The sequence below is a fragment of the Anastrepha ludens genome, chromosome 2, assembly GCF_028408465.1.
Source record: "Anastrepha ludens isolate Willacy chromosome 2, idAnaLude1.1, whole genome shotgun sequence".
Taxonomy (NCBI): domain Eukaryota; kingdom Metazoa; phylum Arthropoda; class Insecta; order Diptera; family Tephritidae; genus Anastrepha; species Anastrepha ludens.
Window position 1 is genome coordinate 101114157 of NC_071498.1, and position 576716 is coordinate 101690872.

Below are 576716 nucleotides of genomic sequence, written 5' to 3' on the forward strand. Positions count from 1 at the left end.
TACTACTAAGAGGTGCATCCCACTAGAAATGAATATGCAAACCAGTTGCAATATGTTAACCGCCAAAAAATGTTTTAAAGTACCTGGGCATAAGACTGGATCCCCAACTAACTTTCTGGGCCTGTGTTTTATACAGCAAAGAAAACGGCTAAGATAGCATCCCTACTCAGTGAACTGATGGCAAATATAAGGAGACCAATTCAAAGCAAACGGAAAATAATGATGACGGCCCCGCTTTTTTATACGGAGCTGAGCTATGCACTAAAGGCAAATCACCGTTATAAACTCCTAGCAAGGATTATGCATATGTAGTTTACTAGGTCTGCCCATCCGCTATGGTGAAAAAAAACAAAATTGTGCGAATAACTTCGGCTGCCACGTCACCTTGTATTCGGCAATAGAACTCTGTACGCTCATTTCACACGTATCCAATCGTTGTTCAAACAGCAACTAATGAAATGAGAGATTCATTCGATCTAATCATTCATCTTGGCATTTTATGCTAACTGATCTACTTCAAGCCCTCTATTTAACAATTATTTTAAGTTTTTAGGCTTACAGCTATATTTGAAAAAAACTTCCCCAACAAGCTGATACAACCAAAACTATCAATGACCGCAGAGTAATAGCCTAAGTAGCCTAAAATTTAACTGTTTTTTCAGGAAATTGCAAAGTTGACACAAGGGAGTTGGAAAAACACTTTCTAGGTACCGTTAAATGTGTGAGTTTTTAATTTTTTAAATATTTTTACCGACAATATTTCTGTGTACGCTCTCTTCAAGTATGCATTAGAAAGTAACTACTTTTCTAAGTATTCGACAGCATTCGCTATCAAAGTGAAAAATGTCAACATTTTGTTTTTTGTTTTGCCAAACTCAAAATTTTTCATGGCACACAAAACCAAAAAATGAAAACAACGAACTATGCCTTGCACTATAGTACATATATGGTGATGCGATTTTCCTTCGTTAGCTTGTGGGTTCAGGTTCAGGGTTCAAAATTTAGTTTTTTTGTTAATTTATTGCTTATAAAAAGCCAGTATAGGCTTGAAACTTTCTCTCAAAATAAAATGCGCTTTCAATTTCACTTTCTTTCTGGTTACAAAAACCACAATATATGATGGTTTGTATAAATTGCAGTTTTTAATTGGTAAGCCAAAATATGTTTGACATGTCTTTGTCACGATGATTTTTTTTACAACAAAAATATAAAGTTAGAGTTGATTTTCTGCGAGCATATTTCACAATAATTTCATATTTTAGCATACTTTGTAATATTAAATATTTCGTTGTCACATTTAGACCTAATAATAATAATTTCTGTAATCCAAACAATATTGTAACACTGTGTCGAAAATTGATTGAATTTCAAAGTGTACATTCACAGCAAATTTATATACGCGTAAGCTTGTTCTGCACGGGAAATGGAATATATGTTTCGACCGACAGAAAAAAAATCAAAAATCGACACGTTTTTTGAGCTACTTCAAACTTTCGCTTTATTATACTCAGTAGACTTTGATCTTGTGTACTCGAAAATTTTCTAATAATTTAGTTTAAAAGGTTTGAAATTTGACGAAAATGTATTGCATTTTTTTTGTTTTTACATTTTTACATAGTTTGAAGCTTGAATTTATGTGATTTTTATAGAAGAATTAACTATATTTTCATTGAAAAATTATTAAAATTAAATAAGAAACAAAACTTCTTACCAACTTCCTGTTCTTGAGTCATTAAGGCTTATAAAGGTTTTAAAAGTATTTATGGAGCATAGATTTTGAATTTAATGACAACAACCCCTTACAATAAGATTTTTTAAAAGCAATCTTCGGCTTGCCCTGATTATCAAGTAAATGGATAGAACTAATATCTAATCTTATCTGGTAGCGATGTAATTTCAAATACCTAAAGTAATATAAAAAATTCAATTTTAATAAGTCATCAATTTATTTACTCAAAACCACTTAAAAACGTTGCCATTGCCATTGTAAAGACTGTTTCTTGATAAATTCGTACAAATACTAACTGACCTATGATAAACTTAGCAATAACCCTGCCGGGAAAAATACTAGTTGTGAACTACAAGTGGGCGCAAAAATAATCACTTTACGGAAGATTTATAATTTTTGTAAATGGCGTCGTGCGTCAATTAAATTTGTTACTTGTGAACTAGGCAAATGCAGTTAACAAAAAGACAAACAATGGAACGCGTAAAGGGCAAAGTAAAGATTTCCATCACTCAAAATATTTTTTTTTTTCTTTAGTAAACAAGTTATTCCAAATCGAAATTGGACGATTCACTTTGCACTACCTTGCACCAGTTCACCCTCCAGCTCAACCAGTTCGTGTGCTGTCTGTTTTCCATGTTAGCAAGTGATTTTTTCCAATGATGATGTCCTACGAAATGTCAATCGTCTGGTCAAATACCAGCAAAATACTAGTTAAAAGACCACTTCATACAAGCCAAAAAAATTCTAGTCCAATAAGCTAAAATAAGCAGTTTAAGATCAGTTAAAATATACAACAAAAAAAAAACACTTCTATTTCCTTCAATTTCAATGTTTTAACAGTTTTTCATATTTTATTGTATATTAAAGGGAATAGGTTTTTGCTTAAAATTAAATTAAAACAGAAATAAGTTAAACATTCAAAATTGGTTCAAACTCAAACTATGTATAAGAAAATGCTAAAAATATTGAAACAAATTATGAAAAACTAATAAAGAGATGAAATTTAAGGTATTCACTTTAGGAGCAAATCAAATTAATGCTAATTACATTTCGGTTCCATATCTTATGTGTCCGGTTGCTACGAGTAAGTTTCTGTGAATTAGTAGAAAATAAAATTGCTTCGAGTGCTTGTGAAAAAACTTAAGCTGTGGAAAAATAGTGAATATTACAATGTTATGTGAGTGTATAGAAATAATTTATATGTAAATGGTGTGACTTGGTGACTTGCCAAACCTTGATAAGCAATGCCGGAGGCTTAAACGAAAAAAACTTCATGATCTTGTTCCAGATATAAATGTCTGTCAACTGTCTTGCTGGCATTTTCTGTAAATACCGTCGCATTTTAAATAATAGAACAATATTACTTGATAGGCTTAATTGAAAACAACAAAAAAAAATGGTATGAAATAATTAATTTTTGACGGTTTAAAGCTTAAACTGAGCTAGTGTAAAAATATAAATTCGTTCATCCAATCGTACTCACTTGTAAAGCGAGCGAGGCTGTATACAAAGAGAAGGCTGTATACTACAATATTTCTATACTAAATTGGCTTTTTCCTGCAGGGGAGTAGGTTTGCACATACATATACATTATATAACACCATTTGCAGTTCAATATGACTTTTTGATGAACCTTGATCTTGTTCTTACAGAATCCATATCAGTATTATTGAATGAGAAGCATTCTTCTTTAGAACGATTGATTTTTATTTAAGTGCAAAAGTAATTCTTTTGTTTAATTGCGCAAAAAAATTAGTGATAGTGTTTTAGTTTTACTATAAATAAGATTCACATCTGCGGACCTTTATTATAAATATGTGAAATTGCATTATACTACTTCATTAAGTTTAAAGGCTCACACGCGTTCGTGCAATAATTTTGAGTTGCGCAGAAAACAAAAAACCAGATTTGAATAATTTTCAAATAATTTTCCTTAAGTTATTGTTGTGTTATGTGCTTTTTAACAAATGTAAATATTGGAAATAGGCGCCCGCAGTGAAAGTGATTACAACAAGGCAAAATACTAAATACAACAACAACAAATTCATAGCAACAACTCGAAGTCGACCATACTTGTGGTGAGTTTTCATTAAATACTCATATAGGTATTTACGGTTAAGGGCTTAGCAGTTTGATTGAAATGTTGAATTGGCCTTCACCGTTGTCTGATGTCAACCCTATAGAAAATGTTTGGACAATAGTTAAGCAAAAACTCACAGGAAAACAAAAACGGACCGTGAAAGAGTTAACAAGCTAAATTCGGCTGATTTAGAGCCGGCTACCTCCATAACTTGCGTAGAAATTAGAACAAAGTAAGACTCGAAGATGCGAAGCCATTATTGCTTATGGTGGTTACTAAACATTTTATTGAATATATTGCGTATAGTAACATAAATAATACAACCCCTTAGGATGCAGTTTGTTAGCATCGAATTGGTCAAATAGTTTATAAGTTATGGCGGTCACGTTTCTGTTAGACAAACTGGAATTAATATATAATATTTCAATGATACTAGCGGCTTATCAACTCTTTATCCAAGGTAGGTGTTTAAGGTTGTTATTGAAAAAGGCAGAAATCATTCACGCCAACCTCAACGATAATTCTCAAAATATAAAGCCAGTGATATTTGTTTGCTACAAATGATGCACCCAAAAACCGAAGCAAGACGCAATTAAAATTTTGAATAGTTGGCACCCACTTTTTTGTAAGTGCGTATACCTCGATAGCGACTTAATAAAATTCGCCCTAACTCGTATTGTTCCACACCTCACTTAGATTCGTTATCAAATATTTTTGAAATCGCATAAAAACCACGCTTACGTTTTATACGTTAAGGCTATATCTCCGTCGCCCATCTGAACTTACAAGCTATAACACTCGTTTGCTATGAGTTTGTTTAATTCCAAAAACTAACTGCCAGCCCAAATTAAATTATACTACAATAAAATGTGCGCAAGTATATACATTTCGGACCGGACTGAACTTAATACTTCCCCACCTGTTGTTTTTTATATTTTTTTTGTAAAAATATAACTCATGTTGCAAAGAAAATCATACTATCCGAAACAAGTGAAATGAAATAAAAATTTCTCATTTTTTGGCTATACTTTTTAGGAAAATTCTGAGTATGCAGTTTAATAAAGCATTATTATGCTAAATAAATTTTTAAAATTGCTCGAAATCTGCACTAATTTTTGATAATTTCATTGTTTATTGTGTAATGTGTTTTCTTCGATTCAAAGAATGTTCGTAATTTTTGTATATATTTAGAAGAAAATGCGCAATATCTTGAGTTATATGAGTTTTGTTGTAGTAAGAAATAAATTTTCATACATATTGTTGATATATCGCGCTGCTTTTATTTTCACCACAATTGTATATGTATGAATAAAAAAATATTATTTATTATTATTTATTTATTTTTTTTTCATTTCCATTTGATCTAATATTTATTCATTTATTACCGTTACAATTCAACTTATGAATTAACTAAACACGACCCACGCTTGTCAATTCGGTTTTGCCTAAAATGTTCGGACCTTCTTATGATAAAACATTAAAACACAACACTTCGCAACCAACAGGATCTAGTCACTATAGAATAACATACAGCGTCTAGAATAATTTTCAGGCAGCAAAATAGGAATAGTTAACTTCGAAAATAACACCTAGTAGACATTTAAATTTGAAGCCTTACTTTCATAGGAAAACTGTGGAGGAAAATAGCAATGCAGGGAGGAGGCAATTATAATGGGAAAAATTTAACAAAAAGCACAATTTTCTGTATTTTCTTGCTTATCACAAATATCTTAAATTCTCATTTTTCAGCTACTCGCGTCATGTGGATCGGAACACCACTTATTCTGTTATTGGCTTTAACGCCACAGGCCATAATCAGTGTAAAGCAACGCGATCTTGAAACTGTATTTCAGTGGAAACAGCTCGTCTATGGTTTTCCTACTGAACAAGATCGTCAAGAGGCGTTGAATAATGGCAATCTCGTGCCCAATAATGGTGTACCCGTCGGTTTGGCACTACATCATCATGGTAAGTAATTTTGAAAAATTATCAAACAAACAAACACTGGACCTATACGCTCCGCTTACAGCACAAAAGGGTACACGCGTATTCACCACGATCCCCAGATTCCAAACAGGCATTCCATACACACTGGCGACTGTGAGTGATACTAATGAACCGAATGGCCCTGTGTTGAATCCATATCCAAATTATGAATGGCAGAATGCTCATGGACGTGATTGTAATAAAATCACTTCCATATTTTGTTTGGCGGCAAGTTGAAGTAATGAACAGAGATCTCTTAAATAGTTATTAATCTTTCCTTTTCTATACTCCCAGTTGACAGAGTGTGATCAGATGGTGGTTATTGATGCCGGCGTTATTGGCACCACTCAACATTGTCCGCCACAACTACTGATATTCGATTTAAATACAGATACTTTAGTTCATCGCTATCGTTTCGAAACAAACGTGTACACGCCAACCGCTTCACTACTCATCACACCAGTGGTTGTTGTGCACGATCCTCCTCCAAAAGGCCGCTGCCAACGCCTACATGTGTACATTGTACGTAAGAATTGCAAGCACTCGTACAGTGGTACCAGTTTTTCTCTTTACTAACTTTTATTCACATACATTCCTATATTCCTCTGTTTGTATAAATAAATCATTTAAGGCTGATGTTTCGTATCACGGTCTCGTTATTTATGACTCGGAGCAGAATACCGCTTGGCGTGCCGAGAATAAATTCATGTACCCAGATCCCGATTATGGCACTCACACCATTGCTGGTGAAAACTTCACGCTGATGGATGGCATATTTGGTTTGGCCACCGATCAACGTCAACTCTACTTCCATCCATTGGCCAGCAATAGTGAATATGCAGTGCCATTGAATGTGTTGAACAATCGTACCAATTGGGCTAACAACTCGGGGGCAATGGAAGATGAATTCCGTTCATTGGGCCAGCGTAGTAGTGAATGTGCAGCCGAAACGATGGATAGTCAGAATAATCTCTATTGTGTTACATTCAATCCAATTAAGTTGACCATATGGCATCCTACTAGGCCATTTAATGTAAAACAGGAGTTGCAAGTGCCAGCAGATCCGCGTCTAATAGAATTTGTCAGCGACATGAAGCTGTTTAAAAACGGTTCAGGCAAGGAAGAATTATGGATGATATCAATTCGTTTTCAGGTGCATACTCAAATAATTCCTTTGAGCACTGCTTTTTCTTAAAACGAGAACCAATGACAGCAATGTTCTTTTATTTCCTTATAATTGCATAGAAAATGACAACGGGCACTTTGAGTGACAATGAAGTTAACTTTCGAATTGTAAGGCGGCCGCTTGATGACATGCAGCATGTGCCTCATCAGGACCTGAGGCAGCGACTTATTTTAACATAAAATTATTTATAATATATTACACTCCATATTCATTAAAAAGAATTTTATATATATAATTTGCCCGAAACCTCATTTGAATTAAAAATACTATTTACTAAAATGTTTGTCATTCGATTGATTATTTTTAATTACTTTAATAAACTTTTAATGTCAATTCCCATAAATTCAATTAATACAAAAAGGTGATCAGTAAACTTAAAATACTAAACAATACAAATATTTATTTTAATAGATAATTTAGCCTAGATAAAATTTGCATGGATGAAATTAGGTTTTTAAGGTTTCAGCAAGAATGCCAGCACAGATCTCTTAATAGCCAATTTTAAGTAGCACGTTTCTTTTTTTTTATTTCTTTTATTTTACAACAATTTATTTGCTGTTTGGCAAAGAGTAAGTATTCATTCGATAAAACTCTTTCTGCTCAGCAAAGCTATGCAACATAAAAAATCAACATTTTTGACACCGGCTCTTCTATGCTTTTCATGGAGATCAAAAAGCTGGTGAAGAAGCCCGGAACACTTGCGCCGTTTATGGGGAAGGGATCATAGGCGAGTCTACAGCACGGAAACGGTTTGCAAAGTTCAAAAATGGCGAATTTGATATCGATGGCACGTCCCACAGCGGAAGGCCTTCGATGAAGAACTTCTCAGATCACTTTTGAAGGTGAACGGTCGGCAAACCAGTTGTGAATTGGGGGAAAAAATAAAATGAGATCATAAAACGATTCTCGATCACCTTTATTCAATGTGATTCACCGAAAAATTGGGAGCCTGGGTGCCCCACACTCAACTCAACAAAAAACACAAACAAAGTCCCCTTCAAATTGCTTCTCAGGATCTCGCCCGCCACCGAGGGACACGCGGTCATAAACAGCGCTTTTTGTACCGAATTGTCATGATAAATGGTGTCTAAACATCCATATAAAGCAAAGAAAGGAGTGGTAAAGCAAAGAAGATGGTATGTGTGTGGAAAATGCTCGAAAAGAATGTGACGGTCAACATTGTCCAGCCAAACTACGTAAATGAGGCTATTCGACTGAAAAGACCTGATCAACATGGTCAAACCTTACTCATTCCCGACTACGCCAGGCACCATATTGCACTAGTCGTCAACGCCGCACTGCTTCACCTATCTGATGATTTTCTGCTCACACACACTTTTTTCAATCAACTCTGGAACCCATCAGAGCCATTTAAGATGAAGCGTTTCTCGTCACTGAACACAACCTTGGACCATTTTTCACGTCACTGAATAAGCGATTCTGCAGCTATTTGGCTTTATGGACATGAAACAGTTACAGTTTTTTTTACTTTTGGTGTAGATTATTCGTTTTTATGCATTTTAAAGGCAAATTGACACTGCGCACTATTTATTGTTTATGAACTGAATTAATAACTAAGATGCTGGTTCCCACATATTTTTCCTTTAATTTTTCTAAGCAACATTAGTTTTATTTATTTATCTGCACATCTCTAACACATAGCTAACATTTCTCTTGCAGCACTGTACGCTTCAATTTTCCCCTTTTCTTCAGAACTCAACAGCTGTTCCCCCGGAATTTCAAAATCGACAAAGTTAAAAAAAATAATAATTTTTGTCACCTTAAAAAGATTCACTGTATTTAGTACTAATAATTATACATATTTATCCATTATAACTAATATTTTTTCATACTGATGGGTAAAAATAGCTGAGTGTAAAAGAACGGTCACATCTTTACTTATATCATTCATGAGATCAATCAAATTTCTTCTTGATCATGCAAGGCATGCACATCAACTTATTCTCAGTATTATTCGTTGCAGCTTAACTACAAACAATTTTTTAGAATATATATATTTTTTAATTACTTATGCCTCGAACAAGTACAGGACCACAGCCGATTCAAGTATATACATTTTGATCTATTTCTAACCATATCCAGGAAAAGTTTGTTTAAAAAAAGAGGTGGTCTGTAAAGTCGGTTTACTGACGATAGTTTAACGTGATAACGTCATAAGAAAATACTGATTGAATGGTTGCATTTTCAAAAGAAAATTTTAATTTTATTTGTTTGATAGATATTTTGTATGGATATAGAGAATGAGTTAACATTAACATAACATAATAACTTTAACATAACATAACATAACATAACATAACATAACATAACATAACATAACATAACATAACACAACATAACACAACACAACACAACACAACACAACATAACATAACATAACATAACATAACATAACATAACATAACATAACATAACATAACATAACAAAACATAACATAACATAACAAATTACCACGTATTAAAGCACTTATCAACAGCTTTCATTTGATACCCATATTGTACATACACAACCAAAGGTTACCCGGGTCCACGTTTTGATTTATATCTCGAGACCCCAGTCACGGAGCGGCATGAAAAATACTCTGTACTAAAGCATTCACCAACAGCTTTCATTTGATACCCATATTGTACATACACATCCGAAGGTTACCCGGGTCAACGTTTTGACCTATATCTCAAGACCCTATATACCAATAGGTATTCAAACTATACGGAAATCATCTTCAATACCTACTTAACATTGTGTGTAAGTTTGGTTTAATTCGGTTCAAAGACACGGCGGGTCCACGTTTTGGCATATATTTCGAGACCCTAGTCATCAATAGGTATGAAAATTACCCCGTATTAAAGCACTTATCAAGAGCTTTCATTTGATATCCATATTGTATAAACACATTCTAGGGTCCACGTTTTGGTCTCTATCTCGAGACCCTAGTCACGGAGCGGATGGAAATACTCTGAACTAAAGCATTCACCAACAGCTTTCATTTGATACCCATATTGTACATACACATCCGAAGGTTACCCGGGTCAACGTTTTGACCTATATCTCGAGACCCTGTCTACCAATAGGTATCCAAACTATACGGAAACCATCTTCAATACCTCCTTAACAATGTGTGGAAGTTTGGTTTAATTCGGTTCAAAGACACGGCGGGTCCACGTTTTGGCATATATTTCCAGACCCTAGTCATCAATAGGTATGAAAATTACCCCCTATTAAAGCACTTATCAACAGCTTTCATTTGATATCCATATTGTACAAACACATTCTAGGGTCCACGTTTTGGTCTCTATCTCGAGACCCTAGTCACGGAACGGATGGAAATACTCTGAACTAAAGCATTCACCAACAGCTTCCATTTGATACCCATATTGTACATACACAACCAAAGGTTACCCGGGTCCACGTTTTGACCTATATCTCGAGACCCTGTCTACCAATAGGTATCCAAACTATACGGAAACCATCTTCAATACCTCCTTAACAATGTGTGGAAGTTTGGTTTAATTCGGTTCAAAGACACGGCGGGTCCACGTTTTGGCATATATTTCCAGACCCTAGTCATCAATAGGTATGAAAATTACCCCGTATTAAAGCACTTATCAACAGCTTTCATTTGATACCCATATTGTACATACACATCCGAAGGTTACCCGGGTCCACGTTTTGACCTATATCTCGAGCCCTATTTCCAAAATAAAATATAATCCATGTTACTCGTGATGTAGCTTTCGAATGGTGAAAGAATTTTTAAAATCGGTCCAGTAGTTTTTGAGCCTATTCATTACAACCAAACAAACAAAGTTTTCCTCTTTATAATATTAGTATAGATATGGTAAATATTACCATACATTTTTTCCTTCATATATAATAAAAAAATAATAATAATAACATTAAAACAACAGGTATTATTAACAAACTTGGTTTTATTTTAAATTCTTCAAGTGAATCAAATTAATAATAATCAATAAGAAGGCATATGCAAATACAAATACGTAAATTTATATATGTACATATGCGCATATACATATATTATAATACATAATATATATACGCTCACTTAAGTAGGAGAGAGCAAGATGTCGAACGATGCCGTTCGTTTGCTTTGTCGTTCCTTCCGCGCTTTCGCTTGCAGTTCATGCAATGCAATGAGCAAGGTAACTACATATGAGCAAGGTAACACTAATATGAGCAAGGTAACACTAATGAGCAAGGTAACACTAATGAGCAAGGTAACTACATATGAGCAAGGTAACGACACATTTTTTCGTGCGTGCAGCCTGTTAAATCGAATTATAAGACGTTATCACGTCAAAAATTCGCATGAAAGGTTTAGGTTTCTTAATGAAATTAATAGCGTTTTTAATTGTCTCGATCTAGATTTCGCCCGTACTAGATCTGTATTTTTCTCTAAACTTTAATTAAATTACTTTTAAATCTTATCTTGAGATATTATATTTAAGTCAGTTTGTACCTCTAGTCCGTAGGTTTTGTAACCGTAAACTTCATAAAGGAAATGAGAATGAAAATGAAATTTAATGCATGCGATGTTTGCATGCTTGTACGTTTAAATCACTTACAATTTTTTCCAGGCCAGCCCAAATAAGGCGGATGCTCGTCACGCAAATAATTTTTACTTATTCTTGTTTGGCCGGTTCGTGTTATAAAAGGTATTTTAAAAGCAACGCTTGGATATGTTCGAACTTTAAGAACGACATATCGCAAAATTCATGATTTTTTTTGTGGAAATAATAGTTCGAATGAGTCTACAGTTCAAAGGAAACCGACTAGCAGACCAAAAAGTAAATGTTCAGTTGTGAATTTTGCTGCTGCAGCCAGTGATGGTAAATGTAGGGAAAATTCCCTACATGTAGGGATTTTTGCCGAAAAAGAAGGACAGATTTTTTTAAATTCTGTAAATGTAGGGAATTTTCAAAAAGGACAGAAAAAATTTAAAAATAGCGGAAAAAATTAAAAAAGTTCATTTCAAATAAAAAGCGGCAGTACGATTTCATGGCAGTATTTTTTTTCCTTATGGCAGCATACTTTTAAAGCGTTAATACGGCAACATTGCCATTTTTCTCCGTTAACGCTAACGCGATTTTTCTTCGCACGAAAATTGTTAGTTGTCCCGCGTTTCCTGGTGCTTTTCACTTTTGAATTAAGTTTGCAATTATTTTAGTTTTAGCTTTTTTTATATTTAAAATTTATATATTATATTTTACAGAAATGAGCTCCTCCTCTTCGACTGACTCTTCGGAGGAACACCAGGAGAAAAATTCAAGTATCGGAAACAAAAGTTCAATAACAAGTGGCTTGACGACGACAATTTTAGTGGCTGGTTGAAAGCTGTGGCTAAGGATCCATTCAATGCAAATTCGCTGAGTGCGACAAAGTTTTGAGCTGCGGCAATTCTGATTTGCAGAAGCACGCCGAAGCAAAAACGTACCAAAAAAATATGAATACAATAAAAAAGACACCTAAAATTAACAGTTTTTTTTTAAGAAAAAAGCCGAGTAAACCAAATGGTTCCAGAAATTTCGAAATACTACTTAGCATGTTCTTCGCTGAGCATAATGTCGCGCTGCAAGTGGTGGACCATTTAATCCCAATCTTAAAAGTAATCGTGCCGGATTCTGAAAAAATAGAAACTCTGTCTTGTTTTAAACAGAACTGAATGTAATGAAAAAGTCTAATTTTTAGTCTTTTTACTGAATTTTTCTTTATATATGTGTTTATAATATAATAAATACGTGTATTTATATATATTTTTGAAATAAAATTTCTTATTAAAGTGCCTTATAGAGTGTCAAAACAGCACCAAGCCCAAAACTTAAGCAAATAATTCAATTTTGACGTTGCAAGTGCCTCATTATAGTGTAAACACAGGAGAAAAATATGTAGGGAATTTTGTAGGGAATATTTTTTGAAGCGTAGGGAAAAGTTGGGAATTTTTTTGGGCTGTGTAGGGATTTTTCAAGAAACCATTTGCCATTACTGGCTGCAGCACACGTGGTGGACATTTAAATGTTGCCACTTTTCACATATAATTGTTGTCTTTAATAAAAAATAGTGAAACCTGAAAGAATCTATTTATTTTAAAACAACATCTAGGCGCGTTAGTAAAAAAAAAAACAATCTTAAAACTCACACAACTCTATTAATTTTAATTCAATTACAGTCAAATATAGCTCATTCGACGCAAAATTAAATTTACTATAATAGTAGTGTACTAAAAAAAATCCTCAATATCGGATAATATCGTAAAAATTATGTCAAAGTTGAAAAAATAGAGAAAAAATAAAAAAATTTCAAATACTTCCGCCTACAGTCTCGTCAGTTGTCATTTCAGAAAAATTGTCAGCACACTGTCAAAAAGGCTTGTTTTTGTTTTTCGAATTAAAAAAACAAATTCGAAATCGGATGGAAATTGGTGAATTTAGGAGTGATTCTTCACATCAACCTACTGAAAAACGGTTTTATGGCCATAAAACGAGATTTTGGGGTGTATTGGAAATTTCTCCTATACCATTTTGTTTAATTTTTCTATAGCCACAAGTTGTGCTAGATCTCCATAAAAGTATATTTAATTTTTTTTTTTTTTGTCACACAGTGTTATTTATTTTTATTTATTTATTTTATTCTAACCGGATTTACAGACAAACTGCCGCTGTCACTTTCGTTCAGCACGAAACCCTGAAGAAGCTTGCAGAAATCTTAACAAAGTTCTGATGCCGATAAAAACGTAATTATATTAGATTCACGTGGTCTTAAATTGGCCTCCGAGAAAATAGAGCTACTAATATTAATAAGTATCCGACTTTGTTTTTTATTTCTAACACCTGATAAATTTGAATTCCGCGCGCTTGCATAAGCAGACCTGTAACCTTCCTGCACATGTGGGAATTTTTCCCCGCCTGTCGCTTGCGTCAGTTGCTGTCAACCAGTGTGAACGTAACAGGGTATTTAGTGCTCTCGTCGGTTTTTGAATACGTCTTGGTGACGTGGAATGCTCTCACTGTGACGACTGCATTTTGGTTTCCGGGTCGTACCCGTACACCCAGGACTCATCACCAGTGATAATGGTGTTCATGAAGTCAGGATCACCGTTTATGGAATCCAGCATGTCCTGTGAGACTTCAACACGAAGTTCCTTTTGCTCCGCCGTCAGCAGCTTTGGCACAAATTTAGCCGTCACTCGCTTCATGGCCAAATCTTCGGTCACAATGGAGTGAGCCGAAAAAGTGCTGATATCTACCTCTTCTGCAATTTCTCGGATAGCCCTTTCCCTCAGCCAAGGATTTGTTAAAAATTAGTTTAAGAGGTTACACCTAAGAACGACAATTTTTGAACAAAGCTACAGAAAGCCCGTCTACATCCGAATGAGAAGAGTTTTTAATCTTTAACAATCCCTCAATGGCATCATCATCTGATAGAACAAGTGCAACTAAGTCAACTGTGGAAGACACTTTCCCAAGCAATTATGGCGAAGTTAGATGGAAAGAAATCGGCAAATAAATTCGCTGCATCACTGACAGAGCAATCACTTCCGTCCCTATAGAAAGAAGTATAAAGAATAGAAGAGGTCTTTTTAATCGATTTAATATATCGCCAAAAACTCTTCGGACTACTTTTTTTATTAAGCTAAAATTTGTGAATGTATTCTTTATACAAAGACTGATTAAAAGTAGGAAACTTATTCCCGTGGAAGATAAAAAAATCATAACCTAACATAAAATTCATAATCTTATAATTTACACCCTTGAAAATTGGAACATGTTGAGAAAATAGATCGAGAACTAAAGTTTTAAATATCTTAAAGCATTATACAACTTTAATATTGCCTAGAGATACTTCCCAATCAATTTTACGTAAGGCATTATCAAGAATTTGGAAATCACACCCGGCGAAATTCAAGGAAGGATGAGCACTATCAGAACTGAATTCAAAAAATTTTAAAAATTCCAAGTCAAACTTTTAAGGAATATGTTGAACATTGGCGATATTGAAGAACAAGGCTGCGATAAAACAGAACTAATGTTGTCGTTTATAAAAATCAAATCTAATGAACGACTCATACTATTAGTTAACCCATTAATCTGAGTTAGACCCATGCCCATAAATTATCAATAAAATAAGATTCTGTGGGACTATTGGCATTTGAAGGCGTTATATATATGTTATTATCTAAATATAACCAATTTATCTTGCTTAAATTAAAATCCCCTAAGACACATAACTGGTTATTCCCAATAACATCCTGAAGGGCTAACACATTGTTAACATGCGACTTATAGAAGCACTCATTACTTAAGGGTGGAATATAAGAAACACAAATATAAAGAAAATCATTCGAAACACGTATTCGCACGCATAGCAGGTCTAATATAGTCTCAGTATCATGCAATTGAATGAGTGATGCGTGACGATTACAGCGAAATCCAATCATGACTCTGCCCCCTCTACTACATCCAGTTTTGACAGCATCTTTGTCTTTACGGAAAAGAACGTAAAGGTTCGGATCGAAAAATTCAGGATCAAAAAAGTTTGAAATTTGATATATCGAATAGTATTATATTACTTTAAAATAAAGACCTAACAAGTTATTTAAGTGAAGTTTGAAACAATTTTATTGACGCTCCATAATTCATAAATTCTGGCAAAATCCTGTGACCATGAATATGCACTGGATTCCTTGAGAATTTTCAACGAATCGTAATATTTTGACAGTGGCAAGTGCCCGCAGCCACATACGTACATATAGTAAATTCACATATTTGTATGTGCATATGTCATCTTGCTTCGTACCTGTGCGTAAGTATGTATGAATACGGTTTGACGGTTTGATTAAAAAATAAGATGATTTGCAAATTTGATGGGCTACGTACATTTTTTTCTGTACTTTCTGTACACTCGTCTCGAAGATTTGTCCACGGTTTTAGCAATATATCTAGCATGTTTAGTTTGTTTGTGAGAGGCATAAATAAGACAAGTGGTTTGCGTGTTCGGCGATTTTCTGCTATCAAAAAAAATGGATCAAAGAAGTTGCATCAAATTTTGGGTAAAAAATGGAATTAAGTGCTCAAAATACTTGCAATGTTGACAGTGGCATACGGTGAAAGTACTCTGAGTCAAAAAAAAAAAAAAATTACAAGAGGTAGAAGCATTTCACAGAAGATCGCGAATGACGAGGCTCGCTCTGGACGCCCCAGGAGAGAGAAAGTGAAAAAAATTTCATGAAGAATCGTCGAATCACAATTAGAGAAGTTGTCGAAGATGTCAGCATATCGGTTAGCTTATTTCATGCAATCTTTTTGGAAATTTTAGGCATGAAGCGTGTGGCAGCGAAGTTCGTTTCAACTTTGCTGAATTTTGACCAAAAACAACGACGCATGAGCGTCGCTCAGGAATTGTTAAATGACATCAACGATGATCCAGATTTCCTTAAAGGGTCAATGGTGGAGTCCAGAAGAGCCAAGACCAAAAAAAGCGCGCCAAGTTCTATCAAATGTCAAGGTTTTGCTCACTGTTTTCTTCGATTACCGTTGCAATTCATAAGAAATACATTTAATTGCATGTTAGAGACTAATACTTCTCACGACTATGGAAAATTGCTCAAATTACCGCCATACCCAAACCAGGAAAAGATGCCACCAAAACTGCCTCATATCGACTCGCTTATTGACAAGTGTTTGAAAAAATATTGTTCGACCGACTAGAACCAATTTTGACAGCAAAAAAGTAATACCTAGCCATCAATTCGGATTTAGACGGCAACACTCAACAGGCCAACAAATCCACAGGGTTGCTAATAAAATACTTAACGATATGAATGACAAAACATATTGTGTAGCTGCATACCTTGGCATTGCAAAAGCCTTTGATAAAGTTTGGCGTAAAGGATTTGAAAAAACGCTGGCACAAGTGTATTATATCTGAGCGGGACTACTTTCAAGGAGATAAAATAATTAATGAATAAATAAATATTTTTTAAGAAAAATTAAAATTCACCTTATTTTTTTAACACACCTTATATATAGATGTATTTATGTGTGATCGATTGTTTTTATGCGTAAATATGAAGCATTTCTCTACGAAGAAATTTATTTGATTTGATTGAAGGAATTTAATAACACTGTAACGAAAGTTTTAACTAATTACACTGTCGGTATATTTTTGGATGATTTGTTGTTTCTAATAACGCTACTAATAGCCAGTACTGAATTGAGAATACTTGTTTTTAATCGTATTTTTATTTTATTGAATAAGTAACGAAATTTGAAATAATTAAAAAAGAAAGATTTGCAAATGAAATGAAAGGTAAGTAGTAAAAATATAAATATATTATTAATGGTCACATTTAAAAGTTATATATGTGGCTAACCTACAGCATCGAAATTCTTTGTTCTTCATTCTTTACAAGCGAATTTTACTCAACTGCTGTATGATTTGATTAGTTGAGTATATTGCTGTTAAGTTTTGGTGAAAAATATGTCTGTGGTATACAACGTTCGCAAAACGAATCTACTTCCATGCGTTTCTGTCATTGAGAATTCTCTATACATCGTTGTTTAAACAGCAATGAAGCAAAATGAGTAATTTTTATCGTATATCACCAATATAATCTCAGTTCTTTCGTAAACAAACCGCTGTCATGACCTCGGTTACGTCAGCCAATCAGCTGATTCCTGAAATCGCTGAGAGCCATTAACGGCCTGATATTGGCCCCATCTCTGAAACATTTTCACCACGGTTACAACGAGCAGAAGCTCTGAGAGTTATGTCTGCCTAATGCACCATATCGAGGCCAGTTATTCAAGTGATAAGCAGACCAATTGACTTATAAGATATCGAAAGAAAAAGTTCAGCTCAAGTTCTTATTCTACTAATAAATTATTAATTTCATTCGCAATACATATTTTTCTGTGTATTTATAAATGAAAAAAAAAGTTAATATATATCTACTTAAAACTAGACTAGGCATTTGTTTACTATTTCGAAAACTTGAATAAAGGTCTACTTAATTAGAAAATGTTTACTACAAATTACTAACGAGAGGAAGAATTTGAATAGGCGTTTTCGCTAATTGCATTATGCCATTCTCCCCCCTTTTGATATTTTCAATTTGAAAATAGAAGAAACTTACAATATTTATGGCTCATAAAATAAACTACAACATACATAAGTATGCTTAACGACTACACCTACACTACTACCAAGCTAGATTTAGAAAAAGCCCAGAAAAGCAACAAGTCAGGCTATCATGAAATACTTCAGGCTCAAAGATAAGCGCACATACACATACATGTGTATTATGTATGATATAGATAAACAAAAAGGCTGAAAGGGGGCTTTTGCTTGGTTGTTGCTGCTTCTGCTGATACGCGCTACTCACGTCATTGATGTTGCTGGTGGACGGGCAAGATTTAAGCGCACGTATCGAATCTGTGAATATAAATATGAAATAGTTTCTCTTTGTAATCGCAGACGATAACATCTCTTCCGTTGCGAGTGAAATCAGAATTGTCAGTAGTGAACACGCAAAGCAGAATATTTGGAGGACCAAAAGTGTATAAAAGTAAAAAAAAATTGCGATTTCAATACAAAAAAAATTTGAAGTGATTAAGAAAAACTAATTGGGTGAGAAAAAAAGAATGTGTGAAATATTTTTGCTTCCTTGGGCAATAATTTCTAAATCTTTTTTTTGCACGTTGTAATAATTAAAAGTGGATTAAAGCGAAAAATTTCAACTTTGCATCGGATATGAAAATATAATAGCATATAAACACACAAACAAGAAATTCATATACCTTTATTTATATATTTACATGCATGTCAAAAAGTGTTTCTTCATGGCAGGGATTGATGTTGCCTTATACTCCGAAGCTCTCTAGAAATGTGTGTTATTCACCTATAAAGCAGTTTTGAAGTGCGCTAGATTATCGAGTGCAAATTTTACCACTTTCACTACGGAGTATTATTGAGCTCACGTTCGAGTCCTATGCTTGTGTCTTCATAACTTTTCCGCATTTCTCCTTTTTTTTTGCATTTCGATTAGTATAAATCCCGTTATCGTATAGAACATAAAAAATACTTGTTGCCTTAAAAAAAGCGCTCATTGTATCGCACTTCCCGTAAAATTTAACTTCGAAATGCTTAATCATTGTGCGAAATTTATGCTATTTTAATAAATAAAAGTTAACTCTCAAGCCCCGCTATAAACATGAATTGTAGAAAGTTTGCTTGAGCAAACACGCTTGAAATTATATTAATATTTTTTCAATCAATTCAACGGCTTTCGCCACCACTTAGTTGGGTCATAATGAAGGTAGGCCAGATTTATATAGTTTGGGGAAAGAAATACACTATTTTTCCGTAAAATTTGTTCGCAAATGGTTTAAAACTGTTTTATGGTCGATCTTTAGCTGCTGGGCGATACTGCAACTACTAATAAGCCGGTTTACTTCGATTATTTCTTTGATTTTATCGACATCATCGACAGTTTCTTTAACAACAAAACTATCTGAACAGAATCGACGAAACCAAAATTGCACGTAATTAGCTATTACAGTATCGACATCCTAAACACCACTCACAATTTCAGAGGCCTGGCTTGCATTTTCGCCTTTATCAAAGAAAAACTGCAAAAAAATATACCGAATTTTCTCTTTGTTGACTTCCATTGTTAACACCCTGTAACTCACAACTGAATGCAACAAACAAAAAACGCAAGGGTGTTTGATGTGAAATGTCACTTTAACAACGATCATACATTTTAAATTGTTTGATCGATACTCTACGAGATATCGATAACTACAGCCAACTACCGCGAAAATGATGGTTTTCTTTTTCCCCAAACTAAAAATTTTTCCCCAAAACAAATTCGACCAATAACAAATCTCACTGCAAGTAGTAAGTTTTATTAATTTCAATTTAACTAAACAGTGTGAGCTTAACAACTATTCTTTAAAATTTATTGAATTTTTTTTTATAGGAGAATGAACTACATTTTCATTAAAAAATTACTAAAGTTAAATAAGAATTAAATAAAATGTCAAGACTTCTCACCAAGTTCCCTGTACTCTTACGAAATTCAAAATTTTGAATTTAATGACACATGTTAAACGCTTAAAATAAGATTTTTAAGAGCACACTTCGGCTTGCCCTGGTTATCAAGTAAGTGGAAAAAACTAATATATTATATAATCTTGTCTGGTAGCGATAAAATACCTAAAATAATAATAAAAAATTAAATTTTCATTCAAAGTTATCAATTTATTTACTCAAAACCACGTAGAACGCGTTAATTCCCTTTGTAAAGACCATTTCTGGCAAATTGTAAGTTCGTACAAATACTAACAGATTTATGCCAAACTTAGCAATAACCCTGCAGGGAAAAATACGAGTTGTGAATTACAAGTGGGCATAAAAATAATCACTTTACGGAATCAATCAATCAAATTTGACACTTGCGAACTAGACAACTGCAGGTAACAAAAATACATACAATGGAACGCGTAAAGGGCAAAGTAGAGATTTCCATCACTCAAAATAATTTTTTCTTTTCTTTAGTAAACAAGTTATTCCAAATCGAAATTGGATGATTAACTTTGCACCACCTTGCACCAGTTCACTCTTCAGCTCAACCAGTACGTGTGCTGTCTGTTTTCTATGCTAGCAAGTGATTTTTTCCACATGATGATTGCCTACGAAATGTCAATTGTCCGGCCATATATCAGCAAAATACCAGTTAAAAGACCACTTCATACAAGCCAAAAAAAATTATAGTCCAATATGTTCCTAAAATAAGCAGTATATGTTCAGTTAAAATAAATAAAAAAAACACTTCTGTATCCTTCCATTTCAATGTTTTAACAGTTTTTCAAATTTATATTAAAGGTGTATACAAAATAGGTTTTTTCTTAAAATTAAATGAAAACGCAAGTACAGTAATTAGTTAAACATTCAACAATTGGTTCAAATTCAAACTATGTATAAGAAAATGCTAAAAAAAACTTAAACAAGTTATTTAGAAAAACTAATAAAGAGATAAAGTTTAAGGTATTCACTTTAGGAGCAAATAAAATGAATGCTAATTAAATTTCGGTTCCATATTTTATGTGTCCGGTTGCTACGAGTAAGTTTCTGCGAATAAGTAGAGAATAAAATTGCTTCGAGTGATTGTGAAAGAACTTTAGTTGTGGAAAAAAGTTAATATTACAATAATACAGAATTCATTTATATAATATACAGAAATAATAGGACTATGAATAAGTTCGTGCGGTTTTTTCGAAATTTGAAACTTTATTGACGTAAAATGGTTACAAATTTAATATTCAAAATATTGTCCATCGCTTACTACTACTTTTTCCCATATTTCTGGCAATTCACGGATTCCCTTTGTGAAAAATTCGGTCGGTTTTGCCGCAATCCACGAATCGATCCATTTTTTGACTTCATCGTAATTACGGAAGTGCTGGTCAGCCAGGCCATGTTGCATCGATCGGAAGAGATAGTAATCGGATGGCGCAAGGTCTGGACTATACGGCGGGTGGGGTAGGACATCCCATTTGAGCGTTTCTAAGTATGTTTTGACCACTTGTGCAACATGTGGCCGAGCATTGTCATGTTGCAAAATAACTTTGTCGTGTCTATCGGCGTATTGCGGCCGTTTTTCTCGCAGTGCTCGGCTCAAACGCATCAATTGTCGTCTGTAGACATCCCCCGTAATCGTTTCATTCGGTTTCAGTAGCTCATAATACACAACACCCAGCTGGTCCCACCAGATACACAGCATAACCTTCAGGCCATGAATATTCTGCGCCGACGTCGATGTTGAAGCATGGCCAGGGTATCCATACGTTGCCCGACGTTTTGGATTGTCGTAATGGACCCACTTTTCATCGCCAGTCACAATTCGATGCAAAAAACCCTTTCTTTTGTGCCGTTGAAGCGGTTGTTCGCATGCCATAAAACGGCGTTCAACGTCTCTTGGCTTCAATTCATACGGCACCCAATGGCCTACCTTTCGGATCATTCCCATGGCTTTTAAACGTTTGGAAATGGTTGATTGATCAACTCCCAAAGTTTTTGCAACCTCTTCTTGCGTTTGAGCCGGATCTTGATCGAGCAATTCCTCCAATTCGGTATCCATGAACTTTGGCGGCGCACCCTCGCGTTCTTCGTCTTCCAAGCCAAAATCACCACTTTTAAAGCGTGCAAACCACTTCTGGCACGTTCGCTCAGATAGAGCATGCTCACCATAAACTTCCACCAAGATACGATGACTTTCGGCTGCTTTTTTCTTCATATTAAAATAATGAAGAAGAATTCCCCGCAAAAACACATTATTTGGCACGAAATTCGACATTTTCAAGTGTGGTAAAAATATTGTTGTTTACGCTTCAAATAAAAAACTTATACTGACGTTTGTGCCTTACGACAGTAGCTCTCCAATGAATGTTTGGAAATGTGGATCGATGGAATAATAATCAAGTTACGCCATCTGTTGTAAAACCGCACGAACTTATAAATAGACCTATTAATTTATATGTGAAGGGTGTGAAATGAATATTTCCTTTGACGTTTTAAGGCTTAAACTGAGCTAGTGTAAAAATATAAATCCGTTCTTCTGATCTACTGACATGTGAGGTGAGCGAGGCTACAAACAAAAAGAGAACAAATTTCATTCAAATATAATATTAATTAATTTTTGAATTGAATGTAGTGTTTTTCAAAAAAATAAATTCGTTATGTGCTTCCATAGATACGTCGTAAACTTTCTCAACTAAAAATAAATCAACTACTTTGCAGACAAATTCATCATTATTATAATGTTTCTACACTAGTTTGGCTTTTTCTTGCAGGGAAGTATGGTTGTACATACATACACATTCGATAACACCGCTGACAGTTCAATATGATTTTTTGATGAACCTTAATCTTGTGGTCACAGAATCCATATCAGTATTATTGAATGAGAACCGTGCTTCTTCAGAACGATTGATTTTTATTTAAGTGGAAAATTGGTGCTTTTGTTTAGTTACACAAAATTAGTGATACTGATTTAGCTTCACCATAAAAAATACAATAGTTTCAAATTTGTAGGTCTTTATTATAAATATGTGAAACTATATTATACTATTTCATTAAGTTTATAGACTCGCCGCGTTCATACAATAATTTTGAGTTGCGCAGAAAACAAAAAAACAGATTTGAATAATTTTCAAAAAATTTTCCTTAAGTTATTGTTGTGTTATGTGCTTTTTAACAAATGTTAATATTTGAAATAGGCACCCGCAAAATTGAAAACAGTGAAAGTTATTACAACAAGGTAAAATACTAAATACAACAACAAGAAATTCATAGCAACAACTCGAAGTCGGCCATACTTGACGTGAGCTATCATTAAATGCTCATATTTACGGTTAATGGCTTAGATGTTTACTACGCACATATAAATACGTATGTGTGTATGTATCTACATATGCCAAAGATGATTTTTAAAATAACTTAATTGATTTTATTACCGCGCGCGCTAGGGTGCGATTCTTTATTCTCATATGTATGGATACAGTGGCCGTCAAAATAATAGCAGCACACCACATTGCAATGTATTGAATACTTGTTTATTACGTTTTCGTATTATTATTATTATTTAATTATGTAAAGCCTGCGTAATACAAACGTGGCCGGCGAAATTCAAACTTAAAATTACATTACAAAAAAATTTCAATAGACGTATAATTTTTGCAATACGTGTTATGCAATTTGTTAGTTTTGTGAGAAGTTTAGAAAGACTACGTTTTTTTACAAAATGACAAAAAATACCTTTCCAAAGCAAGATTTGTTTGTGAGAAAGCCGAACTTATCGTTGCATGAAGCTGAAACATTTTTAAGGGAAAATGGTGTTATTGTATCCAAAGACACAAATCGGGACGTTTACGTACAGAAGACTTAAAATTCCGAATCACATTGAAAAAATACTGTCATGGGCTAAGGCAAATTCAGAAGGGAATTAAACAAACATATTATTCACGGATGAATCTGCTTTTTGGGCGAATACGTCTGTTATGGTGTACTGCTGATAGCCGACAGCTTTCACGAACTATTAAGCATCCAATGAGGGTTCATGAAACAGAAGTTCCTTCGCCCATTTTAGTAAAATTTAACTTGGACTGACTGTTAATTTCTGGAATCAATAGGGCGACGGTTATTAAAAAAAACGGCTCACCTTATCTTCTAATGTTGTTGGCTATGTATAGTTTGAATAGACGTTGAATCGCAGGTATGGATGCAGTAAATGGACGAAGAGAGTGTCCTTCTTCGCTTCTAAACGCAGGCACTTCTCGTTATTCTATATAATTTAAGCTGCAATTATTGAAAGTTTCGATCGCGAATGTCAGTACGCATCTCATAGTAAGTATGAGTATTTGAGCCCATTTGACCCTTCGATGATAAAACAATAAAACACAACACCTCGCAACCAACAGGATATTGTAACTATAGAGTAAGACATGGCGTTTAGAAATATCTCACAAGGATCTTTGTCAACATTGGTCAACATTGTTGAATGCAATGTACGACGGGATTCTTAAGATTGTGATGGCAGCAAATGTAACTGTGGTGGGTTACGCAGATGATATTGCTCTAGTGGTAACTGTTAAACGTAACGACTGCTTGAAGCATATGTGCAAAGGTGGTTGAACAACGCTAATCTAGAGCTGGTGGCGCAAAAAACTGATCTGGTCCTTATCAGTAAATGTAGTCGGAGCGAGAGCCTCACTATTTCGGTTGGACTGCATGAAATCGCATCCCAAGCATGGTTAAAGTATCTTGGAGTCCGCGGTGGAGTACCTCAAGAAGGTAGAAGAAAGATGCTTTCCACTGTTACTGACTCTATTTCCTATATGCCACCCCAGTATGGTCAGGAGGACGAACGAGGTGTTCAAAAGAGGTATCGCAAACTAACAGATTTAGTGCGCCCACAATAGCATTTTATTACAGAACAGTATCTGATGATGCAATCTGCGTCATAGCCAGTAAAGTTCCTTTTGATATACGAGCAGACGAACTTAAGCGACTGTCACTCACGTTAACACAAACCGACACCTGAAGACAAGATAACCAAGTGTGAACGTACGAAAGCAAATTGGGAAAATAGATGGGAACACTCGTCCAAAGGCCGATGAAGATATAAGTTGATCCCCAAACTAGGTGAATGGATAACCAGAAAATACGGCGAAACAGATTATTATCTAACCCAAATTCTCAGTGGACGTGAATTTCTTGCGTACCTCAACCGTTTTAATCTAGTAAATAATTCGACCTGCCCTGAGTACCACAGCGAACATAAAAGTGCAGAACTCGTGACTTTTCACTGCGCCAGATTTTATAAGGAGCGCTTCGAGCTCGCAAATGTCCTCGGCTTCGTCCGAACACTAGATAACCTTGAACTCGAAATGGGAAGCAGTACAAAAATGTACAGCAAGGATAGTAATAAAACTCCGAAACTTAGAATGGAACCGCAAACCCTAAGCAGAGCGAATTCGGCCGATGTAGAACACCCAATATATGTATCACTCATAGAAGCTGTACCAAAGAAACTGTATTCACGAATCGACGACAAGCATGAACGTGTGAGGTAAAGCCTCAAGAGAAACCCAAACAGACAACAAGTCGATATCGAGTAACAATGTTGCAACTTTCCAATGCCCCATTGATCACAAAGCAATAGAGGCTATCGATAGCGTATAACCCCAATACGCAATTGGGAGAAGAACCTGGACGCAAGTACCTGTATGTCTAAATGGCATAAACACGGCTCCACCTTGATGAAATGCTTTTAGCAGTACCAGGAATCCGCCAAGAGGGAAGGAATGTTATAGGGTTGGTGGGAGCATGCCCCACATACCACTGGTGTGATGGCACCTTCGATGATGTTTCTGACATTTTCGATTTTAACCTCCTCTGAGAAAAAAAAAACAGCAAAATAGGAATAGTTAACTTCGAACATAACACCTAGTAGGTATTTAAATTTGGAGCTTGATTTTCATAGGAAAAACTGTGGAGGAAAATAGCAACGTAGTGAGGTTTAGATAAAAACGATTTGCTTATAAGAAGCGAGAATAAACAAATTTAAACAACTAAGAAAGCCATATTGCCTTGGAGGCAATTATAATGGAACAAATTAAACAAAAACACACAATTTTCTGTATTTTCTTTTTATCAGAAATATTTTAAATTCTCATTTCTCAGCTACTCGCGTCATGTGGATCGGAACACCAATTATTCTGTTATTGGCTTTAACGCCACAGGCCATAATCAGTGTAAAGCGTCGCGATCTTGAAACCGTATTTCAATGGAAACAGCTCGTCTATGGTTTTCCTACTGAACAAGATCGTCAAGAAGCATTGAATAATGGCAACTTGGTGCCAAATAATGGTGCACCAATTGGTGTGGCACCACATCATCATGGTAAGTAATTTTGAAAAATTGTCAGATATAAAATAAAAGAAACACTGGACCTATCTGCCTACAGCACAAAAAGGAACACGCGTATTCACCACGATCCCCAGATTCCAAACAGGCATTCCATACACACTGGCGACTGTGAGTGATACTAAAGATCCGAATGGCCCCGTGTTGAATCCATATCCAAATTATGGATGGCATAATGCTCATGGACGTGATTGTGATAAAATTACTTCCGTATTTCGGGTGGCGGTGTGTTAAAATAACGAATAGAAATATCTAAAATATTTATTAATATTTCCTTTTCTATACTCCCAGTTGACAGAGTGTGATCAGATGGTGGTTATTGATACGGGCGTTATCGGCATGACTCAATATTGTCCGCCACAACTACTGATATTCGATTTAAATACAGATACATTAGTTCATCGCTATCGTTTCAAAACAAACGTGTACACGCCAAACGCCTCACTGCTCATCACACCAGTGGTTGTTGTGCATGATCCTCCTCCAAAAGGCCGCTGCCAACGCCTACATGTGTACATTGTACGTAAGAATTGTAAGCCCTTGTACAGTGGGACCAATTTTCCTCTTCACTAACTTCTATTCACATACATTCATACATTTTTCTTCTTGTTCTTCTCTCTCTGTTTGTATAAATAAACCATTCAAGGCTGATGTCACATATCACGGTCTCGTTATTTATGACTCGGAGCAGAATACCGCCTGGCGTGCCGAGAATAAATTCATGTACCCAGATCCCGATTATGGCACTCATACCATTGCTGGTGAAAGCTTCTCGCTGATGGATGGCATGTTTGCTTTGGCCACCGATCAACGTCAACTCTACTTCCATCCATTGGCCAGCAACAATGAATACGCAGTGCCATTGAATGTGTTGAACAATCGTACCAATTGGGCTAACAACTCAGGGGCAATGGAAGGTGAATTCCGTTCATTGGGCCAGCGTAGTAGTGAATGTGCAGCCGAAACGATGGATAGTCAGAATAATCTCTATTGTGTTACATTCAATCCAATTAAGTTGACCATGTGGAATCCTACTAGGCCATTTAATGTAAAAAAAGAGTTGCAAGTGCCAGCAGATCCGCGTCTAATAGAATTTGTCAGCGACATGAAGGTGTTCAAAAACGATGCAGGCAAGGAAGAATTGTGGATGATATCCATTCGTTATCAGGTACATACACACATATTTCCTTTGCTTGGAGCTTTTTCTTTAAGGGACAACCAATGACAGCAATGTACTTTTATTTTCTTATAATTGCACAGAAAATTGCATCGGGCACTTTGAGTAGCAGTGAAGTTAACTTTCGAGTTGTAAGGCGGCTGCTTGATGACATACAGCATGTGTCTCATCAAGATCTGAGCCAGCGACTTATATTCACATAAAATGATTTATAGCATGTTGCGCACCATATTCATTACAAAGTTAAATAAATTACAAAAAAAAAACTTGTGATGTCATATTATTAGGAATTTCATATATATAATTTGCCCGAAACATCATCTGAATTAAAAATAGTACTTAATAAATCTTTTGTCATTCAATTGATTATTTTCATTTACTTTAATAAATTTTTAATGGCAATCCCCATAAATTCAGTAAATTCGAAAAGAAACTGAAAATACTACATAATGCAAACATTTATTTTAATGGCCTATACCCTTGTTATTACATCTTATTGCTTGAACTAGCTTAGATAAAATTTGCGATTCCGCGAACAGCAGCCTTGTAGAGGTTTTTTTTTACTTTTGGTGTAATTTATACGTTTTAATGCATTTAGAATTGACCGCATACATCTGTCTTTTATAGGCAAATTGTCACTGCAACTATTTCTTGTTTATGTACTTTAATTAATCCAGGTTAATGCTGGTTCCCATATATTTTGCCTTTAATTTTTCTAGGAGCAATATTATTTTTATTTATTCTTGCTACATCTCTAGCACCAAACTAACATTTCTCTTGCAACATTGCGCCCTTCGATTTTCCCCTTTTCTTCAGAACTTAACAGCTGTTTTTTGCCACCTTAAATAAGAGTCATTGTATGACTAACAAATATTTATCCCGTATAACTAATATATTTTTCGCACTGATCCATAAAAATTAACTGCCATATCATTACTTATTCATGCGATCAACCAAATTTCTGCTTGCTCATGCAAAGCACGCACATCAGCTTGCTTTCAGTATTACCAGAGAATGTTAATGCAATGAGAAGGTGCAAATGTTACTGTGAGCTTTATTTAGTACAATTGAGATTTGAAAGATTTGTAGTAAGGTCATTTAGCACACCGAGTTTATAGACACCTCACTGACTTTTGCCCACACAAAAATTAGAAACACCACACATCTTTCACCTCAACACACAACACATTTCTCACCTCGACATTAAACCAATTAAATTTGTACTATTTTCGTATTTTTGAAATAATAAGCGAATACGTAAAATTTATTACATACTTTTTTTTTTTCAATCACATTAAAAAAAAAAAAAACGATTTTAAAAAATAAAATTTATAAAAAAAAGTTTGCACCGGGAATTGAACTCGAGTCTAACATGTGGCGAGGAAAAATAGGCGGTGCGTTTATTTCTTCGACTGCTTATTTTTTGACCATTTTGTTACTTTTGAAATGATAAGTGGATACATAAAATTTATTACAAATTTTTTTACGATTACATTAAAAAAATAAAAATTAAAAACGAAAAAAAAAAAATTTCCACCGAGAATTGATGGCGAGTCACGTGGGGAGGATAAATACGCAGAGCGTTTATTTCTGCGCCTGCGTTGTGAACAAAAGGTTTTGTGCATGCGCGCGACGCGAAAAATTTTAATAAAGTTCTGAAAGTAATTCATGAAGTTTTTCATTACACACATATGTACATAAAAGAACGTATACTTTATATGTAAATAAATGATGGTATATGAAATATACATAAGTACATAATATGTATGTACATGTCAATAGGAGGAATTTGCATTCAGAAAAAAAGAACGGTTTAAGATAAATCAACACTTATTTTATATTGTATGTCAATTTATAGTTTATGTATTCGACAGCATTTACATACATATGTATGTATGTACATTTGTATATGAAAAACAATAATGCACAAGCGCAAGAACATCATATCACATATGCAAGTATGCCCAAATAACCTCGACTTATGTATGTACACATGTCATACCACATCACATTCTTACAAGAAATCAAATACACATACGCACTAGTGAACGAGTTTCTTCCTAACAAGTGCAAAAACAATTCTGCTCTATGTATGCATATATACCGACTTTATGTCCTAGCATATATACATACATACATATATACCTACTTGCCTTCTAAACTTCCTACAAAATAATTGTATTCATATGTTACAACATTCATGCACGTTCATACATTCAAGCATACATATATGTACATATGCGCGAGCACAGCGCTCCCTTCTTGCTTCCGTGTACTTTTGTCTTTCACCAGTCGATATTCCTAATATTGTACTTACAAAAACACAATACTTTGATAGACGCAAAAGCAACAGCAAGCACAACGCGATGGCCGCTTTGCCACCACACATTCTAAAATGTTCTAGAACACAACAAAAACACATACATACCTCACATGCGCATGTCGCCCAAAGCTAAAGTCTAAGCCTAGCGACTACAAAAACAAAATACATTCGTAGACGCAGTCGCAGCGGCCATGATTCTATCAGCGACGGCGCTGAACAATTTAGAACAAAAACAAAAAGTTCATTCATAAGTTCGAGCTCATATTTCAATTTCATTCATAAAACGACCCGCCATATGCCAATTTTCGCGACCATTCGAAAATAGTCAATATTGGAATATTTCGCGTGGAATTATTTGCCAATATTTGATAAATCTTAAATTTTTGTCATGTCGAGTGGCCGCGGCTCCGTATGTATGTATGCACCCTTATATGTATGTAAATATGTCTTCTAACTGTGCGACAGTCGCGAGTTAATGCGACTTCCAGCGAATCACACATTGCTGTCCGCAAAGCCGCATATATGTACCTTATGATCAGAAAGTACCGGGAATGTTTAAATTAAACAAAACAGAGTTAAATTTAAGGCAAATTTATATTATCTCCTTCAAAATTTGACCCGTCTGAAGCAACACACATGTGCCAACGTTTAACCCAGTCCTCCAAACACCCCCGGCAGGCCGATTTGTATTCTCTTTGATCAGTGCGATGGCGCGTTATCATCATGCAAAATCTGAGGATTGGTTGCTCACATTTCCGGCGGTTTGCAACACACAGCATCTCTCTAAGGTTTCAAAACGGATAAATAATATTCTCTATTGACTGTCTGGCCCGATGGAAGGTACTCATGGTGGACTATGCTTTGGCAATCGAAGGAAGCAGTCAACATCACCTTCCCGGTTCTTTTTGCTCATAGGGTATACATATCCCATGTGTCAAGTGTGCGCAGAAGCTTGTGGTCTGGGTTTGTTAGAATGGTGGTAGTTTGTACATATATTTATACACATATGTGAGTATGCGCGTTAGGCTTCCTGGATGGATATTAGAATATTTTCTCATCAATATGTGTATGTAAGTAGTTCAGATTTGACTGAAGAGATTAAATATAGGAATGCATATTCATATGATTGGCTTTATGGCTGTTTTACATATAAATCAATTCAAATGAATAATGTTATATAGAAAATAAATTTCTAAATAACTGGTATTAGAAAAACCTGAATACACTATTTTAAATCAATTTCAATTAAACCAAATATAAAAAATGAAATAAAAATATCGAACGAAAAACTGTGTACAGGATTTGAACCTGAGTCAAATATGAGACAATGTACTGCATACACGACACGTCTTTCACGATTGCGCTAATCTACAATTATCAATGCTCTTTTCTAAATCACTCATTTATTCGATTCGCAGTTTCATATGCACATATTCTGCGTTAGTTGAAAGTTTGTATGCGTAATTATATGAATATGCATGTGTGTATGCGCGTTTGGCTTTCTGGACGGATATTAGAATGATATTTTCTCATCAATATAATTTGGATTTGATGAAATAGATTATAGATATATGTACATATTTTCTGTTTTGATTGATTTATATAAAAGTCAGGTCATATCCAGTATGAACTATTTTATACCGAAAAGAAATTTCCATTTATAAAATACAAAAAAAAACAGTATTTTAAAGAAATTTTAATTAAAATAAACTCAAAAATTTTACCAAACTTTCCTGGTTTGAATTGTAAAAAAAAAATGTGCAAGAAAAAAATATGACTTCAGGACTTGAACCTGAATTATATACGTGCCAAAAAACAAAACGAATAATTCCGCCGACTTTAGCTTCTGCACCACAAACTAACTGGCGCGCGGCCTTCTTAATCGCAAATTTATTCGCTTCAATTTCCTTAGTAGTGTGCCGAAAAATCTTATGAACTTCCTCAGTAGTCTGGTAAACGCAGAAAATATCTGAATTCTTGTCCTAGCGTGGTAAGTAAATATAGAAACCCTCCACTCGCGTCACTCGCGTGGTAAATATCTGCAATTCGCCACTCGTGAGCAAAGTTGAATTTGAAATGACCTTATTATGAATCTACAAATTAGAACTCGAAAAAAGCTCGTTTAACATTTGCTCCTTCTCATTGCATTAACATTCTCTGGTATTACTTAACAGCTTAGCAGCTTAGCCAAAAACAATTTTTTTTGTAAGCAAAAACTTGAAAAATTAGCAATATTTCTGTTGCATTGTTCACTGAATTTATGTAAACTGCCACTAGTATATATATGTATATGTATGTATGTAATTAAGCTAGAATAACTTTATTTTATGTCTCGAAGAGGTACTAAACCAAGTCCAATAGATAACTACATTCGAGTATATTCGTATTGATTTATTTCTAGCATTATACAGGTAAAAATTTGCTTAAAAAATTCATATGAAAGGTTTTTATACTTCAGCATAAGTTTTAATATTTATTTTTAAAGAATTACAATTTTATATAAAAGAAATATATAAAAAACTAATAGAAGTTGTCACTATATATTGAGAATAATATATTAAGGTTATGAATAAACTTACATATAAATATAACAGTTCTAAAAAAGAGTGTTTCTTTTTTTATGTACCTTATTGTGAAAAATGTGTGGTAAGTACTTATAACGTAGAATTCAACATGCAGCTTGTGTAGGTGCCATTAGGTATCATAAAAGTCATAATGTTACATCCCAATAGGCCCACTCAACAAACAGCTGCCTGCGTGAAACTTCAGCCAATATTGGGTTCAGATTCAGTGAGTCAAGAAGAAGTAGATTAAGTAGAGAGAATTTCATTATCTTCTAAACCGATGTTCTAGAAGACCGGGAGAAGGTACTTGATAACTCTATCCCTTTGCGACTACCTGACTTTGATAGCATCTTCTGGGCAGAAGTACTATGGAGGGGTTGAAAGTGCTCTGCAGAGTATTAAAAACTGATTTCAAAGTGATACACACATTTCTAATTTTTTTAGATTGGCTTTGGCATCAGCAACTACAAATTCCAGAACAGTCGAGCTTTGCAAGAAGGTCAAATATTGCTGAATCAGATTAAACAGAATGAGCAAAAGGGACACAAACGAATTACTGAAAACAGATGGACTAGGATAGGAATTCCCTAACTCGCGTAGCTGTTTGGGAGCACTTATAATACATAAAAAACTGAAAACCTTCTTAGTAGTTTAACAAGCGATTTACTTATACTATGTAGCCCAAAATTAAGAATCCAAATTTAGTTTTAAATAACTTTTTTCTTCTTCTTAATTGGCGTCATAACAGCTTACGCGATTTTTGCCGAGTTTTACAAAGCGCGCCAGTCGTTTCTTTCTCGTGCTAACCGGCGCCAGTTGGACACACCAAGTGAAGTCAAGTCCTTCTCCACCTGATCTTTCCAACGCAATGGAGGCCTTCCTTTTCCTCTGCTACCACCAGCTGGTACCGCATCAAATACTTTCAGAGCCGGAGCGTTTGTATCCATTCGGGCGACATGACCCAGCCAACGTAGCCGCTGGATCTTTATTCGCTGCGCTATGTCTATGTCGTCGTAAAGCTCATACAGCTCATCGTTCCATCGCCTGCGATATTCGCCATTGCCAACGTGCAAAGGTCCAAAACTCTTACGCAGAATCTTTCTCTCGAACACTCCAAGCGTCGCTTCATCGGATGTTGTCATCGTCCACGCTTCTGCGCCATACTTTTGGACGGGCATGATGAGAGTCTTGTAGAGTGTTAGTTTTGTTCGTCGAGAGAGGACTTTACTACTCAATTGCCTACTTAGTCCAAAGTAGCACTTGTTGGCAAGAGAGATTCTACGTTGGATTTCAAGGCTGACATTGTTATCGGTGTTAATGCTGGTTCCTAAATAGACGAAGTCTTTTACAACCTCGAAATTATAACTGTCAACAGTGACGTGGGTGCCGATACGCGAGTGCGCCGACTGTTTGTTTGAAGACAGGAGGTACTTCGTTTTGTCCTCGTTCACCACCAGGCCCATTCGCTTTGCCTCTTTATCCAGTTTGGAGAAGGCAGAACTAACAGCGTGGTTGTTAAGGCCGATGATGTCAATATCAACGGCATACGCCAGCAATTGTGCGCTCTTATAAAATATTGTGCCTGAACGATTAAGTTCCGCGGCTCGTACGTCTGAAACCTCGTTTGGTATCAAACGGCTCGGAGAGGTCCTTCCTAATTCTGACGGCGCTGCTGGTGTTGAGCAACGTCATTTTGCATAGCCGTATTAGTTTTGCGGGGATACCAAATTCAGACATCGCGGCATACAAGTAACTCCTTTCCGTACTGTCGAATGCAGCTTTGAAATCGATGAAAAGATGGTGTGTCTCGATTCTCCTTTCATGGGTATTTTCCAAGATTTGGCGTATTGTGAATATTTGGTCGATGGTAGACTTTCCAGGTCTAAAGGAACACTGATAAGGTCCAATCAGTTGGTTGATGGTGGGCTTCAGCCTTTCACACAATACGCTCGCTCGAACTTTATAGGCGATATTTAGAAGACTAATCCCGCGATAAATAGCACAGATTGCAGGATCGCCCTTCTTATTGATTGGGCAGAGCACACTTAAATTCCAATCGGTAGGTATGCTTTCATTCCAGCATATTTTGCATAGGAGCTGATGCATGCACCTTACCAGCTCCTCGCCGCCATGTTGGAATAGCTCAGCCGGCAGTCCGTTGGCGTCCGCGGCTTTGTTGTTCTTTAGCCGTGATATTGCTATTCTCACCTCGTCATGGTCGGGTAGCGGAGCAACAATTCCGTCGTCAACTATTGGGGTATCGGGATCTTCGCATTCTCTTCGACATGCGCACCATTTGACTATGGCGGCAATATTGAGAGTTTAAAAGATATCGGCTACTAAATAGCTCGAGCCACTAAGATGATTCATTATTATCACTGGCCTATCGGCACGCCAATGTTATTAGAAATAGGAGAACGGATGCTTCAAGCGAAGAAACGGAGAAAAATGTGTTCTTTCGTGATGTACTATTCGTTTTTCAATATTCCTCTGATTCTACCAATATGGTAGGTGGATTCGGTTTCAAAAATGAGTAAAGCAAAATTTTATTTAATATTCTGCTCTACTTAAAAGCTAACTGAAAGATGTTCGCTAAAAAAAAATTGGGAAATCATTGTTTTTGTTTTTGTCATCTACTGATTATGTTCTGATTAACCGCTTAATCAGGCATTGAGGAAACAGCTCTTAGTGGAATACCAAGCTTCTACAACAACAAAAATCAAGGCATCCAGAAGAAATTAATATTGACACGCATATCAGATGATTACCAGCAGCTAAACAAAATATTTACATAGATAAGATTAAATAATTTGGAATTACAATTTTCCGGCACTTGTAGCACAATAAAGTTATCTTAAATAAATGGCACCTTCCATATACAAATGTTGAATCAACTGTAAATTCTTAATTTTGTATTATTTCTGATACGAAATAAAGTTCATGAAAAAAAACAATTGCAAAAAAGGTTATTAATTAATACTTATTTGTCGATTAAAGAAAGACACGAATACTGCAAATAACTGCTAAGCGGTCATATTGCGAAAAAATTAAACAAAAAAGAGTTTACAATAACAAATGAAAGCTTTGGCATGCAAAAGTAATTTGTATGTCATTTGTCGAACAACGAACCATGCAAGGAATTTCGTGATGTTTTATAGACGATACAAATGTATGTACGTATAAGGTACAGGTGCATATAAACGCATATTTATGCATACATATTAAGTAACATACATACAAACATACAAAATACACTGCGCGAAATTGAAATAAAGGCATATTGTTTTTCCACAAGACCTTTGATTAAAAGATCTAAAGCACACACATTTTTTACATTGTGTAGTAACATTTCCTAATAGTCTGGCAACAAAAAGTTTTTAAATTAAACGCGATACAAATTTCCTGTACCACATAAAACATAAAAAAAGTTAAAAGGCAAAACTTAAAGAGGAAAAACAGGGCACCGTTGTATTTAAAACAAATTTGAATATCATAAATAATAGAGCCTCTAAAGGAATTTCACGAAGTGTATGTACTTATACATACATAAGCTCATATAAAAAGCATTAAAGGCAAAGACAAAATATTTACATACACGACATTACCAGGCGATTTAAAGTCGTTTAATGATCTTATCTTATCTGAAATTTGACTTAACATTTATTAACTTATTTATTTTATTTATTTCATATATGTATATATATTTTTTCTTGTGCTACTAAGAGCATTAAGTACAGGTAATTTGACTAGAAAAAAAACTCAAATACATGAGTACTTAATATTAACTTAACACTAATAAATTAGCAAACGGATGCAAAACGCTCCGGCTTTGCAAGTATTCGATGCGGTACCAGCTGGTGGTAGTAGACGAAGAGGAAGGCCTCCTCTGCGTTGGAAAGATCAGGTGGAGAAGGACTTGGCTTCACTTGGTGTGTCCAATTGGCGCCGGTTAGCACGAGAAAGAAACGACTGGCGCGCTTTGTTAAACTCGGCCAAAATTGCGTAAGCGGTTATCGCGCCAATTAAGAAGAGAATAAAGTAGCATCAAATAATTAAGAAATAAATAATTAAAAATACAAAAAAGATAGATTATTTGTCGTCAGTAGGCAAAATACCATTAAGGGGTCCCGGGGGTATAGAGCTCGAAAATTTAGGGTATTTTTAAACGATATTTAAAATTTTTTATGCTTTTTATTTAACTTCTTTTACATACAAAAATTAAAATATTTTTTTTTAATTTTAAAAATTGTCTTCCTCGGTAGTCTAGTATAAGTGCGCGAGCCTGCCATCACAGAGGTTGTGGGTTCGAATCCCACGTAAACCTCTCTCCTCTCACTTTTCCACAATTACCAACTTTCCCTGTTTCTAAAAACAAAAAAAAAATATTCTTCAACCCCAAAAACTTATCCTTCCCATCCTTATTCCCGCACAATATACCGCTAAATCAAGCAAAACCAGTTGCATTGCATCAGTGGCGCCAGCAAGAGGAAGCGGGCAATCGCGGTAATAGCGTAGACACACGAAATTTAGCGAAGTCCTCACGCATCTGTGCTAGCTTTCTGACAGAAAAATGTGTAACACAGATGGCGCTCCTAGCAGTAAGATGGTATTGTTCCTAAGCAACGACAGGTGGGTATTCCCACTACTTAGGACTGGTAGCGGCAGGCTTATCACCTACCCTGTCAGAAATCAAAATAGATTAACGAAACAAACGCAAGACTGGGTCTTGTTGAGGACTTAGCTCCCGAGAGCAATGAAAAAGGCAAAAACAAAAATGGCGCTGAGGTTGACCCTACCGAAAAATTAGACTTGGACTGTTATAGTCCATTTTGGCTCTTCTATTTATCTGAAACACAAGTACCTAAAAAATTATTAATCAGTATGACTGTAGCTATGTCTTGACAACACCAGGCCGAAAAAAGTAGTTTTGAGATAATTGAGTTTAAAGTTTTGAGAGTGGCCGCGTGACGAATCTGACTCTACCTGCTAAAACGGCTGTAGAATCGAAAATACTGGGAATATCCTTCCAAATTTGACAGTATATTCTTAAAAGCATATACTTTCAAAATATCAAAAAAAAATCGAGTCGTAAACGAAGCAGAGATTTCTCAGCTGTAAGACTAACTTCTTCGCTTGAAATGGCTTTGTTTGTCACTGTAGTAATGCCCCGCTTCCGCAATAAGCGAGAGGGTACGCCCAAGTGCAGGGATTGTGCCTCATAGCATATAATATCGAGAAATTAAATTATTGACACCTTTTTTTAGCCGAAGTCTTTCACCAACAACCTCTTCCATGACATGATTTTACATTCATCCGAAAACACAATTTCCTGCCAATGAATTGATGTCAAATGCGTTCTTTTCTGGTTATGTCAGCTCGTCTTCTCTTTCAGTTTCTCGGTGTCTCATTGCATCTTAAAGTATGAGCAATTTCTCTACTTGTGATATTTTCGCTAAACTAACAAAAAATTTTCATCGCATAATCTTCGATATTTCGGCTTGTTAAGCACTTCATATTCGGCACATTAAATTTGATAATGAAAATTTGAATGATACGCCAAAAAAAGATCACCTAAGTGCTCAGTTGCAGACTACGTAATGCACGAAGAACTGAGTTGCATTGGAAAAATCGATGTGCGGCGTTAGTATTGTTGCCGAGTGTATGTATATATATGTATGTGCGTATGTCAGTGCTAATGTGCGTGCTACTGAATCATATACATACCTGCTGTAGAATTCTACTTGGATTTTACACTTAAAACACAGCAATAACCGTAAATCGAAATCATTCAGTTGGAAATTTCGGCAAACTTAAAGTAGTAACATTATCAATATACACCTAAGCAATAAGTGAAGAGATATTTATGAACATGTATGTATGTATGTAAGCAAATTAGGGTGTACCGATCATTTCCGGAGTCCATTTCGAAAATGCCTATAAATATTATTAAAAACTCATTCAAAATCATTTGGAAAAAACCTCTTGAACAAAAATCCACGCCACCCCGCATATCGCACGAGGCGCACCAAATACATCGGCAGCTTCGAACTGCAAGACGTGTTGGCACTTTTGTGTTTAGCGTTTTTTATTATTTTGTTATTTTATATAGAATTATAAAATATTGCTATTGTATGCTTTTTTGTTTACTAATTATATTTTTTTATTTATTATGTCTAGTACTGAGCATAGCCTGCCGAGGTGCCCTATATTTTAACGCTTTTTAAAAATGTTAGCATATTCTGGGGTTTATTATTCCATAATTTACATGAATACACGGCAATACCACGAAGGTGGTGTAGCCTTTTTCTGCATATTGCAGCACATTAACGAAGAGTGCATTCTGTGTTTTCTGTGACCATTTCACAGATTTTGCAAATGATGGTCTCAGTGAGACCAATTTTGTTTAAGTGATATCTCTGGCTACAGTAGTCTGTAAAGTAACCAGTTAAGCCTACTCTGTTCACCGGTAGTAGGATATCAGAAATTCCTGTCCGGCGTTAGGAATTATTTTGCTTGCCGCTGACCGATAAACTCTCACCAATGTTCAACGAATTTATTTTCCTCCCACTTTCTAAAAAAATCAGTAATGTTGCCGTTTACAATTCTACAGAAAGGCTCTGGACCAATTAGAGGCATGTTTGCCCTTTTTTAGCTAGATGATCAGCAATTTCATTGCGCTCACGTCCGGGAATCCAACCTAATAATATTAAAAAAAAAATTAAATCATAATTCGGGTTTTCGGTTATAGTCCTGCCATAAGTTCCGTTACAAATTAAGTCCGTTAGAGAAATGAAATTATAATACCTTTTTAATAGCATTCCTTTTATTCAATCATGTAAATATTAAGCAACAAATTTTTAAATTGTATTTGTATAATTAAACGCTTGCAACAACATTTTTTGCGTCTTTAGAAGTTTTAGCTAGATTTTGTCATTTTGCTTATTAAAAACTTCAACAGTGAAAATTGTCTCATCAGTGAGAAGAATATTATCATGGCCGTTGACCGCGTACCACCAAAAAAGATGACTGTCAAAAAATTACCAGTTGAGCGACGGAAGGCTGTCATGTGGGGATCATCTCTAATTAGTCTTGGCATGGATCTAATCGATGCATTATTTACCTGGACATGATTTTCCACTTTTTAGGGGGATTTCTGCGAACTCTTTCTCGAACGGCTTTTATGGCTGCCCTGATTCGAACTTCAGACGTTTGGGAAAAACGATTCATCGTGCGGTGAACAAACATTTTCGAAATATTCAGTTTTATCAGCAATTCGTAAATCTCACTAGCACTTTTACTTCACTTACGTAGTGCCATCACTGCAATGCGATTTTCCTTAGGAGTGGAGACCATTGTTAACAAGCAAAATTTGCCACAAAACTGAGTATAAATTATGAGTAGACAATGCATATGAACAAAAGCAGAAACAACGTAACTTTTTTCTGCGAATTTTTTCTCTCCATATGCATTGTAAAATTTGTCACCCAATTTATGGCAAGACTAAGTACATGAAGCGCTTTGTGTTCAAGATAGATTGATTTGGATGATATTTGCATTCTGGTTGTGGGAATAGTCGATATCAATTTTTATTGAGCAACAACGTTTAGAGATTATCAAAATATTTTATTTCTAAAATTGTTTAATTGGGAATATGTGGAGAAAATTAAGGGGACAGATACCTGTAAACGGCCATATTTTCCCTGATTTTCCTTAAAATTACTAAAAGTGAAGAAATCAATATATTTTTTTCAAAATTGGCATACAGTTTATTTATACATTAAAATAATATACATTTTTTTTTATTTTAATCATTTAAAATGGCGGATGTACACTCAATTCTTCCAGGAGGGTCGCAGCGGGGCTTCTCAATCGGCGGGCATTGTAGCATTGGCGTCAGGGACCTGAATACAAAGAACCAAAAATTTGTTTGTTTATTAATGTCATAATTTCTATATGAATTAAAAAACAAATGGAAAAAAGAATTCGCGGAATAAAATGCATACAAAAATTGAATTTTGGGGCGCATTTTCCTACTATTTTTCTTCTAAAAAATTATTTTTTCGAAAACTCGTAAATTGACATAGAAAGTAATATCATAAAAAAGATGTGTGCAAAATTTCAGAGAGATCGGTCGATTACTTTTCGAGTTAGTGTATACGCCAATTCGAAAAATATAGTTTTGAGAAAAACGCGTCTAAAGTTTGAATACAACGTAACTATACCTCTCCCAGCGCTCGAACGCAAAGAATAGAGTCGTCACGGTTGACGATCTATAAGAAATACTCAAATTTACATTCTTAAAATTTTTTGACTTATTCTTAACGGATTATATTAACAATTTTTGAAAAAATTTTTTTTTTTCGAAATTTTACAGGTATCTGTCGCCTTAAGTGACTTTTTAGTTTCCACAACTACTGAGAATCAGGAAAAATTGAGAAAATATATTAATAAAAAATTGAGAAAATATATATAATATTGTAGAACCGTAATGTTTTTACAATGAAAATATTATTAAAAATTCTAAAAATATTACTCTCCTCGTCGCTAGTCCCGAAAAATTGTAGAAGCATGCGGTAGTGACTTTATAGATACTCGAATTTTTTAACGTTTTTGTTAGAATGTCGACAATCATATTCTGAATGCACCCGATGGGATAGGAAAGCCACCTCTCGCGAAAAACATAATGGATGGATTATGGAATCAAAGAAAAATAGACCTTGGCTGTGCTTTCTCAGAAATAGCAGCCACTCAAACAATCTCTAATATCTCGATAAGTTTGAAATGTAACGCTTATAAGAAGGAACCACAAACGTATATGTCATAAAATTCTATCATTACAAGCCGCTCGGTAATATTTTGCTGAAGTTTACTAGAAGACCGGTGATTTTAGACCTGAAAAATACTTTGGGAGACATGTAATAAAACTTCGAAAACCTTTTGAAATCAAATATATATTTGAAGAAATATTTTTTTATTTAGTCAGAGTAAGTCGAATAGACGAGATTTCTCATTCCCGGTCACCTACAAACGAGAGATCTCGTTCCCGGTCGTCAATGTGTTAATACAAAAAACTCAAAATTCAACCTAAACACCAGAAATAAGTTAAACCGTAAAATGTGTACTGTACACTCAAACGAAATTAATCTGTGCATATTTAAAACAGCAAATGTACCCACACATTTTACACAAATAGTTTTTCTCTTTTTTGTTTGTTTTTGTTATTTCGCCACACCTTAATGTGCATTTGTATATGCATCTGAAAGTATTATAGCACACAATATACGATACTTACCAACCCCATTAGCGAAGTCGTAACTCATTGATTTTATTTAAAGCCTAGTATTTTTTGTATTATAAAAACAAAATTGCAAAATTATTTTATTATTGCTTGTAAGTAGATAAAAAAATTAATGGGGGAGCAAATTGTTACGGTGTAAACACGTTAAATGTTAAGCAAATATGTGGGCTTGTATGTATTAACTGGCTACTAACTCGAATGCAGCGTTAAATATGAATAAACAAATCATTGGAAGCAATCTGCAGTTCCATCGGTTTACAAGAGCGCAAGAAATGCCAATTAGGATATGAAGAAACTATAAAAATTGTAAAATATAAATGCATATATAGGTACAAATGTACACATATGCACATATACATATGTGTGTAAGTATGTAGTTGCACTTCTAATATGAATAACAAGTTCATTGAAAATAATTTAAATTTATTTGTGAAGCAAATATAATACCTTTGCCGGCTAATTAGGAGAAGTGCTGCAACCTGAATTATTTAATTTATTTGTTTTAAATGGATAGATTATAATAAATTTATGTTATTCATATATATCTTTTTTATTTTTTTTAATTATGAACTGAAATTGAAATTGGTTGGCGCAATAACCGCAAAACCGATATTGGACTAGTTTAGCCCCTTATGTATATAACTAATTGGCACGTACCTACAAGGAGGTACCTAATTGGAGGTACCTAGAGTTTCAAGCCGACTCCGAATGGTAGAAATTTTTATGAGGAGGTTTTTCACGGCAGAAATACACTCGGAGATTTCTCATTGCCTGCCGACCGCTATTAGAAAAAAACTTTTTCTTAATATTGGTGTTTCATCGAGATTCGAATGGTAGTCACCCACCAACCCATTCGGCTACGGCGGCCGCTCTGAATATATTAATAAAGCTTTGGAAAACAATTGATTCACATTGGAGATAGCTTTACTTACTTATTAGTAAGACATATAAAAAACCAATAATGAAAGTGTTGTATACATATTTTGGTTTTGTTTTTTACGAAACCATATATAAAAACTACTTATCAAGTATAAAAAAGAGAAGCAGTAAAAATATTATTCGCCGAGAAAGCTGACTATATCGACTCTATGAAAACATATTTTTTGTTGTCAAAACGTACTTACGTTCATTGTTCCATGGCCTACGATTCTCGCCTTCGCTTTTGCAAATACCAATCCAATAAGGATTAGAGGATAAGGAGGATTGTTCCGTGTGTAGAAGCCCACGTAAATGGGGAAGTATCGGCCCATTGCAAATAAGTGTAAGTTAAAGGAACAAAATTTTATTTATGTAATATAAAAATTATTGCTAAATTGTTTAGTATTTTTTATGGCAGTTATATCTCTGGTATTAAGATTAAGTGAATTATTTTCGACTACGATTTGATTTCTCTTATCCCTATAACCTTAACCTTGCGTTAAAAAACATAAAATGTCTATCAATAACTGTACTGGAATAAGAGATAAAATAGCTGTTTTTTTACCGTTACACTGTATGCATATGTATGTGAATATGTGGCTCAAAAATATAAATGTATGTATGGCCCCAGATCAGGCACCAATACTCCATCTGCGTTCTTCTTTAAATTTGCAAAATACCGTCTACAGATGCAGATGTTTATTGCTAAGAACCTGTTAATTTTTAGGATAAACAAAAACGTTCAATACCGAAACCTGTTGACTAAATACGTTAATCAGGTTCACACGTAAAGAATGCAAACAAAAAAATATTATCGAACACAAAGCAACAACAATGCAGTCCACCCTAATAATTCAATCCAAAATACTCGACTTTGCTGACAAATTTCGCCACAAACCTTTAAAGTAAGAAGCTCAAGCTCGAAAAAAATTCTATACTACAATCAGTACTGTGCTAAAGCGTCAAAGAAGAGCATTCTTCACAGCATCTCCGAAGCTTCAATTTTGGTTGTTTTACATATTTTTATATACCAATTCAATACTTCATCACTTGCGTAAAACTAAATAATAACTTGAAGACAAATGTGAGTGTGTCATTAATGGTGATAACGAATAGTGTTGAAATTTTAAATTTTTTCTTTTGGTTTTTTTATTTTTAGACAACAAAATTAGTGTATGTTAGTATGAGAAAACTTAGTGTGTGTTTTATATGTGTTGTTGATGTAGCGAATGTTAAAACAACAATGAATTGACTACATATTTACGTCACGAAAAGAGCCGGTTCAAATAAATTCTAATTATTTAAAATTCTAAAATTAAAAAAAAATGAATTTAATTTAAATTTATAGCAGAGAATGTTGCGCAAATTAAAGACAAATATGTGTGTGTGAGTAGTGTCGCAAATAATAATAAATTCAAGGATTGTTCTGCTTCAACTTAATCGATACGAACCCGCGCGGTTCCCATTTTTTATCAAAAACGGCGGCTTTAAGTGATTTAATACATAAGGGGAAATATTAAAGCTATGTAGCTACCGCAAGAAGTAATGGAAATGAAAGTAAAAATGTTGTATAGCCTTTTTCTATAACGAGCGAACGTGGAACTTTATTATTAATATTGTTTGGACGAAGATCATACAGTCTCAACGAAAACTTTCTAGTACAAAAAGGACTCGTATATAAATTTACAGACTATTGAACCATATTTGAGTATCAATCAGTCTTACTGAAGTTGTAAGAATTAATTATGATAATTTTGTAGCATTGCCTTAGTAAACAAATAAGTCTAATTTTTATGGGCCTACATCCGTCTATGAAAAATATGAATGAAAACGCAATTTAAATTTGTGTTGACTATTTAAGCGATAGATATGTCTACACTCTTACCCATTTAAAATATACTACTGTACATATTTATTTATTTCAATTTCAGCAGTCAGAGTAAATCTCAAATAGATTACTAAAACATAATATACAGCTACAGTAAAATATATGGACTAGTTACAGTTTCAAAAATGTTTCGCCACATTTATTTTAGACTTAAAACTCTCGCGAGAATTTGAGAATACGTTTAAATTTTAGTAAGGAATTTATTAAACTTGAAATTCGTGTTGTGATAAGATATAGCTCTAGCAAGAAATGTCAATTAATAAGACTCAAGACCATGTCCCTAATAAGCATAACCGATAAAGCTTAACTACAAATTTCTTATGTCGGCAATGTCAACAAGAATGCACACAATTCCAACGAAGAAAATGGCATACTAGTTAAGCGTTTCTAGACCTTTTCTACTCTTAAGTTAAAGCAAGAATAGGTAAGATCTCAAATGATGCTGCAATACTGAAGATTTTAACTTACAAATGAAAGATATAAACTCTTAGGTGTGGTAACGTCCCGAAATTCATTTGAATTCATCGTTAGGTAGCCGCTAGGTCTATACTAGACTTTGTAATCATAAATTCTATACTTAGTGTCATAAGTCTGCGCTCTTTTGTGGGCAACAAAGTTTTTAAGTTTTTGAAATAAATTTTTATTATTTTTAACTAATATAACGGCATATATATATATATATATATATAATTGGCACGGACTTTTTGGGTGCAGATATTTTCATGAGGAGCTTTTTCATGGCAGAAATACACTCGGAGGTTTGCCATTGCCTGCATTAAACTTATTAAATAAAATGCATAATTTATTATAAATCACTCCATTTAACAAAAATTTCTAGATTTTATTTGATACGCAAAAATGAAAGACTCTAAGTCTACGCGGATTTATAAAAAAATGAATTTATTCATAAAACTCTCAAAAATATGCACGTTGCATCTATAAACTGCAACTTTCTCACGCCACCATCAGTCATACCATGCACCATGCTTCACTGTTGGTAATAAATTTTCTTTTTTCAGCGCTGCATAAGATTTCCTCCTCACAATTCTTCCTTTGATACTAAAAATGCAAAACTTGCTGCCATCAGAAAAAATAATCCTTTTCCAAAGTTCTGTAGGCTTGTACATATATTATACATATGTATAAGTTCATATTCGAAAGCCATACGTTTTTGCCTATTTATTAGTATATAGATATAACTGGCTCCTTCCTAGCAACTCCTCCACGAAAGCCGGCCTTTCTTAAGAGTTATTCTCTACTTCATATCTCACTTTTGAAGAAGTTATCACCTTTCTTCACAAGCCCTTCACAAGCAGTATTATACCAGAGAATGTTAATGCAATGAGAAGGAGCAAATGTTAAACGAGCTTTTTTCGAGTTCTAATTTGTAGATTCATAATAAGGTCATTTCAAATTCAACTTTGCTCACGAGTGGCGAATTGCAGATATTTACCACGCGAGTGACGCGAGTGGAGGGTTTCTATATTTACTTACCACGCTAGGACAAGAATTCAGATATTTTCTGCGTTTACCAGACTACTGAGGAAGTTCATAAGATTTTTCGGCACACTACTAAGGAAATTGAAGCGAATAAATTTGCGATTAAGAAGGCCGCGCGCCAGTTAGTTTGTGGTGCAGAAGCTAAAGTCGGCGGAATTATTCGTTTTGTTTTTTGGCACGTATATAATTCAGGTTCAAGTCCTGAAGTCATATTTTTTTCTTGCACATTTTTTTTTTACAATTCAAACCAGGAAAGTTTGGTAAAATTTTTGAGTTTATTTTAATTAAAATTTCTTTAAAATACTGTTTTTTTTTGTATTTTATAAATGGAAATTTCTTTTCGGTATAAAATAGTTCATACTGGATATGACCTGACTTTTATATAAATCAATCAAAACAGAAAATATGTACATATATCTATAATCTATTTCATCAAATCCAAATTATATTGATGAGAAAATATCATTCTAATATCCGTCCAGAAAGCCAAACGCGCATACACACATGCATATTCATATAATTACGCATACAAACTTTCAACTAACGCAGAATATGTGCATATGAAACTGCGAATCGAATAAATGAGTGATTTAGAAAAGAGCATTGATAATTGTAGATTAGCGCAATCGTGAAAGACGTGTCGTGTATGCAGTACATTGTCTCATATTTGACTCAGGTTCAAATCCTGTACACAGTTTTTCGTTCGATATTTTTATTTCATTTTTTATATTTGGTTTAATTGAAATTGATTTAAAATAGTGTATTCAGGTTTTTCTAATACCAGTTATTTAGAAATTTATTTTCTATATAACATTATTCATTTGAATTGATTTATATGTAAAACAGCCATAAAGCCAATCATATGAATATGCATTCCTATATTTAATCTCTTCAGTCAAATCTGAACTACTTACATACACATATTGATGAGAAAATATTCTAATATCCATCCAGGAAGCCTAACGCGCATACTCACATATGTGTATAAATATATGTACAAACTACCACCATTCTAACAAACCCAGACCACAAGCTTCTGCGCACACTTGACACATGGGATATGTATACCCTATGAGCAAAAAGAACCGGGAAGGTGATGTTGACTGCTTCCTTCGATTGCCAAAGCATAGTCCACCATGAGTACCTTCCATCGGGCCAGACAGTCAATAGAGAATATTATTTATCCGTTTTGAAACCTTAGAGAGATGCTGTGTGTTGCAAACCGCCGGAAATGTGAGCAACCAATCCTCAGATTTTGCATGATGATAACGCGCCATCGCACTGATCAAAGAGAATACAAATCGGCCTGCCGGGGGTGTTTGGAGGACTGGGTTAAACGTTGGCACATGTGTGTTGCTTCAGACGGGTCAAATTTTGAAGGAGATAATATAAATTTGCCTTAAATTTAACTCTGTTTTGTTTAATTTAAACATTCCCGGTACTTTCTGATCATAAGGTACATATATGCGGCTTTGCGGACAGCAATGTGTGATTCGCTGGAAGTCGCATTAACTCGCGACTGTCGCACAGTTAGAAGACATATTTACATACATATAAGGGTGCATACATACATACGGAGCCGCGGCCACTCGACATGACAAAAATTTAAGATTTATCAAATATTGGCAAATAATTCCACGCGAAATATTCCAATATTGACTATTTTCGAATGGTCGCGAAAATTGGCATATGGCGGGTCGTTTTATGAATGAAATTGAAATATGAGCTCGAACTTATGAATGAACTTTTTGTTTTTGTTCTAAATTGTTCAGCGCCGTCGCTGATAGAATCATGGCCGCTGCGACTGCGTCTACGAATGTATTTTGTTTTTGTAGTCGCTAGGCTTAGACTTTAGCTTTGGGCGACATGCGCATGTGAGGTATGTATGTGTTTTTGTTGTGTTCTAGAACATTTTAGAATGTGTGGTGGCAAAGCGGCCATCGCGTTGTGCTTGCTGTTGCTTTTGCGTCTATCAAAGTATTGTGTTTTTGTAAGTACAATATTAGGAATATCGACTGGTGAAAGACAAAAGTACACGGAAGCAAGAAGGGAGCGCTGTGCTCGCGCATATGTACATATATGTATGCTTGAATGTATGAACGTGCATGAATGTTGTAACATATGAATACAATTATTTTGTAGGAAGTTTAGAAGGCAAGTAGGTATATATGTATGTATGTATATATGCTAGGACATAAAGTCGGTATATATGCATACATAGAGCAGAATTGTTTTTGCACTTGTTAGGAAGAAACTCGTTCACTAGTGCGTATGTGTATTTGATTTCTTGTAAGAATGTGATGTGGTATGACATGTGTACATACATAAGTCGAGGTTATTTGGGCATACTTGCATATGTGATATGATGTTCTTGCGCTTGTGCATTATTGTTTTTCATATACAAATGTACATACATACATATGTATGTAAATGCTGTCGAATACATAAACTATAAATTGACATACAATATAAAATAAGTGTTGATTTATCTTAAACCGTTCTTTTTTTCTGAATGCAAATTCCTCCTATTGACATGTACATACATATTATGTACTTATGTATATTTCATATACCATCATTTATTTACATATAAAGTATACGTTCTTTTATGTACATATGTGTGTAATGAAAAACTTCATGAATTACTTTCAGAACTTTATTAAAATTTTTCGCGTCGCGCGCATGCACAAAACCTTTTGTTCACAACGCAGGCGCAGAAATAAACGCTCTGCGTATTTATCCTCCCCACGTGACTCGCCATCAATTCTCGGTGGAAATTTTTTTTTTTTCGTTTTTAATTTTTATTTTTTTAATGTAATCGTAAAAAAATTTGTAATAAATTTTATGTATCCACTTATCATTTCAAAAGTAACAAAATGGTCAAAAAATAAGCAGTCGAAGAAATAAACGCACCGCCTATTTTTCCTCGCCACATGTTAGACTCGAGTTCAATTCCCGGTGCAAACTTTTTTTTATAAATTTTATTTTTTAAAATCGTTTTTTTTTTTTTTAATGTGATTGAAAAAAAAAAAGTATGTAATAAATTTTACGTATTCGCTTATTATTTCAAAAATACGAAAATAGTACAAATTTAATTGGTTTAATGTCGAGGTGAGAAATGTGTTGTGTGTTGAGGTGAAAGATGTGTGGTGTTTCTAATTTTTGTGTGGGCAAAAGTCAGTGAGGTGTCTATAAACTCGGTGTGCTAAATGACCTTACTACAAATCTTTCAAATCTCAATTGTACTAAATAAAGCTCACAGTAACATTTGCACCTTCTCATTGCATTAACATTCTCTGATTATACTACGCTTTACTCTTTCTGTTAATTCACAAGGGCGCCCTGTCTTGGCCTTGAAGTTATAATTCCGATATTTTCTTAGCTTTAGCTTTGAATTATTGTCCGAGCTCTGCCTTTTGTTCTACCTGCTTGACGAAGGACCTTCTTTCCAAAATTTTATTACGATTTTCCTCTCGCCTATGTCAATATATTTTAATTTTGCTTCCAATGTAAGGCTCCGCACAGAAGTCTATTGAATAAACAAATAACTCATCAAATAAAAATAATACATATATGATATTACTTCACCAAAAAAATGCGAAACCACAAATGATAAGTGCCCACTTTTAACACCCGTCTTACTACGTATTACCTAAAACAAGTACTGTTACAATCGGTCGCGACGGCTGGCGGTGATAATTTTGTATCGCCAACATGGCTACTTCGATAGTACACAACGAAGATGAATACGAATTCGGAATGAACTTACCGTCAGATTTTCATTGACAAATAGTATTTAAATAAAAAAAAATAGTTTAAAGAAACTAAAAAACACGCTTTTTTGCTAATCGAACTAAAAAGTAGAAAATACAAAATAGTTTAAAAAAACTAAAAAACACGCTTTTATTGCTAATCGAACTAAAAAGTAGAAAATAAATTTTAATGACAAAGAAACCTATAATGAAGTAATAGCAAATCGAATGATCAGTCAAAGTCAACTACCTCAGAACAGAATTATAACAAAAATTAAGATACAAATAGAGTAATTCAAATTAGAGTTAAAAGCGTGGGATGCTTGATATAGTAAATATTACAATCATTCGATTGGCAACTACCTATGTACAGAAGGTTATGAAAGTGAAGCAAAATGCATCCCACGCTTTTAACTATAATTTGAATTACTCTATTTGTATCTTAATTTTTGTTATAATTCTGTTCTGAGGTAGTTGACTTTGACTGATCATTCGATTTGCTATTACTTCATTATAGGTTTCTTTGTCATTAAAATTTATTTTCTACTTTTTAGTTCGATTAGCAATAAAAGCGTGTTTTTTAGTTTTTTTAAACTATTTTGTATTTTCTACTTTTTAGTTCGATTAGCAAAAAAGCGTGTTTTTTAGTTTCTTTAAACTATTTTTTTTTTATTATGAATGAAAATTATTGTTATCATTGCAGTCAGTGAATAAATGATTCGATATATTCGTGTTATATTTAATTCCTTTCTTATCGACTGTGAGTCAAAAGCTATGCAGTTATCGGCCGTGATAAAGAAGTAATCGGGATGAAGAACTTATTTCGTGGAGGGAGCCTGAGAAACTGATTTACAAGAATAAAAAAAGATTTTTCATTTTACAACCAAATTCACCTTACTTTTTGCCCACAGGTAAAAAAAGAAAATATTAATCCTGGCAATCCTAATAAGGATAATGGAAAACTTTTATCAAATTATTGCATTGTCATCGGTCCTTGATAGGTGGGCAAAATTTCAAGTCGATCAGATTTTTAGAAGCCAGTGAAAATTAAGCTCAAAGATTCCGTTACATGCATACATACATACATAGATACATACATACATACATACATACATCCATCAACCCGACCTAATAAAAGAGTGTTAAAAAAGATTTTTCATTTTACAACCAAATTCACCTTACTTTTTGCCCACAGGTAAAAACAGAAAATATTAATCCTGGCAATCCCAATAAGGATAATGGAAAACTTTTATCAAATTATTGCATTGTCATCGGTCCTTGATAGGTGTGCAAAATTTCAAGTCGATCAGATGTTTAGAAGCCAGTGAAAATTAAGCTCAAAGATTCCGTTACATACATACATACATACATACATACATACATACAACCCGACCTAATAAAAGTGTGTTAAAATAGGAGAAGCGTAGAATTATGGCACCTATGTAGTGTATATCTTTGGAAAAACATTTTCTATGAAAAGATGACACTAAGATCTTTCTTTTCATAAGTTTTACTGAGGGTAGCAGTTCCTAATCTATCATTACAGATGTATTGTCACTTTTCTACATATGTGATGTTACGAAAATGTCCGGAACATAATTGACAAATATCAAGAAGTGTAACGGTCCCAAATGGCTGACTTGAGGTACACAAGAAGTGCGTCCTATCAGCAAAATGATGATGATGATGATGATGAAAGGATGCAAGCCACACAAGCGCACTAGCATACAATCCAACTGATTCCCGTTTTTAAGAAGTATTTTATGACTAAAGTCAGTGAAAATGACATCGCACTGTTGACCGACTTTAAATTATTTTGAAATAAAATTTGACAATAAGGCCAAGTTTTTAGAAGTGGGCTTAACTTTAATAAAACCGTGCTGTTAAGGTGATATAAATGACGTAATCAGGAAAAGAATTCCAAGCAGGAACTAGTTTTTCGAAAAGTTTATACTTGTGATTGAACGATAATGGTGGATGCCATTTGCTCCCAGGCTTATGAATGGATATAATGAACGACTCTTTCTAGTCATAAAAAATTCGCTGAAATTAGTGCACTTATTCTTATGTAGTTAAGTTTTTAAATAAAGTAAATATTTTTTACAAAATTGAGATTGTTGAAAATTTTCTTCCGTTCAAAGCAAGCGTTCTGAAATATTTTATATGAAAGAAAATTGTCAGCATTGTATGCAAAATATTGTCAAAATCAAAGCGATTTTTAAGAGACTTCAAACTTTCACTTTTTTATTCTTCAATTTAATGGACTATAAAACTGAGTATCTACTCAGAAGTTTTCTGTAGATTCTGATTAAAAAGTTGAAAAATTTGGTGATAATTTTTTTTAATTGGAAGATGTTTATGAAAAATCTTTAAACTTTGTCACCTAGAAAGCAAGTATAGCAAAGGCCGTCTATGACAATTGGTCATCAAAAAAGGTGAATAACCCTCCAACAAATAATTTAACGATTGTGGGCGATACTAAACAATTTTCGTATTGTTTTATGAACAGGAAAACCCCGTCTTTAGATTTCTCTCAATTTTTATAAATAACACTAATATTATATGGAGTGCCCCTTAAGTTCGTGTATTTTTTCATTAATATTTGTATCGTAAAATTTGCTCGTACGGCGTTTTTGTTTGAGGCTTAGTCATAGTGGATTGCATAGATGTGAAACTCATAGAAAGAGGGGAAATCCACTAACGATTTGGTGATACATATTTTTATGAGACATTTCGAAAATGTATTTATCTCGTGCTGCGGCTATGTAAATTAACCACCAAGCGCAAAAGGTCATGCAATTCAGTAGCGTTAGCGGTTTTTCTAAAGAAAATGTGTTCGCCAATGGCACAAGGTAATGATCTACGGGAAAGTCTCTTCAAAGGGATCAAAAACGAATACCATCAGTTACAAAGAGGCGATTTATTGAATTTTGGTGCACAGTAACTTACATGTGTAAGCTCTTTATTGCAATGCACAATTACACACTGCGATTTGTTTATTTAAATACAAAAAGTGACAGTCCTAATTAGTTCGGCTAATTTACTTATAATTGAATATTACAGCTGTTTGTCGCTCAGGAAAGTGGCAGAATGTACGAAATCAATGAGTTTACGCTTAAATAATATTTTGAAATATTGAAATTTTTTTCAATTTGAATGCAGTGTTGGCGTGTTGGCGAGAAAGTGTGAATCTTGAAAACGAATGAATCAAAATAATGAACCAATCACGCCTTCAATATGTTCGTAAATTTCCAAAGGAATATTAAAATTCGTGTAACAATTGACGAATCGGTACAAACGAGAACATTGCTGTTGATGCGGATAGTATTCATATCAAGCCATAAACATGAATTCGCCGAAGATTTCAGCAACTAAATATTAAGCGCACAGTCTGAAGAAGACGATGCTGCAAGACGATCTCGGCTTAGTCGCTTATAAGAAGCAATTAATATAGCTCAGTGAAAGCGGAACGAGCTTTGGAGCACTTTAAAAATGACAGCAATTTTTCTGAACGTATTTTATAAATATTTTCGAATGAGGCATTATTTCACCTTGGCAACTACTTTATATATGTACATAAGTTTATATAATTGCACCTTACACATCCTTTGTTGGGTGTTTAGCCGAGATCCTCCTCCCAGTTGTGGTACTACGTCTTGATGTTATTCCACAAATCGAGGAACTTGTTTTAAGACAACTCCGAAAGGCAGACGTCTTTTTATGAGGAGTCTTTTCATGGCAGAAATATATTCGGAGGCTTGCCATTGAATGCTGTGGGGCGACCGCTATTAAAAAACAAATCGTTTTCTACCATTTGGTCTTTCGTCACCGAGGTTTCAATCCCATGCACATCCAAATGGTAGTCACGCACCAAGGTATTTCACTACGGTGGCCGCTATTTTAATAATATAATAAAAAATAGCTGTTGTTAGGGCTCGAAGATAGGTAAGTTAATACGCCCGGGGTATATTGCTATGATACCACACTAAAGGTTTGAAAGCGGCGGACTTATTAACCTATTTTTCTTTCAAAATGCTAGTTACAATGGCCGTGGGGGACTTATAACAGTACAGGGATAAACATTTTTTGCCCTCCTTCATAGACAGTCATTTGATGTAGAAGTGATCTGGCTTAACTAGATGAAAGAGTAGTTGTTAGTTAGCTGACCATTAGTGTGTTTTGTGAAAGTCCTTTTTTCTGAAAGTCCTTCTCCACTTGATCTTTCCAACGCAGAGGAGGCTTTCCTCTTCCCCTGCGGAGCGTTTGTAACCATTCGGACGACATAACCCAGCCAACGTAGCCACTGGATCTTTATTCGCTGGCCTATGTCTATGTCGTCGTAAGACAACTTAACATCCGAAAATCCAGAAATAATTCAAGCCACTTTGTTGGTGTAAGAAGGTGTCAAATGTTCTCCTGATAGAAAGGGTTGAAATCAGTTGGGAGAATTTTTAAAATCGTACATTTATTTACAGATAACATTTGCTGAATGTACAACATATCAAAAATAACAAAAAAAATATTAAATCAATTAATATTTAAAATCATTAAATATCAAAATCATTAAATATTCAATACTCATTAATTCTTAAATAATTGGTTATTAATTGATAACTGTATTAAACGCAGTGAGTTTGGATTTCAAGCTATTAAAGACGTATCTTGTTTATTATCTTAATAACATGTTTTTATATGTCTGTGCATATGTAAATATTATAGCTGTTTGGGAATTCTTATTATAAGTGAATATTTAAGTAAGCAACCGGTTTGATAATACTTACATAGATTGCTCTTTCTTTCACGTGAAAGTTTATAAATGCCTGAAATGTAGACAGATGCTAAACACATCAAGGCACAATTCCAGTGCGCGGCACATATTTAAATTCGAAATTAAAACAGTGATATTTTTCTCTCCTCCATACCTACATACATTCTCGAACATTAAAGCCAAATGACATACTTATCATTTCGTTTTAGGCGTTCAACCTGGTTTTACTTCATTGTGATTTTCACCATCATCCATGTTAGCAACAGTGCCTACAGTCACACCTACCACGTGAATCATCCCTGGCCCTCTGTGGGGTCAAACAAATACAAGGAGTTAATAACTGTATACGAGGCGAAGAATTTGGAATTTGCTTTCCCAAGCGAAAATGAAAGAGAGGCATCGCTGCGCAACGGACACTACAATCCAGATAGTCCACTGCCCATAGATGTGGACGTCTATTATCCGCGTAAATATTAGTTTCTAAAACAAACCGATCATTTTAAAGCGATAATGTAAATACTCTTTTTTATCTTTCTTGGTAGCGGATGGAGGAGAGCCCACAACTTTCGTGACTATACCCCGTTTCGGAAGTGGTGTGCCCTACTCATTAGCCAGCCTGACGAACGTTGTGCGACCGAATGGCACTGAAGTTCAGCCGTATCCAAGTTATGACTGGCATAAGTCACATGGCAGCAATTGTGACGGTCTCACCTCAGTTTATCGCATTCAGGTGCACACACATATACATGTGATAATAACTATAACTACACATGCTAATTATTTTCGCATCAGATTGATTCCTGTGGCAAAATGTGGATACTGGACAGCGGCGAAATCGGGTTCGAGCAACATTGTTCTCCGCAATTACTCGTGCTTGATATAGCTACGAGTTCGGTTGTTCACCGCTATCGTCTACCTGAAGGTATGTTCAAGCCAACAATAAGTCGTTTTATCACACCCTATGTGGATATTGAGGATGCCGCACCGAATGGCTCTTGCGAGCAAGCTTTCGTTTACATGGCAGATCCCACTGGTACCGGTTTTGTGGTTTACGATGTGGTGAATGGTCGATCGTGGCGTGTTGAAAATAAATACACTTTTCCTGATCCCGACTTTGGCACTCACACAGTTGCCGGTGAGAGTTTTGAGCTCTTAGATGGTGCATTCGGGTTCGCCGTAACGCCTAGAGGATTGGGTGTACCTCGCATGTTATACTTTCACTCTCTCTCCAATGATGCACAAGTTGCGATTCCATTGGATATAGTGAATAATCAGTCTTACTGGAATAATGGCATCAATTCTGCCTTGGAACATTTTGTGCTATTGGGAAAACGTGGCGTACAGTGTGCTGCGCCAGCTATGACATCAAATGGTGTATTACTATGTGGACATCTCGAACCGATCGGGATCTTCGGTTGGAATATACTCACGCCGTATACGTTTAATAATCGCAAAATGCTAGCTGAAAATCCCAAAACGCTTCAGTTCGCTAGTGGCTTGAAGGTGATAACGAATCCAGAGGGCAAGGAGGAAGTTTGGATAGTGACAAATCGATTACAGAAGTCCTTCACTGGTACTATTGATTTCAATGAAATTAATTATCGCATTCTCAAATGTGGTGTTGACGAGTTGTTGCAGAGAGGGCCTTGCTAGGCAGCAATCATATTTTGATTTCTTAAATTTTAGTACCTACGCAATATTCTCAATAATAAATACAAATTACATACATTTATAATTTATGAAATTCGAAAATTTAGTTATCATGCGTTTTAATTATAAAGAGGTAAGTGGAAGAAGTTTCCAATGAAGCATATCGACGCGATATTGAGTAATCAGCTTAGCTGCGTTTGGTTGTGAACAAAATACTATTTTTCAACTCTAATCAATTCTTTGTAATGGATTTTTCACGTTCAGGAGATATTTATCATTTTGATTTTTTTTTCTTTTTTTCAACATAAATGGATTGGAAATGTGCATGCCTTAAATAATTAGTAAAATAATTCTGAGTACCGCTTAGTGAGATTTTGAAATTAACACAAGGGCTGAAAAGTGCCGGACCTGACACTTAGATGGCACTAGTGACGTTAATTTCGTTATTTTCAAAGATTAGGTTAGGTTGACCTGGCTGGCTGAAAGCCATCACATAGACCTATTGGTCCTTAGTGGTACCAGATGGAGATTGGCCCTTACGTTTCCTTGTAATAAGCCTGCGTGTTTTGCGAATCTAAGTAAACTCTGAAGCTCTAACCCCGAGAGACATTCGAACCTCTCATATTGTAAAATTCCAAAACATTTCATTCGTGTTCTAGGTAATGTAGGCCAAGAACATAGAAGGTGTTCAAGAGTTTCCCTCTCTTCTGGTGCATTGCAAAGTTTGCAGCTATCATTGTTTGCAATTCCCATCTTTATTTTCATAACAATGGATCAAAAATAATTTCGTGTTTTAATTTTACAAGAAGGGAAAAAATACCGTTTAAACGAAGCAATGGCTTGAAAAGTATTTGGGGACCCCGCTCCATCAAAAACAATAATAAAACGATAGTTTGCTGACTTCAAACGTGGTCGTAGAGGCACCGATGATTCACAACGCAGTGGGCGTCCAAATAAAGCGGTAACACCAGAAAACATCAAAAAATCCACAAAATCGTTTTGAATGATCGAAAAGTGAAGTTGTGTGAGTTAGCTGAACGTCAAAAGAACGTGTTGGCTTTACGAGGGGGGTTCAATAAGTACCCGTGTTAGAAATGAAGACACCATTTTTTTTTTCAGGAAAAATTTTATAATTTTTTACCGTAGTCCTCTTTTAGAAAGATACACTTCTCCTAGCGCTCCGGTAATTTTTCAACCCCTACAAAAATAGGATTTGTCGAACTCTCTAAAATACGCCTCTGTCTCGGCCATGACTTCCTCGTTTAAACTAATTTTTTTCCCGCGAGCCATTTTTTTTATGTTAGGAAACAAAAAAAAGTCGCAGGGAGCTGGATCGGGTGAATACGGGGAAGCGGCGACAACTCCGGATGAATGTGCTAGTGCGTTATGTGGTGAAACAGCACCTTCTTTTTCGCCAAATGCGGCCTTGCTTTCTTCACTTTTTTGTACAAGCGGTCCAATAATTCATTGTAGTATTGTCCAGTGACCGTTCTTACTTTTTCTAAAAATTCCATGAGAATGACGCAGTTCGCATCCCAAAAATCGTCGCCTTGATCTTTCCGGCCGATGGGACTGTATTCGCTTTCTTTGGAGTATATTCACCGGGAGAAATCCATTGTTTTGATTGTTGCTTAATTTCTGGTGTGCAATGATGAATCCAGATTTCATTAACGGTGACAACTCGACGCTTAAATTGCTCCAAAGTTAACATTCGCATTCGCTTGTTGTTGCTTGTGATGTTGACACACCTATGGCTTCTGTTACTTCGCTCACTTTCGTGCGTCGATTAGCCAGAATTCTGTAGTGGACTTCTTGGATGATTTCATCGGTAACTGCGTCTGCCGGGCGTCCTGGTCGCTCCTTATCAAAAAGGATGTTCGCCCACGTTTAATTTCGTTGAACCAATATCTAACTGTGGTGATAGATGCGAAGCGTCCCCATAGACAACATCTAACTTTGCTTTTATCTCCACGCATTTTTTCCTATACAAAAACAAAAAGCAGTACCAAGCAGTATCGTTTTTTTTCATCTTAGCGAAAATCACGAAACACGTCTTACTGAAAATTGAAAAATACGCCTCAAATTTGTTTTGCCGTCGTTTGCTAGATGGCAGCACACGATGCTAATACCAACTTCCCTCAGGAACACCCTCTGTCATCAAACACGGATGCTTATCGAACCATTTTCGTATATTGCATGAGCACTTCACTATGAGAAAGCCCTGATCAAAGTGGATGCCACGTTTGCACACTGTTCCGTTTATTTTAATATTCAAAGAAAAATAATATTTTAAAATATATTTTATCGGATGTTTATTTCATTGTAAAGAGGAAAGTATGCCGTTAATAGTGGAAAATAACATCAGGCAAATGACCACCACAAGCACGCTTACAGCACAATATCCCTTTCTTGAAATTTTCCATAACCGAATTGCAAAGTGTCTGCCCATGTCTTCGATAGCCTCACGAATTCCATCTTTGAGATCTTGAATCGACCTTGGGCTGTTGGTGTAGACCTTTTCTTTCACGTGGCCCAAAGAAAAAAGTCACAAGGTCTTAAATCACAAGATCTCGGTGGCCAATTGTGATCACCTCCTCGAGAGATAACACGGTCCTGAAACTTTTCCCGTAAAAGATCAATGTTTCGTTGCTTGTGTGGCACGTAGCGTCGTCTTGTTGAAAATAAACGTTGCCCAGATCAATACCATCCAATTCCGGTGATAAAAAATCGTTAATCATCTTTCGATAGCGTAATCCTATTCAAAATAACCTCTGTTATTGGAAAACCCTTTACATTAACTGAACTTCGAATTGCTTCCAGCGACTACTGGCTGTTCGCAGACCTAAAAAAATGCTCCCCGGGTAGGAAATTTTACTAATGAAGAGGTTATCGCTGGAACTGAGTCCTGTTTTGAAGCAAAAGATAAAGATCGTTCTACAAAAATGGTAATGAGATGCTAGAAATGTTAGCGGCCCTCCCCACAAATGGAGGGGCCTACAGTTTCAAGCCGACTCCGAACGGCAGATATTTTTATGAGGAGCTTTTTCATGGCAGAATGCACTCGGATGTTTGGCATTGCCTGCCGAGAGGCGACCGCTATTAGGAAAATGTTTTTCTTAATTTTGGTGTTTCACCGAGATTCGAGCCTACGTTCTCTCTTTTAATTCCGAATACCTTAGATGTGTTTAGCATACCTTAGATTTATTTTGTAGGTATTTGCTCCAAATGTCGCGGAGACTTTTTGAAACAGTGTTGTAGGCATCAACTTTAACAACATAACCTACCAATTGATATAAAAACTAAAGGCAATCTACTTTAGGTTCTTAACTTGAGTCTTAGAGCAGTATGAGTACCTATAACATCGAATATGAAAATCATAATATATATTTTGTTAAGAGAGAAACATTTTGTTCTAAAAGCGGTCACCTCTCCGCAGACAACATCAAAACTCACAACTCTAATCACAGACGATACTCGGCTTTAACATAAAAGGATCTATGCGCTATTCTAAATAATATTACACATACAAAGCTTTCGGACAGGAGGCAACCCAACACAATAATGAGTGATCCAATTTTGGCCAGTAGCTACAGAGGAATTTCATTTGTGAAATGTGCGGCTAAGGAGCTAATGGGAATAATAAAAAAAGGTTAGAAATACTCTCGGAGATTTGTCATTGCCTGCTGAGGAGTGAGAAAAGAACTTTTTCTGTCATTTGATTATTCACGCCCAGGCCCTACCAACTCAGACAAACGCCAATATAATATATGATTTGCAAGCTATATAGTATATATGCGTAGAAAAGCTTAATTTCAAATCAAAATATTAGGTAGTCGAAAAAGTCTTTTCGTATTTTGTCAATAGATGTCGTTGGAGTCATCTATCTCCAGTGCTACCAATGACATTGTGTCATATCATATGGTGTTAGAAAGGTGACATTTTAACATTTTAAATTAAATTCGGAGAAGTTGAAAAAAAATTATAGCTGTTCAAAAATGAGTGAAAATAATGAAGAAAAAAAGGGAAGAATACCACGTAAGCCACCAATGAAATTTGTAAAGTTTACGGAGACGATGCTGTATCAGTTCGTGTAGCACAACAATGGTTCGCTCGCTTCCGTTCTGGAAATTTCGATGTGAAAGATGCACCTCGCTCCGGTCGACCTATCGTTGAAAAAGTTGATGAAATTACGGTTTTGAACCATTAGAAAATGTACCAAATGAATTGTCGGTGAAAAATTTAATGGCCCGAATTAACATCTGCGATTCTTTGCTGAAACGAAATGAAATCGAACCATTTCTGAAACGAATGGTAACAGAAGGCGAAAAGTGGATCAAATACGACAATAATGTGCGAAAAGGATCTTGGTGCAAGGGTGGTGAAACTCAACAAATGGTCGCAAAGCCAGGATTGACGCCTCGAAAGGTTTGTTGTGTGTTTGGTGGGATTGGAAAAAATCATCCACTATGAGCTGCTCCAGCCTGCTCGAACGATTGATTCTACACTTTACTGTCAACAACTGATGAAATTGAAGCAAGCAATCGAAAAAAAGCGGTCAGAACTGATCAGCAGAAAGGGCGTCGTCTTCCATCAGGACAACGCTAGGCCACACACATCTTTCATGACTCGGCAAAAACTGGGAGAGCTTGGCTGGGAAGTTTTGATGCATCCACCATATAGCCCTGACCTTGCACCATCGGACTACCATTTGTTTCGGTCAATGCAGAACTCTCTTAATGGAGTAAAGTTGGCTTCAAGAGAAGCCTGTGAAAATTACTTGTCGCAGTTTTTCGCCGAGAAACCACAAAAGTTTTACACTGATGGAATAATGTCTCTAGAAAAAAAAAATGGCAAAAGGTGGTCGACCAAAATGGTACATATGTATTTGGTTTAATAAAGTTCATTATAAATATAAAAAAAAAATTAGTTGAAGTTTGATTAGAAATACGAAAAGACTTTTTCGACTACCCAATAAACACCTAAGTCCTTGACTTCAGTAACACATTTAAGAATAGGTCCAAAAATATGATACCGCGTAGATAACGGTGTAAACTTTCTATTATATGTACAAAGTTCGAACTTGTTGATATTGAGAAGCATATGGTTCCGTAGGCACCGTTCATGCAGTTTAACAAGTTCACCTTGAAGGGCGTGGAATCACGCATGCTTTTAATGGCAAAGTAAATCTTGAAACGGTTCACGTACAATAAATATTTAGATAAAGAGAAGCAGGACACGATATAAATAATAAAGAAGATAAACTGTAGATGTCCCAGTAAACCACCCAGAAACACGTGAAGTCGCGTTGAAAGGCTGTGGATAGACATACTCAAACGCAACTACACAATTTCTGTCAGACAAATACGATTTAGTCCGCTCAAGAAATTTTGGATCTGAATTCATGCTAGATAATTTTGGTAATAATATCTTGTGAGAAACTCTGTCGAATGCTTTCGAAAAAATAGTGTACATAGATTGCATTGACGTGATAAACTTCTTGAAAAGCAGTAATGTGATTACAAGTGAGACAAATTCAAGTCAAAGCAAAAAAATCGGAATCGAAAGGGTTAATCAATCGTATATTAAAATGTGTATCCTACTCGCTAGCTTAAGCGTCAAGTACACACGTGTCGAGCGATATAATACTTTCCGCATGCAATTTGCGCCATTTCGTGACTCTTTCCAAAACGGTAATACTCATTTGTGATGCAGTAAAATTTGTGTATGCTGGGATGTGCTAAGCGCCTCAATCTCACTCTGCTGCACTTCGCCAAGCGGCATCCATTGGAATAACCCTTCATTCATATTTGTACATACGAGTAGAAGCATCAATGAATGCATCATTGTTGAATCAATTGACTTGTGACTTGTTTGTTCCGTTCTTATTGATTATTGTTTACACTTTCGGTTTGTTTTCTAAGGTAAAAAGATGAAACTAAGTACTAACATATAACAATCAGTATATATATATTGATGTGTATGTGTACATACACATAAATCAGTTTGGAGAACAAATCTTTTGAAATACAGCGAAAACATGTTCATAGAATTTAGCTCCCTGGCACGCATTCTAACTGTGGGCCAAAAAATCATAGATTACTTTAATTTAGCTAAAAGATACACTCAGACCCAAGCTCCACTGTACCCACTGTCTGCTCATCCGTTGTTCTGTTATACCTGTTGAGCCATTAGTGGCAGGTTGTGCGTTTGTTCTTTGCGCCAAAACATACATCCACTCACACATCTATGCAAACAATTGTCTGCAGCGACAAACAAAGTCAAAGCTATTTGGCTGAAGACGTCTGACCAAATACTCACGCACTTATATGTGAATGTATTTATGACTGCATGTGGCGGGATGTCGGTTGCCATTGGTGAAATGAAAGCAAATGAAATACGAGCATCACTCAAAAATCTGATTCGGTCGACATGACCGTAGTCGTACCCTTCTCTGAAAGTATTTGAAGAAAAATTGTAAAATATTTGGAGTGGTGCGCTTCGCTAACTCGAGTTATCATAAGAGGAAGAAGCTGAAGGGTGTCCAGCTAAGCTCGTTTTGGTAAATCTTCCAATCTTGGTAAATCTTCCACTGATAAATTACATTTTTATCAAACAGCATTGAGAGGTCGATGGGTAGCCGCAAATAACAAACATCGTAATTTTTTTATATAAATGAGCAGTTGTATTTTGTATGTATCATAAACTGAGACTAAAAACACTCCAGTTCCACTTCTGTCGTTCTGAAAGGTATCAACAATGCTACTCATCACCAGCAAGCCCCATATAACATATATTTTTCGCAGTGAAGGCTGTATCAGATGAATCTTGTGGCCCGAATGCAACTTGAGATGTACGCAAAAGCTTCGCATAGTACGAAGTAGTTCCGTAGCAGCTCTACTAATGAAAAAGAGGCAGCATACCTTCTATCAGAGGTCCTGCATTTTGCAAGCAGAAATGGATAAGCACAGATTCAGAATTCTTAAATAACTTAATTAGCACAGTAGGGATTTGTGTCACGCTTAAATTTGTTGACTCTTCGCGCTAGTTGGGATAAATAAGTGTCGACCTGCAAAATGAACATCGCCAAAATCCGCAATCTGTCATGGAGTGCGGTAGAATTTGCGTCAGTGCCAAGACATCCCTGATTTATGTAGAATAAGGAGGTAAAATTGAAAAAGAAGTTCAGTGCCTAGGTAGCTGTTGTTCTTCGCTGCTTCCAAAAGCGCTCTGATGATGAAACAGGATTAAGCGTCAGCTCATAGAACACAAGATTGGTGCAACACTTATTTTCTAAATTTTAATATCCTAAGAATGGCCGTCCAACACCCCGGATCTAGGTATATGCGATAAATTTCACTATAGGGTCGTGTGGAGTTTGGAGAAGAAGTTGTTGCATCGAGAATGAGATAACATAACTATAGCTCAGCATTTCGTAAACACGATTGAGTTTCTGTCTTCCTGCTAAGTGTTACTGAACAACATTCAACGTCGATATCTCGACGTTCTCAACAGTAACGGATTCATGAATCGACCGTTTGGCGGATTCTCCCTATAGACGTCCGCATGGTGGGCATCTAAATGATGTCAGCCGTATTTCGAGTAAAAATAGTGAAACCTGAAAACATTTAAATTTTTACATGTTTTATTTTAAAACAACACCTAGGCGCGTCTTTTGAAAACCCCTTTATAGGGATTTTATTCCAGCAATGCACTCTTGCACAATCGCACAAAAATGTTTTCAGTTTAATTCCATTTTTTGCCGATATGAGTTATTAAAGCCACTGTAAACAAAAATAATATGGCCCACTTATCAAAACGTCGTTAGTGCGGTAAAATACTTCAAAATTTCCAATGGAAATTTCAGAAGGCGCCAGGCAACACTAGAAGCGCCCAAGGTCAGAAATATAATATAATATAATAAATAAAAAATTTTCACTGAAAAATATTGTATAAACTTATTTTTTCTATATGTCTTATAATAACTCCGGTTTAAATAATTTTCCAAAACAACAATTAACTGATTGCTTTGTGCCAATTCTGTATTATCCATACCAGGAAATTTATTAAAGCAACGGCCTAGCCATGCCAAGTCAGCAAATATAGAAAAACACAAGCTGAGTCTACTACTACAACCATCTGTCAAGTTAGGCGATCTAAACACTTGTGTGTGTTTCTGATCTTCAGATTGATATGAAAATAAAAGTCTTCAATGCATTGGAATTCACTGAAGTGCTACATAGAGTTTTGCGATTTTACACAGTTAACTCAACTGTGGAACTAACAGCCTGAAGTTAAAGCAATAGTTTAATAGTTATGTAATGCCCTAAACTCTTTTGTGTAGGGCAAAATAACACCAATCAATAACCATAGCCATCGCTGGTGTTACTTCTCTGCAGAATAAAGTGAATTTTTAATGCATTCAGCTGGAAATGGATAGTTTGCTTTGACTTTTGGGCGCATTCAAGAATTTTGTGAGCTAATTAGATTTGGTTAGCGCCTACAAACCAACAAACCAAACAGACAGACTGTCAACAAACATTCATACATACATATTTAGGTACATATGTACGTAGATAAGTGTGTCTTCACTCCAGAAAAGTGGCATTTGAAGAGGATGTTGCATGCGTGCACTCAGTCATTCAAGGCGTTCAGTCAGATTTTGTAAACGTATCGGTGCAGACGTTGCCAGCTAAACATCTCAGCAACTTGATTTACTATATTATTTTATTTTTCTTTCTTTTGAATTTGCTATATTCGTTATTTGTGTGTTAGGCGCCTTTGTGTAGAAAACGACAATTATAATTTAAAATGTGGCTGATCTTTTGTTGCTTCGCACAATTACTACTCCGTATGGTCATTGCGGATGATGCAGAAAGTGATGTTATACCTGTATTGCGTAGAAAAGAATTTGTCACGCTTCATGAATGGACTGAGCTGAACTTAACTGTGCCGGAGGATTGTCAGCAACCATTGAAACTGAATGCAATGCGATATGCACAGGATAAGCTGTTACCAGTCGATGTGGATGTGGAATATGGTGGTGAGTTAATGTGTGTGTGTTTAACTAAGTGAAAAGCAAAAACCAAAAAGAAGACAAACAAAAAATAATAAAAAACCATAGGGGGTTTTGGGGCTCGAAATTTTGATATCAATAAAGGATGGACTTTTCATCACGCTTGTCATGACCAAAAAATTTACAAATTCAATAAAATAAATTTAGCAAAAATCTTACTTGAAACAATGCAAGTATGTAAAATAGTGACCCTAAAGCTAAATAATAAGGATGTGTAAGCACGTTGTAATGTTGTGGTTTCTCAGATGCTGGCATTGACGCACATGTTAGTAAAAATGTGTGTTAGTTTATTCGCAATCTAAAAACAAGAAAAAGCAACCCCCTTTACTCGAAGGAATACAGGTTCATTAATCTGACTTCATTTGTTCTGAAAACACCAGAGAAGATTCTAGACGCATACATCAGAGACACAATTGCTCTGGACGAATTATCCACTAATGGCAGATCTACTGAAACTGCACTTCACTCACTTGTACTCGTACTTGTACATAGAAAAGGCATTACAATATAAAGAGTATGCTCTAGAAGCATTTATAGATATATCAGGGGCCTTTAACAACGTGACGAAAGATACTATTTTAAATTGCATAGAGTCACTTAATGTGCAACCCGCGCTTTATCTACGGATAAAATAGCTACTAGCTAGCAGGAAGATAAAAGAGAAGTGGAACGATACGAGCGTTACCAAATATGCATGCAGAGGTACTCCACAATTTGGGGTACTATCCTTGCTTGAATTGCTTAAGAAATTTGACAAAGGGGCACCAAAACTAGTGGCATATGCAGATGGCATAGCTATAGTAATTACGGGGAAGTACCTGACCACCCTCAGTAATGTGATGAATTACACACTTAAAACTTTACGCCAATAGGCATCTCGCGCAGGGCTAGGGATAAACGCAGAAGAAACGGACATTATACTTTTTTCTAGGAAGTATAAGGTCCCGGCGTGGAACCTCTCGAAGCCAGGCAACAAATAACTACTTCTCAAAGATCATGCAAGGTACCTCGGAGTAATACTGGACAGTAAGCACAATGTTAAGGAAAGGGTGAAAAAGGCCAGTAATGCGCTGTACTCATGTAAAAGAATGCTGGGCGTTACTTGGGGTCTATCGCCCTCACTGATGCATTGGTGCTACATGGCAGTAGTTAGACCGATATTACTGTATGGGGCCTTAGTACGGTGGACTGCGACAAGAAAATTGAATTATTGCTACTGGAAAGGATTCAGCGACTCGCTGCTCTGGACGAATTATCCCTGCTCAAAACTAGGGATTAGGCAGCCTATCAGAGCAGTATTTCCCAAGCGGAAGTTTTTGCTACGGGGAAAGCCGCGGTGCTGGCCTACACAAAAACAAGAAATAACTCAACAATTAATATATACATGGACAGTCAATCAGCAATAAAAGCAATATTATCAAATCCAAAAATTTTCTACGGAGCAGGGAGGCCATAGAAAGGTTAGCCGCAAACAGAAGGCTGCACATCTATTATATACAACGAAATGGACGACTACATGAATAGGCGAGTGGAAGCTAGGTGGACCAATCTGACCACATGTAAAACAACAAAAGTCATTGAAATCGACAAAACAAATCCCTATCGAGCTAACCAACAAATGCAGACCATTAGGTTAGATATGTCGTAGGCTGCGCAAATAAGTCTGCGAAGTCTGCAGGGACGTCCTTTCTTGGAATCAGCAAGGCGCAAAAAGTTGTGGTAAACCAAAGATCTCCTGGCGATACGGTAGATAAATGCCGACCTAAGGAACTCCAATACTAAAATTTAAAAAACAACTTGTTAATAAGCTTAACGACTTCAATAACTTTGTTTTGGCCCTACGCTGCACCCGGGGTTAAAGGATATTATATACTTTTAAATTGCTCTACACATCATTCGTTCGTTATAAAATGAAATAGGCATCTTTCTTCTAGAGACTTTGTCATGCCTGTCATATAACTCGAATTGAACGTATCCAAAAAATTTTCATTTACTTTTCTCTACGTTTCCCTCATTTTTATATCCTCATACCATCGTAATATTCAAGATGCCCGCTCATCAATTTGAAATATCTGCGGACTCGGCGATCTATTTTGTCTTTATCTTTAGTCTTTGATATTATTCATTCCATTTCGACTTTATTCCATTTTGACTTTATAAAAACCCTGCGCGTTAGACCGCTGATTAAATACAATACGATCTACAAATCTTTAGAGATTAACTTTGCTTCCACTTTAATACTTAATACTTATAAATAATTTGATTTATTATGTTTTGTTATTTTTTCTTCTTACTCCTTAAGATTTTGTATGTATTTTTTGATAAAACACCTCTATTAATCTGTAAGACATTTGGTTTTTGTTGACTAATTTTTTCTTCAGTAAATAATTAAATGAAAATAATTAACAATAAAAGATATATTTTCAAAACATTAAAATATAGTCCTAGACTTTCAACCACTTTTTCCAGACAACACCTCGTGTCTTGACGATTTAAAAGAAATAACATATTTTTTATGGTGATTAAATAGAAGGGTGCTTTGTGATAATTCAAAAGAAATTAAATTTTTGGGATAAAAATTTACAATAAGAAGTCCGAGGAAGAACACAAACATTTTCAAAGCCATTAAACTGTTAAAAAGATTCATCATATAAATAAATAAATAAATATTATTATTCTAGACTTTTTTTGGAATCTCTACAATCTCTGCGATCTACTATAATATATTTTGTCTTTATCGTTCGTTCAAAGACGAAGGTGTTGCGCATTCTTGCTCCTTGCTTGAGTGAATCTATATTGATACCCAATCTAGAGCGAATATATCGGGCGTTTTTTAAGAACTTGAGAACTTAAAATTATAATACAAAAGAGAAATATTGTTGAAGTCAATTCCGTTTATTATAATCTGGTAGATAATTTCATGGCATTTATTTTTAGAATATGACATCCGACATATTTCCGCGATGAATACGAGTTACGTGGTGCATTCAATCAATCATATTTTCCAAGAAATCTGGCCGTACGGCGTCAATGGTGGCTTGAATATTTCACAAAATTGATTGTAAAGCATGCTGTATAGCAAGTTGCACCGTCTTGCTGGAACCAAATATCATCGATGTTTAGGTGATTAATTTCTGGAAACAGAAATTCAGTCAACAAGTCTTGATAGCGCTCGCCATTCATCGCAACGGCAGCCGCATCCTCTTTTAAAAGCCAATGATACCGCCAATGCTTTGCGAACAGATTGATTTTTTGTCACACCATGGTTATCGATATCGATAGTTGTCATGGAGCTAAAAAAACACCCCATATATAATTTATTAACTATTCTACTTATAGTAACTCTTCCCGTAACAGAATAAAAAGAAGAGAATGAGAATAAAAGTTCATTTGCATTACTTGAATTTTTAAATTACAGAACTTTTTTTACTTCCAACCTACTAAATATTATTATTTTCTCATTATGATTTGGAATTGATTTGTTATAAATAAAAAATTAATTAATTAAAATTTCTTTTTGTTTTTTGTTTTTTTTTTGTATTTTTTATAATTTTTATAGAAGTTTAAACGTGTTTTTTTATTTCCTTTTATGTGCACATACTTCGGGTAGCTATGTACCTGAACATGTATGTCTACATTTAATTTTGATTCACTTTTTATAAATAAGATATTTAATAACACAAAAACTTATTTATTCTATTTATTTATGTTTATGAGTGGGTTTTATACGAAACCTCCCCCCGAAAAAAATCTTAGTTGCTCCCCTGCCTACTGCACATATTCTAATATCGCTTTTTTTCTTCTTGCTTTAGATGACGGTTACCATCGCACTTTCCTTACAATTCCCCGTTTAAGCTACGGCGTTCTATACTCTCTAGCCGTGGTGGCTGATAGTGACAATTCAACACTTCTCAATCCACTTATGGTGCCCTACCCCAGTTATGGTTGGCATTCGAGTTTTGGTCAGAATTGTAGCGGAATAACATCAGCAATTAGAACTCTTGTAAGCAGCATTTACTATGAATATCGTAATAATCTTTATATGTATGCAATGTACATATATTAAAATTCTACTCGTTCGCTGCTTTTAGATCGATGATTGCTGGCGTTTGTGGGTGGTTGATTTGGGTCAAATAAACGGCATTCAATATTGTGCTCCCCAAATACTGGCCTTTGACTTGGTCACCGATCGATTGATACACCGTTATGTTATTCCTGCATCGCAATACACTCCTGGCATCTCAATTTTTACAGCACTCGCTGTAGATGTGCGTGAATCGACAAGGAATGCAGAATGTACTAATACTATGATCTACATCGCTGATCCTTGGGGTTATGGGCTGATAGTTTACAATATGAACGAAGGTCGATCTTGGCGCATACAAAATGCATACATGCAACCAGATCAGCTGTTGGCACAGGACAAGACGGGTAATAGTGGCATTTTCACAGTGAGCATTAGTCCACGGCAGCAGGAGAAAGAAGAAGGTAAAACTTATTTGTTATAGTGTATGATCAAAATTTAGTCGTCGTAAAACCTACAATTTTTCTTCGCAAGCAAATTACTCAATATCAGCTAGAGATATTAGAATATTACAAAAAACGTATGTTAGGATGTGGTATGGAGATATGTATGTGCCTGAAGCCATTTTATATTCTTAGTAGGAACCAAATATTTATAAGCGTTTCCATGTTAAGTGATCCAGGTATTTTGGACATTGTCGTAAATTTTTCTGAAAATTTGTTTATTTACAGGCCTGAAGAAGTAAGCTGATTGTATTAAAAAAACAAAATGTATAATTTTGAGACCACCAAAATTAAGAAAATATAATAGCGGTCGCCCCTCGGCAGGCAATGGCAAGCCTCCGATTGTATTTCTGCCATGAAAAAGCAATACACTTATGCCAGCGATTAGTCCAGTCATCAAAGCACATTTTAAATGCGTTTGGCCTCTATCGACTCAAAGCGGCGGCCGCGGAGTGGCAATTTAAGGCTTGGGAGGAGTAAAAAGTCGCAGGGGGCTTAATCCGGTGAATACGGCGGTTGTTCGATGATATTTGTCGAGTTTTTGGTCAAAAAAGTATTCACAATATGAGACTTGGTGCATCTCATTATCATGGTGCAAGATCCATGAGTTTTCTTTCCACAAATTGGGCCGTTTCCTACGCAAATTCTCCCTCAAACGTCGCATAACTTCCAAATAATTTCCTGTATTTACCGTAGAACCGTTTGAACGAATTCCGAGTGCACAACACCATGATAATCAAAGAAAACGAAAAGTGACTTTCACTTTTGACCGACTTTGACGTGGTTTTTTGGGTTTCGGCTCATGTGGATAGCGCCATTCAGCCGCCTATTGACTGGTTTACATGTCAAGCTCATATACCTACGTCACATCCCCTGTTATTATGCGCTGGATAAACGTTGGGTCCGAATTCATTGCTCAAGCATGTCTTCAACCACCTTCCTCCGATTAATTTTTTGAAAGAAATTCAATTCTCTTGGAACGAGTCGAGCAGCCACGCGTCTCATGTCCAACTGATGTTGTAAATTGATTCGCGAGACACGCTAAGGTCACGAGCTAACTCCCTCAAACTTAAATGATGGTTTGATGGGTTTCCAGCACCATTTTCTTGACTTTGTCGATGTTTTCAACCGTTAAAGACGTTGATGGGCGACCAGATCGGGGCAAATCTTTCACGACTTCTAGGCCCTCTACAAAAGCCTTATACTACTCGTAGACCCGTGTTTTTGATAAAGCACAAACCCGTTCAAAACTCAAAACTTTAGACAAACTCTTCGTTCAATATTTTTATCTATAGTGACTGCGGTGGACTGATATAAATAGATCACGCAAAACCAGCAAAAAAAATTGAGACATGTGTACCGCGCGCTTTTTAAATGAACAATTCACGATATTTTTTTGACAGAATGTATACTTTTATTTGTTTTTAGTATAAAATATACTTAATAAAATGTTAAAAAAACATGTTTCTCTCTTTTGATCAAAATTTTAGGAAAAACTATTTTTGACATTTTTGAAAAACACCTACCCCTCAGATTTTTTTTATATAATGGCGGACTACTGAGTTCCTTGAAAGGATTGCTATAACTTTTCGAGTTATAGTTAAATGCGTCTAACGAACTAGGAAAAAATATTTTGCAGCTGCGCAGCACTAGCAGTATGCTCGTATATACAAAGTATTTCCATAAAAAATTTTCAAAAAGTATATTCATCCCGAAATATAAAAAAAAAAATAGATCGGTTAGAAAGAACCGAACATATTTTATTTCAAAAACTCTATAGCAAAATTTTCAACATTGAATAAATTTAAAATTAAGTAATTTTTTCAAAAGTCTTTAAGTTTACTCCTAATTTACTCAATAAATAAAATTTCAGAAAAATTTACAGCAATGTCCCAAATTCTTGGATTACTTGACATGGAATCGCTTTTACCGATATCACCAATATTTCGAACTTTATATAAGTGTTCAACTTTGCCTCTGTCGTTTTTTTTTTTTTCTTAAAAATATAAGGCTTTATAAAGGAAGGAAAAATGAAGTAAAAAATATGTACATTTCAACTTATTCGTCTAGCTCTGTCTTGAGGTAACTACCCCAAATGGCATGCAATAAATCAAAATCATTGGCCTTAACTGTTCGGCTGTGAGTTCTGCCTTCTCCAAACTTGATAAAGAGGCAAAGAAAACAAACAGTCGGCGCAATCGCGTATCGGCACACACGTCACTGTTGACAGCGGTTGTAAAGGGCTTCGTATACTTAGGAACCAGCATTAACACCGATAATAATATCAGTCTTGAAATCCAACGTAAAATATATCTCTTGCCAACAAGTGCTACTTTGGACTAAGTAGGCAACTGAGCAGTAAAGTCCTCTCTCGACGAACAAAACTAACACTCTACAAGACTCTCATCATGCCCGTCCTAACGTATGGCGCAGAAGCGTGGACGATGACAACATCCGATGAAGCGACGCTTGGAGTGTTCGAGTGAAAGATTCTGCGTAAGATTTTTGGACCTTTGCACGTTGGCAACGGCGAATATCACAGGCGATGGAACGATGAGCTGTATGAGCTTTACGACGACATAGACATAGCGCAGCGAATAAAGAACCAGCGGCTACGTTGGCTAGATCAGGTCGTCCGAATGGATACAAACGCTCCGGCTTTGAAAGTATTCGAAGCGGTACCAGCTGGTGGTAGCAGAGGAAGAGGAAGGCCTCCACTGCGTTGGAAAGATCAGGTGGAGAAGGACTTGACTTCACTTGGTGTGTCCAATTGGCGCCGGTTAGCACGAGAAAAAAACGACTGATGTGCTTTGTTGGACACGGCCAAAATCGCGTAAGCGGTTATCGCGCCAATTAAGAAGAAGAATAAATCAAAAATTAATGAACCAATCGAAGTACTATTGTTTGCTAAAAAACTTTAAAATATCATATTATATTAATTAATGCATATTAGCGCATATTCGCCAAACTTCACTAAACGGGATAAGCTGAAAGAAACATTTAAATCAAAGGTGAAAAATGCTCCCTGTTCTTATATCTGCTGATATGGATTAATCTTTTCACCACAACTTTTTCATATATAATTTTACTTTAACGGTTTAGCAGCACGTGCTGGGTATTTTCTAATGATGCAATAACTACAAGTGTTGTTCGTTGTGACTGCGCTATTTGGTACGCTCTTAGCTTAATGTTGTAGATATTTCAGAGGTACGCGAAAATCAGGGCAAAAGTTAAGCCCGCTTTAAGAAATAGTTACATTTCCTATCTTTTCGTAATCTTATGGAACCTATACTCTAACAAAAATGAAGGATTTTTTTCGCAATGTTCTGAACAACATAACCTTTTGCCAATTGACTTACCCACTTAAACAAATGTTTTAAATACGTATTAAGTGAGTTAATGCGAAAATACATCCGGCTTTTTGAAAAACTGTTTTTTATGTCATTGCTGAGATTGCTTGAAAATGTTTAATAAATTTATACGGACTCTTTTAAGCAACGTTCTGTTAAACTAATGAAACAGTTGTTTAAACTCCTTAAATGTTTTTAAAAACCTCTAGGGGGTGTTCAAAGTACTTCTCTTGAGACTTCTTCTGCCCAAGTAAAGGCAGTAACCCTTGGCTATCGTGATCTGGAAGTCTTTGGTACACTTTTCTAGCACATCACCACGATAAAGGGTTTTCTAGGTGTTATTGGTGAATGGATTGCGCTATCGAGAAATGACTAACGATTTTTTATGGCCGGAATTGGATGGTATTGATCTGGGCAACGTTTATTTTCAACAAGTCGGCGCTACGTGCCATACAAGCAACTAAACCATTGATAACAGATGTTATTGGTGAATGGATTGCGCTATCGAGAGATGACTAACGATTTTTTATATCCGGAATTGGATGGTATTGATCTGGACAACGTTTATTTTCAACAAGACGGCGCTACGTGCCACACAAGCAACGAAACTATTGATCTTTTACGGGAAAAGTTTCCGGACCGTGTTATCTCTCGAAGAGGTGATCACAATTGGCTACCGAGATCTTGTGATTTAAGACCTTGTGACTTTTTTCTTTAGGGCCACGTGAAAGAAAAGGTCTACGCCAACAGCCCAAGGTCGATTCAAGACCTCAAAGATGGAATTCGTGAGGCTATCGAAGACATCGGGCAGCCACTTTGCAATTCGGTTATGGAAAATTTCATGAAAAGGATATTGTCCTGTAAGCGTGGTCGTGTTGGTAATTTGTCTGATGTTATTTGCCACTATTAACGGCATACTTTCCTCTTTATAATGAAATAAACATCCGATCATTTATATTGAAAAATACAAAATACAAAATAAAAAAAAAACAAAATTGAAAATTAACTTTGCGCCACTTTATATATAACTGTATATTATACCAAAAACATTACGTTTTCATTAATAAACTTATATAAACTTTGTATAATACTTACGTATATTCATATGTAGTTTTGTTAGTAGAATGCGCTAGCGTATATAACTTAGTTATATAGTATATTCAAATATTTCAATTTTCTATTTCTGTTTTCCTTTCAGATGACCGGCGCCTATATTTTCACGCCCTTAATAGCTTCCTGGAAGTGAGTGTACCATTATTTGTAGTCAATAATGCTTCTCTCTGGGCACAGCCCACAAATCTAGAAACGCAAAATAAGCTGTTCAATGAGTTCAGGATCATTGGCAGTCGAGGCATACAATGTGAATCTGAAGCTATGGATAGTGATGGTAATTTATATTGCAGTTTGATAAGTTCAAGTGCTTTGATTGCATGGGAAGAGAATAGCGATTATGATTCGGATCATTTAAAGGTAATTATCTACATTTACTTATTTTAAGGTAATAGTTGCTTCCTCTATATTTTTACTATGCTTCTAATACTTAAATATTAAGTGCAGTAAAAAGTTTTGACCATTTTCTGCTACACGTCTTTCGTACGCCATATCTCAGGATGTGCGAGTACATTGCATACTTTGCACTGCATTGTACGAGGGTTGCCTTTCATATTTTGCGCTGAATAATGGAAACGTAGTAAAATAATAATGAAAATGGCTTTATTGCTGTTCAAAATATTCTCCTTGAAAGTTAATACATTTCTGCCTGAAGCAATTTGCAAAGCACTTTTACCACTCAGATATCCATTCCAAGGCTTCAACAGCTTCTTCAGGCGTTAAAACATGTTGACCTCACATTTTATTTTCGATGTTCGGAAGCAAACAAAATTATTAGGTGCCAAATTAGGGCTGTAAGGCAGATAACGCGTTAATTCGATCTTTTAAGTGCTGAAAAACACTCTTGTGTGAGCCGATATGTGAGAGCTCGCATTGTATTGGTGCAGAATGATTCGTCCTCAGCGGTAGGTTTCATTTAATTCTCCTAAAACTTCTGAAAAACAATTGGTTGTGTACCACTCTGAATTGAATGTTTTAAGTTTCTCTAGTGGTACAGTTCCGACATAAACAGATTTTCCGAAAAAACAGGCGACCATTTGCTTTGAAGAGCTTCTTCCGCGAACAACTTTTATTGGATTAAGCTCGCCTTGAAACACCCATAATGTCGATTGCTGTTATGTTTCCGGTTCATATGCATTGATTCAAGATTCGTCATCTGTTATGATGTCATAGACGTGCTTTGAACCACCGCGCCTGAATTTCTTCAACACTTACTCCAATCTACACTGTTTCTTTTTTGGGCAATTGTCAAATTACGGTGTATCCAACGAGAACAAATCTTCTTGATGAGAAATATTGAATGTATGCTGAACCCACTAATGCCCAAGAATGCCTTTACATATCTGGCGATATGTTACATTACGATCTTAAGCTATTCTGTCCCGATAATCCACGTCGAAAATCTTAATAAATCTTCGCATAAAAATTCTCACGAGTTAATTTCATCTTTTGGGTGAGACAAATTTTTCAATTCACTGCAAAAATAACAAAGCTCGTAAGTGAAAGCGATATATGTTAGTTCATACTAAAAAAATACCAAACTTTTCGATAAAAGTATCGAATAACAACTCATCACACTTAATGTTTCAAATACACAAAATATAAAAGGCATCCCCGTATAGCGCGAAGGTATCAATACTCTTCGAAAAAGTATTGTAATTGGACAGTTTTGTGTTTAATGAAAAACAGTTGTGTGTTACAATATTGTAAAAAAAAAAGAAAATTATGTATATTCTTCAATACCATTACTACAAAAGTCGGAACAGACAGGCAAAATTCGTTCTATTTATGGAGCCAAAACCGTTCGCAATGGGATAGCAAATCCTCCATTCTTGTATAAGGGCGTCAAAAATATAGATCAAACATCGGAAATGTTAATAAATAAATGGAAACTATTTGCTGAAGGATAATTAATTTAAAAAGAATATTGATTTGATCATCGAAATAAAGCAAAATTACTGAAAATTTGTACCTCACCTATTCTATAAACCAAAAGGGACTAGATATGACTTCTATTGCTTCCCTATTGACATTAGTCTCGTGTTAAAGTTGTTGGGTAATAATGTTGGTGTTGTAACTATGTATGTAAAAGTGTAGCAATAAGTTTTTGGATATTGCAACTGAAGTTATAGTGCTTCGCCGAATTAAAACCTGGTCACTTTGATAGCTAGACTCGACAGTCGTAGGATTGTAAGCTAAACTAGTGGCCGAGAACGTTTCTGCTCTCAAAATGTTGCTAGTAAATTGTCATGAAAGTGCCTATATAAAATATTTGTACGAATGTGTGTACCACATTGTGCGCCATCTTCATCTACATACGGACAGTAAACGCTGAATAACTCTGTCATTTACCAACCGATCGACTTCGGCTTTACACCGAAACAACCGAAATCGACGCTATAAAAACCGAAATGCTTGACAAAGTGATGGCAAACGCAGAAAAAAGATCGCAGTTTGTGATTGCTAATAAAGGTGGCCATTTGATTGATATTGTACTAAAAAAATAGTTTTAATAAATTGTAAATAACCAAACCAAATAAAAATACCTCACTTACACAAATCAATTTTTTTTGTTAGCTATTCAATGTTTTCATACCGACATAAAAGATGGCGCACCCCGTACAACAACGAGGCTCGCATCCTACCTTTTTGAATTACTCCCACAGATGATTTCCTTTAACATTGAATATGAGTTATAAACAATTCCATCAAAATCTCAATATATTCACGTCAAGTGAAGTGTGCGAATGTTCACTAGAATCGGAATATAATAGTTAAAGTAGAATGAAAGTCCTTCACGGTGAGGCCCCCCCTTCTCCTATTACAATCATCAATGCATACGAATATGATGCTGAATACAGATTGTCTATGCTAAATTTTATCAAAATTGTAAAAGATATTCTAGAGAGTGTTTAAGCCCAAGTTAGCCTAAAAGCCCTTCAATATATCTACAGATGTTTTTCCTTTTGTAAATATTAAAAGTGAGTTATTTAAAAAAAAAAATTACCGAGATTCGTATAAAACTTTAAAAGGGTATTTGCTGTATATTTGATGTGCACACTTAACCTTAACTTAAAAATGTTACGAGAGTGGTTTTAATCTACCGCCCACTTTTAATTTTTTTTTTTGTTCTACGGCACGGATGACCAAGACTCGTCTTCTGTATTTCATTTTTATTAACTCGTATATTCGACACAGAAGTACTTAACGATGCAATTCGTTCCATTTATTATATGGATGTGCATACATTACGTTAACGTTCAGAACTAGAGAAGGTGAACTGTAATTTATGTGAATTTTCAAAAAAAATAAATTCTCAAAATCGTGCGTATTTAAACCTCCTTCAACGAGCATTCATATAAGGTGCCGTTCCACACAAAATTATCCTTCTTCAATAAAGAAGAACAAGAAATCAAAGTGCCCAATTCTGTTGCAGAAATTTTAACATACAACTTTTCTACAAATCTGCTAATTTTCTTTGATTATTCAAACCTTAACAAAATTTCAAATATTTTAATCTTCTCCAATTATACATACATAGGTAGTCGCCTATAATCCTGATAAGCTACGATTCGTCACAGGTCTAAAGGTTAACCGAAACCATCTCGAGGAAGATGAGATGTGGGCCTTGAGCAGTAATCCGGAAGTAAAAATATTTTATAAATGAAAACAAGTGTAATAATATAATAATATTTTTTGTCATTAAACATTTTAGCTGTTTGTTGGTGGCAAAGTACAAAAAGACGATATAAAATTTCAAATCATTGGATGTCGCGTAAAAAATTTGCTGGAAAATGAGCCCTGCTCTGTGGTAATCAACCATTTGCGGGAAACGTGAAAGAAATAAATGTCATGCAATTTAATGAAAAATATGTATGTAAATCAACTAATTTTAAGTTGCCCATAACAAAAATGGAAAGCCTAATTCTTGCTTCCTAAAAATAAAATAAAATTAAAAACATGTATTCTAGATGGATCTATGTATGTAGGTAGCTATAAAATAGTTTCTTGGCAATAACGATATATTTTCCCAAAACGTTTACTGTTTTAGTTAGTAAAGCATATATTTGTTTTATATAAATAAATCATCAAAATCATGTAAAAAATAGAGAATCAAAATCTCTATTTGAAAATCTGCCAAAATATTAGAATTTATTTTACTTTGATAAGTTTGTTCACGGCCCATTTACCAAATAGCTCGGGCGCTGTGTTGCTGGTAGTCACAGCTAAAGAATTCGCTCTCAATATTATATTATAGTCTTATATTTATTTATTAAACCAAGGACTACCTGTAATGATTTCTATAGGAGCTGTGATCACATAATATCTCCCCTGCCATTGCCCGGCACCAGGCAGAAAGTTATCAATTGGTTGTAGGGGAATAAGTGCAATTTGTGGTATCACAAAGAATCTTGAACCTCTGTTAGTCCCAGTACTAGCATGAGACTAATAATAGTAAATTATTCTGCTACTATTTATTTATTTTATTAGGTATATTTGTAATATGCGCGCAACAATGTTATAAGCCCAGGCAAACAAAAAAAATACATAATTTTTGATTTTAAAACACGAATTCTGATAATTACTCGAACTTGCAAATATCTCAAATATGTCAACTTCATAATATTTTTGCAAGACTCCAATATTTTCTTACAATTTGGAGTATTTATTGGATTCAAAACCAATAGTAATAATAAGAATAGAAATTTAATGTTTTTCGCAGATTAAAAAATGCTGAAATTTCCGTCACTACATTTATTTGAAAAATTCCCGAATTTTCTATTAAAAATGTTAATTTTATGAATTTTGGGATGAGTTTAGTATAATACCGCATGGGCAAATTTAGACAAAGTATTTATAATGATTTGCAATTATTTGCCTTCAAAGTGCCTTAGGCAGCTTTGGCACAATATATATATTTTCTTCTAAACTTAACATTTTCTTCATTTTCACATACATATGACGTTTTAGTTAGAGAGGGTTATTTTTTTAAGCGAACAGGAGTTCTACTAAAAAATACTGTGAATAGCGTTGCCGGAGTTGAAATGATGACGGTTTTTGTTTTTGTAGCGCGACTAAGGACCGCCTACGTAGAAACGAGTTCTACGCAAAAATTCTACAAATTTACAAATACCCTTCTAGTTGAACGTCTCTGTAAAATAATGCCTGCATACGAACATTGCTCTTCTAACCTAACACTAACCTTTCACAAAATTACACAACTCTAACAATAAATTACTCAAAAACTATAAGCCTGCAGAGAGTGCGGTTTTCAGTTTTAGGATGGAAATACACCCTTCTATACACCCTTTATATCCTTTATATCAAAGCGTGCACCATTATACTGAATATTCTTCTGAATTTTTAGCACAATTTTATTTTCTTAATTTTTCGAACTTAACGTGCCAAACAAACCAATACCAGCGACATCTATCGAAGTTATTTTCGACATTCACAATAAACATAGATAAACAGCGCCGTTCAATATTACATTAAGCGGCTGCCATTAAATAATTTTACCCAACAGCTGATTTCAATTGTCAAACGCCACGAAACAACACGCAACGTTTAATTGTTTGTATTTAATTTTTCTAACATTCCAACTCATTGCAATCATACCGGCAAATAATGGCTATGACAAATTTACAACAGTGGCTTCTATATATTGGACTGTTTGCGATACCTTATGTAGCGATAGTGGCTGGATATCTACAGGCGCCTGTGTTAACCAAATGGGAATTGGAAATTCAACTGTTACCAATTGTGCTGCTCGTTTCATTTGGGGTGAGTCAGTGCTTAATGTTGTATTAGAACGCAAATCGATAAGTCTATTCATAAATATTGGATTTTTACTAATTGCAGGCTTACGCAGCCACAGTTGTACTCTATCGCACCTTCACATTCAACGACTGCCCACTGGCAGCCAAAGAACTACAGCAACAAATTGAAGAAGCGCGGAAAGATTTAAAAACAAAAGGTTTTATATTTCGCGACTAAATTTTTTAGTAACTGCAATGATTTATTAAACTGGCCAAGATTGCATTCACATTAATTAAATAAATATGGAATATACAAAAACGTTTAACTATGTAGAGGAATATTTTACATAGCTAATTGTATGTAAGTAGCTTTCCACCTAGAAGCGAGTTTCATGAGTTTAGTAAAAACTTGCCCAACACGTTTTTTAATCACATTCTATGCAGGTTTATCTTGTTTACATAATAAAATCCGATTATAGCATCTGAAGTCTTAAACTGCATATATTCTGTAAATGTACTAGACATTAAACACCTGTTAATTTTAATAAGAATTTGAGATGTTAACTACTTGAGAGATCATCATAGGAGTCTATAATGCTAATATTTACAATAGGAAGGAATGTATAAGATTTTAACCTACATATGTGCATAATGCAAGTACGCATATATGTAAATATAAGTTAAGTATACACTGACACAGAACTTAAGCTCTTTGGAGGAACACTAGTTTGTGCTTAAGAGCCAAAAGATGTTTTGTGCGCCAAGCAATTTGAAAACTTTTATAAACTACGTACACACATACATACAACCATTTGAAAATATGGACACCGTGATCATGAAACATCATTTACTATTGAAAAAAGGTTTACTAAAAAGTTTATCATAAAAACTCTGTCAGTTGGAATTGGGTCGGTAGAACAAAAACAGCATAAAGATGGCCAACACAAATTGGAGGAGATGCGTGATCAAACACATGAAACGAATGCTTAATATTTTTTTAGTTAAATTTTTTATTTTCTTATAGTAAATATGGATTTTACCAAACAGAAATACATTAAAAAATAGTTGATAGCATATTTGTTCAATATATATAACAGTGTTATTATATATATATGTACATATATATAATTGGCGCGTACACCCGTTTTGGGTGTTTGGCCGAGCTCCTCCTCCTATTTGAGGTGTGCGTCTTGATGTTCCACAAATGGAGGGACCTACAGTTTCAAGCCGACTCCGAACGGTAAATATTTTTATGAGGAGCTTTTTCGTGGCAGAATTGACCGCAGGATGACCGCGATTAGAAAAACTTTTTGTTCATTTTGGTGTTTCACGGAGATTCGAACCTACGTACTCCTAATTCCGAATGGTAGACGACTCCCTTTACTTCTGTATATAAGCAGGTTTTGTTTTGCATATTCCCTTTAATATGCCGCATAAGAGAGAGTAATAAAAAAATGGCAAACTTACCAAACAAGTTAGAAGCAAAAAAACTTTTTTATTAAGCAATAGAAGTCTACAAATTTAAATAACTACTTTTTTATATTAATTTTTCCATTTTATGTATCCAATTTATATTTTTTTCTATAATATAAAAAAAGACTGTTGCTTGTTGAATAGGCAATAAATAGGTAATTTTAGACGCACTTTAACAAATTCCTTCTGCAAAAAGGATATAACTGATTGGTACACTGCAGATGACGCAGAATAAATAAAAAAGAGGTTGTCTGTAAAGTCGGTTTACTGACGATAGTTTAACGTGACAACGTCATAAGAAAATATTGATGGAATGGTTGCAATTTTCAAACCAAAATTTTAATTTTATTTGTTTGATAGATATTTTGTATGGATGTAGAGGAGGAGGTAAATGGAATTGCAATGGAATAAGTCAAGTTACATTTACACAAACATGAAAAATGACGAAACATTTATCAAATTCATGAAAGATATCTTCAATTTCGATTGTGCATCACACGTTAATAAGTCAACAACACTAAGAGGCATCATCATCGATTTGACTTTCTCAAGACACATTACACTTGAAACACTCCCTTTCATTTCCTATTTTTCCTATCATCGTTTATTCTCAACAGAGAATTGGTTCATTACCATGCACACAGGAAGAAGGCATATGCAAATACAAGTATGTGAATTTATATACAAATGCGCATATACATACATATACATACATATATATGCTCTCTCAAGTAGGACAGAGCCAGATGTCGAACGTTGCCGAACGCGGGGGCCGATTGAGCTCTTTGTCGTTCGTTCCGCGCTCTCGCTTGCAGTTCAAGCACATTAGGTTACATTTGCTTGCGTACGGAATACATAGATTCGTATATTTGATATGTATGCATCTTTACATATAGATTTGTTCTTTTTGAAAATTGCGCGAAATTGTATATGCATATGCATGTTTATATACATATATTAGTATACAACATATCTTATAAGGTATATGGTGAATATTACCATACATTTTTTCCTTCATATATAATAAAAAAATTAATAATAATAACATTAAAACAACAGGTATTATTAACAAACTTGGTTTTATTTTAAATTCTTCAAGTAAATCAAATTAATAATAATCAATAAGAAGGCATATGCAAATACAAATACTTGAATTTATATATGTGCATATGCGCATATACATACATATATACGCTCACTTAAGTAGGAGAGAGCAAGATGTCGAACGTTGCCGTTCGTTTGCTTTGTTTGCTTTGTCGTTCGTTCCGCGCTTTCGCTTGCAGTTCATTCAAGGTAACGGCAATGAGCAAGGTAACGACAAATGAGCAAGGTAACGACACATTTTTTCGTGCGTGCAGCCGGCTAAATCGAATTATAAGACGTTATCACGTCAAAAAGTATTATTTATTTAAAGACAATAATCTTTTATATTTCGTAAAAAGGGAGTACAAAAAGCAATAACTCTCAACTATTGTTCCAAAATCGTATCAAAAGAAGTATTCGTTTATTTCTCGCTTTCTGTTATTGTTGTTGTGGCAGCTCAACAAACCTTAACAGTACGGTATAGCCACTGATCGTCATCGGGGGTTTAAGAGGGCCTATATGTCATGTACGGACATATACAATTAGATATCATTAATGATGAGGGTCCTAATCGAATATACAACAATAGGGTTCGACCTTCACTAGAGGAATTAGAAACGAAAACAAATCATCTCAATAACTCTTCAACTGCTTAGATGGTTTTTTGACATTAGAAAAACAAGTTTACTGACTTCAGCCGAAAAACTAAACTTATTCTCGGAATAATAATTCGTCTTTGTTGTTATCTGCTTTTGTTGTAACAGCATAAAACAGCTGAAGTGACGGTTCTTGGCCGAATGTAAAACCGAGTCGTTCCGATAACGTAGAAGCCAACGTCGTTGAAAAAAATCATAATTCGAATTTTTGTTGTTGTTCTGTATGATGACAGGTACATACATACATACGTTGATTGTAGAATGCCGCCAATGACATTAACTACTTAAATATAAATATATGTGCATACACACATTATAAGTAAGTGACAAAGTAAAATTTATTGGATTATGGTATGAGAAATATAGAAGGACGGAGGCACTGCCCCATAATCATCCTAGAATTAAAGGGGTAAAGATACAATAATTTTATGTGCATTTCTTATGATTGAAAAGTTGTATTGAGTCAACTCGGTGATCCGTGGTTGTTTTAGCTTTTACTTATTTACATTAATTTGACTTTTATAAAGTTTAAATATAGTATATGCAGGTATTTATTCAGATACCTAACTGAAGCTTTCTTTATTTTGAATTTCATACACGCATTTTGCATTGAGACTGATTCCACAGCAGCATTTAATTGAACTTTCCAACACAGTGGGCGATGTATGCAAGAAACTAACGATCAGCCCTAACTACTTTCAATCCATAACGCCACAAATACATATATACTTACATATACACATGCATATCAAAGCATAAAAAATACAGCAAACTAATTAGTGAGTCAAACAACTCAGCAATGCCGCGACTCATAGCCGACCAAGCCAACCAACCGAGTCAAGTCAAATCATGAAGCCAAGTCACCGATTGGCGGTGTAGCGCTCAAACAAAAAGCTGCAGTTCGAGCCCTAGCCGACACTAACTGACTCTGACTGTGAGCAACTGTTTGGCAGTTCAATTTTAGGCGTTGTCCGTTTCGAACGTACTTATTTGTTGGGCAGTGTGTTCTTTTTTTTCTTTATTACCGAAAAAGCATCCTAAACTCCTCTTTTTTTGTTTTTGGCGTCAGCATAGATTCACTACATATATACATATTTTCATTTGAATTGAGTTGACCCCGGATTCGGTTGTTTTTTGACTTTAACGGTGGTAAAACTGCAGTACATAGTGAAAAAAACTAAAAAAAAGTTATATCTCAGCAATACATTGTAAAAAGAAACAAAGTGCTACCATGAGTCAGAACGTAGTTGGATTGTTTTTGGTGTTGATTGCAGTTGCCAATGCAGTGAAGGTAATAATTCTCATGTGATGTGCGAGTAGTTATAAAATATGTTGTATGTATGCATATACAAATACTTTATATTTATATATGTTAGGTGCAGTTACATCTCTTGCTTAAATTCAATGTATGCGATATTATTTGGATTTGTTTAGTGTCTGTAGCAAATTCGTCTGAGAAGAAAAAAATCAATATTCACATGCTAATTGCTGATACAGGGTGTGTTAATTTTTAAGTCAGGTAATAATAAATAATAAATAATATTTGTGAAAGACATGTGAAAAAGCGTATAAGCGTAGCGGATATAATTAAACTAATAACTTAAATAGGCCATATATACACTTTTTTGTGGAAAAAAGTTTTCAATCATAGTTCTCGTCTCTTAGAAAGTGGTTTATTATATACTCGTATATGTGAATAACAATTGCTTACACCTCGAAACCAATTTATATTAATTCATAAACATACATACATACTTATACCATTACATCTCGATATTTGAAAAATATATAATTTGTTTAATAAATGGGAAACTAATTCTGATTGAAAAAAAAACAACATCGTGAGCTTATTACACGCCATTCGATCATTAATATAGTTAGATATTCATGTTTTTAAAAAAATTATATGAACTTGCCAATTGAAATTTGTACGTCAACCGCAACATATTAAACAATAATTTAGATTCCTTCATAAAAATAAAACCTAATTATTCATTGACTTACGTGCTACGCATTTTCATATACATTTTTCTAAACTCAAAACTGTACAAATATTTTACATACACAGATATTTTACATATAATATATACATATATACAGAATAGAACCAGCAGTTGTTATTTTCTTTTAGATAATGGTACATTTTTTTACTATTACAACATTTTTTATAAGATATCCAATGAAACTGAAAACATTCGAAATATTTTAAGAATTACTCCAATTCACTTTTACTACTCAGGTAAGTCGAGTTTATTATATTGTGCGATGTTATTATAATCATCGCACACAAACTTTAAATATTTAAATTGTGCACTCACAACTACATATACATATAAACTATGGAAAAACCCATATGCTTAATGAGGCTCAATTAATAAGATCGGTAAAGATGGCAAGTAAAAATAGAGAATGCACCTGCTGCGGCTGTTCAAATAAAAAAAAAAGAAATCAAAAAGAACAGTTTTTGGATTTTTTTAAGAAGAAAAAATATCAGAATACTCGTATCAGCTCTGCTCGAAGAGTGCGTGATTTTCGAAAGCTGACCGCCGCATAGCTTCGACTAATATCACTTAGTTTTTAGGTCGATCACAAAGAGTACATAAATTGCAATATCTCAGTTTTAGGCATTCCTGCGGCGTCTTCTAGTTAAAACACAATTTTTCGGAGGAGCATAAGCGACTTTTAGTCTTAGCCTAACGAAAAAAAGAGTTGACTTTGAGCAGATGATAGGACGAAAAATCAGACTAATTTTCTAACAAAGCTCCATAGGATAACCTCAAGTATCAAACAATGTGTCCGTTGGCCCATTGTTCGCAATGTGGCGAATTCCACATGTTGAAACCCTGACTCTATTTAGTTGTCCACATCTGTATTCAACGTGTTTATATGTTTGCTCAATCGCCTGCTATATGTAGTTAATCGTTTTGTTGTATTAACCACCTATCAGAGTATCAAAGTGTCTTTAAAAATAAAAAAAGCCATTAGTAAATATACTTGTCTGCACATAAACAAAAAAACCAACCGTAGCATACACGAGACAAAATATAAAATTCAAGTTTTTGTTTTGAAGCAATACTTATTCATGTTGGCTCACCGCTTTGGCCGCCGTTTAATAGTCAATACACGTTTCGATAAATATTTTCGTTTTTTAGTCAGTTCACGGCGCACAGTGTAACGCATACGGCATAAAATTGACAACGCTGGAAAATAATTGTGGGAATGGTGTAATCCCTACTCCCCCTCTCGTGTTTCTGGCAACCCTGGTTGACAACAACGGCGAACGAGAGAGTCGTGTTTTAACTGGCGTGGAAGGTGGTCGATTTCGGGCAAAAAACTAAATACACACTTAATTAATTCCTTAGTAAAAACTTACCTTGTTAATACTTATATAATATTTTAATAAAAGTACAAACCTATATAATTATAAAATATTTTACAGGATGAGCATATGAAATGATAGAAAAAGTATTTTCTAACAGTGGCCGCCCACATAAAAATATCTGCCGATCGGACTCGCGTTAAAATTGTTGGTCCTTCCATTTGTGGAATAGCATCAAGGCGCACACCACAAATAGAAGGAGGAGCTCAGCCAAACCCCCCAAAAAAGGGTATAAGCGCCAATTACATATATAAAATGTAAACCTCCGGCCGGTAAACTCAAAAAGCAGCCGGTAAACTTGAATTCAAACTCACAGTATAGGGTTGCCTTTAAGCCAGTTAGAAGAAAATCATAGGATTTAGCTCAAATTCAAAACATGTACTTATATTAGCAATATGAAGAGAAATATTTTGTCTCAAAATTGATTGCAATAAATAACACCATCAAGTTCAAATTGGGGTGAATAGTCGCACTTAATATTAGTAAGTTGAAAATTAAAATTGGAAAAGACAACAACAGTTTACATGGTTCACCCTACGCTTAGTGTGCAATTATTGTCTGTCCATGCGATCTGTTGGCGCATTTAATCAATATTTCTAGCGAGAATGTGTTTAAGCTGCCTAAGTCCTCGAAGAACTTGATACCTAAAGATCTGAAGCTCGTTGCTTACATAGAAAACGCAGTATGGACTCTACCTCATCCTCATCCCTACTTGATATGTGAGACCAGGCACCTGCCCAATATGCCGAGTCGGATATTAGATTTAGAGAGTCTATATTCTTTCTTCAAACTGAACTCGATACTCTGCAGGTTTCTTCTCAACTTACGAAATCAGGAAATCCATAAGGATTTATATGCTTGCGCGCATTTCTCGGAGCACCGCTATGTCCCGGAACCCAGTACAGATTAACGCTACGCTGTCAAGGCGAATGCGATTACATAAGTAGTTATATGCACTTCAGGGCAATCCGTTACTGATCTAATGGTCTTGTGTTCAAATACTCAAACCGTGAAATATACAGCGGAAGCTGATGCATAGTCAAAGTTATTGCAGGATGTAAACTAATTGTTCTTGGATTTTTTATAAACTATCTACATCCAATTTATATTCTGTGATTAGGAAGACGCACCCATGTAAAAACCTTATTCCTTAATTTGGATAGTAAAAACTGACCGTGCATTAAACAGCAAATGATAGAAAACGTTTTTTCTAATAGCGGTCGCACCTCGGCAGGCAATGGCAGGCCATATGTATATGTATTTCTGCCATGAAGAAAACAACTCATTAAAAACCACCGTCCGTTCGGTGGCGGCTTAAACTGTAGGTCCCTCCATTTCTGGAAACATATCAAGACGCATACCACAAGGTGGAGGAAGACCTCGGCCAAACACCATATAAAGGTTGTAAGCGCCAATTATCGTAACAATGAGATGATATTAACGTAGCCTCAGAGCGAATACTCGAACGGTGTCCAGTCGCATGATCGTGATGGCCAGTAGATGAACGTGCACCAGTCAAAATTCTTCTACACAACATTAAGCGTTACAGTGCGTGTATGACATATAACGCCGTCTTATTGGAACCACAAGTCAAATATATCCATATTGGTCAAAATCCAGATATGCGTATTTACAGCTCACTCGGCATGTCGACAATAGTTGTGTTCGATAAGAAAATTAGCCATCAATCCAAATAAGGAGAGTAAGCGGGAATTCTCTCCCAAAGAAAAGAAAAAGCATAAAAGTTAACAAACGGAAAATTGATCATAATTTGCAAAAATCGGTAGAAGAGGAGATATCAGCTGAGATTGTTTAAAAAAATTTTATTTTGTCCAACAATAATTGCCATAAATATACTTTATGTACTCACATTTTTTCGCTTCTAACTATAAACTGCCAATTTCAAGTCGGCGCAAGAGCAGCAATGCACCAAAGACAAGATTCACCAAAAAATAGTTTTGTTTGTTTATAAAAACTTCTCTCATGCATATGCTTTTTTGCTACCTACGAGTAAAACCTCTCCGGCACGAAATTAACATCTCTCATTTATCGAACTGCCCTTTCGCTTTCTCAATTTTTATGTGATGGATCATTTATTGACTATATCGGACGCCGACTTGCTAGAATTAGGAATAACTGTTGCAAATGTTTGTGTTATCGAACGCAACTAATAATTTTTACGTTTGACTAGCGTGAATGATGGAATGACAGCCTTAGTAAATATTTTGACAGCAGGTTGCCATTGGTATCTTTGACAGCTGTTGAAGCATAACAATTGAAAAACTATCATTGCAATCTGTTTTATGTAAATGTATACATATGTATGCATGTGTAAGTTAGTTATCAAAAGTGGCTGCATCCAATTTACACTAATTTAAATATTGAATTTCAACACTAATGCCAGAATGCTTGATTGTTTTGAAACCAGTTACAAAACATTATTCTGCTTATGGCTGAAATATATGTACGTATGTATGTACATATTTTTGAAGTAGGTGATATTTGTTTTTGCCCCAGCTTATATATACATACATATGTATATATATGTGTATGTATGTATATGCGTGCTACACCACTAGATACAGGTAAACCGGTTTCAAAGAGTTCGTTACGAAACAGCGCTTACATGAAAGGGTAAAAAGCTGCTGAACATGCTATAGTATTTTTATTCTTCATTTATGCTTTGCAAGCAAGTACTTGTTCTCGCATAAACATAAACATGTGCCTGCCCTGCAGTGAAAATTGGAACACCCACAAGTAGAGAGTGGTTCTCTGTTCTCTGTGACCCGTTTTGTAACTGGCGACAAGTTGGAACAAAACGTATGCAAGTAAGACAACAACTAACCGCGTTTATACTGTCTTCAAAACTACCAGTGCTGCTCTAATCAAGAAATAGTCCGCTTTGATGTGGGGTATGCCTGGTAAATGCACGTGCATACTTATAAAAATATGTATATGGGTATATTTTTCGGTAAATGAGCTATACCTAACTAAATTTCATTATTTTCTCACTCAATATTGTTTACTAGGTTTGTTGTGCAAATAACCGGTTTTCCGAATATCCAGTAACTTTTATATCTTACACGACGTTCCAATGTCTTTAGCTCTTTTTCTCTGTTAAGTCGTATTTTGAATAATAATTATAATTAACTAAATTGTTTGCAATTTTCTACGAAACAATTGACATCATATCCACATTTAGCAAATCAAGATACATATATGTATGTACATATGTATGTATGTATATAGAATAGTCGCCTATTAAATATACAGAAGTCTGAGCCAATCACATAAATTTAATTCGTTTCCCAGCGCTTGCGTTTTAGTTATGTGACCCATATAATTACAAAAGGTATACCATGCACATATTGTCTGTCATACCTGTATAAGACACAACCATATTCGAAAAGCTCATTACGGTCAAACGAACCATTCAAAAGGTTAATTTAATTAGAAACTGAAAATTATTATCGCTGAAGCCATTATAGCTATATATTTCTTTATTTAATATTAGTTATTCCGCTCTAAGAAAATTCTAAAAGAAATCCATAATTGGCATGTTCTAGCAGCAAAAGCAATGTGTTTGAGGGTTTATGAAGAATGCACAATAAAACCTAATTATTGAATAAATTATATAACAATTGAATAAATAATTACAAATTGCTCGGCCAACAACAAAAAATCTAGAAAGGCAAAATTCGATAACTCGTTTCATTCCTGTCCTTTTTTGTGTAGAATAAAAAGAAAGAACATAAAGGGTTTTCCAATAAGAGGTGTTACTTCCGTAAAAGATCAATGGTTTCGTTGCTTGTGTGGCACGTAGCACCATCTTGTTGAAAATAAACGTTGTCCAGATAAATACCATCCAATTCTGGCCATAAAAAATCGTTAATCATTTCTCGATAGCGCAATCCATGCACCGTTGCTGTTGCTCCAGCTTCATTTTCGAAAATGTAAGGTCCAATGACTCCGTCGGATCATAAACCGTACCAAACAGTCACACGTTGATTTTCTGAGACAGACCGACAATTTTGCTTGTTGACCAAGCCACCGAGATGAAAATGGGCTTTTCACTCAAGATGATTTTTCGATGGAATTCCGGACCATTTTCATGCATTTCAACGACCCAATCAACACAGGCACGTTGTTGATGATCGGTCGGTTTGAGTTATTGTGTTAACTGGACTTTATAAGCCTTAAGACCCTAATCTTTATGCAAAATACGGTGTAATGACGTTTGTGGAATGCCTAATTCCAAAGAACGACGAGGAATGAACAAACATGGGTTTTCTTCAACACTTTCGGCTACAACAGTAGTACTTTCGGCTGTTCTTAAGCGACGTGCACGGGTTTTATTCTTCCGACAAGGTGCTTCACGATAACCCAAAAATGTTCGAGTTTCACGAACCGTCTTTGTCAAATTTTCACCATTTTTATAGTGAATTTTAATAGTTTCAATGCGTTGTTTAAGCGTGTATCGTTCCATTTTTATTAATGCCGTAGTTTCTACTTGTCAAATATCAAAAAATGACAGCTTCAAAAGTAACATCTACCGAAATAGCGGGATATTCAAAATAACACCTGTTATTGGAAAACTCTTTATAATACATAGCAAGTGAATGATTTGTAGATGAACTGCCGATGGCTTCTTTCCCACCTGAATATTGTAACATTTTGGCACCTTAATAAAAGCTATTTTCAAATAAGACGGAATGAGACTCCGTCAAAAAGTTTGATAATTATATTGACGGAACTTCGTAAAAAGACATTTCCATCAACTATTGCGGTAGTCTAGCGTAAGTGCACTAGCCTGCCATCTCCCGGAGGTTGTGGGTTCGAATCCCACGCAAAGCACGGTCCTCACACTTTTCCAAACTTAACCTACTTTCCTAGTTTCCAAAACAATTCATTCCTCAACCCCAAAAAAAAACCTTATCCTTCCAATCCTTACTCCCGCACAAAAAGTCAGCGCCTTACTTGCATTGCGGCTGCTAAAACTGCATCAATGGCGCCAGCAAGAGGAAGCGGGCAAAATTTAACGAAGTCCTCCACCGTGTGTGATCCTTCTGACAGAAAAATTTGAAACACAGATGACGCTCTAAACAGTTAGAAGGCGTTGTTTCTAAGCAACGATGGGTAGACATATTCCCACTTTTTAGGAATGGTAGCGGCATATTAATCACCTACCCTGCCAGAAACCAAAATAGATTAACGAAACCAATGCAAGACTGAGTCTCCCGAGTGCAGTGAACAAAGAAAAAACAAATTGCAATTATAAATCGAAAATTTCAATAATTATTTCCTCCTTTATACGTAAAGGTCGATTAAACAAAACTGGCAAGTCGATTAGAGTGCGCTCCACAATTGGCAGAAAGTTTAGCTTGCTTATCTATTCCAGAACTGTCACTCTTCGCCTGGCTACCACTGATTTACGTAGTTACCGACCTACAAAGAAACCGCTTATAAGAAAAGCATAACCAGCAAAAACGGTGGAAGTTCGCTAAAGGTCATCATATAAACTGAATGATAAGTAAATGAAAAACTGTGCTTTCCAACAACGGAAGTGATAATAAGTGCCAAGAGGCAAACACCGTACTGTGTTAAGTCAAACATAGTAGCCATGTTATGGTCAGGGGATCAGGGGATCGTATTAATGGTGCAATGGATAAATGGGCCCACTAAAATGGGTCTTCCAACACGACAATGACCCCAACAATACGGGAAAAGCTATAAAATCGTGATTCCAGAGGAATAAAGTGGATGCAGCGGATTGACTTCTACAGTCCTCAGACCTTAACCCATAGAAAACTTATGGAAAATCGTTAAAAAAACTGAATAACAAACTCCATATACCCAAACCATCGTTGACAATTTGACAATGTCCATGCCGCGGCGATGTAAAGCAGTTATTGATTGCAATGGATTTGCCACGAAATATAAAATGTTTCGTTTACTTTATTTAAAATAATGCACTACTTTCTGTAAGTTGCAATTGTTTTGTCTCGTGGATATGTAGGTGTTATAGCCATTTTTTATCTACATTTAAATTAACCCTTTTTTATGTAAATAAACTTCCATTGTTTAAAATAAAACTAAAATATTAGGTGATAAGCGGCTAACTTCGGTGCAATTGACAATATTCGCATTATCTTGTTTCAGCTAAATGGTTTGTGCGACACTGCGCATATAATATCTCATTGCTATTCGCTACTTCGCAGAGCGGATTACCATACGCAAGTACTCGTACTCGTATGCAGGTGAGAGTCAGCGCGGCAACTAAACTACATATGTTCGTCGACTACGCTGCCTGCACTTGTTCACCTCCATTTCAAAAGAAAACCGAAAACAAGGCATTAATTAGTAAAGTGTACTCTACGTTCTCTACACCAATAAAGATTCAATAATTATTTTTTTTATTATCGTCAGACCCATTAGTTTCAACTCGAAAGAACTTAAAACAAAGACACAAATCATCAAAAGTATTAAACAATATATTGTTGAAGAAGAAATAACAGATCATAGCATAGTGCAACTTGCATCAGTTACAAGTCTTCCTCTGAGAACTCATTCCAGAGACAATTTTTATTTTCGATTTATTTCCTTAATTTTAGGAAATTCGCGCATATTGTGTTAAGTGTTTTATCCACATTTAGCCAACAATAATTTTGCCTTATTTTCCCTCCATAAAGATAAAACTGGGTTTTTGCTATATTGGCGACCGGTTTCGAACCAGCTTGAAAGGAGTCGGTACACTGCGTCCCTTATTTGTAATCTATTCTAGGTTGTTTAAACTTTTACGGCTATTTAGCATGGTCTGACATTTAAATATGTCTGCCGTTCAGAACGAAGGAGTGGATGTTGATAAAAGCGAAAGAGCGAGAAAAATCTATCGTTTCAAAACATTGAAGAAGCAGACGAGAATTTTAGGAAGGGAAGTAATCAGAATCAGGTCAGATATTTACAGCAACAATTTTTAGAAACATCTTTTGAACAAGTTCAGGTGTATCTAAATATAAAAATTTCAAAACATGGCATCCAAATAAACGTGACATTAGAATGACATTGAGAACGATTGTGTTTTCAATTGTGTTTTGCGTCTTAATGTTGTCCTACAAATAAATGGATCAACAGTTTTATAGCGACTCCAAAAAGACAGATAGTTCTTATGAGAAGATTTTTCACGCCAGTTGTGCACTCGCAAGTTTGATATTGTTTTCAGTGTGACTACCGCTTTGAAGCCAGATTTACCAAATGGTTCTCACGCGTAAACCCAATCGGCAACGGCATCACCTGTTTTCACTAAATATTCCAGTTTGCACCTGGAAAGTGGTACTCAGAATTGACTAATATCCTCTTATAAGATGGATTAGATAATGACGGTATGGAGTATCCTTTTACGTGATATTTTTAGTGAGGCAACCGTAGCCGAATGGGTTGGTGCGTGTTTACCATTCGGAATTCACAGAGGGAACGTAGGTTCGAATCGCGGAGAAACACCAAAATTAAGAAAAACATTTTTCTAATAGCGGCCTCCGAGGGTATTTCTGTCATGAAAATATCTGCCGTTCGGAGTCGGCTTGAAACTGTAGGTCCCTCCATTTGTGGAACAACATCAAGACGCACACCACAGAAGGAGGAGCTCGGCCAAACACCCAAAAAGGGTGTACGCGCCACTTATATATATATATATACATACATACATATATATATATAACATTTTTTATACTGATATCACGAACAACTGATGTGATGCTATAGCAAAAGTATACAACTGACAGCCAGCTCTTTAGCGTGGAGACTTCTCTTTCGGAGTTAGTATCCCTCGCTTCTATGAACAAATCGGTGTAACCAGAGTCTTCTCTCACATTTTCTTTTTCGCCCGGATATTGTGAGGGAATTTCTTATGAGAAATAATTTTCCGAAAGAGATTTTTTAGCAATTAATTTTTATCGTGTGAATGTGTTTTTGAGTAGTGGAAAGCCAAAAACGTGTAAAGTGTAAAAAAATTAAAAACATAGTTTAAGGTAGCCCTGTTAGATGAGTTCGATTGTTGGACCATCCAACAGAGCAACAGGATTTTAGTCCGTTAAGGCTGTAAAGAAAATCTCACGCGTTCTAAAAGGGCCTCGGCACCTGCAATGAAGATTGGTGAATTAGTGAGAAGTTTTTTTAAGCCGACCAACGGTCATTATGTTATAAAAACCGTTAAAAACCTGGTCCAATCATTGCGAATTGAAGTAAATAGGGAAATAGCAGTGAATTATTTATATAATATTTCAAATTAGTAATAATGAATTTTTGGTAAAAGTACTTAAATTAAATGTTTACTGGTATTTTTAGTTATGCCTAATAAACTAAACTACTTTGCTATAGAATTTGATAGCGATAGCAAAGCGAAAATAAATTAATTTATTTTACGCGAATAGAAAAGCTTTTGGTTCCACGTCAAAGCAAACATCAAACCGCATTATTATTTTTTTTTTTTTTTAATTTCTTCATATTGGCTCGCAATTTTCAGCCATTAGCAACTTCCTGTTACGCGGGACTTCGCTTCACGCTACAAAACAAGCTGCGTTTATATTTGATTCTTGTCTTTAAATGAACGGAAGACGTACATATATTCACTTTACGAAACTTAACTCAACAATAAATGAAAGGAAATGATTAGGACGATGTGCGGAGTTTATTTTCTTTAGAGCTGGATATAACATAATACGCTATTACTGATTTTAATGGATTGCCAAGTGAAAGGACTTGAGGGAATCAAACCCGGTCTGTTTAAAAATAGAAACAAAATTTAAGATTTGAACTATGATTTAAAAAGTGTACCGGTTTTAATGAAGCTAATGTGAAATGATAAGAGCTCGTCAACTATTGAAGTTGTACTTTGACGAAAAGAACAAGCTTACCTTAGAAATACCTACGGCAGACAAAGTGCCAGTATTTCTGTATAAAATATTTGCTTAACTAACTGCGAACGAGAGTTATGCGGCTGTTTTATGGACAACTCCTTTTACAACTCTTGGTGTATTATATGATAAATCAAACTGTCATTAAAGGATCATTGGTAAAAGGGCGGGAGTTTACGTGTGAGCAGAGGCAGCTAGTACTCCGAAATCTCACTGTTCTAGTTATCTTTGGCCCGCAGCCAGTTATACTCTTCCTTTCAATATCGAGGACTCTACAGTAACTTAGGAAATATTTTCGTTCTATGATTAATGGAAGGTATTGAAATAACTATGGTTGTAGGCCCCCGTAGCTGAATGGGTTGGTGCGCGATTACCATTCGGAATTCAGAGAGAATCTCGGTGTATGACCAAAAAGAAAAAAAAAGTTTTTTCTAATGCCAATGGCAAACCTCCGAGTGTATTTCTGCCATGAAAAAGCTCCTCATAAAAAATATCTGCCCTTCGGAGTCGGCTTAAAACGGTAGGTCCCTCAATTTGTGAAACAACATCAAAATGCTCGCCACAAATGGGAGGAGGAGCTCGGCCAAACACCCAAAAAGGGTATACGCGCCAATTTTACGTATAGGTATAATATAAATATATACGAGGTGAAGTCCACAATAAACAAGACTGATGTCATAAAATTGTTTTTGATGGCGCCATCTTTTTAATGAGTTAGTGCGTTGGAAGCTACATATCTACCTGACTTCCAGTGAAAGCTTGATGACATTCGGTTTAGTGGAAGCGAAGTTAATGTGCCTAAAGTGTCAGTATGTTTGTGTCATCGGTACAAAAATGAGTTTCGAACAAAGAGCTGATATCAAATTTTGTTTTAAAATCGGTAAAACGGTTACCGAAACATTGCAATTGATGAAAAAAGTTTATGGCGATGATTGTCTATCTCGTCCCAGAGTTCATGAGTGGATTACACATTTCAGAGATAGTTGTGAGGACATATGTAAAAGTCAATGAATGTGCGGGCCGCCCAAAACTCCTAATCACCGAAAACTCCATCAAGATTGCTCGTAAATTTATCAAAAATTAACCGAAATCATCGTCGAAATTCATGGAATCGGAGTTGAATATCTCCAAAACATCGATTTATCGCATTTTAACCCACCCAAAAAATCGCGTTTGGAGAAATCAAAAATCAAGTCGATGCTCATTTGATTTTAAGATTCTAAAGGAATTGTCCAGAAGGAGTTCATGACAACGGGACAAACCGTGAATGCAGTTTTCTATCTTGGCGTTTTGAAGCGTTTGTTGCATCACATTCGTCGGATTCGCCCTGCATTTCACTCTTGTGACAAATTTTTTTGACTAGAAATCGGATTTTAATCATCAATCACTCAACGCATTCGCCTGATATTGCTTCCTGTGACTTCTACCTATTCGGAAAATTGCATTTGGTCATGAAAGGAAAACGTTTTGCGTCCGTAGAGGCCATCCAAAAGGCTTGTACCGACATCCTGACGGACATTTCGGTCAATGACCAGAAACACTATTTCGAAAAGCTTTTAGATCGCGCAAAACAGTGTATCGAGGCCAGAGGGGACTATTTTGAATAAATAAACACGAAGTCTTCAGAAAAAATCTCCTGTCGTTTCTATTTTAGCTCAGTCTTGTTCATTTTGGACTTCACCTTGTAGATAGTTGGAGAAAATCCGTAAACGACGTTTATTGAGGTTTGCAAAAAATTATGGCAGCAATACGCGTGCCAAATACGATATTACATTTTATAATAAGCAATAACAGGCCAAAACGCCTATGGGCACACGTTAGCAATTGAGAGTACTCGTATATTAGCTATTTTATTAGTGAATATAATAATCAATAATTATAGTTTTTAGTTACATTAACAATAATAATTATCCATAACACAGAAAGCACAGGGTTGTACGGAAAAAATATTCTTATAAGCTAAGATTATTTTATAATCTCGTTATTTAATTACGGATTGGGAGTTAAGCTTGTAGTACATAACGTAGTTAGTGAGTAAATATGTATATATTTCGATTTATCTCGCATATGTATATGAACAATAAATTTATATGTACAGACAATGTCTGGGTTAAATCGCATAAACGAGCGGGAAATGTATTAAAGTACTGCGCAACTATAATGTTAAGAAATAAGAAAAGAAATATTAACACTAGAACTACGAAGATTTACCATATACCTACTTCAACTAACCGGTCATTTTGACCGTTTTTTTTGTTTAACTACACAAAACAGTAGAAATTTAGAAATAAAACTAAAAATTCATAAGATAATTACATTTTCAAGCAAAAGAAACATATTTTATTCATTTATTGTAATTACATAACATAAAAAACAAAATTACATAACATAAGTTCTTGGCTTCATAAGCGCCACGCGCAAATAAAATGGCCAGAAAAGCGTTGAATTTTTCTTCTGATAAATCCAATTCTTCACCAGTAACTCGTAAACCTTCTTGTTGTGTGCATGTTATGATATGATGTATAATATCACGATTAATTAGTAATGAGAAAGCACTACTCACAACATTCTTTAGAATTTTTTTTTTTTTGCATATCCTGTAGGTCCTACTTTTTGTTTGAAAATGGTATGTTTTGGTTTTCTCCCTGGATAGGATCCAGCTTTGATTTCATTCCAAATAGTTCCATTAGCAATTTCAGTTTGCTGATCTTCACTCTCATCGGAATAGGACGGAAATCTTAGACTTTTTCTTTTACATACCTTGAGTATTGTCTCCTCTTCACTATCACTGGATACATAGACTTTCTCTTTATCAAACTGGACCGCTGAAATATTTGTTGATTTGCAAACAACTTCGGATATATCTTCGCATATATTTGTTATATCTTCAAGAAATTTTGTTTTTTTCGAATGTGACGCCATTTTCAGGGTAATAACTTCTAACTGAAAACTATAATTTTATTTCCCTTTCTAATAATGAAAAAAATATTCAATCAGAAACCACTTACAATGTATGCAAGAATAATGTGAGATTATAAAGAAATATAAAAAATATTCAATTTATTGTCATTTGCAACTATACACGGTAAATAAGAATACTAAATTGAAATGTTTATATGCTACGATTTATCATAACTTATCAGTATAGGGGTTACAGACTGACTGTAGAAATTGTATTCATATTACGGATTTAGTATAACTGTATATATCATATTACAGTTATACAAATTTTCGCATAATATATGGAAAACGCAAAATCTTTGAATTCCGGGAATTTTCCATATTCAAAAAGAATATTTCAAGAATATACAAAAAGTATTCATGATATTTTTATGACCGATCAAAATGACCGGTTCGTATATTTAGGTATAACACATAGTTAACTCTGAAAATTGGAAGCGTAAGAACAAAATAATCTATAATATTATTCTATACACAAATTTAATAAAAATCATGACATTATCGAAAAAAATGTAATTGGAATATTTAAGAGGAAATGGGAAATAAATGTTCCAACCGGTCATTTTGACCGGTTCGTAGTTCTAGTGTTAAGGAGTATTAATAGGTCAGTAGCGAAAGGCAGTAGGGAAATAATTGAACACTTGTCAAAACAGATGGTGCAGGTATTGTTAGTTTATTTTCTATTATTTTCATTGTTCCTGATTGAATTTTGCTATTTTTTTTTAGTTTGATTAACATGCATATTATATGATATTATCGAAGATTTTTTGTCTTATTTTAATTGTTTCTCTTTTTCTACACAGGTACCTGTAACCATCTATTATGAGTCACTTTGTCCGGATAGCGCTAAGTTCATTACCGAACAAGTCTATCCAGCTGTTAAGGGTGAGCTGAGAGACTATGTAGACATCACATGGGTACCTTATGGCAAATCTCACGTATGTATCCTACACTAATATGTGTATGTATGTCTGAATGTACATGCTGCGTAAGTGCACGCATAGAGCAGCCAAAAAGCGCATTCAAAAAGGCATAATTTTGCTTGACCAGCTATTTCTTGTTTTCACATTGATTATGTGACTTATCTGTGTATGTTTGTTTGTTTGTTTACCTCTGCAGTTTACAACGCAAGGTGCTGATGTGCTATTTGACTGTCATCACGGTCAAAATGAATGCTACGGCAACAAAGTGCATGCCTGTGCCATTGAACACATACAGGCCAACTCCTACCAGACTGAGTTCACCAGGGAATCATTGACATTGGACTTCATCAACTGCATGATGAAGGTGGGCAAGAACTTCGACGACAATGTATACCCGGGCGGACGCTGGTGAGTGACGAACGCTTCGCATACATATGTACTTATGTACGTGCAAGTGTGTATGTAAAATGTGTATGATTATAATGAATAAGTCACATTTGTTTGAACTAACGTACTCATGTGTATGTATTGTGTGCCTATATGTATGTAGGTACAACTTTCTGGCGGTCACGATTTTTTTATTTACATATTTGTTGTTGCAATATTTTAGTGCACGTGACAATCACATTAGCGCCTGGGAAAATATTCAACAATGCGCCAACTCTACCGAGGGTAGCCATTTGCTAAAGAAACAGGGCGAGGCCACCGATCAATTCCAGAATCCATTGAAGAGCGTGCCGACTGTTGTTTTCAAGCAGGTAAGTCATTTTGATTTGCATAGTATGTATTAACTGAAGTCGATTTTTAAATAGTTTTGCTTGTACTATTTAAACTATTATTTTTTAACTTATCTTTTTTCTTCAGCAATTCGATGCCAAAGAGAATGATATGGCCATGTCCAACTTCTTGAGTGTTGCGTGCAAATACATTCCTCAGCCACAACCCAAAGTGTGTATGGCGCTCAACTCTGCCGTAGCCACTACTGTCACGCCTATTTTGGGCTTGTTGGCCTATGCTTTGCTACGGTTCTTCTAAGGCGCAACAGCTGTCTCAATAGAAGCGTGTATCTCTATTCAGCGCTTATTCAGAAGTTCCAAAAAAAACTTTATTGAAATGCAAACATAAAGTTGGAAGAACGATGTTTATTTCATATTTTATTTTATTTTTTATATTTTTATTTTTATGTGGAAACCACCCGTCCACGCACTGTGGTTGCAGCTTTTGTATCTTAAAGCATTTTATACATATATGCATACATATTTAAATATTTAAGTTTTTACAGAATTCTAAAACTTATCACACTATTTTTGAAAATAACTACTGCACAAATCCGTCCATCTACTCTATTATGGAATATCTTTTTTGATAAAATTTTATTTGTAACTCATTAATATCAATCTGCAGTTGTAAAATATTTATGCATACATTTGTGTGTATTGTGAATTAACAAATAAATTGAAGTATATCCATATACATATTTCAAACATAGATTTCAAATCGTAGTTTTATTTATAAACAATAATAAGTCCCTTCAGACGAAAATATCACCAAATAGAAATTGGGTAACTTCCCTGCATAGTTATTAAAAGGTGCCCAGTTCAAAACAAAGGTATTTCCTAGTGTAGGGCAAAATCGGTACATCATTTAGGAAGCACTCAATTCCCAAAACAATTGGCAGTACCCGATTGCCAAATGTATCGATACTGCGTACTGAAAAGTACGAGCCATAAAATTGAAAATTGTACTCAGTATGAATTAATAGCAGCCGCCGTAGCCGAATGGGAAGGTGCGTGACTACCACTCGAGAGTGCGTAGGTTCGCACATCCGTGCCTGAACATCAAATAATAGACACCGATTTTTCTAATAGCGGTCGCCACTCGCCAGGCAATGGCAAACCTCCGAATGTATTTCTGCTACATTTGCCGTTCGGTGTCAGATCCCTCCATTTGTGGAACAACATCAATACGCACACCACGAATAGGAGGAGGAGTTCGGCAAAACACCTAACAGAAGTGTACGCGCCAATTATTTATTTTATTTATGCAGGTAAGCATTGTAGCGCGTAAAGGTCAAAATAAAGATTTCCAACACTCAGAATCCTTTTTGTTTTTTAGTAAAAAAGTTATCCAAAAACAAAATTGGATGATTGTCCTCAGCGGGGAAGCTGGAGCTCTTCATCTGCTGTAGGTGGTGGTGGGACTCCGATTACGGCATTCTGTGGTCGGGAGCTTAAGATGGTGGTGATGGTATCCCGATGAATGTCGTTTATTGTCTGTCTTAACACTGTCTGGTCCAATAGATGTCTGTTCGTTTTGTCCTGGATCTCGTCGATGTAATTGAGGAGGTGTCTCCTGACGTGCCTGGAAGGCGGCTATGGCTCAAGCAGGTGTCTGCAAGGGTGAGACCTGCAGTAGCACCCAAGCAGAAACTATTTGCTGAATAGTTTATTGTGCTCCTTTACAAGGAGCAACTGTACCTCGTTGTGAAGGTGTTGACGAGGGGACATCAGAAGGTAACTCGTCGCTGTCCGAATGGTAGAGTTTTGGCAAGTCTGGAGCTTTATCCACTACTTGTCACTAGTTCCAGGCGACCAGACAGGCGCTGCGTAGTTAGAACCGGCCGGTCAATTGCCTAAAATGTCGATAGCAACATTTCTTTGTCTTTGCCCCAAGTGCTGCCATCGAGAGATTTGAGAACCTCGTTGCGATTTCGGACTTTAGTGGCAATTGCAGTTGTGTGCGCAGAGAAGGAGAGCAAACTGTCAAAGGTTGCACCGAAAACTTTGGGATTGTTAACAGTCAGAATTGGTATGTCATCGACTTTTACCTTGAGTTGCAGTTTGACCTCCTTTGTCCAAGTGGTAAAGAGGGTTGACGTGGACTTTGTGGGGACAAGTTGGATATTCCTCGCAGTGAAAAAGCGAGAAAGATCGGTGAGGCAGACCTTCACTTTGGCGCACAGGTCATCAATGTCAATGTAAGTGGTCTATGTAGTTGGAGTAGTAGTAAAGAACTTGGAGTCGGCTGGAGTGCTATTAGCGAAATTATTCATATGTGTTACCCGAGGGCTTCCTCAATATAGAACAGACTTACAGTACTCAAATGAATTCAGTACTACATGCATATTAAAGTGAGATGAGTATATTTACTCTGCTTATGTCTTCTTAAGTGGTTTTCTTTCCATGTCTTGAAATCATTGAAAATTACCTCAATTTAAAAATAAAGTACTTCAAGATTGTAAATAAAGTACCTGATACTAGAGTAAAAGCACCCAATTATGAAAAGAGTTGTTACCGAAGTACTCGATTCTTAATATTTTTCATCTAGTATTTTCATTATTTTTATATGCTTTCGAACTCTGCCAATCAGACCGTCGTGGCTTCACTGTATGTGGTGCCTACTAGTGGACCACTTTTAGAAGAGAATTCTTGAACTATAGCGCGATAACCTACATATAAGGCGACAATTTTCTGTGGCTTGCATGAAAATAATCGATCGGCGTTAAGTCAGTGGTATCGGTGTCCAGTGAATGCCACCGCCATGCGAAATGATGAAACCCTCCAATAAATTTAATGTGCCCGTGAAGTGTGGCTGGTGGCGTCATCCTGTTGGAAACTCATATTTGAGCGTTCTATGTTATCCATTCTAGACCATGAAAAGTTTGTTATCAGCGTGCGTTACCGGTTGACATTGACAGTGAGCACAGAAATAAGGGCCGATGTTACAGCAGGACTAAGTGGATTTTCTTTACCCAAAACTAGCGATTTCGCTTGTTCACGTAGCCAATTAACCGAAAAGAGTCAGACTATTGAATACGTCATTGATTTTCATAATTACAATAATTTTAATAATTTCAAAGCGTCGTTGCATTATACAGCATTCTAAGCCAAATTTTACAGCTGAAGCTTTACCAAGATGTGCGCTTTGATTTTAGTTATGGAAATGGAGAATAATATAGGACACATGAAATATACGCGAATGACTCAATAACCTCAGGAAATGAACCAGAAGTTATCACTGCGGCCGTAAATTTTGGAATTTCAGAAAAGTGGAGCTGAATGCTTAGGCAGAACCTTGTCATGACAATATTTTTTTGTTTATTTATAGGTGAGGGTCTTAAGCTTACGTGTCAACAAAACCAAATCTTTAATCCCAATGCTGAGGAAATACTCATATAAAAAATCCTCTGCTTAAGCTTGAGTTAATAAATCAAGTATGCCTGTCCTTAATATAAACTTAGACGGCTAATATCCTACTCGTAAACGGCTGATCTGCACAGCATAATCGTGGCCCAACGAACTTTTACATCGAGCCTCTATTGCTAGAGGCCCTCGAGCTCGGATAACAACATACATATGAACCAAGTCACAAGCGCTTCACCAATACAATACGCGGTCTAAATCCGCATTGTCTCCAAAAAGCTTTCTAGATAAGTACTGCATCCCGTATCTAGTTATATTCCATTAATAACATATCATTCAGATGGAGCCTCAGTTTCGCTGACAGGATCTCAAACAGTCGGCCCAATTTTTGAGGACTTGACATAGCGCCAGAGGAAATAAATGAGAGGTGTCAAATCGCATGATCACTACTTCGAGTGTTGATTCGCTTGTATGGCCTTTAGTCTCATCTTGTTGTCGAGCTCTAGCCATAAAAAGCTAGCTAATAACGTCGCTATATGTTGTAAATAGGGCGGCCGCCATAGCCTAATAGGTTGGTGCATGACTACCATTCGGAATTTAGAAAGAACGTAGGTTCGAATCTCGTTGAAACACGAAAATGAAGAAAAACATTTTTCTAATAGCAGTCGCCCGTCGCCAGGCTATGGCAAACCTCCGACGGAATTTCTGTCATGAAAAAGCTCCTCATAAAAAATATCTGCCGTTCGGAGTCGGCTTGAAACTGTAGGTCCCTCCATTTGTAGAACAACATCAAGGCGCACACCACAAATGGGAGGAAAAGCTCGGCCAAACACCTAAAAAGGGTTTACGCGCCAATTATATAGGGATATATATAACGTTATCCTACTTAAAATATATATTGTATATATATACGCTGCACCCTTCCTCATTTCGAAATAAATAAATTCCGATGTTATGCCATAAACCGCAGCAAAAAGTCAGTATTTATGGGTGCATTGATGCTTAATCAACAATTTGCAAGTTTTATTTGTCCCAATAATGGCAACTTTACTTGTTGACATAGTCGGAGAGCTATAAATAAACTTTGTACCGGAAGATCAAAACCGGATCTGCATATTTACAATCGAGCCGGGATTTCTAAAATATTTTTGTAATAATTTCCAAACATTGGGAAAGCGATGCATAATGAATGAATTGGCAAACCTTGCTGAATAGTTTGATTACTGCATGTCATGGGTAAATTTTACAGCTGCTGAAACATATTTATACATTTATTCATTCATTTTAGTAAGTCAAGAAGTACAAAGTTTCTTACAGACTACATAGAACTAAGAGTATTTATATAGAAGTAAGTAACAAAATTAAAGCTTAGGAAACTAGATTCACAAAATACTAGGTAATTATTTAGATTTCTTACAAAGAAAGAAATTTTTTAATTGGGTTTGAAATACAAGTTAATTATTTTAATAAAACACCAATTTATTTTTGATGTAATTTTTATTTATTTCCCTTGCTAATGCAAGGGCAGCCGGTCTCAGCGGAAGAGTTATAACAACTAACTAACTTGGTGACTGCACCTGAATACCTAACTTTGAAATTTAGCTATTGCATGTGGACAACGCGTGACTTGAAGTTGCTGATAGAGCGTCTGCCGTATGTTGGTGATATCGGCTTACGCTCGCTGCTTGAACGTGGGATCGCTGCCTAACTGCCTGCTGCAATGTTGGTGATATCGGCTTACGCTCGCTGCTTGAACGTGGGATCGCTGCCTAACTGCCTGCTGCATTGCTTGCTCTGCGGATATGGTGGATATTGTTACATTTATTGTTGCGACTACTTTGTTATTAGAGCCGCAACATGGGGTATTGCTGGTGTTGTTGTCATGTGCCAAAATTATTATGTGTTAACTACTCCCCCACTTGAAGTGAAGCCGTCCTCGGCTTCCTTTATGGCCTTGTTCAACCTTACTTTGTTGTTCCATTGTTTAATGGAGATAAGCGCGGTAATTACCATGACAGCTATTCCAAGGACTATCAAAGAGCTTATGGATTGAACTGATCGCGTATTGATCAGTCCCTGCAATTGCGATATGAGCTTCAGATTTCTTATGTTGATTTTTTTGCAGGTAAGGAAGTGATAGTACCGATATGTGATCGGTAAAGTTAATATTCTGAGCGGGAGCGGCTTCTGGACGCGAACGGGCTATTTTATTCCAGTTGGTGTAAGTGGTAGTATTAATAGTTATTTCTCCTTCAAAAGTAATTAGAAAAGTGCCTTTGGTCAACTCTGTAAGGTTCCCGTCAAATATCGACGCGGGTTGGTTATTTATTTATACAATCCCATTATCGATTTCTTCAGCAACTACTATCTGATCGGCTGATTTCGACTTACAGTTTGCAGAGTGTTTATTTAGAAGTTGCATTGCGCAAGGACTCTCTTGCAAGGGCTGGCAAAAACTCGCCATCATGGTTTCTCTGCAATTATGGACTGGAACATATCTTCCGGAGCACTCAGCTACTGCATCGGTTTCCAAAGAAAGTATCTTCTCAATGTGTACCACAGGCAATAGCTTTACATAGTTACAAACACTAGTTATTTTCGGAAATTTAATAATGAAATAAATACATTGCATATCTTGCAATATCTTAATTTTAGATACTTGTAGTATGTCACTTATGCTAACATTGGTAGAGTGCTCAGCTGCTAAAATATCATTAATTTCTAAACCATTCAACAAAATCGGGTTAATAACATTTATTTTCCCTAAGGTGACAGATGTTATAATTGTTTCCAATTCCATTATTACTGCCCTATTTCTCGCAGAGGCTAAAGCAAATAGATTGCCTGTATCTATCTGTATTTTTTTAGAAGTTCTTAATAGTTCATTAACAGTTTTGGTCAGTTCATTTATTCTTTTCTGTGTTTTAGAATTTATCGATATTTATTGTTCATGAGATTCTATTAAGGTCTCAGTTTTGGTCTTAATCTCCTGGAAATCATCGAAGTCCGGCGTTCCTGCGATGTATTTTAATGCAGTTCCCAACACGTTAATACTACGAGCCTGTCGGTGATGAAGTCTTACTGCGTCGAGTAGTTGGGTAATCTGCTCCGCGTCATTTGTAAGAGTCGTTTTATGTGTGTTTGTGGAAATTGGTCCAAGAGTCTGTTCGTATCATCAACTATTGCCTCATAATTCGATAGGTTGGTTTTATGTACAAGAAATCCGTTCAGTTCATGTATGGCTACTCTACCAGTAGTGATAGGAATGTAGTATGAACTGGTGCAATTAAGTATTTTTGCCTCAGTCCAATGGTCCTTTGTCAAGAGTAAAGTCACCCTAAGGAAGAAAGAAGAATTTTCAGTTCTTCAAGTTGGTTTTGTGAACTTTGCGTCCGTCGATCAATACAAAGGTACCCATATCTCTTTGGATTATTTTTTCGATGTAAAGCTTAGTGAATTTGTTACCTATTCTCTTATTAGTCTTTACAAAAACTTTTTCTCCTGGTTTGTATTGCATTGTTTGTCTTTTTATATTGTTTCTCTGTAAGTCTGTTTTTTGGGTGCGTATGAGTCTGTTTTTTATTTCATTTACGAGTTCGTTCGGTGTTGCATGAATGATATCTATAGGCTTCCTGTTTGTTACAGAATGGATGGTGCGGTTTTACTTAGCCGTTGCTAGCAGAATTAGTTCCCACGTGTCAGAGATGCAAGTCTCAAGCTTTTGACAGCGTGCAATTTCAGTAAGCGTACTGTGAAACCTCTCTACCTGACCGTTAGTGGCACTGTGTGCGGGTGGTGTAGTGTAGATTGTGACTCCGAAGTGGTTTTTTAGAATTGATCAGATAGTTTCTGAATTTAGTGACCTTTCGTTGTCGCAGACAAGCACTTTAGTATTTTTGTAAAAATTTAGAAGTTCATAAATTGGTTCTTTAATATCTACTATGGCCCTAGATTTGATTGGAAAAACTATTGCGAATTTGGAGAATTTATCTATTGTTGTGAGAAAATGTGTCTTGTCCGTTGCATAAATATCAACGTGAAGTATTTCTCCTGGGTAAGAAGGTATGGGAGTTGATCCAATTTCAGGCTTGGGGGGATGTCGCTGATATTTTGCTTCATGGCATACTTTGCAATTTGAGACTATTTCTTTTAAGATTTTCCGTAAGTCAGGAAAGTAGTAATTTTCGAGAACTTGTTGTTCGTTTTCGCGTAGGGATCTATGTGCGCGGTTGTGTTCGGTTTGGAGGATTTCCCGCTGATCTTCCTTATTAAAAGCGTCGATAACCTGCTTTGTGGTGTGACGGAATTTTACCGTTGGAAAGGCTGCGATAAGTTCGTTTTGGACCTGCGCCAGAATAGGTAGTTCGCACAGCAATCCGTTAACAACGTTCGGATTAACACACTGTTTTAAAGATTTCATTAAGTCACCTAAGTTATTAAAAGAAACCCTGTGCCTCACTCGTGTCCTAAAAATAATGGTCGTGCTAACTGGTAATGTCTTCCCTTCTTCCAGAATAATTTGGGTTTGGAAGCAGTTAATCGGGTTTTTCACTGTGGGTATCGTTTGAGTCAATGATAACTCACTGTTAGCGGCCATGCTTTCCGAGTCCAGATCGTGACCTAGTGTGTTTATGTGTTGCCGTGAGAGCGCATCAGCAACAAAATTTTCCTTGCCTGGTTTGTAATGGAACGTTGGCGCGTATTCCTCCACAAAGGTGCGCCACCTTTTCATCTTTGCATTCGGATTTTTGTCGGATAAAGCAAAGGTGAGCGGTTGGTGGTCCGTGAAGATGTTCAGGCGCTTTACGCCGTACAAATAATTACGAAGTTTTTGTAGGGCCCAAACAATCGCTAAGAGTTCTCTTTCGTTGGTTGCGTAGATTTCTTCTGTAGGAGAAAGGGTTCTTGAAATCATTGTGATAGGTCTGCCATTTTGGGACAAAACGGCGCCTATGGCGTGTGAAGAGGCATCAGTTGTTAAGTCAAATGGTTGTTTGTAGTCGGGATAAAGGAGAAGTACATCCTCTGACGCAAGAATATTTTTAACTTTTCTAAACGCGCTGAGTGCTTCTTCATCTAACTTTATTTCTATTTTCCGGGATTGGTTAGCGCCAATGTTCCCATTTTCCCCACGTAGGTATTTTGTTAGGGGCTTTGTAATCGAGGCGTAGTCCTTTACAAACCGTCTGTAATAGCCAGCTAATCCCAAAAAGGATCGTAGAGCTCTTAGTGATTTGGGAGTGGCAAAGTCCAAAATGTCCTTGACTTTATCAGGGCATGTCCTGATACCTTCTTTGGATACCGTAAAACCTAGAAACTCGACACTTTCCTGAAAGAATTTAGACTTGTCGGCGGATACTCGCATGTTAGCAGAGTAGAGTTTGTTCAATACTTGATCGATGTCCTTTAAGTGTTGTTCAGCGCTTTCTGAAAAAATGATGACATCATCTACGTAGACGTGGCATATTTTTCCGATTTCTGCCCTAAGTACATCGTCAATGGCCCTCTGAAAAATGCTGGGAGCATTTTTTAGTCCAAAGGGAAGTCTGCAGAATTCGTACTTGCCATTATTGACCGAAAATGCCGTTTTTTCTCGATCCCTTTCAGCCAGTTTAATCTGGTGAAAACCAGACTTAAGGTCTATCGATGAAAAAAACCTAGCCTTTCCCATATTTGACAAAATTACAGACGTGTCAGGAATTGGGTATTTGTCACTTACTGTTTTTAAATTTAGCTTCCTAAAGTCAATAACGAGTCTTGACTTTCTATTACCATCTTCATCGATGCCCTTCTTACTTACTACCCAAATTGGATTGTTGTAAGGAGAACGGGATGGTCTTATTATACCGTCTTGTAACAAATTCGCTATTTCTTTGTTGACGAATTCGGCTGAAGCTATAGGATATGGGTAGCTTCTAGAGTAAACGGGAAGATCGTCGGTGGTCCTTATTGTTCCTACAATGCCAGTGTTATATGGAAGTGCTTCGTTAGGGTCCGCGAAAACTCTAGAGTGTCGTTTTAATAATGTAGGAATGCCTAATTCGTGCTTTGGCATTTCGACCTCTGTTTCTATTAGTTTATTAATGTCAGGACAATCGTGATACAAAAGTTTTTCCTGTCCACCGTCGTAACTTAAAAGCTCACTCATCAAATCAATTTTACCATTCACTTCTTTAAGTAGGTCGAAACCTATAATGCCGTCAAAGGTGTCAAGACTGGGTAGGATGAAAAATTTGGTGTTTCTACTAAAAATGTTTATAGTACAATATTTATCAATCTTAGTGGTGCCATGGATTGATTTCACCGTAAAGGTGTGACTCACGGGCTTAATTCCCTTTAGGTCCTTGAGCGGTTTTACATAGCTCTTTGCGGCACCTGTGTCGATAAGGAATTTTATGCCTCTTCCCCTGATTGTCCGTTCGACATAGGCCAAGAGGGATTTCGTCCTAAAAAATTCACGTCGTCCTTTGGTTCATCTTGACACTCAACTGGGTTCCACTCTTCGTATCCTTCATTATGGAAGTAATTGTCATAATATGCATCGTCGCTATATTCTCCCTCGAGTTCGTCCTGTTCCTGGACAAGGTTGTTTATACGTTGTACCTTCTGAATTGGCTGTTGGTCACTCTCGTGTGACCTCTTCTCTGGCCTTTCTCTGGGTAGGGGAGGAGTCGGTCCCTGTTGTCTAAAGGTCCGGGTGGTGTTTCGGTTGAGCAAGCTACCTGGGTTTCCGGAGTTGCCAATACTTGGACGAGGTGTCCTTGGATAGGCTCCTTGACGGAACCTCTCATTATTACCATTCGTTGGTTGCGGTATGTTCTGCCTGAGCCTTGAGAGGGATGGATCTACTTCCATTGGTACAATCGGTTGTGTCTGAGTTTGTCGTTGTTGGTTAGGGTGAATCCTTTGGTACTGTGGGAAATACGGGTAGTGATTGGGACCTTGAATTGTTTGCCTATTAAAGGACTGAGCGAACATGGATCGAGCTTGATTTGATTCGAGCTCCTGTGCTAAGGCCAACGCAGAGGGGAGATCATTAGGCCTTGAGGAAAAGAGTATATCGCACAGAGGACGATTGAGTCCAGAAATGAAAACGCGGAGAGCGTCCTCGCGGTATTTACTATTTAGCGATTCTATTAAGGTGGTGTTCCCGCCATGGGTCATGATCCTCTTGTTTATTATGAGGGTCAATTTCCTCTCAACCTCAACGTAAAATCCTACTACTGACGCTTTACCCTGTCTTAAGGTAGATAACTCCTGAATAGGTCTTTTGTCGGCGTATGCGAAGTCTAACCGTGCGATAATTGCCTTGAAGTTCAGGACTGTATTGAAGGATGAAAGAACACTATCCGCTGCTCCTACTACTTTATTCCTTATTATACCTACTGCCTGGTAATGCCTGGAGCTACCTTGGAATTGCTCGAATACTTTATAGGCAGTGTGCGCCGCTTGTCTCCAGGAGACATAACGGGTAGGATCGCCCTTGAATTCTGGCATGGTCTTTACTAAGTCTAAGGATTCGTCACATGTTACATTTGGTTCAATTGTAACTGGCTCATACTGAACCACCTGTGTTGGGGTCTCAATTCTGGCCAGTCTACTTGTGATTTCGTCTAAGCGATTCTGAAATTCCCGTCTGGAATGTTCAGTTGCAGTCCGGATTGCCGTAGTCAGGACAGTTTGGAGAGTTTGTGCGTCCATTGTTTTTAAAGTAAATCTACCCTGACTAAAATTTCTAATTGGAAATCTCTATATCTCTATTAGATCTGAGCCCTTGGGTACTTATTTATAGTTTACAATTTAGAATTATATTGTTATGTATTAAAATGCGGCTACTAAGTTTCCACTTACAAATATAAAAATAGTAAAAATAGGTCCATATTAAGATGCTTGCTGGATTGTCCCTCGCTGGTCGTTGGATTGTGGATTGTCCCCCGCTGGTGGCTGGATTGTGGATTGTCCCTCGCTGGTTGTTGGGTTGTCCCTCGCTGGCAACGCCTCGGCGTGGCGTGCAAAACCTTAATTGTTTTTGGTGGTTTTATTTTGCTTAAAATTTTTTGCTTCAAAATTTCTGTAAGTATTTTCACTTGATGATTTTATTCGTAGTTTTTTTACTTTGGTGGTTTCTTTGTATTTTCACCTGATGATGGTTTTATTTCTATTGTGGCACTTCTATGGTGACACTTAGTCCTTTATATAATAATTATTAATTTTTCTGGTTTATTGTAGCACTTCTATGGTGGCACTTTATTTATTGTGGCACTTCTATAGTGGTACTTAGTCTCAACGTTTTAAAAAAGAAACATTTTTTTTGATTTTTTTTTTTTTGATTTATTGTAACACTTCTATGGTGGCACTTTTTATTGTGGCACTTCTATAGTGGTACTTAGACTCAACGTTTTGAAAAAAGAAATTTTTTGATTTATTGTAACACTTCTATGGTGGCACTTTTTTTATTGTAGCACTTCTATAGTGGTACTTAGACCCAACGTTTTTAAAAAAGAAATTTTTTGATTTTTAGGAGGTGGGTCCGAACCCACGGCCAAAACTCGCGAGTCCTTTACAAGGATTTTTCTAGTTTGGCCCCACGTTGGGCGCCAGTTAATTATTTTAATAAAACACCAATTTATTTTTGATGTAATTTTTATTTATTTCCCTTGCTAATGCAAGGGCAGCCGGTCTCAGCGGAAGAGTTATAACAACTAACTAACTTGGTGACTGCACCTGAATACCTAACTTTGAAATTTAGCTATTGCATGTGGACAACGCGTGACTTGAAGTTGCTGATAGAGCGTCTGCCGTATGTTGGTGATATCGGCTTACGCTCGCTGCTTGAACGTGGGATCGCTGCCTAACTGCCTGCTGCATTGCTTGCTCTGCGGATATGGTGGATATTGTTACATTTATTGTTGCGACTACTTTGTTATTAGAGCCGCAACATGGGTTATTGCTGGTGTTGTTGTCATGTGCCAAAATTATTATGTGTTAACTTACATGTTTCGCCCTAGAAAAGTCTAAACGAGAGGCGCATTGGCACTATATAATATAATGTCCTACTAACGCCAAAATGAAAAATTTTGCAACGGCGAAAATTCCTGCAAGGAACATTAAAATGTATTCTTTCTAGAAGAAACGGGCAGTCAATTTGTCCATTAACGAGATCAAAGATAAATGAAGCTGCCTGAAACGTAACTCTGTCACTTAATGGACAGAGGCTAATCAAACAACAGCGTGAGTCGTATGATGGTTTGGGGTCTGAGAAATTGAGTGAATGTAGCGCGAAACTCACAAAAATTTGTGAACCCTCTCCACTCGATTTATATGGGCTGGATGATAAGGTCTCCACATAAAAGAGGCATAATCTAATTTGGACCGCACAAACGCAGAGTATAAAACCTTAAGAGTATATGGGTCAGTAATGTGCGATGAGTTACGTCTAACAAAAGCGAGCAGAGCAGTGAATTGGAAATGGCATAATTTAGGTGCGCGATAAAATTAAGCTTAGCATCATAGAAGACCCTAAATCTTTTATCACATCAGCCGAAGCAAGATATGTATAATTGATATGATAAGAGGTATAGAGGGGGCTTTGAAGATTAGAAAATGAGATTTTATGGCATTTATCAATATTAAGAAATAGACGATTCATAGGCTCCAGGAAAATAAATTATTCAACCCGGGCGGCTGAATCACTAGAATTTCTTATTTCAGCGTACACTTTTAGGTCATCAGCATAGAGAAGCGAATTAGCGAAGGAAAAGCACGAACAAATTTCATTAATAAACAAAACAAATAACAAAGGTCATAAAATACTACCCTGAGGTACACCAGAGGTGGCAGTGTACTGTTTCGAAGAAACTCCATCGATAACTACAGTATAGCATCTCTTTATTAAATAGGATCGAATCCAATCAAGGAACGTAGAACGAAAACCGAGACAAGCTAATTTAGTTACTAAAATCGTATGGGAGATTTTATCAAAGGCTTTAAAGAAATCCATGTATATCGCGTCAGTTTGGAAACCATTCTGGAAGTCTGTGTGGCAATCATCAGTAAAAACGGATAAGTTAGAAACGTAGATCTTGCAGCAACAAAACCATGCTGTCGAGGACTAATTAGATGTTTAACCCTAAAATATAACTTGTCTTTAACAATGCATTCAAAAAGTTTAGATACAGCAGATAATTTGGAAATTGGTCTATAATTTGCAATATCGCTTTTATTACCGCTTTTGAAAATAGGAGTGACTGAAGTCAGCTTCCAATCATCAATAAATATTCCTTCAGCCAAAGATTTGTTAAAAATTAGCTTAAGAGGTTGCACTAAAGAGCGACAATTTTTAAGCAAAGTTACCGAAAGCCCATCTACATCCGAATGAGAAGAGTTTTAATATTTAACAATCCCTCAATGACATCATCATCTGATACAACAAGTGTACCGAAGTCAACTGAAGAAGACACTTTCCCCAAGAAATTATGGCGAATGGCTGCCAAATGTACTTCCTGAATATCTTCATCAGACACAAAGATTGATGAAAAGAAATCGGCAAATAAATTCGCTGCCTCACTGACAGAGCAGGCCATTACGTCCCTATAAAAAACAGAATTAGGAATAGAAGAGGCCTTTTTAATCGATTTAATATATCGCCAAAAATTCTTCGGATTACTTTTTATATTAAGCTGAAATTTGTGAATGTAATAGGACTATGAATAAGTTCGTGCGGTTTTTTTTTCGAAATTTGAAACTTTATTGACGTAAAATGGTTACAAATTTAATATTCAAAACATTGTCCATCGCTTACTACTACTTTTTCCCATCTTTCATCATCACGGATTCCCTTTGTGAAAAATTCGGTCGGTTTTGCCGCAATCCACGAATCGATCCATTTTTTGACTTCATCGTAATTACGGAAGTGCTGGTCAGCCAGGCCATGTTGCATCGATCGGAAGAGATAGTAATCGGATGGCGCAAGGTCTGGACTATACGGCGGGTGGGGTAGGACATCCCATTTGAGCGTTTCTAAGTATGTTTTGACCACTTGTGCAACATGTGGCCGAGCATTGTCATGTTGCAAAATAACTTTGTCGTGTCTATCGGCGTATTGCGGCCGTTTTTCTCGCAGTGCTCGGCTCAAACGCATCAATTGTCGTCGGTAGACATCCCCCGTAATCGTTTCATTCGGTTTCAGTAGCTCATAATACACAACACCCAGCTGGTCCCACCAGATACACAGCATAACCTTCAGGCCATGAATATTCTGCGCCGACGTCGATGTTGAAGCATGGCCAGGGTATCCATACGTTGCCCGACGTTTTGGATTGTCGTAATGGACCCACTTTTCATCGCCAGTCACAATTCGATGCAAAAAACCCTTTCTTTTGTGCCGTTGAAGCAGTTGTTCGCATGCCATAAAACGGCGTTCAATGTCTCTTGGCTTCAATTCATACGGCACCCAATGGCCTACCTTTCGGATCATTCCCATGGCTTTTAAACGTTTGGAAATGGTTGATTGATCAACTCCCAAAGTTTTTGCAACCTCTTCTTGCGTTTGAGCCGGATCTTGATCGAGCAATTCCTCCAATTCGGTATCCATGAACTTTGGCGGCGCACCCTCGCGTTCTTCGTCTTCCAAGCCAAAATCACCACTTTTAAAGCGTGCAAACCACTTCTGGCACGTTCGCTCAGATAGAGCATGCTCACCATAAACTTCCACCAAGATACGATGACTTTCGGCTGCTTTTTTCTTCATATTAAAATAATGAAGAAGAATTCCCCGCAAAAACACATTATTTGGCACGAAATTCGACATTTTCAAGTGTGGTAAAAATATTGTTGTTTACGCTTCAAATAAAAAACTTATACTGACGTTTGTGCCTTACGACAGTAGCTCTCCAATGAATGTTTGGAAATGTGGATCGATGGAATAATAATCAAGTTACGCCATCTGTTGTAAAACCTATTATTCCTTATACAAAGACTTATTTAAAGTACGAAATTTATTCCTGTGGAGGATAAAAAACTCATAATAGCGGGCTTCGTTAGTTAACTTGAACTTCTTAAAAAACTTATTTCTCAAATTTTTATGATGTTTAAGTTCTTTCGTGCACCACGCAAAATTGATCATTCAATTTTGTTGTTTTTGAATAACTTTTTTACTAAATACAAAAAAACAAAAAGGATTTTGAGTGATGGCTATCTTTATTCCGACCTTACACACTCCCTTATTTGTCTCTTTGTTTACTGCACTAGTTTACAAGTCTCAAATATTATGAACGTAAGACACTATTTGCAAAAATTATAAATTATCCAATTTTGCGTCACCTTGTATATATAATCGACGCTTACACCCTTTATTGAGTACTTGGTCGAGCGCCTCCTCATATTTGTGGTGTACGTCTTGATGTTTTTTCACAAATCGAGCGACCTACAATTTTATGACGAACCCGTACATTTAATGGTTTTCTATGAAGAACTTTTTTTCGAGTATATTGGAGGCTTATCATTGCCTTTTGAGTGGCGAACATAACAGGATAGACTATTATGGTTATCTGGGCACATTATATGAGTAAAAGTTTTGGGCAAATTGTTGGCTCCAATGAATGCTTTATTAAACGGTGCATTACTGTGAATCAAAAACTAAGAATTGTCTGTCCAAAAATCTAGCTTATTTACAACGGCTCTCTCAGGCGACTCGTTTCAGTCATAAAATATGACAGCAGTGGTTCAAGCAGCTCACAACGTCTGGGATTAGCCCACGTATCCTCTGGGTAGCTTCCGAACACCCGTTCGGGAGTGAGCTAACGTCAGAAGGCGAAGCATCCCAGCATAGCTGGTTGTGCGCTGGGTTTGGGACCCGCCACTTAAAAAGCCCCCCCAATGAAAACAGCAACAAAGAGAGAGACTTCGTCGCCAAGTACTGTCGTTCACTCCGGTGGACGAACCTCTCGCAATAATCCGCATCAAAGCCCGTTTTTTTAACATATCGCCATATTGCGCCCACGCCCCGACGGAAGAGAAGGACGATACGACCAAAGATTCCTTCTATGAGCGCTTGGAACATTCATAGGAGCACTGCCCCCGCCACGACATAAAAATCGTGCTTGGCGACTTCAACGCCAGGGTGGGCAAGGAAGGAATTTTTGGTCCCACAGTCGGAAAATTCAGCCTGCACAACGAAACATCCGGTAACGGACAGAGGTTGATCGACTTCGCCGGGGCCCGAAAAATGGTAGTCTGCAGCACCAGATTCCAGCATAAAAAAATTCACCAAGCTACCTGGCTGTCCCCTGATCGAAAAACGCGAAACCAGATCGATCATGTGGTGATAGATGGAAGACACGCTTCTAGTGTATTAGATGTACGTACGATCCGAGGACCCAACATCGACTCGGATCACTACCTTGTTGCAGCCAAACTGCGCACACGCCTCTGTGCAGCAAAAACCGTGCATCTACCTACGCGAAGAAAGTTCGACATCGAAAAGCTGCAATCACAACAGACAGCCAGAAGATTCGCCACTCGACTCTCACTCCTGCTCTCAGAGAGCACTGCCCAACAAACCGGCATGCACGAGCAATGGAGCAACATTTCTCGTTCCCTAAGTACCGCCGCCGAAGAAGAAATCGGATTCCGGCGAGCCCAAAAAAACAATTGGTACGACGAGGAATGTCATGCTGCCGCAGAAAGAAAGGATGTCGCCTATAGACCTACGCTGCGATCGGGCGCAACGCGAGCCACGTGGGATCGCTACAAAGAGCTGAAAAAGGAAGAGAGACGTATTATCCGAAAGAATAAACGAGAGGCCGAAATACGTGAGTGTGAAGAGCTTGAGATGCTGGCCAACAGGAACAACGAACGAAAATTCTATCAGAAAGTTCGGCGGCTTACAGAAGGTTTTAAGACCGGGGCGTTTTCCTGTAAGAACAAAGACGGCGAACTGGTGACTGACATCCAGAGCAATCTAAAATTATGGAGGGAACACTTCTCGAATCTGTTAAACAGTGACAGCTGCGCATGTCACAGAGAATGTGAAGATCCCGATACCCCAATCGACGACGACGGAATTGACGTTCCGCTACCCGACCATGACGAGGTGAGAATAGCGATAACGCGGCTAAAGAACAACAAAGCCGCAGGCACCGACGGACTGCCGGCTGAGCTATTCAAACATGGCGGCGAGGAGCTGGTAAGGTGCATGCATCAGCTCCTATGCAAAATATGGTCGTATGAAAGCATGCCTGCCGATTGGAATTTAAGTGTGCTCTGCCCAATCCATAAGAAGGGCGATTCTGCAATTTGTGCCAATTACCGCGGGATTAGTCTTCTAAATATCGCCTATAAGGTTCTAGCGAGCGTATTGTGTGAAAGGCTGAAACCCACCGTCAACCAACTGATTGGACCTTATCAGTGTGGCTTCAGACCTGGAAAGTCTACCATCGACCAAATATTCACAATACGCCAAATCTTGGAAAATACCCATGAAAGGAGAATCGACACACACCATCTTTTCGTCGACTTCAAAGCTGCATTCGACAGTACGGAAAGGAGTTACCTGTATGCCGCGATGTCTGAATTTGGTATCCCCGGAAAACTAATACGGCTATGTAAGATGACGTTGCTCAACACCAGCAGCGCCGTCAGAATTAGGAAGGACCTCTCCGAGCCGTTTGATACCAAACGAGGTTTCAGACAGGGTGACTCGCTGTCGTGTGACTTCTTTAACCTGATGTTGGAGAGCATCGTACGAGCCGCGGAACTTAATCGTTCAGGCACAATATTTTATAAGAGCGTAAAATTGTTGGCGTATGCCGATGATATCGATATCATCGGCCTTAACAACCGCGCTGTTAGTTCTGCCTTCTCCAAACTGGATAAAGAGGCAAAGCGAATGGGTTTGGTGGTGAACGAGGACAAAACGAAGTACCTCCTGTCTTCAAACAAACAGTCGGCGCACTCGCGTATCGGCACCCACGTCACTGTAGACAGTTATAATTTCGAGGTTGTAAAAGACTTCGTTTATTTAGGATCCAGCATTAACACCGATAACAATGTCAGCCTTGAAATCCAACGTAGAATCTCTCTTGCCAACAAGTGCTACTTCGGACTAAGTAGGCAACTGAGCAGTAAAGTCCTCTCTCGACGAACAAAACTAACACTCTATAAGACTCTCATCATGGCCGTCCTAACGTAAGGCGCAGAAGCTTGAACGATGACAACATCCGATGAAGCGACGCTTAGAGTGTTCGAGAGAAAGATTCTGCGTAAGATTTTTGGACCTTTGCACGTTGGCAATGGCGAATATCGCAGACGATGGAACGATGAGCTGTATGAGCTTTACGACGACATAGACATAGCGCAGCGAATAAAGATCCAGCGGCTAAGTTGGCTGAGTCATGTCGTCCGAATGGATACAAACGCTTCGGCTTTGAAAGTATTCGATGCGGTACCAGCTGGTGGTAGTAGAGGAAGAGGAAGTCCTCCTTTGCGTTGGAAAGATCAGGTGGAGAAGGACTGGGCTTCACTTGGTGTGTGCAATTGGCGCCGGTTAGCACGAAAAAGAAACGACTGGCGCGCTTTGTTAAACTCGGCCAAAATCGCGTAAGCGGTTATCGCGCCAATTAAGAAGAAGAAGTGCTGTCAAACAAAACATTTCAGATTTTTCCGAGCCGATATACCGGCGTAGTTTACAGTAGTTCAGTGGAGTGGAATAGTGTGTATGTCAATGCGTTACATATGATTTTATAAATATTTGCATACAAAAATCAGCATTCAAAAAACATTTAAAGCAATTGTTTTTCAAGGTTTACAACTAAAGTACTTAATAAATAAGCCCTCTGAATTTTGTTGTTTATGCCAGATTTACAATAGATAGTGCGAGTGCTTGTATCCATGCAGAGTCTAATCCATTACGCAAAGTGTGTTATTGAAAAATGCAGCTGCTTATCAATAAATTTTTCTCGTCTGATAAAATCTGCGCTAACGATAAATAAAAAGTTCAACTGTCTTCATTCGTACAACACGACAGATTTGGATTAGAAAATCGTGTCATAATTACGATCAATTTTGCTATGATTGTGGCATATTGATGGCACTATTGATATGATTATTAATATTATTACTTACGGATATGTAAAATTAATAAAACGAAAAAAAAACGATCCGAACGATGGATGATTTAAAAAGAATTATTTCGCACCTATAAATTTCCTTTTTGTGGTAAACAAGCTGATAACAAGGGCGAGTGTGCATAACAAAAACATTACGGCTACAAAGTGAAAAGTGCAAATGGCAGCAAAAGGCAACACACTAGGCAACTGGTAATAAGCAATTGAGCAGAAATACAAGTAGGTGCAATTTCAGTGACAAAACGGGTGCAAACAACAATTTACTTCACTACTAAGTCCAATATACATACATATTTGAGGTTAGTAACGCGTCGAAGGTGAGTGCTGCGTTTATGTGTGTGTATGTGTATTATGAAATATGGATTTGTGAGTCAGAACACATATTATTCATATTCGATTGCTCTGCATTATCGAATTCATTTGCATAAAACCAATTCTAAAGTAAATCTGCTGACCTTTCTCATTTAAGCCACATAAATGCCCTACACATTCAAAAACATTTGCACACTAGACCTGTAGTGACCACGTATACATCACCACTGATAGCATGATTAACTTAACCAATTAAACATAGTAATCATTTAATATATCCTTGCCGAAAACATGTAAGAAAATACGCCTTCAATTCAAATGGCCTGCATTTAAAAAGATGAGCAGCTATCAAAATAGAAAGTTGCCTACAGAAGTTTTAACCCATGGGAAGCCGAAATACAAACATCAATTCAAAGTGGAAAAAGTCAAAACGCAAAATACCTTGCGGGAAGAGATAAAAGAGCAGCATTTGTTGAGCCTACGCTTTTGGCCATGCGCCTCTCTAAAGTCACCGCAATTTCGCCTCTTCTTGCAGGGCTATGCGAAATGCTAAGTAGGTGTTGAATGAAGCGTTGGGTGGGCGGGCGGTCGTTCGTACTTCACCAACCATACTCGGCAGCACTCGGTCATGATTGTGGCCTGTGATTGGCTAAACGGCAGAATCCTGTTGCTCGGTCGACCCTTATCGTTATTAGCCGAGTATAAAATGCCGACGCGCAATGTAAAGGTCCCATTCAAATTTGGCGCTTGCACACTTTAGCAGCTTATTGTGACCGGAAGAATTCAAAGTCGTACTACCTGTAAATATTGCAGTTGCATTGAAACGCGTAACAACAAGTGGCATTAACGTATAGAATACTTATGAAAGTACTTTTTATTTACAAGTAAAAAATAAAAGAAGTAAACAGATGCACTGCTCACATTCCAGCATCTCAAGTAAACGCCGTATAGTTTGAATTGCAATAATATTGCGCGTGATAAAAATCGGTAGAACTTTCTTTAAAAAGGCGGTATAGTGATCGCGGTGAAATAGTGTACTGCCTATTAACTTTATTCAAGAATTCAAAACTCTTAGCGAATTCATAGAAAATTGGTAAGTAAATATGTAAACTTAGGAATATAAATGCATTCGATTTCGACTTTCTAAAATTTAAATCAAAATAACTTGCCCAGATCCAATTTGAGTGCCAGGCTTTAGAAAAAAACATAAATTAAATGCATCAAAGATGAACAAAATCATGCAATTTGTTAAACTAATTTGTTGGTTATTTATTTTTATTTTATATCTATTAAGTTTGAGTTTATTGAGTTCCTGAGCATAAAGGCATAGAGGGAAACGAGAGAGTGGATGGAATAGCTAAAGGAGGCGCGAAGCTTTCGGGGGATCAAATAAGTCAAATACTTAAACCCCTGCGCACAATTCAAAAATAACTTGAGGAGCGCTTGCTAAGAAAGGCAAAAGGCAGATGGCTTAGCCTAACCAATTGCAAAGTTGCCAGAATGATGTGACAAGTATAATAAATCGGTTATATCGTTCGATAGAAGAAACTGTAGAACTTTAGTTGGCATAATAACAGGGCACTACCTAGTTGCAGCTAAATTTAACCATTAACGACGATTGCAGGAAAGGTACAATAGAAACCTTGGAGCATCTTCTATGCTACTGTCCGGCTCTCCCGAAAACTATGCTATCTGGGTGCTTATAGCTTTGAAAGGGTAGAATCTATCCCTGAACTGGAGCTCGAGCGACTCCTGAAATTCACGAACAGTACGCATATCTTGAGTGTTGCACATTTTCGCTAAATAGGACTCGGATCTGGCATCGGTATGGACCAAATTGGTCTTTGCGTGGCTTCGGCCAGCTAGTATAACTAACCAAAAACACACAATATAATATCGGCTGAGTAAAATTCAGTAGCAAGGCTGTCATAGTGGTAATGCAACGCTACTTGTTTTCCCTGCAAGCATAGTAGATTTCAACGACGAAGGTCTAGTTTCACAAAGGCAAGTAGATACACTGGAAATATCCTTAGTTAATATCCTCCGAAAAAGTGCAAGACTTCATTCTCGTTTCGATGCTTTCCATATCTACAAATAATGAAAAGTTATAAACAAGTTAATCACCAATGTAAAGTTACTTTACCGTCAATCATAACTCTTTTGTAATAGAAGGAATAAGTAAATTATCCTTTCTTTATTTATAAAGCCTTTTAGTTTTTCTAACATCTAAGAAGTTCGCTGTAATAATATTTGTGTACCCCAACTGTGAAACATTAAGAGGAGAAAGGAAACTGTGAAAAATAAAGTTAAGGCTCTTTAATTCACTTCCGTGTGATTTTAATTGAAATTTTCTGGCCATTACAGATTCTACCCGAAATACCCACTTAAGCAAATTGGGCAGAACGCGTCAGTCTTATCTTTCGGGGGATCAAATAAGTGCTAACTCAGAGGTTATTAAAAGTATCAAGTCCTCAAACTTGGTATTTTCATCGCAGAGTGAACCTTCCTCTATCTGCACCAGCTCCGCCAGGTATCGCATCGAATACTTTTGGGGTTGGAGCGCTTGTATCCATTCCTAAGATATGACGCAGCCGACAGAATCGTTAGACCTTTATTCCTTGCTTTATTTTCACGTCGCTGTTAAGCTCATGCGGCTAATTGCCGCGTACACCATTTTTGGGAGTTTGACCGAGCTCCTCCTCTTATTTGTGGTGTGCAACTTAATGTTGAATGGAGGAGCCTACAGTTTCAAGCCGCCTCCGAAGGGCAAATATTTTTTTTTATGAGGAGCTTTTTCATGGCAGAAATACACTCGGAGATTTGTCATTGCCTGCCGAGGGGCGACCGGAATTAGGAAATAAACTGCGATATTAACTATTCCTAAAATACTAAAATTCATAAATATCCTACAAAAGCTTTCTTCTCAGTGCTCTAACCCCATAAACATATATAAGTACACCTTCCATCTCAAATATCATAAACTTTACTTCCTTTTTCTCATATGAGCACTCGCTCTTTTAACATTTCGTGTTCAATATTTAGAATACAATAGAAATTGTTTAACTTAACTTATTGTATGGAAGATGTAAATGTGGTATTAGGATCGCCTCATTGCATGTTGCCATCAGTTATACTTCTGAGCCACACATTAGCACAAGCGTATTGAATGATTTAGCAACTGAAGTTTCTTTTAATCGAGAGACGGATTCGCGACTACTTCTCCCAGGCTCCCAAGTAAATAGAAGTCTGGAAAATAATATTGTATTTATTAATAAACAGGCGTATAGCTCCATACGAGCCTAGTGATTGGTGGGCGCCATGTACCATGCATGCATTTCTGCTATGAAAAGCTTCGTTTCAACACCCTTCAAAGATGCATGAGTTTGTCTATAATACTTATTTGTATTCAATTAGTCAACGATGGTTTTAAATAAAAATTCTTACATTTTACGCCCAATAATGAAAACAGAGTAACATAATAATGAAAATGAAAATGGCTTTATTGTTTTTCATAATATTCTCTTTGGAAGTCAATACACTTCTTCATTTGCTTGAAACAATTTTCAGAGCACTTTTGCCACTCAGAAGTGAACTTTGACTTCGTATTTAATTTTTTATGTTCGGGAACAAAACAAATTAAAAATCATTAGGTGCCAAATCAGGGCTGTAAGGCGGATGGCCCAATAATTCAATCTTTGCAATGCTTAAAAACTTTTTTGTGTGAGCCAACATGTGAGAGATCATATCGCCTTAGTGAAGTATGACTCGTCTTCGACGTTTGGTTTTCCTTAATTCTCCGAAAACTTCTGGCAAACAAATGGTTGTGTACAACTCCGAATTTAATGTTTTAAATTTCTCTAGTGGTACAGTTGAGACATGAAAAGATTTTCCGAAAAAACTGGCCACCATTCGCTTTGAGGAGCTTCTTCTGCAAATAACTTTTGTTGGATTAAGCTCTTTTTGGAATACCCATACTGTCGATTGCTGTTTCGTCTAGATCCAATATTCACCAAGTCACCTGTTCCGATGTCATAGACGTACTTTGCGGCACCACGGCTGAGTTTCTTCAGCATTTCCTCACACCAATCGGCACGTGTCCTTTTTGGCCAATTGTCAAATTATGCGGTATCCAACGAGATAAAATATTTTTGATGAAGAATATTGATCAATTGTTTCTGCCACAACAACCGTTTTTGCACGGCCATCACGAAGCTCATGCTGCAAGGATTGACGGCCTCGATGGAACTCGTTGTACGAGTACCAGCATTTCCCAGTACCACACTTAGGTGCTTCAACGCTAAAGTCCAACTAATTTGAGCAATGCGCTCATGTCTCGGTAATTCACTTCGAAAATTTAAATAAATCATCGCACAAAAATTCACGAGTTAATTTCATCCTTAGGGCGAGATGAATTTTTCAGCTCACTGAAAAAATAACAAATAAAGCTCGTAAGTTAAAATGTTGTATGTGAGTTTAATTACAAAATACCAAACTTTTTGATAAAAATATCGAATAACAACTCATTACACGTAATATTTGCAAAAGCGAACCTGTTAAAAGGCGACTCTTGTAATTAATGTCGTATAATAAAGCTATATAGGTGATGAGAGTAAAGTGATGTTTGTTGTAATTTGTAATTTTATTTTAGAATGATTCTAACCTGAATTATTTTCTAACGTTTCGAACTCCTTTTTACTATACTCAATGTCTCCAAAACAAAATTTAAATGTGACGGGACTTTTGGTTCTAAAGTTATAGCAGAATATGAGTTTCACGCCCCTCTACTTACTAGGCGTATCTATTGCTCCCTCACCCCAAATTTCAAAGAGTTTCTTATGTTTTAAAAATTATGAGCCACTTAAAATTTCGCTCAGGAAAGTATAATTGTTCAAGCGAAAACATACCTGTATTTTATTTCAGGACCTCTTTGAATAGATCTACGCAGCCGATTTTCCACCTGGTCACCAGGTACAATGTTCATTATATATGCATATGTATTTATATGAATCAACTCATCCCTCATATATGTTCTTAATATGTAGTATAAATACATATATATATGTATATACATATTGGTTTGAATATAAATAAACTAAGCTGATTTCTTTACTATGTTAAACGCGGTGAGCTATAAAATAAATCTGTATGCGTAAGTACATATGTATGTACTTTCATACAAGCATAAACTACTTTTTTTTAAATACATACTTATAATATTTCTATACGCGATAATTTTAATTGCTCTAAGCGCTAAGCGCCAAAACGCCAACCACTAATGCCATCATTGATGTACAGGGTCCGGCACTCGAAGTCTAACCAATTAAAAAGGCCATAAATTTAGTTTGGAACATTTCTTTTAATCAATTCAAAGTAAAAAATGTGTGAATGTGTACAAAATTAAGAATCAATTTACTTTTGCTCGATATGACCACCTTTTGCCTTGATTATGGCCTGGAGACGGTATAGGAACGAATCGCAAGCTGGTCGAATGGGACTTGCAGAAATTTTGGCCCACACGCGGAGAATTGCTTTTTTCAGCACCTCGAGACTGGTGAATCTTTTAGTTCGGACCTCGCTCTCCAAAATGGGCCAAAGAGAATAATTATAATCCATCCGAGCCGCGTCTAATGAAGAGATCCATTGTGTAGACGTTATGAATCTCGGAACGTTTTTTTAGCCATTCTTGGTTCACTCGAGCTTTGTGAGACGGTGCAAAGTGCTGTTGAAACGTCCATAGTCTGTCACCAAAATGTTTGTCTGCCCATGACTTCAAAGAGAGCTCCAGAATACTTCCCCGATAATATTTCGCATTTACTTTGACGCCAGGCTCGATGAAAATGATCGGAGAGAGCCCTTCTGCGATTACAGTGGCTCAAGCCATTACTTGTGGCGGGGGCCAATCGATGACTCAGATTCTCGTATGAACAAATACAGTCTATCGTTTTGGTAGTTTACAAATTGCTTAACTTGAAAAATTTTCTCGTCATAAAACACAATGTTCTGAAATTGACCGCTTTCGGCCAAGGGTAAGGCTTGACTTTGAAATCATTTTTCAGTATGCGGCGGATGCTACGGTAAGATATTTTCAGTTCTATCGCCATTTGATTGGCACTTCAGCAGGAATTTTGCTCAAGTCACTTCGTAAACGATTTCACGTGACTTTCCAGTGTTTTGATGGCCACTTCCATGATGTTTCGCGATTCTACCAGTATCGTTGTAACGAGTAATGATGAGATAAACAAAAACTTTAATTACTTTAAGTGGTCGAGCTCACGAACAATCGCTGGTTGTGATTTTCCAGCCAAATATAATGCAATCACACTGTTACGTTTGAAATCCGTTACTGGTTTTCTTTTTTCGCGTTTACTCTCGGCGAGCGGTCTAAAGTTGGTTACACTTCGAGTGCCGGACCCTGTACTTATCCGGGTTGTTACCATGTAACATTTTCTTTAACCCAATGCTTGAATGAATGGTCATGAAAGCTAAAAGGAATAAATATTCAAAGCAAATGAATAGAAAAGCTTTGGCACAGAAAAAGTGTGTTTTGTGTCCAGGACAGGAAGTGGAATGTTGTACGACTTTCGCTGGCTGGCTTTACAAATTTCTTTTTTATTTTATTCATAATTCTATTTCCTCCTACAAAGCAAGTATATTTAGCCTACGGCTATGGTAGCTGAGCACTTAAACTTTACAGACTACTTTATTATTAATTTCATAATTGATTTGCACTCAAATAAATGCCGTTACATAACACCAATATACATGAATCACCGTGGTTTGTACAATTTCGTTTCTCTTTAATTGGGCGTGTTTGTTTGGATTGAGGCGTATGTTGACTCCTGAAAATAAAATGAATGCAACTATGCTATTCCTCCACTCTATTTTGTTAATACAATAAATTAGCCATAAAAATAACAGCCATCTCGAGCTAGTATACAGAGCCCACGGCTATTTTTTCGGATGGCTCTAGGCTGCAAGAAATGGTAGATACGCTCTTCGCTTCAACGATGTCTCACTTAAGTTAAGCTTTCGTGGTTAAGTATAGTAGAAGGTCTTTCCGAATGGATAACAATAACGAGGGACGCTCGGCACTGAGTGACATACATTTTTTTTCGAAATTTGAAACTTTATTGACGTAAAATGGTTACAAATTTAATATTCAAAATATTGTCCATCGCTTACTACTACTTTTTCCCATCTTTCTGGCAATTCACGGATTCCCTTTGTGAAAAATTCGGTCGGTTTTGCCGCAATCCACGAATCGATCCATTTTTTGACTTCATCGTAATTACGGAAGTGCTGGTCAGCCAGGCCATGTTGCATCGATCGGAAGAGATAGTAATCGGATGGCGCAAGGTCTGGACTATACGGCGGGTGGGGTAGGACATCCCATTTGAGCGTTTCTAAGTATGTTTTGACCACTTGTGCAACATGTGGCCGAGCATTGCAAAATAACTTTGTCGTGTCTATCGGCGTATTGCGGCCGTTTTTCTCGCAGTGCTCGGCTCAAACGCATCAATTGTCGTCGGTAGACATCCCCCGTAATCGTTTCATTCGGTTTCAGTAGCTCATAATACACAACACCCAGCTGGTCCCACCAGATACACAGCATAACCTTCAGGCCATGAATATTCTGCGCCGACGTCGATGTTGAAGCATGGCCAGGGTATCCATACGTTGCCCGACGTTTTGGATTGTCGTAATGGACCCACTTTTCATCGCCAGTCACAATTCGATGCAAAAAACCCTTTCTTTTGTGCCGTTGAAGCAGTTGTTCGCATGCCATAAAACGGCGTTCAACGTCTCTTGGCTTCAATTCATACGGCACCCAATGGCCTACCTTTCGGATCATTCCCATGGCTTTTAAACGTTTGGAAATGGTTGATTGATCAACTCCCAAAGTTTTTGCAACCTCTTCTTGCGTTTGAGCCGGATCTTGATCGAGCAATTCCTCCAATTCGGTATCCATGAACTTTGGCGGCGCACCCTCGCGTTCTTCGTCTTCCAAGCCAAAATCACCACTTTTAAAGCGTGCAAACCACTTCTGGCACGTTCGCTCAGATAGAGCATGCTCACCATAAACTTCCACCAAGATACGGTGACTTTCGGCTGCTTTTTTCTTCATATTAAAATAATGAAGAAGAATTCCCCGCAAAAACACATTATTTGGCACGAAATTCGACATTTTCAAGTGTGGTAAAAATATTGTTGTTTACGCTTCAAATAAAAAACTTATACTGACGTTTGTGCCTTACGACAGTAGCTCTCCAATGAATGTTTGGAAATGTGGATCGATGGAATAATAATCAAGTTACGCCATCTGTTGTAAAACCGCACGAACTTATTGATAGTCCTATTATTTACCATTTACTCTGACAGCCAAGCTGCTGTTCGTAATGCTTAAATGTCGACATATAATCACACAAAAGGAATCTACCAAATGCAGAAGTTTGCGGAACGAGCAGGCTTTGCAAAGTACCACAGGTATAGTTAGCATGGGGCATTGCACCGCTGATGAACTAGTAAGACGGACGTATGATTATTCATTCAAGGAAATTCTATTTATAAATTCCATCCCTGAAGTGAGAATCAGGAAGGGCTTCAAATAAGCTTCCACAGATTTTATGACCTCATCATTTCATTAAAAACGCTTTCCACGCAAGAATTTGTTTAGATCTAGAAGAAGATGGAAGTCGCTAGGGGCGAAATCAGTTGAATTCGGTGGATGCTCCAACAATTCGAACTTTAATTCATAGATTTTAGCCATTATAAAAATGCTCTTGTGACATGGTGCATTGTCCAGATGAAAAGGAATTTTTTTCTTTTGCAAACTGGGTCTTTGTTCACTATTTTTTTCCTTCAGCAGGTCTACGAGATTACAATATTATTCAGAATTTATTGTTGTACCAGTTTGCCAGTAATCCACAAATAAAATTCCTTTCACATCCAAAAATGCACCCATTGTGCACACAGTGATCTTAAACCCAATACTACAATCAAAATATTACTTACACTGTCCAATGCGATGCCTAGCGCTTCTACTAAATATCTTTCAGTCACTCGATGATTTTCGAATACGATATCCTGTATTTTTTCTACAATTTCTGGTGTTGTTGCTGTTTTTGAACGTCCTTGACGTGGATCGACTCCAAGGCTTTCTACTGTACTAATTGATGGCGAAAAGTCCTTATACTTTTCAACATTCATTCATACGTTTCCTTTGCTTTTAAACCTTCCAAAAATAAAATTTCAGTCAGTGAATGATATTTGATTGAATTGAATGAATTGCCAGATTGAAAGAGTGTACCAAAATAACAAAAAAAATATAGGCTAGTAGCAACGCTTTCTCTTATCGAACTTCCTAACTTATTGGACAAGGGCAGGAAAATACTAATCCTGTAGTATTGGCTTAAATCGAGATGCATCAAAGTGGTAAATAGCAGTTGATTTGCAGAACAGACCTATACGTTAATTAAAAATATGGTCAAACGATGATAAAAAAGATTCAAATCAGGTCAACTGCCTGCGAAGCTTTATAATTTTTACAAATGCCCTCGTACGTCAATCACATTTGACACTTGTGAACTAGAACAAACAGACAAACAGTGGAGCGCGTAAAAATCAAAATAAATATTTCTACCCCTCAAAATCTTTTTTTTTTTTTTCAAATAGTAAAAAATTTATTAAAAAACAAAATTGGATAATTAATTATGCACCACCTTGAATGTAATAATTATGCACGTATATGTATGATATTACTTCTGTCTGAAAACTAATTTCATGAGTTTTTTTTTCATAGTAATAAATACATATTTAAGAATATTTTGTAAATACTGCCTAGCATTTCACCTTTTTTAACAAAATTGAAATTGCACGCAATCAAAATAATCTTGCAGGATCATAATTTATGCGCATATATATATATATATATATACCTATATAATTGGCGCGTAAACCCTTTTTGGGTGTTTGATCGAGCTCCTCCTCCTATTTGTGGTGTGCGTCTTGAAGTTGTTCCACAAATTATGCGTATAGCATATCTTTATTTAGCAATACTTGGGCGCAACTTAATGTCAAATAAGTGTCATTACCATTCATTACAATACATTGCGCATAATCTGAAAGAAAACAAAGCACGTCACCATCACATTTAATGATGGTAACCGTATTCAAGCCAGCTAAAAAGTTGGCGCCCAATGTCAGGTGTTCTGTGTGACAAAAATATGCCGATGAAACTAAAAGGCGACATTTATAAAACTGTGGTCCGACCCGCAATTCTGTATGAATCTGAATGCTGGCCACTGTCCGCTAAGCAGGAGCAAAGGATCCAAGTGGGATGAGAATGCTTCGTTGGGTTGCGTGCGTAATAAAACTGGACAAAATAAACAATAAACACATCAGAGGTGAGAGCTACCTCCTGTGGCACCAATAATTGTGAAATTGAGGGAAAATCGTTTGCGCTAGTATGGGCGAATAATGAGAAAACCAAATCAATATGCAACAAAGAAATTAGAAACTCAGCCGCTTCCATCAATGGGGCGTGGCAGACCCTTTAAATTCTAAATAAGTACCATTCAAAATGATATCCAGCGGAATGAAGTCAACGAAGGTACGACCCAGAACCGCTTTTTGCTTATAATTAGAGAACGACCGAACTTTGGCTCCCGCTTCAACCATGTTCGCCCACAAAAGTTCTGTTCGGTTTAGGTTCGGCTTCAGTCAAAATAAAAACCAAACTTTGGCCGAACATTTCTTTATTTGTATTCCTTTAAAAAAAATTCAATACAGCGTTTGGCATTCACACGACAGCGATATTAATTACACAAATTGAAGACTTACCTTAATGAGTATCTGCGGCCAAGAAGCAGAGATTACTGATATCAAAGCCCACATTTTCTATTTTAAATGTTTATGTATATAATTCCCCAAATTGTATCAAATTGCCCAAATTTTAAAAGAAGCCATCTTTAATTGACGGTAGTACTTATTCTTCTTTCCAGTCCCCTTTCAGAGTGGTTCACCTATGTACATATGCACATTAGTTCCGAGTGCTTCACCGAGATTTAAATTATACATTATAACCCTTTATGTTGTCTGAAGTTGCCACTTTTAAGCTGGAAATGCAGACAAACTGATGTTTTTACACTATGAAGGAATAGGCATTTCGCTCTGGCATAACCAGAAGAAAGGCACATATGCTCAACCCAGCCCAACTCTATCCCAGGTTTATTGAAGGAGCTGTGCTTGGATGAGGTGTTGTGATAAGTAATGGGCGAAGGTCGAAGTGCAAACTTCTACTTCTCATTCTTTCACTCAATGATTAATTTCCATATAAAATTATTCAACCTTGATTATTAAATAATTACTACATGTACACAATGTATATTATACAAGAAGTGAAATTAATGTAACTGAATCTGAGGAACATTTGTTTGCTTTTTTTTAATATTAAAATATCCGTGGCCGTTTATTACATGGGCCCTTGAAATGTTCGTTTTGGTTTCGGCTAGACTTCGGCCTTAAAAATAGAAGTTCGGTGGTTCTCTACTTATAATGACTCTACCATTGACTAAAAAATTGCATCTACAGAAACACCTCAGCGCCTAGAGTGCTGAGCAGTGTCTTGCAGGGATCTATTCTTCACTTGCTTCCTATGTTACTACGAGTGCATACGTGCATGGCCATATTTTTATATGTATGTATGTATATGTATATATACTTATCAGCGTGTGCAATAAATTCCATTGCGTTGTTGTTTGTGCGAAAAAATCACCAATCTAATCTTTATTCCCGCACTTATCGCCGATGACATGCGTTTAGGTCGAATGGTCTCATCATTTCGACCCCTTTTTGTTTTCAAGAAAATCACTTTTCAAGCTTAATCGGGTTGAGAAATTTTATTTGTGCTTCTACAAGTATCTCTAATTAAATTAGTGGCAAATTTAATTTGTTTACAACGCTCCAGATGCACAAGTTTATTTCGTTATTTTATTTTACTTTTTTTTTTTTTTTAATTTTTTGTAAGTGTGTAGATGTTGTTTGAAGTGATAATAATTTGCGAGTTAGTTATCGGACAATGCAGGACACTCGGGATGAGGTTCGCGGCAATTACTCGTAATTGTGCATTATGTTTATGTGTATGACATTCGGAATTCGGAAAACGTAGGTTCGAATCTCCCTGAAACACCAAAATGAAGAAAAAGTTCTTTCTAATAGCGGTCGCTCCTCAGCAGGCAATGGCAAACCTCACTCACAGAGAACGACCGGATCTTACACAATCACAACCCGCTGACTCATTTTTCGGTCATTACATAAGATCTTTTGATGGAAAAAGGCATAACATCGTTGCTCGATATAAAATCCTGCTACTTTTTTATTCCTAAAGATCAAGTCAGTCCTCAAGTTAACTCCTTATGACTGAGAGGGCGAGGTCAAGGAAGCTACCTGCGAAATTATATAAGGAAATATTTATTATATTCCCAACAAATATCATTGACAATTAGATAAAGCCATTCATCAGTTGAGGGACTTTTGCAAGCCCATTGACCGGTTGGAGCGCAAGAAAAGACTATCTCGCCCAAGACATATACAAGGTAGAAGTGACAACCCAATCGAACTCCCTCATACCTGACTATTATGTCAAGCAAGTGTTGGGACCCTTATTAACCCTTTGAATTACATATATCATTTTTGCTAAAGCTCAAGATGATTTCAAGTGAAAGTGTTTGTAAATATGAAAATATATAAAATTATTTTACGTAATTATGTATTCTACATAATTCTATATATTATATTTTTATATTATTTTTCCCCCACATATTATATTGTATATATTTTTATTTATTTTTATATACATATTATATAATTATGTGGATTTCCTGAAAATTAATATTTAAATATTTAAAATATAGTTACTGCTTTTCGTTTTAATATAAAGTGGAAACTCATTATTCTTATTTCTTTATTCTAATTTATAACAGTTGGTTCAAAATTCGTCATCCAGTTTAGTTTTTGAATAACTTTTTTAGTGAATAAAAAAATTTTCAATGTTAGAAATTTATTATTTCGAGATTTATTTTTTTACTTATCCCGGATACCAGTTTTTATACTTATAAATAAAAGGTAATCAATTTAGAGTTATCGGAGTTTAAATTGAAATAAAACAAAGAAAACTCAAATTGATTGGGAAATATTTATTATTTTTGTGTACAACCATTCATGACAATTATTTTTTAAAGACAATCTCTTCCGCAACTGCGCCGTAATTCGGCCATTCATAAACACCAATTTTGAATGACTCGCTAGAGGACTTCGTTCGGTATCTAAAGAATAACTTTAATGATGTTGGCTTCCAATGCTTCAGTCGAAGCTGATTTATCCCCAAAGCATTTAGACTTTACATACCCCACAAATATAAGTCCAAAGGTGTGGTACCACTGGTCCGAGACGGGAGATAAATTGCTCACCGAAACGTCGACTCAGTAAATCAATTGTTTCATGGGCTTTATAGCAAATAGCCCAGTCTTGATGGAACCAAGTGTTATGGAGATCACGGGCTTAAATTTCCGGCATCAAAAAGTCGATTATCTTGGCGCGATAGCATGTTCGCCATTTAGGGTTGCTTACATTTGCCATTTATTGTTACATTGGCGCCAGCCTCGTCTTTGAAGAAATATGGATCGATGATTCTTCCAGCCCATAGGTCGCACCAAACGGTGTTTTCAAGGGATGTAATGACTGTTTTTGAATAGCTTTGGCTTGCTCTTCAGCCCAAATACGGAAAATTGTTATGGGCATTAAGTTAAAAATGGGCCTTATCGCTGAACACCATAAATTGGCTTAAGCGCTGGATAAACACTTTACACATAGCGTCGATTTGCGTAATACAATTGTACGACTAGTAAACATTGTTGAGGCGGAACTATTTCCATGATGAAATGTCAATGAATATATATACATACATATAATTGGCGCGTTCCCCCATTTTGGGTATTTGGCCGAGCTCCTCCTACTATTTGTGGTGTGTGTCTTGATGTTATTCCACAAATGGAGGGATGTACAGTTTCAAGCCGACGCCGAACGGCAACTATTTTTATGAACGGGGTTTTCAAGGCAGAAATACACTCGGAGGTTTGCCATTGCCTGCCGAGGGGCGACCGCTATTAGAAAAATGTTTTTCTTAATTTCGGGGTTTCACCGAGATTCAAACCTGCATTCTCAAATACTGAAAGATAATATGTATACTGAAATACTAAAAGAAATTATGTATTTAGTTTAACAGTAGTCACGCGAGATCTGTCAAACCCCCCTATTGGAAAAAGTAACTCCGATCTGATCACCTTTTATATACAGCAAACCTTTAAACAAGCAAATAGTATGCATATGAAAATTGTGTTGGCGCACGGGTCGTATGAGTGACATTTTAGGTGTGGGGAACAAAAGCCAATTTCTTGTTCAGATAGTGCGGATAACTGTTACAAAGTGACAGTAATTTCATAAATTATAACTTCTTTTTGGGTTTGATAGCCAGACAGTGCCAGAATTGGAAAGATAAAGGAAATAGTTCTGATGGCATCGAAATAATGAAAAATTCCAATTCATTTAATCTTAATTTGCTGAACCATACCAATGTCTTCGCTGATCCTTTCTAAGGATAGAAATGTACTCGAAGACTTACTATTGACAGCCACACGCAGTACCTATAGTATAACAAAGATGCAGCTGGGCGTAATGTATTTCCACACACATCACGCGAAACGGCAATCACTTCAACCTGAAACTCACCTACATATAATATACACAAGAAAATGGGAGAGATCGCGAATGTATCATGTAGTTGTATATATTATATATCAGCGCTAAGTAATAATTTTCCACTATGAAAATCATTGATGTTCTGTTGTCAAGATAATGCGAGTCCACCCTTTATGGTTCATACATATCTACAATGTATGTACTCGTAGAAGTAGCTATTTATGTGGCTACGTCACTTAATGTCATCACTTATCATTTTGATATCAGATGAACTCATTATAGGCAATAACATGATGGTGATATTTTATTATTTATGGATACTTGCCACTCTCGGTAATCCAAAATCATCCAATCAACTGCTTGATTTGGCAAAAGCCAAAACATTTGGTAGTATTTGTGACAACAGTGTATAGAATAATGATATGATGATATTTATTAATTTATCACAAGTATATACTCACAACAACAACAACAACAACATACACAAATTCATGCGAGTATTTGCAATTAAGTATGTATGTACATCTATAAGTATGTATCTACTACTATAAAGATGCAAATTAACAGCGACTACTGTTGAATAGATTAATCAAGTGCAAACATATTTACACTTGACGCATATACAAATATTTATCAACATACTTATTTGCACATTAAGTGTTAATGGTTCACCTAGTCTGCAAGTACACATTACCCTGTTTATCAGCGACGCGAAAATTTAATAACAAGTCTGCGGTGCTTAAAATAGCACTACAAGTGGTTATTTATGGATTTCTCAGCATACAGATGATTGATATTATATTTAATTATACATACGCACACACATATATAAATAGTTCTTAGTGTTTCCATTTATTTTTATTAAAACGTCTGATAATTTTCTCACTTAAATACTCCGAAGCGATTAACGCTGAAGAACCAATCTCAGTGAGTTCTACTTATATAATAATAATTGTTTTTGTTGTTTAGAAGCATTGTTGTTGACGTGACAGTACAAGGCTTTCAACAAGTCACCAGTAGCATACGACATTTTTTTGGTGCTGGTTATGCCTTTGAGGCCAATGAATTTTAAAAGAATCGTCATCAAAGCTTTCAGTAAATAAATACATGCACACATACATACATACCATAGATGTACAACATGAGAAAAACAAAAAGGCACAGACGGAAGACTATACTCGTACACCGCGGCGTGTGACAATCGTCAATAAAGAGTATAAACCCTGAGTTGAAAAATAAATTACTTTTATTATTATTAAATACTCTGGTTCATCTGCACTCAAGCGAGTTAATTTCAAGTAGTCGTATTTTTAAAAATACACATTTTTATACATACCTATATAATTTGTTTATTTGAAATAATCTTTGTGGAAAACATGCTGTATGTGCATTTATATACTTCAATAGTGTCATAATCCAAAAACAATTTGTTTTAGATGAGTATGCAGAAATGACCACAAGCTTTCATTTTATGTTACATAAAAAATGCATGGCGATATCTATTCTCATTGGATGAAAAAATAGTACACTTTCACCTAGGCAGGCGTAGTAAATTGGAAACTTTGTAGCTGTTTTCCTCAACACTTTGGTTTTTTGAATTATGACACTCTTGCGCTACATGAACGATAGGTATGTATGAAGTTATAACAAATATACAAAATAAAAATAAATCAGCCAATAGGAAGCCGGTAAGCGGAATATTCGTAAGCCTATTGGAGAATCCCGATTTGTGAGGTGTATTTTTTTATTGTAACTGCTCTTATTTTAATTGCGCACTCTACGTTAACAATTGTCAGCAGCATGGGCGTAAAAATAAATACATAGGTATGCAGTTATGTCATGAAAGGCGTGAGAAAAAAATTTAAACATATTTTGCATATATATTTTACTCATACTTTCATTAAACTATGAGTTCTTATTATTTTTTGGGAATCGAAAGTCCCGCCTTTGATTGTCAAGAAGCCAAAGTATACGCTGAGATGACAATTTTATGCGATTTTTGGAATGTTGGTGCCATTCGCATATTATTTTTAAAATTTATTTTTTAAAATTAATATTTTTTTTAATTTGAATGTCATAGTTCTAAATAAATAAATAATGATTAATGTAAGAAATACATTGATATTTTAACGAATTTATTATATCTTCAGCTCCTTGCCCATTCACGTTCGATCATTACTTCAAAATTTTCTTTGATTTTTGAAACATATTAATATTTAGTAACTTTCTTTTCTTTTGGAAAGAAATAATTGCTTTTAATAAATCAAGAAATGAAATATGTTTAATTAGCCCTTTTCAAATTACTCAAGTGAGAGTAGTCCTGAGTAATCACAATCTTCGCCAATTTAGTACCTGAGCAATTAATTACTCAACTCGTTCGAATAGTCAATCAAGCGCATGGCTTTAATTTATCATCTAATATCGATACTCTGCGAACAGCCTATGCACAGAAGTGTTCAAATGTCAACAATCCACAGTAAAATTTAAAGTTAACCCACGGCACATTAAACGGTTAGCAGAAGTAGAGCAAAAAGAACAAGAGCAATGTACAATACATATTTTGTTTTTGTTCCTTAGAATGCAAAACTCCATAAAAAAAGATTGACAATTAGTGCAATTTCAACAAAATTTGAAAATTAAGAGCCCAAATAAATAAAAAAAATTGCAGTCCTACTGCTGCTATATGTTTAATGTGCAATGAGTTAAAAAAAAACAAATTCGGCATTGCTCGGCCATACAACTTCGTTTCGGGCTCAGCAAAAATTTGCTAAGCATTTCTTTACTTCTTTGTGTTCAATAAGTTATGAACCTTTTCGAAAATACGACCATAGAATTTTGTTTCGGCCTCAGCAAATTTTCCCAATCATTTTTTTACTTACTTTGTTCAATAATTTATGAACCTTTCCAAGTATATATGTATATATAATTGGCGTGTACACCCTTTTTTGAGTGGTTGGCCCAGCTGCTCCTCCTATTTGTGGTGTGCGTCTTGATGTTGTTCCACAAATGGAGGGATCTACAGTTTCAAGCCGACTCCGAACGGCAGATATTTTTATGAGGAGCTTTTTCATGGCAAAAATACATTCGGAGGTTTGCCATTGCCTGCCGAGGGGCGACCGCTATTAGAAAAATATTTTTCTTATTTTTGGTGTTTCACCGAAATTCGAACCTACGTTCTCTCTGTGAATTCCGAATGGTAGTCACGCACCAAGCATTCGGATACGGCGGCCGCATAACCTTTCCAAGTATGATCTTGTATTTCGGCCATTTTATTGCGAAATTTTTTTAATTTTTTTATCAGTACCATTAACTAATTAAAGAAAATAAAACGTTGACTAATTTACTTAGAACTGCTTACAAAGAATAACGGAATTACTTTGTAGGAAAAATAACGAGAAAAATCGGTTCGGTTTCGGTGTAACATTTATCAAATTGGTCGAAGTTACAAGGATGATATATTACCAAGTTGGGCCATTCGAACCAAAATTGTGAAAGTAACTTCGACTGTCACGTCACCAGGGATTCGCCAGCATAATTCTTCCCGCTCATTTCTATTTCACACGTTTTCACACACTCGTCCAATCAGTCGTTGTTCGGACGGCAACGAAGTAACATGAGCAATGGCTGCCTTGATTTTTTCCATATACATATCATCAACACAATCTCTCAGCCAACCTCTGTCGCAAAAAAAGTGCTGCCATAGCCCTGGTTATGTCAGCAAATCTCTAAGAGCCAATCACCGGTCTGATGTTGACCACACCACTGCATTTTGTACATCGGGTTCGATTCGACTTTGGACTAAAAAAATAGAGTTCGGCCGTTTTCTACACATTTCTAAGACCTTACTTTATGGGTTTTCATTATGTTCTTAAAAAAAAAATTAGGCAGATACAATGCAGTGGATTAATATACATAAATGCAGAAAAAATTTTACTATAGATTAAAATAATAATTGCAATATAGTACACACATCCTGGACAATTCTTTAAACTGAACTTCCCAGCATGCGGCTTAGTACTAATGGATTTTTATGAGAACCTCTTCAATAGTAGTTCAATAGTAAAAATAGTAGAAATATATATAATACATAAAGTTGGCTCCTCACCGTGAAAAGTAATCTAAAAAAACTTGGAATTTGGGATATTTGAAGATTTGACGCCATATCAAACACAAATGAATTTTTCAACAGCATAAACCTGTAGCGATATTTTAGTGTTCCAACAACCAAACCACGCTATACATACATACATATATGTAGAGGCACACTTGCATAAAAAACTTTTGTATTTTCTTTTGCAATGAGATAGGCTATTCTGGCTTAGCGCCTGCCCTCAATTAATACTCAGGAAAGATTTCGCTGACACTTCATCGGAAACTTTTGAAGATGTAAGTCATACAGTTTAACAAATTGTAGCGCTCGATCATAAATTAACGCATATAGTAATGGAGTACGTTTTTTCTGCGGTAATGATGATAATAGTGCGACTAGTGTAAACACCTAACTAAATCCAAGTTAACTAAACCAAAAAAATTTTACTAAAAAAATGCAAAAAAACATAATTAAAACTGAAAAACAAAATTATTTAAAAACCCCAATAACAAATTATGTGTATCTGTGATTATTGTGTACCTACTTTACAAAAAAACCAAAACAACGATTTTATTTCGAACGAAAAAGCCAACTGTTTTAGATTAAGAAATATTAAATAAGTTTAGATTACAAATTGAACTTGACACGTGAAGGTAATTATTATTAGCTCAGCCAATAACACGAAGCTGTAAAAATAAATTTTAAAGGTGAGTTTGTGGATGAGAGAATATTAATTTTAATTTACTTATAATATTTTCGGATTGAAAGAAAAATTCAGGGTGGCTACTGAATGAGCTCTGATTAAGGGGCTCCTCCAATTGATTATTTGTAAATATAATTGGCGCCTACACCTTTTTTTGCGTATTTGGTTGAGTCCAAATTGCGTTGGGCAATTTTTCTGTTTTCCGCAAATGGAGGTACCTATAGTTTTATGTCACCTTCGAATGACTAATGTTTTTTTATGAAGAGCCTTTTCATGGCAGAAATGCGCAAGGGCGGTGCCCCATTGCCAACCGAGAAGCGACCGATTGAAAAAAGCTTTTTCTATCGATTGGTGTTTCATATCCAGAATTTCGAGCCCGAGCGCTACCGAATGGTAGTGAAGCACCAACCAACGATGAATTATTAATTATGCTATTAAATTTATAGAGGCTTGCCTCGACTATTTCAAAATTTTGAAACCCCTGCCGCCACATGCCACCCTTGAACGGGAGTTAGTTTTTATGGAACTTCACTTGGAGGTTTAATATTAATATTCGACCTTTGACTGCATTTATTAAAAATTCTAATTTGGCGTGTACTGTAACTTCTAGAAAAACAATGCTAGTGATATTTCTATAGAAAATAATGCCTTTCCAAGCAAATAAATTGAAATTTTTAACAAATTTTTAACAAAAAATTGTTCACAAAAAATGTCAATGCATTCTCAATTTGTAAATATGTATATGTATATATGTACATTAGCGTGCATCAGTCTGCCGAAAACCGATGCTGTTCTTTGGAATTATAATATTTATTTTATTTTAAGACATCCCCTAAAATATTTTGGAAAAATATCAAGATTTACGTGAGCTGAACTGATTTGATAGTACCTGCATAAATCTCATTACTTTGATTCTGTTGATACAAATTTTAAACAGTTTTATGATTTTTGGAAAAAACTTGTTTAAAAACTAATTTTATTTATAAAATTGAGATTTTCTGGAAATATTTTCAAATCGATCCATTAATATTTTCGCAAATAATATAATGAATTTTATAATTCCGGTGAAAACTACGCAACTGTTTTTGTGAGACGCTCTAATACATAAGTACATATATTGTTACAGTTGTTGTTGTAACAGCATAAGCGTGTATCCTTCGCCACTTATAAAGCCGGACCATGCCGATGACCTAGAACTAAATATAGTATATGTACTCGTATAGTATAGACATGCAAAATTGACACACACAATTTTGTTACGTGCTTGAGCGAGCTTCTTCTACGTAAGTGTTGACGTTTTCTTGCAAATGGAGAAAAGATTTTTTCTTGACAGAGGCGATGGAACGATAAGCTGTATGAGCTTTACGATGACATATACATACCTAGCGCAGCGCTCCAGCTCTGAAAGTATTCGATGTGGTATAAGCTGGGGGTAGCAGAGGAAGAGGAAAGCCTCCTCTGCCTTGGAAAGATCAGGTAGAGAAGGACTTGGCTTCACTTGGTGTGTTCAACTAGCGCCGGTTAGCACGAGAAAGAAACGACTGGCGCGCTTTTTAAATTCGACCAAAATCGCGTAATCCACTCGACTGCGGGGAATGCGAACACTAATTTCGGTCTGTAGCTTAATAAGGTTTCCTAAAAACATACTGCAAATTTAAGAAACTTTAATTTCTTTTGGTGTACAACTTTAAGGCTCAACAACAGAATATACAGGCAACTGAATTTTTCAAGAACTTACTGATATTTTTGTCGCTATCTCACAAATGGAACAGATATTACTAATTCGAGGTATATGTATAATTTCGGGCTTAAACGCATAACATCGAAGTACCAAAGACAGCCTCAAATTAAGTTAAATACCATAAAAGAACCAAATGACCATTAACATCCATAAGAAGGCTAATCATATGATTATCGAAATTAGTACAGAGAATATCGATTATTTGTGCCCAGGAACGTGACATAAAGCAACTCTTTGTTGAAATCAAAGATCAGCCAAAAAATTTTAGTCTACAAAATATTGAGTTATTGCCAGCATTGAATTACATGTTCTTATCCAATGCAGGCATATTGTCGCCGGTATGAGGAGTTCGTCGACGGAAGTAATGTGTAAGGGTTGCCCACTAATAAGCCAACGTCTCGAATTTTCAACACAAACTGGCATACATATAGTTTCGTTTCGATAAAAATTTGGTTCTCTGAACGCACAGATTGATCGGCACGTCATCCGTTTTGGAAATACGTTTGAACTCATTTCATTCCGTGGAAAGATAAAATTTAGAGTTGTCAGTATCAACATAACTATTGGGTATGAAATAAGTTTCCACCCTCGTAAAAGACGTGTTGCTGCTGATACTATTTTTGTGTTCGCTCTAGAAATATACTGGAGATTTGAAGGTGTATATGTGAGGTCTCGATCGCAGTAGTTGATATCCATTCGAAGCGTGAAGATCCTTTTTTTATCTGACGTCAAAAATGTCTACGTTCGTCCCGAAAAAAATAGCATTTTCCCGTCATGCTTCATTATTACCTTTTAAAGAAAAGTGCAGCTGAAACGTCTCGTATATTGATCAATATTTACGGTAATCACCCTCCATCAAATACAACTTGAAAAGAGTAGTTTCGACGCTTGGCAAGTGCAAGTTCGAAGACACTCAACAACAACAATTATTGGATGAAGACGCATATCGAACCCTTGATGATATGTCTGAACAGTTGGATGTTGACAGATCAACCGTCGGTAAACGTTTGCACGCGATGGGAATGGTCCATAAAGCAGGTAACAGGTAACTGGATGCCACATCAATTGAAGGAGTATTTCGCAAATTTGGAGAAAAATTAATTTATGTATGAATAAATTGTATAACAAATATGGCCAAAACGATTTATCTTTTTACAATTAGCATTTCCATTTTGTGCATTTTGTGATAAAGTGTAAGAAAAAATGCTAGGGTAAATTTTTGGTTGACCTAGTAATTATATACATACTCGGATGTATGCATAAACTGATGCGTGTGCCAGATGTTTTTCCTTTTACACTCAGCCTATAAAATATCTACTACTAATGTGATTACGCTCAGAAGCATGTTTTGCTCCAATTAATGTTCATTGATTAACACATTAAAATCACTTATGGCACGAGCATTTAACCAATAAATCTTGCCATAATAAATGATCATACAGACCCACACAAATGCAGGCATATAAACTCTTGTATATTAGTGCATATGTACGAAAATATGTAAATATGCAAACCGCATAACAATCACTGATAAGAAAATTCAAAGCAAAACAAGTTGAAGTATCATATCAGAAACTAGCTCACACGGCTTTAACTTTGACTTAGAAACATGCACAAATCCATATGCAAATACACGTAGAGGGTCCTTCTAGTTTGAATTTGTTTGATTCCAGTATTTCGTTTTGAAAACTGTCCAGAGTTTGATTGTTGAGTAGAAAGCCTATGATTTACTAAAAAGAAAATCTTATTATAATTTTTAAAACTCACTGCGAAAATGGTGTATCTTTAAAAACTCTACATCAATGCCAAATCAGACCAATACCTTCGAAAATTTTCACAACTTAAAGGAAGAAAAACCATATACAGCCAAATAGTGATGTTGGTATAGTGGAGGAGAGAAACGGGATCTAGGCTGGAGGACTGCCTAAGGCTATCCCCGAATGACACGCTAAGGACCTCAAGCGCCTTGCAACCAGACCCGGACATTTGCAAAGAAAGTGTTCAACAGTCTCTTTCTCTGCAGGATCGCCACCCCCACCCCCATTCCTCAATGGAGGTTGTACGGAAATTCAAACTTCTCCGCATAAGTACCGATCACCTATTGACCGGTGATCACCGTTATGAATTTGGAAATTGGATGGCGGGGGATCCTTAGCACTTTAAGCGTCCTCTGTCGTACTGAGGCTAAAGTATTGAAACCTTAAATAAGTCAAAATTTACTAATCCAATTTTCATAAATGAGGTATGGTTGGAAAAGTTGGAAAAGTTATAAGTCAGACAGTATTTCAATTTAATTATCTTCATAATTTTTACTACAAAATATTTTCTTAAAGGCTCTAGTTTTTAGTGTTATAAATCCCCAAAAGTTTTTGAACCAAGCCATAATCAATAAAAATATTGAAAATTACCGTTTACAGATAAGCTAAAGTGCAAAAACAAAATACAAGTTGGTACTGTCGACTAGTAACAGAAAAAGGGTTTTCCAATCAGAGATGTGATTTTGATATTCAAAGAAAAATGTTATTTTTTAATATAAATGATCGGATGTTTATTTCATTATAAAGAGGAAGGTATGCCGTTGATAGTGGAAAATAAAATCAGGCTAATGACCACCACGACCACGCTTACAGACAATGTCCTTTTCATGAAATTTTCCATAACCGGGTTGCAAAGTGGCGGCCCTATGTCCTCGATAGCCTCACGAATTCCATCTTTGAGGTCTTGAATCTTCTCTTTCGCATGGTCTCAAAGAAAAAAGTCACAAGGTGTTAAATCACAAGACCTCGGTGACCAATTGTGATCACCTCTTCGAGAGATAACACGGTCCGGAAACTTTTCCGTAAAAGATCAATGGTTTCGTTGGTTGTGTGGCACGTAGTGCCGTCTTGTTGAAAATAAACGTTGTCCAGATCAATATCATCCAATTCCTGTTTAACACCTAACACCTGTTATTGAAAACCCCTATACAAGGTGGCTCAAAATGAATCACATTGACACTTTTGAACTAGACATCTGCAGTATATAAATAAACAAGTAAGGGAGTGCGTATCTTCTGCCCGCAGGTTGATCTCCAAAAGTATTTCAGGCTTCCTAAGCACTGTAGCATATTTCACGCTGAGATGTATGCTGTAAACAAAGCAGCCGAATTAGCTTATGAATTTACTCCTTACAACATTCGCGCAAACATTTTAATCGATAGTCAAGCTTCTATTAAAGCAATAATGGATATAATGAGTAGCTCGTAATGCGTGCAACACTGAAAATCCAAAATGGGCGAGCTCTACGAGAATACACATGTCACAATTTACTGGGTACCAGGACTAGAGGTAAATAAGAGAGTAGATGCACTTGCCAAAGCAAGCACCCGTTTGCCTAGGATGAGTACGTCGAACATATATCCCTCACTCTCAGTTTCGAAGACGAAACTAGACAAGGAGCTAACTCTGGAAGCACAGTCTATATGGGAAGACTCAAACTCCCTTAGGATTGCGAAAATAATGCTCTGATATTGCGACACGAAAGCAACTAACTTTATTTTATCACTCCCAAGGAAGGACATGACATTGTCTCACTCCATACCACGCAGCTTGTCCAGATTGGTCCAGATCGACGCGTGTAACCTACGGAAAGAAGAAGGGGGTACGTTAGAACATTTCCTTTTTAACTGTCCTGCTCTAAGCAACTACCTTGGATCATTATACTTTCTGAAGTATAATGAAGGATGGTGCACCTCTGAAGGATATTGCTGGCATAAGTTGAAACTGTTTATTAAAACTCGCCAAGACATGTAACACGAGCCATGTTTAACACGACTCCAACAACCCTGGTACCACTGCAAACCCTTGTGGTCTATGTGAGAACTATTCAAACCTAAACTAAACCTATTAAACCTAAACTAGATTTCCATCATCATAAAATTGGATGCATATTTTTTTAGGCTAAGTAAAGTTATAGCGGTAGTCCACTATGGGACCACTCACGTTCATAGTTCATTTAATACCACGTATTTAGCTCTCTTAAGCCAGAGTGAATTTTTTTTCCAAATTTCAGAAGATTCCTGATTTTCACAGTACTGACCTTCCAGCTCAGTTTATAGTTCATTTTAATGCCACGTATGTAGCTCTCTTAAGCCAGAGTGAATTTTTTTCAAATTTCAGAAGATCTCTGATTTTCACAGTACTTACCTTCCAACTCATTAATAAATTGTCTGCCTAATTTTGCACTTATGTTAAGCAATTCCTTTGAACAATCAAGAACCTGCGCTATTCTATTCATGAAACAAACAAATTTTAACATAGAAACTTGTTTCAGAGAGAAAAAAAGTGCGTGTGGCGGTTGCACATAGCAGAAGTGAAACTTTCAAGGCAGACAAAGAAAAAGGGAGAGACCCGAGAGAGAATGAGAGAGAGAAAGAATAAATATCTAAATAAAGCACTATCCAGGAAATGGAAATAAGCTCCAAAAAGTAGGCACCAAAAAAACGCCAAAAAATTGGGACCAAAAAACGCCCCAAACAGTAGGCATCAAAGAAATATAACGCAAAAAAGTAGGTACCAAAAATATATTTCCTACAAGTTTGCACAAACAAGCGCCAAAAAGTAGGCAGTGTTATTTCTCACTAAAAAATTTTTAACCACAAGGAAAAATAGCATAAAGTGTATCTAAGATATATGTATATAAGGTATTGCTCTCTCTCTCTACGTTATAACTTTTTTCTCTCTCGCGGAACGAAAATCGACACCTAAGAAGTTTCACTTCAAAATATTAGTTTGGCATAAGAATTCTAGTGCACGTGCAATTGAATATATTGTTGCCATCAGGGAAAGTATTGAAAAACATTAAAATTTGCGTTTACCGCTAACATTGCGATGTCAAATTTTTTGGCCTTTTGCTGATGTTGCAATTAAAAATTTTTTTTTTTGTATATACAAGGTAGATGGTAATTAATTAATAAAATTTTTATTAAATAAAAAAAATATTTAGAGCAATGGAAATCTTTATTTGAGCCTTGAAGCGATCCACTGCTTGTATACTGTAGCTTCCAGTTCACAAGTGTCAAATACATATAATTAACGTACGACGCCATTTGCAAAAAATATAAATCTTCCGACGAGTGACTAATTTTGCGTCGCTTTGTAATTCCAAATATGACGATGTTATATGCCGCAAAGCGCACGAAACAATTCATTTATTGCAAGGGAAATTCCGAGGAAGATTATTTTTACCATGTTTCGCAGCATTTTAACCGCCAATATAGTCAGATCTAACGTTTTTTTACTATTTTATGTGAGGTCATAGAGTTCGTAAAAAAAAATAGAAATCATTAACAAGAAACTATTAAAACTTGGGAAGATAGCATTCGGCGCGAAATTGCCTAAATAGAGACCCTAAAATTTCATCAAAAGAATCCATTTAAAATATGTGAATTTTAAAAATAAACTTAATCTCGAAAGACGCTGTACATGCGCACTCTTACATCTAAATATTTCTATAACTACTTGTGTGACACTAAATTAACCTTTATATTTTGAATTAAATTTTCATAAATATCGAAACGAATTTCTGTAAATTAAATACCGATAAATTAAAGAAAGTTAAATTTAAACTGAGGAAGTATAATTCAATTTTTACTATTTTAATTATTATACTCGTTCGTACACATATATGTTAAGCACACGCAAAATAGATGAGCGTCCCTTTCTTCACACTAATCAAATATGTAGAGAATTATAGAAGGCATAGCAATTGCTTGTGGCTAGCCCAAGGAAGTAGTAGTAAGAAGTAGTACAGACATACTCGTATGTTAATATTCAATTTTCAGTAGAAACTTATACCGAAAGTATTTTATGTGGAAGTAAATAAAAATGTCTCTTATTTATTCATTTAATTATTCTACTAAATGGAATTTGCGCTTTGATGCGTCTTGAGCCATTATCATGTTCATCGCCTGATTATCCACTTTCCGCCTAACTGGCTCGGATACTCGACATAACAAGAACGATAGAATACAGGATTATAGTTAAAGAAATGGGTGTAACTTTGTAATATTCGAGTTGGTGAAGTGGGAAAAGCTTGAATACTTCTCTATCCGCAGCATGGTGGCGGCTTCAAGTTGTTTAATGTAGAAAGTATTGTAAGTTAATTAATGATTTTTCTTAACTTATATTTCCTTCAAAACATATACCTATTTTTTAGGTTCGACTGAGCTGGAACCTAGCTCTTTTTCTTTTTTCTTCTTGCTTGGCGCGTTAACCACTTAGGCGATTTTGGCTGAGTTTAGCTAGTGCAGTCAAGTTCTTCTCCACCTGTATTCATTTGCACGGTATGACTTAGATAGCGAAGCCACTGAGTATTTATTTGTTGCACTATGTGTATGGGTGCACCCAGATAACTGGGTGCCACATCAATTGAAGGAGAGGGATATCGAGATACGTTTGGTGACGTATGAGATGCTTCTTGAACGGCAGAAAATAAAAGGTTTTCTGCAACGCATCGTCACTGGGGATGAAAAATTTATCTATTATGATAACTCTAAGCGTCGAAAATGTTGGAGTCTGCCAGGTAAACCAGGTTCATCGACAGCGAAAAAAATATTCATGCTGTCATCTATTATGAATTCCTTAAACCATCTGAAACCATCACTGGCGATCGTTACCGTTACAGCTAATGCGTTTGAATCGAGCCCTCAAAGAAAAGTGGTCGGAATGGGACGGTAGGCATGACAAAGTGATTTTGCTGCATGACGACGCCAGGCCACACTTTGCTGAATCGGTCCTGAAATATTTAGAGGGACTGAATTGTCCCCACACATTGCACCTTGCGGATTACCATCTGCTCCAATCAGTGTAGTCAGCCCTTATTGGAGAGTGGTTCACTCCTTACGAGAGCATCGCAAACTTGCTCAATGAATGGATTAAGTCAAAAGAACTCGAATTTTTCGTCAGAGGAATCGGTAAGCTGCCTGAAATATGGAGTAAAGATGTAGCTTCCCATGGCACATACTTCACATAATGTCATGTATTATTCAATTGTTTAAATAATTCGTAACTTTGGCTAAGAAAGAACGGAAACTTATTCCCATACCCAATATATAGACATACAAGATGGCGCAAAACTATTGATCCCATCGTTTCTAAATAAAAAAATTATCTTTATTACAAACTTAACGCGCTTCATTGCTTATCTGTTTGCAGCTGTCTGGCTGCCGCTGTATTACATATGACTGACGTACAATGTCATTTGTGAAATAAATAAATTTCCCGATAGGGTAATTATATACAAACGAAAATGCTCAAAATGATCAGTGGAATCGATGTATCCATGTCTTTCGGTCTGTATGTCCGTTCGTCCGTCTGTGCACTCGGTGCACTACAGAAATACAATGAAAGAAAAATTTTGAAAAATAGTCAGTGCCACGCCCACTTTTAGAAGTGCATTTATACCAATAAAGCTTACTAAACATGATACACATATTGATCCCCACGCCATTTAAATTCGATCCAAATATTTTCGAGATTGCGCACTTTTTATATGTTAAGCTTAAGTTTCCGTCCGTTTGATGTTAGAAGCTATAACTCTTAGTGTCTATGAGTTAATTTAGCTTAACAGTCGGCTGAAATTAAATTTTCGGATACATAAAGTTCCGTCCGTGCCAATTTTAACACTTCCTTACTTGTTATTAGTATTACTGTTATAACTGCATAGAAAACGCTTTAAATAAGTAATAACTGTAAATAATATATCTCGATTAGGCATTTGGCTGCACTAGATTCGTTTATGAATTCTTAATAAAAGTTAAAGCTATGTCCAACATCCTCCGCGTAATGAGAAGATATGTATGTTTATGTGTACTTGCATATGCATATGTATGAAATGGAGCTCCAACATTCAACTCACGTCTTACAGCTTAAGAAGTGTTTGCTAACTTTGTCGAATTTTGTGTAATTTGGGCTATTTTTATTATTATGTGTACATTCGTATTTATAAATGAATTAATCTCAAAACACAGGCAACGATTAAAGCTGCTACCTGTTAAGCATGGCAAAACTGTTACAGTCTTTTAGACGTATTAGGGTGAACTTCATTAAGCAAAAATTTTGGACTCATTTGTTTCCATTATATTTAAACAGTAGGCAGTGTCAGCTTTAAAGATATACATATGTACGATTTATGTATGTAAAGAGCTTATAACTTTATATTCATGATAAAAGCATAGTAAGGTAGAACCGTGCTCTCAATTCGTCGCCCAATACTTTTTTTAGCATGCAAATGTCATGTAAAAACAAAGCATCTAACCCTCATCAAATCAGTATCAAATCTTGCCTTCAGATTGACTTCGAATCGATGTATGCCCTTTCTAGAAAAATAAATAAAGAAACGTTCTCTATATGTATACTCGCCGTAGCCGATTGGGTTGGTGCGTGACTACCGTAGGTTCGAATCTCCGTGAAACACCAAAATTAAGAAAAAGTTTTTTCTAATAGCGGTCGTCCCTCGGCAGGGAACGGCAAATCTCCGAGTGTATTTCTGCCATGAAGAGCTCCTCATAAAAAGAATATCAACCGTTCGAAGTCAGCTTTAAACTGTAGGTCCCTCCATTTGAGCAACATCAACACGCACCTTACGATTAGGAGGAGGAACTCGGCCAAACACCCAAATAGGGTGTAAGTGCCAATTGTGCATATACATATATATATATATTTGCAAAGAAGACATGCTCTGCATCTTCAACTAGGCCGTCACAAAAGGTGCAGTACGGGTTGTCTTTATGCTTAAATCTATGCAGATAAGATTTAAAGCATCTATGTCTACTAAGTATTTGGGTCAGGTAGAAATCTATCTGTCCATGTTTTCGATTTATCCATTTGGTCTTATTCGGAATCAATCGATACGTCCTTCGTCCATTCATGGAGTTCCTCCAATCCTCCTGCCACGTACGATTGCTTTGCTCCCGTTCAGTTTTTCGGTTAGTCAGTCGATTAGTCAGTTTTTTTATTTCGGCGAACTTGAGTGCAGTCAGCTTAACCGCTAGCATACCCGCGAGGACCAACACAGCATCCTCCGATACTGTGCGGAATGCGCAGCACACCCTGAGGACACATAATAAATATACCGATTTGATGTCATTCATATATGAACTGCAGTTTGTTGTTCAGTTATTTGTTGTTCAACAAATATTTATCTAAATTTTGTACTTTTTAATTAAATTTTTAGACAGTTCTTGGGTATGGCTCAGAAATGTTTAGTAAAATAACGACAAGTTTTAAGCAGCTAGAAAACCTCATTGATTTTTAATATGGGAGGTTGAATTAGTTTTAAAGGTGACACACAGATGGCGCTATTTATCACTTTATCGCGTTGGCAATACTGAATATATATTCATGACAAAGCCTCATCCCTAGGCTTTGTTTATCAGTATCTGTCATTTCGCTGAAGTATAAACAACGCAGTGTTTTCGTGCTCCGAGTATGTCAACTTTCGTGCCGTCGAAACGCAATTTGCGGGAAGCTTTGCTTTTCTGCTTCAATTTGAAAAAAAATACAGCCCAAGCCCGTGAATTGCTGCAGGAGGCCTACCCAGACCATACCCCGTCGATTTCAACATGTGAGTACTGGTTTCGACGATTCAAAAGTGGTGATTTTCACACCGAAGGCAAGGAGCGTCTTGGCCAGCCCAAAAAGTTCGAGGACGCGGAATTGGGGGAATTGGTAAACGAGGACTCGTGCCAAACCCAAGAAGAGCTTGCTGAATCATTGGGCGTTGATAAATCAACCGTTTGCAAGCGTCTAAAAGCGATGGGAATGATCCAAAAGCAAGGACATTGGGTCCCGTACGAGTTGAAGCTGCGCGACGTCGAACGGCGACTTTTTACGTGCGAATTGCTGATCGAGCGACAAAATCGGAAGGGTTTTTTGCATCGGGTGGTGACTGGCGACGAAAAATGGATCCACTACGATAACCCAAAACGCAAAAAATCATGGGGTTTGCCCGGCCACGCATCAACGTCGACGGCCAAGCAGAATATTCACGACAAGAAAATCATGCTCTGTATTTGGTGGGATCAGGTCGGCGTCGTATATTTTGAGCTGCTCCAACCGGGCGAAACAATCACGGGGGATCGTTACCGACTGCAATTGATGCGTTTAAGCCGGGCATTGAAAGAAAAACGGCCGGAAACGGTAAAAAGGCACGACAAGGTTATTTTGCAACATGACAACGCTCGGCCGCATGTTGCTCAACCTGTCAAAAAATACCTTGGAACGCTTGGCTGGGAAGTGTTACCCCACCCGCCGTATAGTCCAGACATAGCTCCCTCCGATTATCATTTGTTCCGGCATATGAGTCTCGATTTGGCGGACCAGCGGTTCTCCTCGTACGAGGCTACCAAAATATGGGTTGAGTCATGGATAGCCAAGCAGCGGCCAGAATTTTGGAGAAACGGCATCCGGAAATTGTCCGAAAGATGGGCGAAAGTTGTAGCTAGCGATGGCCAATACTTCGAATAAAATATTTTGTACCGTTTTTTCACAATAAAGCCCCAAATCTTCGAAAAAAACCTTTAAAACTAATTCAACCTCCTTCAAAATTTGTTTTTTTTTTGCTGCAAAATTTTAATAAAAAGAATACCATTCACGCAGTTATGCTCACTATTATATTTTTTAATTTACCCAAATGCAAACCCTTAATTATAGCGAAACAAGATATATGTATATGACTTAGGCCGCTTTCAAATTATGGACACATACCTACATGCAAGTGCAGTCCTATTAAGGGGAGTAAAAATATCACTCAAAATCAAAAATGCTAAATAATACAAAAACCAAATGGAAAATAATGAACTAATTTACTATTTCCCTTATTTAATTTTAGAGAAAATGAATTCTTCAGTATCTTTCCTGTTGGTGATGATCTGTGCGGTGGTTTTGGCAGCCCAACAAGGCCAAGCAAAGAGTAAGTAAACAATACGAGCCTAATAACTATTTACAGCTACACAACCAAACATACGCATCTACTCTCTACTTAATTGCTACTACAGTGAGTTTGAAGCCACTATCCTTTCTTTTCACATAACCACTGCTCACCACAACCCCCACAGTCCCAGAGCCAAAAGCGACAAAGAGGCAACTTAAGCACCTGGGCTGTGAATTTAATAAATTTGATGCCTTCGCACCGACTTCATGGTGTCCTATTTAAAACTCTTACCTTAATAAATAAAATTATATATTATTTGCCCCAACAAAGAGTATTGTATCATAATTAGGCAAATTAATAAATAAATACTCAAAATTTATTCACAATTTGGATGCCATCCGCCTTCAAGTGTCGTTCATTGCCTGCAAGATTGCAATTTAAGTGATAATCCAGCAGTAGCTTTTTGCTTGTGTGTCACGTTGTTTGTGTGAGCATAAAATGTGGAGAATTGAAACAGCGCAGCTTCACCAGCAGCTAATCATGTGCTGGGCTGCATTGAATGAAAGTTACCATAAATGTATATGGAATTAAGTATGTAGAGCAAGAATGTTGAAACAAAACAAAACTATAAAAAGTAAGTATCTATATGTACATATAAATGTATGTACATAGTTTATAAGGAAAACAATAATGCAAAACAATTTAGTCAGTGCATAAAATGTTGCAAACAATTTTTGAACTGAGCAAAATAATATTTGCTTATCTCTGGAAATTCATTCGACAGTTTAAATAGGAAGCAAAAGCGTTTAGTTCGTTTTTTTTTTTCTTTGTTTTTGCTATATGAGACACTTGAAATGAGAGCTTAGAAACTGTGAATAGCGCATATTCATGTGTAGGGATGTAGAAATGTATGTTTACGAGGTATGCTATTTATGTTGTGGGAATAACTAGAAAAGGAAAACAAAGATTTACTATCGAAAATGTTTTTTTGTTTTAAAAAATATTTTATTAAAAATATATAATTTATAAAAACAGTACATATGTACATAATCGGCCGCCGTAGCCGAATGGGTTGGTGCGTGACTACCATCCGGAATTTAAAGAGAACGTAGGTTCGAATATCGGAGAAAGAACAAAATGAAGAAAACGTTTTTTCTAATAGCGGTCGCCCCTCGGCAGGCAATGGCACACCTCCGAGTGAATTTCTGTAAGGAAAAGACGCACACCACAAATAGGAGGAGGAGCTCGCCAAACACCCAAAAAGGGCAACCAGCACTCCTCAACGAATTAAGGACAAAGTATCGCTAAAAAGTCGCTCAATGGGTCGTATAGTTACCTAAGTCTAATTGCATGCAAATATATTATATATTTTGGTTTATACTAGAAAAATTTTTTCCCGACTAGATCTAACGTGAAAAATCTAATTAATGGATTGCATAAGCCGACAACAAATTTATATCAGAAACTAAAAATGTTACCAGATTGTTTGATACCAGTATGGCATCGATTCGAAACTCTCTCTTTTATACAGTTAGAAGGCCGAAAAAAAGCGAAATTTTCATTTTAAAAATCTTACACATATTATGTTATCTTTCAACTGTATTTTAGGACTTAGTATTAGTAAGCGGCCGCCGTAGCCGAATGGGTTGGTGCGTGACTACCATTCGGAATTCACAAAGAGAACGTAGGTTCGAATCTCGGAGAAAGAACAAAATGTTGAAAAAGTTTTTTCGAATAGCGGTCGTCCCTCGGCAGGCAATGGCAAACCTCCGAGTGTATTTCTGCCATGAAAAATCTCCTCATAAAAATATTTGCCGTTCAGAGTAGGTTGCTCCATTTGTGGAACAACATCAAGACGCACACCTAAAATAGGAGGAGAAGCTCGGCCAAACACCCAAAAAGGGTGTACGCACCAATTATACAATATATATATATATATATATTAGTAAAAATATTTATTTGGAAAGGAGCTACAGCTGATCTCCGGGTCCTCCTCTCAAAAAATACGTTTTGCGGTGACCATTATATCTCTGAACTGGATCCTCTGATTAAAAGTTATTCCTTGGTTCTATGCAGTATCCACAAATTTTATAACAGAATTGTTAAGTTTCACTTCATTAAAGTCGTCAAGTTTAAACGTCTTTTTATAAATATTGATTCACTGTAATTTGTTTGGATTTAAGAGCAACCTATTATTGCAGGCCCTTTTAAGTGAAGGAAATCTTTATTTTGACATTTACACGCTCCATTGCTTGTCTGTTTTGTATACTGTAGCTGTCTAATTCACAAGAGTCAAATATGATTGACATACGGCTTGAATTGAAAAAAAATGTATAGGAATTTATATATAAATAAGAGTGAAAAATAAAAATCGATGCTGTTTTTTCAGCAAGAAAATGCCGAAAGTAAAGAATAAGGGGATTCGAGGATGTGTCGGGGATAATGAGTTTTCAACTTCCCAAGTCTAGAGAGGGAGATAATTGAACTGAAATTGAATTGTGATATTTTCCACAATTTTTTTTTTCTAAACTATCAAAAATTAAAAGCTCTCTTTGTTATTTTACAAAATGTTTATGTTTTTCGCCTCCACCATTTTTGTTTTTCAATGTTTGATAATTTACAGCTTGAATATTTTGTTAGCTTGACAATTGATTTTGGATGACCTTCGCATTATCTGGACATGATAAATTACAATCTCGATTAAATTCTCTGTACCCACGGTGAGCGAAAGCTTTTAATCTTACTTCATAAAAATTATTGATGCCCTTTTGCCAGATCTGTTGTATCACATGCTAACGAATCGGTATTATTCTCTAAAATTTGCTTTCTCGATAATCTTGGATTATAAAATAATAGTCACAATAAAATATTCTACAAATATCGAATTTATGACTGTAAAAATAGCTGACTTACTTTTTTCCTTCACTTTTTGATATTTTAAACTTAAACTTAAACATAAACCAATTGTCAAACAACCGATTGTTATTTTCTCAACTGCCAATCAAAATGCCAAGCTTGTTTTTATCGATTGTATTTGCTATATAGTAAAATTAAATACCAGCAAGAAAGTTTCAAAAGTTTACTTTTAATCGTTTTCAGCTTTACCCCTGAATCCATCGTAGCACAATTTTCGTAGATTCTACAAAAAAGGTATCACTGAGTTTTAATGGCTATATATATATGTACATACATACTTATATAGTTGGCGCTTATATATACCTTTAATGAGTTTTTGGCCAAGCTCTTGATGTTGTTCCACAAATGGAGGGACCTACAGTTTTGAGCCTACTCCAAACGACGACTAATGGTTTTTTATGAGGAGGGTTGCCATTGCCTGCCGAGGGGTGATCGCTACTAGAAAAACTTTTTCTACCAATTGGTGTTTCATGCTCGCAGATTCGAACCTATACTCTTCCGAATGGTAGTCACGCACCAATCCATTCGGTTTTGGCGGCTGTTAAGGTTACTCAAGTGAAAATTCCAGTATCTGGACATTTTTTTTAATAAACTTTGGTTACGTGTTTTCGTTGTCACAGAAAAGATTCAATATAAAATTCAAAAGGAGTAACCACTTTTATTCTACCTATTTTACAAATGCGGTCAATTATTAAAATTTAGTATTATATTAAGAAATTTTTTTTGACAAACAAATGAATAAACGCTAATTTTTTCAATAAAAAATTTTAAAGAAATCTGTAATTTAAAGCTTATTTATTGTCAGCTTCAAAATTGTCATCCACTTCCAAAGGTTAAAAGCATTTCTCAACGTTTTCAGCTGCATTTGAAGTACCCTTCACTTTTGATGTTTTTCTTCCCTCAAAAATATTTTTAACCCCGATTCCAATAGGATTCATTGTACCCACAAGAAAAGCCAACTTGTAGAACGCGATATATTTTAAAGGCTATAAACAATTTCTAGATGTGGAAACTCGTATTTTCTGGCAACTTCTGCCTTGTCATCTGTCTCTCATATTTTCATTAGGCCGCGTTCATACAACCCAATTTTTGTCGCTTAAACTTTTTAAATTTCCTTTTAGTGTTGCCTGCCGCGTTAAGGACAGCAATTCCGTTGCTTGCAATTGACAAGAAAGGAAACACAAAGGATGTTAGAGAGCAAGAGCATTCCAAGTAATGAGTAGAAGCAACAAATGTTTTCCTGTATGAACGCGATCTTACTAATACTAAAATAAATATAATTTTTGGCAGATCTTTTCCCGTGCTCCCAATATTTTTTTTATTATACTAGTTACCTCATCTATTTGCCGCTATCTAACGCTTGGCGAATCGAAGACGCCTATAGTAACAGCAAACTACTTGAGGAAAAAGAAATTATCATTTCAAGCCATTATACGGTTAACCAACCTCAGGCTTATGAGTTTCAAAGGTAATATTAAGCAGACATTAGGAAAATTGTAGTTACTCTGAGTGTTTAAACTGGTAGATTAATTATCGCAATCCGGTTGCCCTTTCGGAGCCATCAGCGTCTCCAAAAACATTTTTAGTACCGCTTCACTCTCTCTCTAACTTTAATAACAAATGTAGGATTTACCTGCCAAGCCTAAAGTGTCTCGATGTCAAAATACAAAAGACAGCCCTCGTATGTTGGTGAAATTGCGAGATGCAATAAAACTGAATGCAATTTTCCTGGTGCGTTCACATTGTATTTAGTAGGCAATGTCACAAAGCCAACATTTACTGCAAGGGAAATCGTTGGCACCTAGAATACCGGCATTGCAAGTTGCATTCTATTTGTTTACCGGCATCATTTTGACGGGTATTGTTTTCCGCTGGAAATGTCGATAGCTCATTTTATGGCTAAATGGTATACATTCTTACTATTTACATATCGTTTAAACTACGCCTATGGATTGTAACAATTTCCTATGTTTTAACGCTTGCATGCCATATACTCGTTGTTATTTATTTCCTTGTACCTTCGAACATACATGCATACATATGTGTTGAGTGTAGGTATATTCGTATATGACTGCATGTAAAACTCTATTGTTCTATTTACGCTCACTCAATCTCGAAAAATTTGCATCTCTTAAGTATTTTCGAATTCTTATACATATAAACATTCTAAACGCTCTTTTTTTAATAAATTTACATTTTTTTTCTTACTTTCATTATTATTACTAGGCTTTTTTTTCAAACTATTACCGATCACTTCATACAATTCAATTAAGTTTCGTTATATAAAATGTTTGTTTCAAAAATAAAAATGTAAAAATAAATCCAAAATAAAAATATTTCTTTTCGGTCTATTTAATGTGGCCTTTGCTGGGCAGCGCGGCATTAGGGAGATAAGAGTAAACGCTTTTTTTTTATTCTAACAAGTATTGTTTATTTCCTTTTTAGCATTCATAGATCAAGTGAACGTAAACATATAATTACTTAGGTGTATATGTATATATGTATGTATGCGCAAACAAAACGAAATCATCAAAGCACTAGAGTCACCCTCACCTCAATTATAAAGTACGAACTCGTGATAAGGATTCAAAACAATATGCAGAGACAGCGACGACTCAGCAACGCAAGAGGTTTCAACAAATTTCTTAAAAAAATGGACCGGCAACAACATTTTTGTAGATATGATTGCCTACATGAAATGGTGAAGTAAATGGATTAAAACAAATAACTACTGATGCATGAGCTAGTTTTCGATTAATACACCCCCACAGCTCCAGCCAATCTTATATTATATCTTTAGGTCATAGCTGCATATGGATGTACATATGTAAATCCTTTTAGTAGCACATTTTCATATTCCCATTGAAACCATTTTGCTCGGAAGTCAATGTATTTAGATTATTTGAACTTGGAACGTATAAATGTCGTAGAAGCAACGACAGTCGTGCATGCTATTTACATACATAGCATACATGCACGCATAGAGATGGGTAGGTTACAGTATATAATAAAAGTTAAAGTACAAATAGTCGAACACCGTAAATTATAACAATTTAGACGTATTTTTTTTAATACTCATCACTTGTCTGTATGTTGATACACAAGAAACGCATTTTTTCTAATGTGTAGTATCCCATGCAGTGTTATCAGAACGGAGAATATTTAACACAAAGGAAAGTACGCGGAAAATGGTTTTAAAACAAATTACAGATTCTCCACATCAATAAATATAATATACCAGTTAGTCTGTTAATTTAATATTTAAGTCTTACGTAAACTTCGCGTCAACTCAGCGAGCGCTAGGACAGTTCGCAAACCCAAGCAAAGTCATCAGATCCTTCTGGCCACGGCTAGATCGGGGGCGCTGGAGCGCTCTAAGGCTAACAAAGCCGTAGCTCTCGAATTTTGTGCGCATGCTTACCGGTGAGACTTGGTATTGTTCAAGTGCTTTCTGCAGAAGCTATCTGGAGGATGAAGTGAAATCATCTCAGCACCTTCTCCTCGGCTGTCCTACTCTCACCGGGCCAATATTCAGACATCTGCGGATATAGGAGGTTTAAATATCAAACACCAGTAGCTTGAAACGGCTAACGCAATTGTAATGAGGCACCGTTTGGCCATTATCCTCCTCTAATCCAAATCCCCGTCTTCCTTTTTCCCTTGTTCGGTTGTTTTTCTTCTGTATGGTATCGCAATGGATGCATTTGATTCTTTGTCTAAGTGGGTTCTTACATGAGCAGCCATTTATCCCACCTTACCTAGGTAAAGACAGAGCATGTGAATTTTTGAAATTGTTAATCATATTAAAATACTTTGAAATTATAAAAAATATATTATTAAAATTTCCCTTTTAAGTACTTCAGTACCAGTAAAATGAGGAAAAATCACAAAAAAAAATCAATTTAAAATAGATAAAAAAAAGTTGTTATATTGAAAAATAGGAAATGCAGACAAAAAGGGAACGCAAAATCCAAAACGAAAGAATGCCTAGACTTGCATGGGTGAAATTTGGCAACATTACCTCCAACTACGTTTCTATCATTCGAAGACGAAACATACTTCCGATAATGAATATCTATAATCATGGCAGAAATATACTTGGAGATTTGCCATTGCCTGCCGAGGGGCGGCCGCTATTAGAAAAACTTGTCCATCATTTTGGTGTTTCACCGAGATTCGAGCCACGTTCTCTCTGAACTCCGATAGGTAGTCACGCACCAACCCATTCGGCTTCGCCGGCCGTCAAACGCCTACGACGGCGTGCAAAATTAATCAACTAATTTTGTTTTTGAATAACTTCTTTACTAAATAAAACATCATGATTTTGAGTGATGGAAACCTTAATTTTTACCTTTGCGCGTTCCATACTCTCGTCTGTTTGTATACTGCAACTGTCTAGTTCACAAGTGTCAACTATGATTTACGTACGGCCCCGTTTTCAAAAATTATAAATCTTCCGACAGGGTGATTAATTTTGTGCCACCTTGTATTTACAAAAAGATAATCGCTACCGCGCGTACTGGAGGGTATAGGTAGGTGAAATGGCTGAAGTGCTAGTCTGGCAATCCCCAAGTAGCACTAAACCACCATTTTGAAACCATTCTCATTACATTAAAACAATCCGTAATTTTTGAATATTAGTTAATTTCCAAATTAGGGCTTGATTGATATCCATTGAATGGCCAACATACACTCGTACAATACCTCTTTCGCTAAGTTGTTTTTGCCTTTTTTCGATTAGGGGCCTTCCGAATTTTCGAGTAATGGAAAGGAGCATACATAAGAAATTTAATCAAATAAACTTCCAAAGCTCACAATTCATCTCTAAGTTCCTACTGAAACTCTAACGACTCGGAAATTTCAATATATATGGGATACATGCTTGTTCAATGCTGTAATGTGAATAAAAATGCTAAATGTGCATATGTATTATGTATACTGATGTATGTGCTAAGTTTTGTAAACTTTCTCACCATCTATCAACTAATTGCAAACCCATACCTACAAATGTACTTTCGTATTCCTTACAGAGGGCTGCAACGCTTATGGGCATGCTTGTTACGGTGGACATGGTAAACGCTCACTGGGCTCTTTAACAGATGAGATGCGTGTAAATAATGCATTCAGAAACGAGAGAGAAGAATTACATCCAGACGAGCAACTACAAGTGATGCCCAATGAAGCGACCGGACTATTGCCAGAAGGGGAAATTGAAACGTTTCCAAGATATCGACTCATCAAAATTATGAAGTCATTGGTAGGTTTTACAAACAAATATTGCATGTACAATTTTCTACATGCGAGTATGTACGTGTGCTAATTACATTTTTCATTTTCATTACAGTTGAGCGGACACCTGAAACGACCTGTTGAGCAACCCAACGAAATCGACTACCCCATATCAGCCGAGGCATTTAGCCGGGACAACAGTAACGTCTTCAATTAAGATACCAAACATATTAAACCACCCCCCAACAAACCATCCAAATTGTTAAATTTATCGACACCAGTTATGAATGAAGAAAAAGAATCTTACATCGTCACGATTGCCATATAAAATACAAATAAAAAGAAATTGCATTTGGCTTAAATATAAGTATCGAAAACAAAGCATTCCTCATAAATATTTGTATAAATTTATGTTGCAAAAATTCAACCAAACATTTAACCACTTTTTCGAAGGTAATATAATCATTTAAATAAAGTTGTCAACAAAGATAGCAAATACTTGCAAGAAAAAGATCAATTAAATATCTTCAAATCTAGTTTCTCTATGCCAAGGGTCTAGAAGCGAGATGTGTGCTTATATGAACACATATACACATACATACATACAGTCATCTGCATCGAGGTCCAACTGAAATTTTAAGGGCTGGAAAGTTTCAGTATAAACCATATCAAAGACATACACATTTTATTTATATATATATATACAAGTATGTATGTAGTATACACACAAACACCTACTATTTACACGTACTGCTTACATTAATTTCTAGTAAAAAGTCCAAATGCTATCTGTAACTATTCTGACGTGAAATAAGTGTATGTACATATGTACTGAGAAGATTAGAATATAAATGCGACATACATATTTACATTTAGAATAAAGGGGCTGAAATTGTAACAAAACTCTGCAATCCTATATTCCAAAAAAAAAAAAAAAAATTAAGAAAAGCAAAGACTATATCATTATTTACCAAGTATGAGAATGTATGTAAATGTTAATAAATTATTTTAAAGCTTGAAACTATTACAAAGGTCTCTATTTAGAATGCACAATGAGTGAAGTAGTCACGTTCAGAAAGAAATTCAATCTTCAATCCCAGTCATTACCTTAACAATTCTTGTTAATGGAGCTATCAAATAGTGGCAAGAAACAAGGAAGCAATTCTTATGAAACTATTTTTTTATCAATTCTTTTATAAATTTACACGGAATTCTAGCAGCTAAGTATCATTATGAACACCGAGTATCATAGCTGTAAAAACTCACATTCATCGTGTTTCTCATTCACGCGATTTTTATAAGTATTAAGTAATAGCGTTTGGGAATTACGGGTAATAAAGCTCAGTTGGCATCGCTAATGGAGTAAGCTGGATGTCCTCCGCAAATCAGCAAATGCAAAAGAGTATATGGCAAATTTCATCAATCACATCGTTACAACGAAGGAATCGCAGCCACTTTTGCTTCTAGACAGACAATAATCACATTTCACACTTCTATATTGCAGATCCAGAGCTGGCGTTTAAGCATATACAGTAGATTCTGTTTTTATGCGGTATATACATTCCGCAAGAAACAGCATAAAAAAACAACATAAAAAAAGCTACCAGTTCTATAGTAAAACTATAGATACGTTTCAAAAGTGCTAAGAACCGCATAAATCTGAAATAATGTAATAAAATCGCATAAAAAAAGGGTACTAGTCCCATATTATAACTATAGATACGTTCCATAGACCACATGAATCTGAAGTAATTAAATAAAATCGCATAAACAAAAAATTGTATTTTTAAAAATTATATCTTTATTTAAGAAACGTCAGAATCGAAAAATAAATTTACATCGTCAGAAATAATATAGAATCAGACAATACCCGCATGTTGCGCATTCGTTTAGAATTTGGCGTAAAATCACTTCCGTCACTTGAGGAAATGTACACGTCTGATCTGGATGGTGATGCAGGCGGTTCCATACTTGTAGGGTTAGCATTTTTGATATAATCTGTGATGAGTTTTTGCTTAGCTGGTTTAGAATCTTGTTTATAGGTACAATTCCCGATAGGTCGACATGCATTTTTTAATTAAAAAAAAACCGCACTATTTCAAAACCGCATAAAAACAGAATCTACTGTATATATATATATACAACATCAAGACGCACACCACAAATAGGAGGAGGAGCTCGGCCAAACACCTAAAAAGAGTGTACGCGCCAATTATATAAAATGTAGAGACCTACAGTTTCAAGCCGACTCCGAACGGCAAATATTTTTATGAGGAGCTTTTTCACGGCAGAAGTACATTGTTTGCCATTTTCTGCCGAGGGGCGACCGCTATTAGAAAAGTATTTTTCATAATTTTGGTGTTTCACCGAGATTCGAACCAACGTTCTCTCTGTGAATTCCGAATGGTAAACACGCACCAACCCATTCGGCTACGGCGGCGTTTGAGCATACAATAACAAAAGTTCACTTCCTCTACACTGCACGTATAGCCATTACACACAACATCAAGTAGATGATTACCTCTTGCATATTCTAAGTGGATATGGCTGCTCGTCAAAGCGTATCTTCATCGTTTTGGACACGAAGAGACACCATACTGCGAGCAGTGCACACCAGCAGTTGCCGGAGCCCCGGAACATGTGCTTTTTGTATGTCTCCGCTTCAAAAGGCTAAACTGGAAGAAAGCTTCAGCTGCAGCGTCACGCTCGAGAATTTAGTGTAACTGATGCTTAAGGGGTTATACGCAGTTATGACTTTCAAAAAAATCGATTTTTTTTATTGCATTTTTGTAATGTACATATATTCAAAAGTATACGCACGAAATTTGAAGTAGATCTAAGCAATACTTTCGGAGTTATACCTAAATATGTAGAGATGCCTCGCCACGTTTTAAGGTAGGTATTGAAACTTTAAACGTGTTTTTTTCAAAACGGCATTTTTCAAGTCGGTGTACACGATATCTCGAAAACGGCTTGTTTGATCGGTCAACCGTTTTAACTCAATCTTTAAAGATACATTTTCTAGTAATTAATCGTTCCTTTTGTAAATCTGATACTTATTTTCCATTTTATAATCAATTTACGGCCAAATTTTAACGTAAAAATCGAAATCATTTCTTTTAAAAGCTGCCATTTTGTGAAAATTCACTATTTTGATTAGCCGAACGATTAATTACTAGATAATCTAATATATTAACAAAATTTGTTTGGTTTTTTGATTTCAGATAATCCAATCCTGAGTTACGATGTACACCGTAAATCGTCTTTTTTTAAAGGAGGTTCCAGAAATCGCCTGCAGCGCGCTCTATAATAAAATAAAATAAATAAATAATAAAAAAACACCAGTCGAACGGTTAGACGCGATAGAAGGGAAACCTTCCGTAAAACAAACTGAGAGAGAATGAGACGAAAGCAGCATTAGGAGCGGGATAATTATAGGTTCATTATAATATTGCTATAAAGTTCATATTTTATTTTTTTCATTTTATTATTATTCATCCTCAATGTTTTCAATTTCAACAAATGATACGAGTGGCTTATGATAGCTAAAATATGATACAAATGCTTTGGTTTCGATGTTGTCAACATGTCTTTGAAATACCGCGTCAATGGTTGTTTTTGATCGTGTTGTCGATTCAGTGCGATTGTTACACGTTTTTAAATTGAATGTTGTATTGAGAACGTCAATTAAAGGAACCGCTGTGTCCAATGCAAAATTTACGTTAAAATCGCCACTTAAAATCATTGGAACTTTATTGTAATCTTTTCTAAGTATCCGCGATACTTCTGGTGTATACTTTATTAAATTTTCGTGAATGAATTCCGTGATGCTATTTATTGATTTTTTTTCTGTCGATATTCACGACACTTTTCTGCATTATTTTTCGGTATAATTGCGGTAAATATTTAAAAATGAAAATATTTACGAATATAAAAATACACACGCGGTTGCTATTATGAGCGATTGCTATTATTGCGTCCCCAGCAAAACCTGCGTGACCGAAACTCTAACACAATTACATTTTTTTGAATGTTACAAACACACGCAGGTTTTGCTGGGGCGTGACCGAAACTCTAACACAATTACACATATGCACTCGTATTTGTTTGAAAATCGACTTTTTTTTTGGTTCTCCGTCACCTTTGGAAAATGTGTAAACAGTAAGCAAACTTTATTCATATATTTTTCCTCATTTTTGCATCAGTAAAATTAAACAAACGCCGTAGCCGAATGGGTTGGTGCGCGACTACTATTCAGAATTCACAGATAGAACGTCAGTTCGAATCTCGGTGAAAACACCAAAATTAAGGAAAACTATTTTTCTAATAGCGCTCACCCCTCAGCAGGCAATGGCAAAACACCGAGTGTATTTCTGCCATGAAAAAAAGCTCCTCATAAACATATCATAAAATAAAATAAAATAACTGTATAAAAAAAATTTTTTTCTTGTGATTCGAACCAAGAATTTTGGATCGGAAGCTCACATTGCTAGCCGCTCGGCTATCGCGCCATGCTGTCGGCGCTGGCCTAAAAGTTATTTAGTTCGTCGCTACGTGTATATGTAATATTCGTAGCCAAGAGTGTCGCTTTTCTGAAGTTTCTTCAGGATAAATCCTTGACAACCCGTCTTTTATTTGCTTCATAACTGCGTATAACCCCTTAAGAGTCAAGGTGCATGGAACGAGGTAATGCCGAAATGATGCAGCAACTTCGATACAGTGAGCGGACAAGTCGTAGACGCGAACGCCAAGGACGTGCATAAACCAGCAAACTAATGCAGATAAACTGACGAAATCACACTTAGAAACTAACTTTTTCATGGTATGAACAGGGACTTGGTGAAAGGGAACGTACAGATCCGACAGGGGTGGCTCCCTCCAGAAATGATTCTAACAGTGGGTGGTGACAGGTAGATGCAACTTCTGACGTATTGCAACAGGATGGTAACTGATGTTAAGCCTAGTGCTCAACTCAGCTGGTGAACGATCAATTTTTGTATTAGCAGTTTGACAGCTGTGGTACAGAACGGAATGAATTCGACATTATTGAGAGAAAAAAACCAACCATAAGCAGAGAACGTTAATCCCTCTCTCGGTCTCTGCCATAAGTTTAAACGCACAATTTTACAGGCTAAAATTCAGATTTAAAAATTATCAACAGTTGAAAACCCGCCCTCAATGCCAAACCTAGTTTAAGTGCTCAACTGCACCATGAATCTAGTTTTGATAGCACAAAAGCAATTATCAAATATCGTCATACATCTTAGTTTATGGCATTCTTAATACACATCGAGTCACAAATATTTCAACGGCTCCCAGCCGCAGCCTAGTACCTACAAAAAAACTTCGAACTAGAAATTTTTAAAACGTGAAATTCTCGCATTATGTCCATTCAGGGCATCCAGGATTCACGGATAGCGTAATGGAAATTGTTCTTAGAACGACTTTTGGAATTCTTTACCTTGGTGATACCGACCACAGCGATGAGCTGTTGATGATAGCCGTCGATGACAATCGTGTGTGGTAGTACTAACTTTCTTTTCCAGGCAAAATAGCGAAACTCATATTGATAGCCAAAATCTTTAAAATTTTTCTATCATTAAAAGCAAAGTTTGTACATACATACGTATGTACATATGCACTAAATATGGATGTCCATACATTCATTGAAACTTCTACTCAGATTTCGATATTCCAGGTGTGATGGCGCATCATGACTTGTTCCCAAAAAGCATCTGATCTTGATTACTAGTCTTAACTAGTCGTAAATAAAAGCTCGAAGCAACTTTTTTTTCTTTTTACAATGACAATCCAACGCGTTTACATAAGAAACCCACATTTTGAAAAATCTCACGTGAGATTGGGGGATGGGGGAAGGGGTTGAATAAAATCTCACGACATCTCCCCAGGGGGGGAGGGAGGGTCAGAAAATTGAAAAAAACACCTCACGTAATTTATGGACGCCCCCTTACCATGAACGAGAAAAAAATAAATATTTTTAGACTTGGAAAGTTTACCGATTCACAGAATATCGTCGCATAACGTTGCCGAACCTGGTCTAAAGGCTCGCTTTTTCACAACACAAAACCTAATACTTTCCCCGACTGCGTGATCAAACCCCAACAACCTTAAGGCTAAGTAGCTATTATCTCTTTGGATAAAGGTAGGTTTCTACCGCAAATCCAAGACGTGTTAGAAGCCACGTTCTGAATGCTACAGCAGGTGGAATTCCCAATAGTTCAGAACTGACCCTGAAACACACGACATGCATACCAACTCTTCGCTTGCAAGTCAAGAATGTATACAAGCAGAAGTCGCTGGAGTAACAACAATATTTACATGCATTTTGTTTTTCCTATTTCGTGGTTTGAAAGTCAAAATTTCTCTCCCAAAATCTGAGATTATACAATAATCCTTGTTTTCTGTGTTATCAATAATTATTATTACGAATGTAAGGAGAAACATCAAAAGAAAAACTAAAGGAAATGGATGCCGGTAAAGAAAACAGGCCCGTAAACATAATTCTCATAAAATGTTTGTTAAATATTATAAATTATGGATTCATTTTACAGAAAAAAGCGTGTATCGATAAACGTTTTGTCTTGTTATTACTTATTATAAGATGTAATATAGAATTTCCCATGCGTATTGCTGCCAAAATTTTTTGCAACCTCAGTAAACGTCGCATACGGATTTCCTCCAACTGTTTATTATTAGCAGCCAATTGCGCAATTAAATTAGCTATTCCTTCTCCTTGTCTTTTCTTCATATCGTTAATAATAACACAGGCCGACAAAATTTAACCAACATTCAGACCCAGAAACCAGACTATATATTTCCGAAGGTTTATGATGCGCTGAATCCAAATCTGGCCTCAGAATTGCTTTATCAGCTCTGGTTTTCGAGATATCCTAACCTAAAAGTGCAAAAAACCCCATTTTTGCCCATATTTGAGGTTATGTAGCCTTGCAGATGTTTTCTTTCACCAAAATTAAAGGATGGCATCTTTAAATACAATCCTTCTTTTTTCAAATGGCGTTTTGTTTGCTCAAATATCATTTTTTTTCGCAGAGATATCGCATTTTGAAATTTTCATGTTTCGAAATTTTCCTACACCTGAAAATCGATTAAGATAACATAGACATGATATATTCGATTACTAATTTTCTTGAATTGAGTCTTATTTTTCTTAAAATTTTGTCTCACACCATAAGTGTGCTGACTCACCACATCCCTACACTATCTAACCTTTGGGTACCGAGTCACACACAGCCCTAACCCCTAGAAACCACCCCTATCATACCGCGAGCAGGCTAACCCACATAACCGCAAGCAGGCTTTCCCACAAACTCCAAATTTACATACTATTAATCCATATATTTCAGGCCCTCAAACCCAAGAAAATTAGTAAGCGACTATATCATGTCTATGTTATCTTAATCGATTTTCAGGTGTAGGAAAATTTCGAAACATGAAAATTTCAAAATGCGATATCTCTGCGAAAAAAAATGATATTTGAGCAAACAAAACGCCATTTGAAAAAAGAAGGATTGTATTTAAAGATGTCATCCTTTAATTTTGGTGAAAGAAAACATCTGCAAGGCTACATAACCTCAAATATGGGCAAAAATGGGGTTTTTTGCACTTTTAGGTTAGGATATCTCGAAACCCAGAGCTGATAGAGCAATTCTGAGGCCAGATTTGGATTCAGCGCATCATAAACCTTCGGAAATATATAGTCTGGTTTCTGGGTCTGAATGTTGGTTAAATTTTGTCGGCCTAGTTCCATTAAACACGAAAGATACGATTATCGTAAAAACTCAAACTAATAAATTAATTTTAGTTATCAATCCGAATTTTGCATGGACAGAGAAGCAGATATTAGTTTAAATTATTTCGGATACTTTTCCTTGTAGACTAGTGTAATTAAAAAAACCAAAAACTCCAAAATATTCCACCAAAGTAACTTCTATGAAGAAAAACCTTTCAAAGCAGTATTGACAGCTGATTGTCAATTTTGCAGGTAGTCGGCCAAATGTGAACGGGTAGATTAATTTGGTGGATTTGTAGGTGATTAATGCATATGTGAACGCATTATTACCGCTTGCATTTTTCATTTCGCAATTTATTTCAATAAATATTGATTTCAATTTGTGGAACAGTGATGACAAATGTTTTTATAGATTATAAACCGTTGGCGTGAGCGCTTTTTTTTGTTTGCATATATTTTATTTTTTGCATTTTTCACATGTATATGCATATTGCCTCTGCACGGAATATGGAATTAAGTATTAGCTTCACCAACATAGTAAACAAACATGTACTGCATTATTTTCAGCAAATTTATTGTCCTCAATCCAGTATCTCAATATTTATTGGACGCTTGTCATGCAATAATGATGGATGGTGATGCATATCACAAAATATCTGAATATTCTGAAATCCAGGAAAATCGACGCGAACTAAATCACAATATATATTGAACGTGTGGCAGACGCATAATTAAGATTTGTTTTCTCCATAGAAAATCGAAATATATCGATAATATTTTAATAAAATTAAATCGAGTACTCACTTATCGGAGCACATGTTGAAACAGCAGCAACTCGTAGCCAGCAAATACAACATTTCATTTTGTAAATTTAACTGAAGTGGACAAATAAATGACCAACGCGGGTGAAACAGTGTCAAAGGACACTATAAACGAAGGTTTAGTTAATAGCAGTGTAATCTTCCGTCAAAATCGAGCACTTGGTTTTGTTAGTAACAACGTTCCAGCTGTTATTCGATATGTTAGACGACGTAAGGATACATTGATTATCACCTGCATTGGGCGCGCCTTTCAAGTGTACACGGCCAACCATTTTCGTTTGCTACACGTCGGTCCAATTCATCCAGATGAGATCACGGCACTAGCTATGGACCGCGTACACACTTACGCTGCCAGTAACCGTTGTATTTATGCTTGGCGCGCCGGTAAACATCAACGACACGTGTTTCGCGGTCACACACGTAATGTACATTTATTGCTACCATTTGCTGCGCATTTGATAGCCGTGGATGAGGCGAATGTGCTGCGTGTATGGGACATAGCCAAAGAGGAAGTTTATTTAGAATTACAATTCAATGTCGATGAATTTTTGATTACTGCGATAACTCATCCACCAGCTTATCTAAACAAAATAGTATTGGGCTCACAGCAGGGTATGCTAAAAATTTGGAACATAAAGGAGAATCGTTTGGTGTACACTTTTGCTGGATTTGGCAGCAAAGTGACTTGTATACAACCATCACCAGCATTAGATGTAGTAGCCGTTGGCCATCAAGATGGCAGTATTATTTTGTTAAATCTCAAGTTTGATGAAGTGCTTATGAAATTTAAGCAGGATTGGGGGCAGGTATCGCAAATTACATTCAGAACGGATGGACCACCGATAATGGTGACTGCATGCTCCAACGGACATGTGGCATTTTGGGATCTGGAAGATCGCAAGGTAAGATTTTTAAATTGGCACTTCCATAAAAAATTGTGAATATAGTATATATACTAAATTTTGTTTCCTTCTAAAGATTGCCGGTCAAATGCAGGTACATGAAGATACAGTTAGCACCGCAATTTGTTTCCATAATGAACCTTTGCTGTTTACCACTTCGCCTGATAATTCAATGAAATTGTGGATGTTCGATATGCCTGACAATGGCGCACGTTTGTTACGCTCAAGGGAAGGGCACACTGGGCCGCCATTGTGTATACGCTACCATGGCAATAGTGGCACTTCAATACTGTCCGCGGGAGAAGACAGTGATTTACGCGTTTTTAGTACCATATCTGAGTCATTAAATAAGAGTATGGGCAAAGCAAGTTATAATAGAAAAAAGTCAAAAAAACGAAGTATGTTCATAACTCAAGGTAATAACGATTTAATTTTAAAATGCTTTCTACGTATTTGTTTTAGACCGATTCGAAATGTACGCTTTACGTATGCCCCCAATTATTGAGTTCACAAGCGAGACGACACGAGAACGTGAATGGGATAACATAGCCGCCATTCATGCGGGCATCATACAAACTACAACCTGGTCCTTCTATAAAAATCGTATGGGCGAACACCGGCTGGTGCCGAGTAAATTCCAAAACAAGAACCGGATTGACTACAAAACCATTACAACATGTGTGACGTTGACTCACTGCTGTAACTTTGTAATCATTGGTATGAAAAAGCAATCTGAAATGTAATAAATCATCCAAAGATGGTTATTACATTCCGAGTACAATCATTTATATCGAATTTACTTCTATTACTATAGGTTATTCTAGCGGAGATGTAGAACGCTTTAACATTCAAAGTGGCCTCCATCGGGCTAGTTACGGCTCGCCAGCACATAAAACAGCTGTACGTGGTGTAGTGTCTGATATATTAAATCAGTTTGTTATAACTGGATGTGGTCAAGGCCTTCTTAAATTCTGGCCATTCAAAGAAAACGGTATATTAAGACTTCTCAATATTCTAGACTTGTACAAAAAATTAACGTCGACTTTATTGTACTTACAGCTGAAAAATATATCAAGTGTCTTAAATTTGCAGAAGGCATTTCTCTAATGCGCATACATCGTGAAAGTGCAATGCTTGCAGTTGCTTTAGTGAACTTCGTTGTACACATTGTAGATGTGGATACACGTGTAATAGTGCGTAAATTTGAAGGTCATATTGCAAAACTGAATGATATGGTATTCAGTCCAGATAGTCGCTGGCTTATTTCCGCAAGCATGGATTCTACCATCAAAGTATGGGACATACCATCATCATACATGATTGATCACTTCAAAGTCGACCGGCCATGTGTGTCACTTACCATGTCACCGAATGGTGACTTTCTCGCAACTGCGCATGTCAACTATCTTGGAATATATTTGTGGGCTAATAAAATGCTTTTCAACCAGATAACATTACGTTCCATAAATCCATACAGTAAAGCTCCTTACGTTGGTTTGCCAATAAGCGCCAGCGATGAGATGGATGTTGCAGATCTTATGGAAAATGCTAAGCTAAAGGAATCTAACGATGACGAAGACGGCGACCAGGATATGAGTGACAACGACGTGGGCCCAGAAATTAATTTAACGTACGAATCACCAGCGCAACTTGGTAGTGATTTAATCACTCTTTCTGGTACCGCTGCATCTCGTTGGCAAAATCTGCTAGATCTGGAAGTAATCAAAAAACGCAATAAACCAAAAGCTCCACCGAAAACACCAAAACAAGCACCATTTTTCCTGCCTACAATAGCCGGTTTAGATGTTAAATTTGATATGAGCCAAGCGACTGAGACTATGGATGAGAATAATGGCTCCCGAGTGCTACAACCAGGTGCTGGCGGGCTCAGCACGCTGACAGACTTCGGCAAAATGCTTCACAGTGCAACAGACCTCAAAAACTATACCCAGTGTGTAGATCACCTTAAGAAACTAGGTCCTTCAATGATTGATTTTGAAATCAAGTCACTGCACCCGACTGGTGGTGGCTCTTCCCGCATAATGGTCGCATTTTTACATACAATCGAACATATGTTCAATACAAACACTAACTTCGAGTTAGCACAAGCGTATTTAAGCGTGTTCCTACGTGTATATAGTATCGATTTATTGGACTTCGAGGAAGTCATTGAAGTTCTGGAACGAGTTTGTGAGTTGCAAGAGAAAAGTTGGAAGGTCGTTGAAGATAAACTGTTATTCGGTTTAGGGGTGGTGACAGCATTAAGAAATTTTGTGTAGAAATTGAATAAAATGTATTTATATATTTATAGACGCACGGAAGTGTATCAACATCAACGGCGGCAAATGCTTACAATTTGAGTTGCATAAATTGGACAATTGCGCCTATGTCATAAGATACAGAAATACAATGACTACAACAAAGTTGTACACTTTCCAGAAAAATTTAACATGTTTTTGGAGAAATGCAGTTCTCCAAACTATTTTAAGAATATACTCGTAGTGCTAAAAATAAAATTGTTTTTTAAATACCCTACTTTGGAGATTATAAATTTCGACCACATTTCATTACAACAGTGCACAAAGGTGGAAAAAAGCAATCTGCTTCGGATTTTTACGTTTCAAAAGTTGTAGTTCAAAAGCATGATTAAATTAGGAAAGGTTTGCTAGTAAGCAAAACATTGGGTTGCTAGCTCTAAAAATGTTGAGTTAAAGTGGAGGAAAGGTAAAATTTTTAGAAAAAACATTTAATTTTCAAAATGGTATGCTTACGAGCAACTACTCGCTCAAGAGTTTGTATCCCTTAGTCCAGGACTAGTATGACATGGAATACATCCTGACATCCTTAAGTCAGGACATCATAGAGTAATTGAGGGAATCGGAGATCCACAGATTAATCTTGATTTTAAAAGACTTCATGTTTTCCAAAAGGCTAGCATTTTTCAAAGAGTTACAACAGAGAGAATACTTAGATAATCCCTATGTTTCCAATGAGCCTACCTTCAAATGGGTGGATGAAGTGCACAGAGAAGGCTTAGCAAAGCACAGCGCCAGCTTTTTGAGAATTGCTAAACAAGTTTTAATGGTACGACTATTCGGCATGCGACAGCTCGACAGCTACTGGGAAAAGCTTATTGCGGGTCCAGATCACGTGACGACAAAAAACGTTTTGGAAACCAGGAATGTAGTTAGAAATGTAAGAATAATCGCGACTTCGAAGTCAAACTCCAAATATGCGCGGGCAAAGCAATATAAACTAAGGTGTAAATATGTTCAAAGTTTTTTTTTAGTAAATTAAATGTATGAAAAATCCATTTCTTCTATGAAATAATTCTATTTTGCTTAGGTAACATACTTTCATATTGGCGAAATTTAGCAACTTCGCGATTGAAATTTTATGTAGTGAAAAAAAATGTTCAGCTAATAAGCTATTTGTACCATATAAATAAATAAATATGTAATAATAAATATGAACATATTTGAAATATGTTGTATATTTACATTGTCCATAAAATATGTTATTTACATTCAAATATTAATTAAAACGTATTTTAAGGCCGGCGGGCCAATTAAAAGGTCAAAAAAATCGATTTTTTTTTCCTGAAATCAATAGCTTAGATATTCAAGAACATGAGACACAAATTTTCAGAGTTAAATTCCAAGTATTTGCAGAGCTACAGAGCCGAGCGTAGTGCGGCGTCGAGCAACCGTGCGCTTATTGTTGTAGTGTATTGTTTCTGTGTACGTCTTTGAAGCGCGTTTTCTCGGCTTTTCATTTTCACGATTTTACCTAATTTATGTACACGATTGCAAAAAAACTAAACGAGCTATCCATTTCATTCAAAATGCGTTATCTTCAGAATTGTTTTCTCTTCTATGTGAACTAAAAAACATCCAAAAACTTTTTTTAAGCGACTTTTTTACCCAGTTGAAGAGTTTTTTTTTTCTTGAAAAACCACTTTTTTTTCTACCTTCCCCAAAAATTCGAATTTTACGTGTTTCTCCCAATTTTCTTAGTTCACAACGAAGATAATTACATCAAAATTAATAATCTTTTTTTTTTGTTTTCAGATGAAAATTGCAAGTTGTATCTTGTACAGAAGTTGGATACTTCAGTGGCAAGGCGCTCTGGGAATCTATTGATAACTCGGCTTACAATATATTGTTGGAGATTGTACACATTTTTTTTTTTAGTTCAAATATATATTAAACTATCCCCAAAACTTCATTTGGCTAATTGTTTTTTTTCTCATCCTACAACGCTTCGCGAAAACTACTGAATTTAGGACATCTAATTGGCCCGCCGGCCTTAAATTATTTCTCATTATTTCAATCGTCTACTACTATTTTTATCTTACTTTACTTTTTTAATACCTACTCCAACTTCAACAGCTATACTTTTAATTTTGATTTTATTATTAATTATTTTATCTACAATTGAAATAACCAAAAATAACCCATGGCTGTATGTTTGACTTTAATAAATACTTAAACCATTCGTTCCTTTCAAGTAAAAAATACTTTCTTGCTACCATTTTTACCAAAAATAGTGTAATTTTCTCCACTTTCTTCACCTTCTTAAATGCAACCTTTTGTAAGGAGTGTCAAAAATTTAATGTCACAAGTGAGCACACCTTAATTAAATATCAAAATTGATGAGATGTGATGGTATGTTTTTTTTTTTTTTTTTTTTTGCTCTTATTATTATACATTATTAAGTTCTATCAGTCCGACTAAATTTAAATATTTAATATCAGATTACTTAATTTTCTTCAAACACTTTTTAGGTTAGATTTTTAAAAACAATTAAAAACCTAAATGCGAATTACTTCAAATGAAAATTTTTTAGGAGTACTCTAAAATTCACAAAAAAAACTTTTTTTGTTTTTTGAGGAAATACCAAATAAGTCGAAATATTCAGCCCCCTCGGGGGAGCCTGTTATCCTTAGAGGGCGTATCCCCAGGTAGTGGAAAGGGAACACCTCCCAGATATGAATGGAAGGAGAGAAGTAAAATATTCCAGCGAACCACACAGGTCGGAGACGCAAACTTCGTTAAAAAAAAAACAAGTGTACATCAAATTAAAATATTTTTAGGAATATTCTAAAACTGGCAAAAAAAGTTTTATTTTTGTGGAAATACCGAATAAGTGGAAATATATATATATATATATATAATTATAATACAATTTGGATGGTATTACAAACATATGAATCTATACGTAAGGAAAAATCTATTTTGAATCCAAGACAAAAAGCCTTATGCCCGCTTTTACCAACAGAAATAAACACTTTTTTTTTTAAATACAGTAGTTTGGAGATTCTTTGTCTTGATTAGAGTAGTGCACAACTCCGGAAAATAAAGGGTGTTTTTTTTAGAGGTTAGGTTTTCAAGATGAAATAAAACGTATATAATTTAATGTTATGGCCAAGAATTTAGCTTTATTATAAAGATAAGGGTTTGCCATTATGTTTTAAAAATGATTTCGGGCAAGTGGCCGCCGCGGCTGGCTCGAATAAATTCCAGCCGAGAGGCCCAATTTTCGACCACTTTTTGCAGCAATTGGGGCCGTATGTCAGCAATATCGCGCCGAATATTCTCTTCCAAGACGTCAATCGTCTCGGGCTTATCTGCGTAGACAAGCGACTTCACATAGCCCCACAAGAAATAGTCCAGCGGTGTTATATCGCACGATCTTGGAGGCCACGCCACAGGTCCACGGCGCGAGATAATGCGCTCACCAAAAGTTTCCTTCAATAAGTCGATTGTTGCGTTGGCTGTATGGCATGTAGCGCCGTCTTGTTGGAACCAAAGGTCGTCCACATCAACATCGTCCAATTCAGGCACGAAAAAGTCATTAATCATGGCTCTATAGCGGTCTCCATTGACTGTAACATTATGGCCGGCTTCAGTTTTAAAGAAATATGGACCAATGATTCCCTCTGCCCATAGAGCACACCAAACAGTGACTTTTTGAGGATGTAACGGCGTCTCAGCAATGGCTTGCGGATTATGTTCACTCCAAATGCGACAATTTTGCTTATTGACATACCCATTCAACCAAAAGTGAGCTTCATCGCTGAACAAAATTTTTCGACTTTAAACTTTCTTAACAGAACACGAATTTTTATGATAAAATTCAATGAATTGCAAGCGTTGTTCAGGTGTAAGTCTATTCATTATGAAATGGCAAACCAAACTGAGCATAAATCAAGTGACAGCTGTCAAAAAGACCATCTACGAAAAAAGTAGTGCCAACTTGAAAACCTAACCTCTAAAAACAACACCCTTTAGAAATAACGCGCAACCCGCTGTTGCAAAGTAATGAATTTATCAGCAATCTGTTAAGTTTCAAAAGTTGTAGCATAAAATTACAATTTGAAAATTGTTCTCGTTTTTTTTTTTTTTTTTGTTTAATTCGATCGGTCTATGTTTTTTATTGTTATTATTGTAGCTTTTATTACTTATGCATTATTCAATTCAATGAGCCCGACTAGATTTCTAAAAGCAATTAAAAACCTAAATGCAATTAACATCAAATGAAAACATTTTTAGGAAGAATCTTAAGCCGAAATTTTAAATTAATTGGTGAAAGCGGGCATTAAACTCATGCAAGGTGCAAGAGTGAAAGCTGAATTTTCCCAGGAAGCAGCGATTTGTGACGAACATTTTTTTATACCATTTGGATGATGTTACGTACATACATACGCAACTAAGGTTAAGCAAATTAATTTTGAAACTGAATAAAAAGCCTTATGACCGCTTTTAACAATTAATTTAAAACTTAAAAGTCTGTTAAATTCTCAACGGGTCATAGAAGGTGAGAAAATAAATTTGGAAACGGACGTGTTTTATATGGGTCTCTTGTAGGTCCGGTTGTTTTTCTTTTTCATTGTTTAACCCATTAAATCCCAACCTTATATAAAACAATTTTTTTTTAAATGCGTTTATAAAACGTTTATTGAAATAGTGTAATTAAGCTCCTTAAAAAAAAAAAACACGAAAAAAAATCAAAGAAATGCATTTTTTGGGCTGTACCCAATCGAGTAGAATGGGATAATATGTATATACATTGCCTGTATATGAAAATATGGAGTATTAAATAAAAAGACACTTTCAAAGACTTCCTTGGTTATTAGTTCGGTTAACAGTATGGAAGTTTTTGAAACATTCTCTCTCTACGCAAAGGGTTACATTGCATAACTCGCAAATCCATCGAATTCTTTGGTGACACTCCCTGCACCTCAGCTGATTCGATATCCTTTTGGGAAAATGGTTATATGAGGAACCAGCTATTGATGCCGTGTCGATTGTTTTGAAGATATGTCCCGGATATTATAATTGCGTAAATAAAATCGCACAATTTCACGTTGGTATTGCAACAAGTCCGGCCGCCGTAGCCGAATGAGTTGGTGCGTGACTACCATTCGGAACTCGCAGAGAGAACGTTGGTTCGAATATCGGTGAAACCAAAATTAATAAAAACATTTTTCTAATAGCGGTCGCCCCTCGGCAGGCAATGGCAAACCTCCGAGTGTATTTCTGCCATGAAAAAGCTCCTCATAAAAATATCTGCCGTTCGGAGTCGGCTTGAAACTGTAGGTCCCTCCATTTGTGGAGCAACGCCAAGACGCACACGACAAATAGGAGGAGGAGCTCGGCCAAACACCCAAAACGGGTGTACGCGCCAATTATATATATATATATTGCAACAAGTCGCATTGACTCTTACTTGCCATTTTATAAAGCTTCCATGCGTTTACTACGCACGAGCTTATCATTGTGGTGAAAAGAGGCCACCACCATTTCTTTCCTCTAAACTTTATATTGTTAGTATTCAAAGCTTGGTCGTGGAGGTCAACTCCTCCCATTCCTGAGTTGTATTCCGCTATCAACTTCGGCTGATGGGCATTCACCTTGCGCCTCTCTTGTCTTGACCATCGTTTGACGGTATGTAAAGGTTCAATTCTATCAAAGTTTGTTCCCACTGTCACAACGCTATTGTCATTCCACGTCACAAAAAGTATTACTGAGTCAGAAAACCTACAAAATTTGATACAAAACAACTATTCAAATAAATCATTATGATAAACTTACATAAAATCAAACGGGGAGACCGTTGCTTCTTTTGTAGTTCTTTGTTCGTTTTCAGAGGACATTTTTTGGTCCGCCGTTCACGAACAGTCCCAGTAGCCTTAAATCCTTGTTCTTTGAAAATTCTAAGAAGGTCATATGACGTAAAGAAGAATCGAAAAATACGATTCCAAGGTTGGAATATCATCACGCAATATATTATCCTCTTCAATGTCCTCCTCATCTGTGTCACAGTGGGTATTTGGCGGTATAATAGTGAAGTCGAAGTGACTACGGTCGCTTGATTCAATATAGTCGGTGGCCGCAGAAAGGTTATGAAACCTCTTTCCGTAAAATTTTTTTACATCCATTACTAAATCTACATGAAATATGCACACAAAATATATATGAATGTTCCCACTGTACCCATGCGAGTACACTAGAATTTAAACCTACCGAAATGCACTTTTCCACAACTTTTTTCGTTTTTTTGGTATAAAGTATACAAATTATATGTATTATGAATATTACAACACTGAACTTTATCCGTGATAACTTAGATTTTGTCAAACAGAGAGCTTATTGCAAACTAAACCATGAAAAGAAGAAAAATAGCAAAGGTGCACGCAAAGACAAGTGAATAACGGATAACGGGACTCAAAAAAAAGAAAGAGAAACATGTGTATTCCTTTTCGACATTGCTCTGTATTATAAAGTGGCGAGTACATTTAAAAATTTGTAAGCGTTGGCTTTTGACGTCGTTTCGAAAAAGATGCTTTTTCTGTACTCAAGCGAGTACAATGGGATCGAATGGGTTAATATGTAATAAATCAGTCGATTTTGCAAAAAATTAAAAAATTATTTCACCGGGCTTGCTGGGTGGGCCCTATAATTGAATGCGACTTTAAACTTTTTAAGTTAAATAGGCATATTTGCAATTTATGACCGAAGTGTGTCTGTCCGCCGGAAAAAATAACTAAGTAATTTAATATGCTTTTGGCCTTTGAAAACAATGGGTGTTATAACTGGCCAAATAAGTGAATTGGAAAAGGAAAATATTTCTGTAAATCGCGCAAATTGTGATAATAATAAATTGGCTTTACGGTCTGATTTCAATACCTTTAAACCCAGTTTTGCTAACTTACCTAATTAACTGCTAGAGCAAACTATCGAAGGTGACGCCCAAAATGTTGGGGTTGTTTACTGTCGGTATTGGTGTGTCATCGGCTTTGACCTTTAGCTGTAGTTTGACCTCCTTCGTCCGGGCGGTAAAGAGGGTCGCTGTAGATTTAGTGGGGGAATACTTCGCATCGAAAAAGCGAGAAAGGCTGGTGAGGTAATCGTTCACTTTAGAACACAAGCCATCGATGTCACAGCACAACACCATTATCAAACAATCATCAGCATAGGCAACCAGGGAGATTCCCTCTGGTGGCTGGGGGGGCTTCGATATGTACACGTTGAAAGGCAAGGGTGAAAGAACACCGCCTTCCTTTATCCTCATCTGTTTTGAGTTTTGATTTTGAAAGATGACTAATGAGTGTCGACCACTCAAATAGTTCACGGGCCACCTCTTCAGCCCCAGCGGGAGGGTCGACTGTATAACGACATCTAGCAGCGTGGAGTGGCTGACTGTATCGAAAACCTTTTTCAGGTGCAACACTACCAGGACAGTTCTCTCGTAGAGGCGGTTTTAGTTAAGCCCGCGGTTAATTTGGGTGTTTATGGCGATAAGTGCCGTGATGGTGCCGTACACTCTTCGACATCCATGCTGGTATGTGGCTGGGGTCAAGTGTTTCGTGTAGAGTGGCAGTAGGAGGGCTTTAAGAGTCTTCACTACTGGGGAAAGGAGAGTTATCGGACGGTAAGACTCCCATTGTTTGGCGGATTTTCCAGGTTTCAGCATTGGGGTCACTCTCCCTTCTTTCCACTTGTCAAGAGTTATTTGAGTGGTCATAGACAAGGGAGCGTCCATAAATTACGTGAGGTGTTTTTTTCAATTTTCTGACCCTCCCTCCCCCCCTGATGAGATGTCGTGAGATTTTATTCAACCCCCTCCCCCATCCCCCAATCTCACGTGAGATTTTTCAAAATGTGGGTTTCTTATGTAAACGCGTTGGATTGTTATTGTAAAAAGAAAAAAAATTTGCTTCGTGCTTTTATTTACGACTAGTTAAGACTAGTAATCTATGGCTGAGAGTTATAAGTGTAATAAAAATTTAACAATAGAAGACTTAAATCGTAACTACTGCGATTAAAAAAAAGAGGTTGTCTGTAAAGTCGGTTTACTGACGATAGTTTAACGTGACAACGTCATAAGAAAATACTGATGGAATGGCTGCATTTTTCAAAAGAAAATTTTATTTTATTTGTTTGATAGATATTTTGTATGGATATAGAGGAGGAGGTAAATGGAATTGCAATGGAATAGGTCAAGTTAAATTTACACATTACACAAACGTGAAAAATGACGAAACATTTATCAAATTCATGAAAGATATCTTCAATTTCGATTGTGCATCAGACGTTAATAAGTCAACAACATTAAGAGGCACCATCATCGATTTGCCTTTTTCAAGACACTTTACACTCGAAACACTCCCTTTCATTTCCTACTTTTTCTATCATCGTCCTATTCTCAACAGAGAAATGGTTCATTACCATGCACACAGGAAGAAGGCATATGCAAATACAAGTATGTGAATTTGCCATTCCCATGGCAGCCGGTTCTACGTTACCGGAATGACTCGGGTTTTTATTCCCGACCAAGGGCTGCCGCCCCAGTACACATTCCCATGGCAGCCGGTTCTACGTTACCGGAATGACTCGGGTTTTTATTCCCGACCAAGGGCTGCCGCCCCAGTACACTAGCCCTGTCTAGTGCACCGTATTTTACCCAAAACCTTTCGTCACAGGAGCAACTCATTGCAGCCAGTTTGCTCCAAATACTTCTCTTCCGGGCTGGCGTCGAACCCAACCCCGGACCTGAAGTATTTTACTGCTGCATTTGCCACAAACGGCTCCACCCGAACTCCACCTCGGTTAGGTGTAACCAGTGCAACGGGTGGTGCCATCTTAAGACCTGTTCAGGCCTTAAGACTCACAGGGAGTGGTCCACAAGGTATGTGGCCACGTGTTGCTCCCGCCCACAGGCGGTCACCGCCTCTACGGCGACACTGCCCTCAGTGCCGGCACATCACACTGCCGCCACTAACAACACCTCAACGGCCAGGAGCCCCCAAGAGCAACACGACTCCCTCTCCAACCCACAACCCTCCTGCTCCTACCCCAGTGCGGGGACAAACCAGCAGCTCTTGGTCCCCCGCACAGTCTGCTCCGTGTGCCAGACCGTAGTACCTCGGAACCTGACAACTGTCCAATGCAGTTCTTGCAGTGGCTGGTGTCACTTTCGGAGGTGCTCCGGCCTGCACACCACCCGTGAGTGGACACGCGACTACGTTGCCCCCTGCTGCAGAGCTCTGCACCCGCAACCGCCCACCGTGGCGCGGCCACCCGACAACATCAGGCCACTCCCCATTTTGCGGAACGCACAGCAGGACCAACGCAGACAACATCACGCATCCCTCACCCCCCGAATTACGACGACCCTCCCGCGAAGCTTCAAGCTTTTGCAACTAAACTGCAACGGACTAACGAGTAAGATTGACGAGATAGTCGACTTCATGAGTCGGTTCGGAATTAAGATAGCTGCGGTCCAAGAGACAAAACTGCACGCTAGCTCCCCCCTGATTACCAGGGACGGCTATAACGTGCACCGAAAGGACCGCGAGCGAGACAACGGTGGTGGCCTAGCGTTCATAGTACACCATTCAGTGCAGTATCGTCTTATTGATGAAGGCATCGACCGCAGGGACAGCACCTTAGAACGTCAAGGTATAGCTGTCCGGTCAGGCGATGCCGAGCTCGAAATTTACAATATTTATATACCCCCTGTCACCTGCTGCCCGGCAGGATATCTCCCCGATATTGGTGCGCTCATCAGGGGAGAAAACCGATTGGTAGTAGGTGACTTTAACGCGCATCACGATCTTTGGCATTCAAGCCTGCCAAATGATCGTAGGGGACAGCTATTGGCAGAGCAGATAGACGATTCGACGTTCAGCACTGTAAACGACGACGCCCCCACTAGGGTAGTGGGCAATTGTAGCAGCTCGCCTGACATAACAATTGCTAGCGCTGGACTGATAAATAGCATAACCTGGCGACCTATGCTATCGCTTGCATCAGACCACTTGCCCATTATCATCTCGATCGAGAGACCCGCCGATTTTGTTTCCGCGGATCACCGGTCATATATCAACTTTAACAAAGCTGATTGGACCAGATTCGCGGAATTTACTGAGAACATCTTCGCAGCCCTACCCACTCCCACCGATGTGCGCGCAGGCGAACGCGCACTCCGCAAGGCGATTACAGCCGCCGCGGCTCGCTTCATACCTGCTGGACGGATCCGGGAATTACGTCCCAATTTCCCAGCCGAAGCAGCCGTTATGGCAAACGAGCGTGACCGTCTACGCCAGGCCGATCCCGGGGATCCTCGTATAAAGGATCTCAATTTGGAGATCCGGCAACTGGTCACCCAACATAAGCGGACCAAATGGGTAGAGCATCTGAAGTCCTGTAACTTCACCTCTGGTGTGAGCAAGCTCTGGTCCACCGTAAGGTCCCTGTCGAACCCGACGAAGCACAACGACAAGGTGGATATCACCTTCAACGGTCGTACTTCGTCGGACCCGAAGAGATGCGCGAGCTATTTTAGCCGGCAATTTATATTGCATCCTCCGGTCGACAGATCCAAACGTTGTGCCACCAGACGGCTGCACAAACTGCCCTACAACAGTGCACCGCTTACTTTCACCAGCGACGAGGTTCAGGGGGCCATCAAACACATGAAACCATCAAAAGCCATTGGCCCCGACGGACTAAACATGCTGATGCTGAAAAAGCTGGGTCCATTGGGAGTAGAATATCTCACAAAGGTCTTCAACCTGTCTATGGCCACTCTCATCATTCCTGATAAGTGGAAATTAGGGAGAGTGGTCCCACTGCTGAAGCCTGGGAAACCCGCCAACCAAGGGGAGTCTTATCGTCCGATAACTCTCCTTTCCCCAGTAGTGAAGACACTTGAGGCCCTTCTACTCCCACTCCTCACTCAACACCTGACTCCAGCCCCACACCAGCATGGTTTCCGTAGAGTGCACAGTACCACCACGGCACTCACCGTCATAAACACCCAGGTAAACCGCGGCCTTAACCAAAACCGCCCCTGCGAGAGGACTGTCCTAGTAGCGTTGGACCTACAAAAGGCTTTCGACACAGTCAGCCACGCCACGCTACTAGATGACATTTTACAGTCGACACTCCCGCCAGGGCTGAAGAGGTGGACCGCGAACTACCTGAGTGGTCGTCACTCGTCGGTAGTATTTCGAGACCAAACCTCAAAACAGAGAAAAATAAAGCAAGGAGTACCGCAGGGTGGTGTCCTTTCACCCTTGCTTTTTAATTTCTATATTTCGAAACTCCCCCAGCCACCAGAGGGAGTCTCACTGGTCTCATATGCCGACGACTGCACGATAATGGCGTCGGGCAATGACATTGATGGCCTATGCTCAAAAGTAAACGACTACCTCGCCAGCCTTTCTCGCTTCTTCACTGCGAGAAACTTAAAACTTTCTCCCACTAAATCCACGGCGACCCTATTTACCACCTGGACAAAGGAGGTCAAGCTGCCACTTCAGGTACACGTCGACGATACCCCAATTCCGACGATAAACAACCCCAAAATTTTGGGAGTCACCTTTGACAGCTTGCTCTCCTTTTCGGCGCACACAACCGCTATTGCAACGAGAGTACAGAATCGCAACAAGGTCCTCAAGTCGCTTGCCGGCAGCACTTGGGGCAAAGACAAAGAAATGTTGCTGTCGACTTTCAAAGCAATAGGCCGACCGGTTCTGAACTATGCCGCGCCTGTCTGGTCGCCTGGAACCAGTGATACGCAGTGGACGAAGCTTCAGACCTGCCAGAATACTGCCATCAGGACCGCGACAGGATGTCTCCTGATGTCCCCTATCTACCATTTACATGACGAGGCGCACATGCTCCCGGTTAGTGAGCATAACAAAATGCTCGGCAAGCAGTTTCTGCTTGGGTGTCACCGTAGGCCTCACCCATGCAGACACCTGCTTGAGCCTGAGCCACCTCCCAGGCACATCAGGAGACACTTCCTCAACTACGTGGACGAGATCCAGGACAAAACGGACAGACCTCTCCAGGATCGGACAGTATACAGACAGGCTATGAACGACATTCATCGGGAGACACTTACCACCTTCCTAAGCTCCCGACCCCCGAATGCCGTTATCGGAGTCCAACCACCACCCATCGCAGACGAAGAGCTCCAGCTTCCTCGAGAGTCCCGCGTAATCTTGGCACAACTACGTTCTGGATACTGTAGCAGGTTAAACTCCTACCTATCCAGAATCGACCCCGACATACTAAACATATGTCCTGCATGTGAAGGCACCCCGCACGACACTAACCACCTCTTCACATGCCCCATCAAACCCACTCATCTAACACCTCTCTCCCTCTGGACCCAACCCGTCGAAACTGCCAGTTTCCTGGGCCTACCGTTAGATGAGCTAGACGAAGACGACCGGTAATTTACACTACACTGACAGGGCGAAGATACTGCTACAACAACAACAACAACAACATGTGAATTTATATACAAATGCGCATATACATACATATATATGCTCACTCAAGTAGGACAGAGCCAGATGTCGAACGTTGCCGAACGCGGGGGCCGATTGTGTTCTTTGTCGTTCGTTCCGCGCTCTCGTTTGCAGTTCAAGCACATTAGCTTACATTTGCTTGCATACGGAATAGATTCGTATATTTGATATGTCCATATGATTTGTATGCATCTTCACATATAGATTTGTTCTTTTTGAAAATTGCGCGAAATTGTATATGTATATGCATGTTTATATACATATATTAGTATACAACATATCTTATAAGGTATGTGGTAAATATTACCATACATTTTTTCCTTCATATATAATAAAAAAAATAATAATAATAACATTAAAACAACAGGTATTATTGACAAACTTGGTTTTATTTTAAATTCTTCAAGTAAATCAAATTAATAATAATCAAATACAAATACGTGAATTTATATATGTACATATGCGCATATACATACATATATACGCTCACTTAAGTAGGAGAGAGCAAGATGTCGAACGTTGTCGTTCGTTTGCTTTGTTCGTTCCGCGCTTTCGCTTGCAGTTCATTCAAGGTAACGGCAATGAGCAAGGTAACGACAAATGAGCAAGGTAACGACAAATGAGCAAGGTAACACTAATGAGCAAGGTAACGACACATTTTTTCGTGCGTGCAGCCGGCTAAATCGAATAACAAGACGTTATCACGTCAAAAGAATATCTACTCTAATTCAGTCCATCGAGAATCATGCGCGGTTTCAAGAGAGACTATTGGGACCAACATGTCCATATGATTTTCAGTAAAATCATGTGCTCCTTCAACTTCGTTCTAATCTAGCCACTCTAAGCCGTTGACGCTTGCGCCCAGTAACTCATTAGCTCGTCTTGTGACAATCCGTGAGGGTCGCACTTTGCGGAACATACGCGCTTGCTTAGCTGGTGCAATGTGAGCTGCTCGCCTGTGCTCTGCAGCTCTTGTGATAGATGCGAAGTAAATACCGCATGTACTGTAGCATATTTTCTCTAAATCATCACGTATACTTGGGCAATAGAGATCAATAGGCGTGCTGATGAAGGCATTCAGCGGTTCAATCGGTACGCGTATTAGAAATGGAGCAAATGATTTTCCGTCATGTTCTTTAAAGTCCGGAATTGTCAAACGTCAACCTGAGTGATAGGGCGTTCGGCTCATAGTGGCGCGAAAACAACCGACGGGCTACACTGTACCGCAAATTCAGATTAAATTGAGCTATTTGGTATGAAACAAATATGGTGGTTTGACAGTCGTAATGTATAACGTCGAAGTATGAATGAAATTATTTTCTTTCGAACGAATTAGTGAATGATCTTAATCATACTACGATTACGCTTGAGATTAAATCTTAAGCATGTACAATTTTTTTGCTTCAATCAGAAAAAAAATTGCGTGATATTTGCCGAGACCCCCCCTCTCTCCAACGTAAGATTAGATGAGATTTGACTGGACCCCCTCCCCCCCTTAAACATCTCACGTAATTTATGGACGCCCCCCAAGCTGTATAACTTTGCGAGAAATCCTACTCACAATGGACTCAGGTTTTTCAGCATCAGCATGTTAAGTCCGTCAGGGCCAATGGCTTTAGAAGCTTTTGCTTTTTTCTGAGATCAGCGTGGTATGATTTGGTACGAGCTATTTAAACCAGGTGAAACAGAAAACGCCCAGAATATGCCGATCGGCGTCACAAAGTAATTTTTCTTGATGACAATGCACCGCCACATCGAACAAGAGCGACCCGGGAATTGGTGGAGACGTACGATTGGGAACCGCTGGTGCATACGGCTTGCTCATCAGACTTGGCGCCTTTCGATTATCAATTGTTTGCATCGATGGGCCACGCACTTTCCGAGCAGCGCTTCAATTCTCACGAAGAAGCCAAAAATGGCTCGATGAAAGGTTTACGGCCAAAGACGGCCAATTTTTTTGGCGCGCATCCACAAATTGCCTGAGAGATGGGAAAAATGTGTCGCTAGCGATGGCTATTATTTTGAAGATTAAATTTGTAACCATTTTTTGTTAACAAACGTTTGAAATTGAAAAAAGTCTCATTACATAGGTGTATACCAGTGGCGCATTGTTCGGTAGTTTTAGTAGCCGTCTGTATGGTGGCACAGCATTTGGATCTGTCGACCGGAGGATGCAATATTAATTGCCGGCTAAAATAGCTCGCGCATCTCTTCGGGTCCGACGAAGTGCAACCACTGAAGCGAAATGCAACCACTGTAATTTTGCTTCCCAGGTTCGACAGGGAACTTATGGTGGACCGCTTACCAGTTGCCAGTTGCCGAATATCTAAATGGAGATCACTTATTTTGGGATCCTCGAGATCGACCTGGTTTTCGGGTTTCACCTCTGATTAGTGCAACAATTTCTTGGTGATATCCTGCTGGGTAGCACGTGACAGAGGATATTTATATGTTGAATATTAAAAGCTCTGCATTGCCTGACCGGACAGCTATTCATTGACATTCTAAGGTGCTGTCCCTGGAGTCGATGCCTTCATTCATAAGACGATACCGCACTGTGTGGTGAACTATAAACGCTAGGCCATCACCACTGTCTCGCTCGCAATCTTGTCTGTGCACGTTATAGCCCTCTCTGGTTATCAGGGAGGAGCTAGCGTGCAGTTTTGTTTCCTGAACCGCAACTATTGGGATTCCATGTTGGCTCTTGAAGTCGATTATCTCATCAATCTTGCTCATGCGTACGTTGCAGTTGAACTCAAGGACTTTAAAGCTCCTTGGGATAACTGTCGCTATTCGGGGGGTGAGGGACGCATGAGGTTGTCTGCGTTAGCGCTGCTATGCATTCTCCTCTTGTTTTTGCAGCCTGATGGAGGTGGGCGGCCGCGCCACTATGGGCGGTTGCGTGTGCAGAGCTCTACAGCAAGGGGCAACGTAGTCACGTGTCCAATCCGAAAAAGGCACTAGCCATTGTAGGTTTTGCATTTGACTGATGTCAGATTCCGAGGTCCTCTTGCCCGGGTTGGGTTCAGAGATAGTTTACTGGGGCGGTAACGTAGCCACGGGAATGGCTATTTCTAAGTCTTTTGCAATACTTGTTTTCGTACTACGAAATAGTTTTTCTGCCCTTGGACAGGAAGGTATACAGGCAAAATATAAAAATAAATGACTCGATTTCGCCTTTCGGGAATTTGTATGACGGGATCATCATATAACCGAGGGGAGAGTGTTACATGAGTGGATATGTGAAGAGGCGGTTGGTATCATGCAAAGTACCTTCACACACCGAAAATTTAGGACAATTTTCATTAAGTAGGAGCGAAATTAAACTGCTCCAATATCCAGAACGTTTTCCAAGAGAGATCCCTTTTCTGAATACAATGACAAAGCTCCAAGTATATTTCTGTAACAAAAAGTTTCTCATAAAAAACTATCTGTCGTGGAGGCTGCATAAAACTGGGCATCCCTTTGTCCCATTTTTGGAACAATATCAAGACATACAACACAAATTAGAGAAGCTCGCCATTCAAACACCTAACAAATGATATATCGCCAATTATTAATTAATCAATAAAAAGAAAACTACTCTTGAAGTATTATAGTATATTTGCCGTTAAAGTAACCATTTAAATAATTAATTTCTTTTGAATTTCTAATTTGTAGTCTATAGTTAAATAGAATAGCCTTGAAGAATGCGATTTATGTAGTACATTCCGTCGATACTTTCGCAAAAAAGGGCATTCCGAACAATTATATTGCGAGTTGTTCTCACAAAAGTTTATGCGACGCTGGCGAAGTTGTAGTTTAAAAAACCAAAACAACGGCACAACATCATACATATTATCGAACCAACACGAATACGATACAGTGATTGCTCCAGTAAGTATCAGTGAATCCTTTTTATTTCGACGTTATTGTTGTTGCAGGCGAATTGGCTGGTTGATTTGCTCATTAAAATTTATCTAGTTTTGTAGTGTTTTTGCATGTGCACGGCTTGTAGGGTTAGTTAAACGATTAAACATAATTTGTTTGATGGAGATGTTTGTTGTATGCGCTTAACTTGAAGAACATTGTTCTATTCTGGGTCCTTGCTCGTAGCCACGATCATCTTCCTCATATGCCATGCGCTGGTGTTGTTGTTGACGGCGCTGCTTGGGATCGAATTCCTCCTGAAAGATTAATAGAACCATAATCAGAATAAATACGATTTTAAAATAACAGCATTGTAGGCGCTTACCAATTCGACTGTCTCTGCATCAAGTGGTATAGTTACTTCGGGTCTTGGGGGCAAACATTGTTCAAGAGTAGGGATAACTGTCAACGGAATAGTGGAGGGGAAAACAACTTCGAACTGAATGATCAAGCGACCTTTCTCCAGAGGATTCTTATACAGCGGCATACCTTCCTCCATTACACACTTTGTCATTTCCTGTTTGACTACCTCACCGGGTTTTGACCGTATTACAAGATCACGATCATCTAGAGTCTTAATCACGCGTTCAAAACCGCAAAGTGCTTCTACCAACTGAATTGGCATTTTCATCATTAGATCGGTACCAGCATGAACAAATGTCGAATGTTCTTTCTCATCCAATAATATGATAATGTCGCCAGGTTGGGAATCAGGCTCATGGTCACCTTCTCCATTGAATACAATTTTCTGACCATCGCGCATTCCTTTCTCTATATGTACTTCCAATACTTTACGTTCCCTCACAGTTTTTCGACCATTGCACTGCTTACAACGATCTTTTTCAGATATCATCTCTCCAGTACCCATACATTTCCGGCACACTTGCTCGGTATGCTGCACCAGACCAGGGCCAATCTGTTGTACACGAGTTTCTACACCACTACCACGGCATTGCATACATTTCTCAATCGCACCCTTTTTGCCACCTCGACCCTCACATTTATCGCAAATCACATTCTTCTGAAGAGCCAATTTTCGTGTGGCACCATTGTACAATTCTTCTAGCTGAACTGACATCTGATGGACAACATCCTTACCACGGCGTTCACGTCGTCGGCCACCACCGCCAAAACCAGGCCCAAAGAACTTCTCAAAGAAGTCCATAGGACTGCGGAAGTCACCTGAGTCAGCACCGCCTTTTTTGATCGCCGCTTCGCCTCCCTCATCGTAGATCTGTCGTTTCTCGCGATCTGATAGCACTTCATAAGCCTGTGAAATTGCTTTGAAACGCTCACCCTCATTTGGGTTCTTGTCAGGATGATATTTTAACGCTAACTTTCTGTATGCCTTCTTTAACTCATCACCAGTCGCGTCAGGCTTCACACCCAACAGGTCATAATAACCAGTTTCTTTAACCATTATTCTCGTGATTCTTTATTGCCTATGAATCGAATCAACAGTAGATTCACAGCTGCTCCAAAGAAAAACAAACGAAAATGTACGACCTGAAAAGTGTAGAGAAATACACGAAGTGAGCAATATATATTATGTATAGAAAAAAAAAGAACGAAAAATCAAGTTTTTCTGGAAATTCCTCTGATTTATATTAGTATTAAAAAAATTTGTACTTCAATATTTCTATTTATGAATAGATATTGACATAAAAATCCAATGTTGCAGTTCTTGTAAATTACTGTACTATAACATATACAAACCACCAAAATCTAGATATTGTGAAAAGTGCATTTCTCCCTACACCGTTGCAACAATAAATCCTTTTTAGCCGTCTTGAAATTGTAGATTGCACTAAAACCCCTCATATTTGTATCATAGCTATTCCAAATAAATACTAAGACCTCATACTTCATATTTACTACTTATTCATGGGTTAACGACTGCTTATTTTCAATACAAATTTCTTTTAATTTCTGCCTGACAATACTTTGCGGGTAGACATCATCACTCCATTTTGTTTTTTTGTTTTTACCAGGTAGACAAAAATGTATTCCTACACACCTACGCCAAGATATTTTCCAAATAATAGACGAACTTTGCAAATATTTGCTGTTACGAAATATCGAGAAAGTATGTGCCTAACTACAAACTGCTTTTTATGTTAAAGAGAAAAATGCACATAAAAGTAACGAGTAGAATAGGAACAACCACATTCAGCAAAACTACACGAACAAAGCCAAACGACGGATTACGAGCATACTTCCGATTGTTGCAGTAATATCGATTTTTCTTCGACACCGCCTCCGTCTACCATTAGCTTTTCTTTGCCAAATTTCATTCGCTTACCCGTTACTATTTGCAAGTTTTTTCAGCTATTAAAAAAATTTCATAATACAAAGTTCAATACGTTTAACTTTCGAACTATTGACCTGACGCCATGTTGGGCCCTGTATGTATGTGGATGATTTTATTATACCAAGTAATGCCACTCCATCCATTTTCTTTTACACTAGTCGTACGTATACAGTGAAAATTACATTCTACATTTACAATCTACATTTTTCATGTTAAATTGGCCCTTGAATTACTTTCAATACCATGCGTTTGTCTATTTTCTTCATATCTTAAGTACGCAGTAGCAGCAGACATTTTCTATTCTTAATTACCTTTCCTCCTAGAGTAGTGAGCTTAAGAACAAATTGCCTTCACAAATTGTAAATATAATGCTTTAATCTCTTGTTTCGCAGCTGTTCTTCTAATAAATAATATACCAGCAACTCCAGAATAATTTACACAATATTTTTCTTAAAACTCACAATAGAAACGTGGTTACACTGCGATCAAGATAAACCACCGACGAGAAGAAACTTCACTCGAATGCTCGAATGTGATTTGGATTTTCAACTGAGAAAATGTGGAAGACCGAACCCACCAATTCCCGAACAGAGTGAACAAATCAACACACAACCAACAATGACTGACGCATGAATCTTCTAGAATAGAAACGTGTGTGACGATAATGCAGTGCTCTTTCGATTACTATTTACCGTGTTTCATGAACTTAACTTAACTTTCGTACCGGTACTTCTTTCGGTATCTTGCGGTATGACACATAGTTTTGATCATTTATTTCTATGCAAATATAATATATGACGCATAAAAATCAAATATATTCTTGTCGAATAGCACACATTTTTAATTTTGAAATATCCATGAATGAATTTGTTAATTTTTAAATTTATTTCATTAAGGTATTTTACATATATATGCCTTATATTAGTAATTTTAGACCTTACATATGCTGACGATTGTTCGATAATAGCGTCCGGAAATGGCATCGTTGATTTGCGTTCCAAAGTGAAAGTTTCTCTCGCCAGCCTTTCTCGCCTTTTCAGTGCGAGAAATCTGAAGCTTTCCCCCACAAAATCTACTTGATCCTCTTTACCACTTCAACGAAGGAGGTCAAACTACAGCTAAAGGTGAAAGTGGATGCACCCATGTCAAACGTTAACAACCCCAAGATTTTGGGTGTCGTCTTTGACAGTTTGCTCTCCTTTTCAGTGCATGCAACCATAATTGCCACTAAAGTCCAAAACTTCAACAAGATCTTCAAACCTCTAGCACTTGTGGAAAATACAAAGATATGTTGCTGGCAACATTTGAAGCAACTGCCTGGCCGGTACTGAATTCTGCTGTGCCCGTCTGGTCGGCTGGCACGATCTGGATATTGTAGAATCCACCCCAACATATTCAATATATGTCCGGCATCTGAAAGTACACCGATACTAGGACACGATACTAACCACCAATTCGCGTGCCCTCTCAAACCTACTCACTATTATCTTTTCCTGGGTATGCCGGTAACTCAACTTATAAGAATTTGTTTCGGTAAATTTTTTGACAATGTTAAAGTCAGCTGATTACCTTTCACGATTTACACGCATTTAAATCAGATTGTTAACAAAATATAAACACTTTATCATACAAACCCCCACAACGAGAAAAACATTAACTGTGCTAATAATTTATGAATTCACCTTAAATTTATATTTAAAAATTAATTCTCTTAGAATATGTTTTAAGCTTAGCTGCCGCTATATTTTGTTGGGCTTAAAAAGTTTTCTAATCTCTTCCGAAGAAATTAAAAGTTGAAAAAATATATTACAAATACATTTAAAATAATTATTTATTTATTTAACGAAACTGATGATGAAAGCGTAAATTTTCAATACGAACCCTCTAAAAAAGGGAGAATGATGTAACCGACAGCAAGCAAATGCCATCTGAAAATAGGGCGTAATAGAAAATGGGGAGTGAGATACCAAGCTGAGATAAGTTTGAAATTACAAACTCAAATCATTAGTTTCCTTGAAGTCAAATTGAACCCGAACTGCTTTTATTCCCATAGTTTAAATGTATTATTGTTATAAATAAATTTTTAATTCAATTTAATGATTTGTTCCCTCTCGGCATCTATTCACATATAGAAATTCGGTTTCTTAAATTTTTGCTGTTGGTTTGTCTGGCACCCACAGATCGGAACCATACTTTACAATTATTTAATTTAATTTATTGTTCCTATCGGTACATTGTGGCTGTATAATTGTTAATTTATAACTAAACATCACTAAGTATAGCATTGCGATTTCGTTTCTTGTCGGTAAGGCAGTGTAAATGTATCGGTTTTCATTATTTATATGAAATTGTTGTTGTAGCTGAGATAACCCCACATCTCGATTTACAATAAGCTATCGCATGTGAACTGTCAATTTTATATCGTGCGGAAAAATTATCGATATTTTAACGTGAGCATTTCATCGCATAACTTTTCATTCGAAACAAACTGTACAATGCACCTCTTTCCTTTTCGAGCAAAAGAAAATAGTTTATTTCTGCCTTTATGCGCTAAAAATGTTGAATACATATCCTAATGAAATTAAAAGAAGCACATCGCTTTTGAATTCCTATTTTAATTTTGTAATTTTTCCACTACGAATATTTCGTATACATGAAAATATGCTGTGAAAACGCCACAGTCCCAGTTCAATTGCAGCGACAAATTATACATTTTACGGGGAACCAACATTTTCACATACATTATTAATTATAAAACTTGGGTTTTGCTTGCTGGGTTTACAATTGATTTATAAAATTTTCTTCAACGATATTTCAGTGCAATTTGCTTACGTTCACTCAAAAACGGAATTTTTACGATATTCCTGAGGGCTATATAGGAACCCTAGGATGTTTTGACTTTCATTGTTAGAATAGTCCGTCCTTGCATTTTCCGATGAGGATAGTGGGTGGTTACACGCTCCCTCCACTTTTACTCACCATCCATACATAGTAAAGGAAAGTCTATACCTTATTTTTAAAAGTTTTTATTTATTTTTTTAAAATCCTGGTCTGTTATTTGCAAACCTTGAAAATTATCGGCTCGTTTTCCTACCAGCATATATAAAATTTGTCGAAATTGAACCGAATTTTGCTCTCAAAATTTAATGTTCGCTCGTTCTCTAAACATTTGTTTTAAACTTAGCGACACCTGGTCGTCAAGTTTTGTTCACGACAGGGGATGAAAATAAATCAGCTGTTGGTATCGCAATTGCCGCAAATAATTTTGTGAATGTGATGTAAACGAAGTTATTAAAGTTACAGAATTTGTTATAAAATAGATTTATTTGACCATTAGAAAATAAACATAGTAGGATGAGGCATGTACAATTCATGGCGCGCACCGTGATGGTGCAAAAAAATAATGTGGAGGAAGCATGCCGCCTACTAAATCGCATTTTGGGTAAAGAGGAAATATTCGATCAGTTCCGAAGAACACGCTTCTATGAGAAACCATTTCAGGTTAATATCATTCAAATCGCACTAAAACAAAAGGGATATTTGTAAATAAAACATTGACTTTCTCTTGTAGGTACGACGACGTGTAAACTTTGAGAAATGCAAAGCAATCTACAACGAAGATATGAATCGCAAAATACAGTTTGTGCTCCGTAAGAATCGCACAGAGCCATTCCCAGGATGTAGTTAATTTACGATTGTTAATAGTAAACTACCATATGGTCAAATAATAATATTAATAAAACAAATGTACTGTCAAAACAAAGAAACTATATTCAATAGAGATAATGCATGAGTTTTGTTTTTGTAAGATTCGCCTTGGTTTTTTGGCAAATGTGCAATTGAAGCTTCAAAGCTTTCTGTAGTGGTTTGAAAGCTCAATGGAAAGCGGTTAACAGGGAAATCTATTTAGGGTAAGGATGATGGCAACCAAAGTGTTTTTTACTTTCAAGCAGAGCGGACGTGTTGACATAAGTTTAAGTGGTATGTAATTGATTGGCGAAATGAAGCAAGTAACCAAAAAATGGTAACAAGAATTCCGTATAGTGTTTGAAAAATCTAAAAGAAATATACATCATTGTAATAAAATATGTAAATCCTGGGTGCACGAGTAAATACAAGTGTGTAGGAAGCTATGATATGTCTAGGAATAGTGAATGTGCAATTTGAAACTACCGTTTAAGAAGATATTTACCTTTTTTTATTTCTACACATTTTGAAATAATCTTTATGACTTGTTTGTTATAAGGGATCAACGACAAAGTCGCCTTGAACTTTTACAGGTGACCTGGAAAGCAAGAATGTTGTTGAATACGTACATTCCGAGAAATTTAAAGCGGAAGTGATATTCTGCCTATACAATTTATGGCTTACGTTATATGTTATACTGTTATTTTTAAGAGTATTTTTTTCAAGGGCGTTGTGACACCCATATACTTATTTAACCAGAACTATGATATTTATAAAGTGTATAATAAAAACAATTATGTACTGTAATGGTCAGCTTATGCAAATTATTTTAGTGGTGGATTAAACCACCTTCCGCCAATCATAGTCTATGCCTCCCATGCTTTCAATTGCGAAATGAGCCGCATTATTGGGCTTTGGCTGCCTATAATACATTATTGCATGCCCCGTCCGTGTCACGTTGTTGGCACTGTTCTTCCTTAGCTTTACATTTTTGTATATTTGTTTTTGTTGTGGAATATCGATTTGTTGGTGTTTTCATGCTATTTTTAGAAACGCGAGCGCATAATATGTTGTAAGAATGGGTGCTCGTGTACCGAGCGATGTATGTAGGTATGTGTGTAGATGTGTAAGTGTGAATGGATTAAGTTGTGAATAACTACTGCGCTTTATCAGTCGATGACGGTCATTGTATCCTTTAAATGTTGTTTATTACCAGGATTAAATATGATTTTATTATAAAGCCACTACAAGTCACCGCTGAAGCTTTAACTAATACAAGTTTATAAATGAAGTGAAATAAAGCTGAATTGATTGCCGCAATAAGTATTTATAAGTACAAATTATTTGCAAGGAAGCGTGATTAAAGGGAATCGATATTCCTTAAACATAACATTTGCTAGTTTGATACGTAGGTTTTATAAAGTATTTGGCTTGTTATGGGCTCATTTAGTTAATCGAACTTAATAACTAAAAAGCCAAATAATTGTACTTTCGGGTTTTGATTTATTCTAGGTCAAACGCCACAAAAAAGACTAAAATGCTTTTGCATCGACTGCACACAGTGATTTGGTTACTTAGCGGAGTCATTGGACTTTATGCATATCCAACCATAAATTTACCACTTTTATTCGGTAAGTCGCATGTAAATATTAAATATGGCATATAAACTAATATACATATCTATATAAATTGTACTTACATACTTATGTATATATGTATATGTAAAAAATTCACGGCGATATCTATCCATACAATCGGATGAAAACATGTTTAACTTTTACTTAGAGAGGCATCGTAAATTGAAAACTGTGAAAAGGTTTTTCTCAACATTTTGGTTTTTTGGATTTTGATACTATTGAAGTAAATGGGCGATATGTATATCCAAATGCTTAGAATGATGAGTGGAGTCGATTTAGCAGCCCGCACGTTCGAACGCACGATAACTCGAGCAAAAATTTATATATTTCAACCAAACCACCTGGTGCACATATTATTCTTTGTCCGAGACAAAATGGTATTGAAAATATCGGGCGAAATCGCGAACCACCAATATGACGGTAATTTTCCAAAAAGAAAAAAACTGATAACAAAATTACTCAAATTCGTAAAAGTGATGATCCCAAACAAGAAATACGACACAAGTAACATTTTGTAAAATGGACGGTGCCATAACCACTTTTGGGTAAATGTGTTGGAGAATGGGTTAATAAAACCCACCAAAATTTGGTATTGCTGCCCACCTCATTTAGATCCGATCCGAAATATTACTGAGGTCGGAGGAAAACCTCGCATACTTTTGACATATTCGGATTAAATTTTCATTCGTCCGCCTGCTTTTGCAAGCTATAACTTTCATTGTCAATGAGTTTGTTTGACTCAAAAATAAATTCCAAACCAAATTTTACTAAAGTGTGGGTGGGTATACACAGTTTGGTCGAGATCGAATATAGCACTTCCTTGTTTGTTAAGTTGGCCACAAACAGGGCACAATTCCCAGGGATTTGTGCCTAGTCCGTACCACACACTTCGCCATACATGATGGATTTTCTTCTAAGTGCAACAAATCGCTTGGAATTGTAACCTGTTTGTGGCCAGCTTTAGTAATACCTGCCTCTAAGCTTCGTCTAATACTTACATATGTATGTATGTATCTATGTATATAGTTTTGTTAGTAGAATACGTTAGCGAGTAACTCAATTATTTCTTAAGTCGACTTAGGCGGTTACTGCTTGTGACCACAAATCAGCGGTGAACTTATATACATACATACACATGTACATAAAAGTGAATTGATATAACTTTTTTCTCCCACAGGCCCTTCTGTACATGGTGAGAATACATACAGATTCAAAAAGAGTGGCTTAGAGATTCATGTGAGTTCTTGAATTAATTTTGCATTAAATGTAGAAGTATAGCATTACTTAACAGGGGAAGAAAATAAATGACTAAAAAATCTAACAAAAACCAAAAAAAAAAATTTATATGTGTATAAGCAAATCGATGGTACGTTTCTTATTATTTATTTCAATGCTTTTTCAAGGTAGTAAAAAATTAATTATTAAATTTTGTTTTTGAATAACTTTTTTAACAAATAAGAAAAACATGATTATGAGTTTGTTACGCTGTCTTGTTCACAAGCTTCAAATATGATTGGCGTAAGATGCCATTTGCAAAAATTACCCTTACTTTTCATAGCAATGCAATAATTTTTTTGTAAAATTTTTTTTAGAAGTTATTACATCAAAATCCCTTAAAAACTCGATTTGGTAAAAATATGAGTTAGGATCTTTTGTATTAAGGTTATATATTCGATATGTATGCACACCTTCAAATATTTAAGTCTTATGTGTATGTACGTATACTATATATTTCTCTATAACATTTCCGTTATACCCCTAGTGACCTATTCATGTATATGCACATACAGTACGTTCTCGGTTATTGCAACATAATGAAAACTAGGGCTCTTGCAAATAATGAGTACCGAACGAAACTCCTGCAGCTAATGTAATAATACACATCAGTAGACACATAAAAGCCTCCTACACGATTATATATACTTATACATACTATATATATAAGTATAATTGGCGTTTTCATCCTTTTTGAATGTTTGGCCCCCATCCTATTTGTGACGTGCGTTTTGAGGTTTATGCCACCTCCGAACGGCAGATGGTTTTTTATGAGCAACTTTTTTATGACAGAAATACACTCGGAGGTTTGCCATTGCCTGCCGAAAAGGGCGACCGCTAATAGAAAAGGTTTGTCTATCATTTAGTGTTTCATGTCAGGGGTTTCGAACCAGTGCACTTCCGAATGATACTCATGCACCACCCTATTCGGTTACGGTGGCCGCTCTTGCACGATTAGCTCACTAATAAACACTTCTCATGAAAACCGCCATTCGAAAGTAGCATAAAATAACGGTTCTAAAATACCAAAAATTGACGTTGAATTTTCCACTAAAACGCAAAAAATATGGAGTTATTTAGCTGGTTCATCGTTTTATGATGTGCGCTACTAAAGGTTTCAATGAAGTTATTTGTAGAGTTGCAATTAATTAGGGTGTGCCTAAATCGAGTGTTGCAATAAATTATGACGTACTGTAAAAGCTTATTTGGTAGTCTAATTGATCTCAATTCTATTAACATTTTTCTGGCCTCTATGTCTTAAGTCCGACACCGATGTTGTTGAATTGGAGAATTTAAAAGGGCATTATGACAATGAAAATGCAGAAGTTACAGAGCAAAAACCAACATACCCAGATCAAACCTTCGAGCCATACAACGTCGATAAAACCGTTAATGCTGAGCCACTAAGTGAGTCGCAAGAATTGGAGCATCAATTAGAACAAATGCCTGCGATTACTACGAAACTGGAGAAAAGCACAACAACGGAGTTACCGCTAGTTCCGGTAGTTCCTGATACTCGAGGTGAGCAGCAATCACCGGTTGAGGGTAGCGGAATGCATCGTCCACCCACCCTACAACATGACAATGGCGGCAAAGCTCTAGCAGAGGCTGGCGGCTCCACTTCAGGTCAACAGCAAACTGCAGAAAGTGGTACCGCTATAACCGCTGGTGGCAATCCGCCTGCACCGTCTGCCATTAAGGTAAGTTTTATATCATTGAATTATTGTCATCATTATAATTTTCAAACAAAAGCAAGAAATGCAAATTCTGCAAATAAATATCCTACAAATATCTTGATATTATATGTTACTATGCATTTTGTGTATGTGTACATATATACATAATTGTATCTATGTATGTGTGTGTACTATACAGCCTTTTTATGGTGCCGCACGGTTGGCATTTGGTCAAAATCCGGAAGTGCTTCCAACCACCACAACTACATCTACAAAAATGACAACGTCCGCCACTTCTACTTCCACTAGTACTACAACAACAACGACAACCACTGAAGCACCCATCCAAAGCAACAGCGATGGCAAAAGTACAACTGCTGTTGAATCAGACACACTTCCGGTCGACGTCGAAACTGTCGGTTTGAATGGGAAAGAAATTATGGGAACGAATCCGTCCGCTAAGTTAACTGAACAAATCAAATCAACAGCCCAACGTCGCTCGGTGACCTTAATGCCACCACAACAGGTTCTTATAATGAAACGTAGTTCAGTTCGGTCTTAAGCAAAAGTGGCACAGTTTGCGCCTCACACATAGACATCGCATTCAATTACATCCCTGCAGTGAAATCCATTGGTTCAAATTTGGTGTCTGCATAGTAAATTTGCATTTCATAAAAGCAAAAACAAACAAAAAAAAGGTGAACTTTAGTCGACGATTCCCTAGGGAGTCTAGCTCGCTTGTTGTATCTTTATCTCCGATAGTTCAGAACTAATACCAGTTTCCGGATGTATAATAATATAATACTATAACTAATTTTGATAATTTCTTAGTAGTAATTTTCGACAAACCCGCTGACTTTACGGTTGAATTAGTATATTATATAAAACAAGTAAACAATGGTAAATTCAGTCCGAACCGAACTTTATACGCAAACGCGCATTTTACTAGAATTATAGTAATTTGGGCTGACTGTTCATTTTTGAAATCAAACAAACTGAGAGTCAATGGGAGTTATAGCTTATAACATCAGATGGACGGATAGAAATTGAGTCTTAACGTAGAAAAAGTGGGCGTGGTTTTAGCCCGATCTCAATTACATATAACTATGTCCGATCTAAATGAGATGGGGAGCAATATGTGCACCAAATTTGGGCGAGTTTTATTAAGTCGTTATCGAGATATACGCACCTACCCGCCCAATTTTCAAAATTTTATTTACTTGCCACAATTTTTTTTGGATTCATGATTTGTAATTGAGTAATTTTGCTTCATTTATATCAGAGATATCACTTTTTATTTTTGAAAATTACCATTATATGGCAGGTGGGCATGGACATTGAACTATATCGCCCATTTCTAATACCAAACTCCTTGTGTACCAAGTTTCTTTGAAATAAATATATTAATTTTTCCTCGAGTTAACGTGCGTACGAAAGGACATAGGGACATGGCTAAATCGATTCATCTCATCATTCTGAGCATTTTGGTAGACATATGTCTATATCTAGCTCGATTCACATCCAATCGTTATATGAATAAAATTATATTACCCTTAGGCACAAATATGTAGGCATAAAAATAGATTTATAAAAATAAAAGTCAGTACAAAACCATTTACTAAAAAAATACTCGACGTTGAATTGAATCAGTAATTAAGTATTAAATAAAACATAAAATAAAAGTGTAAATTGTAAATAATTAATAAATTATTATTTAAAATTTGATCAAGTAAAATCAAATCTACCAAATCTAAAATGAAATCTACTCAGCAGTAGCCGCAAGGCTTGCAGCCATTTCACCACATCACTGGTTTCACTGCTGGGATGGTGTACATTCAGTCTCTTTTATGCAAATATCGTAAGTCCATTGCAAATAACTGATTGGTCACAACCCACATAAATTTTATTAATACATTAATATGCACATATACATACATATATGTAAAACTTAAACTGTCATACACACAAATTATCCTTGGAATAGTTGGCAGCTTCATAAGTAGATACAAGTTATCAATTGGCAACTGCTCAATAAAAGGAGGAAACAAAAGAACCGGCCAATAAGTAGTTTTAATGCAATTTTTCAAAAGATGAAACTTAAAAGCAAAATATCTACATATGTATGTATGTACATGGATAAGTCCCACATAAATTTACTTTTGTTGGCCTTATACGAGTATAAGGGTGTATGTATTTGTGTATGGGCTAGTGCTTTGTTCATAATGCACAGGCGGAAGCAAAAGCTCTTTATGCGGAAATGTTTCTTTAAGTGAACATAAATTGATGGATTTTTCTCAAATTTTAGCTACATATGCACATATGTACATATAGAAAGAGGAATAATACGTATTCGAGACACTTAAAGAAAAGTTGAGAAGTTGGAAATATAAGAATGCAGGTTATACATACATATTGGATTGGAATAAACCTATTGTTTTTTAGAGGTAACTCGGTGACGAAGCAAGCGTATTGTGGTAGAGAGAAAAGCTTCCACAAGTATCCCTTTTCGTATCTCAAATTCATTGGGAATTCTTAATAAATCTAATCAACCTTTTTAACGAAATTTGACCCAAACTTTCCCTCTCCTCAGAGAAGTAGTCGTATAGAAAGGTTAAACACATTCTTCTAAGTGCCTTCTGACTAATTTCTCCTCATTTGCATAGTTCCTGCATATATTTTTGTAAGAAGCTTCGAGCCTGGTTTTTTATGGCCCTGTTTGTATTCCCGTGTTCGTATTCACCTTTGAAAACCTTCGGAAGTTTATTGTTTTTTATTCATCGACTGTTGTCCGGCGTGAATGTGATAATATATGCATATAATTATCCAGATTATTTCAACGTTTCTTGGTTACTGTTCATGAAAGCCAGATGTGCCTATTTATTTGAAGTCCATGCATGAAGTCCGATCGTAGATCATTGCCCAGGGCACCATTATATCCTATAGAAGGGTATTAAGTTGTTGCAGTAGTTGCAGGGATGTTTGAGACTCTTACACCGAATTCGAGTTAGACGAAATCGACGCTACAGTTTTGATCAAAACTTGAATCTTTACAACAAATTCGTTTGGAAAAGAAGAAGAAATAACATGCTCATAACTCATATTGAGGTTTCAATCATATACATAGCCGTTCGTCTGAAACCACCATATTTTTGTGGAAGTAGTATTGCTGGCCGATGAGCAGTGAGGATTGTAATATTGCCATGGATAGCGATGATATTAACGTGAATGTGTAACTTATAAGGACATTTAACGAAGGAAGTTGCAATTGTTTTTTCTTCAAACCGCTTTCTGTTCAAAATAGTGGCATGTCCATTAGCCGGACTCTGTTTACCACCTTAGGTATGTTAGCAATTACTAATGAACTTTTAAAAGCTTTAATAGTCTGAATGCGTATCAGAAGAAATTTCTTAGTTTCAAAAAGTAGGGATGAAAATGCATATAATATAAATATAATAGTATAGGAATGAAATTGCATGGCGATTTCCTCCCCTTGTTTCAACGATTTGTAGGTATGAATATATTTCATGGAGGTGTACGTAAATAGGACACCAGGCTCGTGTTATTTAAAACTGGTACAGCTTTTCTTCAGAGGGTTTCTGAAATCGCACATCTGCGTATTAGCCGCAATTGACCGATGCTCAAAGTCAACACAACCCAGTCCATTGATAAAATTTAGCTGGATCTATGCAGTAGAATCATTGAGAATTGTAACTCTCGGCTCCATGCGATAATGCGAAACCGTAACCAGTAAATTGAACGATATTATATTGCATACATAGTGGCTTACATGAGCCTTTTATATATAAAAAAAAAACGTTAAAACTTTACACACAGCCTTTTTTATTCCATTTCGACCCGCCTCATTCTCATTCTCATTGCGCTTCGTTAGAATGCCTATAGCCATTCATATAAACATTCATGCTAGGAATATTATATCCTACTTCGTACGATCGCATTTATTCCATATTCATGGTTTGTAATATTATATTTTCAATAGACTGTCGGAGATCTTCTCAAGCGTCACAATGGACAAATATCACCACTGGACATGGCACAGTACGTGTTTTGGACTGGGGATGAGGCGGGTGTTGCACGCGCCGTTGAAGAGCTTATCGATCGAGGAGTGGTAAGTTTGTATGAAAATTTAATATTTGTAAATATTTCCGATTGGTTTGCTCAATAGATTTCGCGCGAAAACGCGTTGGCATTTCTACGAGAGGTACGTGTTGGCATTGAGTACCTACAACAATCTTATACAAATCGTATCTTCCCCGAAGCTGGTTTGAATATCAACATAGACAAGGTAAAGGGACATGTGTATATTTTTTATTTTTTCTACACTTATTCGTATTTAAAAAAAAAATTGTTTATTTCTTTGAAAATCGATTGATTGTTCGATGACGCTATAATGTCTATTGCATGTATGAGACATATTAGAAAACATCACTGAGAAGGTCGATGAGCATATTTGAGCATAATTTTAGTTTACAATTGTTTTTTATTAATTTTGACGAATTCTGGTTTTTGTGATGAGCGACCAACATTGGATCATCGACTATTTTTGGTTTATTTGGAAATTTGGATTAAAACCGCTTAGAAATAATTAAGATAATAAGAATTGACTCTACATTTGAGTTCGTCCTCCTATTTGTGGTGCGCGATTCCACAAATAGAGGGACCAACAGTTTTATACCGCCTCCGAAAGGCAGATTACTGATTCTTCATGGCCGAATTTCACTCGGGGGTTTGCCATTACCTGTCGAAGAGCGACCGGTATTAGAAAACAAGTTTTCTAGCATTTGGTGCTTTATGCCTGAGGCTTTGAGCCCGAGCTCTGACTTTTTCAGTGTCCACATTCAGTTTATGAAAAAGTTAAAAAAAATGTATTTTTGTGTAATGTAATTTCTTATCACAGTTTTGCTATCTTCGTTAGATGAATGGGCCAGAATTGCAGCTGCTTATCTTTATATGATATGTAAATTATATATTTATGCATTTTGAAAGAAGTTTTAATTTCTAAATCATTATAATTCTTTGTTAACTATTAGTTATGGATCACTTTTGTGAAAATTATTAAGTTGCCTTCCCGAATTGCATCAAAACAATTGTTTCAAGTAGGAATTAAAGCAGAGTCCACTGATTTTTTTGCTCTCGGATTGAAACCTTCCTAAACTCTTTTTTTTTGGGCTACGGTTAGGCCTCACTTATGTACAGGGTGCCCGGTGAATGATATTCTCTCATTATTGGTAGAAAATAATCGTTCAGCTTGCTCCGCATGCTTGACAATTGACACTAAACCGTCATTCTGAGAATGTGTAGTTGCTGTTGATGTTTTAAAACTGGGTTTTATCCTATAATAACAGCAATTTTGCTTACTGACATCTCCATTTAAATGAAAATGGGTATCATCGCTCCAAAAGGTAGTGTTTACCGTACGAAATCGTTTCAACATTGGCTCGCAGAAATGTTTATGCGAGTTGTATTCGTTAGGCTTACGCACTTGCATGATTTGAATGTTGAAGGGGTGAAGTCTAAGATCCTTCTTCAATATTCACGCAAATTTTAAAACCTAATTCTGCCACCGGACACCTTGCATTATGGCAGACGACACTGCGTTTTTTTTAATTCCTAATTTCTTCAACAATGAATTATTTACTTCTTTTACTCATTGGAAACGATTTGATTTCAGAAAATGTTCGATTTTCCGCAAACTAAACCGATAGCACCAACAACTGTCTTGCCAATAAATGAGAAGCCTTTGCTTCCTTATTTACGACTGGATCGTCTTTTGCACGCTAGCAATAAGAATCCAACGAAATCGGTGGAAAATATATCAGTTTGGCATAAATTGCAAGCGCTAAACAATGACGGTAATCAAGGTGAACTGGATTATACAATACTAAATTACATTATCTTTTTTTTTTTAATGCAAAATCCATTGTTTATTTTCCTTAATAACAGACTTAAACGATTATGACGAGACCGGCGAAAGAACTAAAATATCGCAATTTCTGTACAATGAATACACTTTGGAAGATATTTTGTATAAATTGGCAAAGGTATGTTACTTGAATTTATCATTAGTCAAACATTTATCTTCCAATGTCAACGCTTAACAGATTATGTTCGCACAATCTTTGTCTCATGGCTCCGATGAAGCACAGCACGAGCTACAGAAATTAACCGAGTTTTTGGAGCGTGAAGGAAGTCTTGGTGTTATACCAATTGATTTGCAGAAAAAAGTTTTACGTATGCTTACAACGATTATCACCTATATGTATCATAATCATTTACTAATTTAAATTTTTTGCAGACATTTTATTCCGCGCACTTTCCGACACTTTGGCCGAACGTCCTGAATTGTTGTCTGCTGCTAATGTCAATCTTGCAAATCCCTACAATCGTCTTCCTATGCGCATTTTAGAGCCATAAAATGGTTGAAGGAACAAGTGATTCCTGCATAATTGCAAAACTTACATATTTTATTTATTTATTTTCTTAACATAAGTGTTATGAAGACTACCAAATGTCAAGACATCTGCTTAGTCGGCACCCAAATATATCTATATACAATTTTCTTGTATTCGAGCAAAATGCGAATTTGTTCATGAATTGTGCTTTAAATTCAATGAAAAATAATTTTTGCCACAAGTCGTATTTATTTACTTTTTGCTAGTAGCATGAATGAGTTGTATGTATTTTGAACACTGCATAGCAGCATAACCGAATTTATCTATTTATTAGAAAAAAAGATGATATTGTAATAAATAAAATGCATCATTATAAATACAGATGTGCCAGTAAGGGGATAACCGCAAGTAAAAATAAAAATATTGTATTTAAGCACATCACAGTATTGTAAAAATTTATTGGCCGCGCATGTAAAAATGATATTTTGTAGTATTCCTAAAATTGATGCTATGAATACGTACATGCATACTAACACATACAAAATTGTAGCGCATACATTGATTTAAAATCAATTTATAACAAAAATAATTATTGCGAAATTTTATAGTAAAAAGTAGAAATGCTAGTACATATTTTGTTTACCTCTTGTTTGTTAGTTAAACATAATAATTATGCAGAAATACAGCAGAGAACTTCTGAAATATAGAACGTGCTCTCCTAGTCCCTTCCTACGCCAAAATTCATGACAGGCTCCACGACAGTCTCGTTTACGTTAGCGGAACGACCTGGATTTATATCCGGCCGTGAACTTCAGCAACATTCTTTAAAAATTTGTGAGGAATGTTTGTTTTGCTTTTACAACAAAAAAGGAATTCACCACACAAAAAATTAATTAGTTCCAATTTTATTTATTATGTAGGTACATATGTGTATAAGTGTGTATTATGAATTGGACATTACGCTTACAAATAACAATACTGAAAGTCGATAAAGGAAAAATATATATTCTATAGATATCAATAATGCAAATTGATGATTTTAAATAGATAAGCTGAGCTGAGTTATATAATTTAAGTAAGTTGATTATGTACAACATTATTTGAAGTATTTGTTTTATTTGATAAAACATTACATAAATATATATCTACATATATACATACATATATCTAAAGATTTTTCAATGTAATTCTAATGGTTCTAATATGCTACTTGTCGAAAGCGGCAGAGGATTTCTGTTTCCAAACAATATCTGCCCGATATGATAATACGTTATCCTTGGTGTGTAAAAGCTGAGTGCTGGCGCTTGCTTGCTGTACTTGCCCTAACAACTATTAATTCGCACCCCTACGCATTCTTCTCCTATACACACCGTCACAAATTATAAGCAGGACACTATTTTATGTATAAAAATATACCTCATCCTACAACAAAAACCATATAACGCAAAGTTTCAAACTTCGTACACCGGAGTTTTTCGAATTTTTCTAGATAGGCAATTTTATAGCCATTGAATTTTAGTATCACAAACTGCAAGTTTAAAGTAACTAAAAAAATCGTTGATTTTTGATAATAAATTCAATGGGCTATAAAACTGTATACCCCCAAAAATTGTGGTTAAAAGGTTGAAAGTTTTAATGAATTTTGAAAATTTTTTTTACAAAGTTTGAAACTATTTTTATTCCAAAGACAAAAAAGAAGAAAAAAAAACACGTGTTCAGAATTTTGCAAGGAGTGTGTGCATACAAGGCAAGTAGATACCTTCGTACTATATAACTATATAAAGTAAAATCTGTGAGGAGTCAGGATACTATAATTGTTTTGCTAACAGATGTTTTTAGTTCTAAACTAATGCTTTTTTTCCTGATGCTACCACCTAAATTTGTTCTATAGCCAAGAGCCGCGCTGACACTGCTTTGAAAATTGCCATAGAATGGTACGAGTAATAGAGCGAATGTAAAATGTACATATACAGATCGATATTATTTAATATCTCTTAATTTTTTATTTTTTGTATGCTTTTTGGGACATTTGAGAAATTAAAAAAGGAGAATCAAGAATATTGATCTATGAACACTTCACACTAAATTTACGAAAAAGTAAACTACATTTTTTTTATGTGAATTCTATAGTAATTTTCTAATGATGATTCATTCCGCCCTGCGCCAGAGCTGCTAAAATTTTGTTTTGTTTTCTCTAACTGTTATACTCTGATTAGGTCAATGCGTGGCATTTTCTACCCTCTGCAAAAAGGGATTGTTTTAGTCATAGAACAAATTTAAGAGGTAGGTTTAAAATGTATGTTTTGTGTTTGGGGTATACTAATACTATAAACATATTAACGGATCGATTGATATTTATATATGTATATATATAATTGGCCCTTACACCCTTTTTAGGTGATAGGCTGACCTCTTCCTTCTATTTGTGGCGTGCGTTGTTGTTGATGTTGTTTCACAAATGGAGGGACCTACAGTTTTAAGCCGACTCCGAACGGTAAATATTTTTTATGAGGAGCTCTTTATGCCATGATAAATACCGCTATTAAGCTCTGACAACGCCTTGGTGCAGATCCAAACTGGTCAACTCCTGTAAAGAATAACATGGAAGAAAATTAGATTGCTGATGAGTTTGCCAGAAAGGGGTGGACTGAATTGGTGTCAGAGGTCACCCACCCGGTTATCGGCATCATCCTGACTGTTGCTAATGGGAAATTGCACAACTTAATTGTCAGGAAAGCGCAGAACAGATGGAATTCCATTTCTTCGTGTGTTATTTCGAGAGCCCTTTGGCCCCAGTGCAATACTCGCAGGACTTAGAAAGTCCTGCAGACTCTCCACCATTTCCATGCGTAGCCATTGGACCATCCTTTCTTCGACAGCCCAGGGCAGCGCTCCAACCTAAATCCCACTTCATCAACAGTTCTGGTTGGCTGTTATAACAACGTACTCATCCATAGGTAGGTAAAAACTACAGAGAGGTGTGGCCAATATTAGACCGATTGGACGAGTGCATGTGAAATGAGCGGGCGGAACTCTGCCGCCAAGTACTCGATGACGCGGAGGCCGAAATTAACCAACAAAATGCTTCACTGTTGTATATGTCCTTCTAAACATTATTGGCAAAGCCCCATAAAACTTTTGCGGGAACGCTTTGTATATTGCCAAGAGTTAACTTATTTTGTCGGACTCTTTTTTCTAGAGGTACCTGGTTATTTGAAATAATCGGTTTGTAAGCCATTTAAATAAATTTCTTAAACGGTACGGCAGCACTCGAATGCGTACACAAATATTTTAAACAGCTGTTTTTGTTTATTGAAGTTTATATTTTGCATTTCTATTATATTTCAAATAAAACACATTTTTTAATAAGTATTGTGAATAATGAATATTGACGAATCACATTTGGAAATGGAGCCTGGGTTGGCGAAACAACTACTTGCTAGCGGTGCAGTGTTGGTAATAACAGGAGCACCAGTTGGTACAGAATTCGGCATTGATCTGTGTAACTACAAAATTGGTGAAAAATTTCGTGGTGTAAAAATGATACCACCTGGTCCACATTACATCTGGTGTGCATCATGTGGCCCTTACGGTGATGTGGCGCCACGAGTTGGATTTGTGCATTTCTTCAAAAGCGAAGAAGTTGTAGTTCGTGAGTGGAACGAACGTGATGAAGAAATGCAAGAGAGTCAGAGTAATGACCGCGAACTGGAAAAGAAACGAATACGGGACAATCTAAAGGAGTTCGATAGTTTTCTGGCACCCTATGACTATAGATATTACAATAAGTGGAAACTTCTAGTCGACAAAGTCACCGAGTCTACAGTAGATCGATGCAGACCAATATTGGGACCGATACGCACAAATGTGGAGCTGCAGTCATGCCCAGATGAGGATAGGCCACGCGGTACACCACATATCAATAGCCTGCAACAACAGTGTGGCAAAACAACTGTAAATGAGAGTGACTTGCTACCGAATTTGAAACCGGTTGAAGGCACTGCACCACGTTTCACCCAGCTACCAGAGCGGGTTCCGCAAAATGCTACACCAGCTGAAATTTCGCGAAATAGTATGGATTGTGTGGATGCAATCACGAAGCTTGTTGGTAAATTTCACAGCTCGGAAGCGTTGATCGAGGAGGAACAACTGGCCTTTGTATTCTATTTAGTTGGCTGCTCAGTGGAATCGTTGGCACATTGGCTTAAAATTTTAAATTTGCTGTCACACTCGGAAAAGGCTATACACGATTTCAAAATTCTGTATATGAAATACTGTGAGGCATTGATGCAACAGTTGCCGCATCTGCCAGAAGAACTGATGGAAGCAGGTGAATATAACACAGTTTATAAAGATGTCAGATCGTTGCTCGTAAACTTAAATATGGGTGGCTTGGAAGCGAGTGCAGATAAACTTATGAGAAAGTTGCAAAAAACTTTGAAGTGGGAGTTCGACGGATTGCTAGATGAAGATCCTGAAGATATGCCAGTTGTGGTTGAGATTGCATAGACATAAAAAAATATTTATAGCTAACTTTTAAAATGTTTGAATTCTATTGACACAAATACATACGTACATATATATATATATAGCATATAAATAAAATAATATGAATTTGTAATAAAAAGTGTATCGTAACATTAAAAAATTGAATTATTTGTGCTTTTTAGGTTCTTCTATTTTTGTTGCATCATCTGTGCTGGTATCTATATCTTCATCGTTTCGTTGTTGAAGTGTCGGTTTTTGTTCTTCAACGTCTTCTTCTATCTGTGCTTTCAAATCGTCTGCAATAGCTTTATCTTCATCCAGTTCCAAAGAGTATTGCGCTGCCAATTCTTCCAAACGTTTTTGATTTTTTTGCAAATATCCTGGTAGCCAAAATATGGTTTGCACCATCCTAGAATTATTTGGATTGCGTATAATACACTCTAATTGCTTTCAAAAATAAACGTACTTGATTAAAATGTAACCAGAAAAGGCCAAAAGCAAACATGTGAATGAAGCTTTGAACATATTCCAATAGTCAACAATAACTTGTTGATGCTTCATTGCGTGTGTTTTGAGTTTTATTTTTTATTTTACTAATCCTTAACAATGAAGGCAAATATTAACACATTTACTTTTTACTATCCTTGTTTGTAAATAAATCGTATTTAACTGTTAATGCTTCTTGGATGGGTTTTGCTTTCCTTTACAACGTTGCGCCTAACATTAAAATATTCCTTTCGTTGTACATAACAGATAAGGAAGATGAGTTGCCATTTGTTATGGTCTATTGGTAACCGTGGGTTACTTAATTTAATACGTGTCCGTAAAATTTGAGCAGTTGGTCATAGATTATGAATTACCGAGATTAATACAAATCAATAACGTGTACCTGCATTGATTGTAGCAAAGAACATACATACAAAACTACTTAAAGGAAAACTATATGCATCATAAAGTGTGATGCAAACATGAACTGATGATTATTACACTTCCCAAAGGAAATGTATACAAATAACTGCGTTGATACCTTCGTTTGTGCACAAGGCCGAATACCTTTCACGAAGTAAAAATATGTTTACTAGTGAGATTTAAAGTTAAAATCAGTTATTCCGAAAATTGTCCTATCATAACTGTAGCTATAACGATTTGTAAAAATAATCTTTTTTTGTAATACATAAATTGATCCAAAAGTACTCGGAGTACATTCTGTATAAAAAGTACTGGGGATTGTTCAATAAAACGCAAATTCTTTAATCATCAAAATTGATTTTGTCGCCTTCAAAATAGGCTCCATTCGAAGCAATACACATATGCCAACGATTAGCCCAGTCAGCAAAACACTTTTTAAATGCGTTTGAAGAGATCTTCTTCAACTCCTTCAGCGAATTCTCCTTAATGGCCTCTATCGACTCAAAGCGGCGTTCGCGGAGTGATAATTTAAGTTTTGGGAAAAGGAAAAAGTTACAGGGGGCTAAATGCGGTGAAAAATGATGATATTTGTCGAGTTTTTGGTCAAAAAAGTGTTCACAATATGAGCCTTGTGAGACGGTGCGTTATCATGGGGCAAGATCCATGAGTTTTCTTTCCACAAATTGGGCCGTTTTCTACAAACATTCTCTCTCAAACGTCGCATAACTTCCAAATAATATTTTTTATTTTCCGTTGAATCATTTGAGATGAATTTCGAGTGCACAAATCTATGATAATCAAAGAAAACGAAAAGTGACTTTCACTTTTGACCAACTTTGGCGTGGTTTTTGGGTTACGGCTCATATGGATAGCGCCATTTAGGTGCCTGTTGACTGGTTTGCATGTCAAACTCATATATCCACGACTCATCATGCGCTGGATAAACGTTGGGTACGAATTCACTTGCTCAAGCTTGTCTACAGCCACCTTCTTTCCATGAATTTTTTGAAAGAAATTCAACTCTCTTGGAACGAGTCGAGCAGCCACGCGTCGCATGCCCAATTGATGGTGTAAAATGTTGCGAATTGATTCGTGAGACACGCTAAGGTCACGAGCTACCTCACTCAAACTTAAATGATGGTTTGATGGCTTTCCAGCACCATTTCCTTGACTTTGTCGACGTTTTCATCCGTTGAAGATCGGGGCAAATCTTCCACGTCTTCTCGGTCCTCTACAAAAGCCTTATACAACTCGTAGACCCGTGCTTTTGATAAAACATACTCACCATAGGCTTTCTGCGGCCGCCGTAGCCGAATGGGTTGGTGCGTGACTACCATTCGGAATTCACAGAGAGAACGTAGGTTCGAATCTCGGTGAAACATCAAAAATAAAAAAAAAAAACATTTTTCTAATAGCGGTCGCCACTCAGCAGAAAATGGCAAACAATGTATTTCTGCCGTGAAAAAGCTCCTCATAAAAATATCTGCCGTTCGGAGTCGGCTTGAAACTGTAGGTCCCTCCATTTGTGGGACAACATCAAGACGCACACCACAAATAGGAGGAGGAGCTCGATATTTTTATCCATAGTGAAAATCGCAGAGCGCAACTGCGGTTGACTGATATAATTAAATGCCAAAAAACTAGCAAATTGACAGATCAATCTCAAACTATGCGACACCTAGAGTTGTTGTACCAACATTCCAGCAAAATTTAGACATATGTATGTGTAACGCGCGCTTTTTAAATGAACAATTTCCGATATTTTTTTGACAGAATGTATATTTAGAAAATTCAAAATACAAGTTTAATTCTTAAAAGTGATATTATCACCTTTTAAGTACTCCCCATCAGCTGCAACGCACTTATGCCAGCGTTTGATCGAGCTCTCGAAACAGTTCTGGAACGCTATTTTCGGTATATCCATCCGAGCCATCCTCGACTTTTTCATTACTTCCTTTCGCCTGTTAAAACGCGTTTTCTGTAGTGGTTTTTTGACTCGATCAAACCGGAAAAAAATTGCAGGGATCCGATGAATTCAATCGGTCAAAAATTCACGAGTCCATCACTTGTTTTCCCACAAATACGTTTTTTGGCGAATCGCTTTGCGTCTCGTAATGCTCAAATAATAGTCTTTATTAAGTGCCTGACCTTCTGGCAAAAATTCGTGGTGTACAATACCGTTGTAATCCCTAAAAACCGTGAGCAACGCTACTTCTTGACTGATAATTACGGGTTTTTTGTTTTTTGGTTTTGGTTCATTTGGAGTTCTCCACTCACTCGTCTGATGTCTGAATTGCATGTCGTACTCATATACGCACGCCTCGTCTCCAGTTATGATGCGTTTAATGAATGTTGGGTCAGATTCAGCCTTGGAAATCATATCTTTGGCGATATTCGATATCAAGGAGGTCTCTTTTTTGCACGAAATTTAGGGAACAACTTTGCAGCAACATGCCAATGTTCTGAACGGATCCGTAAGAAATGTTCAAGTCCTCTGCCAGACCTCTGATGGTTAATTTGCGGTTATTGACCAACTTTTCTTTCACTTTATTGATATTTTCACCAGTTTTCGATGTCGACGGCCTTCGTCATCTTCGATGGACTCACGATCTCTTCTGAAGTGTGCATGCCACTCGATTGTTTCTTTAGAGCAGCATTACAGTTTCCCAACATTTGTAAGGCATTCATTGGATCTATTTTCCTCGCAAAATTTAATACAAAGTTGTTCTAAATTCAAATCCAAATTTAAAACTGTAAACATCGAAAACATTTGCATAGGTAGATATACTCAAAACGGCGCAACTTTCCAATCAACGAATCATTGCTGGCATCGTTGATCGGTTATTTTATATTTCAGAGTCGTCGTGGTACGGAATTTTCAAGAAAACTGAACATAAACATAAATTATTATTTAATAACTCATTTACAATATTCATTCTTTTCCCACATATCATTTTCACCTCATATTTACGCCTGGTAACTACTATAACTTTCAGATTGTGTTTCTTTGGATCTTAGGGTGCGACCAGAGTGAGCGCTGAAAGCCGAGCCGAGATTGTCAGTGTGATAAAGATTGTCAGTGCGATAAAACTGATTACATACAAGTCAATACAAATAAGCTTGTGTATAACACACTGAACGCCGACAAGAGTAGAGAGCAAAGCCGATGAGTGCGAGAAAACAGTTTCAAATCGTTTTGCGCGCTTTTTTGTATTGTTGATGTTTACTTTTTAGAGTGCAGTTGTGTTTTTTAAATGTTTAAAAATAAACAAAAATGGATATCGATCAAATAATAAGTGAAATTTTTTCCCGGCCTGCTTTGTGGGACCAAAAAAACATTACCTCAGAGACACTATCAATCTTTCGCAAGAAGTTACTGGCACCTTAATAAAATTTGTCCAGTTTTTGTTTAGTTTCACACCTATCTTGTCCAGAATGTAATAAAATGTTTCAATTTTCATTCGGGTATATTGTTGAAATTTAGCTCGATATTTTCTTAAATCATTATATAAATGATGAAATTCACCAAATTCATTCCTTTTTAGTGTAATTGGATGTTTTCCAAACTCTTTTGTGTTAATAATTGCATTAATCACACTAGGAGAAGCAAAATGCTCGTCATCAGATGAATCCATTACCGTGTACAGCAATTTTATAAACACAAATGAACAACAAAATTAAATGACATAAGAGCAAAACACATGGAATAAACAGAATTTCAGCGCTGATTCTCGCATTCACTGTGTTATATACAAATTTTCTTCTCGCATGAAAATAAGCGTCAATAAGCTCGGCTCGGCTCCGCTCGGCTCCGCTCGGCATCAGCGCTCACTCTGCTCGCACCCTTAGAAGGTGCCTTGACTTATTTAGCCAGCAATTCATACTGCTTTGTTATGTCTTAGAATTGGCTTCTCCCTACAACTTTGAGTTGGTGTTGTAATATAAATGGAGCGACCTAAAGTTTTATGCCACACCCAGACCGTATAAATATATTTGCGGACTTGCCATTATTGTCATTGCCTTCGCGGAGCGACGATTATTATAAGTAGAAGAAAATGTATGTCTTTCGTTTTTTCATATTAAGGTTTGGAAGGAGAAACAAATCAAATTAATGAAATCACCCTTTTAATGGTGAGTGGGCGAGCTTTATGGTGAGCGTGTTGTTGTTTTCTAAAATGGAGTGATCTACATATTTACGCCGCCTCTGAACGGCAGATGTTTTTTATGAGGAGCTTTTTCATGGCATAAATGAACTCAGAAATATTCCGAATGTAAATTTTCAAGCACCAACCCTTTCGAACACAGCGTTCGCACGAGAGTCGGTTCCACGTAACCAGAACGACCCGGATTTATATCCGGCCACGAACTGTCACTTCAGCAGCATTCCTCGTATACGCACGGGGAATGTTTATGCTGCTACGACGACAACAACAATACAGCTGTCATATAAAGTATTTAACCATATCGTCGTGTGTGACCAAATTAAGGAAATCAATGAGGTGACAGGAAAAACACAAATTAAAATTATGCTTGCGAAATTTTATTTATCATGGGCCGGATATCTCTGTGGTAAGGCCAGCCTTCGAACCTTAACTCAATTTTCTTTATTTCTCTTCCACTACATGACCTTCTAAGCTGTACTTGAATTTCTCCTCATCTTCGTGGTACAAAATTGCTTCCATGCGATAGAAACCCGGATTTTTAATACTTTTTAACTTGTCCGAAGTAAAGGGATATTCTTTTACGTAGTAAGTATCCTTTACGATCGGGCAAACATACGGTGACGGTGCATTCGAGTACTTCACTAATGACTCGTAAACATACATTCTATAATATATTTTCAGGAAGTCACAAATACCCATTGCGGGCAGTGCCATCATTTCAGTATATTCTTCATTTGCTTCATCGGCTCTTTTGAATACTAATTTTACCTGCAAAGTAGAGAAGATATATTGAAGATTTTAAATTAAAATTTATAAAATTATGAAAAATTACAACAACCTTCCATGTATTATCCATGTCAATAAGTTGCTCCACTTCGCCATTAATTTTCACAATATCCTCGCTTTTATCCAGCTCCACCTTAACTTTAACTATATCTTCAGCCTCTTTGTCTGCTGTCAGCTTGTCCAAAATTAATTTGTAATTTGCTTCCTGTTCTGCAGCGTAAGCTCTGGTGTAGCTAAGTAAAATTATATAAAAAGCCAACAAATGAAGTTCCATTTTAATATCTCAGCAGCTGATTTTGTAATGAAGCGCTGAAAACTGAATTATTAGTTTTCAACTTGGCCTGGAGAATTTAGAAAAAAATCGAACACGCGAATGTAACTATAATATGGACCATTTCAATTCAGAGATAAAATTAAACATGAAACGGAAATGTTTCAAATATGTGACGCGTATATTTTTATGTACTACATGCATGCATGTATGTATAACTTTTCATTTGTCCCTGCTACTTTAATCAAATCTCGTTAAAAATGAAAACTTTACCATTTTCTGTTCAAATAAGTAAATGTGAATATGGAACGTGTTTTGTTTGTAATACTTTGCTTGCAGATTTTTGAAACAAAAACAAAACTCTCCGCGTATTTAGAGCAGCCTGGTGTTGTATGGATATTGGGGGAAAGGGAAGTCAATGTTTAGTGCATTTAGGGTAAAGAGAGTAAACTTAGAATACGCATATATGACGGGGTGGCCGCAAAGTTCAGCACACTAGTGACATGCAGTGGAAGAAGCTCTAAATCTATAAAAATACTGTTATTCGGGCATTCACTGTATGTCCGCTGATGCACTATTTACAACATTTTCACAGCGAGACTACCATGCTACCAGTTAAGGAAGTTAGGCAAGCAATTCCTGAAGGAACTACCTCTGGAGGCACTTGCTGAAGGCTGAGTCGCCTCAGAGGCACATCGAAGAAGGATATCTCTTCAATTTAATTGACGAGAATCAGAATTTTACACAACACCCACTGAATCCACCAGTTTATTGGCAGGCTATAAACTCCTGTCCCGCGAATATCGTTATCGGAGTCCAACCACCACTCACCACAGATGAAGAGCTTCGCGAGACCCGCGTCCTCTTGACACAATAGCGTTCCGCATATTGTAGTAGCTTAAACTTCTACTTATTTAGAATCGACCTCGATGGATTCAATATATTTATATGGGTACTCACCCCGACACTAACCACCTGTTCATATACCCCTCAAACCAATTCACCTAACACACCTCTCCCTTTGGATTCAATCTGTCGAAACAACATGTTTTCTGGGCCTATCACTCACTTAACTCCCTACTCTTTTTGGATCTAATCCGTCAAAACAACATGTTTCCCATATATTATATATATATAATTGGCGCGTACACCCTTTTTGGGTGTTTGGCCGAGCTCCTCCTCGTATTTGTGGTGTGCGTCTTGATGTTGTTCCATAAATGGAGGGGCCTACAGTTTCAAGCCGACTCGGAACGGCAGATATTTTTACGAGGAGCTTTTTCATGGCAGAAATACACTCGGAGGTTTGCCATTGCCTGCCGAGGGGCGACCGCTATTAGAAAAATGTTTTTCTTAATTTTGGTGTTTTCACCGAGATTCGAACCGACGTTCTCTCTGTGAATTCCGAATGGTAGTCGCGCACCAACCCATTCGGCTACGGCGGCCACCATATTTTGCATGCCTACCGTTAAATGAGATAGACGTCAATGACCAGTCACTTCATCGTACTTGACAGGGCTTGATAAACTGCTACGACCCACTAACGGCACACCGAGAATGTTCGGAGGTTGCGACCTGCTTTAACGATATTCAAATCAATCGTTTCTCCCTGGCCTTTCACAGGTAGATAGCAGTAAAAAAAACCTATACTCACTTGCGTTGACTTCCACTCATAAATAAAACATTACTCTTATTTAATATTTTTCAAAAACTGTAAGCTTATTTATTTACTCAATTATTGTTTATATATTGTATTAAAATCAAAAGCATTATGCCGTATAATAAAATCAACCGAAAATATATATTTTTATTTGTCAATTATGAATGCTATTAGTGCTCCCATTGAAGCTTAAGTACAATTACATGCAGATACATATGTACTAATATAGGGCTTATAAATACAAGTATGCATGTTTTCATATCCGTGGGGATATTTACATACATATGCATTGTAATTTAATTTAGCTGGATATTGATACAGAGTGAGACACAGTTATATATTTGTATTCTCACTTTACGTAAGTTTATTATGTCTTTTGTATATTTTTTATTATGAAATACTGGTTCATTCTTTTGCATAGGCTACAATATTTAGGTACTATATTTAAGTAGAGCTCTTAGAACGCTCTCAACAAATTCTACAAACTGTATTTAATACATAATGTCTAATAATATTTTTTTACACTTGCTACAAAGCAAAAATGTACACGACTAAGGTAATCAATTATGTAATCACATTAAATTATTAACGACTCAAAAACAAATGCCTTAATTTGCAAAACAGACTACTACAGCAATACATACATACATAAGTAGATAATTTAAATTTTAACATAAATGTAACTCACACAAAATAGGCAGATCGCTTACAAAAATCGCTAGGTATTTTAATCTTTATGGTGAACTCAGAATATTTATTTACTCGCATGACAGGAGCAGCTTCACCACTTTTATAGTTCATTTTAAATACAATTGAAAGAGGGTGAATACGATATTGTTTAATATTCCTGCAAACCAATATAAATACATAATAACGCTCGTTTACAGGAAGAACGTCATAACCCAAATAAATGCGCTCCTTTTATGCTATGTAAAAAATTAATAGCGATATCTCTTAACATTAGAATAAAATGTGTTTTTTTTACTTTTACCATGAGGGGCCATAGTAATCCTTGAAGCTGTTCTCTGTTTCTCAAATTTTAAATTTTTTGAGCTATTAACTTCCTCCAGCGATTGAGCGATATGTAGTTAGTATTGGTATGCACATGTTTCTTCTCCTATTCTTCGCCTGCATTACGTTTGTCAACTGCTATCGTAAAATTATCACTGGTTTAGGTTTAACGGACGATGAGACCCGGGAAACATCACTTAACATATCATACTGTCATTCTCTGGTGACGTATTAAGAATTTTATGCCTGCAGGCTATGCTACCAGGGTAGTTAAAGATGCCAAAAATTACTGCAATATCTTTTGGTTGGTACCTCTACAATTAATACGAGTATATGCCTACTGAAGCGCGCAAAATTTTGCTGTACTTCTAGTAGCAATTAAATTATATTTAATTGTATTGAAGATGACATTTTTTTTTAAATCATAGGTTAACAATAATTTATCTGCATCACATTTACAAAGTAGAATAAAAAACATATTTTAAACTCAGCTGGGCTGGCGTTAAAATATTTGGCTGTACGCCATCATATGCGGTGCCATAAAGTCAAGTGGTTCACTGCAATATTTTCAGTGGAAGAAAAAGCATGAAGCCAAATCCATTGCAAAGGGTTGGTTAATTTGCAATGTAAATGAACCCTATGACGCATAATCATAGTCTCGGGTTAAACACAGGTTTTGTTAAAATTGTACCAAGTATTTGAAACTGGGTTTATTTTCTTTAATGCTATAGACAATTTAGTATTATGCTTCAGTAAGAACAAGCATTCGCATATGTAAATCTATTAAATTCCAATTTTAACTGATAAATGAATGTTAATAAATTTACAATCAAATATTTTTGTTTTACTGCTAATTTTGAAAATTTAAAACGACAGAAGAGCAAAAAGTAAGTTAATTTCGAATAAAATTAAGTATTTAATAATAAATAAGTTAATTTCGAACAAAATTATGTATTTATATTAATAATAAATATATTGGTATACATCTGTGCTTACAATAATAGCAGCCCAACATATTACAAAATTTTGACTACTTGTTTACTGTTTATTTAATTTTTTAATATTTTTTATAGAAACATAGTTCATACTACAACAAAAATCAACTAAATTAAAAAACTTTCAGAATTTTTATAAATTTATATACAGGTTTATAGCCCATCGAGGTGCCACTTTAAAGTGGCTGAAAGTTCGATTTGATTTTTGATAATTTTTTTTGTTGATAAAAAGCATTAAAACATTTCAGTGTGCTGAAAATACTCAAATGTTTTACCAATATCTGATCGTTTATTATATCAAAATCTATTTCAGTATAAAGTTTTATGCCACACCCAGACCGTATAAATATATTTGCGGACTTGCCATTATTGTCATTGCCTTCGCGGAGCGACGATTATTATAAGTAGAAGAAAATGTATGTCTTTCGTTTTTTCATATTAAGGTTTGGAAGGAGAAACAAATCAAATTAATGAAATCACCCTTTTAATGGTGAGTGGGCGAGCTTTATGGTGAGCGTGTTGTTGTTTTCTAAAATGGAGTGATCTACATATTTACGCCGCCTCTGAACGGCAGATGTTTTTTATGAGGAGCTTTTTCATGGCATAAATGAACTCAGAAATATTCCGAATGTAAATTTTCAAGCACCAACCCTTTCGAACACAGCGTTCGCACGACAGTCGGTTCCACGTAACCAGAACGACCCGGATTTATATCCGGCCACGAACTGTCACTTCAGCAGCATTCCTCGTATACGCACGGGGAATGTTTATGCTGCTACGACGACAACAACAATACAGCTGTCATATAAAGTATTTAACCATATCGTCGTGTGTGACCAAATTAAGGAAATCAATGAGGTGACAGGAAAAACACAAATTAAAATTATGCTTGCGAAATTTTATTTATCATGGGCCGGATATCTCTGTGGTAAGGCCAGCCTTCGAACCTTAACTCAATTTTCTTTATTTCTCTTCCACTACATGACCTTCTAAGCTGTACTTGAATTTCTCCTCATCTTCGTGGTACAAAATTGCTTCCATGCGATAGAAACCCGGATTTTTAATACTTTTTAACTTGTCCGAAGTAAAGGGATATTCTTTTACGTAGTAAGTATCCTTTACGATCGGGCAAACATACGGTGACGGTGCATTCGAGTACTTCACTAATGACTCGTAAACATACATTCTATAATATATTTTCAGGAAGTCACAAATACCCATTGCGGGCAGTGCCATCATTTCAGTATATTCTTCATTTGCTTCATCGGCTCTTTTGAATACTAATTTTACCTGCAAAGTAGAGAAGATATATTGAAGATTTTAAATTAAAATTTATAAAATTATGAAAAATTACAACAACCTTCCATGTATTATCCATGTCAATAAGTTGCTCCACTTCGCCATTAATTTTCACAATATCCTCGCTTTTATCCAGCTCCACCTTAACTTTAACTATATCTTCAGCCTCTTTGTCTGCTGTCAGCTTGTCCAAAATTAATTTGTAATTTGCTTCCTGTTCTGCAGCGTAAGCTCTGGTGTAGCTAAGTAAAATTATATAAAAAGCCAACAAATGAAGTTCCATTTTAATATCTCAGCAGCTGATTTTGTAATGAAGCGCTGAAAACTGAATTATTAGTTTTCAACTTGGCCTGGAGAATTTAGAAAAAAATCGAACACGCGAATGTAACTATAATATGGACCATTTCAATTCAGAGATAAAATTAAACATGAAACGGAAATGTTTCGAATATGTGACGCGTATATTTTTATGTACTACATGCATGCATGTATGTATAACTTTTCATTTGTCCCTGCTACTTTAATCAAATCTCGTTAAAAATGAAAACTTTACCATTTTCTGTTCAAATAAGTAAATGTGAATATGGAACGTGTTTTGTTTGTAATACTTTGCTTGCAGATTTTTGAAACAAAAACAAAACTCTCCGCGTATTTAGAGCAGCCTGGTGTTGTATGGATATTGGGGGAAAGGGAAGTCAATGTTTAGTGCATTTAGGGTAAAGAGAGTAAACTTAGAATACGCATATATGACGGGGTGGCCGCAAAGTTCAGCACACTAGTGACATGCAGTGGAAGAAGCTCTAAATCTATAAAAATACTGTTATTCGGGCATTCACTGTATGTCCGCTGATGCACTATTTACAACATTTTCACAGCGAGACTACCATGCTACCAGTTAAGGAAGTTAGGCAAGCAATTCCTGAAGGAACTACCTCTGGAGGCACTTGCTGAAGGCTGAGTCGCCTCAGAGGCACATCGAAGAAGGATATCTCTTCAATTTAATTGACGAGAATCAGAATTTTACACAACACCCACTGAATCCACCAGTTTATTGGCAGGCTATAAACTCCTGTCCCGCGAATATCGTTATCGGAGTCCAACCACCACTCACCACAGATGAAGAGCTTCGCGAGACCCGCGTCCTCTTGACACAATAGCGTTCCGCATATTGTAGTAGCTTAAACTTCTACTTATTTAGAATCGACCTCGATGGATTCAATATATTTATATGGGTACTCACCCCGACACTAACCACCTGTTCATATACCCCTCAAACCAATTCACCTAACACACCTCTCCCTTTGGATTCAATCTGTCGAAACAACATGTTTTCTGGGCCTATCACTCACTTAACTCCCTACTCTTTTTGGATCTAATCCGTCAAAACAACATGTTTCCCATATATTATATATATATAATTGGCGCGTACACCCTTTTTGGGTGTTTGGCCGAGCTCCTCCTCGTATTTGTGGTGTGCGTCTTGATGTTGTTCCATAAATGGAGGGGCCTACAGTTTCAAGCCGACTCGGAACGGCAGATATTTTTACGAGGAGCTTTTTCATGGCAGAAATACACTCGGAGGTTTGCCATTGCCTGCCGAGGGGCGACCGCTATTAGAAAAATGTTTTTCTTAATTTTGGTGTTTTCACCGAGATTCGAACCGACGTTCTCTCTGTGAATTCCGAATGGTAGTCGCGCACCAACCCATTCGGCTACGGCGGCCACCATATTTTGCATGCCTACCGTTAAATGAGATAGACGTCAATGACCAGTCACTTCATCGTACTTGACAGGGCTTGATAAACTGCTACGACCCACTAACGGCACACCGAGAATGTTCGGAGGTTGCGACCTGCTTTAACGATATTCAAATCAATCGTTTCTCCCTGGCCTTTCACAGGTAGATAGCAGTAAAAAAAACCTATACTCACTTGCGTTGACTTCCACTCATAAATAAAACATTACTCTTATTTAATATTTTTCAAAAACTGTAAGCTTATTTATTTACTCAATTATTGTTTATATATTGTATTAAAATCAAAAGCATTATGCCGTATAATAAAATCAACCGAAAATATATATTTTTATTTGTCAATTATGAATGCTATTAGTGCTCCCATTGAAGCTTAAGTACAATTACATGCAGATACATATGTACTAATATAGGGCTTATAAATACAAGTATGCATGTTTTCATATCCGTGGGGATATTTACATACATATGCATTGTAATTTAATTTAGCTGGATATTGATACAGAGTGAGACACAGTTATATATTTGTATTCTCACTTTACGTAAGTTTATTATGTCTTTTGTATATTTTTTATTATGAAATACTGGTTCATTCTTTTGCATAGGCTACAATATTTAGGTACTATATTTAAGTAGAGCTCTTAGAACGCTCTCAACAAATTCTACAAACTGTATTTAATACATAATGTCTAATAATATTTTTTTACACTTGCTACAAAGCAAAAATGTACACGACTAAGGTAATCAATTATGTAATCACATTAAATTATTAACGACTCAAAAACAAATGCCTTAATTTGCAAAACAGACTACTACAGCAATACATACATACATAAGTAGATAATTTAAATTTTAACATAAATGTAACTCACACAAAATAGGCAGATCGCTTACAAAAATCGCTAGGTATTTTAATCTTTATGGTGAACTCAGAATATTTATTTACTCGCATGACAGGAGCAGCTTCACCACTTTTATAGTTCATTTTAAATACAATTGAAAGAGGGTGAATACGATATTGTTTAATATTCCTGCAAACCAATATAAATACATAATAACGCTCGTTTACAGGAAGAACGTCATAACCCAAATAAATGCGCTCCTTTTATGCTATGTAAAAAATTAATAGCGATATCTCTTAACATTAGAATAAAATGTGTTTTTTTTACTTTTACCATGAGGGGCCATAGTAATCCTTGAAGCTGTTCTCTGTTTCTCAAATTTTAAATTTTTTGAGCTATTAAGTTCCTCCAGCGATTGAGCGATATGTAGTTAGTATTGGTATGCACATGTTTCTTCTCCTATTCTTCGCCTGCATTACGTTTGTCAACTGCTATCGTAAAATTATCACTGGTTTAGGTTTAACGGACGATGAGACCCGGGAAACATCACTTAACATATCATACTGTCATTCTCTGGTGACGTATTAAGAATTTTATGCCTGCAGGCTATGCTACCAGGGTAGTTAAAGATGCCAAAAATTACTGCAATATCTTTTGGTTGGTACCTCTACAATTAATACGAGTATATGCCTACTGAAGCGCGCAAAATTTTGCTGTACTTCTAGTAGCAATTAAATTATATTTAATTGAATTGAAGATGACATTTTTTTTTAAATCATAGGTTAACAATAATTTATCTGCATCACATTTACAAAGTAGAATAAAAAACATATTTTAAACTCAGCTGGGCTGGCGTTAAAATATTTGGCTGTACGCCATCATATGCGGTGCCATAAAGTCAAGTGGTTCACTGCAATATTTTCAGTGGAAGAAAAAGCATGAAGCCAAATCCATTGCAAAGGGTAGGTTAATTTGCAATGTAAATGAACCCTATGACGCATAATCATAGTCTCGGGTTAAACACAGGTTTTGTTAAAATTGTACCAAGTATTTGAAACTGGGTTTATTTTCTTTAATGCTATAGACAATTTAGTATTATGCTTCAGTAAGAACAAGCATTCGCATATGTAAATCTATTAAATTCCAATTTTAACTGATAAATGAATGTTAATAAATTTACAATCAAATATTTTTGTTTTACTGCTAATTTTGAAAATTTAAAACGACAGAAGAGCAAAAAGTAAGTTAATTTCGAATAAAATTAAGTATTTAATAATAAATAAGTTAATTTCGAACAAAATTATGTATTTATATTAATAATAAATATATTGGTATACATCTGTGCTTACAATAATAGCAGCCCAACATATTACAAAATTTTGACTACTTGTTTACTGTTTATTTAATTTTTTAATATTTTTTATAGAAACATAGTTCATACTACAACAAAAATCAACTAAATTAAAAAACTTTCAGAATTTTTATAAATTTATATACAGGTTTATAGCCCATCGAGGTGCCACTTTAAAGTGGCTGAAAGTTCGATTTGATTTTTGATAATTTTTTTTGTTGATAAAAAGCATTAAAACATTTCAGTGTGCTGAAAATACTCAAATGTTTTACCAATATCTGATCGTTTATTATATCAAAATCTATTTCAGTATCCCGAAAATTAAATTTCGTAAATTTCCTTTGAACTTAATTTGCTTAAAACCAACTTTAGTTACCAGCTTATGGTGGATTTAAATTTAAACCGGGTTCCAAGCTAAAAACTAGGTATTAATTCGGCTATTATTAAAATAAGTTATGATTTTTTTAACTCTGTTTAACAAGTATAGAACCGGCTTATTTTCGACCATGATTATGCACCCATAAGTTTATATTCCGTTAAGAGTGCTCTTAAACCCGTTAAAGCAGCACAAATTTATGGACTGATATTGGGTTTCAAGAGAATAAAATTTGTGGAATTTTATACTTCTTAGAAAGTATTGAGCTTACTAGTATTTTTTTACTAATTATTGGTAAGAAGGGCATCATAAAAACAAATGTGTGAAAAATCATACATACCTATTTATTAAGTTTTCCGAATTTTCCGGCATGTACACAATTAATCACATTAGGTCCCAAGTGTTGTCAACAAAGTAAAATAAAAGTATTATAAGCCTTAAACATTATGTGCATAATTCTGCACATGAGGTCCGAAGGGTCTATGGAAGTGGTATTTGGCTTAAAATAAAAAAATGCAACATAGCCATTGGCTCGTCATAAGAAGTATTGCATTATTGTATTTCAAAAAGTATGATGAATTTGTATACTGTTTTTGAAGACTGTTCGATATAGTTTTTCTATGTTAACTAATCTGGTATTTTTTCTGATGAGAAAATGGTTAATTTAAAATAAACAGACGACTTGAATGCTTATGTAAAGGGCTGCCAATCTAAAATGTTTATGATATTACAACAACAATAACAACGCTTGGTAGAGATATATGTGAAAGGGACGTAGAAAATATCGCAATATAATCAAAATGTTTTTGAAGACCTTTAGTTGAAATATATAGTTTTAAAAGAAAATAACCGCTAAAAGGAGAATCATTGAAATAATTCTAGAAATTGTTATATAAAGAGTCTCTCAAAAGTAACGCCTAGATGTCAGTAGTAAATAAATCCTAGACAGTACCTTTGCTTTGATGTCATCGTTGACATTTGTCAAGTAGACAGGTGTACAATTTTATACGATAGAACAACGCGTTAAAACTACTGAAACTTGCTATGAAAATGGTCGACCGAGAAGAACATATTGCAAAAATTGTGATTTTTTCGTGGAAATAATCATCCGAATAAGTCAAAAATTCAAAGGTTGGTGAAAAATATTCAAGAAACCGGTTCTGTCGAGCATAGAAAAATAAGTGGAAGAACAAAAACAGGACGTTCTGTTGAGAATATTGTTGTTGTAGCGCAAAGTGGCGATGCTGAACAACCTTCAACATCCGACGTCCTCAACAATTAGGTATTCATGAATCGACTGTTTGGTGGATTTTACCTGTAGATTCAAGATGGACTCTATTTTTCACATATAATTATTAAGAGCCGTATTTTGAATAAAAATAGTAAAACCTGAAATATTACATGTTTTAATTTAAAACAACATTCAGGCGCGTCTTTTGTATGTAGCTGTAGTATATGATATACAATACATATAGGTATAGCTACTAGTAGCTATTACCATCTATCTTCACCGAGGTGCCGAACTTTAGACTAACAAAAAACTAAAATAAGAAAGCAACAGAAAAAACAAATAATTTAACATACACTTGGTCCAGAATTTTTAGGTAGAAAATAAGTAGTTTTGAAAATTAAATTGTGTATTAACCCTTATCCCTAAGCGATCCGTTTGCTCATATCACTAGCATTCCTACCATTAGTTTCTTTAAAGTATATAGCAGAGTTAAGTAAAAAAACTTTTTAACTTAACTATGGAGGAAATTTGGACTTAATCGAATATTTCTCGATTGATTAATAAGATAATTCATTCTGTGATATTTTTAGCCATTAATTTCACATTTTTAACAAGGATTGAACTTAGGGATATCTACTAATATAATTTATTTAACTTTTTTGTCACCTTCATATTTGGATATTTTCGTACTTTGCCTTACTACACACATCTATAAATTCCGCTCAAATTGGAGTAGAGCTGCTTCTATGTTAAAATATCGTGAATGGAAGTGGTGGCAGCAGCTGTGACGGGACTAGCATTCGGTAAATGAGTTCGATAGGAATGTGCCAGCGTTGTACGACCACGATTGTGCGTCTGCTCGCAATTTAATAAACGTCATTTTTTGCCATTAAAGCTCGTTTTTGGCAATACATTAACAAAAGCAGTATGCACTGGTATCGCTGGCGCTACAAAACCTAGATCGGGTATTAGTGAAATGCTCGGCGCTACTCTGGCATTACCCACCTGTAGCGGTGAGTATGAATTGGAATGTTGCATGTTGCTGATATGCGCATTGTTGCTGTTATTTATAGTGACATTTGGACGGGCTGTTACGGGTGCAGTAGAGAAGTCCTGCATTATATGTATTTGCTGTTGGAGTTGTAGCTGTTGTTGCTGTGACGTCAAGGGTGCACTGCGCGTTAGCATGGTCGCCTGTTGATGGTATAAGCCAAGCGGATTATTGTAAAAGTTCGCGTTTTGCCAAGCGGCGCTATTGAATTGAGGTGTCTGCACTGTGCGCATGTAAGAATTAACATGCGTTGGTGCTGGAGTGCTTGACACATAATCCGACCAGTCATCATCGTTACTGTTACTGTTGATGTTACTATTGGTGTTACAGATATTACTACTGGTGCTCAGACTCGTGTGTGGAGTTGGCTTTCGCTGTAGCGTTGGTGTTAGTGTGCGTTGGACGTTCGAGTGCTGTTGATGATGTGGCGACCGCATTGTCTTATTGCTGTTATTTGCGCTATTGATTTGAGCATCAACGACGCGTTTTGGCGTTATAGCTGGCTGATTGTTATTATTGCTGCCTTTCATATTAATGTTACAACTATTGTTGTTGTTGTTTAGTCGGCTTGCATTGCTTGACAGTTGAGGCGTCACCGGCACTGACACAAACTCAGACCAATAGTCATCGTTGAGTGTGGAGTCCTGCTCCTTCATCGCTATTGAAGCGCTTATGGAAATTGAGGCATTTTTCGCTTTATTTTCCACGTAGTTGTGCGTAGGCGATGCTTTTTGCGAAGAGTTCGCATCTTTGGCGGCCGTCATTTTAGGTTGCGGGAAAAGCTCCTCAATGCGTGCTAATTCATCGGCATTGATATTAGCCGAGGTATCTCCCCATTCAATGCTTGGTGGCGCTTTTGTTGCCGATGTATTATTTGCGCTTATGGGAATAGCTTGTGGCAACAGTATGGCCGGACTGAGTATCATATTGTCAATAATAGAGGGTGAGTTGGTACGACTTGGTGTATTGCTAGCTTCTTTTGCCTTGGCAATAGCTGCTGGGAGGACGGGAGGTAAACTAATGTTTGTCACTTTACTATGTGGTTCCACTCGGGACACGGACGCTGTTATACTAACGGGAACTGATACTTGTGGTGGTGGTGGCACTGATTGAAATTCTGTAAACTCGGAGAATTCATCGTTGCCAACTTCGGCAGATGTCTTTTGTTGCTGCTGCTGCGCTTGTGTCTGTGCCATTAGCAATATCGGCTCACTTGGTAATGGTGCAGGCATTCCTATAGGCGATTCGGCGGCGTATTCATTCACCATTTCTAAGCTAAAGCCGGGATTGTACTCAACATCGCGATATTCCTTTTTCACTACCTTCTCATCGATTATTATACCCGCAGCAGCAATTTCATAATCAAAGTCAATTGGCTCGCTACCGCTGGCAGTCGCTTTGCTAGTTTTTCCTGCTGTCGCTAATTCCGTCTTCGATGGTGTATAAATGTGTGTCTCCTTTAAAGGTCCAGCGTAGGTAGATGTCACTACCGTTCCGTCATCATCATCATCTTCATCAACGATGTTACCACCTAAACGTAATGCTGTCAAGGTTTTACTATTGTCATAGGGTTTGCTATTACTGCTAAGACTGGCGCAGCTACTGTTGCTGGTGGTGGTAATGCCTTGCTCCTGTATGGTTAGCTGATACGTGGCCTTATCCAATGTTAACGGCGCAGGGCAAATGTCTTTTGTTGGTGTCGCCGTCATTTCAGTATCATTGTTGCTTAGGGTTTCGGAAATGTTATCGCCGATGTTTGTAAAGGCTGTATGCGATTGACGCTGGTCATCGGGTGTATCAAGCCGTGCAACAGGCGGCGGCGGGTGAATCGTTTCAGCCTCTCGCGAGTTTGCCTCCCCCTTGACCCCTGCAATGAAGCAATATTTATTAGTTTAATTGTTTACATTTATAATGGAAAAATCGATTTGACATTGGAAGCGTAAAAATGCAAAATAATTAAAAAGAAATAAATCCAGAATGTTATTCTCATAAATTATAAAAGAGGGATGGAGAGGTACTGGAGAAATAATTACCAAGTAAAAGTTTAGTGTGTGTATGTGTGTACATATAAAACTTTCATATGCTTTCAATATATTTGGTGGTAGGGTTCTGATGTCGATGATTTAAATTTGTATAGTGAACGAGTTCAGTACAAAGTGGGCCAAATAGAACCAAGCAATGTTAAACACGAATAACTTTTTTACTTTCTAATTGAAATTAATAATTGAAAGCTTGGGAACTATTCCCGATATTTTGATTCAAGAGCGATTTCCTCAGTCTTCACGATTAGAAAACCTAAAATTCTTTTTGTAGGTTTTAATTAATAACTTGGAAATTATTCCCGATATTTTGATTCAAGAGCAATTCTCACAGTATTCATAATTAGAAGTTTGATCGGTCCCTATTAAGGAACGCAGCTCAGTGACCAACCGTCATGTAAGAGATGCTCATTGCATTATTCGCGTGGCAGCTGTGCGGTTAAAAATGCCCCATCTATCTTAACTCGTCGCCGTTCCGGCCAATTGGGAATTTTCAGAACAATATTGCGGAGGCTATGATGTCTAATGATTGATCTTACATACGATGTATATTTTTTGTCAAAGCTAAATTCTAAATCGCGGCCGCCGTGGCCGAATGGGTTGGTGCGTGACTACCATTCGGAATTCAGAGAGAGAACGTCGGTTCGAATCTCGGTGAAAGATCAAAATTAAGAAAAAGTTTTTTCTAATAGCGGTCGACCCTCGGCAGGCAATGGCAAACCTCCGAGTGTATTTCTGCCATGAAAAAGCTCCTCATAAAAAATATCTGCCGTTCGAAGTCGGCTTGTTCTAAACAACTCCGTAAAATTTGAAGCAGGGATACATAAAATCTGTAATGTTTATCTCCTCTCAATCGGAAACATTTTCCTTGTGCTTTCTGACACGCTAATCCTAATAGCATAAAATAAGTAGGAGGATGCGGAGGAGCTCGGCCATATATATATATATATATATATATATATATATATATGTACATAAGGCGCCTTCAATTCGCAACTTCAAATATTAGCTATAAAAGGTTACGAGGCGTAAGCAGCTACATATTAGAGGTTTTGAACAGATATTTTTTGCCAGAAACTGAAGAAGACTTCCACTGGCTATTCTCTAGCGGAATACCGATTAAAGAGATTAATATTTATTCTCATACCCAAGCGCCAATTACTGATAGCTAACGTAACGTGATGGGAGGTTTTTCACCGGATAATATTCATTCGGAAACACTATATGCCATCTTATTTGAGTTTTTAGGGCTGTGTTGTCACTAATTATTATGCGCTAGGGTTCATCTATATAAAATACTCTCAATTTAGGAGGAATTGAGAGAGGGAGAGCGAGATCGCATTTGTAAGCAGGAAACCCAGGTAGGTACGTGCAGCTGATTGTTATTTATACAAATAGCGAAATTGCCTCTGAAAACTCTAAAGTTGAAAATAATAATACAAAAAAAAAATACCAGTCGAACGGTTAGACGCGATAGAAGTGAAACCTTCCGTAAAACAAACTGAGAGAGAATGAGACGAAAGCAGCATTAGGAGCGGGATAATTATAGGTTCATTATAATATTGCTATAAAGTTCGTATTTTATTTTTTTCATTTTATTATTATTCATCCTCAATGTTTTCAATTTCAACAAATGATACGAGTGGCTTATGATAGCTAAAATATGACACAAATGCTTTGGTTTCGATGTTGTCAACATATCTTTGAAATACCGCGTCAATTGTTGTTTTTGATCGTGTTGTCGATTCAGTGCGATTGTTACACATTTTTAAATTGAATGTTGTATTGAGAAAGTCAATTAAAGGAATCGCTGTGTCCAATGCAAAATTTACGTTAAAATCGCCACATAAAATCATTGGAACTTTATCGTAATCTTTTCTAAGTATCCGCGATACTTCTGGTGTATACTTTATTAAATTGTCGTGAATGAATTCCGTGATGCTATTTATTGATTGATTCGGTGAAATATAAATTGCCACAATTAAAACTGTTTTTCCATTGCTCAATCTGGTTTCGCATGCACATATTTCTCCCACTTTAGAGAGCTGAACAGACAGTGATTCTAGTTGCTGTGCATTCAGATCTATCTGTGGAGTTACAATACGAGCACCGTCATTTTGATTGTGGTATATTGCAACACCGCCTGCAATTGCGATAAATATTTAAAAATGAAAATATTTACGAATATAAAAATACGGACGCAATACAGCACACGCGGTTGCTATTATGAGCGTCGTAACGCGTATAATACACAGACGTACTAACATACACGCAAACATTCGTAGGACGCTTGGTCTAAGCAAGTATTAGGTAGTGTAGTATAGGTATACATAATGCCTTCTCGCTCACCGGGGCTCCGTAATACGCAGGCGCGCACACATACGTACTAGCATACATACAAACATACATACGTATGACGCTTGAACTAAACACCAAAGCAAGTAATAGGCACTATACTAGCGTGGCTCAGCAGTACGCAGCCACACACATATACGTATATCAACATATAACGCTTCGTAGTGTCGCTTTTTCGTTTAATCGAGTCTCAAATCACTCCCAACGATTCTAAAGAAGTTTTTCACTTCAAAATTAACTAAATATGCAGAAATAATTAAACAGCCCAACTTCGAAATTTCTAATATTATTATTCTATTGTTCGCTATATTGCATTACTCTTCAAAAAAGTCCTTTAACAATTTTGTGCTTAGTAAAGCCAGCGGTTAGTGTGTTCTAGCGTTTATAAATGAATGAACTCAGTATCGAAGCATGCAACAGCAAAGCGGTGATTCCAGCGATTCCGCATTGACAAATGACAAAACGTTGATAAAATCATGGAAATCGTCGAGTCGGAACGGCATGTGACCCAATTTCATTGCGCAGGAATTGAATATTAGTTGAAGCTGTTTGAAACCATTTTCATGACTTTAGAACCATAATAATAACTATTTTAATTATTATCTAAATAAAGCGAAAAAATCGTTGAGCACTTTTTACTTCATCTAATATTGCAACTTTCTGCATTAAAACGGCAAAATAATTAGAAATTATTTAGTAAAGCTTACATTCGCGCACTACTTTGAGGTTGTAACCCTACTGCTCTTTGCTGCTAGTTAATTATTGAAAAAGTACGCGACCAGTACTTTTTTTGTCAGTATTTGAATACAAGAAGCTTCGATTTTTTTCAGACGATAGTTGTTTTCTGCGCGAATTTCAGACCCCAAAAATTTGCGACAATGGTTGAAACGGTCGCATAGAACTTATACACCAGTTTCAGACCATCCAAAAAGAAAGTTTGTAAAACTTTACTTACTTAATGGTCGGCCATCTTTTGTCACATTATTTGAAATCTTCGGCTTCTATTCAGCATAAAATTAAATTCTGTTTTTGATGGGTTATTTGTTGCTTCATTTTTCGTTAGAAAGATTTTGTATTTTGCTTCATAGGCCTTTTTAAGTTAGTCAAGCATTCGACGCCAACTTAATATTGCTAAGTTTTGACAATTTTTTTTTTAAATTCTTTTTTTATTTTTTAGCGCGAGATATTGCAAAGCTTTGACTGTTTATTTAAATTTTGTTTAATTTTTCTATATATTTTGACAACAAAAACCAAACTTTGTACAAAATTAAAAAATTAAATTAATCAGAATTTTTGGGAAATGCAGTTTTATAGCTGATTGAGTTTTGGTTAAGTAAAGTGCAAGTTTCGGGTAGCTCAAAAATTGCAAATTTTTGACAAAACTTGACTATTTATCTTTGCTGGCAGTCTGGTGTATTGTCTACGAAAAAAATCGAGCATTCGCTATGTAAAAGCAAATGCATAACACAGTCCCCGTAAATTATTTTATTAAAACCCAATTCCTTACAGAGTTTAAGAATTGGTTATACGCGAGATACAAATAAAAAAATTATAAAAAACATTTTGCCCCATATGTCTCTGTTATTTGATATACGAGTATGAGTGTGACCTAGGTTTAAATACCGACTGCCACTTCTACCTACATATGTGTGTGATCTACCACCAAAATGTTTAAACTACAATATATTGGTTTATTAAAAACAAACAAAATAGAAAAATGTGTGTTAGGGCGAAACTCAAAGATGGCGAAAGCTCTATAAAATACATATGTACTGGTATGTATATATACTTGAAAGTGTGTAGGGTAAAGTAGGACATATGACGCACATTTTCTTCTAGGGATCTGAAAAGATCTGTCCTTAAATAAGTTCATGCAGTTTTGGGAACGTCAGTGACTTAAGCGTGTTAGTGTTAATGAAATTAATTTGTTTGAGTAAATTGTGTGTTCGATGATGATACATATACTTATGTATGTAATATATGTATACTCAAAAGTGAACGAGTTTTGCTAAATATTACAATATTATATTTTTCTAAATCTAAGTCATTTTATAAATATTTCAATTGTACTTGGTGCTTCTTGGGAAGTGTCTGGATAAGATGCCATAAAAATGAAAAGAGAAGCGGTAACAAGGATTGCGCCGAAACACATGTACATACATAACGGAAATAGTTTTCCATCGCTTAATGAAATATAGTTATATGTATGCTTTCAGTAGGATATACATCGACAACACAAGTAACTATAAAACTGTGGACAAAGAAATGGTCAACAACATCAAAATAACTTTCAACGACAGATTGAGAGGGACACGGTAAAGAACGCAGTCGTTGGTGCAGCCCGATGATTCGCGCATACATTGTAAAGTTGACCAAACAATGTTAAAATCAAATCTAACACAAGCGACGTTGATCCTTCGATATGATAGAACTCGTTCAATGTGAAAATAGAGTAGTGTAGAAAAAAAAGTCGAGCAAATCTACATGAGTGGGTTTCAAAAGTTATATTTAAGCTCAATAATCAAAAGTGGTGTTCAAAAACGAAATGGATACTAACCAAGTGTGCTTCAAAAGGCATACGAAGATGGTTTAAATTTTACGTCTTAAACAAAGTTGTGCCAGAATGATTCTGATTTAGAGAGCTTAATTCGAAACTGAAACTCATTGAAGCCCACCCCAGTTCTCTTCATATATCTAATATGAAATATGAAATATCTAGTGGTAAATCTGGACAAGGGACTCTGTTGCAACTCACCCTCACGACGATTACAAACAAGACTACAAGGCTTTCTCTGCCTTGAAGGGTTTTCGCTAGATTTCTCTAGAGAGCCGTGTTACGCAATGTATGCATTATACGGTGTTTTAAAAATTACATTACGCTTGTGAAAAAGTTATTTGACAGTTTTGTGCTTGGTGAAGCCAGTTGTGTGTCACAGCCTCCCAAGATAAAGATAGAAAAGAGAAAGCTCGATACATTCTTCAGTATTACTACAGGTAGGTAGGTTGGTATGTAGGTAGAAGTGACAGTCGATCTTTAAACTAATTCACTTAGGCCCTTGCCGATCTATAGTAATATCATAGTATTACCTGCTACTCCTCGTTAAACCATTATTATTATTATGACACTTATATCTCTAAGGTTATCAGTATCATTCAAGAACGATGAGCTGAAGTATCTAAGCCTAGAGAAGATGTCTCAAACTCTTTCTCCTCCTCATTCTCGCATCCTCTCTCGTTAATGGAATTAGTGACAACCCCACCAGGAGATTTAATCGCTGCTTGCCTATCAGAATAAATATAGACTTCTATAGGTAGTCAGACTTTTGCCTACCAGACAGCCTCATTAATGGCTACAATCTCAGCCTGAAATACGCTACCGTGATTATGAAGACGAGATATATCGCTTTGAGCCATCAGTAAAGAACCGTAAGCAATTTTTCCGGTCAGCTATATTGCCAACCCACTTACATAAAGCTGGAATTCTAGTACTAAATAACCTATTAAATAATGGTTTATTCAAACAATAGTCAATAGGATTAGTTGGACCCAGACCGAGTATTATGGCCACGTGTTGTGCCATTGATTAATTGCGGCTACCCGAGCAGCAGCATTACCTGCAAGCGGAGTAGCATAATCACTACAACTGAGGTGAAAAAAGTTGTGCTCTTTATGGACGCAATACAATACCGAATGCAACAGTAAAGCGGTGATTTGGCCAATCGTCAAAAATGTTGATAAATTCATGGAATTTGTCGAGTCGGATCGGCATATGACCATTTATTCCATTACCGAGGAATTGAAGATTAGTCACAAAACTATTTGGAGGAATTTGCATAAAGATAATTATAAATAAATAAGCGAAAAAACGTAGACAAGGAAGAGACATAGAGTTTTATGCCCACAAATGCAATGAAAGTACCAAAATCAGGAGAATTAGTCTATACGTGGAATAAATAACTTTCACAACTTCGTAATTGAAAAATTTTGGCCCACCAAATCGATAAACTTTTGAAGAAGAAAAAATTATTTGGAAGCCGTTATATTCAAACCTTTAGAAAATGATTTCATATACTGAAAATATCAAAATTTGTTGCGAATTTAAATGTGTTTAAGTAATTTGTAATTTTTTAGGTGGAGTTTTTCAATTTTTTTACATATAATATATACATTCGCATTTTAAGATTTACTTTTGCCTGCAACAAAGTTAAACTTCGTTATAGTGATTTTTTTTTTAATTATCAATGATCGATCTAGTCTCAAAGAATGTTTTTTTTTGTTAAATATGATGAACTTAATGTTTGTTTAAGCATACTTCGCACAAATTTTAAACTGTCAGATAAAAATCTGTTGAATGCATTTCGCATATATCTGATTACCCGGAAATTAGCACAACTTAGGAAAACCAGTCTGTTGAATTTAGATTTTGGTGAAAGTTTTGTTACGTCACATTTCAAATGCAGTTGTACCAATAGTCATATTTTCACGGATTTGTATGAAAATCACATTATTATATTAATTAGTAAAGGAAATTGTAATTGTATTTTTTTAAGAAACACTGAGTTCTACATATAATATGATTGTATGCGAATCATAATCAGTTTTCTGAAGTTATGCGAAGGCGTAAGAAGTTATGCGAATTTGTGCGAAGTATGCTTTATCAACTCTTTAGACAATATCACAAATTCGTTACTTTTGCAGCCTTTTTTACAGTAAACAGTAGTAACTGTTATATATATAATGTATACGTGTATGTGTATGTAACCTTTAGAAATACATTTTTGCAGAAATGCCAAGAATCAGTGACGTTTGTTCAATCAAATAACATATATTAAAAATTTAGTAATGAATATTATTTGTTGGATTTTTTAGTTAATCGATCGAATGCCTATAATAATAGTGCATCTTAGGCACAAATTTAATTTCTTCTTTGGTCATACATATTTCGCTTTTTTGCTGAAAATAGTGCGTTGGAGAAAAGGTGCGGCACATCATCCTACTTTAGCCTACTATGTAAATAACCTTAAATATGCCACAACAACAATTGCTTGACTTACAACTACGATCCGGTAATTGATTCGTTTTCATGTCAAAGTTGGCACATCCCAGTGGATTATTTATTAAGACGTTATTATCATTGCAAACGGCGTCGCCGTATATCAACGTAGGTGCAGAAATGCATGGTTTAAGAGTTGTCATTGCAAACCGATCAGTTGAATTTGAATTTATGGAATTGTTTTTGTTGTAGTTGTTCGTATTGTTGTTGATCATGGCAGGTGTGTGGTTTTGGGTAATAGCCGAAAAGTGGTTAGTAAATTTTTTTAAGTACATTAACGGTTCAATTGTAGTGGTGACATTTCCGGCAGGACGTTGTGAGACAAGCGAGTGAATTGCGTCAATAATGTTTGGAGAGTGAGAAGCGTGGCGTCCACCAGTTGCATGTGTTGTATTACAGTTAGTCGGTGCATTGGTTTGACCAATTTGATAGGTGCAAGTATTTATCAAAGTGTTAGTGTCATGTTGTGTAGCATTTGGACAGGAAATAGGCGTAGAGTTAGCGGTTGCAATTAAATTATTACAGATTAATAATGATGATGATGATGATGGCGGTGAAGATGAAAATTGTTTACATGGTACCAATGCGGGCGTTGTTATTGTTGTGGTGGTTGTTTGAGTATTAAATGGAATTAAATTAAGACGTTGCATTTGATTAGTTAATTTGTAATTGGCGGTTGTTGATGTTGTTGTTGTTGGGGTAGTAGTTGACGTTATTTGTTCCAACGTTGCACATGCAGAGAAGGAGGAATCAACAGTTAAGTTATCAAGCTTATGAGCCATCACCATAACTTGGTCTAGATCCAATAGTAAAGTGTGAACATGTGATGCTAGTCATTTTTGTAATTCATCATCATTGATTTGATTATTTTATTTAGAATTGAGTGGTTGGTTGGTGTTACATACATACATATATGTTGTTAGACAGATACGCAAGTGTTTGTTATTGTTAAATCCCAAACCGAAGATTGTAGAATAATCAAATTAAGTACTTGTTAAAATGTAAAAGTTTATGTTCACAATTGAAAACATATTTACAATAATAAAACTATTTAAAAAACAACAATAAGGGAAATGCATTAAAATGTTAAATAAATCTCGAACAAGCAAACGTAAATTAATATGCAGTACAATGCATATAAATATTGTATATGTATGTACATACATATGTCGAAATTAGCGTATATGTATACCTAAATTAAATTGGTTCACATACAGTAAAAGCTACATAATTAGAAAAAAAACGTTGTCAGAAATTTTAAACACGAAAAAAAGCATTTTAAAGAAAGCAATTTTTTCTGTGCCCAATCAGCAACTTTATTACTAATTAGAAAAGCAGACAAAATCGATTTTCTAAGAAAATATATACACCCATTATCTCAGTACAAATATGTCGACGCTTATTATTTTGGAAAATAATTAACTGTTAATCAATGAATTCCCTAACTTGGTTTATCGCAACTTTTCTTGGCCTTACAAGAACTCCCGTACCTTTTTTTATATTTTATATTTTATATTTTAAATGTAGCAATTGATTTAAATAGATTTCTTGGAAACGTAGAGTTTATACGTGCATTTAAGAAAAAAAGGCTAAAGTATAGAGCCAGCAACACATGCTTAAATTATAGTAAAGCATTCTAGTTTTAATTCTATTCCAATTAGGTCCGAAAAAAGGTACCGGATAGATTAAGTTAGTTTACGTGAGTGTGTGAATCTTTACATGTGCCGGTATCGGGTAAATCTCATGAGACGGACCAATATTTCGTTGTTGTTGTTGTAGCAGTTCACTAGGCACGTAGTTCACGTGCTGTTTCGACAGGTTGGGTGATGAGTAGGTTTAAGAGGGCATGTGAATAGGTGGTTAGTATCGCGCGGTGTAACTTCTCATGCCGGACATATATTGAGAGTGTCGGGGTCGATTCCGGATGGGTAGGAATATTTAACCGCTACAAGATCCGGATCGTAATTGAGCCGATTGGTGGCCGCCGTAGCCGAACGGGTTGGTGCGTGACTACCATTCAGAAATGCACAGGTTCGAATCTCTGTGCATGAAACACCAAATGATAGAAAAAGATTTTTCTAATAATGGTTGCCCCTCGGCAGGCAATGGCAATCCTTCGCATGTATTTCTGCTATGAAAAAGCTCCTCATAAAAAAAACATTGGCCGTTTGGAATCAGGTTAAAACTGTAGATCCCTCGATTTGAGGAAAAACATCAAGACGTACAAGAGAAACTCAGGTACGAGTCTCCCGATGAATGTCGTTTAATATTTGTCTATATAGTCCAGTAGTTGCTGTTGTGTTTGATCCTCGATCTCGTTATTGGTTTCCGATGACGGCATCCACGAGAGATTGTGAAAGTGCTAATTTTCTTTCAGTGAATTTTGGATAAGAACGGCAGACGGTCCATTGGGTTTGAAAATTATGTTTATCCTCGTCTGTAAGCTCAAATATGCTCATTATAGTGAATCTATTATGTATCTTGTGCTTAACGTACTTTGCGATCAACAAACACTTAGATTCCATTCAACCACGACAGTCGGTTTTACGTAACCGGAACGACCCCGACTTATATCCGGCCAAGGACTGTCACTTCAGCAGCATTATCCGTATATGTATACGGAATGTTTATGCTGCTGCAACAACAACAACATTCCATTTTAAAAATTGAATATTCAATTCAAATTTCTCGGACGATAAGATACTATAGAATCAGTATTTGCGATTGGGTAGAATGAAGTTACATGTGTACTTCTGAAATGAAAAAGCGTTTTATGGAAAAAAAGCGGGCGCCATAAAGCAGTAGGTCTCTCCATTTCCAAGAAAACGAATTGTTTCAAATTGGGTCCCAACATCTTTCAAGGATGTCTACGGCAGTCAAGTATTATGAAAATATTTGAAAATGCAGTGAAGCGTGCGAATTAATTTGCAATATTTGCTGATAAAAACGTAATGTGTTTCCTTTAGTTTAAGATATCCATATTAATATCTTCTAAATGCTTCGAAAGGCTTTTATTTAATTGGTGCTTCTATTTTGAGCATATTTTTTACTATTCCAGGCTGTGTGAAGTAAATGAACACAGGTGGTTAACATTAAGGTAATGGAGGTTCATTAGTTGGGGCCAGAATGATTGTTGAAAAATGCAGGTGCATTGATTTGATAATAAATTAAAATAAAAACAATATCACAACAAAAATTTTATTAACTAAATATTTATAAATTGAATAGTTAAAGAATACTGAAAATCCAAAATTTCAGTTCGGCATTGCTACGCTGGGCCCCATAACAACGCTGAACAAACAGATATACTAACAATTTTAAAACTAATAACCTAAAACTTTCCATTTTCAATCGGATATGCACATGTATGCACATATACATATATATATATATATGTACATATAAAAATTCATTCTCAAAAATGTCACAACCTAAATTTTTTCACTTTTTATCACAATTCAAAACTAGATCCTCTACTAAATTTAAAAGGGCCGATAGCCTTTGCTGCTAGTTGCCGTAATTGTGTAACCTAATCATTTATAATTATATTTCATGTGAATAAATAAACACTTTCGAACTCACATTTATATTTGACAAAATTTAACTTGAAACTTTAAAAGTTTATTGCTAAGCTTATTAAACACTTCACGAAAATGTTTATTTAAAAGTCATAGTTAAATTTGTTTCAAATTTATATAAATAAAAACTAATACAAGCAAAAGTTAAAAATTACTGTTCTAGCATAAAAGCTTTTGAAATTTGTTTAAACATTTTAAACTTACACACGTTATTTTCTCACGTTTTTGCTTTATTTTTCTATCACAGTTGCATAGTTAAAAACGAAGTAATTTCCATGCAGTTTGCAAATATAAGTAGAAGTTATATGTATAAAAAGCAATTAAAAGCGTTATAAGTAAAAAAAATTAAAACATATGTTATTTGGCAATACTTTGCAAGTTTTTGCAAACATAAAAAAAAAAAAACAAAAAAAAAAAACACCAACTATATGTAATTTAAAACAAATTCTGTTTGAGGAAATCATAATAAAAAATTATTATAAAGCTCATTCCGTTCAATGGCTTGCATAGAAAGCGTCTTATATAGATTTTTTGTGATAGCGTTAAAAGTTTAAGTGTATTGGTTTGAGTTAACAATAAATAGTCAGTTTATGTAATTAAGCTTACCGTCCAGCGGATTCACTAATCCGGCGCTTTGCCAGTCAAACTCAACTTCAGGTACATCCGTTTTCATAGCATAGCTGCCAATGTCCACATCAGCCGCGCTGCCACTGCTGCTATTGTTGTAGTGCAATGATTCTGCATCTGCGAATGACGTTGTTGTTGTGTTGGCCGTTTGTGGTTTCATTGGCTTTAGAGGATTAAAACTAAGATTGGCAGCAAAGCGTGGCATTGATGGATTCCAATTTTCGCCAAACAACTACAAAACATAAATTATAGTAATTAGCAAATTATTTCTATGTAAAGATTATCCATATATATATATTTTTACAATGTTCCTCGAATCAATGCCTATTGATCGAATAAGCGCATGTCGCATTTCTGATTGTGGCCACTGGAATTCTAAGGCTTTGGCAGTTTCTATCGATTCAAAAGGAAGTGTAGTGTTTGGCGATTGCAAACCGGGTAACTTTTCTGGTACTTTTGCTTCGGTTCCTGATTGGAAATCATCCGCAACTCTAACATCATTGGATGGAAACATAATTTTTAGTACTGAACTCAGTCGCTCATTTATATTGCCACTGGACACAGTTGGCGGATAAGCATGTGATATGATAGCATTTGGGGTTAGTTCATGTGAGGGTGTGGCTAATGAAGCCTTCTCGAAATCACCAAAATCGTCATCGTCATCGTCATCATTTTCAACCTCCTTTTTTTGAAACGTTGCTTCTGTATTTGACGATGCAACACTATTTCCCTTCAAGTCCACATTATTTTTGATGCTATCATTGCTTGTTATTACTGAATCTAATGAGTTTTGTGCTGATATGAATGGTGTTAGAGTCGGAACTGGTGTCGGCGCCACACAAAAGTCTTGAAAATCATCAAAATCATCATTATCATTATTAGCTAGTGTGCCATTATCCGTAGGGGGCTGAGACAAAGTAATAAAGAATTAATTTCTATTCAATTCAATGCTTTAAGAAATACGAAAATAATAAGCCTGAGGCATATAAAACACATTTCACAAGATTATTTACCTCGTCCACCGCTTCTACATTTTCATTGCTATCAACAGTGGGCACCGCTATAACATCAGATGTCACTAACGGCAAAAAAACTGGTTTCATATAATCAGCTACCGATTCGAAGTCAGCAAAATCACCAAAATCATCATTATATTCCTCAGTACCATTATCCTTGGCCGGGATATCCAGATCATTGATGACATTATTATTATAGTTTGAAAAATTATTCATATTTATATCCTCTGCAAGTACCGATAATTTTTCTTCTTTTGGTGAAGACGGTGCATCAACAACATGAATTGCAAAAAAATCTGCTGAAACTATGTCATCGGCGCTTATTAAGGGTGGTGTCGGCGATATGGAGGATTTCTTTGGTGAGCGATGACACTCCTCATCACTGCTGTCGTCTGCTAGATCTTCTATCAACACTATGCCAGTTACAGGTTGTGATTGTGAAATATCCGGTTTAATTTTTTCCTTTATTTTAATATCTTGTTCATTAGCCAAAATCGAAGTATTCTCTTTTCGACTTTCTCGTTCAGTTTTAAGAGCAAGGGGGTTTGCTGATGTTGGCAGGCTTTCTGTATATGCAGTGTAGATTTTGGCATCATTAGAATCAAAATTATCTTGTTTATTGTCATTTACAACTTTTTGCATGGCTGGTGCAACTACATCAAGTGTGGCATCAATTTCGTCTAGTTCGTTTATAGCGTCTGTGGTTTGTGATCGATAACATTCTGCAGATAGTTTTCTTGTAATATCGTAGTTAATCGCTTCGTTTAATTGAACCTTCGTGTCTGTTTCCTTCTGTGCAGCGCAACTTTTTAATTCAAGCTGTAGCGGAGTAGTTCCAAAATCTTCCAAAACTGGTGGTACATCTGTGAAACCACTTGTAGTCGATGAACTTAGTTCGAACTGCAGCGGTGTGTGAGGTAATGAAGATGCTATTTAAATATTTAAAAAAAGTATTAATAAAATATGAAAAGCAAGTCATAAAATACTATAAATTTTAAACTTAAAAAAACCTCTTCCATTTCAAGCACAAGTTTTCTCACCATCGGCATTTGTCGCATCTTCATTTATGTCACTTGCTAAAGCGAAATCCCCATACTCATCATCTTCAAGTGTTAATGTAGATGGTAGTCCGGAATCGTCATCATCTTCGCCAAAATCAATTGGAGGCGGAGTGTTGCATAGTAGCGGTGGTATTGGGGGAACACCCGCCATTTCTATCAAAGTCTCTTGCTTAGGTGTGATAATACAATTTTGCCTACAATGATTAGCATGTCGTTTTTGTGATTAGTGTCATTTGTAATCAGAATTCATAACTTGAAATAAATGAAAAACTCTCTAATATGCTTGAGCTGCAATTCGGGTTTTATGAATGCTGAATGCGTCATCAAAATCACAACCATATTACGCTCACCTTATCGAGTTTTGGCCACGTTAGGGAAGGGGCGCAGATGGTTTCTTATATGTACACAATGGTTTTTTTTTGCACCAAGTCCAACTTAACTGCGTTTTTCCAGCGCACAGCGAGGAAAAAAGTATTGGCACCTAATTTAGCTATTTTAACCAAGTTAATAGGTTCGTATAAATGCTGCGAAAGCAGCTATAATATAGAAATTGGCAATTTTAAGCTATTTTATATATCTGATTGCCAGGAGCTTATAAATCGGAGTACTATAGCAGAACATATGCCTGCTACAACTCATGTACGACCGATTTATTTAATGCAAGAATTTATACTCAAATTTCGTTTATTTAGATTACAGCACTTATATTCTTGTATTTTCACCTTCGCGAATGGCACCAGCTGGAAAGTTTTTTGTGTACCTATCAAACAATCTAGAGGCAATCGATGAACTTCTTCTCAGTCCAGTCCGACATATGTGCAGTAGTTGGTTAAATTTTTATTACTTCGAAAATTTTTGTTTACAAATTACAGCTTAAAAGTTATTATCACTTTATGTTTAATCATTGCTAACAAATTTCCAAAAGTTCATGACGTTCCCCTATTCGTACAATTTTCCAAATAAGCAAAGAAATTGTCATACTTACACCTGAAATAAATGCTGGTCGTTGCCAGACTTTCTGTTTTCCATATACTTTAATTAGATCTGTTGCATAACTTGTCAGATTTCTATGATTAAGGCTGAGTGCGAGTTCATCTGACATCATCCGTCTCAAAAATAATGTAGATTGTTCCTTATCAGTGCATCACCAATACTTTATAGTGATTTAAGGCATTTCCCAATTTAGGTCACAGTTTAGACAAACTTGAAGTCGGTTCTACGTTACCGGAACGACCTGTATTTACTATATATCCGGCTAAGAATTGTCACTCCAGCGAAACCCCCGTATATGTATGGGAAATGTTTTTGCTGCTATAACCACAAATCATTCGCAACAACGAATTCGCACTCGTAGGAACCATGCCACATCAATAAGGTAGCAACAGTAGAGCAAAACAGACCGTGTCGTGCATTTTTTGTCGCTTGAATTCTCTAGACAATAACAAAGTAAGAGGTAAATAAAGTATTTCAGTTAGAGTTTGCTCATAACTCTGTGCAAATAACAAGTCTCCAACATAGGTATGAAACTAGAAACAGAGACAACCTTGTTGTTCCCCGCTCGGTAAACAGGATCTCATCCCAAAATATTTCACACAACGGTGTACGTTGGTACAACGAGCTTGATAATTCGCTGAAGAATTTAAATAACATGATGCTTTTCAGGAAGCAATTAAAAGAGCACTTATTAGAAAAAGCAAGTTTACAATCAGCGTTATATATTGAAATACATACATTCGTAATGAAAATTCGCTATGTAAATACGTTTATGTAATTATTCTTTTTTTTTTTTCCACAATAGCTAATTAAGCTGTTATCTAGTTGCTTGTTTATTTAGTTCGTAAGGCCCTATGGTTGAACTTTCCTTAATCTTAAGAATTACTATTGTATAAATTGAATTGGCTTTATAATAAAAAAAAGAATATATACAATTAAGAAATAGTCAAATCAGCTGTTCCACTGTTTCTACTTCATATATGCCTTGGTTAGGGAGAGTAACTTTGATGTATAGAGTATATATCGAGAAGTAAAGAAACTTACCTATTAAAGAAAATCTCTCAATTTGGCTGCGTGCTAACATTTTTTTGTATAATCTTTCTGGCAGCCTTGGGTTACAGCAGGTTCGCCATAAAAACAGAGAACGTAAATTTATATGCATCTACGTTCTCTGATAAAAATATAGCAGTAAATTGTATCACCGAAGTAAATTGCATCCTAATTTTAAAACGGAACTTTATCAAGTTAAAGTACGTTCACATATGCAGTAATAAGCAATAAGTCCACAAAGTTAATCTACCCGTTCACATATGCCAGATTACCTTCAAAATTGACAAGCAGCTGTCAATACTGTTTTAAAAGGTTTTTCTTCAGAGAAATTGTGTGCAATATTTTGGAGTTTTTGGTTTGTTTAATTATTATTGAATTGCGCAATTGGCTGCTAGTAATAGACAGTTAGAGGAAAGCCGTAAACGACGTCTACTGAGGTTGCAAAAAATTATGGCAGTAATATACATGCGAAATTCGATATTGCATTTTATAATAAGCAATAACAGGCCGAAGCGTCTATGGACACATGGTTTTTCTGTAATGAAAGGGCATAATAAACAATATCTAGCACAAATTTTCTGAGAATGATATTTACAAACCTCTTCTCTTTTGCCGGTGGCCATTTTATGTAGTTGTTACTTTGATGTTTCTTCTTACCGTAAAAATAATTATCTATAACACAGGGTTGTGTTTAAAAAAGTATGGTTATAATCTGGGATTATTTTATAATCTCAGATTTCGGGAGACACATTTTGTATGGGTAATCTTTCTTTTTAATTACGGATTGGGAGCCAAGCACGAAAAAGTAGATAATCTACTTATATGTGAACGTATTATTAGGAAGTTATATATCAGCAACATTTTAGTACAACTTAATTTGGGCTGGCTGTTAATTTTTGAAATCAAACAATCATAGACAATGAAAATTATAGCTTGTAAAAGCAGACGGATGAATAGCAAAACATCGGCTCTACGATATCAGAATGTCTCGGGTTTTTATTCCGCTAAGGACTTCTCACTCCAGTACCTTCCCAGTACCATTTCTTTGTTGAATCGATAACTCGAAGGAAAAAAATAAAAATATAAAGCAAAATACAAAAATGAAGCGTTTAATTAAATACTTAAATACTACTTAAATATACTACTTAAAATAAGTGCCGGCGAATCGACGAAGGTGGGCCTAAGCTTTTAAAAATAAGAAGTACTATCTAGCGTTAAATCTGTTATATACAACCGTTATGTGAACCGAATTATTATTCCTTTGTGTACCAGTGTGTGGGTATAAAAATACATTTTCAAAAACGTAATATTTATCAGAGGCCTTAAATAAAAATTGTACGTTCGCTTGAGAGAAACGGTATAATTAAATGCATTCTGCTATACATTGTTCAAGAATCGGTGCTCAATAATGTGAGACACCCTGCAAGTTCTCAATCGGTGGTTATTTTGACACTTGAAATGAAATTTGTGAGCTGCTCTTCCCTTCTAATGGTATAGCAGAAAACTGCTGACTAATCCCTCGGAAGCGGAAATTGCCAAATATACTGATCAGTTTGAACGATGCGCTTCAGTGCGTGGACAAGCATTTTGGTCTTATTCCTACCATGATGAAACAATTAAATCTGTTTTGGCGCAAAGTGTAGGGATATATTACATACATCAGCAACAACTGTTTTGTTTGTTAAAAAGAATTGGGAGGAGTAATAAAAATAAACATTTAAATTTTATATAAATCAATATTTTAGGAATTTTTTTAAGCTAGCCTCTAAAATTTAGATGCAGCTTTTCGTCTGCTTACGTCAGATAAAGAAGTGTTTAGGAGTTTCAATTAGCCTGAAGTTCAGCACTTACGTGTAAATGATAGAGCAACAACGTAAACGCGTAGAACGCGCCATTTCTGACATGATCAATGAAATGTATTCAAGTTATTTACGTAAAATGCAGGTTAGTAGGCAGTGCACAGCTTTTGCTAATATTTATTGCTCAAGTAAATTTTTTAACCTAGTCCGAAATGCATATGTGTGCATCTAAATGTTGCGATGATCAACGTGGGACTTTAGACTCCGTGCAGTCTTGCATTGAGGGATGTGCAGTTCCGCTTACTAAAGAACAAAATTACTTGCAACATGAGTTGGGTAAATTTCAAACGCGTTTGCAGAATTGTGTGATGGTAAGCCCTATAATATTATATATAATATAAGTTTTATTTTTTTTTTAATTTTTCATATTTAGAAATGCAGCGAAGATGCTCGACAGAGGTTGTTACCGAGTCCCGGGACTGTGGAACTATCAAAATATCAGCGCCAATTTGAAAATTGCACTGTGTCCTGCGTTGACAGACATATTGGACTCATACCAACTATGATGAAGACCATTAAGGCTGTTTTGGAGAAAGGTCCTAATGCTATGCCTCAGGCGTAAAATATCGTAATACCTTGGGTCGATGTTCATGAATTGTGCGTAGAATAAAAACATAAATAATGCGCAATCGATTTCGTTTAAACTATTAAATGAGAATTGTGAAAGATGGAAATTATAACTGAAAATGTTGTACTAAATTGGCATTGATTCAAGTCTAAACACGAACTGTATATGTATATATATATGCATATATTATATATTGTATAAAGATTCTATCGTCCAAATGAGTCGACAATATTTATCAATTCCTACGGTTCCGTGAGGGAGCAAAGGACCACAACAAACTTCCTTCATTCGATTCTATCAGAAGCAATATTTTTCAGCTCTTTCCAACTTTTGTTGGTTTTCTTTATCTCCGTCTCTAAACTATTCCTCCATACCATCGAGTGTCTACCTCTTCATCGGTTTCCTTGTAGATTCCTTTTAATTGCAGTGCGTGTGATGTCACTTGATTCTCTTCTAAGAACGTGTCCAAGTCAGTCTGTTTGTATTGGAGTTTTGTTAGTTAGTGCTACTCCACAGGCTGCAATTTAATGTGGTGTTGGACCAGAAAATGCAAAGTAATTTTATTTTGACTAAAAATAAAGATTTGTTTTCAAAAAGATTGTGTACGTTTCTTTTCCAAATTGACCCAATCGCTTTTTATATTCCAAAATCATAGTGTTATTCATAAAAAGTCTTTTAAAGGGTCAGTAGTGAATAATTTCTAGGCGGTACCTTTTTTATGTCATCTTTGACATCTGTCAAGTAGACAGATACTTATACAATTTTACATTATAGAACAACGCCTTTAAATTTTTGAAACTTGTTATGAAAATGTTCGATCTTTAAGAGCAACATATCGCAAAATTTGTAATTTTTTTGGTGGAAATAAACGTCCAAATGAGTCGACAATTCAAGGTTGGTGAAAAAATTTCAAGAAACTGGTTCTGATAAGCGGTTATCGCGCCAATTAAGAAGAAGAGAAGATTCAGTGGAAAGATATATATGCATAAGTGAATATATAATGGAAGTGGAGAAGTAATCGAGTTTATGATATGGTATTTGACTTGCTTAAAGATACCTATTCAGTAGAATTTTCATACTAAAATGGAAACCTCGGCTCATTACGTGCAGTTCTAGCTCGCATTATTTTTTAATGATAAAGCACAAGAAGTGAAAGTGACTCCATTATGATGCCAAATCGACTGTCTGCCAGTTTTTTCCAAAAAAAAATGTATTTGTTGTAATAAGCATTGTTCTGATCTCATGATATTTTTTGGTGATAAAAAATTGTTACCTCTGAGTTTGCAGTCTGAAAAGATCCGATTCGATTTTACTGTGAATCTGAATGTCTGAAAAAAAACTGGAGAAGAAACTATATCATTTTCGACCGCGTCAGAATGTGTGTAGATCAGGTCGGTATATGGTGGCCGAGAAGTAGGGTCTTCAATAATTGAGGCGGTGTTACTTTTTATCATATTAGATAGCATCATGTTCTAAGCGAAAACTCCGACAAGATTCACACGTACTCTAAAAATATAGACAAATTTGTTGATCTGAGGACGAAATCTGAGCTGTGATAGCAGTAAATTATACTTTACTGTTCAATATAGTTTTTTATCGAAAAAATTATACTCCAATGGAACAAGTTGTGAGTCAGTTGTGCATTGGGTTATAAAGACGAATTCTATTTGAAAAATGAATCGCAAAATTTATCCTCCAAATACTCCAACGTGGCTCCAACGCATTCTTAATTTTATCCCGCCCATTGTTTTTAATTTTCAAAATGTAAAAGTGAACTAAAATAGATTATTCTATTATTTATTTTAATTTCGCTTTTTTTTTGGTAATTTATTTTGTTAAAAAATATACTTAAAATAGAGCATTTCTCATACATAACCGTTGTATCCTTTATTACATTTGCTTGCTTGATTTTCAACGCTTAGAATTTGCGGCGATTATCTGTAAAATTAGTTAGCATAAAATTCTGTTTCTTCTCAGCTAAATAAAATAATTAGCAATCTTGTTTTACTTATTCCACGTACACGTGCAAACATACATAAATTGTGTTCCATAGTTTAATATTTTGTTAGCAAACAACTCGTCTTCATACATTTCAGCACACAAAAAAAAAATCACTGCTTGATGGCTGGTTTTTCGGGTTTTTGTAATATACAATAGTAACGATTCGGTTAGTTTTGATGTTAGAAATTCTTAGTTGAAATATGTATAAGTTGTTTTTTAATACAATATATCAAAGTTTAATTGAAAAATTTAACATTGCGATGCAGTCTATAACGCTTGGTTTGGAGGTGTTTTTTTAATTATTATATCTCCGTATAAATAATGGTATTTTTTGATTTGGTATTTTTAAAATTTGGTAGAAAATGCTAGAATTAAAAAAAATATTAAATTTTTGCTTTTTAGTACTTATTTCACATGTGAAATATTAGTGAGAATATTGAGGTCATTTAATAAGAAAAAGAAGGTTGGTGCAAAATATATTTTTTAAATATTAAAATATTTTTAATTAGTTTATTTGTGTTTTTAATATTTAAATTTTTTCGAAAATGCAATTTTTTTACTTCATTTGCGAATTGAAAAAAAATAACACACACACGCGCAATACTCCTTCCCCATGGTTCAATTTAAGGTGTGCTCACTTGTAACATTGAAGCTTTGATCCTTAAGAAGGGTAAAGAAAGTGGAAAATATTAAATCCCTTTTAGTTAAAATGGTAGGAAAGTTGTTTTTTTTTTCTTAAATGGCTTAAAAAATGGTATGGTAAAAAAAGAAGTTATCGGCAGAAAAAGACAAGTGAAAACAAAAAATTTAAAAGGATTAAATTTTGTGAACTAATTTTTAAATTTAAAACAGATCGCGAAGTTGTCAATTTTCGCCATTATGAAGCTATCATATTGTCTAAGCAAATATGAATTCTTTCATAGAAGAAGCGTGGAGTTTCGACCTCCAAGTCACAATTTTTCCAGAAACCATATTTATGGAGTCTACACATTGCTTTTATTGCTTCCGGTTGTATCTTTAGATTCAAGGGGAGCAAATCAAGCATAGCATTTAAAGCATCCCCGTAGGTTGTACTCATGGCACTCGTAAGGTATAAACGTACACTTCTTTGCAGCCTGTATAGTTCCCGGAGCGTGGACTTAACCATAGGCCGTCGCTACCAGACCACAGAGGCGTAATTGATGATTGGTCTGATAAGTGCTGCGTATATCCATAGGACCAAAGCAGATTTCAGACCTCAGGTTTTACCAAAGGCTCTGCGGGCACTGTTACAAGCCTACATGTTTTTTGTTATGTTGGTACACTCTTCATATGAAAGTGTGTGAAGTTTCATGTCAATATGTCAATTAAGTTTTTGTTTACAAGCCATTTAGTATCGACGTGTCACAATATTTTCTACAATGGAAAAAATAAGTCTCCTACAGTGATGGAATTTTTATTTCTCCAATGTTTAAAAGCAAAAGAGATTTATGAACGAATGTCGAAAATGTATATATGTATTTGCTAAACTACCTGTACTTATTTAAATTAATTATTATTATATTCAAAGAGCTTGTTTTAAGGTTTTCCAAGTAGTTGTCGCAGTGCCGAATAGTTGCAAGATGAAAACTTTCCTAGTATTCTAATTTTTTGCAGTACCCAGAAAGCTGGTGCTGTGTTTATTAGGCCTCTTCTGGACACTTCATCCACCTATATGAAGATAGGCTCATTAGAAACATTTTACGTCAATCCCAGCTTTTCCAGAATGAGTTCTTTTAAAATCTCCTCATCATCAGAAAAGAAGTTTATTAAATTCTCCATGATGTGCCACTTAGTCGAAGCTATTCAGCTTCATCAATTTGCATGTTGCCACGGGTATTGCGAGCAGTGATTAATCACGTATTACTAAGTTAACTCTTTTTGGTAACTTATGCATTTTTAAAACAACCTACTTCGGTTTAAAACCATCTGGTAATACTTCCGCAACCTATATTTCAATTGCTTCGGGCTCGTATTGTCAAAAAGTCCACCATTCGCGCGCAGTGTCGCAAAAAGTGCTCTATGATATTCTGTTTTAGGCGGAATTTTAGGATGTTTTCCATCTCATACTGGGTTTGGACATATCAATACAAATCCATGAGCAAGTTCTTGCTCATTAACACGTTGTACGTTTTGAAAACGAAATGTTCTTCCTACAAATTTTACTTTTACTCCATTTTTACTAAATGCTATTCCTAATGTTAGTAACACAGTTTAAAACAATTTTAAGTAAATAATTGAGTATAAAAGTTTGGGATTCCAATATTTAAGTATGAATTTCCGTCTTATTTGCACATTCCTCAAGAACATACCCTTTTGGGAGGAATGTATGGAAATAGATTGGCGTTGACTGGCATTTGGAGGATAAATTCTTCGCAATAGTATTGTGGGAATGGATTGTTGGAGAATACCAGCAGAGAACTTCCAGCAATAGTTATGCTGATTCAAGGAACCTTTTCAATGCCGAGAAAGAAAATTCTCAGTTCTAAACTTTTATATTTTGTACCTTATTTAATCTTTCCTGGTAAAACAGACATATAATTAAATATTAAACTCCCGTCACCTAAAAAGGACCTTCTACTATAACTAATTTTGGGCCGACATCTAGGGGCAACATATGACCCTATAGGTGTACTTGACGGCAAAGTTATAGAAAATTAGAACAGATGGTGCTACAGTCTTAAAGTCAATATTTTGTTGTCAAGATGGAGCTTTCAAAAAATGTGCACCCCATTTTTCTGACTGATCTGAGAAACAGTCTTATTGTGACAACTTTTAGAAATAGACGCCTCCGTGCATGGGAAAAAAGTGAATTTTGTGGGCTCACCATCGAGCTACCTCGCAAATCAAACCTCCAGTTTCTCCTATCCCATTTATCCTTTAGTTAGTTATGTTAGCTATTCCGAAAGTAGTGGGTTTTAGAAGATAAAAACATCCTGGGCGTGAATCATAATACGAATATCATTTATTTCTGACAGCCGTGAATTTCTACGTCACTGGTAAATGTTTGCTAACCTATCTTAGGTTACAAAGTTAGAACAAAATACATATAAAAATGAATAATCTCATTTTTACCTTCTCATAAGCCAGTTGAAAATATTAAAAAAAATACGTAAAAAAAAAATTTTAGAAAATATTTTTGCTTTAGTGGCATTATTTTATGAGGAATTTATTTTCAGTTCAATACTAGTATACCTTTGTGTGGAAGTATTGTATATACTTGTATATAAGTGTTCGAGTTCGTTGTAGCAGTGAAGTGGCTGAGAGTCTTAATTTGCGTGCAATTGCAATTTATGAACATTAATTTTATGTTTAGCTTTAGATACATATGAGTATGCACGTATGCTTGTTTTTAATTTCATTCTTACACGAATGCACTTAACTATGCGCCGTAATATTGCATGCTTGTATAAATAGGGGTTTTCAATGCGAGCATAACATATAGTTTTCTGTGCTTTAATTGGTTAAGAGGCTTTACTTCTTCGGCTTATTTTGTTTCGTAAGAGTTTAAGCCAAGATATTTACTTAAAATTCACGGCAATGTGAAATTAGAGATTTCCAATTTTTATGAATCTCTTGGAATTGATTGATTTTGCTAATTTTGAATAGACACATTGACGGCTTATATATTTTAACAATTAATAGTGAATAGTTTGACTCAAACTATTATTCATTGTAATACGTCTATTATCAGACCAAAAAGGGAACTTTACTAATAGAGCCGATCAACTATTCCTCACTTTAAATTGCTCTTCAACTCTTTTCTTTCTCAACTGCGTGATGAAGATACATTTGCTAGTTATGAAACGGCTAAGGTTGGAAATACATACTTTTATTCAACTATTTTCAAAACTAAGCAAAGTCAGTTGTTCTTTGTTCACGTCACCTTCTTTTATTTGACTTGACTTTAAACAAATATTAAAGAGCACGTAAACTAACTTTTACATGCAGGTTTATTTATACGCCTTTTTAATACTTCACCTTTCATTAAAACACACAAAAAAAACCTATAATTCGATCTGTCGGTTTATTCTTTGTTTATAAGTCATTTGAAATTTTCGTATCCATATACAAGTATATATAATTGGCGCTTACAGCATTTTTGAGTGTTAGGCCGAGTTCCGCCTCTTATTTGTGACGTGCGTCTTAATGTTGTTCCACAAATTTAGGGACCTACAGATTCAAGCCGACTCCGAACGGCAAATATTTTTTATGCGGAGCTTTTTCATAGCAGAAATACACTCGGAGGTTTGCCATTGCCTGCCGAGGGGCGACGCTATTAGAAAAGTGTTTTTCTTAATTTTGGTGTTTTACGGAGTTTCGAACCTACGTCTTCTGAATGGTAGTCACGCACCAACTTATTCGGCTACGGCGGCCACCAATTTCATACATTGGGGGAAATGTAATATCGGGTAGTTCAAAAATTCTTCTTTTTGGATGATTTACCAATAACAGATGGTTTATCACAAAACAAATATAGTGCAAGTGTTAAAGGATGTAGTTCCTTCATTTCCTACTGTGCCTCGTTTAGAGTTAAAACGTGGTGTAACAGCGTTGAAAATGAACCGTGGAGTTACGAAAACTGTAACAACACCAGAAGTCATTGAACGATTGTATGAAATTATTTGGGAATATCCAAGTTTGACAAAGTGTGAAATTCCTCATACCATAGGCATCTCAGATGAAAGATGGGTACTTGCATAAGCATTGAAATTCGCGTGCGGAAGTTGAGAGAGATTATATTGAATAAACCTGTATATCGGCCCGAGGGTTTAAAAAGATTTTGAGAGAACGAAAATATGTTGACGGCATGATAAATTGAATTATTATTTTGTAGTTTTATAACATTTCCACCGCAGTTTAATTTTGGGATTGCTGCCGGTAAGCGCAAACTTCAACCAAAACACTTGACAAATCCCATGCAAATATCTTAACCCAAATCCATTTCAAATGAATTTTTCGCAGCGGGTTTGTGTTGGGTTTGCCTACATTTTAACATTACTATAACTAAAGGCCATATGGTTAATTTAAGGGCTTTCTTCTCATTCGTTAATGTATTGGAAAATTTCTGTAAAATTGGCAACAATGTTTTGGCTACCGACGCTTAAAGTTTAAAATAAATACTCAAAAGTGAAAAAAGTAAAAAAACGATGGAAATTTCCATAAATACGCAGTGGAAACAGATCGCCATTCTCTCAAACCTAAAAACCTGCAAACACAGTATTTGATTCTAGTGTAAACTTACGTTGTGCAAATTCAAAAACTGGGCAAAAGTTTAGATAGTTGACCTTACTTAGTTGGAGTTTGCTAAATTCATTATCGCCCCCCGTTCTGTCAGATTGACTCCAGTTTCAAGGTAACTTTATTTTTAATTGGAGCTGCTGAGAATGCATTTTGAAAAAATCTTCTATCGCAAATTTTGAAAAGTAAAGCTTTTTAAATCTTAATGCAGGTATACAATTTGCATTTTATATACATAATATATACATTTTTCCGTGTTTCCTAGATGGAACATAGGGCCATTTGTGGTACATTTTAATGCCGTTTTTATTTTTTGGTTTATTTTTCTTTTTTGTCAGCATGTTTGATTCAAGAATAGTGACCAACAAAAAAATTGAAATTGAAAATTATTTCCAAACTTTGCGTAGCATTCGCATCTTATGTTATCGCCATTTTGAAAATACCGTCGAGTAAGTTATGGCCGTCGTAGCCGAATGGGTTGGTGCGTGTCTGCCATTCGCAATTCACAGAGAGAACGTCGGTTCGAATCTCGGTGAAACACCAAAATTAAGAAAAACACTTTTCTAATAGCGGTCGCCCCTCGGCAGGCAATGGCAAACCTGCGAGTGTATTTCTGCCATGAAAAAGCTCCTCATAAAAATATCTGCCGTTCGAAGTCGGCTTTAAAACTGTAGGTCCCTCCATTTGTGGAAAAACATCAAGACGCACACCACAAATAGGAGGGGGAGCTCGGCCAAACACCCAAAAAGGGTGTACGCGCCAATTATATGAAGATATAAGTTATGTAACATATAGGCCTCTTATATTCGCTATTTCCCCGCTGGCTATTTCTATGCTCGATTAATTTGACGAAAAATTTGCATGCGAAAGCAACAACAAAGTTATCGAACAAGATTCTCCGCTAGCGAGCATAAGACTGGTATAACTCACTGTCGTACAAACACATGTAATTTAAGGCAGCTCTATTCCCGTGTGGCCAATATACTATGTTCATTTATACCAGTTGTTTCATCTATTCGTCACTAGCTAACGCTTGGCGAAGGGAAGAGGCCTTATGTTGTGCCCGTTGTTTTATACGACGCTGAGATTCTGGGTGAATTCAAAGAAGGATGCTGCCAATGTGAGCGTCACAAAACATACCAAATACTGTTAAACATGCAAAACGGCAGCTCATTGCATCATAATATGACTTGCCAACTTCTTTAAATTTGTTGCCGCGATTGGCAATTATATTGAAATTGTTCATTGAAAGCCACAAAAAATTTTGTGTCGAGACATTAAGCAAGCGCTAGTTTGTCAGTGTGGTGAATTTTTAAACTGATAACCTTGAAAAATTGAGTTTGGTTTAGCTGGAAAACAAAGTTAAACTAGTTCTAAAGGTTGAAATAGAGGTGCCATACCATAACGCCATAATCTCAACCGTATCTTAACCATAACGATATTTACAGCCGTCTATTATTGGTGCCACAGCAGTCGATACTTACATACATTGTCATTCATTTGATCATTTCGAAAGTGCAGAAACTAAAGAAACGATAACAATATGAGCAGTGACGAAGAAATTTGTATTTTATTCATTAATATTAGTTTGGGGAAAAAGAAATCCATTATTTTTGCGTAAAATAATTGTGCAAATAGTTTAAAACTGTTTTATGGTCGTTCTTAGGTCCTCGCCGATGCTACGGCTACTAACATGCCGGTCAACTTCGATTATTTCTGTGATTTAATCGACATTACCCACTTTATAGACCTTTTTTTTTAATTTCAAAAATGCTTGAACGGAATCGACGAAACCAAAATTGCACGGAATTAGCTGTTACAGTATCGGTACCATAAACACCATTCACAATTTCAGCGGCCTGGCTTGCATTTTCGCCTTTATCAAAGAAAAACTGCAAAAAAATATACCGAATTTTCTCTTTGTTGACTTCCATTGTTAACATCCTGTAATTCACAACTGAATGGAGTAAACAAAAAACAGCAAACAAATTTTTTTGCGTGAAATGTCACCTTGCCAACGAGCATAAGCTTTAAATTGTTTGATCGATACTTTACGAGATATCGATCACTACAGCCATTTACTGAGAAAATAAGGGTCGTTTTTCCCCTAACAAATACAATTACATTATGTGTTACAATGCAGCAAATCAACAATCAGCTGTTTATGCTTACGGCATACAACCAAAATTTAATTGGTCTGCATAGTTTCGGTTATGACATCGGCATTATGCCATGCCACCTCTAGTCGATTACAGTATTACCCATAGGTTGGTTCGATCAGCAGATCTATGTGGTTATGGTTATGGCACCTCTAATTCAACCTTAAGCCTTCAAATATGAAATAAAATTGTTATGCCCTATTGAAAAACCCCGTTACTCCTTTAGTACATCTTTACTTGAAAAGCATGGGCCATTTGTGTACATATGTTTAGTATGTACGCGTGTAGCTCCTATACAACGATTAACTGTTTCTTTAGTGTGGAAATGGTAGGCGGCAACATTTACATAGTTTCATTTTGAATTTATTCATATTTTTATTTTGTTGTAATTTTTGTTTATTAAGAGTTTACCTTACATATTACTTATTCTGTGTTTGCTTTTGTTTTGTTTTTTTTTGTTTTAGTTATTTTACATGCATGTTAGTTAGCTTCTTCACATTAAACTAATTTATTTTGTGTTAATTCAGTTTAACTACATATCTGTATGTTTAATGTTTAATGGTTTTTGTAATAATAATTAGCATTTTATTTAAAATGTTTCACAGACACAAAATGATTAGGACATATTCGTCGTCGAGATTTTCTAAAAATACATTTCACTTGTAGATATTTACAAATTATTTGCAATAATTTACATACAATAATAACATTGAATTGGATTTTTGTTGCGTGGCCTTAAATGAAATGTTTGCTAAAACATTTTCTTCTCACATTTTTATATTAACATATACAATACATATACATAGTACACACACAACACAATTAAAAAGTACTTAGAACTAACAAGTACATACTTATACACATCTTTCTCTGCTGCGCTTAAATTTATTGATTACATATTTTGCATTACATATTTTCACACAGTTAATTTTAATTGACACAAGGATTCATAAGTCAGAATAATTTCAGTTTATATCAACAGAGAAACAATCACTATTTGAATTTTTAAATAAAATTTTGAATAAAATGCAAGAAAAAAAATAATGATATTCTACTTTAAAAGTGGTGTGTCTGACTTTTGTTTGTTTGATTTGTTTTTGTAAATCTATGAGTGCATGCATGTACTTGAGTATTTTTAAATACCTTTAAAGAATTACTAAACTAATTATTACAAGTAGTTGTTGTTCTTTGCTCTTAATCAATACTAATATTCACTGTAGTGCAAATATAAATTACAATCACAAAAATATTTATATGTAGTTAATTTTTTTTCGCTCATATACTTATATGTATGTAGTATGTAGTAATGAAAACATTATCGACGGACAAGTGCATTGCGAGTTTCGCTAAAAGCCAGAGAGTGCAGCTTGGCTGCCATCGACCAGTCTGTCGGCTTGAGTTGAGTACTGCCTTACAAAAAAAAAAAAAATCTAGACTTCACCGATAAAACCTTAAGCAACATTGTTCTCGAAAAAAAGAAAGTTACCCTTATTTTTTAAATTTCATTGGAACAAAATCGGAAGATGAAAATACACTTTTAGGCGCACACGGTGTTGTATAATTGAGACGTACAACCTCCTTTGTTAGGTATTTGGCAGATCTTATCCTCTAATTAATTATGGGTCGTGTGCTTCTTGTGTGTGCCTCCAAAGGGTAGATGGTTTTGAAGAGAGGCACTCGGAGGTTTTCCATTGCCTGCCGAGGGGTGACTGCTATTGCAAAAAATTTGCTATCTTGCTTTAATCTTTGCAACGGGAGTGAAGCTAATTCTTTTTAACTTGAATCCACACTGACCTGTCATTCAAAATACGAGGGGTGCCTTGTATATGTCGGGATTTGGTAACCCTGGTATTGCAATCTGGCAACTGACAGCTGTATCGCAAAGTTTGGCATTTTTTGGCTTTTACGTACTCAGAATGTTTTGAAATACCAGCGCTATTTGTGTTGTTTACAGTAACTTAAAAGATTCATCTCGGTCCAAAAATGGAATTAAATCGTGAACATTTTCGTGCGATTATTTTTTACAACTTTCGACGTGGATTAACTCAGCAACATTGCATGGAAGAACTTAATTCATTTTTTGGCGATGAAGCTCCATCAAGGACGAGTGTTTATCGATGGTATGGTGAATTCAATCGTGGTCGTAGTTCACTCCAAGACGAATTTCGAGAAGGTCGCCGAAAATCAGTTGTTGTTCCGAAAACCATTGATGCTGTGCGCGAACTGATATTGCAAGATCGTCATGTGACCTATCGTGAGATTGAGACAATCTTAGGCATTAGTGGGACCAGCATACACTCAATATTGCATAAACATTTAACTGTCAAAAAAATTTGTTCGCGTTGGATCCCACACAATTTGTCAATCGTTCAAAAAAAGGCTCGTGTCGATTGGTCGAAGGAAATGCTCAAAAAATACGATCGCGGGGCTTCGAAACACGTCTATGACATCGTGACAGGTGATGAATCATGGATTTACGCGTATGAGCCCGAAAGTAAACAGTAGTCGACTGTATGGGTGTTTCAAGATGAGCCAAATCAAACAAAAGTTGTTCGCGCACGAAGCACTTCCAAGCAAATGGCCGCCTGTTTTTTCGGAAAAACTGGACATGTCGCAACCGTACCATTAGAACAACACAGAACAGTAAATTCTGAGTGGTACACAACCATTTGTTTGCCAGTTGTCTTCCAAGAAATTAGGAACACCAATGGCCAAAGACGGATCACTCTTCACCAGGACAATGCGAGCTCTCACACATCGGCTCAAACAACTGCATTTTTGAGCACCCAAAACATCAAATTAATGGGTCATCCGCCGTATAGTCCTGACTTGGCACCGAATGACTTCTTTTTATTCCCGTACGAAAAAACAAACTGAGAAGTCAACGTTTTTCGACACCTGAAGAAGCGGTTGCGGCATTCAGAATGCATGTTTTGGAGGTACCTCATTCAGAGTGGCAAAAGTGCTTCGACAATTGGTTCAAACGCATGCAAAAGTGTATAGATCTTCATGGAGAATATTTTGAAACACAATAAAGTGATTTCCGATGATTAAAATTTGTTTTTGTTCTCTAATCCCGACATATAAAAGGCACCCTTCGTATAATTTACCTAAACAGTTCAAGCCGCCGTAGCCGAATGGGTTGGTGCGTGACTACCATTCGGAATTCACAGAGAGAACGTAGGTTCGAATCTCGGTGAAACATCAAAAATTAAGAAAAAATATTTTTCTAATAACGGTCGCCCCTCGGCAGGCAATGGCAAACCTCCGAGTGTATTTCTGCCATGAAAAAGCTCCTCATAAAAATATCTGCCGTTCGGAATCGGCTTGAAACAGTAGGTCCGACCATTTGTGGAACAACATCAAGACGCACACCACAAATAGGAGTCAGAAGTCTGTAAAGCGTTTTTCGCAATATAATTAAACAAAATTTTATATTAGTTGCACTGGGCTATTGTCGATAACAAAAAAGTTATAGCAACAGGTGCAATTATATACCACCTTGATCAAAATGTTCCCGGAAAAAGCGCCAGGTGGTGCTCTAAGTTAACTGATTCGGGTTCCAGTTTTCGTGTTAGGTTGCCGATGCGGCAATTGCTTGACATTTGTAAAAGTTACGCCGCTTTAAGTAAATCTGCCTATGCAAGTGTTTTCGATTTTTTACAGTTTTATAAATGGATTTGCATTTGTAACAATGAACTTGTATTAAATTTTTGGAAAAAATTAATTCAAAGATGCGAAAACCTTACAAATGTTGGGAAACTGTTTCAGTATTGCTGATCTAAAGAAACAGCCTTTTACGAGTGGCATGAACGCTCCAGAAGAGATCGTGAATCTATCGAAGATGACGAACATAGTGTCAGGCCGTCGACATCGAAAACTGATGAAAAGATCAATAAAGTGAAAGAAAAGAGTTCTGGCAGAGGACTTGAACATTGCTTATGGATCAATTAAGACATTGTAATTAATGATTACAATTACGGCCGCCGTAGCCGAATGGGTTGGTGCGTGATTACCATTCGGAATTCACAGAGAGGTCGTTGGTTCGAATCTCGGGGAAAGCAAAAGTAATAAAAACATTTTTCTAATAGCGGTCGCCCCTCGGTAGGCAATGGCAAACCTCCGAGTGTAATTCTGTCATGAAAAAGCTCCTCATAAAAATATATATCTGCCGTTCGGAGTCGGCTTGAAACTGTAGGTCCCTCCATTTGTGGAACAACATCAAGACGCACACCACAAATCGGTGGAGGAGCTCGGCCAAACACCTAACAGAAGTGTACGCGCCAATTATATATATATATATATAATTAATGATTAATAATCGCCAAAGATATGATTTCCAAGGCTGAATCCCAAACCCAAAGATTCATGATACACATCATTACTGGAGACGAGACGTAAGTTTATGGGTACCAAAAACGCAATCTGGACAGTTGAACTGGAGTACTTTGAAGGCGATAACATGAAGTATTTAAAATTTTTTGAATATATCCCGCCAACTTTTTGATCAAACAGTATAATATTGCCCTCAGTCTACACTTCACCTCTACAGTTAGTACAGGAATCGTCATGCGGAATAGCGATAGTTCAATCTGCCGTTAATACCTTCATAGGGAGTTCGATCTGTGGATCACTGATTAGAACTGAGCTAATTATAAGCTCAAGTTTAGCACAAACTGTCAGGAGGAAAAATATTTTGTATACAATACTCACGGTACCCATAAGAAGGATGAGTAGAAAAATAAGGAAATCCCATCTCAAAGGGAGAAGGAAGAAGTTATGATCCTTGATTGGACTTAAGAAAAGCTCAACAGAATTTATCGGTCATCTACTTGGATTAAATGAAATAACCAGTTTTTTTTCTACTTTTAAGCCGTTTTTGGTACTTAAATTGAGTACTCGTATTAACCTGGTACTGTCATATTTGCCTCCGCGGGACATTGAGTACTAAGCTCCGTGTGTATACAACTACATACATGCAAAATATCATATGTAAAAAATGCAAGTCATTACGAAAGTTTTTACAAGTTTGATTATCATCCTTTCCCAAAATGACGCAGTGGGTCCGGATTGCCACTTAAATGATTTGAAAATGGGTATGCATATGCTAATAGTTAACCGTTTTATGAAGGCAGACCTAGAAAGATGAAACACTATTTGGATCTTTTTGAGATAAAAAGTCCATGAATTTGATCGAGACTACTTCGGGCGGTGGTGAGAAGGAGCCCATTTGACTACCTCATGTCTTCATTTTCCTTTAACGTTCTTGAAGCTATTGGTTATAAAGTTGTGTTAGCTTCTTGGTAGAATATCTCGTTGGAAAACAAGCGCTCTACTTTTGCCAATCTGATACACTTGGAGCCCCTGCAGAAAGAAAATTGTTAGTGGAGACCTGTTAATAGGCTTTGCTGGGTTTTTTCAGACTAAGAGAAATATTTGCATAAAAATTTCCATTATATATGGTATCATCATTGGAGGGTTCCTTCACTATGAACTATTTATAGACGACTCTGATTGTTTTGCAAGCTGATAAGACGCTTTGCTGGCCAAGACAGGAGTGAATAGTCCGATAATTCCATTGAAGGTAAAAGTCTGAAAATACGGGCCTGATTAGCTCTAATGGAGTCTTAAGGCGATCTCCGGTAGACAACCAGTGGAAATATTGTAGAATAGTTTTTAAAATGGAATGAGTCTCAGCTTGTATCTTACCAATTAATAGGCGTTGAATGACCCCTCGAAGAAATTATGCATTTAAAGTATAAAAACTCTTATTAGTGCTGTGTATGAAATAGTTATAGTTTAAAGTCAGCGAAAGAAAATAAAGTAAACTGCAAGTATTGCACAAATGTGCTTTTCAAACTTACCCAGAATAGATCCTAATCCATTTTGAAGTACATACTAATTAATTTTTTTCTATAATAATTCTCTGCTTCCCTTACCCTTACAACTATTAACCCTTAACTAACTAAATTTTCCACGTCAGACAATAGTACCTCCAAGTCAGATGGCAGCTCATGCTCGCCCTCAATACGTCCCTGACCACCGTTGTTGGGCGTCGCAATTGTCGGCAACGGCGGTGGATGATAGTTATGTTGCAGCTGTCTTATGGAGTTGGAACGTTTCTGTTGTTCTGGAGGGGCGGTGGCATTTGAATTGGCAGTGGCGGCTAGTGACGGTGCTGTAGTAGAATGTGCGCTGCTACGACTACGTCGGTGCTCATGGCGTGCTGGTGCATGTTGGCTACTGTGGCTGGGGTGGCTTGTATGACTACCTTGACTGCTATGACTCGATTGACTGCCGGCGACTAGTTGGTCCACATCTGTTACTCTACTAAAACTAAAACTGCCAGCGTTAGTGCCGGCATTGGCGTTGGTGCCGTTGTTGGTCGCCGCAGCACATAGACTGGCGCGTGGTATATTGCTGAAGCTGGTGCGTGCGGTAGGCAGAGCCGCCGCAAAAGCAGTTGTCGGCAACGCGTGGTTGGCATTTGGTGCATTACTCAACACTTGGCTCGTAGATTTTGGTTGCTGATGTTGGTGATGATGGTTGGCGGTGCTGCTGGAGCTACGACGCAACTGGCGGTCTGTGGATGCGTTCGCAACAGTCGTAACTGTCGCGTTGGCACCATTGCTGCTGACATATGTGGAAGTGGCTGTGTTAGTGGTTGTGGTTGCTATGAAATTTTGTGCGTCATTCGAAAAGGTACTTGGCTGATATGTGCTGGCTGAAGTATTGCTGCGTAAATTAATATTCGAATTGCTGCGCCGCGCTGTTACAGGTGGATCTTTAATGTTCTTTGAGGCGCTATTTAACTTCAGATTCAAACTGCTGCGCTTCTTCGATTTGGCTAGGTGATTTTGATGATGTGCCGCCTGACCGAGATTTTGTGTACTGCCAAAATTGCGCCCTAAATTAGCATCAGGTGTCGCTTGCTGTTGCGCGCTATTACTTTCGCTCAGTTTACGCGCGCTGGGAGTGATATGACTGGGCGCAAATGGATTGTTTGTTGAAAATGAATTGGATCGGTTGTAATTGTGTGGTCGTTGTTTTTGTAACGCACTTCCAATAGCTGCAGCTGCATGTGTATCAGAGACCATTTTACTACTACTACCACTCGAACTAGTTTTATTTGAACCAATTGCGCTAGATGCCGAAAAAACGCCGTTGCCCGTTGCTATAGAGTCATTGGTTGTGCGCATTTCGCCAGTTTTTGTGTTGCATTGTAAATTCTCGTAGAAGGGATTCTCCATTTTGGAGAGCATGGTTTTTGGATTCAGCGTTTCATAGGTCGGTTCATTTAAGGTTAATATTTGATTGTCTTCGTTATTGTTGCGGAGTAGTAGCGCGATCCGCTTACATTTGACCTCTTCTACACCGCCGCTCCCAGAGTTTTTGCTACCTTCACTATTTTGATTGCTGCTCTTGCGTTTGCCATCAACGACATTCGCAGCTGCGCCCGTGCGCGGCTGCCTCTTAAGTTTATTCACTGCGCCGCCAATTACATGCGTTTTAACTTTGGAATTCTTGGAAAGTCGTAATGCAAATTTGAAAGGCGGCTTATAGACTACTTGCAGTTTGACTTTGTCATTGACAAGATTCGTTACCGACTTAGACTTTTGCGGCGACTTCTGTACCAGTCGCTCGGGTGTGGACTGTGATTTACTCATCACTTTTCGCATTTTAGAAGAGTGCTCTATGTGCGATAACGGTTGTACAACAATCGGCGACTCGAGCAGCCACTTTTGCACTTTACCAAATGTATTGGTATGCGCGTTACCACTGACACTCGCCGCATCCTGTCCACCGCGTGATGAATAGTCAATGATTTCTTTGTTATGCTTCTTGAAGCGTTTGATCTTTGACTTCGCTTCGTTCTCAATTTTTGTGGCACTGCTAGTGACAGCCACGGACGTGTTTAGCGCTGGAGGCACGGTTGTATTGTTTGCCGTAGTCGTGCCACCACCACCACTACCAACGCGATTTTTCTTGGTACGCGATGGTTTGGATACTTCACCTGCCGATGCCACCGCAGCTGCTGCTGCGACGCTGCTCAGCTTTCCATTGCGGTTTTGCGCGTGCGTTGATTTCGCAGCCAACTCTCCCGGTTTGGTGGGTAGCTTTCCACCACTGCTTTTCGTTTTGCCAGCGCCTATGTTTCCACTACTGCCGCTCCTGTGGGCGCTCTTGCTTTTGTTGCTGCGCTCGCCACGCACTTTTTTCTTGAACGGAACTTTTGTACGGACGGCCGTATGCACGATAACGCCGTTGTTGTCGTCGGGTAGACGCACGGTTTCTGTGGTGGCGCTGTGTATGATGGTCACCGATTTTAGTTTCAGATTCGAGCGCTTCGCCAGCAACTTCGTGCTGAGTATCTGTGAAGAAGTGATGAAAATTATAAAAGGCATTTAAATTTAGTGTAAATGGCAGGCGTACAAAGTATAAAAACTAGCCTACATAAAGATGTTAGTGCTCATTCTAAATGTGTGTATAGTTTTTTTATTTACAAATGTAATTATGAATGTTTTTATATCGTAGTAGTATATTTTGTAAAAATAGCTTGTATTCTTCTAAAGTGATTGCATGAGAGGAAGCTATAACGAGCCCATTTATCTACATTTGCCTGTGTTGAACTAGCGGTTTTACCGGCAGCCTTAGACTGTTTAGACACTTACTAGTTCCGCGCAATTGCATAGCTATTTTCTCTTCATATTCATCATTTAGCATTTTCGTCGCGACCTTTATGATCTTTGAACATTGAAAACAAACATATAAATACTTCTAATACATGTGCATAAAATCAACTATTTAATCTTAAAACCATACTATAAAACCTTCTTTCCATATCGGACTATAAGACTTTAAGACAGAAATTGTTTACTGTTGAAGAAGTAGTTTCCTCTTCCCTATTAAAAAACGGAACCTTCTCTGTATTCAGAATTGAATGTCCATTCTCCAAAATCTGATTTTACGTTCATCCTCGACACTAGACACTCAAAAATACCTTTATGAGGAAAATTCAATAAAGCTTCGTATGAGATATTTTGCCCAAGTGGGGTCTCATAAGGGCAGCCATTTAACCTAACCTAACCTTCGTATGAGACCCTCAGTGATGATCAGAGCAAAAGTTTAAGGACTGTAAATTTGAGTGCTTTAATTGGGAAGGACTGCTTCTGTTGGTTAGAGTTCGAATGCAAACAAAAGTTAACAACACCAGCACCCTAGAAATGTGATTTAAATAGAATGAAAAACCATTGGAGCGTGTGATGCTTGGGCCGTTTCGACTACTCACATTAGCTCGCTTCCAATCGGGTTTTCGGAAGCAACCCAGAAGATACTTGGGTGAAACCCGGAAGCTGTGAGCTGCTTGCACTGTATGCAGAATCGACACACACCATATATTCGTCGATCTTAAATCGCCATTCGATAGCATGAAAATAAGTTGCCTATATGCCATGATGTCTGAATTTGATATCTCCGCAAAATTAAGGAGAGGATGTTATTAAAGTTTGCGGAGTTAAACGCATTTTTTACGGCTAGCGTAATCACTCCACATTTTTCCCCCTTATTGACAGTATCCTCTGCAATATCAACCACCGTTCTTTTAGCATCGATTGTAGATCTGGCTTTTAGGAAACCAATCTTTTTGTCTGAGAGTCCGGCCGGCATTTCCAAATGTTCCTGCAATCGATCACTTATTATGCGCTCAAAAACCTTTCCAATAGTGTCGACCAGTTTGCTTATCGGGCTTTAACAGTAGGACTAAGCGCTGCTTTTTCCAACTCTTGAGGAACGTGTGTTTGGCCAAACACCTGCTATAAAGGTTAGCAAACACAATTGGATTTGCACGAACCGCGGCCTTAAAAGCAATGTTGGGTATACCGTCAGGGCCCGACGCTTTGTTATCGTTTATACGAACCAGTGTCTTCAGCACCTCTGCTACCGTTACTGCAGGTGTCTCGTATACAGCCTCTCCGAGACATTTTATATGAAACAAGGTTTCAGGCAGAATGCCTCGTTGTCGTGAAAATTTTTTAACCTGATGCTCGAAAAGATTGTGCGAACCGCAGAACTTAATCGCTCAGGCATCATTTATTATAAGAGTGTACAATTGCTGGCGTATGCCATTGATATTGACATCGTAGGCCTTAAAGATCGTGCTGTTAGCTCTGCCTTTTCTAAGTTGGATAAAGAAGCAAAGCGAGTGGGTCTGGTGAACGAAGGCAAGACGAAGTACCTCCTGTCACCAAACAAACAGTCGGTGTACTCGCATATCGGCAGTAGTAAGAGACTTCATTTATATAGGAACCAGTAACAACGGTAATAATTGTCAGCCTTGAAACCCAATCCAAATTCAGAGAGATTCTTTCTCTTGCCAACAAGTGCAACTTTAGACTTAGTAGGTAATTGAGTAGCGAAGTTCTCTCTGGACGAACAAAGTTTATACAATAAGTTTCTTGGTGTGTTTGAGAGAAAGACTCTGTTGAAGATTTTTGCACTTTTGCATGTTGTAGACTGCGAGTGTCGTAGGCGACAGAGCAATGGATAGTTCGAATGGACACATACGCTCCAGCTCTTTATGTTTTCTTAGACAACTAATCGTTCTTTCTGACACCAGCAAAACTACAAAATATACATATGTATGTTTAAACAACACCATATTTCATGTTTAAAGCTAGTTGATTAGTGCGACTTTAACACTGCTTTCCAGTTTTACTAAGTTTAAAGATTCGCCGCACTGAAAAATTTGCCTAAGAAGCCATTTCTGTTCAGAAAATTGCTTTGACTTTTCTTAAAACCATACGGATGTTTATTATCTCTCTCCTTCCCTTTTTATTGCCTTCTCTTACGAGCACTGTTATTTATAGGTAGATCGTTTAATCTTGTTCTTGATAAACACTAAAACGCTACTTACCAATAATACAAATACGCCCAATGCCGCTAAGACGACAGTATACCAATTGTGTTGTACCCATTTCTTGAATGTTGCTATACTCTCCTCTGACAACAATAGTTTGCGTAGGGTGGCCAAAGGTCCTGACGGATCGACTTCGCGACATTTCTGGAATACGTCACAATATCTAAAAGACAAAACAAACACATAATTAAATATTAACACCTCATTACAGAGCATTAACACCATTCATACTCACCCATTGTAATCATTGCATGGTGTACCCGGTTTTGCGTACATGTCCGGCACATCGAATGGTGGCTCATTCCATTCAAACGAACTGCGACAGGCATTTCCTTCACCAGGCAGCTTGCAACATAATTCGCACGATTTGATTTTGTCATCAGTTGGACCCGGTATACACTGGCACGACTCCAGGCCATAGGCCAAACAAATACTGCCCGTGCATTCGCCCATATAACAAACGAATTCCTTGTTGCAAATGGTCTTGTTTGGCTTATTCACCGACGGTGGACACTGCGGTGTACGGCCATCACAGAAGCTTGGGTCTCGACAGCCGTTGTCATCGCGACACTTATCGCCGAATTTCAATTTGCAATCACCCGTACAGCATGGCCCTTGTGATGGACTGCACATGGCGCGTGGGGTTAGTGTGCATGGCTTTTCGTCAATGCGCGGATGGCGCGACATCGGAAAGCAGCATTTATCCTTGCAATCTTCCTCCCAACCGCAATCGCACTGTTCGCCAGGCTCGACAACACCATTACCACAAATGGATACCTGCGGCTCGGTGAAACAGCCTTTGGCGCTACGTGCTTTTGCATTTAGCACTGGCTCTATTGATTTAAGTGAGCATGGGGAGAATTTGTTGTTGTTCTTTTTATCACCCGATGTGGCGCGCGCAAACATAATAAAATTACCATCCTCACCACCGGGTGTACATTGCTCCGGATCGTGCTGGCCGAATGTGAATGAATATAATAGAACATAAATATATGTAAGTATGTATGTATGAGATGAGAGTAAAGTTAATAAATAAAGTTGAAATATCCTTATTGGTAGATAATGAAATATATTCAGAAAAAAATTTGATTTCCTTTAATAATATAATTTTTTAATAAATATAATTTTATTAAAGCTAACCCCTGGACAAATGTACATCAATATATGTATGTATGTACATATGTGTAAATTCACATGAATGCAATAATAATAATATCGTATTTATAGATAAATAAAAATATTCACACCTAAAGCTATTTGAATGCGATTGTGATTGCATAGCTTTGTTCATATTTCCATGCAGACATGGGATATGTGGACTTAACAACTTAACAAATTTAATCTTTCAAAGACTATTTTTATATTTTAATTCAAATTTTATTAAGATGGATTCTATGGCTACGTATGATAAATAAGAAAATTAATGTTTTGCATACTAGGGTGACCCAAATAAAAAAAAATATGTTTTCTTGAGTCGACCCCTTTAATTTGTTATATGGTTAAAAAATTAAACCCATATTTTTATTTAACATATACCCGTCACGTTTTAAGCTTAGTCTCAGCTTTTAATAAAAAAATAATGTAATGAAAAACTGGAAAAAAATTATAATTTGTTCACACAATATTTTATAAAAAAAATGTTATTTTTTTCCCCACAAAATTATTTTAATAAATAAATTTATTACTAAAAAATAAAGTTCTTTTTAATGCTAAAAAGAACCGAAGATATTTCATTTCTAAAATTGCATACTAAAATTTTCAAGATTGAATAAATGTCAGAATAATTTTGCTTTTTCAAAGGTTTTTCAGTTCACTTCCTACAAATCAGAAAAATTTTCAAAAATGGCCAAAATACCACGATAGCTTGGAATTGCTCAGGTATCTCGCCATATAACATAATATTTAGGGGTAGCATCAAGAAAAATCAATTTTTTTGGGCCTTCCTAATGTACAATTTTTTTGTTTTTTTTTTTTTTGTTCACTCCCCTCTCGGGAGCATAAGGCCTCGACAAGATTTGTCTTGCGTTAGTATCGTTAATCTATTTGATTTCTGACAGGGTAGGTGATTCGCCTGCCTAATGTACTATTAATTTGTTTATTGACTCCCTAAGTCCTCAACTTACCGGTGATCCAAAGTTATGTCCAATTTCATGTGCTAACGTCACATGCGATACAGCTGGAGGAACATGTTTACCATAATTCAATAGTGTCACAATGCCGGTATTCAGTGACTTCAAAGAACCCCGATAGTGCTGAATAAGAAAAACGAAAGTGTTGCAAATCAAATCATTCATTAGATGTGATGCTTTTTTAAATTACACTACTTAACAATAAAAAACCCTATGTAAAATCGGTCGCTAAGCCCAAAAATCAACATGTCATATGAGATCGCCCATTATTGGTTTCGGATTCAAAAAAAAAATATAGATCATACATTTTTTAATATATAGAGAATCCGTTAACCGATCTGAACTATAACACTTGTTTTATTTTATTTAAACATTTCCGGTACTTTCTCATCATAGGGTATGAATGCAAGAAAATCTTAAAAGTTGAAACAAGTTGAAACACAGAACCGAGTTTTGTGCCGTCATTGGTTAATTTTCCATCTAAAATTTGTTCAAGAAGAGCAAGAATGCAGGTATAGATTTTATATAAGAACTGTATGGTCTTGTTCTTGGGTAAGAAAAAAATCATTAATTATTTGTAAACCAGTGTAGAAATAAATTATATAAACAAAAAATTCTTTCGAATGAAAGTAAATACACTCAAACATAGGTAAAATACGTTGCACTTACTCCATTTTTCTCGCAAACGCCACCGGCATTTTTCAGGTCACCAGTCCAAGCCAAACCCAAGGTTCCCATCTCGAAGTCTCGATATGTAAACATATATGCCAGACAAAATGCATCGTAATCTTCCTCTGTAAGGCAGATAATGAAATACAAATTCTTAACTAGAATTTATCAAAGGACTTTATTGCCCTATATAAGTACACAAACAAACGTTTAATAGCTGGATATATCATCTTCTGTTTGATACCCATATTAATATCATTGAGTAAGTATACATACTATTATAAGAATTTATTTAGAACCATTTTTTTTTTTAATTTAGTTCTTTGAAAAGACTTTAAAGATGAGAAATTTAAACTAATGAGAAAATGAAAAACTGAATATGAAGTATTACTACTTAAAATCCATAGTTTCGTGTGCATATGCGATTTTTCCTAGATGACCGAAAAAAAAAGAAATTTGTATATCGAACATAGAAGTAAGTTAGGTTAAGGTGAAACCCTAACTTAGGCATAGAAAGAGTAAGAGCCCGTTATGGTACCAGTAGATAAGATAGAGGAGAAATTAATATTTAAAAATGAAAATTTATTCGAGAATCACCGCAGTACGTTTAACATTTGGGGTGGATACTCTTTTGTTTAATTATATTACCACTAACAGTCCTCGAACAGGGCAGATTTTCATTCATTCGGTTTATCTGTCGTTTTTGTATTGCCAAGCCCAAAATTTTACACAAATTTGCTATGACGTTTAAGTCGACAGATCTACAGTTTTCCACAGCACATGCACAAGATAAGCTTCATAAAATTCATAAGCTTCATATCGTATCCACGAACAGTTTCTTTTTCAGGTCATTAGATTGGTAATAACGGAAACGATTACTGACTCCAAAGCATTGGCACTTTGGAACAAAATGTCTGTCAAAAGGTTTAAAAACACATTTTTGTCAATTGTACCATCAATAAACATTAAACTGTAAGCTCCAGAGGCATCCGCACAAACCCTAACTATCATATTTCCACCATTGTGTTCCACAGTTATTTTCAAAATAAGGCTCTGTATTGGCTATGTGTCACAATTTATGCTGCTTGAGCCAAAAATATTAAATTTTGACTTATCAGAAAAAATGACAGTGAATGTAATGCTTTGTTACATAGTTCAGGACAAATTTAAGTCGACTTTGTACGAGTATGTTTCTTTTATCGAAGTCCCATTTTTGCAACGTATTATATAGTACTTTACCCAATTCATTCTCTGTCTCCACCATTAATTTTGGAGCCGATATTTTTTGGGACTCTCGTTAATTTTCTGAACTATTTTGCTGTTGTCAGCATTTGTGAAAACGTTGACGCATTTTTGCTCTTGTACGCCACCCGATTTTTGTGCACGTTTCGTGATGTAATGTATTGGACTTCTCTGGTGCATAGTCCTAATATCTCAGGTTTTTTTGTTAACTTTCTCCTTTCTCAAAATGAATTAAAACCAATATTAGCTTTTTAAAACTGGTCCGAGAACAAATCTTTAAAAAACTACGTGTTACTTTTCTTTAATGCTCGAAATTAAAGATTACCAAATAAGTTAGTAAAAATAAAATCACTATTAAAAAAACATTGACTTTCATTTGAAAAACTACATTGAGGGTGTACTACCGAACAGTTTCATCAGCCATATATAGGTATAATCCTTAAACAAATCATTCTTCCTGGTACCAATATCACTTTGACAAGAAAACATGCCGAAGCGACCGAAAGAGAGGTCAGTGATCATCTGACTAATATAGAGTATAGTGTCAATGAAATTCAGACCTTTATGCCACTTGGCTATCAGAATAAATGCCCGTGTTGTATAAAGCTGAGAACATATCGATTGGTTTTGTAATGACGGCGTAGAAGTAGGTTTTACACCATATTTTCTAAAACTAAAATGTGTACCACCTTAAAATCAAAGTATTCTTTCTACTAAAGGGCTTTCAATTCCAATAGAATCAAAAATGTAGTTTTTAACTGGTCACATAAAGTGAGGGAAATATTGTATAACATCGTTCTAGTACAACTATAGTTGGTTTTGTTGGAATATCCCTATGAGTTTGTCGCAAATTCTTCTAAAGTGACAGCCCTTGGGTCGCATATAAATTCAGGTCGTTCCGATATCATTAGATTCGACTGTCGTGGAAACACTTCTAAAACCTTCAAATACGTAGTTTTATCTGCCAACCACAAATACTCGTCTCTCAAGTGGATTTCGCCCACCAGACTTCATATAAAAAAAATCCGGCCCCCTTCGCTGGGCACACTAAAATAGAATAGATATGGTTTAGAACAGAAAATATATGATTTTCATACAATATTATTTATTTCTTTATTCTTTATTCAAGCGCTTTGGCATAAACAATATTTTTTGTTTTTCTATTTGTTTTTGAGTAAATATAAAATATAAATTGAAAATCAGGAAAAAAGAGATTGTTTTTAAATTTCAAATCAACGCATATGAATAAACAATTGTCTTTTTTCCTGATCATCCATGAATTTTTCGTTTCAATTTATATGTTTTATTAAGCATTGGAGCTTTTTTAACCATTATCCATTTAAATTTTTCAAAAAAAAAAACGAAAAAAAATGTTTTTTCCACGAACACATAATTTCATTCGGATTTCACATTAAATTCTCAAATTTCGTAAGAAATTATTCACTGTTCCAAAATCCACTCCAAAAAAATTCACAAACAATTTTTACATGTTGCACTTAAGTTTTCTCCTTATGGCATCCAAATCAGAAAGAAATATTGACACATTGTAACTCACACAGTCAATTTGACAGTTCAGTTCCGCCCCAAGCGTTAAAAAAGTAAGCGACATTATGGCTGGTTCAAAAGAACGCTGTACCCGTTGCCAGTGCTCCGAATTACAACCAAACTTTACGAAACCCATTTTCAATACTTACTTAACAATGTGCGTAAGTTTGGTTTAATTCGGTGCAAAGACACGGCGGGTCCACGTTTTGGCATATATTTCGAGACCCTAGTCATCAATAGGTATGAAAATTACCCCGTATTAAAGCACTTATCAACAGCTTTCATTTCATACCCATATTGCACATACACAACCAAATGTTACCCGGGTCCACGTTTTGACCTATATCTCGAGACCCCAGCCACGGAGCGGCATGAAAAATACTCTGTAATAAAGCATTCACCAACAGCTTTCATTTGATACCCATATTGTACATACACGTCCGAAGGTTACCCAGGTCCACGTTTTGACCTATATCTCGAGACCCTATCTACCAATAGGTATTCAAACTATACGAAAATCATCTTCAATACCTACTTAACAATGTGTGTAAGTTTAGTTTAATTCGGTTGAAAGACACGGCGGGCCCACGTTTTGGCATATATTTCGAGACCCTAGTCATCAATAGGTATGAAAATTACCCCGTATTAAAGCACTTATCAACAGCTTTCCTTTTAAACCCATATTGTACATACACGTCCGAAGGTTACCCGGGTCCACGTTTTGACCTATATCTCGAGACCCTATCTACCAATAGGTATCCAAACTATACGGAAACCATCTTCAATACCTCCTTAACAATGTGTGTAAGTTTGGTTTAATTCGGTGCAAAGACACGGCGAGTCCACGTTTTGGCATATATTTTCAGACCCTAGTCATCAATAGGTATGAAAATTACCCCGTATTAAAGCACTTATCAACAGCTTTCATTTGATACCCATATTGTGCATACACGTCCGAAGGTTACCCGGGTCCACGTTTTGACCTATATCTCGAGACCCTATCTACCAATAGGTATCCAAACTATACGGAAACCATCTTCAATACCTCCTTAACAATGTGTGTAAGTTTGGTTTAATTCGGTGCAAAGACACGGCGGGCCCACGTTTTGGCATATATTTCGAGACCCTAGTCATCAATAGGTATGAAAATTACCCCGTATTAAAGCACTTATCAACAGCTTTCATTTGATATCCATATTGTACAAACACATTCTAGGGTCCACGTTTTGGTCTCTATCTCGAGACCCTAGTCACGGAGCGGATGGAAATACTCTGAACTAAAGCATTCACCAACAGCTTCCATTTGATACCCATATTGTACATACACATCCGAAGTTTACCCGGGTCCACGTTTTGACCTATATCTCGAGACCCTATCTACCAATAGGTATCCAAACTATACGGAAACCATCTTCAATACCTCCAATGTGTGTAAGTTTGGTTTAATTCGGTGCAAAGACACGGCGGGTCCACGTTTCGGCATATATTTCCAGACCCTAGTCATCAATAGGTATGAAAAAGACCCCGTATTAAAGCACTTATCAACAGCTTTCATTTGATATCCATATTGTACAAACACATTCTAGGGTCCACGTTTTGGTCTCTATCTCGAGACCCTAGTCACGGAGCGGATGGAAATACTCTGAACTAAAGCATTCACCAACAGCTTCCATTTGATACCCATATTGTACATACACATCCGAAGTTTACCCGGGTCCACGTTTTGACCTATATCTCGAGACCCTATCTACCAATAGGTATCCAAACTATACGGAAACCATCTTCAATACCTCCAATGTGTGTAAGTTTGGTTTAATTCGGTGCAAAGACACGGCGGGTCCACGTTTCGGCATATATTTCCAGACCCTAGTCATCAATAGGTATGAAAATTACCCCGTATTAAAGCACTTATCAACAGCTTTCCTTTTAAACCCATATTGTACATACACGTCCGAAGGTTACCCGGGTCCACGTTTTGACCTATATCTCGAGACCCTATCTACCAATAGGTATCCAAACTATACGGAAACCATCTTCAATACCTCCTTAACAATGTGTGTAAGTTTGGTTTAATTCGGTGCAAAGACACGGCGAGTCCACGTTTTGGCATATATTTTCAGACCCTAGTCATCAATAGGTATGAAAATTACCCCGTATTAAAGCACTTATCAACAGCTTTCATTTGATACCCATATTGTGCATACACATCCGAAGGTTACCCTGGTCCACGTTTTGACCTATATCTCGAGACCCTATCTACCAATAGGTATCCAAACTATACGGAAACCATCTTCAATACCTCCTTAACAATGTGTGTAAGTTTGGTTTAATTCGGTGCAAAGACACGGCGGGCCCACGTTTTGGCATATATTTCGAGACCCTAGTCATCAATAGGTATGAAAATTACCCCGTATTAAAGCACTTATCAACAGCTTTCATTTAATACCAATATTGTACATACACAACCAAAGGTTACCCGGGTCCACGTTTTGACTTATATCTCGAGACCCTAGCCACGGAGCGGCATGAAAAATACTCTGTACTAAAGCATTCACCAACAGCTTTCATTTGATACCCATATTGTACATACACGTCCGAAGGTTACCCGGGTCCACGTTTTGACCTATATCTCGAGACCCTATCTACCAATAGGTATCCAAACTATACGGAAACCATCTTCAATACCTCCTTAACAATGTGTGTAAGTTTGGTATAATTCGGTGCAAAGACACGGCGGGTCCACGTTTTGGCATATATTTCCAGACCCTAGTCATCAATAGGTATGAAAATTACCCCGTATTAAAGCACCTATCAACAGCTTTCATTTGATACCCATATTGTACATACACAACCAAAGGTTACCCGGGTCCACGTTTTGGCATATATTTCGAGACCCTAGTCATCAATAGGTATTAAAATTGCCCCGTATTAAAGCACTTATCAACAGCTTTCATTTGATATCCATATTGTACAAATACATTCTAGGGTCCACGTTTTGGTCTCTATCTCGAGACCCTAGTACGGAGCGGATGGAAATACTCTGAACTAAAGCATTCACCAACAGCTTCCATTTGATACCCATATTGTACATACACATCCGAAGTTTACCCGGGTCCACGTTTTGACCTATATCTCGAGACCCTATCTACCAATAGGTATCCAAACTATACGGAAACCATCTTCAATACCTCCAATGTGTGTAAGTTTGGTTTAATTCGGTGCAAAGACACGGCGGGTCCACGTTTCGGCATATATTTCCAGACCCTAGTCATCAATAGGTATGAAAATTACCCCGTATTAAAGCACTTATCAACAGCTTTCCTTTTAAACCCATATTGTACATACACGTCCGAAGGTTACCCGGGTCCACGTTTTGACCTATATCTCGAGACCCTATCTACCAATAGGTATCCAAACTATACGGAAACCATCTTCAATACCTCCAATGTGTGTAAGTTTGGTATAATTCGGTGCAAAGACACGGCGGGTCCACGTTTTGGCATATATTTCCAGACCCTAGTCATCAATAGGTATGAAAATTACCCCGTATTAAAGCACTTATCAACAGCTTTCATTTGATACCCATATTGTACATACACAACCAAAGGTTACCCGGGTCCACGTGTTGACCTATATCTCGAGACCCCAGTCACGGAGAGGCATGAAAAATACTCTGTACTAAAGCATTCACCAACAGCTTCAATTTGATATCCATATTGTACAAACACATTCTAGGGTCCACGTTTTGGTCTCTATCTCGAGACCCTAGTCACGGAGCGGCATGAAAAATGCTCTGGACTAAAGCATTCACCAACAGCTTCCATTTGATACCCATATTGTACATACTCATCCGAAGGTTACCCGAGTCCACGTTTTGACCTATATCTCGAGCCCTATTTCCAAAATAAAATATAATCCATGTTACTCGTGGATGATGTAGCTTTCGAATGGTGAAAGAATTTTTAAAATCGGTCCAGTAGTTTTTGAGCCTATTCATTACAACCAAACTAACAAACAAACAAAGTTTTCCTCTTTATAATATTAGTATAGATAAGTACTTATATGACTTATATGTGAGTAAAGAAAACTTTAAAAAATGTATCAAAGTACAGCTGCAATATCGGATAAGTGGAACGCACGATTTTTCAGATTAATCTTCACAAACTGATGCATTCAAAGTGCGTATGGTACGTTATATTGCCTAAATTTTTCCAAATTCCCACGTTTTTTGGTAATATTCACACATATTTGGCAATTTAATTCGTACCAAGGAGATATGATAGATAAAAATATATGAAAAGGTGTGGACTTCTACCAGGGGATCTATTTGCTCTACAACTCTAACTACTTTACTTATATAATAATAATTCGCCCAGTCTCAATGGTCTTATGAAATCTATTATGGTGGTGGGCTAAGTTGAACGCATGTGCATTTTCGATATATTTTCATATATTTCCCAAGATCGCATCGCATTCGAGGAGCAAGTGTGGTTGTGGAGGAGTCGCAGAACCAACAAAAGAAGTTTGACCATACCCAGAGCCTCGGCAGAAGGCCTCGCAGCCTGTAGGGACCGAGTTATTGCATATTTATTTTTATCTTACCTGAAAATAGTTCTAGAAACTTTTCCACGCCATAATTGCCCGGAAATCGATAACTGGGATCCCTGACCGCATTCATATTGTGCACCTTGATACGCTTAATCATAAATGTTATGTTATCAGGCTTGCCATCATTGTTGAAATCTGGGTTGAAAAATAAAGTAAATTAATTAATTGTTTTACTCCCTTTGAAGTACCATGGGGCATTGTAAATTTCCCCTTCCTTCTCTCGAACTCACCTGTGTTTTTATAAATGGAGTTGGCACGCTGCACATGTCGCGTGATCGCTTCAATGCTGGCCTCGTCGGAGCCCATCTTCTGAAAGAATGTGTGATCGGCTTGTAAATAAAGCATACAAGTGATTTTACGATCGTACAGCGAACGCCCACTATCTATTGAGTTTGTCTCGTACGCAGAATCGCGACCGCGCCCACTCAATAAATTTGTCATCAACATGCTGTTGAAGTGTGGATTTTGTGGATTTGGCACTAACATAATGTCTGGATTATAATTGTTCACAATAATGTTGGGTTTTTTGGTGGCGCCATTTTTCGTTATAATTTCGACGTGCGTCTTATGGCTAGGGCGATCGTTGTTGTTGGTGAACATTGTTGACCAATTGGCATGGAAGAAGTTGTTAGTATCGAAACGATTATTGTTGTCGTTGTAATTGGCGCCATTATTGTTATTGCTGCCACTGTTTATGACAAAATCGTAGGGATATGAACGATTGTTGCTATTGTTGTTGTTATTATTATTATTGACGTTTTTATTATTGTAAGTGCTAACAATGATATTCTTGTGCTTTGCATAGGTTTTACGTAAGCCATTGTTATTGTTATTATTATTGTTGTAATTAGTATTACTGTTGCTCGGATTATAACTATTCACAATGATATTTCGATTTTGTACGCCGCCAGTGGTGGACGAATTCGCTACAATGAGGGACGGAGCATACGAGTTACTGTTACTGTTGCTGTTGTTATTGTTTGCGTTGTTTGCATTGTTCGCATTTCGAAGCAAGCCCCCATATCTGTCGGTTGTATCTTTTTCGACTGCAGCTGCATTGCGCCACGTTGTTGTTGTCGTCGATTGCTGAAATTTATGTCGTTGCTGTTCCCTGTTGTAATTGTAATCGTAGTTATTGTTATTATTGCTCGTCACCATTTTCATTGTAGTGATCTCTTCCTCATCCCGATTGGGTTTCCTCTCTCGATCTCTTTCACTATTTCGACTACGTGTACCTCCACCCGAGAATATACTGAAGTCATCATTATACGGCACATCCAAGTCCAATGGCAGTGGCGGATTTTGATGGTCATCAGTGGAAGTGGCCAACTGACAAAAATCAAAAAAAACAGAACACGAAAATGAATTAGAGAAGCATAAAAGTTAAAATGTTCAATAAATGAATGCCAATAGCATAAGAAGCATGCGAGGAAGGGTCTTGTCAGCATCGACAATGGTAGTTCAGTCACATTAAATTCATGTAATTGGCTTTGCCTTTGAAATTACCTCATCCGGCAGCCAGCGCTTGTGACGCTCTATTGATTTTGGTGCTTCCGCTTCGACCGTGGCCGCTTTCCGTCGCTTCAGATCGTTCAGCAGCATATCACGGCGCAGTCGTTCGCTTGCGCAGTGTTCCGCCGCTGCAGACTTGCGCATTTGCACATCGCTGACTTTGTAAATGACACTGTGCACACCCGCTGCGGGCAGTTCGCGGGAATAGCGATTCGCTGGTTCCACATAATAGTGCTCACCGACTGTTTCAATGGTGCCATCGAGTAGGTTATCGCTGGTTAGAATGGCGTGCACATGGGAATTCGCATCACCTGAAACAATAAATGATGATAATGAATTAAGTAGAACATTGAACTGAGTTACTAGTTTTTTGCTTTATATTCTAAATGAAGTTGGTCGGTGCGGAAAGTTGATTGTAAGAGTTCGAGAAAGTTGAATTTCAATTACTTTTTCAAATTCATTAACTACTTTTGATTTAAAAATGTTTATTTTAGAATTTCCCATTTATTTTTTAATTAAAAGTGAAAAGAGATTGGCTGTGTTTACGCGTTTAACATAAAATTATGAAATAAAGTTCTAAGTTGATTCTTTGTTGGTTTTTTCTTTTCCATATCTAAATGTAAACAAAAATCATCAGACACAGTGTGAGCTAATTAAAATACTAATATTTCTTTATATAACTAAGTAAATTTTTGGTTTCCATATGGATAGCTTTGTTTTTTTTTCTCATTTTAGATAGGAACTAAATTTAACATGTCTATGATTGGTTTTAATTAAAATGTGCTACAACGATGAGCTGCGGGCCCATATGTAATGACTTGAAAATTGTTGGGTAAAAAACTAAAGATTTCTGCTAAAACAAAATTATTTGTAGAGCTACTTAATGACTATTCTATGAAATTCAAAATATATTTGTGAAGACAAAATGTATTTTGCAGTTAATCGTCTAATCTGTATAGATCAACATGGTTTTAGGCAAGGTAGATCAACTATTTCAACTCATGCAGTATTTTCTGATTATTAAATATTAGTTCGGTAGTAGTCATACGGTTTTAATTTCCAAATTGAGGGCTATAGGATCACACTTCCTTCTGTGGACTTTATAAATCTTAACTAGCTAATTTTATATATACAACGCCCGCGATGCTTTCCACCGCCCGCATAGAAGGTCTCCAACTGCCTCTTCCAGACAGCATTTGCAAAAGTCGAAATATGGTGTCCTGATTCTGCTGGCTTGTTTTCACATAAGACAGTATCCAGATAGGACTCCTACTAATATTCTTAATTCCTATTAAATTTAAGTATACTATTAGTGCGACCAATATTTCATTCTGGTCATGTCTGCTACTGATGCTAGAGGTATGTAACAGTCTCCAGCGATTGTTGGCAATACTTGAGGTATACATATATCTATTTGCAACTTACATATTGCCAAGGAATAGGTATATCAACTTTGTGATAATAAGTGAAATTATTGATCTTTGTGTGGTATTTAACTCTAGATTAATTCCCTTTTCAAAGATATTTAGATTAAACCAATTTAAAGTCATATTCGACACGATTTTTTTAGACTTTTTTGATCCATATACTCTAAAGCTCCCTTGTGCGTTCGAAGCTTTAATATCTTGCCTTCATTTGGAGATCATATGATGCATGTCATATTGGTAGGGTTGTCTGTTATGCTTTGCATTTCACTGGTCTAATTCCATCCTAAAAAAGGTGCTTGCTCATTAACCTAAAATCACTAGATAGTAGTTCAGCACTAATATGTTTTTCATAGTCTGTAAGAAATACTGCATTTCTAGTTTCATAATAATTAAAACTAATAAATTAGTATTCCTATTAACAGTCTTTCAAATATAAATTTTGTAAAACGTCTTTCGATTTTTGCTCAGTCATGAATCATCTTCTGATTTTCTAGATCACTCCGAAACCCATCAGATGCGTTGTCAGTAAAACAGTCTTGAAAGCTTTAACGATTTTTTTTTTATTAAGGACTGCAATCAACTCTGTTTAAATTTTTAACCTCTTTACTAACTTTACTAAAGAGAAATTTAACAGCATTGCAGTATTTACAAGGGTGTCGTATTGAGCAACGCGTCCAGCTCTGTCAAGGTAGGAAAATACCTCTTCGAATTTTTCAATATCGAGCGAAGTTTCAGACAAGGCGATCCACTATCGTGTGATCTCTTCAACTTCTTCATGGAAGGGGTACTGCGGAGAGCCGGTGTTCGTCGAAATGTCACTATTTTCATCAAAAGTGTCCAGCTTCTTGCGTATGCTGATGAGATTGACATTATAGGGAACTGCAAGCGAGCTGTTACCGCAGCATTTTCCACTATCGAAAGAGAGTTTGGAGAGTGGGTATAGAGGTTAACGAGGACAAGACGAAGTATATGCTGTCTACTAGGAAAGATACAAGGCGTTTTCGATCTAGAATTTCAGCGGATAGCTTCTTCTTCTCTTCTTAATTGGCGCGATAACCGCTTACGCGATTTTGGCCGAGTTTAACGAAGCGCGCCAGTCGTTTCTTTCTCGTGCTAACCGGCGCCAATTGGACACACCAAGTGAAGCCAAGTTCTTCTCCACTTGATCTTTCCAACGCAGAGGAGGTCTTCCTTTTCCTTTACTACCACCAGCTGGTACCGCATCAAATACTTTCAGAGCCGGAGCGTTTGTATCCATTCGGACGACATGACCCAGCCAACTTAGCCGCTGGACCTTTATTCGCTGCGCTATGTCTATGTCGTTGTAAAGCTCATACAGCTCAGCGGACAACTGCACCTTTGAAATCGTTAAGGAATTTATTTATCTTGGCACCGCCGTCACAACAACAAACGATGTCAGCCTGGAGATAAACCGACGAATCACCCATGCTAATAGGTGTTACTATGGTCCCAGTAAACAAATGAGTAGCAGAAACCTCTCTCGCCTGACAAAACAAACACTCTACAAGACACTCATATTGCCCGTGCTACTCTATGGCGCTGAAGCATGGGTTGTGTCACAGACATATGCAGCAGCTCTTGGGGTATTCAACAGAAAGATACTTCGGAAAATCTTCGGTCCTCTTCGCGTTGGCGATAAATACTACCGCCGAACGAACCACAAGCTGTATGAGTTCTACGACGTTGTTAATATAGTGAGGTGCATCAATATTCAGCGCTTGTGCTGCCTGGGCCACGTCGAGCGTATGGGTACAAAAGCTCCAGCAAAGAAGGTGTTCGGATGGCAAGTTAGGGGACAACGGGGAAGACCATGTCTCCGATGGAAGGACCAAGTCGAGGGAGCCCTATCATCGCTTAGTGTAACAAATTGGAAAAGACGCGTTCAAAGCAGAAATGCGTGGCGAGACTTGGTACAGTCGCCGTTAATCCGGTAACGGGTTGCGATCCTTGGATCAGGACATATAGTATAAGTAATATAAGTAAGTGGTTTTTGTGTATATCGTAAACTTAAAGGTTATGTAAAAGGTTCGCAAGGTGTCGTTCAAGTAATAATATGAATTTGCAGTAATAAATAGTTGGTTGTGGTTTCAAGCTCTTGAAATATTTATTTAACCTTTAAAAACTTTACAGCATAAAACAATATGGGACTAACGACACTTTGTGGATCACCTAAAAATTAGATGATTAGATATCTGCTACATTTTCCTTCAAATGAAAACAACACAACCAAACAACTTTTGCCGTATTGAGCTTTAAGGACATACAACGCGACGTATTTATGGTGACTACGCTCCTGTAATATGACTCAAGCTGAAAACAATAAGCCCTTAATGAAAAATAACAACTCACCCCTATTTGAGTTTAAAAGTTCTCAATAACCAAATATTATATTTATGAAAATATCTATGAAAATATTTGCGAAAGTATTTATGTGAATCAAAGCTAAATTAGCCGTGGTTACAAATCCTTTTAATAAATTTCAGAAGTTACTCCACAAAAATGGATGTGTGTAGATCCATCTATGGAGGTATGTATGTATGTTTGCACGAGTATATAGATACACTATGTAGGTATATATGTATGTATGTTCGTATGAATACTAAATACATATAAGAAGTTTGGTTAAAAGAAGCCTCCACCTCAGTATGAGGCTGAGATTGTGCCAAAAGTTCTTGAAAACAATAATGAATTTATTAAGGGTAAAAAACATAAGTGAATTTGTAACAAGCGCATCAATTTTAATAACACATACACACATACATACATGTTATAGCAACCATGTTCTCACACACAATGAACAAAATAAGAAAAAGTATGGAGAACAGCAAGTAAAGAGGACTCCTGGCCAAAACTTACTTTCGAACTTTGTTGTTTCTTACTTTCTTCATATTTATATTATCATTTTTATTTTTTTAATTTGATTTTGAATACTTTTTTTACTTAGATACCTACATTCATACGAATATATTGGCTTGGGCGAGTGGCTGCGTATAACTGTATGCGTCAGCTGCATAACTGAGTAGCTGAGGTGAGCCGTGAATGGCCTGGAATGCGAATGGGTATGCAACAAATATTTTTTCAATTTCAATGTCTATGAAAAGAAGCTTAACGGCAAACATTGCACTATGACTAAATTAAATGCTACTAGCCCAGCACAGGCCGAGACAAGCTGCCACCAGTCGAAACGGGCAACAACAAGTTCCAAACAAACAGACAGACCAACAACAATGGTTGGAATAACATAAATGTAAAAAAAATGATGTTAGGCTAGAATGGGATTATGGTTATGTAAGAGTTTTTATTAGGGATGTTCTTGTTGGTATTTCCTTTCGTTTTTTTAGACAGCTAATTTTCAGCATACAACTTTTGAGCGCTCTGTGCTAAGTTTCGGTGTGCATAAATAGCTTTGTAAATAAGTTATATATTGGTATATTCTACAAATTTATTTATTTAAATGTTAATTGATCTAAAAAGCTGCATGAAATTTTGTGTTTCCAATAAAAACAAACGAGCGACCACTTCAGCCGAATGACTTGATATGTGTTTACCATTCAATAGTGTCCGGGTTCGAGATGCCGTGCATGAAACGCAAATGATAGAACAACTATTTTGTCGCCGGTCGCCACTCGGCAGGTGATGACTAAACTCCGATTGTATTTCTACCATGAAAAAAACTGTAGGTGGCTCTGTTTGTGCAAAAGCGTCAAGATGTATACCACAAATAGTAGGAGGAGTTCGGCTAAGCCCCCAAGAAATGGCTTAAGCGATAACTATTATTATAATTAACACAAACAAACATTAAATAAGAACATTTGGAAGGTATAAAGCGTTTAAAGAGGGCAGTACTGTGGTTCGTGATTTTCATTGTTTCGGTCGTTCATCCAAAATATCGAACAAGTTAAAAAAAGTTTACTCAAAGATCATTTTGTAAGCACTAGGAAGATAGCAGTCGATATTTATGTAAAGGGTGATAACTGAGGATCTTAATCCCGGGATTAGTTTGTATTAGTCCCGGAATCCCGAAAATGTTTACACATCGAATTATTAAAAGTAAAAACTTGTTTTGTAATGGGTACCATTGTTGCTATAATCATTTATGGGTTAAAGTAATAAAGGTAGCTTTTGCTTTCACTTAATCAGCCTGCCGCCAGTACTTAACACATTGTTTCATTCACATTGATTTAAACTATTGATTAATATTTCAAACCTCACTTCAAATACAAAATAATGGTAATGCTTCAATGTCAATTAAAATACTAAATAATGGTAACGCTTTCAAGGAACTTATACTCCCTTTAACAAACAAAATGTATGAGCTTATTGCTCATGGTGGACATAATAATATGTATAAAATATTTAAAATATGTTTTATTTTATATCAACATCTAGGCGCGTTTTTTGAAATACCCTCTATCTTATTTCTTACAATTACATTTCGCACGGATTGGTATAGAACATTATGTACGATGTTTTGTATCAGCTAACTGCTTCCCGTTAGAAAAACATCATTTCATCAGGTTTATTTTGCAAGCTTTAAGTGATTAGTCTTGCACTTTTTTATTGTCATTGAGAAAGCAAGACCGTCGAAGTAATGTAAACGCGCTTTGTTGGTTGCATCGATAATGTTGATTTGAGTCGAATCTACAAGTATTTCTTTCCCACAATCGAGGTGGATTTGTGTTATTTATGGGCACCCCATATTAAGGTGACAGCATTATAGAACGTATTCCTTACAACTTCATGAATTTAAAAATTTTATTGGATAATTTACAATTTCTTCAGCACTCATAACTCAATGGAACGTTAACGCAGGTGCTTATTTTTTTCAAGCGTACAGTCTGTCTAATAGAAGCATGAGCGGCAAAATTCACACTTAGGGTTCCTTGATAAAAATATTTAAATGCTGCTAAATAACTGCATCTTTTTGGCAATACGCTTTGTGCGAAATGGGTTTGAAATGTTGTATTGGCTTGCACAGTCGCCTGATTTGCAGCCGATTACCTCCCCAACTTGCGCAGAAATTAACACAAGGTACGACCCAAAGATGTGAAGCCATTATAGCTAATGGAGCCACTACCATACATTTTATTGACTATACATTTTATAATAAATATGCAGTTTATTAAGAATTGAATTGATCAAGTGGTTTCTAAGTTATGGCGGTTACGCTTCTATTAGACTTACTGTATTTCTTCTCACCTAACAAACAAATATTCGGAATATAACGTATGCGAAATGAAATATATTTACGTTCACTTCCTGCTATAATTACACGTGCAACAAAAAAAGTAGCAGCAAAACTAATTAAAAGAAAACTAAGGATATTTTCCAATTTTCATGGAGTTGCAGATGATTTTAAATACAAAAATTGGACGTAGATATCCCACCGACAGTGCCAAAAATGTATTTGTATATTTTGTGCAAAAAATTCACTCCTAAGGTAATATGGGTAATTTTATTATTCTTTCTCAAATGGACCTTAAAGTAAAGATTTACTTATAAAATAAATAAGTTTTGTGAGAGTAGAAATTCGTGTGAAAGAAAACTCGAATTTGGGTGGAAATGTCCTCTATAAAGCAGTTTATATTGTATTAAAAAATGAAGTTGTGATTGCTGATTAACAAAATTATTGAATAATCATATTGCCAAGCAAAACTATTAAAAAGTGTACCAAAGATATGTGAAACTGCTGAAAATGCGCTATATTTCAGTACTGTTTTTTTTGCTTCAAATACTTCTTTCATTTTTGTAAACTAAATTGAACTTCAAGTATGATAGATAAAAATATATCGATTTCAGTGCCATCTAGTGGTTCCACCTTCGCAGATAGGTTCAAAATAACGTATCAAAATTACATCGTACTATAAAGTATGGAAATGCACACAGTGGAAACAAACAAAATTTCATTAAAAAAGTTTAGAATTGACTAATTGTATTTACTGAAAATAGAAAAAATTAGTATGCCATTAATATTTTTAGCATTTAGGAAATATAATTTCTTTAAAGGAATGTCCAACACTTTTTAGTAGCTTTTATGTGCATTTCCCACACAAGCAATTTACATACACACACAAGGAACCATTCTGCAAATGCGCACTTTTAAAATTTGGACGACCCTAATATATGTACGCACAATATATGCATGTGGCTGTGTGGTATATGCATGCACAAATTGGAAAGCAATGGAAATTACGAAGGAGCATCTATAGCATAACGCCAAATTTTACAGGCATAAAGTTTAAAATTTGTGAATGGCGAGCTGCGAGTTGAAAAACGGGAATTGGTAGCTGATGAACTCTGTGCTCACTTAAGTGGGCTGGGAAGTTGGTAAATCACTGTTTGTGTGTGTGTGCATACATACTTGTGCGTATGTTAGGGCTCATGTGTTTATACACGTACATACATACGTACGCGCTGGTGATCTGATTGCTGCCTAAGTACGCTTGTGTCTGCTTGAATTGAAGTTGACGCACGCAAGATGCGATACGTGAATGAATTGCCAGGTTTACAGGCAATATCACAAACACCGCGGAAACGAAGTGGCGCATTTCAAATGTACTCATACGCATCTAAAGTGTCGTTGAGTTAATAAACTTTTATTTGTTGAACGTGTCAAAAATGTAAAAAAAAAACACCACCTTGCTTCTTTCATGCAAGCACTACATATGCACCAATTCACTTCCTCTCGCTATTGAGTGAACTGTGTACATGCAGCGAACAAGCGCTTTATTAAATCTAAGCGAACATTTTTTTATTTGTTTGCACGTTGTTAGGATTTATACGACGTTAACGGCAGCGAATCGCCAAATCGCTTCCAGCCGTGTAGAGATCGTGCTAGGTTAGGTTGTGAGCTACTGCATGCTATGCTACTAATTTGCTTGTTGCCTGCCTCTACATACATACAGACGTATATATATACACAAAGATTGCGCCTGCTATGTTGAGTCAGCTTTGCAGATTTACTGCGTTGTTTGGAATTTTCGTTAGCCATGGCTGTGGTTGTCATGTATGCAGGGGCAAAAGCATTACACAGAGGAGCAAAAATAACAATGAACACACAAAAATTGTACTAACATACTTCACTACTAACATCTCATACAAAGGATAACGCAAAGAACATTCCTCAAATTACTTGCCAGTGTGTGTGTGTGTAGCTACACACATACATGAGTAAGCGGAGGAATGACTAAATTTTGTGCGAGGACTAGGACTATAAGAAGAGTCAGAAAGAAATGTGTAATTGAAGCAATAAAGCTGGCTGACAACCACTTTAAGTAGTCAAAACAAAATACAAACAAAAAAATTGTTCAAGCAGCATATGAAGAGCAGGTGAGAATCGAAATTGCTGTTGCCATACCTATATCAGGCAGTATGTCACATAAATTATATACCGACACACTGCTGTTTATTTTTACTTCCACTTTCATGAGGCATATTTTCGTATACGTACAAATGTACATACTAACTACACTTGTGCTAACATAATTAAGTCTATTAGGTTTATCGTTTTACAATATTTGAAACATTTTTCACGGTACATTATTTTATAAAAATATAACTTTTTGTATAACAAAAACCTTATAAATCAAAGTTCCCAACTTTGCACAAAATTCACAATACTTTAATAAATTTCACAAAACTCTGGTAAAAATATTCAACTTTCATCAACTGATCAGAATTTTTCGAAACATTCTATGCACACAGTTTTGTAGCTCATTTAATTTCAGTACAATAAAATTCAAGTTTGTAGTCCCTGAAAAATTGTGTTGATTTTTGACAATTTTTTTGCATACAATATTGGGAATTTTCGCCCATATAACAGATTCCCACACATGGCATGCTTTGGGCGGAAGAAAATTCTCTACTCTAAAATTCAATGTGCTACAATACTTCATACCCAGAAGTTGTCTAGAGATTCTGATTAAAAAGTTGAAAATTTCGTTGACAATGTTTTTGAAATTTGTTAAATTTTTGTGAATTGTATACAAAGTTTGTAACTTTAATTTTTAAAGTTTTTATAAAATCTTAACGAAAAAAAATTTGGTTAAACGATTTCGCCAATATTGTAAAATGATTAAGAGACTTAATCATGTGAGCATAATTGTATGTAGGTATGTATCTATACACATGAGTTTGCACCTTACATACATACATAAATTTTTAACCTTAAGCATGTACATACATATACACACATGCACATATGTATGTGTATCCTACTTAAATATTCGCAGAAAGTTCACTTGCATGAAAGTGTTTATATAGCAAACAGGTATTTAGCTTTGACTCACGTGGGCAACGTAAAGATGCCAAACACAAAAAAAAAACAACAACAACGAAATATTGCACAACAAACTGTAAAAACAAGACAAACAAAAAAGTACCCTAAAGCACTGAAATTGAAAAGAACAAACGATGCGAAAGGACATTAAAAATGTATGATGCTCCAGACGCGCTTGACCTATACAAATAGCAATACAATTGAAGAACGAAAACGAAATGCAGCCCCGAACAGACGAACTTGTGTACTTTAAAATACTTGGACAAAGATATTTACAAATACACTTTAAGTCAAATGTACACACGTATATGTATATACTTATATGTATGTATATTTATATGTATGTACAATATATGTATTTGTATTTACGTACATTTGTAGCTCTGCCCTTTTTGTAAGAGAGCTCAAAATATGAAACAATGGAACAAAAATTGTCCTTCAGCACTATGTACTTTTAATTTGTTGTATAGTCTGTTGGTATTTTTAAGATTTTCGCACTCTCGCGTCTTACTGCCTCTCTCTGTTTTTTACTTTACTTTTAGAAAATTATCTTGCATTCTTCTTTTCTTACCAATATTGCTTCTTAGCAGCTGACTGCAGGAGGACCTTGTTGTGCCTTTCTCTACTCAGCGCACTATGGGCTTTAAAAGTGGCAAAAATTTACCGAAAAAAGTTCTGAAATTGGTCCATTTAAACTAATTTTTGAAGTGAAAACTTCTTTAGAATCGTTGGGAGTGATTTGAGAAAAAGTGAAACGAAAAAAGCGACACTCTTGGCTACGAATATTATATATACACGTAGCGACGAACTAAATAACTTTTAGGCCAGCGCCGACAGCATGGCGCGATAGCCGAGCGGCTAGCAATGTGAGCTTCCGATCCAAAATCCTTGGTTCGAATCACAAGAAAAAAATTTTTTTTATACAGTTATTTAATTTTTTTATTTTATGATATGTTTATGAGGAGCTTTTTTTCATGGCAGAAATACACTCGGTGTTTTGCCATTGCCTGCTGAGGGGTGAGCGCTATTAGAAAAATAGTTTTCCTTAATTTTGGTGTTTTCACCGAGATTCGAACTGACGTTCTCTCTGTGAATTCTGAATAGTAGTCACGCACCAACCCATTCGGCTACGGCGTTTGTTTAATTTTACTGATGCAAAAATGAGGAAAAATATATGAATAAAGTTTGCTTACTGTTTACACATTTTCCAAAGGTGACGGAGAACCAAAAAAAAAAGTCGATTTTCAAACAAATACGAGTGCATATGTGTAATTGTGTTAGAGTTTCGGTCACGCCCCAGCAAAACCTGCGTGCATATGTGTTTGTAACATTCAAAAAAATGTAATTGTGTTAGAGTTTCGGTCACGCAGGTTTTGCTGGGGACGCTCATAATAGCAACCGCGTGTGTATTTTTATATTCGTAAATATTTTCATTTTTAAATATTTACCGCAATTATGCCGAAAAATAATGCAGAAAAGTGTCGTGAATATCGACAGAAAAAAAAATCAATAAATAGCATCACGGAATTCATTCACGAAAATTTAATAAAGTATACACCAGAAGTATCGCGGATACTTAGAAAAGATTACAATAAAGTTCCAATGATTTTAAGTGGCGATTTTAACGTAAATTTTGCATTGGACACAGCGGTTCCTTTAATTGACGTTCTCAATACAACATTCAATTTAAAAATGTGTAACAATCGCACTGAATCGACAACACGATCAAAAACAACCATTGACGCGGTATTTCAAAGACATGTTGACAACATCGAAACCAAAGCATTTGTATCATATTTTAGCTATCATAAGCCACTCGTATCATTTGTTGAAATTGAAAACATTGAGGATGAATAATAATAAAATGAAGAAAATAAAATATGAACTTTATAGCAATATTATAATGAACCTATAATTATCCCGCTCCTAATGCTGCTTTCGTCTTATTCTCTCTCAGTTTGTTTTACGGAAGGTTTCACTTCTATCGCGTCTAACCGTTAGACTGGTATTTTTTTTTTATATATAACCAAAAGTATATTAGGTCCAAGTTTTAAATAAATTGATTAAATATTTCATTGTTGGTAGATAGTAATAGGACTATGAATAAGTTCGTGCGGTTTTTTTTCGAAATTTGAAACTTTATTGACGTAAAATGGTTACAAATTTAATATTCAAAATATTGTCCATCGCTTACTACTACTTTTTCCCATCTTTCTGGCAATTCACGGATTCCCTTTGTGAAAAATTCGGTCGGTTTTGCCGCAATCCACGAATCGATCCATTTTTTGACTTCATCGTAATTACGGAAGTGCTGGTCAGCCAGGCCATGTTGCATCGATCGGAAGAGATAGTAATCGGATGGCGCAAGGTCTGGACTATACGGCGGGTGGGGTAGGACATCCCATTTGAGCGTTTCTAAGTATGTTTTGACCACTTGTGCAACATGTGGCCGAGCATTGTCATGTTGCAAAATAACTTTGTCGTGTCTATCGGCGTATTGCGGCCGTTTTTCTCGCAGTGCTCGGCTCAAACGCATCAATTGTCGTCGGTAGACATCCCCCGTAATCGTTTCATTCGGTTTCAGTAGCTCATAATACACAACACCCAGCTGGTCCCACCAGATACACAGCATAACCTTCAGGCCATGAATATTCTGCGCCGACGTCGATGTTGAAGCATGGCCAGGGTATCCATACGTTGCCCGACGTTTTGGATTGTCGTAATGGACCCACTTTTCATCGCCAGTCACAATTCGATGCAAAAAACCCTTTCTTTTGTGCCGTTGAAGCAGTTGTTCGCATGCCATAAAACGGCGTTCAACGTCTCTTGGCTTCAATTCATACGGCACCCAATGGCCTACCTTTCGGATCATTCCCATGGCTTTTAAACGTTTGGAAATGGTTGATTGATCAACTCCCAAAGTTTTTGCAACCTCTTCTTGCGTTTGAGCCGGATCTTGATCGAGCAATTCCTCCAATTCGGTATCCATGAACTTTGGCGGCGCACCCTCGCGTTCTTCGTCTTCCAAGCCAAAATCACCACTTTTAAAGCGTGCAAACCACTTCTGGCACGTTCGCTCAGATGGAGCATGCTCACCATAAACTTCCACCAAGATACGATGACTTTCGGCTGCTTTTTTCTTCATATTAAAATAATGAAGAAGAATTCCCCGCAAAAACACATTATTTGGCACGAAATTCGACATTTTCAAGTGTAGTAAAAATATTGTTGTTTACGCTTCAAATAAAAAACTTATACTGACGTTTGTGCCTTACGACAGTAGCTCTCCAATGAATGTTTGGAAATGTGGATCGATGGAATAATAATCAAGTTACGCCATCTGTTGTAAAACCGAAACGAACTTATTCATAGTCCTATTAAAATTTGAAATTTGTTCGAAATCACGTCCCGGTTGTATTTTTTTTGTGCTATGATTTCTCGCAATCATATTTTTTGAATTATGTTCAGTCTTCAAAAGGAAGCCAATTTTCATTTTAAGTGATTTTAATCTATGCTTACATGGAGTTATTTGATACTTAAAATCATATAATTTTTTTCACTTGACGGTCTACTAAACCACGCTAATGAAAAGAGATTGGTGTCATTTTATTCCTTCGATACTTCATATAAGGAATTTAAGCTAGTGTTTAAAAGTTTTCTAACCTTTTTTTTAACTTGTCTACTTTGGCTGCGGCAATTAAAAATCGACTATCAGGTTATTTGTCTGGTAACGTCTACAGTAAATGTGGTTTCCAGAATCCATCACGAGTACATTACAGTACTAGTTTTGAAACCCTTTTTTATGTTTTTTCTTGCAACTTTTATTTAAACTTTTTTTTAATTACTTAAATTTTTTTAATAGTTCCTTTTTTTATAAATATTGTTTTTTATAAAATTTAATTTTATTTTTTAATATCAGATTCGTTATCAGTGATTCCGAAACCCCCTTTACACGAAGTTCCAGTACAAATCGGATGAATATTTCTAAAAGTCGTCCGCGATATTGGATCCGCCATTTTGAATTTGGAAAAAAACCAACTTCAGATGTGTAATCATTGACCTAAAAAACCACTCTATGCGAAGTTTCATTAAAATCGGCCAATTTCTTGATGTTTTCACCACTTTTGAAATGCTTCTGGCCCATGGTGCAGCGGTGGGTTGCATTTCATCAAATCTGTAGGTTAAGAAATGCCGAAAATGAAAGTTGTTGATTCTATGTTGCTATTGTAACTTTTGTTAGCAGTCAAGTCGAGTGCTCCAAGCTAATTAGATTCTACGACGGAGTGCTTATGGTCGGAGTTGATGTATACGGCTTATTTCATTTAAACTCCAAAGCTTACAACCCAGTCAATTAAAAAATATAGCGCATATCTATTATTGTTTAAAGAATGGTTTTCTTTATGCGCCATTTTCTACTTGTTTATAGTGGATAGAATACAAATTTTTGAGGGAACAAAAACAAATGCATTGGCGCATAAAACCATAGTAGAGCAAATTTTAATAAGGTTTTATTAATTCGTTGTGTGACATGTCATGTGACATGTCATTCTCAATTCACCTTTACTCAGGTAATATGGGCATATGCCACCGGCAACTTTTTAAAAATTTCAAAAGATTGCTGAATTTCAGCTGAGATCTTCCAACTCATTCAAAAAGCTGATGCATTTACGGCGGCATAGAACCATGGCTTAGAAGGCGCGAGATCGTCTCATCATCTTCCTGATTTAGACAACTTCTGCAGAAGTCATGTGTCTGTACGTCCATCATCTAGGCGTGATTGATTACAATTGTCGGATGATACTGCTTACGCCGTTTTCCATTCACTGGTCTCAAAAATAAGTAGCTTATAAGACTGTAAGGATATACCTAAACCATTGTATATTCATCAGTCAACTTGGTGTCATGCCCCACTAGTTCATCGACTCTGCAGTTCCCTTCAAAGTAGCTATGGCCAGAAACCAATGTAGAGTACTGCTTTGTAGATCCCATCTCCAGGTATCGTATAACACTGTACCAGTGTAATGGCTTTTATCATTGCCATCAGTTCAGCCTGAAAGTCACTGCAGTAGTCGGAAGCCGAAAACTAATGGAGACACCCAGATGTTCGGAATATACACCTCGGCCCACCCAACCTACGCGCTTTGAGCTTTCTGTGTATGCATGAATGAACTCGCCCTGTCTTACATCGTCTCGTTCCCACTCTTGACTTGAGGGTAGGACGGACGTTATAATGGCAATTGTAGGCGAGAGTACATAGTTCACCAATTTGTGAAGATCCGAAATGCCAGTCAGATTTTTGCCGTGGCCGTAGTCTATGTTTGATTATTGTACTTACTTAAAGTATTCAACATTATTTCCACGCTGCTATATATCTTGCCGGCAGGTCGATGGAAGGGAGTTTAACATCGCATATAATGCTTTCTTTGGTGTGGTTCAAATTGCACCGGTTATGAGAAAAGATAAGTGAATTTCATCCTTGTCAACCCTTTTAATACTCCACCCTATACACACCCTTCTCTAAGGCATTTCACCGTACTACAAAACCATAATAGAGTACGACCTAAGTACCGTTGTTTAGAGCCAATGTATGATTCTGGGTTGCATCCCTCATTTTTTTCCAATTAACTTTTGTACCCTAGATTTAATAAAAATAAAATGAAATGAATTAAGTTCTTAGGAAAAGATAGAAAAACAAATGGTTTGTTTGCTTCTTTTTCTACATAATTCAACATTTTTCAGCTGCCTAAAAAGTATCATATGATTTCGGAAGTTCTTCAAAATTGGTATCTGTGTGGGTGGTGACCTCCTCATTTAACATGAGCAAGTTTTTTAAGTTTGGAAATGAAAAAAGTGACTCGGGGCCAAGTCCACTGAATACAGTGGATGTTTTAATAATTTAAATCTTTATTCCATTATTTTGTCCATTGAAACTGCACAAGTATCTTTAATCACCACTCGAAATTCCCTTTCTACCATTCATCTAAATAGGCAAAAGTTTCTTGTTTCAATCGACAATAAAAACGAAACTATGTGAGTTAACAACTATCTGTGAGTAGTGATGCTTCTCGAAAACTGACCGTTCTCTTGGATATTTTAAAGACATATTGAATGTCCCTCGTACATAAAGATATATGCAATTAATCATCCAGTTTGGTTTTCGAGTAACTTTTTTACTAAATAAAAAAAATATTTTGAGTGAACGAAATTCTTATTTTGACTTTTATGCGCTCCATTGCTTGTATGTTTGTATACTGCAGCTGTCAACTTCACAAGGCTCATATCTCGGCGTGCTAGGTACTATCCATGTGGTTTATTTGAATAAAACTTTACATTTCAGGATATCAAAAATAAATCGGTATTACGAATGGACCTCAATTTTGCACACATTTAAATCGTTAAACCATTGCCGTATTTGCCGGTGTTGCTATTGACCATCTTACTATTTCAAAAGGAAACAACCTGACCGAACTTTCCATTCAATATGTTAATTGTTGCATGTTCATGCTACACAGCTGTAGCTTTTATTCATAAAATGTACTTTGATGTATTTGTAGCCTTGGCAAGATAGCTGACATTGCCAGTTGAATAAGCAATTTTGTGTACACAATCAGAAAATGAAATAGAAATTTCCTATGGGAAAACTTTGAATATTTCCAGTGTATTATTTTATGCTCTCTGACTGTTTGCATGCGATATATGTATGTGTGTAAGTATGTACATGTAGTTGCGTTGCTGAATTTTATTAATTTGTTCTATATATATTTATTATTAAATTTGTATTACAACAAGTTATACGAATACAAAGAAGTAGCAGCACTATCAGCACAGACCATCGACTGTCTGAAAATGAAATAAATGTAGTATAATTAAGATCTAGTTAAGAAATTTATAAAACTTGTAGCTAAGCAGCGGCAAAAATAAACTTAAAGTGTAGAGTGTTACAAGCCATTGGCTTTCAGGAATTTGTAGACAGTATTACAGATATTATTTGCGGAAGGCTCCTTAAGAAAGTGTGTCGCGGCCGTAGATGGATGTATGGTTTGAGCACTTTTAAGAGCTGGTCGGAAGGAAGTGCTGTTTTTGCTCTGTACGGATTTATGTCAGTGTAGTGATGGTAGTAGTAGTTTTTTCAATTTTCTAGCATTGGATTGTATTGAATAAAATTGAGAAAATCCAAAAGGTTTTTTCTAAGGTATGCTTTGCGGTCTTTACGCTTTACTGAACCTCTGCCATCGTATTCCTATAATGCTCGTTTAATTCTTTTAAATCTCAAACCTCTAGAATGTAGAATATTTGTTCTACCCTTAACTTTTGTATATGACATTATAAAGGGAGATTTTGGCTGTGTTACCCTTCTGGAAAAAATAAACTTGAATGTTCCAAGAAGAGAACTTCGAAATTCCTACCCTTTTTATGGAAGTCATAACAAAACAAATTATGCCCGAAAGGCGCCAACTGCTTGCGCTCTGAATTCAACTGGATTTCATCTTCATCGAGCGTGATTTTTCTTTGTCTAATTTTGTTTTCATTAACCTTCTGAAATCTTGTATCTTATTTAATTTGTGTCTGTAAGAATTTTTTTGTTCATACACATTATATTTAAATAAATAAGTAATTCAATCCCCTATGTATGTACAATTGCTTTTGAAACTTACATTTAGAATCTATAATTACACCTGGAACATTTAATTATTTTACTGGAGTGATCAATAAATTGTATTGACAGCCCATATCAATTAAAATTTTGCAAATGTGCAAAGTTTTCAAAAGTAATCGATGTTCCCGAAGTTGAGGACCATTTTATTGAGTCGAGAAAGATGCTTTCGAAAATACGCAAGACTGAAGGCGATGATAGCGTTTGCTTAAGACTAATAACTTAGAATACCACATCAGCCTACTTGCAATTAGTTTTTCCAGTAAGGTTTATTAGGCTTCAAAAATCATCGATACAGGGAGTTTTTCACGCTTGAGTGTAATAGCAGTAGTCCAGGATTTGGTTGTACAATTTATTTTGTCAGGATTTCATGCAATTGGGAAATTTTAAAGCATAGGAACCATAGAATACTATAAGATATGATAAGAATTCGGTCAAGCCCAAGAGTTTTACTTTAATGGTTTTAATCACAAACTCCAATTCACTCATAGCGATTTTTGATTCAATTGTCTTGGCAGTGTATGATAAACTGCTTGGTTAATTAGACAGTCGCATTTGCAGAACAGAAGTTGCTTGAAATCTTGAGGTAGTAGGAGGAAAATAATTGGGTACTGCGAGTCGAGAACTGATAACGCCGTTTATGTAAGTTATGTGGGCGAAGGTTGTTTGCTTCCCTGAATCATTGAGCATTTTATTATTATGCCACATTTTTTCAGGTTTAGTCTTTGCATTTGTACTAGCGCAAACTCTTCGAACTTCACATTTTTGGCGACGAGAACATTCAAAACGAGCGAATAGGCTGGTTTTCACTCCATTTTCTTTGTTTTTTTATACTTGCGGGTACATACGTATATTTTATACTTATAAGACATTATTCTTGAAACTTGTGGGATCTATCATTTACTTGACAGTTTTGTATTTTTTTTCTTCATTCAATTTAAGCTTATCATTACTCATCATTACTTTTTAGTTTGGCCCAAAAATTATACTTAAACATTTTTTTTTACCTGAATTAGGATTCACTAAATTCGCAATGCCTATATCCTGCAAGGTTTATTATGCATAAAATGCCCCTCAAGTAGATATACACAATCGGATACACAAATTAAAACGAACAGCAGTGCGTATACGTAACATTTTACCTTCGCAAGCAGCGAACAACTCAACACGCCTTGGCGTATGCGTGATGACACTCTGTACTCGTATGTATGCGTTTGTATGCATAAATATTTATTCGTACTTAGTGGTATGCATATGTATAAATAAGTAAGAGCGCACATACATAGTACATATATCGTGAAAAGCATGTAGCCTACACTTTATAATAGCGTACATTCATACGAACATACATATATACATACATTTTCACAATAAATGTACACACATGCATACCTACATGGATACATATATTTTTACGTGTTTGCGACCTCGAAGCATGTGGACATTAATGTGACAGGCACACTTCACTTAACCAACAGTAGTAACAACAACAAAGCGCCAAAGTGAATGTCTACATGGCAGGAAATGGCAGACGTAAAGGAGGTGACATGACTGCTCAACTGAACAAAAGTGAGCAACTAAGCAGCAATACGTAGGGCAACCGACCAACTGACTGGCAATGACGCTCAAGCAGACGCCAACAAAACAAAAGAGAAATTGGAAAACCCAAACAAAAACGAACTAAAACAAAAGCAAACAACAAGAAAATAGAAAAAAAATTAAAAGCAATAAAGAAAATAAAATACTATTACTGTGCACATGTCGGAGTTGTTGTTTTAGTTGTTTGGCAGACAAAATAAAATAAAAAATATTTCGCGCATGTAATTTTAATATTCTCTGTCAAGGATATTTCTAGAAAATTTTCATGTAAAACAAAAAGGAGAATGACAATCAGGCGTAAAGCTAGTTAAAATTGTGTACAAATCTGACAACGAAAACGCAAACGGCAACAGGAATAACAAAAAAAAAAAAGAAAACAATAGATAAAGGAAAAAAATAGTATTCTTGCGCCGACAAAAAAGCAACCAATGAAATTGCAACATCCAGAATCTACTGAGGATAACTACAAAAAATTTCCTAACATTCAATGCAACATAAAAAATGTTGTAAACTTTTACTGAAACTGTGTTAAAATGTGGCGCAACGGAGAGGACGAAATTCTTGTTAAAAATTTTACTCTGACCACCACTCACAAACTGGCTTATGCGCGTCAATAATAAACCCTTTATTCGTACTTGAGAAGCTTTTAAGCTTAGTGGGATTGCAAGCGCAAATGCATAAAAAGCGGAGTCTGAAGAACTGCACACTGAGAACTGACAACAATTGACTGGAGTGTAGTGAGTTTTATATAGTTTGCTATAGTACATATTTTTAATTTTATGTAGTTGTTTTTCTTTTTAAACAAATACAATTAGAAATGTGCAGGTAAGTGATAAGTAAATGGGCGAGAGTGAGAGTGGGAGCGATGTGAGTTTGGCGTTAGTTGGACCACAGTATGCCCCGAATTTTCCCAAGCATTAATTCTGTCCCGATTATGTTCAAAATGAAGTGCTGCTGTAGTTCAAATAAATTAGAGGCCAAAAAGTTCGCAGAATGAAGAGATTGAGGAGAAGATCAATATTTCTTTAATAAGGAATATGTGGGTACATACATATTTTACATACACATAAATGCTATGTTGATCAGCGGTTTGAAACACGACGTGTGATGAGCTGTAATTCGATATTTGTATCGATTCGATATTTGTAAAAACTTGTTACATTTTCGGGTAAGAATATGTACATATAACTGTTACGGATTGTTCTAGGCAAATTGTAAGAAACCCTTATTTCCGGATTTGTCAAATGAATATTCTTTTTTCAGTGTATTCAAAAATTCACCTCGCCCAAAGGATTGAATTAACTCGTAAAAATTTGTATGCGATTATTTATTATGATTTCGACGTGTACTTTGGCTTTGGGGTCGGATGGTTCAATGACATCATAACAGGGGATGGATTTTGAATCATATACGAGTTTATATGAGCTTGAAATGAAATAGCAATCGACAGTAAGGACGTTCCAAGATGAGCTTAATCCAATGAAGTGTATTCGCGGAAGGAGCACCTCAAATGGGCGTCTGTTTTTTTTGGAAAATATGGAACTTAAAACAGTCAATTTTGAGTGGTAGATAACCGTTTGCTTATCAGAAGTTTTCATAGAATTAAAGAAAACAAATCATTTTTTACCAAGATTCATCCAACCGATCACATAAGGTAGTTTGTGAGCATTCAAAATATCGGATTAATTCCCAATATCAGAAATAAAGAGCAAGGCCTGAAGAAGCTGTTGAATCTTTTACACAGCTCGTTTTGGGGGTATTCACTTGGAATGGCAAAGAATCTTTGAAAATTGGTTTAAAGAATTGCAGAAGTGCATTGACTTCCAGGGAGAATATTTTGAAAAACAATAAATCCATTTTTATTATTATTTTACTGTGTTTTCATTATGATTTCAGCCACCATTCGTTTTACTTCTTGGTCGTAAGAAAAACAACTGATTGGAAGAGTATTAGTTTTTAAAATAAAGCAATTTACTAAATTCGCCTCTGTTGCTATACATATAAACTAATTTTTCAGTATACCAGTGAGGTCTGAGGCAAATCTAAGCCCTCCCTCTGTTGAAAGAATTAAATGAGGAAATAATTGTTTCTAATTGATGTTGGTTGGCGAGAAAGAAATGGTTACTAAGCATTGTCGAAAGCTACTAAAATCGGCTGGGGGTTTAAGAGATCAATAAGAAAAATTAAGTTAGTGCCAATCAATATTCCATATTAGATTCACAAATTTATTACACTCAGTTTGCTTTATTTGGAATTGAAATCAGAATGAAATTTGTTGTTTAATTTATATGAGACTTTAATGCAGGCGGCCGCCGTAGCCGAATGGGTTGGTGCGTGACTAACATTCGGAATTCACAGAGAGAACGTACATAGGTTCGAATCTCGGTGAAACACCAAAATTAAGAAAAAATGTTTCTAATAGCGGTCGCCCCTCGGCAGGCAAACAAACCTCCGAGTATATTTCTGCCATGAAAAAGCTCCTCATAAAAATATCGCCGTTCGGAGTTGGCTTGAAACTGTAAGTCCCTCCATTTGTGGAACAACATCAAGACGCACACCACAAATAGGAGGAGGAGCTCGGCTAAACACCCAAAAAGGGTGCGTAGCCAATTATTTATATAGGTATATATATAATGCAGAAGGTCACCGTAGTTATTAACTTTTGTTGCCCATCCTTGCCTTCATAACTACAAATTTATCTTCTGGTAGTTATACTCTGGCGTATAGGCGAAGGCATACTAAAGCATGCTTTGGGAAGCTGAGTTTTAACTAGGCGCCTACACCATTTTTCTGACAAAAACCGGAATTATACACATCAGCCACTGGACCTCACAGCACAAAGACAGGCTATTAATGAGACCGTTGGGCGACCGTCGGAGCCGAACGGGTTGGTGCGTGACTACCATTCGGAAGTGCATAGGTTCGAATCTCTGACATAAATACGCTTCGGATATTGTTGTTGTCTCTCCTAACTTTCGAGAATAGATCTCAACGTACTCAACATATATGTGAAGGATCCTGTACGACATTAGATATTATTATTCTCGTACCCTCTTAAACCCACTCATCTAACATACTTCTCTCTCTCTGGACCCTTCTTGTTGAAACGGCGTTTTTCTTGCTACAAGACCAACAACATAGGTTGGGAACCCCAGTCTTAGAAAGACGACTGCACTTGCAACTTTTTGAGTCTATAAAAGAGAATGAAAAATCAATCGTTGCGTGAGCTGTAGCAGAATCACATTTCGAAGCGCTGTCGACCGCAAGCGGTTCGCGGGTTTCTAAGAAAAATCAAAATTGAGTACTTTCCGATCACGGTTTATGCAGCCATTTTAAATAACACCATGGAAAAAGGACAAGCGTGAAATATTAAATTGAATTAAATGAAAATGCAGTCAAACATGAAATTATATCCCCTTATTTTTTTTTCCTTTATGGTGGTTGAAAAACTCCCTCATGCATGTGGAATTATGTGTACACATTATTGCACCGTGCGACAAAAATCAACTTTTTTGTTATCCAGGGAAAATTTCACATGCACGTAAAAGTATAGATTTTTAGTTTTTCACTTTCGCATCAAATTATTTTTTCCAAAGGACTTAGTTAAAAAAAATAGTTTTAAATACTTATACTCACTTTATGATATTAAGATGGACAACAACCGAAAAAAAGATATATGAACTTAAAGAAAATATATAGTTCGTAGTGTTCAAAAACCTTATAAAAAAACCAAAGTTTCAAACTTTTTAAAAAATTTCTTAAAATTGCAAAGTTTTCCTTTCGACTTTTTTCGATAACCAGAATTTTTAGAATTTTTCTGGGTATACTGTTTTATAGTGACTACCAATTAAATTTAATTTTTGGTATCATCTTTTGCAGACTATGCTACACTTTTTTTCCATGTAAAACAATTCTAGCATGTACTTTGTACTAACTTCAAATTTGCATTTTGCTATACTAAAGTTAATTGGGCTACAAAATTGCATACCTAGAAAAATTCTACAAATTTTGAATGTTTTGATGAAATTTTAAAAATCTTTGTACAAAGATTGAAACTTTTCGTTATGTGGGTTTTATTGTAGCAAGGATTTATTATCGTATAAAAGTTTTTTTGTAAAAATGATTTTGCAAAGACGTTTATATGAGAAGAGATATTAGGGGAGAGTACAAGGTGGCGCAAAATTTTTCATCCAATTGTATTTTTGAATAACTTTTTTATAAGTAAAAGAAAAAAATTGTATTGAGCTATAAAAAAAACTTGAAATCTTACGATGGCAAATTGTGTGCCTCCTTGTGTATACCCTTTACATATATTTTTTTGTAAATAATTCACTATAAAATTAAAAAGAATATTTAAGGATAAACTGGTATAAGGAAATTATTGCACTATACTTTTTTTGGAAAAGAGTAAAGAAACCAGTTTTTAATAGCTGGATATAAGCTCTATCGTTTGCTACCAATATTAATATATTAGAGTGAGTACTTCAAACCATTTTTTGAAAATCTATTGCTCTGAAGCTGTAAATCCTTTGGAAAAAATTAAATTGATGAGTATGCAACATTCTTCTACTTCTTAATTGGCGCGATAACCGCTTACTCGATTTTGGTCGACTTTAACAAAGCGCGCCAGTCGTTTCTTTCTCGTGCTAACCGGCGCCAGCCAACGAAGCCGCTGGATCTTTATTCGCAACATTACTATGAGTACATAAAATCTATAGTTTTACTTTATAAATATAATGAGGCGTCTAATTAATCACCCTATAGGAAATGGCGTTGTACGTCAATTATACTTGAGACTTGCAAACTGCATAGCTGCAGTATACACACAGATAAGCAATGGTCTTATTTAGTAAACAGTCATTAAAAAATTGGATGATTAATTTTGCGCCATCTTATATTTAAAATTTTTGAAAATTTTGTCCCTTAAAAGTCTTTTGAAAAATGAAATTGATCAGAAAATGAAAAACTGAATATGCAGCATTAATAATATATATAAAATCTGTTATTTCACGTATATGTGAATTATTTTCCGGACAATTCGCATTGTTGCACGGTGTAATCAAGTGAATTCAATTATGTATTATAATATTCCAATTAGTCAGGCGAAGTGCAGTTTGACCTTAAATGCGCTGACAGTTAACTGGTTGGTTGTTGGCTGTTTGCGGTTTTCCAGTTGTTTGGTTGTTATACATAGCAGATGGCCGAGCCGGCGAGGAAAGGCTGAAGGCTATGCTGAACGGTGACTCACGTAAATTACTTGTGGGTATTTCCCAGTTTCCCAAAAGCAAAACTTTTGATGTTTGTTTACTAAATCGTGGATTTGCCTTGAGGGTTGCGCGCACGCCATTCACTCACTACCCTTTGAACTTAAGTTGGTTATAAGAGGGGAATTTTTCTACTAAAGTTTAGTATATATTAGTATATACTATACTATATATATGTAAGTATGCGCACACTATATGCTAGTGTAAGGAAAATGGGTAATTTTACTTAAACAGCTTTGTTCCTACATATAAACAGTAAGCTCTCAATTAATCAGATTACAGTATTAATAGAATAATTTCACCCTTTCCAATGAATGCTATTTGTATGGTTATGTGTACATATGTCTATGTATGTGTATGTATTTGTTTGTTTGCTTACTTACTGTTTGTTTGTTCATTAGTGATTTATATGGTATGTACATATTAGTGGGCTTGTTTGTACGTTTATCTAGAGCATGTTATGCCACACCTACTAAAAGGAGCTTGTGCTGTTGCTCCTTACATAGTTATATGCAAATATATTTACATACATATAGTACGTATGCGCCGAATGTAGAATCCGAAGGGCTGGACCAAACAGATGATTCAGTTAGTTTGCAGCGGGTTGGGAGTAGAAAAACACAGCCACTTAACATACATACATATGCACATACGAGTATGCGGGCATACATGTGTAGAGCCCTAATGACAATGGTCAACAAAGGAAGCTAGCGAGCACAAACAAACATACGTACGCATGCACAAAACACATTTGTGTGTAGGCAGGGCATCATGCAATAAATAGCCGCTCAAACACACACACATACCTATTTAAGCAAAAGACTTAGCTACTCCTCCCCACTCAATGCATGAGCAATGAGCTTTCAACTTGACTCCGGGGCGTTTAACAAATGGGACAACGACGCCAAACGGACACATGGAGCGCATGCAACGCAGCAGCATTGAAAAAAAAACACAAAAATAGGAACGCGAAAAAAGCAATGAACGAAAAGCTGGGTCATGCGGCATATCATGTGAAAAATGAATTGAAAGAAAAAAAACTGCAACAATAACAACAAAGAATGTAGAGGTATGTAGCCGCACCTAAGGCAACACGAAAACCAGCACGCACACATTCAGGCACACCTACTAACATACGTATCTACGCATGTGCATGCCATGAAAGGAAAGTAAGAAAAAATATTTTGAGTTTAAAAACAAAAGGCAAGCGATAGAGAAAATGGACCGAAAAATTGAAAATAATTAAGGTGCATACAAGCATATGGATACATACATACATACATATGTGGATATGCATACAGGGAGGTGCATAAATGTTCATACACCAGTGCAAATGTCGTAAAGAAAAGTATGTTTGCTTTTGAAATAATTGGGGGAAAGATGAGTACTCTTCGGTTATCTGCTAACGCCTTAAAAGCTTGAGTTTATCTGATCAACCAGCAAGCATCGCTAAACGGTTTTGCTGAAACTTTTTTTCTTTTGTTAATTGTTTTTTTTTGTTTTTGTATTTAAAAGCTACTGTTGAATTGTTACATAAAATAACGTACATGGCTAATATCCAGCAAACTTTGGAGTCTTATCTTAGTGTGCGTGGATAAACAATGTGGAAAGTCAGGTATGCATAGTTTAATCTAGATTTGGACATAAGTGTAAATTTGGTGTTTACCGCTTCCAATTCAAATTTTGTTTACGTCCCATATAGGCGATTACGAAGAATTGTTCTAAGGTTGAAAGTAAGCAAATTAATTTTACTTGTACTTATTGCCAGATGTCCAATTATCCAACAATGATCAATGTCCAACATCACCAAAGAAAATTTAGTTTGATTTCGCTTAATTTGAAACTTTTACAGATTGGTACAAAAATAAAGTAAAAGGCTTAAAAGCTTTAGAGTTAAAAGAAAAACAAAGAAATACATTTTTTTCTCAGTAGATGCCTGTTTTTTACTTATTCCATTTAGTTGTGAGTTACAAAGTATTAACAATGGAAGTCAACCAAGAAAAAATTCGTTGCATTTTACAGTATTTCTTTGATAAATGGGAAAATGCAAGCCAGGTTTCTGAAATTGTGAATGGTAAATATTTATGGTGCCGATACTGTAATAGCCTATTATTTGCAACTTTGGTTTCGTCAATTCCGTTCAGGCATTATTGATGTTAAAGAAAATGTCAGAAATGTCGATAAAATCACAGAAATAATCGCAGTTAACCGGTATGTTAGTAGTCGTAGCATTGTCCAGGAGCTAAAGATCGACCATAAAACAGTTCTAGGCCATTTTCTCAAAACTGGAATCAAAAAGAAATTCGATGTTTGGGTGCCACACCAGTTAACACCAAAAAATATGTTGGATCGAATTTCCAAACGGAACGAAAGCGACCCATTTCTTAAACGGTTGGTGAATGGGGATGAGAAATGGGTACAACGACAATATTGTGCGAAGACGATCGTGGTTAAAGCTTGATGAAGTAGCCAAAACTGGATTAACGGCCAGGAAGGTTCTACTATGTATGTTTTGGGTGGGAATTGAAAGGAATAATTTATTATGAGTTACTTCCGTATGACCCAAACTAAATTTAGATTTCTACAGTCAACAACTGCGTTGTTTGAAGCTAGCGATTGACCCGAAACGGCCAGAATTGGCCAACAGAAGAGGTGCTGTCTTCCAAGAGGACAACGCTAGGCCACACACGCCTGTAGTGGCTCGCCAAAAACTCCGGGAGCTTGGTTGGGAGGTTTTAATACATACATACTGCACCAAGCGATTACCACCCTTTTCTCTCATTGAAAATTTTCCGGAGTAATAAGAAATTGATACCAATTTTTCTTCTGAGTTTAAGCCAAAACGAGTTTTAAACACAGTATCTCGAAACACTTCAACCACAGTGGCACCTAAGCCAGATTTCTTTGTTTGGAAAACTATTATATTTATTTGCACCGCATCGTTATCACTCACAGTTTGAACCATTCAGCTCATCCAAAATACATTTCATCTTGTAGGTGCCTACCAGTATATTTACAATTAGAGTTCAACTTGCTTCCGATTGTATAGGAGGACCAGATCAGAGTGAAGAAATAAATAAAATGAAAAATAATTGCAGAGTGAGCCCTTTTGGCCTTATTTCATAGCTATCATACATTCTTGCCATTGTATATGGATTGCTGCATAATTCACATAGCTCTATCGACTTCGCTGGCAGTGATTCAAACTTCAACGACCTACCTATAATAGCTCCTGGTGGCGCTCAAGCATGCATGTCGTGCAGCTTATATGTGTGCGTGTCGGGTGCATGACACTGATATCTAAAGTTTTTGATTTTCATCATGCAAAAGCCGACCACAAGTATGTGTGACACGAAGCACGTTCGTGTGTCACCCGATACGCACACATATAAGCTGCAGGACATGCATGCTTGAGCGCCACCAGGAGCTATATGCGGCATACTAAAAATTATTCTAAATTTTTCTAATTTTAAAAATTTGATAAACATATTTTAATGTTTTCTTTAATTTCTACAAAATTTGAAACTTGGACGCATGCCACTTTTGTAGGAGATCGGTAGTCTATTTTCATAAGAAAATTATTTAAATTGACTGACTGACGAATATATTAACAAAACTTCTCTATAAGTTTCTCTGCTATAGTTGTTTAACACAGTATATTTGCCAGCGTTCAGTGTGTTGTGTGTTTTGATGCTGCTCCACAAATGGAGAGACTTACAGTTTTAAGACGACTCAGAAGATAATTTTTATGAGGAGCTTTTTCATGGCAGAAATATTGTACGTTCGGAGGAACGCGCCGCTATTAGAAAAACCTATATCTATCAATTGGTGTTTCATGCTCGGGGTTTCGAACCTGTGCACTTACGCATAGTAGTCACATGCCAAATCATTCGATTACACCGGCTGCCATACGATGCAGCTATAAAAAGAAATTCTCTAAATTGAAAACTTAGACCCAACTTAGTTTCAACTTTTGTAGCTAAATTTAAAGTGTATCCAATTATTTTTATGCAGTTGCTACTTCTTAACAAACATTAAAAATTAGACTCTTAACACAACTCGCACGTACATATTTGCCACAAATCCAAGCATACATACAAGAACACTTTTCCTAAACTGATTTTACAAAATACCAATTTGTGGTCTCAATTATTTGACTCCGGAAACATCAGAGATAGTCACATACTACTTTTTATGAGTATTTTTTTTCTTACTTTTCGTGTTTTACCAAATGAAAGTCTGCATAAGTAAGTGAGAGCTTGTGAACTTTGCCATTTATTCACACTTTAAAAAGCTTTTTGCATTCACTGATGCCAAAGGATTTCTGCCTGAATAGAAACCACTTTCGGTATAAATGCTTTTAGCCTACTAAAGGTATGAAGGTGTACTCTGTATGTAGTACATTTTGGTGAATATCAACATTGAGTTGTGCGTACGTACACATATGTACTTATTCACACCCAAATACACATACATATGCACATATATTAGCTGTTTGGAAATGGCTCGTAACGACGATACGTTGTGTTACTCTCGCAGTCCTAAATCAAAGCGCAAAAATTTGCTCTGGGCAATGTGCAATATGATGATAAATGCCACATTTCCTGCTTCATCACGTACGCTTAATTTGGTTGTCCTGCTCCTGGTCGGCTGGTCGACTGTGAGTAATTTAAGTTAACACTTTCGAATGTCAAATGGATAGGATATACCATACGTAATGTAATCGTGAGTAGGCATGCACCAAGTATGCCAAATGTGTTGCGTAATGTGGGTACATACATACATACATACATATGTACAAGTATAGTTAGTATGTATTATTTTGGTTATTTCCAAGAAGGCCTGTGAAAACTAAAATGAGCAATTTTGTTGATTAACAGTACGGCAATTTTCATTAGCGCCATGTGATTGGCGTAATATTTGAACTTTTGTTTTATCGAAATTTCGAAATTAACGAACTGCGGATATTTGTAATGGTTGGACACGAGCGAGTACAGAGTTTAAATTTTTGCAATTTAATTAAGTTTGGTGCACTCAGGGCTTAAAAGTACTGTATGGAAGAACTTTGAGACGTTAACTCACAAAGCGTTTGGAAATGTTGTTTTAACGATTGCTCGTTAATTTTTTATATGAAAGAAAATTCTCAGCACCAGGCAAAAAAATGTTGAACGATCAGCACCACTTTAAACTTTCATTTTCTTAATCAATGTGTTATAAAACTGCATACTCGAAATTTTCCTAAAGATTCTGAGTAAGAAGTTTGATATTTTACCAAAACTTTTTTATGTTTATTTCTAGTTTGCACATGGTTTCAAAATTAGATTTATAGTATATGGTTTTTGAAGGAAAATGAGCTATGTTTTCATAAAATGTTATTAAAATTAAATAAGAAACAATCAAATCGCAAAAACTTGTCAATAAGTTAATTAGTGAAGTTACAACTGTCAACGTAGGGTGCAGATATGACTTTTGATGAGATCTAAAAGTACGAGTTTATTACCGTAAGAGGCCGAGTAACAATTTCAATTCATGACTAATACAAGGTGGCACAAAATTAATCACCCTATCGGATGATTTATAATTTTTGCAAATGACATTTCACATCAATTATATTGGACAGCTACAGTATAAAAATAATATAGGTACATAATAGAGCGCTGAAAAATCAAAATAAAGATTTCCATGCCTTAAAGTGATTTTTTTTATTTAGTAAAAAAGGTTTTATTATTAACCGGAATCAGTTCTGCAGGAATCATGCACTGGGTCAGCGACTACAGGGTGAACGATATGAAGTGTTGCCAACTTCACACTGCTTGTATCTGTAAAACAACGTCAAAATTGTTCTAATGACAGTTCAATATATTGTTTATAAGCCTTCAAAAGCATTTGCGTATCAGTTTTGCTGAATTTTTTTTTCTGCGATGGAATTCAAACGTTATAGTATGATTGCGTTATATTTGGCTGGAAAATCACAACCAGCCGTTGTTCGTGAGTTCAGTCACCTCAAAGTGAATAAAATGTTTGTGTATCGCACTATAAAACGTTACAATGATACTGGTAGCATTGCAAAACGCTATGGAGGTGGACCAAAAAAAAACCGGAGCAACGCTAGAAATGGTTCGGAAAGTGAAGGCTCGACTTGAACGAAATCCACGTCGAAGTGCAAGAAAAATGGCCAAAGAACTGAAAATATCGCAAGACAACATTCGATGCATATTGAAAAATGAGCTCAAGGTCAAGGCTTACAAGTTCCAAAACGCACACGATCTTTCACCCCAGCAAAAAAAAGTTCGGTGCGAAAGAGCAAAGGAGTTGTTGCGCTTGCTCGAACGTGGCGAATTTCCTAACATTGTGGTTTCTGATGAAAAAAATTTCCCAATTGAGCAGTTCAGAAACACTCAAAACGATCGTGTTTACTTGGCCGAACGCTCATACGAGAATTTGAGCCTACGTGAAGCAATTTCCCATCGCAAGTAATAGTTTGGGCCGCAGTGACCGCTGATGGACGCTCTCCAATCGTTTTTATCGATCCTGGGGTCAAGGTAAATGCGAAATATTATCGGGAACAGAAGCTGCTTTAGAGCCATGGGCATGCAAACATTTCGATCGTAGACCATGGACGTTCCAACAGGACTCGGCACCATCACATAAAGCTCGTGTGAACCAAGAATGTTAAAAAAATCATGTTCCACACTTCATTTCGTCCACATAATGGCTTTCGTATTCGCCAGACGCAACTCCGATGGATTATTCCATCTGGTCCATTTTGGAGAGCAAGGTGAGGACTAAAAAATATGCCAGTATGGATGCGGATATCACTGAGCATCTTCTCTGTGAGTGTCCTGCCTTTGCTAGAGCAAGGCTACCAATTTTGGTTAGTATTCGTTCTCTCAAACTGGCGGATATTTTCAGATTTGCCAAAGAATCTGGAAAATTCCCACAGGACTAGTTATCTCTGTCTTTATTATATCCTATCTCTTTCTCTCTGTTACTTCTTTTCTTTTACCGTTGAGTAACTATCCTTTTATTAGGTGCGCAACTAAGTTCCCGCTGTTTGTCACTGCCGCCAGCAATGTGTGCTAGTCGATTCTAACATAACTTAAGCGTCATAAACCAAGATTAGACATTTGTTTAACTGCTTCGACACATTAGTGATTTTGTTTTCGTATCATATACTTTTGGTTTTGTGAAAATGTCTGATTTTGTGCCGAATAATCGTCATTTGCGGGAAGTGCTGATTTTCCTCTTTTATTCGAAAAGAAAACGGCGGCTGAAGCGTATCGAGAGCTACAAAAAGTTTATGGAGATGCTGCTTTAAGTGAAAAAACGTGCCGAGACATTGACGCTTCAATGACAGTGATTTTAATGTTGACGACCGTCCGCGTGAAGGAAGGCCGAACATCATCGAAGACGCTGAACTGGAGGCATTGCTTAATGAGGATCCGAGTCAAACGCAAGAAGAACTTGCTTCAGTATTAGGAGTTACCCGCCAATCCATTTCCAAGCGATTGCATGCTTTGGCAATGATTCAGAAACAGGGGACTTAGATTTCGTATGAGTTAAAACGTGGAGAGGCATGAAAAAGTGATTCTACAGCATGACAACGCTCGACCTCACGTTGCCAAACCCATTAAAACCTACCTGGAAACACTGAAATGGGAAATCCTACCCCACCCGCCATATTCTTCAGATATTGCGCCGTCCGATTATCACCTGTTCCGATCGATGGCACATGGTCTAGCTGACCAGCAGTTCCATTCATATGAAGACATCAAAAAATGGCTTGATACGTGAATAGCCTCAAAATATGAACAGTTTTACCGCGCCGGTATACGAGATCTACCAGAAAGATGGGGAAAAGTGGTAGCCAGCGATGGGCAATACTTTCAACGATTCAATTGTAACCATTTGTTTAGAATAAATTTTCATCAAAAAAAAAAAAAAAACAGCGAGAACTTAGTTGCGCACCTAATACTTTCCAGAGCTTTGAATACGAAGGCCTTTTTAGACTGAGTGTTTTTGGAGTTACAAATCTCTCGATGCTTCTTGCCTTGCCTTTCTTCAAATTTCATTTTCAAAAAAGTTGTGTGAAAAAATTGATGATTAGTTTTGTATCACTTTGACTTAAAGAAATTCTTCAGCCTAGATCCCTTTTCTCTCCTCCACTAATCAACAGCACTGGATGGCTGGATTGCCTATATTTTTTCGCAGGTAATGGTCCCCATTATGGTATCAAAACGGCACGTAAGTGCTACTTGTAGTGCCATCTAACCTACTTACCTACATACCTTTGTGCCCCTTTGTAAGAGGTGAAGCAAAAAAATCCAGAGCGTTTTCCGCTAGATGCCTTTATATATTTTTTTGATCGGCTGCATCGTCGTTCACCTTGATAGTATTACTACTAGGTTGTTCAATAAGCTTAATGATAATAAGATCATAACTACTGTGGATTTCAGGGATGGAATAATAAAGTACATGCGGAAGTGCACGGAAGTGAATTTCAAACCATAAAATTGTATTTTTCTTATCAAACCGCAAAACTTATTGAACAACCTAGTATACTTTATTTATTGCAAAAGCAAGGCGGTGCTTTCACCGATTTCGTTCTGGTAATATGTACATGGAAAATGAAGCGCTCTCTGGTAGCCATTCGTCGAAACTTCCTATAAAATCAAGAACATAGTCGAACCGGCAAGTGAGGTTTTATTCCATTGACCAGAAATCTATTTGGCACTGTTTGCATACAAAAAAAAAAAAAAGAAAAAATTGGTCTCAAGTAGAGACATCAAAGACATCTAGTGGAAAACGAAATTTTTTATTTCAAACAATATTAATCAAATTATATGCAAGCTGTAAAAAATTCTTGAAAAATCGTTTTGTTTACATCTATTGGGTGATTTTTAAGAGCTGGAGAACTTAAAATGATAATACAGAACAGAAATATTGTTGGAATGCATTTTTTTTATTATACCAGATGGCGTCAATGGTGACTTGAATATTGCAATAAATCAATTGTAAAGCGTACTGTATGGCAAGTTGCACCGTCTTGTTGGAATGTTGTCGATATTTAGCTGATTAATTTTTAGAAACAAAAATTCAGCCAGCATGACTCGATAGCGCTCATTATTCACCGTAACGGCAGCTCCTTCTTCATTTGGAAAGAAATAAGGATCGATGATGCCGGCAATTATCTATGAACTTCGCGAAAAGATTATTATTATTTTTTTTTTCAAAGCAAATTTTGACAATTTGGAAGCATTGCTCTGACGTTACACGATTCATGTTAAGTTGTCAAATCTTACCGAACAGAAATGTCAACACAGTTTGCCACTCTCAGCTGTCAAGCTATAGTTAGTTTAGTTTTTAGTTTTCACGCATATATTTCTCTTTTGTACCAATTTCGAGCGATTTTTTGGTAATGGGTATCGAAATATTCAAAGGCTGAGACATAGGCTGGTTTCTTTTTAATTTACGTGTCGTTTCGGCACCAAAAAATTGCGCAACACAGTATCAGCCATCCGCGGTACGATATTGAAACCTCACAATGAAGTGAACAATGCCTTGGCAGTTGAAATCTTACTTTCAAAACAAGCGCACTGTTGCCCAAACTGCTGTTTTTCAGACACCGTTTAATTTTGTGGCTATATTAATAAATAAAAAAGTCGTACGTGACTTCGAAGAAGGCAATGCAAATGCACAGAGTGACAGTTTTATACCGATTTTGGAGTGGTGACGTCATTGGCCAATTTTAATTGGGTACTCACTTTTAGTGCACTGAAATTGGCAATTTGAATCTAGGTGATCTTTGGTTTCAGCAGGATGGCGCGCTATGCTAATCAAACAAACGCTCTTTAGCGCATCCAGTTCGATAATCGTGAAATTAGCAGTTCTGATGACGTCGGTTGGCCTCAACGGAGCTCCGATTTGACATCATCACACTGCGTTGCTATCTGATTGAAAAATATTCTTCGAGCTATTGTTGAAGTAGGTGCGAACACAATGGGGTATTTATGCTTTAGTTGACTGGATGAAGACAGCCATTTCACTAAAATTGTACTGCACAATTAATAGGAGAGCTTCCGCTTTCTAGTATAATTAAAATTATTGAATATATTACTTTTCTGGCTTTCAAATATGTAGATATTTTTTGCGTGGTCCTTCATCTGAAGCAGCAAAATAAATTACTTTTACTTTACATCCGCACACACAAATTCATAGCTTTTCATCTCCTTCACTAAATTTCGTTTTCTTGATAAAAATTTCCATCCTCTCCAGTTATTTTTATAGAAACTGTAACAGGATGTATAGAAACCATTAAACGATTGTCTTGTTCGCAAACTATACTCGCATTGAAATGCAAATACTTTCAAACCAATCACATCCTGTTTCAGACGGACTTTGGCTTAGAAAAAAAATATAGTATAAAATGAAAGAAATATAAATAAAAATACAATAAATAAAGAAGTTCATGTTTGAAGTAGAACCGAAAATTTTATACCCAATGCATTTACATTTTTATATTATATTAGTTTACAGCCAAAAAAATCCAAGATAGCCAATTCCTTTATAAAATCATGCGTTGCAAAAAATCTGCATATGTTATTTCTATCTTGTAGTCTTCGAGATATCACTAGCGCAAATTTAATCATCAATTTTTTTCTGGATAACTTTTTTTACTAAATAAAAAATGGTCATATTTCGAGTTTTTGTTCTTCCACAAATCCGGGCGTTTTTGGCGAATTGCTTCGCGCAAATTGTGCAAATTCGCGCACTTGCAGGTTATATTCCTTATTGACCGTTTTACCCTGTGGCAAGAACTCATGATGCACAACGCCCCTGCAATCGAAGAAAACGGTAAGCAAAACTTTTACATTCGATTGAACTTGAGGCGCTTTTTTCGGTCTTGGTTCGTGCGGCAGCTTCCATTGAGATGATTGAGCTTTGGTTTCCACGTCATAGCCATAACCCCACGATTTGTTACCAGTTATGGCCCTCTGCAACAAATTTGGGTCGCCGCAGACAGAGTCCAAAATCTCATTAGCAATGTTCATGCGATGCTGCTTTTGGTCGAAATTGAGCAGTTGTGGTATGAATTTTGCGGCGACCCGTCTCATGCTCAAATCATTGAAAAAAATCGAATGGCACGAGCCAATCGATATGTCTAGGTCCTCAGCAACTCTTCTAACGGTGATTCGACGATTGGCCAATACCAGTTTCTTCACTTCATCAATTTTTTCGTCTGTTGTTGAAGTGCTCGGGCGTCCGGCACGCTTTTCGTCGTTCACATCTTCTCGGCCTTCGGAGAACATTTTGTACAATCGATAAACATTGCTTTGGTCTACAGTAGCTTCTCCGTATGACACAGTCAGCATTTGGAATGCATCCACCCACTTAATTTCGTTTTTGACACAAAATTTGATACAGGTTCTTTGATCTATCTTTTTGAATAGGTAAAAATCAAAGACTAGCTGAAACACGTGCTAGCAAAGCAGCTTTCAACAATTAACTGAACATTCAAAATGGCCGAACTCGTCAGCATGAGTGAGAGACATGAGTGTCAACATATCGCCACAAAAAGATCGATACGAATATACGTAACCTGCGAAAATTCAAAATTCGCGATCTTTTTGAGCACACCTCGTATGCAATTTACATATAGAGCGATGGTTCGGTCTAGAATGCTGCAGAAATGCACAGTGTTTTATGTTTTCAGCCAAAAAAGAAAGGAAAACAAAATTGTTCGGGCTAAATTAAAAGCTAAAATTGATTTTAAATTTTTAGTTAAATATATAAATAAAAATCTGGCTCTTATTTTTTTGGTCAGAAATTAAAGTTAAAACTTGACTTCCAGGTACACAGAAAAGGTAAAATCTGCCTTTTACTTCTTCGCTCGAAAATACAAGTCAATTTTTGATGCTTATTTTTCTAAAAGTTAAAATTTCATTTTGTTTCGTATTATCAATACGTTTGATGTTTTTCATAGAGCTGTGGTCTCTTCTGATACATTGCTATCTAGTCCTTGCCTTAAGAAAGTATATAAAAGTAATGCCAGATAGGTAATAGGTAATAGAGTATTTTAGAGTGCAATAATAATTATTAGTAATTAACACAGAGTAATTTTATTTTATTTTTTTAATTTTACTTTTATTTTTTATTTTCTTATTTCTTTTTTATTTTAATAACTTAAAGATTTAAACTTTGCACAAAATTTAAAAAAATTCAACAAATTTCCAACTTTTAATCAAAATTTTTGGAAACATTTCCAGTATGTAGTTTTATAGTTCATATATGTAATCATGTACAAGCGCGAAGTGGCTCAAAAATCGTATTGAATTTCGCAATGGTATTTTCTTGGAGGTCTTGTGCATTTTCTTCAAATAAATAAATTGTCAAGCAATTGTTGTGTAGAAAAGAAGGCGTAACACATATCTTTAGTTTTCGAATTCATGCCAATAAGCGTTTAGTTGAAAGGCTGTATACTTTTCTTGCACTAAAATTTACGATGCTTTCCATTTCAATTCAACCGGGCTATACGGGACATGTTCTTCGATTTCGATGTAACTCAAATATGTTGCTCTCTGGTCAAAATAATGAGACACGTATTTTTTTGCCCGCCCGAAAAAAAATATTTTCAAGATTTATCGGCAATTTTGTTCTTCGGCTCAAAATTGTTTTTTTTTTCATTATATAAGAATTTTTTTTTTAAATGCTCATAATTTAGTCAAAAATGATCCGATTTTAATAATTTTGGGTTCAAAATGATCGTTATTATTTACACGAACGACTTCATGTAGAAACAATTGCAAAAAAGTAGTTGAAAATTTTTTATTTTCCAAAAAACAAAAAGTGCGAAACAGGCTTTTTACTCAAAAATAACTCATTTTAGCTACTGGGCATTCAGCTCAATTGAAGTTTGAGGTGTCCTCTTGATTTGGAAAAAGTTATAAAAAAAAATGCACTTTTTGAAATATTGAATTTCGAAAAAATCTCAATTTTTTTTCTTTTTTGCTAAATAAAAAATTATCAACTACTTTTTTGCAATTGTTTCTACATTAAGTCGCTCTTGTAAGTAATGACGATCATTTTGAACCCAGAATTATTAAAATCGGTTCATTTTTGCGGTTCATTTTAAGTTATGCGCATTAAAAAAAAATATTTCTTATATAATTAAAAAAAAATAGATTTTGAGCCGAAAAACAAAATTGCCGATAACTCTTGAAAAAAATATTTTTCGGGCGAACAAAAAAATACGTGTCTCATTATTTTGTCTAGAGAGCAACATATTTGAGTTACAACGAAATCGAAGAACATGACCCGAATAGCCCGGTTGAATTGAAATAGAAAGCATCTTACATGATTTGATGAAAACACTGTTTACACACCATCTACTCGTACGTCTATATCGAACACGCATAGTTTTAGAACCATAGCAAATAAACGTTACGCGTCTGGGTTTACCCAGATGCTTTTATGTATGGGGTACAAGAAATGAGGAAATGTGAAAGTTAGAATTCTCACAGTTTCCGGAAATAAAACGTTATTGATTTCAATCTACTGCATGCTGTCGATAAGTGTATCAGATAATATATGAGGAAATACAAACTAAACATGAATATGTAACAATAAAAAGCTTTTAAATTTTAGATTTGTTTCATTTTGCTAGCATTTGGGTAGTTTTCCATACAATCCTTGAGAGAATTGAAGGTAAGATTTATAGCAGTATTTCATTCGACATTGCCATTGGCAGCACAAAGTGATTATTGTTTACGGCAATGGACAGTCATAGTAGTTGCCAATGCTACACGAACATATTATTTCATCACAAACATACACACAATGCTTAGACTGTTCATGGTGAGGATGGTAGAGGGGGAGAATAAGGAGAAAAGAGAATGCTGTAGTAATCATTGCCCCATCCTCTGACTAGCAAACCATAACAGCGCCAACAATACCAACATAACCGAACCACCACAAATGGCAATTCCATCCTTTTGCACTGCTGATAGTCAATGCAAATATTTCGTCCTTGACATCTTTCATTCAATCTAAGGTGGAATGTGTTTTCTGCACACCCCTATGCATACGCAACTGCCCACCCAATCATATTAATACAAATGACTACGTACATATAAGCTCACACATCCACATTTATGTACATACATACATATGCACATATATACGAATCCAAGTTGATGCTGTGCAAATGTGCTCATGCGAGTCGAGTATACATTTGAGAATGTGAGTTCAAATATTTGCACAGTCATCGCTGCCATCGAAGCTGTTAGATGATGAACGACCAAATGGACAGAGCACTTATGTGTGCTGTGTGGCAGAGGTTCCGGAACTGGTCATTTTTGCCAAATATGAAAACTTTCCGTGTTTTTCTATGGTTGCGTTTCTACTATTTATTCGTTTATTCCGTATCGAGATGACTGCTGCATCACTCAATCCCTTGTGCTTTATGGTTATTGCTGCTGTTTCATTTCAGAAGCACTCCAATTCGAAAAATCTTTCTACATGATACATAAATTTGTTTTTTTTTCTTGCATATATAAATAATTTAAATAAATTATATTTAAATTTGAGTACAATTCTTTTTCTTTTATGAAGAAATTTTCAGAGTGACAAATACAAGGTGGCCCAATATTAATCATCTAATTCTGATTTTTAATAAATTTTTTACTAAATAATTAAAAAAAATATTTTGAGTGATGGAAATCTTTACATGCTCTATTTGCAAAAATTGTAAATGACCCGATAGGGTCCTGTTAGAAAGGAAATCTAATTAAATTAAATTTCTAAAATTATTGCGAGAATATCGATTTTTCTTATTTATAAATGTGGCAGTGTTTAAACTATAAAATAATATACACATTTTTCATAGCTTACCTTCCAACGAGCCGGTGTATATTCTTGAAATATCGTAATCCACCGGACCATGCGTACTTTCGATTTCTACGTCACTAGAAAATACTGACAGTGGATTCTGATGTAGAACCATGCGGAATTCTCTGAAAGTAAAATAACAAATTAATATTATTTATAATGCAACAAAAAATACCGCCATATGTTTGAACTGGTCGGTTCTATATAAAAATTGTGTCTAACAGCCTCCAAGTCTAAAAATTTACATTCAGAGATTTTAGTCTCATGGGGTGGAAATTTCGAATATATATTTTGTCTGCGTCCTAATCTAATACGTGCACTTGCGCTCATATATTAAAATCAGTTTATCACTTTACAAAAGTCCCAATATTTTTCATGCCAAATTATTGTATGAAAGCAAATAATTCAGTGTATGTGAAACAAAAACCTTATGCAGCAAATTTCCAAACTTTGCACAAAATTCATAAAAATCAGTACAATTTTACGAACTTAACAAAATTTTTATAAATTTTTTGATCAGAATCCTATGAAAACTTCCGGGTTTTATAGTCCTTTTAGGTTTAATATAAGAAAGTGCAAGTTAGAAGTCGCCCAAAAATCCAAGGCGCATTCATTAAAGGTGGTGGTACTAGACCAACAACAAGGTTTGTACGTTTGATTGTCAAACCACAGTATTGGCAAAGTAGAAAACAAAGAATGAATTCGCCTTTTTTCATTCTGGGCTAACAGCCACATGAACACGGCGAAAGAAAAAGAGCAAATCAGCTGATTTACCAATACCACCTTTAATAGATACGCCTTGCGAAAATAATTTTGATTTTTAACAGTTTTCTTTCGCTGAGCTGTTACACATTTTCTTCCATATAAAATACTACTGAAAATTAGCTTTATACAGAAGAAAATCCTGATGAATTTTGATAACAGTTTTTGGATTTTTTTTGTACAAAGCGTAGAACTTTAGTTTATAAGGTGTTTGTTATACAAATTTGATAAAAAATTAATAAAAAAAATTTTGGCTTAAAAAATATTGCGAATATTGTAAAAAGTTAAAGCGACTTAATTATATGAGCAGAATGTATGTGTAATTAAAGCCTAAAAAATATTATCAGCTTTCGTTGAGCGATAATTGAACGCACTGAGGCCGTTTATTTTGAAAATTACTTAAGTTCATTGAAAAAATCGGATGAAAAATCAAATAATTCCTTACAATTTAGAACATTGTAGATAATAGCATTCATAGGTAAATATTTAAAATATGATCTTAAAATGACTGCCTAACGAATGTTGTCAATATACTTGAATATGTTCACGGGACATATTCCAAACAAAAAATTGAGATATGTAACTTTTGGTGTGACTAACTTAATGATAACTAACCACTTTTCATTTCATTGTATTAATTTGACAAATGGATTAACTATCTCAAAGATGTTCTCAAAAAAGAACACAGCACACAACTCCAGAACCTCAGTAACCTCGATGTTACCTACTCCACTACTCATTTTGGAAAGCTGCCAAAAATTAAAAAAGGCCATTGTGTTAAATCAGCTATTAAAATGGGAAATAATAAATGAGATAAATCAAATTTCGAAAAAGCTCACACATTTGCTCGGCACTTACCGCGAGTTTTTAAACCTCATGAAACCGAACCTTCTCTAAGCACTGCTCAAAAAGTCAAAGACACCCTGGAACTCATTCACCAAATGGAGCCTCCCATAAGAAAATTTTCAAAGAATAAGAAGCGGCAATAAAAAGCTTAAATCAAAGAAAGTCCCCGGATATGATTTCATCACAGGAAAAGGAGGAATCTCTTTTCTCACGTATATACTTATATATAATGCTATCGTACAAACAGGATTTGTTCCTCCCCAGTGGCAAGTCGCTCAAATAAAAATGATCCTTAAACCCGGAAAAAACACAGAAAAATTGGAATCTTATCGTTCCTTCAGCTTATTGCCCATTTCCTCCAAAGTTATGGAATCAAAAGAATGATACCCATAACTGAAGACCGTAAATTAATCCCAAATCACTTATTCGGCTTCAGAAAAATACACGGTACCATCGAAAAAGTACACAGACTCGTAAATAGTATTCACAAAGCTTTTGAGCAGAAGAAGTATTGCACGCCCGCATTTCTCGAAGTATCTCACAATAAAACTGGTTATACCTATTAAATATTATACTTTTATCAAGTCCGACCTCAAAGATTGTTAATCAAAATGAATACCAGTCTGAATTCTATGAAATTTTAGCTGGCGTACCCCAAGGCAGTATAATGGCCTTTACTATACTATAATTTACTTGCTTTACACACAAGATCTACCAATCACAGGCGAAATTATAGTCAGAACTTTTGCAGATGGCATCGCCCTACTCGCTATAGACTCCCATCTCTCAAACTCGAGAAAGGACTTGATAAAATAGCTCTATGCCTAAAATACTGTAAAATAAAAGTTAACGACACAAAATCAGCTAAAGTTACCTTAACACTCAAACGAAACGATAATTTACCACAATAATGTTACAAAATATCTTGGCATGGATCTCGACAGCAAGTTTATATGGAAAACGCATATTTTCACCAAACGTAAAGCACTTGGAGTAAAACTCCGAAGCATACAGTGATTACTTAATCGAAACTCTCACGTTTCTCTCAAAAGCAAGCTCTTACTCTACTCAGCTATCTTGAAACGAATATGGACCTATGGTATACAACTCTGGAGCACTCTCTAACATCGAAATACTCCAAAGATTAAAGTCAAAAACCCTAAGAACATCATACGCAAATACATCGTGAAATTTCTCACAAAATTTCTCTGAACAAATAAAAATGTTTGCCACATAACGCAATATAAGACTCCAATCGCACTAAAACCCATTAAATGCAGAAATAACTCTCAATCCGATCTCCCTTAACCAGTTAACTGTGGCGCTCCCGTTTAAAAGTGCGCACAGTTTTGTGTCGCCAGAATTGAGCTATGACGAGTATATTCGTCAATCACCGAGTAAGTTGCGCTGGTAAAATATTGGATGAAAAAGATGGGTTAATTTTATAAAATTGGGGACAAATGAACTAAAAATAAAAAAATAGTAATTTACAGAACTTCTGACAACTTTATAATATTTACGCAATTGAAATTCTTACGTTGCACTGTACTTATTTGATAAGAACCGCCGACTCTTGGTAAGATATGCACTGACACACACGAGTTAGCTTTCTAGTTTATAAATCCACTTTTTGACTTTTGCCTTTGCCCCTTTTAGGTTAACATCTAAAAAACGTTATCATCGCACATAAATAAATTCATTATGCGAACTGGTGAACTTTTTCAACCAGTGCATACGGGGAAGCATGACATCATCTCAAACTGTTTATATTTTCTATTTGTTTGTTTTATTCCGGCATAGACTCAAAATATTCTAAACATCTTGAAATTTGAGAATATGTGTTGTTTTTCTCAAAAATTTTATATTAATTTAAATAGCCAATGGTCACTAATTTATACGCATGACGAGTATACTCGTCAATACACAAAATTTTGCCACTTCTCCATGACGAGTATACTCGCCAATCACAGTTAACTGGTTAACAGACTGAAGGGAGGAAGTCCACAACGGTTTTTTCGCAAGGATTTAAATATTCATAAGAAACAAAACAAAGGTTTCGTACTCTCTTGACATTCCTTTTTCATTTGATGTCATTTAGGTACGAGGTATGCCGTATAATTTTATAGAACTGGGATAATTTTTTAGTGCTGGGTCATAACTGAAACTTTGAAAAACAAAAAAAAAAAAAAATAAAAAAAGAATAATTGGAGATTGCACTTCGACTTAAAGTCAAAAAAGTTAAAATTCGTCACACTGTGCTATAACATAATTCATATACGTACCTGTCATGAGCAAAGAAATTCAGTCTGATTGTATGCACTGGTCCGAATTCGTCCGAATTCAGTTCTCTTTTTCGCCGATGACGTTTCTGTTCGATGTGCTTTTGATGTGCCGAGTGCAAATATGAACGATCGAAATCCGCTGTCTCCCAATGGCGTATGTATGGTGAGAGCTTTTGTGTGTGTCCTGGAATGAAAGAATAAAAAATAACAAACAAAAATTTAATTTTACTTAGCAATATTAATATGTGATACTATGGGGGAATACATAGAGATATTTTCATAAACAATAAAAGACAACTATAATTTTACGTTCAACTTTAATTAGCTCAGCGTTTTGTTTTTTGTTAATTCCAATTACGAGTGGGACTCCGAATCGAGCGTATCTATTAAAGTTTTGGCTTGTTGCGGTAATTATTAATAATACCAAAAAAAGTTTATGTCAAAAGTTTGAAGCGTAAAACCGCAAAATGAAAACTTTGTGATATTTATTTTTATTTTCATTTTAATGGCAAAAAATATGCGCACTGTGGTATACTAATTGCAAAGTTACACACCTCAGTCATTTATAATATTTTTCGCTTGTCTTTCGCTTGATAATGCGCGCGCGTGCGTATGTGTGTGAGTGTGTGGGAGAAGCTTTTGTGTGAAGAGCTTGGAGCACTCACTTGTACTTAAAGTCGACACATATGGCATGCGAGTAATTGTTTAAGTCATTGTACATTAATTTTGTAATTTTCTACTTCAGTAACGTTTTCTACACACACACACACACACACACACACACATACACACTTCTTCTACGCATTGTTTTCCAAAACTTATATGTACCTATGTGCATGCATATGTATGCATGTATGTCCCCTTTCTTCGCCATTACTTTTCAAATTATCCATGTGCGCTCGCAAGCATTGCCAACAGCGCTGGCAGTTTTTGTTGCTAAAGTTTTGAAATGCTACCTACCATAATGCAGTCCGTTGCACATAAAATATAGCACATACACACACACGCACATACACGCGAGCGCATGAGCATATCAACATACACAAGCACGCGTATTAAGTTACAAAAAGAGAAATAAAAAAGGAGTTACACTACATACTTATACAATAATAAAAGGCGTTGCGCTGTGTTAAGATCTAATCGACACACTCGTAAATTTATAACTGAAAATTGTGAAAAATAGCCTAATGCGCTATGTGCGAGTATGATTACTTTTTCCCGTAAAATACGTGACTCCACTTACTCTGGGAGCATGTCGTAAAACGTTCAAAGAAAATATAAAAAAAATAGAAAAGGAAATAAAAAAATAAAAACTTAGAGTTCAACTTCAATTCGTCTTAACTCTACCCATAAATATGCAATAATTTCCGCTTCGTTCCATTGTGCGCCGCGACATCAACTCACGACACAAACTATGTGTGGAATACTGAAAAATTAAAACATCCATTCAATTAAAGTAATATTTATTGTGTGAATATTTTGCTTGTTCATTTTATGGCCTGCCATGCTTGCTGCTTATAATATAATAATTTCAGCACCATATTTAGCATCCTAATGCAACTGTAATGAAAGCAAATACCCCCAAACGAATTTATCTGAAGTGTAATTACTATAAACGCATAAGCTATCAATCAATTTTGCTAATCATTAAATTGGCTGTGTTGCACAGACCTTCACAACCAATATCACAAAATATTCGTACAATTTAATATACTATAGATTATTATATGAGTAACTTAACAAATTAACTATTTTCAAAGGCTTATAACTATAAATATATTTAACTATTAGAAACATGATTTGAAACAAGTATTACATAATTTTTTTATTTTCATTTATAAAATAAATAATAAACTTTTAATGAGTCAGAAAGTTTGCAACCAATTTAACATAAAGGATTATATGGTTAGCAGTAAATCACAGTACTACATATTTCATTATTTTGTTCATTTTAAAATATGGAGAAATGTATCAAAAAAAGTCAACGAATGATTTTTTATTCCAAATTTTTACCTGCTGCGCTTTTTGTTAAAAAAAAAAAAATTGTTCAATTTACATATTCATTTGCCTGCATGATTCAATTATTAAAGGTTTGCTCACTACTGACATTCGATTTTTGACACTCCCTTACAAAAGGTTGTATTTAAGAAGGTGAATAAAGTGGAACAAATTAAATCGTTTTTGGTAAAAATGGTAGTAAAAAAGTATTTTCTTACTTAAATGGAAACAAACTGCGAACGGTTTAAAAAATAAATTTTAATTAATATTTGAATGTAAAAAATGGTACAAATAGAAGTTATTAGCGGAAATTGCCAAGTCTAATATTAAAACAAGAAATTATTTCACCTAATCCAAGATTTTATTTTGTGAATTATTTGTTAAATTTAAAACCGATCGCGAAGTTGCGCAGCTTCGTCAATATGCAACTATTTTGTTAAAAAGAAATAAATAATTGGCACGTACAGTTCTGCTAGGTGTTTGGCCGAGATCCTCTTCCTATTTGCAGCGCGCGTCTTGTTGTTGTTCCACAAATGGAAGGACCTACAGTTTTGAGCCGATTCCGGCAGATGGTTTTTCATGCTGTTACTGTGTTTTGCTAAGCCTCCTCAGGACACTTCATCCGTCCAGGGGAAAGTGGGCTAATTATAAACAAGTTCCGTCAATGGCAACTTTTTTATAATGAAGTATGCAATGTTACCGATCGCGTCGGGACTATCCAATTATTCTCCCTGTTGTAACTCTTTGGGAAATGCTAGTCTTTGCAAAATATGAATTCCGTCTAAATCACCACATCCGATCTCGGATTGCGTCAATTACTCTATTATGTTCTGACTTAAACGGTATGTATTTCATATCATACTATCCTAGTCCTGAACATACCGATGAAAACTCTTTAGCGACTTGTTGCTCGTAAGCAGACCATTTTGAAAATGAAATGTTTTTTCTACAAATTTTACTTTTCCTCCACTTTTACTCAAAATTTCTAGAGCTAGCAACCCAGTGTCTTGCTAAGGTAGCCGATTTGTCAAGACAGAATGAGAAAGCTGCTTACTGAGCAAACCTTTTATGATTCAATTATGATTTGCCTGTATGTCTCAGATAAAATATATTATAGTAAACATTTGCGCAATTTTCTATTCCAAATTTTCGGCGGCGGCATTTTTTTATACAAAATATTTCATTACATTGTTTTGTCTGATATGTGTCTCCGCTCCAAATTTCACCGTAAATATTTAAATCCTGCAATATTAAGTACAACTAATTTGGATTGACAACTAGACTTAGTTCTTATAATTTAAGCGAATCAGGGGAATTTTCGATGGTAACATTGCCGAAAAATGACAGTGAACATCTATTGTGAATGAAAAATACTCAAACTTCTAAAAGGAAGATCAAGTAAGACTGAATGCAATGCTAGTTTGCACCAACACGTGCGACATTACATTAATTGGTTTGCTATTTCGGAGCAGTTTGAGAAATTGCAATTTAAGATTTTTTTTACATAACTAATTCCTTTTTAGTATCAATGCTGTTAATAAACGTATTTATTGCCTGCGGCCCATTTTTTAGTGATAAAATTATCAAATAAACAAATCAGCTGTTCACTAATCCGGTAATCCCGATTAACGCCGCCGTATGTTTAGCACCTTATCGCTACATTTCAATAGAATGGCATCATTAGCAACTTTCAACTAACTTTTCGTTCGTTCGTTTGCAAACATTGCATACATTTTTATTAACAATATATTTAAATTTGTATTAATATTTTCGGAGTTTTTGTAAAATATATTTTAAACGTACCTTATGTAAATTGCAAGTGAAGTTTGATCCCTAAGTGTAGCAACTTTTGGGTATTTAGTGATTGAAAAGAGGAACAAGATAAAAGTGATTTTTGTTAATAACTTTTCACCTGAGAAAAAAATCGTTTTTGGCCTACAGATTATTAGTACTGCGGTCAATACGCATCGATTGGTACCCCTTTGACTTTTTTTGATCTATTTTTCTATGTGCTCCATAAATATTAAGGTATTATTAAATTTTTATTATTCCATCTCAAAGAAGGCAATCTTACAGGACATGTAAAAATTCTGGGTTCAATCCTGAGCTCTCCGTGCTTGGCAGTCCACGACAAGATGGAAAGGAAACTAGAATTCTCCAAGAAATTCAAAGCGGTCATTAGTGACCGTACAGCTTGGAGAAGCAATGAAATATCCTTAGGCGCACACGTGTGGTTTACTGATGGGTCCCAAGGAGAGACGGTAGTGCCGGGGCTGGAATCATTGGCCCAGCTGCAATGGGAAAAATCAGTTCCATTTCCACGCCTTAGAGTTGTGTGCCAAAGAATGGCTACGGAGAGGTACGTGCGGTGCCAATATTAACATTCTCTATGGCAGTAAAGCAGCTTTAAAATCGCTGGATAGCTTCTCATTTCAATAAAAATTGTCTGGGAATGTTTTAAAAACCCTAGCATCAAGAAACCTTGTTACCTTGATGTGGGTTCCGGAACATAAGGGGCACGAAGGGAATGAAATTGCGGACACTTTAGTGAAAAAGGTAGCAAGCACTCCCTTCATAGATCCCGAACCTTTCTGCGGGGTAAATAACAGCTTCAAAAGTGCCTTTCTACGTGAGCCTAATCGACTGCTGGGGTTATAGACCCAAACCTGCTGGTAGAAATTAGGCCTACAGCAGTTTTAGGATTTATTAACAGCCTAAAACTGTGTGAGTAGCTACACGGCTGCACAATAAATCTCTTTAGGTCGCGCTGCACAAACAGCCAATCAATAATAATAAAAAAAATTTATTTTGCAAAATAATTAGGGTATTATTTAATTTTTTTAAATGTAATTTTTGTTGCTTAATGGGTTTTTGGGAAATTGGATTTATATGGTTTTGGTTAAAGAATAAAAAAAAAAAAAAAAAATAGCATAGAAATTCTGACTAGAAAACCTTTGTGAACATGACAAAAAAATTGTCATGCACTCAGTTATGTGCGCCACTTTTTGTTCAAATCCTTTCAATATGGCAATTGTGAATTTAACCACCATTTAAAGCCTCTCTTTTTGGTACATCGCTAACTCAGTCCACTATTAAAAAATTAACCTTTATTTGTTTTTGTTTCTTTTTTTAATAATTCGCTATTATCGAGCACAAAAACTATATTTTTTACATACTTTAATATTATATTCATATTAATACTCGTTTTTATTGCCGACGAAAGGCCAGTTCTAAAAAAAATTAATTGGGTATGTATACCTATATTTTCAACTGAGCTTTTGATTATTAAAACCTTAACCGCAGAAGCATTTTGCTGCGTAGCGTAACATCTCCGAACAGTGGCAGCATAAAAATGCCAGGAAATGAGTTAATCATGAAATCTCACAACCACATCAAATATTTGGCCTTAGAGCTTAAAAGGGTAATTACAATAGAATGTATGTGCGAGTCACAGTTAGAATGTACATGCCTATGTACATAAATATATACATATTTACGGGTAATAAATCTATGTATTATAAACGTTAATGGTGGCAAGTGTATGCGGTTACACAAGAAACTACATAGGAATGTGTTATGTACTAAATGTATGAACTGCTGTAGTGCTGCTCAAATTATAGAGTTATTTTCTTATATAAGCAAACTGAGAAATTTCCCATGGCTGTGCCCTAAGAAGTGTCAAAGGCTCTCCGGTGGGGAAATACGTAATACACATTCGACAAATGAGACTAATTCTGCTAGTTAAATAGTTCTAAAGCAATGCTAACTTCGGAAAATTATATCTAAGCATTTACCTTGGGAAAGACAAAAATTACAGCAGTCCATAGATAAAGAGGAGGATCTGGGTTCGATTCAGTCAAACAGCAGTGAACAAAGGCGATTAAAAATTCTAATGTATGGTCACTAAACTCAGAACAGGGATGTCATCTGATGTTGCCTAACGATCGTCTTCACAATGAGGCGTGTGTGCTCACAGTAAGTGAGCTTAACACCATGCTCATCGAGCTCTTCTTTGCAATCACCGCCAAGATCCAAACATACATCAGACAACCCTTGGACTCAGCAGGCTTTACCAGACCTCCCTTCTGAGTATTTGCAATAACCACCATCATGAACTTTTGATTCCTTCATGCAGTTATCGGTTTCTGAAAATCACCTATAATAGAAGTAAAAGTTTAGCTGCCTCGTGAATTACCCATAATTGCTACCTGGATACTGTAGCAGGTGAAGCTCCTAACTGTAGAGAGTTGACATTGACATACTTAGCATATGTCTGGCACGTACAGGCAGCCCGTGTGGGTTCACATGCCAATGTTGGCTATTACGAAAGCTCCCTTTTACATTTTGTAACCAATATGAAAATGTAAACACAGTCAAATAATATTGAAAATGGCTTTACTGTTTTTGAAATATTTTCCTTAGAAATCTCTACACTTTTGATTCGCTTCAACGAATATTCAAAGCATTTTTGCCACTCCAAGGCTTCAACAGCTTCTTCAGGCGTTGAAACACTTTGGCCAATAGGAGCTGCTTTGGGATCGATAGGCTGAAGAGATATGTAAATACTTCGCTCTCTGTAGCAGCTGCACCACTGCTGCTACCACTGCTAAGGTGAATACTTGGCGTACAGTGAAAGGTAGAGGTATACAGTAATACTTGTAATTACATTTTTCTGTTGAGTTCCGGAAACCAAAAACATACTGTAGTATACGTAAAGGCGAAACAACTCACTAGGCCACAGATGTAACGAGCGATATGGATGATGACATACTCTGTGTGAACTGGTGTGAAGTTGGCGAAAATTCATACGACTAACATTAATTTTCCCTGTGGGGATGTGTGCGCGTTAAATTGTTATATTATATAATGTGGTTTTTCACAAAAGTTTCTTTGACAACAACTGAGTGTATAAACGCACAAAGAATTTAGGATAAGAATTTGAAAAATTGTTGCAACTAACAAAATTCGGTGCACAAAGTTGGTTTTGTCATAAATATGTATATTGTACGTAAATACATACGTACATTTACCAACCACTGGATTCAATTTAATGCCAGAACTACGCTGCGGTATCAGCGTGGCTGCAAGTGGAAGTAGGTGGAGACCACTGCCGCCACTGCAAGCGGCACGTCTCGCTTGTCGTGTATGACTGGCTGTGCGTTATTGGCCGGCAGAAACTACCCACTGTCCAGCAAACCAACTAGCAAACATGACTCATTCAATTATCCTCAGGTTAATTAATTTCATTTACACTTTTTCGCAGAATTTGATTGGCAGTGATAGAAAGTGTTGTGGTTTGTCTGGTTAAATTGCGTAGTCATATGTATGTGTACAAGTATATTTGCTCTTTTTTTACATTTTCTCCTCCTAAGTAGTCACGTACAAAATTAATTACATATGAAAAACTTTGTTAGCACATAAATTGTTTTCATAATTTAGTAAATAATGTGTATGTAACTTAATAACAAAGTCCAAAAACTTTACAAAAATGTTACTGAACACGAAAAAACGAAAAAAAAAAAATTATGAGAGAGGAGGCCTCCTCCCAGGTCAACATTGCTGAAAACAATACTGGGCTTGTAAGGTTTGATATTTTTTCACGGAGTGTTAAAGTTAAAACAAAAAGTGTGGTGGAATTTAACTCACCAACCCCCACTCGTTACAGAACTTTTAAAAATTGCGTTCCACAGGAATCGGCCCGCCTTAATACTCATAAATGCAGGTATTCGCAATGTATTATGCATGATGTGATAACATTAGCTTGAACTAAGCCTTCTTACACACTAATCTTAACTCGTACGACTTTTTCATTACCCTATAAAATTGTAGTTGAACTTTTAGTGGAACATTTCAACCCTCTAATTACTTTTTTAACGACATTTCGTTCTTGCTGTTTTGAGAACGGTTAAAAAATGCTCAGTTAATTAGGAGTTAGAGGGCTTAAATCCACTGCCAACAAATTCTCTGTTAAATTCTACTGAAGAAGCCTGAGTACGGTTATATTTGAAGTAGTTTTATATTTGATATTTTTGATAAATTTGTCGATAATAAATTAATTGCACTTTTGCCTAAAATGTTGAAACTTTAACCCTTTGTAAAAAGTCCGATAAATCTGTACTCTTTCATAATTATTAATATAATATTTGTTCGTGTCGAGTACCCATTGTTGGACACTGTAAACAAAGCGAAAATGGCAGCCGTAATAAGGATTATACACTTTAATTATTGTAATATTTCATACATACATTACTGCAATTATATTATGGTAATTTACGACTTACTGAGTCGTCACAAATATAAATATATTTATGTAATTAAAATCAAGGCAACAAAAGCAAATGCAAATTAATCAAAAGGAAAAGTAAATAAAAAGTAAATTAATTTTATTATTTTAAGTATTTATTTTACGCCAATAAGAAAAATGAGTTTAAACATCATTAACCATTCTCGTCCCTTTCCCACCGAGCACTTAATACTCATTTAATTAATTGTACAGCAACAAGCGTAAGGGGCGGTCCAACCAAATGCATTTTTTTCCTTTGCCACGGAGTCCTCTTTTTATTTGTGGTATGCGGCTTGATGTTTTCCACAAATGCAGGGATCTAAGGTTTTACGCCGCCCCGAACGAAACATGGTTTTTTATGAGCAACTTTTTCATGGCAGAAATACAATCGGTGATTTGCAATTACCTGCCGGGAGGCGACCGCTAAAACTAAAAAAAAACTGTTCCTACTATTTCGGTGCTTTATGCAAGGAAATTCATTCATGAACATTGTAATTTATGAATGAAAAATAATATAGTTCAAATAACTGCCGCGACTGGCTTTACAGTAGGCCATTCGATCAACCCAATTTTTAAGCACATTTTCGATTGTTTTGGCTCCAGTTTCATGAATGGCAACTTCGATTTCGTGTTTTAAAGCAGCAATCGTCTCTGGATGGTTCGCATAGGATTTGTCCTTAACGGCTCCCCACAAAAAATAGTCCAACGGGCTTAAATCACAGCTCCGAGGCGGCCAATTGATATCGGAATTTCGGCTGATTATTCGGTTTTCAAAAACGGTAACCAAAAGTTCGAGTGTAACTTTGGCAGTGTGACAAGTTGCACCGTCCTGTTGAAACCAAATGTCGTCCATGTCAACCTCTTCAATTTTTGGAAACAACTCGTTGAGCACGTCACGGTAACGCTCGCCATTTACTGTAACCGCGGCTCCTCGCTCTTTTTCGAAAAAAAAAAAAAATGGCCCGATGATGCCGCCAAACCAAAAACCGCACCAAACAGTGACTCGTTGTGGATGCATTTTCTTCTCTACAGTAACGTGTGGATTTTCTGAGCCCCAAATCCAACAATTTTGCTTATTGACGTAGCCACCGATGTGAAAATGAGCTTCATCAGAAAATAAGAAGAAGACTCAGCACTTTGGAAATAGGTTTTCAATATTTCCCAATTTTGTTCAAGCGTATAGCGTCCCATTTCGTAAATGCCAAACCTTTAAGTAAATTATGAACACATTTGACATGTCATTTGTGTTACCATTCTCAAAAAAATAGGTGGTTTAAAAAGCAAACGCTATATGGCCCACCCTATAATTTGATGTCAATAATAACATACTATAAAATCAAAACGATCGCATTTTATTTTCTTAAAAAAATTATTTTCTAAAAAATGTCTATAAAAATGAGTATTTGACCCGACTACTGCCTTAAAGTAAATAAAGTTTTTGTTTATTGCAACATTACTCGTTACAATAATACTGGTAGCATCGCGAAATGTGATGGAGGTAGTCATTAAAAGACTGTAACGTCACGTGAAATGGTTCAAAAAGTGAAGAAGCGTCTTGAGCGAAATCCCCGACGAAGTGCTAACCAAATGGCGAAAGAACTGAAAATATCTGATCGTAGCATCCGCCGCATACTGAAAAATGATCCCAAAGTCAAGCCTTACAAGGTCCAAAAGACGCATGATCTCACTCCAAAGCAGCAACAAGTCAGACTTGAGAGAGCAAAGGAGTTGCTTCGCTTGGCTGCAAGCGGTCAATTTCCGAACATTCGAATTTTCTGGCGAGAAAATTTTTCAAATTGAAGAATTCGTAAACTTCCAAAACGATAGGGTTAATTTGACCGATCGTTCATAGGAGACTTTTGAGTCATCGATTGGCCACCAGGAGGCAGCACCCGCCACAGGTAATGGTTTGGGCCACTGTAACCGCAGATGGGCGTCAAGGTAAATGAGAAATATTATCGGGAAAGTATTCTGAAGGTTGCTTTGAAGCCGTGGACAGACAAGCATTTCGGTGGCAGACCATGGACAAGGCAAAAAAAAAGAATTGCTATTACTCAAAAGCATTTTTTTATTCAGTAAAAGGGTTATTGAAGAACCAAAATTGGATGACTCATTGTAAATATAAAATTTGATGTTTGTTTTCTTTCTATATTGTGCGATGAAACTTTGTTGCACTGTTGCAGTTATGCGAAGGATGTTCTAGAAGCTTATTTGGGGCGGATAGGTGGAGCTGATAGATCTAGCTAGATTTTTGTAAAAATCGTTTCGCCTCATACTCAAAGTTCATTTAACTTATATGAAATTAAATAATTCTACAAAGAATAAACCCGCAGTGTTTGGGCAACACAGCATTAAATTTGCTCAAGCGTAAAGCTATTAATTGCATTCGGCAGAGGTTAGATATAATTAGTTTGATTGTTTGGGTTAACTGCCTCAAAACAAACTAAATTTCAGAAATAAGCTATATGTTTGAACCAACCTGTATGTCTGCATCAAAAAACAAAAATATATCGCCCCTCACGCCCAAATTATTTCTTCAGAATGTCATTGTCTTGCCTCTTCTCTCGCAAATTCAAAGTGGTTCGGATTGAACAAATGAACCGGACATCTTTACCTTATTGTGCGCTAATTGCATTTGCTTCTAAAATGGGCAATTTAATAAACTGGATACAACTCATTAGTCACAGAAATTTGTGTTTGAGCCTGAAAAAGGTTGTCAGAGCAAACAACACAAATACTTATGTAATGGAACAAAGTGGAAATGTTACAGTATTTTAAGTTTATTATTCACTTATAGAAACTTTTGGTGCGAAAATATATTCTGCATTGTAACCTTGATGCAACGGGTGGCTTTTTAAGCGTATACTTGTATAATTTTCGATGTAATATGCTAGCTTTATTCAGATGAACTTTTCGTAATTAAATCATTTGAAGAAATGGGTTTGCCAACTGAGCTATGCGATTTGATTCCTCGATGCGTTGTTAATGAGATAAGGCCAACAAGAGGAAAACTACGAGTTTCGAGTTTCGCTCAGATTCAGAAAGCAACAGCAGCAGCTATATAAAACTGTGCTATGCCGGGCTGTTCATACATAGCTTCGGACTTTTTTTACAAGCTTTCGTCGGGTCCTTAGAAATACTTTTTATTTTGTGGTAGAACAAACGATTTCGGAATATTAATTCATAATAAATACTAATGGTGCCAGGCTTAATTTTCATGAATAATTCTATATGAGTCAACCACTGATAGATGAAAGTTGTGTTTTACTTTAAAGAATATGTAAAGCCACTTTTAATAAATAATTTTACTTGCATATCCTCGAGGTAGATTATTTGAGCAAACGCGCAATACTAATATGAGTTGCATGTACAATAAAAAGTTTAATTTTCAAACGGGAATGTGATGTACAAAATTTGTTCAAAAAAAAGGTAGAGACAATTTCTTGAAATAATTTTTGCGCAAACATATATTTTGTTGGCGTTTTCTGTGTTTTAAATTCAAAACTTATTATATAAATTAACTCAAAACAGAATCCGCCAATATTAACACCTACGCAGTCTGTTTATGGTAAAGAGAATTAATTTTGCTAATTAGCAACATTTAACAGTCTACGTTGCCTTTTCTTACAATTGAGAAAGTAAGTATGTAAATACCTATGTATGCTTATATATTATTTAATATGTGCATATATGGTATATATATATCTACATTTAATAACGTCAAACAGACAAATAAGGCTTAAGCAAAAATGAAAATACAAGAAGTAGAAATTGTATATTAAAAAATCAACTTGTGGGTATAAGCAAGAAGCCAAAAGTATGAGTCATGTTTAAGTTGTTAAACCACATAAAGCATCTCCAAGCAATACATATAGACTCCTTTTGGAAAGATGTTTATTTTTATTATGTGGTTAAGAAATACTTATGGAGTATTGTACAACTCCTTTGTGGAAATTTTTACCACTTTTATTTTACTTTGATTTTTTTTAATTTTACTTTTCTCATTTTCCTTTTTTATTTTGCTTGTTGCTTAACAGCTCTGTTGCAAACAAAAAAAAACAATAATAATAATAACAGAGTTGAATGTGGGTGGAGTAATGGCTGACGGTTAGTCTCGCACATTGCTGGTAAAATGGTATAAACTCGCTATTGACTTCGTTATATGTATATACAAGCAGTATTGTTCTTTTTTAAGTTAAGAGTGAGGTAAATTTGTGCAAAACTTATATGTGGGTAGGTACTTATACCTTCTGCTCAAATATGAACGGGACGTTATCAATAAAACGGTCCGCGGATGACATATGGCAAAAATAATTTTTTTGTTTTTTGGTAGGACTGTTATAAGCTTACATGGCAAATTTCAGCGTGATATGTCATATAGTTTGTTTTCTGTGCTACTGTAAACAAGTCAAGCTCGAGTGTGTTCTTCGAATTTAACGATGGAAATTCAAGTTGAACAAAGAATTTGTTTGAAATTTTCTTATTCCAACAAAATCGGTTATCGGTTAACGCTGAATATTATTTAGACGTTTTAAAGCGTTTGCGCGAGACCATTCGTCTTAAACGGAAGGAATTGTGGGACAACAAGTCATGGTTCTTGCATCACGATAATGCACCAGCTCACACATCACGTCTTGTTCGCGATTATTTGAACAAAAATAATGTTAATATCGTTCCGCAAGCACCGTATTCGCCTGATATGGCTCCATGTGACTTTTTCCTGTTTCCCAAGCTCAAGTTGCCGCTCCGTGGAAAACATTTTGAGACAGTTGAAGTCATAAAAGAGAATTCGAAGAACACACTCGAGCTTGACTTGTTTACAGTAGCACAGAAAACAAACTATGTGACATATCACGCTGAAATTTGCCATGTAAGCTTATAACAGTCCTACCAAAAAACAAAAAATTTATTTTTGCCATATGTCATCCGCGGACCGTTTTATTGATAACGTCTCGTTCATATTTGAGCAGAAGGTATACAAGTTTACTTATAATTAGCGCGTACATTCTTTATTAGGTGCCTAGCCGAGCTTCTCCGCAAATTTGAACTGGTGTTTAATTTTCTTAACAATAGATGAAGAAATAAAATACTGAAAACAAAAATAAACAATCTTTTTTCGTTTCCGTTTTACACGCTTTTAAAGAAACACCCAAGGAACACCATTTCAAATGAGGCGAGGGCCTCATGTAAAATTATTGCTAGTCTAGGGATCCCCAAACTGTGCATCATGGTACCTTGTAACGCTGTTTGTTTCACAGGACATGCTGGACTACATAAGCAGTGATCCTGATTTCATGAGCACCATTATCACTGGTGATGAGTCCTGGGTTTACGGGTACGACCAGGAAACCAAAATGCAGTCGTCACATTGGAAGCATTCCACGTCACCAAGACACATTCAAAAACCGACGAGAACGCTAAATACGTGTTACGTTCAAACTGCTTGACAGCTACTGACGCTAACGACAGGCGGGAAAAAATTCACACATGTGCAGGAACTGCTTATGCAAGCGCGCGTAATTAAAATTTGCAAGGTGTTAGAAATAAAAAACAAAGTCGGATACTTTTCTAACAGACCCCGTTTTTTTACAGATCGAGCGAGGCTACTGTCAAACTAAATACATGATTTTTTTCAGTACTCATTGGCATTTCATCATAGAAAGGTTATTATTATATAATTATTATTATTATATTATTATTTAAAATTGAGCAAACATATATTTTTCAAACAGTTTTCTTCTTATTTAACTAGGAAAATTAAAAATTTGTGCGAATGTAGCACTGCAAAGGCGTTTTGTAAACAAAAAAGTGTAACTAATTTCTTCATATTAGAAGGATGTTCACACCATCGATTCACCTAAATCCACGCCGATCGGCTTGAAATTTCAAATTTGGTAGTTTTTTGCATATTCGCACAACTCTAGATGTAATCTCTGTAATTATCCTTAACAATATTAATAATTTTAGAAATATATTTTTATATTATTTTTTTTTGACAAGTATTCACAAATGATCATTAGCTTTTACTCGTACTGTATGCTGTCTAAAAAGTTAAGGCTTAAGTGTATTTACTTGTTCTTACGAAGTCAGAGTAAATTTGAAACTTTGAAGATGTTTGTTTTTGACTTTGCAAATTTTTGAGTTATGACATTCTTCCAGAAACCGAGTATTTGTATGAAATAATTGTTCATTATTTTATTTTCAATCATAAAATATATACTTACATCTTAGTAATTATAAATAAAGTAACGCAATTTACGAAATTTCTTCCACTAAATATGCGTTATGATGTGTTTTGCTGAATTCTCTAATCGCTATCCTACCTGAAAATGAGTGGGCAGCGAATATATTCAAACTTTTGTGTTTTTCGTTTTTTCTATGTGTACTCTAATGTATGTAGCTATACATAAGTACTTATATGCAAGTATTCAGATGCTAATGTATGTAAAAGCACAATGAAAATTCCATATTTGTGCTGTACAAGTACAAATTGTTACACATTAACATACATAAGTACTCGTTAATAATTGCGCATATGAATTTTATCCATTTACAAGCACCCACAACACTCTTACATGCCCACAGTACACACTAGTATTCCATGTGTGTATGTAGGTTCAAGTGTACTTTTCGGCCACTCAGCTTGAATTTTATATTGGAAATGTTCGAAAACCAGCATTTGCCGGTGGCCAGCGCACGGCTTGTGAAACTCTTTGTCTCAGAGAAGCACACAATAAAAAAGAGCAAAAAAAAAAAAAAATCGGAAAAACAATAAAAACGAAAGCGAGAAACAGATAAATCTCCGAAAAATGCGAGACAATCTGGCACAACAATTCACGGCACACGTACTTATAAGCTATTGTGGAATATACCCAAATATATAATATACTTATGTATACAATATTTTATATTTTATTGTTTTGTAAACTGAAAGTGGAAACAAGTCCCACGCAATTTGAGCATCATCGCTGCCTCCCACTATCACACCTCCTGCTGCTCCATGACACCCATTGCCATATCCATTTCTACAGCTACTACCAATTCGAATTCCAGTCCATGGCATCTCCGCACGCTGCCTCTGCAATCAGCAACGTAACACTTAAAAAGTTACCAACATTCGAATATTTTATTGTTGCAATTTGCAACAATTGACATTCAAACCCTTTTCGTTTGGATTTCGCTTCCTTCGCGCCTACTGACCTATCCAACCCTGTCCAATCGCCCCCACGACCTGGTGCACGAGTTCACAAAATTCAACGATTTGAGTGATTCACTTTGGGCTGTTTAATGTACAGAAATTATTTAAATTATGCTCTCACTATTGTTACAGCGATTGTTGTAGCTAACGTTAACAGCGACGCTGACTTTGCTGTTGCTGTTTCTGCTGCTGTTTGCTAATGCTTTGTTTGTACAACAATTTTACGCTCTAATTGCGTCATTAAAATCATGATTTACCTTTTGAATGCAATGGTTTTGGTTGTTGGTGTTGGTGGTAGCTGTTAGCTGCTTGCTGGTAGTGAGAGATGGTATTTTCTCATTTTGTTTTGCTCCATTCCATTCCATGGCAAATAAATCTGTAATTTAAACTGCTGCCATTTAAAGCAGTGACTTTGCCAATATCCGCGAGCAAATTAATTGAATTTGTGAATTTTTAATTCTATGTATGCGAAAATTAAATTTCAGCAGTATTCTCGCAGCGGAAGAACCATATATTGGAGAATTACGCTAGATGCGTGTATGCTAATCATAAATAATTTACGAAATGGCATTGACCGCAAAAAAATATTTGAAATAACTTTTAATTGGTTATGTTTTATATACAATATATTTTTTTCAATTTTAACTAATAACCTAAAAAAGTCAAAATCGCTTATGCTGAGTTTAAATACCATACACTCTTTTGTATGCTCAACCACCCGAGGCCATTTGCTCAAAATAATCAATAATAAACTATTTGAGAGCGTAAATCGCTTGAAGCCACAAAACAAAAAACGAAGATTGCTCTACAAAGTTTTCCAAGTAATTTATTTATTTGTAGGTAAAGCGAAAATTATACACAAAAGTACGTATTTGCAGTTCGCACAGTAATTAAAACCACAGTAACTTAGAGCTACCAAAGCTTTTCGAACTATTTGTTTGTCAAGCAGGAAAAGGGGCCATTAAAATGGGTTTTGCAATAGGGGAGCTCTATCATCGAATTGTCGCATTAGGTGTTTCTTTAAACATATTTTTAGTGGTCTGTTTTCAATGTAGTCTGCTTGAAAAAAAATCTTAGATTTCTAGGACTACACCATTACTATGTGGCGCGGGGTGGCACTTATAGTAGGATTTGGCTCTTATTGAAAAACTGCATTTTTTGCAAAGAAAAATTTCAAAAAATGAACTTCATATGTGGCGCCGCAATGGAAAAAATTTGTTTTATTATAAAATTTTGTTTCATATCTCCATATACAGTGTAACCTGTCCTAATGGACACCTCCCTTAAACGGATATGTTTTTCGATACCAAATCTTATGTATGGGAAGAACTTACCATCTTTTGAGTGGACGTCTCTCTTGAACCGCCAAAAGCTGACTGTCGGTGAGTGTCCGCCCAAGAGAGGTCTTACTGTAATAGGTTTTTCATTGCCAGTGCGAACTTTGAAATTAAATAAAGGGCATTAGATGGAGTGACATTTTTAGGTCAAAAGCAATGCAATGTTAATGATTGTACTCAAAGGTTTGTTCTTTTTGGCATTCTGAAATAATTTTTTAGTCTATTCTACTAAAATATTTGTTCGGGTATATTTGCAATTTCGTAACTTTCATAAGATTTATTAAAATAAATTGAAATTGAATTAAGGAATGAATTAAAAAAATAACAATTATTAAAATTCGCCAATAACTTTAATACCTAACTAAATTTACTTTCAACCTTACGAAATGGTTTGTACACTATTCATAGAGTAAAATAAAGAAAACAAAGGCTTATACTCACTCTCTGCCAACGGCAAGCCATGATAATTGTTATTATTACAGCTGCATGTACTCTGTGTTAGCTGTCTTTAAACTGTGTTTTTATTGTAATTTTTTTCTATGCACATGCCGTTGTGTTGTATGTGTATACAAAAGCATTATTACCTGCACTTTCAACAAAGACTTAAGCAACGAACTTGATTACTACAATGAACTTTACATTACTTAAAATGCATTGATGAGACCTCGTGCGAAGTCTGGGCTCTTCGGATATATAAAGGGAGATATTTGAAGGAAACAATATCAAAATCCTGCAGTGTAACTTTTTATATTGTCCATTTAACTTGCGAAGTAAAAACATATCCCAATACGGATTCGTTGATGCGTAACTTGTCGTTCTTTTTCTTCATAACTTTGTTTTCAAAAAAGGTGTACTTCAACAAAGTTAAAAAGACTTTTCAAGAATAGTCATTTTTATCAATAACATCAAAATTTTAGCCTGGTTTCCGTTACAAAAATATAATTTTAATTCTCTTACTTCTCAACGTAAGAATAGTTTCAAAATAATAGGACTATGAATAAGTTCGTGCGGTTTTTTTTCGAAATTTGAAACTTTATTGACGTAAAATGGTTACAAATTTAATATTCAAAATATTGTCCATCGCTTACTACTACTTTTTCCCATCTTTCTGGCAATTCACGGATTCCCTTTGTGAAAAATTCGGTCGGTTTTGCCGCAATCCACGAATCGATCCATTTTTTGACTTCATCGTAATTACGGAAGTGCTGGTCAGCCAGGCCATGTTGCATCGATCGGAAGAGATAGTAATCGGATGGCGCAAGGTCTGGACTATACGGCGGGTGGGGTAGGACATCCCATTTGAGCGTTTCTAAGTATGTTTTGACCACTTGTGCAACATGTGGCCGAGCATTGTCATGTTGCAAAATAACTTTGTCGTGTCTATCGGCGTATTGCGGCCGTTTTTCTCGCAGTGCTCGGCTCAAACGCATCAATTGTCGTCGGTAGACATCCCCCGTAATCGTTTCATTCGGTTTCAGTAGCTCATAATACACAACACCCAGCTGGTCCCACCAGATACACAGCATAACCTTCAGGCCATGAATATTCTGCGCCGACGTCGATGTTGAAGCATGGCCAGGGTATCCATACGTTGCCCGACGTTTTGGATTGTCGTAATGGACCCACTTTTCATCGCCAGTCACAATTCGATGCAAAAAACCCTTTCTTTTGTGCCGTTGAAGCAGTTGTTCGCATGCCATAAAACGGCGTTCAACGTCTCTTGGCTTCAATTCATACGGCACCCAATGGCCTACCTTTCGGATCATTCCCATGGCTTTTAAACGTTTGGAAATGGTTGATTGATCAACTCCCAAAGTTTTTGCAACCTCTTCTTGCGTTTGAGCCGGATCTTGATCGAGCAATTCCTCCAATTCGGTATCCATGAACTTTGGCGGCGCACCCTCGCGTTCTTCGTCTTCCAAGCCAAAATCACCACTTTTAAAGCGTGCAAACCACTTCTGGCACGTTCGCTCAGATAGAGCATGCTCACCATAAACTTCCACCAAGATACGATGACTTTCGGCTGCTTTTTTCTTCATATTAAAATAATGAAGAAGAATTCCCCGCAAAAACACATTATTTGGCACGAAATTCGACATTTTCAAGTGTGGTAAAAATATTGTTGTTTACGCTTCAAATAAAAAACTTATACTGACGTTTGTGCCTTACGACAGTAGCTCTCCAATGAATGTTTGGAAATGTGGATCGATGGAATAATAATCAAGTTACGCCATCTGTTGTAAAACCGAAACGAACTTATTCATAGTCCTATTAATATTTAGCTGAAAGAGAAAATTGTCGCACTTTACGTCAGTGGGCAGCTGTTAATAAGTTTAAACCATAGTGATTATCTACAAATATGAAAATGTATTTTGTCCGTTGGTCAAACCCGCCACTGTATGGTGGGACTCCGCTGTAGGTAGCGCACTCTAGTGTACGACTGAAAAACGCGATTTATGAGGACCTTCAGCGCGACAATCCTCTGTGGTTTGTCTGCAAAACATACATATAAACTTCCAGAAAATAGTCTCGAGGCATTAGAACCCGCCAAATCAGTGGCCAGTGAAATTTGCACTACTTTGTATTATAAAAATGTTTCGAAAATGGATTCTGCTAGAGAGATAAAAAAACTATATATTTTTAGAGGGAGAGAAGTTTTGACCCTTTTGCAGGTTTTTATGTCAAATCGGCATAGGAAACTATGTGATGACCATTTTAGCTCTCTAACTTATCAATGGATGGTCGATATAACGGTTTAAAATGGACTAGAAAAATAATTGCCATACAATTTTATTATATGCATTGTATAGTACAGGGTGGCTGATGAATTTTGCTATTGTACATTAAGAAACTCAAATAACTTTTTTTTTAGTGTATGGAATTCATTTATTTTTTTTTCAAGTTGAAGGTCATTAAATTTTATTAAATGTAGCTTAACTAGTTTTAAAAATAATTGAATTTAAATGCCCCCCATGCTCGTTGACACAAGTGCGACATCTTAGTAAAAAGTTGTTCATTGCTGCTTTGAGAGTTGCGACAGGAATAGCCGCAATTGTTGCCCGAATGGATTGTTTTAGTTCATCCAAATTTGTTGGCTTTGTTTTATAAACTTCTTGTTTACATAAACCCCACAAGAAAAAGTCAGGTGCAGTAAGGTCAGGCGACCTGGGGGGCCAACGAAATTCGGAGTTTCTTGAAATCAGTTTATTGGGAAATTTTCGTCGCAACTCTGTCATAACAGTCTGGGCTATGTGAGACGTTGCCCTATCTTGTTGAAACCACACAGAGTTGAAAGGAATTCTCTTTCGGCGTAGTTCTGGATAGAAAAATTCTATCAGCATTTTCAAATAACGGTCTCCAGTAACCGTAACGGTGTGACCATTTTCTTCAAAAAAATAAGGCCCGACAATACAGCGTGAAGAAACCGCACACCACACTGTCACGCGAAGAGGATGCAATTCCGTCTCGTGGAGTATCTGTGGGTTAGAAGTACTCCATATTCGACAATTTTGTTTGTTCACATTGCCGTTTAAATCGAAATGGGCCTCATCAGACATGAAAAGGCAGTTTTGGTCTTCTTCCACCATTTGCAGGATCTTCTGGCAAAATTCCAAGCGAATCGGCAATTCTGCTGCATTCAGTTTGTTAACCATTTGAATTTTGTAGGGAAATAAGTCTAAATCTTTGTGCATTATTGTTTGCAAAGACTGTCGGCTGACACCAAGTTGAGCAGATAAGCTTCTTGTTGAAACCCTTGGATTGCTTTGTATAGCTGCAGCTACAGCAGCGATCGTTTCCTCCGTCCGAACTGGTGGGTTTCGATGATAAGGCCTTCTTGCGACTGTTCCTTGCTCAGCAAAATTATTCACCAGTCTCATTATGGTCCATCTGCTCGGGGGATAGCCGCCAAACATCCGCCTGTACTCTCTATGTACCAAAACTACGGACTCCAGTGCGTGATAGCGGCGGACTATCCAAATTCTTGTTTGCGTGTCCCAGTTATCCATTTTAATAAATTTTAAAGATCAATCTGCAAACAAAAATGGAACAGATAACTTAAAAAGAAAAAAAGTTATTCAATTTTTTTTTGGTAGCGGCTTTCATCAGCCACCCTGTATATTCACAATACGCCAAATCTTGGAAAATACCCATGAAAGGAGAATCGACACACACCATCTTTTCGTCGACTTCAAAGCTGCATTCGACAGTACGAAAAGGAGTTACCTGTATGCCGCTATGTCTGAATTTGGTATCCCCGCAAAACTAATATGGCAGCAGTGCCGTCAGAATTGGGAAGGACCTCTCCGAGCCGTTTGATACCAAACGAGGTTTCAGACAGGGTGACTCGCTGTCGTGTGACTTCTTTAACCTGATGTTGGAGAGCATCGTACGAGCCGCAGAACTTAATCGCTCAGGCACAATATTTTATAAGAGCGTACAATTGTTGGCGTATGCCGATGATATCGATGTGATGCCTTCAAACAAACAGTCGGCGCACTCGCGTATCGGCACCCACGTCACTGTAGACTGTTATAATTTCGAGGTTGTAAAAGACTTCGTTTATTTAGGAACCAGCATTAACACCGATAACAATGTCAGCCTTGAAATCCAACGTAGAATCTCTCTTGCCAACAAGTGCTACTTTGGACTAAGTAGGCAACTGAGCAGTAAAGTCCTCTCTCGACGAACAAAACTAACACTCTACAAGACTCTCATCATGCCCGTCCTAACGTATGGCGCAGAAGCTTGGACGATGACAACATCCCATGAAGCGACGCTTGGAGTGTTCGAGAGAAAGATTCTCCGTAAGATTTTTGGACCTTTGCACGTTGGCAATGGCGAATATCGCAGACGATGGAACGATGAGCTGTATGAGCTTTACGACGACATAGACATAGCGCAGCGAATAAAGATCCAGTGGCTACGTTGGCTAGGTCATGTCGTCCGAATGTATACAAACGCTCCGGCTTTGAAAGTATTCGATGCGGTACCAGCTGGTGATAGCAGAGGAAGAGGAAGGCCTCCACTGCGTTGGAAAGATCAGGTGGAGAAGGACTTGGCTTCACTTGGTGTGTCCAATTGGCGCCGGTTAGCACGAGAAAGAAACGACTGGCGCGCTTTGTTAAGCTCGGCCAAAATCGCGTAAGCGGTTATCGCGCCAATTAAGAAGAAGAAGATTGTATTGTAATACACGAAAGGTCAAAGTTCAACTTAAACGCCAGACCAACGTCAAAACGAAAAATGTGTTTAAGAAATAATATTAATATTTTTTTTGGTATAGGTATTTCAATAAATGTAAATAATCATTTATTAAAATATTTCAGTTTTTTTATTTATTTATATTTGAAAAATACGCACTAAAAATTGGAAAGTTGCTAGTGACCAGGGCTAACGACCTTTATTGAAGTGCTGCATGAATTTATTTCGAATGTGTTTAGCAACACGTGCAGGTTTGCCTAATTTGTTTCTCATAATGCTACGAGAATGAGTATACTCATTATTCACCAGCAACGTTACCAATTAATACAACAATAAATTTCCAGCGTTTTCGCAAACAAATGTAACCGCAGCATAAGCTGAATGGTGGCGTAAGTCATAACCTTATTCATGTGGTTTTTAAATTGAAACTGTAGCCTTGTGTGCCAGTGAATTGATCGGGTGTGAGGGAATTTTTTTCCCGGTCAGATGTGGTTCTTTTTGCTTCAAGTCGGTGATCATTTTGCCAATTTCAAGGAAATCTGTATGGCCGACAGACTCACCTTGATCTTCTTCAACTTTTATGTACCATGAGAGATACACTATCTCCACAGCGTCATGAGCTCTGCTTTATATGTATTGCTGCTGCGTCCACGGTTCCGAAGATCACCTATTAGTCTATTGAAGATATTGTTTTTGTTGTCAATTGTCGATTAAGAACAACCGCGAAATTAACTTTTTTATACTTAGGAAGATTGATGCCACTTATCCATGTGATAAGCATGTATATCGTCCTTTTTGAGTTCGCGCACCTCTATTGGCCGGTGATCCTGCTATGAATTTTACTGACTATTTTCAGTGCTGGTGTTGAAATTAAGCAAGGCAATAGAGGATGATAAGGCATCCCTTGGAGTGTTTGAGAGAAAGATTCTGCCAAGTTTTTTTGGAGTTTTACATGTCGAGTGTCGTAGACGATGGGACATTGAGTTTTATGAGTTTTTGAGCTTTACGACTACTATGCCTATGTAGTAGTAGTCTATGTAGCAGCTCCGCTGGCTAAGTCATGTCGTTCGAGTGGATACAACCGCTACGGCTCTGAAAGTATTCGATGTAGTACCAGCTGATGGTAGCAGAGGAAGACGAAGGCCTCATCTGCATTGGAAAGATCAGGTAGAGTATGATTTGGCTTCACTTGGTGGACAGGCGCGCTTTGTTAAACTCGACCAAAATCGCTTAAGCGTTTATTGTACCAATCAAGAAAAAGAAGAAAAATGGCGGATAAATCCAATGGACGGTACTTTTATTTGATTTGCGTGATGGTTTTTTCGCGGTAAAAATAGTGATTAATGAGCACACAAAATTCACTGTTATCTATTTGTTGCGAAAATTTTCTAACAGTTGGAAACTAATAAGAAAACCGTACACACATTTTAAATGTTTTACCGGAAATAATAAAAATGCTGCAAAATTGAATACTAAAAACTGCCGGTTTAAACGAGGATTCCCCTAATACACACATTTTTAATGTTTTTACCAGAAATACCATGAACAAATTCACGTCATACGGTTTACATATAAATATTTAACAAAAATATCAGCCATAAAGGCGCTCAACCAAAAAAAAAATCATTGCCGATAATCATGCCATAAATATCGAAAGAATTTCAATCCCAAAATAAAAAAGGCACTAGCAAAAAAACGAGAGCAAAGCAAAGTCAGGCAACAGTGAATAATAAAATATTAAGTTCGAAGAAAAATCTGCGCGCATACATATTTACTTAGTACAAAATGTCTACTAAATATAAACAACTACAATAATAAAAAACATTGACGTTGATATGAGACAAAATCGCAAAATGGAATAATAAACTTTGTACATAAACTTTCATCAGCGTCAACGTCACTGGTGCATTGCTGCATTGCTGGTAGCGCAAACATTGCAAGAAAGCCCCAGCTAAGACGTACGAAGCGTGATGCTTATGTATGTACTCAATTGCTCGTAAATATGTAAGTGCATAAGACAAGAACATGCTGAGAAGGAGAGCGGATTTTACAAATAACTACCATGCAAGCTACATAGTACACGTACGTACTTAGTACCCAAACCATGCAATGTGTATGTTCGGCGGTCTCAAGCAGAACTCCGATAACTTGCTATACGATTTGCAAATATGAGCGCTAAAATAAGACAACAATAATGCATACATGTAGTCGTACATACTCGAGCATATGTATGTATGTATATATTTATGAAAACGGAAGTTTTTTGTTTTTGAAAAGCGTGCATCTTTTATTACAAAATAATCGATTATGATATCGAATATTATATTGATTAATATTATATGTATGTATAATAAGTCAAAATATTGAGTGTCACTAGATGCATACACATTTTTCGATATCTCAGACAATGATTATGATTGCCTCATCAAAACAAAAAAAAAATTGTTTTCCCAAGCAAACACTGTACCTATGATACCATTGATGAACCCGAGTGCTAACACTGGCTTACAAATTATTATAATTCAGATTCCCCGATTAGAAGGTCGCGTAGACCTATCGGGTACAGTAAAAATAAACAACTATTTTAAACGATTTTAAATTTTAAAAAATATTAAGAGAAAATTCGTTGAAATTAATTTACTTCCAAGGGAACATAAACTCATACGCAAAATCAAACAAAATCTAATTAACAAATAAAAACGAAATACACTAAAAGAAATATAAAACCATCGATTCAAAACAAACAGCATCACAATTTAAATCTATACAGTACAGCTTTACGTCAATTTCAAAGTTTGATTTCACAAACGGTGGAATACCCTGCCGTTTTATGAATTTGGCGGTATGCCATTTTAATTGAAATTTAAATAAATAAAAATAATAAAGAAAGTAATTTTTTAGTAGGAAAACCATATAGTGATATTTAAGCGGCTATATACAGTTGGAATGTTAAAAAAATCGATTTTTTTATTTTATTTTCTTAATGTATATATATTTAAGAATATACACAGAAAATTTAATATCGTTCCGGTGAATATTTCCGAAATTACACGCAAATTTGTAAAGGCGTAAAGAAAAGTGCTTTTCAAACTTTAAACGCGTTTTTCCAAAATGGTGTTTTCAAAATCGGTAACCGATTAGTCTGAAATTTTAACACGAGCTTCTTAAATATATTTTTTAGTAATTAATCGAAGACTTTTTCGCAGCGATAAATATTTTTTTTATTATAAACAATTTGGTCAAAAATCCATTTTTTTATTTTGAGAAACCGGGTTTTTGTCATTTGCTTATTCCTTCCATTAATTACTAGATTTAAAATTACTTTAACGAAATCTGTTTGGTTTTTTAATTTCAGAGATCAGCTATAGCTCCTTTCCAAATAAATATTTTTACTAATACTAAGCCTTAAAATACAGTTGCAAGATAACATAATATGTGTAAAAAATTTTAGAGCAATAAATTGAAAAGTTTTCTCAGAAAGAATTCTGGAAAATTCGCTTTTTTTCGGCCTTCTAATTGTATATAACCCCTTAAAACATTCATTCTATGTTGGTCACACTAAATTCTAACTTTTTCGAAGGCTTGTTTTATAATTAATTTTATTTTGGTTTTTTAATTTTATAGGTTCATCCTTTCAGTTAATGTTATAAAACAGCCAATTTCATTTTTTTGTTTCAGATCGATAGATTAAGAGTAATAAATAGAGCAGTTTGGGTCCTCGTGTCGTAGGCAGCCGACATTTTTTGTACCCTCGAAAGGTTAAGTAAAGTTGTGTTAAAGCTTCAAAATAATATAATTATTTTATCACCTTTAAAAATAGGTTTAAAAAATGACCGATTTTGAGGCTTCTACATGGACCTCCCCCCTTAATGAGTACTTTTATTTCCTTGCGAATAAATTTTATATCTATTGAAGGATGTTTTTTTCTTATATATTTTATCTTTGTATCGCAATTTTTTTCTAGATATGTCAGGTTTAATAGTTGGGTAAAAAAAAAAATTTCGAAAATAGTTTTCCTAAACATTTCCTTCAATATTAATCGAAAATTTCAACACTTCATTAAAATTTCACACTTTTTAATAAAATTGTATTTAATAAAAAAAATTAAAAAAATCTCTAGTATGCAGCTTTATAGCCCATTAAAATGTGTTCCAATAAACTGCAAGTTTTAAGTGGCTGAAAAATCGCGTTGACCTTTAATAATGTTTCTATATAAAAAAAGTGTCGAGCAGTCCTTTTATGGAGGAAATTCCCAACATTACTAGCAAGAAAAATTGTCAAAAATTAACGCGATTTTCCGATTTTTTTCCAACTCAGCGACCGATTTTATATAGAAATTGGTTGCTATTACTGTGGGGTTTTATTTTTAGCTGTAATCAGATGGCACTCATGATTTACAAATCCTCCTTGGCGGTGTCGCTAATCAACTCACTGACGCCATTTTTGAGCTTTGTTAATATAATATTTTTTAGATGAACATAAAACTTTCCTTCCTTTTAGCACTCATTGTCATTATATGTCCTTTCAATGTTTACATTAGCCTAACCTATCTTTTCAGTTTTTTTTCCGTTGTCTGTCATCGAGATATACATATAAGTCGCAAGCGGCTCCACTTCCTAGATTAATGACCCTACTATCTCCATTAGGGAGAGGTACTAAATTCTGCTTTTCAAAATTCTTTTGGATGAAAATTCTGTAAAAATTAAAAAAAAAATTCTGTCCAGCCTAAATTCTTTTGGTTCAATATTCTGTATTTAAAATTCTGTATGATCAAAATGATGGAGAACTGAAATTCTGTATATTAAAATTCTGTAATCAAAATTATTTTCGATCAGAATGCTGTAAAAAAACCTGATAAGCACGCTTACCTGAATAGCACATTTATTTTATGAATAATGGAATTCTGATTTTATAGAAACAATGGTGTATACACAACGTCAATTAAAGAAAAATTCAAAAATTCATTCAAAACAAAAGTTATTACATTATAATGGCGAAACAATTATTGTATTATTAAATTTTTAGCAATTCGCTTTAGAAAAGAAACATGCCTTAATATAAGCCTTTTTTTGTTATTCTTTTAATTTTGTTGTTTGCTTTTACATCCTTCTTCGTTTGACAAATTTTGTGACCATTTTGAATTTTAGCTAGTTGTGCTTTCGCACAAACCAGCTCGCCTTTTAGATCATTAATTAGTTTGTACAACCCTGAGTTTCGTTTCCCAACAATAACTTTTAGCCGTCGATGCCAAGCCTCAATACTGTTTTGCGTTCTGGGGAAAGCGATATTGGACTCATCGTGCACTGACCAAAATTTTGGTGGGTATTTTGGTATACAATGAAAGAATGGGGATTGATTAAAACAGTTAGGTATTTGGACGAAGTATACTGAAAATATTGCAATTATTCTACAATATTTTTTAGCACGGTTGCTCGAATTTCAGCTATATATATACAAACATATTTACATTTGCTTTATGTAAATCTGTTTTGATAATAAAGGAAACCATATGGGGCAAGACAAATCATGTATTGGCAGTATTTTGTTTTGCAAAACTCTATATTGAAAAATCGGAAGAGCATATGGAAAAATAAAAAAGTGCGCACTATCTTTTCAGTTTTTTTTTCCGTTGTCTGTCATCGAGATATACATATAAGTCGCAAGCGGCTCCACTTCCTAGATTAATGACCCTACTATCTCCATTACCATGATCAGCAAAGAAAATCCCTTTTGATATCGTGGGAGTTTTTGGAGCATTGCATGTTTCAGTTTGATTAATTTGCATTTTTTTATATAAATAATTTATTTATTTTTTGTCTCTCAAGTATTAATAGAAAATTGATGAAGACCAGCGCTTATAGCTTTTTATTTAGCTCAACCCATGCTATTAAAGCTGTTGCTGATTTTGTCGGATTACGCCTTCGACTCACTGTTTGCTTCACTAAATACATACGTACATATGTACAACTAAATTTATAGTTAAGTTAGTGCTCGTCCATCGATTTGTTTGTTTTGTAAGTACTAACGTTGTGAACTTGCATTGAGGCTACTGCTGCCGCATAGCGCAAATTGTATCAAATTACATACATACAAATCTGCTCTACACACATGCATACATATCTACGTTTGTTAGTTAAGACTTACCTTGGGTACATGTTAAGTTTTTGATACCGATTTTCTTTGCAAGAACTTTTCTCTTCCTGCATTTGATACTTTCTAAGTACCTGTTTCTTTTCACTTTGAGCTGAGTTAATTATCAATCGCACATTTAATGTGCACGAATCCATACGTACATACGTATTTCCATATGCATGTGTACACTTGTGTTTATGTCTATATGTATTTAAAAGTATTTGGATGAATATAAAAAAATTTACGAGCACTTGAAAAACGATTTCATCATTGATTTTGCGATGATTTGGGCGACCAATGTGGGTCACAGGCAATTTATGACCAACAAAAAAAGTAACGTGTTTGAAGGCTAAGATGTACAGCAAAGCATGGACAATTTGTGTAGGATGTTAACATCAATACAATAACAAGAAAAGTACACTAACACATCAACTTCAAGTGGTCCGTATACAAAGAAAGAATTGGCATTACATTGAATGAAATTTCTGTTTGTTCAAATGAGAGTTAAAATATTAAATTGGCATGCAAATTTTGTTTCCTCTACTGGTTAGTAGGTATTGTTTTAAAAACTTTTTAACTGACCTATAGATTGTATATATATAATTGGCAGTTACATCCTTTATAGGATGCTTGGCTTACTTCGTATTTCGTGCCCTGGGTTTTGAACTCATGCACAATCGGAGAATGGTAGTCGCGCATCCACCCACTCTACTACAGCTGCTGTTGTAGAATAGGACCAAATAAATTACAAAAGTCTAAAAACTAACCTCCCTTCGATTGTAAGACTGGAAGAAAACTTGAAAGTGGCAAAAACAAATTGAAATATGAAATTTTTACATAACTCTCGCTATGTATATTTATGTATATTAGGGTGCATCACTTCCCATGCAAAAAAATAAATAGGTACCGTCTTTTCAACGAAAGTATAAAACTTATTATATTTGGGACGATTTGAAACGACTTCCAAAAATTTATTTTTTATAAATAAAATAAATTTAAAATTTTTTTCGAAATTTGGAAATATTCGGCCTCTATCGACACCCCGAGTATAGGTGGCTTATATGGTGGCTTCTTTTTAAAAATATTTTTGTGTTTTTTCAGTATACTTGCATTATTGTTTCATTCCCAAGAGCAAACATTTCCAAGTATTTATAAAACTCGATTTTTTTCATGTGGCTGCCTCCGCTGATTTTGTCGTTGCGCATTCTGTTAACCCAGTTCTCTCTTGGGTGAGAGCTGCTTGCTCTGTCTCACGAATCACTCGCTCAATATACAGCTGAAGTATCTGGATCGTTAATGGATTGTTCGCATAACATCAACCCTCTCCAAAAAAAGTTAAATTGCAGCCCTGAGGTGGGCCATTGACAACACTATCACATTTATCGAATATCGATTGTCGCATCGGATGTGAGGCAAAACGCGTCAACTTGCTGAAATGCTGAAACTAAAGATCGCGCAAGTTTATGCCTTCACTTTCTGGTCGCGAAAAAACGTTTAAAAGAGCACCGTTCACCGAAATGGCATTTTCAGCCGCATTTTCAAAAAGAAATAGGCCAATGATGTTCCAAACCGTACCAAACTGTTACTCCTTGAAGATGCATTAGCTACTTGACAAGCACGTGCGGGTTTTACCATTCCCCAGATGCGGCAGTTCTGTTTGTTACCATAGCTGCCGCAATGAAAATACGCTTGATCAGAAAAAATGATTGTTCAAGCAAAATGGTTGTCCACTTTGAGCTGCTCTAAAGCCCAAACTGAGAAGGGATAACGAAGCGTCTTGTGTCTTCAATGACGAGTAAATTGAACCTTGTCAGCGAATATTGCAAGGTCTTTGGGCAAAATTCGCGTTAGGCTGGTGCATGCAATGTTCAGTTGTTGAGTTGTTGCCCACTAGGATGTCAGTCTCTCGAACTTTTTGCACAAATTTGCGTACAGTAGTCGAGGTACGTACCTTATTTCGGTTATAACATATTTTCCAAAAACGCACTACATAATATTGACTTCGGAAATAAGTTTGAAATATTTCCCAATTTGGTTCAAGTGTAAAGTGCTTCATTTCGTTTAGCGGAGATATGATACTTTCTGTCAAGATTTCCAGCAAGAAAAAGCTGTCACTGTCAAAATAGCATCAAATATTTAAACAAAAAAATACACTTTATGAACAACCCTGCATAACATTTGTGTTTGATTTAAATGCTACTAGAAATTCATACGAGTATACAAACCTTAAATCATCATGCGCTCAACCAACATGGGCAAATACCACCAAAATATGTCCATATATTCATTGCACTGAACTGATATATTTGCATATAATCTCATAATAATTCATACTATTATCGATAATATTGTGCATTAAGTTATCAAATTCATCTTAATATCACCTGAAGGGATATGGCGCTACAAATCCATAAGCGGCCAATAAGTGGGTCAGCTATTCAGTTTACGGGCTTTATTAGGCATCTTCAGAAACTAAATAATATGGTGCATATTCAATTCGAGCAAACGGAAAGTTCGCATTAATTAAATTGAAATGCATTGAAAGGGAGGGAGTAATTTCATATCGATATTTCGCTTACCTACAGACATTTGCATATTTCTATGTAAATATTTAAATACACCCTATAATATATTTGCTTATTTGGCTTGCTATTGATACGCGAAAATCCAATAATAACAACATTAATATTGAACAGACCAAAGCTGCTAAAAGCTGTTCGAGATACTGCGCTCGCTTTTAAACTGGTTTGAAATATTTATGTGTAAAAGAAGAAAATTTTAATTTTATTGACGCAGGTTGACGGAGTCAACCAAATAACGGCAAAGCAGCAAGCAACATTCAGAATTGGCATGCAAGTGGGTTTTTTTATTGATTTTTTTGTTTAAGGAAAGTAGAATATCAATGGAAAGCGTGGAGATTTTGCATATTTCACAATGAAATCAAATTGAATTAAATTAAAAACCTGTCACGATTGCAAATGACCGAATGAATAAGAGCATACCCAAAGCTGTCGATTAAGTCATTGAAATTTTCAACGTCGTTTTCTGCAGTGCGAAAATGGAATAACTTTATGCCTTCAAATGCATTCACTTCATTTCATGTCCCATGTAGGAGAAAATTTTCCTACCGATTTTTTTGGAGCATTCACGCGAATTTTTTTATAATAAAGTTATTTTAGTTAGGAAATTTTAATTGTGAATAATTTCGACTGTTCTAATGTTGATATTGTGAGAAGCGAGTTAGAACGATAGAGACTAAGATCGCTACCCTTCGGAGGGTACAGGAAAATGGTGGCATATAAATGAGAACTGTAGAGGATTACTAGGCATACCCAGAAAGTGAACTAAGTGCACGTTCACATACAGTGTGCAGTGATTAGGAATAAATTCTCAATATGCTCACATATGGTAGAATAGCTGTAAAACTTACAATCAGCTGTCAAGACGTTTTTGAAACGTTTTTCTTCATAGAAATTGGTTTGGTGTAATATTTAGTGGAATTTGGTAGAATTAGTGTTTTTGGTTTGTTTAGTTGATATTAACAATATAACGAAAAGGCAAAGAGAGGCAATAGCTATATTAATTTAATTCCTCAATTTGCTACTAGTAATAGACAGTTGGTAAACAACGTCTACTGATGTTGCAAAAAATTATGGCAGCAATACGCATGCAAAACTCGATATTACGTTTTATAACACGGAATAACAGGCCAAGGCACCTATGTACGCTCTTTTCTGTAATATTAATGCATACTTAATAATATTTAGCAAACATTTTATTAGAATTATGTCCACAAACCCCTTTGCTTTACTGGCTTTCATTGTATTAAGTTTTTACAATACTTTGACGTTTCACCTTGCGTTCGTAATAAATACATCATTCGATCGCGTAGAAAACACAGGGTTTTATTGCAAAAAGTATCTTTATGATCTAAGATTATTTTATAAGCTCGGATTTCCGGAGAGGAATTTTTTATGGATAATCTCGCTTTTTAAATACGAATTGGGAGTTAATCCCTAAAAAGTAGATAATCTAGTTATATGAGAACCTATTAAGAAAATTTTGCAGAAATACACTCGGAGGCTTGTTATTGCCTGCCGAAGAGCGACCGCTATTAGAAAAAACTGTTTCTAGTATTTGATATTCATACACGGAGATTCGAACCAATGCACTCCCGAATAATAGTCATATACCAACCCACTTGGCTACGGCGGCCGCAGGAAAAAACCGTAGGCCCTTAGAGGAAAAATAAGAAGTAAAAATGTGACGTCGACATTTCCTAGCATTTTATTGAATGCTAAAAATTTAAGTTTGATTTTGCACTTAATGACTCACCCAGTAGATTTTTATAAATTCGCGAAACACTATATTTTAAAAGTTCATTCTCCGCAATAATTTTAATCTTAGTTGTGTAACTGTATTTTTATTTCTGCACCTTCTGACCGCTAATAACTCAATAAGAACGCGTTCAGTGATTCACCCCAGAGAACAAAGGGCTATTATGTATGTATGAATTTGTAATATTGTGCTTATTTGGAAAAGTATCAACGACCTGCAATAATCAACGTGAAAACACATGCGAATCATTTGTTTTTATTTGCGTGTTTAGCGAATGTGAGTTCAACGCACCCAATTATCCAGCGGCATCAACATCATCATCAACCAACCGCACAGTTAGTCAATCATCATTCATTCATTTTTCTATTGTAAAATATTTTCAACTGTATTAGTTTGGTTGATTTTTTGTAGTAGTTTGTATTTATTTGTTTTAATGTTTTGTGTTGCAAACTATGAAGACATAATGGAAAATTGATATTCGCAAACCAAAAACGGTAACGGCAAGGAAAAAAACGAAACCAAAATAAATTCATAAAATTTACATTTTACGGTTGTGTACGAGTAGTGCGCATTTACGGTATTGTCAAACTTTCATAGTTGTTTCACACTTTTCCACAGTTTTTATTCAAAGTGAGTACAAAGTGAGAAAGAAAAACACATACAACATCGATTGATTTTATTGAAATAATAAAAAGTTTCAGAGGGAACACCCGCTCACTTACTCACAGCCTAGAAGGGGGATTCAAATGCATAAAAAAGTCATAAACTTTTTTCATTCAAGCTTATATGTTTTCTTGTTTGTTATTATTATGTTTTTTAATTTTGATTTTTATTTTCCGTTTTTTTATTTGTTTTGTAATTCGTTCGTACCTCAGGTAGACGAAAATTCCCACTTGACATATCAAAACCCCTTAACAACGGTATTGGTACAACAACAACACAATAAAGAGTAATACACATACAAAAGAAAAATAACCAAAGAAAAAAAGTTGTGACCCAATTGTTTTCCACCATAAAAATCGGTCGAAAATTTTATGAATTTACGAATTACGAATTATTGAAAGCGAAATAACGCGGTAACGAAAGATTATAAAAGCGCTATCACTTACAATTTTTAAGCCAATTATGAATGAATAATACGGTACTCGTCTGCACTTGTATGAATGCAATTTCGATTGCTTCTCCAAATCATTTTCAATGCTAGCCAAGTTTGGTATGCTTGTGTATGTGTGCTAGTGTATTGCGGCAGCCTCGCTACTATTCAGTTAATTTCCGATCAATATTTTCCAAAAGTGGATCGGCTAATGTCAAGCTACAATGCTAAATCAAACTTGCTTTGTTATTAAAACTTTGGGTTGATTGCATGAGAAAAACTTTCACTGTTATTTTAACAGTGAAATGTACAGTTTGTTTAGGTATGCACTCATACAAAAGCCTATTATGCACTTTCTGACGGCCTTTATTTGTTAGATTTGTTAGCAGTGCACGGAAATGCAGTTTACGAATTGACAGTTTTAAATTGATTAATGCGTTGAGGTTTTATGGCAAAATTGAATTTATTGTTTCTCACCAAATGCCAGCTTCAATATGACTTTCAAATTTAGTAGAAATAGCTGAATCAGAAGGTCTGCCGCATGGCGTAAATACGTAACTCTCCAGTTTCCAAGCCGAATTGAGCCGAAAGTTTTTTTAGCTGAATTCCTTAAATATATGCGATTTTTATGGCATAGAGTAAACAAAAAACAAAAATGAAAACAAATTTTTAACTTTTACTGTATACACTTTTTACACGTAAAAACTATTTTATAGTAAATATATGTTAAGTAACTTCCTAGTGCCCCTGACTTCGCTTGTGTATGAAATGAAATACCCAATGTACGAGTATTTAACGTTGACAGTTGCTTCGCTTGCACGTGTTTCGGCTCGTCTTCGATATTTACCTATTTAAAAAGATGGATCAAAGAGCCTGTGTGAAAAACGAAATTAAGTGCGCGGATGCATTCCGAAAGTTGACTGTGTGGAGAAGCTACTTTGGACCAAAGCAACGTTTATCGGGGTACAAAATGTTCTCAGAAGGCCGAGAAGATGTGAACGACGAAAAGTGTGTCGGACGCCCGAGCACTTCAACAACAGACGAAAAAATTGATGAAGTGAAGAAAATGGTTTTGACCAATCGTCGAATCACCGTTAGAGAAGTTCCTGAGGACCTAGATATATCGATTGGCTCGTGCCATTCGATCTTTTCTATGATTTGGGCATGAGACGGGTCGCCACAAAATTCGTACCAAAACTGCTCAATTTCGACCAAGAGCAGCATCGCATGAACATTGCTAATGAGATTTTGGACTCTGTCTGCGGCGACCCAAATTTGTTTCAGAGGGCCATAACTGGTAACAAATCGTGGGGTTATGGCTATGACGTGGAAACCAAAGCTCAATCATCTCATTGGAAGCTGCCACACGAACCAAGACCGAAAAAAGCGCGCCAAGTTCGGTCGAATGTAAAAGTTTTGCTTACCGTTTTCTTCGATTGCAGGGGCGTTGTGCATCATGAGTTCTTGCCACGGGGTAAAACGGTCAATAAGGAATATTACCTGCAAGTTATGCGCAATTTGCGCGGAGCGATCCGCCAGAAACGCCCGAATTTGTGGAAGAACAAAAATTGCCTCTTGCATCACGATAACGCCCCTGCTCACACATCGTTGCTTGTGTGCGACTTTTTAGCCAAAAACAACACACTAATTATGCCACAGCCACCGTATTACCCAGATGTGGCCCTCTGTGACTTTTTCTTCTTCCCGCGACAGAAGAGGCCCATGAAAGGACGACGCTACGCTACGATTGACGAGATAAAGACGGCATCGAGGGAGGAGCTAAACAAGATAAAAAAAATGATTTGTTGAAGTCCTTCGAAGATTGGAAAAAACGTTGGCATAAGTGCATAATATCTCATGGGGATTACTTTGAAGGGGACAAAATAGATATTAATGAATAAATAAATAACTTTTGAAAAAACACAAAACTCGTGATATTTTTCGAACACACCTCGTACATACTTCATATTATAATATAATATGAAATAATATAAAAATATATAAGGAAATTCCACTACTTTTGGCATTAAAAGTGGCAACCCTATTCAAAGAATTTTTTACTTAAAAATTTGTACATTCATAACTTCAGTGATACCCGCATCCGAATACTTAATTCAACTGCACTATTATTTCCCATTTGCATCTTAAGGCTTACGTGGCAACGCCATAAACAAGTAATTTTAATTAAAACTTTATTCATTCTACAACAACAAGCAAAGAACAAGGTTCAAATGGTGACACTGCGATAAATCACATGCCTCACTCGCAGAGATCTTATGTGAAATGCAATAATTAGAGAAATATGAGAAGCAAAAGGCTTTATTAGTCGAAGACGAAGAAGGGAATACCACGTGCTACCCATGACCGACAACAAGTTAGCTAAATCTATAGGGTTTTTCAGTAAGAGCGCTTCAACTTTTGAACTTTTTTGAATAAAACACAAACGGTTTGACTTTTTTAACCAATATTTTTTTTTATTATCGAGTTTGAACACATACATTTAAGTATGAAATTCGATTTCTTTTGCATGACCACCGCGTGCACGTTTTACGAAGTCCAATCGTTGAACCCAATTTTCGACCACTCTTTTGCATAAATCGGCCGAAATTCCAGCAATTTCGCGTTCAATATTGGCTCAGAGCTCACAAATCGTCGCCGGCTTGTTACTGTAGACCAATGACTTCACATAACCCCAAAACGGGACGGCCTGTTAAATGGACCGTAAAATGGCCGTAATGCTCTTAAAGTAGCAGCAACAGAACGATTATTTTCATAAAAAATTTGCACGATTTGCAATCGTTGCTCAAGTGTGTAGCGTTCCATGATGAAATGTATACTAATGAAGTTTACAAATGACAAGCGAAAAATAAAAAATATTGCGTCGTTCGCCCTCCCTATCGGAAAAAAGTTGAAGTTGAACAACCCTATACATAGAATGATGGGGACACCGACGACTACCAAAGAATGAATGAAATTGATTGCGGTTTGCACATCGACCTCAGGTTCTTTTGTGCCCTCTACTCATCACAGTACCTCATCCAAGCCCAGTTCGCTTAATAACCTTAAGATAAAACTGAGTAGAACTGAGCGCTAATGTCTTTCTCCTGGCTGGATCACATTCAAGAAGTCTATTCGCAGAAGCGACAAGAGACAGATGACTGCGCAATCAGCAATGACCTGTGAGAATTCGCCTGAGCATTCTCAGTTAATCCATAGGAAGGATTATGAGTTGTCTGACCCTCCGCCCTCCAAAACGCTGGAATGAGTGTTGAACATCCATCACTAGCGCCAAATAATATTCTTTTTAAATATAAGTCAAACAAATTGCATTTTTTATATCAAAATTGTTGACTAACAGGATTTAATCCTGTAATAAAGAAGAATAAGCTGTAGTAGTAGAAGAAGAAATGTAAATGAATAAATTTTGTTTAATTCAATTACAGGAATTACGAAAATTCCTTAATGAATACCCACGCCAGCATTTCTTGCCAGAGTGGCACTATTGGAAAATGTTATAAATAATTCACATTTTGAAAGCATTCCCACGATGCTCAAAGTTTGATATCATATTATCTTTGCTCTGAGCTACAGAAAGACGCGCTGACTGCGCTGGCGGCGAGGCCAATGATGTTTATCTGTTTTAGCAATAAAATAAAATTATCTTTTCCATTTTGAAGCTCTTGTTGGTTTGTGCTTTTTCAAAGCACAATGCGTCATTACGACACCATTACTTTTAGAAAGTCAGCAGTTTGTAGGTTAAATCGAAATATTTATTTAATCTCGATTTAATGAAAGCCTAATCAACACTTCACTTCAGCCTACATCAATTTGGGAAATACCATTCATTTATCAAATGATTATCAGTTTGTTAAATCTTCGCCTTTTTCCATGTGCCTCTGTGGTTTAATGCGGGTGGTCCGTTGGCAATCGAGCAAATTTATTTCGATACTGACAGCATCGAGTGCGGTGCTCTAACCGCTGATAAATCTTTTGCAGCAAACATTTTGTGTGGCACTAATAGTTATTTAGCTCGAGAGACACACGAAACCACATACATAATAGGACTATGAATAAGTTCGGTGCGGTTTTACAACAGATGGCGTAACTTGATTATTATTCCATCGATCCACATTTCCAAACATTCATTGGAGAGCTACTGTCGTAAGGCACAAACGTCAGTATAAGTTTTTTATTTGAAGCGTAAACAACAATATTTTTACCACACTTGAAAATGTCGAATTTCGTGCCAAATAATGTGTTTTTGCGGGGAATTCTTCTTCATTATTTTAATATGAAGAAAAAAGCAGCCGAAAGTCATCGTATCTTGGTGGAAGTTTATGGTGAGCATGCTCTATCTGAGCGAACGTGCCAGAAGTGGTTTGCACGCTTTAAAAGTGGTGATTTTGGCTTGGAAGACGAAGAACGCGAGGGTGCGCCGCCAAAGTTCATGGATACCGAATTGGAGGAATTGCTCGATCAAGATCCGGCTCAAACGCAAGAAGAGGTTGCAAAAACTTTGGGAGTTGATCAATCAACCATTTCCAAACGTTTAAAAGCCATGGGAATGATCCGAAAGGTAGGCCATTGGGTGCCGTATGAATTGAAGCCAAGAGACGTTGAACGCCGTTTTATGGCATGCGAACAACTGCTTCAACGGCACAAAAGAAAGGGTTTTTTGCATCGAATTGTGACTGGCGATGAAAAGTGGGTCCATTACGACAATCCAAAACGTCGGGCAACGTATGGATACCCTGGCCATGCTTCAACATCGACGTCGGCGCAGAATATTCATGGCCTGAAGGTTATGCTGTGTATCTGGTGGGACCAGCTGGGTGTTGTGTATTATGAGCTACTGAAACCGAATGAAACGATTACGGGGGATGTCTACCGACGACAATTGATGCGTTTGAGCCGAGCACTGCGAGAAAAACGGCCGCAATACGCCGATAGACACGACAAAGTTATTTTGCAACATGACAATGCTCGGCCACATGTTGCACAAGTGGTCAAAACATACTTAGAAACGCTCAAATGGGATGTCCTACCCCTCCCGCCGTATAGTCCAGACCTTGCGCCATCCGATTACTATCTCTTCCGATCGATGCAACATGGCCTGGCTGACCAGCACTTCCGTAATTACGATGAAGTCAAAAAATGGATCGATTCGTGATTGCGGCAAAACCGACCGAATTTTTCACAAAGGGAATCCGTGAATTGCCAGAAAGATGGGAAAAAGTAGTAGTAAGCGATGGACAATATTTTGAATATTAAATTTGTAACCATTTTACGTCAATAAAGTTTCAAATTTCGAAAAAAACCGCACGAACTTATTCATAGTCCTATTACATATACCTATTTGCGCACCATCACCGCAGCGGTTTGCTATGCCCCAATTTCAAGCTAATACAGAAATTTAATAAATTATTTTCGTATCATCGTTAGGGTACGTACTTCTATTGTACAATCGTATGCATATACATACCTACATAGTATAAGTATAAACGTAATGTGTGCTCGAGCCAATCTCGTGTGTATTAAGATCTTCATCACTTTCATATCAACTTAATTTTCTCACAACTTTGCACAATTTTCCTAGTTCCGGTTGGTTGTGGATGAGCTGCGCATCGCTGTGCTTACGTAAAGAGTCCATCATGAACAACAACCAACCAACCAAGCAGCCAGCCAGTCAAGAAGCAACCGAATCCGCCGCTCATCCAAACCACACTTAAAAGTACAGACATTTAGTCCTTTCTACACACACACACAACGTACTTATTTGTGTTGGTATAACGACAAACATATAGTACTCGTATGTGGTCATAACTGTTCACCAGATTTGTGAGCGCAGCTTTCATTTAATCCTTCTGCTTAAACCACCACTCTTCGCAGTTTTGTTGTTTTCGTTTTATAATCTGTCTTGTTTTGTTGTAATTGGCGTGTATACCTTTTAGTAAAATATGGTGACAAAAAAGTACAACTGAAAGCGGTATGTTCCATAATCTGTAAGTGCGCTTATAACGTCTTTCACTTTTGGTGATTCGCTGAGTATACTAGAACACTATCCACACTACAGGGTGGTCTAAAGATACTTTTGTATGCGTTTCTTTTTAAAAATAATATAAAAGAAATAAGGAAATCTAAATTCGGTACGTACTTAATATGATCATAAAAGCCCATTGAACATCTCTCATGGTAGAGCAACAAATTGATTTTCAATAGATTTTAGCCTGTCGACGTAAATTTTGTGTAATCAACGGGCTTCAGACTATCGAACCATACTCCAGTATGCGTTTTATAAATGTTGTGAAAAGCACTTTAGTAACATTTGGAAAACTGATTATTTCAATTTCATATCAAAACTAGTCAAAGTTTTAGTTTTTAGAATCTTGAACTTTTTCCCAGTAGAAATTTTTTGGATACTCTGCGAGAAAACCTTTCATCTTTTGAGACCAAGAATCAATCAAACCAATCCTCATTTGATGAATCGTAATAGTATTCTAAATTGATTGAAACAAGTGAAAAGCAGAAAAGGTTCTGCTGTAAAGAGTTGGTGCGTTTTTAACCGAAAAAATAGCACACTCGACTCTGACTCAAATTACTGCATTTATGTCACTGCTCTCTTCAAATGCATTAATTGTTGATGGTACAATTCATCCGTGATAGTTTCGCCTGACTTTGATAGCTCAAAAGTTCAAGTATTCATTCATTCCTCGTTGATTCCAAAAACAATACAACATAACTTTCTCTCCATATATTAGGGTGTTTTTTTTAGAGGTTAGGTTTTCAAGATGAAATAAAACGTATATAATTTAATGGTATGGCCAAGAATTTAGCTTTATTATAAAGATAAGGGTTTGCCATTATGTTTTAAAAATGATTTCGGGTAAGTGGCCGCCGCGGCTGGCTCGAATAAATTCCAGCCGAGAGGCCCAATTTTCGACCACTTTTTGCAGCAATTGGGGCCGTATGTCAGCAATAACGCGCCGAATATTCTCTTCCAAGACGTCAATCGTCTCGGGCTTATCTGCGTAGACAAGCGACTTCACATAGCCCCACAAGAAATAGTCCAGCGGTGTTATATCGCACCATCTTGGAGGCCACGCCACAGGTCCACGGGGCGAGATAATGCGCTCACCAAAAGTTTCCTTCAATAAATCGATTGTTGCGTTGGCTGTATGGCATGTAGCGCCGTCTTGTTGGAACCAAAGGTCGTCCACATCAACATCGTCCAATTCAGGCACGAAAAAGTCATTATTCATGGCTCTATAGCGCTCTCCATTGACTGTAACATTATGGCCGGCTTCATTTTTAAAGAAATATGGACCAATGATTCCCTCTGCCCATAGAGCACACCGAACAGTGACTTTTTGAGGATGTAACGGCGTCTCAGCAATGGCTTGTGGATTATGTTCACTCCAAATGCGACAATTTTGCTTATTGACATACCCATTCAACCAAAAGTGAGCTTCATCGCTGAACAAAATTTTCTTGTGAAAATCGGGATCGGTGGCCATCTCGTTTTGGGCCCAAATTTGCACGATTTGCAAACGTTGTTCAGGTGTAAGTCTTTTCATTATGAAATGGCAAACCAAACTGAGCATAAATCAAGTGACAGCTGTCAAAAAGACCATCTACGAAAAAAGTAGTGCCAACTTGAAAACCTAACCTCTAAAAAAAACACCCTTTACATATGTGGCTTCGGAGTTAAAGTGTCCGGTTTATTTGATTCCCTTGGCTTTATCTATTCTTTTCTGTGTTTAATGTTGCCAAATCCATTTTTTATGCCCACATTGCATTCGTCATCTTTGAATTTATTTTCAGCACCAAATTACCATTTTGATAGCATGGAAACTGGAACTCGCATGTTTTTAACCACGCTTGAGCTTGAGCAATATTTTCCTTAGCAGACTCAAAATCAGCTTGTAGAAGACTTGCCGGACTTAGTGAGCTTGAGAAGTTTGAGAAGTTGTAAGCCAGTAAGTGTCGCATAACTTAGGGCCCAGGGCTCAAATTTTCAATTTAAGGCTCTAAAATAATGCTCTATCGTGGCTCCGCAGTGTTCACCGTGGATCTGAGCAGTTCTCTTGAAAAAAGGACAATTGTGTCACTACTCAAACAACGACATCGACTTGGTGCCACATATTTATAAATAACCCACATTTAGGCTTCACAACATTCAATTTGGATATTAATTGGAATATTTCTCAACTTCATTTAAGCACAAAGATACTCATTTCGTCCGCAGAGTTATGATGCAGAATGAACATCTAGATCTTGCTAGTGTCAAACTAAAGCCTTATTAAAAAAAAATGTATGTATTTGGACCACCCTGTATACAAGCATAAACATGCATTTTACTTACGAGCCCATCTGAGTTTAAGTGTCTTGCTGTGTGTAACTACATAACTACATGCATAAGTATATAAGTAAGTGGCTCATTTAGAACACCTGAATAACTCTGCCTAAATTATGATAATCAAATCTAATTGCGTTTCTATTCACGTCACCACTGTCGTTTCGGCATCTCATCTTTTCGAGTTGCAAATTACCTTATAACGATGATGTCGCATGTCGTCAACGTGTGCAACAAAGTACAAAAGATTTTAGATAGCATCTTGCCACTCGTAGAATTTGCAGAACGCACGAATTGACAGAGGAAACGGCAAAGGAAAAGATAAAGTGAATGGGATGGGTAAATGAATAAATGGCTGGCTGCACGAGCATGACGTCACACACACACACACACACACACACACAAACGAGCGAGGGAGCCTGTCACGCGTTGAGTACACGTTGAGTCCTGTAAATTATTTCCGAATCTAGATATGCAAAATGCTAAAATAATAAAGACAACGATAAAGGGCTGTACTGCATACGAACGTGCAATAATGTATATGCAAATGAAAAGCAGCACAAATCGTCTTTGTTATGTTGCTTCGCGCAAATTTTGTTTAGAAAAATAAACATATTTAATTGAGTAGATTTCCACATACTATACTACAATATACATAAAAACTTTTGGATAAAATTGGTATATCTGTGAATGTAATATAAAACTATCTGGATGTGGTTGAAACTTAGCTATATATAGTGAAATTCAATTAGTTCCGCTAATATCATTTGATTCAACAGTTAGAGAAAAACTTCTTGTGGGACCCCTATGCCAGGTCATCATCATCATCATAGTTCCTGAAGCTCCGTTGTGCAGCATAAGATAAAAGCAAAATTTTCCCATGCCGTTCTGTTCTGTCTTGCTTTTACTTGCTCCCAGGTCAGATTTTTGTTCACAGCTTTTATTTCACTTTCGATGCTACAGAGCCTATGAGCCCTAAGCTCTGCCTCGGTTCCGCTTACCCTGGATATTCCAGTCTAGTACTTGTCTGCTGATCTCCATGCCTCCCTTGTGTAGTGTATGACCGAGCCACCTCCACTTGCGCTCTGTGATTTCTTACGCGAGTGGTCCAATTGTATGTCCACCAAATGCGCAACTTATGAACGGTTTCTGCTTATAGATACCATGTCTCAAAAGCATAGAGGACAGACTTCAAAGTTTGGTATGCACGCTGATGTGTTTGGACAGCCCCACTGGTTGGATTTTAGCAAATGCATTTCTTGCTTTTTGCAGCCTTATGAAAACATCAATTTTTCAAACCCCCATGCCGTGAATTGGCTCCTTTGTCAATGGTGTTCTCTACAATATTGAGAGACGTGCCATTCGCATTTATCGCCAAATATTTTACTTTCTTTATATTGACTGTTAGCACTACCATATCGTCGGCGAAATCTAAATATTCAAGCTGTTCCATTGAAATAAGGTGCCACAACAATACCTTTTTTTCTATATTATCAATGGAAGTGGTTAGAATTTCACAATTATGACCAGAAAGGAAGCGGCGATAAGATGCAGCCCCGCCTCACACCGGGTTCAGTTCATATGGGCTCTGATAAAATTCCGTCCTGCAAAATTTGTCATCGAAAATCCTCGTATTTTACCTTGATTAAGTTAACAAACTTGTCAGAGGCTCCTTTCCGTAGTAGGGCAAACCATATATTACCTACTGTGTCTTTTTCTAATAGCGGTCGCCCCTCGGCAGGAAATAGCAAACCTCCGAGTGTATTTCTGCCTCCGAGTGTCTATCGCTGCCAATACATGTACGGAAACTGGAATCTTTTCATGATATTTAAGAAATCCTATGCCTATGACGTACGTAAGTATATATCGAGCTTCTTTTTGAATCCAAGCTTTTTCAAATGGTTTATAACGGTTTGATGACTCATGCCCAGCTCTTGGCCGATGCTACGGCTGCTACTATGCCGGTCTCTTTCGATCAATTCAGCGATTTTATCGCAATTTTCGACGACAGGCCTTCCGGACCGTGGCGCATCTTCGATCACCTCTGCACCAGAACGAAAACGTTGAAACCATCGTTGTGCGGTGGAAATGGAAACTGTATCGGGTCCATAAACTGCACACATTTTATTGGCAGCATGAGATGCATTTTTGCCTTTATCGTAGTAGTACTGTACAATATGCCGTATTTTCTCTTTATTTTGCTTCATGTTTGCGACGCTATAACTCACGAACGACTAAAAGCAAACAACAATTAGTCAAACACGTGTTAGCACGTGAAAAGAGCTTTCCAAAAAGATCTAGCGTGAACCGATGCGACGAATACAACTAGAAGTACGCGCTTGCAAAGACAAGCTTGCGGAAATACCGCAAGACTTTTTTGACAACCTTATATATATATGTATATATATATATACAGCCAGACACAATCGGAGCGCATTCTTTTGATAATAATAACACGTCTAAGCTAACCACTACTAATATGTATTTCCCTAAACATAAAATCACTGATTTTATAGCCTAATTATGCATTATAAGAGCCGAGAGTTAATTTTATATTTATTTATGTGCAAAGTCCTACGATGGTTTTACTATCCATGTTGAAGATTCTGGTGACCACTTAGCTTTTTTTTCGTGAAAAAAAGTATGCCTCCTATAAAAAAGCAAATTAAATCGTACATCAACTTTCAAAAGACACTCACTTTCAATGGTTTCAAAAGACTCCAAAAATACAACCATCTTTTTCATTTTATTTTTGACTTACTTGTGCTGTACACTTTCAAGTCTTGCTTTTCAATTTTCAATACTTATACACTCACACATTTTTTTTGCATTATGTACATATATTTTAGTGCTTGCTTGGTCAACTAGCGTTCAAATTTTCCTTTCAATTTACTCGTAGGTAAAAGTTTACTTTTAATTTGAACTGCTGATCAACTATGGTAACCGAATGTTTATGCATCGCGTTGTAAAAACATCTATGCGCTATCCAACCTAAAAAATACAGCAATCTAAAATATAAATTTTGTAGCAGTTTTAATATTGGATAAAATTACCTCTTGCACTGGAAAGGCATCAATCATCCCATGCAAGACGTCTTGTTAACTCTTAGGCTGCTTTAGGCTGACTGGCAATGGACGTTGTTGATCTTCAAATATAAAAACTTCTAGCTCTTATAAAGAAAACTGAGTTTTTAGAATATTTCATACCTTACATTACATTACAACATAACCAAGCCAGTATATTAATAGATAACAGTCAACTTTATTAATACCCAGCAAGTTGAAGATTTTTAATTGCGTTTCTTTTTTTAATTTAAAACCCAAAAATGGAGAAGCTAAATTGTCTGCTTGTTATATAATTTGACAAATACTGATAATTTTTAATATAATTTTTGAAAATTCACCTATTTCATTATCCTGATTATCCTGATAATGAAATTGCTTGCCAATTCGAATATGAAAATTAAACCATTGAAAAAAGGGAGTGTAATTTCTAACTACGATAACAGCGAATATATGACAGCTTCTTTTACTTATGAACCATATAGTCCTACTCTTACAAGATACTCGTAACAAAAGTCACAACTGCCGCAATTGTGCTTATGGTCACAAGTGATATGCATTGGTATCCTCACAAAAGATCGTAGGTTTTCTTCTATATTGAAGGTTAAATGATTCAGCGTCCTATTTATTACGTACCCATTGATTTAGACAACTAAGTCAATACCGAACAACGGGAAATGCATTCGAGAATGTTGGAAATCAATGCCATCTCTTTGATGGCACAGCTTGAGCCCGCACTTGGTTCAGATGATCTGTAAACCGCTTCTTCAATAATGTGAATAGACAGACACCGTCTCGTTGAATGGGCTAATTATGTTTGCCAAGAGGTTGGGACGATTTAAGAACATATTGGATCAGGACTTGAGCGTTCTTCCCTAGTCACCAAAACAGCTCACTGTAAATAGCCAGTGAGCTACAGTTCATCTAACCTAACCTTTTATGTATTTCTCTTTCGAACAAAACAAAATTTGACTCGGTTAGGAAACATAGAAAAAGTGGTTCCCAAATGCATGGCGTTAGCTTGCACAAAAAAAAATTCATTTTTTCAGATAAGTTTGCAGAAATTACCATTTATTTTATGGTGTGTAAAAGAGCATGCGAGTATCTTTACAGTATTTAATTTGATGAAAATAGCCGTTTGCTTTATAGCCGTTTTGCTTCAATTTTTATTTATTTTATTTTATTGAGTTATGACGTTTTTTCAGCAAACGTGGGATATATACAGCCTGATTCTGAATATAAATTCTCGGGAATCCTTTTCTCTATTCCCTTTCCTCTTATTATAAATAAAAGTAAGATAATTCTTTCCATTTTCCTTTTCTTCTTTTCGCAAACGTACTTGGAAAAAGAGATTTTGTGTTTAGGTGTCACGAATGCTAAAAAACGGGGATGTGGTGGCGTTTTCGAACGAATTTTCCGCCAGCAAAGTGTGAGGGAGCAGTACGTAAAACTGCAGGAATATTAACTTTATAATGGAATAAATGCTAAAAAACCTTGATTTTCACTCAAAAGTATCCACTTTAGTTTCTTGTAAATTTGATGCAGGGATATCCTGAAATCGCGATAGAATTCTACAGAAGCAGAGTTGTAGATATTAACAGGAGACTAAGCAACCAAAAATGCTTTTAATCTTTGTACGTAGTATTAGTACTAAGAACATGAATACTTTCCCAATAATCTTAATATTTTTCTGAAAGATTGGTAGTGAGTTAGAGTAACCCGTTGCCTAACCATGGCTTTGATGGCTGCAGAAGGGAGTGGTAGAAGGTGCTCCGGGCCAGGGAAATTGTCCTCAGAGCCCATTCTAGCTAAAGAGTCAGAGATCTCGTTACCCGCGATACCCACGGGTCCCGGACCTATGTTAGCATCAGGTTATTATGTCTAACGACATGGCTCAGCCTGGATTTACAGGTCTCAACTACCCTTGAAGTGGTTGAGGGCTGTCTAAGGCCATGAGCCCAGCTTGGCTCTCGCTGCAGACACATATAGATCTGCCTCTCCAACTGCTTTCCACAACAAAGTTCATCGCTTCTTGAACAGCATACACCTCTGCTTGAAGCACAGATGCATGCATTCCATGAGCAAAGTGCAGTTTTATCCCGCTGGATTCCACGTAAACCCCAGAGCCGGAGCTGAGCTCGGTCCTGAAGTCATCCGTGAAGAAGCGAAAACAGTGTTTGCCGGGCTCATTTTCAGAGTTTGACCACAGCTGAACCTCTGGCAGCACTACACTGGATCTCTTGTCAAGCACGACTCTGGATGGCATGGAGTCAAGGGGCATGACGAGGATCGAAGTCCATGCATAGTCTGGACAGGGGCCGTACCAATTCCCATTGTATTGCAGACGTCCTTCAAGGCCTCTCCTTGGATGAAAACATAAAGTGGTGGTACTTACTTGGTACTAAACAATGCAATAATAAAATATATTTTAGTTGAATAACTTTTTCTTCTTTTATCAATAACATTATTTGAAGTTCTAGAAAATTGGATTACCACTGTTGCGAAATTGTCAAAGATGGGTTTGCTATAAAAAATCTACATCATATTTTTGAATTTGTAATTTAAAAAGAATTTTAGAAAACAACATATAATATTTTATAATTTTGAAGCATCCATTTATGAAGCAACAACCAAAGAAAGTCAATGAGTTCCATAATATTTAGTATAAAAAGATATACGAGTATACATAAATAAATAAAATAAACGAGATCAAGAAAAACTGACTAAACGCGATCAAAACTTGGCTGCTCCATAATTTATGCATAATTTTTTTCTTCTTTATATTCACCCTACAAAAACTCTTTTACAACTGAATGTATTTATAAAAACTATCACTTGTATGCAATAAAAATAGCTGATTTCAATTCTATGGGCAAATATGTTTTAAATGAAGACAAATCACCACCATTAAATCGGTTATTATTAGCTACCTCAAAAACATGACTAGAATATGATGAGAAACATGAGCAGCGACCATATTTTACAATCATATGCTATGGATAATATCCACTTCCCCTTACATATGTTAGTACAGCAACATATCGTTAAAATGTGTAACTACAAATATTGAGACAATCATTCGCGCAAATCGCTATAATTGCAATATTTCCGCTGCTATACTCGTATTTTGCCATTAGTACGGGCACATAAAGGCAGACGCTCATAATATGCAATACCCTGTAGGGAGCACAGAGCTGTAGATGACCAATACGCAGCGAATTAGGCTTCACAGCGAATTAGGCTTTTAAATGACTTCAGTCGACTTCGAGTCAGAGATTCTTTTTTTCATTCATTTTGTCACTATTACGCAAAGTTTAATACATTTTTTACTTCAGGGTTCGTCGCTTCATCGATGTTGTCAGTATGCAACCTTTTTGCGGCATAAAATATAACCAAAATTTGGAGGAAGCTTTTGATGCGATTTTTATACATCAAACAAATTTTTAAATAATTGCATAGTATACCACTTGTTGGCGAGAATAACAATCAATTTCAAAGTTGGCAATATTAGAAAAAGCATTTATTGGCAAACAAAATCCTCAACAACCTGGAAATTGCACATAAAATATATTAGTAACGAGTGCCCTGTACATTAAACTAAAGCGTGTGGTTGCTTCTCATTCACCATCAGTCTGCTCCGATTTTATTCTGTATTAAGTTTGTATATGATGCCACGGAATGATCTCAGTATAGGCTAGAAATTGTATTCTCTTCTGCTTTAACCCAATACCTGACGGATTCAGTGCTGCAGCTGGTACTGCAAGGCAACATTTGTGAATGGAAAAATGTAAAAATCCATAACTAAGTATAGTTGAAATAAAAGAAAAAAACTAAAACAAGTACTCAAATCTATTAGGGAATATCGTAAAACTTTGTAATTTTTGTCCATTTTTGCCCATCAGTGGGATATCAGTAAGTAAGCATCCGTTTTTTATTTTTTGTTTGTTTATTGAAACGCTAAAATAGTAAATACATTTCCTATTAGTATACCGAGTTAACAAAAACTAACACGTAAAATTTGTTTATTTTTTTAAGTTTTTTTTTTATATTTTTTTTATTGTTTTCCATTACATTTTTTAATTTTAATTTTTAAAATTAATTCATGAATTTTTTGACATTGCTTACCACTAGGTCCAGTGGTTTAATCTTCTTCAGTCTTATTGTATAAATTACACCATCGCAAAGAGATGAGGCTTGAGACGTGTTGATATGTTGCTCAATCCTTTTTTTTATTTATTTACTTATTTAGTTTCAGAAATCAATAAACAATTGTTCTTACTGACTACTTACTACAAAATTAAATTTAACAAAAAAAAAAGAAAATTCAGCTAAATTACAAATCGTACTCACAAATACAACAAAAACATCGTTATTAAAAAATTGAATTACAATAAACAGTTTAATTGAGAAGAAAAACATAGTTTAGTTGAGTTCATGAAGAGAGCGAGCAATAGCAGCATTACAGGCATAGTTTGTTCTGAACCTATGCTAACGGAACGGATATTTATTACGTAAGGACCTGGTAGGGACCGAAAAGTTAATTATTTCTAGAAGAGAGGAACAGTCAATTTCCCACCTGATAATATTGCATTGCGCTGCTAAGCTTTGCCATTTCTTTCACTGTGTATCTCTTTTTAAGTCGTCATTCCGTACATACCAAGGGCTTTACTGATATTCATGATTACTTTATTTTGAAAACGTTGGATGATTTCAGCATTACATTTTGCACTAGATCCCCACAGCTGGCATCACTGTAAACGGTTATACGTGGCCTACCATAACGCCGTAACTATAACCGTAGCCGTATATTTTATTGAATTATGGTTTTTCCTCGAAACCATAAGTAGCTGTGAAATACTTTACATTTGTTTTGATATTTACGACAAAAATTTTAATATAAAACATTAAAGATGAAAAATTAATATGTAGACTTAATGGAAAATTATCCGGATTTTTATGACAAAATGGTTTCATTAATTTTACTTCAATATAAGTTTAAATGTTTATGGTTACAGTACGACTAATCGGCAAATGCTGTAATGTTGCGAATATGGCGGTATGGCTACGGTACCACTAATTGCAGCTTGAGTATTTGATTATAGATTAAAAGTTTATTTTGAATACGCAGGTCTGACTCGTGATAAAATTTTGGTCCAAACATGAATATGACGAGCCAGGCTCATAAATACTCGTAGATCGTCGCGCCAAACGTAAATATCACGAGCCGAGGTCGTGTACAGATAGTGGGATCAAACATAAGCATCACGAGCTTGGGTCGTGATTGAATGTTAGTTTCTATCTGTACGCCACCAGAGTTAGTCACGAGTCTCATAATTGCTGTTACAAAGTAGTTTATATTATTCTGATCTGTTTACCACGCGTTGACCCGTAACACTTGAGCCCGAGTTTCGTCGAGCTAAATGACACAGCAAGGGATTAAATAAACTTCAGCAGCTTTGGTTTTGGCATGCTCCTTCCATTTAGCGCAGCGGCTAACGTTATGCCCAAGTACTTTGCGATGCAAGCATGCGAAATATTTGCAGAAAATATATGAACCGAAAAGTTTTTAACTTGTTTTTTTGTAAAATTTACGTAGATGGAGATTTACTTGAACTAAAGAATGTAGAAAAGGCAAGAGTAGAGAACGTATGGACCAGAGCAGCTGAAACTTCCGACCCAACAGTATTAGTACTTCATTTTTTATTTAATTTATATTTTGAGTGAAAACTCATGATTTCTTACTGACTACTGACTTAATGGTAATAAAATTTTTTCTAAAAAAAAAGAACTAAGACTCAAATTCAGCTTGATCAATGAATTCATAAAAAGATTAGAGACTAAACGGATGCATTTAACATAAGAGACTGTTGATTTTAAAAAATTGAAATATCAAACGAAATGAAATTCGAGATCGCATTAAACTCAGAGCCCATACCATGGGTGCATTGTACTCGAAGTTTGTTTTGAATAACTTGAGATAAATACAGGAAATTATTAGCTGAAATAGGAACGAAATTGTAACGAATTGATTTTCAGTAAATATAAAGTTGTTTCTAAGTTTTACTAGAAGAATGAGCAGGTGAGTAGTAATTTTATTTGACATGTTTTCTAGTAAGAACTTACAGTGTTCTGTGCACGTAATAAAAGCGACAAAATTGCAGGAGAATTACGCCACTTATATGCGGTTGCAACATTGTTGAAAATGTTATGCTAATATTTTTCTTCGGCCCTTTTTTTACATAAACAGTTGAAGGTGAATACGTAAATAAAAATAATAGAGTTTCCCACAAATAGTATATGCCTGGATAATTTCAATATTGATAGTCATTTACTAATCTCAAAGAAAATAATAAAGCAATCGTGTAAACAAAATTTTTATGATGCTTTAATCGACTTAACGCGCAACAATGGCCGAATTTTAAGCAGTTATATATATATATGCGCCACCTCTTTTGGGTGTTTGGCCGAGCTTCTCCTCCTGTTTCTGGTGTGCGTCTTGATGTTATTCCACAAATGGAGGGACCTACAGTTTCGACCCGACTCCGAACGGCAGATATTTTATGAGGAGCTTTTTCATGGCAGAAATACACTCGGAGGTTTGCCATTGCCTGCCGAGGGGCGACTGCTATTAGAAAAATCTTTTTCTGAATTTTGGTGTTTCACCGAGATTCGAACTAACGTTCTCTCTGTGAATTCCGAATGGTAATTACGCACCAACCCATTCGGCTACGGCGGCCGCAGTTAGAGTGCCATAAATACTTTTGCCAAATTCGCCAGAATTTTACAGCGAACGAGATACTTTAAAGAATTGTGCAACACTTCTTCTTCTCTTCTTCTTAATTGTCGCGATAACCGCTTACGCGATTTTGGCCGAGTTTAACAAAGCGCTCCAGTCGTTTCTTTCTCGTGCTAACCGGCGCCAATTGGACACACCAAGTGAAGTCAAGTCCTTCTCCACCTGATCTTTCCAACGCAGAGGAGGTCTTCCTCTTCCTCTGCAACCACCAGCTGGTACCGCATCGAATACTTTCAGTGCCGGAGCGTTTGTATCCATTCGGACGACATGACCCAGCCAACGCAGCCGCTGCGCTATGTCTACCTATGTCGCCGTAAAGCTCATCAGCTCATCGTTCCAGCGTCTGCGATATTCGCCGTTGACAACGTGCAAAGGTCCAAAAATCTTACGCAGAATCTTTCTCTCGAACACTCCAAGCGTCGCTTCATCGGTTGTTGGCATCGTCCAAGCTTCTGCGCCATACGTTAGGACGGGCATGATGAGAGTCTTGTAGAGTGTTAGTTTTGTTCGTCGAGAGAGGACTTTACTGCTCAGTTGCCTAGCTAGTCTAAAGTAGCAGTAGTTGGCAAGAGATATTCTACGTTGGATTTCAAGGCTGACATTGTTATCGGTGTTAATGCTGGTTCCTAAATACACGGAGTCTTTTACAACCTCGAAATTATAACTGTCAACAGTGACGTGGGTGCCGATACGCGAGTGCGCCGACTGTTTGTTTGAAGACAGGAGGTACTTCGTTTTGTCCCCGTTCACCACCAGACCCATTCGCTTTGCCTCTTTATCCAGTTTGGAGAGGGCGGAACTAGCAGCGCGGTGGTTAAGGTCGATGATGTGAATATCATCGGCATACGCCAGCAATTGTACGCTCCTATAAAAAATTGTGCCTGAGCGATTAAGTTCTGCGGCTCGTACGATCCTCTCCAACATCAGGTTAATTAAGTCACACGCCAGCGAGTCACCCTGTCTGAAACCTCGTTTGGCATCAAACGGCTCGAAGAGGCCGCCCTTCCAATTCTGACGGTGCTGCTGGTGTTGAGCAACATCATCTTGCATAGCCGTACTAGTTTTGCGGGGATGCCAAATTCAGACATCGCGGCTCCTTTTCGTACTGTCGAATACAGTTTTGAAATCGACGAAGCGATGGTGTGTGTCGATTCTCCTTTCATGGGTATTTTCCAAGATTTGGCGTGTTGTGAATATTTGGTCGATGGTAGACTTTCCAGGTCTAAAACCACACTGATAAGGTCCAATCAGTTGGTTGACGGTGGGCTTCAGCCTTTCATACAATACGCTCGCTAGAACCTTATAGGCGATATTTAGAATACTAATCCCGCGGTAATTGGCACAAATTGCAGGATCGCCCTTCTTATGGATTGGGCAGAGCACACTTAAATTCCAATCGGCAGGCATGCTTTCATCCGACCATATTTTGCATAGGAGCAGATGCATGCACTTTACCAGCTCCTCGCCGCCATGTTTGAATAGATCAGCTGGCAGACCGTCGGCGCCCGCGGCTTTGTTGTTCTTTAGCCGCGTTATCGCTATACTCACCTCGTCATGGTCGGGTAGCGGAACTTCAATTCCATGCAATTTTGCAACACTGGTTATATAAAACCAGTCAGCTTATTGCATCACGCAAAACAAAAAAAAACAACTTAAATAGTAACTGAATCTGAATCAACAGTCATCTCTACGGCCGAAAGGGTCCTCCTCATACGTTCTTCGCTGTACGAAAGCAAACGATTTCCCTACAGGGTATGCCTATGTTTACCTATGCATGCAAATGTGTGTTTTTGCGTATGTGTAAAAGTATATTTGCACAGGTAAACCGAGTTGATGCATTACAATAACAAACTTATATAGACACACAGACACCATCAACGTCAGCAAAGTAATGCTGGATGGCAGAAACGTGAGAGGATGTGCTTCCGCTGCGAACGAAATGAAGCAAAGAGTGCAATTACTATGCTTTTTCCAGCCGATAAAGTGACCCGGCCCCGGTTTTGCGGCTGTGCAGACGATTTTATGATTATGACTATGCGCACCAACACACCTTTTTTTGTGTTATTCAAACCAATTTATACGCGCGAGCGCACATATACACTCATAAAAATATGTACCTATGTACGTGTGTATATATAGATGTATTAATATAGGGTATTAAGAGATAGAGGCAAAAAAATATCCCATGCAAACATATTGTACGCACACATACAATTCTTATATACAGACCCATAACTCAACGTGTGTGTGTGCGTGTGAACATATATAAATATTTATGGTGTTGGGAAAAATATGAAATATGCAACAATGGTCACCAAAGCAGGCAAAGCGTGCACCGTAAAATAGGCAGCAAGCCCTACTTGGCAGTAAAATGCTCGGAGCCGACAATACCAAATGTAAAGAATACAAATATACAAATAAATAGCACTTTTGTGTATGTGTGTGTGTGCTTCAGCTCCAATAGGCAACATAATGAAACCAGCAACGAGTTGTGCAACGCAAAGCTTCGAAAGCAGAAAATAAAAATAATGTAGATTCTCTGGACACAAGGATGGCAAGTAGGTAAGCGCTTTCAACGCTCGATAGAGCGACGAGTTGCCGCACCGCACCGAAGGAGTTGAGTGTTATTTACAATACTGGTGGTATAATGCAATTACCACACATAAAAGTGTGGCGGCAACATAATACATATAAACTAAATGAAAATTCATATACCTCAGCTGTGCGGGTCCGCAGCGCTACTAGCGATATTTAGTATTTCCACTCATGCGCGCAAGAAACAGGTGAGGAGCGGCATTGCATACATATAACTGGGTACAACTAAGGAGAGTGCTTGCCTTGACCATGTTCTGGGTGTGTAAATCATTTCAATAAACTTTAAAGCAATACGATTTATAATACAGACATACGATATCCGTTTGCTGTGGTATTGAAGGGGTGCTAAGTTGTGTCGTGGTGGGTGAATTTCAACAAAGTCGGTGTTTCCGCGGCAAGTAAGTGTGCACATTGGAAAACGCCAGTTGTACTCGCACACCTGTATAGTGAGCAACTTTAAATTGTGAAACTGATACGTTGTAATAGCAACAGATTAAAGCCAATGGCATTGCTAATCATTTAATCGTTGAAGTCAAGCTAAGAACATTAAAAAGTAAACCCGTCGAAAAAAAACCCTCACATCCCTTGTAATTATCCAATTTGTCATTCAGTTTCTGTAATTTAATTTAAACAAATTTTCAATAAAAATATTAGTCAGTCTTTAATGAAAGCCATTTAAATCAAAGATCCAAAATTTGTATGAAACTCAAAACTATTAATCAAATTTTTATTACAAATTCCAACTTTTTGATTAGAACCTTTTCATTTTAGGATTGTAATGTTAAAGAACATACTTTATATGGATGAAAGTACTCAACATTTTACGAAAAAAAAAATTGTCAAGAGTCAACACGACTGTTGACCTACTTCAAATCTACACTGTAAGAGTCGAGGAGTTATCCTTAATATCCCTTATAGAAGCCTCCGGAATCGTCATGTTTAGATCCAGTTAGAGAATTTGATGCATCTAATTCTTCAATACGTAGAATCTCTCTTGCCAACAAGTGCTACTTTGGACTAAGTAGGCAACTGAGTAGTAAAGTCCTCTCTCGACGAACAAAACTAACACTCTACAAGACTCTCATCATGCCCGTCCTAACGTATGGCGCAGAAGCTTGGACGATGACAACATCCGATGAAGCGACGCTTGGAGTGTTCGAGAGAAAGATTCTGCGTAAGATTTTTGGACCTTTGCACGTTGGCAACGGCGAATATCGCAGATGATGGAACGATGAGCTGTATGAGCTTTACGACGACATAAATATAGCGCAGCTTATAAAGATCCAGTGGCTACGTTGGCTGGGTCATGTCGTCCGAATGGATACAAACGCTCCGGCACTGAAAGTATTCGATGCGGTACCAGCTGGTGGTAGTAGAGGAAGAGGAAGACCTCCTCTGCGTTGGAAAGATCAGGTGGAGAAGGACTTGGCTTCACTTGGTGTGTCCAATTGGCGCCGGTTAGCACGAGAAAGAAACGACTGGCGCGCTTTGTTAAACTCGGCCAAAATCGCGTAAGCGGTTATCGCGCCAATTAAGAAGAAGAAGAATTCTTCAATATCTCGGCATTGAAGACGTGTAATATATTTTTTTTCTTGTTAGCGCCTCGACAAGACTTATCTTGTGTTGGTTTCGTTAATCTATTTGATTTCTGACAGGATAGGTGATGAGCCTGCCGCTATGAGTCCTAAGTAGTGGGAATGTCCACCTTTCGTTGCTTAGAAACAACGCTTTCTTACTGCTTGGAGCGCCATCTGTGTGTCACATTTTTTTACCAGAAGGATAACACAGATGGTTGAGGACTTCGCTTCCTCTTCCTGGCGCCACTGGTGCAATGTGTAACTGTGTGTTTTTCTTTGTTTTTGCTTGCTTTAGCAGCCACAAGTTTAGCAGGATAAGTTTTGGGTTTGAGGAATGATTTTGTTTTTTGTTTTTGTGATGGAAACAGGCGAAAATAGGTAAATTTGGAAAAGTGCAAGGATCGTGCTTTACGTGGGATTCGAATCCACAATCTCTGGGATGGCAGGCTAGTGCACTTACGCTAAACTACCAAGGCCGCAATATACCCCCGAATTATTTTGCTGTTGAGTTTGGCTTCGCTTCTTTAATGAATTGATTTAACTATTTAGTGCATTTCTCTCTGTTAATTGTGAATAATGAAAAAATAAATAATTGGCGCGTACACTTCTGTTAGGTGTTTGGCCGAGCTCCTCCTCCTATTTGTGGTGTGCGTCTTGATGTTGTTCCACAAATGGAGGGACCTACAGTTTCAAGCCGACTCCGAACGGCAGATATTTTTATGAGGAGCTTTTTCATGGCAGAAATACTCTCGGAGGTTTGCCATTGCCTGCCGAGGGGCGACCGCTATTAGAAAAATGTTAATTGTGAATAGCCTGCAAGAAAAGGAGTAGGTACATATATACTTCTTAGCTAGTGAATAAATACATACATAAACGGAATAAGCCTTAAAATGGATTTGTAATCTTTCTGCTATGAAAAAAGCTTCACATAAAAAAACATCGGCTGCTCCGTGGAAAAACATCAAGACGCATATCACAAACAGGAGGAGAAGCTCTGCCAAATACCCAACAAACGATGTAAACGCCAATTATTTATTTTCATATGGTGTATCCCTTGTAATTATATATTCTGTCATTTAGTTTCTCTAATTTAATTTTCAATAAAAATATAGTTCTGTCTTTAACAAAAGCCATATGAATCAAACTTCAAACCTTTGTTCGAAATTCAGAAAAATTTATCAAATTTTTCTACATTTTTATTAGAATTTTCAGAAAACGCTTCGGTAAACAGAGTTTCAGCTCATGTAATTTTAAGATTGTTAAGTGAAGGGTTCACAATGAATTAAAAATGCATTGATTTTTAACAAGAAAATACAGTTTTTATATGAAAGAAGATTTCAATGTCATGCTGCCGCAGAAAGAAAGGATGCCGCCTATAGAGCCATGCTGCGATCGGGCGCAACGCGAGCCTTGTAGGATCGCTACAGAGAGCTGAAAAAGGAAGAGAGACGTAATATCCGACAGAACAAACGAGCGGCCGAAATACGTGAGTGCGAGGAGCTTGAGATGCTGGCCAATAGGAACAACGCCCGAAAATTCTACCAGAAAGTTCGGCGGCTTACAGAAGGTTTTAAGACCGGGGCGTTTTCCTGTAAGAAAAAAGACGGCGATCTGGTGACTGACGTACAGAACGAGAATGTGAAGATCCCGATACCTCAATCGTTGACGACGGAATTGTCGTTCCACTACCCGATCATGACGAGGTGAGAATAGCGATAACGCGGCTAAAGAACAACAAAGCCGCGGGCGCCGACGGACTGCCGGCTGATCTATTCAAACATGGCGGCGAGGAGCTGGTAAGGTGCATGCATCTGCTCCTATGCAAAATATGGTCGGATGAAAGCATGCCTGCCGATTGGAATTTAAGTGTGCTCTGCCCAATCCATAAGAAGGGCGATCCTGCAATTTGTGCCAATTACCGCGGGATTAGTATTCTAAATATCGCCTATAAGGTTCTAGCGAGCGTATTGTATGAAAGGCTGAAGCCCACCGTCAACCAACTGATTGGACCTTATCAGTGTGGCTTCAGACCTGGAAAGTCTACCATCGACCAAATATTCACAATACGCCAAATCTTGGAAAAGACCCATGAAAGGAGAATCGACACACATCACCTTTCGTCGACTTCAAAACTGCATTCAACAGTACGAAAAGGAGTCACCTGTATCCTGCGATGTCTGAATTTGGTATCCCCGCAAAACTAATACGGCTGTGTAAGATGACGTTGCTCAACACCAGCAGCGTCGTCAGAATTGGGAAGGACCTCTCCGAGCCGTTTGATACCAAACGAGGTTTCAGACAGGGTGATTCGCTGCCGTGTGACTTATTTAACCTGATGTTGGAGAGGATCGTACGAGCTGCAGAACTTAATCGCTCAGGCACAATTTTTTATAGAAGCGTACAATTGCTGGCGTATGCCGATGATATTGACATCATCGGCCTTAACAACCGCGCTGTTAGTTCTGCCTTCTCCAAACTGGATAAAGAGGCAAAGCGAATGGGTCTGGTGGTGAACGAGGACAAAACGAAGTAGCTCCTGTCTTCAAACAAAGGTTTTTGTTTATTTTATTAATATTTTTATTTTTGTTTCATTTTACAGTTTTTCTGTGATAAAAGTGAAAATGCAAGCCAAGCCGCTGAAATGGTGAGTGGATAAGCACCGATGCCGATACCTTAACAACTAATTACGTGTAATTTCGGTTTTGTCGATTACGTTCAGGCACTTTGGATATTAAAGAAAATGTCGGATATGCTCTGAGCGAGCAGATTGGCGGCATCACGCCGACCAATATAATTAGCAAAATGCTTGAACGCATCGACAGCTAGAATGCGGTTAAAAGATGCATCGAAGACATTTTACGAAAAAAAAGATAGACCTCGACACAGTACAACAAGAAACATGAGAAGACGAGCCTATAACATGAAGCTGGCTCCAAATATGAGGGACCCAGACGTGGAATTGGTCCATTTCATGGAGGCCGATCTGGGCCCTCTCGAAGTAATCTCGAAGTCGCTCCTGCATGGGAGTTTCCACAGAAGAGGAGGAGGGATTTTTTTAGTGGTCACACCATTCAACGCAGTAAACGGTGGTCGTTATGAGTGAACACTACCTCACTCACCGAAAAAATATATGTATATATATTGATGTTTTTGTACAGAGGAAACAATTATTGTGCCACTGACCTCAGGTACTAATCTGATCTGACTTTAGATTAGTTGTGTATGGCGCGAATTATTTCTTATAAGGTGTTACGGTTTGCACACGCATCATTTAATAGTCTTTATCAGCTAAAAAAAAAATAGTGACACATAAGAATAGTTCAGAATTAGTTGATTTACCTATAAAGTATAAGTTGAGAAATTGAGTAAATACTTAACTAATAAGCTCACTACAAACCAACTTATGAATAAACAAACTATGGTTAGCTGGAAACAAGTTGACTTATTTCACGTCAACGCCATTCGAAAGCAGTCAATTAAAAGCAAGTAAAACACTCGAAAAATCCGGCATAAGTTACTGAAAATAAAGTGACTTTAAAGTTAGCTGAATTACCTACCGGGTTAATTTACGAATTCCACATATGTACGTACATAATTCAAAATTGTATAAGGTTGAAATTTTTGGCAATTTCCCTTTTTTTGTAATGTTTTTATTCGTTGACAATACCTGCGGTTATGCTTAATCGAACCATTTTATGTACTTGCACGAGTGTCGTGCCAAAAAAGGCTGGACACAAGGCGGAACGTGTAAATGAATGTGGGCGCGGATGTGGCTATGTTTGTGTACATTTATTTGCATGTTCGTGTGGCAGTAGTGTATGTAGACACTTTGCGGCCAGGCAGACTTGATGTTGTAATTTACATAAATTGTTCATTGGGCTTTTTTGGAGTACATACACCCCCACCCGCCACGCGTAATCAACGAGCAAACAATGTGAGTTTGTGTGTAACGGAAATTCCTGTGTACATATCATCCATTTGTGTGGATGTGTTAGTACCAAAACAGCAGTGTGGTCAGAAACAGAAAAAGCATACACACGCGGGCATTTGCACATAAAAAATAAAAACAAAACATTCACGTAGTTCGGTAGGGGAAATCGATTTTGCGATGACGTGGAAATGAAATAAGATGTGTTGATGCGTCCCTTGTGCCACCTTTATTCTGCCACACTCTCTCGTGTAGCTCACCACTCTAAAGGATTTAATATGCATAGCATTCATTAAGATTTAATTCAGTTATGATATTTAAGTGAGCAGCATTACCATATATTATGTGAGCAACTACATGTATACAAACATACGTATGTATATATGAAAATGGCTTAAAAACAGACAACAACTTATAAGGGGATATTATATTTTATCACTTCAGCATAAATAATCGTTTTCCATTCAACCTGAGCACTGACGCTTGAAATCCTCACCAGCACCTATTTATGAATGTATGTATGTATAAACTTATCTACAATAATAATACGTGTAAACGCATGAACGCACAGATTTCACAAATTCCGAACACGCATCCAACGGATATGCATGTAAAAGGGTCAAATCCTGTGGCTGTGCTACTCCTCAACAAATAACGGCTTATGACATTGACACTTATACGCCATTTTCATATATGTATGTACATATTTATACACAAATACTTACATATGTATGTCCATACATATACATACAAATATACTTACATATACAATGTATATATGTATGTACGTATGCAGAACATCCTCTCAAGGATACATCCATACATATGCATATTTTATATTTACCATAAGTGCACATGCAGCCCAACATATGTAAGTGTGTATGAATGAATTCCAACAATCTATCGATATGGATATATGAAACATACCTGTGTGCAACGAACGCTGGCGAGAGGGTTTTGTATTTTTTCCAACTTTATCGTAGTAGGTACTTGAATTTGGTTTGCATAAATTAGTTGCATATTCAATTAAAGCAAAGTTACTCAAAAGTAGCTTTAAAATGCAAATTTTCTGATTTAAAATTTTTTGCAGCAGTTGTTTGTGGTATGGCAAAAGAATTTGCTTGCTGTGTGAAATATGTATTTTCACAGAATTAGAATTGAAAATTCAAGCAAGCATTAATATTAAATTTTTGTCATCACATTGAAGTCTCACAAAATTCCTGGAATACTGAAAATTCAAAATAATAATTACTTTAATATACAGTGGATGCTACAGAAAATCGTACAACAATGCTTACTTTTCACACCAATTCATTTTAAAAATATAGTTTATGCACTAGAAATCAAAAGACCAACAAAAATCAAAAAACAATAAATAAATATTTTAGATAAATCAAAGACCTACACTTTGAAACAAATTTAACAAAAATAAGATTTGAATAACATTTTAAACTTAAACAAATTTAATCAAAATTTCAAATGTTCATAAATAAAATCGACAAATTTTTATTTAAATTTTGCAAAATATTATCCAACTTTTAAATACATATATTTCTTAGATGTTTTCTAAGCATGCATTTTTGTAGCTCTATAATTTTAGGGCATTGTTAACAGCGTAGTAGTTAAAAGATTTTTTACTCAGAGTCTTACACATTTTTACATACATACATATGTACATATATACGTACATACATAAGCATTTATATGAAGAACATGCGCAAGGCTTTCAACTTAAAGTCGTAAAACTTGCAGACTTCGCTGGCATCATTGGCCAGTGTATGGCCTATCCAACGAAACCATCTGCGTTTGATTGTTCGCTGGATAGGAAGTTCATTGGTCGATTCCAGTAGTTCCTTATTAGAAATGATATGTGGCCAACAGATACTTAATATTTTGAAGAGGCTAGAGGTGACAAACGTTTGCAATTTCCGGATCAAAACAGATGTTAGTGCACAGAACTCGCGACCACATAGCAGCACAGACTTTGCGTTAGAACTGAAGATCCGAAACTTGGCCTTGGCTGAAAAGAACAGAAATAGACTCGTTATTAGAAAACACGTCTTTTAACATTTTGGACTTGATGTCCACAGTGGATTTCAAGCCCGAGTCCTCACGAACGCTGGTCAGGCACAAACTCATTCTACGACGGTGACACTAAGGGTCGATAAAAAATGTTAAAGCCTCTAAATGTCAAAAGCAACATCAAAAGAATGAGCTACGCCTCCAATAAGTTTTGTCATCTATGATGATGTCAAAATAAGAACGAGCTCCTGTGTCGGATCATCATTTTACTGTGTGAGAGATTGCAAAAACCTTTTCTATAGCAACCTTTTCTATAGTGTTGAAAAATAAGTCGTCAACCAAAAATTATGCTAGTCCATATGTGATGAATCAGCGTAACCCATACAATACCAAACGCAAAAAAATTTGAATTTTAACTAAGATTATATAAGAGTTTACACACCTTGTGAAGCTATAAAAAATTATATTCAAATTAAAATAATATAATAATTAACTAGCTTTGATCTCGTACTAACAGATTACCAGTTATTCTAAAGCTTGTAAAGCATGGTAGTAGGCATGAGCATGGCAGTAGACAGAACGATCGAAAATAGCTGTAGTGCATTTTGAAAAATATATAGTACATACATGTATATATCTTATATATAAAAATGGAGACGTTTTTTTGTGTTCGTTAGTCGCCGATTCACGCCTAAACGCATTAACCGATTTCAATCAAACTTGCACAGATCATTGGTATTGGTCCATAGATGGTTTATGTGAAGTTTTAAAGAAATCGGTAAAAGTATGCGTGCGTTGTGTAAGTGTGAAAACTACAATATTTGCGTGTTTCCCTTATACGGACATTACGTATACGGAATGAGAATACACGCAAATGAATGGAATATACACAGACATGAATAACATTGTTTCGATGTCGAGTGACGTATGCGACTGTATTATTCGTAACGCAATAGTTGTCCTCTCTTTTCTTTCCTTTTTATGCATGCGTGTCACGGCATCAAAACACATTGCTTTTTTTTAAACTGGAAAAATATTTTGAGCTTCATTTGAACGTTTTATGATTTAGATAAAATAAAAAATTCGTTAAATATATTTGATTCCATTAATTACTATAAGCCTGTATTTTTCGAAGTTCAAAGTTTTTGGACAAATATTGAAACGTTTACTTAAATCAAATGTTAAATACATATATAATATATAAATACGCAAATGTAAAAGTTTAGATGGATTTAAAATATACGAAATTATTATGGATTCCATACATTTTTTGAAATCCATCAATATGGATCGACAGTCGCCATAAATGTTCTTTTAAAAAATAAAATGTGTTAATTTGATAGTAGCTCGAGTATTAAGATCAGGTTTCTATTAGTATAACTTTGTTCATGGGTTTGCGTAATTTTTTTGTGGTGAAGAATTAGTTTCAAGTGTTTTTCTAAATATTGCGCAAAATTATCAAAATCACAATTGGTTAGCTGAAAGAGCAATACTGGCTGCGAAAAATAAGGATGTTGGTCAATTGAATGCGAATATTTTAAATGATGTGCCTGGAGAGATTGTAACATTTAAATCAATTGATACAGTTATAAATCAAGATGACGCTGTGAATTATCCAACAGAATTTTTAAATTCCTTGGATTGACCGACTGCCGGCTCATCGCTTACAATTGAAAGTTGGTGCACCAATTATTTTACTTAGAAATTAAAATCAGCCACGATTGTGTAACGGAACAAGATTAGCAGTCAAAAAGGTCATGAATAATCTTATTGAAGCAACAATTTTAAAAGGAAAATTCAAATGTGAAGACGTATTGATTCCGCGTATTCCGCTGATTCCACCAGATTTAGCTTTTGAATTCAAAAGATTGCAATTTCCAATAAGTCTTGCATTTGCAATGACAATAAACAAAGCACAAGGACAATCGCTGGAATTATGCGGAATTGACTTAGAATATCCATGCTTCTACCTCGGACAATTATATGTATCATGTTCACGTGTAGGAAAGCCAACAGTTCTGTTTATTTATACCACAACTCAGGACAAATCAAAAAATGTATATAGTTTACGAAAAGGCTTTGCGTTAGTTTAAGTTTAAAATTAACATTTATTTTATATTGTAAAAAAAGAATAAATACACGTAGAGTGAATTTCAATCGAGTGTTCATTATTCATTTCTAATTTTGATATGCCTAGCGAAGCAGGCAGAGGGCCCGCTAGTACTTATATATAATTTGCGCTTAGGCCCTCTATTGGGTATTTGACCAAGCTCGTCCTTCGAAAGGAAGGACCTACAATTCCTCCAAATGGAAGGACCTACACTTTTAAGCCGACTTTGAACGGCAAGTGGTTGTATTTGTTTTAATGAGGCGCTTTTTCATGGCTAAAATATAATCCATTGCCTGCCGAGGGCGACCGCTATTAGAAAAAACTTTTCCTCCATTTGGGTGTTTCACGGATATTCGAATTTACGTTCTTCGAATTCCGAATGGTAGTGATGCACCCATTCGTTTACAGCGGCCGCCTCACTCTTTTGCTTCACCAACAAAATCAAGCACTATACATACTTCCTTTGAAAATTATTGCCCTCTGTTGACGTCGTTCTTATGCAATTTCTTGAGTTTTAAACAAATTTCAACCAGAACAAATTATAGTAGTTTACTTAATTGTTTAATTATTATTATTTGAACGCAAGAGAAGGAGAACCAAGAGAACAACTGACCTTAACAGTGAGCGAGAATTTTTTTCATGAACTGTGACAAGAAGTGTTAGCAAAGGGATATTAAATTATACTTCATACTTTTCATTAGTTCCACATAACACCATCCAAAATGAATAAACTATTGAGAGCAGCAGGTGGGTACAGGAAATTCTATAAAAATTAAATTTTTTTAGGTTCCCACAAATATTATTATATTGTTAATAAATAATACTAATTATTGCATTTGGGAATAAAATTAGTTTAAATATATCTTTACTTTTATTTTTAATCACAACCAAATATTGCAAATCTGCGCACCTCAATATTTTGAGCAACTTTACGTTTGACACTACATATATATGCACCTACATACAAATCTTTTATATTACGGTGGTTAAAATTTTCGATGGCTTTCAGTATTTGGTTTGGGTTTTTGTGGCATTTCCAAACCAATTTATTTGAGTTTGCTGGGTGCGAATTGTAATCATGAAATGAATTGCACAATTTTATAAAATAAATTTAAAAACATGTTATTATTTTTTCGACTTAGGCAACTAGAAGTGCGAAAATCTGAATAAAAAAAGAAAAATTAGTCAGCACAACTTATCCAAATCAATTTGCTTGAAAAAATTAAGCCAAATAACAGTACGTACTCGTTACACGCAATGAAAAGGAAATTAGGTAATTGCAAATTCTACGCATATAAATGAGTGGAAAATGTAGTAAAAATTTGCATAGAATGGAAAGAGATTCGTAAAACCTTTTAAAAGGACGGATATTTCTGTGAGAAACCCACAATAATTTTGCCAACGATTTAAATAATTTGTTCTATTGCGCGCGTAAATGCGCAAAATGTGTAAATAATAGCTAATAATGGTTCTAAAATTTTCATGTAGCACAAGCAGTTTGTTTTTCTTTACTACGTTTACACTGCTTGATAAATATCGATATGGTTCTGCGTACGAAAGAGAAAATAATATTCCACTGTATGTAGCAAAATCAATTTCAACAGAAATTATACAAATTGCAGAAGGTATATTATTTATTTTATTATTTATTCAGAATTCTTTATGCGGCTGCTTAGCGTGCATGCGACGAAAGCGTTCTGGTCAGTTCAACGATGCTAACATTGAGTTTGAACCGAACAACATGCATAGGTGGCAAGCCAGTGAAAGCTTCATTTTGAAAGTTTTCATTTTGACTGATAATGTTACTATTGCACGTTTTCAGAAATGGTTTACACCGCGTCTACTTTATCGCTTTGGTTTAGTTTGTCATGGCGTATACGTAACGTGATTAACACAGCCAAAAAATGTGTACAATAGGGTGATTTTTTTAAATCGCATTTGTTTGACCTGCTAAAAGTTGCATTTAAAACTCAGAAGTATGGGTAAAAAAGATATTATTTGTCTCAACGTATGTTAAAAGGTGTCCACCTTTAGAGAAAGTAATGGAACAGTGCGCAAAATCAGCCTTTCATTTCCTATTGCTATTTGAAGTTGAGAAAATCTTCTTATCGCGATTCTTATTGTTTTAACTTTTCCTTTCCTTTCTTTAATGGTTGTAATGTTTCAAGTAAAAACGTGATAACGTGATGAATGCTAACTGGTCCTATATTTGGCTTGACACTAACGTGAGTATTGACATTCGTCTAATGGAAGAAAACATAAGTGTATTCTACCTGTCTATGCGCAGATATTAGTTTAGAAAAATAAAATCCACAACGGGCGGATTTCCATTTTGAGGGACAGGTAGTCTGTAGGTAGTGTTGCAGGTCCTTTCGTTCTTGAAAGAGCATCTTGTTTTTTGTTTTTGTTCTTAATAGCGAACATTTTTAATCGTAAACAATCTAATATATATGAATGCTTTCGAGTTTATTTTTCCTATTATTTAGATTTAATAGATTGTAGAAGATTTTTCAGTATAATTTTTAACTTTTAGTGTTTGTGAAAGTGCTTTTGCTCAATAGCCCAAATTTGCTTAGGCGGGAGGCATCTCAAAACGTTAATAAGTTATTATTTTGTGATTTTTATTAGCTCTTAAAAAGTCAACTTTTGTAATGCTATTATAAAAATGTTTGTTCATATTACACTGTACGACAAAAATCAACTTTTTTTTAACATTGGAAAAATTCCATATTATACTTAAAGATTTTATATAGCAAATGAAAAATTGGGTATGCAACATTTATGTATCAGATCTATGGTTTCACGTGCGTATGAAATTTTTCTTCGAAAACTTTTACCGTCTCACGCTGTTATTGCTCCACTGAGTGCACAATTCATGACAAATTATGAGATAATATTTATATATTCATATATAATTGGTGCTTACACCCTTTAAAGGGTATTTGATCGAGCTCCTCCTACTGTTGTTTCACAAATAGAGGGGCCTGCAGGTTTAAGTCGACTCCTAACAGCAGAACTTCTTCATGGCCGAAATACACGCGAAAATTTGCCATTGAATACCGAAAGGCGCCCATTACACTGTGCGACAATTTTGGGGTCATCAAAATCAAACCGCACCGGACCTTTTTTTTCTGAAAATATACCTATTCAATGGCAAAACCCTCGCTGGGTTTTTAAAAGTTAGCTCGATTTTTTTTTTATTGCGTTTTGAAGTTTTCTATTTTCATGAGATTTTGGAGTTTTACCTGTACGCTAAATTTGACTTATAAATCGACATTTGTTTGATTTAATCGATTTATTTTATCATAGCTTGATGCAGAAATTTCGTACATGTAAAAATAAACTTATTTTGAGAAGAACCTATATCTCAATACGCAATTTTGAATACCAAAATTTCGAAAAATTGTATGTTTTTACCATTTTTTACTGTAATTATGAAAGTAATTAAAATTTCTCACTATTTCTTCTGGCAAAAATGTTGCAAAATGTACTAAAAAAGTCATTTATAAGATAAAAACCTAAAACTGAACTTTAAGTTTGTTATTTTCTAAAAAAATAAATTTTTAACAAGATTTTTCTTCATAAAAATAATTTTTTTATATTCTGCTTTAAATTTTTTTTTAAATATCTAAAAACTCTGTAGGTAAAAATATTAAATAGATTAAGTAAAAAGAATATAGACTTGAATTCTTATAATTTTTTTTTTTTATTATCACTGATCTTCGGAAAAATGTCACGTAGGCAGGAAAACCCCTCATCCCTTTTAGCAACAACCATCAGGAAATTTTTCACAATTCCTAGTTTGATGTGAAGTGGTGGCAAAATTATTTTTTTGGATGATACAAGTTCCTTGTGAATTCTATTGGCGTCTTTCTTTTCACTTTCATCTCTCATTTTCCAATCGTTTTTTTGGTATTGATCCCCTTTGTAACGACTATCCCAATCACACAAAAAACACATGTGTTTAATGTAGCCAACTTGAAGACCGGTAAGCATAGCAATCACCTTCAAGTTACAACATACACGCCAATTGTGATTTTGATAATCGACCAATTTTAAAATGCGATCCATTTTTTCAAATGTTTCTTTGGTATCGGTTCCGTACGCAATTGGTACCGACGGCTTTGAGTTGGTTTTGTCAAGTAAAACAGCTTTTAAACTAAATTTCGAACTGTCAATAAATAGCCTCCAGTCGTCTGGACTGTATTTAATTCCCATTTCACTCATCAACTTTACAATATTGTGACAATGAGCAAACGTCTTTTCCTCATTAACCGTAAAACAATGATTGAATTGTTCTTTCCTATTTCGATACGCCGTAACTTTCGTACCTCTTTCTAACAAGTTATTTGATTTTAACATTGATGCTAATATTTCTGATTTCCGCTGTGTTAGTTCCAATTTAGCAACAATTTCATCTAATTTACTTTGCGTTATTAGAATCGGCTGGTCTGACGTTGATGGTTCGGGAACATACTCGGAATATATATCAAATAATGATGGGTGTGTCATAACAGAAAAAGATTCACTTAAAGCATCAAAATTGGGACATTTTGGCACTGGAATATTTTCATTATGATCAAGCGGTAATTGTACACACTGGACTGAAACGTATTTTTTGTTTTTCGCTTTCTTTTTGTTCAATCCGATCACAGTATTTGCACAACTATAACAATTTTTTGGATCATGTTCTTCTGGATTGTGCCATAGCATTGGCATTCCAAAAGGCATTCTGCTTTGTTTTTTGTGCAACCAATTAACTAAACCAACATAACAAGCTCTACACACTATGTTTGGCGCCCAAGGTACATTCAAAATAACTTCACGATCAAAATAATATCTGTATGCCACAGTAAAATCATCACTGATTGATCCATGCTTTTCACTCGCTGGTGTGAAACGCCCACAACAATAGCAGAAAACGTTAATATTTGCAGGACAATTGTACATTTTTTTATTTTCTTAATTCATAAAAAATTCACGTAAATGAAATTAATAAATTCAAATATGTTAACAAAAACCGTACAACAAACAAACAAATTTTGGAATTTCTAAAACAAACATTTCCTGATAAGACAAACTACAACCTTCTTTATACTTTTTATTTTGGAATGTGTGCTAGCCACTTTTCTATGTACTTAACAGGCTAAAAGTCTTGTGAGACCAATCTTGCTTTTCACTACTCACGATCACATTTTGTTACATCCAATATTCATTGGAAAACCGTATCTGGAAAAAATACTAGCAAAAATAGAAAAATCTGAAAATGTGTATAACGGGTGGTTACGTATAAAATTATTTTCATAATTACAGTAAAAAATGGTAAAAACATACAATTTTTCGAAATTTTGGTATTCAAAATTGCGTATTGAGATATAGGTTCTTCTCAAAATAAGTTTATTTGTACATGTACGAAATTTCTGCATCAAGCTATGACAAAATAAATCGATTAAATCGAACAAAGGTCGATTTATAAGTCAAATTTAGCGTACAGGTAAAACTCCAAAATCTCATGAAAATAGAAAACTTCAAAACGCAATAAAAAAAAAAATCGAGCTAACTTTTAAAAACCCAGCGAGGGTTTTGCCATTGAATAGGTATATTTTCAGAAAAAAAAGGTCCCGTGCGGTTTGATTTTTGATGTCGCACTGTGTTATTAGAATAACCTTTTTCTATTATTTGATGTTTCATGTACGGAAATTCGAATCCAGACACTTCCAAATGGTAGTCACGTACCAACCAATTCGGCCGTCGTAGAAAACTTACAAATAACAAAAAACAAAATAAATCATTGCCGCAGATAGTTGAATACTTTTGTAAAAGTTATCCCACTCCAAAAAAAAACTTTTCTTTTTTCTTTAAGGAATTTTTGTTAAGCCCCCAAAGCGCGTTTTTTTTGTTTTTTGTTAAAAATTATGTATTTGTTGTTTAATAATTTATTTAGTACACTTACAATAATAAACAAAAATAATTTAACATTTTCAGAGTTTTATTTAGGAGAAAAATCGTAAGTACAACAAGAAAAAATAGTAAATAAAAAAATACGTCAAGAGCCTAGTGTATTTTTGAAATTATCAATGTGTTAATGAGTTAGAAGTTGATGGTAGATAAAATAAATATTTTTCACGAACTGACTTGCTAAAATATATATGTATATTTATCACCACTTGTTAAAATTGAGATTATTATTGCCGATATAATTAAATTTTGCGAAAATAAAAACTGCTAAAATAAACACCTGTGTTCAAGATAATAGGAGTGATACGCATTAACAAGTTTCAACTATTTTTTGTATGTTTAGTTTATTTTTGGATTCTGTGGATTCTGAAGAATATTTTAAAAGTTGCGCTTAGATATCAGTAGTGAATAATTCCTAAGCAGTACCTTTTTAATGACACCTTTGACTTATACGAGGTAGAGAGAAGTACAATTCTACATGATTAAAATTATTAAAACCTGTTATGAAAATGGTAGACCTTTAAGAACAAAATATCGCCAAATTCATGATTTTTTTGGTGCAAATAAACGTGTAAGTGAGTCGACAATTCAAAGGTTGCGGAAAAAATTTCAACAAACTGGTTCTAACGAGGATGGGAAAACGACTGGCCGTTCAAAAACCAGACGTTCTGTAGAGTATATTGCTGCTGTAGTGCAAAGTGTTACTGAACAACCTTCAACATCGATATCTCGACGTTCTAAATACTTGGACATTCAAGAAGCGATTGTTTGGCGGACTTTACTTGGGAACATTTAAATGATGTAATTTTTCACATTTCATTTTTAAGAACCGTATTTTTGAATAAAAATAGTTAAACCTGAAAGAGTCTACATTTTTAAATGTTTTATTTCAAACAGTTTTTTTGAAAGTCTTTTTACAACAATGTAACCACATAACTCGAAGACCCAAACTTTGTGCCAAAATTAACACAAATTAAAAATTTCGGAAAAAAATATAAACAGATCTCCAAGTTTTTATTCAGAATTTTTAGAAAAACTCTAGGTGCTTCCGTTTTACTAGTTTTATAGCCCGTTCAATATTCGTTTAATACAAAAGTAAGGCTCAAAATTCTCCTAGAATGGTTGTAAGAACGATTTTTCAATTCATTTCATATTAAAAACAAAATCCATTTAAGGGTTAAGTAGCTGATTTTTTGAAGTCTAAAAATATATACTTTTTTTATTATAAGATACCCAAAAAAAAGATAGTTTACTTCTTCTTCCCTTTAATTGGCATGATAACCGCTTACGCGATTTTGGCCTAGTTTAACAAAGCGCGCCAGTTGTTTTTTTTCTCGTGCTAACCGGCGCCAGTTGGTTTACTTAGTTATTCCAAAGTCGATTAATTAACATTTCTAATTTTTTGACGCGGTTCGGTGCCACAAAACCCAAATCAATCGATCTAAAACTTTTGTAAACAAAATTGTACACCACCTAAATTTAAAACTTCAAAGAATTTAAAAATTCCACTTACTAACTTGAAAACCTCGAATGTAGGAGTATATTTATATATATGTATGTATACTCGCATGTTAATATGAATCTGCTTTCGTGCAACTTTTATTCGATTTTTTCACTGCATCAACTTTTCATTCATTCACGGGCATCTACTAACAAGTCTTAGACAACTTATTTAAATAACCTTTCACAGTTTTCCATAATCAATAAGCACTGAAAATAGATTCAATGACTACTTGAATGGCGAGTAAATATGTGCATAGTACTCTTGGCGCTTATTTGTGTTTTGCCATGTGAATATTTGTGTATATAAGTGTGAATGTGTGAAAACGCCTTGCACTTGCTGAGCCATCAATTTTGTTCGCATTGTTGGCAACGCGTGTATTTGCGTTTGGCCTTTCCTCTGCTGCTCAATGCTGCAATCGATTTCTTAACAAATAGCAAATTTAAATTGGCTTAACTTGGTTTAGAAAGAAAAGCAGCAATGCTGTTATGTTCGTTGGTTAATATTGTTGTTAATTTCGCAAATTGTTTGGAATTCCTATGACTGTGGTTTCTATACCTATTGAGGTCTTAATAATGCTGTAACCGTGACTGAATGGTGGATACTAAATTTAGTTGTTGGGTATGCCATTCAAGTTTAAATTCGCAAATCACATCGTAAAGCAGTCTGTGCGGGTGATGAAAGCTGCTCTAATGAGCAGAAAGTATTCTCGAAATTTGGAACGCATCATTAGAAAGGTGCGCGGATAGTATATTCAAAAAAATATGCATTCTTAGGAATTGAATCCAAAAATTGTGATAAAAATTATATTTCCCAACTCTTTATCGATAGTAAGAGTAAGTTTGTACAGTACTGATGCCTGCAAAACCAGCAATTCAAAGTCAAGGATGGAGCAGAACATTTTCTATGCCGTTGTCCGGCTTTCGCCAAACTTAGATGGTACACTTTTGAGTCGGATGTACTGATAATGGACAATTTGCTAACATTCATCAAAACATTTGGGGAGCTTGCACAGGCGTAATGAAACACCAACCCACCTATCTATCTGTCCTTTAAATCTTATCTCTTGGCTTTAAGTATGGTGTACAATATTGAAAGATGGTAATATAGACTTCGAATATGAAGCATGTTTTGGCAGGCCAATTGTCAAAAATATTGTTAAAAGTATTGAAATGGTGCAGTCAAACCGGTATTAAGAATAGGCTGGCAATAGACTGGCTCAGAGGAACTGCATATTCGCCCGAAATAGTTTGCAACCATTTGCGTAAGGCTACTTTCAAAAGTAAACTGAAACGGCTTGGAACGGGCGATTAAAAATGGGCCACATACGAAACAGCCGGGTAACCAAAAAACCAACCAACCGGCTGAAAAAAAACAATCGTCAAGCCCAGATAAACAGCCAAAAAGATTTCGCCACAGATAACTAATCTAATTGAATTGGTCTATCGAGCAGAAGTGACCCGAATAGGTGAATGGGAAGGAGCTTCTGTTCCATCAAGAGAACGCCAGATGGAAACCATCACTAATGATGTGCTTAGATATTCGGGTATTTAGAAGAGAGGCATTTCGCATACGCCATATAAGGGTATTTGAAAAACACGCCTAGACATGGTTTACATTTTTTCATTCATTCATTCATTCAGGTTTAGATCCTTTCAGATTTCACTATTTTTATTCAAAATACGGCGCTTAATAATTATGTATATGAGAAAAGTGGCATCGTTTAAATGTTTCCCATGAGCCTGTCGATAAAATCCGCCAAACAGTCGAGTCGATGAATGCCACTAAGGAGCTACGAATTTTGCGTTATGTTATTCTTAAAGATCGATGACTTTCATATTAAATTTCAATAATTTTAATGCATTATTCTATCGTGTAAAATTGTAAAAACGGTATTGCCTACGAGTTATTCACAACTGACACTTTTCGTTATACTACCATGAAAAAAAAAAAAATTTTAGTAATTTTAAAAATGGCGCTGAAGTTGACCCTCCTGAAAAATTGGACCTAGACGGTGTTGTCCACTTTGGTTCTTCTATTTATTTGAAACACAAAATCTAAAAAAAAATTAATCAGTATAACTGTAGCTATGTCCCGTACTAAAATAAAAAAGAAACAAAAATTGACAATATGGCGCGGTTTTGAATTTGACAGTATAGAAAATGGGGTTTTTCAGTTTTTAATCAAAAAATACGAAATAATAATATAATTCTACATATTAAAATTTCAGACGATTCGGTTGAATAGTTTTTTTTCGTTCGAGATATTTATGTATCTTAAAATTTGAGGTGCGCGGACCGCTCTCTACCTAATTAATGGGCTATAGAAGCTATAATATTGGGAGTTTCCACATGAAAATTTCACAGTATATTCTTAAGATACAATACTTTCGAAATATATAAAAAAAAAATCGATTTTTTTCATCTCTAGACCACCGGGTCCCCTTAAAGAGCTAAAAGCATCACATTCAAGGTTGAAATACATCCCATATATAGCTGCTTACATCGGCGTACTTGTAGTAGGAGGCTAAGAGGCTTACGCAGCCTGTACAACTGAATCGTGTGTACAAAAATTACCCAGTTTTGTTTTGATCTTTCAGTAAGCGTGAAGTGAATTCAGGTGCTTTGCTTTTCGTGAGACTTTGGTCACACAGAAAGAATCGTGCACAGCTGAGCAAAACCACCAAATTGTTATATATATTTTAAATAAGCGCGTCAAACTAAGCTCCTTTGAATTCAACACGTATGTACACATGTATGTATACATGTGCAATTCAGGGAATTCCTGTGAATTCCACAAAATAATGTATGTATTTAATATGCTTGCGAACCTGTGAGTGCTGGCGCGCCAGTTTTTTTCATATCGCTGTGCCTCAAGAATACAAATAGTACCGCTACTTCACCATATGCCATGTACACATTAGTTCATTTTTGTGTGTCTTTGAGGCTCTTCGGAATGTCATTTGACGAAACCAACAAAACAAAAAATTCTGCCCAAAAATTCTTTACTTGAAGTTTGATGCATTTTTCTGCTTACTTAGAATTGCGTTTTGCCTTTCGATCGGTAGAATTTGCTAAATGTGGCGGCAGAGGCTCACAATCTTGTAGTCGAATATTTTGACATTCAGATTCAACATAAGAAGATTTCGCGGAGCAAAACGTAGGAGGACTAATTTTGATTTCTGGGTTGTGCGTTGCTTTGATAATTTTATTTCGCGCGCAAAAAGGGGCAGAAAAGCAATATCATTTAGTTTGTTTTTCGAAGGAATTGCTTGAAAAACAAAAAAAATTTGATCCTTTTAGTGATGTAAATAATTTTAATGATGCAAAAAGGCGAAAATAAAATCTTTATGCGCTCCATTGCTTGCCTGTTTGTATCCTGCAGCTGTCGAGTTCTCAATTGTCAAAAATGACTGAGGTATGGCGTAATTAAGTAAAAATTAGAAATCTTCCGATAAGGTGATTACTTTTGCGCCACCGCGCTTCGAAGCTGATCATTTTACAACTTATCAAATTTCAAAATTTTCAAAAATTTACTCCACAAATAAGTGTTGCATTGCCGGAGTGATTAAGTTTTAAAAAGATATCTCTGTCGAGAAAATTTCGATCAGATTTGCGACTTATGTATATATACATACTACATCGGAGTACGTAGGCTCGAATCTCCGTAAATGAAACACCTAAATGTAGAAAAAGTTTTTTCTAATAGCGGTTGTCCCTCGGCAGAATATGGTACCTCTCCGAATGTATTTCTGCCACGAAAAAGCTTCTCATATAAACCATCTGCCGTTCGTAGTCGACTTGAAACTGTAGGTCCCTCTATTTGTGGAACAACATCAAGGCGAATATCACTAAAGGAAGGAGGAGCTCGGCCAAACATCTATTGTAACAGAAGTATATGCGCCAATCATTTATTCATTTTATATTCAAATGAAAATAAGTGAAAAAAGTTGGAGGAATAGGTATTTTATTAATTTGCTGTGCTTTCACTATTGATTTATTTTGATGAAAAATTCTGTTATTTTCACATAACAAAGTTACATAATATTTTTCAAAAATATTTTTGTTTAAAAAAGTTAGCATCGGGGTTTGGACTATGTTTGTGATTACGTCATATAATTAAATGTTCATTATTATCTCTGGGCAACGTTTGACACACCCTAAATTTTTCAGAAAGAACAAATCGTTCAATGTTATATCAAAAAGTTGAGTCTTAAAGGTTTCAAGATTACATAAACCAATTATCGAAAAGTTCAGTATTTTTAATATTCACTGCAAATTATTCAGAGATGCATTGGCGGGATACCACCACTCCTTTTTCTTCTCTCAAGTACGCATTATACTATCAGACAGCCAACGGAGTAGGCTAGTGATATTAAAATTTAAAATGGAAGAAATAGAAAAATTATAATTAAAAAGAAACTTTTTTTTATCATTATTGCAGTTTTTTTTTTTTAGCATTCAAGTCGCGCGTACATAAATGAAGTCGTCCCGCAGTGAAACCAATTAAGCCAAAACGAATCGAGTGCACTGGAATGGCAAAACAAGTCAAGGCGCGGTTGGTATTGCCCCTGACACCGTATTCCCTGCTGTCGCTAGAATTGCTTTTACCAATACGAAAAAGACCGAAATCAAATCGTCTCAGTGCACATGACATCAGATGATTTCGAGAGAAAGAGATGATTTGTGCTGTTATGTAGCAGTAATCAATTTTCCACTTGTATGCATCTGTTGGCAATCTGCTAATTAATTGACATTTTAAATTGGCTGGTGTTCGAGTATGCCCCCGTTCCCCGTCCTCCGGCCCCGAACAGCCGACCGCCAACCAAACGCCCTCACCCGCAACTCAACCAAACCCACTCGCATCCGTTAAGGGACAAAAAAGTTCGGTCGCCATCGCAGGGGTGCTGTCGTCGACGCCGGTCTGATCCTGTGACAACAACAGCTAGTCGCTCAGCAGTATGCTTATGTATGGATATTTGTGTGGGTATTATCGTTATGGACACGTGCTTGTTTGACGTACACGTTTTCATGAATGCATTCGTGGTCTTGTTTGTTTATGTGGGGTTATGTGGATGTATGTATGCAAGTGTAGAATTTGCACATGCTAAGCAAACTTTAGGAATCATATTAACTTAATTTGCAAGGACAGTCTGCGTGGCAAAGGTAAATCAGTAGATGAGCTTGGCGTGGACCACAACTGTCAACAAGTCTCTAACAACATCAACACCAACGTAAACATACCATATACTGTTATAAATATTGATGCTTGCCTGCCTCTTCCTTCTCTCACTCTCTCTCTCTCTCTCTCTGACTTTATTATTCATTAATTATTAAATAAGTCAATAGTGGTAGTAAGTGATAATTAAAGTGAAGCGGTGAGACATAAAAGCTCTATTTAATCATGATATAAAATTAATTTATTTTCCATCATTTCAATTAAGTATATTCGCCATTACAACAACACAATACTCTCCTGATTTACCATTGATTTCTTTCGTTATGCCTTTCCATCATATTTTCGCATTTAAATTTGCATCCCAATGGTAAATAGTTGATTTAAATTATTGACCGATAAAATTTCTCTTTGTTACTGAGTTAAATTTATATACTTATTTATATATTTACTCATATAGTGATATTTATATTATAGCATTTTTATGTATATTTTTTACAATATATTTTTTTAAATACTTTTTTTTGTGTACTGAAAAGAGTACAAATAATTGTGAATAATTATTCTACCTTTGAAGGAATAACAAGCACTAGCTGCTCTTTCCAGTTAGACCTGGACACGAGTATTTAAAAGTGCTCCATTAGCTAGCTACTTTTTAAATGAAATTTTAGTTTGACAGCCATTTTGCGCTCAAAAAATACACATCTTCGCTATACAAAATGGATCGCTTAAAGCTTGAACAACATCTCTTTTTGGCATTTTTTTAAATGGCGCGTCTTCTGATCGAAAACTCTAATGTAATTGCCTCGAAGCCAATATATCAGCTGGTTTCGATGTACGCAAATCATTGGAAACTTTTTCGGAAATATTGTAGTAATAGCCAATTTAGCTATGAAGCTTAATTATTCTTTTCATTTGGATGCCACGTCCTCAGCTAATCAAACATAGATATTATGAGCGCTATATTCGGTAATCGTGTCATTAGTAGCCTTATCGATGAGAACTGGCCGCCTCGGAGCTACAATTAGACCACATGCATTTTTTTTTTGAGGCTACCGTTAACGCTTGATGTATCATGTTATACCTATAATCTATACACGATCCAGACTCATTCAAACGAATATTAGTAGACAGAATAAAATCCTGCCGCTCAATTGGGAAGAAACGCATAATTTTGAAAGCCACGATCACTAGGAAAGCGGAAAATTTTCATCCTTCCACGTTCCGCTAACAATTTTAGGTTTCCTTTCCAAAATCTACATAATTTAAAATGATCGGCTAGAAGAGAATGTGCCCTAATACAACAAGACAAAAATTTCCTATCACTAGTATTCGTAGCTTTTCCAATTTTGTTTAGTATTGTATAGTAAATAATAAAACTGTCAGGCACCTCCCACATATGTTTGAATAAGTCAAAGTACTAGGTTGTTCAATAAGAGAGGCTCGATAAGAGAGGGCATTGCTACTAGCCTAAATTTGTTTGTTATGTTGGTACACTCTTCATATCCATCTGTTAATTCATTCTTTATTTACAAGCCATTTAATATCAGCGTATCACAGATTGAATTTTTATTTTTGAAAGCAACGGCAATTTATGAACGAATGTTGAGAGTGTATAAGGGCTTTTCGTCATCAATTAGTGCAGCAGAAAGATGAGTTCCTGAATTTAAACGTAATCGTACAAGCCTTGAAGACGTCAAGGACGTCCAAAAATAGCAACAATACTAGGAATCGTAGAAAAAATTCAGGATATCGTATTGCAAAATCGTCGAGTGACTGAAGGAAATTTAATCCTTAGGCATCTCATTGGGCAGTGTAACCCCAATTGACTGAAGTATTGTGTTTCTGAAAGCTGCGTGAACATTGGGTGTCGCATTCGCTAACAATGGAACAGAAACACATTCGAACGCGTCATTTAGAGCGTTTTCGAAAGGGTAAAAGTGATTTTGTGCGTCGATTCATCACTATGGATGAGACTTGGGTCTATTACCTTGATCCTACATCAAAAACAGAGACTGAAGAGTTGTGTGAACCTGGTTCTTCCGAAACAAGTTCATGTCCAGAAATCGGCCAAGAAGATGTCAGCATCAGTTTTTTTGGGATGCGAAATAAACTTTGTTTGCGGATTACTTGCAAACTGGTAATACAATAAATTCCAAATACGGAATATTATTGTAACATTTTAGATCAGCTGAAGGAAAAACTCCGTGAAAAAAGACCCAGTTTGCAAATGAAAAACATTTTTGTCATCAGGACAATGCACTGTGTCACAAGAAGTTCAAATTGTTGGGGCATCCACAGTATTCACCAAATTTGGCCCCTAGCGACTTCCATCTGCTTCCAGACCTAAGAAAATTCATGCGTGGAAAGCGTTTTTCATCAAATGATGAGATCATAACAGCTATGGAAGCGTATTTTGCAGCTTTTCCAGATTATCACTTCAGGTATGGAATTCATAAATTGGAATCGCGTTGAACAAGTGTATTGATGTTCAGGGAGCTTATACTGAATAAGAAAAGTGTATTTCAAACCATAAAATTGTATTTTCCATATTGAACCGAAAAATTTATTGAACAACCTGGTATAAACTAACTATTTGAAGTATTCACTAGCTCTTATTCACACCAGCGCTGCAAAAACTAGTTTTTACTGGTCAACAAAAAGCAGCAGGTGAAACTGAAATTCTTATCCACCTCAATACTAGCTTACACTTCACATTTCATTGAATTACCTTTTTATTCACATGACCCATTTCTTGGTGTTGGTAGCACTTATTTTTCTTTGCCTTCAAAATAGGCCTCAGTTTCGGCGATAACTTCATCATTTGAGCCAAATCTCATACCACGGAGCATCTTTTTGAGGTCTGCGAAGAGCCAGTAGTCGCTGGGGGCCAAATCTGGAGAATACGGTGGATGGGGAAGCAATTCAAAGCCCAATTCGTTAAATTTTGCCATCGTTTTCATTGATTTGTGACACGGTGCATTGTCTTGGTGGAACAACACTTTTTTCTTCGCCATATGAGGCCGTTTCTTTGCGATTTCGTCTTTCAAACGCTCCAATAATGCTATATAATAGTCGCTGTTGATGGTCTGCCCCTTCTGGAGATAGTCGATGAATATTATTCCATGCGCATTAGGGTGGCAGTTATTTTGCAAGATTATTTTTTTATTGGTGCTACCCCCCAGATTGGTTCCTTTATATATAAATATGGTGGAAAAAAAGTTTGAAGTAAATCTGGTAAGTGGAAAGTGTGCCCCCGGGCCTTCAAAGTTTCAAAAAACCCGAAAATTCGTAGTACCTATAAGTACTAGTAGTAAGTAAAGTAGCCGAGCACTTAGTTTATCACATTACAATGATAATTCAAATTATTACACTTAAAAAAAATATATATTCAATGCAGAATCTATCAAGTCGTTCGACCCTTGCTTTTTGACAACTCTGTCAAAAATTTTCCATTTTTCTTCAATTTCTGAATTACAAAAACAAAACGGAAGTTAAAATATGTGAGATAACTTATCAACTGATCACATTTTGAAATTCGAAATGAAAATAGATTTCTTCAAACAGTTTTCCGCCCATAAAAAATTGGGTTCGCGTTTTGACTAACGCACACATCATGTCTTGGATAATATCAATATCAAAAACTAGTACTAGTATCAAATAAAGTAGGAGAGCATTTCGTTTCTGAAATAACAACGGTAATTCAAATTTTTATGGGTAAAAAAGTTTTGTATTAAAGTTTTTTAAAAAAATCATTAGTTGCGTACAACATTTGAAGTGAAGACATTCGGTAGTACAATGTCGCGACCTCTATTACGAGAAAAAATTTATCTGCTCGGGTATTATTCAAATGAAATTTTTGGAAACAAACTTCCATCTGTAAAACAAACGTTACAAGTTTTTTTTTCAATTTACGGGTGTGTAAGTTAACAATACGAGGCAGTGCTTCACTAGCTGTGCGGGAAGTGATGATATATTGGGAGAAAGCCCGAATTCCGACGCAAGAACTAAAGAACTGTATACCAAAGTTAGAAGGTCTCTATCAGCAGTGGCGGCAACTTCAAAAGCATGCTGCAAGAACGTCGATGGATCATAAGAAAAAAGAAAAAGATTTCGTTGAAAAACTCGAGGATCTCTTCGATATTACACACGCCAATGCACTGAATATCATATCCATTGAAGAAGATAAGCAGTTCTTAAACAATCAGCGGAGAAGATTTAGAAGCGCGGGCTTCAAAGGAAATTCCGCAATGCTCAAAACATTTGCCTGTCCCAGCAAAACAAAAAAGAGGACGACAAATAATAATAACTCCTAAGCTTGCTGCTGCTTTGGATAAGTGCAAGATCAGTGACAGGAATTCAGTTCATATTCTTATAGCTACACTTGAACCCCTTGGTCAAGATGTGGAGACTTTTGCGATCAACAGGAGGTCTATTAACAATTCTCGTGAGAAACTCCGCGAAAAGAAAGCTACCGAAATCAAAAACATTTTTAAGGATAAGGAATTGCCTGCCGCTACGATACATTGGGATTGTAAATTACTGCCATCACTAACAGGTAAAGGGACAGTAGACCGACTTCCTGTTATTCCTTTAAATTGCGGTGCTGATCAACTTTTTGGTGTACCTGCATTGCAATCAGGGAGTAGAAAAGAACAGGCAACAGCTGTTTGCGAAACCCTTGCGGAAACCTGAATCCATCGCCTTGGTCTTCTTTGACCCAATCAAAATTTAAAATGAATGTGAAAAAAGTATTAAAAGGATAACCGTGGAAACAAGCCAAGTTCCTGAATTATTAAACCAAGGACTTGAACAATTTATCTCCATCAAGACAAACCGATTCTTTACAAGATTTAACATAAATGACGAATTCCTATGCCCAGATCCTGCCCGGTGGCACAAACACGAAGATTTCGTCCAAGCTTTAAAAGTAGTTAATAAACTTAAAGCAACAAATGATACAGCGGAGAGAGGTGTTAAACTAGTAGAGGATTTTAATAAGTTATATACAAAAAACGAGCGACAAATGCAGTACGTGCTCCAAGTTGTAAGTGACTATCGACAGAAGTTCCCAGACAGCAATAAACAAACTATATCTAAAAATAAAGATTTTTAATTCATTTTTATTTTATTTTCTTCAATGAGTTATTTCTTTTTTTTAGTTTTTTTATATGTTGTTATTAAACTAAATTGCAATGAAGTAAGCGTCATATGGAACTATATATGCTAAATACTGTATGGATAATAATTTCCTTCTTCAATTTATATATATATAATTTAATATACTTTACCAATTAAATTCTTTTACTACTTATTTACGCTGTATATATACTCATGTAAAATAAAAAACACACTTTTAATGAAATTAAAATTTTTTGTCATTTTGGGGTAAATTTTGCATATTGAAAGGCTCGGGGGCACACTTTTCCCCTATCCGATTGGCACCAAATTTCACAGAGGTTATTTTTATATAGAATGGAACCAAACTGGAGGGTAGCCCGCGAAAAAATATTCTAAATAAAAAAATAGGTCAAATAACTGCCACGCTAATGCGCATCCCAAAATACAGACGCCATAATCTTGCCAGCCGACTGCTGCGTCTTTGGTCGCTTTGGGTGGCTTTCACCGGCTGCATGCCACTCAGCAGGCTGCCGATTTGACTCTGGAGTGAAATGGTGGATCCATGTTTCATCCATTGTGGTGTACCGACGCAAAACCTCCGACTTATTGCGCGTAAACATGTCTAAAGAGCTCTTTGAATCATCGATCCGTTGTTGTTTTTGCTCCGGTGTGAACAAACGCGGCACCCATTTGGAAAACACCTTTTTCATACCCAAATGCTCGTGTATTATGGTGTGTACACTGCCTGCTGATATCTTTAGAATGTCAGCAATCTCCCTCACTTTCACTTTACGGTCGGGCATAATGCTTTTCAGTGTTTTTTCAACGTTTTCCGGAATAACAGCGTCATTTAGCCTTCCAGTAGATGGAATGTCATCGGTGTCTGTACGACCACGTTTGAATTCGGCATACCAATAACAAATGCTTCTTTTTGATGGAGCAGAGTCCGAATAATGTTTTTCAAGCCATTCCTGGCATTGAACAGTATTTTTTCTTCATTAAAAAACAATGATAAATCCGCACAAGGAATTGCTTTGAATTCATTTTTTTTAAAAACTCAAAAGTAGCGTCACTTAAAGCACTGTAACTTGTAAACAAATGGTCGGATTAACATATGATTTTGACAGTAAACCTAAAAAGGTTGCCAACTTTCGAAAAAAATATTGATTTAGTACTAGTGCCGCTTTCTATGTGTCAGTCACACACATTATTGAACGCTCTGGTAGTAAGTAAATGAACGAATTGTACATATTTTTCTTTAATAAACTCTCAAAAACAAACATGAAATACGTAAGCTTTTAAAATTTAAATGTGAAATGTGATTCGAAAAACAATTGGATAGTGGTACAGTATTAGTTTTTCAGCAAAAGTAGTTGGCTTTACTTTGTTAAAATGCACCATAGAATTATGCCACTCTAGACTATCCACTTTTTTTGAATATTTCATGGTGGGCGTTCATGACCATTGGCATCGGTAAATAATACCCTGAACTCCCACCATATCAAATATGCATTAATGGCAGATAGATGCCTTAGTTGCACATGAATTTTTCATTAGAAGCTATATATGTATGAGTACAAACATACATCCATGTATATGTATATGTTTTCTCGAGGAAGTGAAGTAAGTAAGTATTTACGTAAGCACGTGCATATGAACTAATACATCCCACTATACACTTAAATGCATTAGGGTTGGCTAATAGTTATGACAATGAAGTTAGAAAGCAGAAAAAAAGTAGAACGAAATATGCCGTTCAATTATAAAAAAGGGAAAGATAAGAAAAGAAAGGTTCTAATTAATCTTTGGAAATATTGTAAAATGTAAACTACTTTTGTTTTTCTGCAAGTTTTAGTTAGATTTAGATATACAAAAATTACATAAGTATACTTTTCCTATTATTGTATTAAAAAATTACATATAACCCCATCGGGGGTTCTTTAAATAAAAACTAGAAATCAAAAAGAAAATTCTTCATACCCGAAAAAACCCAAGTCCTATTTTGTATAAAAAAATTACATTCGTAGTCAGGGGCATAACAGTTATAAGATTTATCGCAAAAACGTTGCTCCATAGCAGTTATTAGATGAGAAATATTTTTTATTTCGCCAATGAGAGTTATATTTCAATGTTGCCTAATAACAGTTATATAAGTGGTATAGTCTTTTCACTGCCAATAAGGTTATTGCCAATATATATAAGTATATTTTATGTTGCCTGATAACTATTGCTCAAGAATTCTGATTATCAATACTTTGGGGACGAGTGTCTGCATATAGCTGCCCAAGCTATTTTACCGTTCCGGACGCGGGTCGGCATATACCCGCCCAAATTAGTTGCTAGCTGCAAGGCTCGCGACATCTGTCGTTCTGAGCAATAAGTTACGCATAGGTACAGTAAAACAATCACGCTTTCATACAAAGACTTTAGGGGCCATGAGCGATAAGGTCTTATCTTTCTTATAATGTAAACTTACGATGTGAGACGACGGTAGAGTCAAAACGAATTTCAGTTCTTCGATTCAATCTTTCAGTGTCACTGCCAGAGGAGCCAGCAGGCCTTTTATATATTTTATATTTTATCCTTTGCATGATGACTAAGCGATCTAGAGATGATACATTAGATAGTGACAGTTCTGACGAATATTACTCTATATCCGATAAGACGCAAGGTGACGGCATTACTTCGTCAAGTGGAAATACAATTTTTGATTTTATGAAAAATTATAAAGCCTTAGTTTTTATAACGTTCAACGTATTTATTTTCTTTACTGCGCGCTCCAATACCTCTCGTCCTCAGCGACGCTCGCTCGTCGAGCGGCTCCGTCCCCAAGGGGATAACAATTATCAATAACATGAAATGCAAACTTCATTCAACCTCATGCCGCAATAACACAGGAGTTTATTAATAACAAATCAGTTATTTCTGCACATTGCACACGGTTTGACTCGGCCCAATTTCATTTATCTCTGAGTTGAAATACAAGGCAAAAATATTATGGAGTCACAATCTCAGTACTCTTACTAGCATCCACAATGTAATCGTTTGCCCATTTCGTCTCATTTATTTCGATTGGTCATATGTGATATCAAACGCCTTAGATTCGCCACTTCTCTGCTCGCTATATTTGGGCTCGGCTCGCTAGACGAGAAATAGAGAAGTTATCGAGCAAGATTCGCCACTAGTGAGTAAAGTTATGCCGAAGGCGAATTTATTACAGTGATGGCATTCACAAAGCTGATTTTTCGGCGTAGACATGAATAGCGTCAACATGATTTGCTTGTTTACATTTGTGTGTTTACTTTGCCATTTGTCTATTGAAAATGTTGATTCGATTAATATCTAAATAATATAACAAAAAACACAAAAAAGTGTGTGATGTGCTTCAAAAAACTGAAACGGTGTAAAGGACTCTTTTTTGACGTTCCTGCTGGGGAACCGAAACGGCAACTGTGGAGCAGAGCTCACATCATTGCTCATAGCAGATTGCATCCTACTCATAGAGTCTCTGCTACAGTGGGCCAATAGAAAATAACTGATTTTTAAAATAGTTCGTCAGATAGTTGATGAGCAGTGCAGAAGGTACATTCCTGCCCGTGTTCCTCAACAAGTTGCAAATTGAAAAGCCAAAGTTAAGATCATAAATTGACTTTTCAATTTGGAGTTAACATTTGGTTCAAGTTCTTGTATGAAGTCGTCATAGCCGGACTGCACAAAGGAAGAAATACTAAATTAAAGTAGATGTGAGTATTCCCTTGCTTACTTACATTTATATAAACATCACCTCAACGCAAACCAAAATGCATCATTAGCTAGAGAAGTTTGTTATTAATGCTGGCATATTGAAAATCAAGGAAATTTGCTTGGTTAAAAGTCAGACTGACAAATTTTGTTTGTTTGTTTTTTTATTAACATATCTTAAAATATAAACAGAATAACGTTTAGAAATTACAACTAGTACAAGTAAATAAAGATACTAACGAGCAATTTTTATTGAACATATATATTAAAAAAGGAAAAACTAAGATGCCTCAATATTCATAAATTTATTATGAATGTATAAATATATAAGGTACAGCTGCTACTGGGTGCCCATCTGGTCTAAAACTCTTTTACGCTTGAGCCGCCGATGATGAGTATTTGGCTGAAGCAAAGCCAATGCTTCAGCGTTGACATGTGTACTTAAATGTTGTCTGTGAGCCATGGCAGACTTTTTCGCCACGTCAGTGACGAGTAGCATACCAAGATCACGATGGAGGTTGAGATTTCTCACATAGTATGGAGCATTGTATGGAGCATACTATGGATTTAATAGGCATGCAAGATTCGCTTGAGCATCCCCATAGCTGAATGCCATACGTCCAGACCGGTTTAAGAATTTGTTTATATAGCAGTAGTTTGTTGTTCGTTGACAGAATAGAGTGTCTACCAATAAGATAAAGAAGATTTTTTGTTTTTAATTCCAGCTCTTCACGCTTTTTCTTGACATGCGCCTCCCAACGCAGTTTAGCATCAAGGGTTATCCCAAGATATTTTGCCTCGTTGACGTACGGTATATTTACGCTGTTTATGTAGACTGGCTTGTAAATTGTTTTTTTTTCCGGCCGAATACAATGTACACTGATTTTGAATTACTTAATTTGATACGCCATTTTTTTTGCCCCTGTTGCAATAGAACTCACCGCTGATTGCAATTTCGTCGTTGTAGTCTCGATCACTTCTCCAACTGCTAGGATAGCCGTGCCATCTGCAAAGGTTGCGGTAACGTGTTGCTCGTAAACCGGTAAGTTATACGTATACAAGAGGAACAGGAGAGGGCCTAGGATGCTTCCTTGAGGTACCCCCGCGCTTGCTTTTTGCAATGAAGAATAAGCGTTGTCAAGTCTGACACGAAAGTATCTGCCATCAAGGTAAGAAGAAAGGATTTTGCAATAATTCCTGGGCAAAATCAATTTTAGTTTGTGGAGTAAACCCGTATGCCAAACTTTGTCAAACGCCTGCGAGACGTCAAGGAACACCGCTGCGCAAAATTAATAAACCAAATTGAAAGTACTAGACCACGATATGCTTCTCGTAAATTGCTGCTGATGATGGTTGGCATGTATAATTTGTATCTACAAGATGTCAACTCTCTTTCAAAAGAATTTCATTAACCGTGTTCATACAGGGAGACCTTTGATTCTTCAACATTGCGAATTCTCTTTCAACGCTTTCAAATTGTAAATTCAAAATAACTGTTATTTTTGTTCCCTGCTATTAGTAGTTTGGTCAATGTTAATCTTCATATTAACGTTATATTAATTAAAGTTAGCTTCCTTTAAAATTTTGAGGGCAAAAAGTTTACTTCAGTGGATTTTTATGTTCTAGTGGACTTTTTCCCCTAGAATTATATAGGAACGATGTCGAATAAAAATTGAGCCGCCCTTATATGCAAATATATATATATGTATATTACAAACATACCAGTATATGTACATATTGAGATGTATTGCGTGCTTCTGAATACGGCCACTTACCTGGTAATTTTAATGGTGTTGGACTTGCCATGTATTCCTTGTGGGCCATTAGTAGCACAATGGCGACAATAATTAAATTCATATTTTCGAATTATGTTTTCAAATTTCCGTTTCCAATACTTCTGCTTCGCATACAGTTCAATAGCCCTCAATGCTTGGACTACGTGTACGTGCAACTGGCGGAAGTGCGACCACAACGGGAACGTTATTGCTTGCGTTGCTTGTTTCGTAAGAGTTCTACAGACTTGTTGTTTCTGTATATATTTTTGTATTTGTTTCCTTAGCTGTCGCTTTTGTTGTTCTATTCGTTGCGATTGCTGGACTACTGAAACGTTAACGGGATGCGTGAATGACGCTTGTTGCAGACTTGCTAACGACGTTAACACACTCAAAATGCAACCACAAACACGACACACTTGACCAGCACAATTTTCATATTTGATTGAGGCGTGGCCGTTCACGTTGTTGATGTCGTTCACGTTGTGGTGCTGGCAATTGCCAATGTCGTTGCTGTTGCTGTTGCTGGTGCTGATGCTGTTAATGTAGCTGTTGCTGTAATTGGTGCTTCTGATGATGATACTGTTATCGGCTGGACGTTGTTCTTGCGTCGGTTGTTGGCAGTAGATTACAACGAGTGTATTTGGTAACATTCCCGTTTCGAACACGCCAAACACATGTCAGAATTAAAACCAAAAATATTAAGCAACACTTTTTTATGAGCGTCAATGTAGTAGTTGTTGTATAGTTGTTGTATGCGTTTAAATATTTGCAATTTTCAATTCTTTTAGGAAACAAAAATTTTGATTAAATATCACAGGAGAAATATCATAGAGTATTCATACAATATGTATATACACATATGTATGTATATGTATGTGTGGCATGTGTTGAATTCGTTCAAAAATTATTACACAGCTACGCGTATCTGAAAGGAAAAACAAAAATGTAAATTTATAAATAGCAAGTAGTAATATTGGACGTTTTTTTACTGATAGTTCTTAAATTAGATAAAAACGGAAGTCTTCATAATTTATTCAATCGGAATCACACAAAACCTGTTAGTGAGTCAACTTATTATCACAGTTATTTTAAAAACATTTACCTCATGCTAAGAATTCACCGTTAATAAAAAAATAATAATAAAGGGTATTTCAAAAGTGACGCCTAGATGTAGTGAATAATTCATAAGCGGTACATTTTTTGTGTGTCATTTTTGACATTTGTCAAGTAGACAGATGTACAATTTATTATGAAAATGTTCGATCTTTAAGAACACCATACCGCAAAATTCATGATTTTTCGGTGAAAATAATCTAAAGAATGAGTCGACAATACAAAAATTGGTGAAAAGCTTCCAAAAAACTGGTTCTGTCGATGACAGCAAAGGACTGGCAAACCAAAAATTGGACTTTCTGTTGAGAATACTGCTGCTGTAGGGCAAAGTGTTGCTGAACAATCTAAAACATCGATATATCGACATTCATAACAATTAGGCATTAGCATGAAACGACTTTTTGACGGATTTTATATGTTGACTTGTTCGTGGTGTACATTTAAATGGTGTAATGATAATTTTCACATATGATTGTTAAGATCCATATTTGGAATAAGAATAGTGACTAGCCTGCAACGCTTTTAGTGAATTTCTTACCTCTAACTTAAAATGTTTACACACATAAAGAAGCAAATAAATCTTTCATATTTTAATGTATCTCTACATCTTTACCAAGATAATTTCTTAAACATTAGTCTTCGGAATTTTTCTTTGTATGATATTTGATGCAACAAATGACGAGATGCATGCCCCTCGAATTTCCTCACCAAACAAAGTGGCGAACGAGAGCCAGCTTCAGCGCGTTCAGCTAGAACAAAAAAAACATGAATTCGCTGAATAAAAAATTAAAATGGTTCATTGAGTTTAAAATTGTTTACATGGCTTAAAAAAACGAAGGATTAAACTGTTTGGAGTGCACTCGAGAGGTAATATCAGGATTAAATTTTACCAGAAAAAATTTGCCATAAATTGGTAGTGTAAATAAAACGATATTTTTAGCAAGAGTGGAAAGATTGATAGGCCTCATGCCAATATCGTATGTGGGAAGAACGAGTCTCATAAGAAATTGGAAATCTCATAAGACAAATAGCCCAAACTTTTCTTTAATGGATTCCTGCTTATCTACGTTAATGTGGTAATGCATTTGCCAGATATTATCGAAACATATTACTAACTAAAGTTATAGATTAGCGTATGGTTCATTGGATGCCTTTCCCACTGCTTTATAGTTAAATGCGAAAAAAGTGGTATTTATATGAAAATTAAAATTAACGAGTTATGCCAATGAGTTATCATAGTTCGGCCTAGTGCACTAAATCAAGATTTTTACTACCACCATATGGATATATATGCGTATATAAAGTATATTACACCCTATTTGGGTATTTGGTCTTCTCCTATTTGAGACGTGCATCTTAATGTTTTCCACAAATGGAGGAGCACACAATTTTACGTCACCTTCGCATGGCAGATCGTTTTTTATGAAGAACTTTATTTGATTAATTTGTTTTCCAAAATCACACGCTTCTAAGTGGTTTGTCTTTGAACGAATTCTTTCACAAACTTAAGTCCTGCTTAATGCGCTTTTGTTTTAAAATTTACTTAGAATTCACTTTTTATATTTAAGCATTCCAAAAGACGTAGACTATGTCACAGGGACTTATTTGTCCCTTAAAATTTGTTTATGGAATTATAATTTATTCTCTTACAAATCAAAATTGATCAAGAATACCAAACCATATAAATTTCAGTTCCAAACTTTGTACAAATTAAAATTAAACTGAAAAAAATTTCATAAAAATTTCAAAGTCTTAATCTGAATTTTTAGACAAATTTCGATTAGGCAGGGTTAAAACTAATTGTATCTTTGTATAAAATAGTGCTAGTTTTAGTGGCTTTAAAATCGTGTAGATTTTCGAAAATAAATTTTTTCTGGCGGTCGAAACATGTATTCCCTTTCTCGCGCAGAATAATAATATAAATACATAGTGAATAGGCTCATTACAAATATTTATAATTGAAGTCCAAAGGCCCAAAAATGTGTTTACAAAAGTTTACAAAAATTTTTCGAGTAAAAATAGTATCATATAAAATGGCAGCTCCAGCCCCCACTGGCGACGGTCATGCGCGGCGGTGGACAGTGTGCGCGGGGCACTCTACAGCCCTGCCAAGTGATCTGAAACGAAAAAACCAAAAAAAATCTTAAAGTAGATAAAATTGTGGGGCCTTATGAATTTCCGATTTTTAAAAAACCCTTTAAAAAAAAAACACCTTTTTTGCCTCTTTTTATTTGTTCTAACGTTGTAAAAAACAATACTAAAATTTTTTTTTTCACAAAAATCGCTTCCTGAAGGTCCCCAAATTGAATAAGCTTTAATTTGTGTCGCCAAACGTCGAAATTGGTGTAGTCGTTGAAGCGGATTCGCGCTAAAACTAAGGTGTTTCGAGAGAAACGCGTTTAAAGTTCGACGAAGCGGCTCGAGCGCACGCTTCTACCTGTTTTTCGGCCGACGCGCTCTCTCGTCTATACGCTATAACTCGAAAAATCAATTAGATAGAGAAATATCTTTTTGCCTACACATTTTTGAGACCATAAGGCTGAAAATAAAGTAATACAAAAAAAGTTTTTTTGGTCGATTTTGACTAGAACCTCACCTTAAGAGTAAAAAAACGATGCTTGAAATCCTATCTCTTGGCCTTAAGTGCCTAACAGCCTGGCAATGTTGAACATAGTACACGAGATCAAAATTTTCACCACCACTAAGCATTTAGTAGCTACTAATGCATTTAAAAAATAATAGTTTCCCAATTATATTGAAATAATATATATAAAATAAAACAACCATCGACATTTTTTTACTCTTCTCTTAAAAGTAACATGCACATAGAACAAATTTAGAACGTTTAAAAATTTAAGATTTAATCTTCACTATTAAATATAATAATCACAAAATCGTAATTTCCTCATTGGCAGTCACACTTTCCACAGATTAGATTTGCTTTATTACCTGAGCGTTGCTTCCATTAGCCATTTTTCCCATTTTAGAGAAGGAAGTGATTTTATATGAGGCTGTTGAAGATATCGCAGTATTTCCTGGTCTTTCATGTCGTTTTTTATAATGAGATGAGAGTTTTTCTCCCACCCTGAATTAGAAATCTCTTCGTAAAATATATTCTCATCTGTCGTTTCTTTGCATAGAACCGATGCGTTGCCTTCACATTCCAATTTTTCGTCAAGCGAGCAGGGCCCAAACATAACGAGCAGAGAAGTGGTGAATCGAATGCGCTTATTCTGAAGTAAGTAAGACATTTGAATGCAAATAAATCTGGTTCTTGCCTCATCTTTGTATGCATGACATGAACTGAGGTCAGAAATTAAGTTTCAAATAAAGTGTTGCAATTAACTTTTGTGTTAAACTTTGTATATGGTTTAGTAAAACACACCAAATGATTTAAAAAAGAGCACAAACCTGATGATGATTGCTTACTCCGTTCGCAAATTAACGATTTGCACAAGTGATTTCAATCGTGTGGAAGAACACACTATTACTGCAAAGGAATAGGCTGTGCACCTAGGAAAGTATCGCGAAGAAACAAAGAAAAATTGCGTGATTTCGTTGGAAGTAATAAGAAATTGTCTATGCAAAACATTCAAATGGAATTGAGGACTTCTCAGACAACTATGTTATGTATGGTATTTCGACCGTGTCTTTAGGTTTTCGTGAGCTTAATTCACGATTTGTGCCACACAAGACGACGATAACGCACCATTTCATTGGGAGAGAGATGAGCGAGAGAGTTTCTAATAAACGGCAAATTATTTCTTTCTTTCACCATTCGCCGTATTTAGCTGATTTTTCACCGTGTGACTGCTATTTATACCCGAAAGCAAAAGTGTCATAAATCCATTGCAATCATTCAAGCTAGATTCTAAATCAATTCTAAAAAATAACTCATCACAGGAACATAAATTTGTAGCCTGTTGGATAACTTTTAAAGGCGATAATATTGCTTAAGAGAATAATAATATTGCCATCAAATTTTAAACATTTGTTGTTTCTACTTGTAAAAAATCGCTTTTTTCCCAAGAGGAGTTGTACAACGATTGCTATTTATATTCGCAATCTTAGCCACTTCTAGTATTGTCAGACGCCATCTGACGTTTCCATCGGGGAGTTCGACATATTTTGCCAAAAACGTGCGCAGAATGTTTTCATGTGTGAGCCATATTAGTGTTGTTTACAGTGGCTTTAAAAATTCATCTCGAGAAAAGAAGGAAATTAAACAGTGAACATTTTCGTGCGATTATTTTTCACAATTTTTCATGATGAATTAAAATCATTACACGAGGCGCAAGCACGGTCCTTTAACACCGTAAAAACTAGTATAATAAATTTTCATGCTGCTGGCTCACGAAATTCTGTAATTCTTGGAATGTCGTCCAAATTAGTTGTTGTGCCAAAAAATGTCGATGCTATGCTATGACGCATCTTGGGGCATTAGTACTCGTATGTCGAGCATCAATAATAATAAGATGCTCCGGAAAAGTGAAAATTGGTGAATATTTTGAAAAACAATTAAATATATATGTATATAGTTTTCAACCCTCAGTGTTAATTTTTTCAATCTTACACCAGAATTTTAAAGAATCCTCCTATATGTGAATGTGAAAAACTTTCTGAGTAAACCTACGTACATATTATATTTGCACACACTTTCATATGCTTAAAATGTATGTATATATGTGCACAGAAGTACTGTAATGGTAATATAAATACATACATACATATAAAATTAATCATCAGCCTTCGCAATGCTTTCTTAATCAACTTAAAACTCGGCAAATCTCCAAATGAATGGCTCCAACAAAGTGAAGCATAGTTACCATGAACTCCCAACTTTTGCTACACTGCCTGCCAACGCGTGAGTAAGTGAGTGAGTATGTATTAGGGATGCCAATATTAGAGCAAAATTTGGAGCCCGGGATTTCGGGATATTCACCATGAAATATAACTTTTTTAATATGAGTAAAAATGCAATATCGTGAAGCATTTTAGCATAACATAAAATAAAATCATTTATTATAAAAAAAACATTTAATTGTTTTTTTAAATATACCAAAGATAACCTACAAATTCTTTTATTTGATTTATTTATTTTACTTCATAATACAAACATAAGTAATGCATATCTAAAGTCATAATTAAAAAAGGAACTAATTATTATTATTAGCGGCCGCCGTGGCCGAATTGGTTGGTGCGTGACTACCATTCGGAATTCACAGAGAGAACGTAGGTTCGAATCTCGGCGAAACACCAAAATTAAGAAACACATTTTTCTAATAGCGGTCGCCCCTCGGCAGTCAATGGCAAACCTCCGAGTGTATTTCTGTCATGAAAAAGCTCCTCATAAAAATATCTGCCGTTCGGATCGGCTTGAAACTGTAGGTCTCTCCATTTGTGGAACAACATCAAGACGCACACCACAAATAGGAGGAGGAGCTCGGGCAAACACCCAAAAAGGGTGTACGCGCCAAATATTATATATATATATATATACATATATATAATTATTATTATTGCATTTACAATGTGTACATAATAGCATTGACAGATGTCGGAGTAAAGCTGATTAAAATTGTATCGTGACAGACGGTTGTTACGCGGATTAGTAAGCAGCTGATTTGTTAATTGGATAGTTTTGTCAGTAAAATATGGACCGCATGCAACAAATATGGGTATTAGCTGCGCTGATACTAAAAAACAACTATTAATTGCAAAAAAAATCGTAAATTTCTATTACTCAAACTAATCCGAAATATCAAAACAATTAATGTACTTTCGAAAGTGTTAGTGCAAACTAGCAATGTTTACAGTTTTCCTTGTTCTTCTGTTTAAAAGTTGGGTTATTTTTCATTCACAATAGATACTAAGTGTCATTATCGGCAGAGCTGCCATCGAAAATTCCCCTACTCTGCTTAAATTATGGGAATCAAGTCAAGTATTTGATCCGAATTAGTTGCACTTAATTCCATAGATAATTCCGAATGAAGTCATTATTCCCGATTAACGACATCGTCTGTTAATACTATAAGAAACTATAAGCAAAGCTTTTAGAGTAAAGAATTCTAATCTTGGCCTAAATCTGTTCTGCCTTCAAACATGCTGCTGACAAACTTTTTTCGGCCCCAACATTTGTCGGCTGGAGTCAAAAAATCGTCATAAATCGTTAAAAATTATTTCAACTTTCTTTACCAGTCGAGCAACTAAATTATCAATTTTTCGCTTGTATTTTGCGTATATTGATTTAATAAATTATGTAACTTTTCTTTAAAACTTTCTGTTTCGTTTACATTTACATTAGTGACGCTATGAGCACCTTCCTTTATATATTCTTCACGAAATGACTCAGACTTCAAAATATTTTTGAATATTTATAATGAAAGTAGTAAACTTTTTAAATGAAATCTGTTAAAGACGTTAATTGCGAAATGTTTGACCCGTTTGTGAAGAAATCTTCAAAATAGATTTTGTAAATCGCAAGATTTAAAGTTTTTTTTTGTGAAGTCAAAGAGGACATTTTACAAAATCGTGCTTCATCCCATATATTATATTATACGTTAAGGATTCATTAGAAAATAAAAAATACATTCAATGTTGCTTATTTCATTCACTTTCTTCAAATTAAAACAAGTTTCTAGGAAATTGCCAAGTTTTTATTAATTAGATTATTAGATTTTATACTCGTAATAAATCAGTGTTTACCTTTTTCATTTCGATGTATAAAATTTTTCGATATCCCGGGATTAATAGATAGTAATCTCGGGATTTCAGGAACTTTAAAAACACCGTCATAACGGGATTTTGGGATTCGCATGCCTAGTACGTATGTAGTTTTAACTTTACAGCAACCACCAACTCGCCCAACAACCTTAAAATCAACGGTCCAACCCACCAAACCAATCTAACTAAATATTTGGAATCTATGCATTATACTCGTATGTGTATATGTGTGTAAGTATGCATCGCGTAACCAGTATGTTACTGCGCATGCTTTCGCGTGTACAATACTGCGTTCGCGCTCTTTTTGGCTTTACGCTCCATGTTCGATGCTCCAAAAGTCGTGCTCCAGCTGAGAAAACAGCGGATACATAGCGAAGTAGTTAGCGTTTTTATTGAGATGCACTCACAGGTTGGATAATATATTTTTTTGTCTATTGCTTTTGTTGTACTTTTTTTCATTGTTATGTGTTTGGGAGTCGTTGGTGAGTTGGTTTCTTATTCTTCCTTCTCTTCTTATTCTTCTTCTTCTTCTTCTAGCGGTTTTTGATTTTTTCTAGTTATTTATTTTGTGTGTGCGCGTATTTCGTTCATTCTACGCGAATGGATATACAACATAGTTACACCTAGAGACACCTTCAGATGCATACAAATGTACATACACAAAATTCTAAGCGTACGTACATACCTATATATGTATGTATGCACTTATTAGTAGTTCTATGGGATAAGGCTTCTCGAAGCCATCTTCATGCATTCCTGCTGGATGTTCGTGTTTGGCTCGTTTTTGGTCCTTTTGCCTAACGTATTATTGCGGGTTTTATCGGTCTGTCAGACTGTCTATATACATAGATATACTTATGCACATACGATTGTCTGACTGACAGACCATCTAACTGCTTGCTTAGTTGTTCGTTTTGTTAGCTGTTTCGTTGGCACAGCGATTTGGTGATGGTTTTTTGTTTTGATTGTTAGATGCAAACTTGTGAGGTAAGTCTCCCTATATCAGCTGCGCCACCATACTATTCTAGTGTTACGTACGTACTCAACGTCCCGCTAGTGCCAATTTCTGCTCCAGCCTCGGCAGCAGCAACACCAGCAGCAGAAGTAGCAGCACATCAACTCTGCGATTCTATGCTTATTTGCACTTCTACGAGTATGCTTGTGTGGCTGCGAGCTGTTTTTGTGCGGAATTGTGTATCCGTTGGATACGTTTGGTTATTCTTGTACTCAATTATACGGGAATTACGCATCTATCTACGCTTCACGAGTGGCTAACCAACAACATACAATCGTACTTAGATTCATTATAGATGGAGGCACACACTCGTTCCGTATCTCGTGCAATATAAGCATGCACGTATGTGTATGTGGATGCATGTATGTATGTGTGTGCACACTCATCCATACGTAACTATTTTTCTGCCATTGAATTGAAGTACATAGTACCCATGAAGTGGTAGTTGGTTGGCTAAGGCTTGGCAAGTATAGTTGGCTGTAATGAATTAATTGTTGCAATGTGACAGTTATTACTTATACTTATGCTTTATGCTTATGTTTTTGTTTTTTGTTTTGTTTTGCATTACTCTGACCATACAACAGCTAGTCGTAATGGCGGTGAGTGTATGCGCTTCGAAGTGCGAGTATGCAAGTTAATTAGTTCTACTAAGCACCTAATATGAAAAGTTTCCGAAAGTTTCATTTCATTGTTGGATAACTTAGCTCCTCGCCAATTAGGGTAATTTATGAAAGATAATATGGCTATTTAATAGTCTGCTGGCTTATGTTAGAATGTTGTATAATGATGTGCGTGAGTTCCATGTACGGTAAGTTTAGCTCAGTTGGCTGCCGGCATTCTTACCAGCTTCCCATTTTCTGCTGAAAACAAGGGACTGTTGCCATTTTAGATTGGCAACAAACCCCCCGGCGAATCGCATACGAAATGCATTGCTTTTCTTTAGATACACTGCATACAAATATAAAACAAACCCTCTAAAATACGGTGTAGAAATCTAAAAATAATTGCAAGGTAATATCAGAGGGAAGACTGAATATCGCTAACTACTTGTATACAATGCAGCTTTAATGTTTATTGGAATCAGTAGGGATGTAATACTTAACGCAATGTAAAATGTGGTATCTATGGGTATCGCTGCTAGAATGCCCACTGCACGTGCTGCAATAAGATCAAGAGGCTCGACATTCAAGTGTCGTCAGAAACTTTCAGTTCATCCTCCAGGTCACTGATCAATGCACATCCTCGCTTAGTCCGAATGGGACATTCTGCACTCACATCCCATCAATGGGTGAGTGTAATAATTACCAAGGAAGTAAGTATCTACTCCGACAGCTAAACGGCAATTGGGGCCCTGGGCTCAATAATGGTGCACTCGAGACAGGTTAGAGTATAACTGGCTTATATTTCGCCGGCATTATCTGGCTATCTGTGCACAGAGACATTGCGCGCGGGTATGCTAGCTTTGCAGGCTCGTGTGAGATGGATTTCTCCCTTGTATACCTATGGTCTGCTCCTGAAAAGGCGGGTTTCGCGTCAACTAAACAAGCACCAAGCAACTCCACTAACTTGCAAGGTCGTGAGACCCTTCTGGTCGCGTTTAGAACCGAGACGCTCAAGGGAACTTCTAAGATTAACAAATCCTCAACTCTCGCATTTTGTGTGTGCCTCATCTGAGTTCCTCCCGCCGTTTTTCTTCTTCTACCAGCCTTCCAATAAAACAAAAATTCTTCCACTCGTCTCTAGAGCAAGGAATCTCTCCTTCAGCATAGAAGGTGTCTTTAATAATACCTTTTAAAAAAAGTAGGCGTAATTCGTCCATAGAAATCTGTAGGGCTTTGCTAAGCTAACTGTTATTCCAAAATTATTCCATACGGTTATTGATAATCAGTTGATAATTTTATTAACTTGTAATCTTCATATCAATGTCATTTGTAATAAAGCTCGAAATGATCTTGCACTTATAAGGCGATGTTCAAAAGAATTCAATTATCCACATGTTACTAAAAAAAACGGCGATCGCTATTAGAAAAAACTTTTCCTGTCATTTGATGTCTCATACCCGGGCATTCAAACCGGAATGGTAGTCACGTACCAACCCATTCGGCTACGGCTAGAGGCTCTTCCACCTAAAATAACCTTCTAAACTCATACATTTTCCCACTCCTGCTTGTCGTAAAAAATACTAGGAATAAAATATATTCTCAAACTTCTCACTGTGTTTTAAACCCATTTCTTCTGGGGTATGTTAATTTTACTGTTTCTTCTCGAGTATCAGAGCACCTTAGGCCTCCTATTTAAAACCATGTAAAAAAAAATAACAAATTTAATGAACCATTTGTGATCCTTATGTTATAACTCTGTTTCCAGCGCTTTTGATATATGGATCTCGTTTTTCACCGTTAAGAAAACGATATTATAATATCTCAATAATTATTAACAATGGTAATCATCATAACTCAGCATTATAGCTCGGGGTAAGCTTTAGCATCCTCAACGATTTTGTTCCTTTTAAATCGGTTAAGCTTCTTCAGGTCTTCGATGATGTTTTTTAGCCATATCCGCTTAGGTCTGCCTTTGCATTTTGCGCTGATTGCATTGTAATCTATTCTTTTTTTCTAAGGTCGCGATTTTTTTCACCAATTAAAAGGGCCATAGGTTTAGTTAGGAAAATTACTTTTATTCAATTCAAAGTAAAAAATGTGTGAAAATAATACAAAATTAAGAATCAATTTACTTTTGCTCGATATGACCACCTTTAGCCTTGACTATGGCCTTGAGATGGTCCAGAAACGAATCGCAAGCTGCCCGAATGTGATTTGCAGGAATTTTGGCCCACTCACGTACAATGGCTTTTTTCAGCGCATCGAGACTGGTGAATCTTTTAATCGATGATTCAAATTCTCGTAAGAACGATCGGCAAAATTAAGCCTATCGTTTTGGGAGTTTACGAATTGCTCAATTTGAAAAAAATTTCTTGGCAGAAAACACAATGTTCGGAAATTTACCGCTTTCGCTTTTCAAACCCACTCCTTCACTTCCTCTTTTTTTTGTTATTGTTTTTCCTATAAACAGACAACATATCTAGACATTTTTTTTTTCTTTGTAAATCTGCATATCTCCTGATGAATAATCGACCGAATTTGAATAAGAACGATTTTTAATTGATACAGATTGTTTTTCTTCAATTTTCAACTCCTTAAATTTTCACGTCTCTTTACTAGAAAGGTGTATTAAGGTGCTCGAGCTCACGAACAATCGCTGGTTGTGTTTTTTCAGCCAAATATAATGCAATCACGCTATTACATTTGAAATCCATTACTGATTTTCTTGTTCGCGTTTACTCTCGGCAAAATGCTTCCGCGCGCTTGTAAACAATACTCTGAACTGTCAGCGGTCTGAAGTTGATTACACTTCGGGTGCCGTAGACTGTATACAATATCCGGTAAACGCCGCTGTCATCTAGTATGTCTCCAAACATTTTTCTTAAGATAACGCGCTCAAAAATCCAAAGTCTTTCTTCTTCTGCCAGAGTTTTGGACCAAATCTCAGCGTCATATGTAAGTACTGGACTTACCATCGATTAATATATTGTAAGCTTATATCTTCTAGAGAGAGATTTTGGTCTGAGAAATTTTATGTACGAGTATACTAGCGTATTACGCACGATTATCTCCCATCAGTCTCTCATTGATGGAGTCACTCATATCGTTGTTGTTGCTTATTAACACACCCAAGTAGTTGAAATTTGCCACACTTTCGTATTTGTAAGCAGTGATTGAGTTATTAGAAAGTTTTTTCTGCCTTCATCTATTGAGATGGACGATGGTATGCATCTAAATTTACATTCAGATGGTAATTTTTTTCCGTAGAACATTTGAAATGTAGATTTTTAATGAACTTCTGCTTTTCCTGGCACAGCACGAAAACAAAAATTATCTGTACGGCAAATAAACAGCGCCTTTTGAGACTGTTGGCTGAGAGGTGAAGAATCATTAGATTTTTTATAATAATTAGGTCATTAACCCATTAAATCCCAACCTTATATAAAACAAATTTTTTTTAAATGCGTTTATAAAACGTTTATTGAAATAGTGTAATTAAGCTCCTTAAAAAAAAAAAAACACGAAAAAAAATCAAAGAAATGCATTTTTTGGGCTGTACCCAATCGAGTAGAATGGGATAATATGTATATACATTGCCTGTATATGAAAATATGGAGTATTAAATAAAAATACACTTTCAAAGACTTCCTTGGTTATTAGTTCGGTTAACAGTATGGAAGTTTTTGAAACGTTCTCTCTCTACGCAAAGGGCTACATTGCATAACTCGCAAATCCATCGAATTCTTTGGTGACACTCCCTGCACCTCAGCTGATTCGATATCCTTTTGGGAAAATGGTTATATGAGGAACCAGCTATTGATGCCGTTGTCGATTGTTTTGAAGATATGTCCCGGATATTATAATTGCGTAAATAAAATCGCACAATTTCACGTTGGTATTGCAACAAGTCGCATTGACTCTTACTTGCCATTTTATAAAGCTTCCATGCGTTTACTACGCACGAGCTTATCATTGTGGTGAAAAAAGGCCACCACCATTTCTTTCCTCTAAACTTTATATTGTAAGTATTCAAAGCTTGGTCGTGGAGGTCAACTCCTCCCATTCCTGAGTTGTATTCCGCTATCAACTTCGGCTGAGGGGCATTCACCTTGCGCCTCTCTTGTCTTGACCATCGTTTGACGGTATGTAAAGGTTCAATTCTATCAAAGTTTGTTCCCACTGTCACAACGCTATTGTCATTCCACGTCACAAAAAGTATTCCTGAGTCAGAAAACCTACAAAATTTGTTACAAAACAACTATTCAAATAAATCATTATGATAAACTTACATAAAATCAAACGGGGAGACCGTTGCTTCTTTTGTAGTTCTTTGTTCGTTTTCAGAGGAAATTTTTTGGTCCGCCGTTCACGAACAGTCCCAGTAGCCTTAAATCCTTGTTCTTTCAAAATTCTAAGAAGGTCATATGACGTAAAGAAGAATCGAAAAATACGATTCCAAGGTTGGAATATCATCACGCAATATATTATCCTCTTCAATGTCCTCCTCATCTGTGTCACAGTGGGTATTTGGCGGTATAATAGTGAAGTCGAAGTGACTACGGTCGCTTGATTCAATATAGTCGGTGGCCGCAGAAAGGTTATGAAACCTCTTTCCGTAAAATTTTTTTACATCTATTACCAAATCTACATGAAATATGCACACAAAATATATATGAATGTTCCCACTGTGCCCATGCGAGTACACTAGAATTTAAACCTACCGAAATGCACTTTTCCACAACTTTTTTCGTTTTTTTGGTATAAAGTATACAAATTATACAATATGTATTATGAATATTACAACACTGAACTTTTTCCGTGATAACTTAGATTTTGTCAAACAGAGAGCTTATTGCAAACTAAACCATGAAAAGAAGAAAAATAGCAAAGGTGCACGCAAAGACAAGTGAATAACGGATAACGGGACTCAAAAAAAAGAAGGAGAAACATGTGTATTCCTTTTCGACATTGCGACATTCACAAGTCGCGAGTACATTTAAAAATTTGTAAGCGTTGGCTTTTGACGTCGTTTCGAAAAAGATGCTTTTTCTGTACTCAAGCGAGTACAATGGGATCGAATGGGTTAAGTGCAGCTTTTTAGCTGTGAATTTATTATGGCGCATTACGTTTACTTATTTATGTATACAATATTTTTGCATCTTGTACCTTTTTTTTGAAAAATGTAGCTTTAACTTGATAGACGTAATTTTTTTTTTTATTATTTGCAAAAAATTAATATGCCATTCATGCATGATCGTCAACAACACTGTTTGAATTTTGATAAATTTACGTGGCTTTTTTTCAGAGTGTATTCATTCAAATGTAATTTTTCATTACGTAAACCCGTTAAGTACAAATCACATATGTACATATAATTTGTCTAAATAAAGTACACGATTTTTTGCGGCTGATAATTAATTCTGCTACTTACTCAATTGCACATATTCTTGGTATTCTATATATATAATATATATACAATATACAATATACATATATAACCATATACCTATGCAATAAAAATTGTATCTACTGGCGTTTATTTTGCAATAACTTCACGAGTTTAGTAAGCGTCCGCAATGAATAGAAGACAACTCCATAAAGCCGATATGGAATTGAAGAAATAAAATGAGAAAAAAGAAGTCATAAAAATACATCCAAAGCTTACTTAAGTATAAATACATAAATGTATGTGTGCATGTTCATTTCTTCATTTTCCACTTATTATTTGTACAATCGAGAAATCTATGTACATATATACAGACATATGTTTGTACATAGGACAAGAGCGATCATTCGTTAAAAGCGTTTTTTAAGAATTCAATTTTAAAAAGGTAGAAGAAGCCAATAAGTTGAAGACAAAGAGCTGATGATCTCATGAACACACGAGCATCCGTGATTTCTTTCCTAAGCTGGCCGCTTGCCGCTGCCCTCATTTCATACTTAATTATTTGGTTAGAATGAACTTTTTTGGAAATAGTTATAACTTATGCATGACATTATGCATACCCATGCAGATTTAAGTATATGCATACAGCTAATATGTATATTATAGCTAATATATTATGAATAATGTGCCCTATATTATTCGCGGCCAGATAATTTCGCTTTCCAGCTTTCGGTTAGGTTAGGTTGAAATACCTGGTGTTCCACATGAAAGCACACTTAAGCTGAAGCTGGCTCATTGTACTGCCACTTTAGGGCTAACTCTATTTCCCCTCTTTCTCTACCTTTTTGTAAAGCTCCGCCGATTAGTTCGCTTAATGAAACATTAAATGTTGTGATTGTCCGACGAGTTCAGATTCGCTGCATGTACAAGCTGGGGCAAAATTAAGGACCCTATTGGCATCGTACGTGAATCATATTTAACACTTGTGAACTAGACAGCTGCAGTATACAAACAAACAAGCAAGTCAAGGTCAAAGTAATAATACATCCCTCAAAATATTTTATATTATTTTTTATTTAATAAAAAAGTTGTTCAAAAACAAAATCGGACGATTAATTTTGCGCCAGGTTGATGGTGTAAAAGCAACAGTACAACACAAGATACCTTTTCACACTCTCTACTTCCTTCCCTTTTTAAAGCTTTCGACAAAAATTGTACAATATGAAGCCCATTAACTTTCCGTGTATCATCATTAGGCATCGTCCGGTTATTACCGAAACCACTGACTAAAAGGACATGTTTTATAGGAAGATTTTGTAGATTTGTATTTATTGGACCAGACTATCAGCTAGAATTTTCTGATAACCCCATTTGTTTGATTCAAACCCCAAATTTTTCATTTGTTCTTTAATCATATATAATCTTTAAGATCAGCGTAATCCGGTACTTGCAAGAAAAATATGACATATCCAGAGTTTCCATAATATTCACCAAATTTAAACTTTTGAAATGTTTAAGGTTGGAGAACCTTTTTCCTCCTTTTCACTAGAAATTACACAGAGCAACATAATGACAGAAAAATGTATTCCCTGTAGTCTCGTAATATTTTTCTGTGATGTTATGAAAAATAAGGGCGGCCGCCGCAGCTGAATGGGTTGATGTGAGACTATCATTTGGCAGGGCCCGTGTTTGAAAGTCAGAGTGGGCATAAAGCACAATATGGTAGAAAAGGTGGGGCGTAATAGCAGTCACCTCTCGGCAGGCAATAGCAAACCTCCTATTTCTAGCTTGAAAAAGTGACTCATAAAAACACCATCTGTCGTTCGGAAACGGCGGAAAACTATACGTCGCTTCATTTATGTAACAACATCAAGACGCATATACCACAAATAAGAGTAGAAGCTCGCCCAAACATCTTACAATGGTGTCAGCATCAATTATATAGATACAATATATATGTATGTATATATATATACCCGGAATTTTTCTAAAGATTCTGAATAAATGTTGGAAATTTTGATGATTTTTTTTTTTAATTTGTTAAATTTTTGGGACATATTTTTGTTGTAGAATGAACTATGCTCTTATAAAAACATTATAAATCGTGGTAATATACTAAATAGTAATGATCATTTTGTTTTTGAGTAAAATTTTTACTAAATAAAAATAAATGACTTTGAGTGTTGGAAAACTTTATCTTGACCTTTATGGATTTCATTACATGTATGTTTGTGTACTGCAACTGTCTAGTTCACAAATGTCATCGTCACAGCGGATTTTCACTCTTTTAGTGGGTATTTGCTATTAGTATTCCATCATTTATGGTATGATTTTATCCTTTATCTTTATTATTTTGTTACTGAGGCATCAGACCTTCACTGTACGTAAGTTCATATGAATAACCCTCTACTCATTACTCGTTAACCTAGCTACAAAAAATTAAAAGAATAAAGAAAATCAAAAGAATAAATGATGAATAGGATAATACTATTAATAGTCTACGCTCATCTATTCAATCGATTTTGCTTATAGAGACTAAGCTTTCATTAAAAAATAACAGTACTTTTATAGCTATAAGAAATTCCTGCCAATAATTCAACGGGCAACTAGAGCTGCAAAATTCTTTTGCACACCTAGAAATAACTTAACAAAAATGCGAAAAATCTAATTTATGCTCACACGTTATGATATTAACTTGAATTACGTGTATGTTGGTATTTGTGGTGCACACATACCTTGCAACAAACGAAGGAACTAACGCAGGACGTAAAAGGACGGTACTCATTCGCGCCCTATGCGCCCCTAATGATTCCAGCTGCCTACTACTGATAGCCTACGAAGTGGCTAAGTCAGCCCATGCAATACTTTGAAACACATTTGAACTGGCATTTACTCAGCTCATGGCGATGGAAAAATACCATATGAAAACAATAAGTTAGCTAGCGTTGGTACGGCGATCGCAATAGGCGAAGAGCTATGCTATTGGCGTGATATGCAAGATGTTCTCGGTTTGATTCTTAGAAAATTTTTAGTATTTAAATTTTTTACTATGCATCAAAATTTAGTTATTTGTATAGCTTATTTTTTAGCACGAATGTGTATGCATGAATTTAATAACTTATATACATATGTATACTCATATGTACATATGTATATACAGGGTGATCCATAAACTGTTTTTTTAATCATATGTTATTTTGAACGTGACAGCTCTTGGTTTTTATAAGGAACTTTTGCGCGGCAGACATTGCTTGCCCAGCGACGGCTGCTATTAGAAAAACGTTTCTATCATTTGGTGTTTCATGCCTGCAAAGCGTTTCGCCTGAAATAAATCCATTCGGCTACGGCGCACAGTGGGGCAAAAAAAGTGCCCGTGGACAAATGAGGATAGAGGTCACAATTTTTCTTCTTTTTTAACTTTTTTTTTTTAACTTAAAGCTGATAAAATTGCGCATAACGCCACCGTTTTTGTTTTTTGAAAAAAAAAAATTTTTAAATAATTTAATTAATGTTCAAATTGAAAAAAAAAATTTTTTCCACTTTATACAAGTATATTTTCTTGTAAAATAATATTATTGTCTTAAGGAAGCCTAAAATATTTAAAACAATTATTCACAAATAAATTTTGATATTGGTTGCATTGTTAAAAAATTTATTACATTTGTTATAAACAAATAAGTGGACAAAAGCTGTTTTGCTCGAATTATGAATATTTAATTATTGAATTCAGTTGGATTTTCAATTTTTTTAGTCTAACAGTGATTATGAATGAAACTAATTATTATAAACAAACAAATGTAATGTTATTAACAATTTTTATAAACATTATATTTGTCGAAGTTGTTTATCGCACAAAATTCCTAAAATTTTATCAACCAACAACCAACAACATTATCAACTGATGATACTTTATATCCCAATTTTGGTTCTTATGTAAATTAACTTCATTTTTCTTCCGCATCAAGTAAAGAGCTGTTTCTTTCTAAGCCGCTGCTTTATTCCATACTTCATTTGTTTTTCTCCTTACTACTAGAACCTATCACAAAGTCAGTTTTTACTTTTGTGTGAGTAGTTAAGCGTCTAATACAGGGTTTGTTAACTTTTGTTAATCTAAAGTGATAATTCCGGTTACTTCAATTTCCTTCTGTATATACTAGTGTTTCTTTCCAAGTCATTACAATTATTAGTTCAGTATTTATTTTTTGTTTTATTGTATTTTTATTTGTGTTCTTTTATTTCAACTTCGTTAGTCTTAAGGGATAAGGTAAGTTTATTTTGATTTTTAGAATTAAGTTTTGATTTTGATTGCAACAATTTTTTATTTTTAAAATGGATCTGATTGAGATTGAGTAAAGAGAAATGTGCAATGTACTTTTGGCTTCAAAAGTAATGAATGCAGGAGTGCTTTTAAATTATTTTAAAGAAAAATACAATATTCCTGAATATTTAGTGGACTCGTTTCATCTTAAACTATGCCGCAGTTTTATGCCATACTTCCATAAGAGATGGATGAAAGTTTTGCCAATTAAGAAAGGTAGAGAAGACCATTTTTTAAAGGAAAACAAAGATTGGCTTAACTTAAAGTTATCGATTTCTGTACAGTCTTCTTCACAGGTATTAAAAAAAATCAAAAAGTTTTGATCAATGCTGTGAAAAATCAAAAAAAAGGAGAATTGAAGTATTGAGGCATTCCTTATCAGATGATAAAATAGATTTAGTGAAAACATTGCAAGTAGTACAATAGATAATGAAACAGCTGTTGACATAGTAAAAAGAGGATTATCGATTCATTCAGAAAATAATGAAGAAATTCCTACCGAAAATGATAAAGCAATTCCCTTCACTGATGATGAGGCACTTGCAATGTTTCTAGACCTATCTTTGACAAAGAGAACATATGAGCTTTTGAGGGAAGTATTAAAGAAATAGAATGTAGACATACTACCTCCCTATAAGCATATAACATCTGCAAAAAGTAAATGTTATCCACCAAGTTCGTCAATAGAAATTACTGAAACTAGAGCTTCTATTAAATTACAAGCTCTTTTGGACCACACTGGAAGACTGTAAGACTACAAATTTTAAGAGTATACGTTTGTTAATTAGGCAAGATATAAACAAATGTCTAATTTTTAACTAATAAGGAAATTTTTTTAAGTAGCTTCATTTTCCACTTGACGTCATTAATTAAAGCTGAAAACATGACCTGATTTAAACTAAAATTGTTTATGCTTAAAAATTGTTTATTAAATTGTTAATAACAATACTAAATGTTATTAGTTGACAAATTATATAAATGATTAAAAAAAAATATTTTACAAATAAGCAAAAATTTAAAAAAAAAAAAACAAAGTTAATGCGACTAAAACCAACAATACTAGGCTTTTGTTAATTAAGGTTTGTTTAAACAATGCTATGCATAAAAATTTATTAAATAAAATAAATATAGTCAATCTTGAGCAATAACTATGTGTATGGTTGATAAAATTTTAGGAATTTTGTGCAATAAACAACTTCGACAATTATAATGTTTATAAAAATTGTTAATAACATTACATTTGTTTGTCTATACTAATATTATAAAGAGGAAAACTTTGTTTGTTTGTTTGTTTGTTTGTTTGTTTGTTTGTAACGAATAGGCTCAAAAACTACTGGACCGATTTTAAAAATTCTTTCACCATTCGAAAACTACATTATCCAAGAGTAACATGGATTACATTTTATTTTGGAAAAAAATAGGGTTCCGTAAGATATTTGGATTTTTCGGACACAAACTGAAAAAAATCTTATATATAAAATAAAGTCAACTTTTTGTGTGTGTTCGCTAACCGGCCGTGTCTGCACCGAATTAAACCAAACTTACACACATTGTTAAGAAGGTACTGAAGATGGTTTCCGTATAGTTTGGATACCTATTGGTGGATAGGGCTCGAGATATAGGTCAAAACGTGAACCCGGGTAACCTTCGGATGTGTATGTACAATATGGGTATCAAATGGAAGCTGTTGGTGAATGCTTTAGTATAGAGTATTTTTCATGCCGCTCCGTGACTGGGGTCTCGAGATATAGGTCAAAACGTGGACCCGGCTAACCTTTGGTTGTGTATGTACAATATGGGTATCAAATGAAAGCTGTTGATAAGTGCTTTAATACGGGGTAATTTTCATACCTATTGATGACTAGGGTCTGGAAATATATGCCAAAACGTGGACCCGCCGTGTCTTTGCACCGAATTAAACCAAACTTACACACATTGTTAAGGTATTGAAGATGGTTTCCGTATAGTTTGGATACCTATTGGTAGATAGGGTCTCGGGATATAGGTCAAAACATGGACCCGGGTAACCTTCGGATGTGTATGTACAATATGGGTATCAAATGGAAGCTGTTGGTGAATGCTTTAGTTCAGAGTATTTCCATCCGCTCAGTGACTAGGGTCTCGAGATAGAGACCAAAACGTGGACCCTAGAATGTGTTTGTACAATATGGATATCAAATGAAAGCTGTTGATAAGTGCTTTAATACGGGGTAATGTTCATACCTATTGATGACTAGTGTCTGGAAATATATGCCAAAACGTGGACCCGCCGTGTCTTTGAACCGAATTAAACCAAACTTAGTTTGAATACCTATTGGTAGATAGGGTCTCGAGATATAGGTCAAAACGTGGACCCGGGTAACCTTCGGACGGGTATGTACAATATGGGTATCAAATGGAAGCTGTTCGTGAATGCTTTAGTTCGCTCCGTGACTAGGGTCTCGAGATAGAGACCAAAACGTGGAGCCTAGAATGTGTTTGTACAATATGGATATCAAATTGAAGCTGTTTGGGAATGCCTTAGTACAGAGTATTTTTCATGCCGCTACGTGACTGGGGTCTCGAGATATAGGTCAAAACGTGGACCCGGGTAACCTTTGGTTGTGTATGTACAATATGGGTATCAAATGAAAGCTGTTGATAAGTGCTTTAATACGGGGTAATTTTCATACCTATTGATGACTAGGGTCTCGAAATATATGCCAAAACGTGGACCCGCCGTGTCTTTGCACCGAATTAAACCAAACTTATGCACATTGTTAAGTAAGTATTGAAAATGGGTTTCGTAAAGTTTGGATGTAATTCGGAGCACTGGCAACGGGTACAGCGTTCTTTTGAGCCAGCCATAACGTCGCTTACTTTTTTAACGCTTGGGGCGGAACTGAACTGTCAAATTGACAGTGTGAGTTACAATGTGTCAATATTTATTTCTGATTTGGATGCCATAAGGAAAAAACGTAAGTGCAACATGTAAAAATTGTTTGTTTTTGGAATGGATTTTGGAACAGTGAATAATTTCTTACGAAATTTGAGAATTTAATGTGAAATCCGAATGAAATTATGTGTTCGTGGAAAAAACAATTTTTTTCGTTTTTTTTTTTTGAAAAATATAAATGGATAATGGTTAAAAACGCTCCAATGCTTAATCAAACATATAAATTGAAACGAAAAATTCATGGATGATCAGGAAAAAAGACAATTGTTTATTCATATGCGTTGATTTGAAATTTAAAAACAATCTTCTTTTTTCCTGATTTTCAATTTATATTTTATATTTACTCAAAAACAAATAGAAAAACAAAAAATATTGTTTATGCCAAAGCGCTTGAATAAAGAATAAAGAAATAAATAATATGAAAATCATATATTTTCTGTTCTAAACCATATCTATTCTATTTTAGTGTGCCCAGCGAAGGGGGCCGGGTTTGCTAGTTTATAATAATTAGTTTCATTCATAATCACTGTTAGACTAAAAAAATTGAAAATCCAACTGAATTCAATAATTAAATATTCATAATTCGAGCAAAACAGCTTTGGTCCACTTATTTGTTTATAACAAGTGTAATAAATTTTTTAACAATGCAACCAATATCAAAATTTATTTGTGAATAATTGTTTTAAATATTTTAGGCTTCCTTAAGACAATAATATTATTTTACAAGAAAATATACTTGTATAAAGTGGAAAAAAAATTTTTTTCAATTTGAACATTAATTAAATAATTTAAAAATTTTTTTTTTCAAAAAACAAAAACGGTGGCGTTATGCGCAATTTCATCAGCTTTAAGTTAAAAAAAAAAAGTTAAAATAGAAGAAAAATTGTGACCTCTATCCTCATTTGTCCACGGGCACTTTTTTTGCCACACTGTGCGGCGGCCGAATTTATAACATTACACAAGTTCTTATGCATCTTAAATTCAAAACATCTCATATTTCTTCACCACGTCTCGAATTGCATCAAATTAGTCAATCTATCAGCTATCTGCCAGCATATACGAGAAGAATGATTCTGTGTATATCTTTACTTTTTGACTTTGACAGTCATAACATGAGTTGTATAGATGCAGGTCTGTAAGCGCAAAACTCAGCACGAACTGTGTCACTCTCTATTCGTTTGCACTAATTCGGAGATAGTCACGAAATGTTTAGTGCGGAATTACATAGTAGCTCGCTAGCACATTTTTACTGCAGAATAACATATACACATACATACATACATACTTGCTATTATAGTGCGAGTATACTCATATATGTATGAAAATGTGCAAACGATGTAAATGTTTACAACTTCATTTATTAGCACCAGTCTATAGACACACAAATTAAGCAAAGAAAAACTATTTTATGCTTGGAAAATGGCAAGAGGTAAAGGATTGCAGTAATAATATTATTATTCAGTATGCTTTTCACTACTTTTTGCCCTCATCGCTGGCTCGCTGGCTCGCTGGCATGCTCCTGTATTTGTATATATGTATGTATGTATGTATGTATGTATGTACGTATGTATTTGTATATAAGTGTGTTTTAGTAGCATACCGACGCTCAATGGACACTTTTTTTTGCTGCCCAACCATTATTAAACCTTTTTATCATAGTTAAACACTGAATATAAAATGGCTCCTCGCATACTGACGACTGGTGCTGCTGCCACTGCTGCCGCTCTTAAACGTCCTATAAAACAGCCATTTACATTGTTGTAGGCGAATTTGTTTGCTGTAATGGGGGAGTCGACTATAAAATGCTCATAAAATTCTTTGAAAGTAATAAATTTTACTGATTTCTTATAGCACTTGCCTATTCCATTATTGTTCTCGTCGCATCTGGTAGACAAAAGGTGGCGAAAAGAAATTACAAGCCTTATAAGAATAGAAGAGTTGGAGTGTGAGGATGTGCTGGAGTCTACTGCTCGGCGCAAACAAACATACATACACATTGTTTTACTATAAAAAGAAGGTATATTAAATAACATTCATTGATTTTCTGTCGCATCTAAAAGTTTATTTGAATTATTAATTAATAAAACGGCAAATGAAGGATGAATACAGTGTTGACACATACAATGTAAGTTGATAAATAGAAACTGTTGCCAAAACAATAAGAAGTAATGGAAAGGTGAAAATATATTCTTGCAAGTAATTATTGAAGTGGCAGAAAGCATCAAAGTGCGCATCTATCTCGGAACTCTTTCAAATAGGTTACCTGTTTATATGCGCATACAAACGAGGGGCAGCTAATCATGCCATGATCCAAAGCACTTACTGATTACTTATAATCTCGTTACTGACAATACTTATTGCGTAACTCATTGTGAGTATAATTCACACATCTTTTTTTTATTTAGCTCATTAACAGATTTTCCTGGAACAAGCAATAAGACCATGCCAAAGGAAAAAAGAAATACACTGAAAACATTTTTGTTTGAGAAATTCCATCGGTAATTGAGGATTTTGAACGCCATATAAAATGAAAAAAAAAAAAACAAATAAACAAAATTGGACTCTGCCATTTCAACAAGAAAGAGATACTTTGAAAACGATGCCCGCACTCGTCGGCTCATGGCAGTATTGACATGAAAAAAATTCCAAAATTGTAATAATAAATTCCAGCACATCGAAGAATTAAATTTAGCAAAGAATAAACAAAAAATTAATTAAATTAATTTTTTTTTTTGATTGACACGACTGTTAATGTTATCTGGATTCGTTAGTATGATACGAAGTGCAAGCAGGAGTCGATAATGAACATAGAAAGGCAACCAGAGAAATTCAAAGTGCTGAAGTTGGTTTCGAATATTATGACTACCATTTATTGAGATATCGATGGAATTCTCTTATTTAACTACTTATGTAAGGGACAGCAATGCAACAGCCAATAGTACGCTGATTGCCTAGTCGCATAGAAAGCATGGGGCAAATTGTCACGTGAAGTGCTATTTCTGCAAGATAACAATCATGCACAGATTACGCGGGATTCTTTTAAAACTAACAGTATTCACATAATATTTTATATAAATATAATTGGCACGTATAACATCCTTTGTTGGTTATTTGGCAGAGCTGCTTCCTTCAATGGGTTGCGTTGCGTGATGTTGTTCCACAAATGGAGGGACCTACAATTCTACGTCGCATCCGAATGGCAGATGTTTATATTTAGTTTTGAGGAGCTTTTTCAGTACCGAAATACACTTAGAGATTTTTCATTAAATGCCGCGACTGGTATTAGAAAACAATATTTTGGTGTTTCGTGATCACAACGGGTTTCGCGCCCAAGCACTACCGAGTGGTAGTCACGCACTAACCCATGCGGTTACGGTGGCCACCATCACGCAGAATGGAAAGAAGTTGCTAGGAGAAAGGTTTTCGGTGAGCCAGTGGGATGAAGGAGTTCACTTTGAAGAGAAATACAAATTAACATAACATTTTTTAAATGGTATAGAGGCATTACATTCAAGAAAAGCGCATGGGATTTCGTAAGAGTATAGAATTAATTGAATTAATGAGAAGAGCATAATAGAAATTTGAGTCGAGACTGACAGATTATTTATAGAAAAATCAATAAACCAATGCCAAATCGGAGATGAATTTCGCCATATTACTATTATTCTTCTTCTTATATAAAAATATATGGAGATGTGGCACACACTTATCCTCGGTGACCATCAACAACAACCGGCTGTTCACTAACCGCAAGAGGCATTTCCTGGGGCACGATTAGAAGATACATGCCGAAACGCGGCGTGCGTGAAAGATATTTTGGAAAAAGAAAAACTTTAAAATGTATCGAATTTTCTCTTTGTTGACACCCGTAACTCAATACTAAATTGAACCAACAAATGTAACAGAAACTAAATTTGTTTAGTGTGAAATATCACTTTGAAAACGAGCATAAACTTTAAATTGTTTGATACATACTTTACGAGATATCGTTCACTACAACCATCTTCCCAGAAAATAATGGATTTATTTTTCCCCAAACAATATTTTTAAATTTAAAATTTATTTTATTTAAAAACTTTAGCTCTCCTATTATTATTTGATGCAAAGCAAATGATGATAACTCCTATCTGGAGCATAGGGCATTTGCGGTGTTCGGGCAAAAAAATGGGTACACCTATAGTTGTACGAGTATGCCGTCTCAAATCGACATATGTTTTTTAAAGGAAGCGTTTTTATGACCGAAAAGTCTTCGCTTTTCTATCACTTGCAAGTGAGCTTCGAACAAATGGAAAAGTCGAATGAAAGTGTATGCACCCACTCACTTACGATTAGTCCAATGTTTTTGAAAAAAATGTATTTCAAGAGAAAAACTTGTAAGTTACTCTTTTCAGCACCTTTTGCTTCAGTTACATTCCGAAGAACGTCTATGTGTACTTACATATATAATACGCACTTACTTATATAGCTATCAAGTTGAAAGGCAAACTGACTTTGCATGGCTTGCTGGCCGTTGTTGGATTAGTTTTCAAACAAGTAGGTACGTGTAAGTTAGTTATCCAAATATAAATTGAAAAATAGGAAAAAGAAACGGTCCAGAAATCTTCTACCCGTTGCCAAGCTCTTGGCAAGCGTATTAGTATATACTCGTATCATTGAGTGTTCATGCCTATGTCTATCTGTTGGTATGTATTCTTTATGAGTATGTATGTGTGTATATATAATCATTTGTTTGAACAGACTAAGCCGTCCGTCAGTTCGTCAACCAAGCAGAAACCGTAATTACCAGCATCAATTTCATTTAATAACAGATTCTTTTCTCATTCTCATTTCCCCTTTCTGCTTTGGTGGTGTTACCTCTTTTGCTTCTTGTTCTTCTTCTGCATTAACTTCAACTTGACGGTGTTGAATTCCTATGTTAGGCAAATGCGTTTGTTTTACTTATGGTTATGGTTACTTTTGTTTTTGTTTTTGTTCTTGTGAATCACTATTGTTGGCGCTCCTGTATTAATTCCACTTTAACGCCGCTGTTTCCCCTGCTACTACTCGGCCTACACTTTTGTATATTTGCAATAGTAAAAAACATCACAACACGACAACAACAACAAATGGTATTATTATAATAGCGAAACGGTTGACGTTTCTGCCTTGCTGGTTTTATAGCAACAGCACAAGCAGTGTTGGCCGCGACTATGAAGGTGAACCACTAACACTTTTACAATTTTAGTTTTTTTTTGTTTGTTTGTGTAAAGTTGTTATGTTTTCTTTATGACTTTTTTAACTAAACAAATAAGGTAGCCGAGCACACATAGAAACGCATAATATTGCCATTTACGTTAAATTGGCGGGCACACGTGCATACTAACAAACAAATTTACGCTCCAAACAATTGTGCAAAGCTAAGTTTGTAATTAGCTATGTGTTAGGGTAATTTTAGGAGTCTCTGTTGTTTGTTGGCCAAATGATACGCGCGCTAAGGTAAGTGAGTTGCTATTTAAATAGAAATGTATCTATGTAAATATATATGTATGATAACATGTTTGACAACACCAGCACAAAAATTGCGAGAACTTTGTAAATGAAAAAAAAGTTCAAGTGCATTTTTCTCATTGCCAAGCGACACACGAACATATGTACCTACATGCACAAAAGCTCTTATGGTTAGGTTAGGTTGAAGCGGTTGTCCATTGTAGGACACACTCAGGCTCATGGCCCATTGTGCTGCTTCGTGGAGAACTAGCCCCTATCCCTCCTTAAACCAATGTGTGCTATTCAAAAATTTCACAAGATCCTTAATTTCGACAGAGCCGAGGTCTTCTAACTCGTTGAAGAAATGTCCACCCAAAATGGCGAGTCTACGTCTGGATAGAGTAGGACAGTGACACAGAAGGTGCGGAATCGTCTCTTTCTCTTCCTCGTCTAGACAACTTCTGCAGAAGTCATGTGTTTGCACACCCATTCTCTGGGCGTGCCTACCGATTAGGCAGTGCTCCGTAATAACTGAAATCAGTGTGTTAAGACTATGCTTATCTCTTCTTAGTAGAAGTTCTGTGCGTTTAGCATTATGAGTCGGCCACATCTGTCGGGCTATTTTGCAAGTGGTGGCTTCGTTACCCCATCTTTCGTTGGCTACTCTAACAATTTCCCCATGTTGCAAAGGTATACCTATATCGTTGTCTATATACTCATCAGCCAATTTGGTACCGATTTTCGCTAGTTCATCGGCTCTGCAGTTCCCATCAATGTCGCAATGGCCAGGAACCCATGCTAGCATTAGGTGAAATGACTCAGCCATCTCGTTAAGAGATGCGCGGCATTTCATGGCTACTTGTGAGGTTGTCGACTGTTTTGTGAGGTACATATTTCATCGCCGCCTGGCTAAAGCTCTTATACCCGTGAAATAGTTTTTTGTAACAATAATAATAATCCGTGTGGAGCTTCCAGTCTCCCATCAACCACCCAGAGGCGAACAAAGGAATATATACAAGGGCTACTTTTTATTTTTCTAGCCTTGGACCCTTCTAGTGTTGTCAGACGCCATTTGAAGTTTTCATTGAAAAGTTCGACGCATTTTAACATAGACGCACTCAGAGCGTTTTGTTGTTTGAGCCATATTGGTGTTGTCTACAGACGCCTTAACAATTCATCTGTGCAAAAAAACGCAATTAAACCGTGAATATATTCATATGATTTTTTTTTTACAATTTTCACCTGGATTAAAAAGACAAGAATGAATCGATGACCTAAAACTATTATGCGACATGCAAGCACTATCTTTTAGTTCCGTAAAAGCTGGTACAATGAATTTTTTCGCTCAGCGATGAATTCCGATAAGACCGTAAAAAATCAGTTGTTGCAAAAGAAAGTATCGAAATTGTGCGCGAAATAATTGATTAATCCTACATACCGTAGGGTTGAGGCATCCTTGGACGTAAATAAATATTTGCATGATCACCTTGTGGTGGAAAATATGTATTCACGTTGAATCACACACAATTTATAAAACGCCCTGAAAACACGACTATACAGAGTACTTGGGAAATTGGTTGAAATGAATGACAAAATGTATTTGAAGAACAATAAGACCATCTTCAACCATCATTAGGTCAGAAATATATTTATATAGTATTTTTGGTGTGCGTCTCGATGTTTTTCACAAATGGAGGAGCTTACAGTTTAATGCCGACCCCATGTTTGGTTCGCTCTAAACTGGATTATGTTGAATTTATTTTGAGACTGTAAACTCAGTTTGCGTTGTCATGGAGAGGCTTGTAAGTGTGCAATAATGGCTTCTGTAGTCTGCTCTTCGATCTTTGGGGTTGTCTGATCTTATTCCACGTCTACTTCTAATTGGCCTTCTGCCTCTTGAAACGAGAAGAACAATTCATTCAGTTTCTTTAGTTTTTGATAGAAATGCTGGAACAATTTTGAGATTTACTCAATGTTGAAAATTTTTGTGTAAAGTCTTTAAGTAAAGTATCTTTGGTTCTTTTCAACTTGTTTTTATTTTATTTTATCTTTTAGGATAAAATATGTTTTAAAACAACATTTTTTTGAGAAAGAAATATATTTTTTGTTAAAATTTTAGGTAATAACTGAAACTCTGCTCAGTTATTCCTGAAGGTTTCATAAGGGAATCCCCATAACTTTTCAAGTTATATTTAAATAAAACAAAACAGAATTAAATTTCAGGCAAATTTATTTTATCTCCTTCAAAATATGACCTGTCTGAAGCAGCACACATGTGCCAACGTGCCCCTGGTAGGCCGACAAGGGGATGGCCTTCAGCTCCTTCGTCGTATTCTCTTTGATCTCCTCTATCGAATGAAATCTCCTTCCACGAAGTGTAACTTGAACTTGGGTAACAAAAAGAAGTCGCACGGGGCCATATCAGGTGAATGCGGTGTTTGCACGATGGTATTTACTTGGTTTGATGGTTTGGTCAAATAATCCAGCATGTTTTGGGCTCGGTGCGATGGCAAAATCCAAATTTCATGCAAAATCCAAAATTGTTTGCCCATATTTCCGGCCGGCCAGGCAGACACTAATGGTCCGATGGCGCTAAAAGTGACAGACATGTGTTTACAGTTCTACCAACATAAGAAAAAAATATGGACCGGTGCCCACGTGCGCGGTTCGTTCAGATTAAACATTCCCGGAACTTTTTGATAATAGGGTACTTCTGTAGCGAAGCAGAAGCCTGTTAGTCATTCAAGATAAGGTGGTTTCTACCACGGAGGATAAACGTAGAAAGTAACATAGGTGATTGTAGTACACTGGCAGCAACTTTGCAAAGATTGTACAACTTTTCTAATTTTTGCCGTTCTTTATTAAACTCCAATCTCAACTTTCGACCGTTCTTTATTAAACTCCAATCTCAACTTTCGACCGTTCTTTATTAAACTCCAATCTCAACTTTCGACCGTTCTTTATTAAACTCCAATCTCAACTAAAAACTATATTCTTACAATCTACCCTAAATCCCTACTTGCGGTGTAGCTATTGAGTTTGTGTTGGTGTAGTTGCGCCGGCAGCTTTGTTTGTATGTTGGTACGAATGCATTCTCAGCTGCATTCCTCAAGCTGCCAAAAGTCACGTACGTAAATTGATGATCAGCTTGACCGCTGTAAGATTTGTTTATTTGCAAAATCCAAAAGACGGGCAGGCGTAGGAGTAAGCTGTGCGATCTAATTACGAACAGCCAGTAGCGTGGGAGTGATTCAAGGGAATCATCAAATCTCTGTTTTAGCTTTGCAAGTGTGCAATGCGCTAACTTCTCCCCCTCTTAAGACGAGCCGTCCTCGACTCGTGCCAAAATTTCCTCTACTGCCCTCTGAGTTTTTACTTTATTACTTGCTAATTTGTTTCTGCGGTGGATGAAAAAAATTGCTATTGCGATCAATAATAATGGAGGAAAAGAAAAAATCGTCCAGAACAAATTACGATGAACAGATATACCCTCCTTCAATTCGTGAATGCGAGAGATGTTGTCGATATAAATTTGGTGCAAATATGGTAGGGACAAACTCGTATGGTGTTCCAAGTAATTAATGGATACGGTTTTTGGAGGATGTGGTTGGATATAAGTCGGTTCTCTTTTTACCACGTAAGTTGTATCATTTATGGTGATAGAGTCACGAAAAAGAAGCAGATACGTTCCCCTTATTTCCAATTTTCGTTGATCAAATATTGTCGTTGGTTGCACGTTGTTAAGAATAATGATGCCCTCTTCTATTTTTTGAACTGATGGTATGTGATATGCCGATTCTGATGAACAATTAGCTGTGTTATTATTTAGCATCTGACCCAAGCAATCTGAGTGAGCCGGTTTGCACACTTTAGCTACCAGAGTGTCATTGCAGTTCTCGAGTGGTTGAAACGTATCGCTACATTTTGCCGCAAGCGTGGTCTCTAGCTTTACGATACTATTATTATGGACTACAGGATAGATTTTTAGGAATTGACAGAAATTTGTAACCTTAGGAACATTAAGAATATAGTAAATAACATCAGAACTTTGCAAAATTTTTACCTTAGATACTAAAAGTAAATTACTTAAACTAAAGGGTAATTGTTCGGAATTGAACGCTTGATCCATCTCTTCGTCATCCAAAATAAGTGGATTTATGATATTACTTTTTGCCAACACAATGGAGAGTGCTAGTCTGTTTAGTTGGCTGATTATATGGTTATTTCTTCTTACCAAATTTTCACAGAGCAATGTTTCCTCGTCTTTTAATATCCAATCCGTTTGATTTCCGCGAAGTGTATTGATTAGGTTGGTAATTTCGTTAATTCTATTTTGTAAATCGGAGTTAATTCTAATCTGCCTATTGTTGTTTTCTATTAGTATGCTTTCCTTTGTCAAGAGCAGTTCAAAATCTTCGTGGTCCGGGGTACCGGCTATAAATTTCAGGGCGGACCCCAGAAAATCTATTGACCTTGCAATTCTCAAATTTATTTCCCAATCGCTTATTTCGTCGAAGAAACACCCTTTCACCAGGCTGATATGTTTTGGTTATTCTTTTCTCATTCAATCTATTCAATACTAAATTCTGGGCTCTTATTAATTTATCTCTAATTTCCCCAAATTTCTCCGCTGGGCAGTTCTGCAAAATTTCGATTGGTTTCGAATCTACAACCGAGTGAATTGTTCTGTTGTACTTGTAAGCAGCAAGCAAAATCAGGTCTTTAACCTCGCTTATCTGCTGCTGTGCCTTCACGCATCTGGCTATTTCCAAAAGGGTTGAATGAAACTTTTCGACCTGTCCGTTGCTTTCGCTATGTAAGGTGGGTACGAAAAACTGTTCTATGGAGAAATGATCGCGTAGCATGTTTCTAATTAAATTTGAAGTAAACGCTCTTTCGTTATCTGTGACAATTGTTTTAGTGTTTTGGAACATACCTAATACCTCTAATAAAGCTTCTTTTATATCAATGGTACATCTTGAAATAACAGGTTTAACAATTGCAAACTTTGAAAACCTATCAACAGCAGTTAAGAATAGCTGCTTTCCAGTAATTAAAATGTCTAAGTGGAGAATTTCTCCTGGGTGCTCTGGGATTGGAGTTTTCCCAATTTCCGGATTTGGTGGTTTTCTTTGGTATTTATTTTCCAGACAGATCTTGCAATTTGATACAGCTGACCTGAGCATTTTCCTCATGTCGGGAAAGTAGTATTCTGATAGAATTTGCTTAAAATTCTCGGACAGAGATCGATGGGCACGGGCATGCTCCGTTGCTATTGCTTCCTGTTGATCGTTCGGATTCGTTAGATCGATTACAAATTTTTCTGTATGAATAAATTTAACCCCCGGGAATGCTTCGACAAGAGGTCCCTGGATCTCTGATAGTGTCGGAGATCGCAACAAAGAGCGTTTGTAACGCTAGGGTTTACGAGTTTCTTAAGATTATGCAACAAATTTACTATTGTGTCGTAATTTATAGTATAACGAATTTTTTTCTGAAAAATTATTTTTGTACTTTGGTGATAATGATCCCCCTTCGTCAAAATGAATTGTCTTTTGAATTGGTTTACTGGATACTGGATAGTTTTAATTGTGTTTGAGAGCGATGACTCGCTATGTGCTGTAGCATCTGTAACAGTCATATTATTCAAAAACTGACGGGACAGAGCGTCTGCTACGACGTTGTCTCTGCCGGGTTTATAAACAAATTTAGGCGAAAATTCTTCTATGAACGCACGCCATCGCTTCATTTTTGTATTAGGATTTTTGTTCGAAATAGCGAAAGTTAAAGGCTGGTGGTCTGTGAATATTACGATGTCTTTAATACCGTATAAGTAATGTCGAAGGTTTTTAAGGGCCCACACTATAGCCAAGAGCTCACGCTCGTTGGTTGCATAATTCTCCTCTGTTTTTGATAATGTTCTTGAAATCATTGTAATGGGCCGACCATTCTGGGAGAGGACCGCGCCTAAAGCGCTAGAGGAAGCGTCTGTTGTTAGTTCGAATGTTTTGTCATAATCCGGATAAAACAGCAAAACATCTTCCGATGCCAAAATGCTTTTTACCCTTTTAAATGCTTGAATGGCCTCGTCATCAAGGACTATTTTAGTGTGTTTGGACTTGTGGGATGACACATGGCCATTCTCCCCCCGAAGATACTTTGTTAATGGTTTGACGATAGACGCATAATCCCTTATAAACCTTCTATAATAACCTGACAGACCCAAGAAAGAGCGTAATGCTCGAAGTGTTTCCGGCTTCCTATAGTCGATTATGTCCTTGACCTTATTTGGACATGTTTTTATCCCCCTTCGAGAGACAATAAAGCCAAGAAACTCAACCTTATCTTTAAAGAATTTAGTCTTTTCTGCTGAAACTCGCATACCGGCCCTTTCCAACTTCCCCAGTACCTTATCGACATGTTGAATATGAGACTTTTCGTCCCTTGAAAAGATGATTATATCATCCATATAAACTTGGCAACTTTGGCCAATGTCGTCTCTCAAGACGTCATCAATAGCCCGTTGAAAGATACTGGGCGCATTTTTTAACCCGAATGGCAATCTATTAAATTCGTATTTGCCATTGTTAATGCTGAAGGCTGTTTTTTCGCGGTCCTTCTCCTCAAGGATTATCTGGTGGAATCCAGACTTTAGATCTAAAGTAGTAAAAAATCTGGAACTGCCCAGGTTTGCCAATATGGTAGAAATATCTGGTATAGGATATTTATCCGCAATCGTTTTTTCGTTTAATTTTCGAAAGTCGATTACCATGCGGAGCTTTTGTTTACCATATTCATCCAGGCCTTTTTTATTCACTACATGGACCGGAGAGTTATACGCCGAATTAGATTTTCGGATAATTCCTTCTTTCAACAGTATTTCTATTTCCTTATTAATGAATCCTGCCGCCGAAACCGGGTATGGATAAGATCGGGTGTAAATTGGTTCCGAGGAAGTGGTACGAATTTTAGCTTTGACCTTAGTATTAAATGGCAAAGCGCGGTTAGGTTCGGCAAAGGCCTTAAAATTCTTTTTAATCATAGAGTCAAACTCGTTTTTCACAAGAGCTGGGACCGAGTCCTTGTCCAAATATATGGAGTTAACTTGCTCACATTTGACGTTATTTAATTTTTCCTTACCACCCTCGTAATATAAGTATCCGGATGTCGTATCAATTTTAGATTCTATCTCCTTAAGGAAATCGTATCCCACTATACCATCGAAGCCCTTTATATTAGGAAGAATGAAGAAAGTTGAGACTTTCCCCAAAACGAAAACCTTACATTTTTTTCTATGAGATTACATCCGTTTATAGTTTTGACCGTAAACTGTCTCTCCACAGGGATAATTCCCTTTAGGAAGCTCAAATTTTTGATATAGTTTTTTGAAGTTCCTGTATCAATCAGTAACCTAAGCTCCTGCCCCTCCGACGCCTTCTTGGTAATGTAAGGTAGGAGCGACCTTATACTAAAAAATTAACCTAGTCTTCCATCGCGAAATTGGAAGCGATCTCGACATCCGAATCACTGTCACGGTCCACAGTAATTTTCTTTTGTGGATCCACCTCTGGGGTTGTCTCCAAATGGTTGGTCCGTTGCACTTTCGGCTTCCGTGAATTTACTGAATCTCCCCTTCTGTGCTCCCGTTTATTCACGTATTGATTAGCATCCCTTTTGGGGTGCCCTCCCACGGCATTTCCCTTTCTATAACTCTGGTTGGACTGTTTTGTACGTCGGAATGCGGAGGATCCGCGGTCTACATCCATTGGAGTAGGGGTGTCCTTGAGCATTTGGGGATTGCCAGGATAGTTATTGTGGTATTTTGGGCTAGTGGTAGTTGCTACGTTGTTAACCGCAAATGTTCTGGCGAAATCATAACGCATGCGGTTGTTCGCTAACTCCTGGGCAGTAGCCAGTGCAGAAGGCAAATCTTTAGGATTGGCAGAAAATAGAATGTCGCATAACGGCCGCTTTAGGCCAGAAATAAAAACTCTTAATGCGTTTTCTCTAGCTCTATCATTGAGCGCGGCGGCAAGCTGCGTATTGTTTGAATGAGTCATTATATTTTTATTTGTTATGAGTGTTAATTGCTTGTCTACCGTATCATAATATTGGCAGATTGACAAACTGCCCTGCCTCAGAACGCTGAGCTCTGTTTCCAAAACATGTAGCGGTCTTCTGTCCGCGTATGCTTTGTCCAATCTAGCTATTATAGCTTTAAAATTTAAAACAGTTGAGAAGGAAGCGAGCGTTGCATTTGCGGGGCCTACTATCTTGTTTCTAAATATCCCCATGGCAACATAATATTGCTCTGAACCCTCTTTGTAGTAGCCAATGGCGAATTCTGCTGCGGAACGCCAGGCCGGATAAGAAGCAGTATCCCCCTTAAATTCTTGTATAGATTTTATTAAATCCATATTTGTGTTGCCCCCGACCACAGTTGGATTTATTTCCACGGGAATGTAACTCTCCGCGGATGGCGGCTCTAAGCGCCGAAGAGTTTGCATCACTTCATCCAACTGGGCTTTTAATTCTTTTTTATTTTGCTCATTTTGTTGTCTTAAAATTTCTATTACCTGTTCCCTAGTTACACTCATGTTAATTTTGTTTTGCTTTTTTTTTTTTTTTAAAAAACGGTAAGAAAGAGCCGAAGGTATTTCGCTTTACAAAAACTTTATATAACTTTTCTTTAATTGCACTGGATCAAAACCGAACAATTACTTACAGTATTATTATTTCACGTATTGCAATCATTTCTGCCGTGCAGGTTTCCTTCGTTTCCACAAATAGTTGATTGTATCCTTCGTTGTTAGATTCAGTTGTTCTGCCAGTTGGGTTCAGTTGTCCTGCTAGTTGGGCTCGGTTATTCTGCCAGTTGGGTTCAGTTGTCCTGCTAGTTGGGCTCGGTTGTTCTGCTAGTTGGGTTCAGTTATTCTGCTAGTTGGGTTCAGTTGTCCTGCTAGTTGGGCGCCACTTCTCTAATTTTTGCCGTTCTTTATTAAACTCCAATCTCAACTTTCGACCGTTCTTTATTAAACTCCAATCTCAACTTTCGACCGTTCTTTATTAAACTCCAATCTCAACTTTCGACCGTTCTTTATTAAACTCCAATCTCAACTAAAAACTATATTCTTACAATCTACCCTAAATCCCTACTTGCGGTGTAGCTATTGAGTTTGTGTTGGTGTAGTTGCGCCGGCAGCTTTGTTTGTATGTTGGTACGAATGCATTCTCAGCTGCATTCCTCAAGCTGCCAAAAGTCACGTACGTAAATTGATGATCAGCTTGACCGCTGTAAGATTTGTTTATTTGCAAAATCCAAAAGACGGGCAGGCGTAGGAGTAAGCTGTGCGATCTAATTACGAACAGCCAGTAGCGTGGGAGTGATTCAAGGGAATCATCAAATCTCTGTTTTAGCTTTGCAAGTGTGCAATGCGCTAACTTACATCTAGAGCTTCTTTATTGCTACAAACTCAGTTCACCTCGGTGAGTACTGATTACATTATCCCACCGGTGGCATTCAATAGGAACTTTGCTATACTCTTTTTGCATCTCGGGACGAATGGAGTAAAGGGCTTTTACTAAACCACTTCGACACTTCAATCTACATAGATGCTTCAAAAGTGGATTACGATGTTGGAGATGGTATACATTCTCATAGAATTAGAATTGAAAAGTCTGCGCGTCCCGGGTCATCGAAACATTGAAGGAAACGAAAAAACGGACGAGGGATCTGTCGCGAATAACAGTCTTGAAGCATTGGGTGCAATCAGTAATGCAATTTCCTTAAAATATCTACAAATCGCAGAATGCAGATGGGGAGACCAGGTAACATGCAAAGTTAGCAGAACGTTATGGCCCACCTACAACCACAGACAAACGTCAATACTTATAAATATGAAACGAAGAGATGCCTGGAGACTCACAGTGGTGATAAGTGGCTTCTGTCTATTAGGAAACAAGCAACCAAAATAGGCATTCCCCACACAGTTGTAAACAACCAGAGAAAAAGGAAGGATTTCCCATTTCTTCTGTGAATTCCTAGCCTTATGGAAGGAGAGAATATCAACTCTTGGCAAACCACTGCTGGAGAATCTCGAACAACTGTCTGACTTAGACGTCTAATAAGGTTATTAAACCGCAAAAACTGGATATATTCATGCTGTAAATAGCCATTAAACAATTTTGTAGCGAGAATGTGGAAACAAAATGGTGCAGAAGCGCTAGTTGGATTCTGGATGAATCACCACTTTAACCAACCAACCAACCAGAGCTTCTACAAAAGTATTGATTTGAAGAAAAATTACCCCCGCATTATAATATGAACCACAAAGGATCATAGATAGGGGAGATGTGAGAATCTACTCGGATAGACCAGTAACCAAAGGTAGGAGAATTGATGTAAACCGACCTGACATAATTGTTTTGAACCAAAAATCAAAACTTAGCGGAGTTAAACAAAAATATGCTAGGCATGCTACAGAGATAAAGAAATTATGGGTGGCTCGCCATAATAGCCCCACCTATGGTAACGAAATGACAAAGACAAGTTTAGAGGTCAATAAATTTTATAGATGAGTTTTTTTAATAAAAATAATGTAGCTTAAGATAATTTGTGTAACGAGGTCACTAACATATTCTAATTATGCATGCAGCAATTCCCTTCTCGTGTTATTTGTTTAGTTGAACTTTGGAAAAATAGTTATTGTAATATTTATGGTCCTTAGCTAGGAGTGATAATACTGCATACGGTATGATATACTGCTACTAAATACAGGGTGGCTGATGAAAGCCGCTACCAAAAAAAAATTGAATAACTTTTTTTCTTTTTAAGTTATCTGTTCCATTTTTGTTTTAATTTGCAGATTGATCTTTAGAATTTATTAAAATGGATAACTGGGACACGCAAACAAGAATTTGGATAGTCCGCCGCTATCACGCACTGGAGTCCGTAGTTTTGGTACAGAGAGAGTACAGGCGGATGTTTGGCGGCGATCCCCCGAGCAGATGGACCATAATGAGACTGGTGAATAATTTTGCTGAGCAAGGAACAGTCGCAAGAAGGCCTTATCATCGAAACCCACCAGTTCGGACGGAGGAAACGATCGCTGCTGTAGCTGCAGCTATACAAAGCAATCCAAGGGTTTCAACAAGAAGCTTATCTGCTCAACTTGGGGTCAGCCGACAGTCTTTGCAAACAATAATGCACAAAGATTTAGACTTATTTCCCTACAAAATTCAAATGGTTAACAAACTGAATGCAGCAGACTTGCCGATTCGCTTGGAATTTTGCCAGAAGATCCTGCAAATGGTGGAAGAAGACCAAAACATGTTAAACTGCCTTTTCATGTCTGATGAGGCCCATTTCGATTTAAACGGCAATGTGAACAAACAAAATTGTCGAATATGGAGTACTTCTAACCCACAGATACTCCACGAGACGGAATTGCATCCTCTTCGCGTGACAGTGTGGTGTGCGCCTTATTTTTTTGAAGAAAATGGTCACACCGTTACGGTTACTGGAGACCGTTATTTGAAAATGCTGAAAGAATTTTTCTATCCAGAACTACGCCGAAAGAGAATTCCTTTCAACTCTGTGTGGTTTCAACAAGATGGGGCAACGTCTCGCATAGCCCAGACTGTTATGACAGAGTTGCGACGAAAATTTCCCAATAAACTGATTTCAAGAAACTCCGAATTTCGTTGGCCCCCCAGGTCGCCTGACCTTACTGCACCTGACTTTTTCTTGTGGGGTTTATGTAAACAAGAAGTTTATAAAACAAAGCCAACAAATTTGGATGAACTAAAACAATCCATTCGGGCAACAATTGCGGCTATTCCTGTCGCAACTCTCAAAGCAGCAATGAACAACTTTTTACTAAGATGCCGCACTTGTGTCAACGAGCATGGGGGGCATTTAAATTCAATTATTTATAAAACTAGTTAAGCTACATTTAATAAAATTTAATGACCTTCAACTTGAAAAAAAAAATAAAGAATTCCATACACTAAAAAAAAAGTTATTTGAGTTTCTTAATGTAGCAAAATTCATCAGCCACCCTGTATAAGATTCGAGAATATGTTCATGGGATAGCGTTGAGTTAGTCTGGCATAGGGGGCATAATGAGGAAGTTTTCGGTTCTATAAGGTGCATATTTGTGAGCTTAGTGGAACCTAATCGTGGTCTTAAAATTTTTATTTGGTCCAATCTTATAAGTGAATTTTAAACGTTTTTTAAATAATAGCAGTTTGTATGTTGCTTTTGGTATACTCGTTGATACCAATTAACTGTTCGTGCGGTTTTGATGTTATACCTGGCGTGTATTTTTTAAGAAGTGGTTGATATCCTTTATATTGACATTGTTAGGGGTAATGAGTGGAAGTCGAGGTATTTCTTTGGCAGCTACCGACAATGCCGGGGTGTCCCGATATCCAGACCAATTTAATTTTTGGATTATGTCTGATCAGGACTGATCTGATATTGTGTGAGTAAATGTATATAAGTGTGTATATTTGAAATTAATATAAATAAAATATAAAAAGGCGAATTTTGTTTTTTAACCGAATTCTGTTGAAAAGGAAAGAAAGCGGGTCATTTTTATAACGTGTGTTTCCTGTTGGTGGAAACAACAGCGAAGCTTTTCAAGCAGCAGTACAGAAGAAATAAATAGGTGCCAAGGACGATAGTGTGTGTTATTTAAGAAATGACTATTGCATTATGCTCTACGTTAGGACCCACTACCAACAATTTATGAAAATAAAGCAGACTTATTCAACAGAAATTCTGTCTTATTCCATTACGATAATGCCAGTCCACATACTTATGCATATCTTTTTATCGACAGACAGGAGTTAAAAGAGGCATCCGCTTTAAAGTATTGATCCTGTTTCTCAGGCTGTTAATTGTCGCGTTCTCTCAAAAGCTCTATCAATGGACTAAAGTTAAATAAAAGCCTGATAATTGCACTGGTGCAATTATTATTAGAACCAACGGAATGCTAATCGCAGACAAACCCACTGAGCTGTGGCAGCCAATTTGTCTCTCTAATTAGTCAAATTATTTATGTTGTAAAGCACCTACTTTGCATTTTTTTTCTCAAAGGTTCGAGTGTACATACATATGTAGGTACAGCCCGCGACAAATGACAGCTCATCCAGATTTGGACTAGTTTTAACAATCTTTATTGCTTATAATTTTTTTCTTGGATGTGCATTTGTTATGCGAAACACCGTTGAAAGAAAAATTATAAAAAATCAACGGGATTTTTTAGCGGCTTCAAACATGCACTTAATAATATTAAATATAAAAACTGCATACCAAAACATCTTCTAGAAATCGTACTTAAACCGCTTGAACTTATGTTAAAGAGTTTGTGGAATATTTCTAATTTTTATATAAAATTTTAAAATACATATAATTTACATGTTTTTTATAGACAATAAACTTTCACACAAAAATACTAAATATTCAAAAAAGGAAAGAAGAATAGTCGAAACTAGTCAAAATGTTGATTTTTCCTCGTTAAAACTTCACAGCTGATAGTCGAGATCTAATTCAGAAAGCCACATGATTGAACTCTTTCGTATAAGAACTTCAAACCTTTTAATCAAAAAACAACAACATGTAATAACTGCAATGTATACATTATGCGACCGAAAGAAATAAAATGAGTCTACTGATCATCATTTTTTGCAGAGAATTAAAAAGGCAGCAACAGCTACATATATTGTGAAATTGTTGCAGTAAATCTATAAGGTAAATTCCCGTTCAGCTTATACTAAGCTTGCCTTCCTTTTATGAAACCCTCTCACGTCCTTCCTGATCCGTTATATCGAAAGCGTGCCTTGTGATTGTTGTATGGCGTTTGGTTTTCAACTTTGACTCACCTCAAATTTTTTATTATTACGATTGCTATTTCTTTTCTCAGCTGCTGCAGCGAATTCTACTAGGTTTTTATTGTTTTATTTGGTTTTGTTGTTGTTGGTTCCACTTTTCGTATTCTCAATTCGTTGATTTGGTTGATGTTGCCTAGCTGCTTCTACTTACAACCGCTGCCACTACTAAGAAACCTGTTTTTCACAATTCTTCTTCTATTCACTTTCCGCATACACTTACATGCGCATAGATACTCGCCCCCATACATACATATATTTAAAGCACAAATATTATACACGCACACACACACAAATGCACACTCAAATTTCACACTTTTTTCTTCTTCTCCTTCTGCTTGTGCTTTTTTCAATTCAACTTCTTACAATTTTCCATATTTTAACTCTATATATTTTGAGAGAATTGACTTTATTGCATTACTTTCCCGTTTTCAGTTTCGCAGTTAACTATAATAAAATCCGCGTTATGTTGGCCGAACCCGAAACACCAGCATTCAAATATCTTTGATTTTCTTATTCACTTAGCTTTTTTCTACGAATACTACCGTACGTTTTTTAACACGCACATATCTACTAATATATAGTATGAACGAATGCGTACCGTTGCTTTTAGACTGATTTGCTTGGGTTTAATTCGTTCTTTAAATATTTTATTGATACAAACACAAGGAAAATGTTTACACTTATTATAAAGTGAAGGAACAAATAGTGACTTCAGTCGTGGATGCCACGTTCCCCCCTATTACTAACAAACACCAACGTTCGACCGTTCCACGTCGAGTCTATCCGATGACTACTGGTATCCAACTCAAACAGACTGGACGATGCTCCAACACACGCTTTGTAAAGGCCAAATAAAATGTTATTTCCAAATTCTCTTCAAAGTGTGCGCGCTCAATTGTTCTCTCTCTCTCTCTAGATATTGTTAAACAACCGCCGAGGTGGTTGAGAACGAACGCCAAAACATAAAAAACCGTAAACAACTTTTAGCCAAGAGCAGCTTACACTCATAACTGTTTGGATGTAGTTGCCTTCAAACATATGTATGTATGTATATATGTATGTACATACGAATATGCATATACTTTATATGTATGTACATGCATGAGTTTTAATTGTGCGTAAGTTTATAATTTGTTTTTTTTTTTTCATAGCGAAATTTCATAATTAAACTACATCTCTCATTGAAAATTAATCCGGCAATGGATGTATTAAAGAGGCAATAGCGAACATTTACGTTGTATTTGTTGTGTTTTGTATTTGCTTTTTGGCAACCGTTTGGTATTCAAGTGGCCCAGCACCAGTTGCACTACTACACACACATGGACACAAAAATCATAGCTTCGGCCGGTAACATATGATTAGCAATCAACGTTCGTATGTTTCATTTCCGATTATGAACTTCTCAATTGTGAATGATGTCTGCTGTCGCCAACTCTACAAAATTGGAAGGGTTGCTTCGATGCAAATGTTTTTGTATAGCAGTCACAGCTATTCTTGTATTATATGTACAGCATGATTTTAGGTTGATTTCCCGGTTGCCTTTTGCTTTCGGCAAAGCTCCCATAAAAGACTGAAAGAAACGCCGCTACAAGCATAAGTCAAGTTACATATATGCCCCCTTTTCCAAAGATTTGGCGATTTTAACGTACGCTAGCAAAGACTATTGCCACTAATTATTTTATAGCACATTATAATTTTGATATAATTTTTGCTGTGGTATGAAATATATTTATATTGAAAAAATAGTGAAATCGTAGGGGTATGAATTAATAGTGGCGGGGCAAGTATATATTTTGCTCCCATTTTCCAAGTTTCTGATTAAAAAGCAATAATTGCATACTATAAATAGTATCCATTAGACTCTCTAATCTCACTTAGCAGTACGGCCTCTCCCGTCCACCACTAATCATCCGGCGCTAAGAAATATATTTTTTTTTAAATATAACATATTCGAAGTTATGATCCATCTTTATAAAATTTTTCAAAGCATTTAAAAATTTCAACCATTGGGCGAACCATTCAAAAGAAATGAATTGTGTTCGACTTTTCTATTATAAAACTAAATTTTAAAGATCTAAAAGTTTTCAAATCTTGATTTTGTATTGGTAGCATTCACCGAAAAGTATCAGTGTAGTCCATAAGGAACATCCACAATTATCAACCTTAAAAAGCTTTATCCGAAGTGGGCTCAGTCACTTATTTTAAACTTTAAATTTTACCCTTTATTGGAATCATCAATCAAAAGCATAAATAATGAGGCAAACAAAATTTTGAATGAAAACAAAGAAAACCAAATCACAATGGAACAAATAATGGCATTTAGTCGGCTCGTCATTTGTTTTCTGCAAAACTAAAATTCTAAAAAATTCTCTAAAATTCTTTACACCGTAGAACTTTGATTCTCTATAGATTTAAAGATGTGCTGCCCATTTAGCCGCCCTTGTGACATTCCCTCTCACTTGATTAAGGCCAAATATGTTCCCTTTGTTTTTGTGTCTAATTTTTCCCCCCGATGCGCCTAAAAAAATTGTTTTTGCTAATAATTTAATTATGTTTTAAAAAAAGTTACTGCTAAAAAATCCTCTTCTCGCAATGCCATTAGTAGTAAATTAAAAACTATTTCACTCCGAAAATGTTAAGATAAAAAGACGTTTTGGTTGCAAACTGCTATTTGCTTTATTCAATAATGATTATGGCCACTCTCTGCAATTGCTCCAAAATATGATTTGGACTAGAGTCATAAAGTGATTTAGATTAGTTTAAGGAAATCATGGAAATCAACTATTTGCAGAGATTTATCTACAAATTGTTTTCCATTCTTATACACGTTTTCCTTAAATCTCTCATTGTAATGGAAAGAGTAGCTAAATAATAAATTATATAGAAGCTTATTCGGCAGTATATCTTTCCAGCACAGTTTAGTGGACGTGAAAACTATTTCACCCTTTCTTCGGACTTCATATTTTATGCCAAAGACTTAGTGAAATTCCACAAAATCTACTTCTAAGTCATCACTATACGAAATAGTCATCACTCTCAAAGATGTGAGAGTTTTTTTTTAGTACAGCATTATCGGCTATACCGTGATAGCTGCCGTGACCAAACGGGATGGCGCTTGACTACCGTTCGGTAGTACCCGGATTCGAAACTCACTGTGAGCATTTAACACCAAACGACAGGAAAAGTTTTTTTCTAATAACGGTCGCGCCTCGGCTGGCAATGGTAAGCCTCCGAATTATTTCTGCCATTAAAAAGCTCCTCATAAAAAACTAGGAGCAATTCGGAGGCAGCTTTACTCTGTAGGTGTCCCCATTTGTGGAAATCCTTAAAATTATACACCAAAAATTGCAGGAGGAGCTCGGCCAAACACCCAACAAAACGTGTATGCGCCAAATATTATATTATTATCGGGAAAAAGTGTTTGAAAACCAAGGACTATATTCTTGGTATGTATATATATATATATATATATAATTGGCGCGTACACCCTTTTTGGGTGTTTGGCCGAGCTCCTCCTCCTATTTGTGGTGTGCGTCTTGATGTTGTTCCACAAATGGAGGGACCTACAGTTTTAAAGTCGACTTCGAACGGCAGATATTTTTATGAGGAGCTTTTTCATGGCAGAAATACACTCGGAGGTTAGCCATTACCTGCCGAGGGGCGACGCTATTAGAAAAATGTTTTTCGTATAGTGATATATAATAATGAGGTTCAACGCGTAGCGATTAAAAAGTCGTAAACTTTAATTTTTTTAAATATATTATATTTTTTACTTCTGAGCATTATTGTATAACTCTTTAAATGCAAGTTCGGCATTATTTCTTATACGAGTACATCGTTCTGGTTGGTGTAAAAACACGACGAGGGTTCCCATCCTTACGCTTTGCTTTGGCTTGTGGGCGTCTTCATATAAATATATTTATTCATAGTCTACTGTTGAAACGACGCCTACGCAGTACCAAAGACGGGCCTTTACAACTTCAAGATCGGCTTGATACAAAATTTTCCTTCAAATCGGGTTTAACTTGGCTTACAAGTCTTTCCCGCCCACACACATGTAATATATTCAGTAATATGTGTCTTCAAGACTAAATCCTGGAGTACTGGAGCAGACTAACTTTTTAACACACTTTTATTAGGTCGGGTTGTATGTATGTAGCGGAATCTTTGAGCTTAATTTTCACTGGCTTCTAAAAATCTGATCGACTTGGAACTTTGCACACCTATCAAGGACCGATGACAATGCAATAATTTGATAAACGTTTTCCATTATCCTTATTAGGATTGCCAGGATTAATATTTTCTTTTTTTACCTGTGGGCAAAAAGTAAGGTGAATTTGGTTGTAAAATGAAAAATCTTTATTTATTATTGTAAATCAATTTCATCCCCTTCAAAACAATCTCCTCTCGATGAAATACACTTATGCCAACGATTTTTCCAATCCCTGAAACATGCCAAATAGTCCATTTCCGGTATAGCCATCAGCACCTTCTTCGATTCAGCTTTTATCTCCTCAATCGACTCGAAACGCGTTCCCCGGAGTGGTCTCTTGAGTTTTGGGAATAGCCAGAAGTCACACGGAGCCAAATCAGGCGAATACGGTGGTTGCGAAACGATATGCGTGGAATTTTTGGCGAAATGGTCACGAAGAACGAGTGCAGTGTGAGACGGTGCATTATCGTGATGCAAAAACCAAGAGTTGTTGGTCCATAAGTCTGGTCTTTTTAGACGAATTGCTTCACGTAAACGACGCATAACGCTCAAATAATATTCCTTATTAACAGTTTGGCCAGGTGGAAGGATTTCATAGTGCACCACACCACGAAAATCGAAAAAAACTGGCCAATGAAGTGGGGTAGCCGTTTCTCAGGCTCCCTCCACGAAATAAGTTCTTCATCCCGATTACTTCTTTATCACGGCCGATAACTGCATAGCTTTAGACTCACAGTACATAAGAAAGGAATTAAATATTGTATAACACGAATATATCGAATCATTAATTCACTGACTGCAATGATAACAATAATTTTCATTCATAATAAAAAATAGTTTAAAAAAAAAACTAAAAAACACGCTTTTTTGCTAATCGAACTAAAAAGTAGAAAATAAATTTTAATGACAAAGAGACCTATAATGAAGTAATAGCAAATCGAACGATCAGTCATAGTCAACTACCTCAGAACAGAATTATAACAAAAATTAAGATATAAGTAGAATAATTCAAATTAGAGTTAAAAGCGTGGGATGCATTTTGCTTCACTTTCATAACCCTCTGTACATAGGTAGTTGCCAATAGAATGATTGTAATATTTACTATATCAAGCATCCCACGCTTTTAACTCTAATTTAAATTATTCTATTTGTATCTTAATTTTTGTTATAATTCTGTTCTGAGGTAGTTGACTATGACTGATCGTTCGATTTGCTATTACTTCATTATAGGTCTCTTTGTCATAAAAAAGGCGAATTTATTATAGGTGACAGCAACCACATATAAGTAAAATCCTACATGTATTTGTTGTTGCGTTTGGTCCAAGCATCGCGTCAAAATCAGTAATCAAATGTAAACATACGAATGTAAACATACCAATACATACAAACTCGGCATATCATATTGACGTAAGCCATACCTACGGCGAAAAATTCAGCTGGGTGAATGCTGTCACCTATAATAAATCCACCTTGGTGCAGCCTGAGCTGACAGCCACATATGTATGTACATGGACATGACGAAAGAAAAAAAAAACAAATCAGCTGATTGACCGACACCACCTTTAATAGATTCGCCTTGCGTGCACCCAAATTCAAATGGATTTGACAAGCCGTATGTGTCCAAGGCGAATTGAGTATCTACGGTGGCACCATTAAAAACAGTTATTTACAGTTATTTATTCTTAGCGATTTTGACAAGTCTGTCGTCAGCTCAGCTCGCAATCGTTATTCTATCATTCTTGGTTAAGGATGATAAATTTGCAAGGTTTACTCTTTAACTATGGTGATCAAGAAAATTGTGAGAGGAACTTCGGCTGCCACTTGGGAGATTCGGCAGCCGAACTCTGCACGATTATTTCACATGTATTCACACACTCGTCCAATCAGTCGTTGCTCATACTGTTGATTTTTTTCGTATATCACTAACACAATCTTAGTTTTTTCGTAAACAAACCGCTTCGTGATCTCGTGAAGGCCGGCGGGCCAATTAGATGTCCTAAATTCAGTAGTTTTCGCGAAGCGTTGTAGGATGAGAAAAAAAAACAATTAGCCAAATGAAGTTTTGGGGATAGTTTAATATATATTTGAACTAAAAAAAAAAAATTTGTACAATCTCCAACAATATATTGTAAGCCGAGTTATCAATAGATTCCCAGAGCGCCTTGCCACTGAAGTATCTGTACAAGATACAACTTGCAATTTTCATCTGAAAACAAAAAAAAAAAAAAGGTTATTAATTTTGATGTAATTATCTTCGATGTGAACTAAGAAAATTGGGAGAAACACGTAAAATTCGAATTTTTGGGGAAGGTATATTAGAAAAAAAAAAGTGTTTTTTCAAGGAAAAAAGAAACTCTTCAACTGGGTAAAAAAGTCGCTTAAAAAAAGTTTTTGGATGTTTTTTTTAGTTCACATAGAAGAGAAAACAATACTGAAGATAACGCATTTTGAATGAAATGGATAGCTCGTTTAGTTTTTTTTTGCAATCGTGTACATAAATTAGGTAAAATCGTGAAAATGAAAAGCCGAGAAAACGCGCTTCAAAGAAACAATACACTACAACAATAAGCGCACGGTTGCTCGACGCCGCACTACGCTTGGCTCTGTAGCTCTGCAAATACTTGGAATTTAACTCTGAAAATTTTTGTCTCATGTTCTTGAATATCTAAGCTATTGATTTCAGGAAAAAAAAATCGATTTTTTTGACCTTTTAATTGGCCCACCGGCCTGAAGTCAGCTTACCAGTTGATTCTATTAAATTCGCTAATAGCAGGGTATCGGTTTGTTATTGGCCACACCTTCTCAACTATTTCCACCACGGTCCAATCTGTCATTGTTCAGGAACGAAGCAGGATGGGCAAAAACTGTTTTGCTTTTTTTCCGTATATCACTAACAAAATATTATCACCAGCGAAATTTACACATTCAGTTCACACATATTCACACACTTGGCCAATCAGTCGTTGTTCAGACGGCAACGAAGTGTCATTGGTTGATTTTTTTCTTACATCACCAACCCAGACGCAGTTTTTTTGTAAACATGTCCCATGTAACGTCAGCCCATCAGCTGATTTTATCAAATCCGCTCAGAGCCGAATAACAGTCCGTTAAAAAGCACACCTCTAAAAATCGTTTCACCATGGTCGAATCCGACTAAGATGGATAGTACAGGTGATATGTTCTGTAGGTTTACGTTAGAGTGAACTGCGCTATAAGTCTAAACGCATTTATTTCTTCCTATGCCTGTGTAACCAGACATATGAGCTCATTAAATTTTGTACAAAATTACTTTTTATTTAAAAACTTGTCCCGAAATAAGAACACATAAATATAAGATAGGTAATATACGAGTACATATTCGTATAAAGTACTAGCGAAAACCCGCCCGTTCCGCTGGTCGTCTTTAAAAAAATCTAGATTAATTAATTAAATTAAGCCGAAAAATACTGTGTGTATTTTATAAAAATTCTCGCGCATGAATAGTAATGAAAGAAGTTTTAAATAGTATAGCAATTGAAAAACGTTTGATGTGATTCACTTTATTACTTTTTTTATTGTAATGCTCTTTGGTATACAATATTCTTCGTTTATCCATGCGTTGTTGAATAAATGAACAATACCGATGGCTTACCAACTCTTGAGCATGAAACATAAATTTGGCCATGAGAAAAACATGGGTATTCTAAATCAATACCACAAATTGATAAAGTTTGGCCTTGTGACTTATTAATAGTAAGTAAATTGAAGACGTTTGAATTCTAACGGCATATCCGATGGTATCATTGGTATTCGCGGTATTAAAACGTCTTCACCAGAGTATTTTCCATTCAAAATTGTTGCTTCAATGACGTTATTCATCAATCTCTTAACTGTTAATCGAGTGCCATTACATAGTCGTGGTTGATTTATGTTTCTCAACATAATAAACCCAGGTAAATCAAGGGAATTCAAAAATTCAATGGGATAATTTACAATATCATCTTGATTTGTAACAGTGTCAACGGATCGATATGTTTGGTCTGGACTTGGTATGTTAGCTAAAATAGCCGCATTCATTTCATTCAAATCTTTTTTTTTGCCAGCCATGATGGCTCGTTCACTAAGCCAATCATGATTTTTGTAATTTTGAGGCAAATTTGGGAAAATACTTTGAAATAACTGTTCTTTCGTTTGACTTATTTGACAAAGGTTATTTGGTTGTAAGGTTATTAAGCCAGTTAAATTATCGACAGGAACTTTGCCATTTCCAATATATGTGAAAATTCAGCAGCTGATGGATCATTTTGCATTTATACTACGTAAATCTCGTAATGTCCTATCAAGCGTTTCCAGTGACTTTTTATGGGCCATCCCATACAATTACGTGTGTGAAAAAGCGGAGAAGGAGAAGAGAACTGTTATATTCCCCCCAGCTATATGTTCAGGTGCAAATGACTTTTTTGCGTGAAGTCTGATATAAAATAAGTTCTATTTACTCTTCTTAAATTTATATAAACTTTTCCAGGCGAAGTAAAAAAACTGACATATATTTGCTTCAACCGTATATTTGTGAGTACACAGGTAATACGTAAATATATGAGTGATATAGGTAATATCTCATATTAGCATAACCTTTCTGCAAAAAATTAAGGAAACGATCACCAATCACGCCGGCAATGATACAATGAATTTTTCACTATAACTGACTTCAGATTAACGTTTATATATTAAGCGTATATGTAACATTTTAAAATTTTTTTAGAATTTTTTTTTTTAATTTTTAATAATAAGTGGATCTCCAGCTCCATCTCCTTTCTTTATCCCGGAAACGGGCAGTAAAAATTACTTCACTTAAAAGCTTTCATCAACAACTTCCATCTGATACCCATGTTGTACAAACACATCCAAGGGTACCTTGGTGCACCTTTTCGGCTATATCTCGAGACCCTGGTCACTCAGAGATCTAAAAAATACCCTGTATTAAAGCACTCATCAGTAGCTTTGATTTGATACCCACAATGTAAAAACACATCCTAGGGTTACCCGGGTCCTCGTTTTGGCCTTCGGCAGCTCCACCTGGTGACGAGTGGAATCAATAAGCATATTATACTAACCTTCACCGTGGAAAAATATATATATACCAAATTTCATTATAATCGGCCCAGACCCACACGACAAAAATGTATTCAATTCTAATGAATGCTATGAGCGGTACAAAAAATACGTGTGGCAAATAGAAAAACACACTCACTGAACCGACGCACCGCACCCACACACTTCACAGAAACCTTTGCCAAAGCAGCACCAACAATGTTTGAAACTTCCATTGTTTTCCTTACACGCGTTGCTGAGATTACCCCGGACAAATGCACACTTTTTTTCGGCTTAATTTTTATATATATAGATTAAGATGTAATGAATAGTTTCTTGTAGAATGGGTTGATGCACGGGTTCGCTTTTGAAAGCCTGGGTAGGAAACACCTAACCATGGAAAAAGGTTTTCTAATAGCGGTCGTCCCTCGGCTGGCAATAGCAAACCTCCGAATGAATTTCTGCCATGAAAAAGAGCGTGATAAAAATCATCGTTCGGAGACGGCATGAAACTGTAGATCCCTCCATTTATGTAAAATCATCGATTTGTAAATCTCATATAGGAGGAATAATCGGACCAAACACTCAATAAAAGGTGTAAGCGTTTCTAATGCATCTTCTAAAATAAGGTCCGAAATACGTATGTTATGTAATGACTGAATGTTTTGCATTGCCCATCTATCCAGGAATGTTAATTTTTACATAATTTGAAGGAACTTGTAAAAGGGACGTGGCAATATGTAAAAATGGGTTAAAAATCATCAGTTATTGCTTCTGGTTAGCGCTTCCGCACCATTTTGTTGAAACATCCTCGTTACCAACTTGTTTAACGATTATTTACAAAAACAATATATTTTGGGATATAACCAAAAATGTTTAAACAAAATTAACACTTTAAAGCTGTTTGTTTACATACATATGTATGTATGTATGTATGTATACGTTTGCTGTGTGCCAAATGTGTCGAAATATGAGAAAAAGTCAAGGCACATTCATTAAAATTGGTGTCACTAGACCAACAACAATGTGCTGCACTTTTGATTCACAAAGCAGCACAACAACAACGTTCCGTCATTCCGTTTTACTGACATTTCCGAATTAAAGGCGAATGGAAGAAGAGGAAATCAACTAATCACACCACCTTCTATAGATACGTTTTGCACCAAGACGAATTGGGTATCTAAAGTGGCGCCATTAAAAAACAGTTACTTTACTGTTTACTCTTCACAAACAATTACTTTTTCTTCTTTTTGTTCGTTTATCTGACTCACAGGGAATTCGGAAGGAGTGATCTTTTATGCTATTATTCTTAATCAAGGTGAATGGAATACTGCAGGCGGGGTCTTTCTACCTACCTGTTTGTAAATATGTGTCACTATCGAGGCAGTTCGTTACCTAAAAATTATTATTTCAAATATTAAATAATGCTACGTAATCTAAGTCCGCCAACATTATCCCGATCAAGATAATTAAACGCAAGGCGAATTGAGTATCTCTCCCTCTCTCTCTATCATTTCTTGTTAGAACGCAATTGTTTGACTGGCGGAGTTGCTGCAGAAAACCTTTTCATTCTAAGAGTTCCGATAATCCCTACGGATCATCCATTTCTCTATAAACGACTCCAGTTCCCAGTCAAAATAAATAAACCTCGAGGACAAATGGGTTTCAATGTTCTAAACACGGCAAATTTTATACATATAGTTTTAACCAGTGTAACAAATAAAGAAAGAGTATAAGTTTCGGATTCAGATGGAAATGTTGCGAATATTGTGTATACCGAAATTTTATTTTTTACCAAAACCTAATTTGAATAAAATTTTTTACTTTATAGTTTGCCTAAAATTGCCCATGTGACATTATAGCGAATCCCTACCGAATTTTTGAATTAACTATTTTTTTATGGCGGTCGCTGTAGCTGAATGCCTTGGTGCGTGACTACCATTCGGAATTCACAAAGAGAACGTAGGTTCGAATCTCGGTGAAACACCAGAATTAAGAAAAACATTTTTCTAATAGCGGTCGCCCCTCGGCAGGCAATGGCAAACCTCCGAGTGTATTTCTGCCATAAAAAAGCTCCTCATAAAAATATCTGTCGTTCGGAGTCGGCTTGAAACTGTAGGTCCCTCAATTTGTGGAGCAACATCAAGACGCACGCCACAAATAGGAGGCGGAGCTCGGCCAAACACCCAAAAAGGGTGTACGCGCCAATTATATATGTATATATATATATTTTTTTTATGGTAAAGTGTTGGAACCAGTGTGGGTTTTTATATACTATATATTTAAAAGTGGCTCTGACTTGGTATAACCAAGGTATAGAGGCGGAAAACTTGACTAATTTCCCATGGCAGCCGGTTCTACGTTACCGGAATGACTCGGGTTTTCTTTCCCGACCAAGGGCTGCCGCCCCAGTATACTAGCCCTGTCTAGTGTACCGTATTTTACCCCAAATCTTTCGTCACAGGAGCAACTCATTGTAGCCAGTTTGCTTCAAATACTTCTCTTCCGGGCTGGCGTCGAACCCAACCCCGGACCTGAAGTATTCTACTGCTGCATTTGCCACAAACGGCTTCACCCGAACTCCACCTCGGTTAGATGTAACCAGTGCAGCGGGTGGTGCCATCTTAAGACCTGCTCAGGCCTTAAGACACACAGGGAGTAGTCCCCAAGGTATGTGGCCACGTGTTGCTCCCGCTCACAGGCGGCCCCCGCCTCTACGGCTACACTGCCCTCAGTGCCGGCACATCACACTGCCGCCACTAATAACACCTCTACAGTAAGGAGCCCCCAAGAGCAACACAACTCCCTCACCAATCCATAACCCTCCTGCTCCTACCCCAGTGCGGGGACAAACCAGCATCACGATCTTTGGCATTCAAGCCTGCCAAATGATCGTAGGGGACAGCTATTGGCAGAGCAGATAGACGATTCGACGCGACGCCCCCACCAGGGTAGTGGGCGATTGCAGCAGCTCGCCTGACATAACAATTGCTAGCGCTGGTTTGATAAATAGCATAACCTGGCGACCTATGCTATCGCTTGCATCATACCACTTGTCCATTATCATCTCAATCGAGAGACCTGCCGACTTCGTTTCCGTGGATCACCGGTCATACGTCAACTTTAACAAAGCTGATTGGACCAGATTCGCCGAATTTACTGAAGACATCTCTGCAGCCCTACGCACTCCCAACAATGTGCGCGCAGGCGAACGCGCATTCCGCAAGGCGATCACAGCCGCCGCGGCTCGCTTCATACCCGCTGGACGGGTCCGGGAATTACGTCCCTATTTCCCAGCCGAAGCAGCCGTTATGGCAAACGAGGCTGCGTCTACGCCTCGGCCGATCCCGGGGATTCTCAATTTGGAGATCCGGCAACTGGTCACCCAACATAAGCGGACCAAATGGGTAGAGCATCTGAAGTCCTGTAACTTCACCTCTGGTGTGAGCAAGCTCTGGTCCACTGTAAGGTCCCTGTCGAACCCGACAAAGCCCAACGACAAGATGGATATCACCTTCAACGGTCGTACTTCGTCAGACCCGAAGAGATGCGCGAGCTATTTTAGCCGGCAATTTATACTGTATATTCCGGTCGACAGATCCAAACGTTGTGCCACCAGACGGTTGCGCAAACTGCCCTACAACAGTGCACCGCTTACTTTCAGCAGCGACGAAACTAAACATGCTGATGTTGAAAAAATTGGGTCCATTGGGAGTAGAATATCTCACTAAGGTCTTCAATCTGTCCATGGCCACTCTCATCATTCCTGATAAGTGGAAATTAGGGAGAGTGGTCCCACTACTGAAGCCTGGGAAACCCGCCAACCAAGGGGAGTCTTATCGTCCGATAACTCTCCTTTCCCCAGTAGTGAAGACACTTGAAGCCCTTCTACTCCCACTCCTCACACAACACCTGGCTCCAGCCCCACACCAGCATGGTTTCCGTAGAGTGCACAGCACCACCACGGCACTCACCGTCATAAACACTCAGGTAAACCGCGGACTAAACCAAAACCGCCCCTGCGAGAGGACTGTCCTAGAAGCGTTGGACTTACAAAAGGCTTTCGATACAGTCAGCCACGCCACGCTACTAGATGACATTTTACAGTCGACACTCCCGCCAGGGCTGAAGAGGTGGACCGCGAACTACCTGAGTGGTCGTCACTCGTCGGTGATATTTCGAGTCCAAACCTCCAAACAGAGAAAAATAAAGCAAGGAGTACCGCAGGGTGGTGTCCTTTCACCCCTGCTTTTTAATTTCTATATTTCGAAACTCCCCCAGCCACCAGAGAGAGTTTCACTGGTCTCATACGCCGACGACTGCACGATAATGGCGTCTTGCAATGACATTGATGGCCTATGCTCTAAGGTAAACGACTACCTCGCCCGCCTTTCTCGCTTCTTCACTGCGAGAAACTTAAAACTTTCTCCCACTAAATCCACGGCGACCCTTTTTACCACCTGGACAAAGGAGGTCAAGCTGCAACTTCAGGTGCACGTCGATGATACCCCGATACCGACGGTTAATAACCCCAGAATTTTGGGGGTCACCTTTGACAGCTTGCTCTCCTTCTCAGCGCACACAACCGCTATTGCAACGAGAGTACAGAATCGCAACAAGGTCCTCAAGTCTCTCGCAGGCAGCACTTGGGGCAAAGACAAAGAAATGTTGCTGTCGACTTTCAAAGCAATAGGCCGACCGGTTCTCAACTATGCCGCGCCTGTTTGGTCGCCTGGAACCAGTGATACGCAGTGGACGAAGCTCCAGACCTGCCAGAATACTGCCATTAGGACCGCGACAGGATGTCTCCTGATGTCCCCACTTCAACACTTACACGACGAGGCTAACATGCTCCCTGTTAAGGAGCACAACAAAATGCTCGGCAAGCAGTTTCTGCTAGGGTGTCACCATAGGCTTCACCCATGCAGACACCTGCTCGAGCCCTAGCCACCTCCTAGGCACATCAGGAGACACTTTCTCAACTACTTAGACGAGATCCTGGACAAAACGGACAGACCACTCCAGGATCAGACAGTATACAGACAGGCAATTAACGACATCCATCGGGAGACCCTTACCACCTTCTTAAGCTCCCGTCCCCGAATGCCGTTATCGGATCCCAACCACCACCCATCGCAGCTCCAGCTTCCCCGAGAGTCCCGCGTAATCTTGGCACAATTACGTTCTGGATACTGTAGCAGGCTAAACTCCTACCTATCCAGAATCGACCCCGACATACTAAACATATGTCCAGCATGTGAAGGCACCGCGCACGACACTAACCACCTTTTCACATGCCCCAACAAACCCACTCATCTAACACCCCTCTCCTTCTGGACCCAACCCGTCGAAACAGCCAGTTTCCTGGGCCTACCGTTAGATGAGCTAGACGAAGACGACCGGTAATTACACTACACTGACAGGGCGAAGATACTGCTACAATAACAAGAACAACAACTAATTTCGCTGCAAAACGTATATATTACAAATATTTTTCATCGTAAATAATGACTGCATTTATTTATTCAATACGGGTTCAGAATAGTATAAAGCAAATAAACCGCAATTTATGCGGAGTGCAGTGAATAAAGAATTATAAAGGACGGGAAATTTGTTATTTGCTTAGAAATATACTGATTGGAATGTTGAATTAATTCTACAACATTCAAACGTATAAGTAAACAGAAAAGTTTATTCAAAACATTTGGAATCAATAAAAAATATGTAGCCATTATTTAGCACTGGCCATGCTGTCGAATTCCTCCTTTAAAATTTTACATCACCGTGGCACCCTGTGACGTTATCTACTCGTTCACTCTTGCAAAGGTGTTTTCTGCATGTCTGGCGTCACCATTTATCTCTGTCATGTGGCATTATATTGTCAAATAACAACAAAGCACAGTAATTGAAAGTAGAAGCAGAGGCAGCGGAAAAGCGAAAAAGGTTGGAACAATTTTTAACAGAACATCAGGCTTCAGCTTAAAAATGTAAAAAAAAATATTAATGATGATTAAATAATATTAAAATAAAAGATATTAACTAATTAATTTATGGTGGAAATAATAATTTTATTACTCCACACACCAAAGTGCTTATTTAAGGCTGTTTCAAATTGCAAAACAAGCGTCGGTAAGAAGAGGAAGAATAATTGAATGATTTTGGTGGCAACAGCAGCTGCGGCCTAACGCAGTGTGAAGACGATAGCGCGCTTATGGCGCCTACACTGCTTTGCATTGGCAGTCAATATTGTTTTTTATCGTTCACTTTGTACCAGTAAAATTTCTAATTCAGAAAAAAAACATTTTCCTTTTTTTTTCATAGTTACTTAATAATAGCCAAAAATACGTGCGGAGATCGTATAGGTGCTTAAGCTTCATTGGAAATAATTGATTTATATATCTGTAAAAAAATGGTGCGTCGTCGCGCCATTAAAGCTACCACGCTTGCTGGCGGAGGTGCGCGAAGTACCAACAGTAATTTGTTGGAAAATGGGGAACTTAAGGCCACAGTTGGCTGTACACACCTGGAAGAACAATATTTTGCGAGTCCTAAGCGTAAAGATTGTAAAGTTGAAAACTGCTCTACAGAAGTTTTACCTGGTAGAGAACAGAAGATCGAAAAACAGGTAAAAGTGCACGGAAAAACAAAGTCGTCGTCATCAGGCGCGGGCAAAGCAAGAAGCGAAAGAGGTGGTATCACGGGTCGCACTATTGGTAAGTTTGTTTCGGCGGCACACGCTGCTCTTAATACCTCATGTTTTACCGCGCTTTGTTAAGTGCATTTTGTTATATATATATATAATATTAAAAGTAAAATAAATTAGGTTATCTTATATTAATGCATTTTCATTTCTAGGTGTGCCTTTGGCAACGCGTTCACAAACACGTACAATAGAAAATTTCTACAAAGTTAAAATTGCTGCCGATAATACAAAACTTCAGGAGAGTTGCCAGACAAAATTAGAAACTGCAAACGGCGGCGTGGATGAAACATGTTCATACGAAAACTTACCGCACTACAACGGTAATGTACAGCCATCGACTCCAGTTTCGCCAAATGAACTTAACGACGATACAAATGACTCTGAATATTCGGCACAATTAACAGATGATGCGGTCTTCGGCAGTGACTTCCTAACACATCGCTCTCAGTTACGTGATAGCCACTCTTCAACAGGTAGCGCATGTACAAATGCTAGCCACACAGAAAATATATTTCTACAAGAGCCTGTGCTAACATTAAATATCGACAAAACTCCCAATCAATCTTCGTACTTCAAAATTAGAACGTCACTAGAAGTAGAGCCGATATTTTCATCACCTCCAGCGCTTACGTCTGTATTGAATGGGCGTTTCAACCAAATTGTTACGCTCAACATGCCAAACGTTTCGTCGTGTAAGCATGATCCATTCTTTTGTGAGACGGGAAATATGGCTTTAGCTGACAGTCACGAAAACGATGTGGTAGAGGTGTTAGTGCCAGAACAGGATAATGACAATGACAACAGCTCTTGCGATAGTGGCGTTGCTTTCACTACCTCGCTTAAAAGAGATGTGTTGCTGACAGAACATAATGATAAGATCGGTGATCTAGTGGCCGGTGGGCAGACACGTCGAAGGAAACCAGCAACACCTCACCGTATTGTGTGCCCATCACCAATCAAGACTATGCCGCATGTGATCTCACCAACGCATGCTGCTATTGCTACTGGTAGAATCTCGTCACCGTCTGGGCGGAAACTTAACAAAGAGCAATTATCACCTCGAAAATCTCCCCGGCAGATGATAAATGTTTACTCGAAATCTCGACGAAGACTGAATCAGCAAAATGAGTTTAGTGCAATAAATGACGGAGAAGATTTAACCAGGTTGCTAAATAATGGAATACCTGTAGAAATGGTGAGTTTACATTTATAATTATGTTTGGTTCATTGGCCATTCTTCAAGTTAGAATTGTTACGTCATCTTACTTGAATGTACTATTTTAAATAGTATATCCGTAGTCAATTATAAGACCCATTTTAGTGTATAAAAATTGTTATAGGCCAGTATATAAACAATAATTCACTGTTGCTAATTTTCAAAGCGTACCAATACAATATATAATATTAATCGTTTGTAAATGAAAAATTGCAGAATATTGCAACCATATGGATTGCATATTTTGACATCAAAGAATAGAATATAATGTTCATTTTTTTCAAGAACGAGTTGTTTTATTGCCAACAATTGCGGTCTAGTGACCAATTTATTTTACTAGAAAATAAATCTTATATGAATTTTCAACATAATAATTAACACACATTCATAAAATATTAATTTAAATGTTCTCAATTCCATCCAGAATGACAACAATGTCGCTGAGGCTTTGAAGCATGAAGTCGGTAATTATGAGAACCTTGAAGAAGTCGTTACTACACAACCACATAAGTGCACTTCGATTGACGAGAATATAAAACAACCACACAAACCAATAGCTCCCAAAACTCATGTTGTTAAAACGCAACCGCACAAGTCGAAATATCAAAATGGCTTACCTCTGGCCGCAACAAATAATAATCACGGTTTAAAAGAATTCTTTCCTGTTCGTCGTAGTGTACGTAAGACTAAAACTGCCGTCAAGGAGGAAATGATGCGCTCATTAGAAAAGGCTGTAATTGAAGAGCGAGCCGAGGGACTAAAGGTAGCACACTTTGAAGGTAAAGGTCGCGGTGTCATAGCCGATCGACACTTCCAACGCGGTGAATTCGTGGTAGAATATATTGGCGATCTCATTTCGATGACCGAAGCGAGCGAACGCGAGAAGTGCTATGCATTGGACGAAAATGCGGGCTGTTATATGTACTACTTCAAACACAAAAATCAGCAGTATTGCATTGATGCAACCGAAGATACCGGCAAACTTGGGCGCCTGGTAAATCATTCGCGCAATGGCAATCTCGTCACAAAAGTCGTTGTAGTGAAGCAACGTCCCCACTTGATTCTCTTAGCAAAAGATGATATTGAGCCGGGCGAAGAGTTGACCTACGACTATGGTGATCGCTCGAAGGAATCACTACTGCATCATCCCTGGCTGGCTTTCTAGATACATGATAGACGATTTGAGGAGGCTAAACCATATTTAGCATTATATGTGCAAACAAACCAAGTGCTTAACGACGAAAGTTGTAGCGGCGAGCAATTATCTGTCAACAAGGCTAGTTAAAATTGATTTAAAAAATTACTTTTTGCGTGTTTGACGGCTCAAAGGCAGCATAGTTGCACAAACAAATTAATATTAATAGAAAGTTGATTCTAATGATAGTTATCTATGATTAGACAACGTATGACTTATATTTAATAGTAATAACAACAGAAATTGTAGTAACTCTAACATTTTATAGACTTATTTCGGTAATTGTTAATGCTTTATTAGTAATAAGTCTAAATACAACAAGCGAAATTAGAGTACGCACAGTGTAACGAACTGGCAAAGTGGCAATGTTGAACGAAAATGAATATTGGCTGGTTTCATATCTTTTTTATTGTACTTGCAAGCAACTGTGTACATTGCTTGGAAAGTTAGTTGTATTAGAAATAATCAAAAGTTCCAAAGTGTCGTTAAAGAAATTAAAACTCATCCGAATTAATATTACAGAATAAAATCAGAATTAAGGATAAGTTATTGAAAGTAAGATTTAAAAATTTTCACTTACTTTAGTAAATTTTTCACCTGCATCGTTACACTGTGCCACTTGTTTAACGGATCATTCTGAATAATGAATAACTGAATTGTGTTCAAATTGCACTGAGCCGATGAGGGAATTCGTGCTAGTTACATATGATGACAAACTAAACTAAGAAATTGTGGACAATTTTTGTTGCAGCATTCATACTTTTCTTTTAAAAGTGCCACAAGTTAAATTTTTTGTATTGGAACTCCACTATAAAATAAACTAGTTCAATTTTAGTTAAAAACACATACAGTTCAATGAAAATACAACGCCTTCTGCGAACAAAAAGCTGCCATATACGAGGTTTTTTAAAAAAGTATAATAACATGTTTCGCGAAAAATATTTATTTATCAATATCTAGTTTCTCCCTTCAAAGTAGCCCTTCAGCCGGACATAATATGGTACGCTTGTGCCAGAATTTTACTCAATACTCGGAGCACTTCACATTTTGATATGATTTTGAGCTCTTTTAGCGATGCGATCTTTATCTGCTCAATCATAGCAAATCCCCATCATTTCAGAGGTCTTCAGTTTTGGGAAAAGCGAAAGTCTAAAAATGCATAATGTCAAAATATGTCAAATTGGAAACAATGTGTACCAACATAGCAAACAATAACCGAAAATCGAATGTATATAGCCCGCGAAATTTTAACAAGCTACCTTTTTTTAACAAGCCTCGTACATTTGGCTCACATATACTTATTACATAAGTGCACAAATAGACAGGTGTACATAAAGTTAACTTTATTTAAGAAGACATAAATTATATTATAAATTATATTAGCAACGCATAGAATATTGTTCTAAAACTATTAAGTTTCATTTGGGGAATTGTATTTGTAATCATAAATTAAAAAAAAAAAAAATCAACGAAAGTACACGCCACTTACACACTCCTTCAATAACCAATAAAAACACTATACAAATAATTTATTGACAATTCAACGTAATTGTAGTTAACAATTTACATATACATAGGTACATATAGTGGCCGTAAGCGTAAAAAAGTAAAATTCATATCTTAATATTTGAATAACTTGAAGGGCATTGTAAAATTTGGAAAAATTTATAATTGAATGTCCATCAAATTGGTGTTAAACTCCACAACAGAGAATATTACTTTACTATACCAGCGCACTTATATAACGTATTTTTATAAATGGTGAATGCATGTTTTTGTTTATATTTGCCGATATATGTACTATATATTATCTATCCCATGCAAACTAATGTATAACGACCGCAAAATACACAGAAAAAACAGAAGATGATAAAAAAGACCACAAATGCAAATGTGGAATGGGTAAAGTTTCGCAATAAACTTCATAACTAGCATACACATTAACATAAACATAAATAAAGTTATCTACAAATAATACTGCAAGCTGCAAATGTGTTGGTGCACGGGATACAACCTACTTAGCGCTAAGTTTGCGCTTAAACTAAGCGCAATATGTCCAAAAAAAAAAACACTTCACAGTTCGTCATGTTGCACAAATTGTATTGCCGCTTAAGCAACAAGATGAGCTAGCTCGTATGTGCAGTATTTTTGTGCAACACTGCTGCTACTTTAGTACAATAAAAAAGCAACCGAATAATCGGACGAATTCTGTAATTGACATTTGAGTGAATTTTATTGAAATTTTCTGGCAACCACTTTGAAATTCATGCGGATGTGAATTATAGAACCTGCCCGAATGTATTCCAAATCCCTTTGTAAAAAGAAAAAAAAATAATAAATAATTTTTAATCAATTTATTTTCATCTATATTTTGGGTTTATGTAGCTCCCTGTAACAAGAGGAAAAATAACATAGCGCTGCCAACTTATTGCTTCCCAAAAAACGCCTGATGTGAAGCATTGGTGTACATTTTTGCTTTACAGCCCGCTTTGCTTTCTTTGCAGTGCTGCAGCAGTTCTGCATTTACCAGCTAGCTCGATATTGTGGGTGTATAACCAGTCTAATTTTCCTAGATTATTTAGAAAATCATTTTTGTTTTTAGGCTAGAAACGCCCATTACTTGCTAAAAACTATTTCTAAAAGGCGAATTTGTTGATGGATGTACATCCGTTGAAAAATTCTTAAGAACGATTCAGAGCTTCAGCCACCCCGAGGGACCCGCGTAACTTTGGCACAATTACGTTGTGGATACTGTAGAATACTAAACACACCTATCCAGAATTGACCCCGACATACCAAATATATGTCCTGCATGTGGAGGCACCCCGCACGGCACTAACCACCTTTTCGCATGGCCCCTCTCCCTCTGGACCCAACCTGTCGAAACAGCAAGTTTCCTGGACCTACTGTTAAATGAGTTAGACAAAGACCACATTGCACTAACACGGTTTAGTAAGTTGATACAATAGCAACAACTTAAGAACGATACCCAGTTCTCTCCATCTGAGACTTTTTTCAATAAAACTAAATGCAAAACATTGCATATTAGATTTTATTTTTTAAATTTACAATTTTTTAAATCTGTATCAGTATTTTTATACCAGAAAAACAAATTATTTTACATCGTGCACAAAAGTGAATACAATTCGTAAATCCTTCGAGAAAATTACTTAAGAACGAAGAAAAATAATAGTACAATGCGGGCGAAAGTGAAAAGTATACATTAATATTTTATTGAAAATCCTTTGCGACACGAGAAGTGTGCTCCGGATCTTGTTGGAATTTCCAAATTACCAGTAAATTGGCTTCCGCATAAGTTAGCATTATATTTTGAAGTATGTAAATGTACTTGAACGCATCTATATTACCTAAAATACGATGAATTGGTCCGACACTGTTCCACAAAAGTAGTCCCACGCCATTATTGAGCCTCCCCCGTGCTTTATAACTGGTGAGACGAACTTGAACGCACGTTTTGGCAAGCGCACGTTTTGGCAAGCGCGCGTACTTGCTACCATCTGGACCAACTCTATTTTCGTTACATCGCTGAATAAAATATAACGCCACAGATTTTGACCTCAGGGTATGTCTTCTCGACAAAACTAAATTCGGCATTTGTCGTTGCGATGCTATTACGAATGACTTCTTTCGTGCTAGTCGGCCGTGAAGCTCTGCTTCTGCCAATCGAAGCGCAATTGTTCTTTTCATTATTGGCTTTTCCAGGTGAACAAAAGTTTTTCAATGGATGTCAGCAGCACTCGTCCTGGGATGTTGACAATCTAACGATCGTTCTATCAATCTGGCTAATAGACTTTCGCCCCTTCTTTCTTCTGGAAACGTTTCCTGCTGTTTTATACTCAGAAAAATATTTCAAAGCATTAAAACTATCGTTTGTGAAAGTTTTGACTGTGTTGAAATATCACTAGGATAGTCCGGTCTTTTGCAACTCTACAATTGCTTTTCGAAAAGCTGGGGCACAATTTTTCTCTTTCGACATAATAGAGTCGTTCCAACTAGAGTAAAGTGCTGCAGGAATACTCAAGAAACTTTAAATTTCACTTACTTACCAGTTACAATACAAAACAGAAAACAATTCACAAAATTTTAGAGGAAAACTTTATCATTATTCAGTATATTTCTCACAAAAATATCAGTGCTCCTACTACAACTCAAAATTTTGGGCGAACTCTCAGTCGTTCTTAAGAATATTTATCACAAAAATATCAGTTCTCGTAATACAAAGCAAAATATTAATACGAACCCTTCAAGAAAAATAGATAAATGAACGTTTTTCAATAAGTGCAGTAGAAAAAAGTACCGTTACGGCACCGTGCTCGATAAAACATGCGCGTATATGTATGTTTACCAACGCATCGTTCTCAAGTATGATATTTTTCAACGGCTGTATAGGTTCACTTTTAAATTGGCATTTGTTGTGTTTCCAAAGGAGCGTTTTTTGTTTTCGTTTTTGCTTATAGAGGTTTTTGACTTAACCAAGTGTTTAATGTTTAATTGAACTGCGTTATATTCTAAATACGTACACTTTTCATGTCTAATTAGAAGCATGTTCTTACTACAGGATGCACGAGCTATATCTCTGACGATATTAAAAAAATGGTACAAGAGCTACATCATAAAACGATTGTACCCACAATCTGAACGAGTGCCTCAAAAATCCAAAAATAGAATAACTCAATATCATAGATACATCCTTCACATTGACATTGTGCGCCTTTCACGTTTTCACCTCTACAACTTACACTCAGCTCTCGCCTAACTAAAAGCAAGCTTTTCAAATTCGTTCGTACTGCTTTGTAAAAACGTACAAAAAAATAGTTGAAATCTCAAATTAACGAAATAAAGTATTGGCAATGGGTACTATAAAAAATCTATATTTGCCCTGCTGAAAAGTAATTAAAAATGTTTTGAATAGCTGTATATAACATCTCTCTATATTATATTAATAATTTAGAATGAGTGCATATAAGTATGACTTTAAAATAATTTTTTGAAAACGTAGTCCTTTGAAGTCCTATAAAAACTAAAATTTATGAGAAAATGAAAAGCTGGGCATTACTATATAAATTCTATAGCTACATTTGAATATGCAAATTCTCCTGGATAACAAAAAATTTTGATTTTTGTCGCATGGTTTAGTCATTAAAATCGTATTTGATTATAAAAAATAATTATTGTACTTAGTCTTAAGGGGCTTTGTTTACCTATATTTGCTTTTTTTTACGTAATATTTTAATAAGCTTATACTTAGTTCTATTTGTTTTGTCCGACACTGTACGAGTATAGGTTTCTGGTATACCCAATTGTTTTTCCCGCACTTTATACTAAATTCAAATTTGAAATATTAATATTAACAAAATTTATTCATATTCAATATCAAGAGTAATGGAAACCATCTACCAAACAACAAAAAAAGAAAAAGAAAACCGCCTAATTTTCACCTAATACGATTATATTATATTTTATACTCATTTACTGCAAATAATACTACCATATAATCCAAAAAAAATTAAGGGGTTACATGGGTTTCGTCGTGTGAAAAAAGGCCTATTTTCAATATTTTTTTTCTATGTAAATTATTTATTTAATTCAAACTTTTTTCTGTCTTATAGATACATATTTAAAGAATAATTTCTGAAATTTTCAAAAAAAAAAACTTTAAACTCCTCCATTGGGACGTCATTTCCGGTGACCCCTCGAAAAAAAGGTGCGTCCGCGTTGTCAGCATAACTCCTGACAGGCTCATCAAAAATGAGAAAACAAAAATAAGTGTTTTAGTTAAGACCATAAACTCTTGCTTGAACGAAGAAAAGAAAAACAAGTAAAAATTGGAATTTTGGCAGACATGGAAAAAAATGAAAATTTCGGTAAAATTGGCTTGACATTTTGTTTTTTTTTTTTAAATAGTTGTAATTGAAAAAAAAAAAAAAAATCCTTCGTTCAAGCACGAGTAAATTGTATTTCGAACACCTGTGTAAAATTTCATCAAGATCGGTTGAGTAGTTTTCCAGAACATTTGACAACCGACTTTGAAAACAGGGTTCCGAGAAAAAAGCGTTTAAAGTTTTGAGTAACAATAAAAGTGGCTTGGAGCGCACACATTCCAAAGGCTGTATCTCCGAATTTATTATTCGGATCGACTTGAAAATTTAGGATAATATTCCTGAGATGTAGAAATTAATAAGTAAAAAAAATATATATCGATTTTTTGAACCAACGAAACCCATGTAACTCTTTAAATAAGTACGCAGAAATGATCTCCAGCTGTTCTTTTATGCCGGCAAAAAATTCATAGCGACATCCATTAACGGTATCTCATTAGATGCAAATATGCTTTACTTTTACTTAGAGAAGCATAAGTAAGTTGAAAACTTTCAAGCTGTTTTTCTCGATTTCTTTGTCTTTTGAGTTATGCCGTTCTTCCACCAAACGAGTGGTATGCAGTACTTGTCTTTATAACTCTTACATTTAACTTGACACCTGTAAAGTTTGTTCAAAATTATGAATAAGTTTGAGATTTCGTCCACTATGCATAACGAAATGTATCCTTTACTATTCCTATAATAATACACAACGGTTTCAGCAACAACAACAACAAAAGCTAAATAAGTACACATACATATGAAAATAGCCTAACTCTTACAAATTCTAACATATGAAGATAAATAGATTTGTAAAAAAATGGCACTCAATGATACTTGTAAAATATAAGCATATGAAAAAACAAGTAAGGAAGTTTAAATTCGTTCCGGACCGAACTTTATATGTATTTTTATAATTATATATTATAATTTCTACTGGCTGCTAACACTGGTTTACAGCCAAAATGCACCAGAGACGCCGTTATGAAATTCCTATGTAAAATCACCGTCTGATTCCGAAAATCAAGGTTATTTTTTATTATATGGTAACGTTTTCGAGATATTTACGAATTACCGTTATTTCAAAAAAAAAAAAAAATTCGGCCCACTTAATCATATATATCTCGAAAACGAATTGAGGGATTCCAAAACCGTTTAAAGCTTTTAAAAGGTAATAAAATTTGCTATAAACTGTTTAAAACACTTTTTGCTAGGCCCTGCAGATTCAAAGATAACGAACTATCATAACGGATTTTTTTAATTTTTTTTGTAAAAATATAAAAAAAATTGTACTTTGAGAGAAAGGATCTTTAAAACTTTTTATTTTTTCGTATATTTTTTGTTTTCACTCTAAGCTCTGTTTTATTACAAAAAAAATAAACTTTGATTCAACAAAATCGATGAACTAATACAAAAGTTACAAGCATTCAAGTAAATATATCCATATAGTAAAACTTAAGTTCCCTACAAATAATAGCATATGTACATATGATTCTGTCTTAACTCTATGATCTTATTTTATAATTGAAAAAGTTATGTGTCTTGTTTTGACGTTTATTTATATAAGGATCGGTTTCTCTTATGAGAAACCAACAGTAGTCACCCATCATAGCGACATCCCAGAATCCTTGATACCGACTTTCAATCATTTTCATTTGTTGGTGAAACCTTTCGCCATGCTTGTCACTTTCGTCGCCAAGATTTTGCGGGAAAAAATTTAAATGGGAGTGCAGAAAATGAATTTTTAAAGACATATCTACTCCTGAAAGAAAATTAAAAAGGGAATTGGATAAATACATAAGTGACACATTAGCATATAATTTTCTTAGGCTGGATTAATCTTCCAATTCAGAACAAATTTTGGCCGTTCTTGTTTGTTCGGAGCAGGGCAATAAATTCAGATTAAGGGCTATATATTCTGCTTTCAAATTTTTTGTTTAGTTTTAAATTAACTGAGAAAACGGTCTTATATGTGTTTTTTATTTACCCATTTCCGCATAGTTTTTGATTAAATCGTTCACTATCAGCTCGAAGTTAGGACTTTTGTGTTTGCCTAAAAAAGAAGTAACGACCTTTTCAAAAGAGTCCCACGCCGCTGCCTCCACTGGTGACAATAGTTCTTTGAAATGGGTATTGGCCACTATTTTCCTTATTTGCGGCCCCACAAAAATCCCTTCCTTTATTTTTGCTTCTGAAATCTGTGGAAAGATTGTTTCCAAATAATGAAAAGCTTCGTCTTCTTTGTCCAAAGCCTTGACAAATGAAACTGGAACCGGAACTAAAGTTAAATTTGATTCTGGCAACGTTGAATTTAGTTCTGGTAATGACACTGTAGATACGCTCGCATAGGTTACTTTTCTTGATTTTCCAACCCCAAATACTTTTGTAGTACAAATATAGCAGTCCGTTGAATGGCAAGTTGGTTCCGTCCACTCCATTGGTGTAATAAATTTCATATGTCGCCTAAATAGATAGTTTAAGAAATTAGTCAGATATGCATTAAAAGAGAGAAAACTCCTAATTTTTACGATGTACCTTTTGGTTCCGATTTCCGAAAATATCAATTCGACTCGACATGTGGTGCACACAGTATTCGGTGTCCATGGTTTTTCATTGTTTCTAGGCTCAATTCCATAACACTTATGGTATGCAAATTTCAAAGGATTTGAAAACACACGTCGCATCCTTTTAACGATAAATTCCCCGCAGATGAAACAGAACATATCTGGATCATTTTTACACTCAAACTCTCACGCCCTTTTATTCATATTATATTTTTAAGTAAATGACGGATTATAAACTGCAATTATAAAGTGAACAGTATCCGGCGATCCTTGCAGAAATTATGAAGGAACGAGGCACATGTACTATTATTTATACCTATGTAAGTATAATTCAGCTAAAAATGCAAGCCTACCTATACAAAAAGGTTCCCTAGTTGTACATAGAAAACCCTACCTGCCTTAAACATATGAACTTGCTTGAAATGTATCTGTGTTTGAGATAACGACACTAACAATTTTTTGTATCTAATAACCCTTCCAAAATCTACATGTGACTAACTGACATGCGAATACTAACACATATTACCAGTAGGGTACTTAAGTATTAAATGGATATATTTACTTGAATATTTGTAACTTTTGTATTAGTTCATCGATTTTATTGAATCAAAGTTTATTTTTTTTTTTTAATAAAACAGAGCTTAGAGTGAAAACAAAAAATATACGAAAAAATAAAAAGTTTTAAAGATCCTTTCTCTCAAAGTACAAATTTTTTTATATTTTTTATTAGTTTATAGCAAATTTTATTATCTTTTAAAAGCTTTAAACGGTTTTGGAATCCCTCAATTCGTTTTCGAGATATATATGATTAAGTGGGCCGAATTTTTTTTTTTTTTTTGAAATAACGGTAATTCGTAAATATCTCGAAAACGTTACCATAGAATAAAAAATAACCTTGATTTTCGGAATCAGACGGTGATTTTACATAGGAATTTCATAACGGCGTCTCTGGTGCAGAAAAAAAGTTGAAATTTGTGATCCAGTGTAATTTTCGGAATCAAACAAACTCATAGATAATGAGAGTTATAGCTTGTAACAATAGAGGAACGGGCAGTAGTTTAGTATTAACATATAAAAAGTGGGCGTGGTTTTTAAGCGGATCTCGACAATAATTATGTCTGATCTAATTGAGGGGAGGAGGGGGAGGTTTTATTAACACTTTATCTGCCGGTACTCCTATATCAATATCTGATGCTTTTAAAGACTGCAATGCTGTCACATTTTTATTTATATGTATTCTATAATATTCCAGCAATATTATTATTTTTAAATCCAGCCCCGGGACAAACGGCAGCACATTAACTATTTGACAAGTTTTGACTATTTTTTAATTTTTTGGTGAAAATGGGATGGAAAGTTTGATAAAATTTTCTAATTTGTATGGTTTTTTGTTCAGCGAGCTATACCTACTTTTATAAAAAATAATAAGCATAGAAAAAATGGAAAACGACAATTAGTCCAAACTGGTCGAGATGTTGATGTGCTATTATCATTTTCGAGGGCATATTGTGCAACAGTGTAGTTTGAAGTATGGTGAGCCAATATTTGACCACCTATATACATATATACAAGTTGGCGCGAATTTAATCACTCCACCGGAAGATTTATAATTTTTACAAATTTTGTCATATGTCAATCATAATTGACATTTGGGAACTAGACAGCTGCGGTATACAAACAGACAAGCAATGGAGTACGTAAAGATCAAAATAAAGATTTCCATCACTTTGTTATTTAGTGAAAGAGTTATTCAAAAATTAGATGATTAATTTTGCGTAATTGAGTTGCAAATGAGCGGCTACATCCGTCAATTTTCCGGACCCTGGAATTCGTTATGGCTGAATTTCTTTTAACAGCAATTTTCGTACTTACTGTTAAGTGTACTGTTTCGCACCATTTATGTCAATATGATAATTCCAATATTTATGCAAATGTCTGGCTTTAGCATTTCGATCTTTTCAATCTCTTCGCTATCTTCAGGTATTTTGAACTGTTTTTCGCATGTGTCGAGTTTTGTTAGCCATGGAGATTTGATGAAAGCAAAATGTGCTCTTTCGCGGACTACCTTAAATTACTAATACATAGAATCATTAATTTTAGAAATACGAAAAAAAGTATGGCCCATGACTTCACAAGTGAAAATTAATCATTTGATTTTTAGGACCAGTTTTTCAGTGCTATTTAAACTTTTTTTTTTTAACTTAGGTTAAACCCTTCCAAAGTGACGGTTCAACTTAGTTTAACTGGAAAGCAGAATTTAATTTGCAATAAGAACAACAGGCGTTGCCTTGGGCGAAACGACTCAGAATTATTTGCTTATATAAGTTGGCGCAAAATTAATCACTTAATTGGAAGATTTATAATTCTTGCAATTTGCGTCTTGCGGCAATCATACTTGCCATTTGTGAAATAGACTAGAAAAAAATATCTTCATCACACCAAATCTTTTTTTTTTTTCGTTTAGTAAACAAGTTATTCAAAACAAACTCGGATGATTAATTTTGCGCCACCTTGTACATAGTTTAGCAAAATTTCCAAAAATTGGAAAATTTTGTATGTTGCTACAACAACAAATTAAGATAAATCTCCATTATTTGGGTGTACTCTTGTTTAAATTAGAGCTTTTGTTAAGGCATTTTAAATAATTTTTATTATAAATATACTATTATAATTTATTATTATTTTTATAAATATTCCATTTTGTTCAAAAATATTTATATTACAATAGTATATTTTATTTAAAAATGTTGATTAATTTAAAGTGGTTTTATGTATTTGAAATAATTTCAATTTAATAGTATATTTTATTCTTGTTGCATTTTGTTTTTTTTCTTCATTTTGTATTCGTATTGGGATTTTGCACTTTACCAATGAATATTAAAAATTGTACAATATTTTGTGCACTTTGCCAATGAAAATGAGAAATTCTGTTTAAATTTAATTTCTTATTTATGTTCATACACATTAGACCAAATTTTACTTTTCTTCTAAATTAAATTTTAATTTCTATGTATTTACTCAAGAATATTAGGATATTAATGTAATTTAATAATACATTTTATCCTTGTTTCGTTGCTTAAGAATAGTAATAATTTGTTGCGCCTTGAGTAAAATAAATCTTAACCCAAAAAAATATTATATTTTTGTGTAAAAAAATAAAAAAATAATGGAGTAAACTTATTCGCATATGAACGCAAAATAAAACTCATGTAATAATTATTATTTTTAAGCTATTAACAAAAATTAAAAAATATAAAATTTTGTTCATAAAAAAATTATCATAAATCATGGGCAAAATTTTGAAACTTACTTTAAGTAAATATAAAAACTGATTACTTTGGCTAGGATACGACTAGTAACAGCAAAAATGAACTTCAAACAAAAAAAAAAAAATAATCCATTACGGTAATACCGATTACAATGATAACAGCGAAAATGATGCACCCTTGCGAGTATATTAATTTGCATCAGCAGCGGAGTACTCGATTTTACAAAGCAAAACAAAAAATGTTGCACGGAATTAAATAAGAAATTTAATATATCCTCTAATTTAATTTAATTTTTAAGTATTTTTTTTCTTTTACTAACAAAAATAAGCGACAATAAATCAAACCAAATGCCACGAGACATACAAAAAATAAAGCAATTTGAATACCAATAAATGTATAAACAAAAAATGTGTTGCTCATCTGCAAACAAACATTTGCTGAATAAATTATATTAAAATTAACACATTTTCAAATCATATTAATATTTACTTTTTTCAATTTAAAATATCCCGCCTCAGCCGAATGCGTTCTGTCGCAAAGTTATTAATAACTAAACTTGCAACAAATTATTTAGCGTATTAATTATAGCATTAACAAAATTAACAAAGTCAAATCATAAAAAACAGACATACCTAAATTTAAGTGAAATGATTTATAAAAAATAAATTAGTTTGTATTTAAATAAATAGTATATCAAATACCTATGCACTGATATTCACAGAAACAATATAAATAAATAAAAAAAAATTAAAAAGTACAATTTGTATATTTAATATGAAAGAATAGCGAAATGATAGAAAATAAGAAAAATATTATTACAGACATCCGGGGTCACAATAATAGCAGCGCGACATATTGCAAAGATTCAACTATTTATTTAGCAGCAGATGGAAAAATGGGCGCGTTAAGGTCAAAATAAAGATTTTCATCACTCGAAATATTTTTTTTTATTGACAATCAAACTTGGATGATTAATTTTGCACCATCATGTATAATAAAGCGCAAGTGTGAAGTAGCTCAAAAATTCCTTTGATTTTTGCCAATTCCTTTTTTTTTTGCTAGCTGCCTAGTGCATTGTCTCTATATAAAAGAAAATTTCGGGCATTCCTCATATCGAAGAAAATGCTAGCGCCGTCAACAAAAAAAAAATGATCAAAAATCTATCCGAATTTTAAGCCCCTTTAAACTGGGAAATGGACTACGAAACTGAATACCCAGATTTTTTCTAAAAATTCTAATCAAAAAGCTATTTTAATGAAATTTTGTTTAGTATTTTAAATTAATTTAAAAAGTTAAAAATTGTGAGTTATATGGATTTTGTTGTAGTATAATATAAACCATATTTCAATAAAAAATTAAGTAAAAAATATTAGGCGGCCGCCGTAGCCGAATGGGTCGGTGCGTGACTACCATTCGCAATTCACAGAGAGAACGTCGGTTCGAATCTCGGTGAAACACCAAAAATAAGAAAACAATTTTTCTAATAGCGGTCGCCCCTCGGTAGGCAATGGCAAACCTCCGAGTGTATTTCTGCCATGAAAAAGCTCCTCATTAAAAAATATCTGCCGTTCGGAGTCGGCTGGAAACTGTTGGCACCTTCATTTATGGAACAACATCAAGACGCACACCACAAATAGGAGGAGGAGCTCGGCCAAACACCCTACAAGGGTGTACGCGCTAGTTATAGGTATGTATATACCTATGTACCTTCTGCTCAAATATGAACGAGACTTTATCAATAAAACGGTCCGCGGATCACATATGGCAAAAATAAATTTTTTGTTTTTTGGTAGGACTGTTATAAGCTTACATGGCAAATTTCAGCGTGATATGTCACATAGTTTGTTTTCTGTGCTACTGTAAACAAGTCAAGCTCGAGTGTTGACGACCGTGCGCGTAAAGAAAGGCCAATAACCTTCGAAGGCGCTGAATTGGAGGCATTGCTCAATTAGGATCCATGTCAAACGCAAGAAGAGCTTGCTTCAGTATTAGGAGTTACCCGCCGATCCATTTCCAATTGCTTGCATGCTTTGGGAATGATTCAGAAACAGGGGACTTGGGTTCCTTATGAGTTAAAACTAAGGGATGTTGAACGTCGGTTTTTCGCCTGTGAACAACTGCTCCAGCGGAAAAAAGTAAGAGATTTCTTCACCGCATGGTGACGGGTGATGAAAAATGAATTCATTACAGCAATCCAAAGAAAAGAGAGTCATGGGTACTGCCCGGTCATGCTTCAACGTCATCGACTCGGCCGAATATTCACGCCGCGAAGGTTATGCTATGTATTTGGTGAGACCAAGTTGGTCTTATTTATTATGAACTCTTAAAACCAAGCGAAACTATCAGTGGGGATTGGCATCGACTTCAATTGATGCGGTTGAGCCGAGCACTGCGCGAGAAGCGGCCGCAATACGCGGAGAGGCATGAAAAAATGATTCTACAGCATGACAACACTCGGCCTCACGTTGCCAAATTCGTTCAAACCTATCTGGAAACACTGAAATGGGAAATCCCACCCCATCCGCCATATTCTCCAGATATTGCGCCGTCCGATTATCACCTGTTCCGATCACATGGTCTAGCTGACCAGTACTTCCATACATATGAAGGCATCAAAAAATGGCTTGATCCGTGGATAGCCTCAAAAAATGAACAGTTTTACCGCGACGGTATACGAGATCTACCAGAAAGCTGGGAAAAAGTAGTAGCCAGCGAGGGGCAATACTTTTAAAGATTGTATTGAATGTAACCATTTTTTTAGAATAAAGTTGTATTTTCATCCAAAAAAAAAAAAAAAAAAAGCGAGAACTTAGTTGCGCACCTAATATGTAGTTAAAACTTTGCAATGTGACGTGCTGTTATTGTGAACACGGATGTACATATTTAACCAGGTAGGGCCAATCTGCTGTGCTGCAAAACAAAATTGTGCGAGCAACTTCGGCTGCCACGTCACCGGGCACTCGGCAGCCGAATTCTGCACGATCATTTCACATATATTCACACGCTCGTCCAATCAGTCGTTGTTCAACGGCAACGAAGTAACATAAGTGGGGGCTGTGTCGATTTTTTCGCATATCACTAACACAATCTCAGTTTTTTCATAAACGGTAACGTCAGCCAATCAGATGATTCCTTTAAATTAACTGAGTGCCGGTTAACCGTCTAATCTTGACCCCACCTTCTGAATTTTTTTCATCACGTATATTGTACTCATGGAGTAGGAAATGCCCTGACCGTTGCCCGGACTGTTGAGCTAAGTAAAGAAGTTCCCAATAAGGGTGTCTTTAGAAATGCATTAAGGATGCAAATTGTTTTTGCTACACTGCAAACGACGAGCGTTTTTTCTTTAATTTTTGCAATGAAAATTGGTGAAACGTTAATTTGGAAAACATTTTTTATTTGTAATATATTTTCATTGTATTGAGTACAGTTAAAATTGAGTTGCTTCTTAGAGTGCAAGTAAATACGGAAGGTGGATTTGCTACTGGAAAGAGAAAAATGAGTGTGCTATGGAATGAAGTTGTGGAAGAAATAAAAAAAATCAACAAAAAAGATTTTGAGACGGTGTATGCCATTAATACTTCGGCATGAAATTTGCACACGTTGTGAGATCTGCCATCGATGTCACAATTATTAATTATTCCCGCCGAATTCAGGTCGTAGATCCGTACACCCTAGAAAAACTCCAAGCAGCGAAATGTTGAAGCTTTTTATTCAAAAAATAAGGTATTAACGAGCACACGCGACTTGACATAGCAATGGCTTTCACTGGAGAAATAAAGAATCTACAAAGCGTTGCAGTATTTCAGATTAATATTGCACCAATATCTGTAGTCTTTTGAAACTATTTTTTATTGGTCATAAGATTAATTTGTTCGTTTAGTTCGTTTTTTAATTGGAATTGGAAAATACGAGCCCTTTGATACCAAAGAGGTTTCAAACATTGTGACTCGTTGTCGCGTGACTTCTCTAACCTGAGTCTACAAAAGATTGTGTGAGCCCAGAAATTAATCGCTCAGGTAATTGCTTGCGTATGCCGTTGGTGTGTCCAACTGGCGCCGGTTAGTACGAGAAAGAAACGACTGGCGGGCTTTGTTAAACTAAGCCAAAATCGTTTATGCGGTTATGTGTGCCAATCCAGAAGAAGAAGAAATGTAAAATGTAGTTATACTTTTTTTCTAATAGCGGTCGCTCCTCTGCAGATGGCAAGCCTCCGAGGGCATAAAAAGGCTCCTCACAAAAAAAAATTTGCCGGTCTGAGTCGGCTGTAGGTCCCTCCATTTTTGGACAACATTAAGACGCACACCCCCAGATTCGAACCTACGCACTTTCGAATGATAGCCACTCATCAAGCTACGGCTACATGTACTCACTACTACTCACAGCTTATTTGATGCAGCAAAAAAAAAAATTATCAATATATCAAATATTATTAATATATTTAATATTTTATGGTATTTCCATCACAGAAAAAAATCTTATATATTTTTTATTGTTACATGTTATTTTATTAATATTATATTATATTATTTTATTTAATAACAAAAAATAACAGAAATGTTTTTTCATAAGAAAGATATGGGAAATTACAATAATTCGGTTACAGTTTTGAGGTTATAGCTTAAATGATGCACCAAATTAAAAGTATTCAAAAAACTTAAACACATTAATATTTCGATTTCATGATTACGGCTAATACTTAGTGTGGCATCCCTTTTGATTCATATCAGCTTTTAATCGGGTATTCATAGATTCTACAAGTTTTGCTGCATAATCGGAACTAATTTTATCCCATTCTTCCTGTAGTGTCCGTTTCTGATCAGAAGCATTAGAAATATTGTGGTTGCTCATTTTATTTTCCAGCACTGACCACAAATTCTCAATAACGTTTAGATCTGGACTCTGTGCAGGTGTCTGTACTGATGTAGGCAGTTCCAGATAAGCCAAGTTTTTACAACTAGACGTATGGTTGGGATCGTTGTCTTGGTAAAACCTAAACGAATCCCTAATGCCCATTTTATCCGCACTTTGTACTAAATTATCTTTTAGTAGACCCAGATACATCTCTTTATTCATGTTTGCTTTGATAAATGTTAAATTTTCGACGCCTGAATAGGACATGCAACCCAATACCATCACACTGCGCCCGTCGTGCTTAACTGCAGAGCGCAAATTACATGGTTGAAGCGCGGTGTTTGGTTTTCTCCAAACGCAGGAGTTCCCATCAGACCTGAAAAGGTTACATTTGCTTTCATCCGCAAAAACAACGGACTTGCAGAACGAAATGTCTTTGTTCAAATGTTGTCTGAAAAACTCTATTCTTTGTTTTCTATTACGAGCATTAATCAACGGCTTATTTCGGGCAGTCCTACCATGGAAATTTTCTTCGCGCAGAACTCTACGAACAGTTTCAGGGTTAAAAGTTTTGCATATTTTTCGACTTCGACCGTTAATTTTGGTGCGCTTAAATCGGGTTTTCTTTAATTTTGCGAACAATCCACCTCTTATCTGCATCATTAAATATTTTATTTGGCGCAGATCTGCGCCTATCTTGTATCCTGTTTTCGTGGCGAAACCTCCGTATAATGTGCTGGACAGTTGAGGAACTAATAGCAAGTTTCTGCAATTTTTTGTTGGCTTCTGCCCTCTTTATAATAACGAATGACGTCTTCCCTTTTTTCAAGTGAGGTCCGTTTTCCCATTTTAAAACATTTAAATTTTTTCAACTTTTTTTTACCAAAAGCTTTTGAGAATGACTTATGACGCTAAGCTAAACAGAAAAAAAATACATTTCACAGTTATTGCATTCTCAGAGAAAATATAAAATACACTGCTTCATTTAAGCTGTGAGCATATATTGATGAGAAAACTACTTGTTCTACATATATTTTTCAGCGAGCTTTGTTTTTGTTATTGCTCTCTCTGCAGTGGTAAACAGTACATACATATCTCATTACAAGTCGTATACATTTTTTTTATTAAATTTAATAAACATCGAGGAATTTTCTTGTTTCTAAAAAAGTTTTATCTGCATCAAATAAGATGTAAGTCACTGTACATACCTATGTATGCATACAATATCCACGTGCACGACAATGTAGACATCGGCCACATCACCCACTGTAACCAGAAAGAGGCTGTTCATAGCTACACTAAGTTCATAGCTATATATTTGTAGCACAAAAGTGGTTTTTTTATTTTTCATTGATAGATACTGAAGTGTGTAGTTGTGCGAGCTCACACGTCAAGGGCACTGCGATGCCATTGACGCTAATGACGTCTATTTTCAATAGATGTGTTAATGACTGACACTGGCCCTAAAGCCTCCTTCTAACGACACACCGCTGCGATGATATACACTACTTGTCCTTCGAGAGATACATATTCCTAGGTAGACTAGGCAGCATACCAGCAGGGCAACCGATCAGAAAATAAACGTATGAATGTATGAGTATAAGTCGTTACCAAAATGCAAAACAGGGCTTAATCATCCATAAGCACAATTATAGTATAAAAGTATAGAAAAAACTATACTATATACATGTATCTACACTTGTGCTAACATAGTTAACTCACTTTATCTTCTTGCAATATCCGCAATATTTTCAATATGTTCAAAGTTTTAATCGGAGCATTTAGAAAACTTTCGTTTTATAGTCGTTTAAATTTTAGTATAAAATAACGTAAGTTTGAAGTCGATTAAAAATCGAGACCAACCCCGGCCTTTATACGATGTAGAGCATCGTACGCAAAACAAATTGTCAAAAACCAACACGATTTTTGAGCAGCTTAAAACTAACACTTTTTATACTAAAATTTAATGGCCTCTATAACTGCATAAAGAAATATCTGCGCTTCGGTGTTGGCTTAAAACTGTAGGTCAAGGCGCTCGTCACAAATTGGAGGAGGAGCTCGACTAAACGCCCAAAAAGGGTGGAAGCGCCAATTATATTTGTTTAGGGAAAAATAAACCCATTATTTTCTCGGTAGATGACTGTAGTGATCGATATCTCGTACAGTATCGAACAAACAATTTAAAATTTATGCTCGTTGTCAAGGTGACGTTTCACACTAAACAAATTATTTTGCTGTTTTTTGTTTGTTCGATTCATTTTTGAGTTACCGGGGGTAACAATGGAAGCCAACAAAGAGAAAATTCGGTACATTTTACAGTTTTTCTTTGATAAAGACGAAAATGCAAGCCAGGCCGTTGAAATTGCGAATGGTGTTTATGATGCCTATACTGTAACAGCTAATAAGGTGCGATTCTGGTTTCGTCGATTCCGTTTCAGGATGTTAAAGAAAATAGGTCTGTTCATGAAGCAAATACTTAGTTGAAATTATTACAAATTATCATGTTTCGTGTTCAAGTACCTAAAAAACTTGCAAAGTAAGGGAAAGTGTGAGAACAAAACGGCATTTCATTTTGAGGGGAAGTTGCAAGTTCTTACGGGATAAATTTTTAATTGTAAGAATTTGCAATTGAGAAAGACAGCTGATTGCAAAGTAAAAATAAACGGGGACTAAAATTTGCAAATTGCAGTTGCTAATGGAATGTTCTTCATCTGACAGAGATGATGAAGTGGAGCGAATTATTGTGGACAAAATGTAATCTAGTTATTCCGAAGCTGGTTATTTCGCATTTTCTTTGCTTTATTTTTTTGAAATTTAGTACGAGGCAGCTCAAGTGAAAAAATTTTTAATTTTTGTGCTTATTCCTGCCAACAATTTAATCAGCTCTTCGTAAAACTTATAAATTGTTACTGCTTTTGCGTTCATGTACTTTTTTTGACATTTTTTTCGTTGAGAGAAATTCTTGGAAATTAAGTTACTGATAATTTTTACATGAACAGACCGAATGCCTCAAACTTTGCAAAAAATTCAAATCACAGAAATAATCGAAGTTGACGGGCATGTTAGTAGTCGTAGCGTCGCCCAGGTGCTAAATATGGACTATAAATCAGTTTTAAAACATTTACGCAAAATAAAATATAAGGGATTTATTTTTCCCAACCTACTTAATATAATTGTATATATAAAACTATTATGCGTACCCAGAAGTTTTCTAAAGACTCTGAGTAGCAAATTAAAAATTTTGAAAAAAAAATTAAAAATTAAAGAATTAACGAAAAAAAATAAATTTATAACGCAAAATTTTGTGAATATTGCAAAAAGTTGAAGTGAGTCAAATATGTGAACACAAGTATATGTACATATGTATGTATGTACAGCCATGGACAGATAAAGAGCCCAAATGTGAACCTTTTATGCTAAGTTAAGTTTTAGTACGAACTCTGCTTTGATCAAATAAATTTGTTTGTTTACATTTATTACCGTTTTTAAGCTTACATTTATGCGAGGAATTTACCGTTTTTGTTTCGATGGAATTTTTTGCCTTCTTGTTTTATTTATGCTTATTGCTGTTTTGAAGTGGATATAAAAATAGCAGATTTTAACTTGTGCAGCGGAGAGTAAAGCTTTAGTATTGTTTCAGCGATTTTTAGTATAATTTTTTGTTTCTTAAATAAAATTTTAAAGTAATTACTAAAAATGGGACGTGGAAAACATTGCACGGCGGAGAAAAGAGCCTTATACCGTATGAGTCAAAACGGAAAAAGCTATGCAGAAATAGCTGAAATGATGATGTGCTTTTGGAAAATGGTTTATAATGAATGCTCTTAATTTAGTTAAGAAAGATTCATCCTATCTAAGCATAAAAAACAGAAAGAAAACCAAAGCCGCGAAAAACTGATGTTAATGTGGATAGAGCTACAATACGCAAGAGCAAAGCAGTTCCTTTTAAGTCGGCACGGCAATAATGCTTGAAATAAACCAAGAATCTGGTATAAAGGTGTCCAGAAAGCTTGTAGAAAGGCGATTTAACGAATCCCAGCTATTTGGGCGCATAAGCAGAAAAAAATCACTACTCTCAAAAAGACATATCAAACACCGACTTGCCTTTGCAACAGCCCACAAGACAAATCTATTCAGTTTTGGAAAAACGGACCGACGAAACCAAAATAAATAGAATGGGACCAGATGGGAAAACTATTGTACGTCGTCCAAAAAATCAAGCGCTAAATCTTAGGTTCCCAAAAAGGACGATTAAACACGGCGGCGGAAGCACCATGGTTTGGGAAGCTTTTTCCTGACATGGTGTTGGGGCGATTGTTCGCGTGGTTGGTAAAATGGATAGATTTCAGTATCTGGATATACTCCAGGATAAAATGGAGCCATTTATGTTTGAGTTTATGCCGGTAAATTGGACATTTATGCGAGACAATGATCCAAAGCATACAGCACAGACAGTGAAGCAATGTCTCAGAAGCGAAAAAATTAATGTACTGGATTGGCCGGCACAGAGCCCTGATTTGAATCCAATAGAAAATTTGTGGAATGACGTTAAGGTCAAACTCGCTAACAAAAATTTAAAAAATGTTGATGATTTGTGGGACGCAGTTGAGGCGGCTTGGTACTCGATTCTAAAGGAAAGATGCCACAAGCTTGTAGAAAGCATGAAGCGACGGCTTGAAGACGTAATCAAACCGGTGGATTTAGTACAAAATACTAATTTGGCAAAGCAATATTTTTACTTAACTATCTCATTTGTTTACTATTTTTGCTTTTATTTGGAATTTTTTGGGATGTGCTATTTATGTGTCCAAGAGGTTTCGTGAGTTGTCAACGGTCTCGTAAATTTAATCAGAACTGAAATTCCTTTTGATCATTTTTTTCTTTTAAAGTGGAAGTAAATAATTTTTTTATTTTTTATGTTGCTTTTTTCCCAATAAAAAATAATTGTTTAAAAACATATTCAACTCTTTGCTTTCAAAGTCTAAATGTGCTATTTATATGACCATGGCTGTATGTATGTAAGTAATTCAAAATTGCTTATGGTTGCGCCCTCTTTACATTTTAGTAACGATACATCAAATATTTGAATGTATATTGAAAGTCGTCTTTTGTTTTTAATTTTGCACAGGCTTTATTTTAATATTTTAAACTAGTTCAGTATTCCAAATCGTAATGAGCAAATTCATAATTTTTTATTTCAATTTACAGGTAAGTTTTGTAAAAGTAAACTTTATCTAAATCATTTAGATCAAAACAAATTTATTTTGGGAAATCTATGTGAACAAATTTAATAGAAATAAACAAAGACTAGCGTGTATATTTAATAAAATTGTTGAAATATATTATGTACATTCATTATTTCTTTAGTCATGGAAACATAATTAACAATTTGAACGCTAAGGCAATGCCTTGTGTTATAGAGCAAGCGTCTTAGTAACTATTTAGCTAAATTATTTATTATATACTAATGCCATACATTTACATATTACATATTTGCAAATACAATAGTATTTATTTGAATAGGAATGTCAGTTGTTAATAGCCTTGCATTTAATGCGAATCATTATATAAATAAAATATGTGTAACAACGGTGAATTGCATCCTGAACATAACACAATACATATTCGCATAGTATAGTTTCCGTTATCAACGCACAAGAACTAAAATGAATGGAAATAATTTTACATTTGTAATGAGTATACAAATCATATTTTCATTTTATGACTTAACAAAAGAGAAAACATTACAATTTTAAATGTACATATATATCATATATATATATGTGTATGCATTTCCACTTTATATATACAAGTACTCATATGTACGTAAACTTTATAGATACATATGTACATAGCATTGTTTCGATGGAATTTGTAAAAGTTTCTAAATTATTCTTTAAGGATGCAATAAACCACAATTTGTTCTAAATGCGCTTACATTTTCATATTTAAAACAAACGAATATAAGTGTGTCCAATGGCCATGAGCTGACTGATACTTATTGCATTTTGTACGACATAAAATAGTTCTAGAAAACACATAGAGTGCGCTAAACATCAAAAGCGTTTTTAGATTTCATTTGTATCATATTATATGTTGAGTCACGTTTTTGTTTGTGCTTAGTAGCTGCGTTATATAAGTATGTATGTGAATTTGTGTTTTGTGCCGTTCGCCTGTTTATTGTGCAACGACTACAGAAGTCTCTACTTTTGGTAAAATGCCAAAATTCAAACGTAGTTGCTCCAGCAATACAAATGTGAGTATGGTGTGCGGCCCCAAACGTACAAAGGCCGGTATATAGCCCTTGAAGAATCCGAGTGGTCCCAGACGTGCTGTAAACTTGACAATGTCCCACAGACCGTTAAATTCACCAGGCTTGGCGTTCATCGAACGTGTCTTGAGCACATCCAATGGTTGTGTCAAAGTTGTCGCAATTGCACCAGCAGCCAGAGAGGCAGAAAAATGTGTTACCAAGTCGTCCTTGAAGTATGGTGTGGAAAGCAGTGTTGTTTTGATCTAATGGAACGAGAAAACGTTTACAATAATACATATTCATATACATACATTTATATTCTAAAAATAATGTCGCCAGCAACCTACTTGATCATAAAATGCTATTTGACCAATTGTCATAAGCACTCCTCTGCCGGTGGCAGTAGTAGCGCCAGAAAACAGACGCGTAAAACCTTCTTGTCGAAAAACTTTAATTAAACCATCGAAAGCATTTTTGTAGCTGAAAGAATATTAAAGGAATTCAGTAAAACCTTATTCGTTTTATAAATACAAAAAAAAAGTACAGTGCATATATGTACATATGTATGAGGGGAAGTGTATACTCTGACTATTTACAATAGATGTATCTGATATTATTAAAAAGATGAGAGCTTGAGAAAAAAATTTTTTTACAATTTAGAATAGAAAATTTCAATAAATTTAATTTGTTGTAAAAATTACATTAGTACGCATCATTTTAATTTTGATGCTTAAAAATCTTACTATAATCTCAATTCAACCAGGCTTCTAAAATTTCGCTTTTCCCTTCCCTTCGGAAGCTTTAAACTACTTACATCAAGGATCATTTAAATTGTCTCAACTCACTTTCTGCGCTGTTCGGGCGGTAATTTGACATCATTTTGCATGCGTACATTCACCATATCAGCTGGTGTGCCAACAATACCGCCTGCGGTGCCAGCTAACCCAGCTAAGGTGATTTTGCCAAGGAATGTATCGGTATTGATTTGCTTCTTCCCTGCCTCATAAATGCCGAAACGTGTCATTGAGTACGTCATTTGACGAAGGACGGAAGCAGACAGGCCATTGTAAAGTGCCAGCACGCCTGCAATCAATAAGTGAGAATATATTAAAAATTGTTCGAAAACGTGCATATATACATGTGTATGTAAATTATTTCACCTCATACCTTGCTCTCGTACTACTTTCGCCGTTATTTGTAGCACAGATAATTTTCCTTGTTGTGTTTGCAGCGTTACCTTAATTAAATCCAAAGGATGTGTACAACAAGCCGCACCAGCACTGGCAATACCACCAAAATACCATCGGCCTTGACGTTGCGTATTTACACTGGACATGTTGGTTCAAAAAGGTTGTAATTGATGTATAGTTGAGGCCGAAGTGTAGATGGGTGGGTGGAAGGATGGATGGGTGGTCTTAGCTGCAATTAAGATGGATTTTTTAAATATTAGCTTTAGTTTATTTATGTAGTGATGCTGCATATATGTAAATACACAATGATTTACGGTGATATTAATGTTAACATCCTTTTGATTAACTGCACTTTTCAAAGAGACAACAAATTCATAAATTAGCACCTGTAGCCCTGACCTTGAAACCACCCGTTGAATAGAAAAGTACTTCCGTTTTCTTCATTTCCTTTGCATACCTCTTGGAAACCAAATTAATGTTGTACTTTAGTTGAGTATTTTGTTGTTGCGTTCATTGTCGGCTAATATTTGTCTTATAAAATAGTCATATTTTCACCGACATCGTCCAGCGAATATCACAGCCAACTGGAATATCCAATCTAAATGATGACGATTTCTTTTCTCACTGCTGATAGTGCTACTGGTGTTGTGGATTTGTAAACAGTAGCTGGTACCGAGTTATATGCGCCGAGTACATATACGGCAAGTAATTCGGTGAGTGATTCACAAAAGCACATATTTAATTGTTTTAAGTAAAATGTAGTGTTAACATGAGCTATTAAGATATCACTAAAATTTCATGCAGCTATATTAAATTTTGTGTGATTTCCAGTTTTTTAAATTTTATGAAAGTGAAAGTTACCGGTTTTGATTTCTCGTACATAAGAGTCACTCTGTACATCAGCCGATTTTGACATTTTACTTTGAATGACCTTCGCAAAGTTTAATAGTGCTGCCAGCGTTTCAATTTTAGTAAGTTATAAAATAAATAATTATTTCTTTTTCCTTTTTATTTTAGTACAATACGTGTCAAAACGTATGTAGCAGTTGAAATGTTTTTTCTCACGACTTGCTATTTGGAATGCCTTGCTTCCATATTGTTACCTTATTTGTTGTAATAGAATTTTTCACAATTTAATTAACTTGTCATGAGTACAAAGTTATACAGTTGAAAAATTATATAGTTATATATTATATTAGCGTCAAAAGTGAACTAGTTTTTCATATTCATACCAATAAGTCAATCTTTTTTAATACATAATTTTAGTTCATTTAAAATACATGTAAACCCGCCTTCACCAATTGCTTTTAAAGTAACCGTTTTACACATTAATATAAATAAATAGAACCGTGCTGGCAGCACTGTTCACTATATTTGCCCATTTCCTCATCTACCTGACTAATTCTTATTTTACTTTAGCACGTTGAATTGTTTGTTATTTGGTTTAGTTTAACAATTTGAAACAAATACTTTAAAGGCACATCATTTTGAATATAATCTGTGAGAAATTATTGTGATTTTAATTGGAAGCACGCATTTAAAATACATTAGTAGCTTTTTGGCATTGATAAGAATTCGCTGAAGTGCCGGTAAGCAGGTTGGTGATACCCATTATTTACTTTAATACACACTTCGTGGTTTTATTGAGCGCACTTTGCAAACTCTCATGCCCATCTATCATATGAATAACTAATAAACAATTTCCATAAAGCAGAAACAGTAGCATGTGCATTGCTAGTTGTTCCCTAGGACAATAACAAAAACGGCACATGTTATAAATGTGTGCTATAATGATTTTTGTATATCTAACCAAATATTTTACATATCCTTGCGCGGGCATATTTACGATGGCACATTTCACATCATAAGTATGTCAATTAATATTGAGGTGTAAGATATAGTGTGATACTTGAATATATACATTTCAAAAATTTCGTTATCGGAACATCAACAACCAATCACGACCTATTACAGACGAAGATCTTAAGCTGCCAATCATCGCCTATTGCAAACGAAGTGTTTCAGTTGCCTCGTCAGTACTGCATTTTTCTGGCATGTTTATGGTCAGGGTATTGTAACAGGTTGAACTCCTGTTAAATCTACTCTCCTACCATCCCTCTCACTTTGGTCCCGCTTTTTTGAAACTACATGTCCAGCAGCTTATATGTGTGCGTGTCGGGTGCATGACGCTAATATCTAAAATTTTTGGTTTTCATCATGCAAACGCCGATAACAAGTACATATGTGTGACATGCATGCTTGAGCGTCACCAAGAGCTATACGATGTAACAACAAATTAACGATAAGAAAACAGCGTTGTAAGGGAAATCTACTGAGAGCAGGATAGCGGTTTATCCATGTCGCCACCTCTATCTGATTGGTTGTACAAATCAACATGGGTAAATTCGGATTGCTTTCCCAATCCCGCTTCGTTATATTTACAGACATGCATATTATCAAAACTGAATTTTCCGTTGCAAATATATGTAAATGTAACATTTCTTTTTTTTCTTATATGCGTTTTATTCCATGCAAATATGCCTTCATAAAGCACTATCTAAGCTAATTATTATCTAAACAAATAAAAATGAATTTTATTAGTAGACATATCTTACATCTTCTATTTTAACGTCTGAGGTTGGCTAAATGCTGTGGCACAACTTACCAAATTTTGCACGGAAATGAGCTGATATTACATATGGAATACATAAGTATATAATAAAGGGTCTTTCAAAAGCGACGCCTAGATGTCAGTAGCTAATAATTCCCAGACGGTACCTTTTTTTATGTCATCTTATACATTTGTGAACTAGACGGATGTGTAATTTTACACGATAGAATAACGCGTCAAAATTATTTAAACTTACTATAACAACGGTCAACAATCTTGAATACCAACATATCGAAGAATTTTTGATTTTTTTCGTGGAAATAATCGTCCGAATGAGTCGACGATTCAAAAGTTAGTGAACAAATTTCAAGAAACTGATTCTCACGATGGTAAAAAAAGAACTGATAGTCCAAAAACTGGACGTTCTGTTGAGAACAAAACCCATTTTTCGGCGATCTCAACAATTAGGCCATTCATGAATGGACTGTTTGTCAGATTCGTCCTGTAGACATGCTCATGGTGATGTAATTTTTCACATGTAATTGTTATGAGCCGTATTTTTGAATAAAATTATTGAACCCTGAAAGAACCTAAATGACTACTAAGGTAGAAAGATGTTCAGTGCGAAATCTGGCAAATTATCATGGGGATATGTACAGAAAAATTTATTAACATTTCTTTGGCTAAATTAAACATGAGACTTAATTGTACGATTACTATATGTTCCGTATATTGTAGCCGGTTAAACACCAATCTGCAAATTTATTTATCATTTTAAAAGTCCGGTTTGGCTTCGAAGCAACGAAATTGTGAAAGGATATTTCAGAATTCGAGACCATTCGTTCATAAGAACGTTGCGTAACCCTTCTACGTTACCGTCTACGTTAACGTCTACCGTATATACGCGACGAGAAAGGCCCATATGTTCGGTAATCGAATTGAAGTCTGGGGACCGTGATGACCTCGATTGAGTGTACTTCGGGTGGCGCGTGAATTTTGTTGAAATTTGGCTTTAGATCCTCCATAAACCTAATCAATAAGTCCAGCACATTTAAGTAGCCATCTGAATTCATACCTCCGGAAATTTTGCATATAAGAGTTCTGCTTGGTGTCTTAAACCAGCATGAACCATCGAAAGAACCATCTTCAAAGTTTCGCTCGGTAGAAAAACGCTCGGTAGCCTTCAAATCATACCAATAGCAATTAAACAAATCAGGATTGTCGAGATTGCACATTTTTCGTCTGAAAATATCACATTTTCCACTCATCGATCCACCTTAGTCATAACCGTAACCATAGCAGTCAGCTGTTCTGATCAAACATATGGACATCACATAACACCATACCCATAACAATTCTACTTCAATATCAGCTGTTTATGGTTACGGCATGGCTAATCGACTTGCTACGGCACCACTACTTGCAGCTTTATTAAATGCTGAGTTCGAGTGATTCAGTTTTATAGCAGTTTGTCTGTTGGTCATGTCAGCAACCTTATTGTTGTTAGTGTTTTTCTTTTTCCCATGATGGCTTTTTATAAAAATTTAAGTCATACGAAATTATATTATTATAGTTAAATATTATATCATCAAAACTCTAGTACTCGTATTACTCGTAAATTCAAATGATATTATGCTCAACTTACTCATTTGAAGACACAGAAATTACTGCCTTTAATTGATTTTCGCAACAAAATTAACTGCTAAACCAAGCATTTAACAATTACGAAAACTAACGGTATTGCATTTTTGAGCAAACCATGAAAAAAGAACTAGAATGCCTTTGAGGACAAAAACAAGGCACCGTTATAATTTAACTTCGAGGAGCTTACGTCCGGCGTATGGAGGTATCCCGCACAACAACACCAACCTAAGCAAGTGCCTTTTAAACGTGCTCATCTAGCACTACTCTGGACCCACCCCGTTGAAACACCATGTGTCCTGGGCTCATTATTAGTTGAGATGGACAAGTCCGTGCTTGGCGGGACTTGGTAAACTACTACAACAACAATAGGTCACATCGAAACGGAACTCGAATTTTCGGTTGCTTTCACAGCTAACAATTTTAATTGCTTGCACCGCTGAAAGAAAGTTCTCTCAATAAAAATAAATAAAAACACAAGTGCACTTGCAGCTGTTGCCTATAATAACTCACAATTTCTTAGAATAATTATCTACAAAAAATTTTACGGTAAGCTATTAAATTTTTATTTAAGGAAACATGCATAAGCACTAAACATTTTTGAATATATTAAACTATAATTTTGTTTTTGCATATTCCATTGCACATGAGTTGGTGTTTTTGTCACAAGTTTTACATTCATCAAATCAAAACACAAAATCATGCCATTTCCACAAATGATTGTGCAGAAGTGAACGTGTATTTGTTGCGCACATACATATATATGTATGCGCATGTACGTACATATATTATATTACCCGGCTATGCCCCTATCTCTAGGAATCTTATGATGCTTATTCCTAAAATATTTCCTGCAGCTGATGCTGAGTTCAATGTCAAAAACGCGGAAAACGCCAAGAAAACAAAACGAACTATGGACCGAAATGCCGTAAGACACTCCTACTTTTTATTTGCTTAGCGAATTTATTACGCATGCATATGTGTATGGGTTAAGATATCTGTATGCACATTATGTATTTATATACATACGTACATAGATATTTACATCGTGTACTTATCGCGTTAATGGTTGTGCGGCGTGTGAGTGCTATTTATCGTGGATTTACAATCTTGGTATAATGCCAAATAAAAATTGTTAATTTCTTATTCTTTTTTTAATTGATAAGCCCACATTGAGTGATAGCCTATGATGGTGATGGTGATGGTAGAAGAATGAAGGACGAGTGTATTGTTGCAGCTTAAACATTCCTCATAAATATGTTAGGGCAATGCTACTGAAGTGACAGTCTTCGGCCGGATAAAATCCGGGAGAAAAACATGCGTGAGTGAAACATGAATTAGACAAATGAAACACTGCGGATATGCTCACACATGCGTGACGCAAATATGGCTTAATAAGAAAACACTTTGTGATTTTTTTTTGTAATTTTTAAAATGCTTTTGGCTGATTGTATCTAAACTAATCGGAATATATGTCAATGAGAGCCCGGTGTTATCAAAATGTTTAGTTATAATTTTGTGTTATTTTGTTTTTAATGTTTACGAAGAAATTTTTGTGCTACAATTAAAAACAAAAGTGATTATCTAATCATACAGTTAAGTATTTTGTTATGCCCATTTATTAAAAACCCCTCAGCAAAGTAAATAAACTGAGTAACGAGTATAAAAGCTTTCGAAAAATTGCTTTTTAATGGACTTGATGTAATCGGAAATTATCTAACTACAAAGAAAAGCTTATTGATATACAAAAACTAATTATGTGTACATATAACACATGGGTTGAATAGTTCCGGGCCTAACAAAGAAAACCGTTTTTTTCTTGTTCAAAATGAGCTTTACTCATCAACGTAATTTCCATTAAGAACAACGCAATCCAGACCCGTGCGCAGACCCTCAGATTTAGAGGGGGGTTCCAACTTTTGTTGCAGTCTGATATAACTTTGCTTGTGTTTATAAATTTATGACACAGTACACGCTTAAGTCACAGATTTGGATATGATGAATCATTGATTGGTGATAAGGATAAATAATAATCAAAAAAAGGGGGGTTTTTTATAGTTAAATGCTCATGCAATATAAAGCCCCACTTTCTAACTCACGCAAGTTCACTTTTCGTTCAATCAAAACGATTTTGTGGATATTTTTGATGTTGCTGACTAATTTAGACGTTCATTGCATTGTGCATCATCGGTGTCTCTACGACCACGTTTGAAGGCAAACCATCGTTTTATTGTTGTTTCTGATGGAGCGGAGACTAAGCGAAGTGGACGGTATTTTTTCCCATCAAGGATCAGTGTAAATTAAAATAAATGTTTTAAAAATATCAAGGTAGCGTAACTCTTAGCACAATAACTCACGAACTGATGAATAAAATATCATGAAATTGTTAGCTGTTAAGCTTTATTTTTAAGCTTTATTTTATTGAAAAAGAGGTGAATGCAATGAAAGATGTGCCCTCTATGTGTTAGGGCTGGGACTTTTCAGCCTATATGTTATTTTATTATTATTTGTTGCCGTCGCGCAGATTGGAAGTGCATAGTGCCGAAACAAAAGATTGCCAAAGTTGTCGAATTTTCGCGTTTGCCTTGATCTAGGACCATGTTAGGTTTTCATCGACTCTTAAATATTCGTCGAAAAGACTACGTCGCCATGATCCTCTAAGCGATGATCTTGGGGTTCCAGTAGTATGCCATTCTACCTATTTTGTTCGTTGGCTTGCGGATGGTGTGCGCAATCCATCTCCATTTATGATCCTGTAATCCAAGAGCAATTGGTTTTTGTTCACTTCTAGCAAGAAGTTGATCATTCGAGTTCCAATTGACAGGCCACCGTATGTCTATACATACATAAATGCTTGTCTTATTTCTTCCTATTTTTGTTTTCTAATTCGCATTTTTAACAAATGAATGCAAAGCTCACATTACCGCTTTCGATAAGAATTGCAGGGATTGGAATATGAGTGTCGCGTAAGAGACATATAATACGATTCATCATGATATTCATTTCCATTAGCATAAAGCTTTTTTTAATTTTTTATAATAATCGTGGCAACATAATTTCCCGTCATCACTTATCACTTATAAGCTATCACGAATTGATTTGGTTTTTCAGAATACATAAATGTTTCCAATAAAGCAACATATGTATGTATGCACTTAAAATTAACAACATTTGTAAAAAAAATGTTTTTCCCACTCAAAATCCATATACATTCAAATATAGTTTGATTACAGCGAAAAGAGAAAATATGTCATTCATAAAAAGTGATTTTTTATCGGTTTATGAATCGGTTTCTGAGCAAATTTACTCGTATATGCGGTCTCCCGTGTATTGTGTATAAAATTCACTAAAATACATTTTGTAAATATTTTAAATATTCTTTAGTTTAAACCTTCTAGTTTCATTAAGGCCGGCGGGCCAATTAGATGTCCTAAATTCAGTAGTTTTTGCGAAGCGTTGTAGGATGAGAAAAAAAAACAATTAGCCAAATGAAGTTTTGGGGATAGTTTAATATATATTTGAACTAAAAAAAAAATTTGTACAATCTCCAACAATATATTGCAAGCCGAGTTATCAATAGATTCCCAGAGCGCCTGTATCCAACTTCTGTACAAGATACAACTTGCAATCATCTGAAAACAAAAAAAAAAAAAGATTATTAATTTTGATGTAATTATCTTCTATGTGAACTAAAAAAACATCCAAAAACTTTTTTTAAGCGACTTTTTTACCCAGTTGAAGAGTTTTTTTTTCCTTGAAAAACCACTTTTTTTTCTACCTTCCCCAAAAATTCGAATTTTACGTGTTTCTCCCAATACATACTTCCGTAGAATACTTGTTGCTGCTGCTGTAACAGCATAAATTACTCTGTTAACGCACACCCGACTGTTGTGGGAACAACAAATTAAATATCGACAAAATTGTTTTGCATATTAGGAGAAACTAATAAATGGATGGGCTTATGCCAATTTGATGCCATTGATCAGATAGGAATCGATTAATCCTAGACACTCGCAACGTTCATTCGGATGAGACTGAAATGTATATTACTCTCATGGATAACAGTTAATGTCTACATATCGATAAAAATCGTTTCAACCCATTACTGGTTTTAACAAATTGACAAAAATCTATATAACTTTTGTTCCACACTTTTATAACCTGTACGTTTCTTGAGCTTTCCTCTAGATCAGTTTCGCGTAACCTTCATCGGAATAAATAAGTGGGTTAAATCGGGGTAGTCCCATGATGTACAGTTTTAGATTCAAGGCAGCGAGAGAACAATACTTCAGCAATACTGCTATGGCAACATTAGTTCTGTATACTGCCACATCTAATTTTTTTACATAAGACAAAATATATTTTATATATGAAAATATTCCTTGCGAATATGCAAAGATGATTCCGAAATTTAAATTATGATTTCTTAGTATCAGTATGATTCCGCTATGGGAGATTCTCACACCGAAGATATCAAGTTTATTAAGAAGGTGGAGAGTCTTTTTCGCATCTAATCAGTAAAGTGGTCTTTATTAACCGAGCTGATATTCCTAACTTAACAGTGCCTTCTTACTATGTTCGTGTATTCATATGTCTGACAAAGTTGCTGGTTTCGAAACTACGGTAAGGCCGATAAACAAAACTCGGTATTCTATATTTAAATCGTCATCAATTTTATTCAATTTATCCAGTTGTGTGATCAAATCATTTTGGGCAAATAATTTTACTAAAAATAATTGAATTGATATACAAATTATGTGAAAAAGTTCTTATATGTTTGTGGCAGTGTGGCAATCAAGTAGGGCGTGTTCGAACTGTAATAATTGTGGCAATATTACTTTTTATGAGGTAGCGTCATGTTATCTCTCTTAACTCTGGCAACAATGCCAATGATGGTCATCAATAGCTAATCAAGCGTGGTATAAAATTTTTCACTGCGCCGAGGAATGGAAGAGGAAAAGTAAATTTGTATTTAATAAATACTACTTTGAAGTGCAATAGAGTTTATTTATTGTTTTTAGCGCGAAATTAATTCCAAGTGAAACGAAGTTGCCGGTTCATATTTTCAAATAATATGGCTCGTCCGCCGTAGCTGAGTTGGTTCGTGCATGACTACCATTTAGGGGTGCATAGGTTCGAATCTCCACGCATGAAACACCAGGCAATGAAAAACCTCCGAGTGTATTTCTGCCATTAAAAAGCTCCTCATAAAAATATCTACCGTTCAATAGAAGCTCGAAACTCGTGTTTCGAGTCTGAATGGTAGTTACGTACCAACCCATTCGGTTACGGTGGCCGACTAGAGCCTGACTGCTACTTTGAATTTACTACTAAGCTGAAGGATACACTCCACCCGCAGTCGGTTCTACGTTACCAGAAAGACCCAGATTTGAATTCAGCCAAGGACTGTAACTGTGACAGTATTCCCTAAAAATTTAAGGGGGAATGTTTTATGCTGCTACAAATACATCAATGAATATCTTTGCTTATCTCCAGGAAGAACACATTTTGATGCAATGCTAGGGAAATTTAATTGAAAAACCGCCGAGATAAGTTGTATACGGTCTTCAGAGCCACGTGTGATGTTCACTCATATCAAAAAATTTATTTAAGGGAGTGCTCAAATGCAACTGTATATATGTATATACGAAAAAAAGAACAATTAAAGGACTAAATGTTTATTTTGTTGAAGATATTTTTCTCCATTTATGTTTCTAAATGTTTATTAGATATTTTATGGTAGTCTTAATTTTTTTAAGATCATTGCACTAATTCAAAGAAAAATTAAAATTTATTGAGTCAAACATTTCCATTTATAAGTACATATGTATTCATATAATATATGTCCTACATACATACATATGGACTCGTGCATTGGCATTCGAATTTTAGCAACTAAATACAGTTAATTTGTAAATTAATGTAGGGATATACATGTATACAAGTATATGTATGTAGATTCATTTTTTTCATTTTTATTTATTCCTTCTCTTTGGTTTGTGAAATGCTGGTTTTCGAGCGTATTGCGCCTTTTTCACTTATAATAATAATATACATTAGGGTGTTCCGAAAATGTCTTAATTCTCTTAAAATTTGATCTTAGATTACCAACAAAAATTTAAATATTTAAAATAAAGCTATATCTTGAAAGATCTACAGATTATCAACCATTTTGCAAATTTTAATTTTTATGATAGCTGATTTTATGATTTTTCGCTATCCTTAATTTCGACCTCTGAAACAAATATAACAAATATTTACTTTTTCTTCTATTTAGGTGTAATATACACATTGAATGCAACAATACGTTAATATCGACTCCAAATTTATTAGTTTTCAACCTGTAAATATCCTGAAGCTTAAATTTTTTTTTGACTCAACTTGTGAGTGTTTTTTTTACAGCCAAAGTAGTTTTTGTGCCATAAAAGCACAGTTGCGATGTTTACAGTGTTAAAAGCGGAATTTTATTTATTTTTATTATTTGAAATAATGATTTCGAGAGGTGTGGTAAGGCTTCCACGCTATTACATTTATCTTATATGTCAAGAACAATCTTAAAATCAAATCATGGTAAAATAATGGATCTTGGAAATTGCCGTCCTCGCTTGCCACACACAATTTGTCGAAATATAATATGTGTTAAAGTGGGAACATAGGCCTCACAAAGTGTAACTGAGCCTACTTATAGAGACGGCTTTATTAGAACCACTTCACAATCGTGAGCAAAAATGCCAAATTTTGGGCACAGACATAAGTTTAAATTTTACGTGTTTGCCTTTCTAATAGTAAACTCTATTCTAATATAGTAAACTCTATTTATATTTTTCTTTTTTCATTTCAACAATAGAATACCTTTTAAAGTATATTTATGTATGTGTTAACTTAGGCATAGGGTTCTAAAAGGATTTTTAGTTATTTTAGGTCTTCAGGAATCTAGGGTCTTTGAAAATGTAAAATTTTCAAAACTTCAAAGTTAGGGAGAGCCCTGAAGATGATAAGCAGCTCCACATTCATTGTCCTTTTCGTAATTTGTTTAGAATTACGCAAATTTTTATATATCTTTTGATAGTGTAACTAAACCAAAAACAATCTCATACATGGACGGGGCACCCTAACATATATTTATATATAACATACTCATATGTTGCTGCAGAGGCAGAGTAAGGGGTTTAAATTAAAAAAAAAAATAAAATAAAAAATACAATAGAGAGGGGTAAACAATTAAATGAAATAATACTTATAAATGTAAATACAAATAAGATATCAGCAGTATAATAAGCAATCACATGTAGGGAATGGGATTGTATAAAGAAAAGGTGAAAAATAAACATGGAGGCGAAAATTAAACGGTATTTATTAAACAGATGGGGAAAATTTGAATATAATAAACCTAAAATCGCACGTGTAGCATTCCATTACGCCACTCTTCTTTGGAGTTAGCCGCTACAATTTTGAGAAAATGAAAGAAATTATCGTAAGAATCAAAGAGTAATTAGATACAGATCTAAAGGGAACTCATCGAAAATACATAACACTTGTATATAAATAATCATTTCTACAACATATGCCATTGCATACGAAGTATGTGAAGTTGTCTTCCGTTAGCTCCTTCTAGACTCAAGCCTCTTTATTTTCAATATACTCAAATCATGTTCCATTAATACAGATACAGACTTTACAATAGAAGACAGATGGAAGTCGTACAGTGTGATCTCCACCAAATAAAGCTGATGGTCTGAGTAGCAGTACTTGGCTGGAAATTTATTAACAGGGCAACAATTCGGCGCGAAAAATCACCACCATTCCGTTACATGGGTATTGTAGATCGTGTACGTAGGTAAATGAAAAATTTTGGATTGTTCCGTAAATCGTACTCTCTCACCAAACAGTAAATGAGTAACCAAACGAAAGCAGTTGTTTTCTACGGGCTTAAGTTTTGCTCAGTTTTGTTAATCTCACGGGCAACAGACGAGGACTACGATAACGTCGGTGAGTGTGAGCACCATTATTTCTTCGCAGAAGCGAGAGGCACTTTTTCGAAAGAATAGGCGTTTTGGCATATCGACTGCCGGCTGCCGGTTGGCTTTGTTTAGCACATGCGTACTTCTTTTATAGCAGCGTCGGTCACGTCAGTATTGAATACGCAGAAAAATCCTTCCAATTAGGACAAGGTCAAGGTGGCGCAAAATTGTAGAACGCTGGGGCAATTCTCGATGGCCAACTTGAAAGAAATTGCAGAAAAAAAAATTCACGACACAGGCAGATTTATAGTCAAATCAAGATGGTTCGACTAATAAAAAGCAGTGGTTCTATAAGTGGTGTATCAAAATCGCATCTTTTAAATTTAGTTTGGAAAATTACTTTTATCCAATTCAAAGTACATAAAAAATGTCTGAAAATAATACAAAATTAGAAATCAATTTACTTTTGCTCGATATGACCACCTTTTGCCTTGACTATGGCCTTGAGGCGGTCCAGAAATTAATCACAAGCTGCCCGGATGTGACTTGAAGGTATTTTGGCCCATTCCCGGGCAATGGAATTTTTATCGCATCGAGACTGAGAATAAGAAAATAATCCATCGAATTCACGAATTTGAAAGCCGTTATGTGGACGTTATGAAGTTTGGAACGTTGACTTTTTAGCCATTCTTGGTTCCCTCGAGCTTTGTGTGACGGTGCCGAGACCTGTTGAAACGTCCATGGTCTGCCACCGAAATGTTTGTCTGCCCACGGCTTCAGAGCAACCTCCAGAATACTCTCCCGATAATATTTCGCATTTACCTTGACGCTTGGCTCGATGAAAACGATTGGAGAGCACCCATCTGCCTTACAGCGCCCCAAACCATTACCTGTGGCGGGTTCTGCCTCCTGGTGGCCAATCGATGACTCAAATTCTCGTAGGAACGGTTGGTTAAATAAACCCTATCGTTTTGGGAGTTTACAAATTGCTCAATTTGGAAAACTTTCTCGTCAGAAAGCGTAATGCGGCGGATGATACGGTCAGATATTTTCAGTTCTTTCGCCATTTGATTGGCACTTCTTCGGGGATTACGCTCAAATCGCTTTCACTTTTTGAACCATTTCACGTGACGTTGCAGACGTTTGGTGACCACCTCTATGACGTTTCGCGATGCTACCAGTATCATTGTAGCGAGTAATGGTGCGATAAATAAAAACTTTATTTACTATACATTAAGGTGCTCGAGCTCACGAACAATCGGTGGTAGTGATTTTTCAGCCAAATATAATGCAATCACACTATTACGTTTGAAATCCGATACTGATTTTCTTTTTTGGCGTTTACTCTCGTCAATGTCATTTAGCCAACTAACAGGCAACTGATACCTGTGCATGAGCCGCGCGAGCGGTCTGAAGTTGGTTACACTTCGAGTTCCGCACCCTGTATTCATACAATTTTGTTTTTGAATAACTTTTTTACTCAAAAAAATTATTTTAATAATGGCAATCTTTACTTTGACTTTCGACAAAGATATATTGCCATTTGCAATAATTATAAACCTTCCGATAGGGTGACTAATTTTGCGCCACCTTATATGTAATATACGCTTGTGTGCTGGAATAATGTCATAACTCAAAAAATAGAAAATTCGTGAAATACATTCAATTTACTATGCCTATCTAAGTAAAAGTAAACTTAAGTTTTCATTAATGAGATACTGTTCATAGATATCGCCATGAATTACTTGCACAGCATAAAAGAACAGCCAGTGATCCTTTCTCCATATTTCTCTAAAAATTTGCTTAGGGTTATGTCACTCTTGCAGCAAATAAGCGACATTATTTTGTCTATTCTCTTTATTACTTTTAATCCAAATGATATAAGCGTAAATGAGTATTCATTTTTTGAGCTATCTACAGTAAAAACAGATCCACCGAAATATTATCATGGTTGATAAGAGAAAATTTTTACGTGTTTTTGAAGCTTACGAGTTGTACAAAAAAAAAATCAATACGGTATCGTACAAAGCATCAAGGTCATCTAATTTTTGTGGTGAAGTACTTATCACTGTGATAATTTTGTGTAATTTCGATATTTCTGAAAAAAATTTCTTTCAATCGAACCGAAAACTTTTCTTTGCTTCTAAATTTGGATAGTATTAAGTTCTTAATCAAATTAACCTTTAACCAGGATATGTTTGTTTTGTTCATAGCGCCTAAAGTACCGCTAGCACTTTTCGCTATGATACAGTTCATGAACTGAATGAATTAATTTGGCTTAACGCTCAGCGTGTAATTGTAAGAGTCTTTCTATCATATACGCGCCTGACCGCCTTCTCAGGTTTCGCTCCTGGAGATCCATCGTCAACAGCACTCCATAAGACCAATGTGATGAGCATACCCGTGCATTGGTATGTTGTTTTTAAAGGCTAGCACTAACTTCACAACCGTGAAATTTCGACAGCAACATGCATTTGGCTGGCCGTGAAATATTGCTAGCAACATTGATTGTCAAATGAGAAAAAAAGTTTTATTTATCATACATAAATTTATGAGCTCGCCCCAGAAGCAATTGACAAATTTTGGTGAGAAAAGTGGTTTTAAAGAAATTAACCCACATATATATTGACACAAAAAAATGTGAAGAAGATTTACTTATAGCATACACAGACGGGGGCATTAATCGGGATTAACTACTTCGGAATTATCTCAGGAATTAAGAGCAACTAATCCAGATCAACTACTAGACTTAATTGCCATAATTTAAGCGGATTAGGGGAATTATCTATAGCAACATTGCCGAAAAACGACAGTTGTGAATGAAAAAGAATCAAAATTCTAAAAAGAAGAACAAGAAAGGCTGGATGCAATATTAGTTTGCACTAACACGTTCGAAATTGCATGAATTGTTTTGATATTTCGGAACAGTTTGAGAAATTGTAATTTTAATTTATTTTTTTAAATATTTAAATAATAACACACTACAATTTTAATCAGATTAACTGGCCCGGCAATCCGGATTAACGCTGCCGTCTGTCAATGCTATTACACTCTTTGCGCAGACGTTTCATTTTAAAATGCCATGTCTTCGGAGTATTTGAACTCAAGCACTTCCTTCGCAAACGAACTACCAGTTTTCGCTTAATTTTAAATGCCATGTGCATTTTAAATAGGTGTGCAAAAATTTTGCTGATATGTTGCAGGATGTTTTCACGCCGTGAACTGAGTACTACTTTGCCATGGATATGTACATACGAAATTTCACGCATATTTCAGGGTAATGCAATTTGTATGGACTGACTTTGACGGGCTATGCCTAACTCCGGATAAACAATAACGCATTATACATATAGGTATGTATATATATCTGCATATAGTCAGTCCGTCGTACTGCTGACGTCTTAATTATCAAATATGCGTGAGTCAGATATTGATTTCACTTTGTTTAATTTGGGTTCCCCATCGAGTACTTTGTACGCGTATATCTAATCATATCTAAAAGATTTTGATTTTTAATAAAAAAAAATGTTGAAATTTGAACAAATTTTGGCACAGTTAAAAAAAAAATGTTTTATTTCGCATACCAGACAAACAGATAACAAATTTAAAAACGCTTAATTTGGCTTTGGTCACTTGCAAATAGCCATAACAATATGTGTATAATGACCATCTTGAAAAGTCTGCATTTAAAAATCACAGACATGTGCTTCAATTATATTTGTAAATATGTATATATGTACATTAGGGCAGTTCAAATGTTTTCTCTACTTTGTTTCGGCGACTGAGGCATTTTACTGGCATTTCGGAACAAAAAAGCCCACGGACTCATATCGCTAAAATATATTTATAGCCTTCTTATTTTTAAATTTTGTTATTAATCCCAATTTTTTTTGTTTGTTTTGAGAACTTTGTTTAGAAGAAAATGTATGTATCTACGTATGAGGATTTGGGTACGTGAAACTTAATTTTAATTAAAACTCCTGCGCTAGAGACCAAAGCACCAGTTGGAACCTGAAGTTTTTCGCATTAAATCAACTGCCATTACAGTCACTTGAGGTTCGTGAGGTTCACCCATGTAAGATATGGTATGTTCAGCTATTCTATGAGAAAATTTGAGGAGCATTTTTGTGAAGCAAGCTTCTCAATAAGTGGGCCTTTTCTGCTGATTTATTTCTGTCGTTTAAGTTCAAATTCGATCTTTAGTTTATTAAGAGACTTAATATTTATTCCATACTCTTTTAGGAGCTTAAGGATTCAACAAAAGTTTTACAGACTTTTCTATTTATAGCCATATGTCTCAGTTCGTTAAACGATTTTCCAGTTTCATTGCGAATAGTATTTTACCAAGTCATCAGTAGTCTGCCTCTTTTTCTCGTTCTTTGTGGGTTCCAAATCAAGGCAGCATGCGGTATTTCATGGTAAGGCTTTCGCTGATGCTGCACTATCCATCCATATACCATATCCTCTTTTTTATTTCGTAGTGAATGTATTTTTGGCAAACTTCTCGTTCACTCAATTGGATTACTTATTACTTTACTCATGGCCAATTACTTATTACTCATGGCAACCATATCCTAAGTATATTATGCAGACACCTGGTGATAAACGCTTGCAGTTTTGCGTTCGTCGTCGATGTCTCAAGCCAAGTTTCGGATCCGTAGAAAATAAAATTTTTTTTTTATTTTACATCCGTGCTCCGGTGGTCTTTAAGAAATATTAATGTTCTTTATGGCGTTGTAAGCAGCTGTATATCTTCTTTTGAATGACATTAACCTTTTTCACTGAATAAATAAATATAAAGTTACATGTAAGTACCAGGTGCAAAATTAATCACCCTATCGGAAGATTTATAATTTTTACAAATTTTGTCTTACGTCAATTATATTTGACATTTGTGAACTAGACAGCTGCAGTATACAATCAGACAAATAATGGAGCATGTAAAGGTTAAAATAAAGAATTCCATCACTTAAAATATTTCTTAAAAATATTTAGTAAAAAATGTATCTAAAACCAAAAAATAGAAAAAATTGGATGATTAATTTTGTGACACCTGTGATTTGCTTCAATCTATAAAAATTTGGTTTTTCGTCACTGGGTCCAGATTTTGAGGGTTAATTCAAAATTCGGACTATGCAGTTTTTTTGTCACATAGTGTAATATTATAGTGACAAATATAGTACATTATACTGAATCAAATTCTTTCTGGAACTGCTAGTGCTTTTTTTACAAATACTTTTTCGTGTTTTATATACTGTGAGGAACAAAAGTCTATATACACCCCCCATTTTCGTTGGTTTGAAAGTTTATTCAAAAATGTGCTGATACAGTTTTATTTGAATCACAATAAATTAAAAAAAGCCATTCCTTAAAAACAAAATTAGGGGGGAGGGGAAACCAAAATATAAAATTAAACTTTCGTCCATCAGTGTACAATTTTTTTAAATCTGAACTGAAGTAATTGCCATGGTTTTGTTTTTTGTTTGTATAAAAATAGGGCAAATTGATATTTTTCTTTTAAAAATAATCAAATTAAGAAAAACTTTTCTAGATAGCATAATCTCTAGAAGATAATTGTGAGCCAATTAAACACGAGAAGTGAATGTATCGCAACCAATAACTGTATAAATAAACTTCTCTCCAAAAAATTCAACTAAATAAGAAAAAACCAAAAATTATGGAGATTTATAACTAAGGATAAGGAGGCTTGATATCACTTTTAGAGCTATGCTTCCCTGGATTTTTTTATTATACAGAATCCAGTAGATCTGTACTGAACCAGTACTTCAGTCGCCGAAACAAAGCGGGTTATATAATATTTTTTAAGAATAAATAGACCCGCCCTAGTGTACCCGCAGATATCTGCACCATATACATATAACTAGTCAGCTGAACAACGAGTGAAATCGAAATGAATTGCAATTTGATTAAATGCCGCGAAACTCCCGGCATTGTTTTTTTGGTTCAATCACGTACTCGAAAATAAAGTAATAATATAATTTTTGTTTGTTTTCTGAAACAAGTTTGCCTCTTGTTTAGCTTTCTAAAATTTTATATGTACACATTTTCAGCTTAGCATACAGTTCTCTGCTGATTTCTATATTCTATATCTATTTTTCTATATCCTTCAACTCCAAAAAACTACATACATATATATGCACATATTATGTAGCTAATTGAGTTGCGCTATCTAGCAAATATTAACAGCTTAAGTGCATCTATTGGTTGCATGCCCACCAAGTGCTTGTAAATAAAATATGTACATACAAATGAGTTATGAACTACATACATGTTTATTTACATAGCCCCCTTAAACTGTGATTTTAAATGCGTTAATTTTGTTGTGGTTTTTTTTACCTGGTTCTGGGGCTATACCGGCTGGCGTGAGGCACTTTGTGTTTACCTTTTAATCGTTTTGAGAGCAAATTGTTACTCGTCTTATGATTTTTATCAATTCACACTTTAAATGGCAAATCACACAATTTATTCGACACAACAACTGCGCACGACCACAAATGAAAAAAATAAATGATTACTTTTTTTTCTGTGAACTATAATAGCCGCTCTGATAATGCCACCGTATGCTTTTGCACAATTTTATTCTATTCTAATTCCATTCAGCAGTGCGATCGTTGCGTTCGAGTAGTCGTCTGCTACTAATAGCATTTACGTACCGGCCAGCCAGTCAGCAACACCAGCGGCAGCAAAGTTCTTTCCAAAAAACGCGCTACTGCTGCCATGCTTTTACACTGCCCTCCCTCTTGCTCAACAGGGTGACACCACTCAATCGCTACAGCTTGTAGCTAAACATCTAACCAGCCAGCAAGCTAGTGCGGTGGAGCTTTTTGCTGCGTGTATTGGGTAGTCATATGTACTACATATATAGTCATGGGTATCACCCCTCCATAGGCATGCATTGTTGGTGTATGTATGGTCAGTTCACGTTCTATTGTCGTATTCTGATGATCATTGGCGGTACACTGCAGTGCGCGCTCAATTCGATTTTCGTCGAATAAATAGTTTTCATATTCTATTTTATGAATGCAATATTTTTTCTATTTATTTATTTTTCTTACTTAATTAATTGTCGGTGTATAATAAATTTAGTGTGAAAGTTCATTGGTGCTGTTAGGGATCGCTTAACAATATCTCACGCGTGGCTGTTTGCTGATAAAATGTAAGTATTTATGTATAGTATACACAGTCATGTACTCATACAATACAATCACATTTTGTTCTCTTATATTTGCCGTTTGTGGGCTTTGTAAGCTCTTTTGAGAGCTCAGTAGTTTTGTATATTCTTATGAGTGAGAGTGTTAAGATTCTGCTTTGTGTTTGTGTTTATTTTTATCTTAAATAACACGCGCCTTCTTTGATTTTGATGTTTCACAACTATATGACGTTGAAGCGACTGCGTTAAAAGAAAAAAAAACAAAATTGTTTGGCCTTAACCATGACAATACGCTTACAAAGCTATGAGGCACAGGTTACACTCTACAATTCGAACAGAAACATTAGAGCAAATTTTTAAAGCTTAAATCAGTAAAATTTCTTAGAGAAATTATTTTTCTTGTATACATTTATACATACGAGGTGCGTTCAAAAAGTAAGGCGGGGTATATTAGATTTTCGATTTTTGGGTGTTTGGCCGAGCTTCTCCTCCTATTTGTGGCGTGCGTTTTGTTTAAGTCGACTCCGAATGGCAGATCTTTTTTATGAGGATCTTTTTCATGGCAGAAATATGTTACATTCGGGGGTTTGCCATTGCCTGCCGAGGGGCGACCGCTAATAGAACAAACTTGTTCTTCATTTTGATGTTTCATGCACGGATATGCTTATAAAGGGTGATTTTTTAAGAGCTATAGGAAAGTTTTCAAAAAAAAAAAACACACGTAAAATTCAGAAAAATGCATGCAAGTTTTATTTAAATCGATAGTACAGGCCATATAATTTAATGTTTGGAGATTATTTCATGCAAATGTTAACCGCGACTGCGCTTCAAATGGTCCATCCGCTTAGTCCAATTTTGGCATACTCTTTCCAAAGATTCGGCGGGTATCTCACATATAAATGCTTTAATGTTGTCTTCCAATGCGTTAATTGAAGCAGGCTTGTCTGAATAGACATGAGCTTTAACATAGCCCCGCAAAAAATAATCTAAAGGCGTTATATCGCACGATCTGGGTGGCCAATTGACAGGTCCCGAAAGTGAAATAAAATGTTCACCGAACTCGCCTCTCAACAAGTCCATTGTTACGCGTGCTGTGGGGCAAGTGGCACCGTCTTGCTGAAACCACATGTCATGCAAGTCAAGCTCTTGCATTTTGGGCAAAAAAAAGTTGGATATCATTTCACGGTAGCGCTCACCATTCACAGCATCTCTGAAGAAGTACCGTCCAATGATACCTCCAGATCATCAACCGCACCAAACTGTGACCTTTTCTGGATACATTGGTAGCTCTTGCAATTCTTCTGGCTGATCTTCACTCCAAAATCGACAATTCTGCTTATTTACTTACTCATTGATCCAAAAATGAGCTTCGTCGCTGAACACAATTTTTCGATAAAAAAGTGGATGTTCGGCCAACTTAAACTTTCTTAACAGAACACGCATTTTTATAATAAAATTCAATGATTTGCAAGCGTTGTTCATTTGTAAGACGATTCACGATTAAATTATAGACCAAACTGAAGATGTTTGACAGTGAAACAAAACACGAAGCGTGCGTCAGCTGTTTAAACCAACTGTTTAAAGAGATAATAGCTAAAAAATTACCCTTTAGTTTCAGTTGTAAGGTGTGCGGAATAAAGTATAGACTCATTTTCAAAAGGAAAAGTACTAAAGAGAAAAGCAGCAAAAAATAAATTAAAAAGAGGGTTAAAGGGTGTTATTACAGTTATCTTTCAGCTGAAGGTCATTTTAATATATTAAACGTAGTCGTAGATATTTTAACTGGAGAGATACAGTGCCGACAATTTATTTGTACTTTGTGAAAATAATTCACTCCCAAGGAAATATGGGATATTTTTCCATTTTTTCTCAGATGGATTTCAAAAATAGATTTATTTATTGTATAAAATAAGTATATTACAATTTGCGAGAGGGGGAATTCGTGTGAAAAAAAACTCTAGTTTGGATGAAAATATCCTCTACAAGCTAAAAAAGCTAAATTAAAAAATTAAAGCCTATGAATACTGTCAACGACAAGACTATTAAAAAGTATATTACAGATATGTGAAATATTATTTGTACAAAAAAAAAGAAAAAAATAGCACCATCAGTTTCTAACTTGTTAAAATGGTGTTTCAACAAAAAAAGTATGCGCTTCCACGGTATACAAATTGTTCAGTGTACTCAACCCTATAAAAAGGCATGCCTACTTAGAAAAGAGCGAGTATCTTTTCATCTTTGGCTGGCCTACCCATTTCTTAGCATTCGCATTTTAAGTACTCAGCCGATTTTCAGGACAATTAACTCCCCTAACTAAGCTTCTCAAAGGAGGAAATTGGCTCTTTTTGCGTTCGTTAAGTAGGGCATTTTCAAAATCGAACACAGACTTTTTCTCATTTTCACACTTTTGGGAGAAACGAAATCGCCAATAGACTATGCGCCCTTTCCCAAGACGTTTTTTGCTTCAAGTTTTCTTTTAGTTTGTGAAATGACCGATAAAACTTATCTTACGGTTGAAGGAATACGAATATACTGTAAAAGCAAAAGTTACCGGCATTACCAAGGCTAATTTCTCCTAGAAAGATAGATTAGATAGTGCATAGCATAAGCCAGACTTGGTTTAAATAATCGGCTGAATACGTTAATGCCTTCCTATTCATAAGAATTTCATTAATCGTTTGAGCCTCACTTCCAGTCAGTTTATATGTCATTTCGCACACGTTATAGCATATTTAGTTTGATTTTGATAGGCTCAAAGATTAGATGTGTTTTAGTGTGTTCGGCGAATTTCTTATCGAAAAAAATGGATAAAAAAATCCAAAAATACACCGTAATCTTGCCTCAACTACCGTAATCGCTGGACTTGGCCCTTTGTGACTTTTTCTTGTTCCCAAAACAGAAAATACCTATGAGAAGATGAAGATTTGCTTCTTGTGTAGATAAAACCCATTTCATTGGAAGTGCTCAGGTAATACCAATGCAAAAAATGCAAAATTAGAAGTGGTTCGTGAAATGAAGGAACAGCGTTGATACAGGTGTATTTTATCTGACGGTTGTCCCCTTAAGGGGGATAAATAAATAAATATTTTTCGAGAAAAATAAAAAATCACCTCGTAAATATTATATAAGAAACAATTTTTGGGGGAAGTAAAAAGTTATCAAGTTTTTTCGCCGATTGGTCTACCAGAACGGAATTGTTGAAATAATCGTTTTCCAGTTGTGTTCGACACTGCTTTGGGTCCATATTGTACATGAAAATAGTACAAATTTTCCAGGATCATCTGCACTAACTTTTCACCTTAGCCGATTTTTTTCGTTTCTACCTTCATTTAAAAATTTTGTAATACAAAACTTGCTGCACCAAATGCAAAACTTTCACAGAACTTTTTTTGAAGAATGAAGCGGCCTGTAAAACCCGTAGTGTATAACCGGACGCAACAATGTACGAGTATGCAGCATGAGACAGGTTAATAAAGACATCTGGCGGAAAGCATTTGCAACTTTTACTTCACCTTATTAAATCCGGAACTGAGCTTTTGATATACCCAGTTTAACTTTTTTCGGAAATATGAAATCTTTTACTTGTTTTTTGTGTTCCTATAGTATTAGAGAAGCGTGGTTGCTTCAGCAAGTCATATATATTTTAATGAATTTGAGGCATCATATATTGATTTATATAGAAATGGAGTAGGGCGTCGTTTTTTTTGGACAAATTCCGCAAAAGCTACTGGAATATCAATTTTTTTCTATTACGTAAAATTTCCAATCAATAGATGTGCTAGTGATTATTGACTCATTGTAAGCAGCAGCATTACTTATTAGACTGAGATATGTATCAAATTTTGCTTAGTTACAGCGCGCGTTAAAAATGTAGAACCACGATATTTTTACCACTTTTCTGATGTTTTTTCAACTTTATACATTTTTTATGAAAGCCAATAACATATACATAGGTAAATGCTTAAAACTTTTTACAAGATTTAAAATTTAAAAAAATCGACGAATTTTCATCAAAATTAAAAACTTTTTATTCAGAAATAAACGAAAAATTGGATATGCAGATTTATAGCCCATTAAATTCTAGTACAATATAATGAAAGTTCGAAGTGGTTAAAAGTTTTCGTTCATTTTTGATAATTTTTTTCCCTGCCGATATTCGCAGCCTCATTTTCTTCTTCTCTTTCTTAGCGTCACAGTCCTTGGTGAGCCATTGCTTCCTTCACAGCTTCTTGTCATCGATCTCGATTTACAGCCACTTCCCTCTAACATTGCAGGCGCATTTTCCTTAGATCAGCTTCCACATCTTCTAGCCACCTTTTCCTCGGGCGTCCACTTTATCTTTCTCCAATTGGGCGAAAATCTAATGCCTTTCTCGTTGATCGCTCCCTTGGTGTTCTAGCCACATGTCCCAGCCATCTAAGTCGTTGAGACTTTATAAATCTTATTATAGTTTCTTTTTTAACTATGTCTTCCAGTTCGGCATTGCGCCTAATGCGATAAGTGCCATCTGCCAGTCCAAGCGCACCATAGATCTTTCGGAGCACTCTTCTTTCAAAGCAACATTAGCTGTTTTGACTCGCTAGCTTTCGGCGTCCATAGTTCAGAGCCATATGTAAGCACAGGTCGTATCAGTGCTTTACATTTCTTAATTTTTGCTCACGCGCTAATATTTTAGATCTGAGCAATTTTTGATTAGCATTATATGAGTATGCCCGTATTCTGTCATTGATTGCTACCGACATGTCTTGGTTGGCTGATAATGTAATGCCCAAGTAGGTGAACTCATTTACACATTGGAATGTGTATGCCTCACACTCCAGATCATTGGATACAATGTTTGATCTTGATCGTACCATATACATATTTAGTTTTTTCTGCATTGTTTAGTTTTTTTTGCATTTTGAACGCAGCCTGCAGCTCATTTCTGGTTTTTGCCATTGTTAGTACATCTTCTGCATAGGAACACATTTGGAATGGCTTGTTGTAGATGCTTCCATTCGGGTTTATTTCGTTTAGTATTGCATATATCATAGTACCGGGTTAAATATCAGTATTGAGAGGGCATCTCCTTGTTTAACTCCTGAGGCAATAGAGTACATTCTCCTTGCACTATAACTTTTGCTGTCGTATTTGTAAAGGTCATAATAACAAGTTCAATAAGCTTTGTTGGCACACCTATAGACTGCAACAAGTATTTTATTTTACTTCGGTCTACGCTATCAAATATCTGCTGAAAATCGATAAATAGACAGTAAATATCAATGTCGTATTCCTATATATAGTTTTTCAAAGGTTTGCCCTTTGAAGCCCTGGTCGATTGTCGGCCAGTTGGCCCTAAAGCCTGCTTGGTAATCGTCTAGTATTTCTTCAGTATATTAGCTCAGCCTTAAATATAATATGTTTGTGAACCTTGTACCCTAAGTTCAGGAGCGATATGCCTCTGTAATTTCGACAGTATGCTTTATCGCCTTTTTTATATAAGGTCCAACACCTTATATATTTCTCATATTTTTATTAATAGGTTGTGCAGATGTTTGGCCACTCTATTCCACCATATCTTAGACAGAGAAAATGCGTAAAACAACCAGGAAAACAAATTATGGAAATTAAAAAACAAAGTAGTCAAAAATGGTACTAAAGTTTTTTCCCGACTTAAAGTAAAATTTTTAAAATATTTTTACCTTCACTCTGCGCATTTTGGTATATATAATACATACCTACGTTTGGCATATTCGTGTTATTATAATTTCGTTCTGTGTACCTTTCAACGAAGTATTTTAAATAAAGTTTACATACAAGTCTTTTTCCATATGTAGTTAAGAGCTTTGTTTTGCAATTAGCTGTTGGCTAAGTAACACTGTTGGCTCAAAAAATTTATTTTTGTTTACATTTCCCGCTTGCTGGCAACAGATGCGTACCTGAGCTGCCCGTAGTTTCACGTAACAAAGGTTAGCTGTAGGTTTCCTATTCTTCATTTGCTTTTCTAGTAATTTTTATTCCCAAATAATCGAAGAATTTACTTAATTTATTAGAAAAAATATATTTTTTTTGCTGAAAATAAAGGGAAAATTGATTTTCTGTACGCAAATTCTACATAGAATTTAATTAATGATACTTCATATGTTTTGCACAGTTACAGTTCTAGCTCTGGTTGCGTTTGAAACTCTTTTACAAAATACTATATTATATTTGCATTTCTAATACAGCTGTTAACTGGTAACTGTTAACATAACATTTTCTGTTGGAAAGTTGTTGTAGCAAGTTGAGTTAACTTCATTCTGAAAAAGAGTACACGAGCTTTGAGACAACAACTTTGATATTACAATTAAGCCTAATGTAGACTGCACTAAGGACTCGGCAGATATAGAGACTAAAGAATTTCATAAAATTTAAATTAAATTAAATTTAAATTTAAAAATTAATAATGAAGCTCTGAATGTCTTAAAACTACCAGCATGAAATATTTTGATTATATAACTCAGTTATACAATTCTATATTCAAATAGTTCAGATAGTTTTTAAAATTAATAAATATTAAGTTTTATAAAATCTTTAAGTTATTCAAAAATTTAATAGTTGATGGGATTTCACTTGGACACTTAGTTAAGTAAATTAAAAAAATTATATTGAATATATTCTATACATTGTACGTGTGAATCCTTATTATGATTATTATGAGCTTATAATAATGCCTAGAAAGCTATTCAAGGTTTTTGAGCTTAGCGCTTAAGATACCACATATAGGGGTTTTCAGTAACAGCGCTTCAACTTTTGAACTTTTTTGAATAAAACACAAACGGTTTGACTTTTTTAACTAATTTTTTTTTATTACCGAGTTTGAACATATACATTTAAGTATGAAATTCGATTTCTTTTGCATGACCACCGCGTGACCGTTTTACGAAGTCCAAACGTTGAACCCAATTTTCGACCACTCTTTTGCATAAATCGGCCGAAATTCCAGCAATTTCGCGTTCAATATTGGCTCTGAGCTCACAAATCGTCGCCGGCTTGTTACTGTAGACCAATGACTTCACATAACCCCAAAACGGAACGGCTTGTTAAATTGACCGTAAAATGGCCGTAATGCTCTTAAAGTAGCAGCAACAGAACGATTATTTTCATAAAAAATTTGCACGATTTGCAATCGTTGTTCAAGTGTGTAGCGTTCCATGATGGAATGTATACTAATGAAGTTTACAAATGGCAAGCGAAAAATAAAAAATATTGCGTCGTTCGCCCTCCCTATCGGAAAAAAGTTGAAGCGCACCTATTGAATAACCCTATATTTCATATGATCTCGATTGTTTATGTTAATCCCTTGTTTTCAATCAGTTTTGTTTTTGTTTTACCTAAAATTATCCCACAAATGTAACTTTCCTACTTGGATCTATGATAACATATAATGAGAAGATGATATAATTTTTCGATTTGCGTCCCAAGGTTTTCTGGGGTTATCAAATCCAAGCTGAGATTTTCAAATAATACGAACTTCATTTTTTCCCCCCATGTTCCTAACTAATTTTCTCCTATCAATAACCCTTTTTTATCTCCAATCAAGAAGTGCTTTTAAACAGTATTTATTTGAAATAACTTTTACGTTCGTTTATCCTTTTTTATAGTAGTAAAAATAAAAACCAAGTACATCTATAGTACTAGAAAAAATAATAGAAAGGACTTTTATTGAATCTTGAATCAATATTTCTTGGAAATAAGTGCATAAAAAGAATAGTTGCGTTTTTGCAAAACATTTGTCACTCTACCTATAAAATAAATTGAAAACGCGAAAAAATTACCATTTACCATAAAAAAATCTTCTCCGTCCAAATTAGAAAAATGTGCTCTGCCTCTGTCTGTCTGTTGTATATGAATAAGTAACATTGCATAAATGCGGTGAGAAGTTCCGCAATTTTTAATTTTTGGGAAGAACATTTTTTTATGTAAAAGCTGGATTTTTCAAGCTAGCTTTTGCCACGGAAGAAAATATCGTATCATTAAAAAGTGTTAGAGCAGAATTTTTTATGACAACGGATTCGTCGAGGAGACAGATGTTTTTCTTTCTATGCTTCAACAAAGACAGGTAATCAACCATATCAGAAACCCTTTGCGTTTATTAGAGTTATCACTTCCATGTGGCTGAGTGGAACAAAGACAATACTGAAAAAGCAGACACCATTATGCACCCCATCCAAATCTGCTCCAAAAGTAAACGTAGCCACAGGCTCGTGTTTGTAAATGTATTCAGTGGGTGTTGACATTTCTAAAGATCTTTTGGGTAAGAAGTGTGCGAAAATGCGTTTGCATGCCAAAAAACGTCAAAACGTATGACGCACTTTCTCATGGACTGTGAGTCCTGTATATACAATATACATTCTGTCAAAAAAATATCGGGAATTGTTCATTTAAAAAGTGTGGGTTACACATATGTTTATTTTTTGTTTTGCTGGGATTGTACCAACATCCTCTGTCCTCTATAGTGTCGCAGAGTTTGAGCGTGATCTGTCAATTACCTTGTTTTTGGCATTTAATTATATTAGTCAACCGCAGGTGTGCTCTGCAATTTTCACTATGGATAAAAATATCGAACAAAGAGTTTGTTTTAAATTTTGTGTTTTGAACGGGATTTCGTGTGTCGAATCGGTGAAAATGTTGCAGAAAGTCTATGGCGAGTGTGCTTCATCAAAAACACGGGTCTACTAGTGGTATAAGGCCTTCTGGTTGCCCATCAACGTCTTCAACGGATGAAAACGTCGACAAAATCAAGGAAATGGTGCTGGAAAACCACCATTTAAGTTTGAGGGAGGTAGCTTGTGACCTTAGAGTGTCTTACTAATCAATTTTTACATCATCAATTGGGCATGAGATGCGTGGCTGCTCGACCCGTTCCAAGAAAGTTGAATTTCTTCAAAAAATTCATCGGAAGAAGGTGGCTGAAGACATGCTTGAGCAAGTGAATTCGGACCCAACGTTTATCCAGCGCATCATAACAAGTGATGAAACGTGGTTATATGAGTTTGCCATGCAAACCAGTCAATAGGTGGCTGAATGGCGCTATCCACATGAGCCGAAACCCAAAACACCGCGTCAAAGTCGGTCAAAAGTGAAGGCCCTGCTACTCGTTTTCTTTGATTATCATGGTGTTGGCCATTCGGAATTCGTTCCAAATGGTTTTACGGATTGGGCATTTGTCACGTACCACGGAGCGTTGACTAGTACTAGTACGTTGACGCAGTACCCCACAGTTGGATTCCGTAAGTCCAGACTGGTTTTATCACAGATTTGTAGAGGATAAGTTTGTTGTCCATTGATAGGGTGGCTTTGCGGTTTAGCAGCCAGTACATATTACGAAATATTAAACCTAGAGCTTTCCTTTTTGTAAAGATATGCGTTTTCCACGTACGCCGTTTATCCAAATGAATGCCGAGATATTTAGCACTATCACATTGCGGAATTGGAATACGGTTTAAGTTGATTTGTGGGCAGGTGGTTCTTTTTGTGGTAAAGGTTACGTGTTGGGATTTATGTTCGTTTACTTTCAACCGCCAGCTCCGGAGCCATTTGGAGATTTTATTTATGCTTATTTGGAGCATATAAGAGGCTTCTACGGGATCCACTGCTGTCGCCATAATAGCGGTGTCATCGGCAAAAGTGCCAGTTAGTACACCTTTTGTGGTTGGCAGATCGTGTGTAAAAATTAAGTACAGGATTGGACCTAATATACTGCCTTGTGGGACCCCAGCTTTAATTTGTTGGAAATTGGAAATTTCATTTTCGTAATTTACCTAGAACATTCGTTGGTTTAGATATGATTTAAGGAGCAAATAGGCATTTAGTGGTAATTTCTTTTTTATTTTAAAGAGTAGGCCTTGGTGCCACACTCGGTCGAAGGCTTGTGATATGTCCCGGAAAACTGCTGAACAGATTTGTTTTCGGTCGAGCGCTGTTTGTATTTTTTCGACAAGTCTAACAAAATAGATAAAAAAAATTTTTCAAGATTTTTATACCAAGTTGAAGTGAATTTTTTTTTTATAGAAAGGCATTTTTTTCTTTAAAACCTCCAAAAAGTTGAAATTTTGGAATTTCTCTCAGTTTTCTTAGTCCATCTAGAATAAAAAATCATGATAATTAGAAATCCATTTGAATTTTTTGCTTTAGGTAATAATTACAAGCTGTATCTTGTACGCCAGTTGGAAACTCCAGCGTTGCAGCGCTCTACTAATTTCTATGCTTTTTCAACTTATTTTAACCAGTACAAACATTTTTTATACTTTTTAAATGTTCATTAAAATATAGAAAAAACCTTTGCAGCGCTAAATTAATTTTTTCCTGAAAAAAAAAATCGCAAAGAGATGCAATTTTTAGACCTCATCAACCAGGCTCCCCCCTTAAAATGTAGTCGCCATATTAATTATTATATGACTTTTTATAAAGTGGTTATCTTAAAGTTTTCAGTTTGTTTTTCTATTAAAATGCATTTTTGCGTTGCGAAAATATTTCGTTTTCAAAGTAAATTACGTTTTTCAACTACAACATTGTAATCAACAGTTTTAGCAGAATAACAACATGACCGCCATAACATGTTAATATCCTCCCTTCGCTATTAGGACACCTCTATATATAGTATGTATGTATATTTTATAATTAATTTTCTGTTTTAAGTATTATATTCTCTGTTGAGTGGTGAATGCTGCTCATTGTGGTAGCCTGAGGCAGCTTATTAATTTTGTGTAAATAAATTTTCATTAGTTTTGCATCTCGATGATGTGTCAACCAATTCAGAGTATTTAATCGGTTGCTATGACAAGGTTCAATTGACAAATAATCACATCTATACATATTTACAGTACGCTAAAAATGTTTTCATTGAAACGTATATCTTCCATGTTGTATTTTTTAATTTAAATATTATAAAAACACAAATATTATAAAACAGAGGGAAAGGAATATAGGTATTGCACTAATTTTTATATCACGGAGTTAAACTGAATGTAAACAGAAAGCTGTATGTACATACGTAGGTATGTGCAGAATATTTCAACGTATGAAGAAAGAGTGCAGTTGTGGCAAATTTGGAGGCCAATGAGTATAAGCCATTGCGTTTTTATTAGAGTTTAAATTTGCTAGTTTCCAATGAAACACTGAATAGTATAATCTAATATTTTGTGAGCTGCTTGCTAAGGCAGAAAATCTCCATTTCGTTTTATTTTCATAAAATCGGACGTAGAGCAAAGAGTTGGAGGCGAACCTGACTCAAACAGCTGCATCTAAAACAATGTTCGCGTTATAAAATGCAAAAATCCAGTTCATTGAGTCAGGCCGATAGCTCTCACATTTAACACATAGTACAAAGCCTTAAAGGGCCCCTTCACGTTAGCAAATGGAGCGTTCACGTTATGGAACAAATAACTATTTAAATTAAAGAAAACATTTGACACACACGCAACGTTTTACAGTTTGGATAAGTGATGCCTGAATATGTTATATCATACATTGTGATCACCTCCTGTTCCAGATGTCTATCCATGATCAAAATATCCTTATCATCTCATATACTTACCCTATATTAATGGTCGAATACGCATAATTACCATCGTAAGAGAAGTTATTAGCGACGCAAATCCCAGCATTTCGGTGTTTTTTCGGTCATGGAAATCTCGGGATCCCGAAAAGGATTATATTGTACGCTTTCTCTTACGAACAATTTATGACTATTAAAAAGTGAATAGTTAGAGAAGCTACTAGCGATGCAAATCCCGTGATTCCGGTGTTTTTTAGCTGTATGAGAACTATCGATATCGTTAACTATGGTTTGACAGCTGCGAATGGCAAAATGTGTTGACATTCCTATTCAGTAAAATTTGGCACGTCATCATGCACATTTTAACGCCAGAACAATGGTTCCAAATTGAGGAAATTCACTTTGAAAAAACAGCGACGTGATGCAGAAGACGCCGAAATTTCGATTTGCCATCGTTCTCAACTTGTTGGCCTTTGTCTTTCGACTACGTGAGGATCTATTTTACGTAAGGATCTTATTCTTTTTTCCTCCTGTTTACTCCTTTGAGGAGCATAGATATTGTTTACAAGACGTCTCCACGCACGCGGTTAGATGCTATCTGCTTAGCATTGCCCCAGCTAGTTTTTATGGAAATAAGTTACGCAGGATGGATATTTTCCAGGTGTTCTTTGGCCGGCCACTGCTTCTGTGTCCCTAAAAATACAACTCGTGAAAGAATTGTAGCCAAATGATCCGGGTTGGCTTCACATTTTTGCTGATTGAGCTCATTTCGATTTATTATTCAAATTTATTGGAAAAAGTAGACAAACATTGTACTGATCGAATGTAGGGCACAATATCTCGTGGCTGCGGCGGACACAAGACGAATATGATATTCAAAAAAGAAATATCATGAAATTATCTACTAGATTATAATAAAAAAACATAATTCCAATAATATTTCTGTTTTGTATTATAATTTTAAGTTCTCAAGCTCTTAAGGAGTTAGGGGTAGTCAGAGGCCGAAAAAAAATGATGATTTACAAAAATAAAAACATAGCATTAATACTTCATGTTTCGACTCGACTTTAGCAAAATTTCAAAAAAACAAAAAAACTTAATAATTGTTAAAGTTATCGCTGTTTATGTGGAGCCCGTTTCTCCAGAAGTACCTTGCGGTGATTATCACAAGTCCTTGGATATTCATCTAAAATCAATCGGACAAGAGAAATTAGTTGTATTAATAGATAATTCTTCGATCAGGCACACGTTTTTTATGTTTTTCAAAAGCAGTATACATTTTATTGAAATATACCAAGCGGCTTTTAAGTTACAGTGACCACCAGTTCAAAAAACAAAGTTTCGCTATCGCCCGAGGAGCGCCCGAGCGCCCTTCGTTAATTTGTTGAATAATTCGAAAAGTATTTGGCGTATTCACTTCAAATTTTTACACAATATTTTTCAGATATTATACTTTAAAAAAGTGCAAAAAAAATCAATGTTTTCAAAATTCGTCCACCATAACCCGTTAAAAACACTCGATATCATCTCGGTTTAGTAGCGCACAAGACATGAAAAGTCCTGTACACCTTTTAGCAATTAACTTAGCTTCGTTTAGTAAATACCGCGTTGAGTAAATATTATGGAGGTTGAATTAGTTTTAAAGGTTTTTTTCGAAGATTTGGGGCTTTATTGTGAAAAAACGGTACAAAATATTTTATTCGAAGTATTGGCCATCGCTAGCTACAACTTTCGCCCATCTTTCGGGCAATTTCCGGATGCCGTTTCTCCAAAATTCTGGCCGCTGCTTGGCTATCCATGACTCAACCCATATTTTGGTAGCCTTGTACGAGGAGAACCGCTGGTCCGCCAAATCGAGACTCATATGCCGGAACAAATGATAATCGGAGGGAGCTATGTCTGGACTATACGGCGGGTGGGGTAACACTTCCCAGCCAAGCGTGCCAAGGTATTTTTTGATAGGTTGAGCAACATGCGGCCGAGCGTTGTCATGTGGCAAAATAACCTTGTCGTGCCTTTTTACCGTTTCCGGCCGTTTTTCTTTCAATGCCCGGCTTAAACGCATCAATTGCAGTCGGTAACGATCCCCCGTGATTGTTTCGCCCGGTTGGAGCAGCTCAAAATATACGACGCCGACCTGATCCCACCAAATGCAGAGCATGATTTTCTTGCCGTGAATATTCTGCTTGGCCGTCGACGTTGATGCGTGGCCGGGCAAACCCCATGATTTTTTGCGTTTTGGGTTATCGTAGTGGATCCATTTTTCGTCGCCAGTCACCACCCGATGCAAAAAACCCTTCCGATTTTGTCGCTCGATCAGCAATTCGCACGTAAAAAGTCGCCGTTCGACGTCGCGCAGCTTCAACTCGTACGGGACCCAATGTCCTTGCTTTTGGATCATTCCCATCGCTTTTAGACGCTTGCAAACGGTTGATTTATCAACGCCCAATGATTCAGCAAGCTCTTCTTGGGTTTGGCACGAGTCCTCGTTTACCAATTCCCCCAATTCCGCGTCCTCGAACTTTTTGGGCTGGCCAAGACGCTCCTTGTCTTCGGTGTGAAAATCACCACTTTTGAATCGTCGAAACCAGTACTCACATGTTGAAATCGACGGAGTATGGTCTGGGTAGGCCTCCTGCAGCAATTCACGGGCTTGGGCTGTATTTTTTTTCAAATTGAAGCAGAAAAGCAAAGCTTCCCGCAAATTGCGTTTCGACGGCACGAAAGTTGACATACTCGGAGCACGAAAACACTGCGTTGTTTATACTTCAGCGAAATGACAGACACTGATAAACAAAGCCTAGGGATGAGGCTTTGTCATGAATATATATTCAGTATTGCCAACGCGATAAAGTGATAAATAGCGCCATCTGTGTGTCACCTTTAAAACTAATTCAACCTCCATATATGTATTTTTTTTACACAATTTTTGAGTACTTTTTATAGGTAATAAGTACGGAAAAGCAAACAAAAAAAGCAAAAACATCTTGATATTTCCAGAAATTAAATAAAATTCGTTTTCTTTTTTAAAATAATATATTTCTTCCTAAATACACATTATTGTGGCTCACTGTGAGGCTGCTAACCAATCCGCCTTTATAAATGCAATTTCCAGTTCAATCGACAACAATTGGTACTCAATGTTAATAATTGTAAAATATCCACTTAACACACAAATTGTGGTTAAAATAAAAAAAAGTACGTATTTATTTCGCCAAAATGTAGCTTTCAGCTGCTACACTTGCTTAAGTATATGTATATTGCGGTTTCCCACGTGCTTTATGCTGGTTAAAATTACAGTATTAAGGACGCATTTGTGAATAGCAAAAATTTACTACTCGATAAAATTTCAACAATTGTTATTTATGCAATTAAGATATTTTAATTGAATTGCTGCTCAAGCTCAAAAAAAGTAAACTTGTTTGTACAATACATACATTATAAATTTGCATACATACATATGTATGTATAGGTATATGTATATCCGCAGCATGCGTATGCATATTTATGTTTTGTAGTACATTGCAAATCAAAAACTTTGAATAATCTATGGCGGCGCTTTAAAGCTGACTACTTAGTAGAATATTGAAAAGTGGTAGTTGACAAGCTTTGTGAAAGTCAAAAAAGCTGAATGGAGCTTGATGTTTGCATTGTTATTCCAAAAGTACATTTGTACGGATGTATGGACGTAGGCTGCTTTAAAATTTTCATTGCCATTCGAAAGTATTCTATTAACACCCCTTTAATTCATGTGCTCCTATTCGTTTAACTTTCGCAAGTTTCCGAAAATAATTATTTACATGCGCTTATAATAATTTAATGGGCGTAGATGTCACCGATTTCTCGTCCAAGGAAAGCTTATTCACTTAATTCATTGTTTTCAATTGAAAGCTAGGAAACTAAAATTGTATATATGTATGTACATATGTATATTAATAATAAATACTAATTAGTAAAGCAGCGAGAAAGGCTATTAGAAATAATACTCAGCTATACAGGGTGGCTAGCAGGTACTAAAGCATCATCAGGTGTGTCAAGTTTAGAAAATTGTATTCTCAAAACTGTCAAAATGTGGTGGCAAAAGATTTTTTAGAATAGTAGCGCTAAGCAAAAAATAAGAAAATCCATCTTAACCCTTAACAATCCTCGAGAGTTGCGCGGACACACTTTTAAGTTTATTTACGTATAAAACCTAAAATATTTATTTCTGGGGAAAAGCATTTTATCTAATATAATATATCTCCAAGATTGTATGCGTCTAAACGTGAAATTAAAATATTTTTAACTGTTCATTAATATTGTAATTGTGGATTTTTTTTAGAAAATCAAAGACAATTTTTTCATGGAACTAAATAACTTTATTCTGTAATGTATTGCCCATTTTGATCAATGACCTTTTGCCATACTTCAGCCAGCATCGTATTGCCACATTCATCAAATTTCTGGTTTTTATTAGCAAAAAACTGAATCAGGTACGATTTGACATCATCATCATTATTAAAATTCTTACCATTCAAGGAGTTTTATAAAGATCGAAAGAAAAAGTAATCAAATGGTGCAAAGTCAGGGCTATATGGTGGATGTGGCAAAACATTCCAACCAAGCTCCAATAATTTTTGCCGAGTGGCCAAAGATGTGCGTGGCCTTACATTTTCATGATGGACTACAATACCTTTTCGAATTGTCAATTCGGGCCGCTTTCTTCAACTGCATTGTTTAATTTCGTTAGTTGTTCAATGCAGACATCAGAATTGATCGTTCGGTTGGGTGGTAAGGGTTCAAAGTAGACAATTCCTTTGTAATCCCACCAAACTAATAATAAAACCTTCTTTTGATGAATATCAGCTTTTGATGTTGTTTGAGTTGGTTCACCTGGCCTGCTCCACGATCTTTTCTGCTTGATATTGTTGTAAGCAACCCATTTTTCATTGCCAGCTATCAGTCGTTTTAAAATTGGATCATTTTCATTACGTTTCTTTAGCAAACCGCAGCTGATAATGCGTTGCGTTAAATGTGTTTCTTTCAGTTCGTGAGGAACCCGTGTATCGAGTTTTTGAATATAGCCATGTTGTTGTAAGTGATTTTAAATGCATGTATGTATGTGATACATGAAGCAATCTCACGTGTTGTACTGTGATGATCCGAATCGATTATTCCTTTGATTAGGGCGTTATCAACTTCAACTGGACGACCAAAGTGTTTTTCATCTTTGAATGAAAAATCATAAGAACGAAATTTGGCAAACTAATTTTGACACTGCCGTTATTTTAAGGCTTCGTCACCATAAACAGCACATAACTTTTTATGAGCTTGCGATGCGGTTTTCCCTTTGCGGAAATAAAAAAGCAAAATATGACGAAAATGTTCTTTCTGATTTTCCAGTTGTCAACGAACGCCAAACGAAAACTACGCAACCGATCAAAAAAAATTTTACTGATTGACAGCTGAATTGCCAATTAGCAAATAACAAAATGTGTTTTACATTTGTACTACGACTGCAAACCTAAAAATTCTACTGAAATCATCTATGAGTGCAATCCGCAATTACTTATTTGCCAACCCAATATTTATAACAATAAAGGTCCGTCCAGTTATCACTTAGCAGCTGTACAAGTTGTGGTAGGAGTAGATCATTTACTCAATCATTGGTACCTGTCTCCAAAAGGTAGAAACACATTTGTGTATCAAGAACTTCCTGCATCTTCATCAAGCATTTTAAATAATGTTGGGATAGATGCAATCTCAATGTTTGTTCTGAACATTGTTTATTTTTTGTAATATCTGTGAGCAAATAACAGAAAAAATAAAAAAAATTCAAGTTCACAATGCTCAAAAATTGTTTGCATTCAAATTGTCTTTGTTTTCTTTCAAAAAATGGTTTATATATGGAGGTGGCGCAAAATTATTCACCCAATCAGAAACTTTCCAATTTTTGCAAATGCCGTCGTGCGTCAAACATATTTGACACTTGAACTAGACAGCTAGAGTATACAAGCAGACAATCAATGGAGCGCGTAAAGGTCAAAATAATTATTTTTTATTTAGTAAATTTAGTTAGTAGAGGGCAAAGACGGCGTCCTAAGAAGGACACTTACTTACTCACCCTGCGTCCAGGGTCGCCTGTTTTGAGAAACCTGTGCTCAATGCTCTTCAGCATAACTTTCCATTTCGCGCTTCCTTTTTCGGATAATACCCTCCACAAAATTTGCGACGGCATTCCATTTTTCTTCGTCTATCATTATTTTCTCGATAATTTCTTCAGGTGTAAATACACCAATAGCTCGTTGCAGACCTGTTCTCTCTATGTTCAACCTCTCGCAGTTAAAGAAGGTGTGCTCCGCATCATCATACTCAGTATCTCCATATATGCCGTTTGATACTTGCGTCAAATACTTGCGAAAAGACCCATGCCCGGACAAAAACTGTGTGACGTAATAGTTAACCTCACCGTGCTTTCTTTCTACCCACTTTTTTAGATCGGGTATTAGTCTCGCTGTCCATCTGCCGTACCGTTGAGAGTTCAATCTTGCCTGCAAAAGTGTGAGCGTTTGAACTCTAATATCGGAAAAGCGTGGTACTGTGTTTTTTGCCTCCCATCTCCGTTTGCGCTCTTGTGCTAGAATATCTATAGGGATGGTTCCGCTGAACGCTAAAACAGCTGCTTCAGATACTGTTCTGTATGACGAAGCCACTCTGAGAGCGCAGGTGCATTGCACAGATTGCAGAGTTTTCCGCCAGCATTGCACCCTTAGCGAATCTGCCCATATTTCGCATCCGTATAAGAGAATCGAGTTCGTCGTATCCATTAAAAGTTTTCGCTTATTCTGCGTTGGATTTCCAAGGTTTGTCATGAGCTTACTTAACATGCCGCTTACTTTGGCAGCTCTTGTGGCCCAGTAAGTTAGCCTCGTGTCTAATTGCACTTCTAGATATTTGACCACTCTTTTTGCCGATAAAGTGGCATCGAGTACTTGTATATCTACTTATAATGGGATACGTCTGTTCGTTAAAAGGATTAGCTCTGAGGAATAGCCTCACCATCATGAGTGAAAACCATATAGTTACCTTAATATGGGCCCCGGGACATCGGAACATTGAAGGTAACGAAAAAGCAGATGAACTGAAAAGAGGCGGATCTGCCATGAATGACGTTCTTGCAGAATTGGTATTCATACCATTAGGTGCAGTCAAGAATGCAATTTCCCAAAAATACCTTCGAATCGTGCATTGTAGGTGGAAAGATCAGACGAAATGCAAAATTAGCAGAACGTTATTGCCCACCTACAACCACAAGCAATCGTCGGCATTAATTAATGCGACTGGGACGCCTAGAGACTAACGGCAGTCATAACTGGCTTTTGGTCTATCGGAGAACAAGCAGCCAAAATGGGTACCCCTCATAATACATACTGTCACAGTTATAAACAACCGGAGAAAAGGGAGACAATCTTTCATTTCCTCTGTGAATGCCCTGCTCTATGGAGGGACAGAATGTTAACCCTGGGCCGGCCGCTGTTCGAGAATCTCGAACAACTGTCTGGCTTAGACGTCAACAACCTAATAAGGTTCTTAAACCGCACAGACTGGATATAGTCATGCTGTAAATAACCGTTAAACAAGTTGGTAACGAGGGTGTGGCAAGAAAAAGGTGCGGAAGCGCTAGTTGGATTCTGGAAGAATCACCACTTTAACCAACCAACCAACCTGGAACAAATATTGTAGAATACGAACCTGATTGTTCTGGCCTATTCAGCTTATCAAGACATTCCCGCACCAGTTTTGATGTAGGTAGTATGAAAAGAGTTGCTGCTTGGCTATCAGTAAGTATCACAAACATAGCTATACTTATCTTCTTATGGTTGCGTTCAAGAAAAGCGAAATGAATAAAAAAAATGAGCGCAGCGTTTTATATTGCGTAGTGCTTTCGGGTATCTTTTCTCAGCGCCGCATACACCTGTTCCTGCACCTCCCTTGCTGAGGGATCTCTGGTTGAACTTATAGGGCTTAGATAACCCTTCCAATGTCTTTTTATTGCTCAGTTCATAAGTATTATATTTAATTGTAATTTTCATATTATTTCTTCAAATAAATATTATTTGTATTTTTAATGAAAAAAAAATATATATTTTAAAAATTACGTAAGTAGCACTCTTTTTTGTCCCACCATAATCGCAGTAAGAATGTTACATTTACGTAAAGCGAGAAAAAGCTTTTGCCCTGCGTGTGTGTCTAAACGACATAAAAGCGTTAAAAAGCTTAGCACATTTTGGTCGTCACTGTAGTAAATACTTGAAATCCCACAGTTTTAGTGATCTTATTATTTGTTATAATTATTTATGCGCCACTGATCGTGCTCCATAGCTCGCATTATATATTGTTTTGTTTGTTGCCTGTGGTTAGTTTTTAATAATGTTAAATGGTCATTAAGCGCTGGCCGCAGTGTGCGAATACCTACCACTTCTATGGTTGATATACGGGTATATACGATGTGTATTTTTAGATTTGGTTTTCTACCACAAACAACTTGTCCAATTCAACTCAGCTTCTTCACCTTTACATGATTTTGGCTTTGCTGAAAGCATTTTTATCTCTTGTTGATTACGAATAAATATTAAATATTGGACGCCAATCGTTCATTACTCTTAATAAGGAAAAAATGTATCAAATTTTTAATGGGAATTTTTGACTGAAAGTGGAGTCCCGCCTTGCGTATATAAGAGAGTATTTATTTGTGATTTAGTAAGTTAAGACAATATACATACATACTTACCTGTCAGAGTTTCAAACTTTATGCGAAATTACTAAAAAAATAAAAAACTCTTGATTAAATTTTTTTTTTTATTTTTAGGTATGCAGTATTATAGCCCATCCAATTCTAATACCATAAAGTTTGAAATGGTTAAACATGTTCAGTGATTTTTCATAATTTTTTTGCAGACTGAGTTGGGTATTTTCTTTCATAACAAAATTGATTTCGACCATTCGTTAAGCTAAGATTTCTTCAAAATTCAAAAAGCCGAAAGCAAAAATATGATAAAAAATAAATACTGAGTTGATGAATAACCCCATATCGTCCCCTTAGTATAATAATAGCCTATGTGCTCATAGGCTATTATTTTGTTTTTGAATTTTTGGATTCTCCATCGTCGATTTTATATGTGGTCAAAATTTTGTCAAATTCTAGTTCCACAAAGTGGGTCAAAACGTCAGTCAAAAAATAATAAATATTTACAGACATAACGAGATTTAAGTGAGAGCTACTTTCGACAAAAAGTTTGAAATTCATTTTCTCAAAACATCAAAAAATGTATAGGCTATTTTAATACTAAGGGGACGATATAATATTTTCACAATATAATATTTTGTGCACAAAAGACCATGAGGTCGAAGTGTAAACCTCATAAAGAATCTAAATATTTGGCAAGGTAGGAAATGTGTGTAGGGAAGGAATTCCACATCTATGTGGATCTCAAAAGCGTTTTTGTGTTCTTTGCAAAGCTTATCATTGTAAATGAAACTTACATGCCATTGACTGAATAGTGTGCTGCTAAAACCAAAAAAAAAAAAAACAATTATGTACCTATAGTATTTGGAGTATTGTTTTTTTTTAGTTTAACCGTAGGTCAGCCCTACAAAAAACTTTACAATTCTATACAGTGTATCTTTTTTGATACATACTGAATCGCGAGTTGGTGCAAATTTATCTTCACTTCTTCTCTCTCGTCGACTAAGTACGTCATCAAAGCGTATAACTTTCAATACATATAAAAATGTTTTTTCGGTCATAATTGTGCGAAATATAGGTCGTCCATATGTAGTATCGAATAAATCATGCAAAGCTTCATTTTCAGATCTATATAAGTATTCCAAAAAAAAAGTTTTTTATTTATGATATTTTAGTTTTTGAATATATGTATTAACGTACTTATATACACCAGCCAATATCAAAACAGCCAGAAAAGCCAGGAGTAGATCTTCGTCAATTTCTAAATGTTTATCTCCATGCAATTCTTTCCCATACTTATTCGAATTTTCAATTATTATTTTCGTAATCGATGTAGGGAAAAATAATAGCATGGAATCTTGGATGTTTCCAACTCGGCTAGATGCATTTCTTGTTACTCCTAAAAGAAGTAAGTCAGTATGTAAATTGAAAAATCGTAATATAAAAAAGCACAGTTAGTAACCTGGCCTCAAACTAATGACGTTTTCCGCCCTTGAACGACCGATGGTGTATGGCTCTGGATTCCATATGGTACCATCTTTTGCAGTATATAACGGATCAATATCAAAGTTGAGACCAATACTCTCAGAAATATCTGATAAAAAACTTTCATTTGAGTCATTTTCAAACACATAGTCCTCCGCCTCAGTTTCTGAATTGGAAAAATTTCCATTTTCAGATTCATCGTTTGAACTGTTATCCAGAACTTCATTCACCAGCTCCTGTAAAGTTAAATATTGCGGACGCGACATTTTTGAACCAAACTTCACTAACAATCACTTATTCACAAAAAAACGTCCGAATAATGTCAAAACAAGGATGAAACTAAAACTATTCGCACGAAAAATCATTAAAATTTCATCTGTATCCAATATGATACAATGAGTAGAATTATGAAGTTTTCGTTTTTCTCGCGGCCTACTTGATTTTAAAATTTGAAACTCAGTTTAAAATGCTTATATCAACGGAACAAACAAAGTCATAAAAGTTGAGGTAAGTGTTGCCAACGTGGACGAATTTATTGGCTTCTAAAATATGAAATGTATCATTTTTGATACAAAGAACGATCTACGGTTAAAAAATATCTGCAAATACAAAAGGAGAATTCTTATTATTCACTGTTGTAATTTTGTTTTTGTTATTTACTTGTAGATGAATAAAATGTTATTTAATAATGTAATTGAAAATTTTTCCACGTTTCTCTAATCTACCACTTTTTTGTCGAGCCCACTCTATAGAAAAAAATAAGTTCGCACATTGCTTGGAACCAATATACGTTTGGGCGAGCCATTTGCAACATGGCCCATTAGCTCAGTTGGTTAGAGCGTCGTGCTAATAACGCGAAGGTCGCGGGTTCGATCCCCTCATGGGCCACTATCATTTTTTTTTTAATTTAAATTGCTTTTATTTATTTATTATTATTTTTTTTTCAATTTATTTTAGTCAGCGTTGATTTGGCTATTTTAACAATTTGTGTACTTCAGCTAAAAATAATGATTGTTTTATTAATTGAATTTAATTTTGTTTTCTGAACGCTGTGCCAATATATTTTAACACGTTTAGTACCGTCAGGGAGTGCAATTGTTGTAATACTAAAGTGGTTTTTGTTTTTGGTTGAAATTAAAATAATTTCTGGAAAATTAAAAATAGAAAAAAAGCATAAATTATAATAGAATTTCTAGTGTCATAAGTACATATATATTTTTGTTTTTAATACTACAGGAAATTATAACATTAAAGCTATCACTTCCAAGCTACAGCTGCATACAAAGTGACACAAAATTAATTAACCTATCGGAGGATTTTTACACCACACAGTTGCAGTATACAGAGAGACAAATAATGGAGTACTTGAAAAAGGTTAAAATAAAGATTTCCAAAAACAATTTTTTATATATAGGGTTGTTCAATAGGTGCGCTTCAACTTTTTTCCGATAGGGAGGGCGAACGACGCAATATTTTTTATTTTTCTCTTGTCATTTGTAAACTTCATTAGTATACATTTCATCATGGAACGCTACACACTTGAACAACGATTACAAATCGTGCAAATTTTTTATGAAAATAATTGTTCTGTTGCTGCTACTTTAAGAGCATTACGGCCATTTACGGTCCATTTAACAAGCCGTCCCGTTTTGGGGTTATGTGAAGTCATTGGTCTACAGTAACAAGCCGGCGACGATTTGTGAGCTCAGAGCCAATATTGAACGTGAAATTGCTGGAATTTCGGCCGATTTATGCAAAAGAGTGGTCGAAAATTCGGTTCAACGATTGGACTTCGTAAAACGTGCACGCGGTGGTCATGCAAAAGAAATCGAATTTCATACTTAAATGTATATGTTCAAACTCGATAATAAAAAAAAATTAGTTAAAAAGTCAAACCGTTTGTGTTTTATTCAAAAAAGTTCAAAAGTTGAAGCGCTCTTACTGAAAAACCCTATACTTAAATCATTCGGCTGCAACGGTGCTTGGCGCAATTTCTCTTGGCTATAGACGTTTTTTTTTTTAAATAACGGTAGTCATATGCGTCTGAACAAAGTGTGATCAAATAATAACTCATGTGTAAGACATTTAGGAAAGTAATTTGCAAAAAAAAAAAAATTCCAGAATAAACGAGAATTCAGAGAGATGTTATTAAATATGCAAAAAAATCGTAGTGGGGTTAAGGGTTAAGTGATAATGTTTAATTCTTTTTTGAAATTTACTCTACATGATGTTGTTGTTGTTGTCGCAGTTTACAAATTTCTTGCTAGAGTGGTTAAACCATCAGTCGGCGACGTCAATATCATCTAACGGTGAGCCCGAGAAACGGGCTCTTCCAACGGAGTAGAACCAAAGGGGGAGAACGCTGGATGAGTAGGGGGCTTGCACTTAGGTTAAATGAAGCGAGTGGCTGAAAAGAAAAGGCCATTGTAATAATTAGAAAAGAAAAAAACTTATGGCCATGCCAGTCTATTATTGCGACAAACTCAGTTAACTTTGGAATAATGCATTCTCTCTAAACAACTTCCACACTACAGTCCATACAGATGGCAGTAAAAAAGATTGTGGTGTTGGAGCTGGGTATATATACTCACAAAATTAAAATTGAGAACTCTGTGCGTCTCTCTTGCGGAATCGGTAATCACACCATTAGGTGGAGTCAAGAGTACAATTTCCTTAAAGTAGCTCCGAATCACGGATTGTATATGGAGAGACCAGACGAAATGCAAAATTAGCAGAACGCTATGGCCCAACTACAACCTCAAGCAATCGTCCCCATTGCTAAACATGAAACGACGGGACGCCTGAAGACTAACGGCAGTCATAACTCGCTTTTGGTCTATCGGAGAACAATCAGCCAAAATAGGTATCCCTCGCAATACATACTGTCGCAGTTGTAAACAACCGGAGAAAAAGGAAACGATCTTCCATTTCTTCTGTGAATGCCCTGCCCTATGGAAGGGCAGAATGTTAACCCTGGGCCAACCGCTGTTTAAGAGTCTCGACGTCTTGAGTCTGGCTTAGACGTCAACAACTTAAAAAGGTTCCTAAATCGCATAGACTGGATATAGTCTTGCTGTAAATAACCGTCAAACAAGTTGGCAACGAGGATGTGGCAACAAAATGGTGCGGAGGCACTAGTTGGATTCTGGAAGAATCACCACTTTAACCAAAAAGGAGGCTTGAGGTTTTTAGCGACGCACCCTCAACTGATAGGCATATGTTGAGCCTGTACAAGGGGGATCTCAACATGCTATGGTATCCATAACACAAACTTTGTGCGGGTGTCACTCGACCCTCTTAGCGAATCTGTGCCTCACATATGAACCTCTTCAGCGTAATTATTACAATGGCCTTATTATATACTTATACATACATGTATTATGCTCACACACATATATTCATGGCATTTAAAGGATATACACAGCTGTAAGAAATTTGTAGAAAACGTTTGCCGCTCAAATTTCACTTAAAATTGACCGACCACGTCGACTTTGTGTCCGCTTGTGTGTGTGTGTATGTGTGAATATTAATTACAGGTCACTAAAATTAAAATTTTACAATTTATGTGAGACATTGGTCATGTTACGGCTGCAATTAATTTATGCATATTTTACATAGTAGACAGGAGCTTTGTACTGAAGGTGTCATACCAGCATGCAACCCAGAAAATAAGAAATTAAAATGAGGCAACTGTGTCTGGCGTTGATGAATGTTACAGCTGGGTATGTGTAGATGTGCCATTCTTGGCTCCATACTGAAGGCAATAAACTGACTGGTTTGCCGAGTGGTAAATGCCTACCGTAAATGAGCTTTAATGTTTAAGTGGACTAGAAGAAAATTACAATTTTCTGTTTTCATTTAAAGGAATATTATTTTAACTTCAATAATAGACATATAGTATCATTTTTTTATGGGAATTTCTGTGAAATAAAAAAAGTGCATTTATTCTTTATTATTTCTTTATCCTCATATTACAGGCACATTTGTTGAGTTTTCATTAGAACCTAAATTGAAGTTGCATATTCGCATTAATATACTTGTTTTTTCTTTTTTTTGTTTGCAGCAATTCATCACGATCAACATGGCTGCATCTGTGCTTTTTGCCTGCGGCTTGAGTGAGCAAAAACTGCCAAATTTTGTGCACATCAGCGAAGAGTCGAATGTCGATAGCAGTTTTCTGACCAGTTGCATACTTGGTCAACGCTTGCGCCTCTCTAACGTCGGCACAGTGCTCGTCTGCTTGCAGAACAACTATTATCACTACTTCCGCGCTGGTTTGCGTCTCGGCTATAATGTAAATATCTTCCTTGGCAAAACACTGAATGTTGTAGATCCATTAACGGAAATGGCTCGTGAGGGTATCACTTCCAAGTGGCTACAGGACGAACGTCTTGTCACAACACTTCTACTTGACTCTATACGCGATTATGTCAGTGCCAGCGCAGCTCAACGCATCAGCGTAAATATAGTAATTGACAATTTGGCGATTTTGTTGAACTTGGGCGCTACCGTGGAGGAGATGCTACAGCTGTGCCATGATTTGGACGATTTGACGAAGCAGTATGAGAATGTGTCGGTGATTACGAAAATAAGCAATTGTGATATATATATGCCAATCGATAATAATTTGTCGAAGCTGGGTACGCTGCGTATTCGTGTAGTGCATCTAAAGAGTGGCGTGTCGCATGATGTAGATGGTAAATTGCTGATCGAGCGCGAAGTGATCGGTAGTGGATATGAGAAGCGGGAACAAGACCAGGAGCAGGAGGAAGAGCAGGAGAATGGCGGGTATGAAATCGAGCGAGTGCGCAAGGAAGTGCTTTACAAAGTCAACGACAGGAATGTAAAGATCATGAATCTAGGTGAAGTGGGTGTAAGGATTTGAGGAGGCGCGTATCTGGAACATATGTATCTGATGTAGAAAAAATAAATTTTGACTTACATAGTATTGACTTGTTTAATTTAAAAAACGTCAATCACTGCACTTTGTTTACTTAGAGCAATATAATTTCAACCTAAAACAAAGTTGGTTATAAATAAAAAGAAAAAAAAAGTGGATGTTTATTATTGGTAACTGATAGTGGAAGTTGAGCTGTACATTTACCTCGCAATCCGTAAGCTATTATGGTCTTGATGGTCTTCCCAAAGACGCGCCTAGATGTTGTTTTAAAATAAAACAATTCTTTCAGGTTTCACTCTTTTCATTCAAAACATGGCTCTTATCAATTATATGTGAAAAATTAGTCTCAGGTAAAATCCGCCAAACAATCGATTCAAGAATTCCCAAGTGTGTAGAACGTCGAGATATCGATGTTGAAGGTTGTTTAGCAAACGAGGGGGCTTCAATAAGTTCCCGTGTTTGAAATTAAGACACCATTTTTTTAATTTCTTATTTATTTTTCATCCTAGTCCCCTTTTAGAAAAATACACTTCTTTCTCCCAACGCTGCGGTCACTTTTTTAATCCCTCCAAAAAATAGGATTTGTCGAACTCTCCAAAATGCGCCCCAGTCTCGGCGATGACTCCCTCGTGTGAATTAATTTTTGGAGTGAAAACTTCTTTAGAATCGTTGGGAGTGATTTGAGACTCGATGAAACGAAAAAGCGACACCAAAAAGAAGAAGAAAAAAGATATACGTATATATATGTATGTATAGAAAATGCTTCATTACCAGGCACACAGAAGGATGACATAAGCAAATTTAAATTTGTGAATTTATATATGTATGTATATATGCGGATATATGTATATATGTTGTGTGTATGTACATACGTGCCTCGCCACAGCAAAACATACGGTAAAATTTCTCAAGAAATCCAGCGCGCATTCATAGGCACAGCGCACATTCATAGGCACAGCATTGCATGTACAGTAGGGCGGGTCGATTTAAAAATCGCTCAATGCTCTATGAAAATCGTATTCTAGGGATCAACATAAGAAACTTTGCCGAAGTAACCATACCTCTAAAACGAATTCTGATGTCCCCCAATTTCAAAATATCACAATTTTTGGCCTTTACATGAAAAAATCAGCTAAATGGCTATGTTTTTTCTTTATTTTTATTTATTTATAATATTATCTATTTTTTCTCTTAAGAAATTTATTTAGTCAGAACATATGTAAATGAATGAATGTGAGTTATAGAAAAGAAACTAAAAAGTTCGACCCATATTGGGGGACATCAGAAATCGTTTTAGAGGTATGGTTCCTTCGGCAAAATTTCTTATTCTGATCTCTAGAATATGATTTTCACAGAGCAATGGGCGATTTTTTTGCCTTCCCACAAATCGACCCGGCCTAATGTACAGTAACCTTGAACAGGCAGCTGCGGTTGTCGAGCATTTAGAAACATATATTTACATACATATATGGGTGCAAACATATTTACGGAGCCGCGGGCACTCGACTTGACAGAAATTGAATATTGGCAAATAATTCTACGCGAAATATTCCAATATTGACTATTTTCGAATTGTCGAGAAAATTAGCAAATGGGCGGCTCGTTTTATGAATGAAAGTACTTGCTCTTAGAACTATGAGCTCGAATTTATAAATCAATTTTTTGATGATGAGTTTTTGTTGCACAGTACAATAGTTGAAACTGTTCGGCGCCGCCGCGACTGTTCAGCGCTATGGCAACTAGGATGATGGCCGCTACGCCTGCGCCTATTAATGCATTTTGTTCTTGTAGTCGCTAGGCATAGAATTTTAGCTTTGGATGACATACGCATTTACAGGAATAAAGTGAGTGGCCTGTGTGTGCGGTTGTGTGTAGATGCATATGTGTATATTAATAAGCATTGTTTTGCTGGAAGTTCAGAACACAAATATGTATGTACGTACATAGGCTAGGCCATAGTATAGCATACATACATATGTATACAAAATTCAAACCAAGCGTCCTACGAATGTTTGTGTGTATGTTGGTACGTCTGTGTAATATACGCGTTACGACGCTCATAATAGCAACCGCGTGTGCTGTATTGCGTCCGTATTTTTATATTCGTAAATATTTTCATTTTTAAATATTTACCGCAATTGCAGGCGGTGTTGCAATATACCACAATCAAAATGACGGTGCTCGTATTGTAACTCCACAGATAGATCTGAATGCACAGCAACTAGAATCACTGTCTGTTCAGCTCTCTAAAGTGGGAGAAATATGTACATGCGAAACCAGATTGAGCAATGGAAAAACAGTTTTAATTGTGGCAATTTATATTTCACCGAATCAATCAATAAATAGCAGAGCGGAATTCATTCACGAAAATTTAATAAAGTATACACCAGAAGTATAGCGGATACTTGGAAAAGATTACGATAAAGTTCCAATGATTTTAAGTGGCGATTTTAACGTAAATTTTGCATTGGACACAGCGGTTCCTTTAATTGACTTTCTCATTACAACATTCAATTTAAAAATGTGTAACAATCGCACTGAATCGACAACACGATCAAAAACAACAATTGACGCGGTATTTCAAAGGTATGTTGACAACATCGAAACCAAAGCATTTGTATCATATTTTAGCTATCATAAGCCACTCGTATCATTTGTTGAAATTGAAAACATTGAGGATGAATAATAATAAAATGAAGAAAATAAAATATGAACTTTATAACAATATTATAATGGACCTATAATTATCCCGCTCCTAATGCTGCTTTCGTCTCATTCTCTCTCAGTTTGTTTTACGGAAGGTTTCACTTCTATCGCGTCTAACCGTTAGACTGGTATTTTTTTTTCCCGCGAGCCATTTCATGTTAAGGAACGAGAAAGAAGAAAATCGGCTGAATACGGGGCTGCGGCAGCAATTCATAACGCAATTCACGCGGTTTGGCGGCGACAACTCCGGATGAATGTGCTGGTGCGTTATCGTGGTGAAACAGCACCTTCTGTTTCGCCAAATGCGGATGTGTCTCCTTCAATTTTTTGTGAAGGCGGTCCATTAACTCACTGTAGTATTGTCCAGTCATCGTTCTTCCTTTTTCCAAAAAATCTATGAAGATGACGCCGTTCGCATGCCAAAAAATCGTTGGCATGACCTTTCCGGATGGGACTGTGTTCCCCCTCTTTCGAGCAGGTTCACCGGGAGAAATACATTGTTTTGATTATTGAATAGTTTCTGATGAGTAATGATGAATCCAGGATTCATCAACGATGACAAACCGACGTAAAAATGCCCTCGGATCTCGCTTAAATCGCTTCAAACACTGCTTCGAAGTTAAAAGCCGCATGTTGCTGCTTGTGAACAATCGCGGCACTCATCGGGCTGACAATTTTTTCATCGCCAACTGATCACGCAAAATATTAATTGCAGTTCCGGTCGGCACACCCATGGCCTCTGTTACTTCGCGTACTTTCGTTCGTCGTTGAGCGAGAATCATGTCGTAGACTTTTTGAATGATTTCCTCGGTAACCACGTCTGCCGGGCGTCCTGGTAGCTGTCGAGTTTAAATTCGTTGAACCAATATCTAACTGTTGTCATAGATGGGGAAGCGTCCCCATAAACAGCATTCAACTGTGCTTTTATCTTCACGCATTTTCCCCATCCAAAAACAAAAAGCGAATTGCCGAACGATACTACTCTTTTTCCATCTCAGCGAAAATCAGGAAACACGTCTTACTCGAATAGCTGTCAAATCAAACTTATCTATAAATCAATCTGAAATTTGTTTCGCCGCTGTTTGATAGATGACAGTACACGATGCTAACACCAACTGCCCTCAGTAACGCCCTATGCCATCAAGCACGAGTACTTATTGAACCGCCCTCGTATTTTCAACAGAACGTCCAGTTTTTGGTCTGTCAATCCGTTTTCTATCCTCGTTGAAAAACAAAACGATATTATGGACATACAGAAGTGATTCGAAAGAAGAACCTAATGAAGAAATAAGTTAACCTGTATCATGGCCCGATGAGGAGTAACCATATTAGGGCGTTAAAAAAAATTTGCCAAAAATGACTTTGTAGCTTTTCAACACATCAAAAACATCGATAGAAAATATACATTTAAAATTAAAACAATAAAATTTTTCAGTTAAAATAAACGCACTTTATGTAAAAAAAAAGAGAATAAATAAATAAATAATTGGCGCCTACACTTTTGTTAGGTTTTTGTCCGAGCTCCTCCTCCTATTTGTAGTGTGCGTTTCAAGTCGACTCCGAATGGCAAATGGTTTTTATGAGGAGCGTTTTCTTGGCAGAAATACATACACTCGGAGGTTTGCCATTGCCTGCCGAGGGGCAATCGCTATTAGAAAATACTTTTTCTATCGTTTAGCTGTTTCGTGCACGGAGATTCGAACCTACGTACTCTCGAATAGTAATCGCGCACCAACTCATTCTGCTACGGTAACCGCCCATTTTATATACATCTGTAAAAATGTAACTTCGTTCGATTTTTGGAAAGTTTCTTCTTCTGCCTATGTGACTTGGCTCGTGAAATGGATTTTGAACTTTGGTTGTGAACATGGCAACGTACATATATCAATGAGGACTACACTGACATCCTAATGTGTTAGGGGCTCTGCGAAGGAGTGTCGTCGCAGGTATGAATATATGCTGCGGCATCCTAGCCGCCGAGTACCTGTTGTTGGCGTCTTTGATGATGAACAAGAAAACGAGGGACTACGTCATCCATCTACGAATGCTGTTGCAGAACAACTGAGTTCTTTCGCAGTGGAAGTGGTGTGGTTTATAACGCATATGTACTACTGGGCAGTGCCCATACATATTACTATACGCATTTACAAGTGATAGAAGAAGGAGATTTGATGAGCCAAATAGACTTTCGTAGATTTATGATCGCTGCCGATGTCGCAGTTGCAGATGTTATTACTAACTACCACAATGACCACTATTGGACTCTGAAAAAATGAAGGCAACCCAAATAAAAGTAATGAAAGTGTCGCCGAGCAGATTTAAAGCTCTAAAGTAAAAGATATTTCACATAACAGACGAAATGAGGCAGCACTAAAGAAAATAAGCGTCGTGAAAAGTTATTTAAGGAAAAGAATGAGAATGGGCGGTTATATCGAGTATGAATTAAAATGAACTAAAAAATTTGAAATAGTTAGGCCTTTTGTTTTAGTCACGTATTTTAAAGTTTTTTCGTTTTTCTGAAATTTTACCACCTGTTGTGCCCACAATCTGCCTACGGGTTATTTCTTATTTAAGTTTTATACCTTTTTGGACAGCTAAAAAGACATACTAGTTTCGAAACTAATTTTCAGAATAATTTCCATTCAAAATCCCTGTTTTTAATAATAAGAATTAGGAAACACTTTGCGACAAACCGTAAACTCAAAAATTTATCAAGCAGCCATTTTTAAGTGTCAGCGCTTGGTTAAAATTTTATTGAGGATTTTTATAAATTAGTTTATTAATACACATATCCTTTAACTGAGAACGGGAAAGAAACAGAACAGAATTTCAATTCATTTATTTTATTTCAATCTATAAAATCGACCGTCTCGAAAACTGTTATGTTTGGGACATCACATTATGAAAGCAAATTAATCAAAAATGACATTAATAATAATATTCTTAAGTATCTAGGACGACTTTCTCAGTGAGCCTGTATGTGTAATAATAATTAGTATTATTAGTTATTCAATTTTGTTTTTTAATAACTTTTTTACTAAATATTTTGAGTGATGCTAATCTTTGTTTTGACCCTTACGCACTCCATTGCCAGTTCGCAGGTGTCAAGTATGAATGACGTACGACGTCATTTTCAAAAATATTAATCAACCGATATATCAGTTAATATTGCACCATCTTGTATTGTGTATATGTAATGTTCATTATTGAATAATTATAAATTAAATGACAATTTCTTATAAATTTAAGGGGTTACATACATACATCAGGCAGCGCCAAAAATGCGCTAAAAGAAAAACTGTTTTTACAATACAATAACAATAGGAATAAATATAAATAAATTTTGTACATTATTTATTAGTACTTAAACTTTGTAAAAAAATGTATTTTAATGTTTCTTTGTATATACACAAAATCACGCGACCCAAAGTACAATGAAAAAAAGGTCCTCCTCGGTCTGCAAATATCAAAATCCGTTTCGACAGACTATAGAGAAAACATTTTCGAATATTAAAAAAAACCGCGTCAAAAAATGTAATGAGCTATCATGCAAACCGTGCCCGGAAAAAGTAGTTTCGAGAAAAATGAGTTTCAACTTTCAAGCGCCTCAAACGAAGGACAGCTACCTGTACGCATCAAACTCTCGTCGGACAGTTACATTTTCTACCATAACTTTGTATCTATGGGGAATTTTTACAATCGACTTCCACAGAAATACGCTTAAAACTATAAAGAATAATAATCTGTAAAAAAAGAAATCAATATTTTGAAAATTCTGGACGTATGCAACCCTTTAAACATAATCGATTTTTTACCAAGCTATTGAAAGAATAAAAATGTGTTTATCGGCTCCATAATTGATTTTTAAAACTTTCGAATGGTTTCAAATTAATTTTGTAGTAAAGTAAAATGAAATATTGGGTATGGGAATAAGTTTCCATCTTTTTCCTAATTTTTCAATTCAGTCCCTCTAGATATTTCTGGACCGATTTAGCAACGTGTGGCCTGGCGTTGTCATACAGCAAAATCAGTTTGTCAATTTGTCATGTCTACCGTACCATTGCGGCCGCTTTGCTTTGAGAGCTGCATTCAAACGTATTAGCTGCAGTCTGTAACGATCGCCAGTGATGGTTTCAGACGGTTTAAGAAGTTCATAATAGATGACACACTTCTGATTAATCTCGTGGGATGGATCAACATAACTTTTGAAGCATGAATATTTTTTTTCGCTGCCGATGGACCTGGTTCACCTTGTAGGCTCCAACATTCTTGACGCTTAGGGTTATCATAATACATACATTTTTCAACGCGAGTGACGATGCGATGTAGAAAACCTATTTTTTTCTGTCACAAAACGTCTCTCGATATTCCTCTTTTTCAATTGATGTGGCACCCAGCTACCTGTTTCCTGCTTTCTGGACCATTGCGTGCAAACGTTTACCGACGGTTGATCTGCCAACATCTAACTCTTTAGACACAACATCAAAGGTTCAACATGCGTCTTCATCCAATAATTGTTGTAGTTGAGTATCTTCGAATTTTTTCGGAGCCCCTTCGCGATTTTTATTGCTCACGTCGAAATTGCCACTTTGGAAGCATCGAAACCACTTTTTAGAAGTTCTATCTGATGGAGCGTGATTACCGTAAACATTGATCAATATACGACACGTTTCAGCTACACTTTTCTTGAGAAGGTAATAATGAAGCGTGACTTCCTGCAAATGCTGTTTTTTCGGAACGAACGTAGACTTTTTTGACGCCAGATAAAAAAGGATCTTTACCCTTCAAAAGAAGTCTAACTACTGTGATCGATATCTCACATATACCTACACCTTCAAATCACGAGAGCGCACACAAAAATAGTATCAGCAGCGGCACCTCTTTTACGAAGGCGGACACTTATTCCCATACCCAATTTAAAATTATTGTAAACATTTTCACAGTACGACCACCTCTCTCCTCGAGTTTTATATGCTACCGACCATGTTATTTATATTTTGTTGTATTTATATTCGCTTTAAGTATTTTAATCTATTTGCCAAAATATTTTACTCTCTTTAAAAAGTTTATTTTACTTTGCACTGTACATTTGCAACCAGACGAAAGTAATCGATTCCCCACGCATGAAGCAATGAATAATTCAATCGCATTCAAACATACATACATATCTACATAAAAGTTGTATCTATGTTACGCTTTCATTTGCACCCGTCGGTGAAATCAGATTAAAAATTCGAAAAGGGATTTTCTAATAAGGCCATTAGCAGCCAAGGCGGGGGCGCGCCTATTTATTACTAAAAAGCAGTGAATCGAACAATTTTCGGTGAAGTTACAAATTAAATTTTGAATTTCATACAGCTGCGCTGAAAGGTCAATATGATGGCGCCTAGCCTGGCTGCCGACGGATGGTCAATTTAATGAATGAAAGTGTAGGTAAAATATTTTCCCACCAAACAAAAGTTGTCGAAATTCGAAAGAATGGAAAGAAAGAATATTGACGTGACTTCTAAAGTATTTCTAAACATAATTATTGAATAATTGGTCCCAAAAGTAATCATATTTAACTTAGAAGTATTGATGAGCAAATTTTAGAAAGTCAAGTCATTCAGTCATTTCAAGAGAAAGTGGAACAATTCCAAAAATCGCCATACTGGTTCACAACAATAAAAATTTGCCTTTTTTTAGCTATAAATTTATGAGTAATGCTCATGAAGGGCTATGATATAAAGGTTGTCAAAAAAGTCTTGCGGTATTTTTATTGAATTTTCAATTGTTCATAAAATTGGTTATAATAATGCGATTTAAGTCAAATATGCGCCGTTTTGTTCGATGACGAGTTCCCAACGAGATGCCAACTTCATAATGCCCCTCTTATAGAAGCTCGCTTCCCTATTGTCAAAAAACTCGGAGAGCCAATTTTCACAGGACTCTTTTGTGGACAACTTCCGACTACCAAGCTCGTTCGCCATGGACAGAAATAGGTGGTAATCACTTGGTGCGAGATCCGGACTATACGGTGGATGCAAAAGAACCTCCCATCCGAGCTCCCGAAGCTTCTGGCGCGTCACCAAAGATGTGTGTGGCCTGGCAGGTCCGAATTGAGCGTTTGGCTATAGGGGAGCAGCTCATAGTGGATGATTCCCTGCTAATCCCACCAAACACATAGAAGAACCTTCCTGGCCGTCAATCCAGGCTTGGCCACCATCTGGGCAGCTTCACCGCTTTTCGACCACGACCGTTTGCGCTTCACGTTGTCGTAAGTGACCCACTTTTTATCGCCAGTCACCATCTGCTTCAAAAACGGGTCGATTTTGTTGCAATTCAGAAGCGATTCGCATGCATCCATATGGGCAAAAATGTTTTCTTGCGTCAAGTCGTGTGGCACCCATACATCGAGCTTCTTTTTGAATCCAAGCTTCTTCAAAAGGTTTATAACGGTTTGATGACTCATGCCCAGCTCTTGGCCGATGCTACAGCTGCTACTATGCCGGTCTCTTTCGATCAATTCAGCGATTTTATCGCAATTTTCGACGACAGGCCTTCCGGACCGTGGCGCATCTTCGATCACCTCTGCACCAGAACGAAAACGTTGAAACCATCGTTGTGTGGTGGAAATGGAAACTGTATCGCGTCCATAAACTGCACAAATTTTATTGGCAGCATGAGATGCATTTTTGCCTTTATCGTAGTAGTACTGTACAATATGCCGTATTTTCTCTTTATTTTGCTCCATGTTTGCGTCGCTATAACTCACGAACGACTAAAAGCAAACAACAATTAATCAAACACGTGTTAGCACGTGAAAAGAGCTTTCCAAAAAGCTCTAGCGTGAACCGATGCGACGAATACAACTAGAACTACGCGCTTGCAAAGACAAGCTTGCGGAAATACCGCAAGACTTTTTTGACAACCTTTATATTACCTTCCATCTACAACCTACGTGGGTCTTCATACAAGGCGCAACCGCAAAAGAGTTATTTTCTTAAGGAAAATCAAAGAGTAAAGATCAGTCAATTATGGATATATAGTAATCTTGGGAGGAATTGAAAGAGGATGCCCTAAGGAAAATCAAGTTAGCCTGCCCCCTTGGTCTAGGATTACAGTCGACGCAAATGTTAAACGTCACGTTTTGCCGCCCATTGTACGAAACCAGTCAATTTCGTCTTTATTTGTGTTTGGCTGAGCTCGTCCTTCTATTTGTGATGTGTGTTTTGATGTTAAGCAAGTTGATGGGTAGGCATGCAAAATCATTTAAATGGAGTGGCATCTGCCTCGTGTTGGAGCTTAAAGTATCAGCGAGTCAGAGACTGAGAGAGTCTAATATTGAAGGCCTCTGATGAATATGAGTATCTCTTTGGGGGTTTTGTTCCATATCGCTAATGGAGTTAGAGTCGCACTACCTATATGCACGAGTCTTCGTTTTGCAAGAGAGTTGCATATTCGCAAATAATGTGATCAGGGGAAGACTGCAATGACCCGTATAGTATGCTGTGAGTGTTCGCAAGTCAGGATAAACTATTTAGCCTGCCGCTGTTCTGGGTTCTCTCTCCAGAGTCTTGTGAATTTCCTATCAGCGCATGGATTATGTATGAGATAGCGCCAAATATAATATTTAGGTGAAATTTTCGACAAGAAGCGAAATTGGAACATAAATGTACAGGACAGAGTAAGGAAAGCTACTGTAACTACATATTTTTTCGTTCAAAAAGGACGCAGGTGAGGTCTTTCTCTGAAAATTACTCATTGGCTGTCTAGGACCGTCTGTCTTGGACCGTTATCAGCTCTATCCTCCTTTACGGGATTATATTCTGGTGGACAGCTGTTGACACGACTACGACTAGTAACAGATTTCAGAAAATTCAACATATGGCGCTTATACCTGATGATCAAAAAGCATAGGTCCATATTTTTTCTTTTGTTGGTAGGACTGTAAGACACACACCTGTCACTTTTTACCACCATCGGATCATTAGTGTCTGCCTGACGTTTGTTTACATCAGCCAACTTTTTTTATTTTGTCGCATTTTACCATGGATAATTTTGTTGAACAAAGAGTTTGTTTGAAATTTTGTGTTGCGAACGAAATTTCGTGTTTCGATGCACTGAAAATGTTGCAAAAAGCATTTGGAGAATCTGCTCTAACAAGAACAAGGGCATTCGAGTCGTATAAAGACTTTAAAAGTGGTCGTATAGTGGTGGAGTTCGAAAACCGATGAAAAGTGAAGAAAGTGAAAGAAATCGTGCTTGAAAATCGTCTTACTAGCTTAAGAGAGATTTCTAGTGAACTTGACATTTCATATGGAACGTCACAACAGATTGTGGTTGATGTTTTGGGTCAAAAAACGTGTAAAAAAATCAAAGAATCAAAGATCAAAGAGAATACGACCAAGGAGCTGACGGCCATCCCTTCGTCGGCCTACCAGGGGTGCTTGGAGGACTGAGTTAAACGTTGGCACATGTGTGTTGCTTCAGATGGATCATATTTTGAAGGAGATACAAAAAATTTGCCTGAAATTTAACTCTGGTTTGTTTTATTTTAACATTCATGGTACTTTTTGATCATAGGGTATACCAGCGGCGTTCTAGAACCATATCCCTTGATGCTCTGAATAATAATTTTTACCCCGGGCCTGGAATTCTCAGAGGGGTCCGGACTCTAGAGTAATTCGAATTATATGAATTAGACATAATTGGAAAGGGCCCGCATTTGCAATTTTCCCCCGGGGCCCTCATATGCTCTCTACAGCCCTGACTATGACTATTGATTATGGTACTAGATTTCCGGCAAGACTAGAGTAGGTTGACAATATACCTGGTCGGAAAAACTGCATTTGGTTCTTTACTGATGGCTCGAAGCTTGGCGATAAAGTCGGCTTTGGCGTATACTGTTCGTTTCATCCTCCTAATAACAGTTACGTATTTCTGGCTGAAATTCTAGCCATTAATGAGGTAGCTGTATGGATAGACTAAAATGGGACTACCTATGGAGAAATCGATATTTATTCTGATAGCCAAGCGGCGATTAAATCTTTTGGTAGGCTTGTCATTAATTCCATGATTGCTCGCCAATTCCGGAGATCTCTTACAGAGATTACGGAATATTGTAAGCCAGACGAATTAGCGCGAGAGGGCACTACCACTCGCGTCCCTCTTGATAAGGAGATTGAAGATATACCCCTCTCAACCTACAAAGTGCGTGATGGAAGTAGGATTGTCACTTTAGTCAATACGAGATGGGTTATTAGTCTGACACGTAATGCTACAAAAAGAATTGGCCAGAATGGGACGTCAGGAGCTCCAAGGAGCTACTTAATCGGTCAAGGAAAAACGTTTCTATGCTAGTTGATTTGATCATAGCCCACTAGGTCGATATGCCCTAAAAGCTGTAAAAATGAGGAGGAGGTGTGGCATGCCAGTAGGGGAAGATACTCTTACTTATCATTCTTGAATGGATATAAGTGTCAGCCAGATCAGTGGGTTCGCACTTGGTTTAACGCACAGAATGGTTTAACGAAGAGTAGTAGGTAAACTACTATACCACAATAGCACAATGGATCGGCAACGATCTAAGTGAGTTGGTTTACAGACTGACTGCTACTTCCAACTACCTACCTACCACGGATCGCGTATTGTACGCCTTTTGCAACCTTCTTTTTCCGTTTTCAATTTTTGTAAACTCATTCGATTGCTTTCTAAATTTGTTACTGAATTTTGAAGTTTTTCCAAGGAAAGCTCTTCTTGTTGACTGGGTATAAATAACTCGTTGCGTTGTATACTATTATCGACTCAAAAATACGAAAATATGTTAACAGACGTCTGTGCGTGCCCCATTTCGTATTACAACAATTGCTAACGCGTAGGAGCGTAGCCACTGATACAAACCGTGACTGCCTGTCGGCCCTTGAGATAACAAACTTTGCGATGGTTGTGATTGATAGTGAAATGATTGCTAAAGTTTTCGTTAACTGGAAAAAGTCGTAAAATTGTTTTGGAAGTGTGTGCGGTGTGTGCATGTATATAGATACAATGGGAAGCAGCGGGTGTGGAACTGGGGGTATTTTATTAGCTTTTGAAAATTGTTGTTATTCTCTCACCACAATTGAAGTATGTACGAGTCATCATTAACTCCAGAAAATATCTATGAAATTAAAAGCGGATTAACTAGAGGCAACTGAAGTATTGCAGTAAAAATATCACAACCCCGATACCAGGCAATTCATTTTGTGAAACCTGAATGTGGCTCCTGAATAATAATGTAGTTTCAGTAGTGCACCCATGGCCAAAAATTCGGCCAAAAAAAATCTTTTATGTTTTTTTAGTTCTGAATTAATTTTTTTCTTATTAAAAAAAGAAAGAACTAAACTTAACGCCTACAAGCCCTAGTTATTTATAGTAAATGCTTTGGATTGCTACATCTTTCGTGTACAAATCATGCACTAGAAGAAGTGTACAGAAACCGACAAAGCAAAAGCTTCTTTCCTAGTAACAGCTCAATAGCTGATACAAAAATATGCGTGTTTCTCTCAACTTCTTTCCAAACGGATTTTCCAGCTCAAAAATTTACTTTAAAGGAAGTAAATGGCACAATAGCAAAGCATTAAATCTAAACAAAGCACCGGGGTAAGATTTCGTAACGAACGAAGTACTGAAGGAACTACCTACTTGCGGCTTTAAGTTCGTCATGTATATATGTATTTAATGCGATGATTCGAACAGAGTATTTTCCTGTCTAATGGAAAGTATCGGACATAGTCCTAATACCTAAGAAACCTTTTCGCTTACCCCAGTACTTTATACGCTTTTCATTACCGACCAACCTTTAAGGGGTTAGGGGAAGTCAGAATTAAAAAAAAAAATATTTAAAAATATTGTGTGAATTTGAAGTGAATCCCACAAATACTCTTCGAGTTATTCAACAATTAAAAACCATAAAAAACTCGTGCATGATCGAAGGATTTTTTTTCAAAAATTTCGGTTTTAATTAAACCAATAATTGTCGGTTTTCTCTCGAAAATCTGAAAAATATTTCCTGAGACCGCCATATTTTTAATTTTGAACAAAACAAGCTTCGATCAGGCATAAGATTATCTATTAATACCTGTAACTAATTTCTCTTGTCCGATTGATTTTAGATGAATCTCCAAGGGCTTGTGATGATCACCACAAGGGACTTCTGGAGAAATGGGCTCCACACAAATAGCGATAACTTTTACAATTATTAATTTGATTTTTGGAAATTTTGCTAAAGTCAAGTCAAACCATGATATATTAATGCTGTTTTTATTTTTGTAAAATAAAGCAATTGACTAGCAAAAACTACCCCTAACCCCTTAAGAGTAAGCACATAGGAGTATACAGCAACATATGCAGATGACAATGTAGTAATGCCTAGAAATAGTCACTGATGGCTTTGGCACATGGCGAATAAAAGCCAATGAAAATATCAGTGCAAATAACTTTCACGCTTCGTAAGGCTACCTGTCACCCAGTGCATCTTGACTGTTACCACGTTAAATACTTAGCATACATTTTGATCGACGTCTTACGTGGCGATATTTTGTAATTTCAAAGCGGAAGCAGCTTCGAATAAAACTTCACACCATACCAACGTCCCAAGCAGATTTAGAACGTTTTGCCTACTGATCTACCCCAGAGATCTAAAACGTAGACTTTAAGTAATGAACTCCATTGGGTGTTCTTATTCATGGCATATTTTAAAAATTCAATTTAGTTAAAGATAATACTAAATGTTATTTCAAACAAAAGAAGAATCCAACTTCATTGATAGCCACAAAGTCTCGAACTTTAAAATTAATTCAAAGCAATGCTGATTTTTTTCCGATATTTATGGGGTTATGCATCTTCACTCGGTTCTGGAAGCTCAAACTAATAGTCAGTATGACGGATATTGCCAAACATTCATAATTTCGACTTGCCTCCTAGCGATAAATAGGAACTCAAATATATAAATAAGAACATCTAAGCCCATTGAAGTTGTGAAAGAAAAAGCGGTAGACATCCTACAGCAGCTGACAGCAGAAGAATTCCAACACTGATTCGACCAATTGAAAATTCACAAAGAGTTTTGTAGAGATAGGTGATAGTAGATAAATATGTGTGAAATCAAAATATATTGTTCTACTGGACCAGTCCCGTTATTTAATAGACACACCTCGTATTTGGCTGATGAAATAAGTTACTGTACCATAAATAGGCAAAAAGTATCTATTGCTTAGCCAAAGAATGGTGTTTGGTATGAAGTCAAAATGGTGAATGTTAGAGCAAAACAAAAAGGCAACAATATATAAAATCGCATGGAGTAGCACTTATATAAAAAGTTCGGTAACGAATTCACGTTATACGAGTTTAAAGTAGAATGTCGCTTGATTGCGTTTTAATGCGTTAGAATAGCGATATGGTCTTTATTACAATCAAAATTGGGCATTATTATTGTGATGTTAAAAGTTATTTGCAATACAAGCAGGGAATTATGTGTTGAACTTGACCAAAGCTGCTTAGGCGGGTACTGCGCAAATAAATAAAAATAATAATACAGGGTCGAAGGCAATGATCTAACCGGCGATCTAACAATATTTAGAATTATTTGGTTACCCGCCCGATGACATGTATGACAAGGAAGGATGTCATTAGGTTACACACTCGTCTCCTTTTTAAATGCATGGAAATGGTCTGTTTGCTTAGGCAGATTTCAATTTTGTTTTGAGGATAATGCGATGTTAAAAGATTATTTGCTCGAATGTTCGACTGTCGCAAGATAGAGATTAAAATATTTGAACTTCTATATAAATCAAATCCAAATGAGATAAGGAATCGCCCACAAGGGCTTTTTAGCATCCATAAGGAAGGCTAACGGATTCTAGGGAATATGACGTTCTGTTACACTTGATTGTCTATTTGCCTATCTATCCATCTATCTAACTATTTTTATAATATGGACCCAACTGTCTTAAGAGTGTCATACGATGTTTCGATTGCTGTGGTAAATGACGACCATACAAGAGATTTGTCCGCCCGCATATGCTCTTGATTATTGTAATAGGTTATAAACTTCTCGAAAAGTGGTCGGAAAACTCAGAGTAAGACGACAGTTTTCACTTTATTGAGATCTCAGTCATGCCAGAACTTTGTCTTACAATTTTATGTATTCTCAAGACCTAACACCTAAGGTTATCAAGTTTTCCATATAAATTACTAGAGTTAGGGTTCGGTGCAGCCGAGTGCACTTAATTGATGAATTGTTACTAATAAAGTTATGGATTCAAAAGAATAAAAATCAATATTTTTCTAGAGGTGGTATTTTCTTATAAGACAACTAGATTTCTTTCTATAAAAACATTATCCGTAAAAGACAATTAAACGAGTGTTTATCTTTAGACAAGCATAATTATAATATTTGAATACCCTTTTAGTAGGAATAGTGTTAACCGGTGGACTTCAGATTGGTCACAGGTTAACTTATCGATCACAACCGACTGCATTCACATCTACTATGGATATTTTTGTCTACTAAAACGGAATTTAATATTTGGCTAGATGACAATGAGACTCTCAATAACTTTGTTGTGAATTGCTGGTCTTTTATCGGACTTTGATGTATGTTTTTAAAGAAAAATGTAGATAATTCTTTCTTGGTCAAGATTAATCAGGACCTGTAGGGACAGTCAAGCTGCTCCAAAGGCTTTAAAAACAATTCGCTCCTATTCCGAAAATTGGTCAGAAATGTAAGTAGAGACTAAACTCATTTGCAAGATGTAATGAGCTTGAGAATAACGGGTTGTCGGGACACTGTAAAGCAACGAATTGGCTGATAAAGTTGCGAATTGCGGTACTTTGGAATGCTAAATTTAAGCGGAGTCAGTTTTAAGCTTAATCAAAGCAGTAACAGTCGGGTACATCAAGGAAGGCTCTCTGTAATAAAGCTCATGAGAACCGCTGGTGCAATACCCTCATCTGCAAAACAACTAAGTGATTCTTGAAAAGGCCTGAGGGAGTGGGAGAAAAAAAACCTTTTCAGGCAGAAGAGGCGCATTCTCTTTCCCTCGACAAACTGTTTAGAATCTTAAAAAAATTTAGGAAATTTGTAGAGGAGTAATGAATCCCTACCGCATCTTTTGAATTCTCCCTCTTGGTCTTAAGTGCAATAGGCAATATTTCCTAAGTGCCTGGAGATTATTACCATTTCATTCCATGGTTGCTAAGAAGACGGCCATCAAGAATGCTATTGCTTCCATTAAGAATTCTTGAGCAGCATTGAATGCAGCAAGGCAAGCTGTCCTTCTAGACAGTGACCTTCTGCTCATCCGTTCATGTTTTAACCAATGATTAGGCGGTGCCATAAAACCCTCCATTTATCCCTATATGTATATGAAAATACTAAAATGTCTACGAAAACCATTAACGACAATTTAAAATGCAAAAAAGTGCTTGTAAAAGTATTGAACGAAATATATATGTATGTGTATGTTATATAGGTTGTAAATTTAGCACACGGCCATTCATCCAATAATGAAAAAGAATTTCCATGAATGAAATTGCAAAGCCTTCGTAAATATTGATATGTGTAAGCGCTTTTAGACAGCTTTATATTGGCTTGTTTGCCGGTGAATATCCTTGCGGTCATAATTCGTTCCAGATAAGAGCGAGCAACAATTTGGCTTGATCCACGGTCGCCTACAACGCTCACCAAAACCGAAAAACAAAACCAATAAATTCGAAGCACTGATAACAACCAACGGAAAATATAAAAATGACAGCAACAGAAAAATCGTAAAGTGGCTGCCTTGAAAAAGGAAGGAAATCCAATGCTATTAACACCGACTGCGTCTCTTTCCTGCCTTTCTTTCTACCTTTCCTCTTTTCTTTGCGCCAGTCATCCTACGTTGTGAGTGCGTCAGTGGACAATTTATGTTAGTCAAATGCGTTCGCGTGGCCAACATTAAATCAGAACGATTCAATGGAAATTGTTAGCAGCTGCAGGCTATTTCCGTGTGTGTGCGACTTTACTCGTAGTAGACTGTTGTTATTGCAGCAAATTTCTTATTGCTCTCCTTTTTGCGTATCATTCCGTTTGCACGTTCTTTGCAATTGGAATGTTAGTATGTGTTTTATGTCGACAAAGTTGTCTTGTAATTTTTTGAGTTGGTGCCATGTTGTGAACACCAGCTGCACGCATAGATTTGCCTTTATCATATTATAGTATTTGCTAAAGCTTTTACGGCGAATTCAGGTGAAGAGCAACAGTTGTGAAACGAGATTGAGGGAGGTATGGTATAAAAGTTAATGATTTTGAATATCGTTCGTAGAAAATATCCACAGTTCAAACATCCCAAAAAAATTTGCATAAAGCGGTGCGACTCTCAGTGAATTTGACAGAATCAGTTGTTCGGCTGGCATAGCCGAGTGGGTTTATACGTGACAGTTTCGACACCCCGGGCTCAAAATATCAATTGATAGAAAAATTTGTTCCTAATAGCGGTCGTTCCTTGGCACGCAATGGCAAAGTTCTGCCATGCGTATTTTTGCCATGAAAACGCCCCTCAAAAAAATTAAAATTAAATTAATACTTCTTAGTTTTTCCCATAATATTGTAAGAATTTCATTTCCTATGTTTTCTGATTCTCCGTTATTTGACTCCACTTCAATATCTCCAGCATCATCGTTGAGGGTCTCATTGGATAACTCTTCATCCGGAAGTTGAACGTTGTAAAGCAGACAAATGTTGTGCAAAGCTGCACACACATTAATAATTTATGTTGCTTGTTTTGAGGAATAGTGGAGAGCTCTTGCCTGCAACAAACAACTAAATCGGTTTTTCAAGACTCCAATTATTCTCTCAATGATACTTCTCGCTTTAGCATGTTGTTTGTTGTATGTCCTTTATTACTTCCGATAGCACAACAGACACTGTAGGTCGAGCAAGTCCTAGCATACCTTCATTACCAATGCTCAATTGGTACTATCCCTGAGCACAAAATCGCAGAACTGTTGCTAGCTTTAAAATATTTGGAATGGATATGGCTCGGGTGCACTGCTGCAACTGGTTTTCTGTACTGGACAGTAGGTTCATAAACGCCTCCTTAGATAATCTAAAGTTTTTTAAAAATCTGTAAAGAAATTTCTGTAATACTAAGTACGTCAATACAATTCTGAACTTACTGAGTGGAAACCATTTCTAGGAGGTTGGTTGCGTCCCTCAACCGTTTTCTACTCCTAGCTAGTTCCACTAATCTTTCATCATCCGAAGAATTGTCGAACCACAACTCCGTTGTACTCATTTTCACAAAAAATACTTTTTTTAACTTTTAAAAATGTTGTTAACAAAGAATTTCAATACAATCGCTTTTTCTTTTATTTTGATTTGCTGTATCCGCTGAGAATAAATTATCTACTGTAAATGCGTCGAGCGATCGAAATTCACAATAGTCCTATTCTGCAGCGAATGAGCACCATAATACCAAATGAAAATTAGTTCGATCAGCACTTTCGACTACAGTCGAAGATCGAGTGTTGCTCATAATAAGAGCCCGTATGTCCTTTGGGGAAAATTTCAAAACGCACATCATAAATAGGAGGAGAAGTTCGACTAGACAACAAAAAAGGGCGGAAGCGTAAATTACATATATACAGTTGCGGACAAAACTCTCCACACGACACCTTTTTTCTTAATTTCTCTCGACCAAAAGCATTTAAAAGAAGTGTAATGGTGCAGTTTTGTTCAAGTCTAATTATACGATATAACAAATGCAAAAAAACAAAAAAAAATTATTTTCGGTATTTACCTCAAAAGTTATTCACGAAAATCCACTGACAAAAGTGTACCTACGTTATATTAAGACACTTATTTTGCTCTTCTTTTCTGCGAAAACTTAACTGTAAAGTACCGTTTGTTTTATTTTGTGGTTCTACTTTGCATTCTTCTTAAAATTTCTGGCATTCTGTCTTTTGAAAAAGTGTACGATCGGAATAATGTCACCCCGCAAAGAAATCTCTACTCTTCTTAAAGTTCGTGGCATTAGGGATGCGTTGATTTAGAGAGGATTTAACATTTTATCACCAGATGCTTTACTGCAAAACAAAAACGTCACCCGATATTTGGCCGCTTTAAAACCACCAGCTAATTTCTCAGATTTTGCTATGTATGTTCTTTTAGGCATTTTCTTCCAGAACAATCCCATTTCGTCGGCATTAAATATTTAATCTGGAGTATAACCTGTTCAATTGCCTATTCAATTATTTTTCCTAGTTTATCCGGAAAACTTTTTGCAGCATTTTTGCCTGCTGATGCTACTTCTTCTTTCATTTTTACATTGTGAAATGCTTATCTTTTAGAAAACCTATCAGCCATCCCTTATTTGCATTAAATACCAGTTTCTTCGTTACCTGAAGACTTGCTGATGGTTCTAATTTCTGAAGTTGGTTGTATATTTTAAGTGCTTTCCCTTTTATAATTTTCCCATCAATAGGTATTTTGTTTTGCAAATCTTTCGTCCAAAACACCATGTGTTTTTCCGTTTTCTCCAAGATAGGATTTCGACTATAAGAAAATGTTTTAGAACTAATTTTCGATCCAGAAATGACTGATTGTCGAATGGAATTGCCATTTTTTATAATTGTTCTTACAGTCGCTTCGTTTAAACCAAAAGCTTTGCCAACAGATGTCGGATCTTCGCCTCTCTTTAGAAAGTATAAAATTTTTATTTTGGTTCCTAACGAAATTGCTCTACTCTTCGGAATATTTTGTTGTGGCTTAGGCATTTTATTGATAAGGGTACTGTAAAAAAGATCTACAGGGTGGCTGATGAATTTTGCTACATTAAGAAACTCAAATAACTTTTTTTTTAGTGTATGGAACTCATTTATTTTTTTTTCAAGTTGAAGGTCATTAAATTTTATTAAATGTAGCTTAACTAGTTTTAAAAATAATTGAATTTAAATGCCCCCCATGCTCGTTGACACAAGTGCGGCATCTTAGTAAAAAGTTGTTCATTGCTGCTTTGAGAGTTGCGACAGGAATAGCCGCAATTGTTGCCCGAATGGATTGTTTTAGTTCATCCAAATTTGTTGGCTTTGTTTTATAAACTTCTTGTTTACATAAACCCCACAAGAAAAAGTCAGGTGCAGTAAGGTCAGGCGACCTGGGGGGCCAACGAAATTCGGAGTTTCTTGAAATCAGTTTATTGGGAAATTTTCGTCGCAACTCTGTCATAACAGTCTGGGCTATGTGAGACGTTGCCCCATCTTGTTGAAACCACACAGAGTTGAAAGGAATTCTCTTTCGGCGTAGTTCTGGATAGAAAAATTCTTTCAGCATTTTCAAATAACGGTCTCCAGTAACCGTAACGGTGTGACCATTTTCTTCAAAAAAATAAGGCCCGACAATACAGCGTGAAGAAACCGCACACCACACTGTCACGCGAAGAGGATGCAATTCCGTCTCGTGGAGTATCTGTGGGTTAGAAGTACTCCATATTCGACAATTTTGTTTGTTCACATTGCCGTTTAAATCGAAATGGGCCTCATCAGACATGAAAAGGCAGTTTAACATGTTTTGGTCTTCTTCCACCATTTGCAGGATCTTCTGGCAAAATTCCAAGCGAATCGGCAAGTCTGCTGCATTCAGTTTGTTAACCATTTGAATTTTGTAGGGAAATAAGTCTAAATCTTTGTGCATTATTGTTTGCAAAGACTGTCGGCTGACACCAAGTTGAGCAGATAAGCTTCTTGTTGAAACCCTTGGATTGCTTTGTATAGCTGCAGCTACAGCAGTGATCGTTTCCTCCGTCCGAACTGGTGGGTTTCGATGATAAGGCCTTCGACTGTTCCTTGCTCAGCAAAATTATTCACCAGTCTCATTATGGTCCATCTGCTCGGGGGATCGCCGCCAAACATCCGCCCGTACTCTCTCTGAACCAAAACTACGGACTCCAGTGCGTGATAGCGGCGGACTATCCAAATTCTTGTTTGCGTGTCCCAGTTATCCATTTTAATAAATTTTAAAGATCAATCTGCAAATTAAAACAAAAATGGAACAGATAACTTAAAAAGAAAAAAAGTTATTCAATTTTTTTTTGGTAGCGGCTTTCATCAGCCACCCTGTATAATCATATTGCTTATAGAACTTTCTAAGCCGAAAATATTATCTTTTTAGTAGTAAAAAGTTATCAACAATATAAATAAATAAAAATTTCACCACCTAATTAAAAAAAAAAGAGGTTGTCTGTAAAGTCGGTTTACTGACGATAGTTTAACGTGATAACGTCATAAGAAAATACTGATTGAATGGTTGCATTTTTCAAAAGAAAATTTTAATTTTATTTGTTTGATAGATATTTTGTATGGATATAGAGAATGAGTTAACATTAACATAACATAATATACTTTAACATAACATAACATAACATAACATAACATAACATAACATAACATAACATAACACAACATAACACAACATAACACAACATAACATAACATAACATAACATAACACAACATAACATAACATAACATAACATAACATAACATAACATAACATAACATAACATAACATAACATAACATAACATAACATAACATAACATAACATAACATAACATAACATAACATAACATAACATAACATAACATAACATAACATAACATAACATAACATAACATAACATAACATAACATAACATAACATAACATAACATAACATAACATAACATAACATAACATAACATAACATAACATAACATAACATAACATAACATAACATAACATAACATAACATAACATAACATAACATAACATAACATAACATAACATAACATAACATAACATAACATAACATAACATAACATAACATAACATAACATAACATAACATAACATAACATAACATAACATAACATAACATAACATAACAAATTACCCCGTATTAAAGCACTTATCAACAGCTTTCATTTGATACCCATATTGTACATACACAGCCAAAGGTTACCCGGGTCCACGTTTTGACCTATATCTCGAGACCCCAGTCACGGAGCGGCATGAAAAATACTCTGTACTAAAGCATTCACCAACAGCTTCAATTTGATATCCATATTGTACAAACACATTCTAGGGTCCACGTTTTGGTCTCTATCTCGAGACCCTAGTCACGGAGCGGCATGAAAAATACTCTGGACTAAAGCATTCACCAACAGCTTCCATTTGATACCCATATTGTACATACACATCCGAAGGTTACCCGGGTCCACGTTTTGACCTATATCTCGAGCCCTATTTCCAAAATAAAATATAATCCATGTTACTCGTGGAGGATGTAGCTTTCGAATGGTGAAAGAATTTGCAGTTCATTCAATGCAATGAGCAAGGTAACTACATATGAGCAAGGTAACACTAAAGAGCAAGGTAACACTAAAGAGCAAGGTAACACTAATGAGCAAGGTAACACTAAAGAGCAAGGTAACACTAATGAGCAAGGTAACTACATATGAGCAAGGTAACACTAAAGAGCAAGGTAACTACATATGAGCAAGGTAACACTAAAGAGCAAGGTAACACTAATGAGCAAGGTAACGACACATTTTTTCGTGCGTGCAGCCTGTTAAATCGAATTATAAGACGTTATCACGTCAAAACTTTAATTTGAACATGAACTTACAGAACTTTATTGAAATTATTTATTACATCCTACATACTGAACACTTTAACACAATACTGACTAACAAAATGCTGTTGGGGAACCGCGTTATTGCAAAATCGTGTTAAAGAAATAGCTTTTAAGAAAAGAGTAAGTGCATTTCAAAATTTTGTAAAAAGAAAGTTGGGTGTATCGTGTTTTGCATTCTTGAAAATTACAGTTGTATTAGAAGTAGGTGAGCTTAGTGGTCTTTTTTAATACCAGTCTATTCTAGGCTAAGGGTGAGATGTTCATTAAGTTTCATTGAGATATCTCAATTTTACTTGAGTTTTTGTATGAACGGACGAGCATAACTCGGTATTGTTTTCTTTCATATATGTAGTTATAGATCAATAGATTCCTCTCATTATTCTATGAATTATGACAGCCGTAAACGGACCCGTGTTATCGAAATACGAACGAATGGTGGAACGTGCTTGCTTCTTCGAGTTGCCACTCGAATAATAACTACCAATTGAGAATGCGCTAATTTTGAAAGAATGTAAAAGAATAAGTAAATTTAATATACCTACAAGGAAATGAATATTTTTATAAATATAATTAGAATAAAGAATATAATATATTTTATCCATTTTAGGAACAACCATAATAAATTGGACGCACCACAAAAGAAGATGATGGTGCAATTCATGTCCAAACACCTGCACTTGAGCAAAAATATGCTGATGAATTGCACACAAGGGAAGTCAACTGCTAACAGATTTTGGGAAGAGCTAAGCAAGTAATAGCAAGACGGCGTTTCAAATTAAGGAAAAAAGCACTTTTTTAATTTTTTTATGCAAAAAAACAAAACATTATTCGGTGTAAGTTGGCGTTCGATTTCCATTCTTCAGGTAGCGGTTTACAAGCACTTGCAGCTTTTGAACGATTTCTGATTATAGACGCCATGCTTCACAAGCATAGAGAAGGACAGACTTAACATTTGAATTAACCATTATTGTTTGTGTTTATTAACTTTTTTCGTATTTTTACATTTCAATGTCTACTGTAACCCACAAAAAAAAGTAGAAGAGAAAAAGCAAACGCCATCCCATTTAGTTTAAACGATTGACGTCTCATGTAATTTTTGTTCGCACGATTAGCGATACGTTCACGATTGTCATGATTCAACCCTTCAATATTTAGGCTTAAATTTAAAAAAGGTGGTGAAAAATTAATAATTTAATTTTGTTTTTGAATACATTTTTAAAAAATAAAAATAATTAATTTGACTGATGGAAATCTTCACTTTGAATTTTACCTGCTCCATTGCTTGACTGTTTGTATACTACATATAATATACATATATAATTGGCGCGTACACCCTTTTTGGGTGTTCGACCGAGCTCCTCCTCGTATTTGTGGTGCGCGCCTTGATTTTGTTCCACAAATGGAGGGACCTACAGTTTCAAGCCGACTCCGAACGGCAGATATTTTTATGAGGAGCTTTTTCATGGCAGAAATACACTCGGAGGTTTGCCATTGCTTGCCGAGAGGCACCGCTATTAGAAAAATATTTTTCTTAATTTTGGTGTTTCACCGAGATTCGAACCAACGTTCTCTCCGTGAATTCCGAATGGTAATCACGCACTAACCCATTTGGCTACGGCGGCCGTATATACCGTTGTATACTGCAGCCGTATAATTTAGAAGTGACAAACATGAAGCCATTTGCAAAAAATATAAATTTTTCAACAGGATTATTCATTTTGCAGGCATGCATCTATCTCGATTCCTTTCTTTAATTACCAACGAACCGGCGCTCGGGTGTTAAACAAGTTTTGCTTTCGTTTTGTTGTTTCATGCCCGCATTGAGGTTTAATTATAGAATTTTTGGACTACTATCCGATGTTTTGCGTGCAAGCACTCATGGCTATGGGACCAACTACATATATAAGTATATCGGGTGTTTTTTTATCGATATAGATAACTCAGAATGTCAAACTGTATTAACATTTTTGTTCAGTAAGGATTGGCAAGTCATCATAAATCATTTAATGCCAGAACAACGCCTTCAAATTATGGAAGTTCACTTTGAAAAAATAAATCTGTTTACGAAGTTCATAGAGCACTGGCGGCATCATTGATCCTTATTTCTTTCAAAATTAGGCGAGCGCTATCGAATCATGCTGGCTAAACTTGCGTTTCCAAAAATTTATCAGCTAAATATCGATGACATTTGGTTCCTACAGGACGGCGCAACTTGCTATACAGAGCGAGATTTATTGGAAAAAGAAGTCAAAAATTGGACTGACCCAATCGTAGTCGCAGCGGATATATGCCGGCTATCATATTCAAAAAATAATATAATTATATCTCCAGATTATAATAAAAAAATGCATTCCAAATATATTTCATTATCATCTTAAGCTCTCAAGCTCTTAAAAAACACCCGATACATTGAATGTGTTAGTGTACGTACACTGAAGTTTGAAACCTTAAAAGTATTGTAGTTAGTCCAAAATAACATTCTTGTTTTGCAGAAGACCACAACACTCGCTTGGCAGCTTTCAGAGAACATTTGCCAACTGCTTACTTGCACTTAATTCAATTGTTGAACATTTTAAAAATTCTTTGGGCTTTCCTGCCTGAATAGTTTTCCAAATAAGAAACCATGTAGCACCTGTTAGTTTTGTAAATTTTGGAGTGAAGAACCGCAGCAAGCACTGATGGTTACACACATATGTGTAAGTTGTATAAGTATGTATGTTTGCACAGATACAAGTACAGGCTCGTAGAGGATACACCTGCAAACGGTAATTCTGAAGTAAATTTACGTATGCAGATTTTGTTAGGTGTGATTGTGTGCGTAGATTTTATGTGCTTTACCGCATTTTGCATTCACAAACAAAAAGCCATCACTCAAGTAAACACTTGTAGGTACTCTCAGACTTTTGTAGTTGCGTCTGTTTGCCAGCCATTGGTGCTGTGCACTTGCGTGTAACACAATTTAAAGACGGGAAATGAAAAACGAAAATACGCATGTATTCATACGAATACACAACCATATACTTGTATGTACATTTGCATAGTGCATTTCAAATGAATCCGTTGCTGGTACCGTACACCTACAGGAAAAAAAAAATAAAGAACAAAAATAAATTTCCGCTAAGGTATAAATACGGAGTCACGAATGTCATATGCAGCTTTCGAAATGAAATTGCCTGCAAAAAGTATCCCATTAGAATATGAGTGTTTGTGTAAGTGAATGGAAAGATATGCATTTTTGTATACCCTGGAGGAAACTAGTAACGTAAGTATGTACCTACTTATATACACTGTTGGAAAATATGATAGAAACAATGCACTGCAATTTTACAAATGGACTGTAGCACTTAAATGCAACTGTGCAAACTTAACGGGTTTTTGTTCTGCTTGTCTGATGACAGGAAGCACTTCGTTTTGTCCTCACATGGGTCACCACCAAACCTATTCGATTTGTTTCTTTATCCAGTTTGGAAAAGACAGAACTAACAGCGCGGATGTTAAGGCCGATGATGCCAATATCATCGGCATATGCCAGCAATTGTGCGCTCTTATAAAAAATTGTGCTTGAGTGATTAAGTTCAGTGGCTCGCACGATCGTTTCCAGCATCAGGTTGAAGAAGTCACACCACAGCGAGTAACCCTATCTGAAATCTCATTTGGTGTCAAACGGATCGGAGAGATCCTTCCCAATTCTGATGGCGCTGCACGTATTGAGCAGCGGTTACCTAGTATTGAGTAAAATAAACAAAATAGACCGCGCTAAGTATTGTACGTAAGAAGACGTAAGATTAATGAATTTGAAATTTTAAGAAAGCAAGCAAAAAGAATGGATCGAACAGCAGAATCAATGAAATGCTCCAAGAAAAATGTGTTTAATGCTATTCAGAACGTATTACAAGCTGAAACTTGAGAAAAAAGATGTAAAATTCTAGGAATAGGAAATAAAAAACTCTTACACTATAGGAAAATTAAACCTTTTTCGTCACCAAGCGAGCTAAAAATTTAGCTAAATTTTCAAGTTACAAGTCAGACAGTTTGACAAAGGTTGGCAGAAGCTGGATTAATAGCAAGAACACCCAGAAGAGTTCCGTTGTTGAGTTTATTGAACAAAACAAAAAGGTTTCAATTTGCAAGATAACATATGAAAAAATTTAAAAAGTGTGCTATGGACGGCTGAAACAAAAATTGATATATTTTGATGTAACGGATAACAGTATATATGACCACCCACAAGTACAGCATTTGATCCCACATATGCGAAAGAAATGGTGTGTGATGGGGTATGTGAGATTATTATTAGTATTATAGATACGGTTATGCTTCCCTATACACGAGAAGAAATACCCCTAAGATGGGAGTTTATGCTGGATACCGATCCCAAGCCTTCATCTAAATTACTAAAGGAGCAGTTTAAAAAAGAAAATGTAAATTTTTTAGAATGACCGTCGCATTCCCCCGACCTAAACCCAATTGAGCATCTTTGGACAGAACTGAAAAAGATAATCGGACATTTCAAAGCCACAAATAAGGAATAAATACGGAACCAAATTCAAAAGGCTTGGTACTCTATTTCTCTGCAAAGATGTGCAAATTTAGTAAATTCAATGCATCAAAGATTTGAAGTAATCATAAAACAAGCAGGAAATGCTACGAAATAGCTTGCTTTGGATTTCATTCGGGTTTCTTTCAATGGGTTAAATTCTATCCTTTTAACGGGTTAGGGGCAGTCAGAATTTTCAAACAATTGGTTTTTTTTTTGCATATTCTGCAAGTATAATATTTTAAAAATATTGTGGGAAAATATAAGTGAATACGATAAATACTTTTAGAATTGTGCGCTCGGGCGCTCCGGAGTAGTAGTAAAATCTTTAAATGCGTTTTTCTCAAAACTGTGTGTTTTGAACTGGTGATAACTACACCTTAAGGGGGCTTCTTATCAGTGGCATCAAGGGGGGGGGGTTTGTGTAAGGGTTTGCACTTTCAAAAAATAGGTGTTTTTTTGTCTTATCTTATTGTTTAACAATTCAAGAATATATGCCCAAAATGTTAAGCCGATCTGGGCAAAAATTTTGGAGATATTGTCCAATTAGTCTCGCGTTTTAGCTCTGACAGGTGCGAGCGTTCGGGAAGGCAGTTTTTTTGCTCTCAAACTTTTAAACGTGTTTTTCTCAAAACTACAATTTGGAAGTCGGTAATCACAACTTGGCACACATTTTCTTCATATAAAATGCCTTCCCCCAACGTTTGGTTTTTATACTTTTTTTTACATGAAGGGGGTTCCCGCCTACAAATGGCGGAAATTTTCGTTGAAAATAGAAGTTTCCACTTTAGACCGCCGCCAAAAATTTCTAAACGAAGAAAAAAATAAGCGGACAACGTTGGGGGGAAGATTTAAGAATACTTTGAGTAAATTTGAATTGGTTTTGGTTTCAGATAATTTCCGACCGAGATACAGTGATCACTGCAAAATGTTTTTTTTTTCAAGACGTTCCCGGACATGGTCTGTCACCGGCTTATTTTTAAGTATATCCGCATGAAAGAACTACAGAATATAGCTAAAAGTATGCTTCATAATGCACAAAAGGTTTTAATAAATTTTCTCAATCCATATTTAAGAAAAAAATTTTTTTCCGTTGAAACCCTTACTACCCCCTTCAAAAAAAGGTGTTTTTTCTCAATTTCTAATAGCGGTCGCCCCTCGGAAGGCAATGACAAGCCTCCGAGTGTATTTCTGCCCCCATGAAAAAGCTCCTCATAAAAAACGTCTGCCGTTCGGAGTCGGCTTGAAACTGTAGGTCCCTCCATTTGTGGAACAACATCAAGATGCACACCACAAATAGGAGGAGGAGCTCAGCCAAACACCCGAAAAGGGTATATATATATATATAATTAATTATTGAAAAAGTGATTTTTTTCGCTATTTTTTTCAAAAAAGGTGTTATATAACATTAAAAAATGAATTTTTGTGCTTTTGCGCTTTTTAATTATCTTTATATAGATTATCGATTTGAAACGATAACTTTCGACGTTTTTTTATATCTTACACGCCATTTTCAAAAACATTGTTTTGAGAAAACGTGTTTCAAAGTTTTCAGAAGGCAGACAGTATACTCACACGAGGGACGGTACACAAGCCAGTAACTCCGAAATCACTTTGAATTCCGCTATAAAATTTTTAGGGAAAATTCTCCTATAATATATCTATCAATTGCAGTAAACAAAAATCGATTTTTTGAAGCCGACTGATGAGAGGCCCCCCTTAAAAACTGGTAGATTTCAATAAAACTTATAGTACATTTGAGAAACATACAAAACTCGCGCCTGATCTAACGATTTTTTTTTTTCAAAAATTTCGAGTTTTTTTTTAAACAATTAATTGATGGTTTTTTTTTCGGAAATCGTAGACTTCAATCTGATATCAATAATTTGCATCATTGGCGTACTAAGACTCATCTTTCTTTAATTTTATTATTAAATTTATTAAGAAATGCTTCAAAACCACTTTTGCAAAAATGCATAGTGCTTTGCTGACTCGGTACGGCATATCTTATATTTTGTTAGAATTTGTTGATGGAACAAAAGATTTTGGCATAACTTGTTCACTGAATTTCACATTTAATAGTCATACTGACCATATTGTTATAACATCTTTTTCAACACTAGGCTTTGCTAGGCGGAAAAGTGCACAGATCCATATACACTTAAATTGCTAAAATATATACGTATTTCGTACATTCTAATTTAGAATATGCTACTTTCGTGTGGAGACCATATCACAGTAACTCTATTAACCGTATTATAATACCCGCTTGCTTCTAATAAGCTTTAAGACATTAAAAGCTAGAACAACTGTACTCTCACTGCCCTTTATGTTTAATGTTGTAAATGGATCTTTAGATTATACTTTTTTATTAGATCGTATCAATTTTAACATTCCGTAAAAAATATCTACGTGAATTACTCCTTCTTACTTTGCTAATGGGAAAGTTGAGTATGTACGTAATGCCATAATCGCACGTGCACTTAGTGAATTAAATAAACTATCGAGTTCTATATCATTTGATTTTTCTTTTCCTTAATCTCTTTTGTAAGAAAATGGTACTTTTGTAGACCAAATTTATATGAATAAACTGAATTCTTGCAATATTAAATTACTTCTGCATAAGTAAGTATTTGTTATGATTCAATAATGAAAGGTTTGCTCAATAAGCAGCTCCTCTCTTGACAAATCGGCTCCCTTAGCATGGCACTGGGAACCATGAGCATTTGGGGTGATGCAAAAATGTTTTAGACTTTATATTTTTTTACTTATTATTGTTTTTCCATGGCCCGTTTCTTAAACTCGATGAAATTTGATTCTATTGTAGAATATTTGGAAAATATATTATTTTTTCCTTTTATTATCCCTTAATATCACTCTTCTCCGAAGCATACGGAGTCTACAAAGCTTTTCCATCTTATCCGGTTCCGGGCAGCTATTTTTGTAGTGTCACACATTTAATTGGCTGCTGCAAGTTCGCGTAGTCTTGATCTTCTCCGACTGCAACTTCTGTGTCCTTGCGGGTTCCATTCTAATGCCACTCTTGTTATGTTGTCAGTCGGCTTTGTTAATGTATAGCTTATCCATCTCCATTTTCTTCTCTTGATTTGCGTTCTTATGGGCTTCTCGTTGGCCAAGTTCCAGAGTTCTGTATTTCCTATTTGTTTAGCCAGAATATTCTGCATAATCCATTCTGATGCATTGCTTCAGTTTGTTACCAATCTTATTCGATATTAGTCAAGTTTTACCGCCACATATTAAGATGGATTTTACACATACGTTTTACATATTTTCTCAATTTGCAATAATTGTTTGAACTTTTAAAGTGCAAAATATGTGGAACTTTCAAAATTAAAAAAAAAAATTAAAAATGACATGAAAATATTGGTTTCTACCATGATGGAAAGAATAATGAGATGGCGCCTATTGTTTTCCCGTTACTTTGCTCTCGGCGAATTTGACAACGAGTTGCGTGATTTTAGCTCCAGTATGGCCAGATTACCATTTTCGTAACTTGATTTAGCTTTTTGTTTTGTTATTTAGTCTCGGAATTTTAGTTCTTTCTTCATGACATTTTTCTAGCCTGTTCTAATTAAAAGTAATGTTTATAATTTTGTAAAATATACATTTTTTAATAATTAGTTAAATAATTCACTCAGTTTTATTTAGCTTTACTTTTTTTTAACATCTGGTGGCATTGCAGGTGTTGTTGGTGTTCTTCTTTCAGCAGTCAAATCGCCCTCTCGGTACCGCAGTGTTGCCTAGCTTTTGATATAAAAACGCACTAAAATGCCCATTTAAAGAAATTAACACAACAAATTTTAATTGAATCACTTAAAGAACTTTAAATGCGTGACAAATTGTCTTTAGAATGTGCGTTTTTTTTTTAAATAAATGTGTTATGCTTATGTACAATTTAATTTATGAGTTTTTTTTGTTAAGCGAGACTCTTTTGTTAAGGGAACGATTTATTGCTATATTTGAGGTTATGTAACTAGATAAGATACTCTTTTTGTAAAAATGTCAGTATGGTTTCTTTAGTATTTTCTTGTATTTTGTTGCTTATTTTTACAATGAATACACCTCTTGATGCCCCATGTCCCACTAAGGATTGATGGCTGGAAGAAACGATTACACCTCTATGGTTTTAATCCGCATTCAGTAAATTCAAACGCCTTTTAAAATGTGTAAAAAGTTATCAATCTTAAGAAGAGTTGAGAGAGGGACATTTAATATTCTTGCATAACCTTAAAAGGAACAAAACATTAAGTTCACACTTTCAAAATATCAAATTTTATAAGAGCAAACTAATTTTCATTAGCACTAAAATCTTCTCAGAGTGGCCTTTTTTAACCTTCTTTTGTATAACAATACAGTTTTTTTTTAACTTAAAGTTTCGGTAGCTTTAAATTAAAAAAAAGAAACAAACACGAAACTTCAAAATTTTCGCATTTGCGGTATGAAAAAGCACTAAATTTATTGCGAAGAGCAAATAGTTGGCAATACTGCACAACTTGGAAAAACGTGACGTCACGTACTCTCTGATGGGCGCAATCTTTTTCTATCATTCTTGTGTTTCTACTATATTTTCTAACAGTCATATGATTTTTTACACATAACTACGTTCTTCGTAAACCAATTGTCATAAGAGAGCACAAGTAGTATCTAAATGTAAAGAAATCACAAGAACGTACAGAACCGGCTTTTCGCCGATGCATAAGTGATGCCGGCGACTTGATAAGTTAAGCTCATCACTTCCAGATTTTAAGTCGAATATTCAGTTCTAGAGTCGAGAGTATGAGATGTGGGCAAAATTGCACTTTAAAAAATCGCATTATATTCTTGAAAACTGTGTAAATTGTTAGCGCATACTGTAGGCAAGCGTAAAATTCCGAGTGTATTTCTGGCATGAAAAGGTGGGACTGAAAAGTCCCGGGCCTAACAAAGAAAACACTTTTTTTTTCTTCACTACTTGCTTTATTTATCAACGCAGTTTTCATCAAGAAATTTTAGTTTCATCGTTAGTTTAAGACTCAACGCTATCATTCCAGCGCTACTCTAACATTTCAATATCACTTTTGTAGAATGATTTATTTTTTGCTTCAAAATAGGCCACGTTTCAGCGATAACCTCTTCATTCGAGCGAAATTTCTTACCGGCTAGCATTTTTTTAGGTCTGCGAACAGCTAGTTGTCGCTGGGATTCAAATTTGATAAATACGGTGGGTGTTAGAGCAATTCGCCATTGTTTTGATTGACTTGTGACACGGTGAGTTGTTTCTTTGCCATATGCGAGGACGTTTCTTTGCAATTTCGACCTCCAATAACACTGTGGAACAAATTCAGGTTAGCAAAAATTAGGTCCATTCTGAGAGTGGCGGGTGAAAATAGAGGCGAAATTAAAAGACCCGTATCGCGCCGTTTTTTTATGTTAGTTCGAATTTTTTTTTAATCGGCCTTCGAAGTTCGAAATCGGAGCAAAATTGTTTATATGGTTTTTTGGCTATAACTCGTCGACTAATTGATATTTTTTCAATCTGTAAAAGCCAAATTATTGCTAGAGATCTGTGCAACAATTACAATTTTTGAAAAATTGATTTCGAAAATTTTTGTGGTACTTATGAAACAATATACTGAAAATCGGCATTTGACTGCAAACTTCGAAGGCCGACTAAAAAAAAATTCGAACTAACATAAAAAAACGGCGCAATACGGGTCTTCTAATTTCGCCTCTATTTTCACCCGCCACTCTCAGAATGGACCTAATTTTTGCTAACCTGAATTTGTTCCACAGTGTGTAATGCTATGTAATATTCACTGTTGATTGTACTTCCTTTGTCAAGATAGTCGATGAATATTACACCACGCACATCCCAAAATATCGACGCCATAATCTTTCAAGCCGATTGCTGTGTTTTCGGGCGCTTTAAATGAGGTTCACCAGTTGCTATCCAAAAATTCCGGTTTCTTATGTTAGAACATGGCCAAACACTGCTCAGAATCATCAACACGTTCTTGTTTTTGGTCAAAAATGAGCAAACACGGCACCCAGTTTGAAGAGAGCTTTCTTATAGTCAAATGATCACGCAACAAAAAGCTAATACATTTTTTTATATCTTTACAATATCAGCTAACTCACTTTTTAAAACTACTTTATTGTTGCGAAACTGGCTCACACTTACTTACAGTTACACTTGCGCTTCATCAATTAATGGTAAGTCGGTAAGCCGAAAATTTGTTGAAAACATTTACGAATTTCGTCAGGGATAACACCAATTCTGATAAAGCTCGTTTAATATCCCCTTTAGTTTGTTATATGCATTGATATGTTTTAGAGATATTTTAACTTTCGAAACAGTTTTGAATAAAAATGTTTGCATTTTAAGTGAGGTGGTAACCCTACTTCAGTATATTTTTGAATTAACACTGCTGAGCTGGTATTTTATTTATGCTTGAAATAATCTAAAAAAAAGTGGCAATCTCATACCAATAATCTTAGATAATGCAATTACAAATCTAATACTACTATATGAAATAAAAACCAAATTTTTATTCAATATGTTAGATACGTTTCCAAGTATACAAAGGAAAACAAGCTTCAAGTTCGCTCTGTACAAAATACCACGTGCGCACTGACCTACAATTTTGTCCAACCCAACAGTGCGTATACGTACTATCATATTTTAATTTTGGAAACAGCAAGAAATCAAAATCACCCTGGCGTATACGTGAAATGATATTGAGAATTTTAACAAGAGAGGAAATTCGCAAACTTGAACTAGCCGGCAATTTATCAAATATTGTACTGCACCTCTTCTTTTCACTCACAAGAAATGCAAAAATGTTCAATAAAATACAGGTGTATTTTAATGACTCCCGCTCAAAGAAGTGTTACGAGGAGTATGCAATACAAAATTTTAGTTTTCGTTGTGTTTGAGGCCCGTTGCCTGAGCAAAAATTTATTTAATCTGTTTACTAGGCATAATAGGCACATATATCTTAGAAGTGTTTTCTGAGTGTTTCATAGTGTAATTAATAGGTTTTAGAATAAATGTAAATTTACGTTATGCCGATTTGAGCAACCTTATATGGGGCTGGGCAACATCTCTACTCGTTTTATAGTTGAAAATATTGTCCTTTTAGGTTGTTACGGTTCGCCCAACATTTCTGTAAAAGTAACGAAAATTTACAAAATTTGTCGGCAGTCTCAAAGGAGAGGTTTGCATTACGCTCTTCATTCGATCCATATTTCTTACTGCCGAGCTATTTCTTTATATTTGAATATAGAAAATTGAAACAGGGGCTGAAACTGAAGGAAATTCAAAATGAGAGCGCTATTTAAGATCTGTTTCAAGCGATTGAAAACATTTAATGTCTGAGCTTGTAAGTGAGTGAAGATAACTTTTTCCTGCCGATTCACAAATCGGGACGGAGTCGATCCAGCAGCTCTGTACAATATGCGCTGATAATGTTTTAACCGTCTATTTAAAGGCAATCAGTGTGATTGACAACGCGCGTATTCGAATACCAAACTTGCCGCAATGGCTTTGTCGGCCTTCTTTGCCCTCAATTTACTACGATAAGTCTATTGTCTCAGCTGTTAACTGATTTTTAATATCTTGAATCTTGTTTTGAAAGCAGCTATGAATTCGCGGAAAAACTTATTTTAATTGTGACTTGACATCGCATTTGATGAAAATAGGCTGGTTATAAATAGTTTGCATGATAAGACTTTTCGCTAAAAAAACAAATAAGTAGTGGGGCATACCATAATTACTTTCTCCAATTTTAAGAAAATTCTCATGGCCGTCTTATAACTGTCGCGATAACTTTTTCACAATTTGCTCAAATTAAAAATGATCATGTCAACCATTTGTTTATTATGGTGATTATACACATAACCAATTAATGTTTGTTCTTGGTTATTTTTTCCTACAAGGATCCTATTTAAACGTGCACTTGAGGTGTTTACTGCTGTTCGTCTAAGTCACAGCACTTATGTATACTTATGTGAAAATATATACATATTTACATACATGCGCGCGTGTTTGTGAGTTTTGTATGCAAAGATATTACAAGTTCGATGGTTAAGTGGTTTTCGTAATTTGTGACGTTTTATATTTCTTGGCAAAAAATTTGTATTTTTTTCATAAAGTAAACAAAATCAGAGGGTTTCCCCTTCTCAAAATGAATAGAAGGTGAATTTTCGCGTCGCCGTGCTATATCAAATAAAAACTTATGTTACATATGGATGTGTGCCTGTGTCAAAATGAAAAATTGAAAAAATTAAATTGTATATTGGGGACAGAGTTAATATGAGGATTAAAATTGAATTGGAATTAACAGCAACGGCAATACTTGTTCCACAACCAACAACCGTTACAAATGTGCAGCAGTAGTCAAAATTTATGTCCTTCATTATCGCATTTTTCTAACAACCATTATAGGTACACTTATGTATGCACATATATAAACATAAATACGTATATATGTGTATACAAG

General features: G+C 36.0%; 21 protein-coding genes and 1 non-coding gene across 46 annotated transcripts; 15 read left to right on the forward strand and 7 right to left on the reverse strand.

The window, feature by feature from the left end:
* Window positions 1–3714: 3714 nt before the first annotated feature.
* On the forward strand, window positions 3715–7335 carry LOC128854912 (protein yellow-like). Its single transcript, XM_054089370.1, has 6 exons — window positions 3715–3807; window positions 5559–5777; window positions 5839–6023; window positions 6090–6317; window positions 6427–6948; window positions 7041–7335. The coding sequence occupies exons 2-6, from the start codon at window positions 5570–5572 to the stop codon at window positions 7158–7160; spliced, it is 1263 nt and encodes a 420-aa protein (XP_053945345.1). The 5' UTR covers window positions 3715–3807; window positions 5559–5569; the 3' UTR covers window positions 7161–7335.
* Window positions 3755–28690, forward strand: LOC128854913 (protein yellow). Of its 3 annotated transcripts, none has more exons than XM_054089372.1 (6): window positions 3755–3807; window positions 26264–26482; window positions 26547–26731; window positions 26798–27025; window positions 27153–27674; window positions 27767–28690. In XM_054089372.1, exons 2-6 carry the CDS (start codon window positions 26275–26277, stop codon window positions 27884–27886), a joined length of 1263 nt encoding a protein of 420 aa, XP_053945347.1. In that variant the 5' UTR covers window positions 3755–3807; window positions 26264–26274; the 3' UTR covers window positions 27887–28690. The 3 variants fall into 3 exon arrangements, with proteins under 3 accessions (XP_053945347.1, XP_053945346.1, XP_053945348.1); XM_054089371.1 differs by lacking the exon at window positions 3755–3807 and adding an exon at window positions 18470–18646; XM_054089373.1 differs by lacking the exon at window positions 3755–3807 and adding an exon at window positions 18473–18584.
* Window positions 28691–54784: 26094 nt separating this feature from the next.
* LOC128858758 (major royal jelly protein 3-like) lies at window positions 54785–56409 on the forward strand. The gene is made up of 3 exons (XM_054095254.1): window positions 54785–55160; window positions 55237–55424; window positions 55487–56409. Exons 1-3 carry the CDS (start codon window positions 54878–54880, stop codon window positions 56345–56347), a joined length of 1332 nt encoding a protein of 443 aa, XP_053951229.1. The 5' UTR covers window positions 54785–54877; the 3' UTR covers window positions 56348–56409.
* Window positions 56410–65030: 8621 nt separating this feature from the next.
* Window positions 65031–78463, forward strand: LOC128858767 (protein yellow). Its single transcript, XM_054095263.1, has 6 exons — window positions 65031–65384; window positions 69230–69420; window positions 69509–69905; window positions 74493–74764; window positions 77946–78050; window positions 78120–78463. The coding sequence occupies exons 1-6, from the start codon at window positions 65153–65155 to the stop codon at window positions 78240–78242; spliced, it is 1320 nt and encodes a 439-aa protein (XP_053951238.1). The 5' UTR covers window positions 65031–65152; the 3' UTR covers window positions 78243–78463.
* A 1457-nt stretch (window positions 78464–79920) lies between these two features.
* Window positions 79921–80650, forward strand: LOC128858771 (dolichol-phosphate mannosyltransferase subunit 3). Its single transcript, XM_054095275.1, has 2 exons — window positions 79921–80188; window positions 80267–80650. Exons 1-2 carry the CDS (start codon window positions 80033–80035, stop codon window positions 80399–80401), a joined length of 291 nt encoding a protein of 96 aa, XP_053951250.1. The 5' UTR covers window positions 79921–80032; the 3' UTR covers window positions 80402–80650.
* Window positions 80651–84305: 3655 nt separating this feature from the next.
* On the forward strand, window positions 84306–101035 carry LOC128854915 (GILT-like protein 1). Its single transcript, XM_054089374.1, has 5 exons — window positions 84306–84666; window positions 99428–99562; window positions 99744–99955; window positions 100158–100305; window positions 100412–101035. The coding sequence occupies exons 1-5, from the start codon at window positions 84607–84609 to the stop codon at window positions 100580–100582; spliced, it is 726 nt and encodes a 241-aa protein (XP_053945349.1). The 5' UTR covers window positions 84306–84606; the 3' UTR covers window positions 100583–101035.
* Window positions 101036–120860: 19825 nt separating this feature from the next.
* LOC128854917 (neuropeptide CCHamide-2) lies at window positions 120861–161493 on the forward strand. Of its 2 annotated transcripts, none has more exons than XM_054089377.1 (4): window positions 120861–121218; window positions 152283–152363; window positions 160271–160497; window positions 160585–161493. In XM_054089377.1, the coding sequence occupies exons 2-4, from the start codon at window positions 152288–152290 to the stop codon at window positions 160684–160686; spliced, it is 405 nt and encodes a 134-aa protein (XP_053945352.1). In that variant the 5' UTR covers window positions 120861–121218; window positions 152283–152287; the 3' UTR covers window positions 160687–161493. The 2 variants fall into 2 exon arrangements, with proteins under 2 accessions (XP_053945352.1, XP_053945351.1); XM_054089376.1 differs by lacking the exon at window positions 120861–121218 and adding an exon at window positions 139232–139676.
* A 7551-nt stretch (window positions 161494–169044) lies between these two features.
* On the forward strand, window positions 169045–172498 carry LOC128854916 (WD repeat-containing protein 36). The gene is made up of 5 exons (XM_054089375.1): window positions 169045–169963; window positions 170040–170361; window positions 170426–170680; window positions 170778–170954; window positions 171023–172498. Exons 1-5 carry the CDS (start codon window positions 169133–169135, stop codon window positions 172240–172242), a joined length of 2805 nt encoding a protein of 934 aa, XP_053945350.1. The 5' UTR covers window positions 169045–169132; the 3' UTR covers window positions 172243–172498.
* A 15880-nt stretch (window positions 172499–188378) lies between these two features.
* Window positions 188379–191629, reverse strand: LOC128854918 (dnaJ homolog subfamily A member 4). Of its 2 annotated transcripts, none has more exons than XM_054089379.1 (3): window positions 191475–191629; window positions 189028–190208; window positions 188379–188959 (listed from the first exon to the last, which is right to left on the reverse strand). In XM_054089379.1, the coding sequence occupies exons 2-3, from the start codon at window positions 190120–190122 to the stop codon at window positions 188846–188848; spliced, it is 1209 nt and encodes a 402-aa protein (XP_053945354.1). In that variant the 5' UTR covers window positions 190123–190208; window positions 191475–191629; the 3' UTR covers window positions 188379–188845. The 2 variants fall into 2 exon arrangements, with proteins under 2 accessions (XP_053945354.1, XP_053945353.1); XM_054089378.1 differs by having other exon boundaries at window positions 191325–191629.
* Window positions 191630–194232: 2603 nt separating this feature from the next.
* LOC128854920 (28S ribosomal protein S21, mitochondrial) lies at window positions 194233–194785 on the forward strand. Its single transcript, XM_054089385.1, has 2 exons — window positions 194233–194514; window positions 194585–194785. The coding sequence occupies exons 1-2, from the start codon at window positions 194368–194370 to the stop codon at window positions 194699–194701; spliced, it is 264 nt and encodes an 87-aa protein (XP_053945360.1). The 5' UTR covers window positions 194233–194367; the 3' UTR covers window positions 194702–194785.
* Window positions 194786–194898: 113 nt separating this feature from the next.
* LOC128854919 (uncharacterized) lies at window positions 194899–206841 on the forward strand. 5 transcript variants are annotated; one of them, XM_054089382.1, is made up of 11 exons: window positions 194899–194994; window positions 196213–196331; window positions 197515–197573; window positions 198875–199312; window positions 199488–199814; window positions 203286–203414; window positions 203472–203591; window positions 204978–205167; window positions 205250–205347; window positions 205408–205537; window positions 205602–206839. In XM_054089382.1, the coding sequence occupies exons 2-11, from the start codon at window positions 196238–196240 to the stop codon at window positions 205718–205720; spliced, it is 1704 nt and encodes a 567-aa protein (XP_053945357.1). In that variant the 5' UTR covers window positions 194899–194994; window positions 196213–196237; the 3' UTR covers window positions 205721–206839. The 5 variants fall into 5 exon arrangements, with proteins under 5 accessions (XP_053945357.1, XP_053945356.1, XP_053945355.1 ...); XM_054089381.1 differs by lacking the exon at window positions 194899–194994 and adding an exon at window positions 195000–195037 and having other exon boundaries at window positions 204978–205158; window positions 205602–206841; XM_054089380.1 differs by lacking the exon at window positions 194899–194994 and adding an exon at window positions 195000–195037 and having other exon boundaries at window positions 205602–206840.
* Window positions 206842–208976: 2135 nt separating this feature from the next.
* LOC128858777 (protein AAR2 homolog) lies at window positions 208977–210293 on the forward strand. The gene has a single exon (XM_054095281.1). The coding sequence runs from the start codon at window positions 209080–209082 to the stop codon at window positions 210205–210207; it is 1128 nt and encodes a 375-aa protein (XP_053951256.1). The 5' UTR covers window positions 208977–209079; the 3' UTR covers window positions 210208–210293.
* Window positions 210294–210339: 46 nt separating this feature from the next.
* Window positions 210340–211010, reverse strand: LOC128858782 (uncharacterized). The gene is made up of 2 exons (XM_054095285.1): window positions 210653–211010; window positions 210340–210595 (listed from the first exon to the last, which is right to left on the reverse strand). The coding sequence occupies exons 1-2, from the start codon at window positions 210745–210747 to the stop codon at window positions 210352–210354; spliced, it is 339 nt and encodes a 112-aa protein (XP_053951260.1). The 5' UTR covers window positions 210748–211010; the 3' UTR covers window positions 210340–210351.
* A 4609-nt stretch (window positions 211011–215619) lies between these two features.
* LOC128858783 (uncharacterized) lies at window positions 215620–216369 on the reverse strand. The gene is made up of 2 exons (XM_054095286.1): window positions 216097–216369; window positions 215620–216026 (listed from the first exon to the last, which is right to left on the reverse strand). The coding sequence occupies exons 1-2, from the start codon at window positions 216316–216318 to the stop codon at window positions 215700–215702; spliced, it is 549 nt and encodes a 182-aa protein (XP_053951261.1). The 5' UTR covers window positions 216319–216369; the 3' UTR covers window positions 215620–215699.
* Window positions 216370–220861: 4492 nt separating this feature from the next.
* Window positions 220862–221617, reverse strand: LOC128858789 (uncharacterized). The gene is made up of 2 exons (XM_054095293.1): window positions 221339–221617; window positions 220862–221268 (listed from the first exon to the last, which is right to left on the reverse strand). Exons 1-2 carry the CDS (start codon window positions 221558–221560, stop codon window positions 220942–220944), a joined length of 549 nt encoding a protein of 182 aa, XP_053951268.1. The 5' UTR covers window positions 221561–221617; the 3' UTR covers window positions 220862–220941.
* A 1714-nt stretch (window positions 221618–223331) lies between these two features.
* Window positions 223332–244642, reverse strand: LOC128854921 (uncharacterized). Of its 6 annotated transcripts, none has more exons than XM_054089391.1 (7): window positions 244596–244642; window positions 243590–243804; window positions 242547–243478; window positions 241838–242440; window positions 241513–241765; window positions 227836–229748; window positions 223332–227786 (listed from the first exon to the last, which is right to left on the reverse strand). In XM_054089391.1, exons 1-7 carry the CDS (start codon window positions 244637–244639, stop codon window positions 227778–227780), a joined length of 3969 nt encoding a protein of 1322 aa, XP_053945366.1. In that variant the 5' UTR covers window positions 244640–244642; the 3' UTR covers window positions 223332–227777. The 6 variants fall into 6 exon arrangements, with proteins under 6 accessions (XP_053945366.1, XP_053945363.1, XP_053945362.1 ...); XM_054089388.1 differs by lacking the exon at window positions 244596–244642 and adding exons at window positions 243961–244100; window positions 244333–244578 and having other exon boundaries at window positions 223332–229748; XM_054089387.1 differs by lacking the exon at window positions 244596–244642 and adding exons at window positions 243961–244146; window positions 244333–244578 and having other exon boundaries at window positions 223332–229748.
* Window positions 244643–247078: 2436 nt separating this feature from the next.
* LOC128858792 (protein FAM136A-like) lies at window positions 247079–248619 on the forward strand. The gene is made up of 3 exons (XM_054095298.1): window positions 247079–247597; window positions 247659–247823; window positions 247886–248619. Exons 1-3 carry the CDS (start codon window positions 247511–247513, stop codon window positions 248072–248074), a joined length of 441 nt encoding a protein of 146 aa, XP_053951273.1. The 5' UTR covers window positions 247079–247510; the 3' UTR covers window positions 248075–248619.
* A 1242-nt stretch (window positions 248620–249861) lies between these two features.
* On the reverse strand, window positions 249862–452675 carry LOC128854922 (disintegrin and metalloproteinase domain-containing protein 10). 3 transcript variants are annotated; one of them, XM_054089394.1, is made up of 13 exons: window positions 451876–452675; window positions 410431–411355; window positions 323139–323322; window positions 319252–319373; window positions 280114–280430; window positions 278838–279936; window positions 278602–278742; window positions 271213–271337; window positions 270538–270666; window positions 268650–269368; window positions 268412–268577; window positions 266172–266244; window positions 265566–265871 (listed from the first exon to the last, which is right to left on the reverse strand). In XM_054089394.1, exons 2-13 carry the CDS (start codon window positions 410510–410512, stop codon window positions 265660–265662), a joined length of 3369 nt encoding a protein of 1122 aa, XP_053945369.1. In that variant the 5' UTR covers window positions 410513–411355; window positions 451876–452675; the 3' UTR covers window positions 265566–265659. The 3 variants fall into 3 exon arrangements, with proteins under 3 accessions (XP_053945368.1, XP_053945367.1, XP_053945369.1); XM_054089393.1 differs by lacking the exon at window positions 266172–266244 and having other exon boundaries at window positions 249862–265871; window positions 452483–452675; XM_054089392.1 differs by lacking the exon at window positions 266172–266244 and having other exon boundaries at window positions 249862–265871.
* A 14364-nt stretch (window positions 452676–467039) lies between these two features.
* Window positions 467040–472384, forward strand: LOC128854923 (histone-lysine N-methyltransferase PR-Set7). Of its 4 annotated transcripts, none has more exons than XM_054089396.1 (4): window positions 467040–467110; window positions 467489–467880; window positions 468023–469065; window positions 469511–472384. In XM_054089396.1, the coding sequence occupies exons 2-4, from the start codon at window positions 467577–467579 to the stop codon at window positions 470249–470251; spliced, it is 2088 nt and encodes a 695-aa protein (XP_053945371.1). In that variant the 5' UTR covers window positions 467040–467110; window positions 467489–467576; the 3' UTR covers window positions 470252–472384. The 4 variants fall into 4 exon arrangements, with proteins under 4 accessions (XP_053945371.1, XP_053945370.1, XP_053945373.1 ...); XM_054089395.1 differs by having other exon boundaries at window positions 467070–467296; XM_054089398.1 differs by having other exon boundaries at window positions 467070–467296; window positions 468062–469065.
* Window positions 472385–492162: 19778 nt separating this feature from the next.
* On the reverse strand, window positions 492163–513175 carry LOC128854925 (mitochondrial dicarboxylate carrier). 5 transcript variants are annotated; one of them, XM_054089401.1, is made up of 5 exons: window positions 512907–513175; window positions 494268–494519; window positions 493946–494183; window positions 493448–493580; window positions 492163–493363 (listed from the first exon to the last, which is right to left on the reverse strand). In XM_054089401.1, the coding sequence occupies exons 2-5, from the start codon at window positions 494434–494436 to the stop codon at window positions 493025–493027; spliced, it is 879 nt and encodes a 292-aa protein (XP_053945376.1). In that variant the 5' UTR covers window positions 494437–494519; window positions 512907–513175; the 3' UTR covers window positions 492163–493024. The 5 variants fall into 5 exon arrangements, with proteins under 5 accessions (XP_053945376.1, XP_053945374.1, XP_053945377.1 ...); XM_054089399.1 differs by having other exon boundaries at window positions 512861–513175; XM_054089402.1 differs by lacking the exon at window positions 512907–513175 and adding an exon at window positions 494690–495130.
* On the forward strand, window positions 495674–540350 carry LOC128854926 (uncharacterized). Of its 3 annotated transcripts, none has more exons than XM_054089404.1 (2): window positions 495674–495887; window positions 539466–540350. In XM_054089404.1, the coding sequence occupies exon 2, from the start codon at window positions 539484–539486 to the stop codon at window positions 540285–540287; it is 804 nt and encodes a 267-aa protein (XP_053945379.1). In that variant the 5' UTR covers window positions 495674–495887; window positions 539466–539483; the 3' UTR covers window positions 540288–540350. The 3 variants fall into 3 exon arrangements, with proteins under 3 accessions (XP_053945379.1, XP_053945380.1, XP_053945381.1); XM_054089405.1 differs by having other exon boundaries at window positions 495674–495879; XM_054089406.1 differs by lacking the exon at window positions 495674–495887 and adding an exon at window positions 513463–513680.
* Trnai-aau (transfer RNA isoleucine (anticodon AAU)) lies at window positions 536217–536290 on the forward strand. Its single transcript has one exon. It is a non-coding gene; the product is annotated as a tRNA-Ile (tRNA).
* Window positions 540351–576716: the final 36366 nt, after the last annotated feature.

What these genes read in the sequence shown, in the direction of transcription:
- LOC128854912 (XM_054089370.1), top strand. Translation starts at nt 5,570, where the DNA reads ATGTGGATCGGAACACCACTTATTCTGTTATTGGCTTTAACGCCACAG. An exon ending in CTTCCATATTTTGTTTGGCG is followed by an intron (nt 6,024 to 6,089) that starts GCAAGTTGAAGT and finishes CTATACTCCCAG; the next exon opens with TTGACAGAGTGTGATCAGAT. An exon ending in AACGCCTACATGTGTACATT is followed by an intron (nt 6,318 to 6,426) that starts GTACGTAAGAAT and finishes AAATCATTTAAG; the next exon opens with GCTGATGTTTCGTATCACGG.
- LOC128854913 (XM_054089372.1), top strand. Translation starts at nt 26,275, where the DNA reads ATGTGGATCGGAACACCAATTATTCTGTTATTGGCTTTAACGCCACAG. An exon ending in TGTGGCACCACATCATCATG is followed by an intron (nt 26,483 to 26,546) that starts GTAAGTAATTTT and finishes ATCTGCCTACAG; the next exon opens with CACAAAAAGGAACACGCGTA. An exon ending in AACGCCTACATGTGTACATT is followed by an intron (nt 27,026 to 27,152) that starts GTACGTAAGAAT and finishes AAACCATTCAAG; the next exon opens with GCTGATGTCACATATCACGG.
- LOC128858758 (XM_054095254.1), top strand. Translation starts at nt 54,878, where the DNA reads ATGACATACTTATCATTTCGTTTTAGGCGTTCAACCTGGTTTTACTTC. An exon ending in TGTGGACGTCTATTATCCGC is followed by an intron (nt 55,161 to 55,236) that starts GTAAATATTAGT and finishes CTTTCTTGGTAG; the next exon opens with CGGATGGAGGAGAGCCCACA. An exon ending in CCTCAGTTTATCGCATTCAG is followed by an intron (nt 55,425 to 55,486) that starts GTGCACACACAT and finishes TTTTCGCATCAG; the next exon opens with ATTGATTCCTGTGGCAAAAT.
- LOC128858767 (XM_054095263.1), top strand. Translation starts at nt 65,153, where the DNA reads ATGTGGCTGATCTTTTGTTGCTTCGCACAATTACTACTCCGTATGGTC. An exon ending in TGTGGATGTGGAATATGGTG is followed by an intron (nt 65,385 to 69,229) that starts GTGAGTTAATGT and finishes TTCTTGCTTTAG; the next exon opens with ATGACGGTTACCATCGCACT. An exon ending in CATCAGCAATTAGAACTCTT is followed by an intron (nt 69,421 to 69,508) that starts GTAAGCAGCATT and finishes CGCTGCTTTTAG; the next exon opens with ATCGATGATTGCTGGCGTTT.
- LOC128858771 (XM_054095275.1), top strand. Translation starts at nt 80,033, where the DNA reads ATGGCTATGACAAATTTACAACAGTGGCTTCTATATATTGGACTGTTT. An exon ending in TGCTGCTCGTTTCATTTGGG is followed by an intron (nt 80,189 to 80,266) that starts GTGAGTCAGTGC and finishes TACTAATTGCAG; the next exon opens with GCTTACGCAGCCACAGTTGT.
- LOC128854915 (XM_054089374.1), top strand. Translation starts at nt 84,607, where the DNA reads ATGAGTCAGAACGTAGTTGGATTGTTTTTGGTGTTGATTGCAGTTGCC. An exon ending in TACCTTATGGCAAATCTCAC is followed by an intron (nt 99,563 to 99,743) that starts GTATGTATCCTA and finishes TTACCTCTGCAG; the next exon opens with TTTACAACGCAAGGTGCTGA. An exon ending in CGACTGTTGTTTTCAAGCAG is followed by an intron (nt 100,306 to 100,411) that starts GTAAGTCATTTT and finishes TTTTTTCTTCAG; the next exon opens with CAATTCGATGCCAAAGAGAA.
- LOC128854917 (XM_054089377.1), top strand. Translation starts at nt 152,288, where the DNA reads ATGAATTCTTCAGTATCTTTCCTGTTGGTGATGATCTGTGCGGTGGTT. An exon ending in CCAACAAGGCCAAGCAAAGA is followed by an intron (nt 152,364 to 160,270) that starts GTAAGTAAACAA and finishes TATTCCTTACAG; the next exon opens with AGGGCTGCAACGCTTATGGG. An exon ending in TCAAAATTATGAAGTCATTG is followed by an intron (nt 160,498 to 160,584) that starts GTAGGTTTTACA and finishes TTTTCATTACAG; the next exon opens with TTGAGCGGACACCTGAAACG.
- LOC128854916 (XM_054089375.1), top strand. Translation starts at nt 169,133, where the DNA reads ATGACCAACGCGGGTGAAACAGTGTCAAAGGACACTATAAACGAAGGT. An exon ending in GGGATCTGGAAGATCGCAAG is followed by an intron (nt 169,964 to 170,039) that starts GTAAGATTTTTA and finishes TTCCTTCTAAAG; the next exon opens with ATTGCCGGTCAAATGCAGGT. An exon ending in AAAAAAGTCAAAAAAACGAA is followed by an intron (nt 170,362 to 170,425) that starts GTATGTTCATAA and finishes TATTTGTTTTAG; the next exon opens with ACCGATTCGAAATGTACGCT.
- LOC128854918 (XM_054089379.1), bottom strand. Translation starts at nt 190,122, where the DNA reads ATGGTTAAAGAAACTGGTTATTATGACCTGTTGGGTGTGAAGCCTGAC. An exon ending in ATGCAGAGACAGTCGAATTG is followed by an intron (nt 188,960 to 189,027) that starts GTAAGCGCCTAC and finishes TTAATCTTTCAG; the next exon opens with GAGGAATTCGATCCCAAGCA.
- LOC128854920 (XM_054089385.1), top strand. Translation starts at nt 194,368, where the DNA reads ATGAGGCATGTACAATTCATGGCGCGCACCGTGATGGTGCAAAAAAAT. An exon ending in TCTATGAGAAACCATTTCAG is followed by an intron (nt 194,515 to 194,584) that starts GTTAATATCATT and finishes TTTCTCTTGTAG; the next exon opens with GTACGACGACGTGTAAACTT.
- LOC128854919 (XM_054089380.1), top strand. Translation starts at nt 195,015, where the DNA reads ATGAAGCAAGTAACCAAAAAATG. An exon ending in AGAGTGGCTTAGAGATTCAT is followed by an intron (nt 197,574 to 198,874) that starts GTGAGTTCTTGA and finishes CTATGTCTTAAG; the next exon opens with TCCGACACCGATGTTGTTGA. An exon ending in TTTTGTATAAATTGGCAAAG is followed by an intron (nt 205,348 to 205,407) that starts GTATGTTACTTG and finishes AACGCTTAACAG; the next exon opens with ATTATGTTCGCACAATCTTT.
- LOC128858777 (XM_054095281.1), top strand. Translation starts at nt 209,080, where the DNA reads ATGAATATTGACGAATCACATTTGGAAATGGAGCCTGGGTTGGCGAAA.
- LOC128858782 (XM_054095285.1), bottom strand. Translation starts at nt 210,747, where the DNA reads ATGAAGCATCAACAAGTTATTGTTGACTATTGGAATATGTTCAAAGCT. An exon ending in TCTGGTTACATTTTAATCAA is followed by an intron (nt 210,596 to 210,652) that starts GTACGTTTATTT and finishes AAATAATTCTAG; the next exon opens with GATGGTGCAAACCATATTTT.
- LOC128858783 (XM_054095286.1), bottom strand. Translation starts at nt 216,318, where the DNA reads ATGGAACTTCATTTGTTGGCTTTTTATATAATTTTACTTAGCTACACC. An exon ending in ACATGGATAATACATGGAAG is followed by an intron (nt 216,027 to 216,096) that starts GTTGTTGTAATT and finishes TCTACTTTGCAG; the next exon opens with GTAAAATTAGTATTCAAAAG.
- LOC128858789 (XM_054095293.1), bottom strand. Translation starts at nt 221,560, where the DNA reads ATGGAACTTCATTTGTTGGCTTTTTATATAATTTTACTTAGCTACACC. An exon ending in ACATGGATAATACATGGAAG is followed by an intron (nt 221,269 to 221,338) that starts GTTGTTGTAATT and finishes TCTACTTTGCAG; the next exon opens with GTAAAATTAGTATTCAAAAG.
- LOC128854921 (XM_054089386.1), bottom strand. Translation starts at nt 244,639, where the DNA reads ATGGAAAACAGAAAGTCTGGCAACGACCAGCATTTATTTCAGGT. An exon ending in AGATGCGACAAATGCCGATG is followed by an intron (nt 243,479 to 243,589) that starts GTGAGAAAACTT and finishes ATATTTAAATAG; the next exon opens with CATCTTCATTACCTCACACA. An exon ending in GCATTGATTCGAGGAACATT is followed by an intron (nt 241,766 to 241,837) that starts GTAAAAATATAT and finishes TATGTTTTGTAG; the next exon opens with TTGTTTGGCGAAAATTGGAA.
- LOC128858792 (XM_054095298.1), top strand. Translation starts at nt 247,511, where the DNA reads ATGATAGAGCAACAACGTAAACGCGTAGAACGCGCCATTTCTGACATG. An exon ending in GTTATTTACGTAAAATGCAG is followed by an intron (nt 247,598 to 247,658) that starts GTTAGTAGGCAG and finishes TTTTTAACCTAG; the next exon opens with TCCGAAATGCATATGTGTGC. An exon ending in GTTTGCAGAATTGTGTGATG is followed by an intron (nt 247,824 to 247,885) that starts GTAAGCCCTATA and finishes TTTCATATTTAG; the next exon opens with AAATGCAGCGAAGATGCTCG.
- LOC128854922 (XM_054089393.1), bottom strand. Translation starts at nt 410,512, where the DNA reads ATGAATTTAATTATTGTCGCCATTGTGCTACTAATGGCCCACAAGGAA. An exon ending in AATTTCTTTGCTCATGACAG is followed by an intron (nt 319,374 to 323,138) that starts GTACGTATATGA and finishes TTTTACTTTCAG; the next exon opens with AGAATTCCGCATGGTTCTAC. An exon ending in ATACACCGGCTCGTTGGAAG is followed by an intron (nt 280,431 to 319,251) that starts GTAAGCTATGAA and finishes TTATTGTTTCAG; the next exon opens with GTGATGCGAATTCCCATGTG.
- LOC128854923 (XM_054089396.1), top strand. Translation starts at nt 467,577, where the DNA reads ATGGTGCGTCGTCGCGCCATTAAAGCTACCACGCTTGCTGGCGGAGGT. An exon ending in TATCACGGGTCGCACTATTG is followed by an intron (nt 467,881 to 468,022) that starts GTAAGTTTGTTT and finishes TTTCATTTCTAG; the next exon opens with GTGTGCCTTTGGCAACGCGT. An exon ending in ATGGAATACCTGTAGAAATG is followed by an intron (nt 469,066 to 469,510) that starts GTGAGTTTACAT and finishes AATTCCATCCAG; the next exon opens with AATGACAACAATGTCGCTGA.
- LOC128854925 (XM_054089401.1), bottom strand. Translation starts at nt 494,436, where the DNA reads ATGTCCAGTGTAAATACGCAACGTCAAGGCCGATGGTATTTTGGTGGT. An exon ending in CCGCCCGAACAGCGCAGAAA is followed by an intron (nt 493,581 to 493,945) that starts GTGAGTTGAGAC and finishes ATATTCTTTCAG; the next exon opens with CTACAAAAATGCTTTCGATG. An exon ending in AAATAGCATTTTATGATCAA is followed by an intron (nt 493,364 to 493,447) that starts GTAGGTTGCTGG and finishes TCGTTCCATTAG; the next exon opens with ATCAAAACAACACTGCTTTC.
- LOC128854926 (XM_054089404.1), top strand. Translation starts at nt 539,484, where the DNA reads ATGGCTGCATCTGTGCTTTTTGCCTGCGGCTTGAGTGAGCAAAAACTG.